The sequence below is a fragment of the Bemisia tabaci genome, chromosome 1 (genome assembly GCF_918797505.1).
Source record: "Bemisia tabaci chromosome 1, PGI_BMITA_v3".
Lineage (NCBI taxonomy): Eukaryota > Metazoa > Arthropoda > Insecta > Hemiptera > Aleyrodidae > Bemisia > Bemisia tabaci.
Window position 1 is genome coordinate 44,697,293 of NC_092793.1, and position 483,715 is coordinate 45,181,007.

Genomic DNA, 483,715 nt, shown 5'->3' on the forward strand with positions numbered 1-483,715 from the left:
TGCTTCTTTGGAAAACGGCTAAACACCCAAGAAATCGCAAATCCCGGCCGAAGCCGCGAAATATTGGATAAGTAAAATAATGACAAGACTACACTTGTCGGTAAAGTAGGATTGTTGATAATTTTCTTCCCCTCTTCGATATTTTTCAGAAGTAAGTAACTCAATTAGAGAATAATATGTATTATATACCTTGAATATATAGAATAAAATATATACTTTGAATTAGAGAATAAATATATACTTTGGAGTTTGGATAGAGGTCTAGATTTCTTTCTATCTTATAATAAAGCTAACTATAGCTCAGCAGAAGAAAAAAAGGAATCAATTATTAAGATAAGTGTTAGAATAGTTTTTTTTTGCTGTGGTGTTAGTTGATTCGGACTTTATACTATTCGAGATAAACTCTTTAGGAACTAAGATACTAAAAATAATTTTAATGAACTCCCTCGGTTACCTGAATGCACTCCCTGCGCAATGCCGCCAAGTCTCCTTTTAACAGTTTTTCATTCACCATTTTACATGGACATTTGTTTTATTTCTTCTTACATATCGTAAAGTCTGAGAGGGGGAAAGTGATATTTCCCAAGGAGTCTTCCTACAGGAAAGATCTCTTGTTCTTTGAATGTACAATATTAACTGAGTTTATATGCTTTAACTAAGAAAAAAATTTTAATTGATTTTATTTTAAAAAGTTTTTTCTTTATGTTTAGAAATAAGTAAAATCACATAAATTAATTGACTTCATTATTTTTACATGTTTAGGAATAAGTAAGAGGAGTGATGTTTCCCAAGGAGTCTTCCTACAGGAAAGACATCTTGTTCTTTAAATGTACAATATTTAACTGAGTCCATATGCTTTAACTAAAAATCAAAAAAATTAATTGATTTTACTTAAAAAGTTTTTTTTTTCCTTTATGTTTAGAAATAAGTAAATTAATCGATTTCATTATTTTCATATGTTTAGGAATAAGAAAAAAAAAACAGAATGGAAGCGAACAGGAGCGAATCTAAAGTAATTACTCGCCTAGAAAAACTTTTCCTAAAAAGAAATAGACTCGAACCGCGTCAATTAATCGAAGCGTTCGAGAACATTGTCTATGGAAAGTACGAAACACAACTAGATAACGAATTGGCGAGTGACATTTTTTCTTGGTACGAAGATCCGTTCCCAAGTGACGATGACGAAGAGAGAGCTGAAATCGACGCCCTTAAAATACAAGCGTACCTAAAGAACCTCATATCAGGATTAGATGACGGCTATTTCACATCAGACGAAGAGGAGGAGTAAATAGTAAATGGGCTCTCCATCGCAGGTTACCTAGTCGTTACATGTGTTGAAAGTGAAAAATCGCTCAATCATTTCGTTCCAATGTTCTATATTAGCAGTTAGGCTACATAATAATAGTCAAAGTTTACTTATCCTACGTTGGTAATCGAATATTTCTAAGTGATTACTGTTAATTTAATGTTATTTATTCTCTTTGGTAATTGATTTCATGTCTGTAATTGTTCTTGGATAATCTTAATTAATCTAATGCTTTACTCATTTTTCGTTAGTAAATAACAATAATTGAATTGTTCTAATTGTGTCATTGTAATTTTAATGTTACTTATTCTCTTTGGTAATTGATTTCATGTCTGTAATTGCTCTTAAAAATCTTGATTAATGTAATGTTTTTACTCATTTTTCGTTAGTAGCTAACAGTAATGGAATTGTTCTAATTTATCATTGTAATTTTAAAATTAATTATTCTCTTTGGTAATTGATTTCATGTCTGTAATTGTCCTTGGATAATCTTGATTAATTTAATTTTTTTTTACTTATTTTACGCTCGTAAATAACAGTAATCGAATTGTTCAAATTGTCTTATTGTAAATTTAATATTACTTATTTTTTTGGGTTATTGCCCCCATTAATTTAAATTTTACATATTTCATGTCTGTAATTGTTCTTGATAATCCTGAATAATCTAATTTTTTTTACTTATTTTTCGCTTGTAGATAACGATAATCGTTTTGCTCTAATTGATTTACTATAAATTTAATATTACTTATTTCATGTTCGTACTTGCCTCCATTAATTTTATGTTAACTTCACTTATTTTATGTTTGTAATTGCTTCCATTAATTTAATGGTTACATATTTCATGTTAATTTTTTTTGGTAAACATAATATCTTTCTTTTAAGTTTGTAATTGTAATTGAATATTTCTAATTACTTTAATGTTAATTCTCATATTTATGCTATATACTCCCTATTATCGCATTCTAATTTTCGTTAATAATTTAATATTAACACTCACATTAGAATTATTTATCATATACTCTATAAGCGATGAGTAATCTTTAATTAATTATTTGTAAAACATGTATAAACAAGTAGAAATAAGGTCAAATTCAATGTTCTCATAAGGTCAGATTCAATGTTTCCAGGTTACGATTTGTGTCCATGAGAGTTGCACCTTCCCATTTTCGTCGGCCTGCGCCGAAAGTTGGGGGGGGAGGGGTGTGATGATACGGCCTTAGCGACACGGAGAAGCATGGGATCGGGGACCGGGCACCACCGGGCCCAAGACAATGCATACCAGAGGGACGAGGATGCCTACAGCACGACCGGGCAGGAAGAAGAGAGACAAATGGTCACTCGCCGCACTAGGCCAAACCATTCAAAATCCCTCTCGCGGCCACCTGAGTTTTTTTTATGGGCCGTTATCACTGCCCCGCTGGACCACGCATCCTCGCTCCCGAAACGACGGGGGGGCCTAGGCTCTTTCGAGCTACGGGGTCCACACTGGTCAGCCCAGACTGACCAGTCATAAGCCGCGTCTTTGCGGGGACCCCAAATTGCCACCCGACCAAGGGCCATCCTGCCTGGTCCACGACCCCAGCGACCCCGAAGTCGCAACGCCGTGTCGCAGCATCCCTCTCTCCTGACCTAGGACAACCAATGGCCAACTTTGGGGGTTGTCCGGCGAAAATGGCAAAAGGGAGGACGAGAGGAGTCCGGGACCTTCCCGAAAAGGGAGGCCACGGCACTCTCGCCGCGACTCTCGGAGAAGACCGATTCCTCTTTTTAGAGACTTATTCTGACCAGCGATTTTTCTTGTTTGCTCGATTTTTGATTTCGAGTTATATTTTTTTTCTTCACGGAGATCCCTGATATTGCTATATTTTTTTTTGTATTTTTCTGATTTTTTTTGACTTTGTTCACCGTTATCCATATTTTCTACACATTACATTTTGATCAGCCACATTTCTGGACTTATATTTTTCATACCATTCCCGATTTCTCCCCATCGCCATTACAGATCTCGATCTATAGCGGCTCAAAGTACCACTCCCGTCCGCCATTTTGAATGGCCGCCATCTTGGATCTGCCACCATTTTGAAAATGCCTCTTCGACTCAAAACGCTTAAAATATCATCTAGTTTGATCTCCCAAAGTTGCAAAACTGAATCACGATTTGCAGCATTTGTCTCTTTTTTGGCGCTAAGCCACCGTACTAAGTATGGTCATTCGTATCCTTTTACTACGAGAAAACTGTTCCGCTTTTTGATTAACGTAACCTGGTAGTCCAGTCAAATTAGACAAATTAGAGGAAAAAATTCCCATACAAGCCATTTTTGGCTAAAGTTGCTTGTTAGGGTCTAGAGAGGCACAGGCTAAAAGTCCCCATCGATACCCCTTGTGCTTAGCCCCCCAGCCTCCCCCCAAAGCCCCCCAAAAAGGCAAAAAAATCGTTTTTTCGGCTATATCTCGAGGACGGTTAGAGATAGCGAGTTGCGTATACTTGGAAAATGTTCCTCATCAAATTCTGCAAAAAAAGAGTATATCGACGGTGAAAGTCGGCAATCACATAACTCGGTTTGCGACGTCGCAGACTTCCTGTCATACTTTATTTTTTAAATGGAAAAGTACTCAACGGCAATTCTTTAAAACTGTCATGATTTTTCTTCTCAATGCGAAGAAAATTCTGCAAAAACTTCAAGAAATAATATCAATTTGTTCTCCTTTAAAAAAATGACGTAGAGGCGGAGATTTTCAGACACCGCAAACGAGTTATGTGATTGCCGACTTTCACCGTCGATATGCTTTTTCTTCCCCAGGCACTCCTTGACCCTCAAAATGGCCGCCGCGTATGGGCGTCATAGCGTGCTTCCTCACTGTACGGTACACATAGGTACGCCTCTAGACCGCGCGGCCGCGCCGCCGAGTGTCTCAACCTTCTCATCCCGTCACCCTTTATACATAGCTGAAATTTACATGATATGCAATAATTAAGTACTCTTACCTTGTTTACTATGCAAAATTCTGTTTTCAGTCAGGAAACTTTGATGCTTCAGCAATAGCCTGAGGGCGATTAACGGCCAGAAAGGAAGGACACGTATTTTGATGACACTGTGATCCTAATTATTGCTATTTGTGTGAGGTCGATTTACGGATTTCGAATAGATCAAGAATTTTAAAAAATAAATCTACCTCAGAACTTGCCGGACTTAGAATCTTGGAAACAATTTCTAGAAAAAATTTGGCGAAATCAAATTATCACTTAAAATGATAGCCCGAAATTCATACACAGACACGGGTAACACGTACTCCACGAAAATGACATTACATGTGATCCATTGCGATTATTTCAACGCATCTCCATTTTTATGACGTTTTGAGTCGAATAGGCATTTTTAAAATGGTGGCAGATCCAAGATGGCGGCCATTCAAAATGGCGGCCGGGAGTGGTACTTTGAGCCGCTATAGATCGAGATCCACCAAACCGATTTAATTTTTCTTTTTTTTGTTTGATAAATATTTGAAAGGTAAATACAACAAAATCACAAAACTTTTTATTTTGACAATATACAGGGTGTTTTTTTTCATAAAAACCGGTTTTTGTGTATTGATAAAAAAGCTTTTAACCCATATATCTTTTAAAATCGCATTATTAAGGTCACTTTAAATACTCGCCATGTAAAAGAGCGTCTTTTAAGCTTTCCAACGATATATTACATGATGGGTCTATGATTTAAGGTTTCCGCGCCACTGCGATCCGCGCGGCGGCGGCACAGCGCGGGCCTGCATAAATTAGTCCACGGGCATATGTTGAAAAGAAGCCTCCCGTGGAATAGTAAATGGAGTAAGTGTGGAAAATGGCCTATTCTCTTCCTATCGATGTGTAGTAAAATAATTTTGATGTTGTCAAGCTCAATTTTGCGTCCAACCCCTCCAATTCAACATAACGGCCAAAATGAGGGCTCGGGGTTGAAGATGTTGGAATTTGTTTTTGATGTCGTGTTTTGGGTCGATCACTATGTAATTTTGGTCGTAGAATTCGAATTTGAGGTCCAAAATTGTCTCCGGCTCAAAGGGATGCCCAAAATCCAATATGGCCGCCAAAATGTCCACGATAGGGTCAAATGTAAAAGAGCGCCATGTAAAAGAGCGTCTTTTAAGCTTTTAAGCACAAAAATCTGAAGTGTAGAAATTTTGTTGTTATTTTTTTTACGTTTTCAAACAGACATTTCGTTTTAGGGAAATTATTGGTTTTACTTCCCTCCTTCCCGGCCATCACAAAATAATTAGAAACGTTCACTCTCCAACCACCCAAGCTGCCCTACCAAAATAATTAAGAACGAACATATCAGATGCTTAAATGCTGAAAAGCGAGAACTATACCCTCAGCGTATACAACGAAAAAGCAAGCGTGGAATTACAGAGGGGGGGACGCTGTTCAGTCGAAAAAACAAATTTTAAAAATAGAAATTTATCACAACAGCAATAACATCAGCTGACGCGTCAGGCGCAACCATGGAAACAGAAAAGACGCTGTGAAAATGCATATATAACGTATATACCACTGCTGGTCGTACGCCTATACGCCTTTTAGCTTTTTTTACCAAATATCGAAGCAAATTCAAAAGAGCGTATCTCGCGGCTCCTGGACTACAAAATTTCGTTTTTTTTACCGCTTACCGGTAAACAGACCGCGGACCGCAAACCACACCCACCCTATGTAAAACAGACGCGTAAAAGAGTCACGCGTGCAAAAATCGCACCAGGGTCTGACGAAGCGGTCAGAAGTTAAATCAGTACGCATTTTATAGGAAGGATAGGAAGGATATAGGATAGGATAGGATAGGATAGGATAGGATAGGATAGGATAGGAAAGGATTAAAATAAAAATAATTCGAATTGATGAATCAAAAGTCCAAAATGATAGTTGGGAGTCTATGCACACCTGATGATCGCTAACAAGCGTGAGACCGGTAGTGGCGCTGACAACAGACCCGATTTCTTTACCCACACCTAGAGTACCTGTATAGGGAGAGTACCTATAGACAGATCGCTTCATGGAGGGCTTAGGGCCCAAAAGTGCAGCCACCCTTCTAACCAACTTCTAACGCACAAAATTTCACTGCCAGTCTGCAGATTCCAATTCTAACCAAGATGGCTAAGAATGTACATAAATGAGCGTTCTTCCGCAAAAATGAGTAAATTTATGCAAAGAGTAAGTCAAATACGTGCTTTATAAACGATGGTTCGTAACAATTGTATCAGTAAAGCGCTCTGGATAATTGAAATTCATAGGTTGGCTGCATTTCTGGGCCCTAAGAAGAATTTCTTCTTCGTCACGAAATCTGCGAGAGTGTCCTTTCTATACGTAGGCGTTGCCTTATTTTTCCATACTAGTGCACAGGGGTTGGATAACGACACCTCCGACCAAATGTTCACCTGTGCCTGAGTATCGTTTTTGAAGCGGCAAGCTTGAAGAAACGCGAATTTCTTACGCGGATCGTGAAGTTATAGGAGTGAATTTCAGACTTTGCCTAGGCGCTCATCGCGATTTTTGATCCATTTTCCATGAGGAACAACTCTTATTCTTGGGCTAGCAAAAGTTTGCAACAGGCCCATTGTGCTACACAATCATCTTTGCCTTTCATCCAACTATTTACTCACCGAAAAAGTATTCAATAGGCAGTGCATTAAAATTGCCTTGGCAAACTGGAAACGAGGTTATAAGTCAATAATTCGATTGGACTGAAAATCTGAGAATTCTTGGAACAAATTCAGTATCTTACACACCAAGATCACGTCTGATTGTTATTGATTCAGGCACATTTCAATCACCACTGGTATATTCTGATTCCGCCAGACTCATTCCAATTTTGCCAGTTTCTTTTCAAATCTGTCCTAGGTATTATTCCAATAGACACTCGACAGTGTACGACTTTAAGCATTCTGCATGATTTGTAGGTATTCACTCTTCAACTTTTCACGTAGAACACGATTCTCGCGATAGTACCTATTATTACTTCAAAATCAAGATAATTACTTTCTACGTTCTTCATGGAGATGTAAACCCATCACTTGTATGCGTTACAAAAAGTTCTCAGTACATCTGGAATATCATTTAAACGTCTGCAAAAAATTATCTGTCTGAAGATATTCATCTGTGTTATGAAGTCCAGAACGTCGAATTATGTCCTCCAGAACGATGTCTGCAGCAGATTTCACGATGCGGTTGTGTTCGTCTTCGATATCAGCATATTTTTCAGGATTTAAAAAATGAAAAAAAAAAAAAAATTAGGTAGTATTATGGAACCAGTATTACGATCAGAGACATAGGTTGACTTTTTGTGGGACCTTGAAATAATGATAATGTCACCGCCATATTTTTCTGACACTTTTACTTTGATAACCGGTTTTTAGTCCATGCAAAAATGAAATTCTACCGTCTTTCCGCGTTTGACTTGCAGCGCGCAGACAGGACACATTTTTGTTTAACTTCCTAAACTGAGAAATCTAAAAGTGGCCTCCCATAAATGAAGCACGTTGTTTTCACATTCATGGTGGAATAACTGCAAGTAACACTTTAACAGATACAAAAAGTGGCTAAATAATAATTTTCACTCCTGAAGCGATGATATGAGCAATTTGAGTTAAGGTCTCGCGCCGATATGACAATGACCCTATGATTACTGGAGGTAGGCGCTAAATCCAGAGTCCTCAAGATACTTGCATCAGTGAAGAGCTGACAAGACTTAAGCACTACTGTCGATAACATCAGCGAAATTTGAGGTGCCACGAAGGACAAAATAACCAGAAGATAAGCTAGGGTGCCATAAAACGGGTTTTTTTTTTTTTTTTTTTTTTTTTTTTCCCCATCTTTTACACAGCAAATACATCAAACACAACAAATGCATCAAACACAACAAAAACATCAAAGACAATAAACACATCAAACACAACAAACAGAGCAAACATATTAAACACAACAAACACATCAAACACAACAAAAACTTCAAACGCGACAAACATCCCTTTTATCCCAGCTAATATCAATACATCCCGTTTTATCCCTATCTATATCCTATTTTACCCATATCTATCCTGATTTATTCTATCTACCCCGTTTCAAATTGATAATGCCACTTTCCAATCCTGTTTCATATTGGACAATATATCAAAGATCGATAAACAAAGATCGATATATCGAAGGGTGGGATAACCCTACCTATCCTGTTTTATCCTTATCTTTACGGTTACACACTGCTTATTCCCCTTTTCTCAAACTTCCTCCATTTAACCTAATTAATATCAATGCATATCGTTTTATCCATGTCTATCATATTTTATATCGAACGATATATCAAAGATCGATAAACATTACCCTGTTCTATCACTATCTATCCTGTTTAGTTCTTATCTACCCCGTCTACACTGATTTTTCCCCTTTTCTGAAAATTCCTACCTTTTATCCCGGTGAATATCAATAAATTCCGTTTTATCCGTGTCTATCCTGCTTTATATCGAACGATGTATCGAAGATCGATATGCAATAGAATATTTTATCCCTATGAATGAAACTCCGAAAAAATGGTGGTAGAGGAGCAAGGCATACCATAAGAAAATAAAAATATAAATAAATTGAGTGGGGGGGGGGGGGCTGCGGGAGTTAGAAAAATGAGCTGGGAGGGGGAGGGTGGGGTGGTAGAATAAAGGCTGGCAAAAAAATTAGAACTAACCTAGCAATTGAAAAAAAAAAAAAGAACAGGAAGTATAATAAAATCCGCTGACTTGGTCGGGAAATGGAAATAATACATCAGCTGATAGCAAACAAAGGTTACTAAGGAATGGAACTTTCATAAAAACAGTTTAGTGGAAAACAACGTAAGTAGGGCACTTACGTTAAATACCGTTTATAAGTAAAAGGTAAATGCGATTTAACCGAAAATCTATGCAGTTCTTCATGAGACCAAAATGGACAAAATTGCAAAATTTGAATCAGCTGACGTAAATCTAACGATAGTTATCGTGAAGGAAAGAATTGCTGACATAGGTCGGGTAACTATTATTCGGGTAATAAGGTAATAATTAATAATAATTAATAATGATAATGATATATAATAATGTAATAATAATAATAATAAGTAATAATAATAATAATAATGTATAATGATTAATGAATCTGCAGGGAGGACTGCCTATGGTCTGGGGTATTGACGCACCTCCTTTCCCGAGTTACTCTGGACGCACACTCTATGTGCCAAGGAGTACTTAATGAAAAGCCCAACCCGGGGTGTTATGCGAACCGTGCCCATCGGGTCCCTTGGCACCAGGGCGCTTATGTTGGTGTCGACCTACGGAGCCCTGGGATACCAGGCGCCCTCCCAGAGTTAATATAGCCTTACCCGGAAAGAGGTTACGGGTGGACCCTCTTAAATCCTCATCTTACTCGTGGGAACAAATATGGAAACGCGCAACTCTAAAGCAAGAAAAACCCAAAACTACAAAGGAAAAACCGACCGAACCGATGATAATGCAGAAGAATTGACTCAGGTCTCTGGGACAACACGGAAAAGAACGCAGAAACAGCAGAATCAGCTGAATCAAACACCACAGGCCCAAAGCCCACCACCAACTAGCCCTGCCGGTAAGAACACAAACGCACAGCGTAGGCAAGCAACAGAGCGAGTGAAGTGGACCACAGAAGAGTATGAAGAAATAATATGGTGCTACTGGTACATCAAAGAGAGCACTCAAAGCTGCAATATAAACGCCAACTATGACCTCTGGAGAAAAAGGAATCCGAACACCCGCCCGCATATCGATGCAAACAAGCTCGCCACACAAAGACGATTCATTGCGAAAAACCAAAAACTAAGTGAGGCACAAATTGAAGAAATCAAAGCTGATGTAGCCGCAAACCTAGCAACACAATGTGAACGGGGTGTCACCAGAAAAACCCAAAATACCAATAACAACCAAAACTCCCCTACCACAATGAATAATGCAGCCAACCACACCCAGAGAGTACAATGGAGCGAAGAGGAATACAAAGAAGTCATATGGTGCCATTGGTTTGTTAAGGAAAACACGGGCATCCACAACATAAAGGCCACCTACGAGCTATGGAGGCAACGAAACCCTAATGCCCGCCTGCATCTCAACGCTAATAAGCTAGCCACGCAACGAAGATACATCGAGAACAAGAAAAAACTAACCGAACAACAGCTTCAAGAAATTAAAGACGATGTTCACTCCACCATAGAAGCATCCACTGACCAACACACAACTGAAAGCTCACCAGGTGATGCCACAAACGACGAGAACCGCCCGCCGAGACGGAATGATCCAACTGACCCCAGGGAATCAGAGTCAACGCCAGACATACCTCAAACCAACGAAACTCCCAGAAGAAGTAAGCAGCTAAGAATACCATCTCCAGAACCAGAACACGAAACAACTCCCCAAGAGCAGAACATGGCAAGTACACTAGAAACAACGACCTCTTTATCAAAGCTAAGAAGCGTGTATCAAGAAGTTCTCGAGATGAATCTGGAAGAAAGAGAGCCGATAAGGAAAATAAAGGGGGCGAAAAAAGACCAAGAAATCATCATGCGAACTAACAATGAAGTACAAAATATGCTTGAGAGCGAAGAAAATCTCGACCTGTGGAAAATCAACTGCTTGCTCTACGCTGCAGCCCTCACAATCAGTGACGAGTCGAACGGCCCAAAAGGAACTAAAATGAACAAGAAAGAAAGTAAGCCCCTATGGCAAAAAAGAATTGAGTTCAGAATCCAAGATCTGAGGAGGAACCTTTCAGTACTAGCTAACTTCAAAATAACGAGCAAGGAAAAAGGACAACAGACAACCCACAAAGTCCAGTCAATCCTGGATAAATACACCGCGGAAGGAGAAGAAAGCAGTATAGACAATGTAATGGAGCAACTGAGGCAACGTATTGCTGTCTTTAGCCAAAGAATAAGAAGATACCAGAAAAGATCAAATCAATTCTCTCACAACAGAAGCTTCGAAACCAACTGCAAAAGCTTCTACAGGAACATCAAAGGTGACTCCTCCGACATAGGTGAAATCCCAGAGAAAGAAAAGGTGGAAGAGTTCTGGAAAGGAATCTACGAAGTCCCTACTCAGCACAACTCGGAGGCTGGGTGGATCAAAGACTCAGAGGTCACGAACAACAAAATGGAATGGACAGATCTCGGTGATGATGAACTGATAACTACCATAAAAAACCTTGCAAACTGGAAAGCACCCGGCCCAGATAAGATACAAAGCTTCTGGTTCAAAAAAATCCCTAGCATCCATAAGTACCTAACAGCCGAGTACAATAAATTACTGAACGGGAAAGAATTCCCACCATGGCTGGCCAAAGGGACTACATATCTGATAGCGAAGAATAGAGAAACGGCAAATCCCAAAAACTATAGGCCCATAACCTGCCTCAACATAGCGTATAAGATCTTCACGGCACTTATGGCCGGAAAAACGTACAAATACCTAGAAAGTGCCAAACTACTCCCTATAGAGCAGAAAGGGTGCCGCAAAGGAGCTAAAGGGTGCCTTGACCAACTCTTAATATCCAAAACCATCATTGAGGACTGCAGGAAGAACAAGAAGAACCTATCGATCGCATGGCTGGACTACCAAAAAGCCTTCGACAGCATGCCTCACAGCTGGATCATCCGTGCACTGGAACTCATGGGAGTGCACCCGAATATAGTAAACGCCTGTAAGAACATGATGGAGCACTGGTCAACATGCATCCAACTAAGAGGAAAAACAGATACAATTATCACCTCTGAAATTAAAATAAGACGAGGAATCTACCAAGGGGACGCGTTCTCCCCCCTTCTGTTCTGCGTTGGATTAATACCCCTCTCTACACGACTAAACAACATGAACAATGGATATAACATCAAGGCAGGCCATAAACAACTGACGCACCTCCTGTATATGGATGATCTGAAACTGTTCAGCAGCAGCGACGAGAAACTGCAAAATCAACTCGAGACGGTGAAAGAATTCAGTGACGACATAGGTATGAAATTTGGCCTAGATAAGTGTGCCAAGGTAACCTTCAAGAAAGGTAAATACATCCACGGAGAAAACATGGATATAGACGTCGACACCAGCATCCGACAGTTAGACCCAGGTGAAACATACAAATACCTCGGAATGGAAGAAAGTATAGGTATCCAACATAAGACAATAAAAGAAAAGGTAAAGAGAGAATACATACGTCGAGTAAGAGCAGTACTAAAGACAGAGCTAACGGCAAAAAACAAGATAACTGCAATCGGAGCGCTAGCCGTACCCGTTCTACAGTACGGATTTGCAATTCTGAATTGGAAAATAAAAGAAATAAAAGCGCTAGACATAAAAACAAGAAAATGTCTGACAATGCATAAAATGCACCACCCATCCGCAGACGTTGACAGGCTATACGTGAGCAGAAAACTAGGAGGACGAGGACTTAGGCAAATTGAATCAACATACAAATCTTCCATCATCAATGCGAAGTACTACCTCCAGGAAAAAAAAAACGAAGACCCTTTTCTCAAAGCCGTGTATGCCGTCAACCTTGCTCTAGACAAAGACCACATTGCGAAAGAAGCAAACAAGTTTGAAGCCGAGCTCGGAGAAAACTTTGAAGTGGCCCCCATAAACAGCAGGAAGCAAAAAATCAAAAAGAAAATCTCAGAAAGCATCAGAACCAAATGGAAAGGAAAGATCATGCACGGGCAGTATCCACTGATGCTAGAAAATGACTCTATCGAGAGTAATCTCTCTACCATCTGGCTCAGTAAAGGTGTACTAAAAGCAGAAACAGAGAGCCTAATTGTAGCGGCACAGGATCAAGCCTTAAACACAAGGTACCGAGAGAGGAAAATCCACAAGAAACATGTGAATAGCAAATGCAGAATCTGTCACCAGTTCGAAGAAACCATTGAGCACATAACATCAGGTTGCCCAATTCTAGCCCAAAAGGACTATATCGAGAGACACGACAGAGTATGCACCCAACTTCACTACAGCCTCTGCAAAGAATATGGAATCGAAGTCGACGCAGATAAATGGTATGAACACAAACCGAAAAACACTGCAACAACCAGAGATGGAGAGACAACGATCCTGTGGAACTTCCCTATCAGAACCGATAGAACTGTTGAGGCAAACAGACCGGACATCATCCTACGTAGGAAAGGCCAAACGTGTCTGCTGATTGACGTCTCTATCCCAGCAGACAGGAACATCACAAAAAAGGAAGCTGAGAAGAAACTAAAGTATAAAGACCTAGAGATCGAAATCAGCAGGATGTGGAAGACCAAAACCCGAGTCATACCCTTTGTGATAGGAGCTACCGGAGCAGTCTCTAAAGACTGGACTAAACTGAAGAACGAAATCCCTGGGAAACATTCGCTAGTATTGGCCCAGAAGTCTGCTGTGTTAGGCACTGCCAGAATCCTCCGGAAGGTCTTAAGCTAGGTGGAGCAGCGCGAATACACCTAGAACGTTCCCACACACCAAAAACACCCCTACCGCCTACCACCTCAGGAAAGAAACCTTTAGGCAGGCGTCCTCCAGACACCTACCCTGCCTCGGTTCCTAAAACAGGTATCCTAGTCCGTGACGAGCCACCCCCCAAGGGGGAGTGAAATAACCACCACCCGGCCACCCAAACCACAAACAGCCCTCATACCTAGGAGCATTGTTTGCCCCTGTGTGAGGGCTTAAAGCAACCCAGCAAAGCTGGTGACAGCAGTGAATATGAAAAATAATAATAATAATAATAATAATAATAATAATAATAATAATAATAATAATAATAATAATAATAATAATAATAATATTGTTCCCCCACAACCTAAACCCCTACCCCACCATCATCGACGAGAAGCAACCTCTGGGTGGGCGTCTTAGGACACAGTTCTCACCCCGGTTACTGCAAACCTTATCGTCGGCTGTAAATTGGCCATTCATAGCCAAGTTAACACCGGCCTCAACCCACTCTACTCTCTCTACCAATGAGCATTGTTTGCTCACGTGAAGAGAGCCCAACTACCCAGCAAAGCTGGAGATAACTTCGCATATAAATAATAATAATGATGACGACGACGACGACGACGACGGCGACGGCGACGGCGACGGCGACGGCGACGACGACGACGATGATAATAATGATAATAATAATGATAATGATAATAATAATAATAATAATAATAATAATAATAATAATAATAATAATAATAATAATAATAATAATAATAATAATAAATCTGCAGGGAGGACTGCCTATGGTCTGGGGTATTGACGCACCTCCTTTCCCGAGTTACTCTGGACGCACACTCTATGTGCCAAGGAGTACTTAATGAAAAGCCCAACCCGGGGTGTTATGCGAACCGTGCCCATCGGGTCCCTTGGCACCAGGGCGCTTATGTTGGTGTCGACCTACGGAGCCCTGGGATACCAGGCGCCCTCCCAGAGTTAATATAGCCTTACCCGGAAAGAGGTTACGGGTGGACCCTCTTAAATCCTCATCTTACTCGTGGGAACAAATATGGAAACGCGCAACTCTAAAGCAAGAAAAACCCAAAACTACAAAGGAAAAACCGACCGAACCGATGATAATGCAGAAGAATTGACTCAGGTCTCTGGGACAACACGGAAGAGAACGCAGAAACAGCAGAATCAGCTGAATCAAACACCACAGGCCCAAAGCCCACCACCAACTAGCCCTGCCGGTAAGAACACAAACGCACAGCGTAGGCAAGCAACAGAGCGAGTGAAGTGGACCACAGAAGAGTATGAAGAAATAATATGGTGCTACTGGTACATCAAAGAGAGCACTCAAAGCTGCAATATAAACGCCAACTATGACCTCTGGAGAAAAAGGAATCCGAACACCCGCCCGCATATCGATGCAAACAAGCTCGCCACACAAAGACGATTCATTGCGAAAAACCAAAAACTAAGTGAGGCACAAATTGAAGAAATCAAAGCTGATGTAGCCGCAAACCTAGCAACACAATGTGAACGGGGTGTCACCAGAAAAACCCAAAATACCAATAACAACCAAAACTCCCCTACCACAATGAATAATGCAGCCAACCACACTCAGAGAGTACAATGGAGCGAAGAGGAATACAAAGAAGTCATATGGTGCCATTGGTTTGTTAAGGAAAACACGGGCATCCACAACATAAAGGCCACCTACGAGCTATGGAGGCAACGAAACCCTAATGCCCGCCTGCATCTCAACGCTAATAAGCTAGCCACGCAACGAAGATACATCGAGAACAAGAAAAAACTAACCGAACAACAGCTTCAAGAAATTAAAGACGATGTTCACTCCACCATAGAAGCATCCACTGACCAACACACAACTGAAAGCTCACCAGGTGATGCCACAAACGACGAGAACCGCCCGCCGAGACGGAATGATCCAACTGACCCCAGGGAATCAGAGTCAACGCCAGACATACCTCAAACCAACGAAACTCCCAGAAGAAGTAAGCAGCTAAGAATACCATCTCCAGAACCAGAACACGAAACAACTCCCCAAGAGCAGAACATGGCAAGTACACTAGAAACAACGACCTCTTTATCAAAGCTAAGAAGCGTGTATCAAGAAGTTCTCGAGATGAATCTGGAAGAAAGAGAGCCGATAAGGAAAATAAAGGGGGCGAAAAAAGACAAAGAAATCATCATGCGAACTAACAATGAAGTACAAAATATGCTTGAGAGCGAAGAAAATCTCGACCTGTGGAAAATCAACTGCTTGCTCTACGCTGCAGCCCTCACAATCAGTGACGAGTCGAACGGCCCAAAAGGAACTAAAATGAACAAGAAAGAAAATAAGCCCCTATGGCAAAAAAGAATTGAGTTCAGAATCCAAGATCTGAGGAGGAACCTTTCAGTACTAGCTAACTTCAAAATAACGAGCAAGGAAAAAGGACAACAGACAACCCACAAAGTCCAGTCAATCCTGGATAAATACACCGCGGAAGGAGAAGAAAGCAGTATAGACAATGTAATGGAGCAACTGAGGCAACGTATTGCTGTCTTTAGCCAAAGAATAAGAAGATACCAGAAAAGATCAAATCAATTCTCTCACAACAGAAGCTTCGAAACCAACTGCAAAAGCTTCTACAGGAACATCAAAGGTGACTCCTCCGACATAGGTGAAATCCCAGAGAAAGAAAAGGTGGAAGAGTTCTGGAAAGGAATCTACGAAGTCCCTACTCAGCACAACTCGGAGGCTGGGTGGATCAAAGACTCAGAGGTCACGAACAACAAAATGGAATGGACAGATCTCGGTGATGATGAACTGATAACTACCATAAAAAACCTTGCAAACTGGAAAGCACCCGGCCCAGATAAGATACAAAGCTTCTGGTTCAAAAAAATCCCTAGCATCCATAAGTACCTAACAGCCGAGTACAATAAATTACTGAACGGGACAGAATTCCCACCATGGCTGGCCAAAGGGACTACATATCTGATAGCGAAGAATAGAGAAACGGCAAATCCCAAAAACTATAGGCCCATAACCTGCCTCAACATAGCGTATAAGATCTTCACGGCACTTATGGCCGGAAAAACGTACAAATACCTAGAAAGTGCCAAACTACTCCCTATAGAGCAGAAAGGGTGCCGCAAAGGAGCTAAAGGGTGCCTTGACCAACTCTTAATATCCAAAACCATCATTGAGGACTGCAGGAAGAACAAGAAGAACCTATCGATCGCATGGCTGGACTACCAAAAAGCCTTCGACAGCATGCCTCACAGCTGGATCATCCGTGCACTGGAACTCATGGGAGTGCACCCGAATATAGTAAACGCCTGTAAGAACATGATGGAGCACTGGTCAACATGCACCCAACTAAGAGGAAAAACAGATACAATTATCACCTCTGAAATTAAAATAAGACGAGGAATCTACCAAGGGGACGCGTTCTCCCCCCTTCTGTTCTGCGTTGGATTAATACCCCTCTCTACACGACTAAACAACATGAACAGTGGATATAACATCAAGGCAGGCCATAAACAACTGACGCACCTCCTGTATATGGATGATCTGAAACTGTTCAGCAGCAGCGACGAGAAACTGCAAAATCAACTCGAGACGGTGAAAGAATTCAGTGACGACATAGGTATGAAATTTGGCCTAGATAAGTGTGCCAAGGTAACCTTCAAGAAAGGTAAATACATCCACGGAGAAAACATGGATATAGACGTCGACACCAGCATCCGACAGTTAGACCCAGATGAAACATACAAATACCTCGGAATGGAAGAAAGTATAGGTATTCAACATAAGACAATAAAAGAAAAGGTAAAGAGAGAATACATACGACGAGTAAGAGCAGTACTAAAGACAGAGCTAACGGCAAAAAACAAGATAACTGCAATCGGAGCGCTAGCCGTACCCGTTCTACAGTACGGATTTGCAATTCTGAATTGGAAAATAAAAGAAATAAAAGCGCTAGACATAAAAACAAGAAAATGTCTGACAATGCATAAAATGCACCACCCATCCGCAGACGTTGACAGGCTATACGTGAGCAGAAAACTAGGAGGACGAGGACTTAGGCAAATAGAATCAACATACAAATCTTCCATCATCAATGCGAAGTACTACCTCCAGGAAAAAAAAAACGAAGACCCTTTTCTCAAAGCCGTATATGCCGTCAACCTTGCTCTAGACAAAGACCACATTGCGAAAGAAGCAAACAAGTTTGAAGCCGAGCTCGGAGAAAACTTTGAAGTGGCCCCCATAAACAGCAGGAAGCAAAAAATCAAAAAGAAAATCTCAGAAAGCATCAGAACCAAATGGAAAGGAAAGATCATGCACGGGCAGTATCCACTGATGCTAGAAAATGACTCTATCGAGAGTAATCTCTCTACCATCTGGCTCAGTAAAGGTGTACTAAAAGCAGAAACAGAGAGCCTAATTGTAGCGGCACAGGATCAAGCCTTAAACACAAGGTACCGAGAGAGGAAAATCCACAAGAAACATATGAATAGCAAATGCAGAATCTGCCATCAGTTCGAAGAAACCATTGAGCACATAACATCAGGCTGCCCAATTCTAGCCCAAAAGGACTATATCGAGAGACACGACAGAGTATGCACCCAACTTCACTACAGCCTCTGCAAAGAATATGGAATCGAAGTCGACGCAGATAAATGGTATGAACACAAACCGAAAAACACTGCAACAACCAGAGATGGAGAGACAACGATCCTGTGGAACTTCCCTATCAGAACCGATAGAACTGTTGAGGCAAACAGACCGGACATCATCCTACGTAGGAAAGGCCAAACGTGTCTGCTGATTGACGTCTCTATCCCAGCAGACAGGAACATCACAAAAAAGGAAGCTGAGAAGAAACTAAAGTATAAAGACCTAGAGATCGAAATCAGCAGGATGTGGAAGACCAAAACCCGAGTCATACCCTTTGTGATAGGAGCTACCGGAGCAGTCTCTAAAGACTGGACTAAACTGAAGAACGAAATCCCTGGGAAACATTCGCTAGTATTGGCCCAGAAGTCTGCTGTGTTAGGCACTGCCAGAATCCTCCGGAAGGTCTTAAGCTAGGTGGAGCAGCGCGAATACACCTAGAACGTTCCCACACACCAAAAACACCCCTACCGCCTACCACCTCAGGAAAGAAACCTTTAGGCAGGCGTCCTCCAGACACCTACCCTGCCTCGGTTCCTAAAACAGGTATCCTAGTCCGTGACGAGCCACCCCCCAAGGGGGAGTGAAAAAACCACCACCCGGCCACCCAAACCACAAACAGCCCTCATACCTAGGAGCATTGTTTGCCCCTGTGTGAGGGCTTAAAGCAACCCAGCAAAGCTGGTGACAGCAGTGAATATGAAAAATAATAATAATAATAATAATAATAATAATAGGAAAACTGCAGGGAGGACTGTCTATGGTCTGGGGTATTCACCGGGCGACCTCCCAGAGTACGTAGCCTTACCCGGCGAAGAGGCTGCCGGGCGGACCGTCCAAATCCTCCTCTACTCGTGGGAACAACATGGATTCCAGAAAAATTACTAAACAACGCAAGAACTCTCAAATCACCCTAACGAATAGGGATAGAGATGAAGAGATGAACAGACCAACAAACTCGAGAACAAACCGAGCGGACCCAAGAAATGTGCCTACAAACACGCCACAAACTCTCAGCCCGACTCAAGTACAACCTTTGAGTAGCCAGCCAGACTCTCAGCCCATCCATACAAGGGCGCGAACAAAATGGAGCGAGGCAGAATACAAAGAAGTCATGTGGTGCTACCTCTACATCAAAGGAAGCACAGGCAGCTGCAACATGAAGTCCATTTACAATCTCTGGAGAAAGAGAAACCCAGCTACCCGTCCTTATATTGAAGCAAATAAACTTGCAACCCAACGCAGGTACATAGTGAACCAAAAGAAACTGAATGAGATGCAACTCTCCGAAATCAAAGCAGACGTCCGTCTCCACCTTGGACAGACATCTTAGAGCCCAGAAAATGAGACAGAACGTTCGCAAAGCAGCTCAGCCAACCAAAAAGATCCAGAGGATGAGGGAATATCGTCTCAAGTAGCCCAATCCTCACAAAGAATTAAATGGACTCAAGAAGAGTACAAAGAAGTCATGTGGTGTCACTGGTATACTAAAGAAGGTACAGGCTTTTGCAACATAAAGGAGACGTACGATTTATGGAGAGCTAGGAACCCTGACACCCGATTACACATCAATGCGAATAAACTAGCCACGCAGAGAAGATACATAGAAAACAAAAGGAAACTTAGCGATGAGTTGCTTGAAGAAATTAAAGCAGATGCTATTGCCACACTAGAAGCATCAACTGAGGAACATGCCGGAGAAGCCCCCCAAGTGGCACCTGATGCACTGGATGATATCCTATCCCAAGACATCCTAGCCGAGCTAAACATCTCAAACCAAGCGTCACAAACTCCTCCTGGAAACCAGCAACCTACGAGCGATGAGCTGACAGAGACCAACCCTGAGCCGTTAGCCCCAACGCCAGAACCCAAGTCATCACAAAACGCAAAGCCAGAGTCACCAATTAGGAGACTCTACCAAGAAGTACTGGAGATGACCTCAGAGGAAAGAGAACCGATCAGAAAACTGAACGGCGCAAAAAAGGAGAAGGAAATCCTTGCACGGGCCAACAGTGAGGTGAGGACTATACTAGAAACCGAACAGGAATTGGACCTCTGGAAAATAAATTGCTTACTCTACGCGGCAGCTCTAACAGTCAGTGATGAAGCAAACAACCCAAGACCAGTAAAAAAGAACAACGCGAAAGAAACGAAACCCCTGTGGCAAAAAAGGATCGATAACAGAATAAAAGAGCTGAGATGCAACCTTTCAGTGTTAACTAACTTCAAGGAGACTAGCAAGTCTAACGAGAAGCCAATGACACAGCGAGTTAAATCAATACTAGAAAAATACACTGACGAAGGAGAAGAATACAATATTGACAATGTAGCCGAGCAACTTAAACAACGCATATCAGTGTTCAGCCAAAGGATCAGGAGATACAAAAAACGATCTAACCAATATAGGGAAAATAGGATGTTTGTAACTAACTGTAAGAGCTTCTACAGGAAAATCAAAGGGGACGGAGCAGAAACTGGTGCAACCCCTAAGAAACAAGAAATAGAGGAGTTCTGGAAAGGAATTTACGAAACTCCCACAGAGCATAACACCGAAGTGGACTGGATTAAGGATCTAAACGTCGAACATCAGATGGAATGGACTCCCCTAAATGAGGCAAAAGTAGCGAATGTCTTAAAGAATCTTGCGAATTGGAAAGCACCCGGCCCAGACAAGATACAGAGCTTCTGGTACAAAAAAATGCACCCCATCCACAAGTATCTAACAACAGAATACATAAAACTACTGGGGGGAGAAGAGTTCCCACCTTGGTTAGCTAAAGGGTGCACGTACCTGATACCGAAAAACAAAGAAACAGCGAACCCAAAGAACTTCCGCCCGATCACTTGTCTTAACATTATGTACAAGATATACACCGCTTTAATGGCTGGCAAAACTTACAAGTATTTAGAAAGTGCTGAACTCCTCCCAATAGAGCAGAAAGGGTGCCGAAAAGGAGCAAATGGATGCTTAGATCAACTCCTTATATCCAAGACTGCCATTGAAGACTGCAAAAGGAGGAAGAAAAATCTATCCGTAGCATGGCTAGACTACCAAAAAGCCTTCGACAGCATGCCACATAGCTGGATCATACGAGCACTGGAGATAATGGGAGTCCACCCAAATCTAGTCAACGCGTGTAAGAACATGATGAAACACGGGGCAACTGTCATCCAACTGAACGGAAACGCGGGCCAAATCGTAACTTCGGAAATCAAAATCAGGCGTGGAATCTATCAGACAGAATCTATATAACAAACACCAGTTAAAAGCAGGAACCAAACAATCAAGAAGAAAATAGCCGAAACCTTAAGATCAAAATGGACCGAAAAGAACATGCACGGTCAGTACCCTCGCTTACTGGAAGAAGACAGAGTCGAAAGCACTCTTTCAACCATGTGGCTGAGCAAAGGAGCATTAAAAGGAGAAACCGAAAGCCTAATTGCAGCAGCCCAAGACCAGTCTCTTAACACTAGGTACCGAGATCGGAAAATACACGGCAGAGCCCGAGACAGTAAGTGCAGAATTTGCCATCAGCACGAGGAAACTATAGATCACATAACACATATTAAACACGACAAACACAACGAACACATCAATCACAACAAACACAGCAAACACTTCAAACACGACAAACATCCCTTTCATCCCAGTTAATATCAATAAATCCCGTTTCATCCCTATCTATATCATATTTTACCCATATCTATCCTGATTTATTCTATCTACCCCGTTTCAAATTGATTATGCCACTCTCCCATCCTGTTTCATATCGGACAAAATATCAAAGATCGATAAACAATGATCGATATATCGAAGGGTGGAATAACCCTACATATCCTGTTTTATCCTTATGTTTACGGTTACACACTGATTATTCTCCTTTTCTCAAATTTCCTTCATTTAACCCAATTAATATCAATGCATCCCGTTTTATTCATGTCTATCATACAGGGTTATTCAAAAGTTACGCACCACTGGCCATAACTTTAGTTCTAATTATGATATCGATTTGCGGTTTGTGGCGTCCTTCCTCATATCGAGAGGGAAACTTTTTGAGGTACTTTTCAGTTCTTCACCCCCCCAGGGGGAGGGGGGCGGGGGGCAACTCAAAAATTTCAAATGGCAACCCCCATCATGTGATACATCGTTAGAAAGAGCATAAAAAAGAAAATTTTTGGCGCCAACCGGAAGTCGATCTGACCCCCCTGTCAAAAGTTAGGGGGGTCCAAAGGTTATTTAGGGAGTCCGTACCTTAATTTTTTAGAGTAGCTTCGGCGGCTCTTGGACATACCGTTTCTCTTTTCAAAGAGTCCTCGAATACTCCAAGTCTGATACCGAAGTCTTCATATTGCCCCCGGGCCACCACAGCCCCCCCCCCCCCCCCCCCCTGTAACGAAGAATTTCATTCTCCGTTTTAAGTTTTTCCCCTTCTTTTGTAGACCAAAATAGCGGCAAATGTGTCACGGCTTGGCGACACCGCGCCACGACGCCCGGTGACGGTACATCAGCTGTTTGAATAATGAAAAGAAATGGAATACTGTTTCTCCTTTTTTTCTCTCTCGAAGATAACTGCGAAATCAGGGTTTTCCGTAGATTTACCCAAAACGAAAAATTGTAAAAAATTCTAAACTACTATAAACTTCTGTAGGAAATTTTCCTACATCCATTTCTGTAAATTTTATATTTTAATTAATTTTTCTTGTAACAAAAATTTTGCAACGAATGTCGAGATCGTCTTTCAATAGCTTCAAATCAATCTGATAGCCCTCGAAGCCAAACATTGTTCATCGCCCTCTCCTTTCCGGAGGGTCACCTCTTCTCTCATCTTTCCTAAATCTTTCTCGACTTGAGGTGCACGTTAGTGAGTGACATCTCGTCGAGCCCTCTGTCCATTCACTTTCCTCTATTCTCTTCTTCTGTGCTGAGGTGCACGTTAGTGAGTAGCATCTCGCCCAGCTTCACTCCTCCTCTCCTCTTAAATGTATCCTGAAATTTCAAGCCTTGAGGTGCACGTTAGTGAGTGGCATTTCGGCTAAATTATTATTATCATAATATTTAGAGTAGGATCCTCACAAATTTAGCTAATAAACGGACATTCTTTTTGTAAATTTGAGACACAAGAGTTTGATCATTCTTCCCCTCTTTCAAACTCTCGCATTTTTAAAATTGGCGCCCGAACCCAGGATCCCGGCGAGCTCATTCCGGCAACTACAGTAACGTTGGCTTATCTTATACCAGAGGACGTATGTGCCTCTGAAGAAACGGGATTTGCCTCGTTACACCCCGTAGGGGGGGATGGGCCTATTACAATGAAACATTGCATTAAAATGAGAAAAGTCACAGAAGAGCTTCAAACTTAGCATCAAATCCGAGTGGAACTTCTTGCCAATGTTAACGCAAACGCAGCCTGCGACTTTAAAGTGAGTTTTCAAAACTCTTAGCCCCCTGCCCCCCCTCATTTTTGGTTGCAGAGCGGGTAAAAACCGGGAAATTCACTACAAATAATGCCCGAAACTAATGTCCAACTTGAGGAGAACCCTTGAAACGTTGCGATCAGTCGGAGCATTGAAATACAAGGACTGCCACCCCCTTAAAGTACGAAAACATCCAAAATACCCCCGCTGCCCCCCTCATTTTTCGTTACGGAGCGGGTATAAACCGGGAAAATCGTCAGAAATGATGCCCCGGTTCTTACCAGCTCTGCAACGAAAAAAGAGGGGGGCAGCGGGGGTTTTATGGATGTTTCCGTCCTTAAAGTGGGCGGCAGTTCCTGTGTTGCAGTTCTCCGACAGAGCGCAACGTTTCAAGGGTTCTCATCAAGTTCTACAGTGGTTTCGGGCATCATTTCTGGCGATTGTCCCGGTTTTTACCCGCTCCGTAACGAAAAATGAGGGGGGCAGCGGGGGTATTTTGGATGTTTTCGTACTTTAAAGGGGTGGCAGTCCTTGTATTTCAATGCTCCGACTGATCGCAACGTTTCAAGGGTTCTCCTCAAGTTGGACATTAGTTTCGGGCATTATTTGTAGTGAATTTCCCGGTTTTTACCCGCTCTGCAACCAAAAATGAGGGGGGGCAGGGGGCTAAGAGTTTTGAAAACTCACTTTAAAGTCGCAGGCTGCGTTTGCGTTAACATTGGCAAGAAGTTCCACTCGGATTTGATGCTAAGTTTGAAGCTCTTCTGTGACTTTTCGCATTTTAATGCAATGTTTCATTGTAATAGGCCCATCCCCCCCTACGGGGGGGGGGGCTGTGGGCCGGGGGCAATATGAAGACTTCGGTATCAGACTTGGAGTATTCGAGGACTCTTTGAAAAGAGAAACGGTATGTCCAAGAGCCGCCGAAACTACTCTAAAAAATTAAGGTACGGACTCCCTAAATAACCTTTGGACCCCCCTAACTTTTGACAGGGGGGTCAGATCGACTTCCGGTTGGCGCCAAAAATTTTCTTTTTTATGCTCTTTCTAACGATGTATCACATGATGGGGGTTGCCATTTGAAATTTTTGAGTTGCCCCCCGCCCCCCCTCCCTCTGGGGGGGTGAAGAACTGAAAAGTACCTACCTCAAAAAGTTTCCCCCTCGATACGAGGAAGGACGCCACAAACCGCAAATCGATATTATAATTAGAACTAAAGTTATGGCCAGTGGTGCGTAACTTTTGAATAACCCTGTATTTTATTATATCGAACGATATGTCGAAGATCGATTAATATTACCCTATGCTTTATTCTATCTATCCTGTTTAATTCTTATCTACCCCGTTTCACACTAATTATTCCTCTACCTATTCTGAAAATTCCTACCTTTTAGCTCGGTGAATATCATCAATAAATTTCGTTTTATCCCTGTCTATCCTGCTTTATATTGAACGATATATCAAAGATCGATACACGAAGAACGAATAAAAGAAGAATGTTTGATAAATGATATTAGATCACGAAAACTCGCTTCAAGTGTCGTCGGAAAGAGACGTGTAACCAGGACGACCATAGCTCGGTCAGCTGAGAAAAATAATAATGAAAAATGCAAAAACCGCATAAGTGCCCGATGTCTCTTGCGGGAGAGATATTTATTAAAGGAATACTGGAGGGATTTTTCAGATGGAGACTTATGACCCCTGCAGTGCTGATCCCTGACCTTCGTAGTGTATTCCGGTAAAATTTCGAAGTAATAGACAAATTGGCCGATGAGGAGAAGAGATGTCGGACATACACACCCCGTCCGTTTTTATTAACATAGATAGATAGATAGATAGATAGATAGATAGATAGATAGAAGAAGAAGATAGATTTAATGATCGACGAGGAAAAAGAAAATTCGAGCTCTGTTAGATAATAGAGCATACAATTATGGGCATTTAAAAAAAAAAACAAATCAGGTCTTTAGCTCAATTGAGGCTTTAGAAATGGTTGCGAAGAGATGTAAAACATGCAGAAAACTGAATTTTTAGAGGAGCAATTTTAATAAATGTAAGTGAAAAAAGCTTAAGCTTGTAAAAATTTCCAGCTTTCCAGCATTTAATACAAAAGGGACCCCATATGGAGCTATGGTGAATGGCCTATAAAATAAAACGGCATGCTTGACAGCCGCGCTGCGTGGCTCCCGGTACGCGCGCAAAGCTTTTCGCGAGCCAGAGATTTGACGCCCCCTAGCAAGTGACAATTTTGATGCCAAAATATAACATGTATAAACCAAATTATTTTGGAATTGTATGCTCTTTCGCGTCGTGCAAACGAAGGGGTGTATACAAAATCGGCAAAATTTCCCCCCTCCTGGATTTTGACCAATTTTCAATAAGTTATTCCTTAGTGCAGGATACGCCTTTCCCCAAAGCTTTGAGGCCTGAAATTAATATCATTCCGCGTGGCAGTGTTGCCAAGTTGAAAACCGTTGAGTTCCATATCTTTTGAACGAAAAAAAGAGAATGAAATGCGGTTTGCGCTAAAATTCTTCGAAAACTGCGTTCTTTTGGTATATGTATTCAATTTGATCGTTTAGGTAATTTAAGATTGTAATGCTGCCATTTTTCACACTTTCATAAGGGCCAATTTTTTTTCAACCTTAGTACATCGTCTATAGTCTGTTTCACGAAAACTGGGACTTTTTATTCGGCATTAAAATTCGTAAATGGCAACGCATCAGTCTTGGACTCGGGTGACCGTACCGCTTGCCGGACATCCTCTTTTGTTCAGCGACCATAGGCCGGCAACCCATCCATTGTAAGGGTAGGAACAATAGGCACCCTTCACCCCTCCCTAATGGGCCCAAGTACCAGGACCAAAATTTTTTTCTCGCTGAAAAATTCATCTTTTGGCGTGAAAATTTTGTTTCAGTGTGAAATTATGATAAAAACGCACTAAAATTCAGTCCACTTATCTTAATTTTGAGCTGATAGACGGCATTTCGCGGCGAATCGCGGTCACACGCAAATGCCGTCTATCAGCTCAAAATTAAGATAAGTGGACTGAATTTTAGTGCGTTTTTACCATAATTTCACGCTGGAACTATATTTTCACGCCAAAAGATGACTTTTTCAGCAAGAAAAAAATTTTGGTCCACGTACTAGGGCCCATTAGGGAGGAGTAAAAGGTGCCGATTGTTCCTACCCTTACAATGGATGGGTTGCCGGCCTATGGTCGCTGAACAAAAGAGGATGTCCGGCGAGCGGTACGGTCACCCGAGTCCAAGACTGATACGTTGCCATTTACGGATTTTAATGCCGAATAAAAAGTCTCAGTTTTCGTGAAACAGACTATAATGTCGGATTCTCGATTCGAACGAAAGTATTTTCCGTACATTTTGATATACAGGGTGAAAGTCCCGGGACGGCTTATCTTTTAAACGAATAGAGCTGGAGAGTTGAAATTTCGGGTATGTCTCTTGAGTGAAATAACAATTTGTTGGGGAGGGGGGGGGGTCAAAAGTTTGACCCCCTTCAGATGGGCCCCCAGCCCCCCGAACTTTTCTTTTCATATAGCAACCCCCATCTTGTGACGCATCATTCGAAAAAGCATAAAACAAGAAACTTGTTGCCAAAACACAAGCCGATTTCTCAATTTTTCACAAAATGAGCCAAAAAAGGCGGGAAATCGGTCCTATCCGATAAATCTCGACGGATTTGCATGATATTTGTTATCCGTGGGTTTCTTGAGTCGAGAAAAACGAATTCAACGTCGGTTTCTTAAAATTCAAAAGTTCTATCCGTTCAAAAGATATTCAGCCGTCCCGGGACTTTTGCCCCACTCTGTGTAATACCTCCCACGAAAACGATTGGTACGCGAGATACGAGCTATCAAAGTTTACGCTCTTACGCGCGCAGACTGGAATCCAGGCGTCGCGCCGCTCGCCACTAGGAGTCGTCTGCACACTCCCTCCTTTAAGCTTCACGAGGTCATTCCTAAGTATTTTTTTTTTTTTGCGTACTTTCCATTTCTGGCCTTTAAAAAGGCCTCGGATTAATTTTTAAAAATAGAAGGGCCTTGCGGTCCATTGTTGCCATTTTTTGGCCCGTATTTAGAGATTTTTCTAATTTTAATTGCATAAAACTTAATTTAAACTGAAAACTGCGCGTTTGAGAAAAAGAACGTTAAAAAAAAATTAAAATTCATGTATAACTTTTTCTTCCGTTGCCAAATTTTCGAGAAAAATCGTACCAAAGAGCCAAATACTGGAAAAATGCGCAAACCGCACTTCAATATCTTTTTTCGTTCACAAGATATGGAGCTCAATGGTTTTCAACTTGGCAACACTGCCACGCGGAAAGATATTAATTTCGGGTCTCGAAACTTTGGGGAAAAGCGTATCCTATACCTACTAGGAAATAACCATTGGTCAAAATCCAGGAGGGGGAAAATTTTGCCGATTTTACATACACCCCTATTCGATTTTTAGACTAGGTCCAAAAAAAGTTATCGGCATAAAACTAAAGAACGAAAATTTTGCACCGTTTTTTCAATTTTGTAAAAGCGCCTCACAGCTATAAGGCATCCGACTTTTGGAAATTTGAATTCTATGACTCAAAAATAGGGGGATAAGTATCCGATGTGTAGTCCCTCAAGCTTTTCAATAAAAATCCCATAATGCCTGGACTGTAGGAGTTGATGAGTGACTCAAGATTCATCTTCCGGATTTAGCAGCGAAAGGAATCATTCGCAAATGAGATCACTACACTCCTTGTGTACAGTCACTTGTTCTTGTCCGCAAAAAAGCCGAACCATTCAGAATCTGCCTTGATCGCAGAGCATTTAACACTGGAATTAATCGTCCAACTCATTTTATCCCTGACCAAAATTACATTCGCACTTACCTTTCCAATTCTAAACTACACAAAAATAGATATCACTGCTGGTTTTTGGAAAGTGAAACTAAGATGTTAAGGGCCGTTCCTGTCAAATCGGGTCTCAACTGCTAGTTGACGAACTACCAGTTAAAGGTAACTTCCAGTTCGACCTGAAGGAGAGTCTTGTCACTGATTTTCAACCTCTAGTTACTGAACAAAGACTACTTGCCAAATAGTGCATTAACATGATTTGTTCCCTCATATCCTTCATCAGGTTGTTTCTAATGTCTGGGAACCCTTGCCGAAAATTCAATTAGCAGTTGAACGAGAGGACAGAACAACCCCTGCAAAGAGGAGGGTGCGGGTGGCGGGGTCCGCAAACCGAGCCCAGGTAGTTAAATCAGGCTCTTTGTGAACCAGTGAAACGCGAAGAACCGGAACGAATGTTTTGTCTGAAGTCCTAGTTGAACCCTAACAGGCAGAAAAAGCACCAGTTGAAAATCAGCCCGTTAACAGCCTCTCAACCAGTAGTTGTAAATTGACAAGACACACCAACCTCTAGTTGAACCTTAACAGACAGTCAACTACTAGTTGAATGATTTGACAGGAACGGCCCTAAGTGTGCTATTTAACTCAGGAAGACTATTCTTTTAAAGAGAGCGGGAAGTTAGAATTTATGCATCGAAAAACATTAATATTTTGCGTAGGAGTTACTTTCAGCAATTTTCACCGCACAGGTCGTGTTCTAAATGAAATTTTGATGAGAAAACATGGAAGTGCTTATATAGGCACCTTGTCTACTAATTCATTCCTCCACATATTCTTTCCAATCATTCAGATATTCTGGAAGTAATTGAAACGATTTCGATTCAGCCTGAATTTTCCCAATTTATTCGGATGCGTTAACGCTTCCATCATTTCAGAGATAGCAATATAAGGGGTCATCGTGTCTTTGTCGAAACGGTTCGCACATCAATCCACCACTGTTCATGGTTAAAATCTTATCTTCGGGATGGAAAATGATGCCTATGAATTGCTTTACTTTGATTTCACTGATTGCAGTTTTATTCGGACTCACTATTCAAGGCACCCCATTATGCTCAACTAAAGTTACTCGAACAAGGCCGAAAAAATTCGAATGCACCGATATTCACATACGAGTTTAGCTATCCGAGCCTAAATGTTTACCAGCAATCTTTAAATTTATCAGGTAATAATAAATGGAACACTCGCACAATCATTTTTTTATTATTATTATTTTCCATATTCACTGCTGTCACCAGCTTTGCTGGGTTGCTTTAAGCCCTCACACGGTAAACAATGCTCCTAGGTATGAGGGCTGTTTGTGGTTTGGGTGGCCGGGTGGTGGTTATTTCACTCCCCCTTGGGGGGTGGCTCGTCACGGACTAGGATACCTGTTTTAGGAACCGAGGCAGGGTAGGTGTCTGGAGGACGCCTGCCTAAAGGTTTCTTTCCTGAGGTGGTAGGCGGTAGGGGTGTTTTTGGTGTGTGGGAACGTTCTAGGTGTATTCGCGCTGCTCCACCTAGCTTAAGACCTTCCGGAGGATTCTGGCAGTGCCTAACACAGCAGACTTCTGGGCCAATACTAGCGAATGTTTCCCAGGGATTTCGTTCTTCAGTTTAGTCCAGTCTTTAGAGACTGCTCCGGTAGCTCCTATCACAAAGGGTATGACTCGGGTTTTGGTCTTCCACATCCTGCTGATTTCGATCTCTAGGTCTTTATACTTTAGTTTCTTCTCAGCTTCCTTTTTTGTGATGTTCCTGTCTGCTGGGATAGAGACGTCAATCAGCAGACACGTTTGGCCTTTCCTACGTAGGATGATGTCCGGTCTGTTTGCCTCAACAGTTCTATCGGTTCTGATAGGGAAGTTCCACAGGATCGTTGTCTCTCCATCTCTGGTTGTTGCAGTGTTTTTCGGTTTGTGTTCATACCATTTATCTGCGTCGACTTCGATTCCATATTCTTTGCAGAGGCTGTAGTGAAGTTGGGTGCATACTCTGTCGTGTCTCTCGATATAGTCCTTTTGGGCTAGAATTGGGCAACCTGATGTTATGTGCTCAATGGTTTCTTCGAACTGGTGGCAGATTCTGCATTTGCTATTCACATGTTTCTTGTGGATTTTCCTCTCTCGGTACCTTGTGTTTAAGGCTTGATCCTGTGCCGCTACAATTAGGCTCTCTGTTTCTGCTTTTAGTACACCTTTACTGAGCCAGATGGTAGAGAGATTACTCTCGATAGAGTCATTTTCTAGCATCAGTGGATACTGCCCGTGCATGATCTTTCCTTTCCATTTGGTTCTGATGCTTTCTGAGATTTTCTTTTTGATTTTTTGCTTCCTGCTGTTTATGGGGGCCACTTCAAAGTTTTCTCCGAGCTCGGCTTCAAACTTGTTTGCTTCTTTCGCAATGTGGTCTTTGTCTAGAGCAAGGTTGACGGCATATACGGCTTTGAGAAAAGGGTCTTCGTTTTTTTTTTCCTGGAGGTAGTACTTCGCATTGATGATGGAAGATTTGTATGTTGATTCAATTTGCCTAAGTCCTCGTCCTCCTAGTTTTCTGCTCACGTATAGCCTGTCAACGTCTGCGGATGGGTGGTGCATTTTATGCATTGTCAGACATTTTCTTGTTTTTATGTCTAGCGCTTTTATTTCTTTTATTTTCCAATTCAGAATTGCAAATCCGTACTGTAGAACGGGTACGGCTAGCGCTCCGATTGCAGTTATCTTGTTTTTTGCCGTTAGCTCTGTCTTTAGTACTGCTCTTACTCGACGTATGTATTCTCTCTTTACCTTTTCTTTTATTGTCTTATGTTGGATACCTATACTTTCTTCCATTCCGAGGTATTTGTATGTTTCACCTGGGTCTAACTGTCGGATGCTGGTGTCGACGTCTATATCCATGTTTTCTCCGTGGATGTATTTACCTTTCTTGAAGGTTACCTTGGCACACTTATCTAGGCCAAATTTCATACCTATGTCGTCACTGAATTCTTTCACCGTCTCGAGTTGATTTTGCAGTTTCTCGTCGCTGCTGCTGAACAGTTTCAGATCATCCATATACAGGAGGTGCGTCAGTTGTTTATGGCCTGCCTTGATGTTATATCCATTGTTCATGTTGTTTAGTCGTGTAGAGAGGGGTATTAATCCAACGCAGAACAGAAGGGGGGAGAACGCGTCCCCTTGGTAGATTCCTCGTCTTATTTTAATTTCAGAGGTGATAATTGTATCTGTTTTTCCTCTTAGTTGGATGCATGTTGACCAGTGCTCCATCATGTTCTTACAGGCGTTTACTATATTCGGGTGCACTCCCATGAGTTCCAGTGCACGGATGATCCAGCTGTGAGGCATGCTGTCGAAGGCTTTTTGGTAGTCCAGCCATGCGATCGATAGGTTCTTCTTGTTCTTCCTGCAGTCCTCAATGATGGTTTTGGATATTAAGAGTTGGTCAAGGCACCCTTTAGCTCCTTTGCGGCACCCTTTCTGCTCTATAGGGAGTAGTTTGGCACTTTCTAGGTTTATTATTATTATTATTATTATTATTATTATTATTATTATTATTATTATTATTATTATTATTATTATTATTATTATTATTGTTATTATTATTATTATTATTATTATTTTTTCATATTCACTGCTGTCACCAGCTTTGCTGGGTTGCTTTAAGCCCTCACACAGGGGCAAACAATGCTCCTAGGTATGAGGGCTGTTTGTGGTTTGGGTGGCCGGGTGGTGCACTGAAAAAAATGTTTCCTAAATACAAGGCGAAGCCGTCTTAGACCAAGTAAACTGGATACTTAAAAAGTATCGACAAGAAACGGAGGTTTGAACTAAGACAACGGAGTTACCTTGGATCAAGAAATAGCGTTTTCTCAATCCAACGCTCCACGTCCCCTTAAAAGAAGAAAGCGTTTACTTAAAAAAAGGAAACATTCCATGCCGTGAAAATATTTCCTAAATTTAAGAAATTATCGTTGGTTTGAAGTGAGTATCCGTCGTATTGATCTAGGTAAACTGTTTACTTAGAAATAGGAAACAGTTGCGTAACTCCCACGTGCATTTACTGGCTTCAAGTTAATGGTTTGTTTAAAATTAGTAAACGGCGTGTTGGACGGGAATGCGCGTTTATTGTATTGAAACCAACTGTTGTCTTAGAATTAGTAAACGGGGACGCCCGGCATGAATGGATGTTGCCTAACTCCCAGGCGTGTTTACTTATTTCTAGCCAATTGTTGTTTTAAATTTAGTAAATAGTCACTGCAGGTATGCACACTGCACCCATATCATATGTATTATTATTGATCAATAATAGCAAAAAATGGTTTAATTTATCGAATTTTTGATGAAAAAAATTTTCAATTGTATATCTGCAAGTATCGAAGACTCGACATGGCAAGTACCGACTTGCAAATTTTGGCCTACCTATCGGGATTTGAACTTGGGACCTACAGTTTACGAACCTAACACCCTACCTACTTAGCCATCGGGGCTTATGTCTACGTCGGCCGAATTTACACTATATAAGTCATTGACTTAGGCTCTCACCATTATTGTGATAGTCAATATGCGTGAGACCTGATGGGTTAAGATTTTTTGAACCCGAAAAGATGAATTTGGAGCAAAAAAGAAATACGCGTGTTACTGTTGTCACTTTTTTTACGTTTATTTTTGTTTCTTTTCCATCTTATATTAATTTTTAATCTCTTTAAAAAGAATTTAAAGCAATGCGCCTTTTTTAAAATTTTCTCTCTTCATTTTTTCTTGAAGAATCGCTGACTTTAAAAAAATAAGAATAAAGAATGAAACTCTTCGAAAATGTTTGTAACACAATAACTTTTTATTTTTGATGACTGAGATTGTTACATTTTTTAAATATTACTAGTTCTATTCAATTCGATTATAATATTCAAGACTATTCTGGACCATTTATTAGACTTTTCTATTTCAATTAGAATATTAATAGTTCTATTCAATCGTTCTAATTAATTCACATCGGGCGGAAAAGGAAGAAGGTGAGCACTATAAAAGAAACATTAATAGTTCTAATTCCTTACTTTAAAAAATAAGATTTGAAAAATAAGCTTTGAGATTTTCTGGATTAAGGCATCTTTTTCCGTGGACAGTCACAATTTATTCATAAAAAAGTTCAATCTTCGATTACTCTTATATTTTACTCAGTTTACATAATCACACGCGTGACGTTCTAATATTTTATTGTATAGCTGCACTTCATTTTCGTTACACTCTCTAAAGTTGATAGGAAGGTGGTAAAGAAGTGCTGGATCCACCCTATTTTGCAGGGAAACAAGGTAAAAAGGGTCAAATGCTTCAATTACGGTAACAAATGTTGAGCTCTTATGAGTATCCGTACAAGACTGTGGAGGGAGGGGGGGGCGGAAAGATCGGTCCCGACAGGCCCTTCGACCCAAAATTTCCCCGGACACAAATGAATCAAAGTTTTAAATATCAACAATTTTGCACTCGCAAATTCCTTTCAAAAATACAGAAAAAACTGTATTTTGTTTTCGATCCACTCCATCGTTGCGTTCATAAATCAAAGGGACCCGGAAAATCGATATTGAACAGTGTAAACACTACGTAGCAGCAGAGTTATTCGATTATCTTCATCTGTCAACTTGGTGGGTGACATGCTGAAAAGTATGATTCTCTCCACATTTTTTAATTTCTTCCTCGGCCCTTAGCATAAGCATGCATTTTATTTGACCCTTTTTAATTCTATCTGCGAGGGATCTTTCATTCATCAGGAGAGGAAAAGTAAGGAAGAAAATAAGTAAAAAAAATTGCGATTTTTTAGTGTGAGGAAATACATTGTCCGATGAAACTGAACTGAGGCAATGCAAAAAACTCCCGGCTTCAATCTACTTATGTATTTAAGTCCTCTTTATGAGGCCCCCTTCATTTAAAAATAAAAATTAAAACTTCAAATACACAGTGCCGATCTATTTAAAACAACGCAAATATTTCCTCTTCCTCTCCTTCTTTACTTCTTTATTTATTTAATTTTTTGTCGACGCCGAGCATATGAGTGATTTCTCAAAGGACACATTAAATGAATTTCTCCCTAAAGAACAATTATTTTGTAGACAAATATAATGGGCATCTTGATTTTTTAACTTCCGTCTCCTTTTATTCCGTCATAAATGGTGTTGGTTTAAGCAGATGCTAACGGCATCTGGTAGCAATTGCATGTATCATTCTCAAAGGAGGCGTCACCATTCGGTTTACTAATTTTAAGGAAACTGGTTTCTTCTTCGAAGCAAAATGTTATATTGAAAGTAGGCAACCGCACATGTCCCATGCCGCATCCGTTCCCCGCGGAAGGGACTCACTCCGTTTACTACTTTTAAGGTAACTGGTTTCTTCTTCTGACGTACCTTGTTTTCTTTCATCAAACAAGCTGTTGGGTTATTAAAAGGCAACAGCGTCCGGCTTATTGCATCTTCCCCCGCTGAGGGCGTTCGCCCCGTTTACTAATTCTAAGGAAACCGTTTTCTTCTTTCGACACAACGTGTTTTCTTCTACCAAGCAAGCTGTTGGGTTAAAAGAAGGCAACAGCGTCTGGCTTATTGCATCCTCCCCCGCTGAGGGCGTTCGCCCCGTTTACTAATTTTGAGGAAACCGGTTTCTTCTTTAAACGCAACGTGTTTCACTGTACCAAGCAAACTGTTGAATTGTAAAAAATCAACGGGCGTATTGCTAATTGCATCCGGTCGCCTCGAAAGGAGTTAGCCCCGTTTACTAATTTTGAGGAAACCGGTTTCTTCTTTCGACACAACGTATTTTCTTCTACCAAGCATGCTGTTGACTTAAAAAGAGGCAACGGCCGGACTCAGAAGGCGTTCACCCCGTTTACTAATTTTAAAGAAACTGGTTTCTTCATTCAAGCAAAAGTTGGCTTATTTTAAAACAACGTTTATTTTACCTAAGAAAACACGATTCGCTTGTTTCAAGCGAATCATGTTGTCTTACATTAAGAAAACCGTTAGTTTCTTCCAAGTCAAACCCGTTAGTTTCTTCCAAGTCAAACCCGTTTTGAAATAAGTAAAAAATCCAAGTAGACGCGTTTGCTTAAATTCAGGAAATCTTTTTTTTCCGTGTGGTTATTTCACTCCCCCTTGGGGGGTGGCTCGTCACGGACTAGGATACCTGTTTTAGGAACCGAGGCAGGGTAGGTGTCTGGAGGACGCCTGCCTAAAGGTTTCTTTCCTGAGGTGGTAGGCGGTAGGGGTGTTTATGGTGTGTGGGAACGTTCTAGGTGTATTCGCGCTGCTCCACCTAGCTTAAGACCTTCCGGAGGATTCTGGCAGTGCCTAACACAGCAGACTTCTGGGCCAATACTAGCGAATGTTTCCCAGGGATTTCGTTCTTCAGTTTAGTCCAGTCTTTAGAGACTGCTCCGGTAGCTCCTATCACAAAGGGTATGACTCGGGTTTTGGTCTTCCACATCCTGCTGATTTCGATCTCTAGGTCTTTATACTTTAGTTTCTTCTCAGCTTCCTTTTTTGTGATGTTCCTGTCTGCTGGGATAGAGACGTCAATCAGCAGACACGTTTGGCCTTTCCTACGTAGGATGATGTCCGGTCTGTTTGCCTCAACAGTTCTATCGGTTCTGATAGGGAAGTTCCACAGGATCGTTGTCTCTCCATCTCTGGTTGTTGCAGTGTTTTTCGGTTTGTGTTCATACCATTTATCTGCGTCGACTTCGATTCCATATTCTTTGCAGAGGCTGTAGTGAAGTTGGGTGCATACTCTGTCGTGTCTCTCGATATAGTCCTTTTGGGCTAGAATTGGGCAACCTGATGTTATGTGCTCAATGGTTTCTTCGAACTGGTGACAGATTCTGCATTTGCTATTCACATGTTTCTTGTGGATTTTCCTCTCTCGGTACCTTGTGTTTAAGGCTTGATCCTGTGCCGCTACAATTAGGCTCTCTGTTTCTGCTTTTAGTACACCTTTACTGAGCCAGATGGTAGAGAGATTACTCTCGATAGAGTCATTTTCTAGCATCAGTGGATACTGTCCGTGCATGATCTTTCCTTTCCATTTGGTTCTGAAACTTCAGTTCTTACATCTGAAGTACTTCAGATGTGAGAACCGAAATTTTTCGGATATGAGAACCGAAGTAGGTATTTCGGATGTGAAAACCGAAGTACTTCAGATGTAAGAACCGAAGTTTCAGATGTGTGATCCAAACCTCAGCAGCTGGACCTTAAATGTTCAGATGCTCAATCCGAAAACTTCAGAGATCCATATGACTTAAACTTTGGGCCCTACGCACGAAGTTTTTTTCTCCGTGCGGGGTGAAATATTTTATTGAGGCTCGCATCGTCGGGTGAGGTGTCCCTGCATGGGGTTTTTGGGTCGTAAATTCCACAAATGAGGTTCAAATACCCAAACAGGCCGATAAAAGTTCTCTTGGAACCAAAATGGTGGCCGACATGGCTGCCGCTCAGATAGTGAGAACGGTAGAGAAGTTACCTTTCATACAATGATGAGTTTTCGTGTATGTTTTGTACTCCGCTAATTCCAGGTGTGGTCCTCTAGTACATCGGAATGGTAGCGGTAGTAGTAGCAGTCTGTATTACATCTAAGGCATGCTCAAGAACGTATTTCCTGATTTTTCCCAAGGAGATACTTTTCTCGATGAAAGGACAAAATACACTATTCTGAATTCAAATCTGATTCGTTCGTTTTCCATCTGAAAAGTAGGGTGAATATTTTGTATTTGTCCGGTAGGACAAATCATGAGTACTTTTGCTTGATTAGAATATTTCACTGAGTCTACCAAGAAATTTACTTCAACACTGTCCTTGAAAAACACTTTACGCTTTCATGGTGCTGTTAAATCTATATGACAGAAATATATTACAATTATTTTGTGAGGATGAAAAAATTAAATTCAGCCTCAGTGTTGGGCTTGAACAAATTACTGAACGCAATGAAAATTAATTCTAGTTTACGATTTTTAGCTATTTCGTATGCAGGTAGTATTCGGTTTTTGCACGCCTCATCCTACTTAACAGCAGGAACGTAGACTTAACAATTGAGAAGCTTTCCGGAAAAAGGGCACATTGCAAAAAATTGCGTATGAGGAAAATGCATCGGAAGTTTCCATCATTACTTTCCGGTCACTGATGATAACTTACATCGCAGCTATAGGACTCCCGATTTCGAACGTAAAGTTACAGTCAGTGGCCATAATATAATGATGGAAACTTCAAATGCATTTTTCTTAAAGGCCATTTTTTGCTATGCGCCCTTCTTCCAGAAAGCTCCTCAATTACATAAACGTATTGCTGAGTATGAGGCAAGGAATAGGGGAGACTGGGTTATGTTGGCCACGGGGCTATGATAACCATCGTGAGAATTTTGTAGAGGAAAACGTAAATTTGATGTTTTGATGAGAGAAAAGGTTGACAGCGATGTAGACTAACAATTTAAAATATCAACATCGATGGTGTCCCCCTCTGTTATGCTCTGTGCTGTAACATTCTTGTTTACCTTCGAAAATAGCCCGAAAATGCGATTTTTTTAATTTTGAATTTTGTTTGCTGTGGCGAGTATTTATTTTGTATCTTATTAAGCTTTGTTTCTATTTGAAGTAGACCCCTTTCCTTTGATTTTAGTGTATGGATTTCGATGGTGAAAGTCGGCAATCACATAACTCGGTTTGCGACGTCACAGACTTCCTGTCATACTTTATTTTTTAAATGGAAAACTACTCATGATGACTTTGATTTGAGGTAACCTCCATCGGGGCTATGTGGACCATTTTTCTGGGGCTATGTTGACCTACTAAGAAAACATATATTTTATATTTTTTTTTGCGTAAGGTTTCAAATCCATTTTCATTGAGTTTAAAACGGTCCTATTTAGTGGAGAAGTAGATCTTCTTATTATTTTTTAAGTTGCTTTTCACGCCAACTCGCTTAATAAATTTGATACTGTTCTTTAAAATTTTTTTTTTTTTTTATTTTTAAATTTTCAGCTCCAAAGGTATTGAGTTTTTCAAACATTACGAAAGATAAGTGTAAGGGCATAATACTAAGCTTTTTAAGTGCAATTACAATCAACTGAACAAGGTTAACATAGCTTCCTCACAGGTGGCTCACTTAGCCCCGGGGGTGGCCAATATAGCCCCAAGCAGGGGCTATGTTGACCAAAATGGATTTTCTTTTAAAAACGCATGAAACTCACAAAATTAAAGTATTTTGTACAATGTTTTCGGTTGATTTTAATTTTACACCGTATGCTCAAGGATTAGAGCATTAAAGAAATGGCATTCTATTCTTCTGTTTCTTCAGACACAACATTTCAAAAAATCTGGTCAACATAGCCCCGGTCTCCCCTATAGTTACTCTAGGAGGAATATTAGGGCTGAGCCCAGATATCCTGCTGAAATTGGAGGAGCCCGAGTTTCAAAATTCCATAGAAATTCTTACATCCGGCTACAGAAAGCGATAGAATTCGTATAGCTGGTTTTAGAAATGCGAAGGGAATCAAACAGCCGTGCTAAACAGTTTATTGCCTAGCAATAACCTTATCGCCATCTTCTACCAAATACTGTAAGAAACTACGTACCTATGGCCGCAAATAGATACCTACTACAAGAAATCTTATTGCCGCCTATAGGTCTATGGCATTTGGGAACATAGATCCTAAAGCCAATTTTTAACAGGGTAAAGAAATCCTTTTTCTCCTATCGAATGAAGATTTTCTGGAAAAGTGCAGCATGATAGGAGAAAATGAATACCATTTCCGGCTATGACAGCCGAATGTACAGGATGTCCTAAACCTCACGTGTCAGAATGTTTTCTGCTTGGGTTTTTTTAGGCCGGACACAGCACAGGACCACGAGGACAAATAGAGAGCTGACCCGAGGGGTGCAGCTTTCGTCATCCCAAAGCCTCCTCGGTCACCCTTGGGAGTCCAGCGGACGAAGGGGGATTCCAACTTTGGAGAGCAGGATTCTCACCAAAATTTTAAAAATATCTGAGGTTTAAGATAAGTCGATACAAAAAGGACCAGCGTCAGCCAATCCCTATGTGCAGTATTCGTAGCACTTTGAGGGGAAATTAAATTTTCCAAAAGTGTATCCTCCTCCCCCTAAAACGCATTTGTCGGACATTTCGACTCCTGCAACATTCTTAATGTTAGAGACAATTAGGTAAACCAAAACTGGTTTAAGCAGCCAAAAGTACAAACTAGGTGTCCACCCTATCATATGCACCGAAAAATATTTACCCTCTTTTTGAGCACAAAACGGAAAAATAACATTTGCATTGTGTAAAAGAGAGGATTTGTATTACCCATTGACTATATTGTATACCCATAAACATCAATGATTTTGTTCCGTGTGATGAGTTTGCACAAAGTTCATTCAAAATACACTGTGTATGGAATTGTCAAGAGACATGTAGCATTCCTGCGATCAGTGAACAGACAATTCCATGCTGAGTCGCAGTATTTTCCCCCGAACATTTTACTTTTTTGCCGTGTCCATGACTGCAAAATTTTCCGAGTATGAGTAAGTCGTACAATTTCTCCAAAAGGAAGTGTGGGTTGCGAAATCTCATAAGCGTTGCAAATTACGTCGTATGCATATCTGCTTCACTTATTTTCTTGACATTCTGGACTACACCCGGCGAATCAGCGGAGTACAAAACATACAAGAAAATTCATCATTGTATGAAAAGTAACTACCGTTCTCACTATCTGAGCGGCAGCCATGTTGGCCACCATTTTGGTTCTAAGAGAACTTTTATCGGCCTGTTTGGGTATTAGGACCTCATTTTTGGAATTTACGACCCAAAAAACCCATGCAGGGACACCTCTATCGACGTTGCGAGCCTCAACAAAATATTTCACCCCGCAACGGCAGCCATTTGGACGCCATATTGAAATTTTTGGGCTTCAACAAACCTGCAGTGAAATTCTAACCTCATTGGTGAAATCTACGACCCAAAATACCCTATGAAAGATATCCTACTCGGCACCTTTACGCGTCTTTCAGATATTTGACCCTATCGTGGAAATTTTGGCGGCCATATTGGATTTTGGGCATCCCTTTGAGCCGGAGACAATTTTGGACCTCAAATTCGTATTCAACGACCAAAATTACATAGCGACAGACCCCATACACGACATCAAAAACAAATGCCAACATCTTCAACCCCCGAGCCGCCATCTTGAATTGGAGGGGTCCCAAGTAGCATTTTGCAACGAAAAAATTGCAATTTAAATGAAATAAAATTTCCAGATGATTTCAACTTTCTTGCAAGAAAATTGCAATTATTTTACAACATCTGACCCCCTCATTGTAAAAAAGTTGCAATTTTTTTTTGCAAAGAAATTTCAATATTGACGACCTTTAAATTTCAACCCCTAAATTTTCCGGGGAAATTATAATAATTCGAACCCATGCTTACCTAATGTCCTACGACGTTTAGCAGCATAAAATACCGGACGCCTTTGAGTGGGCTTGAACCCGACCCGCGAATGTCATAGCGGAGCACTCTTCCACTGAGCTACAGGGAGCTGATGATGAGCTGGGTTGAAATCACGCCTGTTAAGGCTGTTATCGCATGCATTGCGTCAGTGCGTGGCTCAACATTCATCATAGATTTGATTAACGCCGTTTTTCTCAGGCTTCTTTCTTTTGCCTATTATTTATTTTTTTTTCGTGTTATTTATTTTTTTCATATTTTTTTTGTCTGATTTTTTTTTTCGATATCACGTAATAGGTACTCACACTAAATTTACACCGGTGTAAATTACACCACATACTAACTTGAGAACTTAAAAATATTTTCAAAAAATATTTTTAAAATATTTTCAAAACTTTCTTAAGGAATATTTTTAACATGCATGTTTACAGGCAATATTTTTGAATTATTTTAAAAATATTTTTTGTAAACATTTTCAAAATATTCCTTTAAAATGTTTTAAAAATATTTTGAAAATATTTTAATTACAATATTGCCATGAAAATATTTTGATAAAGGTGACAATATTTTCAAAATATGTTGGGCTATATGGGTTAGGTGAGACATTTAAGTCGAAAAAACTTTAAAACAACTAGAGAATTGGATGCCAGGCACATGGCGTGAATTTGTTACAACATGATTGCACCGAAATTGCAGTCTTTATAGTGCCTTGAAAAAGAAGGTTAGGCAACAAGCATAATCTACATTTCTTGCAAACTTATTGCAATAAAATTGCAACTTTTTAAGCGCCTTCAAATGAACGTATAGGCAACAAGCAAAAATTGCAATCAACTCACAATCCATTGCAATGAAATTGCAATCCATGCTACTTGGGGTTGGACGCAAAATTGAGCTTGACAACATCAAAATTATTTTACTACACATCGATAGGAAGACAATAGGCCATTTTCCACACTTACTCCATTTACTATTCCACGGGAGGCTTCTTTTCAACATATGCCCGTGGACTAATTTATGCAGGCCCGCGCTGTGCCGCCGCCGCGCGGATCGCAGTGGCGCGGAAACCTTAAATCATAGACCCATCATCCCACCTATAATAGTTATTATTATTGTTATTATTATTATTATTATTATTATTATTTTTCATGTTCACTGCTGTTACCAGCTTTGCTGGGTTGCTTTAAGCCCTCACACAGGGGCAAACAATGCTCCTAGGTATGAGGGCTGTTTGTGGTTTGGGTGGCCGGGTGGTGGTTATTTCACTCCCCCTTGGGGGGTGTCTCGTCACGGACTAGGATACCTGTTTTAGGAACCGAGGCAGGGTAGGTGTCTGGAGGACGCCTGCCTAAAGGTTTCTTTCCTGAGGTGGTAGGCGGTAGGGGTGTTTTTGGTGTGTGGGAACGTTCTAGGTGTATTCGCGCTGCTCCACCTAGCTTAAGACCTTCCGGAGGATTCTGGCAGTGCCTAACACAGCAGACTTCTGGGCCAATACTAGCGAATGTTTCCCAGGGATTTCGTTCTTCAGTTTAGTCCAGTCTTTAGAGACTGCTCCGGTAGCTCCTATCACAAAGGGTATGACTCGGGTTTTGGTCTTCCACATCCTGCTGATTTCGATCTCTAGGTCTTTATACTTTAGTTTCTTCTCAGCTTCCTTTTTTGTGATGTTCCTGTCTGCTGGGATAGAGACGTCAATCAGCAGACACGTTTGGCCTTTCCTACGTAGGATGATGTCCGGTCTGTTTGCCTCAACAGTTCTATCGGTTCTGATAGGGAAGTTCCACAGGATCGTTGTCTCTCCATCTCTGGTTGTTGCAGTGTTTTTCGGTTTGTGTTCATACCATTTATCTGCGTCGACTTCGATTCCATATTCTTTGCAGAGGCTGTAGTGAAGTTGGGTGCATACTCTGTCGTGTCTCTCGATATAGTCCTTTTGGGCTAGAATTGGGCAACCTGATGTTATGTGCTCAATGGTTTCTTCGAACTGGTGACAGATTCTGCATTTGCTATTCACATGTTTCTTGTGGATTTTCCTCTCTCGGTACCTTGTGTTTAAGGCTTGATCCTGTGCCGCTACAATTAGGCTCTCTGTTTCTGCTTTTAGTACACCTTTACTGAGCCAGATGGTAGAGAGATTACTCTCGATAGAGTCATTTTCTAGCATCAGTGGATACTGTCCGTGCATGATCTTTCCTTTCCATTTGGTTCTGATGCTTTCTGAGATTTTCTTTTTGATTTTTTGCTTCCTGCTGTTTATGGGGGCCACTTCAAAGTTTTCTCCGAGCTCGGCTTCAAACTTGTTTGCTTCTTTCGCAATGTGGTCTTTGTCTAGAGCAAGGTTGACGGCATATACGGCTTTGAGAAAAGGGTCTTCGTTTTTTTTTTGCCTGGAGGTAGTACTTCGCATTGATGATGGAAGATTTGTATGTTGATTCAATTTGCCTAAGTCCTCGTCCTCCTAGTTTTCTGCTCACGTATAGCCTGTCAACGTCTGCGGATGGGTGGTGCATTTTATGCATTGTCAGACATTTTCTTGTTTTTATGTCTAGCGCTTTTATTTCTTTTATTTTCCAATTCAGAATTGCAAATCCGTACTGTAGAACGGGTACGGCTAGCGCTCCGATTGCAGTTATCTTGTTTTTTGCCGTTAGCTCTGTCTTTAGTACTGCTCTTACTCGTCGTATGTATTCTCTCTTTACCTTTTCTTTTATTGTCTTATGTTGGATACCTATACTTTCTTCCATTCCGAGGTATTTGTATGTTTCACCTGGGTCTAACTGTCGGATGCTGGTGTCGACGTCTATATCCATGTTTTCTCCGTGGATGTATTTACCTTTCTTGAAGGTTACCTTGGCACACTTATCTAGGCCAAATTTCATACCTATGTCGTCACTGAATTCTTTCACCGTCTCGAGTTGATTTTGCAGTTTCTCGTCGCTGCTGCTGAACAGTTTCAGATCATCCATATACAGGAGGTGCGTCAGTTGTTTATGGCCTGCCTTGATGTTATATCCATTGTTCATGTTGTTTAGTCGTGTAGAGAGGGGTATTAATCCAACGCAGAACAGAAGGGGGGAGAACGCGTCCCCTTGGTAGATTCCTCGTCTTATTTTAATTTCAGAGGTGATAATTGTATCTGTTTTTCCTCTTAGTTGGATGCATGTTGACCAGTGCTCCGTCATGTTCTTACAGGCGTTTACTATATTCGGGTGCACTCCCATGAGTTCCAGTGCACGGATGATCCAGCTGTGAGGCATGCTGTCGAAGGCTTTTTGGTAGTCCAGCCATGCGATCGATAGGTTCTTCTTGTTCTTCCTGCAGTCCTCAATGATGGTTTTGGATATTAAGAGTTGGTCAAGGCACCCTTTAGCTCCTTTGCGGCACCCTTTCTGCTCTATAGGGAGTAGTTTGGCACTTTCTAGGTATTTGTACGTTTTTCCGGCCAAGAGTGCCGTGAAGATCTTATACGCTATGTTGAGGCAGGTTATGGGCCTATAGTTTTTGGGATTTGCCGTTTCTCTATTCTTTGCTATCAGATATGTAGTCCCTTTGGCCAGCCATGGTGGGAATTCTTTTCCGTTCAGTAATTTATTGTACTCGGCTGTTAGGTACTTATGGATGCTAGGGATTTTTTTGAACCAGAAGCTTTGTATCTTATCTGGGCCGGGTGCTTTCCAGTTTGCAAGGTTTTTTATGGTAGTTATCAGTTCATCATCACCGAGATCTGTCCATTCCATTTTGTTGTTCGTGACCTCTGAGTCTTTGATCCACCCAGCCTCCGAGTTGTGCTGAGTAGGGACTTCGTAGATTCCTTTCCAGAACTCTTCCACCTTTTCTTTCTCTGGGGTTTCACCGATGTCGGAGGAGTCACCTTTGATGTTCCTGTAGAAGCTTTTGCAGTTGGTTTCGAAGCTTCTGTTGTGAGAGAATTGATTTGATCTTTTCTGGTATCTTCTTATTCTTTGGCTAAAGACAGCAATACGTTGCCTCAGTTGCTCCATTACATTGTCTATACTGCTTTCTTCTCCTTCCGCGGTGTATTTATCCAGGATTGACTGGACTTTGTGGGTTGTCTGTTGTCCTTTTTCCTTGCTCGTTATTTTGAAGTTAGCTAGTACTGAAAGGTTCCTCCTCAGATCTTGGATTCTGAACTCAATTCTTTTTTGCCATAGGGGCTTACTTTCTTTCTTGTTCATTTTAGTTCCTTTTGGGCCGTTCGACTCGTCACTGATTGTGAGGGCTGCAGCGTAGAGCAAGCAGTTGATTTTCCACAGGTCGAGATTTTCTTCGCTCTCAAGCATATTTTGTACTTCATTGTTAGTTCGCATGATGATTTCTTTGTCTTTTTTCGCCCCCTTTATTTTCCTTATCGGCTCTCTTTCTTCCAGATTCATCTCGAGAACTTCTTGATACACGCTTCTTAGCTTTGATGTAGAGGTCGTTGTTTCTAGTGTGCTCGCCGTGTCCTGCTCTTGGGGAGTTGTTTATTATTATTATTGCTTGGATCAAAAGCAGTAAGGCTTTTGATGGCACAGAAATTTTTCTGGAGTTTTAAGACCGCTGGAAACCTTAAAAAAATACATTTACAAAAACCTCAAAAGTCGTAAGTTCAATTTGGTCACATTTGGGCAGGAGAACCTTACATGTGCTCGAGCCATCACTATGTATTACTTATTGGTGCGGTAGCAGATGTACAAAAAAAAAAAGACTCCTGTGTGCAGCTGGTGGAAAAGAGTTTCAATGATACACGATTCTCTTTGTTTTGACTTGCAAAATCCGATTTTCGATGTTGTCCCGTTCAAAAATGACCCTGGTGCCCCTCATTCAAAATGGCGCACAAAATGGCCGCCTCGGAGGTCAGAGTTCCAAAATTTGAAAATATTGTCGAGTTTGGTGTCCATTCAAATGTAACTGTGGTCGTAGAATTTGTATTTGGGGTCAAAAAATTTTTCCAACTCCTTAGGAACCGTCAAATCCAAAATGGCCGCCAAAATTACAACTTTAAAGATAGTTTCCCAAGATGCACCTTTCATTGCCGGGCGATGCGTCTTCTTTCATGCTAATCGGGTCGAATAACCAACAAGGTGGTGGTCTGCAATGCCACCTTGGTCCTTAGTCCTCAAGATGCCTGCCACAGGCCAAATATCAAACAACAGAAACTGCGTGGGGAAAGTGTCCCACAATCCACATGAAAGTCATATTTATTACTTCTTGAAACCTTAGACGTAATGATTAATCCAATTTTTGGCATTTTTAACACTTCTGGACGACTTTTCTCGAAAATCTGGCAACGTGGGGAAAAGTAATGAAGCACATTATGTATGTATTTTTAGTGTATTTTCCGAAGGAAAGATACACTATTGTGTTCTCCCTCATGGTGGGACCTAGACCTGGGACCATGCAAAGAGCACCGATCTCGAGTCGTAGATCACGAATATATATGTCAATCATTTTCTGTCATGTATGTATGTATGTACGCACGTGCGTACACACGTACGTACGTACGATATATGTACGTATGTACCGTACGTATGTATGTACGTACGTATGTACGTATGTACGTACATATGTACGTATGTACGTACATATCGACGGTGAAACTACCAAACCACGTATCTCGGTTTGCGACGTCGCAGACTTCTTGTCATACTTTATTTTTTAAATGAAAAACTACTTAACATCCAGTCTTGAAAATTTCTCTGATTTTCCCTCTTTGTGCGGAAAAAATTCCGTGAAAATTTCAAGGAATGATATTGATTTGGTCTACTTCAAAAAAATAAAATGTGAGCGTAGATTTTTAAACACCGCAAATGAGATACGTGGTTTGGTAGTTTCACCGTCGATATGTACGTATGTACTTATGTACGTATGTACGTGTGTACGTATGTATGTATGTACGTATGTATGTATACGTGTGTATGTAACAAGGTGGAGAAATGGTGCTGGGTCCACACCATTTCGCGGGGAAACAAAGCCAAGAAATACCAAAAATTAAAATTAGCACCAAAATTAAAAAAAAATTAAATAAAATTAAATTAGACATTAAATTAGGCATTAAATTAGCATTGTGGACCCAGCACCATTTCTCCACCTTGTTATATACAGTTTTGGGCCGCTTCTTAGTGTTTAATTTTTTCGTGTGTGTGTGTGTGTGTGTGTGTGTGTATGTATGTATGTATGTATGTATGTATGTATGTATGTAGTTAGTTATGTATGTATGTATGTATGTGTGCTTGATGCCCACTGTTAAAGAATTAAAGGCACTTTTCAAAATTTACAGTCCTTTAAAATGAGCTTTCCGTGTGATTTTGCTAAAAATCGACCTCGGACCCTAGCCCCCCCCCCAAATTTTAGCGTACCCCAAAATCGTTTGACGTGCATAAGAAGACCATAGATATGGTGTTCTGTGAGAATTTTGAATGAAACCGAACAGATAGATTCTGAGATATCGCTGTACACAGATTTGGGGGACATCGGACGGACGGACACACATTTTTTCAAGTATGGTTATTTTGACTCCTGGGACCTTAAAACGTCTAGGAATGATGAAGTTTCAATGTTTTTTTTTTTTTTCTTTCTTGGGGGATGACAATACTTCCTCTCTACCCTAGGGGAGCGAGAAAGTTCACATCATAGGAATCCAGGTACAACTATACTTTTTTTATACGTCGTACATATGGTCAAGAGCTGTTACGTGCGTCGATATTAAAGTTGTACCCCACTTTTTTTGGCCATTTTTGGCTCTTTGAAACGATTTTTCTCGAAAATTTGGCAACGTAGAAAAAAGTTTCACTGGGCATTGTATATTCATTTTTTGGCGTTCTTTTCGAAAACGTATACGGTTTTCAGCTTCAATTGAGTTCTACGTGTGTAAAATGGAAAAAAACCCTTAGAAATGGCAACAATGGACCGTAAGGCCCCTTACAACTTATCGGATGCCTTTTTAAAGGCCAGAAACGGAACGTGCGCAAAAAAATACATAGGAATCAACCGCTGGAAGAGTGATAATAGTCGAAAAAGTCGACGAAAATAACTATTTTTTGATGCCAGGATTTTGGGTTTGAGGCGTTGCTGCACCTTGGCATGGGCTCCGTTCGGCAAAATATTTGGCGTAGAGTCCATCGAGGACTAGTACTTTGAAAATATGAAACATTCAGCAAAATCCAGGGCCGGAAAAGGCCCAAAACGCTACTCCTCCTTTCAGATCAGATACTGCTGTAATCCCAGAGGAACCTGGTCAACTGTCACTATTTATGCCCCCCGCGGCGGCCATATTGAGGTGAAAGGGGTTGACCTTGGCCCTCCGTAGGGTGCAATGGCATTGCAGACAACCCTTGTTGGTTATTCGACCCAATCAGCATGAAAGAAGACACATCACTCGGCAATGAGAGGTGCATCTTGGGAAATTATCTTTCAAGTTGTAATTTTGGCCGCCATTTTGGATTGGACGGTTCCTAAGGAGTTGGAAAGATATTTTGCCCCCTAATTCGAATTCTTTTTTTTTTTTTTCTTACCAAGCATTTATTGTAAATTTCCGCATTTTCGAAATTGTATACATTGTCAATATATCGGTTGAGTAAGAGAATCAGTCGACAGCGTAGGCTGATATTATAACTTAAAAGTAAAAAAGGGGTAGAGGGCATCCAAGCTTAGGGTCAAAACTCCCCAATCATTAAGAATAGGGCGGGGCCGTTACCCCCCACACTCCTCCCTGATTTATAAAATAAGGATGACCCCTCTTATAGAGCACTAATATCATACTATAAAAGTATAGTTAGCGATCATGTTTATAAATTTTGTTGTAAGTTATTAGGGTGTACATAATGAAAATGTGAGTGGACTGGCATTTAAGGTAATACGCGACTCGGAAGTACTTTTGTGAGTAGAGAGCATAGATTGGCAATTTGAGAGACTAATTGGTTGATTTGCTTTTGGGATTCTGATAACAGGGTGTATAGAGAATTAGCGGGCATTGAGGAATGGGGAGCATTTGCAGCCACGGTTGCAGAACTTTTAGATCGTGCAGATTGATTGGTAGTTAATTGGGACACTGGTACAGCTTGATGATTAATGAGTTGTGGGGGAGGAAAGCGTTTCTTTTTAATTTTTGGCTAAACTTTGCAGCCTTTATACTTTGCTGGATGTCCTATTTCGCCACACGGGATACACTTGAGGGGAGTTTGAGTGGGTTCAGTACATGAATCAGAAGAATGCGAATCTCCACAGCGTACACAGCGGGGTGATAAACCACTGTAATTACGAGAATGTCCGTATCGTTGACATTTACTCGTAGTACATTGAATGATATTTTCAGAGGGACGGAGTCTTTCAAAGGTAATTCTAAAATGAAAGTTATTAGCAGTAGAAGACTTAATTTGTAAAATGAATTCGTTAATGGGAGCGGGTTCTATATCTACATTAAACGGTGGAAGTGGACACTTTGTTTCCCGATTACATATATTGGCGATACGTCTCACTTTATGACCATAGTCAGATAAGAACTGGATGATATCCTGGTGGGATGTTTCCGCAGGTAGACCACGTAGAACTGTTCGATAGGCACGTTCAGATGGTAGTTGATATGTAGAAAACTGTACTCGAAATTGAGTGAGGTATTCAATAAGCTTTTTAAAGTCTTCTCCGTGTGTAAATTGAACTTTAACAAGAAATTGATTCACGAGTTTAAATGTGTAGTCGGTAAACATGGCTTTAACGAAGAAGTCTGTAAAATTGTCAAGGGTGTGCCTGAGGTCGCGATTCACTTTAAGACAAAGGGGGGGGGGGGGGAGCACAGATTGAGATTTCATTTCACCATCAAAAGTTTCCTCAGGGAGAGATGCAAACCGATTTCGAAGTTCGAGATCTGGATTTTGACCGTCGTCGTTAGGGGTGAATACTGGGATACTTTTTCCCTGTGAGATTTCCATTTGTGCTGGAGATTTTCTCGTAGGAGTATGTTAAGTTGGTGTTTGTAATGCAGGATGTAGAGTCGCGGGGCGGAAAAAGGCTGGAATTCCCGATCGGGTCCGTGGGCCGTGGGCCTCGGCCATCAATGAGTGACACACTAGGTATCAAGTCACTGTAATCACTGTGAGATGCACTGAATAGATATGGGAGCTTCGCGGCCAGCTGTGGCGGTTTGTTTTATCTACGCCACGAATCTCGCGCCGCGCCACCGACCGTCGGTGCCGCATAAACCAAGATTAAAGCTCCCGTGTGTGGCGCCGGGGGCACCAGGGTCATTTTTAAACGGGACAACATCAAAAATTGGATTCTGGAAGTCAAAACGAAGAGAATGATGAAACATTGAAACGTTTTTAAATCAGCTGCACACAGGAGTATATCCGCAATGCAACTGCACTCTATTTGCTCTCTCATCTCTATACTTATCTCCCTATGAAGGAATTAGAAGTAAATTTTCAGATGGAAATATCGACATACCAAATCATTTTTCTTTTACCAAAATGGCTGTCGGAAGAGTAATTCGAGTAACTTGGAATACTGAGGGCAGGTTGGCCTAGTGGTCATCACGGTTTACTCTAGGTCAGCATGTCCAGTTTCGAATTCTCACAATCACACACTTCTCTCATTTCTCATTCATTTTTTCACTTTGTCTCTGCTTTTCATGATGATTTATAAATCTCTACAAAGATCGCGGCCAAGCAGACTCTATCACATGGAGAAGCGTCAGAACTTTTTGTGTCTCTGTTGGGTCATTCCACGTCAACTCAACCAGGCTCGGTACCCGACCCCCTCCGATTTGGCTGAAAATTGGTATACGGGGTCTTTACATCATTCTAAGAAACTAATCTGAAGGGTTTTCTCATCCAACGCTCCATTCGCGAGATATCGACCCCCAAAGATGGGGTGAATTTTAGCGATATTCAAAAAAGCCCGTTTTAGCGATTCTCGTTTTCTCGACTTCCCGCTCTTTGACTCTCCATAGCGAGACTCTGTATCAATCCATAATACTTTGAAAGAGTGTCCCTAGATCATTTTTTTATGCAAATTCTGAATATGCCATCGAAATTGAACTAAAAATTAGTTAAATGTCCGTAATTTAGGATTTTTTAAAATTTACGATTTTTTCGCCGTTCAATGTTCAAACTAAATTATCCAAAATACAATTACAGTCTCTCTGATTTTCGTTCTTTTTTTTAACACTTCAAGCTTAAGATATGTACTTTTGGCTGAATACTTTTTTCATTTGCTATCGGACGGTTCAGGGCCTAAAAAAATTCAAATGGGCCCAAAAAGGTCAAAAATTGGTAAAAAAAAAAAAGGACGATTTTTTACATGTTAATCCAAATATTTCGATAATATAAACGCTTCAATTATCGATATTTTCCCCCAGTTTACCCTCTTAGATGTATAAAACCAGACTATCAACGCTTTCCATGCATTCACCGATCGATTAACGGCCTGATGGAAATCGGAAACCGACCGAAAATCCTCGAAATACACCGTAACCGATGTATTCCATGGATTTTAACTGCAATTTCCAATTTTCTCTCTCTATTTCAACCTCAGGATATATACTTTCGGGTAATAAACACTTACTAACGTGTGCATCGATGGGGCACGGATCTAAACGGAAATGAAAACCGGCCGGAAATGCTCAAAAATGACGGGAAAAGGCGATTATTGCATGATCAGGGAAGCATGTGTTCGAAAATTACGTCCCGTTTGCACGTTTATGATGCAAGTTTACTCTCTTCATTTTGTTCCCTAGAATGAGAAAATCTTTGGTAGACTCTCCGATTTTGATGCCAAGGCCCTGAAAACAAGATGGCGGCCAAAATGGAGGCTGAAATTGAAATGTTGGTAAAACGGCACAAAACGTCGAGAGAGGTGTCGATTCTCATGTTTTTTGGATCGTAGATTCCAAAAAATTGTCATACAGACCCCTCGACCCACGGAATTGCCCAAAATCCAAGATGGCGGCCGATTTTGGCTCTTTAGTGGCTAAAACGTCAAATACGGAGCAAAGAGAGGAGTAAACACTCTAGATTTCCGGTTCCGAGGTCACAGATTCCAAAAAAATAGGAGAAAAAAACATTTCATGCCAAATGGTACTGATTTGGACCATGCAAAGGCCGAACTCGGCAGTCATTCTGATTAGAGTGTTCAGGAACACACTAATCGAGACCCCTCGACCCACGGAAATGCACAAAATCCAAGATGGCGGCCGATTTTGGCTCTTTAGTGGCTAAAACGTCAAATACGGAGCAAAGAGAGGAGTAAACACTCTAGATTTCCGGTTCCGAGGTCACAGATTCCAAAAAAATAGGAAAAAAAAACATTTCATGCCAAATGGTACTGATTTGGACCATGCAAAGGCCGAACTCGGCAGTCATTCTGATTAGAGTGTTCAGGAACACACTAATCGAGACCCCTCGACCCACGGAAATGCACAAAATCCAAAATGGCGGCCGATTTTGGCTCTTTAATGGCTCCCGATCCTCGAATAGTCTTTCAGGGAGTTCACATACCCTCATTCCTTCTAAAACCCTATGTCGCTACCCTTTTGTTCGGTATCCCCTTCGTCTCCTGGATGCATATTCCCAAACCCCGCGTGAAATGTGAAAAATCTAGCCCGTTCTCAAAATCTTTAGCCGCTGCCTTCTGAGCCCTCACGCGGTTGGCATGAGGCTCTTCAGCAAGTGGCCTTGGGCACTGCGGCCATCCTTTCTCCTTTCTCCCGTCTGAATAGTCTCTTCAACCCTCCGAAATGAATGGGGGTGACCTCGCGGTCCACTCTTTTTGTTTTCTGGAAGACATCGTCTTCCTCCTCAAAACAAGCCCTTCGCAGAGTTGTCTTATGATGAGCGCATTTTTAAATGCACCATCGACTAGTTCAAGAAAAACCGTGATCCACTTGGGATGATTTTTTCAGGTCAGAGTCAAGTCATACCCTGTCTCTTCCGAAATGGATTTCAAATAACGAACATCGATGATATTGATGCAGGCGGCGTGTTGCCTCCTAATTTATCAGTGTCCAGGGGATGTTCGTGCCTGATTTGATTCATTGCAATGTTTCCAAACACCCCGAAAACATTGATCAACCTTGCTTAAACATCATTTTTATTTGAAATTTCAGTATTTATAGGTTTCTGCTTTCATTCATTGAATATTAATGTCCAGTCTCTTAAACGACGAAGTTGAATGATGAACTTTTTTGGGGAACATTTTTATTTTTCATGTAAATTTCTATTCCTCTTTAATGGGGTTTTAATATCTCTCTTATTGGTTCGGGTGAGACACCAAGTGCATATTCATCCTCGCAAATGCAGAGACTTTTTTTTACTCTTCTTCACCACCTATTCATTGTTTATCCTTTCAAGCAAGGTGAAAGGTTCTGCGCAGAGCTATAAGTGAAAGAAAGGAAATATTTGAAGGAAAGAAAGGAAAAAAAATTACTTGAATTTTTCGTCAAGAATACTGCTCTTGAATCAAGAATAAGATCACTTGAACAATGCCGAATCCTGCTTGATATGAGCGGCTTTCTTCTCAAAGTACGCATTTTGCAGCTTAAGTCAAGAGAAATCTCCTTTTAGCGGCAAATTCAAGAATATTTCTTCTTACATGATAATTTTTTTTCCAGTGCAGAAGCTCCGCAAATTTCACTAATTAAAGAGGCTTGTGAGATGCATATGCATTGCACTGCTCTAAAAATGTTCCGAGAATTTTCCATCAGAAATGTTTTTTACAAAGAACAAAACGGCAGGCATAGTCAAGTTTATTCATCATGTGATCAACGAAGGTGTCGGCATGACTCTGCATTGCGAAATTTTCTGCATTAAAAAATATTTTCACTGCACATAATTGAGGCATTTTTCGGTAAAAGGGCGTATGAGACGTCCCATGCTGCTAAGATTGTGTAACGTAGTTCTCTATCCGACTGTTTTGCTGTTAATTTTTCGTTGAATCTGCCCCGAGTTTTTCCTGGCGATTGTAAGGACGTACATTGTGAATGAATTTCATTTGCGGCGAACGCTATGAAACTTGCGCAATCATAGCAGCATAGCAAGCTCCATTCGCCATTTTGCCGAAAAAGTCCTCAAATTCTACTTTTAAAAATATTTTCACTGCAAAGAAAAAAGCCAAAATTTGAACCTTTTTGTTCGAAAGACGAGGGACCAGCCTGAGCCGAGCCGCGGCGCGGCCGCTGCGGAGGAGTCTCAGACCCGCACAATGGGCTGCGGTTGGGGTCTAAACTGGATTTCACATTCAACGCGGGGTTTGGGAATATGCCTCCTGGATGGGAAAACCCTTCAGATTAGTTTCTTAGAATGATGTTAAGACCCCGTATACCAATTTTCAGCCAAATCGGAGGGGGTCGGGTACCGAGCCTGGTTGAGTTGACGTGGAATGACCCTGTTTTGAAAGAAAAGGGGTGTATTTTATGTCGTTCATACACTTACTATTAGTGGGAAAAAACCGTACGTTTTTTAAGAAACTATGTGTCAATCATGTCATTACCATGGGTAAGTCAAAAAGTTTAGGTCACAGTTAAAATGCAAAAAATTTCGTTCTAAGAACGTCAAAAGTGTTTAAATCTTCCTATTAATACAAAACTCATGTGCTCACTTGCACAAAAAGTTTAACAGCTCCTGTGAAATTCTAATGATTGATAGTCTGAATATCATCGAATCGAAAGTTCAGAAAACTTAAGGTGCTATGAGAAAGACAAAGACATTGATGAAAGCTATACGATGAATAAATAAATTCATCCTGGAGTTAGTCAGTCAAAACAATTGATGCAATGATCCTTGAACTCACACATGGGTTCTCGTTTTCCTTCCTTTTTCCATAAGGGTTTGCCTAGTCTTTCGAAGCTGACTAACATGACTCCCTCCCCTCCCCCTTTTTTCTACAGATAAAAATTTGGCTTGCCAGTGTTTTACCATTAATTTGCTTTTCACTGTTCGTTCTGCTTTTATTCCTTAGGGTCACTCTCTACGGAGCTGAAGAAAAAAGAAATCCCATTATTGGGGATGCACATGAAAATATTCAATATTTTTTTACAGGTCTAGGACATGGTGAAGAATTAATTTATCTGTTTGGAAAATCATTTGCCAGAGAAGTCTTAGGACGCGATTTCACAGTCCAGGAGGAAATTATGAGTGCTACTATGCGAAAAATTTGGTACGATTTCATAAAGAATGGGTAGGTGTCAACCTGCACTGTGCTGGACATGGTACGGTTAAAAAGTTCCTAGAATTAAGTGTCCCTCATGCTTTTGAAAATCATTGGATCAACTTCATCTTGAAAGATCTTAAGAGGCTATACACCTAAACCTAGTAAAAATCAAAATGATTTGTTTTGGTTAAAGAGCTGGCCATGTAAGTCTCTAAGAGAGGTGATAAGTTTTAAAAAGAAGTAAAATTTACGTTCCAGGTTGAATTTACTCAAAGACTAGGAAGAAATTACTGTAAAAGTTATTGTGAAAGACTTATTCTTTTCAAAATTAATTCAGTCTCATATTGAAAAAGAATATTTAGCTTATCTTTACTTTGAATTCTTCGTTTATTCCTCACGATTCGCTGACCAGAAAACCGCAATCTTCGTCACTTTAAAATTTGCCAGTTGTGTACCTTCCTCATGTTTATCCTCCAGCTTTTAGCACTCTGCGTAGACAATCAGTTTATTTCCAATGACCTTGTTTAGTAATGTTTAATTCCTGCATTTCTGAAAACTACTGAAAGCACATAGTTCACATGAATTTTCCCCATTTTTTTTTTTTTTTTTTTTTTTTTTTTTTTTTACAATATTGATCTACGAAAAACAAGCTCATGCAAAGTTGCGTATTTTGAGCTCCCATCCAACCGCGCATCGGTGGGTCACTAAAAAATAGCCGCGGCGAGTGCCCGTCGGGGAACGGCTGCACTCCTCGAGTTGCGAGTGCCACGTCCTGTAGCCCGCACATCCGCACAAGGACTAAATGAATCGTGCCGCATCGCGTGTGGACTACGGGACGCGGCAGAGGCAACTCAACGAGTGTAACCATTTTCCAACGGGCGTTCGCCGCGGCCAGTTTTAGTGACCACCCCCCCCCCCCCCAAAAAAAAAAAAAAATAATAAAAAACGCAATTTTGAGCTCATTTTTCGTGGATTAATATTGTTTAAAAAAAATCGGCGGAAATTCCCGTGAACTATGTGCACTCTCTAGTTTTTAGAAATGCATGAATTGAACATTAATAAAGAAGCCCATTATCCTTTTCCCTTTTTCTCTTTGACTAAATGGAGGACATGCTCCTAAGTCGATTTCATGCACTGATCAAAATCCAAAACCTCATGATTCAGGTTATTGAAGAAATAATGATAATTAGAGGATACATTCTGATCCTCAGATATTCGTATCCTCTCAGATGATGAACGGTTCAGAATCAAAGAATTTCTGAATATTCTCAACTGCTTTATCAAGGTTATCACCATTCACAAAAGAGGTTTCAAAATTTTCTCAATCAACCTAGTTCTTGTCTGAAGATGACTTGTTCCGATCATTCTTAGTGGTTGTGGATTCCATGTCAGTCTCTTCGATCTTCACTTCTTCACGATCAGATGTTAAATACTTACATCCGGTGAGGTTTCAGTGTCTGAAGTAGTCGATGGGAGATAATTTTTAATATGCTCAAAGGATTTTCTATGATTTTCTTCTTCAACATAAAAAATTGAAATGGACAATTGTTTCTTAGATCTGTTGCTTCAGCTTTCGATTGCCTATAATAGTAGTGAAGTCAACAGTCAAAGTACATCAACTTTTTTTGTTACTTGCTAGTATCTGTAGCTTGGACTTTAATTTTCACCACTCTGAAGTCTATTTTCTTACTTTGAACCGCAACTTCATAAATAAGGCTTCCAGTCATCAGCAGCAAAGAGGAACAGAGGTACAGGGATTCAATATGGATTTAAACGCGAGCTGAAGCTCAAATCAAGCGTGAGTATGGAATGCAGAGGATCACCTCAGAATCTTTGAGAAAAATCACCGAGTTGAATCAGAAAACAGAGTTGAATTAGTGTCAGAAGAGAGAGTCGCAGATACAGTAAAACTTCGATAGAACGAATTTCTGGGGACTGGCAAAAATTTGTTAAATCGAAAACCGCGGAAAACCCGATATTAGGCCACAAAATATTTTGAGATGTTCGGTTTTTCCAGTTTCGTGTACACCCCCCCCTCCCTCTTAAACTATGACGATATTTTACGGAAAATCGGCGGGAAACACCCGGTTAGCGTTTGATCAGTAAAACTGCGCAGCGGTAGTGATGAGCACACGGCAGGGGTTGAAATCGTACCGATGACGCTGTTCACGTAGCTCCTCTTCTTCAATGTATTTAAAGCCTTGTTATAAAATGTATTAAAAAAAAAAAAAAAAAAAAAAAAAAAAAAAAAAAAAAAAAATTAAATCTGGGAGCTCCAGTGATTAGCAACATTAGTTGCAGCGTCATTTGCTAAAACTAGGTCATCCCTAGTGCAGACCGATTTCATTCGAGGACATCCTAGGAGATGTTCAAAATCTCTCCACATTCACATCTGTCGTCGGTGCTATATCCCCATTTCACCATGTTCGATTTACAGCGGGTTGTTTCTGTCCGTAGTCTGTTCAGATTCTTCCATGTGCCAAACGGCAAATGGAAACCTGCGGATCCTTCTGCTCTCAATTCTACGATGGGGTTTGGGGTTTTCTGCATCCACAATTCTATTCGACGTTCAGTGGGAGTGGTTGCGAGCTGAGCAGTTCGATGGTGAAAGTGCAGAAGTGCGTATCTCGGAAAACACGATTTTTCAGGAGAGTAAAAAAACACTCTACATTCCTCCTTATTGTCAGTAGAAGGGTGATAATTCTTGAGGATAGCAAGAATAAGATGCTTTTTCAGACTTCATCAATATTTTGAATAATTTCTATCGCGCTGTTAGAAAATACGGCCGAAATGCCGAGATTCGCGTTTTCGGCACTAAGAATTGACACTTTATCACGAGATACGCATTTCTGCAATTAGTGTTTTAAACCTATTGTTGGCGGATTTTGATAATTTACAAACTGAAAAAAGGGTTTTATGCTCACAATTCTTTATTAAAAGCTTTAATTTGACCTCATACGGCCGGATCAAGCATTGTATGATCGGAAACTGACATTAGAGTACGAGATACGCATTTCTGCAATTAGCGTTTTGAAGCTACTCCTGATCATTAAGATCAAAAATAGAATTTATTCAACCTTAAAACTTATTTAGAAGCTTTAGTCGATCCAATACACTAAATGATGCATTGTTTGACCGGATTGACTCTAATAAAACTGACCGTTGTGATGAACCGTCAGTTCGATCAGTTCATGATTGCATTGGCCCAGAGAGTAGAAATGGACATGAACGCCGCGCGCTGCTAGTAGGTAGTAGATATAATACAATGGAAAAATGATACTGGAGGATCCTCGAGTGATAATCCGCCTTCAATTACAAGTGTATGCAACATTAATGACAAGTAACAGTACCTAATCGCCCCCCTGCCTCGTCTATCGGTCTATCACCAGCATTCACTGATATTATGCGTGCTGGACTGCCTGATTATCCACATTTATCAACATCCACTTTTCTTTTAGATAGATAAATGAAAACCATTGAAAACAAACACAGAACAGCTGATCAGCTGATGTGCGGTGTTGGCGGGAAACGCTGCTGAGGAGCGCGCGTTGTTATTGGTTGTGCGTAAGGCGCGCCGAAAAATGAACATGCCTGAACGAGATACGCATTCCTGCACTTAAGCCCGAGGTACGCGAAAAAAGTTCTACGGTTTTAGGTGACTTCCCGATTTTTTTCGATTATAATCTCTTGCTGGCTGATAGACGACATCTTCAACTAAACGTTTATGCAGCTAACTCAAAAGTGTCAAAAATCGAGATACGCACTTCTGCACTTTCACCATCAAGTTGTTTGTATGAAGCTTTTACGGAACTTTAGTCTTGACGGTTGCACTTGGTGTTGAGACATAGGGTGTCGATCATCTAGAGCCTGTTTTTTCCTTTCGATCTTGGCTGCTACGTCTCTTCTGATGGCTGGTGATGCTACTCCAATCCGTGGGTAGACTTTGTCGATGGGAGTTGGTTTCAGGCAGCCGGATATGATACGCGCGGCTTCATTAACTGCTGCATCCACATGCTTTGCATGGCTTGAATTTCTCCAAACAGGCGCAGCATATTCTGCAGCAGAGATGCTAAGTGCAAGGACTGTCGTACGCAGAACGTGTGGCTCGGCTCCCCAGTTTGTTCCTGTTAGCTCCTTCTAATACATATAATCACCCCATTTACTCGAGGAAACATATCCGCCTCGGAAATTCCCAATCCCGCCGGATTGGAAAATAACCTTTGCACCGACACCGACGTACATACAATACGCAGGTGAAGACAAGCATGCTACCTCCCCAGCGGTGTTGCCGGGCGCGCGAAAATTCCCGTATATTCGTTAAATCGAGTTCGATTTACATGGTACAGTTCGTACTCGGACCGAAGATTTCCTTCGTAAAAGCGAATATTCGTTATGTAGAATTTCTTTTACATTGAATAGATAGGGATTTTTCCGGGACTGTGAAAAAAATTCGATCATTTGAAGAATTCGTTAAATCGACGTTCGTTATATCGAAGTTTTACTGTATCATTTCTGCTTCAATGACTAACCTAAATGGGAGCAATCCAACATATTGGAAGAGCATTTAGTGTGATGTATGCGATGTTTATAAGAGTGAAGGGAAAAGTTATGTGGAATCCTTGGAGCATATTTGGAATCTGTTTGCCTAGAGGGCGCACATTGCAGGAATTCAAACCACTCTGCAGCAATAATAAGAAGCGCACACATTTTCTGCACCTCTCATCAAATTCAAGACTTTTGGGCATCAACAGACCACAAAATATTTTTTGAATAACCTGGACCGTGAGCTCGGCGATTTTGTCATGAGACCCGCTGAGATGTTTGTCATCACGGAACCCCAGAGGGAAATTAAGAATAATTATTTGATGAGTAACTATAATAGGAGGTGCAACGGAACATAAAGCGGCATTTAAGGTCATACATACCAAAAAAGTAAAATAAAATAAAAAATACAAGTTCAGATAGTCCTTAAGATGAAAATGCAAAAAAAAAAGACATGGACTCAAATCAGGAGATGAAGAGTCAATCATTAAAATCTAATCTTATTGATTGTAAAGCTTATTTTGATGAAGTTTGCCATGATTTTTTCAAGTAAAATTGATGGGGATTCTAATGGTCTCAGAGGTCTGGTTTTCTGAAAAATTGGACTTTTGACAGAAAAGATATGCTGTAGCTTCAAGAAATATATCTTGCTGTTCCCTCAGCTGTTGTGGTAGACGATAGTGGCTAAGGATATTTTCTGCTCATACTTAAAAATTATTTTTCTATTCAATAACAATGATTGCCATGGTAAGACTTCGCAGTTTGTGGCTAGCTTAGAGAGAAAGTGGTTTACATAACACTGCGTGGTTCTACCTAACTTAACTTAACTGAATTATTTCAATAATGGTTGTGACAATTACACGTCCTTAAGTCTTTACCCAATACAAAATGGAATTCTGTTTTTTAGATTCATCCATCACAATAATCACAATGCCGGAAGTATGAATTGGGAGTTTCATCATAAGAAAGCGACACACCATTTTATCTTTCAATCGCCAGACTTTTTTCAACTCAAAAGAGGAGAAGTATCACCACGCATTACAAACTTTGAGGAGGGAGTGCTAAAATACTCGAATGCGCGCCGAATAAGTTTGTGGAATGATTTTTTACCGAAATTTTACAACAGCAGCACGCATGTAGAATTATCAAAGTGTGAGTCCATAATTACGAGGCTATCACTTCAAGCTGGTTAGTATTTGAGCTTAAATGTTATGGTTGGAATAACTCGATGCACCAACTACCTTTGCACTACAGGAACAGCCGGCGCATAGTGCAGGGACCGAAGAAAAAACATTTAAAAATGAAAGAGCCTCCCAAAAAGTGGCCCCTTTTATGAAACTCGGGGATTTCATTCATATGCGGCTTAAATGAAACCTTATGATAAGACAAGCCTCCGGTATAAATTTTAGCTTGAGTATGCGTCTGGTTTCCAATGTACAGCGTTGCAAAGTTTGCATATTTAAGCTTTAAAAGTTCGCATATTTTCAAATATCTTACTTTAAAGAACAACTCCATCCGGTATAATATGTTATTTTGTGACATTTTACCTACAGTCAGTCTTATCTTTAAATCCATATTCCTATTGATACGGTAATACTGCTGATTCTCTTGATACAACGTTGCAAAGTTGACAACAAAGACCTATAAAAATTGCTCATTTTTGTAAGTTTCTGAATGAAAAAACGAACTTATTGATCACCAAAAGATCTGTGGATGGTGTTTAGATGTAATTTTATAGTATGAGAAGTATTCAGTATAGGCCTCACTGCGAGCGTAAGTACAGATTTAATGATACAGCGTTGCTAAGTTTATACATTTGAGCTTTAAAAATGTAATAAAAAAAGTTAAAAAATTCCTTTTAATAGCAATTTTTCCTTTTAATAAAATTTAATATTTCTAAGTTCCGCGTTCAAAAAGCGACTTTCGTAGATCTTCTTTAGAATTTGAAGCATAAAATCTACCAAATGTGTAATTTGTAGCTCTATGTTTGTATTTCAACAGGGATAATTTGATTGGTGGCGATACAGCCTTGCCAAGCTAACAACTTTAAACTCTCGAAGTTATTATTTATGCTAGTTCAAGAGAACATCAATGGGTGTCATACCTCATATCAAGGAAAAATGTCAAGGGCTGATGTTAGTTCCAAGTGAAGATTGGTATTCGCAAAAGTACTATTGCTAAGTTTATTAAGACTTCTTCTCAAACGATAAATAATAAAATTACTTTAAAATAAACATGTCTCCAATAATTGATACTTAATTTTGTTTTTTTATTTTATTTTACTTTTTAATTTTTATTTTATTTTATTTTAATTTCTTAATTTTTTTTCAATATTTTTAATTTTTTTAATTTTTTTCAATATTTTTAATTTTTTAAAATTTTTTTTTCAATATTTTTATTTTTTTAAATTTTTTTTTTCAATATTTTTAATTTTTTTAAATTTTTTTTTTCAATATTTTTAATTTTTTAAATTTCTTTTTAAAAACAGTGGGGGCACTCTATTTTGCAAGGCATAATAAATGTATTCTCTAGATCAAGATTTATTTGAACTTAAAAAACTCGACAAATTCCGTATTCTTTGTTTATTTTTTCATTTTACTTAAAAACAGGTCAAATTGGCAACTATGGCGAGGCATGATTCATTGGATTTTGAAAGCAACGCTGATGCTGAGTATTTCATCGAGCATGGCAAAGTCTCTTGAATTTTATTTCGAAATTAGATAATTATTGGAAGTATCCTAATTTTAATATTCTTTTATGATTAAACGCTGAGAGAAAAAAAGGAAAAATAGGCAACAGTGTCATTTCTTACACCAACTGTCACTTAGAACTACCTAGAGTCCTTGTATTTTGCTTTACAATATCGAAACATGTTTGATCGAAGTTGTCTCTAATAAGAAAACAAGAGAAAATACAATTTCAGAGATTTATGATGTAAACTGTGCAATGCTGTGTTACTTTAAATCATTGTAACCTTTTATCAATGCAACTATGCATCCACGAGTACCACTTGGGGTTAATTTTATCCCTCAAAATGCAGTTTGATATTCACTAAAATTGGTTTTTAAACAAGAAACTTAGAAATATGGGCATTTTTAAAGCTCAGAAAGGTAAACTTGCAACGTTGCACTACCAAAACAGGGGTCATGCATGAGCTAAAACTTTTAATGGAGGCTTTTTTTATCATTATGCTTCTTTTACGCTTTGTTTTAGATTGTAAAGTTCACTCTAATGTTGGTTTTAGGAAAATAATATTTGAAAATATGAGGGTTTTTAAAGCTTAAATATGCAAACTTTGCAACGCTGTATCTCCGAAACGAGATGTATACTCAAGCTAAAATTTTTACTGGGGTCTTAGGTCATCATATGGTTTCGTTTAGGCTACATTTGAATGAAATCCCCGAGTTTCAGAAAAGGGGCCAAAAAAGGCCCTTTTTTTGGGAGGCTCTTTTACTGTGGGTTTTGAAACTTGGTAAAATACTTAGATGGACAATCAGCTGACGCAATTCAGGTGTTGGTTTATAAAAATAAGATTTTGGTGCACGCTATACCTTCGCAAACACTCTGACTAGCAGACGAGCAGTGAAACATCTTCTCGTTAAGAATGTGTTATCTTAATACTGACTGCAAATAGAAAAGTCAAATGAGGTTATACTGTGACTGGGTGAGTAACTCCTCACGAGTATACACTAATTTTTCTTCTGAGGTGGTGGGATGAAAATTATAGGTATAAAAATGGGAAATGATGAGAAGGTTGAATGATTTTCTATAATTCTTCTATGAGGTCATCTGATTCCAGACGATTTCTCAGTAAGTAAGATTTCCCAAACATTTTGACTCATAATAACTCCTCAATGTACGTATAATACTTGGCCTCATGACATTAGAAATTGTTGAAAAATTGGGAGCTTCCTTAAATTTTAAGTTTTGTTTAAAACTGTTGACACATATTTGTACTAGCAGGATACAAAGAATGATAAAAATTGATGAAATGAATGCATAAAATTCTGTGGATATGAGGGTTATTCCAAAAAGATTATGCATTTTCCTCTCATTCAAAAAGCATTAAAGATAGAAAAAATTGCATTATATCATCGGATTACGCATACTTTTGGCTTTAATTAAAGATCAAGTTCTTTAAAATGGGACCATTGGGGCGCTCAGGAGGTGAATTCTCCCGCGACGCCGCAGATACGTCTCCTGCCACCATCCGGCGCGCGATAATCACTATAAGAAAGATGTGTGAACGGCCGCACAGATAATCGTTGAATAGTCTGATTAAATTGAAAGTTTCATCAAAATTTTCCATCAGGTTGTTTACCTTGGCGTGGCGCTTTGGCAATGTCGGATTTTTTTTGGTCTTACCCCCTAAAACTGATCCATTTGATCAAAAAACACTCTTTGCAAAGTTTCAGCCAAATCGGATAATATCAACCCGTGCCGACAGAGCCACCTTTTCTAGACGAGATTTTACGTTGAAAAACACTTTTTTGAGAAAAATCCATTTCCCAGAAAATGTGTAATTTCTAGAAAAAATTTGAGGTCATATTCTGCTTTAGCAGGAGAAATTGAGTGGGGACACTTGTAATGGACACCTCAAAAAAATTTTTTTACCCCTCGTTATAGTGGTGAAACAACTGAAATATCTGGAAAACGCTAATCTAGGGTAAAATGATGGTGATAAATCTCAAATAATTACATAGGTCTGCATGCGAAAACAAAACTCAACTTATGGTAGGTGTTTCACATGTACTTTTATACGCTGAGTCCAAAAATGCTACCCATTTTTCTCTATTCCATCAGGATTTTCCGAAAAATCGATTTTCCTTGTAAAACAGTAGGTTTTCCAGGGAAGACTCAACGTTCAGGAAATAAACCTCAACATGTAACGGATGTTTTTGGTGTGCACTTCCACGTTGAATCCGAAAATGCTATCCATTTTTCTCTATTCAATCAGGATTTTTCGGAAAATCGATTTTCTTATAAAACAGATGGTTTTCTGGGGAAGACTCAATTTTCAGGAAAATAATCTGAATATGTGACTGATGTTATTCTTGTGTTTTTCAGCACTGAGTCCGAAAATGATGACAAAGTTGCTCCATTACTTGGGATTTTCCGGAAAATTGATTTTCTCTTAAAAACACAGTTTTCCGGGGAAAACTCTACATTTAGGAAATAAACGATCGACTATAATAGATGTTTTTGATGTGTTTCTTAAAAATCCGATGCAGCTCCAGCCAAAAAACCCTGAGGACGTCGGGGCGCCACGCTTGCATCTCGCTAGACAGAGACCTCTACAGTAGGTAGCAAAACGGCTGAGTCTACAAAATTCGCCATCAGGACTTTTTTTACTTAAAATCAATGTACCAGGAAAGTGCAGAAAATGACTAGCTTCCATACTTCTTCAGACGTTCGGCCGCTGAGTAAAGAAATGACTTCAATTGTCCTCGAAATTTACAAGTTTTCCAGGGCACCGAGTTTTCCCTGAAAAATCCTCTTTTTTACAGGAAAATTTTAATGCTATAAAAACTCCTAATGAAATAGAGGGAAACGGTTATCATTTTCGAATTCAACGTTAATAAACACATCAAAAACGTCTATTGAAGTCGATGGTTCATTTCCTAAAACTTGAGATTTCCCTGGAAAACCCTGTTTTTACGATAAAATCAATTTTCCGGAAAATCCCAGTGTGATAGAGCAACTTTGTCATCATTTTCGGACTCAGCGGACTTTCGGACTTGAAAAACACAGAGAAAACATCCGTCACAACTTAAGGTTATTTTCTGGAAAATTGAGTCTTCCCCAGAAAACTTTCTGTTTTATAAGAAAATCGATTTCCTCCTGAATTTTTTTTATCCTGACGGAATAGAGAAAAATGGATAGCATTTTCGGATTCAATGTGAAAGTGCAGATCAAAAACATCCGTCACATATTGAGATTTATTTCCTGAAAGTTGAGTCTTCCCTAGAAAACCTTCTGTTTTAAAGGAAAATCGATTTTTCGGAAAATCCTGATGGAATAGAGAAAAATGGGTAGCATTTTCGGACTCAGCGTAAATAAGTACATATATGTAAAACACGTACCGTATCGATGGTGAAAGTGCAGAAGTGCGTATTTCGGAAAACACGATTTTCCAGGAGAGTAAAAAACTTTATACATTCCTCCTTAATGTCAGTAGAAGGGTAATAATTCTTGAGGATAGCAAGAATAACATGCTTCTTTAGACGCGATTAACATTTTGAATAATTTCTCGTACTGTAAATATAAAAAAAGTTAAAAAATACGGCAAGAATGCCGAGATTCGCATTTTCGACACTAAGAATGAGTCAGTTAAGTCATTTTTTATATTGTGTCATTCGAAAGTAGTAAGTGACCGAAGCTTAGAGTTTTTTTCCTAAATTTTTTTGATGACTGTAAACGGGAGAAAAGTTTATTCGAAAGTGCCAAAAATTAGGGTGGCCTAAAACGGCGTTTGAACTGCGCGCTGGTAGGTTTCGCATGTACACGTCACGATCATTATGGCGGCGGAATGCGTAGTGGAAGAATACACGGCGGCGACGCGTTGGCAGTATGTTCTTGTTGGTCAATTGGAGGTTATGTCGGTTACTTTGTTAGAGATTCATATCCATTGTTCTTAATTCTCTAAGCTTTTCAATCAGAATGCGATACAGATGTATGTAGGATATGAAACATTCACACAGAACTTACTTAACCTCAAACGAGAAATCGTGATGTCAACATAGGCAGCGTGGCGGTAGTGAGCAGGTCGGCTTCGGCGCCGCCATCTTCCCGTCTATGACGCGTATAGATTCGAAGATTCACGGCGGTCGGTTCAAACACGTTTTCGAGGACCCTTCAAAAAGAAGCGTTATATCATTTTTCGTGAAATTTTAACATGCGCATCGTTCTTCTCGTACCGAAAACAGTAAGATTCGACTATTAGCAGACAAATCCCTCCCGAGCTTAACTGACTTATTGATACTTTATCGCGAAATACCTACTTACGCATTTTTGCAATTAGTGTTTTAAACCTGTTGTTGGCGGATTTTGATCATTTGAAGACCGAAAAAAGGGTTACACGCTTACAATTTCTTGGCAGAAGCTTTAGTTTGATCTCATACGGCCGGATCAAACATTGCATGATTGGGAAATGACATTTGATACGAGATACCCATTTCTGCAATTAGCATTTTGAACCTGCTCTTGATCATTAAGATCAAAAATTGAGTTTATTCATACTTAAAACTTGTTTATTAGCTTAAGTTGATCCAACACGGTAGATGAAGCATTGCATGACTCGATTGACTCTATTACAACTGACCGTTGTGATGAACTGTCAGTTCATGATTGCATTGGCCCAGAAAATGATGGACATGAGCGCCGCGCAACGCTAGTAATAGGAACCATCGCAGAAATGATACTGGAGGGCCCTCGAGTGATAAGCATTTATCAACATTTCAAAACTAGCGAATTCCTAAAAATAAATGAAAACACAGAACAGCTGATGTACGCTGTTGGCGGAAAACGCTGAGGGGCACGCGTTGTGCGTAAGGCGCGCCGGATCAAATGAAAGAGCCAGAACGAGATACGCATTTTTGCACTTAAGCCCGAAATACGCGAAAAAAGTTCTACGGTTTTAGGTGACTTCCGGATTTTTTCAATTATAATCTCCTGCTGGCAGATAGACGACATCTTCAACAACACGTTTATGCAGCTAACTCAAAACTGTCAAAAATCGAGATAAGCACTTATGCACTTTCACCATCGATATGTTGAGTTTTGTTTTCAGATGCAGACCTATGTAATTATTTGAGATTCATCACCCTCATTTTACCCTTTGTTAGCGTTATCTAGATATTACAGTTGTTTCACCGCTATAACGAGGGGTAAAAATTTTTTGGAGGTGTCCAATACAAGTTACCCCGCTCAATTTTTTCTGCTAAAGCCAAATATGACCTCAAATTTTTTCTAGAAATTACACATTTTCTGGGAAATGGATTTTTCTCAAAAAAGTGTTTTTCAACGTAAAATCCCGTAAAAAGAAGATGGCTTTGTCGGCACGGGTTAATATAATCCGATTTGGCTGTAACTCAGCAGAAAGTGTTTTTTGATCAAATGGACCTGTTCCAGCGGGTAAGACCAAAAAAAAAATCGCAAAATAAATTTTGCCGTGTATAATTGGGCCATCCTAGTTTACCTACCTGTTCACCATGCTGTCTGTAATGTTTGTGGTGATAAATGGGCTAAATTTTCCTTTGAAAGATGTGTGCATGTGCATAATGCTATTTAGACGTGAGTAGAGTGCGTTGTAAAGTTACGACTGCTTCAAAGCCAGCGGACTGTGAAGTACGGTCGATAATTAGATTTTTTGCTTTAAAGGGTGTTAGGTCATGTGACATTCATCGCACGCTAAAAACAGTTATCAGGGAAAATATGATGGCTGCTGACGGTGTGAAGGGAGTTGGGCCATTCGCGAAGGAAGCATGGAAGTCAAGAGAGTTTTCCGATGCGGACTCCCCCAAACTCGTGACGCGGCTTGTGAAGTGCTTGACTTCGTGATCAGGTAGAGAATTAATCTCAAGAAATTTGTTGGCTTTTTGCCAATAATCATATTCCTACGCCAAAACTTACAAAAATTGTTCTTTGCTACCACAGTTATAGCGTGCTTGGATGTGGCAGGTGACGCACCGACGACGGCGGTGGCGGCGGTAAAATTAACCTCCAGCCAGAGCACCCCAATGGTTCGGATTAAAAACACTTTGTCTTAAATTAAAGCTGAAAGCAAGCGAAATCTAGAGGTATAATGAGCATGTTTATCAATGTTTAATTCCTGCATTTAAAAAAAAAAAAATAGAGAGTGCAGAGAATTCAATGTAATTTTCCTCGATTTTTTTCAACAATATCAACTCTTAAATAGTGAGCCTCAAGTTGCGTATTTTGAGCTCCCATCTAAACGCGCGTCGGCGGGTCACTGAAAATGGCCGCCGTGAGCGCCTGACGGAGAATGACCACACTCGGCGACTTACCTCTGCCCAGAGAGTATGCCCACACTAGGACTATTGGACATCGCGCCGGATCGGGTGCGGACTATATAGGACGCAGCATAGGTAAGTCGCCGAGTGTGGCCATTCTCCGTCAGGCGCTCACGGCGGCCTTTTTCAGTGACCCGCCCACGCGCGTTTAAATGGGAGCTCAAAATAGACAACTTTGAGCTCGTTTTTCGTGGGTTAATATTGTTCAAAAAAATCGGGGGAAATTCCTGTCAACTCTGACTTGATCACGGTTTTTGTTTAAGAAATCTTTTCTTGGAGATGGGAGTGATATCCATTCCGTTAGTATAATTTTAAAGCTTCAAATTCGCATGAAAAATTTTGACGAAAGTTCTTCATTAATTTTTCAGATCAACCATATCGCAGTGTTATGTATACTCTACTTGGACTCGTAATAGTACTTCTTTCATTCCTCACAATTTGCATTATTCTTCTCAAACGAACTAAAACAGAGAAAGATCTGACCTTTTTTCGACAGCAGATGGACTAAACAGAGACAGCAGAGGGTTCCACCTTACTCCTGGCATTATCATCTTACAACACAAACATTTTGATCACACATCTGTCTGAACGATAATTTTTGCACAGACCTTTGCCTTTTGGAAATGATTGATGATATAAACCCATAATTCAGGAAAACAATAGTCCCACCTACAGTGATAGTTATAATTTAAGGTGTGTCCTGCTGGTAGTAAACATCCTGATTCATTGGTAAAGAACCAAGATAGCAATTTTCTGCATTTTAAACTTTAACCAGCCACTACTCTAAAATAGTAGTGAAGAGCAATCTACAGTTTTCGCCAAAAATAGTCTTTATGCTTTTTCCAACGAAGGATTTTACAAAGAGGGCTCCCATTTCAAATTTGTAAGTTGCTCCCACTGCCGACCCTGAAAGACAGGGGCTTACTGCCCCCATAAAAAGTTGACCCTGAATTCACTTGGGGAAGTTCTTTTCAAACTGCGAGTCGATATTCTTAACTGGTTTTAATAAATTAAAAAGTACCCATACTTTTTTCACGCCCTGTAGAAGTAATCCCCAAAGTCTAATTTGAATGACTGCTGATGATAAGTTGGCCAGTCATGCAAATATAGGGAAGATTTGGAGCCCAGAGTAGGACTGCAAGAAGTGGAGAAACTTCTCCCTCCTTCAATGATGGCTCTTTTTTCTCCATGAAATTGGAAATACTTATGAGTTGAACAAGTTTAATTCTTTATTGATAATGAAAACTTTTTGTAAACAATTAAAGTGACATTTTTGGTACTTCAGGGACAGTAAATTCATGTGTTCTTCGTAATGGAATTTTGGGAACACAGGTGATCCCTCGGACCTTGAACAGTAATACTTAAGTCAATCCATTTAATAGTCCATTCTCTACACAAAAAAACACTGCACTTTTTGCTTGGAATATGCCGCTTTCAAGACTCATTGGTGGTGCCCTCAGGATACCTACCTGAATGCTTTCCTAATTGAGTGTCCCCAGTTGTTGTCATTGCTATGATATGACAACAATGGTTAAATCACATATTTCTCTCATTCACTATACTAGTGCCGACTAACACACACTATTTTCTACATTATTACGACTGAAATAAAAATTAAGCAGAATATTCTTCTTCTTCATCATCTTCTTCTCCTTCTTCTTCCCTGGACGACTAGGGCATAGTCCTATTTGTCAGGTCATCCAGTATCGAGCACAAACTATATAAATATTAAAAATCTAGAAATCACTACAAATAAAGGACTCTTCAAATCAATAAAAACAGCATAAAATCTTCAATCGTCCTCAGGAGAAAAGAGCCAGCTTTAAGCCCATCTTTTGGGCGGTCGTCCAGGTAATCTTTTCCCTAAGGGTTGTCCTATCATAGATATTTTCGCTAGTCCCTCTTCAACCATTCGGTCAACTTGCTCCAACCACATCCTTCTCCTCACACTGGTCCACTCAGCTACGTCTTGCACCCCAAGAGCATTCCTGATGGACTCACTGGTTTGCCAATCGCAAAGTGTAAAACTCGCAATCTTTCTTAGGACTTTCATCTCAACAATGCGAAGTTGTTGTTTGATGCGCTTTGTTCCAGCTTTAGTCTCTACGGCAAACGTTGACACCAGCCAAACGATGTTCTTGTAGACTCTGACAGAATATTCAATGTGCAAATTACCCTAATTTATCTCAAATTTGCGTGTCTCCCATACCTGATTCTGGACTTTAAACAGATATTGCAGCACAACTAGAGTGATTACTTGGGAAAACTTCATTGGAAATGGAAGGTAATACCTTTAGATTGGAGGAAAAAATAGGTTTAATTTTTGTTACTTCATCGATAATTTTTTGCTAGAATCATTATGGCCAGCAACAGTCCATAACAGTCAGGAGAGACATGACAACGATGTAACAAGCTCTAAATAATTACCATAACGTTGAAATTTTTCCAAATACGACCTTTTCTGTTTCAATTGACTAGTTCACACATTGAAGATGGCAAAAATAGTGAAAATCGCAAATTTTTGTGCATAATACACGCCATTCAGGATGCTAAACAAAATGTGATACAATGAAACTAATAGGGCGTCAAGCATACACACACACACCCTAACACACACACACACAAACACACACACCCACACTCACACACACCCACACACCCTCACCCTCATGCGCGCGCACACACTAATATCAGCTCGTAAAATACTTTCAAAGTGTGAGTTTTGGAAAAACTTATCTTATTCCAATACTCTAGGATGTGCTACTACGAATTCCGTGAAAAAAAACACCAACATTGGTTTTACTTTTAAAGGTAAGCTTCTAAAACAACTTCTTTCTACTCTTTCCTGTTCCTTTTGGTCCTATGTTTCCATTCGGCAACAATTGACAACTCATTTACTGGTAAAATTGAGACTTGCTTGTCTAAGCCCTGTAGGTGCTCTATTCAACAGATATAAGTGAAATCTTGAGTCTGATGGTATTTTTTAATGGAGAACTTGAATTTTCCAAAATTCGAAAATCCAAGATGGCGGATGTGGCCTAAAATGCTATATCGGCACCTAATCAATTAATTTAAGTGAAACTTGGTATCTACAAGTACTTTTTGATGGGAAACTCGAATTTTCAGTCAAATGTCCAAATGGGAAAAGCCAAGATAGCGGACGGGGCTTAAAATACAATATTGGCACCTAATCAATCGATTCAAGTGAAACTTGGCATCTACGAGTACTTTTTGATGGGGAACTCGAATTATCAGTCCCAAATGCGAAAAGCCAAGATAGCGGACAGGGCTTAAAATACTATATTGGCACCTGATCAATCGATTTAAGTGAAACTTGGCATCTACATGTACTTCCTGATGGGAAACTTGAATTTTCAGTCAAATTGCCAAAATTCGAAAATCTAAGATGACAGACACGGCTAAAAATGCCGTCTTGGTGAGGAATCAATCGATTTCAATGAAACTGGACTGGAAATACCTAGGTATTCGGAAAAGAAAATTAATTTTAGTAGGGGTGCAATACACGGTTTCCTGTGTATTTAGCATTTCTGCAAGATTTATTAGGGTTAAATTTTTTCAATTATGTATGCTGTAATTAGTGCTCGAGGACGCTCTTATGAACAGTTCCGTCAATTTAAAATAAAAAGTAGTATACACCACCTCTGAGACAAAGATTCGGAAACACAGGTAAAATTAGAGCAAATTTCTTGCAATGATACATTTTACGGTCAAATTTCAGGTTTTAACATAACTATTAAGCTTTCCATGCTATAGTTCCTAATTTTACATCTTATATGGGTCAAGGTTAAGTTTGGTTCACCCCAAAATATATAATACAATTTTGGGGGGAAGTTGGACCTGAAATTAGAACCTTCGTTGAAAACACCCACCTAACACCTCTCAGTTTTCGGGAAAGCCACTTTTTACCAGGAAAACGAGCAAATTAGACATATTTATATAATGCATGCAATTTATTTTTATACATTTTTTTAGCTTTGCTCGATTTCCCGGGAAAATTAGGAGGTGATTGAAAAAAATCGAGGTAATTTTCAAACTCCAGGCTTCAAAATACATGAGAATCACTTTATCTCGTCTCATGGAAATTTGTGTAATTTATTTTTGTTCCACTGTGATGTTCTATAGTAATGCGGTCAGCTTTAAGAATAAAATGAAATTTCGTCACAGGTCTAATTTTGGTCATGCAGGAGTGATGATGGTATCAAATTAAACAGCTTAGGTAAAGTGTTTCAAATCCGTTCAATGAGGCAGAGCTTTGATTTCAGTTTCTTCAAGCTTCATAGGAGGAACTGATCGAAATGGATCTAGTGGTAACCAAATGACAGGGAAGTGGAAGGCATCAACGACCCCACACGGATCACGCGCTGTGTGACACGCACCGTCGCATTTCACTTAGATTGCTCTTGTGGGTTAGTTTCTCACCATACAAATTTTGTTATGGTATTAAATTATACCTAAAACAAGTCTACATTTACTTTTAGTAACGGAACACTCATAATTATTTGCCTGTAAAACATTATCGATCTACAAAATTTTCGAACATTTGAAAAAATTTTTCTCTTAAAAATTTGGAAAAATTGTGTAGTTGACGCCAAAACTATTTGAGGAGCTGATTCTCCTCGTGTGTATTTGCGTAGAAAAAAAAATTTGATCAAAATCGATTGCACAGCGACCGAAATATAATGCATAGAACGGTTCAGTTGGCCATCTTGGGCGCTGAAACGAGTTGTGCAACACTTAAGTTGCTCTCACGAGTTAATTTATTATCTCACAAAAATGCTTACAGTATCAAATTAAAGGTCAGACAATTCTACGTCTCCGTCAGATGAGGAAAAATATCCATTTTAAAGCAGTCAAAATCTTATTCGACCTCATCATTTCCGAAAACTTGAAATTTTTCAGCTTTTCCCAATTTAAAAAAAAACCTTTGAGTCTTACAGAAAAAATTGGTAAGGAACAAACGTACGCTCCTGGAAAATACCTTTCGTTGAAAGAAAGTTGATCAAAATTGGCTCAACAGCGATCAAGGGACAGCGCTTTGAAAAAAACGAAAATGATGGACTTTAAAGGCCGCCATCTTGCTCCAGTCGCGGGTCTTAGAGTTTTTCCCCCTCTGAAATCACTCATGTGGACATCGCCAATGAGCCCTAAAAGCGGCATACTTAGATCAAAAAGTGCAGAGTTTTTGCCATTTTTGAGTTATAGGCAACGGACTGTGAGAGAGAAGGAACTATTTATTTTGCAGAGGCAGTCTGCTACACGAAACTTACAAATCAAGTAGTTTATTCTGTTTCTTTACTAGATCCGATGCACACACAAATATTTTTCATTGCATACTGAAGAGATGTAACGGACTCACAGTTGGTGCTGAATGTTGCCAAATGTTCAACGGCTATCTCGTTCCTGCAAAGGAGAGAAATTAAAACCTTAGAATAATACAGTGGGATAAGGACTGAAACAGAGAGATTTCCCTTATTCTATGTTAGGTGACATTACGCTGCGTTCCATCAACCCAGATGACTGATGGGACGGACACCACTTACTATTTGCTGATGAAGCAAAAAATGACCTTGGTTTTTGCCATTATCGCCAAGAAATGCCTACTTGAATTATTCAAAATGCGTCTTTTCAAAAAAGGAGGAGTGTCGTTTTGGGCCTTTTCCCGCCCCACCTGGATTTTCCTGAATGTTTCATATTTTCCAAGTACTAGTCCTAGGTAGACTTTATGCCAAATATTTCACCGAACGGAGCCCATGCAAAGGTGCAACAATGCCTCAAACCCAGAATCTCGGCATCGAAAAATAGTTATTTTCGTCGACTTTTTCGACTGTTAACACTCTTCTAGCGGATGATTCCTATGTATTTTTTTGCGTACTTTCCGTTTCTGGCCTTTCTAGAGGCCTCCAATAAATTTTAAGGGGCCTTATGGCCCATTTTTAGGGGTTTTCTTCAATTTTACACACGCAGAAATCAATTTAAACTAAGAACCGTGTACGCTTTTAAGAGAACGCAAAAAAATGAATAAAAAATGCTCAGTACAACTTTTTTCTGCGTTGCCAAATTTTCGATAAAAATCGTCCCAAAGAGCCAAAAATGGCCAAAATTTGATAAATTGCCACGCTTAAGGTTCAAGAAAGTGGGGTACGACTTTTATATTGACGTAAGTAACAGCTCTTACCTACATATACAATATATCAAAAAATTATAGTTGTACCTGGATTCCCACGATGTGAAAATTGACCGGGATGTCGATTTTAGCAGCATTTTCTTACTTGAAGGTAGCTCTTTTGAATGTTTTTCGACTTCAGTCACCCTCTATGGGTGTGTACTATTGGTATTTTTCTACGTACTTTTCATGTCTGGCCATAAAAATGGCTTCCTGTGAATTTTAGAAGGCCTAACGGTCCATTGTTGCCAATTTTCACCAATTTTTACGGGTTTTTTTCAAGTTTACGTGTGTGAAACTTAATTTAATCAAAAAACCGTGTACATTTTCGGAAAGAACGTAAAAAAATACATAAAAATGTGATTTGAAACTTTTCCCTACGTTGCCAAATTTTCGAGAAAAATCGTCCTGAAGCGCCAAAAATGCCAAAAATTGGATTAATCATACAAATACATAGGAATCATCTGCTAAAAGAGTGATAACAGTCGAAGAAGTCGACGAAAATAACTATTTTTTGATGCCAAGATTCTGGGTTTGAGGCGTTGTTGCACCTTTGCATGGGCTCCGTTCGGTGAAATATTTGGCATAACGTCTACCTCGGATTAGTACTTTGAAAATATGAAACATTCAGCAAAATCCAGGTGGGGCCGGAAAAGGCCCAACCTGACACTCCTCCTTTGATTTCCATAAGAACTTGGAAATGATTGTAATAGAACTCAGGTAATTTTCGACTTCAATAGCAAAAAGTGATTGGCTTAGCATGAAAAGGTAATATTTTACCTTGAAAACAATAAAAATTTGCGTTCTTGGGGTATCGATTGTTCAAAAATTTCCTGATGTATGTCCTGTGTTTTCCTTTCTCCACTGGGATGAAGTACCCGCAGACCCCCATTTTGTCTACCAAGATTTCGCCACATGAGCGGGAGAGGACCAAGCAAGCACAAAGGGAGGACCTGTGCGCAGGTGGGAACGAGACAGAGCGAGAATAAGGAGGGTACTGGGGTGTAATAAATTTGTTATTGTGCGTCCTGAGGCAAGCCTGACTCCGGTTTTACAACTAAAAAAGTCGTAAATCACGCCGCCCACTTAATGTTGCCAAATATGATAGGACTTGTCTAATACCTGCATGCTTATCCTTGCATTTGCTCATCAACTGACAACACTAAATTTTGCAAAGGGGTACGTGCAAAACGGGCCATTTCATGCTCGTGTCGGATACCATTGAAACTTGCCCTATTCATTCATCTAACAATGAGTAGTATGAAAATGGCGACTTCACCGCAGTAAATTACCCAACAGCGTTGCACGATGGTGCAGAAAAATATAAATTAAAGTACAGTGTTGTATGGCAGGTATTGTACAATATGGCAACGCTGTAAAAAAGAGAGGATTGTATGTTGCCCCTTCAATATGCGGGTTATGCAATGGTGTAATGTAGCCCCTTCAATATGCGAGTTACGCAATGGTGTATTCTTCAAGATGGCGGTTATGCAACAGCGTTGCCGGACGGTGCAGTTAAATAAATGATTTATTAATGGGTAAAATTTGGCAACATCGAATTGTACAGTGTTGCTAGATGATGCAAGAAAATAGTTAATTTTTCGATACAATTTTGTCAGATTGTGCAAAAAATTCGGATTTTCGGACTTGTAAAAATTTTCGGCTTCGAAAGACCTTATCTTACAGTATGGGCCTGGTATCGGAGACTGAACAGTAGGGTCTGATTCGGGATATTGAAAAATTTTCGGAAAATTACCCTCCACCGATCCGCCGCGGACCGGTGCGATTCTTTAACACTGTCGAAGATCGGAAAACTGTACGGATCGAATTTTGATACGAGTTTTTGTTTTCGAGATTTCGGACTTGTAAAATTTTCGCATCGATAGACCGTATCTTACAGTATGGGTCTGGTATCGGAGACTGGAGATTAGGGTCTGATTCGGAAATTGCCATTCAGTTTGATGAATCAAAAATTTTTATTATTTTTTCTTTTGGTGGATATTTACTGTTACAGTTTAAAACAGTTCGCGTTTAGAAAACGCACGCATTCGAGAAACGCACGCGTTCGAGAAACGTGCGCGTTTAGAAAACGTCCGCGTTTAGAAAACGTACGCGTTCAGAAAACGTGCGCGTTTAAAAAACGTGAGGGTTGTCAACCACAAACATCGATCCCTTCTCCTTCTCCGAACTTTAAATTAACACTTATGTCATCGACTTTCCGATTGTTATTTTTACGGGCCATCCTGATGAAACGAAACTTACAGTCGGATAATAGGTACTTGTAGTACAGGATACGGAGCGGAGCAAATAAGCGCCAGTAAACTCAAGATGAATAGAAGAACGTCCGTCAAGGTAGAGGGTGCGCATTTGATTTCCGGATAGACCGGGCACATTGTGATGTTTGCTTCGGATGAGTTTTCCGCCACCGTTGTCGAATTCACTCCAACGACGGTTACGATGATGAAAGTGATGAGAATTATTTTATCGATCATGATTTCTTCTTTGCGATACTGTGAAGAGAATGCATACTATTTATACGAAATCCTTACTGTCGATCCAACTGTTGCGACTCGCGTCCAGACCCAACCATTTGACAAAGACCTGGTTTTTCTTGCGACGCAGAATTTTCTCCACCAGGAACGTATCCTTATAGTTGGTGGGTTGGAGTTCTTCGCGGTAGAATTTTCCTTTGATGATTGTATCGTGCGCGTCTTTCAGATCGCACGTGATCGGAACGGTCGGATTGACGCTGACAATCTTGAAAAGAACCCCGCACAGAGCATGGGCTCAGCGGCTCTCGGTGAAAATCGATGAAACTTTAATAGATTGTTATAAAGTTCATAATTAAGGGAAAGCCAAAAAATTAGCTCACTTTTAGGAGTAGAAGCTGAGATATTCGCGATTGAACCCGGACTATTTTCTGTGCGGCGGAGGTAAATGGGCACTCCGCGTCGCCGTCGCCTTACCTTGCTCGAGCACTTCGGCCAGGAAACCCCCTCTCCCCACCAGGTAGCTACGATGTCGCATTGTTTACACTCACAAGGGGAACTTACGGACCTGCTGCCTCCGATTGGGCTGAATTTTTTTTTTACAGACTCTATGGACCAATTCTAGAGGTTAAGTTGAGCCGTTTTCCCGAATGCGCAATAGGAAGGGCGTAAAAAATTCCCAAAAGTTGCGTTTTCGGCGTGTGATTTGGTCGTGCGGCGCTTGGCAACACTGAAGCAGCCTCTTGTACCGCTTTATCGGCCTGAAGGTTTCAGCGCAGCCCGGAGCCCTACTGCACACGTACTGGTTCCATGATAGTGATGTCCCGGGTTCGATCCTCGACTTCTTATTTTCCGCATGATCACGTAACATTTTATTTTTAATTCTTCATCCGCATTTATAAATCAAGCAGTTCCGATCACTACCCCCCCCCCCCTCAGTTTACGTACATTTTCCCCCGATATTTATTCACATTGGCCACATATAATCGTATGAAACTTCATCGATATAAATTAATGAATTAAAAAGTTTCGGTGACTTTCCGGCTGTTTTGAGAACGCGTTGCATGGCATAAGTGACATCCGTGGCCGTTTTTGATTTGAGAGGTTCGGCCCAAGCCTTTTTCGAGCACGCGTCGATGACGGTGAGGAGATATCTGTATCCTTTGTTGACCGAGGCGTACGGTTGCATCTCGACGAGATCGGCTTGCCATAAATCGAACAATCCGAGAATCCGTACTGTACGACGAGGATAGTTCCGTCGTGCAGGTTTATGTAGCTCCTCGACGATCCCACGTTTTTCTGCCGACATGATAATTACCGTCGACGTCGTCGTCGTCCGCTCTCTCGATTCAAATGCTGTTTCGATGCTACTATTTTAACCAGACGATTGTAAGATTGGTGAAGTTGGTGGATACGCTCCAGACAGTGTTGACCTAATTTCATGGCTTCCTTCCACTTCCGTTTGGACCATTGTTTGTTCACCGCATCCTCATCGCTTTCGGGATCTTGCACTTGACGAATCCGTTTGTTCGATACGATATAATTTCCGTCGGAATCCAGTGAGAATCCGTCACCTTTTGGACCGCGGCTTAATTTCGATCGGCCAAAACCGTCGGTGTGACCCATCGCAACACTATTTTCCTTTCGCTCGATTCACAACCTCTAATTGACTGATCCTATTTTCCAGTCGTGATAATTTCGTCTCGAGTCGTTGCGTGATACTTTTGTATTCTTCCATTTTCTCCATACAAAGCTGTGCTAAATTCATAGCTTCCGTCCACCTCGAGTCTGTCCATTGTTTGTTCACGGCGTCGGTATCCTCTTCGGGATCTTGCAGTTGTCGGATCCGTTTGTTGGATACAAGATAATTCCCGTCGGGATCCATTAAGAAACCGTCACCTTTGAGACCTTGCTTCGTGTTGCGAACGTAAGTCCTTTTCGATCTTCCAAACCGGTCGGCGTGACTCATTTTTGTGCGGAACCTACATTTAGTGAATGTAATCCGCTTCGCGAAGCTCTTCGACGATACTCAGAATTTTTCTCGAGGATTTTTCTCAACTCGGTCTCGGCTCCGCAACTTTCATCCACCATGCAAAGATCGTTGATGTCACGATGACCCCAAGGAACAGTGTTAACACCGTCTTCTAAAATACAACGTTTATCGTCTATTCCGGAGAGAGTTCTTCTTCTAGTTTCGAATGAGTATAGTTTGTTTCCGCGCCCCGATCCTGCGCATCGGGGCGCTCATCCTCGATTCAGGAGCCTGCAATACGCTCCGAAAGTTTTCGAAGTTTAGCGATCTCAACGCTCCCGTTGATACCCCTTTTGCTCTTTTCTCCGTTTCACCGTCGCTGAATCGATAGGCGTACATTTTCGCTCGCAGCGCGACGAACTCGGCAGTGGGTCTTCCCGCCGTTTCGTCTTTAAAAGTACCCATCACTTTGCGGTTCGTCGCGCTGCGACATTGGTGTCCTTCTGGGAAGTTGAAGGTGTCGTACATGTGTAGGTCTGACATCATATCATCGTAGACGTTCGGTGTAATCAACTCGTAAAAGAACGAGTCCGTATCCATATGAAGAAGTTGAATTTGGTCGGGATTGTACTTCTTAAGCATGTGATTATAGTGAAATTGATACATACGCACTTTACTTAGATCTAAGATTGAAAAACCAACTATCATTGGCCTGTCTACGACGACCTCTGTTCTCCGTAAATGGATTGCTACCAACTCTTCGTCGAAAATCGTGCGATCTATGAAATCGACCCGTGAGATGGCTTTCAGTGTCTGTCTGCTGTTTGTACCCAATTTAATATTCTTTCGCTTCAACGGGTTCTCGATAAATTTTCCGTAGCAAGCGTTGCTGCATAGTTTCAGGAGCGTTTGGTGGAACGGATTCGTAGCGTCCCGTCTCAACCGGGCGTTCAGCTCGATGAAGGGTGCCAAGAAAGGAGCCTGGCGGAATTTGATGGCCCGGTTGACGCGCAGGAGTTTTAATCCTTGACCGAGCGCTTCTTTCAACATTACATAGTGGATAACATAGTTGTATTTATTAGCTAGAGTCGTCAATAGTTTCGTTGATTTCCCCGCTCCCGATGGTGGTATTTCGTTCCTGCACAAGAACGGAAGGTCCTTGTGTAGGTCGTGGAGGTGTTCTGGATATTCAATATTTACATCGAGTGTGAACCCGAAAGGAGCGTCGTCGGGATGGTTGATAATAGTTTTCGCCAGAGTTAGCAACTCTACTCCTTCCGGGACCCAAGTGTAGTTATCGTAGGGTAGATGCTTTCTCATGGTATGGGCGTACAGTGCCGTCACATCTAAGTATTGTGTATAGTTCACTGGTATTTTAGGATCAAACTGATCCGGTATCAAAGGATTGTTTGCGAGAGCGTGCCGTTTCACCACCTGTGTTATCCCACCTCGGATCGAGCTCATAATCATGAATACCATATCCATATCATTGAAGAGTTGGATCATCGCTTTAGTTATTTTTAAGAAGGCGTCGAAAGCGAAACCGGGTAGCGTTAAGTAGTTGGCACAGTCTAAACCATAATTTTTCATCCCAAAGAGTCGGAACTCTTCGAACACATCGCTGAGGAGGCACACATCGAGTCGCAAGTAGAAATCTGAATACTCGCCGAGATTACGGAAATTGAAAGTTTGCCAAACTTGGAGAAACCGTTCGTATTCTTCTTCGGAGATGTGCGTTTGAGTCAGAGTGTTGAAGAAAGCCTCTCGCGGTGGTGGACGCGTCTTGTTCAGTTTGGCCGGATCGTCAACGTAATCGTACGGGAACGGAGCTTTCCGACAAACCATATCGAACTCATTATCTGTGTAAGTAAGCTTCCTCGTGCGAACGAAAGATTCGCGTGGGATCGTCTGAACTAGTTTATCCAACGACGCTGGGAGGAAACGGAACGAGTCGATGAACTTGATCGAAAACCTGTTTTCCAGATGGACCGTCATGCTGATGTAATTTTCCTCCGTGTGTGGTATTATTTCGACGCGATGAGGATACTTGTTCAGAGCCAGCACTACCTCGTGGAAATCGTACCTACTACCATTGTGCAGGACGACTCTAACACATTTTCCATGTCGGAAAATAAGATTGCAATTAGAACATAAGGCTTTTCGATAATTGGACCCTGTTTTCCCTCCCGCTCTCTTTTGATGGTCATGATCCCTTTCCTTTACGATACCTGGTTGAGAGAAATGCACCTCGCAATGTCCACACCTATTTTCCGCTTCAAATGTGGCCCGGTCTTCATGTGTCATTATTATTTTACCCTCTTTGTCATTGTAACTCCTACTAATTCTTTCTACCAGAGTGATTATGTCATCCAGAAATTTGATATGTGCCTCCTCGCCACGGTACGGTTTCGGTTCCGTCATATTAAATTCGGGATCCTCCGTGACGAGGAGGTAAGCGTAAGAATTAGAGATGTGTCGCCTATACGCAGAAGCTGGATGCTCCGAGTCACCATGGGTTTGTTCTGAGTGGGCTTCAAAGTCTGCATATATTACGAAATTATGTTTTATTACCTTATGGTGGTTTTTGAATTTGAGGTATCGCTCGTCGGGAAATGAAGCTAGGAATGCGTCTTTGCTAACTAAAGAGCAAAGAAGTTTATGTTGACTCAATTGCTCCATCGAGTACTTGTACGTAAAGCATTTCTTGCAGATGTAGATACGATTTGCATGTTTTGTCAACTGTTTTCGTACAAGTTGTTCAAAGTTCCTGATCCAGCAATAATGGTAACTTAAAGGTACGGGAATTGAGAGACATAGCAGGTCAGTGTGGTCCTCTCTTTCCGGGTCGGCAACTTTAATAGGGTAAACTGTATACTTTTTCTTGTTGGACACCAAACTCTCACGGAGCCCAAATACCGAAACCGATACGTTGTTCCTTTTCTCGAATTTGACAATGTCATCTATACTAGTGGGGAATCGAACGTCCGAGAAATCGTAATGATTGAACAGATCTAAATATTTATCCGGATCATATTTATACTTCTCATCCTTCGGGACGAACTTTCCCAACATTGCGAACAGGAAACAATCGTTTAATTCACCGTTATTTACATTGACAACATTGTTCGTTCGAAACGGAAGCTTAACGTATGTACCTCCTCGATGTAAAGCGTAATAACGGTTGACACGTAGCTCCATACCCTGTAGTGGGGCCGATAAGCATAACAATCGTGCACTTCTGGAAGAAAGCATGAAAATTTCAGGGATTCATCTCTACCCTATAGACATTCGATTTAGACATAGACCCCAAAAATCTGAGCCCCCTGAGGAGGCAGGGGGGCCCCCAAATTTTGAATTTTGAATAACTTTTGAACAGTTAAAAACTGGCAAAATTTTCGCAAATTTATGACTCGAAAACCAAGAAATTTTGGAAAACGCCGTTTAAACAAGCGTATACAGCGTGACAAAAGCTTTCAGAAAATGTATAACATCATAGGGTTTTGTCAACTTCAGCTCGAGTTATCGCCTCCGAAGCGCCGGAACACTCAAAAAAGACCCCTTATTTTTTCACGTTCGGGCCGATTTGAAAAAAAGTCATTTTTTTATTTTGATGAAAAACTGATATGTTGTTCCTGACTCTCTGTAACTCCTCTAGCTCTTTACCGCATGCTGGGAAAATGTTTATATCGCGAGTTAAAAGAGCGGAAAGGAGCGAAGGTCGGGAGAATCGGCTATTTAAAACTGTGCGCGCGGCGTTGATTGGATGGAAAACGTCCCCTCCCACTCAGTTCGGCGAATCACACTCCTCTGCCGACCTCGCATTGTTGCCACATGTCTACTGATCCGTCGCCACGCGCAGTTTAAAATAGCCGATTCTCCCGACCTTCGCTCCTTTCCGCTCTTTTAACTCGCGATATAAACATTTCCCCAGCATGCGGTAAAGAGCTAGAGGAGTTACAGAGAGTCAGGAACAACATATCAGTTTTTCATCAAAATAAAAAAATGACTTTTTTTCAAATCGGCCCGAACGTGAAAAAATAAGGGGTCTTTTTTGAGTGTTACGGCGCTTCGGAGGCGATAACTCGAGCTGAAGTTGACAAAACCCTATGATGTTATACATTTTCTGAAAGCTCTCGTCACGCTGAATACGCTTGTTTAAACGACGTTTTCCAAAATGTCTTGGTTATCGAGTCATAAATTTGCGAAAATTTTGCCAGTTTTTAACTTTGACCCCCCGCCGTGTCTCCCCGAAATTTTTGGGGGGCTTAAAACTTTGGAAAAAGATGGGGCATTGTTCGGTGAATGAATAGGGCATGTCTCAATGGTATCCACCCCGAGCCCCAAATGGCCCGTTTTGCACGTACCCCTTTGTAGATACAGATAAATGTATTCCACAATTAAACAGTTTGTTTGTGGGCCTCTCAAAATCAATTAATCAACGTCTTACTGCGGAAAACTCATGTATCATAAAGTCCAATTTTTCTCTCTCGAAATGTTGCAACTTACAACTAATTAGAGATTCGTTTGTTCACAAGAAAAAAGCCTCAAATCAATCGAAGATAGAGTTTGAAATATTTCAATATTATTTTTTGGCTGATTTCAATGTCATCTTTATTGCAATTTTTACATCCTATGACGTACATTTGAATTTTCTACAATTTTTATGTTATTTGTGTTGCACTTTATGCGAAACATTTAGCTGATCCAAGCCGATTTGGTGCTTGAACGGAAATACAACCGATTTCGCAGTATTCTGTTTTCGATTATTATAATCGGGAAGCTAGAAAGATCCTTAGCTAGAAAAATCGAAAAATTAGAAAAATTTTTAGATGGAACAAAACCAAAAATACTATGCTTAACCGAGCACTGGCTAGGAGAAAAATATTGTATAGCCTTGCCAGGATATATGCTATCAACGGAGTTCTGCAGGGAGCCAGCAATTAACGGCGTTTGTTACGGAGAAGTTGCAATTTTTTTGAGTGACGATTAAAACATTGATTTAAGAGTCATAGGTGTAAAAAAATTTTCAAAAGAAGGACTTGTAGGATTTGCGGCAGTTAAATGCGTGAACCTAAAAATAATAATTGTAAATTTTACAGACATCCAAACGAAACGAAGATAAACATAAAAAATGTATCCCACCTAATTGCACAAATGATTGATGAAATAGTGAGTGGAGAAGAAAAGTTGATAATATGTGGAGACTTAAACTTTAACTGTATGGAGTGTAAAATCAGACAGAGTGAGGAATTCCTACAACTGGTAGCATCAAACAATACAGAGATACTAGTAGAAGAAGTATCACAAAGCAAGAAAAGAAGCTAATAAGCTTCTTAGAAAAAGAAAAAAGAAAAAAGAAGCAATGATCCAACAAATGGAAGAAATAGAACAACTAAGCAAACAAAATGAGAGTAGAAAATTCTATGCTGCCGTAAATAGAATGCGAAAAGTATATTAGGCGAACAAGCGGGTGCAGAAGTAAAGATGGTCAATCACTGGGAGAAGAGGACATAATGGAGAGATGAGCAGAACATTTCGAGGAGCTGCTAAATGAAATGGAAAAGATGATTCAAAACGATCAAGAAACAACGGAAAAAGAAGGCCACATAAGTGAGGATGATTTGTCATAAGCACCAAGTAGAGAAGAAGTTGCAGAAAGAATCAGAAAAATGAAAAATAACAAAGCTCCAGACGAAGATGGAATTACAGCAGAGCTCCTTAAAAATGGAGGACAAATGTTAATCAAAGAAATACACGAATTAATAAAAGCAATATGGAAATCTGAAATAATGCCATCAAAATGGAATATCGGAACAAATTGTCCAATATTCAAAAAAGGAGACAAATTAGAATGCAAAAATTACAGAGGCATTACACTCTTACGAACGGCATATAAAATTATGTCATCAATTTTAAATCAAAGACTGAAGAAGGTAGTCGAAAAGGAGATAGGTGAATACCAATGCGGCTTTCGACCAGGAAGAGGCACAGCCGATCAAATATTTGTGATCAGACAGACCATGGAAAAGTGTCATGAGTATGGAATCGATTTACACATGCTCTTCGTAGACTTCAAGGAAACTTTCGACAGTGTCAATAGAAAGGCACTATTAAAGGCCCTGGATGAAATGAAAGTACCAAAAAAGCTTACCAAACTAATAACAATGACCACGAGTAGCACCAAAACCAAGGTTAAAATAGGAAATAAAGTGAGTAATGTATTCGACTTTAACAAAGGCGTGAAGCAAGGGGATGGACCGTCAAGTACATTATTAATAATAGAGCTGCACATGGCAGTTAAACATGTCGACCTAAGAGGGACAATATCCACAAAATCTAGACAAACGTGCGCCTACGCGGATGACATTGCCCTAATTGTGAGAACTAAAGAAAAACTAATAGAGATCTATAAAGAATTGGAAAAAAGGGCAAGAGATCTACGACTAGTGGTAAATGTAATTAAAACCAAGTACATGGTATTATCATCCTCAGAGTCAAGAAGAAAACCGCAAAACTTAATAATTGATGGAAAAGAATTTGAAGGAGTCAAAAAATTCAAGTATCTAAGAAACCTAATCGATGATGAAGCCAAAACAACTACGTCAATTAAAGATAGAATACAAACAAGTAATGCAGCATATTACGCCAATTTGAAGCTAATTAAAAACAGACTGATATCTCGGAAGACCAAGTTACAAATATATAAGACCCTTATTGGACCAATCGTTACATATGGCAGAGAAACGTGGACTATGACAGAGAATGATAGGAGTATACTGCGAAGATTTGAGAGAAAAATCATAAGAAGGATTTTTGGAGCCATCAAAGAAAATGGAGAATGGGAATTAGAAACAACGGCAAAATCGACAAGATACTGGAACAAGAAGATATAGTTCGATTCATTAAATCGCAAAGATTTCAATGGCTAGGACTTGTTAGCAGAATGGAGGAGGAAAGAATGCCTAAGAGAATCATGAAAGCCAAAGTTCTATTGAAGAGAAAGAGAGAAAGGCCAGGGCTACGATGGCAAGATGAGGTAGAGAAAGATCTTAGAGTAATGAAAATGATAGGATGGAAGGAAATGACCATGGAGAGAGTAGGATGGAGACGCGTCGTCTTGGAGGCCAAAGCCCACCCCAGGCTGTAGCGCCATTAGTAATAATAGAAAAAATAGTAAAAGAAGTGATAAGAATAAAATCAAATACATGTCTAGATAATAATATAACTAACATAGAAGAACCTAAAATGAAAGTGGTGGAACCAGGTCTCTCTGACCATAAGGCACTAGTCCTAGAATTACAAGATGTGAAACTTAAAAAAATAGAGAATACGAGAAGGTTACGAAGTTACAAAGAGGAAAACTTCCAAGAATACCAAATAAATCTTTTAGTATTACAGAAAATCAAGGATAGTTATTATAAAAACCCAAATGAGCTGTACAATGATTTTATGCGAGCCTTCAAAAACATATATGATCAATCATTCCCGTGGAGGAGAATAAAGAACAAAAAGAAAAACTGGATAGATTCCGAGGTAAAAAAAGCCAGAGAATGGCTGATCCTAATAAAGGAGTCAGCAAATGACTCAAAAGAGGCAGAGAATAGTTTTAAGAGGTTTGAAAAGAAGTATGCAAAATTGTTAGGAAGAAAAAAATCAGAGTGCATTCCGAGAACTATTATGGAGAACAATAACCTACCGAAAGAGTTATGGAATCAAGTAAGATAAAATACAAACTATAAGGAGAAAAGTAGGAGAAATTTTTTAGAGAACCGGGGAGGAAAAGCACTGCTAGAAATTTTGAATGAGTACAACGTATTTGCAACGACGCTATGAGATAGAGACCAACGCAAAGTAACTTAAACCCCCTAGATCTGGTACCTAGGTTAGAGAACACTTGTGCCTTACAACCAACAGATAATTAGGAAGTTGAAAAGACTGCAATACAACTAGAAAATAAGAAATCAATCGGACAGCATTAACTCCCAATTGAAATGATAAACAAATCTATAGGACACACAAGTGCAATGATTGCTAGAATCTTCAATCTAATGATTAAGAGCGGGAATTATCCTCGCAGTTTAAAAATAGCTAAAATTATCCACTAGTATAAAAAAGGTGACCCAAAAGAATACAGCAATTATAGGCCAATCGCACTGTTACGAAATATCTCTAAAATCTTCGAAGCATTAATTTATAAAAGGATCTATAATTTTTTCAGTAAAAACAAAGTATTCTCTCTAAAACAGTTTGGGTACAGGAAAAACACCTCAACAGCTGAAGCCTTTTTTGAAATTAGAGAATCCATAGTACAAGGTGATTCAAAAAACCCAAATCTGGCTTTATTCTGCGATCTCACAAAAGCGTTCGACCTAGTAGACAGAAACCTCTTACTAAAAGTCTTACATAAAATCGGAATTAGAGGAAATGCAGGCGCATTGCTGGAATCATATCTAGAACAATGGTTCCAATACGCAGAGATAAAAATAGATGGAAAAGTTTATATATCTGCCAAACTCCTTAGTAAAAATGGTGTGCCTCAAGGAAACATTTTTGGACCCTTATTGTTGACAAAACCATAGTGTACAAACAGTTAAAGACAGATGAAGACTGGGAATTAGTCGGAATAGATGTAACAAATTTAAAAGAGCTCTTAGCAGCAATGTCTCAAGCTTTTAAGGAAGAAAAATCAGTCTGCATGCTATTTGGTGGCATCAAAGGAAGCAAGCCGCACTCAATACTCTTAGCAGGTAGACAATGCAACGGTGAAATAATCAGAGTAGAAACACATAGAATACTTGGAGATCAATTGTAAGAAAATGTGGAGTGGAAAGAACACATAAATGCAGTGCTAAAAAAATGGGAGCATACAACTTTGCAATAAATAGATTGAGAAACCTACTAAAAAGGACACAACTGATCCAACTATACTATGCCTTTACACAGGGTGTCCCAAAAGTCCCTTCCACCCCCTCTAAAATTTTACCTCATCAATATTTTGAAACGAAACTTTGGGGATTTTCATCGATCAATGTACTTTTGGGGCCCCCCAAAATTTTAGAGCCCCCCCCCCCCGTGGGGAGGGGCTGCGGACCCCAACTTTTTTTTTTCAAACAGCAACCCCCCCTTTGTGACACATCAATCGAAAGAACATAAAAAGAGAAAATTTTTGGCGCAAACCGCTTTTAAAAATCTTAATTTTTGACAAAATGGCGGCCGGTCAAAGTTCAAAATAATGGAAATTTGACATCTCCGTTTATTTGACGGATTGGGACGAAAACTGGTATCCGGAGGTTTTATTGGGATGAGGAAAACTATTCTGGCGGCATCAGTTTTCCGGACATCCTGTCCTTCTCAAAATGGCGGCGGTCAAAATGGCGACCTGAAGCGATAAGGGAATATTTAGGCTGTTTATGGGTGGATTTGCATGGAACTTGGTACTAGAGGGGTTTTTGGCATGAGAAAAACGAATCTTTTATTGAATTTTTGAAATTCTGAATAACTTCCAAATGGCGCCAAGAAATGGCGAAAACTTGGAATTACAGACGTTTAGGGATGGATTCGCATGAAACTCGGCCGCCATTTTGAAAGTGTGCAACATTTCAAAAATGTAAACCAAGAGAGTCATTCTTGTCGAATCAGAAACCAACAAAACCCCGAGTTTGATGCGAATCCAACCCTAAACGTCTGTAATTCCAAGTTTCCACCATTTTTGACGCCATTTGGAAGTTATTCAGAATTTCAAAAATCCAATGAAAGATTCGTTTTTCTCATGCTGAAATACCCCCTAGTACTAAGTTCCATGCAAATCCACCGATAAACAGCCTAAATATTCCCTTACCGCTTCAGGTCGCCATTTTGACCGCCGCCATTTTGAGAAGGACAGGATGTCCGGAAAACTGATGCCACCAGAATAGTTTTCCTCATCCCAATAAAACCTCCGGATACCAGTTTTCGTCCCAATCCGTCAAAAAAACGGAGATGTCAAATTTCCATTATTTTGAACTTTGACCGGCCGCCATTTTGTCAAAAATTAAGATTTTTAAAAGCGGGTTGCGCCAAAAATTTTCTTTTTTTTATCTTTTTTCGATTGATGTGTCACAAAGGGGGGGTTGCTATTTGAAAAAAAAAGTTGGGGTCCGCAGCCCCTCCCCACGGGGGGGGGGGGGGAGCTCTAAAATTTTGGGGGGCCCCAAAAGTAGCGAACATTGATCGATGAACATCCCCAAAGTTTCGTTTCAAAATATTAATTAGGTAAAATTTGAGAGGGGGTAGAAGAGTCTTTTGGGACACCCTGTATGTATATTCTCAAATAAAATATGGTGCAATATTCTGGGGACAATCCACAGGAACTGCAAATATTTTTAAAATGCAGAAAAGGATAATACAGAATATTTTTGGGCTAAAAAGCACCTAGACATGCAGGCTGATCTTTCAAAACAACGGAATAATGACCTTTTAAAACATTTATATTAGAGAGACAGTACTTTCTATTGTTCAAAATAAGCATATTTTTGCATTCAATAGAGAAACTGAAGAATATAGGGGCAGGAAGGGAGATGACATTAAACGAACCGAAAATACCAAAGGAATTGACACAGAAGGTCCGAAATGCAACCGTACCATAATTTATAACAAGCTCATGGAGAATATAAAAAAAAACACAGAATCCAAAGTTGTTTAAAAAAATGGTGACAGAGTGCTGCAAATCAAATGTTTTTTCCTCAATAGAATAGTACCTAAAAAGATAACGAATAGACTTTCAACCTAAGTGGGCCCAGTATCTGTTACCATATACCATTGTACCTTCCCCCCCCCTCTCTCTACCAGTGGCGTGCGGTCCGGATAAGCAAGGCAAGCACTGCTTGCCCAAAGATTTCAAAAGAAAGAAGAAAATTACTCCTATTGCATGTTTTACATTTTAGCAGATATAATTTATAAAAGGTGTTCAGAAAGTAAATTTCATTAAAAACAGAAAGAGAGAGAGACAGAAATACATAATGAGCCACTAAAGTAGGAAAGCGGCAGAGCGGATGGAGGTGGCGCAGCGCGCTGCGTGGCCTGTACACGGGCCAACTCATGCGCTGGAGAATCGCTTGCGATCAGCTGAGCGGAGAGCCACTGCTCGGCGGCGGAATCAAGGCAGGCGGGGACAGCGGTACGTTCCGAGTCCGAGCCCTTCGCTGCGCGATCGCAGTTCGCTTCTCTTGGCCATCTCTTGGCCCGTCACCGCAGCGCGCTGCTTTTGCCTCCGATGCGCGTTCCTTCTTTCCGTCGCGGTTGTAATTGCTCCTCCGGAGCAAATGCCCTTAAATTCTATTAAATATCGCTCACTTGGATCTAATTGGTGATGAATTAGACAATTCTCAATCATGTATTAAACGTAGAAAGCTGTTTTTTCGGGGGAAATTTAAGTAACTCAAACAATTCTAAATGCCGTAGAATTAAGACTATAATACCTCAGATAAAAGGCAAAATTAGGAGTTAAGAGCATGGAGCCGTCCTCCAATGCTCAATAACATTCGAAACAAGTTGAGTAAACGAAATCATAAGTAACAGAGAAAGAAATAAAACCACAGGTTTTCAAGATGTTCCATCAGATTTCATCCGAAAAATAGAGAAAATAGAGTAGAACTTTAAGAATTTTCTAGGGAGGCTCCCTGAGGAGGGAAAAGAGACTACGTTAACTACACCCCCCCCCCCCCCCCCGGGATGGCGAACGCTAGAGCTTGCCCTGTCACTAAACCCACCGCACGCCACTCCTCTCTACCTGGACTTGGTATTATTTGTTTTGTACCTGCTCTACCTTGACTTCGTATTCTTTGTTTTGTGACAAATTTACAATAAATACATTATAATTATTATATTATGAAGTCATGATCAGAGCTCCAACCTAAGTTTCAATTTTATGGGAAATTTTCAAAATTTTGCCGCGGATTGCAATCGCAAAATATTCCAAACTCTGCACAGAATCGTGTTTTGATGCTTGATTCTTGTAGATTAGCTTAAAATAATAAGATCCATCCAAACCTCAACCTTCTACGTTCAATATCAACGGAAATATTGTCCTTTGAAAAGTCGGGTTTTTGACGTCATCCACCGCGGTAGTGACACCCTTGGTTACTTCCACCTTGCATTCATCAATCAGGGAAACACACATTTGCACTGGTTACTCACCGTGAGACTCAGATGAAAGTAAGGTGGAAGAAACCAAGATTGTCACTACAGCGGTGGATGACGTCTAAAACCCTACTTTTCAAAAGGCGGTAAATATTGAACGTAGATAGTTGCAGTTTGAAAGGATCTTATTATTTTAAGCTTATCTGTAGGAATCAAGCATCAAAACACGATTCTGTGACCAACGCAACTGGCCCATTCGGACGTGACAATTCGATGAGCTTGTTACATAATTTGTAATTCTTGCATTTTTGAAAAATAGAGAGTGCACTCGGTTCACAAGAATTTTCCCGATTTTTTAATTATGGTAAGCTACGACAAAGTTGTGTTCAAAGTTCAAAGTTGTGTAATTTGAGCTTCCATCTGAACGTACAATGGCGAGAAAAGCAAGATGGTATCCAAAAGATCAGTCCGGAAGCGGGTTGCTGCCTCGCCCACATGATCCATCTTCCCTCAATCCATGCTCCTAGTAGTCTGTTTCAGCCAATATGGTGTTGTATGTATCAATGCACGCCCACACGGAGCATGTATCGCATAAAGAAGAATCGTATGAGCCAGGCAGCAGTCCGCGATTGGACCGAACTCTTGAAAGCCATCTTGCCCCTCTCGTTAATGCAAGTTTAAATGGAAGCTCAAATTATGCAATTTTGAACTCGTTTTTGGTCGCTTAATATCGTTCAAAAAATACAGGAAATCCCTGTGAATTAACTGCACTCTACTTTTTAAAAATGCAATAATTAAATATTACTGAACTCTCATGGTGTGATTTTGATGAGGGGTCCATTTGTTTGCAAAGGCCATTAAGTTCCAAAATTTCAAAATAACGTTCAGCAATGGTAGCTTGAAGTTTTTTAACATTGCTACTTACTTGAGTTGAACATGCCACAAAGTGACATTTCCATCAAGTGAGCCTGCTGCAAGGATTTCTCCATCCAAATTCCAAGCTATGGATGATATAATACCAAAATGAGCTTCGATAGTACAGACCACAAGACCAGTTGATAGATCCCAGATTTGAATACGTTTACTATCGCCTAGTAAACAGAGAGGAATAAATTACATGGTTGCTCAAGCTTTAATCCTTCTTAATCTCCTGGCACATTCTTATAGATTGCTGGATGTTAAGAGCGATATCTACGGCTCATTTATGTTCTTACTTTTTCACAAGATACATTAAAGACCCAATATGACGGGCCTGTTGCAAACTATTGCTAGAGCAAAAATAAGAGTTGTTTCCATCAGTAAATGTCTCAAAAACCATGATGAGTGCATTGGCAAAGTTTGAAATGCACACAGTCTGCATTAAAAATTTGCATTTTTTTGAGCTTCCCTCTTTAAAAATGATACTACAGCACACACGGAAAGAAATGGTATGTTGTGGTGACCGCGGCCACTGTTATGCCAACAAGTTCACAGTGTAAAAAATCCGTCCGACATGTATCCATACTGATAAAACATTGCACCAAAGGGCTGCAGCAACGAATTCTTCAATGTTAAAGGTACAGGACGACTTTGATGATGTGACAACGACTAATGTTGATTTTACAGTTTGAAATTGCTGTCCGCCCATTTGACCAAATGGTATTGTGACAAGACACAGTTAATTTGACATTTTAAAATTGCCAGCAGATCATTTGAACAAGCGACAACTCTCTGTTGATTTTACATTGTTAAATGCTGTCCGGACAACGAGAATACCTGCTGATATAACATTGTCCCCATAACTCCTTGTACATTACGAAAAAGTGGTAGTACCATTTTTGATTAATTGCTGAATTCCAGATGCAGGGTTGCCTAGTTTTGGTTTTTTTCACAATTAAGGTGATTCGATTGACGCCATTTTTTGTGTCACAATGACGTGCTATTTTTACCTATGATATCCCTAAGCCTAGAAGGATTCATCGGCACTTTCGCTGACTATACTTCACTGGCAGAAATAGACAAAGACCTACATTCAGCTAACAACAAGTTACAAATTTCTCTAAATAACGTTTCTAATTGGGTGGAAATTGATGGCACAACCCTTAATGCTCAAAAATCTGATCATATTATCTTTACAGACAGAAAAATCACCCCAAAACCAGTTTTTTTAAATGGGGAACAAGTCCCACTAGTTTCAGTAGCACGCTCATTAGGAATTTATCTCGATTCAAGGTTAACCTTTAAAGACCATATAAATATTAAAGTTAAAGAACTTAACATAAAATATAAAAAAATGCACTGGTTGTTAAATAAAAAGTCAAAATTATCCATTAAAAATAAACTCCTACTATATAATCAAATATTACGCCCTATTTGGCTTTATGGATGCCAAATCTGGGGTTGTGCCAGTAATTCCAACATACAGAAAATAGAAAGTTTCCAGTCTAAGGTACTGAGGACTAGTATTGGAGCCCCGTCGTTCATTAGAAACGTAGACATACGTCGTGAATTGGAAATGCCATCTGTCAAACAAACCATTCACGATACAGAACTAAGATATGAAGATCGTTTGCATATCTACTCAAATAGTGCTGGATTACAACTATTAAACACATCAATTATAAATAGAAGACTTAAAAGAACAAATGTCTTTGATTTACCCTCAAGCTTCGCATAGTTGAAATGGGCTCAGCCCGTTTACAAGTCCACCTATCTGGAGGCTTCGTTCGCTTGACGCTATATTTTTACATTTACATTTCTATTTATAAATAAATATTTTCATAGTTTTTAAGCTCAAATCAACTCACCTATCCTGTTTTATTCAGGATAAATTTCTTCTCATGTTAAATCAACTCTGAATGTAGGGGAGGGCTGGGGTCCGGGGGGCTCCCCGCTGGGGTCCACCAACAGTTGTAAGTGAAGTAGACTATAGAGAGTGCCAACAGAGCTAATGCCAAAGGGCCAATTCCCTTCCATCCTGTTGATGGGCCTCTCGCGGCGGGGTGCCCCCCCGGCCCCCCGCCCTTCCCTGTCTGCCTCCGCATGAAGGGTACACCTTTCTTACATTTTTTAATACATTGGCCGGAGCATTACATGCTCCGGACCTTTATGATAAGTTTACTTTTTACTTATCATACGTTGATCAAACGTGAATTTTTCTCAATTTTCACGAATATGTGGCAACGCTGCGCCACAGCGGGATATAAATACCTAAATAGATAAACATGCATAAAATTCCCAGTATTGTAGCCACTACGTATGAATAGTTGAAGGTTTTTGAAGTTGCGGAATGAGCTCGACGAGTAACAGCCTTCGAATTCTGAAATACTAGGTTTCCTGTTAATTCAGGGAATAAAATATGGCAACACCGGCTTTTTGAGGGGGGGGGGGGGTTGAATCCAAAACAGTTTTTAGAGGAAGGTTTTGACCACCCACGTGCATTTTCTGCCAAAAAAGTTAAATTCTGGTTTAAGATGAGTTGCCTATTTCAAGCCACTTTAAATAATGATGAAAAACAGGAAAATTCTATAAAGCTTTTTTTAACTATGAGCGCAAAGTTTAACATCGACGAAAATTGGCCAAAGTGACTCTCTTGCATCCCTAATAAACATACTTGAAGGACTTTTTGTTCCTCCGAAGGGATCGTCATGAAACATCGCGTTGAATGCCGAAAAACCCGCATTTTTCGCCAAAATTTGCCTGCAGACCCATGTTTAGGCCAGTGGTAGACCCCGAAATAGACCTCCAATGACCAAACCATGATGCATTCCGTAAAATATAGACCTTCAATGACCAAACAATCGCGGAGTTGGGGGAATTTCGGGGTGGGCCCAAAAAAAGCCCTTAACGATACCCCTCCTTTGCGGTTTTTTGAGCTTCCTGCTTTGAAAATGATACTACGATAACACGGTACAGGTAAACATTTTGTTCCAGGTGTCATTCTATCCAACCCCTGTGCACTAGGATACTACACAATATTCAACATGGCCGACACCAATTCGCCAAAACACATGGGCTTAGACGAGATCCCAACCATTTGTTAACAACCCAGCGTGTTTACATTTACGATTTCTTCACGTTGACATAGATCCGCTTTGGTTGACCTTGTGCCTCAGATTGCAATTTGCGCTCAGAAGCGCTGGCTATGTTAGGTATTGCTATTGCGAAAGGGTTGAATGGAACGACTCCTCTCCTGAAATGTTCACCTGCACGGAGAGAAAAGGTCATGTGATCTCAACAAATTTTCTCGTCGTCAAAAAACCATTTTATTTCACTGTTGTGATAACCACCCCTGCTGTTAAGATTACAAATTCCCCATGTTTAAATACCGAGAAAAATTGTTGCTACGCTAACATTGTTTGTTATTGCTGATTTGGCATTGTTATTGCCAAATGAACTGAAAAAAAAAAATGCCACATTAGCAAAACGAGTACTTGCTTACATGGCAAAAACAAAAGTGTGAATTTCACTTATCAGTTACTGTCGAAGAAACAACATTAACTGTCGACACAACCACAGTCCATGGTGAAGGAGCGATTGCATCGTTGATTTTACATTGCGTATTTACTAACCGGATAGGTAAGTCTTTCCTGCGTGAGTAGTGGCAGCAGCTGTCAGTATTGACACCATTGCGTTTCGAATATAGCGAGTTTTCATAATTACAAGCTCCCGGTGGAGTTGCAAAACAACTAGGAAAGTATGAATTTACAATAATTAATTCACTTGGACATGTTTTTTTTTTAAAAAAAAGTGTGAACTTCTTGTGGAAATGGGAAGATTTCATTTTGCAGTGAGAAAATGAAACGGTTGGCTGTTTGTAATCATGGCTGCTCGAAGAGGATCCGGCCCAATTCCTACTTAGAATGGGTAGATGGTATTGTCCGGCCGCATTCCAGGAAATAACGGTGTTTACAATTGTGATGTCCCTTGCGGCCAAAATAATCGCGGCCGCATTAGATTCTGAAGACGCCGATTTTGAGGTGGAATCGGGATCGGATGACAGCACCTGCACCAGCAATTGTCGATCAACATCTGGCATGGAGTCTATTTGTACCTTCAATCAACTAACGTCGTTTTTACTCCAAATGAATGAGTCATTGTTTTGATTATTAAGAGTGATCTGATCTAAAGCTTCTTATCAATTGTTACCATCAATGAAATATGTTACCTTCTTTGAAATTTAAATTATGGCCTTTGTGATATTGATTTTGTGACCCTGACGATGAAGCGTTCGCTTCGAAAAGCTTCGGTATAAAATTGTTAATAAAATGTAAGTGTTTTTTAAAACATTTTTGCATTATTTATAGCACTCGGCTACAATCCAAACTCCAATATTTTAGTGCTACTACCTTCAGACATTGCATTACAATGTTCACTGATTTTGAAAAAAATAAATGTATAACGTAATAATTCGGACTGCATTTGCAAACTGGTTTCCTCTCTGAATGACAAATTAGACCACAGACTATGTTAGAATTGGACTACATCTGCAATTAAGAACTGCAATTTCTGTCTCAATTTAGAAACAACTTAAGTCCCATTAGTTTCCCTATGTAGATAAGTGTTTTTACAGATGAGCTAGAAATAGTGGTTTCTACTTGGAAAATTTAGTCCGGTTAAAAGTACTTCCAGTGCATTCCATCCTGGAAGTCCACAATGAACATGCAAGTAAAAAAATAAAACGTTATTCGGTGGTACGGTACCGTTAATTAAAACGTTATTCAGCGGTACAGTACCCTGACCAGCAAATCCTCTAGGTATTGCTAAGGTACCTTTACGGGATAACTTTATGACCGCTGACTCGAAAGTTTCCTACCGCTAAGATGCTTCCACCAGATGAGCACGCAAACGGCATCTACGGTGATCTATTGGTATGATCTGGAGAAATTATGTAAACAATGAAATCTTGAACGTGCAAAAATCGATGAGCCACCAGTACTCGCGTCAGAAACCGGCTTCGTAGTTTCGGGCTTCCCTGATCAGTTCGTTTTCGTCAAGTTGTTGACTGCATGTAATAGCAATGCAATACTCATAAGTTTTTTAAAGTGCATTTATCTGCAGAACTTTTGAAGTGCATGGGAAGAACAGTTGGAGTTTACAGGAACATCGAAGCACTGAATTACCTAAGAGCATTTACATTCGACCTGGAGTACCTGGCATTATGATGTTACTTGCAGCATGTATACCTACTGTTGGCACCTTAGCAGTAGGAAATTTTCTGGTTAGTGGTTAAAAATTCATCCGGTAAAGGCACCTTAGCAGTAGAGAGTTTTCCGGTTAGCGGTTAAAAAGTCATCCGGTAAAGGCACCTTAGCGATACTTATAAGATTTTCTGGTCAGGGTACTGTACCGCCAAATGTTGTCTTATTCGATGGTGCCGTACCGCCGAATAACGTTTTACTCGACGGTACTGTACCGCCGAATAACGACTTCGTTTGTTGATGTTGATTTTTGTTGATTTTAATATCAACAAAAATATCGAAATTTTAAGAGATGGACGAATTCTGAAGTTTTTGAGAGCCATTCCTAATTACCTCCTGAGGCAAGGAGCTGTCCATTTGGACTGAATGCAAGAGTTCGGACTTCTGATCCACTGCTAAAAACTCTCACCATACTGCCATCAACAACAGACCATAGTCTAATGGATTTATCACAAGATCCAGAGGCAAGATAACTTCCATTTGGATGGAACGCGACACTCTGTAATAAAATCAGTTTCAAAATTAAAGCATGTTCTCCTTATCAATAAAACAAGAAAAAATATCCGTTAAATAGATCTACTTCAACATAGAGGGTGTGAGGAGTTTTTGAACAAAGGCACAATTGCATTTTTAAAGCTTAAGCAAAGACATAAAGACGGAGTGCTCGTATCTAAAAGCACGGGGAAAAAGTGAAGCCTGGTTTGGCGCTGGGTGCTTGTGTGAGTGTGTAAATGAGCGCGGGAATCCATGGCGGCAAACGGAAATTTGATTTGAACTTGTCCTCTTGATTTTTCCACATTTCTTCTTCGAAACGTATTTTAAATGCCTAAAACGAATATATTAAGAGAGTTGGGACTGCGTCCTATTATAATACACCTACTTTTGCTCGATAATAGGCAGTAATCTCAGATAAAGTAAGTTTTTTTCTGCTCATGGTGGTTCTGCCATGCCGGTTCAAACAGACCATTACATTCGTAGATGACCGTTACTCCCAAATGAAATTAATCGGTCGACGACGGACCAAAACTAACCTAAAGTTATACAAATAAAAAAAAATTAAACACTAAAAATGGCCCGAAACTGTATGTAACAAACGGGTCATATCCATGACGGCGTTTTAATGCCGTCTTGGATTTTGCGGCATGTTAAGTTGGGTTCACTGCTGAGTGTGATCTTCTGATGAGGTCTAATAAGGCCCAAACCGGTAAAGATCTCTCGGCGTGACTCCAACTTAATATTCCATTGCAAACTGCCTGAGCTGAACACTCTCCCCCCTCAGTTTCATACTGGTACGCATTAGAGTTTTAAAAATTTATTTTTGACTCTAATTTAATTTTTGGTAATTCTTGGCTTTGTTTCCCCGCGAAATGGTGTGGACCCAGCACCATTTCTCCACCTTGTTGTACAAATATGAGTAAGTAAGTGAATTTGGGCAAAAATCAACCTAAAAAACTTTGTTTCCGCATTTTTATTTAGTTCCCGCCCTACATTTGAATTTCAAACTTGTCCCGATTTCACCGCCAATCCTACAGCCAATAGTAGAGGTGATTGAAAAGAAGCTTCATTTTTTGCTTTTAGCGCTCCGTCTTTATGTCTTTGAGCTTAAGAGAGCCATCATTGCACCTGTCTAATGCAAGGTAATAAGATAACCAGCAAAAATACAAGCCGTAAGTCTAGGAACTGTTGAATTTTGAGTATCGGAGTTGAAAAATGGTCCTATTCTTCGTAAAGTGTGAGATCTCAATTACTCTCTTGCTTTGCTAATTGATGTGCAATTTTTTTGTATTTCTACTTGATAGTAAGATTTTTCTTAAGTTGGTTTAACTCACAGATGACTCTTTAATATGTTAAAGATGAATTAATAGATATGGCAAAGCATTACACAGAATTTTTTTTTCCTTCATTTCACAAATTATAATAGTTGATACCATAAATTTTAGTTGAAACATATTTTCTGACTCAAAATGGTTAGGTGGCCTTCTAAACCCCTATTCCTAACCAGCAAACAATATTTGCAATTCTGAAAACGATACAATGGTATGCCTGAGGGGAGCAGAAATTGAGAATGTTTCAAAAGAGGCAGTTGTTCTTTAGAAGTTTTCAGAGCAGATCTGATTGTTTTAAATGGATTACATTAAAATAGAGGAAAATAAACTAAAAACTTACATAGACATTTTGGGTGTGACCTGCAAAAATCCGAATTGGATAAGTCCTATCTAGTGTCCAGAGTCGCACGGTGTTATCAGCAGAACCTGTGGCTACATAGAAACCTAATGGGCTAGTGTCAAGACTCCAAACAGGGTAATTATGTCCACTGGAAATAAAATTTTACTTGGAAGACTGAAACGATTCAACTTGTACTATAATAACAGGAATCTAGAAGCATGACATAGGGTCCTCTTTCTCACTTAAACTTATTTGCTTTGCATGGGATTGTCTCACCGTTGACTTGTCTTTCGCATTAGCTGCCCTCAGTAACTGGGGGTAGCAAATGGCAGTAACTGGGGCCCAATTACAATGGGAATGGAGCACTGTTTCGAGAAAAAAAGACGATATAGATAGCCGTAAAAAATTTTCAAGTCAATTGGGAACATGAAACCTCAGGATTATGAGGCTAGCGATCTAACGCTGACCCACTGCTTGGTATGAGAGATTAAGAGAAATATCTGCTATTAGAGGCTCATTCTGCTTTGCCTCCCAGTGAAGCATGATTAGTAGAAATTGGAAAACTTTGCTGCCGCGATTCGCTGCAAAATTTTTAAAATGTGCTGAGGAATCTGAAAACCAGAGAAGCACCGATTATAAACCCCTGATCACGAAATGTAAAGCGAAATAACGCGAAATGGGCCAAAATCCGGATTAAACGAGAAATCGCGCGGAGTCCCCAATATCACCGCGAAATCATCCAAATCTATCGACGAAATCGGCGAAATCCGTAAATTTTCGTGAAATTAACGTTGCGCGCTTGTTTTCAAAATAAAGAAATTCCAGAGTTGTTTTTGAGCATTGATTGTCATTGGCTACCAGCTATCAACGTTCGCCAATGGCATCAAAATACTGATGGAAGAAATGGCGGCAACCGACACCGGGGCATAAACATAACCTCAAATAATTTTAACATGTGATCATGTGAAAATGTAGACAGACACACATTGATAGAAATAGTTTTAAAAAATTAGGGACAGGTATTTTGTAATCCAGGAAAAATTAAAAGTCGTTAAGTGCCTCTGTAAAATAGAACTAGAGAGAGACTGAGCGATGGCTCGTTAAATCAAATTTAAAGCTTCATTTTAATCTGTCAAGCGCAAAAATCGCTCCAAAATAACGGCAAAATCAGCAAAAATAGTAGCGAAATTAACGAAAATAACGGCGAAAGAGCGACGCTAAGAATGGCGCATGTTGGGACCGCAGGGTATTTTCTAAAACCGGGCCTGGAGATTTCTAAGATACCCTAAAACTCCGGTAAAAATGTTAACTTGAGTATACGCACGGTTTTTTAGAAATGGGGGGGGGGCAAAGTTGCCAAATCGCCTTCATTTTTAACAGCATTTTGCAACATTACAGCATTTACAGCATTGCGACAGCATTTACAATTTCAGACCTGCAGTCTCAAATTGTGCCCAAAAAACCCCTGCGGTCTCAAATTGTGCCAAAAAACCCCTGCGGTCTCAAATTGTGCCAAAAAACAGTCATTTTTAAGATTGCCCTTTTCCAATCTTAAGTGATTGGGTATCCTACTTGTGCTCAAAACCTGCATTTTTGGAATGTCTTACACTGTTTCTAGGGCGCATTGGAAAATACAAAAACACCTGGTAACAATGAGAGTACTAAGACTCAATAATACAAAGAATGCATAGAAAAAATTTCACCCCAATCGGAGGCATCAGCATGAGACATTCCTCTTGTGAGCCACATACTGTCTCCAGGGTGTCAAGTTTCCTTGGATTACAAAATTTCAAGACTTTTCTGTGATTTTTTAGGGTTTTTGATCATCAAAGGGGTTTTGCAAAACGGCCAAAAAGTGACCCAGCGGGATTGTACGAAACTTTGTGGGATGATTGAATAAGTCATTTCAGGCCTACATCTGGCTGCTTTTAGGCGAAAACCGCAGGGAAACAGCGTTGCCATTTTTTAAAGTCGTAACTTTCAAACATCCATACTTTCGAAAAAATGCAGTTACAGAGCCAGTATTCATACCAAAAAACGCAGAAAATTACGCTCTATCGACCTATACAGAAATTTAAAGCTACAAAATCACCCAAGTGGTATGATGAGCAGTTTTGGCAAAGGACCTAGATCCATTGATCTTGATCTCGATACAATATTGATATTTCGTTATTGTCGGGCACCACTGCCGTTGCAGAGAGATAGAAGAAACCATCGATTCGATAAATCGACAATTCCAACCACAGAACGAGAACGTGATTAAATGAGTAATACATTTTTTTTGTGATGGCGGTGGCCGTTTCCTTGAAAACTGGCAACACCGCCTCTACACGAATTCCGACGGAAATTAGGCAATGTTGTGAACACCATGTCGCAAATGGTCAGTTCAGGTTAACGTATGTAGCTGGACTTGATTAAATGAGAACTACTTTAAATTGTGATCGTAGAGGTGATTTTCATTGAAAACCGGCAACACCGCCGCTATTGAATTTCTAAAAATCATGTGAAAGTTTCAAGACAGCGCAAAACATGAACTGACTTTCCGAATTTTGTTTCGTCTAGGCGTTTTGCTTTAACACGGAGTCGCGAAACGTACTTAAACGAGCGTCAAAATCGGGCGTCGGGCGTGTTGCCGAATTTTTAAATCGCTGTAACTCAGTTTCTCTAAGCCTCTCAGAAAAGTATAACGTATCAATGGATGCGGAATCAAACGAAAAATAATTCCGACAGTCTTTTATTCAATCCCCACCAACTGCAAACACACTTTTAGGCGATAACGTGATTCTGAATGATTATGGAAATTAAAAAAATGGCCAAAACGTGGCAACAGTGGACTCAAATAAACTTTTCTTCTGCATAGGTCGATAGAGCGTAATTTTCTGCGATTTTTGGTATAAATACGAGCTCTGTAACTGCATTTTTCCGAAAGTTATGGATGTTTGAAGGTTACGACTTTAAAAAATGGCAATGCTGTTTCCCTGCGGTTTTCGCCTAAAAGCAGCCAGGTGTAGGCCTAAAATGACCTGCACAATCATCCCACAAAGTTTCGTACAATCCCTGCTGGGTCTTTTTTGGCCGTTTTGCATAACCCTCTTTCCTAAATTTTGCAATTTTTCATTTATTTTGAGCATGCTTTCCTATGAAAATGCATTCCACAAAAACTTACTAGCGAGAAGTCTTTTAAAATTGAAAAAAAATGAAATATTTAAGAATTTTAAGGCTGAATAAGGAAATGATGGTAAAATGCATGATCTACGGTTAGAGAAACAATTGAAGGGAAATTACGTTTTTGCTTTTTCCATATTTTTTTAACTAAATGACATGCTTTGGTCATAGAAATTTCAATATTGATTAATGAAATGATCGATTATGATATTATAAAAAAGCTCAATTGCGCTTAGAGTTTCGAATTTTCACAGTTAGCATTACATGTGGTAATAATACGAATTTTTGTGTGTGCCGTTGATAGTTGAATGTTTCAACCTGATGAAATGATTTCAAGTTTTTACAACAAAATGCCCTAAACTATTCCTGATTTTTCAGAGCTGAGTAAAATTCTCTGACTTTCTGAAGCTTCCAAAAACTTGTTACCTTGTTTTCCTAGCTATGCACTGATCAGACCTAGGTCTGTGTATCCAGTAAAAGTCCGATCTTAATGCACATACTTTCTTAAAAAAAACTTAATACTTTGTTGGAAATATGGACCAAAGAAAAGCTCACGACTAGGTACAACATTTACATGAGCAATTATCTTGTAAGACTTACATGTATTTTGCAGCACAGGAGAAGTCAGACAAATGCCAAGCTCTCATTGTTGAATCCCATGATGTAGAGACAAGTAACTCTGTGTTCGGCACGAAAGCTACATCTGTTACAGCACCATGATGTCCATGTAAAGAGGAGAAATAGCTGAAGGTGGGAAAAAGTTGTAGGAGGGTTAATAGGCGAAACAAACTTGTATTTCTATGAAAAATTAAGATCAAAACATCCACGGCGGCCAAAAAATACCGTGCCAAGCCTTTTTCTTGGTTATTTTGTGTCGGACAAAGTTCAGGACCAAAGGAACAAATAGTGCGGTCGCTTAGCTCAAAAATGCACGATGATACGCGGTTTCCGGCTACCAACGTGACTTAGGTCTTAAAATGACCGTTAGACCCTTCTGACTCAGAAACCATCGGGAGCCACTCGCGCTCCCCCCGTTTTCCCCCCCTTTTGGCCGCCATCTTGGAAAATGGCGGCCAAAATCGGGTTTTTTCAAAATATCTCGAGAACGGCGGCAGATATCGAAAAATTTTCTTAGTTAAAAAAGATTCAGCGTGAAAAAGCGGTATGAATGAAGTACTCATACGTAAATAATATGAGAGAAGGGAGGGGAGGAGGGGGAGGCCCGCTGCGCGCTCCTCTGCTCCTCAGCTGTCCTGCGAAAAACTCGCTGTTCCGGCGGGCGCGCGTCATCACCCGAGGCGTTGCGCCCTCTGGTAATCAAGCAATTAATAACTGGACACTTGAATCTTCCTGCCTTTTTACTTGCTGTGCTCTGGATGGGTTGGTAGATATAGACAAATTTGACAGAAAATAGGTAAGTTTAATTCAGAAATAAACTTTTGCTAAACAATTTGAATACACGTGGGTGGAAAATAAGTGCCTTATCAATCTATTTCTTTTGAATGGAAACCTAATTGGAAATTTGGTTCATTTTAGACTTTAGCGGTATCATTGGATGTAGGGTTCTAAGCGGCTCAGATTCAAATAACTTGGAAACTTGTGTAAACCCGTGCACCGCTAACGTAATTGATGGAGCTGTGTTGGTGCATACCTTAAATAAATCAAATGCTAAAACATTCTCTGAATTCTCCATAAAAGTTTTTCAGTCAGCAATTAAGCGTCAACTGCAGAGCTTTGACAGGGTTGATATTGTTTTCGACAGATATCCTCCTTTTATAGCTTAAAATCAAACACAAGAGAGAAAAGAGGGTCCGGAAGAGAAATTCTCGTGAAAGGTTTAACGCCTCTACCTAAAAATTTTGGCCATTTCTTGCAAGTTGATCGTAACAAGACTCAGTTATTTCAATTACTCGCACAAGACATCAAATCTATGGAGACAATGGGTAAGATCGTCATTTGCACTGATGACGTATATCGATCGTTTCAGCTGGAAATTTGGTTTCAAGCGCCGATATTTCACCGTGTTTCCACGAGGAGGCAGATACTAGACTTTCCATTCATATTAAGAATGCTGTTCTATCTGGTCATAAGTTTGTACTGCTCAGTACTGTGGATTCTGATGTCATCGTGATTGCAACTTCTATGTTCCAAACTTTGAAAGAATTCGGTTTGCACGACCTGTTCGTAGAATATGGAGTTGGTAAAAATAGGAGTTTAATCCAAATTTCTAAAAATTAACATCGAAAATCTCGCCGGATATGCGCAACGCACTGAAATTCTTCCATGCGTTTACAGGTTGTGACTCCGTATCATCTTTCTACAGCAAAGGCAAGACGAAGGCGTGGAATATCTGGAATAAATTGGAGAATGATTTAACTGGAACATTTTTGACGCTTTCATCGTGTAACGAAATTTCTAATAATGATTTTGAAAAAATTCAGCTCTTCACTATTTTCGTTTATGACTCGTCCAGCCAGGCAAAATCCGTCAATGACTGCAGGAGAGTCTTGTACACTCAAAAAAATCGATCGGTTGAGACATTCCTCCCACTGAGGAAGCATTGCTTGGAGCTGAATCCAGTTGTTCCCGATGTGAAATCTTGTGGTTGGACAAGTAGAACTGAGACCACTGAGGGACTTGCCATCGTGCCACTGTGGACCACCCTCTCAGAGGCTTCGAAAGAGTGCTACGAGCTAATATCTTGTGGATGTAAAACAATGTGTATAAAAAATTACAAGTGCCAACGCTTTAATTTAAAGTGCACAGCACTTTGTTTATATGATGGGCAATGCTCATAAAGGTTTGCATTTCCAACTTACTGGCCCGAAGCACTCTAATTTTGAATCCATCTTTCAAACAACCGCACTAATATCGTACTAGTTTATTGCAAAACTTAGGTCATGAATACCAAAAGAATTTATCCTCTCATGCCAAACATTTGGACTGCATTTTGCGATTTGGAACTATAAATTCTGGCTCTTCTTGAAAAACATGGATAAGCGTAGAGAAACTAATGGCGCGTACGTTGGTTTTAAACCGATCTAGAATTTATAGTTTCAACTTGCAAAATGTAGTCCATTTACTCTTCCGTCAAAAATGTATTTTATTAACATTTATTTCTAATTTATACTTCCTTTTATTTTGGTTTTTTTGCGAGACCGTTGCAATACACCCAACAGGTTATACACCCAACCCGTTGGGTGTATTAAGTTAATTTCGTTTATTTTTGTGATAACAAAACTACAAATTTAATTTTTGTCACGCTGATTTATTTCTACTTGGAGGCACCCTGATGTTTCTACGGAGAAGCAGAATTACGTACGTACTAACCTGTCAGGACTGACTCTAATTTTCTACTTGTTCGTGACTAATTTTGTATGTTCATTCATGACAGTTCATACTTAAATATTTATTTCTTGGTAATTCTTTATGTAAGGTGCTTTACCTACTTTGGTTTCAAATTTGTCTATATCTACCAACCTATCCAGAGCACAGCAAGTAAAAAGGCAGGAAGATTCAAGTGTCCAGTTAATAATTGCTTGATTACCAGAGGGCGCAACGCCTCGGGTGATGACGCGCGCCCGCCGGAACAGCGAGTTTTTCGCAGGACAGCTGAGGAGCAGAGGAGCGCGCAGCGAGCCTCCCCCTCCCCCCTCCCTTCTCTCATATTATTTACGTATGAGTACTTCATTCATACCGCTTTTTCACGCTGAATCTTTTTTAACTAATAAAATTTTTCGATATCTGCCGCCGTTCTCGAGATATTTTGAAAAAACCCGATTTTGGCCGCCATTTTCCAAGATGGCGGCCAAAAGGGGGGGAAAACGGGGGGAGCGCGAGTGGCTTCCGGTGGTTTCTGAGTCAGAAGGGTCTAACGGTCATCTTAAGACCAAAGTCACGTTGGTAGCCGGAAATCGCGTATCATCGTGCATTTTTGAGCTAAGCGACCGCACTAAAATCGGGAATCGGCCCTAAGTAATCAAAATTTCAGAGTCTAGGAGTCCCCCCCTCCCACTACCAGTTTGCCTTGGGGAGTTAAAGTCCTCACTTCAAAAGTCAGGGATTAGGTTCACGGGCCGATTAGATTTAACAGGAGAATTGAGGTTTCCAACCAGAAAGAAAAAAGTTCTTGAAACTATGAAAACAAAACATTTTCTGAAGCCGTAGACATCCATCTATGAGAATATTATCTTTTTCATGTACTTTCCGGTTTTGTTAACAGTGAGAAAAGTTCTATGGTCAGAAAACCGTGTTTAGTTGTAATTCTGGTGACGCTTTTCACTTTACCTCTCTTTTCATGGTTATAACTTTTACACATTAGGAAAAGCAGATATCTCATTGAGATTGGTAGTTTTATAATAGGAAATGCAAGAAATATCCGTTGATACACCAGATGAAACGTTTTGGGTGATGGAACGCAAATTTCCTAGATTTTTAAGGTATTTCCTTTTATTTTCTTCATCGTCGCAATACAATTTTTTTTTTTCAACTAACATTGCGTGAATTCTTGTCAGATACACTCCTAAGACTCACAGAGAAATTCCTTAATATTTTCTTTATTGATGAAGTCAACAAAAAGTGCAGAAAAAAAGGTGTTGCCAGAATTACAAGTTTGTCATTAGAACTATCAAATGACGTTGATTGTCCCGCTTTTCACGAATGAAAACACTTGCTTACACGGTAATGTGTGTACAAGAAAATATGTACGCTAAAGTATAATCTACTTTTAAGTAGAAAACTACCGCTTGGTGCACCATCATTTTTTGAGTCGTTAATTATGCCTAGACGAATGACAGTTTTTGATATCCTTTTGATGAACTCCTTTATTCGATCAAAACATGATGAACTTACTAATTTCTACGGCAGAAAGTGGTTTTCTCAAAGGATAGTCATAGTCAGAAATGGGTTGTTCATAATATACGTAACGGTGAAAGTGGATATGTTGACTCCCCGTTCCCCCCCTATCACACCCATATACAGGGTGATCCAAAAGTCCCTTCCACCCTCTCTAACTTTTTACCTAATTGAGGTAAAGATTTGAAATTTGGGGGATGTCCCTAAGTCAAAGGAAGCTACTTTTTGACCCCCCCTAAAATTTTCAGGGGGCCCCCCTTGGGGGGGCAACGGACCCCAACTTTTAATTTTCAAATGGGAAGACCCCCTTTGTGATAGCTCGTTCGAAAGAGAATAATAAAAGAAAACTTTTCGCGCATACCCGAAGTCAATATCTCAAACTGTTTCAAAATGGTGGCCGACTGAAGTTCAAAATGGCCGAAAATTCACACGGGTTTTTTGTCGTTGGATTTTCGCGAAAATCGGTAGCTGGAGGTATTTCGACACGAGCAAAACGAATTTGCCTTAGATTTTCAAAAAAAGCGACATTTTTAAGATGGCCGCCGGTTAAAGTTCAAAATGGCCGAAAATTCACACGGGTTTTTTGTCGTTGGATTTTCGCGAAAATCGGTATCTGGTGGTATTTCGACACGAGAAAAACGAATTTGCCTTAGATTTTCAAAAAAACCGACATTTTTAAGATGGCCGCCGGTTAAAGTTCAAAATGGCCGAAAATTGCCACCTCGGTTTTTTCCTGATGGATTTGCCTAAGACTTGGAATTTTGGGGTATTTTGGCACAATATTAACACATTTGAACTTAGATTTCTAAAAAAAACAATTTTTGGTCATTTTGAACTTTAACCGGCGGCCATTATGGAAATTTCGGTTTTTTTGAAAATCTAACGCCAAATTCGTTTTTTACGTGTCAAAATACCCCGACACACCGATTTTCGCGCAAATCCATCGACAAATAACCGGTGTGAATTTTCGGCCATTTTGAACTTTAACCGGCCGCCATTTTGAAACGGTTTGAGATATTGACTTCGGGTATGCGCGAAAAGTTTTCTTTTATTATTCTCTTTCGAACGAGCTATCACAAAGGGGATCTTCCCATTTGAAAATTAAAAGTTGGGGTCCGTTGCCCCCCCAAGGGGGGCCCCCTGAAAATTTTAGGGGGGGTCAAAAAGTAGCTTCCTTTGACCTAGGGACACCCCCCTAAGTTTCAAATCTTTACCACAATTAGGTAAAAAGTTAGAGGGGGTGGAAGGGACTTTTGGATCACCCTGTATAACGCAGGGATGTACCTTCGTAATACATTTTCTAACGCTCTGTCCAATCCTTCCCCCTCATGTTTAAGTTTTTTTCATGACTTTTGATGAAAATTTGCCGCCTTGGGTCACTATACAGGATGTTTTATCAGTCTCACTCCCCCTTCTTGCACTTTTGAACCGTTTATGATACAAAAAGTAAACTTTGGGAATGTTTCTATCTCAGAGGGGACCATCTTCTAAGGGTTTCAAAATATTGGCCCCTCTCTGGGGGGGGGGGCGGGTGGAGGAGCCCACAACTTTTTTGTTCAAATGGTTACCGCTACCTTGTGATACCTCAATGAAAAGAACATTAAAAAATAAGAATTTGAGCGCAGACCGCAAATCAGTATCTTAACTTTTGACCGAGATATGATGTGTCTGAGGTTAAAGATCTATTTTCAAGAAATCATAGCTCCGGTCCAACTTATATCAGGAAAAAAATTTTATCGAGAAACTTTACCAAATTGTAAGCACTTTTATGTAACAGTCACAGGAACCACTTCAACCTAATTTTAAGGGGGATTTTTGGACTTCCAAGTACGTCAGTTCCAAAGTCGTACGATTTGCCTGTAAAATGAGCCGTTCCTTCCTGATTTTGCCCCAACATTATCTCGGCACGTTCAAAATTAGTTCTATGTTACGTTCTACTGGGAAAGTTCAAAAAAACTAAATTTAATAAACGATTATAAAAATCACATTAAAGTCTTAAGTTTTTTTGAACTTCGCTCGGTATTTGGGGACTTGAGAACATAAAGTTGAACTAATGTTGAACTTACAGAGATTACGCTGGGGCAAAGGGGTGTGTGCAATATTGACAAAAACTCTCCCCTAATGTATTTTGACCAAATTTCAGTATGTCAATCTTCATTATAGGATACGCCTTTCCCATAATTTCAAGGCTTGAAATGAATTTTTTTCTTCACTCTTTACCAGATTATAAGTACTTTTAGGTAAAAGTCGTAGGAATCATTTCGAACTAATTTTAAGGAAGTTTTCTGACTCCCAAATGCATCAGTTGAAAATTCATATGATTTTCCCGCGAAATGAGCCAATTTTCTCTAAGAGAAGATCCACTTTAACTTTTCATTTTTAAAATGCCCTTTTCCACCTCCCTAAGTAGTAACATCGTGTGATTTCGCCGATTTTTCCTAACATTCTCCCCGCACGGTTTGCCTGAACGAATTAAAATTTTTTGACATATCAAAAGCAATGCCGCTTCAGATTCATGAAGTAGAGTGTCTACTTAGTTATTTAAGCCAAGAAGAAAAACATTTTGGCGAGCTCCTAAAAAATAAAGTCGACTTAGAGGTATTTTAGGGCTAATAGGGGCAACTTACCGATATCGGTAAAATTTGTGTAATGTTAGGAAAAATCGGCGAAATCGCACTATGTGGCTACTTCACGTGGTTGAAAAGGGCATTTTAAAAATGAAAAGGTAAAAGGCGTTATTTTTCTTGTAAAGTGCCCTTAAAAGTGTGTTACCTCAAAAAGTTTTAGAGCCGTAGCGATATTTTAAAGGTAGAAAAAGGCACACAGTGCGGGGAGAATGTTAGGAAAAATCGACGAAATTGCACAATGTGGCTACTTTGAGGGGTAGAAAAGGGCATTTTAAAAGTAGGAGGGTAAAGTGTATTATTTTTTTTGTGAAGTAACTTGAAAAGTGTGTTACCTGAAAAAATTTCAAAGCCATAGCTACATTTTAAAGGGGAGAAAAAATTCGCCAGATCATGGAAAAACGCGATTGTCCCAAATTTGAAGTTCTCGCTTGGAGACTTGTCGGGCCCGGCGACACCACTTAGGATGATCCGATCCGGCTGAAATGTTTTGTATGTTATTTCACACCAAAAGACAACTTTACGGGAGGGGGTCAAACATCTGATTTTCGAAAAGTCTAAATATAGGAACCACCCTAAATTGGCTGCTGTATGTAGGTATAATGCTTTTTAAGTGGGATTACAGTACGTTTATTGCTGTAACTCAGGAACCGCTTGGCGGCCCACAATGAAACTTTGGGAAATGCTTAAAGATTATGTAGAGGTTACCTTAAAAGGAAATCAAAATTTTAAAAAATGCCCTTTTAGAAAAATTCAAAATTTTCCAAAAAATGTCCGAAAATTTTTTTTCACATATTTATGGGCCGTTGAAAAGCAACAGCCTTTCAAAGTTTTATTGGTCATAAAACACTCATTTTTGCAAACTTTGAAATTCCATATAATATTAGCGGAGCAACCAAATGACCTAAAATTTGGGGAATATTTTTTTTTTCAGTAGGAACTTACAGCACACCAAGTTTGAACATGATCCGAGAGGTCAAGGTTCAAAACCTCGTTGAGTAGACATGGAATGACCCGTATATGAATTCTCCCATTAAATAAAATCGGCCTTAACAGAAAAAATGTAATACTTATTCATTGGAATTGGAAAGTAAGGGAATCTTAGCCTAAGTCGGCACCAAGAAATCCAAAATTGTCCCATCCGTGTCCAAAATACTAATCCCTAAAGGAGGGGGACAGAGCCCTCTTCAAAAAAATGTAAGTTTGCTAAAGTCAGAGAGAGACTCGGAAAAAAGATGTTTTCATCGATCACTAGGAATCCGAATTTGGGGGTTCCGTTGTCCCCAGAGGTTTCTCTGCTGGGGTAAAGAGGGAACCCCACACTAGTTAAATCTTTGAGTTCAGGATTCTCTGCACCCCATCAGAGAAGCCTCTGGAACGAGGGGACCTTCAAATCGGATTTCTTGGGGTCGATTACTGATGAAAAATCTTTGTTCCGAGCCTCTACGTGACACTACCGAACTTGTATTTATTTAAGGAAAGCTCTGTCCCTCACCAATAGGGGTCAGTAATTTGGACACGGATGGGGAAATTTTGGATTTCTTGGGGTCAATTTTCGTTAAAAGGACCCCAAACTCTCCTGATGGAAAAGCATGCACTGTTCGATTTTCAATTTGTGTATTGCATTAAACTCGTTTCAAGATGCTGATCAATAGCCATCATTGGGCCAACTTTCTAGGAAGCACCGTTTTTGCACAATCTGAAGTTGAAGTTTTGATAATTTGCCGATAAAGAGTCAAAAAGATCCCTCTTTCTTCGGGCATTGAAGAACAGGCTTGCTGAGAATAAGGAAAATTCCAGAGCGTTCAGGCACACGAGCAACAGTCTTCTCTCGGATTCCGCACGCCTATTCGCTTGACCATTCAAATCAGTTTCTCTCCCCCCCCCCCTCTTCCTTAACTCACACCAGCTGAATTTTTCCTTATTTCATTCAGATAGTCTTTGAGTCTTGAAAGAGAGAAGAGTCTTATTGACGCTTCATCACCGCCCTGCCTCCTCTTATTCAAGGAATTATTGAAATTTCAACAGCAGATCATGCGAAAACCATAACATTTGATCAGCATCTTAAGCGTTTAGTGCAATGAAATAATTGGAAAATGAACAGGGCACACTTTTTCATGAGGAGTGTGTGGGGTCTTCTTTCTTGGGGGGTGTTTAAATAATTTCGAAGTGTCGCCGTAAACCCTGACTTTCTAAGTGAGGACCCCTCTTTAACTTCCCAAAGAAGGCTGGAGGGGGGCTTCGAGACAATTGAATTTGGATTACTTGGGGTCAAATCCCTGTTCGTCCTTGCGGTACTGGACTTCCTTCTACCTAAAATAAGTGAGAAAAAGGCCTGGTACAGAAGGTCTGGGCCACTCTGTACATGCACTACTTTTCATTTTGAAGGTTAATGAAGATTTATATCCGAGAGGGATAGTAGAGGTAATAGTTTTTTTTTCTTTGATGGTGAAAAATCAAAAGGTGTCAAATCTGCTATCAGACACTCTTATTTCCCGGAAGGCTTTCCCATAATATTTGCACAGCAGGTCCATTTTTGGAACAGAGAATTAGAGAATTAAAAACTTGACTTAAAAATTTCAGTTTTAGAGGGCTGCACTTACAAGGGGAGTCTACGAAGTGACATCCTGGGATTGGGTTCATTTTGCTTGTACATGAAGAAGAGACAAATCTAAGGTTGACGTATTTTTTTGTAGCCGCCACCTCCCAACCGTTCTCGAGATATCGATTTTTAAAGTTACGATTTTTGCACGTTTCCGCGCGGAGTTCCGGCGAGTCAACAGAGCGCCGGCAAGCTGCACGAAGCGCGTTTCTTATCAGCGCTGCAGACCGGCCGATGTTATCAACTGTTCCGTGGCCGAGTGGTAGAGTGTTCGCCTACCGTTCCATCGATCGCGGGTTCGAGTCCCACTTCGTATCGTAGCTTTTGGGGTCCGCCGCAATGCGTTTTTACAAGTTTCCTTTATTTTTATCACCCACCAAGGGGTCCGCCCCCTGGCCGCTACGCGGCACAACCCTCGGGGCGAAAAGGCCCACATCGCGGCAAGCGAAATCATAGAAATCGACCGTTGACGGTTACTGGGTAAATAATTTGAATTGAACGATAAAATGATGTTTCAAATAAAAATTTCCCACCACACAATACTCTTAATGACTTTTTCCTTACTCTGAATTTGCAACCGGCAACGGTCGATTTCGATGATTTCGCTTGCCGCGAAGCGGGCCTTTTCGCCCCGGGGTTTGTGCCGCGTAGCGGCCAGGGGGCGGACCCCTTGGTGTGTGATAAAAGTAAAGGAAACTTGTAAAAATGCATTGCGGCGGACCCCAAAAGCTATGGTACGAAGCGGGACTCGAACCCGCGATCGATGGAACGGTAGGCGAACACTCTACCACTCGGCCACGGAGCAGTTGATAACGTCGGCCGGTCTGCAGCGCTGATAAGAAACGGGCTTCGTGCAGCTTGCCGGCGCTCAGTTGACTCGCCGGAACTCCGCGCGGAAACGTGCAAAAATCGTAACTTTAAAAATCGATATCTCGAGAACGGTTGGGAGGTGGCGGCTAAAAAAAAAATACGTCAACCTTAGATTTGTCTCTTCTTCATGTACAAGCAAAATGAACCCAATCCCAGGATGTCACTTCGTAGACTCCCCTTGTTAGTAAAGCCGCACTGGGCCTGAAGCACACAACTTTCCTACACCTACCAAGAGAGAACAGGAGTTGTGTTGGATTGAGCTATCATCTTGCAGTGGCAGAAAATCTCTTAGTGATAGAATGGTGGGGAAAGGTCCTAACAATTAATGGAATATGCCTGTATCGCCACTGAAAGAGTCTGTTCCTAGAAGAAAGTGACAAAAAAGAAGAGGAAAAACGGAGGTAGGAGTAGCAGAAAGGCTATTTTATCTGTATGGGTGTTGAGGCCAAGGCCTGATTAGGAGTGGTGTAAAAGGAGCGCCTGCATCAGGCACCATCACAGACAGGGAGCTGGGCCCAATCGATACAGAGGGCGGAGGGCGAATCAAAATGATCCCTTGTTTTGCCATGATTCTTTTGTTAAATTCAACGTAGCAGACTTGCATAATCTTCATGCAGCATCTAACATTCTTTGAATGCCAATTGTTTCTTACTTAATAGTCTTTTAAATGTTTGTAAGACTTGAAAATACTATCCGCTGCTAACATTTTACTTTGATGGAACTTAAAAGCCCATTTGGCTTTTTAGTTCTTGTCTTGAAAAAGATGTACAATTGAGGCGCTGGATGCGAAAAGGGCACTTCTCGGTTGCAGTGTTTCAGAGTCTCCTCTGATATTTCATTCATTGTAAGGAAAGTGAATGCATCCATTTCACTAAAAATTTTACTGAATATTCCTTATGATTTTACAATTCTCTGTGGAAAGAATTCTGGAAAAATCATGCATTAGATCCTCCTTCAAGGGATTAATTAGCAGCGGAGAATCTGAAACACCACAATCGAGAGGTGCCCTTTTCGCATCCAGTGTCTCAATATTTCCAGGGGTTACATGAACATGACCCCTAAAAATCACTATAACTCAGTGTATTTTTGACCAAAAGAGCTCCACAATGTTGAGTTGGAAAACTATTAAAATGATCTCAAAGCTGATGCAACCCGCGTTTTGCTTTCTTTAATAGTTCTTTTACACGAGGGTTGGTGGCAAGACTTAAGGCCTCTTACAGTTCTCAGCTCTCGCCAAATGAGTTTAAGTCAGAGGCAGCACTGATCACAATCGTCGGATCAAGCTGAAATTTTCGGGTAGCTCGTGTCACATTAGAGTAAACTGTTTTCACAGGTGAGATGGTCAGATTTCTGAAAGTTGGAAATACAATAAACTCTTTAAAAGGGTTGAACAAAAAGCCTAATGCCTGTTCAATTACAGGGAGACAAAATATTTTCAAGATTCATGCTGAGATGGTGGCACTTCAAACCATCCTATGACAACTATAATCATTTCATATATTTTTGCTCAAAACTCAATTAATAGAAAAATTGGATAACAATCACCTCTGATGAAAATAGTTAAAATATGACGACTGAAAACTCATATAATCCAATTTTACAAACAAGGGTAAATGCATACATTTTATGTACAAGCTGATTAAGTTATCTTTAGTATACATACTTCCTCTCAAGGGAAGTAGGATAAGTGAGTCTAACTACAGGGATAATGAAACACTGCATTACCAAGAGGAGTTTCAGGACTTCTTGGCCACCCCATGGGCTTTCTTTCCATCATCATTTTTTCCGGCCTAGACGCATGACTTAAAAGTCATTCAAGTATGACAGCAGCACATAATAGGCAGTTCATGTCCTTAAAAAGGATTGGAGAGTTTTTTTAGACAAAAAAAAAGGAAGAAAATTTGCGATCTTACCAATTATTGAGATTACCATTACATTTGAGCCATGGTTTTATTTTTTCAGGAAAGCTATTAATACTATTATCACTGCATAACATTGCCTTAGAAACACTCCGGGAACGATTTTTGGAAAAATTTGTTTGATTTAGGCTCCATAAGCGAATGCTGGAGTCTGCACAACCTGCTGCCAACAAATTGACTGAATTTGAAACTTTGGCGCGGTAAATTAATCTGAAAACATTAGAGAAGAAAAACACATGAAATTAAAACTGTTTAGGAGTGCACAAAAAGCAATCCTTCATGACTAACATGGAATCACAGGATCAGCTTCCAGAACCAACTCTCACTTTTAGGGTCTAAAAGACAATAAAACTTACATACTGACTGAATATTAACCAATATAGTATGCACTAATCAAAGGGAAAAGGAGGCGCAGACTGAAATTGGAGAAATTATTTGATCCCTAAATTAAAGGAGACTGACATTCAGTGGTAGATGTTTTTTGAAGATGTGAAAAGTTACACATTTTTTCCTGAGATTGGCGAAGTTCCAGATTTATAAAGACAGCTTTGAAGTTTGGTAGGAGGAAACATGCCCCAAGGATTTGAAAATAGCTTAATTTTATAAAGTTTCTTACTTCCATGCTTTTGGAGGAGACTCAAGAACATGCTCCAGTAGTCTGACTGTTTAACCCTGGGGCAACTGACTCAATGAGTACCTCATAACATACAAGATGAAACATGAAACACCAGGGTGCGGCTAATTTTCGTCATGTCGGAAAATTGACAAGGTCCGGGTGGCAATCGGTGCTATCTATGGAAATAATAGGCTGTATTAAATTTGAGCCAATTTGAAGCTTTTTTAGCTGATGCTCAAAGGGATCAAAACTACGGGGCAAAATGACATTGGTTTAAATGGGCAGAGAAACGCCTGATCTGCGAAAATACGCTTTTTGGATCTAAATTGCGCTCAAATGAAGAAAACCTAACCAGCTCTCAGAGAGGCATCTAGGAGCCCATTTGAAACGAGAGAATCACACTTTTGACCCATGGGTGTGGGTAGGAGGATCACTCAAGTGCAAGATAAAATATATACACCAATTTCGTTCCAGGCTCGAGAAATAGTATGGAAGGCAACATTGTAAAGGGCCAAGTGTAGCTCTCAAGGGCTAAAACAACCATTATACATTAAATTCTCATCAAGCTGTGGGATACATTTGCCTCTTTTACTTCGGAACACTTATTTTGAGTTCGATCAGAATGTCTTAAAAGCGATCACTTAGCTGCGGGCGCAGCGAGTCAAAACCGGCTACGCCGTGACCCCCCTGTCCCCAATCATGGATCAAAAGTGTGATTTTCTCGTTTCGAATGGGCCCCTAGATGCCTCTCTGAGAGGTGGTCAGATTTTCTTCATTGGAGCGCATTTTAGATCCAAAAAGCGTATTTTCGCAGATCAGACGTTTTTCCGCCCATTTAAACCAATGTAATTTTGCCCCGTAGTTTTGATCCCTTTGAGCATCCGCTAAAAAAGCTTCAAATTGGCTCAAATTTAATACAGCCTATTATTTCCATAGATAGCACCGATTGCCACCCGGACCTCGTCGATTTTCCGACATGACGAAAATAAGCCGCACCCTAATGAAACACATACGAACATGGTACGTATGGGGGACTGTTCAGTCTCAGGTTTGGCAATCCTGCAGACCCTAGCTGGTAGTCCCTGTCTTAAAGGGAATGGGCAGACGGGGCTCTGAGCTAAAGTGAAAGCAACCTGTCTAGGAGAAATTACTTTGAAATCAAATTCTGGCCCACCAGGTTGTGGGTTAGGGTATCGAGTTAACTCCTCGTTCCCCATAAAAAAGTAAATATTAAAAAATCCAACAGTTGCTGTTTTGATGCCCAGCAGAAAAATCGGAGTAATCGACACAAATTACACAAACCAATGCTGGAATTCGGGATGTGGAATGTCCGCGGCATTTACAATAAACAAGTAGAGGTTGTATCAGGATTAAGAAACAAGGGAGTGGATTTAACCGTTTTGACTGAGACCAAAAAGAAGGGACAAGGATTGGAAAGAATATGACTTGTTCAACAGAGGGGTGAATAAAGATTAGTGGGCTCACCAGGGAGTGGCGATTCTGGTTCGCAAAAGATTGAAGAAATGTATAGCTGGAAAGCCATTGATCAGCGAATAATACGTATGAGCCTTAATTTACATGGCCACAAGATAACTGTGCTTGGCGTATACGGTGTTAACGATGATGCATCTGTCGGCGCTAAAGATCAGTTTTTTGAACAGCTGAACAATGAAATATTGAAGATTGGAGACATGAGGGAGGTTATTGCCATAGGTGATTTAAACGGTAGGACTGGACATCGGTGAAGTTCCAAAAAGGTTGGACCTTTTGGAAAAGAGAGACCGTTGAATGACGGGAACCATACCATTGATCTTTACGACAAAAATGAGTTGAGAATTCTTAATGGGTTCTTCCAGCATCGTGACATACATAAGTTCACCTAGGTCCAACCAACACAGGGGCTAAGATCGATTATCGATTATGCAATAACAAGGCAAACAACAAGTATGAAGGTGCAACAAGTCAAAGTATGCCGAGGAGTTCCTTGTAGTAGTGTCAATTACTTCTTGAAGGTTGAAATAGCTTTCCCTGTCAAATATGATCATGGTGAACCTAATCTACAGCAATGGAAGCAGGAGGTTGTGGTTCGGCAAGTCAAGTATAACATCGATAGCCTGCAGCAGGAGAGTGTCAAGGGTTTGTATCGGAAACAGTTGGATGAGAAGTTCAGGGAGTTTCAGGGAGAGAGTACAGCAAATGAAGAACCAGGGGATAATGACTCTTTGCATGTTACGTATGAGGATGTCAAGAAGGCCATCAAGGGTTGAGGAATCGCAAGACGCTCGAACCGGGAGGAATACCAGCGGAGTTAATAAAGTGTGGAACAAGCATTAGCTTGTTAAAGCAAGCTCATTATAAGTTGCAATTTTAGAGGACCAGGAATAATGCGAACAAATGTAAAAAATACGAAGCGACGCGGGTGTAGGTGTTAACGCTTCTAGCGCCGTTGCCAGAACCCCCATGTCAAGGAAGGATCACATTCAGAATGAAAGGGCACGGGAAATCATGGCCGACAAAAACAACAAAGTTCATGACATTTTCACGAAACCTAGTCTGGTACAGGCATGTGCAACGAATGCTAGATGATATGTTGCCTAAAGGGGTTCTGGATTGGATCCCCCCTGGTAGAAAACATAAAGGGCGCCCTGCCAAATCGTGGACCGAGGGAATAACGCAGGAAATGAGGAGATGTGATCTGCCGGAGGAGCTCTGGCAGGATCGCTATCAGAGGAGGTTGGGTGTCAAAGAGTGCACAGAGGCACTATAAGAATGATTTGTTAGTAGTAGTAACATGAAACACTATTTTAAAATAGAGTCCCTACATACCCAGAGTTACGACAACTCACTTTTGGTTGGGCTGAAAGTGGCCAAAAAAAAAAATCCAATTCTCATTGGTTCTCGCTCATGGAGTCACAAATGAGTGCACCAAGATGACGGTGACTCGAATGTGAACAAAAATAATGAAAATATTACTTAATTGTGGTTTATCAAGAGTAAATTGTTATTTCCATCGGTCCAAAATGAAAATAGATGAAGAAATTATTCACAAACCAATCTCATTTTCTTTTTAATTGATCAATTCGTTGATGTTGTTGTTTTTGTATGACAGACATCGCAGGATTCCTGATCCTTAACCCTCAATATCGTTCGTTTGGGTGCACTCGTTTGTGTCTCCATGGCCAGCCAAAGCCGGCTGCCAGTCAGCTGATAATCGAGTTGTCTTAACTCTGGGTATAAAGGGACTCTGTTTTAAAACTTCTTATCAAGCATCTCAAGCCCATCAAATTTTTCAACCTAAATTGAACTGCTGAGTTTCTGCTGAATGAAATATTTAAGTAGGGAGTTGCTAAAACTTGTGAATAAATACTTACTCGTTTGCATTATTAATGGAGTATAACAGCATAGGTTGAGGAACAGGAGGCCCATCACTGAATGCTTTTATTGTGTCCAAAAGATCAGTCATTTCTTTATCTTCATTTGAAAATCCTGCCAAGTCCTAAAAATGATGAAAGGGAGATGAAATGAAATTTTTAACAGGGTTGGAACAGAATTTAGAAAATGAAGTTCCTTGATTTCCCTGACATGTTTTGGTGAAATCAACTGACAATAGCGCATATTTCAGATAGTTAAAGAGACATAATTTGAAATAGTTTTTAGCGAACTTTGTTGTTTGAGAAGTCAAACTCGTTCTAGACAGCAAACAGGTGATTTAACAATTTTTCCTTGACGTTTTCGTCATTTTCCCTGACATTTTCTGGTATCCCATGATTGTGGCGACCCTGTTTTAAGTCATACTCATTTTCTGAATAGTTAGGTAGGATTAGGTTTTTCCGGTAAATAACTCAATTGATGAAATGATTGATTACTAAAATTATGCTAACAGGGTCTTGTTTTGGAATTTAAGTATGTAATAGAGATAAAATTTGATATATATATATATACATACATATATATACATATATACTAAAAACACATCTGGGGAAAGAAGGCTTACACATTCAAAATTAAAACCGAGACGTTTCGTCCAAACTCTTGGACATTTAATTTTACTGTAGTGAGCACCAACTACAACAATCTTTCATTCCTTTGGTCCCCTTTAAAATCAAAAAGGCTTACCCAACAACTCTCTTGTGTCGTTTATCAAATAGATTGATTAAATTGCAATTCTATCTACATTGGCCAAACAAAACAGCAATCGTCCAAAAGACTTAATGACCACAAATATGATAAAAAAGAAGTAACGGCGCTTCATCAGCACGAAAATAACAACGGTCATTCTTTTGATTTTGAAAACACCAAAGTTTTAGGTAGTGAGTCCAATGACTACGCCAGAACCTTATTGGAAATGATATGCATTATAAAGAACAGCAATAGAACTTGTAACTATCGGGCTGATGTTGAAAAACTTAGTGTTGCCTACCATCAGTTTTTCCAGCCACACAAGTCCAACTAGTGTGTGTGAAGAGAGATCCCTCTAATTATCTCTTAGTCTGTTTACCGGCTCCGTGATTACATAATCACCAGTCAAAGCCTTGCTACTCCGGTCTGAGAGATGACTGTATTTTAACCTTTATTTTATCGATTGAAAATGTCCAAGAGTTTGGACGAAACATCTCGGTTTTAATTTTGAATGTGTAAGCCTTCTTTCCCCAGATGTGTTTTCAGTGTATTTATTTTGGGCTACGTTAGATTCACTTTTACTTTTTATATATATATATATATTATATATATATATATATATATATATATATATATATATAATGTCTTGTAAGAAAGTTCATGAATTTATGAAAACTTTTACACACATAGATAAAATTAGTTTCCAAGGAGGAGGCACTGGATATTTCTTCTTCACATTCAGGCCTGAGAACTTTGTCTGGAATTGTTTTGATATCAAACCACATCTGTATTACCTGAGGTGGAAAAATAATACAAAGGAAGTGTTACTACAATAACCCACTTAAAAGAAGTGAAATCAGCTTAAAATTTCGGTAAAACTAGTTAAGACTGGAAAATTAGTGTTTCCAAAGTCACCTGCAACATAGTAGACTAGCCAAGGCCAGCCTAGTTTCGACAAAGTTATCTTATGTATACGGCAGGCTGATTATTGACATTTATAGACAAAGTGATGGACAAGGAAGACAAATGGAACAATCTAATTGGTTGAAGCGGGTGGTTGTTACAGACTAGGGGGGAAAATGATTGATTAACTATTATATCTCTCATGGATTACTTACATCCTGTGTCCATATCAACCACCCACTTCCACTAATATGATCGTTCAGAACCTTTATTTCAGAGACCCTCTGACAACAACAGGGCAACAGGGCACTTAACCATAATGTATATGAGGACTTATCTGTAACAATAGCGGATGTAAAGTTTTCACATTGTGAGAAAATCGCGTTTTAAGTTTTTGAAGCTTTGCACTTTTCCGCCCGTAGAACGGAGAGGATTCTTGTAAAGATTTTCATGAAGAGCAACTCTTCCGGTAAAAAACACACGTTTTATGTCTATGTAAGTGAAAAATTGAAGGAGTAACAGTAATTTGAAAAAAATGTGACATCCGCTATTTTTACTGAAAACACTTTTTTATGCATGAGACAAAGTCTTCAGGAAGGGTAAAGCACTAGCCATACTGAGCCGTCCGTTCCGTCGCGGCTCGGTTTCATCCGTCTCCTGCCGTTTGACTTTGCTTTTCGTGGAAATGAATGAGCGGGCGCGTACTCACGCGTTCCGGCTCGATGCGGCGCCGTCTGGCTGCCGAGCCGTGCGCTGACGGATAGAGCAATCTTGCTTTTCGAGCAAGATCGGAGACGGAAGACGGATGCCGATCTCCAGTTTTGTTTTGATCGCTCATGCACTGCGCACGCTCTTTCACCGCGCTGTGTTGTGATTTAAATAAAGATAAATTTGTTTTCCTATTCTGTTTGTATTCTGTCTACGGTGTTCACTAATAATGGAGGACGAAGTTCTAATTGAGAAAGTGAGGGCTTTCCCTCACCTCTACGATCCGCAGGATGCGGCACATTTTGATCAGAAGAAAATCAAAAATTCATAGGAAGCCATCGGTAAAGCTCTAAGAGCATCAGGTAATTTGAATTTCATCATACTCGCATTCATACTATTTGAAAGACAATACGACAGTGTAAAATAAGTCCGCAACCATGTATCTCGTTTGCGATGTTTGAAAATCTCCGCTCTTATTTGATTTTTTTAAAGAAAAACAAATCGACATCATTCCTTGAAGTTTTCGCATAATTTTTTTTGCACAGAGGAGAAAAATCACGGCAGTTTTTAAGAATAGCCGTTGAGTCATCAACTTCAACTGCATCCTAGAGCTAGCCGGATCGCACCGGAGCAGTGTGCGCTAAGTTTCGTCCAGGAGCCGTACAGCTGACGGACGCCCGTCGACGGAGCCGCGACGGAACGGACGGCGACGGCTCAGTGTGGCTAGTGCTTAAGGCTGGTAAAACGATTTAAATGAACCAAAAGTAAGTCAATGCTGAGTCATTTAACAAAATTGAGCAAGAAACTAAACCGTTTGTAACTTTTACAACAAAAACAAGGAACAAATTCTAAAATCAGTTAAAAATTCAACAATTCTGGCGAGACGGTCCCGATACGTATAATTTGAGTATCAGCTACAGCCCATGGCCGGTGGGCAGGCAGTTATCGCAAGTGGGTTCGAATCTCCACAGTGTCTACCGCGCCGGCCGGAGAAAACAGTGGATTCTCACATCCGCTATTTTTACAAATAACAAGGTTTTCAGTTCATATCTCGCTGAAAAATTGCGCTGGAAGTCTGAAACTTTGCACAGGCTTTCTTGGAGGCTCTAGATTTCGAAAAAAGCGTTTGCCCTAAAAATGGCGGATGTCAGCGACCGCTTTTGTTACGTTTATGTCCTCATATGCCTTTGACCCACTGCGCAACGAACGATTTGTCCAGAAAGTTCTTGCCCGCTCCCCTCATGCCACTCACCACCCCAACTAAAACTTTCAAAGCTTGCAATTTTTGGATAGCTTGGTCGATTTTGCTCAAATGCAATATCAGTTTAGTACTAAGTAGGTAAGATCTTCCTCCTGTATAAATTCCAGAGGACAATCTAAAAATTTGTGCCAGCTATCGCGACCACAAAATTGGATCTCCTTCTAGTACCGGTCCCTAAGAATCAAAATCTAATACTTCCATCTCAGTTTTCTTTTTCTTTTTTGCAGAAATGATTTTACATTGCAAAAAGTTAAGTTTCACCCGGAAAACTTTTAAAGAGAGGGAAATATAACCCAGGAAAAATTTGAAAAAAGATGATGAGTCGGCAATACATGCATAAATACACACACGCGCACACCCACACACCCACCCACACACCCACACACACACACACACACACACGCACCCTCACACACACACGCACACACACACACACCCACACACAAACATATACACAGCTCCGTTGAAGGGGAAGTTACATGAAAAGTGAATGGTCATCTCCGATCTCTTCGGCATCTTCAAGTAGGGTAAAAATACTGTTTTTAGCCAAAAATCGAAATGTGCTGTTCGAGCTCCGTGAAAAATAAATTGACTTTTAAGTTTTTTCCGCCAGGGAGGGCGGAAAATTCCTTGATATGATTGCAGTGAAATTAAGTTTATAGGCGGCCAGTTGCTCCAAATAGCAAAAACTGTAGACTGCTAAAAAGCTAAAAGGAAGAGCTTTTTAAAGGTATAATCGGATTCTACTTTGCGATAAGATTTGTCCCTGAAAAAATGGAAACCTCTTCAATTTCCTGATTTTTTTGAGAAAAAACTTAAAAGTCGATTTATTTTTCGCGGAGCTCGAACAACACATTTCGATTTTTGGTTAAAAAAATAGTATTTTTACCCTATTTGAAGATGCCGAAGAGATCGGAGACGACCATTTACTTTTCATATAACTTCCCTTCAACAGAGCCGTAAATATATAAACATGAATTCGAACGACATGCATATTCATAATTTACAACCCATGATCGATGCTCATTACATGGTCTTTGATCTACGTCTCACATCAAGGGAGAACGCAAGTGTATTTCTTTCGGAAAATACATTAAAATTCCTGTGAGGTCAATGCATCCCCTACTTCCAAAAAGTGGATTGAAAAAAAAAAAAAAAAAAAAATAGGTCCAAATTTTCCATTGTCAAAATGAAAGTCAGTAATGCAGGATTCATTGACACGAACTAAAGTGCCACTACTTTTATTCATGTTATAATAAGAATGGCAATGTGATTTAAATTCAAGGTTAAAGAATTCTCTGAGACATACAGAGTTTCTTATGAGTACAATCTTTAGACCGACTCCATACCTGTAAAAGAACCACATGGCCATGGTTTGTTAGGTATTTTCGCAAAATATTTAATGATTTAGGTGACAGTTTGATTTCATACTTGCAAGATCTGAAAAAAGAGTGAAAATAATAGATGAAAAATATTAACATTCACGAAAATCAAGCAACAGTAGCAATATAAGGTTTGCAACTTAGTTTGCTAGGCTAGAAATTCAATACTGGTGGGATAGCAACTCCTCATTTTGTAACATTCAGGAACGGGAATAAATGGTGGTCTGGTTTGCTATTTATTATCGTATCTGAAATCTGAACTCGGAGGAGTTAATTTTGAATCAGTGGAAGAGGTCAAACAAGCCGTCCACTCTTTCATCCGCGGTTAGCTGAAAGACTTCCACGCACGAGGCATCCAAAAGCTGTTCTCTTAGTCTTAGTCTCAGTATCAGACTTGCTTGGATCGAGCTGGTTATGTGGAGAAGTGAGGTAAGCCCCTAATTCTACAAACATTTCTTTGCTTTTTCGTCAGTGATGAACGACTAAGGCTTTGGCAGAGAAGCTCTTCTCCTGTAGCGGACTTCAAATCCTCGCGGATTCGGCGGGAGCGTCGAGCACCTCGGGACGTTCAAACGGCTCGCGTTCGGCCGCACATGGTCCGATTTTGTTGCGGTTTGTTTCGTTGAACTCAAAATATCCTAAGAAAGATTTTGAGCCCAAGTTTTTTAAAATTGGTCCATTTTAATGGATTTTAGAGAGGGGGGGATACTTACTTATTGAACGCCCCTCGTAAATTAGCAATTATATTTGTTAAGTTAGCAATTATTTGATTTTGGTGAGATAGCAAATGCTCATCACGCTTTTTTCAGTATAAAAGTAACAGAGTAACTAGTAACACACAAAGTCTGGGGCGCAAAGTGCTTTGAAGAGTTAGACCGTGAAGAAGTCGAGGAGTATAGCTTCCTTAGTTTCTAAAAATCTGGAGCGTACCACTCGCATTGTTTCAGTCTACATGCACAGGATGCTCTCCATAAGAGCGCATTTGCATTTTGCCCAAGAGTTCCGTTTCCTTACTCTCATTTTCATCTTCATATTATTCTGAAATTACTATTGGAATAAGTTCTCTCCCCCTTCAATAAATCCAAAATTCTAGCCTGGAAACTGAAACATGGGAATAACATAGGGGGGTATGACTCTCTTGCTCAAGACAGTGAAATAGCTCTCGGACACTGATTTTTTTAATCACCTCTCAAAACAGATACCTGACGAGTACCCAGAAAAGACAGCTCAAGGTTCTTCAGCTTAAAACGTTTAAATTCTTACCTGAATGTGTTAATGACAGTACTATTATCAATATCTTGAATTGATGTTAACTCCTTTAAGGCTCCTAACAATTCTTCATTTTCTTTGAATGATTTCAAGACAGTCTCATGCTTCTTAAACATGCTTGAATTTGCATCAGTTGCTCCATTTCTTAGTGAATCAATATACAGATGGCATAATAAAGGAAACAGAAAAGCTGACAACTCTATCTTGCATTCAGGATCAGTTACCTCTGAAAGCCATGCTTGGAACCTAAAACGGAGAGATCAGACAGTTAGCATAAGGTAAGTGTAATTTTTTTTTTTTTTTTTTTTTTTTTTTTTTTCAAAGCAGCAGTTAAATTGGGTTATAGCTACATAAAGCATAAGTTAAGTTAGCATGGTGGAGTAATGGTGCTGGGTCCACACCTTTTCGCGAGGAAATCAAAGCCGAGAAATTCCAAAAATTATGATTGAATCGATGTATGCAAAAACATCCGATGTCCATTTTCTTGGATTTTTACTTTTTTGGCTCAACGTCATCTTCGAGAGTAGGTGCATCTGTAAGTAGACGGATTTGACCTGTTTTTAAGATTTTCGTCCTCATTTAGGGGGTTGCACCTCAAAAAATATGCGAAAACGTCCGGTATCCGTTTATAGTCCAGTCATTTCGGGATTTTAATGCGGTTTTGAGAGCAGAACTTTCTTCCTCATCTAATTACTCATCTATAGCCGATCCTAAACGAGCGTCCAAATTTGCCCTTTTCGATAAATTATGGGAACCCCTCCGAGAACCTCCCCAAAATCGAAAAAACTGTCAAAATTATTTTCTCTCGTTGTTGTGCTACTATCGCACGCTTTGAGAGCGGAACTTTCTTTTCTCACCTGGGTTCTCATCTGTAGAGATTCCTAAACGAGAATCCAAATTTTTCTTCTCGACAAACTATGAGAACCCCTCCAACCCCCTCCCCCCGCCAAACCCAAAATCGAAAAAACGGTCAAAAATCGGTTATTTTCTTTAGTTTTTCGGCTATTATCGCAAAAACCGTTGCCTCCATGATCAGGTGCGTGGATCTTACTTAAAATTTGTTCAAATTGCGGTTATTTTTAACCCGGTCTGAAATTTTTCTGGTGAAAATTACGCTCACTGCAAGGTTCTCAAAAACCGGCAATATTTTCAAAATTTCGTTTTGTAATGGTTTTTTGCTTGTAACTGTAACTCAGCAATTCTTTAAGGTAAGTATATCCTTCCAAATAATAGTAAATTCAAAATTCTAAAATTTCATGCGTCAAGCTTGTCCTCAGAGCGTAACGAGACGGTACCCCGGCGTTGCCAAAGTTACCGTCTCAGAAGGCGTTTTCCGGAGCGGTGCAGTTCACGCAACCACTCCACTTTCTTGCTCAATAAAGTAACAAAAAACATCGTATCTACTACTCATATCCCTCTTTCCTACCCCATAGACGCCCTTTATCGACTATGCTTAGTTTATTTGCCATGAAATAAAGCGTGATGATAACGATACCCATGCACTCAAGGATTTGTCGGATCAGCATTTCGACGGTGTGAGTCGGCAATCACATAAGTTGATTTGCGACGACGCAGACTGCCTGTCATTCTTTATTTTTGAAATGAAAACTATTCAACGGCAATTCTTTAAAACTGCCGTGATTTTTCTTCTCTGTCAGAAGAAAATTCTGCAAAAACTTCAAGGAATAATGTCAATTTGTTCTCCTTTAAACAAACAGCGTAGAGGCGGAGATTTTCAGACACTGCAAACGAGATATGTGATTGCGGATTTATGCCGTCGATTTGCAATTTCCAAAGCTGGAGCACCTAATGAGCTTAGATTCTGGCAGAGAAGGTTATTGAAATATTGATTGTCATATGTAAAAAAAACCGAAAGTCTTCATTAAATGAAGCTTTATACGATGTTCACGCCCTATTCTGGTGAAATAAATGAAGAGACTCCGAAAAAACCATAGTTCTTGGTCGTATCTACGGCTTATAGCCCTCTTTTCGTTAAAAAGTTGGTTGGAAATTTTTTTCGCCATAAGGATCCGTGTTATTTTGAAACTTGAAACATATTTATCTTCAAATAGAAAAAACTGCACTTATGTGCCTTGTCCACCAAGCTCCTCAAGTTTACTCAAAAGTTTTGCCATATGCTGGAAGGTTTAGCAATTTGTCAATGTACTCACAAGACTTTTCAAATCTAAGTATTCCATATTATTTCCAAAAGAGAAGTTTTCTCCATACCACTGAAATTCATTTCATGGCTGTCATTAAAAAGAAGAAAACTCCCTGAACCTTGAGGAAAACTTAGTAACGAACCAAAATCTAATTAAAATTTTTTTCAAAGAAGAAACTTCCGATCGCCTTGCATCTTTGAGGTGCATTAAACTAAGGTTTCGTCAACATGCAAGAGTTCTGCTCAGTTTTCAAACGTTTCATTTTTTATTACACACGATTTCCTCTCTTCACAACACCACCACCAAATCTTTCTGTGTTGCATAGTTTTGTTCTTTAACACACACACACATTTATTACAATACTATACCACAGTCGACTTGATTTTTTTCATGGTCAGATGAAAACAGAGCACCTGTAGAACCATTTTAATTACATAAAAACCCCAAATATTCATACTTTCAAAAACACTTTGAGAAAGAAACACAGAGATGCCAGCATACTTTCCTGAGACATGAACCAGAAATGTTCTGAATATTCCAATCAAAACATATTTACAACAGTACTTTTAGGGAAGTTCAATTTAAATCGATTTTTCTTCAAATTCTCACACTTTCTTTCGTTTGTACGATTCACTGGCTCAAGGGCGCAAAATTGAAGAATCTAGATTGAAACAGGGAATGAGCCAGAGAAAATTATAGTAGGGCGGATAAGGGGAAAAAGTTCCCAGAATCGTGCATTTCTGGAAGAAAGCATGAAACTTTCAGGATATCATCTTTACCTATAGAAGGTTCAATTTCACAAGTGAGCCCAAAATTCTGAGGCCATGGGGGCCGGGGGGGCAAGGGGCCCTGATTTCGCTATGTTTTGCCGAATTTTCGCGTTGGATCATCGTGAGAACGCCGTTAACAATGTAAAATGTAATCAAAACTTGTGTAAACGTCATCAGTAGGTTCTCTCAAACAGTATCCTAAAATGGTATCACTGTCCGATCCCGGAGCACCCCTCAAAATACCTAAAATTCAAAATGGCGCCCATAATAAGGCCTCCGGAGTATCGATATTTTCACTTGTGCATATCCTGTCATGTAAGGTATCATTTTCCATGTAATTTTGGTCGCAGATTTCATATTTGAAGTCAAAACAACCCCCCGGTCAAAATTGGTGCCCCCAATCCAAGATGGCGTCCAGATTTGAAAGGCAGGAGGGTGCATTTTTTAAACTTTTACGTGATAAGGCAAGTGATATGTCATTACCTATGTAATTTTGGTCGTACATTTCATTACTGAAGTCAAAAGAGTCCTCCGGTCAAAATTGGTGCCTCAAATCCAAGATGGTGGCCAAATTTTAAAAGCAGGAGGGTGCATTTTTTCAAAGTTTTACGTGATAAGGCAAGTGATATGTCATTCCCCATGTAATTTTGGTCGTACATTTCATTACTGAAGTCAAAAGAGTCCTCCGGTCAAAATTGGTGCCTCAAATCCAAGATGGTGGCCAAATTTTAAAGGCAGGAGGTTGCATTTTTTCAAATTTTTACATGATAAGGCAAGTGATATGTCGTTTCCTATGTAATTTTGGTCGTACATTTCATTATTGAAGTCAAAAAAGCCCCTCGGTCAAAATTGGTGCCCGAAGTCTAAGATGTCGGCCAAATTTGAAAGGCAGGAGTATGAATTTTTATGAGAAAAAAAATCACGTGAGATGACAAGTGAGGTATCAGTTTATACGCATTTTTAGTCAACAAAACGAATCTAAATGAAATGTAAAAATATTGTTTAAGTACACAAACATGAAACTAGATAATCAGGATGATTGCCATCATGGCTGACAAGTGAAAAATGATGAGCCACTAATAAGGAGGTGTTTTGCTGATTACTGCACAAAAACTCTGAACTCAATTTCAGATGCCCTAGACTCAGAGGATGAACAATTAATAAGTACCGAAAATAATTTAGAAAACTTTCAGTCGGATTCAGTTGGTGGGTCTCTACTCCATCGAGTGCGATCGAAGCATAGGCATACTTACGAATCCATTGCACAAACCTATGTTCCATCAAATTGATGAGCAGACACCAATGTTTCTTTGCGTTTTCAAAGTGATGTTAAACGCGCAAAATCCGAGATGATCGCTGTTCTTGCATGCGTTTATTGGTTGCGATTCAACCCCTCACATCCATAAAATAGGAATAGCAACTTTATTCTGTACGCTTTTATCTGATCCTTACCTGCAAGAATCTAAAGAAAGGTTCTTGGAACCTAATCAAAACCATGAACGGGTATAAAGAACTGGAAAAGAGTAAATCGATGGTGAAACTGCTTAAATACTATTTCGGTTTGCGGTGTTGCAGACTTCTTGTCATACTTCTGTTCCTTCATTGAAAAATACTGGAGTCATTTCTTGAAAACTTTGCTTGTTTTCACTCTCTATGTGAGGAATATTCTGTAAAAATTTCATGATGTTGGTTTGGTCCCCTTTCCAAAAATAAAATAGGAGCGAATATTTTGAAATCCTGCAACCAAGATACGCACGTTTGCTGTTTCACTGTCGAAATATTACTCCTCAATGGTAGCCAAAAAAAATGTGACTTTCGAAGACCTCCGTCATCGTATATCGAAGGAAAAATTTCCAGCTTTCAAAGTCTTCATTCAATTAGAGTAAGTACCCTCGATATCATCAGCAATGAAGTAGGTAACATTAATTTAGGAGCTACTTTTATACTCAACTGTGGATGGGATGAAGTGATCTGGATGCTTGTCTTTGGGGATGGATGAATAAAAACAAGGAGCTTCATCCTATTTTAAGTGACTTGCCTCCAGCTCCCGGAATCCCCGCTTAAAATTATCCGGTGTAATTGTAAGAAAGGGAGTGACACCATGCTGTACCACCAAGAAAATAATCTTTTCGTTCTTAGACTCATGCAGAAGTTCTGAAGACTCCAACTGTAAAAACTTACAGAACTGTAGGAGGAAGATCCTGAAGAGCCTGACTGGGAATGTGAATCAGCATGTTTTGATTAGGATTTTCTCATATACTGACTGGAGAGGGTATGGCAGGTGCGTCGCGTGAAATGTCCTTATCTTTATTGAGAAATTATATGGGCTTAAAAATGAATAAAATAGCTCATTATAGATGCTCCTGTTAACATTATTCCTACCGTGGACGGCCAAACTGATCACCCTCTTAATTATCTCGTATCATTTTTGTGTAAAAGATTTTTTTTACATTTCATTTAGATTCGTTTTGTTGACTAAAAATGCGTATAAACTGATACCTCACTTGTCATCTCACGTGATTTTTTTTCTCATAAAAATTCACACTCCTGCCTTTAAAATTTGGCCACCATCTTGGATTTGAGGCACCAATTTTGACCGGAGGACTCTTTTGACTTCAGTAATGAAATGTACGACCAAAATTACATAGGGAATGACATATCACTTGCCTTATCACGTAAAACTTTGAAAAAATGCACCCTCCTGCCTTTAAAATTTGGCCACCATCTTGGATTTGAGGCACCAATTTTGACCGGAGGACTCTTTTGACTTCAGTAATGAAATGTACGACCAAAATTACATAGGGAATGACATATCACTTGCCTTATCACGTAAAACTTTGATAAAATGCACCCTCCTGCCTTTAAAATTTGGCCACCATCTTGGATTTGAGGCACCAATTTTGACCGGAGGACTCTTTTGACTTCAGTAATGAAATGTACGACCAAAATTACATGGAAAATGATACCTCACATGACAGGATATGCATAAGTGAAAATATCGATATTCCGGAGGCCTTATTATGGGCGCCATTTTGAATTTTAGGCATTTTGAGGGGTGCTCCGGGATCGGACAGTGATACCATTTTAGGATACTGTTTGAGAGAACCTACTAATGACGTTTACACAAGTTTTGATTACATTTTACATTGTTAACGGCGTTCTCACGATGATCCAACGCGAAAATTCGGCAAAACATAGCGAAATCAGGGCCCCCTGCCCCCCCGGCCCCCATGGCCTCAGAATTTTGGGCTCACTTGCGAAATTGAACCTTCTAAAGGTAAAGATGATATCCTGAAAGTTTCATGCTTTCTTCCAGAAATGCACGATTGTTATGCTTATCCGCCCTACTATTAGACATACCGGGCATTCCAGAGCACTCGTCCACTATCTTTTCCTAGGAAACGGCTCAAAATTGAGTTTCGGGACGAAAACTTTCAGAGGTGAATCAGCCCCAAAGATATCAATGAAAATTATTCAGCTCCCCAAAACCCCATTTTGGGGAGGGCTTTTAAGCGGAGTGCCCCTCGTTTCTCGCACATTTCAAGGAGAAAGGGTATGTTTTGACTTTTGATTTAAATTTTACGGCCAAAAATAAGACCTTTTTGTTCTCTTTTCCCAAAACCCCCATTTTCGGAAGATATGAGGCATTTTCTGAGCTAATTTCAATTAGACACTGAGCCCGTTAAAAATATCGGGTTTTCAAAATTTAAGTAGGAGTCTTCGGAGAGAAGAAATGAATCCCTTTTGATCAATGTGTCACATGACCCCTGTTGATCCAAAATTATAGAGGTGACGACCCCCCAAGATTTTGGGGCTTTGAAGGGCCGTAAGTCAAAAATTTCAAATGACAAGGGTATGTTTTTACTTCAGATTTGCTTTCTACGCGAAACATTGCGTAGGAATGATGTGGCACTCGGCCTATGTGCCCCAATTTTCTTTTCTGTCCCTTTTTCCTCCAACAATACATGGTTTCTTAGGAGGAAATTGGGCTCTTAAGTAATATGGAGCAAATAGGCCAAACGCCACGCCAATCCTACGCAATTTTTCGCATAGAATCCGAATCTCAAGTAAAAACATACCCTTCTTATTTGAAATTTTCAACTTACAACCCTCCAAAGCCTCAATATTTTCAGGGGGTCGTGGCCCCCAAAGTTTTACCAAGAAAATGCCCCAAAATGCCCTGTAACTTCGAAAAATGAGGGTTTAGAGCGCAGAGAGCAAAAAGTTCTTATTTTCGATCCTAAAAAAATGGGGGCACACCCCCTTTGAAACCCTTCCAAATTGGGATTTTAGGGGGCTGAAAATATTTTCATTGAATTCTTTTGGGGGTTGATTAACCCCTGAAATTTTACATCCCGAAGCTCAATTTCTGGCCGTTTCTGAGAAAAAGATACTGGACGTGTGCTCTGGAACACCCGGTATTTCAAATGTAGATTGATAGAGCATTTGAGCTAAATTATCAGCATAATGGCAATTAGGGGGAGAAAAATCCATCCGCTGCTGAGGTCTTACTTGGAAAATTGATCATCCATTTGAACAACATCATTTCTGACACTGCTGAACACAACAGAATTCAACCTAGATGCATCTTTATCTGCACTAGCAAACAAAGCCATTTGCTTGTCAGTTACGCTTGCATGAATTTCCAAATCTTTCAGGTCCTCCGCATCCTGAAGCACAAAAAAAGCGAGGAAGAAGGTAGTTAAATTTATGACAAGGCAATCCAGCGATTAATTATAGAGCAAAGTTGGAGCTCCTCCGAACTTCACTACCAAACATTAAACACTTGAAAAATTTGAAATGTGTACGTTTGGATTTTGTGGAGAAAGACATTTCTTGTTCTCTTCTTTAATGAAATAATGTGGCCATCTCTTGAATCCATGCAGTGATTAGCACAGGTCAGTTTACCAAAAAACTAGAAATAGATACTTTTGTTAGCGTTGCTTTTTAGCGCTGATTGCAATGACCTTTGCTTTTCTGGATTAGTTCGGTTTTCCAAGTAAAAATACCAACAGATCTCTGAACTCAGGGGAGCTCATGTGAGGACTTCATTTCTATTCAACCCTCAGAGAATTGCGATGAACTGCAGTTACCCCGTTCTATACATTCTAGAGGAATGCTTGGAACGTTCTTCTGGGGTCAGTTGAGTGCGATTTGAACCACTAACAGGACCCCTTGGACCTCCCGAATGACCCAGTTCATTGCCTTCCATGGATAAAAAAAGCCTTAAACAGGTGCACAATGTTCACCAATTGTTTTAATCTATCTCCGACATGGAGCGCACTTGTGGTACAGAACAGAACTCTCAGGTGCTACTTAACTGTCTTGTGAGTGTAAACTACTTAACTAGAAACAACAATACAGGAGTATCAATTCATGAAAATCTTTCGCTGAGCTCAGGACAAAATGACAGATAGCAAGATGGAAAGGATGCGATTACGATTGTCTCCAGGACATTCATACAGGGGCTTTTGAAACTTATTCTTGGCTTGTCGGTCCTTCCAACAAAAAAATTCCATTTTTGAAGCGATGTCTTCAACTCTTTTCCTGGTTCATGATCTTTCAGAGGCCAGATGAATAGTTTAAATTTTAGAACTTTTTGAACCTATAGGCAAACAACGCGTGTGAGAAGGATGGAGACAATTATTTAGAACCATAAAGTACAGTAGAGATAGAATTTACTGGAATATCGCTAAAGTCAATCCTTGAATGGTACATTCCTAGCCTCTTGTTCTCCAAAAGTGTGATCCATGCATCCCATTTCAACATGGTGGCTTACTTATGGAAGGATCGTGGGCTGCAAGCAGTTTTGAGTTACATAAAATTAACTTGATGATTATTTCTACAAACTTTGACAACCTATGTTCACCAAAGTAAAAAAAATGCAAAAGCGTCCAAAACTTCCAGTTTTCATGAAATTAATTTTATACCTATATTTTGTGAGTGCATCCCCGGCACAGACCCCGAGGATACGGCATCTCCAGTCGCCACCCACCAGCCTCAGAGGCAGGGGACAAAACAGCTTCAAAGAATGACTTTATGGGCGCTCCAGTACACAGAAATTCTACTATACTCCATGTTCGGAACACTGGTGCTTGCCCGACACATTCAGTATGTAAGATGATGTTACACTAAATGTTCACAGGCATGCAACTGTTATTTGAACACAGATAAAAAACTTAAATGTTCTGTAGTACAACCAGCAGCCTGATTATTGAAATTTTGTGTTTGTCAGATCGACATAGATGACATAGGTTAAAAGGCGGAGTGTTATTGGTTGGCTATGTCTCGTCGCTGCTTGATCGTACCTTTGTCAGGTGGAATGGACGACATACTGTTGGAAACTTAAGAGGTGCCTTTAACTTGTCGAGAGTTCCACCCGACAAAGGCACGATCAAGCAGCGACGAGACATAGCCAACCAATCACACTCCGCCTTTTAACCAATGTCATCTATGTCGATCTGATAAACACAAAATTTCAATAATCAGGCTGCTGAAAACGACATCAGTGATGCCAGACAGAGATCTCTTCTGAATTTTACTGATTTCGCAAGATGGAATGTTTCAGAAACAGCACTCACACTGAACCATAGTAAAACGCTATCTCTTCAGTGGCATTCCGTGAAAATTTGTAATCCCACAGATGAGGAAAAACGAGTGATCCACCTAAAAGTAAAATATAGCTGGCGCGGTTGCTTGAATGGGTTAAAAAGGGACTCACTGTGTAGTAGCGACGATTTAGATAATCTACAACTGCTCTGGCGACACGATCTTGACCTGGTCGCTCCATTGGGAAAACCAAAGGAAATTAGGGACAACGACAAGGTGAACTTATTACGAGACTGAGAAGCTTGATGGAGAAAACTCAACCTGTCAACCGGTACCATGCGGTTCTTTTCTTTCGATTTCCTTTCTTTCCGGTTTTCAGTTTGTTGCTCCCCAACTCCAAGGGGACTTAACATGCTCTAACATCGGAGATGGGTTACAGAAATGTACACACTGTTTATGTGCTATCAGTAATAAGCGTAAATCATGTAATGTAGTAAATGAATCATGTACTAAAGTATTCTTATTTCATATGATGATAATGCCAGTGCTGCCATTCAGCTGTTCGAATTTTTCAAAATATACACAAAATGAGCATCAAGAGCTTCGCAAATAATCCACACTTTGCACTCCAGTGTTACCATAGAATAACAAATAGCTTCGCTATAAGAAGCGCCACGGGGATGAATCCACAGCGGGCCTTCGAATGACCTTGGAATGGTCAACAGACCGGGTGAACCGAGCTGAGCCGAGAGAATACGAGCTGCGCCGAGGATGGTTAACTGAGATTCATAACTAACAACAATGACATGGTTAACTGAGATCGTTCAAGGTCATTGAAAACGCTGTTCTATTGAAAAGGTTGCCGTGGCCCTTCTTATAGCGTCAGCTAGTTATTATTCTATGGTGTTACCGTTCTGCGTACGCAACCCCGACAGCAAATTACGCAACATTACGCAGAAAAATTTCCCAATTACGCACGCCATTACGCAGGAAAAATTGTCAAAATACGCAGAAATTACGCAAAAATTTTCAAATTACGCAGCAATTACGCAGTTTCAGTCAAATTTTGAACAATCTTACGCTTATTTTGAAATTCTGAAATATTTTCGTTTCCTATGTAAGGTGGGAATTTAGTAGCAAAGTTTGCAGCATTGCTTCTAGGTAAAAAACTATCTTCACTACGACCGTTTACCAAGGTCGGCATGACGTACCTAACCTAAAAACCGCGATAATAAACTGAAATTTTCAAAAAACTTCAATTACGCACGAATTACGCAGAATTCTTCCAATTACGCAGCATTACGCATTACGCAGCCACTACGCAGCAACCCTCCAATTACGCAAAAAAAGTCCTCAATTACGCAGAACGGTAACACTGGCACTCATTAAACTCATTTTACCAGGGCTGCCAGAAACGGGACTTGAGAAAGTGCACAGAATTTGAGTCCAAAGTACAAAATAATCCGAAATTTTGGGGGAAAGTACAAAATAATCCGCGAGAAAGAAAGTACACAAATAGTACACATTTTTTTCAAATATACACAAAAGCACGCCAAAAGTACTTGGAAGTCTACAATTTGATCCCACGATTGAGTAGAATTAGGTAGAATCAACCATTGAATAACAGAGAGGGATTTCTGCGGGAATTTTAGCCTAATAAATTATATGCGCCACTAATTCGGCGGGAAATTTTAAAAATTCTTTGAAAACTCGAGATTATTTCCTAATTTTGAAAAAAATTGTACACAGAGTACACAAAATTCGGCGAAAGTACACAATTAATCCGAATTCTGAAAAGTACAAAATAATCCAAAACGAAAATCGATAGTACACGTGTGTACCGAAAGTACACGTTCTGGCAGCCCTGCATTTTACGAATGTTTACTTTTTGCAGGCAAAGACCCCCTCCCCTCGAATGAGCAGACAAGATGGCTGAGTTAGTATAAATCGCATACACGGTAATTTATATACTGGGTGTCCGATGGGTAAATTGCATACTAGCATCAAATTGTTGGTTGGTGGGTACCGAACATCAAACTGTACTCTTGTTATGATTTGTTAACAATTTAAACTAACCTCATTTCGGAAGAGGCAAAAGGGCAATATAGATAGCAGAATTTGACATTTATTATTTGAAATGTCGATATTCTTGAGAATATCTGAAACACATCTCACCCTCGGACCCTCAAGGAAGAAGAGATGGTGATCATTAATTGGACTGAGTTAAGCAGAAAGGAACCAACCCACATTTTGGGAAAAATTGAGTTATGAGTGGTTTTGAACTCAACCATTGCTCTACTATCTATCGCCAAAAATTCAAAGTTTTTGTTGGAGCAAATTTTGCAGAAATTGAACTTGAAGTTTATCTTTTACATTGAGTCTTATGCAGGAGCCAAACTTTTAAACCTCTTTTTCTCGGTTCGATCCCGATGTGGCTTGGTTCCTTTCTGTTTAACTCCGTCCAATTAGGTATTAGTAGCCAATAAGGTGACTAGGATGGCCCGAGAGTTGTTGATTATTTTGACGTTCGGTACCAAGCGACTTTTTTTAATGTTCACAAAAGATAATTAGAACAAACCCAACGATATGACGAGGCCGCTGAAGTTATCTTTCTATCACGTATTTTGTTGCCTTTCTCCATGCCCTTGACCAGTTGAAGTCAGCAGAAAGCGGCTTTTCAGGATAGGTACTAAAGTGTACAAATAAGGCCCAATGATGAAAAGGAAAAACTTTAGGAGGCAGAGACCGAAGTTTTGCTGAGCTGTGGGTCTCACCAACAACTCAGGTCTCTGGTAATTTGGACAGCGATAGCAGAAAATGTAAAACCTCAAATATGAGGCTATTTTTCTCTACTTCCATTGTCAGCTGCGACATAAGTTACAAGAGTTATTAACGACATAAGATGTTACGACAATTTCACTTACCTCTGCTCAAAGATAGAGTGATGATGTTAGTTACCGAGGATTTGGAGCAATTGCCACTAATTAGTGGCTTGTTTTAGAGGCTGCCAATAAGGTTTCTTGAAACCAAGCAAACCTGCGGTTTGACTTGCTGTTATCATTTATCCAAATGCTGGGTTATCAAGAAACTTTCAGTGGCTAAGCTTCCTTGTCGGAGACTCCTTATACTCCCGTTATCTCTTGATTTCTCAACTGGAGTTAGTGGGGTCTTCAATTTAAAGTGTGAACAAACTAGCGTCGAGCCAAATCAAGCTGCCAGGACTACACACGTATTGAAAGGAATGAGACGTAACAAGATGATTCATGCAGGATGAACAAATTGGCCTGACTAAATTATGATAAGTAAACTGTTGAGATCAAACATCAGACCTTTTGGAAGATTTTAAATGAAAAAATGAGTAAGCTGTTCAAGTGACTCGGAAAAAACAGATACGAATGAAGTCAAGGACGGGGACGCAAGACACTTCGGTGCAGGAGCTCCACATGGATGAACTTCGACGGATATCTGGAGACACAAATACTAAAAGAGCTGACCCACTGACAAGACACTACTGAAATTGTAGGACTGTATCTTTAACTTATTTAAAATTATTAAAAATTGGCCTCCGTCCTAATCAGGACAGACGAACGGTCACTGCCACACAGATTGACACAAAATATTGGGGACTCCTAAACGGGCTGCACACAGTTCTTCACTAGAATTTTTTAAATTTTATATGGACTCAACAATGTCAGAATGAACTAAGTTCTTCTCAAAGACGCTTAAAATTTAAGCCAACAAACTGGTTACGTTACCCCAAAAAGCTGGACAGTCTGTGGATAGTATCGATAATTGGCAATCCACCTTATCTAGATGTGAAATATATGTCTTTGGAAATATTAGTGCAGAAATAATTAATAATCCAAATGAGAATTATTGGTGGTATTAGGTAAAAAAAATTCCTTACATTATTTGTGAGAAAGAAGGGCTATGAAATTATGAATGATCAGAAATCAGAGTGAATTTCGCGATCGCCCAACAGTTTGACAAACTGGCAAATTATATGAATTATCCTCTCACCATCCATCTGTATATGATTTATCTGATTTCGACGGGAGTATACGATTTATCTTGTATACAATTTATCTGCCCCCAAGATGGCTGCGTCATGGACCAAGAGAATAAATAAGGACCCCCAACTCCGGTTAGCGCTGACATCAGCGCTCCCTGGCAGAGGGTGTAGTGAACTAAACCGATGATTGGGTCTTCCTGTTTATATTTCCATGCACCACCTATTTAGGCTTATCACTCAGTAGTGCTCATAGAAGTTTCTAGATCCTCGTATCTTCGTGGTCGCCCTGCAGTTTTGAAGAGTTTAGTGTGAAAAGTTTCCCATTTTCATTTCAATCTTCGTCAGTCTTCGTGTACATAAACTGGTATTAATGTGAAGTGTTATTTCTAACCAAAGACATAAAGACGGAGTGCTCGTATCTAAAAGCCCGGGGAAAAAGTGAAGCTAGGTTCGGCTAGAGTCCCTTTATACTTAGAGTCAAGACAATTTGAATCCATTTCTGATTGGTTCCCGTATTTTAGGCCTCCACAGTGTCACAAACGGGAATAAAGATTACATTTTTCACCGATTGCAAAGATTATAATCTGGAATGGACCAGGGAATTACGGGTTCGGCAAGGAACAAACGGAATGAGAGGAGGAACGGAGAAAGGCATTTGAGAATGGCCCGATCAAAGATTACGAAAAACGTTCAATTTCTGTAATCTTTATTCCCGTTTGTGACATCCATGAGTCGAATTGTCTTGACTCTCAGTATAAAGGGACTCTAGGTTCGGCGCTGCGCGTTTGTGTGAGTGTGTAAAGGCCTAGATACACACGGCGATTAATCGCCGCGATTGGGTTGGTTCGGGTCGCATCGCTCAACGCAATACAATCAACAGAGGCCATCAGTGCGATCACGTATACACCTAGCGATTAATCGCCGCGATCAGCGCTAATTGTTAATGTTATTATAACCTTAAAATGATCAGTATCTTATCTAGTTGATCATATTGATAACAGGATAGTCGTAAGTACTGTGCCCAAAAGACTAGTGCCTTTTTTTAATTGAATGAAGATGAAGATTTTCAACTGAATAATGTTTCCTATTTCTGAAGTTCTGGTGCCTCTCTTGAATAATAAGTGGCTAATGAACGGACACACTTCTGCTGCAATTTTAACAATTTTCGCATCAAATGTAAAAATAAACATACTATAAAACTAATTGACGAGCACCTCGAAGACAGAAGAACGTAAACAAAAACACATGTAGACCACATGTACTGGTGGATTTCGCATCCATCAAGAATAAACAGGACTCAACAAATGCATCTACTCGCCCAAAAAGTAGGATTGAATCCTACTTTGGATTCAATCGCGGCGATTGGAGAAATTCCGAGAATTTCACTCGCCCGTCGCGGCGATTGACCGAATACACCTGCGTTTAAACGCCGCGATTGCAATCGCGGCGATTAATCGCCGTGTGTATCTAGGCCTTAAATGAGCGCGGGAATCCATGGCGGCAAACGGAAATTTGATTTGAACTTGTCCTCTTGATTTTTCCTTATTTCTTCTTCGAAACGTGTTTTAAATGCTTAAAACGATTATATTAAGAAAGTTCGGTCTGCGTCCTAATATATTACACCTACTTTTGCTCGGTAACAGGCAGTAATCTCAGATAAAGTTAGTTTTTCTTCTGCTTATGGTGGTTCTGCAGGTTCAAACAGGCCGTTACAGTTCTAGATCTACGTTACTCCCAAATGAAATCAGTCGGTCGACGACGGACCGAAACTAACCTAAAGTTAATAAAATATGAGTGTGTACCTGAATTTGGGCAAAAATCAACCTAAAATACTTTGTTTCCGCAATTTTATTTATTAGTTCCCGCCCTACATTTGAATTCAAACTTGTCCCGATTTCGCCGCCAATCCTCTAGCCAATAGTAGAGGTGATTGAAAAGAAGCTCTAGAAGCTTCATTTTTTGCTTTTAGTGCTCCGTCTTTATGTCTTTGTTTCTAACCGTTTTACTCAGCAGCAACTGCTGTTGAGAAAGCCAAAGGAAGTGTGTATGTAGTGTGCAGCAGGAATCAGGATTGTACTTTTAGCCGAAGGCGCCGCTCTGTTAAGTGAAATCTTTTTAGTGAGAAATAGTGTTGTACTGATAAAAATCAACTGAGTGTCACAAAATCAAAGATACTTGACTTCAAGCATTACCTTTAATTTGATTATTTGCAAGTCTCTTTGATTCTGCGTCAGAAGTTGACTGAATCATCTTTGCTCGTGTTCTGATAAGATACTTCACATCAAAGTCTTTCGCATTGACCTCTGCCGAAGGTATGTATCTATACAATTTCATTAGTTTGCGAAAGTAAAATGTATTAAAGTATCTACACAAATAAATAAATCATAGATAAACAAAGAACATTGCATGGAATAATATACTATAGAGGTACGATCGTGGACCGCTGTGGCGTTAGTTCGCCGCACCCTCTGCCAGGTTCGCTGCGAGCGCGCGTTAACGGTTTTTAACACAGGGTAGCATAGGGAGTTGGGAGTCCTTATTTATTCTATTGGTCCATGGCTGCGTGTCGCTCTAGTACTTTCCAGCAGCTCTGCATAGAGTCCCTTTATACCCAGAGTTAAGACAACTCGATTATCAGCTGACTGGCAGCCGGCCTTAGCTGGCCATGGAGGCCGAAACGAGTGCACCCAAACGAACGATATTGAGGGATAAGGATCAGGAATCCTGCGATGTCTGTCACACAAAAACAACAACATCAACAAATTGATCAATTAAAAAGAAAATGAGATTGGTATGTGAATAATTTCTTATTCTCTTTTCATTTTGGACCGATGGAAATGACAATTTACTCTTGATAAACCACAATTAGGTGATATTTTCATTATTCTTGTTCACATTCGAGGTACCGCCATCTTGGTGCACTCGTTTCGGCCTCCATGAGCGAGAACCAATCAGAATTGGATTTTTTTTTAGGCCACTTTCAGCCGAACCAAAAGTGAGTTGTCTTAACTCTGGGTATAAAGGGACTCTAGCTCTGCAACGTTGCCCCGTGAATGCGTTCAGGTAGAAAATGGGGATAGGAAGGAGCGCGTTTCGCCAAACAAACTGACAGCGTTGAAGGTCGTCCGAGCTCCGGACTAAAGGCAAAATGTAAACAATGCTTTCTAGGTGTGTTCTTCTTCTTCGACCGAGATACGCTGGGAGTGAGCCTCCTTCCTGTTGGTGAAGCCTATATATTCTGTGACCTAACCTCTAAACTAAACGAACCGCGCTGAATCTATCAGACCTCTATCAGACCAGCTCATGAACGATGCGCAAGGGCATGCCTCACACCTGCCAAGTCTCGAAACACACGAAAACATTTGCAACACGCGAATGGGTCTGTTGCACCTATTTTTTTTAATTCATTTTCTAATAAAAGGCATCATTCTGAGCTTCATGAATTTTTCCCAGAATTTTTGGACCCCCCAAACACCACAAAAAAGCACCCAAAAGTTCAAAAAATTTTGGCGGGAAAATTTAAAACTACAAATGACGGGAGAGTGATGCCATTTTGTGACGTCACAACTTATACCCCACGTTTGTTTATTTTACAAATACATGGATTTCCCTCAAAGACATAAAGACCGAGCGCTCGTATCTCAAAGCACGGGGAAAAAGTGATGCTAGGTTCGGCGCTGCGCGCTTGTGTGAGTGTGTAAATGAGCGCGGGAATACATGGCGGCAAACGGAAATTTGATTTGAACTTGTCCTCTTGATTTTTGCACATTTCTTCTTTGAAACGTATTTTAAATTCCTAAAACGAATATACTAAGAAAGTTCGGTCTGCGTCCTAATATAATACACCTACTTTTGCTCGGTAACAGGCAGTAATCTCAGATAAAGTTAGTTTTTCTTCTGCTCATGGTGGTTCTGCAGGTTCAAACAGGCCGTTACAGTTCTAGATCAACGTTACTCCCAAATGAAATTAATCGGTCGACGACGGACTGAAACTAACCTAAAGTTAAAAAAATATGAGTGTGTACCTGAATTTGGGCAAAAATCAACCTAAAATACTTTGTTTCCGCAATTTTATTTATCAGTTCCCGCCCTACATTTGAATTCAAACTTGTCCCGATTTCGCCGCCAATCCTCTAGCCAATAGTAGAGGTGATTGAAAAGAAGCTCTAGAAGCTTCATTTTTTGCTTTTAGTGCTCCGTCTTCAGAGTTGCTAAAAGAAATTTCTTTTTTCCCAATGAAATTTCTTTCGACCGACAAAATGTCAAAAATGCTTATTTTTTCTAACAGAATTTGTTTTTATTTTCAAAGAGAATAATATTCGTCAATTAGACCAGTTGGAGCGCGGTCTTCTCTCAGCTCTTCACTTCTGGTCTTCTCTTAACTACTCTTTCTCTTCTGGCAGTTCTGGCTCATCATGGGGAGGTGGACCGGGGACCCTAACCTCAAATTTCAAACTGTTAATTTCTGAAAAAATCAGAGACAAATGAAAAAATCGTTTAAATTGTTTCAAAGATAGTTCAAGATCCCTCCCTTTTGTACCAAAAAAGAACGATATACTATTAGGGGGTAGTAGGATTCTTTATAGTCAAGAAATTTGTTTTGCTCCAAATATGAAAGCTAACGTCTTACTTTAGCCGTAAAATTTATTTTGGTGTTCAACCGGTACGGCTGTGTGTTCAACCAAAATTTAAGATAAAAAATTCAAAATTATGTTTTTGCTGTTTTACTCAACTTTCTGGGCATTTCTAAAGTTCCCTTTCACAGTTTACCACGTGCCTATATCAGGAACACTGGTTTTATCAACTTCTAAGATAAAACCAGTGTTCCTGATACACTTTCTGAACCTTTGTACCTATTCTAAAGGCAAGAATACCTACCTTGCAAAATTTCTTCTTTTGCTGCAATATCCTTTGCTCTCCGATTTGCGATACCAGCAATAGTAGCAAGCAGTGAAGAGGACAGAAGATTCTGTAGGTCTTCAACTTTTGTAACAGCAGAGAACTTTTCGAATTCCGTAATTATTTTCTCGCGCCACTTTATTTATACATCGCACTAATTAATTTCTCTCAAACGTATTTTTTTTTCTATCTACGGGTTTTATTTATTCTCAAATATAAAAATGTTTAGGTAAATGAACACATCACGTTCCATATTTGTGGCTATCCGTTAGATGCTAGATGTAATATGTATTTTGATTTTGAGGTTATGTTCACACAACTTGCGGTCGACCTATCGCCTATCGATACCGATTCGATCTATGGTTGGAATTAATTCGGGTTTTCAGAAACGATATGGCAACAGTGTTGTAGGTAACTTATAAAAAAAAACTTTTGTGCGGGGGAAAAAAACTTTTATGCGGGAAAGGAAACTTCTTGGGGTAAAATAACTTTTAAGCGGGAAAAAAAACTTTTATGGGGGGAAAAAAAAACTTTTATTTGAAGAAAAACTTTTTTTGAGAGAAAAAGTAATATTGACACAGACGGCGCACCATAGATAACAACTTGTTTCTTCGTTCCTCTCGGCAGACTAGGAGCTGCATTTACAATGAGAGTATCCGCATCGTCCTCTGCTTGAGATACATTAACTTTTGACTCCCTGTAGAAAAGTGTTTCGATAGCAAGCAAATCAAACGCGCCTTATTCTTTTCATTATAGATAGAAGCAAGTCCTTGGCCACGGATAGAGGAGTGTCCTCACAAAAAATTAAGGCAGGACATTTCTTAAAGCTATAACGTCGTCACCTTTCAACGCTTTTTGTAGAATCTGTTGCGCTTTTTGTTCGTATCCATCAAAAACGATTGAACCTTCAAGACCATCATGCTTTTCAACACATAGGTATTAATAAACGATTCCACCGCTTAAGGTAATAAACGAAGAAATGCTTGTCTTATTCCTATTTCTATATTTTGTATTAATTCATTTCCTTTTAGTTACTTTGAAAAAGGAGGATTTCTTGACAAATTTAATTTGAATAAGAAATCATAAAATAATAACATTATCTTCAAGCGCGACCGTTGACATTTGTTAACTATACAACATGCATGACCTAAAGGGGGAGGAGGGGGGGGGGGTTTCATGATGAAAGGAAATTAGCACATATTTAAATGGATAATATGACTTACCCTCGCGGTAAATCTACCAAAAAAGTGAAGCCGTTTCATCTTGGACCGCAACAATGCATGGCGCGGCCAAGCCGAGCCTCACCGCGTAGTAGTCGCCGTTGGTTCGGACCGCATAGCGCTCCGGGGGCGGACCCCCTAGTGAATTCATAAGCATTTTAAGCATGGAAATTTCATGCTCTTTCATTCCGGTGAGAACATTTTTTTGCCTCAGACTCGCCGTTTTTAAGATAATTACAGATTTTGTTGAAAAAACGTGATTTCTCGCAAGATTTGACTTTCCTAGCCGCAGGAAACTACCGCCATATCTCACGAACCAGAAGTCGCAACTTGATAAATGTATAGTGTTTCTAATAGGAAATTTTATGATCTTTTTAAAAGGTTCAGTGACATTTTTCCGTAGGGTCGATATTTTTCAAGATATAAGCTAAAAACCGGTCGCCGGCGGCGTATTTTGGCCCCCCGCCCCCCTTTTTTCAAGATGGCGGCCTTAGCGGACGGCCGATTTTGGTAAACTTTTGATATGTTGTTCTGGTAGCCTAATGCAACATGTTTCCGCAAAAAAACCTTCTATATATGGATTTTCCCAGATGACCCTTATTTAGAGCTAAATTGACTGGACTATTGGAGAAATTGATGCTAAAAATTGTAATGCTAAAAAACGGCACTTTTAGTGGTATATTTCTGAACCAACTTAATGTCCTACATATTTAACAATTATACTATAAAGATTATTCTCAGCAGTGCCAAACTGCCAACATATATATTTTAGAGTCGGAAATCTCAGTTTCAAAAATGGATAAGTACTAAAGTAAAACGTTTCTAAAAGGGTGTGATGTTCTTATAATCTTGTCCACGGCCACGCGATTTGCTGGGTACATGTCTGTTTACATTTGGTTTGGAGGTTAGGTTAGGGCTAACTTTCTCTAAAACCCCCCTTGTGCCCCCTCCTTTGGGTGTAGCATCTCATTAGTGGGCCATATTCTGCTGCATCAGCAGGAGGATCATCTGAACCGTTTCCGAGGCTTAGTAACAATATTTCTTTGAAAAATCAACAAATTTCAATTTTTTTGAAATTTATTCGGGCCTTGTGAAATTTCATGAAATTTCAAAACGTGAAATTTCACTTTCCATCTCTGGATATCCCCTCCATTTTGGACTCACTTTGAGAGCTTTTTTTGAGCTTGGGAGATGATTTCAGAGAAAACCAGTAGCACCATCATATTTCTCGCAAACTTTTACTAGAGTCCCTTTATACCCAGAGTTACGACAACTCACTTTTGGTTGGGCCAGGATTGGCCTGAAAATGGCCTAAAAAAAAAATCCAATTCTGATTGGTTCTCGCTCGTGGAGGCCGAAACGAGTGCACCAAGATGGCGGTACCTCGAATGTGAACAAGAATAATGAAAATATTACCTAATTGTGGTTTATCAAGAGTAAATTGTTATTTCCATAGGTCCAAAATGAAAATAGATTAAGAAATTATTCACAAACCAATCTCATTTTCTTTTTAATTGATCACTTTGTTGATGTTGTTGTTTTAGTGTGACCAGAGTTGCTAAAAGAAATTTCATCGAATGAAATTTCATGAAATTTCTTTTTTCCCAATGAAATTTCTTTCGACCGACAAAATGTCACAAATGCTTATTTTTTCTAACAGAATTTGTTTTTATTTTCAAAGAGAATAATATTCGTCAATTAGACCAGTTGGAGCGCGGTCTTCTCTCACCTCTTTACTTCTGGTCTTCTCTTGACTACTCTTTCTCTTCTGGCAGTTCTGGCTCATCATGGGGAGGGGGACCGGGGACCCTAACCTCAAATTTCAAACTGTTAATTTTTGAAAAAATCAGAGACAAATGAAAAAATCATTTAAATTGTTTCAAAGATAGTTCAAGATCCCTCCCTTTTGTACCAAAAAAGAACGATATACCATTAGGGGGTAGTAGGATTCTTTATAGTCAAGAAATTTGTTTTGCTCCAAGTATGAAAGATAACGTCTTACTTTAGCCGTAAAATTTATTTTGGTGTTCAACCGGTACGGCTGTGTGTTCAACCAAAATTTAAGATAAAAAATTCAAAATTATGTTTTTGCTGTTTTACTCAACTTTCTGGGCATTTCTAAAGTTCCCTTTCACAGTTTACCACCTGCCTTTAAAAGAACTTAAGGAGATTCATAAGTTTCAAGGGTTTAATCCTGAATTCTGCGTGTTAAATGAAATTTCACGAAATTTCATGAAATTTCTCTTTATAATCTTTCATGAAATTTCTTAACTCTGAGTGTGACAGACATCGCAGGATTCCTGATCCTTATCCCTCAATATCGTTCGTTCGGGTGCACTCGTTTCGGCCTCCATGGCCAGCCAAGGACGGCTGCCAGTCAGCTGATAATCGAGTTGTCGTAACTCTGGGTATAAAGGGACTCTAACTTTTACATAAGAATCAATGGTCAAATCGCAAATCCCTCACACATGCAACATCTCCATTGTCATTAGCAACTTCTTGGAGCTGCGGTATCTGAGTATATGTATGTCTCTGGGCACTTGAATTTAAAACAGGCGCGTAAAAGCAAATTTATATGTATATACTATACACATTTTTTCTTTTTTCTAATGGGCCAAAATGTAATAAATTTGATTGGATAGTAGCCCATTTACTTTTAGCAGCGGCTTTCTAAAGGAAGATTTTGATTGGTTGTTGAGCATTGACGAAAAGACGACACCAAGCAGCGGATGGCACCTCAACGACCAATCACGATCTGTTTCGCACAGCGTTTCGTCAGTTGTGAACATTTTTGTAGTGAGTATGTTATGTGAAAGGAAGAATATTGACAAAGTTTACCGTATTCCTGGATTTTAATTTGTTTTTACCATAAGTGAGTAAATTTTTGTGTTACTGCATGATCCTATGCATGCTTTCAACGTATTGTATAGTCCCATTGTGCAGATTTTCACTCACATTTCCGGCTCTATTGGTGTGTTGGAAGTTCTCATCAGACCCAAGCCGTAAGGGGACATATCGAATGGCGTTCATAAAGTTCATTGTTCGCTTGGACATCGCGTAATTATTGAAATTGACTTTCAGCTATATCAACACATCTGTGTTTTTCAGTTGAACTTGCAGTGTTCTCCCATCCTCAATTATCGCTCTATCAGCGCGTTTCGTTCCATCCTACTTCACTTTTCGTATCGGCTTGAAGGAAAATTAACCAATGATCATAATTTAAACAGGTCAATAAAATGATTGTTAATAAGGTCTAGAGGGCACTATAGGCTGAACGTAGGCTTCGCATTAGCTTTTCCCGTGTTTACGATATTTGTTGGGATGACTTTTTGGTGCTCTCGGTTTATTTGTTTTCAATATCAATTGTGGGAGTGAGCAGAAATGTGTGTTTTGGTTGAGCACACAATAAGTGGTTATGTTAACTTACATGCTAGGCTATCAGCAAACCCAGTTCCAACCAATCAGTTTTCCGGTCGTCATTCAGGTAAGGAGCTTTTGATTATTGAGTCCTCTATTTCTCTTTTACTAGCTAACCATTGTTACAATGATTTAACCTCCCAGTTGTGATGTTATCCCAGTTGATAGACTCCTTAGAGCTGTCTGACATCTTAAGACCTAGGCATTCCAAACATTATCTGCTGAATCCCTCCGTAATTCAAGTGTGTTCCCGGGTATTACTTTACTGATTTCACTTCTAGCATCATACTTATGCCCCTTGGTCTTTCTACTCTCGACACCCACTGGTTTTCCTATCTGTGGCTGCCTTATCCTTAACTTAGGCTCTTGTCCATTTCTCGTCTTCATAAATGGACTTTCATCAGTCAAATAGTATGCGTACATTTCAATGAAACTCTCCTCCTCAGGGCATAGAGGTACACTTATTTTGAGAAATCAGTCTGACTTATACTTGTTGAAGTATGTGTCATGCGAAAGAAGTTGTTCATTTTCATTTACAGTTTCAAAGAATCATTTGAATCCTAAATATTATCTTCCCCTTTACATTGTTATCACCATCATCAGCACTTATGAGTTTCCTTGTCCAGCCTCTGTTAAAAGCATGTGATGGCATGCTAGTCAGTGAGCATGGAAGAGATACTTGGTGTACGGGTCACTCCCTTTTTCCATCCTCCGTCTAAGACCCCTTTTAGATGTATATTGATATGTGTAGTTTATCTAATATTTCCCTGTACCTTATACGTCAGTGGCTCCCATCTTCACCTCACTCAGGAAGTCCTAGTAAAATTTTTCATCGAACAATCTTATCTCCTGTGAAAATTCATGGTAAGTATAGTAATTTGTTGTCAAAGAGATGCTTAAGAAGGGATATTCTGACAGGTACTTGAATTTAAGCAATTGTAACTGCTTGATCCAAAATATTGGTACCCTTCCTTAGACTGCTCCTACTGGACGGCTGGCAGCAATAATACTGAGCTAACTTACATCATTGTCGCCTAGTATGTCTGTTGGTTCAGTTCTAGAGTATCTGTACAGACAGAGTATGGCCATTTCCACCTCTTTAGCGTAGGAAATTTGTGCTGCCTTTTGATAAGTCTACAAGTTCTAGGCTATCATGATGCCCCTACGGTTGTAAATAATCAAACGCTTCTATTGGTCGATAGGCTTCAAGAATCGATGCCAACCCTTTCACGAGGAATTACCCCAGCTACCATTACTACTTTCCATTACCAATTGTCTCTCTTTGGATCATCCCAATTTATATCAATCTTCAACTTATCATGCTAGTATGACCTGAAATTGGTCCTAATGTTTTTTTATCAGATACTTGAATTCTTTATCACATTTTTCTCAATTATTTTATCAATATCTTCCAGAGGGAATTCAATAGTTGCATGGAGTTGCCATCTTGTTTGTTTACTGACGACCGTAAGCGCACTGTAGCAGCCTTCTTTTTGTGACCAGTGAAAAACCGGCACACTAATGGCCAAACTCTTGTCTATATTGGTACTCTAGCTGCGCCTGTAAAACTGATATAAATGGCAATGGCTCAGTTTCACTATTTCAGAGAGTTATTGGTAAGGGCCTTCTCACTGCTACTCCTTTTCACTAAATAGGGAGTATCCTTTGAGGGAGAGTTTATACAATGTGCAACTCCTCAAATCCATCTGACTTTCACTAATGCCTCTGCAAATAAAGTTAGGCTGGAAGAGGGTAGATAAACTATGACTTTAAATTACTGTTTGTCTTTACCTATTAAGTAAGTCAATACCACCTAAGATCTCAGAATCTATTTTCTGCGGTAATTTTCACATGTTTCAAAATTTCAGAGGTAAACAACCACAGCCATTTTCTAAGTTACTGATCTGAACGTGAAAGCTAGGGACAGCTATTTTGGATCATTGATGTGTTGGGATCTAGGCTGATGCTAGTGCCCCAAACCAAGAGAGAAAAAAGGGTCCAACACGAAAGATGGATGTCTATGAATAAATGTATATATTGAACGTGAATCAAAACAATGCACAAAAATGACAGAACGGAAGAACCAAGAATTGCGCCTTGACTCGTGGTCGCAGGGAACACAGGAGTAATCACTAATGCTAGAACAATCTCTTTTAAATCGATCTAATGAGCCTATGGGGCTAGGTGTTTGGGAGAAAATGAAGGTGAGGTAATCATGTGCAAATAGGTAGCCGGACCCGGCTCACGGCCGGTCATTAGGCTGGGCCGCGGAGTGTTGTCAGACCGGACATGAACCGGATACGAACTGTATCAGGTGATATGACTTAGAATAGTCGTAAGAGGTAGATGTAAGATATGTTAGGTATGTTGGGCGCACAACAGATGATAGGAAGTTAGCTGCCTTTTTGGGCCCGAAGGCCTTTCTGAAATGATTAGTCTGCATACTCCCCATGAAGGTTCTGTAACTGAACTGATTAGTTTCAGTAGCTTATTGTAAAGTGATAGGACATCCATACCCATGAAGGTGTTTACAGAGAAATATCATGAGAGACGTATAGGTCATGAGTGGACTGAATAAGGACAAGGTTCAGAACCTGCAGGCCTGAGGATATTAGAAGGAAAGTGCACTGCACAGGTATCATCTAAATTGCTATCGAACACCTTCCTGGGTTCATTTGAGACTATACTTTGAATTATACTTTACAAGTCTGACGGAACTCATTTGAATAATACCAAAGATGCTGAAGGATAAAAATATGTGAGGATTTTATTCAGGATGGGTAGGCTCCTTCAACTTACGAGGGCTGTCCCAAAAGAAACCGGACTTTTGTCATAGAAGGTGAACCGAGCGTCGTAATGAAGTTTTCTTGGGCTTGTTTGAAAGCTGATGAGCTACTGGAGATGCTGGTTTTTACAAAATGCAAAAATTCGTCCTAGTAAGGAAACTACACGCTTTGGAATAAAGGAAAGTCAAACTCAAGTTGCGATTTTTGTCTTTATTTCAAGAAAAATTTAGCTACAACTTAAAAAAAATACCTAGGATTTAAGTTAAAAACTTCGTTGCTCTCATTCAAATGCTTAAAAGTAGGTAAGGAAATTAATATTTCAAGCAGCTTACTAAGTCATCACCTATCTCCTTCAAAATACCCGCCAGTTTTGTCGATGCATTTTTGCCACCGTTTCTTCAATTGGGAGAAACAGTGTTGGAAATCCTCAGGTTTGAATGATCGCAATTCCTTCAAGGTATTCTCTTAAATTTCCAGAATGGTTTGAAAACGTCGATCTTTCAAGGTAGATTTATGTCGTGGAAATAAGGAAGAATCACACGGAGCCAGGTTAGGTGAATAAGGGGGATGAGGGAGGACACTCATGGCATTCTTTGCACGAAATTCGCCAATTTGGAGGGATGCATGGGCAGGTGCATTATCGTGATGCAGAAACCAGGAATTTTCTCTCCAAAGCTCAGGCCTTTTTCAGCGGACATTGCGGACATTTTCGCGTAATCGTCTTAGAACACCATTGTAATATTCGCGATTGACAGTTTCACCTTGAAGGAATTGCGATCATTCAAACCTGAGGATTTCCAACAGTGTTTCTCCCAATTGAAGAAACGGTGGCAAAAATGCATTGACAAAGCTGGCGTGTATTTTGAAGGGGATAGGTGATGACTTGATAAGCTGCTTAAAATGTTAATTTCCTTATTTTTAAGCATTTGAATAAGAGAGCACCGAAGTTTATAACTTAAAAACTGGGTTTTTTAAGTTGTATCTAATTTTTCTTGAAATAAAGATAAAAATCGCAACTCGAGTTTGACTTTCCTTTATTCCAAAGTGTGTAGTTTCCTTACTAAGACGAATTTTTGCATTCCGTAAAAACCAGCATCTCCAGTAGCTTATCAACTTTCAAACAAGCCCAAGAAAACTTCATTACAACGCTAGGTTCGCCTTCTATGACAAAAGTCCGGTTTCTTTTGGGACAGCCCTCGTAGTCGGTTGATACGGATCATCTGATTTCATTAGCGAAGCTTCCTCTCCATTTCTGAGAGCGGCAGGCCAGAAATTGGGGGCACTATATTCTACACAACTTCTTATTTGATTGAAAAATTGATTGATTTGATTTGATTGATGCTTCTATGTTAATTGATCTTTTATGAGCAATAGGTATTCACTGCTTATTTTTTTTCAATTGAACATACGATGTACCTTATAAAGAATAATAAGAAAAAATTTGGTCATGCCATTGAGCACTGATCGTTTGGCAGGACAAATTTAGTTCACAAGTAGAAACAAGTTATACAAAATGAATATTTACCTTATGATTTAGGCTTCATGACAGTAAGGAGCAAATTTCAGATATTTGGTTGCCTTAGTGCATAATTTTCACATCACTTTCTGTCACTTTCAGGTGCTTTGAGCAAAGGAGGATGTTTACGTTATATGGTGAAAGTGAGATCTGTCAAATTATTTAAATATCTGATGTAATGTAGATTAAATCCCCTTGATGATAAGTCTGTCAAGGACAGGAGGTCCAGAAGTCCTCAACAAAGTGGCTTTATTTTGGACCATTTTCAAGTTTTTTTGCATTGCAGCCTTTGGAATGGGGGTGAACTTCGTCGATTTGGCTGGATTTTTTATTCGATATCGGTTTGATCTACCCGATGAACAAAATATTTTGGTCCACAATGCTCAAAGAAGCCTCCCCCACTTTACTGGGATACTCCAGGGGTGCACAATCCTTTGAGCTTACACATTTCCACGCCCCTGGCTGCTGGCTTACCACATTGTTTTCAGTTGGCTTTCCGCAAATTTTTCCCTTATTTCAAAAGTGATTTTTTTTTCTTTTCATGCATTTTTGGACGCTAATGCCAAGACAGAACTAGTTTTTTTTCTTTCGATGAGCCCCTTAAAGGGGAAATCAAACTTTCCGAAAGTGCATCCGCCTTTCCCCCACTTACAAAGCTTTTCTTGGACGATTTCACTCTCAAAAGAAAAGAAAGAATAAAAGAAAGAAACCAGAGTTTGAAAATGTGAAGAGATTTGCTGCACTCATGCAGTTAGGAAATTGAAATTTCCTCGCAACTTCTCGGGATTTTTTACAATTTTTTGGCATTTTTGCCGAGCTTAAGACTTCAAAATCTCATGAATGTCGCATAGTGCATGGTATGCGTATGCATAGGATGCTTTAGTTATCCTCTAGAGATTCTGGACTTTATCTGAAACCAGCTGGGTACAAAACATACCTAAAAATACATCATCATATAGAAGGTAACTTTTCTAACGCTCTCACTAGGTACCCACGCGTAACCTATGTTGGCCATCATTTCGGTTTTTAGAGAACTTCTTTGGGCCTTATTATGATATTTGAGTGTCATTTTTTTAATCTTCGACCCAAAAAACTTAAGCAGGGACACCTCATTCTAAGATACGAGCCTTAATAACAAATTCAGTTAGCAACCGCAGCCATTTTGGCCGCCATCTCGAATCGTTTGGGCTTCAATGGATCTGTAGTAACTTTTTGACCTCACAGGTCAAATCTACAACCCAAAAATCCCTATGATGGACACCCTCTTTGGCACTTAAACGCACCTATCGAAGTTTTGACTCTATCGTGGAAATTTCGGCGGCACTCTTGGATCTTGGACATCCCCTGGGCCGGAAAGAATTTTTAATCTCAAATTTGGATTTTGAGACCAAAATTTCATGGGAATAGACCCTCAACACAACATGAAAGACGAAATCCCAAGTTTTCAACCCCCCCCCCCCCCACTTCCCCTCTTGGAGAGGGGGCGGGGAGTTAGATGTAGTATTGACCTTGACGACACCGAAGTTCTTTTTATACATATCAATACGAAGAGATTAAGACATTTTCCCCACTTGCTTTACTTAACATTCCACGGGAAGCTTTTTCGAACATGAGCACCTGGATTTTAACTTAACCCAACGATTTGGGATACAACTAAGTTCAAATGTAATGATTGAGTCTCTTTGAGTATTCTTAAAGCCGCCAATATAAGCTTTTAGGTCGCTAAAAGTAGAAAATACTAATGGAAGGAAAGGTCTAAAAACCTATAAAAATAAAAAAATGTAATCCAAGAAATGAAGAATCGATGGTGCGATGGGGTTCGATCCTGCAACGACCGTAATAGAAGGCGAGTGCTCCGACCACTCCCTGATCAAGAGTGCTTCTCGCCCAGGTAGAATCCAAGGGCACAGCAGGGGTGCAGAAACTTCCCAACCACGCGACCGGCCGTTCGCGTGAAATGGGTGAACCCATGTGAAGACGAAAAAATTTGGGGGAACCTCGGGAGGTTTTTTTTTTAGGGCTTAGGGGGAACTGGACTGTTAAGTGCGCTACTTAGAGGGAACCTAACCGTCAAGCGCACTGTTTTTGGGTAAACAAAACATTCAAGCGCTCTGGCTTTTGGGATCCTAACTGTTGACCGCGCTGTTTTGAGGGAACCCAACTGTCGACAGTGTTACTTTATGTGTCTGGCTAAATTCTGCGAACTTAGAATGGGGGAACCCAAATTTACTTTGGGAGAACCCTTGGAAGTTTCTGCACCCCTGCGGTACAGTAATCAAACCGCGTTAAGGAGAAAGGAACAGAGCCACTGTAGCTATTGCCAAATTAAATGTTTTACATGAAAATGGCCGTGCGGATTTTTTTCCAAATTTCAGTGATTTTTCTGCATAGTATGAAACAAATTCTTCAAAATTTTCAAAGTAATGCGCCCAAGCGTTCTCATATTAAAAATTAAATTGTCCAGTTAAAGTTGACAATAGCTAAAATGGCCTGGTTCCTAACCGCTCAACACGGTCCGATCGATAGTAGTTACATTCAACTGCAGCGCCTCCTGTTGTAAATGTGTACACTTCAAAAGTAGGTACACTTAAGGTGCACTTTGAAAGTTCATCCCAAATGGACACCTTTACGTTACTCAATGTGTTTTGGAAACTTTGCGGCCTTTAATAAAACCCCCTCCGAATAAAGGAAGAAACCTATGTCTACTTGAATCTAAAAGGGCACTTGACTCATTTTAGTAAGTTGTACAACGAAATAATTTTTTCTAAGTGCGGGATCCCTAATCACAAGTTTGTAAGTACAATGCAACTCAAGAGGAGAAACTTATTTATGAACTTAAAGTCTAATTACCTATTTGCTGCTTGATATGTTTCTTCCCAGCAGCTGATGTGATATTCTTTGAGTTCTGGTTTTTCTGTGAGTGGGGAGTTTGAATGCTTTACCTTTAATGTGATCAAAAAATGCCAATGTCTTTTTGATGTGTCAATTTTGGATAGTTTTAGCATGCTAATCGTGTTAAGCTTGAAATCTTGATGAAAAATTGTGTCCTAGCGTTTAAGTGCTTATTGTGGTACTGGGTTATACCTAAGTGGTTTTCTTATATTTGTTACCAATTATTTGAACGGTGTTCCAAACTCATAAGAGCCAACGCACCAAATGCACTTAAAATTAAAGGCTTTGTGCCAACGTGGCCCCTAGAAATTGCCCTCCCAAAGAATTCTAATTTTTCTGTTTGGTGATTTTTCGAAAAAATGAACAGCACTGGATTGAACTTATGAAGAGTAAGCAGTTGCAGGGCAGATGAAGAACGGTTGTCGCATCTTGTACCCTCTTGCATCATGACTAAAAAAAAAGAAAAAAAACGAGCGCATCGGGTACATCCGCGCACTTTTCTTAAAAAAGACATTTTTCCACAAAACATCAATAAACATACCTGATGGTCGAACGTCATTTCCGGATTTCTGAATGAAAACTATTCCAGTACAGCGCCCAAAAACCCTCAGTATTGAGTTAAAAATTATAGGTCTAATTCAATCAGAAAGTTGTGCATGCACGTTGTGTTCTAGTGCATGGGGTATTTCTCTCAAAATAAAAATTTCATACAGAAATATCAAAGAAAAGAAAGCTTGTGAGCTTTTTGTAATTTTCTCAGATAAAATTAAAGTCGGATATCAACCGAAAACCTTTCGAAAGGAAGGAAAAAACAATAATTCCGTTTTGAAGTTCCATAGGCCCCTTCATGGCATCAGGTACATTTCAAATCAAGCGGTTAAAACCCGTGCCTTCTTGACGTCACTCTTCTCTATGATTGCAGCCAAAATCAAAATGCTGACACCATTCTTTATCCGCCTAGAGTCTCCATCTTGTAAGCCGAAAATCGCGCTGCTGCCATGTTGGTCGTTTCTTCCCAAGTTAGACCCTTAGAACCAGAAGTATAAATAAAGTATTATGAAAAAAAAAAAGAAAAAAAACCTAATTATTGGTTGTTTAAATTTTTAAATAGGTTAAACTAGTTTCAACTTGTAGAACACTAACCCTAAATCCATTTTCTTGAAATCAGAACACTAAACTTCATTCGCGTTCGAACCTCCGAGCTGACTAGTGTGTAGTGCGTATTACTTCCGCTTCCTTATCTTCTTGGTTCTCGCTAGTTTTTTACTACCGTTTTTTCGTTTTTGAGTTTTTTTAGTTCCTATGTCTTCCAGCTAGTTTTCTATTTTCCTCATTTTTCTAGTCAATTTCTTTGGTTATTTTTGTTTATCCTTTTCTAAGTTTTTGTTAATCTATCTCCGTTCCATGTGGTAAGTCCGTCTTTTCTAACCTCTGTCTCCCGATGACAGCCTAAAAATGTCTGATCCCCCAGTAGATCCAGGGGACCCCCCTGGTATTAACTCCCAAACCCAAAATGCTTCTGTTTCCGTAAGTGCCGATCCTTTAGTTAATGCTACCGAAAGTAGAAAAACGATTATTCTTAAGAAAATTGATGATTTACTGTATCCTGATAACTCAACTGGCCCCTTTGTTATCTCCTTATCTTATGATGGTTTAGGTAACAAACATGCTACCCTTATAGGTGAAGCCCTTTATAGATGTAATATTGTCGGTATTAAGTCCATCAAAAAGATTAACAAAAGTTTAGTCAATATCGAATTTGTGAAACGCGACTATGCTAACAATCTGGTTTCCAATCACAAAACTATTCTCCCCTATGAAAATGCTAGGGTTTTCATTCCCCTCAATTATATTACTCGTAGATTAGTAATCAATGACGTACATACAGACCTAGGCATTGAATCTATAGGCAACTATCTAAAAGATAAATATGCTAATGTTATCTCAGTTCGACGTATCTTCCGAAGAAATGAGAAAGGTGTTTTAACTCCTACCCCTAAACTCGAACTTCTTTGGGAAGGTACTACCCGTCCTGACTTCTTTTATATCTTCTATTCTCGTTGCAAAGCTACCCCCTATATCTACAACGTTACAACCTGTTCTAACTGTTTAAACTATGGCCATCGTGCTGAATTTAAGGGTATCTTAACTTGTAAAGGTCTTAATCGATGCCCAAACTGCTCAGACCAACATGCTGCGCATGATATTTGCCCTAATACAACCAAATGTCTTCATTGCAAAGGTCCCCACAAAACCTTTGACCCTTCCTGTCCTTCATTACTTGAACAGAAAGCTATTAAAAAAATTATGGCCTTTGAAAATCTTAGCTTTCATGAAGCAACCAAAAAACTTGAGATGCTGAAAACCGAAAATATCAAACTGACCCTGAATGACAGACTTCTAGCAATCCAGAATAAAATTAAGGCAGGAGAGACCATTTCTATTGATGATATCGATCCCAAGAACTTCCCGGTTCTGAATAATAAATATCTAGTTCTAACCTCAAACAATGACCAAGAACAAACAAGTCCTGATAACTTTCAATATTCTATCGACGACCTTAGAAGACCCTATTCAGAAGTCGTTCTTTCCCCCTCTCCTATAAGAAAGAAAGTTAAGATTTCAGAGGTTAACGATCCAGTAATGCCTTCCGATAGATGGCTTAAAAACTATCAAATCCAATCTTCTTCTACTCAGATCCATAAACCAATCAGTGATCAGAATAAAGGTTTCTGGCCCGTTCCGAATAAAGGAAACCAAACTATTGTCTCTCAATCACACTTAGGACAACAGCAACTTAAATTGGCTCCTCCCCCTAGTAACAAAAACTCTTCATATTCTAATTCATCTACCATACCTACGAAACAAACCCCTTCCGCTAGATCCCCGGTACAACCTCCTAATACTGGACAAAAACAAGCACCCCAACAACAATACAAACCTTCTTCTTCTACAAAATCAATAACCCCAACCAATCTCCAAACTAAAAAGACAAATCCTTCACAATCCACTATCAATACACCTTCTCCCACTCTTACCCATTCTTCTGAACCTGTCTCCTCACTAGTCCTGATGGATATTGGTAGTGAGACTACTCTATCTCCCTGATCTTCCCCCTAAAACCCAGTTCTGTTTTTAATCCCTTTTTCTTTTTTTCCCTTTCTTTTTAACCCCCCTACTTCCCCTCTTTCCCCTCTAACACTCTCTCCTTATGTCACCTCCAACTTTATCTACTCTTCCCTCAAACTTTCATATCCTGAACTGGAATATGAGATCTTTACTCTCTAATGAAACTGACCTCAAAATTCTTCTTTCTGACTTGAAACCAGACATAGTTTTGTTATCTGAAACCTGGTTAAATAACTCTTCTCGAGTCAAATTTCCAGGTTACAACATTATAAGAGACGATCGCGACGATGGTTACGGTGGCCTCTTATCACTAATTAAAATCAAATATAAATTTCAACGTCTTTCCTTAGACACTACATCACTATTAAACTCAAGAATAGAAACACAATCCTTCAAACTTATATTTGATAATTCATCTGAATTCTTCTTTTTGAATATGTACATCAATCCCACAAGTAAACTTCTACTGAACAACCTTTTGACCTTCTTTGAATCCAATAACCTGGTTGGCAAACCTCTTTTCTGGGCTGGTGATTGTAATGCAGAACACCCCCTGTGGGGCTACCCTTCTAGTGACCCTAGAGGCGAAGTTCTTGTTAACCTTTCCCATCAATTAGATCTTTTCAATATCAACTCACTTAATCCCCAACCAACAAGAAAAACTGCTCCGGGCCGTAGCCTTAGATTCAATGATTTGGCCTTTATTTCTGAACCACTCTGTAGGAACACTTACTGGAAAGCTCTTCAAACAGGTGGTAGTGATCACCTACCATGCTCCTACTTCTTAAATAAAACAATCTCTTCAGATATCACCTCGATACCTTCCACCTCCTCATTTGCTCTTCCTAAACTAGAAAAGTTACCAAAATTGGAAAACTGGAGTTTGTTTAAATCACACCTTAATCAACTTCTCACCTGTTCCTACTACAGTTATGATAGCTATATCAATATAGTGAAAGAAGCCTACGCCAACAGCGTTAGAGATGAGAGATTACTGAAAACTCCTCATTCCCAGTTTGTCCAACTCCCTCCCTCTTCTTCGACAACCACTATTCCTTCTAAACCCAAGAAATATAAAAGAATTCCCTGGTGGAATGAGGAATGTCAAATGTTAAAAAATAAACGTGACTTTCTCCTAAGAGATTACCAGAGAAATTGTTCCTTTTCTACTTTTTTAGAATATAAGAAGACCAACGCTGAATTTAAACTCCTGGTTAAAAGTACAAAAAAGAAAAATTGGAGAGAATTCACTGACAAACTTAATCATTTTACTCCTGCTAAAGAAATTTTTGAAAAAGTTAGGATTCTTAACAGATCACTAACCCCGTATCAAGACATTAATTTTGATTGGATTGATGATCTTCATCTAACCCTTACCCCTGATTCTCAGTTCTCTAAACAATGGAACAACTCTTCATCCTTCTCTAACTCATTTGAAAAAATTTCGAAAGAAGAATTCTTTTTGGCAATTAAGAAACTTAAAAAGAAAAATCCTGGTTTAGATGACACCTTGGTTGAATTCATTTCAGAAGCCCCCACCAAAGCCCAAAATATCCTCCTTGACATTTTTAACAATATCCTAATTACCAAAAAGATACCCGATGACTGGAAAAACGTTAAAATCTTCACTAGTTTAAAGAAAGACAAAGATCCTCAATTAGCCTCCTCCTATAGACCGATTGGAATTATCTCTGCTTATAGGAAACTTTTTGAAAGAATAATTCTCAATCGGTTAGAATTCTTTCTCGAAAAAAATCATAAACTCTCTCCTTTCCAATTCGGATTTAGAAAGGGAAAAAATGTATATCATAACCATTTTCAAATTTCCAGCCATGCCTATAAGGCGATCGGTGAAAAAGCTTATATGGCAACTCTTTTTTTGGATATTAAAAATGCCTACAATAACGTTAACTATAATATCCTTTATAAGAAACTCATTTCAATTGGCATTAACCCTGACCTAGCTCGTATTATTTTTAATCTTATTTCAAATAACTCCATTATAGTCTCATATTTCAATAAAACTACGAATCCTCGCCTCCAACCTAAAGGCCTGACCCAAGGTGGTATCCTTAGTCCGTTACTTTACCTTATTTACACCTCTGATTTATTTAGATCCCTCTCTACATCATACATTTCTGAATTTGCTGATGACATATCTATTTATAACATCCATAAGAAATTAGATGTAGCGATGGAGTTACTTAATTCAGACCTTAAGTGTATTAACAATGCACTCTCAGCTCTAGGACTTGACCTTTCTCTCCCTAAAATCCAGGCTATTATTTTTTCTACTAGGAGACTCCCTGATAACCTTTCTTTTAATCTTGATGATTTCTTAATCCCTGTACTTCCCTCGGCCACATATTTAGGCCTCCTATATACTAGAAAAATGAATTGGCTTCCACATATTAATTCTATTAAACTTAAAATTTCTTGTAAATTAAACATCTTGTCATATCTACATGGTTGTTCTTGGGGTATTAACCAGGACGTTTCTCGAAAACTTTTCATGAGTATGATTCGCCCGATTCTTGATTTCGGCCTCCCAATATACTGTAGAAATTTTAATCTTATTGAAAGAACTAATATACTCCAAAATTCTTGCCTACGTAAAACTTTAAGTGTTCTTAGATCAACCCCTACCAATAATCTAAACGCTGAGTCAGCTATTCCCCCTATCCTTAATAGATTTAACTTCCTAACAGATAAACTTCTAATCAGAGCAATGAGCATGAAGCACAGCCCCATTATAAGGAATATAAAGATGCTTGAGAGATCAATTATGAATAGTAACTATTGGGTTAATAAACAACACCCACTTTTTCTTAACAGATGGATTCTGAGAAATCCTTTACTTCCCAAAATCTTAAAAAGCGATTTGCCGTGCTCGCTTATGAGAGATCCTGTTTTCCAATTTTTCCAACCTAATACCATCTTCTTAGACATTCCTAAAAAAAAACTATCTGATCACATTTCAATCCAAATGAACTTTAACGAATTAATGAGATTAAAATTTAGGAACTTTACCCAGTATTATACTGATGGCGCCAAGACGGCTGAATACACCACGTCAGCCTTTCTCTCTAATGAATTCTATAAAGTCTATTCTCTATCGGAATATAATTCTATATTTGAAGCCGAAACGTGGGCTATTCTCCAAGCTGTTGAACACAGTATTAGCCTTAATCTTTCCAATGTTGCAATTTGTACAGACTCTCATAGCGTATTAGTTAACCTGATTAATCAACAACCGGACCTCCACCCCCTCATTGAAGAAACTAAAGAAATCTTGTTTAGATACCGAGAAAGGAATATTTGGCTGATCTGGATCCCTAGTCACTCAGGAATATTAGGTAACGAAAGAGTTGATCAATTGACTAAATCTATTCATTTAGCTCAGCCAATTGATAATAAAATCTTTTTTAAACAATTGTTCCCCCTTATCTCCCAACAAAACTTTAACGATTGGAACTCTGATTGGATAGCTTGTACGTGGAAAGGCCAAAGACTAAAATCTCTTCTCCCTACTCTCTCTCGTAAACCTTGGTTTTATAGACTTGACTGGAAACGCTCCCTTATCACGAATCTAATTAGACTTAGAATTGGTCATGGCCTGTACCCCACTCACTTGTTTAGAATTAACTTAACAACCTCTAATTTGTGTGAATGTGGTTCCATTGGAAACCTAGAACATATCCTTTTCCAATGTGATAAACTTAAAAATAGAAATACCCTTTTTTCTGAACTTATAAATAAATTTGAAATCTTCCCACCCTATTCAACCCTATATCTTCTTTCGGTCGGCGACCTCAATACCCTTAAATCCATAGCCCTTTTTCTAGATAAAAATGATATCCACCTCTAATCTACCAAATCTTCATTCTTACACTAATAATTTCCCTATATTTTTTTTTCACTCCCACCAACCGTCTTACCCTCTGTTTTATTCAATCTACCTTTTGTCCAAACAAATCATTCTCTCTAACACATTCAATCCCTACCGTATGTTCACTTTGTTTGTTTTCCATTACCCAGTCTCTGGTCATAGGAAGTCGCTCTGCCGGGTATCAGAGCGTGAAAATGGTGAAGGGTTCTCACCCTCTCTCTACTCAACTCCTCTTTTTTATCAATCCCTCACCTTTTTCCATGTTTTTAGTTTTTTCTTTTTCACACCTCTAAAGTCGGTAACTAGTCACCTGTAACCTTCTCTCTACACTATCACACTAGTCTAAAGTTGGCTGCAGGTGCTTAGACACAAAGCCATAAAACAACAGAAAAAAAAAAAAAAAAAAAACACTAAACTTGTACTTATCCACTTTGGGGTCATTCCATGTCAACTCAACCAGTGAATTTTCATGACCATCTTCGATTTTGATTAAACTTGGTGAGCATAATGATCCGTATGATGGTATGAAAATCCCAAAATTTCAGCTCTCTACGACCAATAGAACCGAAGTTACGGGGGCTCAAAGATGGCAAAAAAACCCCCGGGGCTGTGAACCCCTTGAATTTCAAAAAATCTCATAACTCGGGTTCTAATTAAGCTACAGGGCTCAGCTTGAGCTTGTTTTGAAGCTGTTTATCTGCTCTATTGAGAAATGAATGAATTATGTCATTTTTGATTAAAGGGGTGCCTGTTCCCCCCAATTTAAACCTTTGGGGGGCTGTAGCAAAAAACACCCCCCCTTCGATTATTGTCAAACTTTCATATTTTGTACAGCAGACTCTCAGGAAGGTTCTGTGAAATTTTCAAGTTGGAGACTTGATGGAAACTATTTTTTTCTCATTTTTGAATACAATTTTAGCTCATTTTCGGTGCATGCAAATGGGTAATTCCACGGATTTTTGATGGTTTGACCCCATATTTCTAGTTTAGCTTGCATTTAAATTGAGGAGAGGTTCTTTCACGACTATGCACAATTATGAGGGTTTGTTGTCTTATTATTCATGGGGAGGGAGGGGGATCTACATCCCCTTCCCTCCACCTGCCTAGAAAGGATCCCATCGTAGAGAAGAAAAAATGCAATCAGCTTTAATGTTGTTAGCTTTAATGCAAACCTCTCAGATAGACTGTTAAAGATTGAGTTTTCTCTTCAGTTTGAGGGAGGCATTGTCAGATTCTTGTTTTGATAGAGAATAAACTCGTCCAGTCTGTGTTGTTGGATCGACTGTCATTAGAACGTCTGAGATTGGCACGTCCAAAATGTCAGGTTTTGATGGATAATAGAAGGAAACATTTGGTCCGGATGGATGGAGGAATGTTAGTTTAACTTCATCGTTGACAGGGAAGGTTTGCAAAACGCAGGCTAGCCACCATTCAGATCCATACATGCAGACCACAAACCCCCTTATTTCGTCAATCCCCAGGGTTAGCTCTTCAGAATTTTCTCCGGTTATTGAAACTGTTCTTGCCTCCTCAGCGCGAGAAAACAATTTTGTCTGCATAGTTGTGTTGCTGATAGGAATGAAAGCATGTAATTTTTGTGTGCCCGCAATTGTTTGACAAGAATTGAATTTTTCATGAAGGAGTTCGCAATGCATTTCATACTCTGAATTTAGAACATACTGAAAGTTCATGGCATGAATGTTAGTAGAAACCCAGTCGTACAATTGTCTGGGCGTCATTATTTGCTCATTATATGGACGTTGCAGGCTTGCACGAGCAGCGAGTCTTTTAACAGTGCCGCCTACACCGTCACATGCGTTTTTGCCATGAAAGGTGGCAAAATGATGCCATTCTGCCTCCACATTAAATTCTTCCGAGTGGGAACCAAGGCTGCTGTAATTTTTACGGTTTTTGTACTGACTTGCAGCACCATCAGAAAAATAGTATATCTTTTTGACATTATTAGGAAATTGAGCCTTTACAAATGATATTAATTTTACCAGAAATAGATGCACGGAGACTGCGTCATGGCGTGGACAGTCAGAAATTATTATGTAGCTGATGTGCTGCAGCGTTTCTTCGTGACGATAGTATGCTACGAACGGATGTATGGTCGCCTGATCATTATTCCAATGGAAGCCTTGTATTTCATCTTGAAGAATAAAACTATAATTTTCAGCAAAATCTAATACCACTGCGTACTCTCCGTTTTCAAGCGTTTCTTTTTTTTCCTTGAAAAAGGCGGCCTGTTGAAAGGGTATGAATGAATGCATAAGTAGGTTCCTCAAATTGTCAGCAAATGCTTCTAAAAAATCTGCAGAATTTTGAGTAACTTCCTCCAACTTTGCCCTGTCAATTGCTGGTAGGATATTTCATCAATCTCATTTTCTTCAAAGACTCTCTCTAAACTTTTCTTTAGCCCCTCTCTACCGGGGCATTGCTCACATTCTTTAAAGAAGCACTGAATTCTGGGAGGATTGCAAGCTATTTTAGCAAGACAATGTTTATAAGACGTTAAAGGAACTTCAAAATTCTTTGTCAATTCAGCTAGTTTCCCACCATACATCATTAATTTCATATTTTGATGTTGGGCGCAGACGCAAACTGCATGGGAGCCACTCGAACCTGGAAGCACACAATTCTTCGGCCGGAGTGAGGAGAACTTTGAAAATCCAACTTTGATGCCTGGATTTTCGCCTTTAAACTGTGCATAAGCTTCTTTTAAATTACACAATATTAGTCTCTTTTGTACATGCACCCTTTTCCCATCTATTATAAGGGATTTAAAATCTTTCTTTCCGGGCATAACACGGATTATTTCATCTGATTCAAAAAATTTTTTTATTTGTTCCTCTATTTCTGCCGATAGAATCCTGCCAATCTTTACGTTTGGAGTTGCTAAAATACCCTTTTCTGCCTGAAGCTTCTTCGCTAAACGAGCAGTGTAGTTGGTGGTGTTGAACGTTTTTTCAATTTTACTAACTGTCCAAGATTTCGGAAGAATAGTTAGAATTTGAAGTTTTTCACTTCTTGATTCAGATCCAGAAAATTTTTCTTTGAGTTGACTGATGATTTCACATTCAAATTGGTCTTCTTCATCACTCTCGTCGGGTAATTTAAATAATTTTCTTTTTAAAACGCGAGTAATTTTGTTGAATTTATTTTGAGGATATTTTTTGTGACTTACAATTTTTTGGTTTGAAACAGGAGATTCCCCCATAATTGCCAGACTTGAATTGATGCTCTCGATTGCCGAGGCAGCTTCCGCTTGAGACGTCATGCTTTCCTCAAAGGCACTTGTGCCTGCCTCTGAATCATCGTCGAACTCTTCTTCCACCCCCCTCCGCAATTTCCCCAAGTCCATTCTACAATTATTACAAATTTTATCACCCAGCCTCAAACTGGGAACAATGTCCATCATCCAGGGTTGAACATCCCTCAACCCATTGGAGACTTTGGAGTGGGATTTTTTATTTAAAGGATTAGAACAGTACATTTTAGTTTTCATAAATTTAGACATGGTATTAGGAGGGTTTAAAAGGAAGGAAAAAGGAGGACTTAAAAATTTTGAGGGGGGCTGATAAATTTTGAATTTAAAAAGAATAAAGCTGTGACACAATAAAGTTTTGAAATAGAATACTGATATACTTTGGATTTCGAATTCAAAAATATATAGATGGGTCGAAAGAAATTTTAAATTTAGCTCATTTTCTTTTCATTAAATAGGAGCAGCTACTCTCCTCTTTCCATAGTAACAGAAGAAAAGGAAAGAAGGTTAGCTTCAGACATAACTGAAGCCATGCAAGCCAATTTTTACCGCTCAATGATTGCTTGATAGAGCAAACAAGTTAATTCCCAGCTGGATTACTTACTTGATGGACCTAATTATTCTGATTTTACAGATTGATCATTTCGGTTGATTTATGAATTGTACTCAATGTTAGAGGGGGGGGGGGGGGGGGCTCAAAGAATCTCATAAGCAAAACTCTTTTTCATCAAAATAAGGGGACCTCTAAAGCAAGTGTAAGTTAAGGAAAGTGCATGAGGTGGAACCATACTGACGCTGGGTCAAACCATCAAAAATCCGTGGAATTACCCATTTGCATGCACCGAAAATGAGCTAAAATTGTATTCAAAAATGAGAAAAAAATAGTTTCCATCAAGTCTCCAACTTGAAAATTTCACAGAACCTTCCTGAGGGTCTGCTGTACAAAATATGAAAATTTGACAAAAATCGAAGGGGGGTGTTTTTTGCTACAGCCCCCCAAAGGTTTAAATTGGGGGGGAACAGGCACCCCTTTTTTCAAAAATGACATAATTCATTCATTTTTGCAATAGAGCAGATAAACAGCTTCAAAACAAGCTCAAGCTGAGCCCTGTAGCTTAATTAGAACCCGAGGTATGAGATTTTTTGAAATTCAAGGGGTTCACAGCCCCGGGTTTTTTTTGCCATCTTTGAGCCCCCGTAACTTCGGTTCTATTGGTCGTAGAGAGCTGAAATTTTGGGATTTTCATACCATCATACGGATCATTATGCTCACCAAGTTTCATCAAAATCGAAGATGGTCATGAAAATTTTGCCAGATTTTTGGTTGATTTGGTATGGAATGACCCTTTGGTTCCTACGCCATTGAGGTGCTTCTAGTTCTCTGGTAAAGTGACCTGTGGCTGATACCTTCTTTAGCCACATCCTAGATTTAAAAGTATAAAATAAAGAGGTTGGATAAATAATTTCCACTGTAAGTTCCCAGATCCCAATTAACTTATGAATAAGAAATGATAGTTAAAGTAAACATATTTTATATAGTCTCTGAGGTGTCCATCGCTGGTGACCTCTACCTTAATATTTTCAAGCCACAGGACGTTGGCTGACCAACATGAAGCACAAATTCCAAAAATAGGTCCAGTATTTAGTGCTTCAATTCTGCTTAATTGTTCTTCAACTTTCAGCTCATACTGCCAAAGGGTTCAAAAACTGCAGTCTAAAAATGAACTGGTAAGCCAACCTCACGCTAAAAACAGTTTTTTTACTTTTGCGGAAAACTATTGATTTAGTGCCTCAAATGTTCTTTCGATATCTAAAGAGATTTTTGAAATCCGTGCAACCGCTCTCTTTTCAAAACCAACCGCATATTTTGACTATCATTAGGTGTAAAATCAGGAAATACAGCTCGTCGAGTTTAATAGTTGGGATTAAACCCGAATTTCCACCGTCAAGTGTATCACTGCCCAGAGTTTGCTTTAATTTTGCCTGATTTCCAAAATTTTCATCTCAGTGGTAACATATAATACTTTTAATCGAAAATTGAGCACAATTTTCATAAAAGCAGTGTCGAAACCCTTTCATATCCTGCAGAACTAAAAAAATTGAGAACTAATCCATTCGTCATGAAAGATATCGTTGTGTCTAGCGACCGGGAAAACCGGGAAAGTCAGGGAAAGTCAGGGAGATGAAATTGGTCCGGGAGAAGTCAGGGGAAGTCAGGGAAGAAAAACGCAGAACCGGGAGAGAAGCGAACTCCCGTCGAAGATCGCGATTTTTTGAATAACTTCACGGCGCTTCGATACTTAGCCGTGCAGCGCTCTCTCCTGGTCTGAGGTGCCATCTGAACCGTTAGTGCTGACGTAAATAAAAAGACTACATAGCGTAGTCTCTTTATTCTATGGTGCTGACTAGTGGTGCTCCCTCTCTCTATCGCTGTGTTGCGTCCGCGACGCCTCCTTTAGCGTCCGCGACACCTCTGGAAGTGCCCCCGACGCCTTTTGAAGCGTCCACGACGCCTTTAAAGCGTCCGCGACGCCTCCTTCAGCGTCTGCGACACCTTTGGGAGTGTCAGCGACGCCTGTGCAAGCGTCCGCGACAACTTTAAGGCGTCCGTGACGCCACCTTAAGCGTCCACGACACCTCTGAAAGTGTCCGCGACGCCTTTTTAAAGCGTTCACGACGCCTTCCAAGCGTCCAGGACGCCTCTGGTAGTGTCCGCGACGACTTTTGAAGCGTCCATGACGCCTTACGCAACTTAAGGCGCGTCTGTCCGCGGCGTCCTGGACGCCGGCGGAAAATGCTGCTACCGAGTCGAGGGCGAGAAGACGCTCACATTTCGGAGCACGGCACCTTAGGAGCGGAATTTGTGGATTTTTCCCGCTCTGTCCGCTGTCAATTTCTCGAATTTTCGTTGATCGGACAGTATGCTTTGAGCCGCGAAAATGGCTGGAGGCGCTTTTTTTTTAGGAGGGTGTGGATTCGATCGACAAGAATCGACCGAAAAATAAAAACGTGAATCGATCGACACCGATTCGATGGACAAATTATTAAAAAAGCGGTGTCGATTCGATCGACATGAATCGATCGGAAAAAACCGTGAATCGATCAGAAAAAAACGTGAATCGATCAGAAAAAAACGTGAATCGATCGGAAAAAAACGTGAATCGATCGGAAAAAAACGTGAATCGATCGACGAGAAATGATTGACAATTAATTAAAAAAAAAAACCGGTATCAAGTCAATCGACATGAATCGATCGAAAAACCAAAACGTGAACCGATCGACGTAATTCGATCGACTCACAGGTTTGTCGATCGACTCATAGGTTTGTCGATCGATTCACAGGTTTGTCGATAGACTCACAGGTTTGTCGATCGATTCACGGCTTTTGTCGATCGATTCACGGCTTTCGTCGAACGATTCACGGATTTTGTCGATCAATTCACGGCTTTTGTGTTCGATTCGCGGGTTTGTCGAACTGAACACATTCGAAAATATGTAGGAAAAGCAGCGGACTGAGCGGAATTTGTCGGTGTCTCCGCTCCGATCTGTTGGCGACAGATCGGAGCGTCCTCCATCGGCGTTTTCCGCAGCGTCTCTCCGCCGCTAAGGTGCCGTCCCCGCGCAAAATCATTAGACAGATTTATCGGCGTCTCTCCGCGGCGTCCAGGACGCCGCGGACAGACGCGCCTTAAGTTGCGTAGCTTAAAGCATCCGCGACACCTCTGGAAGTGTTCGCGACACCTGTGGAAGCGTCCACGACAACTTTAAGGCGTCCGCGACGCCTTCTTAAGCGTCCACGACACCTCTGGATGTGTCCGCGACGCCTGTGGAAGCGTCCGCGACAAGTTTTAGGCGTCCGCGACGCCTGTGGGAGTGTCCGCGACACCGCTTGAAGTGTCCGCGACGCCTTTTGAAGTGTCCACGACTCCTCCTTTAGCGTCCGCGACACCTCCGGAAGTGAACTATTTCTTCCTCTATTTATTTAATTCCCGAAGTTGCAAATGTCTATAAAGTTTTTTGAAGTACGCAAAGATCAAGTTGATGCAATAGTGGAAGAAAGAAAAGAATCTTTTTTACGAGAGTCTCCGTTGACACCATGACACCCAAAGACCGCAGAAAGGTTTTATTCTTGAATTGTAATCCATCGCTTTGAAGGGTGGAAAACATCGTACAGACTGAAAGCAAATCTTGGTAAAAGGTCATGAAAAGTCAGGGAGAAAGAAAATTCAATAGGTCAGGGAAAACCTTGAAAGTCAGGGAGAATGAAAAGAAAAATTTGCTAGACACCCTGTGAACCTTATTCTGCTTGTCTTTTAGACAGTTCCGTCTGTTTATCGAAATGCGCACTGTCCTCCTTTGACACGTAAGAAGCTTTTATTTCTTGGAATATTGCAATATAAAATCGATCAAAAATACCGAATTTTAAAACTTCCAGTGGACGTGTACCTGCTAAAGTGGAGATAAAGCCAAGAAAAGTTTGAGGAATTGCATTAACATAACAATTACACTGGTCAACGTTTTTTTTTTTTTGATTTTCCGAAGATTTGCCAACGGTTTCGGATTTTTAGCGCTGATTCTGAAGATCACCTCCATTTACCTGTGCCAGTGCGATTTATCCCGGGAAAGTTAGGAATTTTTCTTAAAAATCTAGCTTTCCCAGTAGAATTTTCCGGGAGAATCTGTGCACGACAGAAAAAACCTAGGAATTTTTCCACTTCGTAGCCTAAGATACACAAGAAACTATGTATTGCACCCCTATTAAAATTTCCTTTCTTTTAGTGGCTTCCAGAGGGTGCCAAAGGACACCAGATGTGTTTTTTTACATCTGTGGTGAGCTGATGGTGGAAAATCAGCGACGTGATATTACAGAACTTTTGAGGAAGCCTGCGGCGCGCGACGGGTAGAAGCCGCCAGCCGCGTGGAGCTCTCATGACAACTTGGCGGCACCCTCCTCTTCCCAATATTTTAGAAACTTGTGTTTACTTTTTCTGGTGATTAGTGAGTACTGACGGAAGTAAATTATGGGGGAATACATTTTTTTTGAGTCATATTTTCACAAATTTTGACCGGAAAACGATTTCTGGGGGGATAAAAATGGACGTATTTCTATCAAACGGACCTAAGCGCCATACGGTGAGGAAGGTAGAGGGGGACTTGGATTGGCGGCGGAATCGGGCGTCCGGCTTATTCCGTCCTCGCAATGCTTTTCCATGGCGCTTAGGTCCGTTTGACAGAACGCGCTATCCGGGATTCCAAATTCCTCAAAAGGAACTCAAGTAGGCGCTTAGTTCCGTTTGATAGAAATACGTCTAAATCACCTAAAAATGCATAAAATTTGACGAAATTCTGACAGGTATCTCTCTAGGAGGCATCCTTTTGACAAGTAATGGATTTTTCATACTTAGTAGAGACACTACAGACCAAATCCACGGGTCGAATTGAAAAAAAAGTAAAAATTCAATTTTTTGGAAATCCCCCCCCCCCCCCCCCAAGACCAAAATTTTGAATTTGCGAATAATCCTGACGTGATGGATTTTTTTTGATATTTTTCCCGAATTCAGCGCTAAAAAATACAAATGAATCATTCAAGACATGCCATGCAACACGACATAGCCAAAAAAACGCAGGGCTGTGAAATCTGCGTTATGGAAGCCTCAAAATGCGTCTAATCAGTAAACAAATTTCTAAAATTTTCCTGGAGAGGACCCCCAGACCCCCCGTCCGGACTGGGGGGTATTCCATACACCCGAGACCCCCCGTTAGTAAGGGGATCCCGCAAGCCCCCCACCCCCCCCCCCGCCTCGAAACAATCCTGCCTACGTGCCTGCTTTTAACTCTCCTCGAATTTTCGTATGATGTGTTAAATTTTGCATAGTATCACTTTGAAAGAAGGAATGGTTGTAAAATATTCTTAAAACTCAGCGATATCTGGTCACAAATAGTTTTGGCCAGCGTTACCCATCGAATACCAGTCTACGTCATCTACGCTCGCATCTGGCGCTGCGAGTTTCAACGTGGCTGTCACTTTGAACACTTCCTTTGAACAGATAATCCACGAAAATTATTTTCGTTATTAAATATGATTTCCCGCTGTTAGTGTGTCATAAGTTTTAAAAGATATTGGCCAGTGGCGTGGCGTGCTTTGCGATATATCGATTGACACGCCACTCAAACCTAAGAAAAAAGATCGATTTTCAGGGTGTTCGCAGCGAGCACCTTAGTAATCGATTCTTTACCATAGCTTCAAATGGCGAGATATCGATAATCGATCATTTACGCCACGCCACTGATATTGGCATCAGAAGAAAATGAGAGGGCCGAGGCCCGTTTCTTGCTCAAAAGAAATCGGAAGTTCGATTATTCTTCCCATAAATGCTACCCGCAAAGCACAATTGTTTGCATTAGTAGCTTTCCGCAAAAGTAAGAATGAACTGTTTTCCCAAGAAGTTGGCTTACCATAACTGGTTTTTTTACTCTGATAGGAGAGCGTTTGTATGGATTTCAAAAATCCTTCGGATATCGAAAGAACTTTTGAAACACTACATGCTAGCCACAAAGCACAATTGTTTGCATCAATGGTTTTCTGCGAAAGTGAAAAAAAAAAAAAACTGTTTTTGGGCTTGAGGTTGGCTTACCATTTTGTTTTTAGGCTGCAGTTTTTGAACCGTTTGGTGTATGAGCTGAAACTTGAAGAACAATTAACTATAATTGAAGCACTAAATACTGGACCTATTTGAATTCGTTCTCCATGTTAATCAGGCAACTTCACGGAGCTATATTTTTAATAGGAATTCACATACGTAAATACAAATAAGAAATAAGAATCGGTTTGAATGAAGAAAAAAACTCTGAACTTTCAGTATTACCACATAGTCAAAGTTTTTTTCTTTTATTCACAATTTCATTCTCAGTGCTTGTGTCTTCCCCAAGTTACAGATACCTGTTCTGCAACTAAAACATCTTATGTCTAACTTTTCAACGCCATGATATATAGGCAAAAAGTCAATTTAGCCCCTAAAAAATCTTCAATGGCCCTTAAAAATCTAGTTTGATGGGTCACATGGCTCCCAATACTCAAAGGTGAGTTTGGAACATTGTATCTTCAATTCTTCAAATGATCAAATTCGGCGTGAGCTAGGAAGCTTTGCAATCCAGGAACGGTCCTCGAAATTTGCATCATTCAGCATTACCAACATCATCTGGAAAGGCTCAGGTACATCAAATTTCAAGTCGGATGGAACGGGGGAAGTTATATCGCAGATGTTCTGCTTATCATAAGCGTATAGCTTTTCCCCTTTCAACTGATTTCCCTACACTGCCTTGGAAAAAAACTGGAAACACCTGGGAATGTTATTGAACACAGCAACCGTGTACAACTATCGAACATGACTACTTATCCACCAGGCCTGCAAGCCTTGCATCAACGTTCTGTGTCCTATGATTGTGGAATTATTGCTCGTGGTGGACTGGAATAACTACCTATTGTTTTTCTTATGCCAAAATGGCAAAAAAAAACCTGTACGCCTGTGCGGGCTCAGTGGCTCTCGGTACATATTGATGAAAGTTGTATGAGTTGACATAAAGTTCATCGGGGGAATTATTTTAGTTGCGAACGTTACATTCTATACCTGAAACTGTCCATAAGTTGGACTGCATTATGCAATTTGGAACTATAAATTCTGGCTCTTCTGGAAAAACACTTATGTGCATAGAGAAAGTAATGCCACATACGTGTTTTTTAAACCGGGCTAGAATTTATAGTTCCAAATTGCAAAATGAAGTCCAGTTGGTCTGCTCAGCCCACAAAATTGAACAATTTTCAAAGACTGAGAAATGTACCTTGGTCTCTATCATGCTGCAAATTTTTGTTGAAAAAGATTATGTACAATGCAAGATATAGGTCAAAAAAGGCCATTGCGGACGTTACAGAAAAAGCCTCTCTTTTTTGAGAACCTTATTTTGACTTCAACTTTTATAGAAACTAGTTACTTCATCTAAATTCTGGTTAGCCCCGGTAACATCTCATTGAGTCTACTTTTCAATGAAGTATCCATCTCGAATGAAGTTTTTATGATTTTGTTGAGATATTGCCACTTTTATGGCGTTGCAGACATTACAAGGTTTTGTTGCGGATGTTACAGCCGTAGAACTTGGTACCTAAAATAGGCTGTAACTCTCGCAGTTTATGAAGTTATTGAATCAAAAGGTAACAGCATGAATCAGGAAAGTCAATTGTCACAACAGTCTATGAATTTCACCTTAAATTCAATACAAATAGCTGTGAAAGACTTTCTGAAGCAAATATCTGAGGTGATGGTAAAGCCAAGTTTCTATCTTTAAAATGCAACCTAGGAATAAATTTAAGCACAAATTATTTGTGAAAATTAACAGAACGGCAAAGTGAAGAGACGTTACGTTTATCATTAGTGTAAAAATGAGCCTTTTAAGAAAAATACAGGGTGTCCTAGATCATCGGTATAGTGCTATTTATTTAGTTTTTTTAGGTCGAACGAAGTCGGATATGGCAGAAATGAAACGGCAATTGACTCCCAAGGAATCTGAATTAAAATTACTTGCAAAGAGAGCAGCTTCCTCCGAGTAAGGAACATGGAATGCAGTTTGACTGTATCCGGTTGTAGTTTTTCGCGCATTTTAGCGCAATAATTGTTTTCACGAGAGTTAAATTAAAATATATTCAATTAAAACCCTCAGTAAGATTTAAAACAAGTCAGCAAAATTTCTGTCATCTTTAATATTTAATTCCATTTAATTTTTCATTGAGAATGGCTTTAAATTGCTCCCAAGACGTTCTAATTTTCAAAAATTTTCCGGGGGAGACCCCCTGGACCCCCCTCTGCAGGTGGGGGAGTCCCTCCAGACCCCCCTTAGCCCAAGCCATATATCCTTCTGTGTCCCCCCCCCCCCCCACAAAAAATTCCTAGTTCCGCTCATGACGGTTAATCAATTTTTTCAGTAAGTTAGGAAATTTAATGAAAGTGCTGGAATTTTAGTTTTTCTTTAACTGAGTAAAGAAATATTTAATTAATGTCAACTGCATTTTGCATGAAATTTTTCTGGTTCTTAAATAAACATGTTCACAACTGGTGCATCCACCCTGTAGAATACTATTGGTTGTTGAGTCTAAGACAAATTCAATACCAACAATAGGTTCATATAAGGAATGGAATCTATTGAATTAATTGACTTTTTTTTTTTTTTAAAAAAAAAAAAAAAAAAAAATCCCGAATCAAGCAAATTTACCTAAAATCGAGAAGAGACTCGTATTTCCTCTTGATTATAGCAAAATCTGCCTGAGTTAGGCACATTTACAACCCTTGTTTTATATTTTGAGAAAAAGAGACTTGTATTTTCAGGGCACTAAGTAATATGCCAATATTTATGAAACCTCCAGGGTAAACTATAGTTTGAATTTTCCAAAGTATACGGGGCGATATGTCACAAAGAGAGCGTAGTAGAGCTTAAAAATTAAATTTTGGAGTTGAATTTTGCTCTGAGTATACCATTTTGGAATTAGCTTTATTTTGAGTATTTAGGATCTCGTTCCTTTCATCATCCTCCCGAGGCCCCTACTGCCCCCATCGTAGGTAACATGGGGTCCCACCTTCATATGTGGGGGTGCCGGTGCCCGTGAAAATCATTCCATCAAACCCAGGCGGTACAAACAATTGTAACTTAGACTATCCCCAAAAAATCCAAAACTGGCCAAGTGCACTGCCCAGAAAATTCCCTCCGAATTTTTAAAGCACACAAAAATATTTCATAACACTGTGTTTCAAAATCAGAAAAAGGTGATTTTTGTGGGCATCGATAGATAGCAGCAATAAGCCACATTCCCGATATAGGCCCCCGTGTGTGCACTAAAGTAACGCTGTTATAGTAGGAGGTGCAGGATAGACACGATAACCGTGCTGTCGAACCCGAAGAGAGGTTAAAAGTAGTTACGATTAATAATTAAATTGTACTTAAATGCACATCATCAGGACAAATGTATCAACTATCTAAGAAAACAACAAAAAATGTTTTACCGAAATTGAATTTAAAATTGAACACACTTTATGATTGAAAATAAATTGAAACATAATCGAGTTGCTATAGTGTACCTGAATTTTTAGTACGAGCTTATCTAACAAGTTAAATGTGAGATTACTTCTAGCTAGAGCCGTGTAACGTCATCTCCGTTGCGGACGTTACACTTTTTCGACTTCTTATAACATGATAACTGAAGTGTTTAAATACGTTCTAACACTTCTGGAGTATCAATGAAGAACATGCCCTATCGTTCACCAAAGACGAACTTCTAAACTGGCTCCTGCGTTCAATGGCCTAAAGTTTAGTAGATTTTCTGTTGCGGACGTTACATTTTCACATGCCTTCACTAAATGAGGAAAAATATTGCACATATTTGGACTTTCCTGCTTTTTGAAGGCTGTTTTCTATTTTTAAGAAACTTAACTGTAACCTCCATGTTATTCTAAATCATAAAGATCCAATGTGTAATGAATAAAAATTACTCCAAACATAACCTCGAAAATCACTGGTTTCGACATGCCTTCAGAAAAACTGGAAAATCTTGTGAATCTAGGAACTTGAATTAAAAAGTGAACTGATTTTCTTAAATTGACGATTTTTCCTATACGATGCACGAAATTTTATCATACACAAGTTAAGTTAATTTTTCAACCTCGAAGGTCCCGTTTAGAAATAATTCCCCATCACAAGTACACAGTCAAAAATTAGGCAATTCGGCGAAGTAGGAGCGAAAATATTCGTAATTAGATATGTGTATTAAAGAAGAAGCGTTAAGACTAGGCAAGGGAGGATGGCAGGGTTAAGTAGGGCCGCGAACAGCGTACGGTGTGACTACATGCCTTTCATTCCATGATAGGAAAGCAAAGATGAGCTCAGCGCTGCGCGCCAGTTATGCTTGAGGGCAGGTTCTATCACCTCTCGACAATCTGCTGGTTACATTTGACAAAAGGATCAACACGAAAGTAGCGTTTTATCACCTCTTGTAACCCTGAACTCCTGCTCAAATTTAGCTCAACAGTGGGCAAAATTGGAAAAAATATTTGACAGGTACTTTAATCTCCTTTCAAATGTTTTAACTAGAGGTTAAATTGAAATCCTAGTTTTTGATAGGTTAATATTACAGTTCACGGCAAACGCTCCTTCATCAATTCCTTGTTTTTCTTTTATTCCTCTCAGACATTGTTGATGACATACTGCAACATCTGGCGGAGGTAGTTCGCAACTGATTTTTGCCTGGAGTAAATTGAAGCTTTAGAGGTAATGCGCCTACAGTTGGCGGCATTTTGTCACTGTTTTTCAAAACTACAGTAATATTTTAACCAGAAGATAAATGTGACGGACGAAAGGTGATAGAATGGGTTCTCGTTTGAGAAGAGGATAAACAAAACGCTTATCCTCTCTGGTTATGTAGCAAGCAGATTTGACCGGAGGTGATAGAACTGGCCCTGAAACAGATTTGGGGAAAGGAAAGGTAGTCCAGGAATTACACGACGAATTCGGCCAGTTACGGGAAAAATTTACTAACAAGCTGATTTTTGGTATAGTGAGTCCTTATGACCCCCTGAGTCCCCCCAAAATCTCCTTATCGATAGCGTGACGGCTTTCGGTTTTTTGGGGGGAGGGGGGGGGGGGTAAGTTCCCCATACTTAAATCGGTTTTCCGGTCATACCTTGAGAACGATTGCTCGTATCACTACGTATAGCACCATTTTCTGAATCCTCGTAAAATTTTGAAGCGATTTGACACATTATCAATTTTCCTTAGCCCCCCAGTGCCCCCCCCCCCCAAAATTGCGAAAACATCATTTTAAGGCATATTTTTGATGATTACTCTGCAGGGAAAGTTCGCTCGCGGCTGTTCAACGAAAAACGCTGCTTCATGTCACTCTAAACTGTTGGTACGATTTACTGTCAGCTCATTGACTACTATTTTCGCGCCAAAGTCCGGGAGGGAGGGGAGAGAACCCCCGAACATCGTAATACAATGTATTCATGAAGAGGGGGTGTATAACCTTGTTTCTCAAAACTGATCATGCAGACTTGAAGCTCTGCTCTATGAAAATGATTCAGATTTAGGGGAAAAAAAGGAAAATCAAGGAGGATGCTTTCTTATTGGAAAAATAGATCGAGGGAGGAGGAGGGGGTAAGCATCTGAAAAGTGAAGCTCCCCCCCCCCCCCCCAATGAATGTCCTCCGCCGAGGTACTGAGTAAGTCGAGAAAAGTAGGGAGTACAGAATATGAATCAAGAAAATCATGAGGTATAATCTTGGCAGAAAATATATTCTTTCCCCCTCGTTTCGACTCCCCCCCCCCCTGAATTCTCTCCCCCTTTTATTCGCGATTTTCATCTCTTCCTGGCAGTCGATTGGTCAGAGGTTGGGCCCCCTAAGACTGGTGATTTCGGCTGGCTATCGGACGTAAATGGCCGTGTCACCTGCGATAGCTGAATAATACTTAATGCAACTAGTCGACTTCCCTCATTAGTACCTGATATAGTTCCTCTACGTCAAGGAGATCACCACCGTCCATTGTCCTTAACATTCAAATCTGGGATTTTGCAGAATTTGCATGAGTTGCCCTTGCAAGTGATGCACACTCAGAGCATTTAAGGCTTGTTTGGGGCATCTGCAAGTACACCGCCACGACTTTTGTCAACGAAAAATTTACTCTAAAATATTTTGAGGAGCTGAAATAACAGTTGGTCGAAGTTGAAGTAAGTTTCGGGTCTTTGCGCCAACCCCATTTTTCCTCTGGCAAAGTATTACATATCTACCCCCTCCCTCCCGGATTTTGGCGTGAAAAAAGTTGTCAACGAGCTGACACTAAATCTTACCAACAGTCAAGCAATAGGAAGTTTTCTGGGGGGACTCAGGGAGTCATAAGGACTCACTATACCCAAAATCAGCTTGTTAATTTTTTCCTTAACTTTCGTATAATTCCTGGACTAAGGGTAAGATGTCTGCACCAGTCGAACTCATGCGCACTAAAATGTTCGTGAAATCCGGGTGAAAAGGCGTAGCAATTGGCATGTGCAATTGTATTTATCTCTGCTCCCACATCACTTAATCGCCTTTTTTTGTTTTGTGGTAGTAATGAAATTTATGGCAACCGATTGACAGTTCATCAAGGTGTACCGTGAGCCATTGAGCCACACAAAACGAAGCCACTGTGAGTTCCAACACATATGCAGGGTTCTTATTGTTTAAAATACGCCCCAATTCAGATAGTGGGGAATTTTCTTTGTGGTGAATGAATCTTTTCACTCTTGAATTTCTTCATTTTTAGTAAGTTTCAGTGCTGTCTGCAGAGTTACGTATTCACTTTTTCATCTTATTGTTAAATTTGAAAATGAAGGCCTATCTTTGTTGTAGCCATTAAGTGTAATTTTGATACTAAAACTTTTGATCTCCGAAGAAGTTACAAAAAGTGAGGACCTATAAAAATCTATAAGACCGTCAATGGAAAACTTGCCACAGAACCATTTTCTGCACTATAGAAATTAAGTAGGAAAAGCGAAAAACCCAGTGTAATTGCGTACTGAAGTCATTTCTATACTGTAAGCTCTCATACCTACTATTTTTTCATTTTTGGTTTGTAATAGGTAGTCGTTCTAGCTTTCCTTTCCACCAATTTTTATGATTCTTGCGGCATTCGATAAGGAATAGTCTTTAAATTAACACGCTCTATTTAGATTGTGGAAATATGACCCAGGTTTTTCATATTCGGATAGACCAAAGAGCTCAGGAAGCCAAGCAATAAGCTGCAACCAAAATTTTAAATTCTCGCCCATGAAAATCGGCGGAAAATTGTTATTTGACAGAAAACTGAACCAAGCAAGACATGTTGAATCTTGGTTTGTTTCTTTGTTCCCACACACAGGGTGTCCCAGAGCACCCCTGCCAAGCCTTCTTCTCGGTTGATTCAGGTCGGACGAAGTCGGCAACCGCGGGGGTGAATAGGGAATTGAACCCAAGGAATCCGAATTTCATGATCTCGCCCCCCTCCCCCCCCCCCAGCCCCTACTGGGCGGTAAAGGGGGGGGGGTGTCACGATCCTAAAAGTCGGGGTTCTCAATCGAATTTCGATTCAATTTCATTAGAATTGAAAAGTACGGAAAATTTCACGTGAGATCGACCCCTAAAAATCCAAAATTGGATCACTTTACGCCCAAAATTGAGCCCTTGAAGAGAGGGACAGCAGCCCCCTTCACAGTTTTCCCCCGGTCAAAAATTGATGCAGATTTTCCGAAAGTAGATGGTTTTCCTGGTAATCGACTCCCAAGGAATCTGATTTTTATGGTTCCGATGCCCCCCTAGCCTCCCTTTGGGGGGGGGGGGGATAAACGGAGAAAGAAAAATTACGAAAGTCGGGGGAAATTTTGCCCCCCATTTTACCCCCCAAGGGAGGCTAGGGGGGCCTCGGGACCATAGAAATCGGATTCCTTGGGGTCGATTATTCGGAAACCATCTTTTTCCGGAGAATCTGCATCAATTTTTGACCAAAGGAAAACTGTGGATGGGGTCGCTGTCCGTCTCTTCAAGGGATCAATTTTGGGTGTAAAGTGGTCCAATTTTGGATTTGTAGGGGCCGATCTCACGTGAAATTTTCCGTACTTTTCAATTCTAATGAAATCGAATCGAAATTCGATTGAGAATCCCGACATTTAGGATCGTGACACCCCCTTTACCTCCCAAGGGGGCTGGGGGGAGGGGGTTTCGAGGTCATGAAATTCGGATTCCTTGGGGTCAATTCCCATGTCAACCCCGCGGTCGCGACTTCGTCCGACCTAAATTAACCGAGAAAAAGGCCTGGCACGAGTGCTCTGCGACACCCTGTATAAGGAGGCATCAGGGCAAGGTAAGTGCAGAGGTATGCTGCTTCGCGTCAGACCATCCGAAGGCGACAAAACGCTCCATTCGTTTCGTTTCAGTCTTGGCGGGAAGTTCGAAATAAAATGCTGATTCTCATCTTCGATGCTCCTTGGTTCAGTCGCTCCCAGCCAGAGGGGGGTTGAACAAATGAGAGTCGAGAATGAAAATCTGCATTTTCATACTTGACTTCTTATTAGTCCTATCTCCTCCAGGGCTCAAATTTGCCGTCAAGGCTCAAACGGAACGAGGCGTTTTCTCGATATCGGGTGCTTTAAGAGGGGAAGAGCATACCTTTGTTTCCTTCGACTTGGCAGTAGGGCACCTTTCTAATAAACCCTTGCTTCGCTTATTACTCCGGGCTACCTTAGGATCGAGTTGCTAATCCTCCCATTTAGCCAATGTAAATGTTAATTTTTTTGTCACAGTTCGTTTGGAAGATCAAACGGGCCGATTTACGTGGTTTCTGCGGCTACTAATGAGAGATGATAGTCTTTGACGATCTCGCTCTATTTTTATTAAGCCTTCAAAGGCGCGAAGCGGCCTTTAGTATTTTATCATTAATCATGAATGGACATGCTCGACCTCTATTGTAATTTATAGAATACGTATGCTGTAAATAGATATAAGTAATTCTTACTGGCACAGTAGTCGTCAAGTAGCTTCAAAGCTTTCTAAGGCTAAAGAATGACTCTCATGAAAGAGTTGTGGCCAAGTCTCTTAAGGACACAATTTAAAATCGGCGTTTTTGGCCCCCCGGGGAATCGTGTCATATTTTGGGGGCTGATAGAGGGTCATCTGAGAAGCCCTTAAATGGTCGGTTTTTTGCCCTAAATCCCGGAGAAAAGGGGGGGGGGGTCCAAGTCCACATTTTTTAATGCATGTAATTTTTGAACGGTGCAAGTTATTGCAAGTTTCTTTTTTGCGTTGGATTTAGCGTAAAAAATACCGTAATTTTAAGAGGTTGAATTTGAAAAAATAATGATTTTTTGACCAAGTGGATTACATTTTGCAATAAAGAACCACTATCTCTGGCTCTCCCATAAAAGCAAATATCTGCATAGGGAAACCCATGGCATGTATGTTGTTTCTAAAGTGGGCGAGAAGTAGTTCCTTACTGCTCAACGTAATCCACGTAATTATGATTTTTCGATGTAAATCCCTTTTTTTCCAGCCTTTTTTTCATAATTTTGGCCCTGAGCCCTTATGCATTGTTGATAGGACCTCAAATCTATTATTTTTAAAATTAGACACTCGAAGCTTCAAAATAAGCCTAAGATAATCCCGGCAAACTGATTTCTAACCGCGCTACAGTCGTTCAAAGTTGGCGCGACGCACCTCATGGGGCTTCTCGCGCGGCAAGCGTCCCGCTGGCGGACTTTTCCAGCACCATAACTGTGGACGAGGGTGGGAAGGGGGCGTATGCACGCGATACAGGTAGTCATTGTAAAGTTATACTTTGTTTTTTCTGTACACAAGCCGATTTAAATCATACCTGAAATAAAATAAATACCACCAATAATAGAAACGCACCCGAATTTCAGTCATTGTCGTGTCCTTTATTTTCTTCATTGTCTTGATCCTAATCATTACCTTCATCCTAGCTGATATCCTGGAGCATTTCATCGTCTTTTAGTAGAGGGAGAGACTCATTTTAGAATTCAGTTGGATATCTCAGACAGTTTTCATGTCGCCCGTAAAAAATATACCAAGTATAGCCAACATGAACGCAAGGGTTCACAATACGCACACTAGTCTTAAAAGTGCAAAAACATTATTTTAGGGTATTAGTAGGGCGACATGAAAACCGTCTGAGGTATCCAGCTGAATTCTAAAATGAGTCTCTTCCTCTACTAAAAGACGATGAAATGCTCCAGGATATCAGCTAGGATGAAGGTAATGATTAGGATCAAGACAATGAAGAAAAGAAAGGACACGACAATGCCTGAAATTCGGGTGAGTTCCTGTTATTGGTGGTATTTATTTTATTTCAGGTATGATTTAAATCGGCTTATGTACAGAAAAAACAAAGTATAACTTTACAATGACTACCTGTATCGCGTGTATGCGCCCCCTTCCCACCCTCGTCTACAGATGGTGCTGGAAAAGTCCGCCGCGCCAGCGGGACACTTGCCGCGCGAGATGCCCCATGAGGTGCGTCGCGCCAACTTTGAACGACTGTAGCGCGGTTAGAAATCAGTTTGCCGGGATGATCTTAGGCTCATTTTAAAGCTTAGAGTGTCTAGTTTTAGAAAATAACTAGTCGTGATTAGCTCGCTTTGCGAGCTGACACGTCTAGCCGGGGAGTGCCCCTGGACCCCAGTTCTTCGCTTCGCGATGAACTTGCGACTCGCTCCTCGAGCCGCCACCGCCCCGCATATTTTTTTAACAATGATGAGAAGGCAACATCTTTGGCTTAATCTGCTTTTTCACCAAGTTTTATAGAAATTAATGTTCCAGGAGCCGGGACCGCATTTTGGTATGGGGCCGCCATCTTGGATTTTAAAATGTTGAAAATCGGACCTAAATATATCCGTCGTAATTTCCCGTCGAAATATACCCCCTTATACCGAATTTCACAAAAACCGATGGATATCAGGAACCGAGGTAGCTTTTTAGGCCGCGGTCGCCGTCTTGGATTTTGAAATTATGAAAATCGGACCTAAAATTCTAATTTCCCGTCGAAAAGTACCCCCAAATACCGAGTGTCACCAAAATCGATCGAACAGGAGCCGACTTAGCATTTTAGGCCACGGCCGCCATCTTGGATTTTGAAATTTTGAAAATCTGACCAAAAATGCGAGTTCCCCGTTGAAAAATACGGATTGGCAACTATTTCCACCAAAATTCGTTGATAAATAACTCCTGAAACCTTAAATTTCGTCTATAAGGCTGTACGTCACGAGACGGGATTGAACCTGTTCCGCGAGGTGCGCGTAAACAACCGCGTATCCCAAATGCTTTACTTTAGTGAGAAACAACTTTTCGCTGTAGCGGGCGTTCTAGGCAGTGGATTGGAATCGGAATGATTTTGAACAACTCCTCACGAGAATAGCTAAGCGTGTACCAAGTTTAAAGAAAATCGCTTCGGCCAATCTTTCTCTAGAAGGGCAGAGTAAGTGGTAACAGCAGCTTTATATAGAGCAATAGATTTGAGGTCCTAACAACAATTTATACAAGCCCAGGGTCAAAATTACGATATAAAGGTTGGAAAAAAATGGCATTTACATCGAAAAATCATCATTACTTGGTCAAAAATCATTAATTTTTCCAATTCAACCTTTGGAGATTTCAGTATTTTTTATGCTAAATCCAACGCAAAAAAGAAAATTGCAATAACTTGTGCCGTTCAAAAGTTACAAGCATTAAAAAATGTGGACTTTGACCCCACCCCCCCCCCCCCCCGTTCCTCAGGGTTTAGGGTAAAAACCGGACATTTTTGGGCTTCTTAGATGACCTTCTATCAGCCCCCAAAATATGACACGATTCCGGGGGGGGGGGGGGGGCATAAACGCCGATTTTGAATAGTGTCCTGTAGAGCGAAACTTCACGTTTATATCCGCATTGTAAAGAAAGGTACAAAACAGTAAAGGAATAAGTTAAATAGAAAGATTAACACAAACTTTTTTGAAAGGTAAAATTAAGTTAAATATTTACTAATACCGTCATGGTATGCGATGATGCGCTAAAATCTAGTCCTTTTCTGATTTCTTCATACTCTAGAGAGCATCAGGTGTTTTTTATATTTCTCATTAGAAACCTCAGTTAGGTATGTTTGCTTTTTCTTTCATCAATCAGCTGGGAACAATTGGTCTGTTGCAAGCAAGAGATACAGCCAACTGAGCACCCACACTTGTTAAGAGTAAATTCGCTCGTAAATCACGTTGGGCACATCAAAAAAGTCTGAAATCCACCCCTTAGCGCGCAATCTGCGTAACTTGCAACACGTCTTTTCAAATTTACCGCGTCTGCGGGCAGCTTTTCTTGGTGGCTGACAGTCAGGTTTGCCGAAAGACATGATAAGCAAATTTTAGTTCGTCAACTCTCAACGAAATCCGTAAACAGTTGTCCTGCGCGTGAATGAGGTTGGTATTTTCAACCAATCAGAGCCCAGTGGCCGGTTTACGGGTTTGTTGATGGGTTTCACTCTCTAACCAGGAACGTCACCAGGTTCGATAACGTGGTCCGGAACACGTTTACGAAACTGAAAACTGTTGACAAAAATTAAATTTTACTTAATTACGGGCGATTTGGCGGAAAAGGCCGGCCACGCTACGCCCATTTAATCACAGCCGGAGAATGGAAATTTGTTTTGATGACGTACTTTGTAAACTGTTTACGGATTTCGCGTTTGCAGTTAATGAACGAAAATTTGCTTAAAGACCGCTAGAAGAAAAAATGATGCCACCTCTCAGATTGGCTAAAGGATTGGCGGTAAAATTGGGACGAGTTTCAAATTCAAATACAGGGCGGGAACTAAATATAATTGCGTAGTAAAATTATTCTATGTTGTTTCTTGATTATATCCACTTACATATTTATTTTAACTTAAGATGATTTATGGTCTGTCATCGACCGATTAATTTCATCTGGGACTGTAACGGCCGGTTTGAACCGGCGGGACCACCATAAGCGACAGAAAAATTAACTTTATGTTAGGTCCTCGCTTGTTACCCAGTCAAAGTAGGTCTATTATAAAAAGTCACCCTCCCAACTTTGATTTGCTTGTTTTAGACATTTAAAACGAGTTAAGAGCAAATTTCTATTTGCCGCTATGGGTTCCCGTGCTCATTTACACACTCACACTCACACAGAGCGCCAGGCCTGGCCTCACTTCTCCCCCGTGTTATTAGACACGAGTGCTCCATCTTTGGGTTTGCCGTAAGAGAGACCTAACCTAAATGTACAAACAATCTTAGAAACTATTATAAACTCTTCTTGCGAAGGATTTCAATTGATTCAAATTTCGAAGCTTTAGTTTTTGCAAATCAAAGGAAGCAAAAGGAATCAAACGCTTGCTATCAAATGAAATCATGTAATGGAAAAAGTCAGTTGATTGTCTGTTTACTTGTAGTTCTTTTCTACTCCTCTGCCTGTGCGATCTTGGTCGGCGGTGACTGAGAAAAACTGCCCGCAGGGTCATTCCATTGTTATGGGTGTGACATCAATTTAACTTTAAACAAGAATTTAGACACTTTCTTGGGGTTCAATTAAGAAATTATCTCAAGTAGCAGAAAGAACTTTTTTATAGATCATTACAGTTTGTCAGACATTGTTTTTACTATTTTCCAATCCTCAGAAAAAATTTAAAGGCTGCGTCACGGGTGTGACCGATTTTGGAAATGAGTTTTGCCTCATCAGTGAGTGTTAAGTGGAAACTCAGCGAATTTTATGAATGTGAAAATCTGATTAAATTATATAATGAAGTCAAGGGTTTTTGCCTCAACTGCTGATGATCTGTTTTCAATTATCTTTTTTTCTTTCCTTGAAAAATGGGAAAGTTTGCGTTACGGGTGTGACAATTAGTCTCTCTGAGGTCCATCATTCCTGAGAGAGTTTAAAAGTTAAAAAACTTACTTTTCTTCTCATACTCTTATTGTAGGCAATCCTACGCAGTAAATCAATCAACAATTTGATGCATTTTAATGTAGAACATGCCAAAACTACATTTTTCTACAAGGTGGCCCAGACCTACCGTTTGCGTTACAGGTGTGACTAATTGTCTCCCTGAGGTCCATCATTTCTGAGAGAGTTTAAAAGTTAAAAAACTTACTTTTCATCTCATACTCTTATTGTAGGCAATCCTAAGCATTAAGTCAATCAGCAATTTGACGCATTTTAATTTAGAACATGCTCAAACTACTTTTTTTTGTAATAGGCTTTTCTTCTGGTAACCTAGGTCGCACGAAGTCCAGGACCGCGGAATTGAAAAGGGAATCGACCCTAAGGAATCAGAACTTCCCGGTCCCAGACTCCCTCGGGTTACCCTTGGGGGGCAATAGGGGGGTCCGTACTTCAAAAGTCAAGGTTCAAGTCCACATTTTGAAGTTATTTAATTTGGATCAGGTGAAATTTCCAACCTAAATCAGCACAATGAAATCCAAAATCGGCCCATCCGTGCCCAAAATACCGACCCCCGAAGGTGGGGGACAGAGCACCCTTTCAAAAAATGCAAGTTTGCGAAATTGACTTAGAGACTCTGAAAAAATAAGTTTTCATGGGCAACAGACCCCAAAGAAACCGAAATTGAGGGCCCCGTTGTCCAGATAGTCTTCTCTGTTGTCGCTCAGGTGGACCCTAAATTTGCAAATTCAATCGGGGGGGGGGGGGGGGCTCTGGCTCCTGCTGAGCCTCATCAGAGAAGATTTTTGGTACAATGGGATCCCTCAAAATTGGATTCCTTAGGGTTCAATACCCAAGAAAACCTCCTCTTTTCCGAGTTTCCACGTCCATTTCGCAAGCTTTCATTTTTTGAAAGGGGGCTCTGTCCCCCATCCCCAGGGGGTCAGTATTCTGGACATAGATGAGCCGACCTTGGACTTCTTGGTGTCAATGTAAGTTAGAAAGCTCCGCACTTTCTGATTTCAATTAAATAATAACACAATTCTGACACAAACCTTGACTCTTGAAGTACGGACGGCTATACCTCCCAAGGGGAAGCGGAGGACTCTGGGACCGAGAAATTCAGATTCCTTAGAGGATTCCCCATTCGTTCCCGCGGTCCTGGACCTCTCATGACCCAAATTAACCAAAAAAAAAAACCGTGGTACGGTAGGTCTGGGCCTGTAGTAATGTGAAAATATTTCAATCAAATCGGAGAGAGTTTAGCGAGTTCCATTTGAGATAAGGTGTATTCACTTTGAATACTGCAATATGGCAAAAATGTTGGCTATCTCTCTCTTATTAGATGTATACATAACCTCTAATGATGCATATGAGTGTATTTCTTGTGATAACCGTAGAAAAAATGGTGAGAAGTGATGCGACATCTGCATAATTTAAGCCTCTTCTCATTGGTCACACCCGTGCGTAACGTGTCACCTGTATCGCATTTTTCCCCATCAATTGTTGAAATAAAAATTTGGAAAAAATACTCCGAAGCTGTACTTGACTTGAAGACATTTGGAAAAAATTGGTATCTCGAAATGACATGAATTAAAATAGTGACATTAAAAAACCCATGTTTTGCGTTACGGGTTTGACAGTCAGTACACTAAGTTTTAAAAGTTACATATAATGTACAGTAATGGAGATGTTGCATGTGTGAGGGATTTGCGATTTGACTGTTAATTCTTATGTAAAAGTTCGCGAGAAACACGATGGTGCCACTGGTTTTCTCTGAAATCATCTTTCAAGCTCAAAAAAAGCTCTCGAATTGAGGCCAAAATGGAGGGGATATCCTGCCCTACCCTGAGAGTCCACCTCTACATCAAAGAAACTCTCTATGCAAAGATAGGGAGCAAATACATCAGCAGGGTTGCCGTGTTTTCAGTTTTGGAGTCCCCAAATGAAGTGGCAGCCCTGTCAATGTATTTGCTCCCTATCTTTGCATGGAGAGTTTGTTTTGATGTAGAGGTGGACTCTCAGGGTAGGGCGGGATATCCCCTCCATTTTGGCCTCACTTTGAGAGCTCTTTTTGAGCTTGGGAGATGATTTCAGAGAAAATCAGTGGCACCATCGTGTTTCTCGCGAACTTTTACATAAGAAACAACTGTCAAATTGCAAATCCCTCACACATGCAACATCTCCATTACGTTTAAAAATTGAAACTTTGCAGGAGCACATTGAATCAGTTTCTTGACAACTGCAAACATAACCTGAAACTTGGTTTTGGCGGAACACCAGAAAGCTGTGCTGCCAAACTGTCACTCCTTTTACAGAAGGATGAAGCTAAGCGACGGGGTTACAAAACACGTATAAATTCCGAAAAAAAAACGAAACAAAACGGCCCATATGTTTAAAAAAACTAGGAGTATCAAGGAGTCCAAAAATAAATATCGTTGGGTCATTTGAAGGGGGGGATAAAATACCCCCCGGACTACCTAGGCCAGGGTGTTTCTTATTTTTTAAATTTTCGAATTCGAAGGAGGTCCTGGTCTTAAAAGTTGATGTGTGGATACATTAGAAGCCTCGTACAAGGAAAAAAATTTAAAACAATTTTTACCCGGTGCTCAAACGATTTAAGTGACACAGGTTGAAATTTGAGATTTTTAGATAAAATAACACTGTTTTCCCATGGCAAACGCCGAGTTACGGCTCTTATGCGCAAAAATTTCGTCCGTTTGTTCGTATCTGCAACGCAAAAGCCGCAAAACACCCGAGAAAGGCGCGCGCAACGAGAGACTGGGAGCAAAATGGGCGCGCCGCACAGTGCAGTGTCCCATGGACAAAAATCGAAAATTCGACTTTGTCGGATAATAAAAATGACCGCTGGATTGAAGAAATGGATGGATGGGAAGAAAAAATTCGAAGTTTCTTGACATGAAAATGCTATTGAAAGGGAGGGAGGGGGAGGGAAAATCACGGAACCTGCGCGGATGCACAATTAGCAGAGATCCAGCAGCGGGCATCATGTGTTATGACGGGTGATAACTGATATTACCCTAATCAGAACGGAACAAGGTAGAATGTTTAGGTACAAGGTATGTTTGTCTATACAAAAACTATGTTGATTATTTTAAATTCTTAAATTAAGGGCCTCTCAGTCCGGTCTTCCGTTGATGATGCCAAAAATTCGATTTATTCCATATACGCATCTTCAAATGTAGATTAAAAAAATATATCCAAATATATCAACGCAATTTTTTGATATGTTGTTCAGAATACCTTCCAGATTCAGAATATGTTTAGTTTTCAGCCGCAAACTGCCACAAATCGACGGAATCGTCATTTTTGTGACCTCAAGTCAGGGCTTAGGCGCGCACTGAGCGGCATATTGGCTTATTTTTATAACAGCCATACGTGAAACCAAAGAGAGCCAGTGTGCATGCATGAGTTCAGCCGTGTTTTTTGATAAGTTGTTAAAATGATGTTTCAAATCCATAATCTATTTGATTTCTACTCAGTTGGACCTCAAATTCAACGACAAATATGGCGTCCGCCCTTTCATGTCAGAAATCAACCACGTGATCGATAAATGAGATGTGATGATATCTTTAAACAGAGATTAAAAAAATATATCAAAATTTATCAACGCAATTTTTTGATATGTTGTTCAGAATACCTTCCAGATTCAGAATATGTTTAGTTTTAAACCACAAACTGCCACAAATCGACGGAATCGTCATTTTTGTGAGCTCAAGTCAGGGCTCAGGCGCGCAATGAGCGGCATATTGGCTTATTATCGTGTCTTTTAACATAGATTAAAAAAATATATCAAAATATATCAACGCAATTTTTTAATATGTTGTTCAGAACACCTTCCAAATTCAGAATATGCTTAGTTTTAATCCACAAACTGCCACAAATCGACGGAATCGTCATTTTTGTGACCTCAAGTCAGGGCTCAGGCGCGCAGTGAGGGGCATATTGGCTAATGATCATGTCTTTAAACATAGATTAAAATAATATATCAAAATATATCAACGTAATTTTTTGATATGTTGTTCACAATACCCTCCAGATTGAGAAACTGTTTAGCTTCCAGCTACAAATTGTCACACACCGACGAAATCGTCGGTTTTGTGACCTCAAGTCGGGAATCGGGTATACTCGTTGAGCTGCATGATGCGGTCTCTGTTTAAGGCGAACTTCATGATTCCTTTCCGACAAAGAAAAAAAAGTTACATACACATGTGGTTACTAGACATGATGTTCATTCTATAAAATACTTTAATACATACCCCCCCTCCCCCCGAAAATTCTATCCGTCTTTCCGCGTCGTCCTCCAATTTTTCGGAATAGCCGATTTTCCCTCGGATAATCACAGTGCTTGAGCATTTTTTGTTCTTGCGACTTTTTTCTGACACAAAAATTTTAAAAAAAATTATAATACGTGTTAAAAAGGTTTAATCTGGGTAAAGGTAACAAGGCCTGTTTTTAACCAGTAATTTCAGATCAAATCGTGGGGAATGTGCCGTGACCGTCTTTTTCCGACCAGAATCGATCTCACTATAATTGTTACAGCCCTCCCCCCCCCCCCCTCCAGGTGCTGCTTTAAGAATTTAATTCCATCTAACGATAAACTGTATGAATAGGAGGTCTCATGTCAAATTTTCCATCTCTCTGTCCATCCGTCTTTGAGCTACGAGTTCGGTTCCTACCGCCCAAACGCTCACTATTTAGTAACTTTGCGACCGCTCCACCCCTCCTCGCCGGAAGTGTCATTTAAAAAATTTGACCTCATCTAACGATGGCCTATCGGTAGAAGAGGTCGCACCCAAATTTCACTTCTGTATGTGCTACCAACTTCGGACTAAAATGTTTGTCCCTACCGCCCAAACGCACGTCTTCAAGTATCACTGCTTCCGCCCCCCTCACCCCGCCACAAGTGTCATTATGAAAGAGGGTTATTCATATAGGCGAAAAATGTACCCAGCCCGGAATGTACGAAACTTTGTGAGCTGATAGTACTAGTTGAGAGAGGCTTATCCCTAGCTCCGTTTTTGCAGGAACCCCAGGGAAACAGCGTTGCCATTTTTTAAAGTCGTAACCTTCAAACACCCATAACTTTCGCAGAAATGCAGTCACACAGGGACGGACTGGCCGGGGTGGCGATGGGGCGATCGCCCCACTTTCATCGGCCAAAAGGGCCCCTCCGGGGCCCCTTTTGGCCGATTTGAAGGGCCGTATTTCGCCGTTTCGAAGAAGCGCCCGAGGGCTTTTTCGGTTCGTCCTAGAGAAAGGGCCCCGAGACTCCTGAGAGGACAGGACACTTTATTGCCGATTCGGAGAGCGCCCTGAAGGAGCTTTTTTATGCCGTATCTAAGGGCGTTGCATTTGAGAGCCCTTTTTTCTGATTCGAATAAGTCCAAAGGGTCCTTTTTTGTCATTTCGGAAGAGCCCTGAAGGACTCATTTATTGCCGAATCGAAGAAGACTCGATGAAGCCTTTTTTTGCCGCTTCTAAGGACCTTAAAAGAGCCCCTTTATCTGATTCGAAGGAGTCCTTTTTGCCGTTTCCAAGGGACCATTTATTGCCGATTTGAAGAGGCCTTGATGCGGTTTTATACCGTCTCTAAGGACCTTCAAGGCACCGGGCTCTTTATCGCCGATTCGACAAAAGGGTCCTTTTTGCCGGGGGCCCTTTGGTACTGATTCAGAGAGGCCTCGAGGGCGCATTTCTATGCAATTTTGAACTTTGGAGGCCCCTAGTAGGGAACCTCTCCTACCTTCCTCAAGGGATTTCGTAGGGGCCTTCGGTGATTTTTCCCCCCTTTAGCGAAATCCATAATGGGGGCTGTCCATATGATACGTAACGCAGTTTTTCCGATTTTTTTACCCCCATCCCCCCTCCGTAACGCATCGTAACGCAAGCTCGAACCACCCCCCCCCCTCAAAAAAAATAAATAAATACGTAACACAAGCCTCGCCCCTCCCCCCTATTTTGGTCAGTTTTTTAAATTAACAAGGAAAAAAAAGGTCTTACGGCAAAAAAGAGTTACGTAACGTTGGGCTTGACCCCCCCTCCTCCCCCTTAATACGTTACGTATTGCATGGGCAGCCCCAATGACTTTTTTCTAATTCAAAAATTCCCGCGACATAAGGCCTCTTTTGACACATTTAAGACGCGCGTGCGAGTCGATTCCTTCAAATACCATAGGGCTACTTCAAAAAGGCTTGCGAAAACTGCCTCCATTGCGCCTATAAAATCTTGTTTGAACAGTCAAGTCAAACTGGCCACTTTAATGGTTTATTACTTGTCTTTAGGTATGTTTTAACCTTACCATGCACCCAAGTTACCTGTGAGCGAGTATTTTCGAAACTAAAACTTATTAAAACGCGGATTCGATCGCAAATTGGGCAAGAACTACTGACTTACTTGATGTTATTGTACGTAGAAAGAGATTTGACCAAATCTATTGATCACGAGATAATAATCAACTTGATCGCGGCAACCTCAACAGAGTTAAAAAGGCTGTTAATGGCGTAAAACTGTGTTTCTATTTCCAGTTTAATTAACACAATAATTTTCAAAGTGTCAGATTTTTGTCAATTTTTTGTTTGTATTTTTATTTTCATTTTTATTTTTATTTCGATGGCTAAATTCTGAAAACACGTATCTCGGAATCCGCATCATTAACTCATGAACCCTGAGACTCATAAGGATACACGCAAAACATGAGCATCCTTACGAGTCTCAGGGTTCATGATGCGGATTCCGATCCGAGTTACGTGTTTTCAGAATTTAACCATCGATTTATTCATTCATTACGCGTCATTTAACTAGTAAACGGCACTGATTTTTCTATGAGCAGAGCGAAGAAAGGATCCAATAAAACGTTCAAAAAAAATTAAGACAGTTGTCAATTTTGGCGGCTAAAAAGTACATTTAAAAAAAACAAACGAACAAAAAAATCCGAACTGTGTTTTTCAGAATGTGTTCTTTTTAGACTGTCACTATTACTATTCTACTTGATTCTATGTATCTTCTGTATACTAATTTAGCTTTGGCACAATTTTTCGTTGGAAGAGGAAAATAAAAGTTGAATTCCAAGTATACAACGGATTCTCATTTTTTCATCCAGTTTAAGAAAATATACTAAGTTTTGCATTTCTGGTCTCTTTTTGGATAATGTTTCAAAAATAATATTAAAGAATAGGGTCTAAAATAGCGTAAAATTCATTCTAAAAGGGCCTAATTTTCAAAATTTTCCGGGGGAGGGCCCCCGGACCCCCTTCTACTGGGGGGCCCCCCCAGACCCCCTAGGGGCCCGCCCCATACTTAATTTAGGGCCAGTCCGCCCCTGGTCACAGAGCTCGTATTTATACCAAAAGATGCAAAAAATTACGTTCTATCGACCAATGCCAAAGAAATTCTAATTTGACTCCATTGTTGCCACGTTTTGGCAATTTTTTTAATTTTCGTAATTATTTAAAATCACGTTACCGCCTAAAAAAGTGTTTGCGGTTGATGGGGATTGAATAAAAATCTGTCGGAATTATTGTTCGTTTGATTCCGCATCCATCGATATATTATACTTTTCTGAGAGACTTAGGGAACACGAGTTATAGCGATTTGAAAATTCGGCAACACGCCCTATACCCCGATATTGACGCTCGTTTAGGTACGTTTCGCAACTCCGTGTTAAAGCAAGACGCCTAGAACAAACAAAATTCGAAAAGTCAGTTCATGTTTTGCGCTTTTTTGAAACTTTCACATGATTTTTAGGAATTCAAGTAGCGGCGGTGTTGCCGGTTTTCAATGAAAACCACCGCTGCCATCACAATTTAAAGTAGTACTCATTTAATCTTATCCCAGCTACATTTGCTAACCTAAACTGACCATTTGCGACATGGTGTTGACAACATTGCCTAATTTCCGTCGGAATTCGCGTAGAGGCGGGGTTGCCAGTTTTCATGGAAACCGCCACCGCGATCACAAAAAAAAATGTATTACTTATTTAATCACGTTCAGCCTTATTCTGTAGTTGGAATTGTTTATTTATCGGATCGATGGTTTCATCTATCTCTCTGCAACGGCAGTGGTGCCTGACAGTACCGAGATATCGATACTGTATAGAGATCAAGAGCAATGGATCTAGGCCCCTCGCCAAAACTACTCATCGGACCGCTTGAGTGATTCGGTAGCTTTAAATTTCGATATCTCGTTACTGTCGGTCACCACTGCCGTTGCAGAGGGATAGAAGAAACCATCGATCCGATAAATAAACAATGCCAACTACAGAATAAGGCTGAACGTGATTAAATAAGTAATACATTTTTTTTGTGATCGCGGTGGCGGTTTCCATGAAAACTGGCAACCCCGCCTCTACGCGAATTCCGACGGAAATTAGGCAATGTTGTCAACACCGTGTCGCAAATGGTCAGTTTAGGTTAGCAAATGTAGCTGGGATAAGATTAAATGAGTACTACTTTAAATTGTGATGGCAGCGGTGGTTTTCATTGAAAACCGGCAACACCGCCGCTACTTGAATTCCTAAAAATCATGTGAAAGTTTCAAAAAAGCGCAAAACATGAACTGACTTTTCGAATTTTGTTTGTTCTAGGCGTTTTGCTTTAACACGGAGTTGCGAAACGTACCTAAACGAGCGTCAATATCGGGGTATAGGGCGTGTTGCCGAATTTTCAAATCGCTATAACTCGTGTTCCCTAAGTCTCTCAGAAAAGTATAATATATCGATGGATGCGGAATCAAACGAACAATAATTCCGACAGATTTTTATTCAATCCCCATCAACCGCAAACACTTTTTTAGGCGGTAACGTGATTTTAAATAATTACGAAAATTAAAAAAATTGCCAAAACGTGGCAACAATGGAGTCAAATTAAAATTTCTTTGGCATTGGTCGATAGAACGTAATTTTTTGCATCTTTTGGTATAAATACGAGCTCTGTGACTGCATTTCTGCGAAAGTTATGGGTGTTTGAAGGTTACGACTTTAAAAAATGGCAACGCTGTTTCCCTGGGGTTCCTGCAAAAACGGAGCTAGGGATAAGCCTCTCTCAACTAGTACTATCAGCTCACAAAGTTTCGTACATTCCGGGCTGGGTACATTTTTCGCCTATATGAATAACCCTCTTTTGACCCCATCCGACAATAGCACATATGTATAGGAGGTCTCATATCAAATTTCACTTTTCTATATCTTTCTGTCTTTGAGCTATGAGTTCGGTCTCTACCGCCCAAACACTCGCCTTCAAGTATCAGTACTCCCGCCCCCCTCCTCCCGCCCCAAAGTGTCATTAACAAAATTTGACCTCATCTAACGATAGTCTATATGTTCAAGACCTTCCATACGAAATTTCACCTCTCTAAGCGCTTTTGTCTGCGAGCTATGATTTTTGTCCCTACGCGCCATAAGGACACTGCACTGTGCGCCGCACTAGGGTCCCATAGCCCGATCTAAGCGGCATTAAATCAGATATGTATGTTTATACCTTGCAACATGAGTTTTCAAGGGTTTTTTGGGTCGCTGAGTGCAAATATGCTAACATTTTTCAAAAAAAAATCAATTTTCAACATTTTTATACTTTTTTATAACTGCGGTAATAATTTGTCGAAAAACCTTAAATTGAGGCGGAAATTCAACGGTTCTGCGGTGGTGTAGTGGACACCGTGTCTAACCCGTAAACCGTAGGTCCCGGGTTCGATCCTCGGAGGAATTTTTTTTTTTTTTTTTTTTTTTTTTTTTTTTTTTTTAAGCTTCACAATTAAATTTTACATTGGATGGACTATAAGAAACTAAAAGTAGAACTTCGTTGAACACTACTGTCAAGGGAACTTGAAAAAGACAGCTCAGGATAATACTTCAAAGTTTCATGGCTGCGGAGGCCTACTTTCAAGCTCTACCGATCAGCCGTTTGAACTTGTTTTCGTCTGCCAAGCTAAACTTAAGCTTGAATATATCCATTTTGATAGACTATGTGTTTGATACATGGGTAAACGTCAAAAAAAAAAAATTTTTTTGCAGGACCTCAAAGTAGCTTCCCAAGACGATTTCATCGCTTGGGAACCTTACTTTCAAGTCCCACCGATCAACCGTTTGAACGCGTTTTCATCTGCCAAGCTAAACTTGAGCCTACATGTATCCATTCTGATAGATTATATGTTTGAAACATGGTAAAACGTCAAAAAAAAAAACTTCTACGGGACCTTTAAAGTGGCCTCCCGAGGCGATTCTTCGCCGTTCTTGAGCATAAGTTTCAATTCCTTCCGATCAGCCCCATCAACTCGTATTATAGTAGGGCGGATAAGCATAACAATCGTGCATTTCTGGAAGAAAGCATGAAACTTTCAGGATATCATCTTTACCTTTAGAAGGTTCAATTTCGCAAGTGAGCCCAAAATTCTGAGGCCATGGTGGCCGGGGGGGCAGGGGGCCCTGATTTCGCTATGTTTTGCCGAATTTTCGCGTTGGATCATCGTGAGAACGCCGTTAACAATGTAAAATGTAATCAAAACTTGTGTAAACGTCATTAGTAGGTTCTCTCAAACAGTATCCTAAAATGGTATCACTGTCCGATCCCGGAGCACCCCTCAAAATGCCTAAAATTCAAAATGGCGCCCATAATAAGGCCTCCGGAGTATCGATATTTTCACTTGTGCATATCCTGTCATGTGAGGTATCATTTTCCATGTAATTTTGGTCGTACATTTCATTACTGAAGTCAAAAGAGTCCTCCGGTCAAAATTGGTGCCTCAAATCCAAGATGGTGGCCAAATTTTAAAGGCAGGAGGGTGCATTTTTTCAAAGTTTTACGTGATAAGGCAAGTGATATGTCGTTCCCTATGTAATTTTGGTCGTACATTTCATTACTGAAGTCAAAAGAGTCCTCCGGTCAAAATTGGTGCCTCAAATCCAAGATGGTGGCCAAATTTTAAAGGCAGGAGTGTGAATTTTTATGAGAAAAAAAATCACGTGAGATGACAAGTGAGGTATCAGTTTATACGCATTTTTAGTCAACAAAACGAATCTAAATGAAATGTAAAAAAAATCTTTTACACAAAAATGATACGAGATATTTAAGAGGGTGATCAGTTTGGCCGTCCACGGTAGGAATAATGTTAACAGGAGCATCTATAATGAGCTATTTTATTCATTTTTAAGCCCATATAATTTCTCAATAAAGATAAGGACATTTCACGCGACGCACCTGCCATACCCTCTCCAGTCAGTATATGAGAAAATCCTAATCAAAACATGCTGATTCACATTCCCAGTCAGGCTCTTCAGGATCTTCCTCCTACAGTTCTGTAAGTTTTTACAGTTGGAGTCTTCAGAACTTCTGCATGAGTCTAAGAACGAAAAGATTATTTTCTTGGTGGTACAGCATGGTGTCACTCCCTTTCTTACAATTACACCGGATAATTTTAAGCGGGGATTCCGGGAGCTGGAGGCAAGTCACTTAAAATAGGATGAAGCTCCTTGTTTTTATTCATCCATCCCCAAAGACAAGCATCCAGATCACTTCATCCCATCCACAGTTGAGTATAAAAGTAGCTCCTAAATTAATGTTACCTACTTCATTGCTGATGATATCGAGGGTACTTACTCTAATTGAATGAAGACTTTGAAAGCTGGAAATTTTTCCTTCGATATACGATGACGGAGGTCTTCGAAAGTCACATTTTTTTTGGCTACCATTGAGGAGTAATATTTCGACAGTGAAACAGCAAACGTGCGTATCTTGGTTGCAGGATTTCAAAATATTCGCTCCTATTTTATTTTTGGAAAGGGGACCAAACCAACATCATGAAATTTTTACAGAATATTCCTCACATAGAGAGTGAAAACAAGCAAAGTTTTCAAGAAATGACTCCAGTATTTTTCAATGAAGGAACAGAAGTATGACAAGAAGTCTGCAACACCGCAAACCGAAATAGTATTTAAGCAGTTTCACCATCGATTTACTCTTTTCCAGTTCTTTATACCCGTTCATGGTTTTGATTAGGTTCCAAGAACCTTTCTTTAGATTCTTGCAGGTAAGGATCAGATAAAAGCGTACAGAATAAAGTTGCTATTCCTATTTTATGGATGTGAGGGGTTGAATCGCAACCAATAAACGCATGCAAGAACAGCGATCATCTCGGATTTTGCGCGTTTAACATCACTTTGAAAACGCAAAGAAACATTGGTGTCTGCTCATCAATTTGATGGAACATAGGTTTGTGCAATGGATTCGTAAGTATGCCTATGCTTCGATCGCACTCGATGGAGTAGAGACCCACCAACTGAATCCGACTGAAAGTTTTCTAAATTATTTTCGGTACTTATTAATTGTTCATCCTCTGAGTCTAGGGCATCTGAAATTGAGTTCAGAGTTTTTGTGCAGTAATCAGCAAGACACCTCCTTATTAGTGGCTCATCATTTTTCACTTGTCAGCCATGATGGCAATCATCCTGATTATCTAGTTGCATGTTTGTGTACTTAAACAATATTTTTACATTTCATTTAGATTCGTTTTGTTGACTAAAAATGCGTATAAACTGATACCTCACTTGTCATCTCACGTGATTTTTTTTCTCATAAAAATTCACACTCCTGCCTTTCAAATTTGGCCGACATCTTAGACTTCGGGCACCAATTTTGACCGAGGGGCTTTTTTGACTTCAATAATGAAATGTACGACCAAAATTACATAAGAAACGACTTATCACTTGCCTTATCATGTAAAAATTTGAAAAAATGCACCCTCCTGCCTTTAAAATTTGGCCACCATCTTGGATTTGAGGCACCAATTTTGACCGGAGGACTCTTTTGACTTCAGTAATGAAATGTACGACCAAAATTACATAGGTAATGACATATCACTTGCCTTATCGCGTAAAAGTTTAAAAAATGCACCCTCCTGCCTTTCAAATCTGGACGCCATCTTGGATTGGGGGCACCAATTTTGACCGGGGGGTTGTTTTGACTTCAAATATGAAATCTGCGACCAAAATTACATGGAAAATGATACCTTACATGACAGGATATGCACAAGTGAAAATATCGATACTCCGGAGGCCTTATTATGGGCGCCATTTTGAATTTTAGGCATTTTGAGGGGTGCTCCGGGATCGGACAGTGATACCATTTTAGGATACTGTTCGAGAGAACCTACTAATGACGTTTACACAAGTTTTGATTACATTTTACATTGTTAACGACGTTCTCACGATGATCCAACGCGAAAATTCGGCAAAACATAGCGAAATCAGGGCCCCCTGCCCCCCCGGCCCCCATGGCCTCAGAATTTTGGGCTCACTTGTGAATTTGAACCTTCTAGGTATAGGTAAAGATGATATCCTGAAAGTTTCATGCTTTCTTCCAGAAATGCACGATTCTGAGAACTTTTTCCCCTTATCCGCCCTACTATTATTCTGCCTGGGTAAATTTAGGCTTTAAGGCATCTGTTTTGATAGAATATGAGAGTGGAACATGATAAAATGCATGGTCAATGGCATATGATAGCTAATAGTAGTGACTGCAAAGAAACGCGAAAACGTCATTTTCATGAGAAATAACTTGAGGCGATTGTGGATGATTGATCTGCCACTCATACTAAAAGGTAGTCTAGAGTCATGACAATAACTTCCGAGTAAAATTACGAGGTGCTCAGAGGTGCAAAGTATATTTTTTGGGTCCTACTTTTGCGATTTTATTGAAAAAACTGACTATGTTTAAGGGTTAATCTAGAGCATTAGACACGATAAAAAAGAATTGTTTCAGCATGGAACATCTAGAAATTACCTTATATTTTGTGAATCAAGTCTCAAACACTTTCAGTTACGGTGAAACAACGAAAACAAGCCGCTCGGTAACTGGAAGCGTACTCAAAAGTGCTCCGCGCGCCGCACTTCCCAGGCTTGTCACATCCTTATTAGTGTTTCAATCTAGATGATATTTTACAGGAGTCTTCTTTACAGTATGTACTATCGATCTACGTATTGAAATCGAACTTTTTCCAAACTTCATTTTTCCGATTTATTGCCGCTTAAATCGGGCTATTGGACCATAGTGCGCCGCGCCGCGCCGCCGTAGCGCAACGCGCGCGCGCTCTGCACTGCCTCAGCGACATGCCGCACGCACGCGCTAAGCTTACGCCGGCCCGAAAGTTCCCGTTCGTTGTAATGTATCATTACGAATTGACCTGGATACACTTCAACATTAAAAAACAGTTGAAATGTATAAATACATCAAAAAGACAAATTTTCTTTGTAAAATATTGGCTATATGTAGGAAAATCAATTTCAACAAATTAAATAGTTCAAAGTTAATAAACTAAATCAAATAATCCACAGTTTACTTAAAGGCCTAGTGTCTTAAAATGGTTGACAGATTATTTTTATTATTTTTATATGGTTTTATTGACTTTGACTGTGACTTGTAAGAGATCATGAAAATAATTTTCTTCAAATAATACACTAGACATTAGTTAAATTGTACGTTCTGGCGGACAGGTGGATTCGGCAACCCTACATTGTGTCTCATGTTGTGAACAAAGACTCTCAGTGTTCGATGTAAGTCGCGGGAAACTTGCAAAAGCGTATTACAATCGACGCAGATTGCGCGTTATGGAGTGGATTTCAGACTTTTCAGGTGTGCTCAACATGATTTTCAAGCGAATTTCCTCTAATGAAGTGTAAGCAGTTGGCTGTATCCCTTGCGTACAATAGACCCATGTTTATGGTGCCATCTTTCTTTCAAACCCTTTTTTAGTGCTAGATATTCCACCCGTATTATTTAGGAATTACTTCACTTACTTCGTTTAAAATCTACATACTTTTTTTTTACCAAGGTATACATGACACAGAATGTATAATTAAATTTCCTTTTTACATTAACATTCATTAAAGTATATTTTTTGTCATCATTTTTTCAGTCTTCAAATAATAATAATTTAAAAAAAAAAAAAACTTTAGAAAACTAACAACTAACTTTTTGAATGTACCATTCATACCTGTTTTACTTCAGTTTTACATCACTGCTTTTAAATGGAACATTTTCACTGATAGCAAACGGGCTGGTTTGGTTAGGGGTTTGTCGTAATCTGGTAACGAACCATCGAAAAATTGCTGAGATGGTCTGAAATCAAATACCTTGGAAACTTCTTGGCTCCAAGTAATATCTATCGCACCTGAATGGAAGTGAAACTTTACTTTTTAGAATGTTCTATCTTTTATTTTGAATTTTCATAGTTTCAAATCACCGAATGCATTAGCTGTAATTATTTTTCAAGTTGTAAGTTTGGAAACATTCGAGTGGGAACAGAGAGCGGTATATCTGTTGTAATGGATAGACGTTGCACAAAGGGAAAATGGAGTGGTATTATCGGTGGAAGCGGGTAGTCGCAACGGACAACTGAATTAAGTAATAGACTTTGCATAAAGAATTCTCAAAAATCTCAACTGTCTGTTTGAATCAAAACCAGTTTTTTTAATTGTTCCGGCTTTTTCCGCATCCAACAAGAGGCTCATCAAGCTGGGGAACGGAACGGTACGAGACTTATGAACCATTGTATAAACGCACCCCCTGCGCCGACCGATTTTCGGATGCCGCCCTATGGTTCCAAAGCCAGATCTGAGTGTTATAAAAGCAGATTAAATATTTAAACCGTGCGAAATGAAATTTTTAAGAGTTTTTGGGGGATGCAGAGTTCAGAAATAACTCACGCTCTTCCATAATAATCCCTTCTTTTGTAATTATAATGTTTTGAAATACAGCTATGGAGCACCACTTTTAAGGCCCACCAATCAGCCGTATGAACTCCTAATCATCTGCCAAGCCTAACTTAAGCTCAAGTGCATTTATATTCTTAGTGTATGAGGGTAAAATATTGTGAAACACTGAAAAATAAATTAACGGGACTTTGATGTGGCCTCCCTAAACGATTATTTAACATTTGAAAGTCCCATAGCGCTTCATGAAAGACCCGCCGATCTGCTGTATGAATTTCTATTGGTCTGTTGAGTTAAAATTGAGTTAAAACGTTTTAATCGTAATGAATTATGGGGAAGAACATGGTTCATCATGAAGAAACTAGTCTTACTCCCGATCGCCGAGACTCGTATGTAGTTGTTCTTGCTCTTGCTCTGCACTCGTGACCAAAACTGAATATTTTGAATAGCATATTGCGTTGCATGTTTGGATTTGGATGTGAAAATTTTTAAGCAACCGGTATATCATTGAATGTGGGGAATTCAATAAAAAAAATTCAAGGAAATACCGGAATTACATTCTCTAAATTATGCGTCCATCTTGTATGTATTCGCATTCCTTAACCTATGATCGATTCTCATTACATGGTTCTTGGTTTAGGTCTCTCATCAGCAGAGTGCTTTTTTGTACGTCCTGTATGTAACACTTTAAAGTTATAAGCACTTAAGAATTAGTGTAAGTACAGGATTTGGAAACTTACCTATTAATCCACCTGAAAAAGGTTAAAAAAATACTTACTATTTGTCAAACTGCAAAAATGTAAAGAATACTGAATACTGAATACGTATTCAATAGGCATCTATTGTATTCATCGATTAATTGATAATTAAGGTAACTGGAAGTTATGCTCAAGATTCCGTTTGTTTAGAGACTTAAAGCAGTACGAGAAACATTTTCCAACCAGCTAATTATGATGGATTTCTGAGTTCAAAGAAGTTGAAAAACAAGTCGTAGGACTGGAGGAATGAGTAGCTTTACTGTAATGTTCAGTTTGTAGGATGTGTCTCAACCTTACTCTACCGTTACTATTAAAAGAAATGAATGAGCAACCAGCATTTCGATGTAAAGAGTAAGTATTATTCCTTTGATATCTTCCGGCCGCACGGAGAGAGCATTTTCTCTATTAATTTGTGGATGTCTATGTTCCCCCTCTCCCCTTCTTATAATATATTTGTACATGTTGCATTTGTTGCTCAAAACTTACTAGTCTGTTTTCGTGTTCACAGGCATTATTGATATGTAAATAGAAGAATGAAAGACCCGGAGCCATGCGAGGCTCACATTCGTGAGGTCTAGAGCAAGTTACAAAATGGACTCGTATGATTTATTTGGGGAAGATGTTGGTGGAAATGTCTTGGATGGTTTGCCAGACTTGGGAGGTGACAATTTTAACTCGGCTGCTCATCAACAAGATGCATCAGGAGCAACAGCAGGTTACGTTCAGCCGTCTTACCCCCACCAAATGCCACCAGAAATGCACCAGGAGTCACCCTTGGCTAAGCTCACCTCCTTTGGGACAAGTGATTATCCTTCTTCAAATCATATTGAACCCTCTGCTCAAAGCATTTATCACTCTAATCACGGCCCGTTCGATAATTCTGGCGCAAGGTCAATGCCTTCACCTTCTCCAACTGCGGCAGGTTACATTAGAGGAGCGATGATTCCACAACAGCATGGGAGACATCCACAGCAGCCCCCAGGTAGCTCCTATTCTCAGTATGGAGTTCCTCCTAATAATATCTATGGGATGGAACATCCTGATGCAAACTTGCAGTGGGCTGGGTATGCAAGGCACTATCCACAAACTACACAAACCACGTATAGGCAACAACATGTTACTTACCGACAAGAAGCTGAAAAAACTGCTTCACAGTACTCTAACCAAAACTTAATGGGCTCGCTAATGCAAAATAGCTATCAACGCCAACAACAACAACAACAACAACAACAGCAGCAGCAAGTTCAACAGCAACAAGCTCAACAACAGCAGCAACAGCAACAAGTTCAACAACAGCAGCAAGTTCAACAACAGCAGCAGCAGCAACAAGTGCAACAACAACAGCAGCAGCAGGTTCAACAACAGCAGCAACAAGTGCAACAACAACAACAACAACAACAAGCGCAACAACAGCAACAAGCACAACAAGGCATATATGCAGGATCACAAGGTATCATGTATGGAAATGCAAACCAGTCATATTCTGGTTATCACCAGGGTAGACATATTGCTGCTTACTCTCAACAGCAGCAAATGCCCATGGCTGGTGTGAACAGTTCTCCTCAGCCGCATACCACGTACAACCATATGCAGTCACCAATGGCGCACCCAGGTTATAGCCAGCAGCAACAGATGCCCCAACAAGGAATGCCACAACAGCCAATGGGGATGGATGTCCCAGGAGCAAGTCAGTATTCTAATGTAAGTGCTCCTGCTCAAACAAAATCCCATGTCGCTCAGCAGCAGTCTAGTGGCAGTCCTCAATCACAGTACAGAGCTTCGTACTCTCAGTTATCTCCGCAAATGTCTCCAAGACCACAAATGTCACCGAGACCTCAAATTTCGTCCCCAAGACCTGTAATGTCTCCAGTCAAACCAAGTACGTTGTCTCCTCATCCACATCCTCAGCAATCACCGAGGCCACCTGTGTCATATCCTCAGCAAAGTACGCTGCAGCAGTTAGAACAAATGGTGATGCCATCAGTGGCAGGTCCTCCAACTGATTACCCCTCGTATCCTCGTGGTCCTTCCGCACAATCCTGGCCACATCAGTCTTCGCAACAGCACTCAGTGAACGGTAGTCTAGGAGGACTTTCTGATCAAGGAATGCCGGGTTATACTTCCATGCCTACGGATGATTCAATGATGGATGCTCAGTCAAAAAACCTTCAGTCTTCAAGTATACCTCCATCTGGGATGGTCATGCCGGATTCAGCATTGTCGAATTCTAGTTTGTCTGGATCCAATGGCAGTGTAGATTTTCAAACTGGTGTGCTCGATAAGTATTCATCGTCTGAGCAGTCGATGCCGCAGCACATTCCTTCTAATCCAGAGCTTCAGTCATCACAGGCTATGGAATCTTCTCAAAGTACAGCACACGATACTAGTAGTAGTAATATGCCTCCAGTCAGTTACAGTGAGCAGCCTTATCAAAACGGAGTGAAAGTTGACATGGAATCTTCTTCTCAGCCCAGTGGATATGCAACTGAGTCTCCAATTTTTCAACCTCCTATTGGTCACCAACAAGAGATGGCAGCTCTTCAACAACAACTCCAAGAGTTGTATTGTATTCCACCAAATCCTGAGATTCAAATGCGGGTGAGTCTTTTATGTCTTCGGATCTATTTTATTCTTTTTGTTCTTTAATTTTTATTAAATCCCGTTCACGTCGTACAGTATTTTAATCAACCATACCATGGTTGTCAAGAAATTTCATTTAGTCGGAAAGCAGGAAGCATTGACCTTAAACCACAAAAAAGCACCGATTTGGGTGCTTTTCTAAGGGTGGCTAGCGACCGGGAAAAGTTAGGGAATGAACCCTACGGTAAATTATCTGGAAAAAGTCAGGGAATTTCGTCAACGGTCACGGAATTTTTTGTGGTTTCGGGCTCCACGTTTAAATGGGGTCGGCAACGGGCCAACTAAGCTTGTTGTTGTGCCAACGGGGTGGCGCTCTCAAGCAGCGTTTCGGATGACTTCACGGTTAGGGAATTTCATTAGAAGTCGGGAAATGATAAAAAGAAAGATTGCGTCGCTTGTCGTTTATCATGTGGACTGTGTTGAGCAGAAAGGAAGCAAGCCACATTGGCTTTTGGCAATTTAATTTTTACGTGAAAACGGTTGTGCAGATTTTGGGCAAATTTCAGTGAATTTTCTTCACAGTGCAAATCAAATACCTTATAATTTTCAAAGGAATCTGCCCAAATGATCTGTTGTATAAAATCAACTTTCCCAGTCAAACTTGGAATAGCTGATGTGGCTTGGTTCCTCTCTGCTAAACGCGGCCCATTTGTCGTTTCTGAGCGCGTTTAGTTTTGCCATCAGCATAAAGCTTTGAATCAGTTTCAAAGAGAATTCGATTAACTTTAACTTTGAAAATAGTTAATTTTGCTCTCCAATCAACCCTCTGCTAGTTACCGGCCACAATCCGTGTAAAAGGCGGATTCAAAGCCACTTTTCCAAATTTTGCAACTTTTAAAAAATTGTCTTGACGCCAAGTAGAAATTCAGACTCAGCACCAAAAGTTACATATGAAACCTTAGAATTATTGCCATCCAGTGTTTTTGGAGACGAAAATTCCCATTTGCCCGGACTCAACAAGCAACATTGCTTCATGAAGTCGTTATTCCCATTTGCCCGGACTCAACAAGCAACATCGCTTCATGAAGTCGTTACTAAAATGTCCATTACTCGAGCAAAAATTATTTCATGTTTGGTATAACATACTGATTCATACGGAATCGAAGGAACTATCGATAAGCCACCTCTTTTTAAAATCCAAATGGATTCATTTTGAGAGATTAGTGATCTTGTAAAAATTGACGAATGTAATAATCAGAGAAATGGCAACAATGCATGTTCAAATTAAAGGTACAATCTATGATTACAAGATTATAAGGATGTCTTTAAAGTGTGCATTTTTAAATAAATGTCCCAACCGCGACTTCATACCTCAATTCTTGCGCTTGCTACGGAATTCTTGAGCAACGCTGCAGTATGCAGGGAATTTTTTTTGGGAACTTGCCATTGCTAGAAAAAAGTTTTCTCTTTAATAAGGAACAAAACATCAATCTCCGGACCATATCCAAGAAGGGGGGAAAATGACATTATTGAAACCCTCGTTTTAATCAGGAATGCTTAGCAGTTTTCTGTTATAAAAACCACTTCGGAAACTCAATTTTACAATGATGAAATTACGTGTTTTCCTCAGGGAAGTGACTGAGTGAGAATAAGAATGTGTCATTTAAGTTTTATCAAATTTACTAAAAGCATATCCTTACAACCCGAAGTGTCCCTCTTTAATATGTACCTGTCTCATTAGTTCATTCTCTAACATCAAATTATAGCCTTCCGATTCTTCTCCGTTTCTAATTAATTTGCTTTTCATGTTGGGTTGGAAGAATAAATTTCCAATGAGGTCTTATAGAGGTCTCTGAATAATGTCTTGTCTAAGGTACTTTGACTCACTTACCAATACCTCATTTTGATGAACCTTTCAGATCAATCATTTGCAAGAACGGATGCGAATGATTCAACAACATGAAGCAGCAGATAGGTGCGTTGGGGGCCCTCACTGTCTATTACAGTCATCGCCAATGTTTCCATCCAATCCCATGGATCCTGCAATTATGGTAAAACAAGATTTATTCTGTTCGTTGTTAGCATCTTTTCAAGTGCCGTATTGACAAGACATTTAAGTGTATTGGCTGTTTGATACAATCAGCATTTTTTAATGAGAAATTTAAGTGTGCTGAAGCACCGCTGGCCTGGTCAAAGGGTATCCCAAAGTAAGGGCACCAAAATGCCCTTCTTCACGGATTTGGAATTGGTTGGTCTAAACCCTTTCAGGAGGGTTCACCATTCATCATTCACCACAATTGGGGAGAGGAAGGATACTTCTAACAACTTGCATAAACCTCCGACATACGCTCTCATCCTTGAAAACAATAAATTTGATGGATAAAAAAATCGCCACTGAGAAAATTTTGGGGTTCCAATTTATACATTGCATTGATTCACCACTTGCAGCATGATAAAGAAAACTTAAGAGGTCCGCCAAAATAAAAGGGTATCCCAGGATAATGGCACCAAAATGCCCTTCCTCACGGATTTGGAATTTGTTGGTCTAAACCCTTTCAGAAAGTCCTAAAAACATGGTTTTGGGCAATTTTTACCTTTCGACCCAAACCACCCCCCCCCCCTCCAGCCCCCAAAAACCCATTTTTCGGGGAATTTTGGGGAATTTTCATGTTTTATATCATATCTCCCGCGTTTGCTGACGAAACTGCACAAAAATTGCACGGAACATGCATCAGACCAATCAGATTCTTGGGCAAAAAAATGTATGAAACCATACTTAGACCCCTGAAAAAATTCGTAATAATCGTAATTTTTCAATGTTTTTCAGATTTTATATGTTAAAAAAAAATGAGAACACATAAATTCCCCCCCCCCCCCTTAAAATGTACGTAATAAGCCCAGTTGTTATAAAAAAAAATTCAAGCCTTCACGCATGACGCGTCCCACCAAGAAAATGATTTTTCTGGCGTCAAATTGGTCAAAATGCCTATTTCGGCAATGGTTTACACGCACGCCATCAAGATTCTCGGACAAAATTACTAATTTTTGGTTCAAATATTGCAAGAAGAAATAGTAGCCCTAGTATCGTTAGAAAAGGTTTCAAGTCGATCGAGTCCTTGCGTCCTACGCAAAGTACCGGTTTTTGGCGCCAAAATGGTCAAAATTGCCATTTCAGTAGAGGTTACTGGCATCCATCAAAATTTTCTAGCAAAACCACTAATTTTTTCCCCAAGCATTCGAAAACCATGCGCTTGTTTTGTTAGAAAAGGTGTGAGGTCGATTGAGTCTCTGTGTCTCGTTTAAAAAACCCGTTTTTTTGGCGCCAAAACGGTCAAAACAGCCACCTATTTCAGTTGATGTTACCTGCAGCCATTACAATTTTAGAGCCAAATGACTTATTTTTTCTCCTGAGCATTTGAAAATCATGCTCCAATCTTGTTAGGAAAATTTTCAGATCGATTGTGTCCCTGGTCTTACGTTTGGATGGAGCATTTTTTTGGAAATATTGTCCGATCGAGTTCAGACGTGTGACAATTGATGGTCCTTTTAAATACAAAACGAAATGTTTATTTTGAGTTTTTCCGAAAAATTCGATCTTTCGTAAGTCAATTGGACCCCAAAGGCGTAAGTAAAAAATGTGATTTTTGAAAGGTTAGAAAAAGCATTCCTGCTTGGAATTGACGAGTTACGGACTTTGGGCCAAAATTTCGTCCGTTTTGGCGTATCTTTAACGCTCTAGGTAGAAACAGCCTATTTACGGTGCGCGAAAGCTTAGAAGGTGCGTGACGGCATGGCGCAGCGTGGTGTCGCTAAAAGCCGCCGTGGGTGCTTTCAGCGGCCACCCGCGAACCAATATTACGCGAATTTTCGATGGAATGCATCTTAACTGTTTTTTTCATTATCAAATCTCAGCAGCACAATAAAGTATATCAGGTATAAACTTAATCTCAACGTGAATCCAAATAATGCTAAAATGAACAATGATTTTTACAGCTTTCCACTAGAATTAAAATCAGTGGCGAAGTGAGAATGATCGATTATGGATATTTCTCCATATGAAGCCATGGTGTAAAGCACACCCAAAGCAGCCAAAGCTTTTACTTTGTGTGCTTGACAATTCATCGTAATATCTACCATTTAAACCCATGTAAAAAGATCGATAAACAAGGTGTGCGCCAGGAACACGTGCATTATTGGTTTACACCATAGCTTCATATGGGGAACTATCCATAATCGATCATTCTCGCATCGCCATTGATTTTAATTCTAGCAGAAAGCTTTAAAAATCATCGTTCATTTTAGCATTTTTTAACCTTTTCTAATAAGACAAGAGCATGGTTTTCGAATGCTTGGGGAAAAAATTAGTGATTTTACTAGAAAATTTTGATGGTTGCCAGTAACCTCTACCGAAATAGCTATTTTGACCATTTTGGCGCCAAAAACCGGTACTTTGCGTAGGACACAAGGACTCGATCGACTTGAAACCTTTTCTAAGGATACTAGAGCTACTATTTCTTCTTGAAATATTGGAACCAAAAATTAGTAATTTTGTCCGAGAATCTTGATAGCGTGCTAGTAAACCATTGCCGAAATAGGCATTTTGACCAATTTGACGCCAGAAAAATCATTTTCTTGGTGGGACGCGTCATGCGTGAAGGCTTGAATTTTTTTTTGTAACAACTGGGCTTATTACGTACATTTTAAGGGGGGGGGGGGGGGGATTTATGTGTTCTCATTTTTTTTTAACCACTAAAATCTGAAATACATTGAAAAATTACGATTATTACAAATTTTTTCAGGGGTCTAAGTAAGGTTTCATACATTTTTTTGCCCAAGAATCAGATTGGTCTGATGCATGTTCCGTGCAGTTTCGTCGGCAAACGCGGGAGAAATGAAATAAAATGCGAAAATTCCCCGTGCAATGTGGAACGACACACCACATGTCTTTCTGTTGCTCGTATGTGAAAACAATAAGAAAGTTGAAACTATATCTTCAGAATTAAAGAATCGAATTTTTTTTCATGTTATCTGTAGTTATCAAGGAATGATTCCACTGAGGTAGTTTTATTTTAATAGACAATTAATTAGTTTTATTTTAACAAACTCATATGGAAAGTAAGAGGAAATAGCGATTTCATCACTGTAATTTATCTCTTTTATCATTTTCTGCCTGCCGCCCTGATATGTTTGAAATTCCTTAGTCTTTGGACTTTTTAAAAGTGGGCTTATCCAGGATTTTGCCTCTAATAATATGCAATAAATCGCAGCATAATAATACTCCCCTGGTACTTCCAGAATATCTATACTATAAGCTCTCAAGCCTCCTAATTTTGCGAAACTGGTAACGCTTAGTTCCAGCGTTCTACCGGGCCGATTTTTATGATTTTTGCGGCTATCGACGGGCAATTGTCTCTAGATAAGCCAACTCTTTTCAGATTTTCAAAATATGGCCTAGGTTTTTTTATATTAAGTGGTAAAGTTGCGAATTCTCCCATTTAAACAATGTAAATTTATATTTTTTGTCATAGTTCGTTTGAGCGTTCTACCGGGCCGATTTCTAAGTTTTTTGCGGTAATCGACGGGTAATTGGCCCTAGATGAGCCCGCTCTATTCAGATTTTGGAAATAGGACCCAGGTTTTTTTACAATCACGTTATAAAAGTGAGTGAATTTTCAGAATGCTCCGAGACTGCTACCGCTATGCGCGGGAGGATGCGCAGTGGTCGAGGAGGTTGCGCCGCAGTAGCTGTGTAGCCTGCGCATCAGCTCTACACTTATCTACACAAGATTCGCCCCGTCTGCCTCAGGTAGAGCGGTGGCCGAGTCGTCAAAGACGTCGGAAGCGTCCTCTTTAAACATGGTGTGGGTTCGATCCCCGTCTCCCGAAACTCTTAATTATTACCTGATTATCAATGTTCGTTGTTCTACTGCAATATTTCATCAAGTAGTCATTCCAAAACGCGTCCTTTAGACTTCAAAAAAATAATTTTGTTTCTTTATTCATCAAAACCAAAAATTATTTCATTCTAAAAGTAAAGTATACCTTATATCGTAATTTTTTAGGGGAAAAAATAAAACTAACACCGATAGGAGGGTAAAAATAGGGCCGCGAAGCGGCCCATTGATGGCGCGGAGCGCCTTTAGGGGGTTGGGCCGCGTAGCGGCCAGGGGGCGTAGCCCCCTAGTTAATCATAAAACTTAAGTAACTATAACTATAATTATAACTTGTTGGATGAGGAGCCTCAGGGAATGCAATAAGCCAAACAAGTATACCAAGAATTGGCTTTTCATTGCCGAACAAGTCATTTGGCATGTCTTTCAACAGGCAACTGATAGATTGATCAACGGTTGAATGTTATAGTCCGGAAAGTACAAGCTCTCACAATTTTGGAGATACTAGTGGGCAGTTTCTCTTTGTTTCTGGAAGTACCTATCCTTAAGATAATTTAGCACCAATTGCATCTCAAGTTTGGCATGCATGCAATCAATGCCAAAAATGGCATTTCAAAATTTGAAACATGGCCACTCAGTCTTTAAGAAATGATAATGGTGGGGCCTTCAAATTCTTTGATAGTAATTTTATTTGATTTCAATTATTAGTGGTCAGTTATTAGCTCTTCATTTTTTTTCTTGCAGATGCCTACGCCAACAGGACGTGGTCGTGGTAGGGGCAGAGGGAGTCGAGGCGGAGCTACACCTCGTCCAAGGAAGAGTAGGAGTAAGAAGGCAGCGGAAGTTGAGCCCACAATGGTCTCATTCTCTCCTGTAATTGGTGATGGATTGAGTCCCTACCCTCCATCAATGCCAGGAGTGCCACAGCATCCAGTTCCTGTTCCTGTTATTGAGCCAATATCGCAGCAACTTCCCATGTTACCTGCACCGCACATAGGGCTCCCACCATCACAAGCGTCTCCTCCGTCCATTCCAGCTCACCCCCCTGAAGAAATGTCTCATCAACCATACAGACGCACACCTCCTCAATCAGAACCTCTCTCTGATCCACCTCCACCTTTATTAACGCAAGAAGTTCAAAGGCCTCATGTCACTTCTCGAAAATGTCTTGACTCTCATTTATCTCCTGTTAGCACACAATCACCAGTTCCTTCCATGCAAGCATCTCCTTCACCTCCACCTCCGACTCTGATGCCACCGTCCCCAGGCTATCAAATTAGACCGCATGAAAATGTTGTATCTGTTGACATGAATACTGAGACAAGCAGGTCGCTCCCTGTATCGGAGCCAGAAATTTCCCCAGTATCATCTGAAGAGCCTCGACAGTTAGAGAAGGAAGCCCAGATGATAGCAGAGCCAGCTTTGATTGTGACCACTGAAGTAACTTCAGAATCGGAACAAACCGGAGGAGTAGAGTTGGAAGTTGAATCTGCTAAATACGAGTCAGAGCTCAGTTTGCTTAATAGATCCGAACCAGTGGGAGACTTCGAGTTAGTGTCTGAGCAGACAGAATCAAGGTCCAAGGTAGATAGTAATGGTTCAGCGGATGATGGGGCAACAGTGAAGGACAAACAGAATGAGGAAACTGAAAGGATTCACCAAGAGCCAGATGCTACAGCTTCACTAACTGATCAAGTATCCGAAGAACTAGACACAGTAATCGGAGACAATCCTATAGAGGGAGATGAGGAAAAGGATTCTGATGCTACCTCTCCAGTGGAGCAACAACCGCCAGTCTTGTCACCAAAGCTATGTGAGCCGCCTGGTACTAGTGTGTTCAACTTCACCGAAGATGAGGAGCCACCACCACCCCTCCATATGGGACCAGATGGAACACCTAGAAAACCAAGGTAACCTTTATCTGGTAGTTTCATCCCTTCCAATTTGTCCTGTCTTGTGAGTCAAACATTATCCCTTGGATGCAGTATGGACCTGTTGCAAAATCATGAGTTATGACTGATAAATCTTTGTGTGTGCATTTGCCCTGAAGCCTCTCTTGTCCTTCGTGTTTATCTGAATCAACGTATGTAAAAACACCCGTTGTCCAATTCAAGGCTTCATAATTGCGGTGAGTTTCTTTTGTCCCATGACACTTATGCATAGGATCGATCTCTTTTGTAAACGTTTAATTACACTGAAGGGATTATTTATAAAATTGTTCTACTTCCCTAACGTCTTAAACCATGTTGTGTCGTTAAGTTACAACGAAATTGTCCACTCAAATTCTGAAACTCTGTCTTGGACATCGGACGTTTTTGCATACGTCAATTCATTGAAAGAGTTGTCAGTCACACTATGCCACTAATGGTAGCCACATTAACAAGGGGAGTCTACGAAGTGACATCCTGGGATTGGGTTCATTTTGCTTGTACATGAAAAAGAGACAAATCTAAGGTTGGCGTATTTTTTTTTAGCTGCCAACTCCCAACCGTCCTCGAGATTTAACGAGAAGTTACGATTTTTGCACGTTTCCGCGCGGAGTTCTGGTGAGTCAACTGAGCGTCGGCAAGCCGCACGAAGCGCCTTCCCTATGAGCTTTGGTCGCGATGTCTATCTACCGACTTGACCGGCCACCCCTATCAACTGTTCCGTGGCCGAACGGTGGAGTTTTCACCTAGTGAACCGAAGATCACGGGTTCGAGTCCAGATCATTGCCGTTGTTTTTAAGATACGCTGCAGGGCGTTTTTACAAGTTTTATTTATTTTTATCACACACCACAGGGTCCGCGGCCCATCCCCCGGGGCGAAAAGGTCCGCTTCGTGGCAAGCGAAATCATTGAAACCGACCGTTGACGGTTACTGAGCAAATAATTCTAATTGATTGACGAAACGATGTTTCAAATAAAAATTTCCCACCACTCAATATTCTTAATGACTTTCTCCGTACTCTGAATTTGCAACCGCCAAAGGTCGATTTCTATGATTTCACTTGCCACGAAACGGGCCTTTTCGCCCCGGGGGTTGGGCCACGTAGCGGCCAGGGGGCGGACCCCCTGGTGTGTGATAAAAATAAATAAAACTTGTAAAAATGCCCTGCGGCGCATCTTAAAAACAATGGCAATGAACTGGACTCAAACCTGTGATCTTCCGTTCACTAGGCGAAAACTCTACCGCTTGGCCATGGAACAGTTGATAAGGGATGCCGTTCAAGTCGGCGGATGACGTCAAAAACCAAACTTTTCAAAGGGTGATGTCTCGATTAATGTTAAACGTAGAAAGTTGCGGTTTGGACAGATCTTAATTTTTTCAACTAACCTACAAGAATCAAGCATCAAAACTTAATTCCGTGACCAGCGCAACTGACCCATTCCTGCTTCATGACATATTGCTCGAAAGTGCTTGAAAATTTTTGGCGCAAAGTTCAGGTCCATATTATCAGTTTCGAATTGATGACCGATTAAAGTCTAAGAAAGTCCAAACAAATTTTTTGGCAACCTTTAAAGGAATTTGTCTTAAGCATGGAATCAAGGTGTTATTTTAAAACACCAATGTTACTTCCTGACTACCTTCTTCAGTCTTTCATTTAAAATTGATGACATTATTTTATATGCCGTGCCTAAGACTGTAATACCTCTGTAATTTTTGCATTCTAATTTGTCTCCTTTTTTGAATATTGGACAAATTGTTCTGATATTCCATTTTGATGGCATTATTTCAGATTTCCATATTGCTTTTATTAATTCGTGTATCTCTTTGATTAACATTTGGGTCATTCCACGTCAACTGTGCCAGGCTCGGAACCCGACCCCCTCCGATTTGGCTGAAAATTGGTATACGGGGTCTTTACATCATTATAAGAAACTAATTTGAAGGGTTTTCCCATCCGACGCCCCTTTCGCGAGATATCGACCCCCAAAGATGGGGTGAATTTTAGCGATATTCAAAAAAGCCCGTTTTAGCGATTCTCATTTTCTCGACTTCCCTCTCTTTGACTCTCCATAGCGAGACTCTGTTTCGATCCATCATACTTTGAAAGAGTGTTTCTAGACCAATTTTTCATGTAGATTCTAAATATGCCATTGAAATTAAGCTAAAAATGATTTAAATGACCGTAATTTAGAATTTTTTAAAATTTACGATTCTTTCGCCATTCAATGTTCAAACTCAATTATCTAAAAAACAGTCACTCCGATTTTCGATTTTTTTTTTATACTTCAAGCTTAGGATATATACTTTTGGTTGATATACTTTTGGGCGCTTCTGGGTACCAGATGCGCCCTTTCCAACCGTTCGACTCCCCCGATGTAACATGTACTATACTACATGCCCTTTTGCCTTATGGGTAATGACGCCATTCTGGTACACCCGGGAAAATTGGATTTTTTTCTGCATCTGGTATTCGTAAAAGTTTTCGTGAAATGTTTTGCTTTTAAGCATAACAATCTCGCACGGACGTATTACCTGGTTAAAGTATTTTAGGGCCTCCTTATGCTTTAAATACTTATATCCGAGGCAGTACTTTCAGATCGATTTGAAAATATTACGAACAGTCACGTGATCTCTTCATTTTAGTGACGTATTACTGTGCTACTTTGTGATTGGTTCATTTTCTTGGCGCAGCATCGACACGTCAGCTGTTTGCGGCATTGAGCGGAAGGTTTAAGGTTATGTCATGGACCAAGAGAATGAATAAGGACCCCCAACTCCAGTTAGCGGAGACATTAGCGCTGCCTATATTTTCATCCATGGCCGATGTCACCGCCGGCCGGCCGGTCCCTCTCTTCCCCGCGACCCGCGCTTCCCCTCCTCACTGCTGAACTCCTCTTCACGCGGCCCCGCTCCCCCGCGACCTGCGCGCCCTACCTCGCGGCGTCGCGACGCCGCTGTCCGCTAGATCGCGTTGACGCACCAGCTTTAGAGGTTCCGCCGCTCTTTCCCGTCGTCTGATTTACAGTGCATCCTTTATGTTTCCATTCACCACCAACTGCAGTTCATCACGAAATGCTTAGGGAAAGTACCAGATCTTCGCGGTCGATCTGCAGTTTTGAAGGGTTTTTGCGGTTAAAGAATCCTACTTTATAATCCATCCTCGTCAGACTTCGGGTACATAAGTTGGTAGTAATAAGCTTTGTCAAAGAAGCGCCCTCCAATGCTTGGGCGTTGGAACTGCTTGTTTTCAAATTTTATCGGACGGTTAAGGGCCTAAAAAAATTCAAATAGGCCAAAAAAGGTCAAAAATTGGTAAAATAAGACGATTTTTTACATTTTAATCCAAATATTTCGGTAATGAACACTTCAATTAACGATGTTTTCCCCCAGTTTACCCTCTAAGATGTATAAAATCAGACTATCGACACTTTTCATACATTTACCGATCGATTAACGGCCTGATGGAAACTGGAAACCGACCGAAAATCCTCGAAATTGACGCCGAAAGACGATTTTTCACACCGTAACCGATGCTTTCCATAGATTGTAACTGCAATTTCCAATTTTCTCTCTCTATTTCAACCTTAAGGTATATACTTTCGAGTAATAAACACTTACTAACGTGCATCGATGGGGAACGGATCTAAACGGAAATGAAAATCGGCCGGAAATGCTCAAAAATGACGGAAAAAGGCGATTTATTGCATAGTCAGGGAAGCATGTGTTCGGAAATTACGTCCCGTTTGCACGTTTTTGATGCAAGTTTACTCCTTCATTTTGGTCCCTAGAATGAGAAAATCTTTGGTGGACTATCCGATTTTGATGCCAAGGCCCCAAAAACAAGATGGCGGCCAAAATGGAGGCTGAAATTGAAATGTTGGTGAAACGGCACAAAACGTCAAGAAAGATGTCGATCCTCATGTTTTTTGAATCGTAGATTCCAAAAAAATTGTCATACAGACCCCTCGACCCACGGAAATGACCAAACTCCAAGATGGCGGCCGATTTTGGCTCTTTAGTGGCTAAAACGTCAAATGAGGAGCGAAGAGAGGAGTAAACACTCCAGATAACAGTTTTCGAGGTCACCGATTCCAAAAAAATAGGAGAAAAAAACATCTCATGCCAAATGGTACTGATTTGGACCATGCAAAGGCCGAACTCGGCAGTCATTCTGAGTGTTCAGGAACACTCTAATCAAAATCATTTTCCGAGTCAGTTCCTATAACTAGCATTATTCGTTTTTTTTAGGACCGGTACCCCTGCAGAATGTGGGTAAATTTATTCTCAACTGCGCAATAAAACTATTCCGATGTGTTTTGAGCCACTGAATCTGAAAATTGCGTTTATAATTCCCGACCGCCCCTCAGTCTTCCAGAAAACTGACCAGGATAATGACAATTTTTCCGGGCGGAATCGACTTTTCCAGAAAATCGGCCTGTTGCAAACTTTTGCTGGATCAAAAATAAGAGTTGGTAGGTACTATAGAAATGTCTCAAAAATCACGATGAGCGGATCGGCAAAGTCTAAAATGTACTCCTAACTTCACAATTTGCATAAGGAATTTGCGTTTTTTTGAGCTTCCCGCCTCAAAAACGATACCACGGCACAGGTGAACGTTTCTGTAGAGGAGTCATATTCCATCCAACCCCTGCTTACAAGGATACTACGCTATTCAACATAGCTGACGCCAATCCACCAAAACGTTTGAGATGGGACGATGATTCTAACCGCTAAATAACAATCGGCGTGTTCACATTCAAATTTTTCTCGCGTTGACAGATATCCCTCGTGATTGACCTCATGCTCTCCTCAACTTGCGCGCGGAGGCGTCTGCCATGTTGAGGAGGGATTGAACGGAACGACTCCTCAAACGAAATGTTCACCTGTGCCGTGGTATCGTTTTTAAGGCGGGCAGCTTAAAAAAACGGAAATTTCTTACGCTAATTGTGAAGTGAGGAGTATATTTCAGACTTTGCGGAAGCGCTTATCATGATTTTTGTGACATAGTATCTACAAGGAAAAACTCTTAATTTTGCTCTAGCAAAAGTTTCAAACAGGCCCATTGCAGGGTGATGAGAAGGAACGGAGGAAACCGGATTCAGCGCCTCATGATACGAGGGAATCACCTTATCTCGTCCGGAAGATTATTATATAGTAATTATTTGGCTGTGCTGACTTCTAAACTCGACTTTCGATACTCCGCTACCAACTTGCGTTCATGTACTAGGCGTCATCCTGATCTTGTGCAATCACCACTTGGTCATCAGCAAATCCGAGAAACTGACAAAGGGAGGTGATCAGCAAAGCACTGAGTTGGAGGATGGGCAGCAGATCAAAGGCTACGCGCACTATAGGTACTTGGGGGGGGGGGGGGGTGCGGTTGACTCAGGATAGAGGAACGGATCAAGGGATCAAGGAAAGAGACATAAAAGCAAAGCAGGCCACAGCGATGTTCAAATCAGTACCATTTGGCATGAGATGTTTTTTTCTCCTATTTTTTTGGAATCGGTGACCTCGAAAACTGTTATCTGGAGTGTTTACTCCTCTCTTCGCTCCTCATTTGACGTTTTAGCCACTAAAGAGCCAAAATCGGCCGCCATCTTGGAGTTTGGTCATTTCCGTGGGTCGAGGGGTCTGTATGACAATTTTTTTGGAATCTACGATTCAAAAAACATGAGGATCGACATCTTTCTTGACGTTTTGTGCCGTTTCACCAACATTTCAATTTCAGCCTCCATTTTGGCCGCCATCTTGTTTTTGGGGCCTTGGCATCAAAATCGGATAGTCCACCAAAGATTTTCTCATTCTAGGGACCAAAATGAAGGAGTAAACTTGCATCAAAAACGTGCAAACGGGACGTAATTTCCGAACACATGCTTCCCTGACTATGCAATAAATCGCCTTTTTCCGTCATTTTTGAGCATTTCCGGCCGATTTTCATTTCCGTTTAGATCCGTTCCCCATCGATGCACGTTAGTAAGTGTTTATTACTCGAAAGTATATACCTTAAGGTTGAAATAGAGAGAGAAAATTGGAAATTGCAGTTACAATCTATGGAAAGCATCGGTTACGGTGTGAAAAATCGTCTTTCGGCGTCAATTTCGAGGATTTTCGGTCGGTTTCCAGTTTCCATCAGGCCGTTAATCGATCGGTAAATGTATGAAAAGTGTCGATAGTCTGATTTTATACATCTTAGAGGGTAAACTGGGGGAAAACATCGTTAATTGAAGTGTTCATTACCGAAATATTTGGATTAAAATGTAAAAAATCGTCTTATTTTACCAATTTTTGACCTTTTTTGGCCTATTTGAATTTTTTTAGGCCCTTAACCGTCCGATAAAATTTGAAAAAAGTATATCAACCAAAAGTATATATCCTAAGCTTGAAGTATAAAAAAAAAATCGAAAATCGGAGTGACTGTTTTTTAGATAATTGAGTTTGAACATTGAATGGCGAAAGAATCGTAAATTTTAAAAAATTCTAAATTACGGTCATTTAAATCATTTTTAGCTTAATTTCAATGGCATATTTAGAATCTACATGAAAAATTGGTCTAGAAACACTCTTTCAAAGTATGATGGATCGAAACAGAGTCTCGCTATGGAGAGTCAAAGAGAGGGAAGTCGAGAAAATGAGAATCGCTAAAACGGGCTTTTTTGAATATCGCTAAAATTCACCCCATCTTTGGGGGTCGATATCTCGCGAAAGGGGCGTCGGATGGGAAAACCCTTCAAATTAGTTTCTTATAATGATGTAAAGACCCCGCGACTTTGTTGTACATCAAAAATTCAAGTTGGAGGTTGTAGTGGGGTACCCCCTGATGGGTTTTTGGGCAATTTCGAAATAGGTTGTCGGAGCTCCTCGAAAAATAATCGCATTTTTGTGGTTTTTTAGGGGTAAAATAGCAAAATTGGCCTCGGGGCGACAAATTAAACCCCCTCTCCCTCATCCTTGCTTTGACCGATCTGAATTTTTAGTATGTTTTTACCTGGTATAAGATGGGACTTTTCTGAAATTTTCATGCCCATACAATTTTTTTTGCTCCCGCGGCAGCGTTGCCAAGTTGCGGACTCCAAAATATCGAATTTAATGATAAAATGAAGGTTTCGGAGTGTGATTTCCATTCAAAATCAAAAATTCAAATTGTAAGTTGTAGTAGGGTACTGCCTGATGGGGTTTTGGCCAATTTCGAAGTAGAGTGTTTGAGATTTTTGAAAAATAATCGAATTTTTGCGGTTTTTTAAGGGTAAAATAGCACACTGAGCACGGGGCGGCAAGTTAAACCTTTTCTCTCTCATCCTTGCCGTGACCGATCTGAACTTTTAGTATGTATTAACCTGGTATAAGATGTGACTTTTCTGAAATTTTCATGCCCATACAAAATTTTTTGCCCCCCGCGGCAGCGTTGCCAAGTTGTGGACTCAAAAATATCGAATTTGATGATAAAATGAAGGTTTCGAGGTGTGATTTCCTCCAAAATTTCACGAAAAATGTGCAATCTGAGAGTTTTCGATAAGAAAAGGCATATTTGAACAATTTAGAGTTGCAGTGTTGCCAGCTTTCGATTTAAAATTCGTCAAAATGACCCAAATCGCGTTGCAACCTCAAGCGCTGGATTTTTATTTCGTTCAGAATTGGTTATTACGGTTCTTCTGTACTCTATGCATTTAGGTACCATGAAAATTATGCCATTACTTACTTGATGGGTGCAGCTAACTCAAAAAGAGAGGCCGGATAAAGCGATGAGTCGGGGGAAAACGAGCGGTTCGGGTTGACAGAAAGTTCTTAAATCTACTCCATCACCAGAAAGTAGAATTTGAGAACTTTCTCCCACCCCCCAAACCTTATCCCTGTTGCAGACAATCCTTTGAACATCTTATCTGAAATTTTGCCCCCGAATTTTTCCCTAATTAAACTAGATGACGAAATTAAAAATGCTTTGTAAATTTTTGGTTGTATAAGACATGTTTGACATTCCGAAAAATAAAATATTTCTGGACTAAATAAGGAAACATACCATTCATGGCAAACTCTGTTGCATGAGATTCCAGATGATCAAGAGGCCTCTTGAATTTAGATGGACTCCATCAGGTTTGTTCCGATCATAAAAAGTCATAATTTCGTCATCTAGTTTATTTTTTTTTTTTTCAACATTACTCAAATTTATTGTGATCTTTTGTAATTTTTTTATTCTTTAAATTGTCGAAGGTATTTTCTTTACAGTAAGTAGTCTTCTGGATTCGAACTATCCAATCCGCTGTATGAGAGGAGGTCGAATTCAGGGACTTCATAGCGTTATTTGAATCGTTGTTATCCACCCATTTTATTTGTGTTTTTATTTTTCATGTTTTTGGGAAAAATTCGGGGGCAAAATTTCAGATAAGATGTTCAAAGGATTGACTGCAACAGGGATAAGGTTTGGGGGGTGGGAGAAAGTTCTCAAATTCTACTTTCTGGTGATGGAGTAGATTTAAGAACTTTCTGTCAACCCGAACCGCTCGTTTTCCCCCGACTCATCGCTTTATCCGGCCTCTCTTTTTGAGTTAGCTGCACCCATCAAGTAAGTAATGGCATAATTTTCATGGTACCTAAATGCATAGAGTACAGAAGAACCGTAATAACCAATTCTGAACGAAATAAAAATCCAGCGCTTGAGGTTGCAACGCGATTTGGGTCATTTTGACGAATTTTAAATCGAAAGCTGGCAACACTGCAACTCTAAATTGTTCAAATATGCCTTTTCTTATCGAAAACTCTCAGATTGCACATTTTTCGTGAAATTTTGGAGGAAATCACACCTCGAAACCTTCATTTTATCATCAAATTCGATATTTTTGAGTCCGCAACTTGGCAACGCTGCCGCGGGGGGCAAAAAATTTTGTATGGGCATGAAAATTTCAGAAAAGTCACATCTTATACCAGGTTAATACATACTAAAAGTTCAGATCGGTCACGGCAAGGATGAGAGAGAAAAGGTTTAACTTGCCGCCCCGTGCTCAGTGTGCTATTTTACCCTTAAAAAACCGCAAAAATTCGATTATTTTTCAAAAATCTCAAACACTCTACTTCGAAATTGGCCAAAACCCCATCAGGCAGTACCCTACTACAACTTACAATTTGAATTTTTGATTTTGAATGGAAATCACACTCCGAAACCTTCATTTTATCATTAAATTCGATATTTTGGAGTCCGCAACTTGGCAACGCTGCCGCGGGAGCAAAAAAATTGTATGGGCATGAAAATTTCAGAAAAGTCCCATCTTATACCAGGTAAAAACATACTAAAAATTCAGATCGGTCAAAGCAAGGATGAGGGAGAGGGGGTTTAATTTGTCGCCCCGAGGCCAATTTTGCTATTTTACCCCTAAAAAACCACAAAAATGCGATTATTTTTCGAGGAGCTCCGACAACCTATTTCGAAATTGCCCAAAAACCCATCAGGGGGTACCCCACTACAACCTCCAACTTGAATTTTTGATGTACAACAAAGGTATACCAATTTTCAGCCAAATCGGAGGGGGTCGGGTTCCGAGCCTGGCACAGTTGACGTGGAATGTCCCATTTGTCCTCAATTTTTAAGGAGCTCTGCTGTAATTCCATCTTCGTTTGGAGCTTTGTTATTTTTCATTTTTCTGATTCTTTCTGCAACTTCTTCTATACTTGCTGTTTGTGACAAATCATCCTCACTTATGTGGTCTGCTTTTTCCATTGTTTCTTGGTCGTTTTGAATCATCCTTTCCTTTTCATTTAGCAGCTCTTCGAAATGTTCTGTCCATCTCTCCATTATGTCTTTCTCTTCTCCCAGTAACTGACCATCTTTACCTCTGCCTGCACCCACTTGTATTCGGTTGATATCCCTTTTTCATTCTATTTACTGTAGCATAGAATTTTCTACTTTCATTTCGTTTGCTTAGTTCTTCTATTTCTTCCATTTGTTGGATCATTGCTTCTTTTTTCTTTTTTCTAAGAAGCTTATTAGCCTTTTTTCTTGCTTTGTGATATTTTTCTTCATTTCCTCTTGTGTTTCTTTGCAGCGTCTTTTTTCTTGTGGCATTTTTTTTTATCTATGATGTTCATGCATTCTTCATCGAACCATTCTCCATTTCTGGTTTTTCGTTTTTCTCAAATTGTTTCTTTTGATGCTTCTAAAATTGCTTTCTCAGTTACTGTCCAAATCTCTTCAGGCGTTTGATTCCTTCCCTCCTTCCATTCCATCTGATTCTCGCGTTAGCTTGCTTTTTTAGACATCCTCGTACTTCTTTTGTAATTCTTTATTCTTGCTTAAGTTTTCTGTGGCCCAGCGCTTCACTTCTTGTTTTGGCCCTTTCATTACATCGGCAATTCTTTCTCTAACTTTAACTTTTACAAGGAAATGGTCTAAGTCGCAGTTGGGTCCTCTGCAGCTCTTTACATCAATTTCTGATGATATATGTCTTGAAGAAACTAGTCCGTGATCAAGTGCTGTGCTTTTGACAAAAAGTTTGTTTCCTGCTGCGAATTGTACCATCATGTTACCATCATCATGCAGCGTGTGAATACCAGCTATTTGCTTTTGATCTTTGTCTTTTCTAACTTTTGCATTGAAGTCTCCCAAGACTATCAGCATATCCTGCTGGCTTACTTTTGTACACACTTTTTCGAGTGCATCGTATAAACTTTCTTTTTCTGTTTCTTCTTTCTCCTCTGTTAGTGCGTGCATTGACACAATGGTGATATTTCTAAATTTTCCTTTTATTCTTATTCTGCATATTCTGTGGTTGATACCTTTATATTCCAGGAGAGTATTTCTTGCTGTGTTGTATGGTAAGAATCTTGCGCCAAATTGCTGTGTGTTTTCACGTGTTCCTCTGTACATCATGCTGAATTCTTTCTTGTCTATTCTTCCTTCTCCTTGCCATCCGATCTCTTGAACAGCCATGACGCCAATGGCACATTTCTGCATTTCTTTGGCTACTTCCATCATTTTTCCCGTTTTTTTCATGGTGCCTACATTCGATGTGGCTAATATGATGTCCTTGGGTTTTTTCCATGATCCATTCTCTTTAAGTCGCTCTATCCGTAAGTTGTCTGGGTACGGAGGCTTCGTCTTCGTTTTCGCAGCTTGGGTATTTTGACGTGGTAGGGTTGCTAGCCCTACGCACAACCCTCCTCCTTTTCCTGGGCTTGGGACCAGCTAGAGAAAAACAACTCGCCTCTAGGCGGAGTTGTTGGTTTTTTAAAATTAATTATGTTGGCGGTCTTTAAATGCCAGAAAGCTAGTGTTTTAAAGAAAAGAATCTGTCAGTTGGAATTTTTTAGCCAACGTGCGTCAAAAATCACTACCCAATTGCCATTTTTAAAAAAATCACTAGCTTGTTAAAGATTAAGTATTTTAAATAACCACAATCATTTAGGTTTGGTGTTTCCAAATGTGCCAGGAATCCCAATTAGAAGTGATATCATAGGTTACCAACGTACTTTCTTTTCTTCTCAGCTAGCATTTTTGAATATATACAGGTGACCTTTTTAAAATAGTGATTAAGGCCTGAACTTTGCACCTAAAATCTCCCAGGTATCATCGGATTTTTCGCCTTGACGTATTGGAGCTAGAGTTGCAATTTGGAAAAAGAAGTCAGGGTCCATGCCTCTTAAAAAGAGGCCAAACAGGACCTTCTTTTACCTTGGAACACAACCAGAGTTTCAACGTGATAGGTCATGAAGCAAAAAAGTTATCTGGGTGGTGCAGGACTTTTGGATCATCTTGTATACCAGTAAACACCCTGTTATGTATATCTTCAAGTAGTTCCCGTAGATTTCCAAAAATTTTTTACAAATATAATTTTTCTTTTCCAAATGTTGACACATTTACAGTCATGACGCTTGCGAATCGCGGTTGCAATCGATTCAGAGTGGAACACCAAGTACTGAAGCTTGGTGACCAAAATCTGCCAATAGTTTAGGGCTCTTGAACTACACTGTCATGGCGAGCAAAATACTCCTTTTAATTTACATTGATTTAGTCAAACTTTGTCAAAAAGTTATCTCTTATAAAGTGGTAGATAAAGATTCATTTAATCTGGAAAATTGCAGCGTCTTTGATTGCTTTGATTGTTTAATGTTTAATGGTTTTCATAATTTATATTTTCATCAGGCAAAGGAAGATTAAAGAAAATAAGCCCCCTCAAGAGGATACATCACCTAAGGCACCAAAGGAGCGCAAGAATCGCTCACCAAGAACTCGCAAAGAACCTAAAACGCTAAAAGAATCAAAGAAAAAAACCACTTCCAAATCTGTATCTTCAGAGGAGGCTTTAATTGAAAAAGTGACACGCAAGTAAGTTTCAAACCTTAGATCTTTAAAATTGTTCTCAAGTGTGCATCGCATCCACCTTGAAAGTGAAAGCTTCCTTCTCTTCAATCTCTGTATCTCTTCGTAAATTTCGAAATAAGGGCTGCATTATAGGTGTTAATTAGTTTCTAACTACTTCCACTGCAACACTCATAGCATGGACTCATACACTATCGGTTAGTGTGGAAGGATAAGAAACAAGGATGATTGTCTTACAGGTCACTGTAGTCTTGACCGGCCCTGAACTCAGGGTTTACTGGAAGACGAGACAACGCCACCCCGGACGCATAGCACATGGCTGGGAGCTTACGCGAACTGCTGTAAGACTTGAGGTTCCACAGGAGAACGGGGGTGAAGCTGGAAAAATCGTACATATCCCTAGAGCCTTAGTACGGAGACCTGCTGTACAACTGTTAGGTTGGTTCAAATAATTTTTAACTTTTCATGTATATTGGTGTTTTCGTGGCTTTTATTGATTTTTTACATTTTATTCTTAATATGGATTCAATCTTTAAAGTAAAATTCTTTGTCATTCACTAGCCCAAAATTGTCGCTTAACACTTCGAATGTAAGTCCCCTTCCGTGGACTGTCCATTGGCGAGTTTCGGGAATTTGACATGAAATTTTCAGCTTTTCTATGCAAAATAAAAATGAAACTTAGATATTTTTAATTCCACTAGCTACTAAAATCAGTAGTTTTTGGTTTAACGCCCAACAATCATGAAGGATTTGTTGACTGCATCCAAAAAAAGAGGTGTCCATAAGATTCGTGTCCTGCACTGTAGACCCTATTTACCCACTCAGTATTGGCTGCTGCGGTTGCCGAACAGTGTTCGATAGTAAGATGTACTCGTGAATTGTTGATACCGTGCATGCCTATTGCCGTCTCACCACCACCACCAACTGATTTCAAAGAAATTTTCGACGATTTATTCAGTTTAAAGTGTTTTGATGCCAGTATACTGTGTCCCTACTGAATATGCATTCATTTGCAGTAAAGAATTGTGTCAAGGAATATTGAAATATTCTGTGTATGAGCAAACCATAGTGACCAAACCATAAAACTAAAAATTCAGGCATATTCTTGCACATGCTTAGGTTTTAACGCCAAATATTCCACAAATTGTCTACCTTGGTCGTCCTTACCGAAGACCACTTCGCATATTCAAGGACACCACTCACTGGCGTCAAAACACTTAAAACTGAATGAACCGTCAAAAATTTCTTTTGAAATCAGTTTAAGATAGTGAGATGGCAACAGGCGTGTACATTATCAACGATTCAGGAGCACATCTTATTGTCAAACACTATTCTGCAATCTCAGCAGCCTCTATTGAGTGAAAAAACAGGGTCTCCAGTGCGGGACACAAATCTTGTGGACACCACTTTTTTGGATGCAGTCAACAAATCCTTCGTGATTGTTGATCCTCATACCAAAAACTACTGTTTTTAGTAGCTACCGGAATTGTATATACCTTGGTTGGTTTTTTATTTTGCACAGAAAAATGGAAAATTAAACGTCAAGCTTTGGAACCTCGCTAGTGAATTATTAGACAGTCAACGGTAGGGGATATTCGAAGTGTTCAGCAACGATTTTGGGCTTATGAATGACAACAAATGTCACTCTTAAGGTTGAATCCTAATTAAGAGTAAAATTCTAGGGAAAAAAATAATAATAGAAAAAAAAAGAAAAAAAAAAATAAATGGAAATAATCAATAAAAAAGCCGTGATAACATCAGTGGACATGAAAAGTTCAAAGTTATTAGAACGAATCCTACTGCTTAAGCATACCTATCAAATTAAAATATTGGTGCTTATTAAGGAAGTGTGTAATACGAAAAAAAATAACCCTCATTAATTCGTATTATTCCTCTTTTAGTTCCAGTTTGCATTACTGTAGACTCTATGGGTCAATTGCGCTGGCCACAGAATCGTGTTTTGATGCTTAATTCTGGCATCTAGCTCAGCTAAAGATACTAAGATCCGATGGAACAGAAATTTTCTACGTTCAATATTAACTGAGATATCGTGCTGTGAAAAATTCGGTTTATGACATCATCCACCAGAGTAGCAATACCTATGACTTCTTCCACCTTGCTTTCATCGGAGGTTCACGTTGAGTAACCAGTGCAATTGTGCGTCACACTGACTGATGAAAGCAAGGAGGAAGAAACCAAGGGTGTCACTACAGTGATGGATGACATTGAAAACCCTACTTTTTAAAGCGCAATATCTTGGCTAATATTAAACGTTGAAAATTGCTGTTTGGACGGATATTATTATTTGCACTAGACACTGTCAAAAATACACGGGAAGCGTGAATACTTCTACCAACCGGTGTGCGTAAACAACCTCGGATCCGCAAAGCATTACTACAGGGAGAAACAACTATTCGCTCTTGCGAGCATCCTGGTCAACGTCTTCCAATCGGACTAATTTTGATCAACTCCTCATGACAATAGTGTAATAGACCCGTGGTAAGTTGGGTGTTGGATCCCTGAGCCCTGAGCCTGTCTGCCTTGGGGGCGCAGCGTAGCTCTATCCAGAGGAAATAATTCGCAACACGTCTCTGATAGGGATCACCTTTTATTCCCTCTACGAACTAACAGAATACAGATGCACACACCAACTTCGTGATCATGGAAATACACTCCACACCACAACTAAGCCGACCTATCTCCGAGTGCTTAGGGCATCAGACCTTGGCGAATGTATACTCTCCTGAAACGCGTAGCTGACTACCCAGAGTGAAAGTTGAAGCGGGCCGAACTCATCTCCGGCCCCGAGAAGCTGGCCATGAGACATCACTTGCCGCAATTCAAACCCCAAAACACTTGGTACAAAGGACACATACAATTTCCCCGGAAATTGCGTGTGATCCATTGCTATAGCGAAGCGTTCACTAAGTTGGAAGAGAATCGCTCCAGCCAATTATTCTCTAGGGGGAGGCAGAGTGAGTGGGAACAGCAGCTTTATAGTATAAAGTTAGTAGTTAAATTTTTGGTGGTCTGTTGTGAAGATTTGGACGAAAATTTATTTCTTTATTACATTTTTTGTTGTTGTTGTTCTTGCTGTCATGGTTTATTTATTTTTCTTTGTTCCCTTTCAGGAAAAGCTCAAAGAAGAAAAAGTTGGTGCTAGAAGAGGCATTTGTGGAAGAACCTGTAGTCAATAATGAAGAAATTGAAGAGAAAATTGAAGGAACCACTCCATTAATTGCAGGAAATTCTGAGGGGGCCACATTCATTGAAGTGCCACCAGGAGATATAACAGTGAGAACACCAGACTCAGAGCGTAATCTAGAGCACTCAGCAATTGAGGAAATTAAAGATGAAAAACTGGATCTGGAAACTTCAGAAACACCAGAAACGGTTGACAATGCAGAAGTTGCGGATATGGAGATGTTGACCGAAGCAGACTCAGAAATGACTCCAACACCAACAAAGCGTAGATCGTACAAACGGAAGCCCGACAAAAGAGGCCGACCAAAGTCACTAGCGAGGTGAGTCACCTTTTTCATTTAGCCTCTTATTTTAATCCCCCACTATTGCACAGATTTACGCAATATTTTTTGTTCAAAAAGATAGAAATTTTTAAATTTTATTAGGAAATAACTAGTCATTCTTCCAAGTATGAACGGAGAAAAAAGAGATAATCCCTTCATTCCCTGTGCGTTGATGGTTTTTCTGTTTTGTTCGGTGGATGAATAAAATAAAGAGACTCATGTTGTGTATTTAATGGATGGTCTAATGGGAGCTCTGCTGATGCTCCTGAAATAATGTGAAGTAAAATTTAACATAAGCCATTATACAGGGTTATCCAAAAGTCACCTACCACCCCTGTAACTTTTTCCTAATTGAGATAGAAGTATGAAGCTTTGGCAATGTTCCTCAGTCTAAAAAAGTAACTTTTTCTTTTCCCCAAAATTTTGGGGGGCGGGGGCTAACTATTTTTTCAAATGGGAACCCCCCTGTTGTGATACCTTATTAAAAAGATAGTAAAAAAGAAAATTTTTGGCGCCAACCGCAGGTCAAAACGTTGATTTTTGACAAAATGGCGGCCGGTCAAAGTTCAAAATGGCGGAAATTTGGCATCTCCGTTTTTTATCGGGGGATTGGTCTGAAAGATCAGAATCCTAAGGTTTTTCTGGACGGAAAAAACGACTCCGACATTAGGTTTCCAGAAAGGTCAGTCCTTTTCAAAATGGCTGCGGTTACAATGGCAGCTGAGAGCGGGAAGTGGATATTTAGGCTGCTTATCGTTAGATTCGTATGAGACTTGGTATGGGGGGGGGGGATATTTTGGCACGAGAAGTGCGAATCTTTCATTGGATTTTCGAAACTTCGCAAAAATTTAAAAAGGCGGCGAAAAAATGACGGGAAATCCGTATCACTGACCATAACACTGATTTTTCCGCCGTATTTCAAAAATCTCATGAAAGATTCATTTTCTGCGAGCCAAAAATTATCAGAGTATGGACTTTCGTGCAAATCCATTGGTAAACAGCCGTGATATGGATTTCCCGTCATTTTTTCGCCGCCATTTTAAAGTTTTTCGAAATTTCATAAATCCAATGTAAGATTCGTTCTTTTCGAGCCAAAATACACCCGGATACCAAGTCTCATATAAATCTAACGATGAGCAGCCTAAATATCCACTTCCCGCTCTAAGCCGCCATTTTCTCCGCCGCCATTTTGAAAAGGACTGACTTTTCTGGAAAACTAATGCCAGAATCGTTTTTCTCGCCCCGAAAAACCCTAGACTTCTGAGTTTCAGACCAATCCACCGATGAAAAACGGAGATGCCAAATTTCCGCCATTTTGTCAAAAGTCAACAATTTGACCTGCGGTTTGCGCCCAAAATTTTCTTTTTTTATTATCTTTCGAATGAGGTATCACAAAAGGGGGGTTCCCATTTGAAATAAAAAGTCAGCCCCCGCCTCCCTTAGAGGGGGCCGCCCCCCAAAATTTTGGTGGACCAAAAATTTGCTACTTCAGACCAAGGAACATTGCCAAAGTTTCAAACTTCTATCTCAATTAGGAAAAAAGTTACAGGGATGGTAGGTGACTTTTGGACAACCTTGTATGAGTATTGTGTGTGAAATTGGTGTCCTTGGGCTCATTTATAAATAGTTGTAATGGTCAGTGAATAGTTTCCACAATATTAAGTCATTTCTATCAGCATCTGAAACAATCATGCAAAATGTTCTTGAGCCTCCTCAATATTTTGCTCCCTACATTCAATTTTGGGACAATTTAGCCAAGGGGCAGAGCATAGCATCAAGATGGCTCTCACAACCCATGCTCAAGCACTTTTATGCATATGCACGAACTCTTCACTAACTTTCGGTAGTGCACACTGCATGGTGTCAACAGGTTTGGAAAACGGGGAATTAAAAGAGAACTGCACGAAGTTTGGGTTGTCACGGAATTTTATGAAAACGTCTTGGAAATTTTTTCAATGAGTACTTCAAGTTTTTTTTCTTTTTTTGATAAGTTTTTCTTCTTTTTTTGCCTCTTGCATTTTCTATTGTTAAGGGGAAAAAAAGTGAACTTCATTAATATGACTTTACCTCCAAGTCTGCTAGCAGTAATATAGTGTTTACACTCGGCTGAGGCGTAAGACTTCGAGCTGAAAATCGGGAAAAATGTCTCTGCCTTAAAGTCCAACTAAATGGCACCCTTCCCCTCTCTTTCACCTTCAGAGTTTGTAAAAGTCGTTGAACAGCACTCCCTGTAAATGGTCTCTCAGTGACTTCATTGTATCAGGCTGTTATTATTGTTTGCCTTCCCTAAGCTCCCTTTAAATCAAGGTTCAAAAAAAAAAAAAAGGGAAAGATAAAGAAAAAGAGACTCAACACTGAAAGAAGTTTTTAATTATTCAAAATTTCCTCATTCTTATTTTGTGCAGGAACCTACCAAAGAAAAAACGATTGAAGTCTTTAAAAGGGGGAGACTCAGATGATGCTGAAGATGAGGATGCAACACCGCCAGCATCACCTCCTGACACTGATTCTTCCAATGTATGTATTTTCGTTCCTCATACGTATTAAGAAGTTATTTGTAGAAGTTGTTTGTATGTTATCTCTGTTTTCAACAGGATGCTTGTTGAAGTGTTTTTACGTAAAAATTCTCACAAGCTCAAGAAATCTAGTGGTCAATATGGTGGTATGGTAATAACGGCTGTAAACTAACATTACTGGAGTAATAATCGTGAAATAGCACTTCTCTTAGATGCTTCTGGTTACCAGATGCACCTTTGGGACCACAATGTAACATGTGTACACCGTAGTACATAGCGTATTGCCTTATGGGTAATGATTACATTTTGGTGCAGGCGCCTAGATTTGGATCATTTTCATTTTTTGGTGGTTGTAAAAACTGAGGTAAAATGTTGAGCATTGGATGAAATATTTGTACCGCAAAATGTACCGCAATTGGCTGCATCTGTAAATGCTGGTTTTTTTTGTTCGCTTTGACAGTGTCCATTTTAATATATTGTGATCTTCTATGAGTTTGTCCATGTGCACTCAAAACACTATCTTCCATTTTTCTTGTGATTTGGTGTAACACGACTACTTATTTGTAGAAAATGTAAAATTAAAAGGAAACTCACCTCCTGGATCTCTGTGGGAGATGGTCGCATGAAAAAAGGAGAAAGGGATGAATTGAATTTGGCAGTTGTAATCTTAATGTCATTTCAGGGGAGATGAAGGTATGGTGACTTTACTTAATGGCTACAGAGCACAGTTTCTAAACTTTTTAACAACGGAACCCTTCAATGCACCGCTTCCTCCTTTTGTCATACGACCATCTCCTAAGAGATCCAGGAGGTGAGTTTCCTTTCAATTTTACTTTCTCATAAGTTGTCATGGTACACCAAAATAGTGTTTCGAGTGCACATGGGCAAACTCACAGAATATCTTAATAATAACATATTAAAATGGACACTGTCAAAGCGAACGCAAAAAAGGAGCATTTGCAGATGCAGCCAATTGCGGTACATACATCAGGAAAAAATTTGTCAAATGGCAACAAGGCAATCTTAAAAATTCTACAGGACAAATTATTTAAACATTTTGTAAATTACTCATAAATTAACAGAGCTCTTCAAGATATCCTGCCCAAACGCAATCACTATTGGTCAAATCCATAATTTTGACGTTAAAACTTGGGAACATTGAAATGGGAGTAAAAAAAATTTCAGGAAAGTCGCACTATATACTGGAGAACAACATACTAAAACTTCAGATCATTTCACAGAGAAATGGGCCCATGCCATCGTGTCATCTCCAAACCCTAAATTTTCAAATTTAAAACTTAGCAACGTTGCAATGAGAGGAAAACATTTCCCGGTCATGCAAATCTCAGGATTTTCGTACTTTATATAGGAAAAGAACTTACTATAAATTCAGAATAATTCAAGGAGGAAAGGGGCCAATGTCACAATTTTTTCTCTAAATCCATAAATTTGAAATTTGAAACTTTGCAACGTTACCACGGGAGCAAAAAAATTTTCTTGGTCATAAAAATTTCAGGAAAGTCGTACTTCATGCCAGAGAATGACATACCACAAATTTAAATCAATCCGATAAGAAATGGAGCAGGGGGAGGGGGAGATTGTGTTGCCCTTTTTCACCAAAAAAAAAAAAAAAAAAAGCTAAAAAAAGCCCATAAAATCGCGATTATATTCTCCAGGAGCACCAACAACCTACTTCAAAATTATAGTTTTTAGTACCTGGTGGTGCTCCTCTTGACATTCCAGCGTTCTTGATTAACATCAATTCAAACCCCTCTCAGGTGCACTGTATTTGGACAGCTTTGAAAAACAGGTGCGAAGCATGTCGCCAATGAGCTTATGAAATTTCTGAACATTACTCTCAATTTTCCGAGCAAAAACTCAAATTGTCAGTTACTAATACTGTCATTTCTCATCTTTGAATAGCGCGCCCAGCTTGGCTGAATGCCTCCGCGCCCGGGCTACACCCCAGAGATGTGGGTTCCTCATCAGGGAGACTATTTTCATGGTTTTCTTTTCCGTTTCATTTGACTGGAAAAGGATGAACAACCATATTACTTCCTTCTACTACTGAGGAAAGCGCCCTCCTACACAATTGTGCTCCAAGGCGTTGGAACGTCTTGATCTCATTCTCTTCCTTCCCTTTATCTTCCTCTCTTCACAACAGCACCACTTTTCAATTGCATACACAACACAAACCTGAGAAGTGGTTCTATTTTGGAGATCTCAGATAGGATTCTCACCTTTCGGCAATGTCATGATACAATACCACAGTAAATACTACCGCTGTAATGGTTTTGCCTCAAGTAGACAAACAATGAATCAGTCTTTGTCATCAATAAATGTAATTCTTTCTTAGTTTTCTTGTCAAATTACTTTAGGTTAAGCATAGCAGCTTTTATTTTTATTTCATAACAGAGAGGAAGAAAAAGGAAAAGCTGTAGGTTCTCAAATTGTATCATAAAAATCTATTTAAGCTGTTTCTACCTGATCCTAGCATGTTAGCCTGCTTTAAGGTAATCTTGACGGGAACAAGAAGCTTCCTTTAATGCAAACTGCCTTGCTTACGATTAAAAAGCAGCCAGATAGTAAGAGCACAGGTAACGTTCCAGGTTATAGAGGGAAAAGAGATGGTGAGAAAGTAACGAATGTACAGTACACCCTTATGCCACAGCTTTAAACAGCAGACTTTGTTAGACCAGGGACACAAAAATGACCACTCTCGTCTTTCTTCGGGGTTTTAAAATTGTGCTTAAATAGTATTTTCCCCCTCTCCCTTGTGTATTGTTCACAGTTTCAAACTGTATTTTGTGTTTTTGAAACTTGAAAAGGATTCAATTCTAATGTACTAAATTTGATTTGAAATAGAGTGATATTGTGGAAAAAATGTAAGAAAAGATAGTAAGATCCTAAAGTCATTGGTCCCTGATGGAGAATCGAACCCGGGATTTCCTGATTATGGTCTGAGTGCTCTACCGCATAGCCAGCGCTCGCTTCAGAAGAAAGACCACTGAACTGCATATATATGTTACAGTAAGAAACCGAAATCCGTCAAACCTAGTTTTGACTAGTCAGAACTAGTTGTCACAAACTCCATTCGCCAAAACTAGTTTTTACTAGTGAATTCCAAAATTAACTAGGACCCTCACCGCCGTAACTAGTTCTAACTAATTTTTTTTTTCAGTTGAAACTAGTTTCGACTGAAATTTATAGGTGAAAACTAGAATTACCTAGTGAAAAGTGGTTTTGTAGGATTAATTTCTTTTGTTAGTTGAAACTAGTATTAACTAGTGAAAAGTAGAAGTAAGTTGAATTCGAATAATAATAGAATTAAATGCTTCAGCACAGCGGTTTTTTTCCCACTAATTTTGTAAAAAAAAAGTCTGACAAGAAACTTTTCAAACTGAATATTTTAGCATAGCGTTCTTCTGTTTTTTTTTAAAATTACCTGCATGGAAGATGTCATTTTTTAAAGAAAAAAATAATCCCCCCCCCCCCCACCAGAAAAAAGGAAAAGCTTACCTGCTGCTGCTGGGTCGATCATTTCAGCTTCGCATTGGCTTTCAGTCTGCGTGAAGGCATCTAGATCTTCCTCGTTGTTGACAGAAGTAATTATGTCGTCTGGCAGATTGGAGCTTGTTAGTCCAACTCTGGGTTCAACGCCGAACGTAGCTTTATAAGGTGTCATTTTTATCCCTGTGTGCAAAGCTCTATTCTTCATAAATTGAACGAAGTTTAAGCCTACTGACCAATTAGTTGATTTATTATCAGTCATCCAAGAGGCTAACATTCGTTCAACATCCTGATTTCTCCCCTGATCGCCACCCGTACCTTGGCTCCTCGACTGCTCCAACTCCGACGCTCACGAGGCTGCGCCCATTATTACCGGACCGCGCCCGCACGCCGTCTTCTTACGCGGCCTCGCCTTCGGCCATGTCGCTTTCTTTTCAGTTACAATTAATTTTGACTACTTCGTTAAAACCAGCGGTTAATTTTAGAATTCACTAGTAAAAACTAGTTTCGGCGAATGGGGTTTGTGACAACTAGTTCTGACTAGTCAAAACTAGGTTTGACGGATTTCGGGTTCTTACTGTAACATATAGACTCGAGCGGTCCTTCGCTTTGTGTAGCCCTGCCAGCTCAGCATCACAGGGTGTACGACAAGTGCTCAAATCCGGACTTTTCCGAATCTTTTTGAGGGTGTTTCTAAGGCCTATTGGCAAAAACAAAAAACCACTGCTGTCAAAATGAATTCACCTAAAGAGTTCGTTGGAATCTTTTCAGCTCGATCGGAGGTGGCAGATTGAGAAGTTCCCCTTGTAGGTCCAGTAACGTCAGCGAGTCACCTGTGAAGCGCTGGTGATACCGGACTACTAATTCTACATTCGTCAGTTTTGGCAAGACCTCCGACTTTGGTCAATTATTTATGAGTAAATTACATTATTCGACAATTGGGTGCTAAAAAGTGCGTTTTAGAACTTGATCTCGTGTAGTCTAATGGGAAATTACTGAACAGCGTTAGATTTGTGTTGCTTCCGCGTGAAATCTCGGATTTTGCGTCTCTTGGGTTCTCTTTGGAATCTACAGGCGCCCAATCACAAACGTGTCAGAGTCCCATCTCAAAATCTTATGTTATGTTATGTTTGAAAATGTTTGCATGAAACATGCAAATAGCGATCGCAAAATTTATGTGTCCCTGAGTAAGCCTGTTACAGAAGGGGGTTGTGCATTGACTGCAGGATGCAGCATCTGCACCATGTTGTAGCTCTCTCATTGGCTGACACTGATGGGTACTAATCTTTATCATAATCATTTCTAATAAAAGTTTTCTGGCAGGCAACCATTTTCTCTTCCCTCTTTATGCCACCTGGTGACAGAAATTTGTTTACCTTATACTGTCATTAATAACTTCCATTTTTTCAGAAGAGGAGATCAGCACGCAACACGCAACGCAAAAAATATGTTGATGACATAATGTTAGCAATATCTGACGAAGATTCACGGAAGTCACCATCCCCAAAACCAGACGTTTCCAAACATTCCGTTCTTGAGACGTCTCAAGAGGGAGCCATCAAGCCTAACTTTGTTTATATTGTAAGTAAGAAAAAAATGTGGCTCAAACCGTATGTAACAGGGTAGTGAAACAGTGCTGGGTCCAGACTATTTCGAGAGAAAGCGAAGCCAAAAACTTACAATCAGGGTCAAAAATTTTAGCTCTAATGACTATCGGTACAAGACTGAAGGGGAGAGGGTCTACCTCATGCTTATGCATAGGAATATTAACGGGGTCACGCCGAGAGATCTATAATGTTTTAGGTCTTTTAGACCTCATCAGTAGATCACACTCGTTGGTGAGCCCAGTTTAGCATCCTGCAAAATCCAAGAAGGCATCTAAACGCCGTCATGAATGTGACACAAGGCATGACACAAGAGTGTGATCCTTGTACCATATACGGTTGCTGCTGAACAACTCTCAGCACAAAACAAGGAAAACCCGAAAAAGAAGCTGGGCTCACTGACAAAGTAATCTATTAACGAGTTCTACGAGGGGCGTCCGATAAGTAAATATCCTCCTCCCCTTCTGAAATCCATAAAAATGGACTAATTTTAAAAAAATTGAGCTTAAAGTATTCCTTAGAATATACTGAGCTCAACAAAACAAACCACAACAAAATTGGACCGTGTGCGGCCGAATGCGAGCCGTTTGATGGCGTCGAGATGCGCGCCGCTCCTGCGAGGATATTAAGTCTGAGACAAAAGAAGAGCCTCTATACCAGAGTTTTAGTCGTTCATTACCGACGAAAAATCAAAGAAGTCAAGCGTAGAATAAGGGGCTTGCCTCATTGCTCCAAGCAGGATACCGAGAGGACAGTTTATGGATGCCACACGCGTAGAAGTCTTTCAGCTGACTTGTTACGAAAGTGAGGATGGCTTGTTTGACCTCTCCCACAGATTCAAAATGATCTCCCCTGAGTTCAACTTTTAGTTTCGGGAATAAATGGTACTCTGTCGGTGCCAAATCAGGAGAGCATTGAGGGTGTTGGAATACTTCCCATTTAAAAGATGCCAAACGATCTTGAACAATTTGAAGCGGTATCTCTAAAAGGAACATGTGTTAAACTTACTTTCTTTCTTTACATGTGTTAAACACTGCCACTGGACAAATTGTTTTTTGGAAACCACAATGCTAAGGCATTATATCAATGAACCGTTCATGATATCTTACTATCTGTGTTCATCGTTATTTTATGATCGATGCAGATTATGTGTGCCACTCGCAGGGAAAATCCAAATTATTAAAACAGAAATGTGATAGCAGAACCCCTAGCTGCGATGGATGCAATTCGACGGGAGTGGCGCGCTCAAACGGCTCGCGTTCGGCCCCACACAACCTAATTTTGATGCAGTTTCTTTTATTGAACTCACTATATCCTAGGAAAGATCTTAAGCCCAATTTTTTTTTAAAAAATTGCTTCATTTTTATAGAATAATTGATATTGTATAATTGATAGATTTGACATCCCGGGTTCATTAATCGCCTTTAAGATTTTCTAATGGTTTGAGTCTATTCTATCTCCTGAATAGGCCAGAAACCATCCGAATTCACTAACTGAACCATGATGCCTGAAGGGAATGGAAGGGGGGGGGGGGTTGTTGATGCCACCGATTTCAGCGTCAGCATTAGGGTTCTCCCAAAAAAGTGCGACCTTTTGACCAAGTTTCAGATTTTTAGGTAAAGTTTAAGTGCTGCCGCATCGCACATTTGTGAAATTTGCGATCCCGATAATGAAGGTTTTTGGCGATTTGATGCTTTTCTTTAATTGACGAAGCAGTCATGCTAGAGCCCCAAAAATTTGATAAAGTAGCCTCTTAACACACTAATTTTGATATAAATTAAACATTTGGGCGTGCGAGACAGGGAAGTATGTTTTAAAAATTCGCAAACATACTTCCTTGTCTTGCACGCCCAAATCTTCAATTTATATCAAAATTAGTGTGTTAGGAGGCTATTATCTCAAATTTTCGGGGCTCTAGCATGACTGCTTCGTCAACAAAGAAAAACATCAAATCGCCAAAAACCTTAATTATTGGGATTGCAAATTTCACAAATCTGCGATGCGGCAGCACTTAAACTTTACCTAAAAATCAGAAAGGTCAAAAGTGTTTTCTAATCAAATGGAACACTTTTATAGCCATAAAACGTAACTTTTCGACGGTCGAACTTTCTTTGGGACACCCTAGTCAGCATATGGCATTAAACCGATTCTTCCTCCATATGTTGGAGAATTTTTCATGCAAATTATTTCGACTGCATCTTGGAAGGTCGACCGAGATGCAGCTCAGCCCTAGGAGGAAGAAGGGGGGGTGGGACCGAACTTGAGCAGCGAAACTGGCTTGCGCTGGTTGCATCGCACCAATGCTTCCACCATGTTTTGGAGACTATTTTAGGCAGATGAGACCGACTGCATCTCAAGATGCAGCCCAGAATTCACCCCTGGGAGGAGGGAGGGGGAAAGTGAGGGTGCGACAGTGCAACTGTGCTCAAGCCCCCTTTTATCCACCACCAGGTCCCTGGTCAACATCGGTAACCAGTGATGGACACCCCAGGGAAGATATAAAATGCCTTTACTTCATTTATCTATCTATTTTTATTCATGAGTTATTTTGGATTTCGGATCTGAAGGAGGAAATGTTTAATGCAAACTTCTCTTTATTCCATAATTTTAAAGTTAAGATGTAGTTAAAGATGTTGTTGATCACTGGTCACTTTACCCAAGAACTAGAAGCACCTCAATGGCTGAACGCACACGTTTTCTCCCCTCCTCTCGTCCTGTTCAACACCGATCCTCATTCCGTTGTGCCGCCTGCAGTGCCGCGGCGAAGTTGCGCGCGCAACTGCTTGCTTTTCAGTTTCAATGTTTTGCGAGTTCAATCCGGTGCTGTGCGTCGAAATTTTGAAAAATCACCGAACAGAAAAGTTAGGATTTTTTTTGCTTTTGGTGGAGGGGGCCAGTTTTAGGGGCCACATTGGCGCAGAGCCTTCATTTTTAAGTGCTATGACTGATTTCATAGGCGCATTTGGCGCGTCGGCGCCTATGAGTTTCGAACTCTGTTCCTGATGCTTACCCTGACATATTTTTCCCCTTTAATCCAAGAGCCCGATGGCATTATGTGACAAATTTGTGGCAGAAGTTTTGACCACTTCAGTCGATAGCCTTACATGCACTGACACTGAAAATGATCATTGGCCACGTTGTAAAGTATGCCAACAACTGGTAGACAACCATTTTCTGTGTCAAATCAGATTTAAGTGGTCAGAACTTGTGTCCCTGGTGTGTCACATAATTTTGTCTGGCTCTCCAACTACTTTTACTTCTGTGCTCTTGCACATTTGAACATGATTCGTCAACTGCAAGGGTATTCGTGGTAACTTTTATATTGGACCAAGCCACCAGAAATCACATTCTCTATATGCATGCTAAATTGGCTGACCTAGGACGTTCAAATTGGGTACCCAGGAAGTGACAGTATCATAAATGTACAAGATTTGGGTCATTATTATCAGCTGCCACATGTAAAATTATGTCCACTGACCTCATTATGGGAATGAGATCATGGAAATTAACTTCAGATTGACTTTACAACTTTATAGTTAAGCTTGCAAAATTCGTGGGAGTGACGATTGACTATGCATCCCTTGTCTATTTAAATCTTGAGCTCAGCTGACTTTCCGGAATGCAGTGGGCCTCATTCGCCTCAAAAAATCTCTGAAACATGGCGAAAGCATTGCGTTGATGCGACTTGCTCAAGCCTGCTTCACTGCTTGAGTACGGTCGCACCATCCCATCCCCGCTCTCTCCCCTTCCCTCCTCCCAGGGCTGAATTCTGGGCTGCATCTTGAGATGCAGTCTGTCTCATCTGCCTAAAATAGTCTCCAAAACATGGTGGAAGCATTGGTGCGATGCAACCAGCGCAAGCCAGTTTCGCTGCTGAATTCGGTCCCACCCCCCTTCTTCCTCCTAGGGCTGAGCTGCATCTCAGTAGACCTTCCAAGTTGCATTCGAAATAATTTGCATGAAAAATTCTCGAAAATATGGCGGAGGTATCGATTTAATGCAACTTGCTGACGTTGAAATCGGTGGCATCAACAACCCCCCTCCCCCTTTCCCTTCAGGCATCATGGTTCAGTTTGTGAATTTGGATGGCCTCTAGCTTATTCAGAGAATAGAATAGACTCAACAAACCATCAGAGAATCTCAAAGGCGGCCAATGAATGCGGGATGTCAAAACTATCAATTACACACATACGCTGAATTGGCAACTTTTACCTGCAAAATGGGGGGTAAAACTTTGAGATAGGAAGAACTGGAAAAGAAATGGACACTCTTGATCAGTAAGTTAATACCTGCAACATAGCAAAAAATCAGCTGGTTTATTTGGGCCCACTTTTCTCATAAGAAGAGACTATCCCTCTCTTCGACTCGCAATTGAAAATTTTGAAATATCGAAGCCTTGCTTTCCCTTCAAAATAGTAAGGACCCAGCACTATTATATCTCCTTATTCATATTGTTAGTATCATGGTATTTTTTGTAAAATTGATTGATATCACCAAGATTTTATTTGAGTGTGTATCTGCAAGTGTTACTTTCGAATGGATAACGTCAGGCATCTGGCTAACCTGGTGAAAAGTGTTACATTAAAGTAATACACAAAGAGAAAAAATTAGTTTTTGCCAGGATACTAACTACTAAGAGTTCCAAGCTGCTGCGTTATTGTTGTGAGTCTCTGGTACATGTTATTAATTTGCTCAGACAACCAAAGCAACCTTTCGGAGCTGAACAGCACAGATGAAGCGTTTTTTCAGCAGTAACGCTCTTTGTTTGAAAGTCCCCCCCTTTTTTTTTGTTTTGTGCGTACCCCTAATTTTTGAGAGAGCAAATACACACTTGAGTATTGCAATAAAAAAACTCCTGTCTTGTGTTTTTTTAAAGGAAAGAAAGATTCATGATGCCTCACCTGACGAAGATCTATTTAATTGTTGTCTTTTCAGAATACAACTGACGAAGACTCAATGGTAGTGCAACATATTCTAGCTTTGAGGAAAGGTCGGAGGGAAATCAAAACTGAAATCACCACTGAAAAAGAAAAGGTCAATCCAAAAATCGAAGATAGCAATGACAAATGCAATGTAAAGTCAACAGATAATGAGACTGATGTTGAGTCAACAGATGGAAAGAATAACTTCAACGAAGAAAAACTGGTTATCAAAGAAGAAGTCGAGGAAGATGTAGGCAAATCCATCTCCCAACCAGAGCAAGTTGAAGAAAATGAAATTGTAGCACCTGAAGAAAACAAAGAAAATGACAATGCAAACAAAGGGACGGAAGAAGATACTGAGGTCTCCACTGTAGGCAGCAAAGATACCTCTGAAACTGGTGGCAAGTTCATAGAAGTTGAAGAATTTTTCGTCAAGTATAGAAACTTTTCTTACCTTCATTGTGAATGGAAAACAGAACAAGAATTATTTAAAGGCGATAAAAGAATAATTCAAAAGATCAAGAGGTTCAAACAGAAGTTAGCTCACAATACAAATATTTTTGAAAATGTAAGTAATATGAAACTCCACTGAATCTTTTTTCATTATTTATCTGTTTACAAAAGGATTGTAATGCTTAATGCGCTCTAGGGACTAATGACTCTTTTCTGCTCATCAGGGTGCCCAAATAAGGAGGAGTATCGTTTTGGGCCTTTTCTGGCCCCACCTGGATTTTACTGAATGTTTCACATTTTCAAAGTGCTAGTCCTGGGTAGACTCTATGCTAAATATTTCATCGAGCAGAGTCTATGCAAAGTTGCAGCAACGCCTCAAACCTAAAATCCTGGCATCGAAAAATTTATACAACATTTTTTATTTTTATTTTTTGTGTTCTGTTAAAAAAGGTGCACGGTTCTTAGTTTCAATTGAGTTCTGCGGACCGATTATTGAAATTTAAACCAGCCCGGTAAGACATCGAATTGCGATATATTGCATGGTTAAGATAGGGCTATGTCTTGTCGTGTCGGGCTGACATAGTTTCAATAATCGGGCCGCTGCATGTGTAAAATTGGGAAAACTCCTAAAAATGGGCCAACTGCTGCAACTTTGCATGGGCTCCGTTCGATGAAATATTTGGCATAGAGTCTACCCAGGACTAGTACTTTGAAAATGTGAAACATTCAGCAAAATCCAGGTGGGGCCGGAAAAGGCCCAAAACGATACTCCTCCTTACCTGGGCACCGTGATGAGCAGAAAAGAGTCACTAGGCCCTAGAGCGCATTAAGCACTACAATATAGTACATAATAGTTTGTTCTATGTTGCCAAATTTCCCAGAAAAATCGTTTCAAAGAGCCAAAAGTGGCTAAAATTTGATATATTGCCACGCCCAAGGTTCAAGAAAGTGGGGTCAACTTTTATATTGGCATACGTAACAGCTCTTAACCATATATACAACATATCAAAAAAGTATAGTTGTGACATGAGATCTAATCGGGAACGCCGAACAACGAGAGGAGAGGGGACTCGGATTTCTTCCACCATGCTGCGGCATGATAGAAAATAGTCCGGATTCAATTGCGAAAATCTCGGTTTCCACTCGCAAAAATGAGCTAATTTTTTGGATTTCCCTTAGTTATGAACTTTATATCAATCTATTAAAGTTTCATCGACTTTCATCGAGAGTCGCTGACCCCATGCTCTGTGTGGGGTTCTTTGGCGTAAGCTACTTTTTGAAATTTCATTTTTATGTTGTTTCACATGGTCTTATGAGTAAAATAAGCTTTCAAAATTGAAGTTCCTTTGTGCCAATCTTGAGTTAATGGGGTCTGAAAAGTGCCGTTTTACGCTTTCAATCAAGTGGGAAATATTGTGCTCTGCTTTGTGCTAATTTTTTGCTAACAATGTGTAGGAAGACAATGATTTAGTACAAGACATGGTTGCCGCAGTCAGGGTAAACTGGGAAATGTCAGGGAAAATGTCGGAAGTGTCAGGCAATAATTGTTTAGTTACCTTTATTTGCTTTTTAGAATGGGTTCGATGTTTCAAACAGATTTTGTTTGAATACTTTTTCTAAGTATGTCTTTTTAACCATCTGACGTATCTTCAATTGGACTGCATTTTGCAATTTGGACCTATAAATTCCGGCCCGGTTTAAAAACAACGTATGTGCCATTAGTTTCCCTATGCACATAAGTGTTTTTTCAGATGAGCCAGAATTTATAGGTCCAAATTGCAAAATGCAGTCCAATTGTCAGGGAATAATACCAAAATGTGGTAGGAAAATCAGGGAACCGTCAGGGCATTTCATTTTCCAAATTCTGTGGCAACCCTGACAAGAACATCATTTTGTGATTTAGCCGAATATTTGCACTAAAAATTTACAGTGACCTCTTTATATATCTATGAATGTATTAAATATGCAGCTGAAGGAAAAGTAATATAGCCTACTGATCTATTGCCCACCCAGAATTACAATAGTAGACATTTCTTCATCCCCACCAACTCAATTAAGTACAAAATTTCCGAAAACAGCGTTAAGATTGCTTCTATTCAGCTGTTCAATGTTCTCCCCCAAAATATTAGGAGACACTTTAAGAACTGAGAGACCAGCCAATTTTTCTCACTCTTTAATCCTTTCTTTTGGCTGAATCCTTTCAAGATCTCTCTGAATTTATCCCCTCTGTTTAACTTCTTGACTTAATGCTCTCTCATCTCTCAAAGTATCGACAATTTATTGCTTTTAGTCTCTCTGTTTCCTAATTTTCTGTTTCTTCTTCCACTATGTTCGAACTTTTTAAATCTTGCTAGCCATAGAAACGCCTGTGATTTTCTTCCTTGATTCATTATTTCCGACTATTATAGTAACCCTTTTTGGTGGCTTTATGTATGCTTTGTAAAATAAGTAAATAAACAAGGAACATGAACCATTCCGTACCTGTGATGTATCTGCACGCCAAGGGGGTTATGACGCACTGGCCAGATTTCCCCGATTCTTGGAGTGCGATGTGACGACCGTGCTGATCGCCCTTTGGATCCTTGGGTCTTCTAGTCGGATGACGACTGTGGTAATAAGTTGTCACTTATACCTTAGGGTTGCCAAGTTGTTTTAGGCGTAACTTCATATCGTGTAGGAGGCTTAGAAACCAATATCGGTGAGCAAAATTCCTTGTTAAAAGTTGCAGGCGGCAATGCGACACCAGATTCTCAAACCCTAATAAATTTTTTAATATTTAACCAAATCTGTTGATCTTGTCTCATGAGGAAGCTATTAGGTTTGCCTTTTGAATAAGATCAAAGGAAAGCATCTACGTCTACCTACTTTAATTTTGAAATTATAGCATGAGTCGCACTACTCTTTGAATAACCTACATACATTGGTAGCATTTTAGTCTATTGAATTGAGTAATTTGTTTACAGCTGGAAGAAGAACCTTTCAACCCTGATTATGTGGAGGTGGATCGAGTGTTGGATGTAGCAGAGCATACTGATCCCAACACCCAGAAAACCATCAAACACTATTTAGTCAAGTGGCGCTCTCTTCAGTACGAGGAGTCAACCTGGGAATTGGAAGAAGATGTCGATCCAATAAAAATTCAACAGTTCGAGAAAATTAGGAAACTCCCTCCTAAGGATAAATGGAAAGTAAGTCACTTTCACCTGTTAACTGCCTTTCTTTATTTCTGCCCTGCTAAGCTAGGTTGGTCCACGAGGACTAATCCAAAATTTTACCATTATTATTTTAAAGATTTTATTTCTAGAATCCATCTTTGTCAATTAATTATAGATTGCCTCTATACTTTTATCTGAGAATTATTTGCTAACTCCTCATGCAAAATCTCAGCTTAGCAATCTAAAAATTGTTTTCAAGCATAATTCAAAAACGTATTACAGAAACTCTAAACGACATGTAACTGGAAAAAGCAAGCCGAATTTAGACTGTCATGCTCTACAATATATCACCTCTATACTATGAAACAGATCTTAGAAGGAAGCAGCGACATGAACTTATCAATTACTTAGCTTTCATAGATCACAAAAAAGCGTTTGACTCAGTTGAGCACCATGCAATATGGAAGGCACTATCAGAAGGAGAGGGAGTTGAAAACACTTATATCGACCCGACGTAATTAATAGGGCGGAGCGCTAAAACTGACTTTTCGCGGCGCCCGGGTTCACCATGATTTTTAGTGGCCAAATAGGCTAAAAATAAGCTACGAAAAGTTTGGGATCCTAAAACCACCCCTAGACCCGTGCGACATGGCCTAAAGGGGTTGAAATTCGAAAAATTGAATTTCGGAGATTGAAAAGTGTCAATTCCTACTGAAATGATAAAGTTAGAACGCTTCGCACGAAAATTTTGTTCGGTTTGCCGTATCTCGAACGGAAAAGGCGTAAACGTCCTTTCATGAGCGCGCTTCAACCCCCTAGCAGCGCCGTGCGCCGCGACGCTCACCGCGCCTCTCCGACCCGCAACGCACATAGCTGTCGCGCATTTGCCTGATGCTAGATGTCTGAAAATCAGTAATTTACTTTGGATATAAATTGACTGTTCATATAGTGTCTTACTATAAAAATGATTATTATAAGCAGTAACCGCATGAAAACCTAACTATAATGATAACATAATTGCAGAATTTTGGGCATTATTGTGGTCAAGAATTGTGAATATGCGACTGATGATAAGTGTAGTGTATAGCTTATCTTACTTTAAAATTTGAAGTCCGCTTTAGTTTCTAACTTCGGCATTTTCTTCCTGCTTTGAAGCGTTTTAATAGGTAGCGTGAAGTGCCGATTTTCATCAGTTTCGGCCTTTGTGGACGCAGATGTGACTTCGTCACGTACCTCTCCACAGCTTGGGTGTGACAGGGAAAGTTTTTTATAACGAAGGTACACGAATCATCCTTGAGTTTTTTCAGTTGGGCATCAGTCAGACTCAAGAGGACAGGAGGCTCTGTGACGTTAGTGGTGTTCCAGTTGATGAGTGAGCTGTAATCGTTGGCTTCGAAATTAAACTTGGAAACGTGAAAACTGCGTGGTATTTCAGACTTATGCGCGCGCGCCTCCACAATTCTTACCCATGCCTCTTGTCTTATCTCTTCTCGTTCATCACCAACCATTGTGATTAAAATATTTTCGGGATGACCGTAAAAACCATCGTGTTGTATTACCGGATCTACAATAGCTTTCAAGTTTTCCGATAAATACCGTGATAGGTGAATGGTTTTCCATAAGTTATAAGCACCATCTTGCACTGAGTGGTTCACTTTAATTTGAAACCACATAGGTGCGTAAACTTTTTGGATGAAAGTAACTAATTGCACAAGTTCATCACTAGGATATTCCGTCGCCACGTACAACCTTAAAATTCTACATGCAGCCGTTAGCCAGCGTGCATGACAAACTTTTCCCAGGGTTTTTTTCGCGACATCTTCTGAACAAAATCCCTCTGAAACAGCAATTGACATTTTCAGCAGGTACTTTTGGTCGGTACTGAACAGTTTGACGTCAACAGTTTGGTGGGTCAAAGTTGTCTCAATTGGTTCAAAATAAATTACCTCAAACTTATGGCACTCTTTGAGGTTGGTTCCAATAGGTCCAGAAAATGCGTAGGGACTTGTTGTTTTGCCATCTAAATGTTCGATGAGGTGGCGCAAAGGTAACTCATTGTTATGGAGTTGACAAATTGCCCATTGCAATGGGCGATTAAGCTCTTTTTCCAACAATCTTATGATTCCTCCTTTCGGGCCGGCATTAACATTGGTGCCGTCAGAGCCAACAATCTTTAACATCGGGAGATCTATCTTCTTCAATGCTATAAAGTTCATGATAGCATTTTTAATGGAAATTGCGGTTCCACTTTTAGGGGTAACAAAACCCAAATACCTCGAATCAGGTTCCTCCACTAAAACCAAGTGTTCCACCAAACTTTTGATCTGATACGATTTACCACCTTGAACTTTCAAGTTGACTGTTTCATCTTTCCATCCATCAAAATACAATCCTTCAATGCTGCGCATCGATTCTTCTTCTTTTTTCTTTACTTGTGCCAGGATTTTCTTCTTTTGCCGTTTGAGGTAATGACGATCCACGGTTTTTGAGCGGTCATGTGTCGTTATCTGATTAGTGTCCGCCATGGTTGCGTTTACTATCACTGCTGCTTGTCTAATGGGCATGCCTGTTCTCGCGATCGCCTCAATCACGTTCGGTAGTTGCATCCGATTACGTTCTGAGGAGCCACCACTTGTACCAGGTTTGTTCGGATCAAAGTTCAGAAACTTTTTGGCGAAACCATTGAAATCAGAATCTGTGGAGTCTCCATATCCATTTCCTCCATTTCCGTTTCTGGATGAAAAAGACACATCAAGTTGCTGATCCTCTGGTTCGTCGGGTGTTTTCGGCGTTGTTCTTCGCGACCTTGACCTTTCAGCACGCTTTTTCAAGATTTTCGTCACTGAAGCATCGATGCCTCCGATTGACATTATACGTTTTGTCCTTTGAGCCTCTAAAAACTTCCATTCGGGCTCCGAAACGCGGGCGTACCCAGGACATTTGCATTTTTTTAACGATTTGCACTTACAGGAACAAATGTCATGCAGTGTTTCGCACTTCTGTTTGAACTTATTAATTTTTTCTGTGAGCACAGGTCCTATAATAGGCTTTTGCGAATTTTTTTGTGAAGCAATGAAGTTCTTATTTAAAGTTTTTATGGATTTAGTCACTGCACTTTCACTCACGGTGGGAATTGACGCTTTTTCCCATATTTTGCGCACTTTTTTTGCAACTTTGGTTGCAACTTTAGCAACTGTAGGTTCCATACCTCCGGTTTCAGCCCGTATTCTTTCGCGGATGAAGAAAAAAATACCGAACAATATCTCGGATTGTCAGGAGCATAGTCTCGTTTAAGTCCACTGAATGGCCAAAAAATGGACACGCCAAATCGGATCGCACTTTTTTTTTCCGGCCCATTTTCACAATTGGTAAAACAATACACAAATTAGAAATCACGAAACAGTTATTTACACCAATTAATCAAATGAGATAAATAACAACTTCCAGTACAGAATACGAATACAAAACGATTTTTGCAACGCTTCGATGTACACGAGAAGTTTAATCTTGTCCGCGGTTTGAGAAGGTGCCCGAGTCAACCTCTAACTCAAACTGATTCTTGGCCTCCGCTTTAAAAGCCATTTCGGATGTATTTGCCGAAAAATCCAAAATTAGAAACATAGTTGTAAAGTTGAAACTAGAGAAAATGTCGTCCCTCATAGATTAAAAATATACGACAAACCCTCATAACTGACATGACAATGCTGCTGAAAGGCAACTCATCCTCGTCCACGAGGTTCATGCCGAGCGCATTAAACAATGGACTTTTATGATGCGCTCTCGTCAGCTCTCGAACCTTTTTTCCACGCGATTTTGCGCAGCCCCAACTTAGACCCCGATCCTAATGGCTTCGACGAGCACCGATAACCCCCGCCTCCACCGCATCATCCAACATCAACAGCTACTCTTATCAATGCTTGCCGTTTCTGGCGGGTCAGGGAGGCGCGGTGAGCGTCGCGGCGCACGGCGCTGGCGCAGCGGCGCTGCTAGGGGGTTGACGCGCGCTCATGAAAGGACGTTTACGCCTTTTCCGTTCGAGGTACGGCAAAACGGACAAAATTTTCGCGCATAGCGCTCGAACTTTATCATTTCATTAGGAATTGACACTTTTCAATCTCGGTAATTCAATTTTTCGAATTTCAACCCCTTTAGGCCATGGCGCACGGGTCTAGGGGTAGTTTTAGGATCCCAAACTTTTCGTAGCTTATTTTTAGCCTATTTGGCCACTAAAAATCATGGTGAGCCCGGGCGCCGCGAAAAGTCAGTTTTAGCGCTCCGCCCTAGTAATTAATGTATATATAGACAAAGGTAAGGTGGTGCTAGAGTGCAAAAGAAGACTTTTTTATATTCAAAGAGGGATGGAACAAGGGAGCTTCATCCTGTTCAAGTATGTCATACAGCACATTTTCGGGAAAATGAAACCAGGAAAACATGTTCTAATCTTCCAAAACTGTCACTTTGACATTCTTAAATATGCCAATGATGTAGTCAGGTATTTCATAGTGCTAAAGGTCTTGAACTCAATGAGAGCGGCAAAGAAATTGACTTGAAAATAAGTGATAGTTTGGTTTTTGTACTTTATGATTAAATTTGAAAAAGTTTGTCAAAAGTTTAGGAAAATTCATTTAAAATTGTCTCTGCTGTATCTTTTATTCTGTTTTTAGCCAAAGAAAAAGCCTAGTGCCAATGAGTGGGTAAAATTGGACAAATCTCCTGTTTACAAAAATGACAATACACTCCGTGAATATCAGCTGGAGGGTTTAAATTGGCTCCTTTTCTCTTGGTACAATGGGTAAGTGTAAATTATGTATAAGTTAACATTATTCACTGAATTAAAATTTGACATCTGTCAAAGTAAATTTAGTAAGTAGCTCAAAAATTTCATAAATACAACAATTGAAAAGAAATCAAACATCTATTCATAGGAGATGGGAGACTTGAAATAATCAAATATTATATTGAGCAAATAGGAAATGGAGACTTCGGGGTATCATCTTATTGCCATTCTATCTCATTCGTGATGCCTCATCTCTAAGTTTTACCTGGAAAACACCAAAAACTCTTATTTTGATAATGATTCTGAGAGTTTCCTCAGGGTCTTCAATAGGTGCTTCAACCCTTAGTCTACGAAGTATTTCTTGCATGATCTGTTAGTCTAGACACACTGAAAGCTGATTTTTTCTGGTTAGACGAATTCAAAGTAATGTGTTGGATCCATAAAGTCTAATAGTAGTTTTCAACTGCAAATTATTAAAATAGCTTGTTGACGTAATTTCACCTTTCTATCTGCTTATGTTCTTATGAGAACGTTGACCAGCCAAAACGCAAAGTAAGTACAGAAAGAGCTGTCTCTTTTGAATATTTTAAATATTTTCAAAGTGAGCTATAAATACTGTATCTCAAAAACTTGTCTCAAAAACTTCCTTATCTCTGTCTTATACGTTATACTGTTGGTACTTGTTACAGGCGAAATTGTATTCTAGCAGATGAAATGGGTCTTGGTAAAACGATTCAGTCCTTAACTTTCATCAATGCTGTTCATGAGTATGGGATTCGAGGACCATTTCTTGTGATAGCACCTCTATCAACCATTCCTAATTGGCAAAGAGAATTTGAAGCATGGACTGAATTAAATGTCATTGTTTATCATGGATCGTAAGTGATTGATCAGTTTTTGTTTGAGCTCTAGCCATTGATCTCTACATTGATGGAGCTCAATGAAATGGCTGCAAATGATGTCTGATGGAAAAGTAACAAACATGTTTTCTTTTCAATGGCTGAAGCAATGAACCTTTTTTTGGTTTCCTGTTTTAAATTAGGAGTAAATTAAATTGTGGCTAAAAACCCCCAACATCTTAAACAAATCCTGTCAGTCTCAGTGGTGTAGTGGTCAAGGCAGTTCGCTGCCAACACTGAGGTCCCAGGTTCAATCCCCGGAGGTGACTGATATTTGAGGACACTGGGATGTCAGTCATCGTGACCATGGATGACTATGCCACTCCAATACCCTGACCCTTTGAGGTAATAGGGCGCGGGAGGAACATAGTCACCCAGTAAGTAATCTGTCTGCACTGTTCGACTGGGCTGTGAAAAAAAAAGTCTGTGATCTCTCGTAGTGTACGCAACTACCAGTGCTACCTATCAGTGGAGATTGCAACAACACAGTCCATCTTGATGGAGGCATGATTGTTAGGGTGTCCCACTTTGAGGGTCACCTCGGAATTTTGATGATGATACCCTCTAAATCGTCGACCTCACTTATAAAAATAAGATTGCTCTAAAGAAAAAAAATTCTACAAAAATTTTTAAGGGTTGCGCACAATCAAAAACCACCCCCCGTAAGAGGGCAAAATGCAGAATTTTGTCCATTTTGACGATTTTTTTAAACAACATTGTAATGGAGCTAGGGCTCTGAAAATCTCACAGTAAGAGCTTATGTTAGGGCACTTTAAAGAAAATTTTTTGTTCATGTCATCATGCGTTTCCATTTTTTGTTATAAATCTTCAAAATCGGCTAAAAACGCGAGAATTTCAAGATTTTATATTTTTATCTAATGACAATTTTTTCAGCTGACCAAGTTAAATTAAACATGAAACGTACCATTAATTGCATCTTGATACTCATTTTGACAAAAATTCATAACTTTATTAACCCCTCCCTCTTATTTTTTACCGTAAATTCAGCGTTTCCTAAGCAAAGACATTGAATAGAGTAGACCGTGCACTGTGAAGTTGAGTGGTGGCCACTTCTCTTCCATTCGCATGCCGCACCGACCGATGAGTGCGGGAACACCGAAACGGCACCGGTGAGGTAGTGAGCCCCAGTCGTCCCTAGCTCAAGGTAAACGAACAATGTGCTTATACGAGGTTGGTACGGTTCGGCTCCAAAATTTTTAATTATTAATTGATCAGTGCAAATATTATTGACTGATGTGTTCTTTAATTATAATCTAATGTTTCTGTGTGAAGATGTGTTTTAGTTTTCATGTTTAAACATCACTCAACTCTCAATTTATGGTTTGCTTACATGAGCAAATTCGTGAAGATTGATGAATCGGGCAAGAGACATGAATGTTTATGTCCCGATGATAATTTTTAAACTTTGACTACATTTGGCCTTAAGGAACTACTATTTTCGGTTCATTTGTTTTATTACCTATCTACACAGGAAACTATTACACGACAAAACAACCGATCATGAACTAATGGCACGTTCTGTTCTTCCTAAAATAAGCCAGAAATGGCAGGTTCCCATTAAAAATTGTAGTCAACTTAGTGTCTTCAATTTCAAAATAGTGTTTCAGTTTGTGATATTTATTCGTGATAAATGTAATATTAAGTAAATGCTCTCAGCATTTTGCTGAAAACATAGCATAAGTGCTGTGTTTTTTAATTTTAGAGAGGAAAGTAAGGACATGATAAAAACTCATTTCATAGAATCCACCGCACTGCAATGTGCAGTAAAATTGAGGCACTGGGTGCAAGAATGACACTTCTTGGTTGCGGTGGTTCAAAATCTCTAGTAATATTTCATCAGTGAAGGAAATGCATGGATTTCGTTGAAATTTCTACTGAGTTATTTTTCATGATCCTGCAATTTTCTGAGAAAAAAATCCTTGAAAGAGCGACGCCAAGAATGGCACAATTTGGGCCAGCCGGGATTTTTCTGAAACCGAGCCCAAACGATACCTTATGATACCCTAAAACTCTGGTAAAAATTTTAGCTTGAGTATACGCACGGTTTTTGAGAAATGAGGGGGCAAAGTTGCCAAATCGCCATCATTCAAGTGACATCAAGTGACTGAAGCATTGATTTTGAAAATTTTGAGCAGATTAAATAACATTAAGTTGCAACTCGCAAATTAGTGTGATAATACTGCTTGAACCTTACCTTTTTCAGTGGAATATTCTTAAATCTTGGTACTTTGAAACAGCCGAAATCGTTGCCCCTTCTTTTTCAGCTTTTCATCAAATCTTTCTTTCAGATCAAGATGGGCAATAGCTTTAAGTAACTGTCCCGTAACTTTTATATGCCTTTTTAGGTACAATACATAACACCATTCCTCGTTTTTACCCTTGATTTATATGATTGACCTCATTTTAAATCCTTTTTGTACCTTTCACAAAATTACTTCTTATCCATGCTGTCATCTTTACAAGCTGCACGCATCATAAGAACATCCGGCTGATACGCAGGTCACTTTTCTCATATTTTCAATTATGAAGCGTTTTTCTCAGTCAGTAATGACTGTAGAGAAACGAAAATTGTTCAGAGTTATAGTAAAATTCGTGCTCTTAACATGTGATCCTGTAAATTTTGCCGAAAAGTGGAGTGAAAACGAGTAATTCGCGAAAATTCGAGTGTGCAGCTGATTTTTCCAAGTACGCACAACGCCGGCTCGTGCTGCGTAGGGCTCAGTCGCGAGCTCCCACCCCGCCCGCCCATTACGGAGTCCCACAGAAGTGGCCTCGCTCAACCGACATGGCGGAGATAGGGAATGCATTGTCTACTCTATTCAATGTCTTTGTTCCTCAGTTGTGATAGGTGCATGGGATTTTTTTTCTTTTTTCATTGAAGATTATATTTTTATTCATTTTCTCACATTTTAATGGCGACGTAATGTGTAATTGAAGTGGTACTTACTTATGAAGAATGATAGCACATGATGACTTTTTTTTAAAAAAAATAAATTGTATTTTCGAAAAAAATTAATTTTACTAAAATATATGGGAATGGGCCAAACGCCAAACAATTAGAAAAAGCATCATTCCTTTCTTCTAAAATACTTTAACAGAAGCTCCGTAGGAAAAGAAGAAACACCGACTAAATATACTTCACAAAAACGAGGTAAGTCTTCCAAAAAAAGTGGCAAGTTGACTAAACAGTAGAGGAAATGCATGATTACTTCCTCTTTGAACACTTAACAACTGACGCTTCAGCGATAATGACAGGACAGTTCATCCTACTGTTTTCGAAACTATGGCTATTTTTCGGCCTCAATTTGATCCAACAGAAAGTAATTTGAAAGGACTTCAAAAAGTTTGCTTATTCAATTTAAGATGTTCAATCTTCGCTGGTACAAACGTCAGCTTCCAATAATTGCCGCGTCTGGTGTTTGTACTCATTATAAAGGGAAAATATCATTCGAGTGAAATTTTCCCTCAAAATGACTTTAATGCGTACTTCCTTCGGTGTATCAGAGATGTCACGGACAAGCAATGAAGATAGGATTTGGTGTCAACAAACAGTTTTTGAAAGTTTTTGTTGACACCATGATCATCCAAAAATTAAAAATTCTTACTCCTATGAAAGATGATCATGGTGTCAATGATTACGGCGGTGTCAACAAAACTTCAAACGTTCCACTATAACATCTTTCGAATTTCAAGTCTGATTTTTCTTCTGTTATTTACTGCAGCCTAACCTAACCTTACCTTATCCCAATTTACCAAACCTAATCTAATCTAACCAAGCTTTACCATACATGTAACCCACCTTTACTGAACCAAACTTTCCTCGACCTTATCTCACTTACCTAACCTAACCTACTCTAACGATCTGCGACCCAAACCTATCCTGTAGACTTAATTTTTTAATTTTACTTGTGAAGAAGACACTCTGTTTGTTGACACTGTGATCGTTGACACCATGCTCAGGGCCTATTTGTACGTTTTACTGCCTGAGCACAACGTCAACAATCGTCGACTCCATGATCAGATTTTTTGTTTGTTGTCACATGATCGTTGACACCATGCAACATTACCAGCTAGAAGCTGTTGGCATCTAATGCTCTTTACCTTTGGCAAAATTGCTGACAAGGGGAGCTTCCCAAGTGTAACCGGAATTTCGAGTTGAAATTTCGCATGAAGATACTTGAGATGATATTAGGGATGCTGTATTTTTTCGTTTTTTCGATTGGGGTCGGGAAAGCCCTCAAAAAAAGGGCTAGAGATGCGGAAAAACCGCGTTCGCTAGCGGCACAAGGTAAACATAGGCGATAGAGGCTCCCCGTCCTTATCAGTATCGCATGGCCAAACGGTAGCGCGCTCGCCTGGCAGGCGGGAGGTCCTTGGATCGGATCCTGGTTACTGCCCGCAATTTTATTTTACTTTATGCTTGTTTAGTTTTCACTTTCTTTATTTTGCACCATTCTCTCCGCAAACCGACTTACAAGGTAGAAAAAACTCGGAAGTTTCTCTTGGATTGAAACGTTATATATAATTGAATAAACAAAACACTCTAAAACTCACCACATTTCGTTGCCAAGCTGAATTTTCAATCTAAGAGAAACTTCGAGTTTTTATCAGCATATGTAAAAAATCTTCAGTCACGATGTGTTCTACCTCGTAAGTCGGTTTGCGGAGAGAATGGTGCAAAATAAAGTAAGTGAAAACTAAACAAGCATAAAGTAAAATAAAATTACGGGCAGTAACCAGGATCCGATCCAAGGTCCTCCCGCCTGCGAGGCGAGCGCGCTACCGTTTGGCCACGCAGTACTGATAAGGACGGGGAGCCTCTATCACCTATGTTTACCTTGTGCCGCTAGCGCACGCGGTTTTTCCGCATCTTTAGCCCTTTTTTTGAGGGCTTTCCCGACCCCATTCGAAAAAACGAAAAAATACGGCATCCCTAAAATCATCTCTAGTATCTTCATGCGAAATTTCAACTCGAAATTCTGGTTACACTTGGGAAGCTCCCTTTGTGAGTCAGATAATTGTCAAGTCCATAAAATTCAAAACCGATTGTTTTCAATGGCTTCCAACCAGTGCAGAATTGTAGAGTATACTCAATTTCATCTTTATGAACTCATAAAAGTAAATTATCTACATATGTTTTTTTAAAAGTTGACTTAAAAGGGCATTAAACAGAGAGTTTCCAAATTTTCTATTACTAAGTTCCTTAGAACTGCAACTTATAACTTCCTTAGAAATACAATGAAGGAAATATTAAAAATTCTCTCAGCATTTTGTTGATATTTTTTTTTTTTTTTTTTTTTGCAGGTCTGCTAGTAGAAACATGCTTCAAGAGTATGAGATGTACTATAAAAATGACAAAGGAGCCAACATCAAAGAAGTTTATAAATTTAATGTATTAATCACAACATTTGAGATAATTCTTTCGGACTACATGGAACTCAAAGACTTCAATTGGAGACTGTGTGTCATAGATGAAGCTCATAGACTAAAGAATAGGAATTGTAAATTATTAGAAGGCCTACGGCAACTGACTCTTGTAAGTTCGACTTCTATTTTGTGTGAACGTTTAACTTTTTTCCTGTCATTTCAATTTTAACAATAATCTTTTACTGTTTAGCTGAGTCAAAACTGTGGACAGTACTCCATCATGCTTAGCCTCTCCCTAGAGACAAAACATAAAGGACTGTTTAACTGCCTTCGAAACTTGAAGTTTCATCCCATCATTATAAATGCAAGAATACAACCAGATGTACTTTTGTGTAATCACTAATGCTGTTGCCTGTCAATGTCAGCTTGGAATGGTGAAAAGAAGATGGCCTACCACCGCAGCGGTTCTGTGTGGAACTTTTAATTATTTTATGTGACTGCAAGAAATATCATTTTTTTTTTTTTTGCATGAAATCTCTTAAACATGTAGCTTAATTAGTGTATGATATTATAGATAAAAATATCAGGATGATGGAAAGGCCTCAATTTCAAGGTAAGACCAAAAAAATAAGGGTAGAAGGTAAAATTTGTAAGGGTTAACATTGCTACTTGTCTTCATGTACTACATGTGTTCAGTTCGTGTAGAGGTCCGCGATACCGGCTCATTGCAGCGGAAAACTTAAACAACACAGTTTGAGGAGAATTTCGAACTATTCATGGAGAGGGAAGTAGTGTTCTCTGATGAATTTACTGTTCCAAAATCGGGAAAAGACTTTCAGATTTCTCTGTCTTCCACATCAATATATTTTAAACTTTTCACATTGTCAGGACCGGTCCACATTTCCTCCAACTGGATGAGTGCCAATGAAAAGTTATGGAAAGATGATGCAAAATGTGGAAGGACCCAGGAAATTTTATTTGATATTTTTTTCCTTTTTTTTTCCTTTTTCTTTTTCTTTTTTCATCATCCTTCCACGATTTACGCTTTTTTCACGTATCCTCAACGATTATAGTACATTCTAGGATTTCAACTTGAAATTGTGGAAACCTTTCCAGATTTACCGGACCTTTCCACATTTCCTCTTACTGGATGAAAGTCAATTGAAAGTTGTGAAAAGATGATGCAGAATATGGAAGGATCCATAAATTTCCCATTGTTTATCATCCTCCCAAAACTTTCTCTTTTTTTCGCGGTCCGCTTCCACGTCTTTACAGATTCCAGCCTGAAATCTTTCCATAATTTTCTCACTGACTGAAAAACATCGATAGTTGAGGGAAGAGGCTACTAATGTTTAAGGATGTCGAAAATTATGACATTTTCACCATATTTTTACAATTTGCTCCTTTTCACGTCTTTTTTATTTTTTCTCTCAACCTCGACACATTTTGGGATACCAAATTTAAATATATGTATGCTGCACCCCTGGAAACGTGATGAAAAATAGCGGTGTTTTATTACCTTGGGATGCAGAGTATTTTTCAGTGAAGGGCGAGAACTGTTGACCCTTGCCTTGTCATATCTCTCTGCTGCATCACATCATCAGAAGACACAACCATTGCAGCCCTACAAGCAAATGAGGCAAATACTATTAAAGCAATATTATAGTAAAACTCCAATATAGCGACCTTCGATTTAACTCAGTTTCATATAACAACGATTTTGGTAGAACCCATCAAGATTCCTTTAATGTCAATCTATTTTTGCCCCTGAAATAACGTCGTTGTATCAATAATAGATTTGACTTAACAATGATTTCATAAGTCAGTGGCATTAAAAATGTGATTAATTTATGTAAAGAACTCTGGAAAATCCAAACTTGTCACAAGAATGTCTGAAATTGAATGTGGAGCGATTACACGCATCAAACACGGATCTCAGCAACCAGCTAATGGTAGGTACACAGAGAGAATGGTCCTAACCGTGAGGTTCTGTAGTCCCGCATCCAGGGGCGTAGCTAGGAAATTTCTCTGGGGGGGGGGCATGGGACCACCTCTCATGGTGAAGAGAGCGGGGGGGGGGTGAGGAATGGAGGATCCCGTTTTTCTGGGGGGGGCAGGCCCCCCCAGGACCCCCCTAGCTACGCCCATGCCCACATCTCTGTCACTCTCCAGCTGGTCATGAGTCAGAAATGCTTCAATATTCCTAAAAGGAGTCGAAACTGTCATGCTCACGGAATCTCCTGCCCACTTGCTGAGCTCATTGACTGAATTAAACCTTTGTGACTGAATGATGAGATGATGCTATTTTGGGATAATTTGAAAAGAGGGTTTAGTTCAAGCTTCACAGAGGGGCTGTTCGGCTGATATTTTGTCATGCTTTTTTCAACAAAAAATGTTATCAAAAAAATTGAAGGTTACCTTTCAACTCTTGACTTGAGTCTCGACTTTCTCTTTTTGCCAGTACTGTCAGGCGTGTCATGACACCTTGGTTCATAGTGATCAATCACAGTGAGAGAGGGTGGCTGTCAAGAGTGACGACTGTCATGCAAATGAAAGGAGCCTAACAGAATTTACATCTTTTCTCCAAAGGAGGAGTATTGTTTTGGGCCTTTTCCGGCCCCACCTGGATTTTGCTAAATATTTCATATTTTCAAAGTACTAGTCTTAGGTAGACTCTGTGCCAAATATTAGACCGAACAGAGCCCATGCAAGGGCGCAGCAGCGCCTCAAACCCAAAATCCTGGAATCGAAAAATAATTATTTTCGTCGACTTTTTCGACTGTTATCACTCTTCCAGCAGATAATTCCTATGTATTTTTTTGCGTACTTTCCGTTTCTAGCCTTTTTAAAGGCCTCCGATAAATTTTAAGGGACCTTATGGCCCATTGTTGCCATTTTTGGCCCATTTTTAGGGTCTTTTTCCATTTAACACATTCAAAACTTAATTTAATCCAAAAACTGTGTACCCTTTTGAAAAGTACGTACAAAAATGAATAAAAAATGTTCCGTAAAATTTTTTCATACGTTGCCAAATTTCCGAGAAAATTGGTCCCAAAGTGTCAAAAACGGCAAAAAATCGATAAATCACCGCGCCTAAGGTTCAAGAAAGGGGAGTACAACTTTCATATTGTACCAGGTAACAGCTCTTATCCATCCATACAACATATTAAAATATCGTAGTTGTACCTGGATTCCCATGACGTGAAAATTGACAGAGATGTCGATTTTAGCGGCCTTTTTATACTTGAAGGCAGCTCTTTTGAATGTTTTTCGACCTTAGTCACCCTCTATGGGTGTGTACTGTATGTATTTTTCTACGTACTTTTCATATCTGGCCATAAAAATGGCTTCCTGTGAATTTTAAAGGCTTAATGGTCCATTGTTGCCAATTTTCACCAATTTTTAGGGGTTTTTTCAAGTTTACGTTTGTGAAACTTAATTTAATCTAGAAACCGTGTACAATTTCGGAAAGAACGTAAAAAAATACATACAAATGTGATTTGTACTTTTTCCCTACGTTGCCAAATTTCCGAGAAAAATCGTCCTGAAGCGCCGAAAATGGGATTAATCATCACGTTGAAGGTTCCAGGAAGTGAATTTCAAGTTTTCTTTCACTACAAAGAACGTATCGAAAATGGAAAATTGCAATGCATCTCAAGGAACATGTAATGGCGCAGGTGAACGTGACAAAACGGGCCCTCAAGGTGCTTTTACTTTATCCTTCACTCCAGTTCACCTCTTTATTCCTGTAACCTCGAGATAATCCTTGGTTCTCAAGATGCTTGCTACAGGCCAAGTATACCGAACAACAGAAAATGCGTGGAGAAAGTGTACCACGATCCATCTACCTAAGACTAGTACTTTGAAAATATGAAATATTTAGCAAAATCCAGGTGGGGCCGGAAAAGGCCCAAAACGATACTCCTCCTTTTTTTCCAAGCCTTCCAGTATCTGACTTTCACCTTTGTATTTCTATTTCTGTTTACAGGAACATAGGGTATTACTGTCTGGGACACCACTTCAAAACAATGTAAATGAATTATTCTCGCTTCTTAACTTCTTAGAGCCAAGCCAGTTCACAAGTAGCGAAGCTTTCCTCCAAGAATTTGGTGCTCTAAAATCTGATACTGAAGTTCAAAAACTACAAATTTTACTAAAACCAATGATGCTGAGAAGGCTCAAAGAAGATGTAGAGAAGTCCATTGCTCCTAAAGAGGAAACTGTCGTTGAGGTAAGTATTTTGACGATCACTTCTCCAGCCAAGTTAAATCTCTTAGGTTTTAAAATTTATTTAAATAGTGCCGTGCTGAACACCATGATTCATCGTGGGCAATTTTTGGTTTTTAATGTAAATTTTTTCAATAAAAGCTGCCCTTCAGAATCTACACCAAACAAGTTAATGCAGTTTGAGAGTGCGACAGAAAAATTGGCTGTCTTCTGAGTAGCATTGAATGTAAATTTAAGAATCAAGAAGAAATAGGTTTTGAATTTCTGGCTCTGCTTCTTTCCATCATAAATTTGATCTGGAGAGGTGTATTTCATATAGCGGCTGAAAGCTGTGATATGAATTAATTATTGGTTGAAAGCGGTGATTGCTACACAAAGGATTCCCCCCTTTTTGCTTCCACTGATCTTTCGCCACCCACGCCTCTTGAGTGCCCCCTCCCACTCCCCATGGCCCCTTTGATCCCGGGGCCGGGCCTGCTCCCGAACTTGTGATTCACTCGACCTCCTTGCCCCACCAAACATTTGCCCCTTCCAAGCTCTCTCTCCCACATTTCGTTTTCATGCCTTGCCCTTAGATATCGCTGTCTGGTCTTTGGTTCGCGTTCCTTTACAGAATTTCATGTTTTGGTTTTGATGGGATCCGCGGCCGGAGCCAGCAGCCTTCGAGTCTCTCACAAAGCTCCTCGTATAGTTAGTCTCCTATCTGTTCCGAATCTCACCGAAAAGAACCAGTAGAATCTCTACCAAAACAAGGGAGCTGATAGCAAAAAGGGAACGTTTAAATAGACTCGTTTACAAGACAGCCACCCAAAAAATAAAGCATGCTGAATTGAGAAAACTTGTTAAACGAGAAATTATAATACCAATTTATATACCAATTAATATTTTTTCAAAAACTAAAGAGGAGTGTACTCGTGAGAGTATAAGCTTTCATACTAGCCTAAGTTTAGCTCGTTTGGATCATTTTTCAACCCAGGGCGGCACCAGTCTGGGAACATTTTGACCACACCTCATATTTATTAAATATCTGCCAAAAGCCGTCACCCACCATGGATTTCTTTTTCTTATTTTTTTCTTCTCCATGGCTACCTGTTGAAACACCTGCAATGGTAGAATCCTAAACTCAGCACACGCTCTAAGAATTAATTGTTTATTATAACTGCACCACGCGGAAGTTATCAAAAAATATCAGCATGGCCTATCTAGAAAAAAAAGAACAAGATCCAAAAAAATGAAATAGATGGTGAGGAATCCAATGAAATCATGTTCAAACTTCAACAACCCTATTTTAGGGTAACATTCTATTTCTCATGATGTGTGCTTAATTTGAGCACCCTTTGTCTTGATATGATTGAAAATCTGTGTGGCATTACAAGCCGGTCCAAAGTGGGGAAAATGGCCAATCTAGCCGCTCAAAAGTCGGATTTTCTGATGTTTGGCAGAAAGCTGTTCAAACCTAAATTGCATTCTTAGACATCCACCGACTTGGAATCAGCGAATAGAATTACTAATACACCTTTTGTCTTAAAGAAATTGATGAGGAACCGTGAGGGTGAACAGAGAAAACTCGTAGAGCTCAGATGGAAGGTGCAATGTACATGCTCAGTACTGACGAGGTTTATGCAATTTACGGTTCATGTACATGCTCAGTACTGACGAGGTTTATGCAATTTATGGTTTTCTAGCACTACAGCAACCTTAAGAAATGTGCTAAATGGTTCATTTTATTTTAGGATAATTTTTTCTCACAATTTTTATTATATTAAAACCTGCTCTAAAAAGTCCATGTTTTTTGAACTTGAGAGGAGCAGGAAGTATCGAAAACCAAGATCAGACTGTACTAGCTGACGCACAGTTTCATGTAGTTTCATAATCTGTAAAGATATCTTGCGGTTTTTCGCAGTTCAGAGAGGTAAACGAAAATTTGTGACACGGCGCACCACGGTTCTAACTTACTTTTCACTGATCAAAAATCACTACAGCCTAGCTTTGAGTAATATTACATCTGTTACATGTATTCCCCATGATTTTAATACGCTGAATCCAAATTTGAACTCAGATTTTCACAAAAACGTCATCTACCAAAGTTAACTCCATTTTTCGGTCAACTTGCTAAAAACCGCAAGCTCTCGAGCGATGGCTCAGAATGTGATTTCATTAAAGTGACAAAGGTGGGTATATTATGAATTTACGAGCTTTGCACTTGAATTTGCGCCTCTTCCTTTTTTTTGTGTGGGAAAAAGAAGGATGGAGGGTGAAACGGCAATTTTTCGCATTAAGGGAATATTACCTGGGATAAAAACTTCAGTAAATTCGATTTCTGTAGAAAAACAGGGTGAACAAAAAAAAAAAAAAAAAAAAAAAAAAAAACTGATACATTTGGAGTTGAACAAAACTATTTTAAGGTGCCTTTGATGTTTTAGAATAGTTCAGCATATTTTATAACAGCAAGTGTTGGTATTATCTGCGGAATAAATTAGAATATTTTCAAAGCAAAAACATAGATACGGAAAAGTATTCCTTCCAGCAAAGAAGTGGAAGAAACCAAACATTTTTGATATGTTTGGTTTTCAAAGGATCAGTAGAAACTACTTCACAGGGTCTGTGGTATAGTATAATGGCTCGATCCGTTCTATGACTAAATGTGTAGGTGCTTTATGAAGATGAAAAGGAGGTGTTTTCAAAGCAAAAGCGCACTAGGTATGAATTTTCGGTGGAAAAGTAAAAGATGTCAATATTTTTTTGGCCTTTAGATGATCAATCAGGGTGTCTACTGAAACGTGAATATACGTCAATACGTAAAATGTACATAAATTAACGGGTCGGTACGTAAAATGCGTAAAAATACGTTTTTTTCCCCAGAAAGTACGTAATTCGTGTATGGTGCACATAAGTCTGCGCGCGGCGGACGGAGCATGCTGGTTTGAATCGTGTAGATTTAATTCCTCTTTACGCCACCAGAGTGCGTTCCGTGATACAGTGAGCGATGAGCTGTGATTGGTCCGCGACGACGCACGGTGCGCCGCGTTGGGTGGGCTCGATGTTTGGTGAAGTGTGTCATGTTTATTTTTTACCTGCGTCACAACGTAACCTGGTTATCCGTTCTCATGCTTCATGAAAATCAGGGATTATATTCTTTCCCAACAATTTATTTTTCTCTTTTACTTAAAGAAGGGTTTATTTGGATTCTGTAAATTTCTTAAATTATAATCTTCAAAGTTAAGACATTTTTTCATTAAGACAGTAAATCTGTAAAAATACTGCATTGTATCTACTGCGTAATCAGTTTTTATGGAAGCCTGTTTTCCAGCCCTCATAATGAGCTCAAGATCAATTAAAAATAAATTGTCTTAAAAGTGCAACAAGTTAGCAGTAAGCGCTGAGCAATTTTGTAATCACACAAACGGATAGTAAGAAAGGAAGTGGAAAAAATGTGCTAATTTTGTTGGGGTCACACATAAAAAATATATAATTTTTTTTTTTTTTTAAATACATATTTTTTTTAAAATACATAATTTTTTTCTTATTGTACTTAAAAATACATGAAATGTACATAATTTTTTTCTTAAGTGCCAGTAGACACCCTGGGCTCAATTTTAACTAGTAAATGGGATCTCCTGAGGTGCTGAATGGTTCAATACATGTCACATGTTGTATCTGCAACTTGTATGCTGAACAGATCTATTTCTCCTCTCACATTACTTACTTTATTCAATATTCAAGTTTCCACTGTCTAAAGCCTACAACGTAATGGCGAAGAAATTGATGTGAATGCTCCAAAAAAGCTGCGACTCATTGCATCCGATCAGAAAATTGAGAAAAATTCACTTAAAATGAGATATATGTAGAAGACTTGTCCGCAAAGCAACTCAGATTGGACCATTGTGCGCAAAAAATATGACTGAGGAAGGGTAAACAATACCTTCCTTTCCCTGATTTTGGTTTCTACTCTTTGGCAACAATTTTGACCCATGAACTTAGAATAAACATCAACAGTACGAGCATAAAGCCGTTTTCCCCACTGTGCGGTCCCTTTGCACGGTGCGCTTGAACTCACTTTAAATGCGACTTGAATGTACATCAAAAATTCAAGTTGGAGGTTGTAGTGGGGTACTCCCTGATGGGTTTTTGGGCAATTTCGAAATAGGTTGTCGGAGCTCTTCGAAAAATAATCGCATTTTTGTGGTTTTTTAGGGGTACATTAGCAAAATTGACCTTGGGGCGACAAATTAAACCCCCTCTCCCTCATCCTTGCCCCGACCGATCTGAATTTTTAGTATGTTTTCACCTGGTATAAGATGTAACTTTTCTGAAATTTTCATGCCCATACACAATCTTTTGCCCCCGCGGCAGCGTTGCCAAGTTGCGGACTCCAAAATGTCCAATTTGATGATAACATGAAGGTTTCGAAGTGAGATTTCCATTCAATTTCAAAAATTCAAATCGCAGGTTGTAGTAGGGTACTGCTTGATGGGTTTCTGGCCAATTTCGAAGTAGAGTGTTTGAGATTTTTGAAAAATAATCGCATTTTTGTGGTTTTTTACGGGTAAAATAGCACACTGGACACGGGGCGGCAAATTAAACCTCTTCTCTCTCATCCTTGCCGTGACCGATCTGAACTTTTAGTATGTATTAACCTGGTATAAGATGTGACTTTTCTGAAATTTTCATGCCCATACAAAACTTTTTGCCCCCCGCGGCAGCGTTGCCAAGTTGTGGACTCAAAAAGATCGAATTTGATGATAAAATGAAGGTTTCGAGGTGTGAATTCCTCCAAAATTTCACGAAAAATGTGCAATCTGAGAGTTTTTGATAAGGAAAAGCATATTTGAACAATTTAGAGTTGCAGTCTTGCCAGCTTCACAAACAGCAAAATGATCCGAATCGCGTTGCAACCTCAAGGTCTGGATTTTTATTTCGTTCAGAATTGGTCATTACGGCTCCTCTGTACTCTATGCATTTAGGTACCATGAAAATTATGCCACTACTCACTCGATGGGTGCAGCTAACTCAACAAGAGAGGCCGGATAAAGCGAAGATTCGGGGAAAAGCGAGTGGTTCGGGTTTACAGATAGTTCTCTTTACATGACACAAAATTTACTAAACATCTTTCATTTCGTTGTCTAGTCTACTTTTGTTATGAAGGAATTTATTTCAAAAGAACTCAAAATAATTGTGATTTTTTGCAAATTTTTGATTCTTAAGTTGTTGGAGGTAATTTTCTGGATTCGAACTATCCAATACGCTGTGAGAGGAGGTCGAATTCGGGGACTTTCAAACTTTTTTGAATCGTCGTTTTCCTCTCATTTTATTTATGTTTTAATTTTTCATGTTTTTGGGAAAAAATTGGGGAAGGGCAAGATTTTAGATAGAATGTTCAAAGTATGACAGCAGGAGGGGTAAGGTTTGAGGGTGGGAGAGTGTTCTCAAATTCTACTTTCTGTTGATGGAGTAGATTTAAGAACTTTCTGTCAACCCAAACCGCTCGCTTTTCCCCGAATCTTCGCTTTATCCGGCCTCTCTTGTTGAGTTAGCTGCACCCATCGAGTGAGTAGTGGCATAATTTTTATGGTACCTAAATGCATAGAGTACAGAGGAACCGTAATGACCAATTCTGAACGAAATAAAAATCCAGACCTTGAGGTTGCAACGCGATTCGGATCATTTTGCTGTTTGTGAAGCTGGCAAGACTGCAACTCTAAATTGTTCAAATATGCTTTTCCTTATCAAAAACTCTCAGATTGCACATTTTTCGTGAAATTTTGGAGGAATTCACACCTCGAAACCTTCATTTTATCATCAAATTCGATCTTTTTGAGTCCACAACTTGGCAACGCTGCCGCGGGGGGCAAAAAGTTTTGTATGGGCATGAAAATTTCAGAAAAGTCACATCTTATACCAGGTTAATACATACTAAAAGTTCAGATCGGTCACGGCAAGGATGAGAGAGAAGAGGTTTAATTTGCCGCCCCGTGTCCAGTGTGCTATTTTACCCGTAAAAAACCACAAAAATGCGATTATTTTTCAAAAATCTCAAACACTCTACTTCGAAATTGGCCAGAAACCCATCAAGCAGTACCCTACTACAACCTGCGATTTGAATTTTTGAAATTGAATGGAAATCTCACTTCGAAACCTTCATGTTATCATCAAATTGGACATTTTGGAGTCCGCAACTTGGCAACGCTGCCGCGGGGGCAAAAAATTGTGTATGGGCATGAAAATTTCAGAAAAGTTACATCTTATACCAGGTGAAAACATACTAAAAATTCAGATCGGTCGGGGCAAGGATGAGGGAGAGGGGGTTTAATTTGTCGCCCCAAGGTCAATTTTGGTATTGTACCCCTAATAAACCACAAAAATGCGATTATTTTTCGAGGAGCTCCTATAACCTATTTCGAAATTGCCCAAAAACCCATCAGGGAGTACCCCACTACAACCTCCAACTTGAATTTTTGATGTAAATTCAAGTCGCATTTCAAGTGAGTTCAAGCGCACCGTGTTTGAAGAGCATTTCTGCTAAGCATATAAAACCCAGGTTAAGTCGTTTTTTGAACTTTTTGATTCAGTTCATGCTCACCAGGTTTAAAATGCTTAAGATATTCCTGTCTGTTTCAGTGTCAGTGATAAGTAACCATCTTCTCAATTTTAGGATTTTCTAACCATTCAAGGAATCCTTTTTTTCTGTTCTCTAGTTTTTTCCTCTTTTTTTTTTTTTTTTTTCAAGTTATATTATCTTCTTTTTGCCCCCTCTCTCATCTTTGTCTTATTCCACCTACCGAATATGCTACAATGTGGTGAAATAGATGTCCATTATCTCATAAAATTTCTTTTTTTCCAGGTGGAACTAACTAATATTCAAAAGAAATACTATAGAGGTATTCTAGAGAGGAATTTTTCTTTCCTATCTAAAGGTACAACATCTGCAAACGTTCCAAATCTGATGAATACGATGATGGAGCTCCGTAAATGTTGTATTCATCCTTATCTGCTAAATGGTGAGTGATATTTTTGCACCTCCCAATTGGATTACATTTTGCTATTAGAACTTTTTTTTTAGTATAAAGTGGTTTCATTTATTCACATCTTACAATTAGTGGAATATTATGCCAGAAGGCCGAAACTTGGCACCAACACTTTACAAGGTTTGCAGAATCTCTGAGTCACCCCTAAAATTGGTGGATGTTTGATATCCGCTTTTTACACAGATATGTTGTTTCTAAAATAAACAGAAAATAAGAGTTCCTTTTTGGAAAATGTAATCCAATTCTTTTCCGTCACAATTATACCATTGTTCATTAACTTCACCCGTGCATCAATGGTTGAACTGGAATGGTTTCCTAATTTGCAAGCTTCCTAGCATATGTTTTTCTCATAGGGTAACCAGTAATTCTCAATTTCTAAAATATATTCTTCCCTTGATTATTTCACAACATTCAATGAATTTCATCCAAAATTTTACTTATTTGCCTTTTAGTAAAGAACTTCATGCTGCAAAACTGAAACTTTGGTATCTATCTGGATATCTTTTTTGCTCGTAGTAGCACTGACATGTACCTTGCACATTCAATGAGCTTGTAAAGTAGAGCAATAATAGTTAACGTTATAGTTGGTTCAAACATCTCTCACCAAAATTGGGCATATAACGTTATTAGAAATGATATATTAACATTTAATTGTCATAGTGTAGGCTACTTAGATTGAACTTCTTTCGCTGCATAAATTATCCCTCACTCTTAAAGTTCTAGCATCAATTCCGCAATTGTTACTATTTTTTACTCAATTTTTAGACGCACTTACACATAGCCAATAAAATTCGAGATTTTAAAAACAGTGAGTGCATTAAGTGAAAAGTCCATTCAAAGAGTTAAATTATTTCTTTTGTTTACTCATAACAGGAAGTATTTCCTGTAAGATATATTTTATTTAGCAATATAAGTATGCGCCAAGCCAAGCTGTATTGGCCACCGAAGTTTTGTTTCTTAAAACAGAGTATAACGGCTAAGAATGTGACCTTAAATATAAAAAGAAGAACATTGAATCTATATTTGTCCTCCGTTGAACTTGAGCGATTCAGATAATATTCAACGAAATTTCAACCTCAAATTACAATAACCTCAGTCAGAAAATTAATTGAAAAAGAGTAAAACTTGTTATTGGTACTACACTGTAAGCTTCCTTCAAGAGGTAGAAGAATGTTGCTTATTTGTCTCAATTGCATTATCCTTCTTAAGAGTGCCTATATATATATTGACTCAAGCAGCAAGTATGTTATTTATTTCATTTAGAATTGCTTCACCACAAAATTTGTCAAATCATATAACTGCCATGAAGTAAGCATTTAAATTGTAATGAAGTCATTTGATCGTTAGAAGAACACGAAGAGCACCTTTCAGTTACCAGATAGTTTAAGAATTCCTGGTAATTTGTCTGTCCACTGTCGGACTAAAACCACAATTCTAATCCCTTGATCAGAGCATGTACAGCAGTGACAACTTGCAGGATGCATAAGCGTTTTGATCTTAAATGATACTGAGTAGTCTAATCTTATTTGGCCTTGATTCACACAAATACACTCATAATGAATATCAGAGAGCACTGTTTTGCTGAAGTAATTAAGTCTGCTAGAAGATGAGCTTGAAAAGTACTCACCAGGTGAAGATGGAATACTTCAATAACACAACATCACAACCTTTTTACATAGTATTGAACAGTCGGTAGCCACACCACCATCATAGGTGTATAACATCACTCTACTCCTAGATGTGTTTACATGAAGTTTTAAGGTAAAAATAGAGGAGGAAGGACACACTTACTTTGTACAGCAATTCATGCAGCAAAATGGAGCCTTCATCCTAATGTAATCATCAAGCTAAAAAAATAGAAAAAGCACATACCTTTCATGATAGACTTCGTTACATATTGTCCTGCAATACGATGTTTTTAACAACTTCTAACGCAAAATCCGAAAGACTCGGAAAGAACCTTTGAACTGATACTCGTAATCCAAGATCTTTGATTTTGTGACATTTAATTGATTTAATGATTGAACTGCACAGAAAAGTGCTAGAACTGTACCTTGCATCATCAGATAAACTAGTGACGTGTTATCAGAACAGCATGAAGATAGAGCTTCCAAGATTAGTCATGAAGAAAACATGGTCTTAATGTCAATAATATACACTTAGGAAAAGCACAATCACTCCAGAGTACGTAGGGCAAAATTTAAAGCGAATGAACTTTGGTTTGAGCACAGTGACAGTCACATGTCCCAAGATAGGCAGAGGCTCATGTTTCAGTAATTTTCAAAACTTTACTTTTAACTGATAGGGTCCACTGAAATCAACTTCATCTCTTCAAGATAAGAAGACTAGCATTCGTGACATAAAGAAAATAACAATGTAAGTAAAAATGAGAGTAATGAGCGATGACTTTCTTTGATCCACCACTGCTTTAGTCGCTTGTCTAAAAATGCACCAAATGGTAGTGAAATTTTTGGATGCTGTTCATCTTGAGAAGGCAAACTTTGTTGTGAATGCTGCTTCCTTTTAATACTTTGGCACTGTTTCAGTGTAATTTCATCATAGTACTTAGCCTTTATCTTTTTTACCATATTTCGTTTTTTTCTTCATTATAGCTAAAAGAGGTTGTTCATAAAACGGCCATTTTGGCCCCCCCCCCCCCCCCTGGATTTGGCCCAAACTTTGCTCAGATGTTGTACTAAGTGTCCCCGATGCCTGGGCAAAATTTCAGCCCCCTCGCATAATTAGGGGAGAGGGGGCAGGGCTGGTAGCCTGTTGGCTTTTTCTCGGCTGGTTTAGGTAGTACGAAGTGGGGGACTGTGGGGTTGACCAGGGAATTGACCCCACAGAATCCGAATTTCATGGTACGGTAGCCCCCCATGCACCCCTTGGGACGTAAAGAGGGGGTCACGATCCCAAAAGTTTGGAGACATTTTGACTCCCTCTTTTACCCCCCCCCCCCCCCCCCAAGGGAGGCTGGGGGGTTTCGGGACCATGAAAATCAGATTCTTCTGGGTCGATTACCCGGGCAATCATCTTTTTCCGGATAATCTACGTCAATTTTTGACCTAAGGGAAATTATGGAGGGGGCCCCTTTCCCCGTCTTTAAGAGATCATTTTTGGGCGTTAAGTGGTCCAACTTTGGATTCTTAGGAGTCAATCTCAGGTGATAAATTTCGTCCTTTCCAATTTTAATGCAATCAAATCGCAATTCTATCGGGGACCCCGACTTTTGGGATCGTGACCCCCTCATTACCTCCTCAAGGGGGGCATGGGGGGTTACCGGACATTAAAATTCGGATTCTTTGGGGTCAATTCCCTCTTCAACCCCACTTCGTACTACCTAAACTAGCCGAGAAAAAGACCTGGTACGGGCGGTCTGGGACACCCTGTATAACGAAGTATAAAAAAATATATATTGGAGGGGAAAGGTAAGGGGAGGAGAAAATATCCATAATTACAGCCTACAGCGTGAATATAAGGCCCTATGGTGGTGAAACAACCTCTGCCTTGCCCGAGCGGGATGGAGCGCCGCCGATATGCAGCCCGCGCGTAACCGGGAACGCGCAGAAAAATCGCTATAATTCAAGAATGAATCGTTTCCCCAAGGTTAAACAAAGTGTGGCAGATGCAGAATTTTATGGAAAATTACCTCTACAGGTTTTTATTCACGTAGCAACGATCGCCTGGAGAGGAGAGACGGAAAACGAAAAAAAGTCGAACCTTCAAAATCCGAAAAATCGATTTATGACTACGATTAATTACGTAACCGTGCAAACAACATTAATATTCTTGTAGAGAATATTTTTTAACGTTTTTTAGCGCAAACCGCAACACTTACACTCAAACTGTTTGCGAGATATCAATTTTTAAAGTTTTGAAAAAATTGCAACTTTGCCCCCCTGCCCCCTGCCCCCTCCCCTCTAATTATCCGAGGGGGCTGAAATTTTGCCCAAGCATCAGGGACACTTAGTACAACATCTAAGCAAAGTTTGGGCCAAATCCAGAGGGGGGGGGGGCAAAATCGGCGTTTTTGGAACAACCTCTATTCGCGCTCTTTTCATGCTAGGAAAAATTTTTGTCGTTTTGGGCCTTAAAGTGCTCATAACGTTTACAAACTCAATGGATCCCACAAAACTTGTCATCGGTCTGAAGCCCCAATTAAGCTGCGTCCGTAGATCCTAAGATCGTCGGAATCGGTGACGCCGTTTTCTCTAAATTCCAGTGGAATCCAACTCAATTTTCAGATTAAGGGAGTAAGGTGTGTCCATGGGTGGCTGCCACTTTTTTCTTCAGACCACTCTCATTGTTGTCGGGCTTAGATCTTGTCCGAAAGTGGCTACCACCACCCATCATGTGTAATTCCTGCATTTTTGAAAACTAGAGATTGCGTTTTAGTTCACAAGAATTTTCTGAAATTTTTCTAAACAATATCAATGAGCTGCGTATTTGAATCAGTGAGTTCGAAAACACACCAACTCCGAAAAAAAAAATTGTTCAGGAAACACCTAAAACTGCGCAGCGGGCGAAGAAGTTAGTTTAAGAAAAACCTTTTTGGTGCCAAAGGACAAGTGCTCAGAGACTCTGTAAAGCACCAAGTTGAAATCGATACACCATGTTTGATGACAGAGAATTAAGCGTTTAAAAATTATCGAGTTGGTGTGTTTTCGTCCTCACCGACTTTCAGATACTGATTTTTCATAGCCTGCCCTGAAAAATGTATATTTTTCGACCTGAATAACGCTTGAATATTTATATAACTTGTTGGTACAAGGTATACTGAACGGAAAAAGGAAAACCGCAAAATCAGATGGTCACCCGTTTCCCTTGAAATGGCCAAAAATTGGTATTTCCAATGAAATACTTCGATCTTTCCCTTTTCCCGTCGCTGTTTCGAGCACTTCCGATTGCAATTTCGAAATTTCCTTTTGCGTGCAGATGCTTATATCCACAAGTGTTACTAAACCGTAAAAAAGTGAAAATCGAAAAGAACCCGAGTTGGTGTGTTTTCGAATTCACTGATTCATTTCTTCTCAAAGTCGCGTGTTCTGAGCTCCCATTTAAACATGCGTCCCTAGGTCATCCAAAATGGCTGCTGCACAGATCCGTTGGAGAATGACCACACTATTGACCCTGCCTTCTGGCAAGGAACCTTCGCCGCGTTTAACTCTCTGAGAAAGTAAAAAAATGAACTCAAATCAATCGAAGCGTTGCCTTCCACCAACCTGTTGCATCTTGTTTTGGAAAAGTAGCAAGCCTCCAAGTTTTTTATTCAGTGATCATCTTAAGCTGGTTTTTGTTTTGTATTTTCTTTTGCGTACATAACATTTTTGTTCTTAGTGAATCTAATACCTTATGTGATCAAAACTAGTGGATTCTGAAGGGGGGCTGAAAAAGCAACCGACACAAATTTCCCATTTGTGTGCCAATGAATGAAAGAGAAAAATACATCATCTTGGCAGAAAAATCAGTACTAATTTTAAGAATGGTCATGTTCCCGGGCAGATCTTGGTGGGAAGTTGTAATTCCCATTCAATGCCAAATAATGCATGGGAATCACTCTTAAAGCTTCCTACCCAGTGTTCGAATCTCACAGGCGTCAACGCGCCAAATACGCCTAAAAAATCGGCCATGACGCCTAAAAAATGAAGGCTCTGCGCCAACGTGGCCCCTAAAAATTGCCCCCTAAAAATCTGGATTTTCATAAGAAGTCACATAAAGAAAGAAAAACGAATCTATTTGAATTGAAAAAACTCAAAATTTTCAGCACTACAAGTGAAAGCTTGCTTTTTCTATTCTTCGTAATTTTATTCTTAGTGCTTTTGTCTTCCCCAAGTTACAGCTACTCATTAGTTCTGTTACGAAAACATCTTGCGTCTAACTCTTCACTGAGTGCGCTGTAATATATAGGCAAAAAGTGTATTTGGCCCCTAAAAAATTTTCAATGGTGCCTAAAAATCAAGCTTGATGCGCCACATAGCTCCTAAAACTCAAAGGTGAGTTTCGAACACTGTTCCTACCACAATTTTTGCAAGGCAAATCTGCCCATCGATTGGACTATGTTCAGAAGATTCTTGATTATCCGATACTAAGCTGCGGTCCAGATGTGGGAAAGTTGAAACTACCATAGAAAGACTGAAAAAATGTTATTTCAGGCTCTGTTGTAACCGGGAACCACTAACTTCGCCCCTTTTTCTCTTCTATTTACAAAACATGGTTATTTAAATTGATATAAGTACAAAATTCCCACATATTCAATTCCCCCCCCCCCCTCCCAAAAAAAACTGGTTTCTGTAAGCTGTGTCCAGGAATGTCTCTCTTCAGCGATAGAAAAACAAGTGTTAGTCAATCAAGTTTCGGATACTCAAGTGTTGGATAGTCGAGGTTATACTGAATTTGGAAAATGCAGGAAAAATTCATACCGGGTGTCCGTAAAGTAACTGAAAAGTGGGTATAATTTTTGAACAAAAAAAGATAGAAGGTTGTGGTTTGTGGCATTCTTCATCATTCAAGAAGGGACATTTTTCGATGGGGGGGGGGGGTTTCTTGGTGGACCCCCCTGGGGGGCAACTTTTAAAATTCAAGTAGCAACCCCAATTTTTTTAGACATGGTTAGAAAGAACTTGAAAAGGCAAGAAGAATGGCGAAAAATAATTGAAATCAGTTCACTCCCTCAAAAGTTATAGCCGGTCAAAATTTTAAATTGACCACCTTTCAAAAAATCGCCGTTGAGCTCCAATTATCGAAAAAACAAAAACAAACCAGGAATGAAAAGTTTGAAAAGTGCCTTTTAGGAAAAGGAAAAACAACTGACGTTATCACAAGTTCCGATGGCATTGTTTCAAAACAAAATTTCGGAAAATTCAACGTGGCGGCAAATTTGAGGAAACGCTAAAAATGAAAATTCCAGAAACGGTTATCTCTCAAATACCCTCTAGTTTTAGGAAATCAAAGGCATCAACTTTAATTCCTTTATTTGGCCAAGTAAGAGCAATAATTTGCTGACTTTAAAGTTGTCAAGCGGGGCGCCTTCAATCGTTGGAGTATGCAACACCACAGGATTAAGTGTGCTGTCAAAAAATGAAGCCGATGTGAAAAAGCGCTCCTCCTTTGGGATGCTTCAGAAATTTTCAAGGTCCTCCTCCTCATTTAACGATAAAAAGAAGAAAAGAAAAATTGAGCAATTTCTACCCATAAACTTGGGGAGCCAAAAAAAAATGGTTTATCCTGATGGGGTGGGGGCGGTTGACATTTTTGACATTTCTCTCTCTGAAAATTAAAAATCCAAGAATAATTTTAATGCTCTAACTCCTGGCACTCCTAATTGGCAAGGAGGATATCTGCTGCGCTTTCAATTCCTAAAACACCGCTTTACTTTTGATTATTATCTGAGTTGAGAATATCTCAAACTCACGATTTGAGGCACCGATCTTTTTAGGTAACATCTGATGCACTACCTGATCGGTGACACAATTTACGAAGCTGAAATCAGTATGCTAAGTTCCCTTGATCATACTGCATTCTGATTTAGATTGCAATTATCAGATTATTCTCGATTCAAGTAAAACTACTGTTTCCACTTTCACGGATTTTTGTTTTTTTTTAACTTGGTATCTAGTCATTTGACAAATGAAGTTGTAAAATATTAATTGGTTTTATTTAATCGTACTTAATTTTGCTGCTTTGGAGGAGGACCTTGAAAATTTCTGAAGCATCCCAAAGGAGGAGCGCTTTTTCACATCGGCTTCATTTTTTGACAGCACACTTAATCCTGTGGTGTTGCATACTCCAACGATTGAAGGCGCCCCGCTTGACAACTTTAAAGTCAGCAAATTATTGCTCTTACTTGGCCAAATAAAGGAATTAAAGTTGATGCCTTTGATTTCCTAAAACTAGAGGGTATTTGAGAGATAACCGTTTCTGGAATTTTCATTTTTAGCGTTTCCTCAAATTTGCCGCCACGTTGAATTTTCCGAAATTTTGTTTTGAAACAATGCCATCGGAACTTGTGATAACGTCAGTTGTTTTTCCTTTTCCTAAAAGGCACTTTTCAAACTTTTCATTCCTGGTTTGTTTTTGTTTTTTCGATAATTGGAGCTCAACGGCGATTTTTTGAAAGGTGGTCAATTTAAAATTTTGACCGGCTATAACTTTTGAGGGAGTGAACTGATTTCAATTATTTTTCGCCATTCTTCTTGCCTTTTCAAGTTCTTTCTAACCATGTCTAAAAAAATTGGGGTTGCTACTTGAATTTTAAAAGTTGCCCCCCAGGGGGGTCCACCAAGAAACCCCCCCCCCCATCGAAAAATGTCCCTTCTTGAATGATGAAGAATGCCACAAACCACAACCTTCTATCTTTTTTTGTTCAAAAATTATACCCACTTTTCAGTCATTTTGATCACCCAGTATGTTACTGTTCCAATTTACAGTTAAGTTTGTTTAACTCAATAAAGTATCTCATTGGAATGTAAAATATGTTTCACAGGTGCTGAAGATCAAATCCAGTTCGATTATCGTCTCTCTCATGGAGAGGATCCTGATGCTTATTTCAAAGCACTCATTAACTCATCTGGTAAAATGGTCTTGATCGATAAATTATTACCCAAACTAAAGAGTAATGGTCATAGGGTTTTGATTTTTAGTCAAATGGTCAGGTGTCTTGACATCCTTGAGGATTATCTAATGTATCGAAAGTAAGTACTGACTGCTTGTCTACTCCAGTATTAAAGACATTATTCCATTTAGTTTTCATAAAGAAGGGTGCTCTTACTTACCAGCAAATGTGGCTAGAAAGTATTAGATTGTACTTTCTTTACTTATTAAATTACATTAGTTATCTCTCAATTCCGAGGATCATCTCTCGAGTCTGAGGATTAACTCCTAATTCATATATTCATTAAATAGAGTGGTTATCTTTCTGTCAGAACGTGGGTTTTTATAAGACCCAAAATATTACGTTCCAATGGCAAAATTGTTTTTCCTATAGGATTTATGTAGTTTCTAAGAAATTTTACCAAAAAATCAAACCTTTATGTGCCTTCTGTATAAGGTTGCAGGAAATTTTTCACAGTGGCAGTGAACAAAGTTAATTTCTATGAGACTGTTTGGTAAAAAAACTGAACTAATATTCTATTAGTTTGGGTAAAACACGAAACTAATATACTGTTAAAAAGTTGAGAGCAAAAACCCCTCAAAGGTGTATTAATTTTTTTAAATTTTGCCACTTCCTGAAAATAAAAATAGGGAAACCCTCTATCTAAATGACCTTTGTACTTATACCTAAATGTCTGTCTTTAAGTCATTTCTTTAGTGTGTCGTTCTCTGATCGAACTCATGGACCGTGAGCCATTTAAACGCGCAATTTTATTAAGTGACGCATGTGGTGGCCAAAATAAGAACTTCTTGCTTATGTGCTTTTGTGCTTGGTTTTCGGAAGTGTATGCCGTCGAAATACTGCATGTTTACCCTGTTCGCGGGCACAGTTACTCAATTTGCGATCGTAATTTCGGGATTTACGGTAAAAAGTTGAAAAAATTACCCATTATTCAGACTGCTGCGGAGTATCTGAAAATCATTGCGAAAAGTCGAGAAAAGCCTTTCCCCTATTGGAGCACGTGGGACCCATCGCTTTTTAAAGAATGGGAAACTGTATTGCGTCCTTTTTTTAAGAGAAAACCGACGAAGAAGCATAGTTGCTTTACTCTTCAAAAATATTGCATGCTGAAATACAAGCCAGACGGAACTATTTCAGCCTCTAAGACGTACAATCCCGATTTTGAGGACTTCCAGTACTGGAAGAATGCCGATATTACCCGTCAAGAGTTGGATATAAAACCCCCACAAGCAACTCTTCCACCTTTGAAACCGGCCAAAATAGCAGATGTCAGAGCTCTCTATGAGTTTTTGAATGAAGAGGCGAGGACCTGGTTAAACATCCTTTTCAAAAACAGCGTTCCAGGTGACGATGGGCAATAAGGGCCCTCTGATCTCTCCGATGACGATATCAGCGAATATTAAAACTTTTTGCTTACTATTTGAACCTAATACAAGGTACATTATTCATACTAACATTTACTTTTTTTCATCTATCCTCTAACTCCTGAAAAATTAAAATCAATTAGACAAATACCCATTCGAAGTCGATCTCTGTTAAAACCACGTATAATTATTTATTTAGCAGATTCATTTACTCAAAAGCGTCTGTTAATTTAGGATCATGTGCTTCTGTAAAATAATTCTAGATAGTATGAGCTTTAAAACAGTCTTCAGTTTTTTTAAATCGGTTGAGTAGTTTCGAAAATATACACTGTCAAACTTATTGTTCCTGCACCCGTTTATTTACCTTTTCAGATACCCTTTTGAAAGACTTGATGGTCGTATCAGAGGCAATCTGAGGCAAGCAGCCATTGATAGGTATTGCAAACCTGATTCAGACAGATTTGTATTTCTTCTATGTACCAAAGCTGGTGGTCTTGGTATTAACTTGACTGCTGCAGACACTGTTATTATATACGATAGTGATTGGAATCCGCAAAATGACCTACAGGTAATTCATTTTTTAGTTTTTCCACATTAGGTTCATTGCCTCAACCCCAGGGTGATAGTCTTCATTTCGAGTATATTCCAATAAATAATCAAGGAGAATTTCAATATGAAATATTTGTAATTTGCATGAGTTTGGAATTTGTGATTTACGTTTTTTCTCTTTTTGAAAGGTTTTCTTTTTGAGAAAAACGATGGTGCTACTGGTTTTCTTTAGAATGAGCTCCTAAGCTCAATAAAGCTATCAAAGTTGAAGTTGTTGTTGTAGGGCTTCCAGTGGTCTGAGAAACTTGGAAAGTTACGGGCTTTTGCAAATAGTGCTTTGGCTCAGCAGTGTAATCGAAAGACCAAAAATCCAGGTGGAAACTTTGTCCATAAGTAAAGTAATTCTAAACTTTTGGAGTTTATAAAGAGCTAATAAGCCAGTAGTCCCGTTGTTATGTACTTCCGTGGAATGGTAAGTGAAGAAGTTTAGAAAATGTCTTAATCTCTTCGTTTTGGTGGGCAAGAAACGAATTTAGATGGTGTCAAGCTCATGTTTGCGTCTAATCCCCCAAATTCAAGATGACTGCCAAAATGGCTTGAGGGTTGACAATTTTGGAATTTGCCTTAGATGTTGTGATAGGAGTAAACATTTGTCGTACAATCCGAATTTGAGGTTAAAATCCTTTCCGGCTCTAAAGTATGCCTAAAATCCAAGATGGCCACCATAATTTTCACGATATGGTCAAAACTCTGATATGTACGCCAGGGTGTCTAGCGACCGGGAAAGTCAGGGAAAGTCAGGGAGATGAAATTGGTCCGGGAGAAGTCAGGGGAAGTCAGGGAAGAAAAACACAGAACCGGGAGAGAAGCGAACTCCCGTCGAAGATCGCGATTTTTTTAATAACTTCACGGCGCTTCGATACTTAGCCGTGCAGCACTCTCTCCTGGTCTGAGGTGCCATCTGAACCGTTAGTGCTGACGTAAATAAAGAGACTACATAGTGTAGTCTCTTTATTCTATGGTGCTGACTAGTGGTGCTCCCTCTCTCTATCGCTGTGTTGCGTCCCCGACGCCTCTTTTAGCGTCCGCGACACCTCTGGAAGTGCCCCCGACGCCTTTTGAAGCGTCCACGACGCCTTTAAAGCGTCCGCGACGCCTCCTTCAGCGTCTGCGACACCTTTGGGAGTGTCAGCGACGGCTGTGCAAGCGTCCGCGACAACTTTAAGGCGTCCGTGACGCCTCCTTAAGCGTCCACGACACCTCTGAAAGTGTCCGCGACGCCTTTGTAAAGCGTTCACGACGCCTTCCAAGCGTCCAAGACGCCTCTGGTAGTGTCCGCGACGACTTTTGAAGCGTCCATGACGCCTTACGCAACTTAAGGCGCGTCTGTCCGCGGCGTCCTGGACGCCGGCGGAAAATGCTGCTACCGAGTCGAGGGCGAGAAGACGCTCACATTTCGGAGCACGGCACCTTAGGAGCGGAATTTGTGGATTTTTTCCGCTCTGTCCGCTGTCAATTTCTCGAATTTTCGTTGATCGGACAGTATGCTTTGAGCCGCGAAAATGGCTGGAGGCGCTTTTTTTTTTAGGAGGGTGTGGATTCGATCGACAAGAATCGACCGAAAAATAAAAACGTGAATCGATCGACACCGATTCGATGGACAAATTATTAAAAAAGCGGTGTAGTCCAGTCAATCTAGCCAAAAAAAGGGTCTAACCTCGGACAAATTAGCACAAACTTCTCTTGTGTTTTAAAGCGCTCCAAAACATGTCTAGAGCCCCCCAAAAAAAGTTTACCATTAGCCCCCCTCGGGAACACAGTCAAAATTGAGTATGACAAAATGGCGGCCGTCTGAAATAACGGATAAATTGATTGTTGACTTCGTCACCGTTTTCCCGATTTTGCGTGATTCTAGTGCATCCAGTGAAAAAAATCATTCCTGTCGTTTTTTTAGAGTATAAAATTCTGCTCACGAATATATATTAGTTTTTTTAATTTTGACTTGTTGGTGCCGAGCTACGAGGTCAGACACCGAAAAAAAAAGACTAGAATTTTCTTGAAATTTCAAGTTTGGTTTGTAACTTTTAAGATACAGCAATGGAAGAATTTTTTCTCTCAAAGCTGTTGGTACCATTGGAAAGAGCATGAAATTTTCTTTTGAAAACACATATTACATCAAAATTTAACTGAAGGTTAAAGACCTTTATAGGGCCTTTATGGAATGGTGTCAAATTTGACATTTTTTACTTTTTGTAAATTTTGGCTGGAATTTCGATCAGTGTGAACCTTTTTCCCGGATATTCGACTATTTTTGAAACAAATTTTGTTATTAATTTGATAGCCATGGTACATAGTAAAGGGAGAAGCACTTAGAGGGATGGTGGACCCCGGGGGGGGGGGCTTATCTGATTCGTTCACCGTTTAGACTATCGCAGTTAAAGATTCTAAGAAAAAAACTGCAAAACATCTATTTGTCGGCAGATTTTCATGAAATTTGGTGTATTTCAGTATAGGAAACCTAGGAAATTCGAATTTGACGTTACTTTCAGTCTGAATCAAAATTCAAGATGGCGGAAAAGAAGATGGCGGCAGTACTTTGTTAGATACCTGTTTATCGACTGATTTGCATGAAACTTAGTAAAACCCTGTATTTTGACCTAGAGAATTTGAATTCGGTGTTGGTTCTAACCAGAATTGAAATCAAAGATGGCGGGAAGAAGGTGGTGGCCATAATTTTTAAAAATTAAAGATGGCGCCCATAATTTGGAAACTACTTGTTTATCGCCTGATTTTCATGAAACTCAGTAAACCCTGGTATTTTGACCTGTACATTTTGAATTTGATATTAATTGTAGTCAAAATCAAAATTCAAGATGTCGGCAAGAAGATGGCGGAAAAAAGATGGCGGCCTTAATTTGTAACATACCTGTTTATCGACTTATTTTCAAGAAACTTAGTATTACCCGGTATTTTTACCAAAGTTTGTCGGTTTCGGTTTGATGACATAAAAAGTTAATAAGAAAGGGTAAAAAAGTAATTGAGAGGCTTAAGGAAAAGGCGCATAAGTGCAGTTTTCGAAAAAATCGACATATTAGTGACTTCAACTAAATCTAGGTTTGAAATAAATTCTGTGAAAAATTCACTGATAAAATCCAATTTTTAAGCATCAACATGTGAGTTGGAACTTTCTCTCCGCCATGAGGCTTCATATAATTTATAAACTTTTAACACGTTTTTGTCGAAATAGCGAAAACTGCACTTATGCGCCTTGTCCTTCAAGCCCCTCCCCCCCCCCCCCCCCCATTGAGGATATAAATGTGAAAATGCAATTTTTTCAGTAACGTCGAATATTTAATTGACACAAATTGAGAAATATAAAGGTGAGTAATGAAATAAAATATCAACTAAATTTTTATTTGGTCTATGGCAAGCTAAAGAATATTTGATTGTATAAATTGTCGTGTATTAAAATGATTTGGGTTCTTACAAATCACATTACCGCGAAAATTCTTTTAAAAATGCTCTCATAAGCTGAGGATGACACGCACTATTTTACCTCATCGAAGAATACCTACTCTCTAAGATGCAACAAAATTATAAAGGCAATTCCAGAGAAAACGGCCTTTTCAACTTTCATACCCAAGTTGTTTTGAACATTTACTTCCTCACAATATGTCATTACTTTAAGTTCTTAGTTGAGATTCAAAGCCAACGAGTTCTCGAAAACCCTTACCTATTCTCTTTTACTAAGCATCAGAATCGATTCATTGTTTCCCTGTTGCATTGATAGATTGATTAATAATCCGGTGGAGGAAAGAGAGGGGAATTTTTCATTCTTACATCAGTTAAGCAATTTCGGAAAGGACTATTTGAATTACTAATTATCTTCATTTTCCGCTTCCTTTTTGCTATCATGTTTCATTGATTTACAATTGGCTTTAGCAACAGGCTTCCTGATCTCGGTGAACCAGATCTCACATCTTATTTAGTAAACGACATAGGCAAGCAGGCCCGCATACTTATTGAATATATTGAAAGGTTCATTCTGGACTTATTATAACACAATACAGATTTTAGAAAAATGTAGAAGTAGAATCAATACTTTGATTTTACTCACCCGTTGAAGATTGAGTTCGATTCCTTTCTCGTAGCGACCGAAAAGCAGACGACAGGAGGCAGGTCGGTAAACTTTCAATTAATGAACTTTTCATTCTGAAGAAAAGCCGGGCATAAAGTCACACAAGCCTGTGTTACGTCACCTAAAGCACAGGTGCTACCCGTCTCCCCTGTTGACATCCCCCTCCCGCGTACCTGTACTCGCGTTTTAATCCTTATTTGCGCTTTCGCTAGAGTTGACCGCCCAAAGGTTCCAAACTTCCAATGTTGTATTGAATTTATTATAATTATTAGTTTTAGTATTGATTCCTCCAACGCAAAAAGACCCGCTCCCCGAGCTGCCTTCATTATACAACCCAATCCAATAAAGGGATGGTGCTTAGCATAGAAAATCAACTTTCTGTAAATATTGCCATTTTTGACAATTTTAAATAAAGCCGTGTCAAACACAAAAAATATCGAAATTTTTGAAACAAGGTACCTAATCTTATTGTAAATTTTATGTAATTTCACGTGGTTACAGTGGTTTTTTGATCAGACCCCTCTAAAATGCTTAAAAATTAGAAAAATGGAGCTAAAAATGGACTTTTTTCAGAAAAGTGTCAGTTTTGATCCCAGAAGAAATTATCCTACCGGCAAATATAATTACTTGAAAGGATGTTGAACACACTTTTCTAGACCGAAATTTAACGTACTTTTCAGTTACATCATTCATTTTAACTTTAAAGCTCATTTTAAAGCGATAAAATCTCAAAAATAACTAAAAAATTAAATTTCATCAATTTTTTTTTAACTCTTTTTAAACCAAAATTCAGTGCTAGGACCCCTCAAAAAGACTTTACGGCAAACTTCACTAGCCCTATGTTATAGAAAATTTTATGAACTTTTCATTTCTTACCTTGTTTTTTTTCTTAAACTCTTTTTAACACGTAAAAAATAAGAAAAATCGCGGGAAAATTTTTTTCGGGCAAATTGCAATTTTTTTCAACATTGCCTCCGCATTTTCACGAGAGACGCCAAAATTCAAATAAAGGTACATTTCTTACATAAAATTTTATCAGCTTTTTGATGATTACCATGGTTTGATGAAAAAAATTGTTTGCAGCCATGAAAAACCACAAAAACCTGAGAAAAAGCCTTATTATTCAATAATTTGTAAATTTTCACCGTCTCAAAAATTGGCTTCTAAGTACACTTAAATTCCTTAAAAAATTTATTTATGGACATTTTTTTAACTTCCATGTGCTATTACATTGGTACCATAAAATTTACTTCAAACAAAAATTACTAAACTTAAAAATTTTGAGTATATGTTAAGAAAGTGGTTCGTAACCGAGCAGCCGGATTTTCCAATAGACAACTTTAACGCCATATCTAACCCTCTTTAAAAAATTCAAACCAGTAATTTCAGGTATGCAATTTGTTGGAAATTTTATGCTCTAAACGATGATTACCGTCGTTGAATCAGATCCTCAGTTTCCAGCTGTCAAAAAGCCGAAAATCGTTGAAATTCTGAAATTTCTAGAGAAATCAGTTTTTAGCGTAATTCCCTTAAATACGCTTTTCAGGTACATGTTGTAAAATTTAAATGAAAACCAGGGTGTTATTTGTCTTGCAATTTCATTACCTTTCTAAAAAGTATATATAAGTTATACTTTTGTCGAAAAATAATTGATCAAAAGCGCTGGAAACGGAAAAAAACAGCTGAATTTGTAGTTGAATATTGACTTCATGCTTTAGAATGATTCGTCTCACAATGAGGTCATATAAGATGAAAAGGTAAAATGAATGGGTATACTTATGTAAAATTTAGCGTACTTTTCAGTGGTGCCGTTGTTTTTAACCTTAAATTAATTATTTTGACCTAAAATTGGTCAAGAACGCGAGAAATCGTGAATTTTCAGCAGATTTTGCCGGTTGTTGTTTTTAAATATTAAAATTCGGAAAGAAAAAAATAAGAAAAGCCTAAGTTTTGTATATGATTCTTAATCAAAATTTTATGATCTTTCAAACTAATGCCAAATTTTTTTGGTTTGACGCATTATTTTTGAGTTATAAAGGGAAATCCGTATGTACGTCCTCTTTGAAAATTGCCGTAAGCCGCCATTTTGAAAAACTGCGATTTGACCACTTTCCCGGTGGAATTTTTTGGTAAACTTTTTTTTCTGTCTTATTGGGTACCTAGAGACCCTATATACCAAAGGAAAAGTTTGTGCTAATTTGTCCGAGGTAAAAAGCTAGATTGACTGGACTAGTGTCGATTCGATCGACATGAATCGATCGGAAAAAACCGTGAATCGATCAGAAAAAAACGTGAATCGATCAGAAAAAAACGTGAATCGATCAGAAAAAAACGTGAATCGATCGGAAAAAAACGTGAATCGATCGGAAAAAAACGTGAATCGATCGACGAGAAATGATTGACAATTAATTACAAAAAAAAAAAACCGGTATCAAGTCAATCGACATGAATCGATCGAAAAACCAAAACGTGAACCGATCGACGTAATTCGATCGACTCACAGGTTTGTCGATCGACTCATAGGTTTGTCGATCGATTCACAGGTTTGTCGATAGACTCACAGGTTTGTCGATCGATTCACGGCTTTTGTCGATCGATTCACGGCTTTCGTCGAACGATTCACGGATTTTGTCGATCAATTCACGGCTTTTGTGTTCGATTCGCGGGTTTGTCGAACTGAACACATTCGAAAATATGTAGGAAAAGCAGCGGACTGAGCGGAATTTGTCGGTGTCTCCGCTCCGATCTGTTGGCGACAGATCGGAGCGTCCTCCATCGGCGTTTTCCGCAGCGTCTCTCCGCCGCTAAGGTGCCGTCCCCGCGCAAAATCATTAGACAGATTTATCGGCGTCTCTCCGCGGCGTCCAGGACGCCGCGGACAGACGCGCCTTAAGTTGCGTAGCTTAAAGCATCCGCGACACCTCTGGAAGTGTTCGCGACACCTGTGGAAGCGTCCACGACAACTTTAAGGCGTCCGCGACGCCTTCTTAAGCGTCCATGACACCTCTGGATGTGTCCGCGACGCCTGTGGAAGCGTCCGCGACAAGTTTTAGGCGTCCGCGACGCCTGTGGGAGTGTCCGCGACACCGCTTGAAGTGTCCGCGACGCCTTTTGAAGTGTCCACGACGCCTCCTTTAGCATCCGCGACGCCTCCTTTAGCGTCCGCGACACCTCCGGAAGAGAACTATTTCTTCCTCTATTTATTTAATTCCCGAAGTTGCAAATGTCTATAAAGTTTTTTGAAGTAAGCAAAGATCAAGTTGATGCAATAGTGGAAGAAAGAAAAGAATCTTTTTTACGAGAGTCTCCGTTGACACCATGACACCCAAAGACCGCAGAAAGGTTTTATTCTTGAATTGTAATCCATCGCTTTGAAGGGTGGAAAACATCGTACAGACTGAAAGCAAATCTTGGTAAAAGGTCATGAAAAGTCAGGGAGAAAGAAAATTCAATAGGTCAGGGAAAACCTTGAAAGTCAGGGAGAATGAAAAGAAAAATTTGCTAGACACCCTGTACGCACAAGTACCAAGTAGGGTGTCCTTCAGAGGACTTTATGGGTTGTAGATCTTGCTTATGATATCAGAAAGTTTGCAAGTTTATCGAAGCCTCACAGATGCAATATGGTGGCCAAAATGACGGCTGCAGGGTGAAATATTTTATTTAGGCTCGTATCATACACTGGATATTTTTAATGAAATCCCCGCAAGTTCAGCACACAGAACAAAATCATCGATATTTTTGGGTGTATGAGAGCTAGTAAGGCAATTCATGAGGTAAGGTATCCATTATGCGCATGTTTTTACATGCTACGTTTCATGGCATTACGTGGTATGTGTATGCATTGGACACTTTAGATATTTTCTTGATATTTTGGACCGCATTCGGAATCAGCAGAGTACAAAACACACCTGCAAATTCATCATCATTTAAAGGGTAACTTCTCTAAAGTTCTCTTTAAGCGGCAGCCATGGGGGCCACTATTGTATTTTTTAGAGAACTTTTATGGGCTTGTTATGGTATTAGTATCTCATTTTTGGAATCAGCAACCCTAAAACTTAAGCAGGACCCCCTCATTCGACGAAAGGAACCTTAAAAAAATATTTCACTCCGCAGCCGCAGGCATTTTGGCCACCATATGGCTTTTGTGGGGCTTTAATAGACCTCTAATAACTTTCCGATCTCAAATAGGCAAGATCTACGAACCAAGAAAGCCTCTGAAGGACACCTTACTTGCCACTTGTACGTATATATGGGAGTTTACTCCAATCACGACATCTGAGGCAAATTCCAAAATTTTCGATCCCCGGGCCCTTTTTTTGGCCATCATCTTGAATCTGGGGGGTTAAACGCAAACATGAGCTCGGCAACATCCAAATTTTTTTCTTGTCCATCAAAATAAAGAGATTAAGACATTTTCCATACATACTTCATTCACCGTACTACAGGGAGCTTTTTTTTGGATCTATTCCCTTGGACTACTTGGCAAAGTTGGAGATTTTGAAAGTTATGAAATATGGAAGCCAGTGGAGGAAAACCTGGTTATACTGAACGAGCGTACAGTGGAAGTTCGACTTTACATCTGGTCAAACTCTCCTTGCACAGATACAGATTAAATGCATTATCAGTGTTGCCATATTGTTTGAGGACTCATAAGATTAGGACCCTGGCCACCCTGCCAGTGTAATCAATCCATATCTGTGCATATTTTAGTTTGACTGGATATGGTCGAGGGACTCTCAGCGTAGCGTGGAGATTCCCTTACGTTACTGCCTCAACTTTGAGGGATGTTTTTGATGTTGGGAGTTCGTTTATAAATGACCCAGTGACAACATCTTGTTTCTCCTTAAAATTTACCAAAGGAAAAGTACTTAATGTGTGAATCTCAGAGGCATATAAGAGCTCTGTTATATCTGTCTCGGTTGATTTTTTTCTAAAAATGAGCCATGTTGGGCGAGTTCCTGAGATCAGGAAAAATGGAGGAAGTCGAAGAGCTAGTTTCTAGCATTGTTATTTCTAAATTTTGTGGTGTGAATTGTTCTATGTTGTGTATGGGAAGTGTTGGTCAGTATTGCAGTACTTTTTGCACCCTGTCAAGAAAATGCAAGTAAAACTGCAGCCAAAGGTCCAGTAAACGAAGACATATAGGGCCCATTTTTAGCCAAAACTTAACATACGGCTGGATATAGTCTCAATTATAGGTCCTCTGGATATAGTCAAAACAGGGTGTCGAGCATCAGGATTTCCCGATCCTATCAGGATTTAATCCCGATTTCATCAGGATTTGAGGAAAAATCAGATGTAAAATCAGAATTTGAGAAAAGTAGGCTATCCTATCGATTTTTTTATCGAGCTATTTTTAAGTTACATTCGCCTTAGAACTTAACTCTCCAGTTCTGCTTTGAGATGCAGAAATTTTAAGTTTTCTCTGCAAAAAATCAGAATTTGGAAAATTATGAAATCAGGATTTAGTAGTCAAAACTCAGGAAAAATCAGGATTTTATCAGGATTACCCAAAATGAAAAAAAAAAAACTAGACACCCTGTAAAATCTTAGCCGCCTAAATTCAACTACACATTAGAAATTAAAGCAACTAGGGCTCGTGATAATGGGACTTCTGGCTATAAACAACTTCTTATACGGGGTGTACAAAAAGTCCATCCCACCCCTGCTAACTTTTGAACGAATTGAGCTAGGGTAATGAAACTTTGGGAATGTTCCTATCTCAAAGGGGACCATCTTTTGGGGGGGGGGGGGGGGTCAAAAGATGGTCCCCTTTGAGATAGGAACATTCCCAAAGTTTCATCACCCTAGCTCATTTCGTTCAAAAGTTAGCAGGGGTGGGACGGACTTTTGGTACACCCTGTATGTAGAATCCATTAGGCCTAAATCCAGTTGTAGGTTAATTTTTGGCCATCAAAATGCTTCGTTTACTGGACTAGAAGTAATTTATCAGAAATACCCTCAAATGAAAATCTTGCATTTCTCTTGAGCTGTGAATGGAATGGCAGGTGCTCACATGCTCAATTGCTCATGTCCTTGTCAGCGAATTGGGACACAAAGAATTTTCTGAAAGAAGGCAAGAATTAAAATTATGTATTGCTATCATCTGGTTAAATCCATAAAGAAACATTCAGTAGGAATATAAACACACTTGGATAATCTTAGATACAAAAGTAATCGCAATCAACGAAATGTAATAACCAAATATCATTACAAATGCAGTTTTTAAACAAGGTATCAGCCATCATTTATTTTTGTATGAATTTTCCAGTACGACCAGGATGTATGGATGTATATATACCAACCTGATGATTGTTAACAAGTGTGAAACCGGTAGTGGCGCTAACATTAGGACTGATTTCTTTCCCCACACCCAACCCTCCTCCATTAAGTTTCTTGGTCGTATGGGAATGGCTGATACCTCGTTAAAAAACTGCATTTCTTAAAATGACAGCCAAAATCAAACTATTGATTTTTTGATTAGTTGGTAGCTATGGTCTCCTGAAATCGTCTAGGTGCTAGTGTCATGAGGCCCATGATAATTGAAGAAACAATTCTCATCCTTTTTGATGTTCCAGGAGTCGAGGATCTATCTTTTTTTCTTTTTTTTTTCAGGCCCAAGCCAGGTGCCATCGAATTGGTCAACAGAAAATGGTCAAAGTGTATAGATTATTGTGCCGAAATACGTATGAAAGAGAGATGTTTGACAAAGCCTCACTAAAATTAGGGTTGGACAAAGCTATCCTACAGAGTATGAATACGTCTCAGGGTAAAGATATTAGTGGCAACAAACAATTAACAAAGAAAGAAATAGAAGATTTGCTTAAGAAAGGAGCATATGGTGCTATTATGGAGGAAGACAGTGCTGCTGATAAATTCTGCGAAGAAGATATTGATCAGATCTTGGAACGGCGAACGCAAGTCATCACATTAGAAAATGAGAAAGGTTCAACTTTCTCTAAAGCAAGTTTTGCCTCCAGTGGGATTCGTCAAGACATTGACATTGATGACCCTGACTTCTGGAAAAAATGGGCCAAAAAAGCAGAAATTGATACAACTGAGAACGACGAAGACAAGAATCTGGTGATCAGTGAACCAAGACGGCGCACACAGATCAAACGATATGGGCACGATGAGAATGTTGTTGACATGTCTGACCTCGAATCATCATCTGGACCCGGTGAGTCTGATGAAGACACTGCAATTGGTGTCGGGCGAGGCAGAGGTAATCGAAAGTGTAAACTGAAGCACAAAAAACATAAGAGTTTGAAATTATCCCCAGAAGACTTAATGCCCAAGGAAGGTCAAATCGCCTATGGTAGTTGGGCCCGCAGTGAGTGCTTCAAAGTAGAGAGAGGCTTGCTCACTTTTGGCTGGGGTCGTTGGCAAGATATTCTGAAAAACAATCAATTCCGCGATGGCTGGACAGATCAAGTTGTCGAAGACTGTGCTCGTGTCATTGTAAGTATTTCTGTTTTTTTTCTCTTGAACTGGTTTTTGTGATCACAAAAAAGATGTCACTTGATTCACTCTCGCTTGTTTCCTTTGATGTGACTTAATTTCTACGATTATGAGGCGTAAGTATCAGGCAATCAGAAAGAGAAGCTTCCTCTCTTCTGATGAAGCTTGTACGTAGAAAGCAAATTCATGCTCTTTTTCTTAAATCGATTCGTTCATTGATAATTTTGCGATCTTTTTCCTCCCCGTTTCCCCTATAGCATCGGAAATTTCCGTAAAACTTTGATCTGTGGTCTTCAGCCCAACCTCTTTAATTTAATGGCGCTTTTTAAAGGACCCCGCACACCTCTTATGGGTAGCTGCACCATGAAGGATTGCCTTCTGACTTATGTCATTCGATTCTCCTCAAGATGCTGATCAAAAGTTATAATTGAGCCAACTTTCTACGATGCACCGTTTTTGCAAAAAACCTATGAGAAGATTCAATTATTCGGCGCCTATGAATAAAAAAGAACAAAGCATTTGAGAACAGGCCCGATGTGAACAAGGAAACAACGTAAGGCGTGTCCGTCTTCTTATCTGTACCTGCCGACTCAGGGGCTATCTCCCTCCCACACTTGCCCGGTAGACGTTCAGACTTCCTGTTCTTATGCTCCTCAAGAATCTGATTTGGATGGTGGTCGAGCAAAACGGCGTGCGGAATCCGAGATAAGACTGCCGCTCGGTGCAGGAGTCCCCATGATTTCCTTGTCAGACACAGCCGCTTGTCAATCGAGCACTGAAATGAGGAATCTTTCTGGCTTTTTATCACCGAATAATTGAATCTTCTCATAGGTTTTTTGCGAAAACGGTGCATCGTAGAAAGTTGGCGCAATTATAACTTTTGATCAGCATCTTGAGGAGAATCGAATGACATAAGTCAGAAGGCAATCCTTCATGGTGCAGCTTCCCATAAGAGGTGTGCAGGGTCCTTTTTTACAATTTTTCATTTTTTAATTTCCTACACCATCAATGTACTTTTTTTTTGTAGTCTTCAATAACCCAGCATGTTAATGTATTCGCAGATTTTAAGTGAGTTTCAGAGACATTTACTCAAATTTTGTAGATCGCGAATAGGACAGAAAGAAATAAAATGGAACAGACCGTAAAAGAACAGTTAGTGAGGAATTTCTTCTCTCCTCTGAGCATTTGCTGGTATTTTCATTTGATCGTGGTTTTTTGCTGTATCTGTATGGTTTCAAGGACTTAAATCAGTGCTTGAGTGAATGGAGCCTAATTGGTACACATCAAAATTATCGGTCTAGCAACTATTGAACTTATGGTCATAGTTATGGTTTCGCATCCTGATTTTCAACATCACTAAAAACCTGAAACGTATGTTTAAATCTTACTCTCATGGTTCAGAATATGCTTATGAATTGCAAAATATCTAAGAAGTGGAGGAGTGATCATCTCTCCTCAAAAACCCTGGTAAATTCGAAAGTTAAATGTTTTGGACTACTTTCCCTTCTAAGTATCTCCTTTTGTAAGAAATGGTTGAGGATGAATTGCCAAGCAATTTTTTCTCCTCTCTTTATAGGTCTTTTATAGTTAATATGCCTATGTTTCTTGAATATGGTTATGGGCGTGTTGCAAACTTTTGCTAGAGCAAAACTAAGAGTTGTTTCTTATAGATAATGCCTCAAAAATCATGATGAGCGCATCGGCAAAGTCTGAAAGGCACTCATAACTTCATAATCTGCGTAAGAAATTTGCGATTTTTCGAGCTTCCCGCTTCAAAAACGATACTACGGCACAGGTGAACATTTTGTTAGAGGAGTCCCTCCACCGTCGGCAATATTTATCATGACCGACGCTTGCGCAGTTCCGCGAGTAATTCGAGGAGAGTTCAAGGTCAATCAGGGTGGGCGAGGAAAATATGAACGTAAACACGCCGATTGTTATCTGGTCTAATCCTGTTCAGGTGTTATCTCGTCCCATCACACGTGCTTTGGCGGATTGGCGTCGGCCATGATGAGTATTGCCGACAATGGAACGACTACTCTGATAAAATGTTTACCTGTGCTGTTGTATCGTTTTTGAAGCGGGAAGCTCAAAAAACCGCAAATTTCTTACGCAGATTGTGAAGTTATGAGTGCATTTCGGACTGTGCCGATGCGCTCATCGTGATTTTTGAGGCATTATCTATGAGAAACAACACTTAGTTTTGCTCTAGCAAAAGTTTGCAACAGGCCTATTATAAGTACTCGATCACTAAAACCACAGATTTTAGCAACATGGTAAATCTTGGAGACCTGAAATAACCCATCAGAACCGAACATTTCTCAAATTTTTCACGAAGCTCTCCCAAAATGGCCTGCTCAGTTCTGGGCCGTGAATTCGGCCATCGAACCGAGTTTGAAATGGAGGCTTATAATGACCCGAAGCTCACAGAAAAAATGTAATATGAGCATAGGAACGGTTTCCGAGTTTTTTTTTTGGGGGGGGGGGGGAGCATATCCGATCTTATTATTGGCCGTTTTCTTGTTGAATTGATGTTGCCTCGGGCTTCTAGTCGGTGTTCACACATGTTCAGCCTATTATTATTACACAATTTTTTAACGTAAAATTCGATTTTCACGTCAAGAAATTGATACATCGAATCGCTTTATCGATTTTTCCCGATTTTACAAGGAACATTAATTCTTTTTTTAATCAATACTGACGAATATCGATGCAGGAAACCACCAATGTTCCTTGAAAAATCGGGAAAAATCCGTAAAGCGAATCGATGTATTGATTCCTTGACGTGAAAATCGAATTCTACGTTAAAAAATTGTGTAATATTGTGAGGCTGAACATGTGTGAACATTTACTAGAAGCCCGCGGCAACATCAATTCAATTCATCAACAAAATTTTCGGTTCCGATGGGTTATTCCAGGTCTTCAAAATAGACCATGTTGCAAAAATCTGTGGTTTTAGGGATTGAGTACTTAAAATAACCATATTCAAGAAACCTAGGCATATTAACTATCGAGGAAATTCATTTTCAGTGATATAGCAGGGGGGAGAACGTTAGGAAAAATTAATAAAATCGCACGATGTGGCTACTTTGAGGGGTAAAAAAGAGCATCTTAAGAATGAAAGAGTAAAGTGCGTTATTTTTATAGTAAAGAACCTTAAACAGTGTGTTCCGTCTAAAAGTTTCAAAGCCGTAGCTACATTTTAAAGGGGGGAAAAAAATTCGCAGAACGACGAAAAAACGCAATTGTCCGGAACTTGAAGTTCCCGCTCGGAGACTTGTCTACCCCGGCGGCACCACTTAGGATGATCCGATCTAGCTGAAATTTTTTCTAGGCTCTTTTCACACCAAACGACAACTGTTAGGGGGGTCATACATTTGATTTTCGAAAAGTCGAAAAGTAAGAACCACCATGCGAAGAGGTGCGCAAACGGGTTGATTTTCCTCCAATGGCGTAATTTCCGGAGACCGGCGCGGCGACAGCACTAAAAATTTTTTTTTTTCCTGGTCATTTTGCACCAGAAGGCACCATTTGCACATGTGTATCCATTCAATTTCGAAAAAGTCAAAAATAAGGGCCACCCTAGTGAACATAGCTGGGATTTAATTTGCAGAAGGAGGATAGGCAAAAGTTCCCATTCTGGGCTATTACGGTAGGGTGGCCCTTATTTTGAAGTTCAGGGAAATTTAATGAGTGAAACCCGGTAAACAGTTCCTTTCTGCTCATTAACAATGGGAGAAACAAACTATAAATTTTAAATTAATTTTATCACAAGCCGCTTTTGCCCAAAGTTGCAATCTGCAATAATACGAATCACGTATTCCCTCTCACGGTGCGCTTGAACTCACTTATTATCGACTTTGAATGTACATCAAAAATTAAGTTGGAGGTTGTGATGGGGTACCCCCTGATGGGTTTTTGGGCAATATCGGAATAGGTTGTCCAAGCTCTTGGAAAAATAATCGCATTTTTGTGGTTTTTAGGGGTAAAACAGCAAAATTGGCCTTGGGGCGACAAATTAAATACCCTCTCCCTCATCCTTGCCTTGACCGATCTGAATTTTCAGTACGTTTTAACCTGGTATAAGATGTGACTTTACTGAAATTTTCATGCCCATGCAAAATTTTTTGCCTCCGCGGCAGCGTTGCCAAGTTGCGGACACCAAAATATCGAATTTGATGATAAAATGAAGGTTTCGAGGTGTGATTTCCTCCAACATTTCACGAAAAATGTGCAATCTGAGAGTTTTTTATTAGAAGAGGTATATTTGAACAATTTAGAGTTGCAGTCTTGCCAGCTTGACGATATAAAATTCGTCAAAATGACCCGAATCGCGTTGCAACCTCAAGATGTGGATTTTTATTTCCTTCAGAATTGGTCATTACAGTTCTTCTGTACTCTATGCATTTAGGTACCATGAAAATAATACCATTTCTTACTTGATGGGTGCAGCTAACTCAAAAAGAGAGGCCGGATAAAGCAATGAGTCGGGGAAAATCGAGCGGTTCGGATTGACAGAAAGTTATCTCTATATGACACAAAATTTACAAAACATTTTTAATTTCGTTGTTTCGTCTACTTTTGTTCTCAAGAAATTTATTTCAATATAACTTAAAATTATCGTAATCTCTGCAAATTTTTTATTCTTTAAATTGTTGAAGGTAATTTTCTGGATTCGAACTATCCAATCCGCTGTGAGAGGAGATCGAATTCGGGGACTTGCAAACGTTCTTTGAATCGTCGTTTTCCACTCATTTTATTCGTGTTTTAATTTTTCATATTTCTGGGAAAAATTTGCAGGGCAAGATTTTAGATAGAATATTCATAGTATTGACAGCAACAGGGATAAGGTTGGGGGGGGGGGGAGGGCAGAAAGTTCTCAAATTCTACTTTCTGTGGATGGAGTAGATTTAAGAACTTCCTGTCAACCCAAACCGCTCGTTTTTCCCCGACTCATTGCTTTATCCGGCCTCTCTTTTTGAGTTAGCTGCACCCATCAAGTAAGTAATGGCATAATTTTCATGGTACCTAAATGCGTAGAGTACAGAAGAACTGTAATGACCAGTGCTGAAGGAAATAAAAATCCACATCTTGAGGTTGCAACGCGATTCGGGTCATTTTGACGAATTTTAAATCGTCAAGCTGACAAGACTGCAACTCTAAATTGTTCAAATATACCTTTTCTAATCAAAAACTCTCAGATTGCACATTGTTCGTGAAATTTTGGAGGAAATCACACCTCGAACCTTCATTTTATCATCAAATTCGATATTTTGGTGTCCGCAACTTGGCAATGCTGCCGCGGAGGCAAAAAATTTTGCATGGGCATGAAAATTTCAGTAAAGTCACATCTTATACCAGGTTAAAACGTACTAAAAATTCAGATCGGTCAAGGCAAGGATGGGGGAGAGGGGATTTAATTTGTCGCCCCAAGGCCAATTCTGCTGTTTTACCCCTAAAAACCACAAAAATGCGATTATTTTTCCAGGAGCTAGGACAACCTATTCCGAAATTGCCCAAAAACCCATCAGGGGGTACCCCACCACAACCTCCGACTTAATTTTTGATGTACATTCAAAGTCGATAATAAGTGAGTTCAAGCGCACTGTGCTCTGTTTAATGTGCATCTTCAAATGTGATGAACTTGACTAGGACTCCTGAAAACTTGTAAGTATGGACCTTTTTTACCGTATTGTCACAAAGCACATACAAATTTTGGCTGCGAAGTTGCAAAATGTAGGTTTGTGGGCCGTCAACACGGGCATCACGATTTTTGAGATTTTGGGGGCAAATTTTTGTAACTCCCCCTTCCCCCCCAAAACCCTACAAATCGATAACAGCGGCCAAAAATCGGCTATTCTCTCATGTTTTTCGACTAATCTCGCCCAAACCGTTGAGTTTTCGAGTAAGTGTGTCAAAACTTATCTGAAAGTAGATAAAATTACGGTCATTTTCCACCCGGTCCGAAATTTCTCTGATAAAAAATATACACACTACAAGGTTGCCAAAAAAATTCCAAAATGTTCAAAATTTCATTGTTTTAAGGTTTTTTGCTCGTAACTTTTCCCACCAATTTTAGAAGGTAAGCATATCGGTCCAAATGATAAAAGATTCAAAATGCTACAATTTCGTGGATCAGGCTTGTCCGTAGGGCGTAACGAGACGGCTCCGCGGCGTTACCAAAGTTATGGTCTCCAAGGGCATTTTCCGCGGCGGTGCATTTTATTCAACCGCTTCACTCTCCCACTCGTCCAAATGTCAAGAAACGCGGTTCGGGGCCGTATCTCCTGCTAATAGCCCCCTCTAGGGTGGGTCAAAAAAATTGAAAGTCTGAAATGTTCCGCTCCCCAGGCGGTTATCGATGACGTTTGGTAAAAAAGCATGTTTGCCAAAATTTGGGCCAATTTAAACCATTTTAAATGGTGCCAAAGGTCAATTTCAAGCATTACCGAGGAAGCGAGCCCATCAAATGTTAACAGACCAAAATTACGGCGGTAAAAAATCTCGAGTAGTAAATTCTATAAGCAGCAAACGACTTTAAAATTTGATCCATCATACTTATTTTTAATCATGTATCAGGTTTTTCATTAATTAAATAGCCCAAAAAAACAACAACAACAAAACTTATAAAAAACTTGAAATGAAAAAAAAAAATATTCAAAAAACTGGAACAATGCCAAAAAAAACTTTTTAAACACGCCCAGAAAAGTAAAACATGTATTTAAAGTACATCGTTTCTGGGCCAGTTCTAAGCCTGGATTAAGTGTGAAGGATAAGTTTTCATCCAAAGGCAAGGGGATGGTCCTGATGAAGAGGTGTCGATGGGGTAGGGAAGGGGCTTAGGGTGCGTCAAAAAAATTGAAAGTCTGAAATGTTCGGCTCCCCAGGCGGCAATCGATGACGTTTGGTAAAAAAACCTTTGGGCCTTGTTGAGTTCATTTATGTACTCTACAACCGAAATTACATAGGAAATGACACCTCACATGACACAGAATGAACATTTTAAAATACAGATTTGTCGGACCCCTTTTTACGGCCGCCATTTTGAATTTTAGGTACTTAGAGGGGTGTTCCGGGGTCGGGCCTTTTTTAACTTTAGGAAGTTGTTCAGGGGGACCTACTGATGACGATTACTTAAGGAAAGTTTGTCACGCAATTTTTCCCGGTCAAACCGCACTTCTCCCATACTATTATGGCACGATCCTGCTTCTCGAGCCGTACAGTTTTTGGAGGATTGTGCAAAATAGTTGGAATTTTTTTTGAAACTGAGGAAGTTCTGATGACATTTGCATCCTCAACACTTGCCTACAGTTCATTTATACCCTCCTTTGACTTGTTTTCGTGAAAAATGAGTCTTTTAAACCGCTACTTTGTAAGACCTCGGAAATTCTGAGGACCAAAAAAATAAATACAGAGTTAAGTTTTTCTAGTTCAATTTTATTTTTATCGTTGAAAAAGACGTCTTTCTGGAGTAAAATTTCATCCTCTACAACTTGAGTTCTTAGGCTCTCGTAAACGCACGATTTCAGCGTAAAATCGAGTTTTTTGTACGAATTCGAGGTCTAAACCAAAATATCAGAATTTCACCACAAAATTGACCTTTGGCACCATTGAAAATGGTTGAAATTGGCCCAAATTTTGGCAAACATGTTTTTTTTACCAAACGTCATCGATTGCCGCCTGGGGAGCCGAACATTTCAGACTTTCAATTTTTTTGACGCACCCTAAGCCCCCTCCCTACCCCATTGACACCTCTTCATCAGGACCACCCCCTTGCCTTTGGATGAAAACTTGTCCTTCACACTTAATCCAGGCTTAGAACTGGCCCAGAAACGATGTACTTTAAATACATGTTTTACTTTTCTGGGCGTGTTTAAAAAGTTTTTTTTGGCATTGTTCCAGTTTTTTGAATATTTTTTTTTTCATTTCAAGTTTTTTATAAGTTTTGTTGTTGTTGTTTTTTTGGGCTATTTAATTAATGAAAAACCTGATACATGATTAAAAATAAGTATGATGGATCAAATTTTAAAGTCGTTTGCTGCTTATAGAATTTACTACTCGAGATTTTTTACCGCCGTAATTTTGGTCTGTTAACATTTGATGGGCTCGCTTCCTCGGTAATGCTTGAAAAATCGCTGCAAGTCCTTGAGTTGCCTTAAAACATCGACCATAGATGATGACGATATTCCTATTGATCCACTATTAATATTATGTAGAGTGTGCATTGCCAACAAATTAGACGATGGACTGAAAAACTTATGTTCTTCAATCTTGCGCCTTTTCCACTCTCTCTCTTTTGGTACAGGAACTGGGATGAGAAAAAAGAAAGTCTTCTCTTTATCAAAATTTCACACCTCATCCTGGTGAAAGAAAAGAAAAGAATGCAACGTTCATCATTGATAGTGGTTTTTTGTCGCACCGATCTTTGTGGCCTCGAAATAATACCTTCCTAGGTATTTGCAAGATCTGTACTAAGCACTCGAGGTCACATTGGATCTGAAGAGATATCTACGAATAAGCTGAGGTACAAATGCTTCATAAAAGCAGCATTCAGAAGCAAACATAATCTTGCGGCTTTACCACAAGCAGAACAGACTCTTAAGCAACATTCATGCTAACATACCATCAAATTCAGATGTGGAGAGGTGTAAATTTAAACGCTTGTGATTCGGGTAGGAAACTTAGCCAACACGGACTCCTACCAATCTCAACATCACAACCTCCTGCTCCTGAAGAAATTCTATAAAAATTTTCCTGCAAATGCAAGAAAGGATGCCAGGCAGCTTTACCTGTAAAAAAAGTGGGCTGCCATGTACAATATATGTACCAACTGCCATGACTCCTGCACAGACATTCCTCATGACGTAATTATCGCAGATGGAGAAAATCAAAAGGAAGACGTCGGCGCCCTGGACATTGTCCCATTTTCCAAGGAAAAAACGGAAATCACAGACTCGGAAGAGAATATTGAGCCAGCGAATCTAGTTTCTATGGAATAGAAAGCAGCTCTCTTAGAACGGTCGGAACACGAGATTGGAATAACCGAGGAAGGGAGCCCATCAAATGGTAGATGACCGAAATTCCCGCGGTAAATTATCTCCAGTATTAAATTCTTTAAGCAGCAAATACGAATAGAATTAGTGGAATAATGAGATTTAACGTACCTGATGCAGCTCTTGCAAATAGCTAAGAAGGTACTATTTCGAGGCCCCAATGATCGGTGCTGCAACAAAAAACCACTCGCTAAGCCAATGCTTCCTTGCATCAGTCACTGGATTGGCTTGCTTGTTACTTATGTCTTAAGGGGTTTCTGTAATTTGGTAGTATGCCTATGATCACTATTTAAGGACAAAAAAGAATTCTGAGCATTGATTCTGGGCACCAAAACAAAAGGAAATAATCAGTACAAGACAATCATGATAAAAAAACATAAAATTAATGTCAAATCACCTCTTTTCTTAAAAGCTCCCATTCTTTCAAGACATGTCTTCAGACTTTAAATAAAATAAAAAATGGGGGAAGGGAAATTATTTACGGCTTATTCATTCTTTTATGTATGCTTACTAAATGGTCAAAATGTTGTAAAATGTTAAAAAATTACGGAGATCAGCGTGAAACAGGGTGCTCCCGGGTGGAGCTGCGGGACTCTGGCCCGAGGCCCGTATGCAGACCCTGTCGCGTCAACTTTGAAAAAGCATGACTCCAAAACTAATTATTTCCCCAACATCATATTTAGCTCATTTTAAAGAGAAAAACAAGGGCTTTCTTTTGCATACATATATATGCATAAAATTTCGTGTGACTCCTCTTGTTGAAAAATTGAAAAATCCAGAATCAATATTTTTTCAAAAAATTCGATGAGCCATAACTTTGTAAAAGATTAACCGATTGTCAATATCTTGTATTCGATAGAAAGGTCTTTTTATGTTCTCTCGTTTAAGGAAAGTTAAACTGGATATCTACATCCGGTCAAAAAATATGACCGAAAGTTGACTTTACTTTGACCTCCCGCCCCCCTCCCCCCGGGGGACTGGATCAAAAACGCCCCCATTTTTGCATTTCTGTAGCCTTCCTTTACAAAAGGTGAAGGTATTACAAGATTCCGTTCTGAGCCCAATTCTTATGGGAGATACATATACTTCTTTGTATGTGTTTTGTGATAATACGGTAATAAGTGTCCATGCATACTAAGTTTCATGAGTCTAAGTCAAGTTCATCACATTTGAAGATACGCGTCAAACAGAGGGAAAACGCGAATTGTATTTTCGCAAGGTGCAACTTTGGGGCAAAAGAGGCTTGTGATAAAATTAATTTAATTATTTTTTTTTTGTTTCTCCTGTCCTTTATGAGCAGAAAGGAACTGTCCATCGGGTTTCTCTCATTAAATTTCCCCAAAGTCCAAAATGAGGGCCACCCTCCTGGAATGGTCTGCTTTAACAAGCTGTACATAGCTAATGTACCATTTGCTTTTTTATGGAAGGGATCAAAAAGTTATTCAAGGAACGGATTTTCTAAAATTCTGCGATGTATCTCGCTTCTGACACTTGTTTTTTCCTAAATACAGGTAGATGTTGATCTCTTTTATTTTCTCTTTTTTTTAGATCTTATTCTGTTTACGGTTCTACCGAGGGGATGACAAAATTAGGACGTTTATCTGGGAACTCATCACTCCTCCTGAAGTTGCCAGTGATGGTCGTAGTTCTCCAAGTAGCAGTTCTAGTGCACCTCCACCCTTAGGAAATGTGCCTAGAGGGAAACGAATCAAGACAAAGAGGAAAGAAGGTAAAGAGGGCACCATTGAAATGGATCATTGGAGCAGACATGACAAATATGATGGTGATTTTTTTCTTGAAAGCAGTTACAGGAAGCATCTCAGCAGGCATGCTAACAAGTAAGATAGATTTTTGTTCCTTTATGAGCTGTAATTAACATGCTCTTTTAACTCACTTGCGATAGGCAAGGTGCTATGGGAACCAGATCAACAGCCTTTTAACTGGATTGTTGTACAGATAAGAGTTTAAGATACACAGTTAAAGATAGTTTAAAATATGCAGTTTTTGAATAAGCCGATAATTCGAAGTTAACTCTAGTCACAGGCATCTGTAAATCAGCTTACAGGAAATTATATGTTCTTGCTTTTAATCATCAGAAATACCTTCCTTTTTTTTCAGTTTTGAAGTACTTTTTTGCACGAAACAGACTTTTTAAAGAGACTTCTAAGACTCATTTTTAGATGTAGTACGGTGACTAAGATCGGAGCCGAAAATGGAGAACAATATTTTCCAAAAATTTTGAAGCTGCCAGGAAAGAAACGGGGGCTTAGTATTTTAGCATGTCTCAAAAGGAGAAGGCATCGCTCATTTTGCCTTGGAAGCATCTTTGACTGACAGAAAAATGTAAATTGACGAAAGTAATCTTGTGATATGACTGATTGACCGACAGAGAAGTGTGAGCTTGTCAAAAGACTGATCAACAGACAAATTTTGATGGACAATTAAGTATGGAGTAACAAATTCTTAGCATTCGACAGACTAGGACAGACATAATTCTTAATTTTGACTGTAAAGACATAATAAACGGACTGACTTCAGAGTCCTCTTTGTGTGAAGACATACGGGGAGTTAGATGTTCCTTAGAGGGATATTGATTCTGAGCTTGAGAGGAATTATTTAATAGTCTTCTCTTGAACACTTGCTTTGCACAAATCGGGAGAGTCAAGCAATGATTGTTCGCAAAAATAATTATCAGTTTCACGATGTGATCGGATATGGGCAAGTGACTTACTTTAGGTTAACCTCCATGAAGTTTCTTAATAATGCTTTTTTTTGTTTTTATAACATATCCAACATTTCCAATTTTCCCGTAAATAGCAGAAATTCACGATCCCTTCTTTTGGTTAAAATTAACTAGTATTTTTGGTCGTTCTGAAGACCTTGTAGTGACTTGTGAAGATAGTGCTCCTTAATTGAGCAAGTACAAGTGCAATGCTCTTGGACTCGTTTGATATTTTCTTGGATTTAATAATGATGATGGATCATTTCAGCACCCATAAAATTGTTGGATGGCTCCTAAAAACTGGGCTTTCTAGCCCCCCCCCCCTAAAATAAATTTTTAAAGGGAAGGCTGAACACTGGTTTACCAATTACTTTATAGGGCAGCTCCAGCTCCTATCCTGTAATGTTTTAGTATCAGATGGGGTAGAGGACTTTCGGCTTGCGGGTGAGCAGTTCAGCCTCCAACAGAGCTAAAATTAAAGGCTCAAAGATACCTCCTGTTGTTGGAAACTGGACTGTCCACAGCAAATGGAGATCCTTCACTCCGCCTGATAATTAAAATTAACTATCATAAAAGCAGGAACTACCTACTAAAAATATTCAACAACCCTCCATGATTTTAATTCAATGCTCCAATTTTACCCTTTCACAATGACATAATTTTATTTTTCAGAGTACTGCTTCGTGTCAGAATGTTGTACTACATTAAGCATGAGATCATTGGTGACCTTGTACAGCATATATCCGACGGAACCCCCGCCAGGTAAGAGTGCCCCTTCCCATTGCACTTGCTGTTACTCCCTTCTATATCTTCCTTTGATTGCTACATGCTTAGATTGGCTTAGTTGTATGTTAATAGTTCAGATTTTTTTTCTACTCTTCAAATTTCAGTCATTTGTAAACACTTCTACACTTGTACACTCTTCCTTTCCGCATAAAGTTCATCAGTCGCAACTTACAGAGGGTTTCCTGAAAGCACCATACCTCTGAAACAAACGCAGCCAGCAATCTGGTTGTGGTTGCATTCAAATGAGCAGCTGTCAGCAAATCTTTCACTATTTGAAAAAGAAGAAAGAAAGAATAAGATCTCTGACCAACTTTAAAAATACTTTTTCTCCTGATGTTCAAAGACCTTCAAGTTATTTAAATATAAAGGAAGGAGAAAAAGAAGCAAATAATGCTCTCCAGCCAAATTGGAAAAGAAAAATAGATTTTGACTGAACAATTCAGTGAAAATAGGTGCACCTAATGAACTTAATGAGTTGAAAAATCATTCCTCTTTTGACTGAAAATTTTAGGCAAATTGTTGTTTTAGTTTTTACAAAGACTGGTCTCCTACTGAATTTCAGCAAAATCGGCCTACGCGTGCTGTAATGTGGTCATTTACATTTTTTATGGATCGGAGGGAGGTCATGCTATAATTTGAGTAAAAGTTTATATTTTAAGCTGAAATTGAAACTGTCGTTAGACGTCCTTTAAGACTGAATATCAGCAAAATCTGCGCTTGCATTTCGTAATGGCCACCGTTTACATATACTAGGGATGGTAAGGGTGGGAGGATTGCGTTTTAACTCGAGGAAAAATAAATAGTTTGAACTGGAGTCAAAGGTGCACCAGTGACTGAATGATGGGAGACTAAGTTCGTGACATACACTCATGCTGCTGTAAATGCGCGGACAACAAAAAGAATCTTCTCCCCTATTTGCGGACAACCGTGCGGCAGAGTCTCTTTTTTGTTTTGGAGTTGGGTAGGTTTTATTTTGCAATCTTCATTGTTGGGAAATTGTTGGTTTTGTAAGTTCAGGACATCGCATTTTTAGTCAGCTTCAAAGCATAGGAAAAGAAGTTCTCTTAAAATCTGATACTGTCTCAGCTGATATCTTTTCTAATTTAGTATAAAAGCACAATGATGCACACACTATCGCTTGTGAAGCGGATTGATTATCAAAATCGATAGACAAAGATGTAGATAAAGATGACGTTGGTAGTATGGAGCGATCCCACTGGTTGCAACTAGTGGTTCTTACAGGCTAAGAGGAAAAATGATGGACTAATTGTCGGGTCTCTTGTCAGTTGCCGTTAGGTAGTCCATTACCACCTCCTTTGTTCGTTGCAACCACCCGCTTCCACCAATGGGATCCCATCATATCCTTTTTGTCTTCATTGTCTATAGCTTTGCCTATCAATTTCTATAATCTGACTGCAGTCATTGTCGGTGGCACTTCACAAACGGTACCAAATTGTAAGAAGTCAGAATTACCAAAAATGGAATTTGTTGTGGTCATATGAGAAAGGCTGAGGAGTTTATCTAAAGGTCATTTTTTCTATTAATACTCTTCTTACTGATGCTTGATGGGTGGCAAAAAATATTGAAAATATTTTAGTTTTGACTGTTGCATCTATCGAAGGATGATGTGAAGAAGTGAGGATAAGGTAAAAAGGAGAATAACAAATAGGTATGCTTTGAAGCAAGATTGCCAAGTTTTGGAATAAAATGTGGAGATTTTACATTAGTGTTAAATTAAGGCGGGAGGAGGTCTGCTTTTTCAGCACTATGTAACAACAATGGACAAAAGAAATGAGCCTTAGTCACAGACACCCCCCCCCCACATGTGCCTTCACTTAAACAGTAATATAGAAGCAGGAGAAGTTTCTGAAAGCTAGCTTAAACTTTAATTAATCTGAAAGAAATCCAATCTTTAAATTTTTATTTAACTGGTTCAGAGTAAGCAAACCTAGCATCAAAATAATACTTTTATTTAAAAGTTTGACTCCCTTGGACTTTTTCTACTCTTTTCGATGTCAGCAGATATTGCGCTAAAGGTGTAAACAATGGGTAAAGTCTAAAATTCGATTCAGGGGAAAGGGGGGGGGGGTCGTCTTTATAAAAAAATTCTTCCAATTTAATCACCCTTGTTAATTTTCTAAGAGTTTTCCAGGCATTTCCAATTATCTTTGTTGATTCTAACACACATTTCATTGTGCACAGGAACATATCTTGTCAGCATTGTTTCAGTATTTCTATGAACATTTTATGTTTTTATGGTAAAACCATTGCTCCAATTGATGTGAAAATTTAAGCTTTTTTTTGCAAGCGAAAATAAAAATTACTGCAAACTTCAGGTAAATTTATGTGACGGTTCTCTTTTAAAAAATTAAATTTTAGTAAAAAATACTGAAGCTGTGTAATTGAGATGCACTCCCTCTTGCAAGAGACAAAAGTTTTGCCGCCTAAAAGACTTCTATCAAGCTGAGGTTTTAACTCTGTATTGTTCAAATATCATAGGAATCTACCAAAATTTGGAAGAGAATCTCACTTTTCTCGGTGTATTTGATCATAAATATGTTTTGCAATGAGCAGCTTCAAACTGGCAAACATTTGTCTGATAATCTTAATCACACCTAAAAAAATATTTTCATAACTTTTCTTAAGGAGGAGGGTTGAAAGCCCTATGGAAAGTCATGTATCAATTCATGTTTCTATAGTCGTAGATAATTCAAATTTCATTATTTTCTAGATTTGAACCTGGAAAAAAATCTTGATTGATGTTAAGTTATTCCTGTCAACTGCATTGTTCTTACTGGATTTTAAGTTGCAAAATCCTATTAAAAGTTTTAAGCCCCTTCATAATTAAAGAAATCGACTTTTAACAACGAATAGTTGCTTCAATGGTAGACTCTAATCTCTGGTGCAAAGTCAGTAAAATTTGGCCCACTTTCATTAAATTACACGGAAGAATAAAAATAAACATAAGAGTAAACTAAAGTAGCTCCAAAATGGGGGGGGGGGGGGGTTGAGTCTGAAGGGAATGGAAAGGGTGAAAATCTGATGAAGCCGTAAGACGCCTTTGACAAATTCAGGTTGTTAAAGTAAAAATTTGTGAGCAGAGGAATTTTGGCATGCTTATCCCTTGATACTTGTCGCACAAATATTATATGAAATTACTGTAGTATACTTGATGTCATGAATTTTCAAGCTCTTACGAAGTATTATTAGTATCAGGCTTCCTATCATGTGTTTTTTTTTTTTTTTTTTTTTTTTTTTTTTTTTTTTTTTTTGCTCAGTTCATTTTTATTAAGAAAAAGTTCAACCACGTTCGATTCCCTCTCCTTAATTGTCAATAAAAGTAAATCGTGTTTAGAGTCACGTAGTCGACTTGCTTTTTCATCATGGCAGGTAAATTTCACACAAAGGAGGGGTATTGATAAGAGCCTTTTTTGGCCCCCCTAGAATCTGGAAATTTATGCGGGTTTTCCAAAATGACTCAATGAAGTTAACGAAAATAATCATCATTTGGTCCATAAGCCACCGGAAACGTGTTAAACGGTTGCCTAAACATACGTCTGCAGGCGTATCTTAGCGAAAATGCATGTTTTTCTATCATTCGGAGGTTTTTCTGACACCGAGAGCATCGTCTAACGAAAACGAGCTTTTGATATGTCATCAAGGAGGCTTTAGGACTCATTTTAACCCTGGTTTGGTTTTAGTTAGATGATGCGCTCATGGTTAAAAAAAGCTTTTTCAAAAAGCGACTTCTGAGGGACATCTGCAAAAATCTTAAGGAAACCCGCCTCTCCAATTGTATGCACGCTACGTATATTATCGAGGGCAGCCTTGTTAAACTCTTACAAGGAGATTTTCTTTAATTTTATTAAAAAAAAAAAAATAAAAAACCTTAACGACGCAATTCCCAAAGATTTTTGCAGATGTCCCTTAGAAGTCGATTTTTGAAAAAGTTTTTAACTATGAGGGCATCATCTAATTAAAACCAAATCAGGGTTAAAATGTGTCTTAAAGCCTCCTTGATGACATATCAAAAGCTCGTTTTAGATAGACGATGCGCTCGGTGTCAAAGAAGCCTTGGAACGATAGAAAAACACGCATTTTCGCTAAAATACGCCTGCAGACGTATGTTCAGGCAACCGTTTAACTCGTTTCCGGTGGCTTATGGACTAAATCATGATTATTTTCGTTAACTACATTTAGTCAACTTGGAAAACCCGCATAAATTTCCAGATTCTAGGGGGGACCAAAAGAGGCCCTTATCGATATCCCTCCTTTGTCCCATGGCATGGTTAAGTGTTTGAAAGATCTCAGTGTTTAATGGCACTTGGACTTATTGAAACCTGTTTCGTGGACTCACGTGTTTTTATCCTATGCTTTTATGTCTGTTCATCATGTGCCCAATGAATCACTGGACAGGGTACGATTTCAAGCCTTTAGGTGTATGTCCTCTCATTTAAATTTCATGTAGAACACATTTCGCCAAACGAAAACAACTAATATTAGCTCCGAATCAAGATAATTACGTTTTATTTAGCATTGGTTATGAAGAATTTGACTTTCCCGCTCACGTGAAAAACAAGAGCACTCGAATCTAATCGTGCTTTACTACAGTTTTGGTAAGCCTCTAAATTGAGCAGAGCTCCAACCCCATCCTGTGTTGTTAAAATTGTTAACAACGTGCAACGGCCGAGCTGAAGTGCCGAATTTGATTTATCATACTTCATACCGCAGAGAATGTCTTGGTAACATTTAGTATGCAATTTAACTTCAGTAGATTTTTGTTTTGGCCATGTGAGGGAAGTTTGAATTTTTGCATTGGAACTTATCAATATCATTGTTAGGAATTACTTTCAATAACTTTGCCTTATAAATTGTGTTCTACTCGAAATTTTGATAAGATAATATATTCAGTAATGCCTTAATTCGTGCGGAGTGTAGTAGTCCATTCAGAAACTTTGAGAAGTAAGAAATTGTAAGACCGGCAAGGCAGTGCGAAGGTATGATAGTTACAATAAGTGTTTCTCGTCTCAACACCTGAGAGGGCCATTAATGAGTTATCACAGCCCACAAAGAATTTTCTAGTTGTGATTGCCTATGAGCAGGATGCGGCTTATTTTTGCACCTGGACAAAGTCGTCTAGTTTTAGTTCAAGGTTTCTATTAGATACCATAATATATAAAGTAATAATTCCTATAAAGCATGGTGACTAGAGCCGGGTCAAGATAGGGTGCATCAGGGAATGACAAATTTTAGGGAAAAATTAGGGAATCTGTTCCAGAAAGCGGGAATCTCATCTTCTGCAGTATAATGTTGTCATTGCACTCGAGCCACCATTATTGACCTCTTGAATGACATATGAATCTTCCTATTATCAGAATAATAGAGAAGCTCTCATTGACGAGGTAATAAAAACGTCAGGAGTGCTTTTGGAATGATAAAGACTATGCGCCCAAGAATCGGTTGAAAGATCAGAAAAAATCGATATTCATTTCTAAAACTTGGGAGAATTACATCATCGCCTTTACGCCAAAGGAGCGTATTAAGATTCCAACGACTTTTCAGGAAAGTAAAAATAAGATTTTGGGGAACTTATGCCCTTTGCCATTTGGTTCCTAATTGACATTTGTGGTTACTTTTTTCACATGAAGATCGGAGAAAAGATGAAAAATTTTAGTGTCTTTTTGAATTTGCAAAATCATGTCTCAGGCCCCTAATGTTACTTGAAAATTGGGGAGGAATCCTGATACGCTTGTTAGCGCTGCACGAAACTGGACACCTCCACTGCTCCGTCGCGTCCTCTGAGCAGGCATGTCGTCATTTTGAGTTGTCCTCTAGGGCTGATCGAAATTCCCGACTTGAGCGCAATACAATCCGGATAGGGGAAAAAGGTGGCCAAATTGCATGTAGATTACGGAAAAAATTGTCCGCAGCCGTGATTCCAACGGGAACATGGCGCTCAAGCCCTTCGAATATTTTCATGGTTAAATTGCCAAAAAAATCAGGTTTTTTCTTATTCGGGGCGCTGGAGGTGCCCTCAAACACGCAATTTCATCATCAAGCACATGTTTTCCTACCTATTTTTTCACGACGAATCGATTTTACTGGTTTTCAAAACGATATATCGATGTTTTCAAACGATATATCGATTTTTTATTCGATTATTGCGAAAAATTTGATAATTTTTAGCACTAATTGAATCAAATTCTATTAATTAGTGATATATAGGCAAAAGTTCTAATGCATAAGTAAACTAGTGCTCACATAAACTTTTAAACACGAGGCACTTACCCTCAAAGCCGTGTATACTGACCATTCTTCAGTTTGGGTACTAGATGATCGCCGGAATGCCGGGATTCTTGGCGTCGCAGCGATCGCGTTTCATGGCCCATCAGTCGAAAAAACATTTTTTTCGAAATCCGACGACGGGTAGTGAAGGTGAGTTGCCTTTTGGCATCAAATGACAAGGAAAAAATCCTGGCTCCATAGGACAACACTTTCATCGAAAACATTAGGCTCGAACTTCCAAAATCTCAAATTTTCGTTTTTACGAAGTTTTTTTTCTAAGATAATTTCTGGATGACAGAAAATACACAACTGACACGTACCATGCGTGTTTTCATAGATAATTTGAGTCAAGGCATCGATTTTTGTAGTTGAAAAATTAAGATAGGGATTTAAAATATTGTTTCCTGCGATACTTCGTCATATTCAATCAGATTTAAGCTTAAATCAAGAACCAAGCCTCTTAATTTGAGCGGATTTCCTTTTGATTTCAGCTTAAATCTGCTTGAATCAAGAGTCCTTTTTCTTGTCAATGTTTTCAAGAGCCTGGACTCTAGATACAATGTGTTTTTTTTTCCAGTGTAGATAATTTGAGTCAAGGAATCGATTTTTGTGGTTGAAAAATTCAGATATCGATTTAAAATGTCGTTTCTTGCGATACTTCGTCCGAAAAAGCGATTTTTTTGTGTATATCCCAAGAAATTTTGAGTCATCAATTAAAACGACATTTTGACTTCAAAAATAGATTCCTCGTGAAAACATTTAATGGGTAACGGGGTTACACCTGCTTAAAGTACGTAGAAATGTTGACAATTAAGGTACAATTCATACGAGTTTTCAAACTGAATTCGCTGAGGGGTTATTCCACGCGAAATCATCCAGGGACTCTTGCTTGACCGACCCTGACTTTTTATTATAATTAGGTTACTTCTTAAGCTCTCCAATGGAAGCACAAGAACCTTTTGTAAAATTTTTTTGACCATCCTGGTATCCATGGCGGCCTTGTAGAGTTGAGGTTCTCAGGTGAATTTCGATAAAATCGGCATTCACGGAAACGGGCATATCTCCAGTTCCGTTTGACTTACAAAATTGAAACAAGACTGAAGAATTACTTCTTTTTATGATCTATCTTTTTGCAAGGCGCTAAAATTTCTGTATCATCAAGGGAAATGAAGTTATTTAAGGACTGAATCGAGATGTATTTGGACTAAAACACGGCAAAAACTCCTATTTTGAGGATTTTTCTTTTAAACTTTTATGAATCGTACCTTAGTTGTCAACATGTCTACGTGCTTTAAGCAGGTGTAACCCCGTCACTCTTTGAATGTTTTCACGAGGAATCTATTTTTGAAGTCAAAATGTCGATTTATCAAAGGCTTACATTGATGAAGCAACATTTATTGGGATATACACAAAGTAATCGCTTTTTCGGACAAAGTTTCACAAGAAACGATATTTTAAATCGATATCTTAATTTTTCAACTACAAAAATCGATGCCTTGACTCAAATTATCTATGAAAACACGCATGGTACGTGTCAGTTGTGTATTTTCTATCATCCAGAAATTATCTTAGAAAAAAAACTTCGTAAAAACGAAAATTTGAGATTTTGGAAGTTCGAGCCTAATGTTTTCGATGAAAGTGTTGTCCTATGGAGCCAGGATTTTTTCCTTGTCATTTGATGCCAAAAGGCAACTCACCTTCACTACCCGTCGTCGGATTTCGAAAAAAATGTTTTTTCGACTGATGGGCCATGAAACGCGATCGCTGCGACGCCAAGAATCCCGGCATTCCGGCGATCATCTAGTACCCAAACTGAAGAATGGTCAGTATACACGGCTTTGAGGGTAAGTGCCTCGTGTTTAAAAGTTTATGTGAGCACTAGTTTACTTATGCATTAGAACTTTTGCCTATATATCACTAATTAATAGAATTTGATTCAATTAGTGCTAAAAATTATCAAATTTTTCGCAATAATCGAATAAAAAATCGATATATCGTTTGAAAACATCGATATATCGTTTTGAAAACCAGTAAAATCGATTCGTCGTGAAAAAATAGGTAGGAAAACATGTGCTTGATGATGAAATTGCGTGTTTGAGGGCACCTCCAGCGCCCCGAATAAGAAAAAACCTGATTTTTTTGGCAATTTAACCATGAAAATATTCGAAGGGCTTGAGCGCCATGTTCCCGTTGGAATCACGGCTGCGGACAATTTTTTCCGTAATCTACATGCAATTTGGCCACCTTTTTCCCCTATCCGGATTGTATTGCGCTCAAGTCGGGAATTTCGATCACCCCTATTGTCCTCCTCTCACTTAATGCCATCTTGTCAGTCACGTCATTTTGATTCATTTTATTTGATTTTGTTTTTTCCTTCTCGATATTTTTAGGTTAATGGCAATGCTTTGGTATCTATTAAATCCTAATATAGTGGCATCAGGTTTGAAATTTTTGCGTTTTGAAAGAGGTTGCGTCTGTACCTATTTAATCCAGAAGCCTGCAAAAGGCTTGATGTGCAATTATAAAACAAAAATTATGTATGCTTGAATGCAGATAAGTACAGAATCAAATATTCATTTTTTTTTTCCTTTCTTTTTTATTAACCCATTGACTTATGATTTAATTTGACCCTGCCGGGCTAGGAATTACGATTTAATTTGGCGAAAATCAGTAACTTTGAACACTTCAAAATAAATGAGAAATTCTTTCTCTAAGGGTGAAAATTGACACAATAAGCATTCTCAATACAACGGTTGTGAAAAATGGTGAAAACTTAGAACACAGTGATTTTTTTATTGCGATTTATAGCTGTCAAAGTCGCAAAAATCGCAAATTCTGCGAAAATCCGAAAATTTTGAGGTTATTTCATGTGCAAACGCACAGTAATATGAAAATACTGTAACAAAACAAGAAATTACCGGATACTAGAGTCCCTTTATACTGAGAGTCAAGACAACACCCCTCATGGAGTCACAAACGGGAATAAAGATTACAGAAATTGAACGTTCTTTGTAATCTTTGATCGGCCCATTCTTAAATTCCTTTCTCCGTTCCTTCTCTCATTCCGTTTGTTCCTTGCCGAACCCGTAATTCCCTGGTCCATTCCAGATGATAATCTTTGCAATTGGTGAAAATGTAATCTTTATTCCCGTTTGTGACACTGTGAAGGCCTAAAATACGGGAACCAATCAGACATGGATTCACATTGTCTTGACTCTCAGTATAAAGGGACTCTACCGGATACAACAAGTCATAGGGTGGCCACACTACTCATATGAACATTGATGAGAACGCAATCTACCGGAGAATCGCTGAATTAACGCGAACATTCGACAGACGGCTCTGAGCCGTCTCTTCAGATCTGACCCAGCGCAGCAAGGACGGCTGGGAGCCGTCGGTTTAAGTAAATGGGTTAATTAAAAGTTAACTATCTTTACCAGTTGATTTGATAGTTAGAGTAATGAAATTTCAAGACTGTTACTAAACAGTGGACTAATTCAACATTTTCCATTTTATCTTAAACACATCATTTTGCTTATTCTGGATGATCAGGAGGTGAACTCGGTTTTTTGAACCATTTAATATTAGAGTCAAATACCAATAACGAGTTGTAAATGAAATGATAGCGCAGAAACAAGGCATTAAATGCTAAAAGAGCAAAGAACTACCTGTAGTCGCCTCAATACAAAAAAAATTATTATATTTTGAAGGTAACAAGACAAAATTTAACATAATAATTCTTTCTGATAATATTAAGTTGAAAATAATAAAACTTTGAGGATAGCAAATTCATCAAAGAAACTATACAGAGCGGCATACTGATCACTAAATTTTTTATCATATTTAATATAAAGACATGGGTAAGATTAACACCAATTTTACAGTGAGAACATACATGAACTTGATTACACGTCCTCCAAACAAACAGTAATATGTCTGTCCTAACATGTGTTAATCTGTATATGAACAAAAAGTATAATTAGTCTTAACCTACTTGAGAATCTTCAGACGTTAACCGTTTTCATATTCTTTGCAACAAATTAGATAGCCTCTTAAGAAAATTTCCGTTAAGTCGAAATCAACAACCAAAACGGCATAGAAATCGAAGCATCATGACTAACAGTACGAATAAAGTTTTGCCATGGCCTAGCGTCATTTGCTCTGCAACTTTACAAATTAAAGGGCCCTGGTCAATGAAAGGAATAAGCTCTGATGGCTTTGACATCAAAATACGCTGACAAATTGCTAAATATCGCCAACTAGACTGAAAATTATTGCAGTTATGGAGTGAAAAATATCAAGGTGATTTTCATTGACATCGTTAGCAAAATACTGAAACAATAAAACAAATAGGTATCCGATTAATGAGTGACAGGCGTTTTGTGTCTTGCGCATGAAAAGGGTCTTAATTTTGTAGGACGCATAACACAGGCTAGGTGAGAGGTGCGGCAGCCCTATGATACTTCTGTAAGCAGAATCTGCAAAAAGTCTACCGTACTTCACGCCTTTTTGTTTCTCTCTTAATAACTTGGTGAATATTGAGAGTTGAGCTTTCAACTTGATGAAGTTTATGGACGATTTGCAGTATTTCTCTATATTTACATAGAATTAATCAGTGGACGGAAAAAGATAAAACAAAATTAAAAGCGTCAAAGTCAGTAAAAGTTGTATTCTCTAACAGACCGTTTGTTTACATCCCCCTTTGCTTAGGGGAAACTGAAATTCCCAACAATAAAATCGCTAAATATCTCGGCCTCCATCTGGATTCCAGGCTCAGGTGAGGTCCCCACATTAAGAAAAAAGTCGCTCAACTGCGACTAAAATTCTCCAATATGCAGTGGCTCTTGGGTCGTAAATCTCGGCTTTCCCTTCAACTAAAGCTGCTTCTCTACAATTCAATGTTGAGGCCGGTTTGGAGTCAAGTCAAATTTGGATAAAATTGAAGTCATACAAATGAAGATCCAAGATTGTTAAAGATCATTGGTATGAGAGGAATGCAGATATTCCCGCTGACCTCAATATTGACTCTGTAGAGAATTACATCACAAAAATGTACTCTGCGTATGAATTAAGATTGCATCGGCATCTCAACCAAGAAGCGCTTGCGCTCTTGGAATGGGACCGGTGCAGTCGCAGGTTGAAAAGGCGCAAGCCCTATGAGCTTGGAATCCAGGGCTTTTCAAAACTCTTCCCATAAAACAAGTGTGCCTCCCCGTACCTTCGGACGGATCAGGGGTTCCTTGATCTTTAACCGGTGACGGTCAATCACAGTCTTTTTAAAACAATAAAAGAGAAAAGAAAAAAGACAAACAAAACTAAAATAAAAAGACATTTTTATTCTGAAAATAATTATGTACTTTTATCTCCTCGTTATATTGAGGGTATAAATATTTATCTAACAATAGTTAGTTAAAGTTAAAATGTATCTTAGTTAAAAGCTAAAATTTAAATTGTATATTTATTTATAAGTTACTTACTTAAGTTAAAATAAGCTTTTAAAGACATCAAAGATGCCCATAAGTGTATTCATTCTACAATAATTTCTTGTGTACAAATAAAAAAAAAAGTACTTCTCTGTAGGCGTGAACAAGCAACAATGATTTCCGCGCAAAATTTGACGGGCATGTATAGGTCTAGGGAATCTATTATCATAATAACTCACAAGAATAAGTTAACTCAGTGATTAAGCTTTTCAACGGAAACAGGGTCCATTCCCAACTCAAAATATCCATTTTTAATGTTACGTCCCTTTGTCGTGCAGGTGACAATATAGTTTTTTCCCCAAGTAAATCCGGATTAGCGGGAGAAAACTTAGATAACAAGCTCCTGAAACTCAGGGAAAGATCAAGGAATGAGCATGGTTCCGAATTCTAGACACCATGCTATGAAGCTACAACCTAACCAACTACGGTGTGAGAGTCATAGTTCTGGCTACATAATCAGCAGGTTCTGGGCTCGATTCCCGGCCGAACAATCTGATACCAGAATCACACATTGAATGTGGCTTGAATGTGGAAGTCATCGGTCTGATGCCTGAATTTTGGGCGTGTCGCGCAAAATTCAGCAACAAGGCTCAGCAACCATCGGATAATGCCGGATTTGTCCGAACTATTCTAAAAGATTTGATACAAATCTGGATGAATTTGCGATCAGCCATTGAGCGATGACTGTTGACTTCCATATTCAACCGTCAAATTTAGCATGTAATACCGTCATGAGTTTGATGGTCTCCAGCAAGGGTCATCTAGAGGTGGTTGTGAAGTAGGTGATTGAGGTAGTAAAAGTAGGATTAGTCCCTAAGAGCTAACCTTAGTATAGGGGGAGGATTACAAGTGCAAACATCCGTTCTAAGAATATTGTAAATTGTTAACTTTTACCGTAAGTTAACACACCCTTTGCTTGGAACACAAGTTTGTCTGCTGGAAGACTATGTTGTATAAAAAGTATGTTTCAGTCTATGATGTAAGAGAGTAAAATTTGACTCTGTCAATATTTCCCTTTATAGGAAATATTAAATCTTTTCATCGCCTAGAACATAGAATCGGAGTCCAACAAATTCGTCACCTTCCTGCAGCATTTCCGCTATTACTCAGCATTTATCACTCAAAAGTACTCACATTTGTAGCTCTCTCTATCCAAGAAGATCTGAACTACAACTTCAGACACTTCCTGAAAGAGTGCGTTCCAAATGAATTTCCTTTCTCTTCTCTCTTTTATTATGTTTCTTTTAATGTAATATTTTCCTCTCAAAGAATTGATAAGTATTAAAGAGTCAAAAAATGATAAAACTAAGTTGGCGGTTATTGTATTCGCAGTGCCTTGCCGATTTATCCACCTCATTGTGACCAAGCACCTGCTCCCTGGTGGGACAGGGACGCTGATCGATCCCTTGTAGTTGGCACGTACAAGCACGGCTATGAATCTTACTCTCAGATGAGGAGAGATCCTGCTTTAAGTTTCCTAGCACGATGTGGTCCTGCAAGCTCCACGTAAGTAGCATGCCCTAGATATAATCCTGCTTTTGTTTTACATTTTGTCTGCTTTTGTCGTATCATCATGCAAGTTACTGCAACTACCTCCTGTCCTACTTTCGGATCAGAAAAATTTAGGCACCCACTTATTCACTCCTTTCTGGTTTAACTTTATTTGCTTGATGTGGAGGAGCATGAACTAATTTCACTGATACTTTTAAGTAAAGGTACAGTATGGAAGTAGCAGTGTCCAGACATATCAGCTCAATTCAATTCTTGAGTCAGAGAATGTTCCTTTTGTATCAGAAGAAACAGTTGAATGAATTTTCCGCTTAATATCTTTCTTTTACTGAATCCTTTTCAGAGCTTCTGCATAAGTGAGGGGCTTAGAGGACTAGGCGCATAAGTGCAGTTTTTGCTACTTCGAGAAATATGTGTTCGAAGTTTCGAAATTACATGGATCCTTATGGGGGAAAGAAAGTTCAGACTGACTTTTTGCTGCTTATGAATTGGAATTTGGGAGCAAATTTTTCGCGGAATATGCATTAAGACTAGTTTTACTTAAATCATTAATATCTCCATTTTTCCCAACACTGTACTCTAAGTATCTGTCCTCCAAGCCCCTCAATTAATGTATCTTTTTCTAGTTTGAAGCGACATTACTTAGTCAAAAAATTTCCCTCAGAGTGATGCTTCATATTTTCATTTAAGTTCTAATCTACGTTCACGACTTATACATTTTATTTAATCATCGTCATCAGAAGTGAGAAGCACTGAGAATACAACAAAAAACAACTAATTCATTAGAAAAATACTGATGCAAACGCACCAAGTATGAATTTACACACTTTACTTATTCTAACATACCTTCTGAATTTTATGTCGGAGGGATAAACATTGTGTTCTTTTGTCGCTCTCCCGTTAGGTTTTACAAACTCATACTAAAACTCAGAAATTATCACAACGACCTCTTAAAATACTTGAACAAACTTTACAGCATGGAATCAGTCCATCTAGTTGAGAAATTTATTACACGCTTAAAAAATTGATCCGAAGAAAATGGAGGAGGAATTTATATTAAAAAATGGCCGTATGGGGGACTGTTGTCACAGGTTTAGCAATCCTGCGGACCCCAGCTGGTAGCCCCTGCCTCAAAGGGGGCAGTGGAGATGGTCACCGGCCTCTGGGCGTATGAACCACCTGCTAGAAGGGCAGACAGGGCTCTGAGCTGAAGTGAAAGCAACCTGTCTAGGAGAGGCAACTCCGAAATCAAACCCTGGTCCTCCAGGTTGGGGGTTGAGTCATCGGGCTAACTCCCCGGTACTTGTAAAAAGTTTTACTGTTAAACGACCTAACAATACAAGCCTCGGTACCACTAGAACTAAACGGACACGTCGACAAAAATTGAGAAAACGGACAATGGTATTTGGGACGTGGAATGTCCAAGGCATTTCAAATAAGTTACCGGAAGTGATATCGGAGATTCAGAAACTTGGAGTGGATGTCGCTGTTCTTACTGAGACCAAGAAAAAAGGGCACGGGTCAGAGAATTACGGTGACTATGATCTATTCTACAGCGGCGTAGCCAAAGATCAGCGTGCTCAGCAAGGAGTAGCAATACTTTTGCGGAGAAGCCTACGTAAGTTCGTGGGCACTTGGGAGGCCGTCAACCAGCGCATTATCAAAATGAACCTTAACCTGTACGGACATAAAATCACGCTGCTCGGAGTATACGGTGTAAATGATGATGCCACTGTCGCATGTAAGGACCAATTCTTCGAAGATCTGAATGATGAAATACTGAACGTTGGTGCTGGCAGGGAAGCCATTCTTATGGGTGATTTGAACAGCAGAACGGGACGACGAGTAAACTGTAAAGTTGTTGGACCGTTTGGGGAGGATGCTGTTAATGATAACGGTGATCGGCTCATCTCAATTTGTTCTCAAACTGAGATGAAAATTTTGAATGGCTTTTTTCAACACAAAGACATCCATAAGTATACCTGGGTCCAGCCAACGCGAGAATTGAAATCCATCATCGATTATGTAATTGTAAAGCACACTACTAAGTTGAAATTGCAGCAAGTTAGAGTGTGCAGGGGACTCTCTTGCGGCAGTGATCATCATTTCCTCCGAGCAGATATAGCGTTTCCCGTTAAAGGGATTAAAGATAAAGAGCCAATGCCTGAGCAACAGCAGAGTCAGGGAACGCAAAATCATGAAGTATGGTATAACATCGAAAGTTTGGAGCACCCTAGTGTCAAGGCTCTGTATCGGAAACGCTTAGATGAGAAGCTGGGGGATGGACTCTCGGGTACCACGGAAGAGCAATATCAGTTCATCAAAGATTGTATCCACTCTGCAGCGAAAGAAGCCCTAGGTGTTCACAAAACCAGTAATAAATACCAGCATCCTTACTGGTGGGATGAAGAAATTGAAGACGAGATAAATCTTAAGAGGCAAAAACACCTTATATTTCTGTCGTCTAAAAAGACTGAAGATAAAGTTGCTTACAGGAAAGCTCAGTCTAAAGTTAGGAGCCTCATAACACGGAAGAAGAATGAAGCTTGGGAAAGCAACTGTTCTAGAATTAACACCTACCTAGGGGGGAGAAAAAGTGCTGAGAGCTGGAAGTTAATTAAAGGTTTACGTAGAGACATGAAGCGCGACATCGTTTCTCCTATATCACTTAAAAAACTGGAGGATCATTTTAAAGATCTTTTGACGGAAAGGCGCCCAGAGTTTCGAGACAACAGCACGGACAACGGAAGAATGAACAACTTGGAGATCCACACTTGTGACATAATTAAAGCGGTTAAAGAGCTAATTAATGACAAAGCACCGGGTCCTGGTGGGATTCCTGTCGAGTTGGTCAAGTACGGGACTGCCAAGCTCTTTGAGTGCCTCAGAAAACTGATGCAACAATGCATCAGGGGTGACGAGGTACCAAGGGAGTGGAAGGAGTCTTGGATCAAGGCCATCTACAAAAAGAAGGGAAGGAAGGACGACTGTAACAACTACCGGGGGCTCTCAGTGACCGGGACAATAAGCAAAGTGTACGGGAAGATACTGAAAGCGAAGATCGAGGACGAATGGCAGGATCACGAAGCAGAGGAGCAGGCTGGTTTTAGAGCTGGCAGGTCTACGATAGATCACCTCTTTGTTATTGTCCAGGTCATTGAGAAGAAAATGGCCGTAGCTCAGGAACTTCATTTAATTTTTGTGGATCTCCAGAAGGCGTATGACAGCGTGCCGTTGGTGTAACTTTGGGAGGCCTTGGAAAAATCGAATTTTAACGGGGGGTTGATTGACGCTGTCAAGCGATTTTATAAAGGGAGTTTTACCAAAGTTAAGTGCCATGGGGGGTTGTCAGCGGGATTTTATGCGACTAAGGGTTTAAAACAGGGATGTTGTTTGTCGCCAACATTATTTAAAATTTATCTCGAGTGCGTGCTAAAAGAATGGAAAAAGAAATGCTCTGGTATGGGTGTCCCCTTGGGTGATCTCGAAACTCTGTTTACTCTGTGCTTTGCTGATGACCAAGTGGTGGTTGCTCAAGATCAAGATGACGCGGAATACATGATGCGCAAGCTAGTAGAAGAGTATCGGAAGTGGGGTCTGGAAGTCAGCATATCCAAATCTGAGAAGATGACTTTTGGCGGTGATCAGCAAAGCATTGAGTTGGAGGATGGGCAGCAGATCAAAGGCTGCGAGCACTTTAAGTACTTGGGAGTGCGGTTGACCCAGGATGGAAGGACGGATCAAGCTATCAGGGAAAGGAACACCTTAGCAAGGAAGGCTATAGCAATGTTAAATGGAATCCTCTGGGATCAGCGGATTTCCAAAGATAACAAGAGGAGGATATACAACGCTGTAGTCAAAAGTATATTAACATACGGATGTGAAGTTTGGCAGCTGAAGAAACGGACACAGGATATGCTAAGAGCAACGGAGATGGATTTCTGGAGAAGGTCAGCAGGAATTTCTAGGAGAGATCGGGTCCGTAATGATAGAGTGAGTCAGATAATGGAAGTCGAAAATGACATCGTGTTCGACGTCATGACCAAACAACTTGTTTGGTATGGTCATGTCAATAGGATGACGGAAGAGAGGCTGCCAAAAAAGATGCTTGATTGGGTTCCTCCTGGGAGGAGACGTAGGGGACGCCCAGTGAGAGGTTGGCGACAGGGCGTGTTAAATGAGATAAGAGATTGTCAACTCCCTGATGACCTGTGGGAAGACCGAGCTTTGTGGCGATTAGGCGTCGCACAGCGCCAAAGAGCGCTATAAAAGCGACTCATATATATATATTTATATTAAAATCAAAACAGAATCATTCGGAGCACTGCATATAAATGCAGTGCATTTTATTTCTTAAGGCATAAGCCTTAAGAAAAAAAATAAAACCAAAATTAACCTCTCTAAGTTTCTTACAATTCAGAAGAAAAAGACTGTAGCACTCCAGCTTTTCTCTCTTTTTGCAAAATGAAATTTTAGTTCCACTTCCTAAAAAATGTCTGTTGACAGAATGTATTCACTACAGTGACCAATGTTACCTGAAGATGCCTCTTCGATTTTGGATCCATGAAAAAGATTTTTGGACGCCAATTTTAGAATTAATACAAATTTAATATAGATGGAAATTTTTCTAATAGTGCTCTTCCAAGAATTTTGGTTAATACATCCCCAATTTTAGCATTCCCAGGAATTTCTACAATTTCTATTTATATTTAAGTTACTTATTAATTTAAAAATAGGTATCTAGCATCAATATGTTTCAAGTTTTTAAGAGAACGTCCGTGATTTCTAAGTTCAATAGCACCACTGTTGTCCTGTTGTTATTGTAAATCCTGTGAAATCATCAGTTAACGTAACAAAATAATTCTTACTATCATATGGATCACATTTTGCAAAAAGGTACCAGCGCAATTACAGTGTTGTGAAAAGGTTGCTTCTTCATAATTATCTGAGAAATCTCCCAGAATAGCAAAAAGCTATTTTTACTGAGAACATTTTTTCATGCATGAAACAAAGACGTCAGGAAGGGCAAGGCCAGTGAAACGATTGAAATGAACCAAAAGTAAGCTAATCATGAGTTAGTAAATAAAATTGAACAAAAAACTAAACCGCTCGTAACTTCTACAACAAAAGTGAGGAACAAATAGCAAAATCAGTTAAAAAATCAACGATTCTGGCGAGACAGTCCCGATACGTTTTATTTGAGTGTCAGCTGCAGCCCATGGCCGGTGCGCGGGCAGTCATCGCAAGTGCGCTCGAATCTCCACGAAGGTCCTGCTATGCAAGCCGGGAAGATCAGTGGATTCTTATATCCGCTGTTTTTACAAATAACATGGTTTCCAGTTCATATCTCGCCGAAAGATTGCGCTGGAAATCTGAAACTTTGCATAGGCATTCTTGTGGGCTCCAGAATTCGAAAGCGTTTTTCCTAAAAATGATGGATATCTGCAACCGCCATTGTTACATATGAGTCCTCATATCATAAGCATTTTTAAAAGGAAAGAAGGTGCACGATCTTGAAAACACTGTAACCGCGCTGGTTCCTTTTTGTGAAATGCAATCCATACGTAGGTGAGTTAATTGCGCACATACAGGGTGATCCAGACCACCCATCCACTATCTTTTTTCTCGAAAACGGCGGAGAATTGAGCTTCAGGACAAAAACTGTCATAGGGTATATCGACTCTAAAGAATGGAATGAAAATATTTTCAGCCCCCCAAAATGGCCCCTTGAGGGGGTTCTGGGGGATCCCCCCCGTTTCTCCCAATTTTCAAGTAGGAAGGGTATGTTTTGACTTAGGATTCGAAATCTACGACAAAAAGTAAGAACATTTTGTGCTTTGCATTTTTTCCCTAAACCCCCATTTTTTGGAGTTATGGGGCATTTTTGGGGCAATTTTCAATTCGATGCTGTAAGCGGCCAAATTATCCAAATTTCAAAATCTAAAAATCTCCTGAGAAGAGAGGTCAATACCTTTTTATTGATGTCCTACATGACCCCTGTTGCTCCAAAATTTTGGGGGTCACGACCCCCCAAAAATTTTGGGGCTTTGGAGGGCCGTAAGTCGAAAATTTCCAATGGCCAGGGTATGTTTTGACCGCAGATTTGGATTCTACGCGAAAAGTTACGTAGAATTGATACGGAGCACGGCCTATTTGCTCCAAATTACCGAAGAACCCCCTTTCCCCATAAGAAGCCGTGTATTTTTGGAGAAAGTAAGGAGTAAAAAAGGTTTGAGCAAATAGGCCATGCGCCATATCAATTCCACGTAACTTTTCGCGTAGAATCCAAATCTGCAGTCAAAACATACCCTGGCCATTAGAAATTTTCGACTTACGGCCCTTCTAAGCCCCAAAAGTGACCCCCAAAATTTTGGAGCAACAGGGGTCATGTAGGACATCAATAAAAAGGTATTGACCTCTCTTCTCAGGAGATTTTTAGATTTTGAAATTTGGATAATTTGGCCGCTTACAGCATCGAATTGAAAATTGCCCCAAAAATGCCCCATAACTCCAAAAAATGGGGGTTTAGGGAAAATATGCAAAGAACAAAATGTTCTTACTTTTTGCCGTAGCTTTCGAATCCAAAGTCAGAACGTACCCTTCCTATTTGAAAATTGCGAGAAACGGGGGGGATCCCCCCAGAACCCTCTGAAGGGGCCATTTTGGGGGGCTGAAAATACATAGGCTGTCCAAAAAGTACCAAGACTGGTTCTATAACTCCAAAACTAAGATAGCTAGAGGCTTGATCTTGGTTTTATTTGAAAGATTATCTCAATATCTATCGATTGAGACCAAAATCAAACCTTTCGGTCAAATATTTCAAAAGTTATAACACTGTTTGTAAAAAAAATATCTGGACCCCCTACCGTTTTTTAATGACTTTTTTCTCTTGCCGGGAACACTTTCCAAATTATTAATGATCAGTACACGGTTGTTTTGCAACTAATCATGGCAAAACCTAATTGATTTGGAAACACTGTGAAGCCGTCGTCGTCCGACTACGGGTATAAGGGTTCAAAATCCACGGGGAAAGAATGAACCGTCGGTTAGCCACCCCCAAAAAACCCGGGAAATTTTCGGCAGTTGATGACAGTTCACAGTGCGTGCGTGGTCTACGCTGCAGATTGTGAGTGATTTTGTTTCTGCGTTCGAAATTGTTGATAACATCATGGAAAGAGATAAAGCAGTGGTATCAAAAATTTCGAACATAGAAATAAAATCACTCACTATCTGCAGCGTAAACTACGCACGCACTGTGAACTGTCATCAACTGCCGAAAATTTCTCGGGTTTTTTGGGGGTGGCTAACCGACGGTTCATTCTTTCCCCGTGGATTTTGAACCCTTATACCCGTAGTCGGACGACGACGGCTTCACAGTGTTTCCAAATCAATTAGGTTTTGCCATGATTAGTTGCAAAACAACCGTGTACTGATCGTTAATAATTTGGAGAGTGTTTCCGGCAAGAGAAAATAGTCATTAAAAAACGGTAGGGGGTCCAGATATTTTTTTTACAAGCAGTGTTGTAACTTTTGAAATATTTGACCGAAAGTTTTGATTTTGGTCTCAATCCATAGATATTGAGTTAATCGTTCAAATGAGACCAAGATCAAGCCTCTAGCTATCTTGGTTTTGGAGTTATAGAACCAGTCTCGGTACTTTTTGGACAGCCTATGTATTTTCATTCGATTCTTTAGGGTCGATTTACCCTATGAAAGGTTTCGTCCCGAAGCTCAATTCTCCGCCGTTTTCGAGAAAAAGATAGTGGACGGGTGGTCTGTATATCTGAATGCGAGAATTTCTAAGGGATAAACCGCACTTTCTCGCAAATTTTCAAACAGTAAATTTGAAAATTGAGTCGTGAGACACTCCAGTTAGGTTAGAGCACCACATCTTTTTCCTTTCACCTTTTTCTCGCTTCCCCGGAGATCAATTTACAGAGTTATGATTCCCCTCTTTTTGGCAATTATAGCATAGCGTTAAGCACTATTTAAAATTTTAATTTTTGTTGTGCTTTGAATGAAACTTTCGATTTTTTGATGCCTCAAACGATACTGCTGTTTTTATTTCAGGTTTGTTTTATCGATCTATCTCAGCCTGAAGTCTTATTTTCAAGTTAGTCAGGTTTTGTTCTGCGCTGGGCGTTCATTTTTCATTTTTTTCCTTTTTTCAGATAGGAAGGCTGAAATTTCGGCCAAGAGTATGTTGTCTGTGATGGTTTAAACCGTTTTTAAGCAGACGTAAATGTTTTCTAGCCTACTAGCTCGTTTTTGCTTTTGGCATTTGTTTTTATAGAATAGGTCATTCAAATGCTTTCACATGTCCTGCAGACGTGCATGTCATGCTATGTACTATTAACTTTGATTCAGTTGCTGTAGAAATTACTCTATGCGCCTTCCTGTCATTTCTTTTCGTTTTGCTCTAAAAACATGCTGTGAAAAAAAAAAAATTATGCTCCTTAACAATTGTATGGAACTTCTTATTTTGATGTATCAATCGAAAAAAACGGTGCATTCACTTAAAGCATAAGAATATTTTCTTTTGATTAGGTGATTGGGAAAGTTTTTTTTGATCGGTGGTCAAAAAACTTTATTTGACTTTTTCGAAACTTTAATAACTAACGTAATTTTTTTATTTCATCAAAGTATACGAAAAATTTCGAGAGGAACTATTCTGCGCACATTACACATTCGCAAACTGCAGATAGTTTTCTATCTTCTTCAGGGTATTTGGACTATTCATCACTGCATATGTTGGCAAGAATCCGAGAAAATCATTACCTCCAATTTGAAATATCGTACATCCTCTTGCCCTCGACTCAGAGGGGAATTTAGGGTAGAGGGAGTAAAAAAAAACCTTTTCCTCTTCTTTTTCGCAATCCATCAGCAAGGTTGTAGAGACATAATGGAAGAGCCCGCGCCTTCCTAGGCATGTAGATGCAGAACTGGATTAATTATACCAAATAAGGCATGAGTCATGATGTTTTACCTCATATTGAGGGCAGGAATGCATCTTTCCCAAGACTTATTGTTAGCCCTCTTCACCATCAACTATCAGTAAGGAAGCTCTGTGGAAACAAAATTGGATTAATGAATCAAGAGTAGGATCTATATCTGCTGATATAAGGAAAGAGTATTATTATCAAGTCCAATAGCAGAGCGATGATGACTATTTGACTAGACTGACTATGACTATTTGACTAGATGACTATTTTTTCTTGTAAAAAGTTAGGAACAGTCGGAATGATAGACAGTGGATATTCACATGCCTAAGAGCAGAGCCCAGGAAATATTTTCTACCTAGGGGTGCTGAAACGAATACTTATTGCTACCCTGTTGGTACTCCTTGCTCCGTATTAACAGTTAACTCCGAAAATACCGTAAATTTTGGAAATGGCCGACTCTATCTAAACTTCTTGAGCTCTAAATCATAGCATTGTTGCCTTGCTTGTCTGATATTTAAGATGTTTTTCCTGTAAAATTGACACATGGCAACAGTCTATTCTTGCCAGCTACAAAACTTGAGTGGCTTACTGTAAGTGGCCTTTTACCATTAATTCTTTGTAAGGGAACCTTTTTGATAGCTGAACTGAAAAGGAGTTGAATCCGTAGTACCACTCAGAGATAGAATTTTCCACTGGCCTTATTCACCCATGATGCATGCATCTTCATGTATGTAAAACAATAAGGGTCGAAACCGTGTGATCCTTAAGTCTGGGGAACCACCAGGCCGATTTCCTTGATTTTAGTTGCAAACGGAAGCTGTTGATGTCCAGGTGATACCAAAAATCCGAAACTTTCAATAACCGCTCTTGAAAGTTTTCCTGCAGCTTGCAAAGCGAGTGATCAGGCGTCCATGAAGGGAAACCTCCTGGCCAGGCGCGGAGGAGAGTGAAGCGAGCTGCAGCAGCTAATAACCTTTAAAAGTAAAGCAAGTACCAATTAAAACCTTGTGTGCGCTTGAGAACTCATATTCAAGCACTTCCATGTGTTGAGGAAAGTGAAATGCCATAGTCGCAAAATCAAAGAAGTGGAGGAAACCACCAAATAATTGGCAAAGTAACCATTGAACCCTTCAACATTTTTTGCTTCACCAGTCCCCCCCCCCCTCCAATGTTTGGACTTGTAATGAAGGAAGTGTTAGTTTAAGCATGATAGAATTTTGATAGGAACTATTTATTTTTTACAGTGAGGAGAAAGCATCCGAGATGAAATTTAGTGATATTGAAGATGAGAGTGTTGGTGGCTCCTCTCAGCCTCCAACTCCAACTCCTACTGTCCAGAGCACTGATGAACAGACGCTAATAGAAGAAGATCCATCAAAACCTCAGTGGCCGTCAATGGGGGATCTTAACTCTCGTCTCAGGCGGGTCATCTCATCGTATCAGAGATCATTTAAAAAAGAGGAACTGAAACTAGCACAGCGAGCCAAGGTATCGTATTTAACTAGCACCATCACTACCTCCAGATATGTCATATTAGTTGTCCAACCATACAAATTAGGGTGTGGCAACTGTTACTGTTGACAAAATCCAGTAGTTTTACCATCTTCTAATTCTGTTGTTTCGACGATTTCTAACCTTTGGTACTGCCCAAGTTGCATGTTTTTTTTTTTTTTAAATTATTATTTGCTTTTTAATTACAATTTTCCCTTTCTCTCTAATTAAACAATGTCGAATTGAAACTCAATGTTGGAACAAAATTTGGGCTACATGTTTCCTCTTCACGGAAAAAAAAAAAAAAAAAAAAATTGCTGATTCAACAGTTCAATTGCTAAGAACAGTGAGTGCAATGTTTCAACGCAGATTTTACAACAAAAAAATGCTACTTTAACCACCCCTGCGGTTAAATTAGTTTACAATGTGGTTGAAGTAGCATTTTTTTGTTGTAAAATCTGCGTTGAAACATTGCACTCACTGTTTTTAGCAATTGAATTGTTGAATCAGCAATTTTTTTTCCGTGTATTATGGGGACCCACCCAAGCCAATTTAGACTCCTTATTTGAAAAAGTTACCAAAACAGTTGAAAAAATTTCTTAAAGTAACTTGCAACCATGAAACGTTGGAAAAAGATGTTAGACATGCAATACAATCAATGACCGAAAGGTGAAGAATATCCAAGGGGAGGCTGCAATGACTGTAGAGTAGATGAGTGAGCAGTTTTCAACTTATTCTTAAGCTAACATTTTTCTCATGAACGAATTTGAAAGCACTATTTGCTCAGACCCCACAAAATGTCCCGTTTCTAAGTCAAATGAAATTCATACCAGTGATAGAGGGGTACTTCCGACGTCCGAATCCCGGGTCGGTTTAGTCCCCAGTTCCCTGAGTTGTCATTTTTGAAAGTCGAAACATGTTCACCCCCTTAACTTTTGAACAGTTAAAGATATCAAGGTGCGGTTTGTCCAAGTAGATTTTTTATGGATTTCATATGGAGTTTTGTACATTGTTACCAAAATCAAACTATGATTTTTCGATTTTTTACGGTGTACAAATATGTTCAACGTGAAAAAGTTGGTATAGCGCACGCACACAGGAAAATAATAAACAAGCCTAATAAAAGCCCTCTGTGTAAGCCTTCCAACGGTAAATTAATTTTTCCGGGGAAACGTTTCTGTCGTGAGACACAGGGCTTTGAAGTCCGACTTGGCTTGACTTTTGAGGACCCGCAGGATCCGTACCTGAAAAAATCAGTATTACGCACGCACGCAAGAAAATGAAAATCATATGCAATGGAAGTCCTATGTATGAGTTTCTAACAGTATATAGGTTTTTCTGTGAAGTTCCCTGTTGCGCGTTTTTTAGGTCCCTCGGGCGGCTTGTAATGTCTTCCATGATGATAGTGCACGTCCCCGGTCATATTAAATCCAGCATGATACAGGGTACTTAGTAGACAATTATCGACCTCGTTTATCGATTCCTTCCTCAGGAAAAGCGGCAGTGTCCAGCACTCAACTTGGATGGAAACACCAAGAAGGATTAAAAGTCGCAATCTCAAGAATTGTGTAAGAATATGAAAATGATCTTTACTTTTCAGACACTTTTCTCTCCAAACTTGTCACCTTGTATGTTTTCCAAGACTTTGTTTCTAGCATCAGGAAGTCACTTGATGGAAGTGTGAAAATCATGATGGTTTAGAACCCAGCGAATCCCATTACGGTTTTCCTATTTATTTTATTCCTATAAACTTCCCCTTAATATTTGTTGTATAAGGAAGACATGATGCATACAAAAGGATATGTAGTCTTTGAGACTCAATTGAAATTGTATGTCAAATATTAGAGATTCCGACTTATTCCTTGCACCCCTTTATCCGTCCTGAGTGTTTTCATCCAAGTTGAGTGCTGGACACAGCCGCTTTTCCTGAGGCAAGGAATCGATAAACGAGGTCGATAATTGTCTACAGGGTTGCCAGCGACCGGGAGAACCGGGAAAAAAATCAATCGGGAAAAGTCAGGGAAAGTCAGGGAATTTCGGTGTTGGTCAGGGATTTTTCTGATTTTTCGTGGAATTAGGCGCGGGCGGTCTCGGGCTCGCGTTGCGGGATCAACTGACTACTGCGTTCGATTGCGGAGGATGGTGGCGCTCTCGCTCGGCTTCGCGAGGAACTACCGGCATTCCGTCATTCCGACCATCGCGTCGCGTCGCGTCGGACCTGCGCGCGCGTGTGAGGGTGTGTGTGTGCGCGTGTGTTTACGTTTGTTCACATAACCTCTCCATTGCAGTTTTTCAGGATCTCTATCAACAATTTATTTTTTTGTAAGAAAGTCATTTAGACATTTTACTTAAAATTTTTGTTAACAATATTACTAAATTATAAAGCACATTCAGTAAAATTATCTTCATGTCACTAGCATTTCTTTGCCTTGAAAGGGATGGAATGCCAAAGGAAATTCTGAATCACTGATTCTGGAAAGTGTTCTTCCTGCACCTTAATCCTTCATTGCTGCTTGTGATAATTGGGAAACATCCTCTGAAACCTCAAGGTCCAATCTTAATCGCCAAAAATATTTTTTGAAATACACCCTAACCAAGCAGTTTTCTGTACCTAGCCCTTGCGTTGCAAATGTGCATGTTAACTAACTGCTAAAAATTTAAATAGTCGAAAACAGCTCTCATTTTCACTTTAACAGAATGCGTCAAATCCATACTTAAACGTCAGGGAAAAATATTGGAAAGTCAGGGAAAAGTCAGTGAATGGAAAAAAATAATTTGGCTGGCAACCCTGTATCTACTAAGTGCCCTGTATCGTGTTTGATTTAATATAACCTGCGACGTGCACATCATCATGGAAGACATCACAAGCCGCCCGAGGGACCTAAAAAACGCGCAACAGGGAACTTCACAGAAAATCCTATATACTGTTAGAAACTCATACATAGGACTTCCATTGCATATGATTTTCATTTTCTTACGTGCATGCGTAATACTGATTTTTTCAGGTACGGATCCTGCGGGTCCTCAAAAGTCAAGCCAAGTCGGACTTCAAAGCCCTGTGTCTCACGACAGAAACGTTTCCCCGGAAAAATTAATTTACCGTTGGAAGGCTTACACAGAGGGCTTTTATTAGGCTTGTTTATTATTTTCCTGTGTGCGTGCGCTATACCAACTTTTTTAGGTTGAACATATTTGTACACCGTAAAAAATCGAAAAATCATAGTTTGATTTTGGTAACAATGTACAAAACTCCATATGAAATCCATAAAAAATCTACTTGGACAAACCGCACCTTGATATCTTTAACTGTTCCAAAGTTAAGGGAGTGAACATGTTTCGACTTTCAAAAATGACAACTCAGGGAACTGGGGACCAAATCCGGATTCTGACGCCGGAGGTTCCCCTCTATCACTGACATGGAGTTTGGTTTACTTGGAATTGGGACATTTTGTCTGGTCTATGCTGTGTGCTTACAACAATCGAGCAATAGGAAGAACACTGGTGGTGGTGTCCCTGCAAGTGGAATCACGAGACATCGAGCACAGGCCATCGGAAACGTCGATTTCGTAGACAAACGAAGATTGATAGCAGGAAAGATCCTAACAACTCGAAATCTTTTACTTTTCTTTAATTTTAATCCATTTTTTACTTTAACCAAGCATTTGTCCATCATTTTCATCGTATTTTATAACCTGGAGTAACAGTCTATCGGCTCATTGTGATGTGCATTCTGAAACTGAAAATCAGTTCTCACAAGTTCAAACCCTAACATTCTTTTCATTTTCGCCTCAAATCAAGTCTCCTATAGTTTCCTTATTCAAAGCATAATGTTCGAAATTCATTCAAGAGCTTGAAGTTCACCTTTTTATTAGAACTACAGCCTGTTGAGTGTTGACCCCTCAAACTTTACCAATATGATTTCTTGTGGTTCAAGATTCCTCTGGCCTGCACCAAACGATTACACATCAGAGATGTGTCTTATGATTCTTCAAATTAGCAGTTTAAAAGTAAATTAGAGACTACAGTGACTTAATCCAGTCCTGCCCCTTTCTTCAGTGTTTGTTCTTTGTGCACGACCAATCTAGTGCATACACAGGTATTGTAGGTACAGGTATTATCGCCTATTTTCGATTAGTAAGGCTCTCTCTTTAGCTGCTAATTTACCAAAGAAATTCCCCCAGTTGCGCAGGTAATTTTGAGTGTGTTTAATTAGTGGATACCTCCTTGCAGTGTCTCAAAGTTTCGCACATCCATCTTAAGTGGGTTTCGCAATTTTCGCATGTAGACGATTATTTTTGCCAGATCAAATTCCTGCTCTCGCAGCTTCACATTTAAAAACTTAGATCTCTGATTCAGCAATAAGTGACACTCATGGTGTCATTTATCATTAATCAGTTCAAAGCTACTTAGACAATGAATCATCAAAGGTCCGATGGAAGAAGAAATTTTCTGGTGAGTGCTGTGGCTAAATCGACGTAACAACTCAACTTCTGAAAGCATCTGTCTAAACAAATTCTTGAGAAAGTGATACATCGTAAATGATAATTATGTTAAAGTTCTTTTATTTCTTAAGTGAGCTGTGTATTCAAGCCACACTCAACAGGCTGTAGTTCTAATAAAAAGGTGAACTTCAAGCTCTTGAATGAATTTCGAACATTATGCTTTGAATAAGGAAACTATAGGAGACTTGATTTGAGGCGAAAATGAAAAGAATGTTAGGGTTTGAACTTGTGAGAACTGATTTTCAGTTTCCGAATGCACATCACAATGAGCCGATAGACTGTTACTCCAGGTTTTAAAATACGATGAAAATGATTGACAAATGCTTTGTTAAAGTCAAAAATGGATTAAAATTAAAGAAAAGTAAAAGATTTCGAGTTGTTAGGATCTTTCCTGCTATCAATCTTCGTTTGTCTACGAAATCGACGTTTCCGATGGCCTGTGCTCGATGTCTCGTGATTCCATTTGCAGGGACACCACCACCGGTGTTCTCCTTAATGCTTTATCGGTGCTCACAGTCCTCTGACCGAAAACTCACCTTGAATTGCTGAAGAAGGTCATGAGTGGTCACGTTCATTTCAGTCGTCTTTTTTCAACACGGAACTTCTGTCTCTGGTTCATCCATACAAGAATTTTTCTAAAGGGAATATAATGGAAAATATCTTGTCTCTAAAATGCACCCAATATTAGTTCCTTATTGTCAACAGAGGGTGTTTAGTTGCATTATAGTCTGGTAAGTTGGCACTCTGAATGTGGAAGATTAGAATTTTAAATAGGTGTCTACACGCCTAGTAAACCTGATATTGTAAAGGAATTTCATCAGGTTAGAGAAATCAGGAAAAATTCAGGGAATTTGATGATAAATACTGAAATTTGGGAAAAATCTTTAAATTTAAATTCTGAATAAATGTCAGTGCTGTCTAAACAATGAAACTGACAAGGGAAACCTCCCCAGCTGCCGCCTCTGATAGGGCTGAAATATTTTCTATGTCTCATTGGATGAATTCAATGTGACCATGTTTGGTATTTTTTTCCAATGGGCCCTAGTAACAGCCTAAGGAAATGTGGAAAAGTCAGGTTTTGAACGAGCGTTGGGAGGGGCAGGCAAAGCCAAGCAGCGCTTGAGCCTCTAAAAGCAGGGATACGTACTCCCATGGGAATTTTTTGTGCCTTGGTCCGCAAAAGGCCCAAAGGCCATGTTCCATCAAAAGGGCCCTTAAATTAGTGTAATAACGGCCCCGGTCTGCGTCTCCCCAAAATATTTGGGGGGAAGGGGGGGGATTGAAACATCGAGAAAAGATGGAGTATAGTCTAGTGAATGAGTTGGGCCAGTTTCATAGGAACTTGCAACGAGCATTAATGACTCGTTTTGCCAGCATCCCTTTATGACATGGGCAATCAGAAAAATCCCGTGCTTGAAGTTTCAAAGGTTTGCAGTGCTATGTTGAGAAGGAACAACAACAATGCACTGGGTGATCAGTTATTACACCAGTCAGGAGCAAGTCATACAGAAGGAAGCAGAAAATGTGGAATGTTTAGTTTTTTTTCCCTTAAAGTTTTTAAGCAAGTTGAGTTATTCAATCCTTTTAGTTAAACAACTGATACAAAATTGACATTTACACTCTTTTCAAAAGTTGAATGTCAGTCCCTTGGTTTTGTCCCTTGCAAATTTTAGCTAAAAAGTACAATTTGATCATGAAAAATGAAAATTGGCGTGCAAACAGACTATTGCATCAGCAGAGCTTGTTGTGATGGATTACAGTTTTACAAAGGGTATTGTGATTTACACCTCACCAAATATTCTCAATGGGCACAGTTATTGATCAATTATTGTACAAATGCATTCCAGGCATTGCCCATCAGTGCTAAAATGTAGGAAAATCACAAAAATTTATAAATGTAACAAATTATCTAAGTGAATCATTGTGTATGAAAGTACGAGAACTGATAAATAAAAGAAATGGGAAAATAGATGGTTTTTTTTTCGAATTGAAATTAGTGGTTATGAATAGAAGAAAGCAGAAATGATTTAAAGTAACCAATCAGACCAACATCACATGGAAAAATTGTGTCTGTAAATTAGTGAATACCTTTCGTAAAACCAGACTCGGTATTACTCACTGGTTGCAATATTAGATAAAGCTGAGCATGAAGCCCTTTTTTGAACTTCTTATTTAGGATTTAACGATTGGATATTGTGAAGTATCACTCACCCGATTTTGATGTTCAATAGTACTTGATACGTTCTTCTATTTTTCTTTTGTGCAAAACAGTTTCAGTAATCTCCAGACTTAATTCACAAAGATCAGTTTAAAGTCAGATGGAGGTACACATTTGTTGTAGGGTTCTTTACCCTAACATTGAAGTTAAAGTTGAAATACATCTGAAGATGATGTACCATAACAATCATTTTTAAGTAAAATAGTGATATTCAGAATCTGTAGTTGGTATGCACTTTCGTTTGTTTGTTGTCAATGTTGTTGCAACTGTCAATGGTATGTTTGTGTAGCTAAGCACCGTAGACCCTGTTGCTTCATCATCGACCAATGCGACGGCAGCAGCCAACATAAGCAACTCGGCAGTTGCCCAGGCGGGTGTTGGGCTAGACCTGGCCAGCCTCTTCAACCAATCTGGCTGGGATTGGCAGCAAATTGCCATGTATTTCTGGGTGGGTAATATTTTTATGATCTTGGTTTTGTTCAACATATGGTTCTTATGCTTAAAAGATTTTCCCACTCTTGTTATTTTCATCTCTGCTCTACGCTAATGTATAATTGCTGTATGCATGTATAATGTGGTTGTGTAATGCTGCCTACGGTGTGCAGGATTTCTAAGCTGAGCTCTGACTGGGTATGGTTGATTGAGTGCTCTAATAAGAGTGAGACCAGTGCCAGTCTCTCAGTAGGACCCCAGCAAAGCACTTCCAATGCACCAGTTTGAACTGAATGGCTTCCTCCCCTTCAGCGCTCAGTTTTGCACTTCAACGCATTTGAGTTCATTTTGTAACTCTCAATCTTACTCTTGATATTTTTGGCTTCGATTTACTCAGAGCTAATGTCGTCTCAGCACGACTATATCACCCTGACACTAATGTACATCTCGCGCCTTATTGCTAGTCTCTTATCTCAGGATTCTTGAAAGATAAGATTCCATCTGAATTTTTCCACTCTGAAACTTTCATTTTAAGCATATTAATGATACCTCTCTGCCTTATTTTATCCATTTAAGATAAGGATTTGTACCCAACTTTTTTCAGACTACTTTTAATTCTCCAAGCAATTAATGAAACTACGTAATAAAGCTGATAAATAGCTTGCCAATTGTTCTGTTATTAAAGCAGCTTCTCCTGTGCACCAACCGGTTTCCTCACTCTTGGTCAGGGTTTTTGTCTATTGAAAATATCCTTGTTCATTTTCTTAAATTATCTTACTTTCCTTTCCTTCCTGTGCTAGGAAGTAATATATATTGCACCATTACAGAATGTCCTTTATTCCATTGTGTATGAAAAGTTGGGATTTTTCGAAAAGGCCGCAGAAGTGTAGAAAGAAAGTAGAAATTGCTGTTGGTAACTTTTCTAGCGTGTCTAATAGTGGAGCGCATGAGGAGTACCCTTTTTACGGCACTTATTTACCATCAATAGTTTTGGGAACAAGACTGTAAAACTTCTTTGGAACGACCCTCGCATTTTCATATTTTATCTCAGCAAATGAAATAAAAAAGCTCATAAATTGCAACCTAGGTCTTGTATAAAGCCTTATCAAGCACATATATTTTTTTTTTTAATTTCAATGGTCTCTGAAAATTTTCACTGTGGTTTAAGAATACAAGAAATCTACTGAAGTTATATTTTTTGATCTCATCGACTCCAGATTCGGTTTATTTTATCCTCTTTCAAAGAAGTTTTAATCGTGAAAATAGGGTCTAACCTTGTAAGGAAATTTCTAATTGAAAATTCTCCGAATTTGACATATTTATTGTCAATGTTTTAGGACTAGTTAGTTTGGTAAGTTGTATCGATAACATTCAATGACTATATGATCCCAAAGAATTTAAATCTGAGAGGTTTAAAAATGGCTTTCTGTGTACTTAATACAAAAATGTCATAAGCGCCTCGAATGCTCATTACAGACTCAAAGCCCCGAAATTTGTGCGTTTTAAACGGTGTACGCAGATTTCATTCAAGCTGCGATGATCTTACACAATGCTGACAAGCATGGTTTCGGTCTGAACGGTACATGTTCTTGTCTGTTTTGGCTTTTTCACTGTAGGAACCCAATGCCTTGTGTCAAGAAAATGAGTATTTCTGCCTCTGTATTGATCAATTGAGGACCTTGCACTAATGAGGGCCTATACGCATGTAGGCCCTTATTGCTCCCATCAGCCTCTCGGTTTCTCTGTACCCTGGACTGTAGTGTGGTATTGGTAGAATATTGATAGGTATTGGCTGGAGCAGGTGCGAGGCGTGAATGATCGATTATCAATATCTCGCCATTTGAAGCTATGGTAAAGAATCGATCACTAAGGCGTCCGCTGCGAACACCCTGATAATCGATCTTTTTTCATAGATTTGAGTGGCGTATCAATCGATATATCGCAAAGCACGCCATGCCACTGGGCTGGAGATCAAAGACACTCTTTTCCGTGTCGAGTCAGGCTTCAAGAACGATGAGTGAAAGAACGGCTTAAATGCCGTTTTTGTATCCTTCAAGTTGGCAACCTTCATTTTGGTTCGCGGGTATCGCTGATAGTGACGAATCGATTTACTTCTACTGCTGAAGCGGAAGATGACCTCAGTTTCCTCCTTCCGCATACCAATTTTCTGGAAACTCCCGTTTTTCATGTAAATACTCTTTGAAGGTGACAACGTTATGCTTCTACGTAACATTGGCATCATTCTGTTTGGTCAGCATCAGTATAATTTCATTTTGTGTTATTCTCGCGTGATTATAAAGAATTTTTACTTTATATTTCAATCAAAATGATTGTTAGGCGCAATGAAGGCCTATTAACTGATTTTTTAAATTGAATCTATTTCAATGAAAACCGGAAATATATCTCAATATTTACCTGGAACCCCTCAGTATAAAGGTTTAGGTTGCCCACAAAAACAAAAGCCGGGTACCTGCTCAATCGGCGTAGTACATCATAAACAAAATTTTAAATACGTTTTTTTCACAATGCGATCTTCAGTTATAGGCCCCCAATCGTGTAGTGTCCACAGTTTTGCTACCCTCTTTGTTGTGAATTGATGAATAGCTGCAAACATCATCAACACCTGGATGTTTCCAGCTCTGAAGGTTTTCAGTTGCCTCTATCTAGATTACTTATACCGGGTGTCCGTAAAGTAACTAAAAAGTGGGTATAACTTTTGAACAAAAAAAGATAGAAGGTCGCGGTTTGTGGCATCCTTCATCATCCAAAAGGGGAAATTTTTCGATGGGGGGCTTTTTCTGGTGGACTCCCCTGGGGGGGCCCCAGGGGGGGCAACTTCAAAAATTCAAATGGCAACCCCCATTTTTTTAGACATGATTAAAAAGAACTTAAAAAGACAAGAAAAATGGCGCAAATAAAATTAAAATCTGTTATTTCGTTCAAAAGTTACAGCCGGTCAAAGTTTTAAATTGACCACTTTTCAAAAAATCGCCAATGAGCTCCAAATTATCGGAAAAACGAAAACAAACCGGGAATGAAAAGTTTGAAAAGTGCTTTTTAGGAAGAGGAAAAACAACTGACGTTGTCACAAGTCTGGATGGCATTGTTTCAAAATAAAATTTCGGAAAATTCAACATGGCGGCAAATTTGAGGAAACGCAAAAAATGAAAATTCCAGAAACTGTTATCTTTCAAATACCCTCTAGTTTAAGGAAATCAAAGGTATCAACTTTTATTCCTTTATTTGCCAAGTAAGAGCAAATTTGCTGACTTAAAAGTTGTCAAGCGGGGCGCCTTCAATCGTTGGAGTATGCAACATCACAGGATTAAGTGTGCTGTCGAAAAATGAAGCCGATGTGAAAAAGCGCTCCTCCTTTGGGATGCTTTAGAAATGTTTGAGGTCCTCCTCCTCAAATTTAACGAGAAAAAAGAAGAAAAATAAAATGTAGCAATTTTTACCCACAAACTTGGCGAGCCAAAAAAACATGATTTATCCTGGTGGGGTAGGGGCGGTGGACATTTTTGACATTTCTCTCTCTGAAAATTAAAAATCCAAGAATAATTTTAATTCTCTAACTCCTGGCACTCCAATTTGGCAAGGAGGATATCTGCTACGCTTCCAATTCCGAAGACGCCGTTCTACTCTTGATTATTATCTGAATTGAGATTATCTTATTGACAGTCTCAACCTTACGATTTGAGACACCAATATTTTCGGTAACATCTGATGCACTATCTGATCGATGACACGGTGAAGCGTAGCAGATATCCTCCTTGCCAAATTGGAGTGCCAGGAGTTAGAGAATTAAAATTATTCTTGGATTTTTAATTTTCAGAGAGAGAAATGTCAAAAATGTCCACCGCCCCTACCCCACCAGGATAAATCATGTTTTTTTGGCTCGCCAAGTTTGTGGGTAAACATTGCTACATTTTATTTTTCTTCTTTTTTCTCGTTAAATTTGAGGAGGAGGACCTCAAACATTTCTAAAGCATCCCAAAGGAGGAGCGCTTTTTCACATCGGCTTCATTTTTCGACAGCACACTTAATCCTGTGATGTTGCATACTCCAACGATTGAAGGCGCCCCGCTTGACAACTTTTAAGTCAGCAAATTTGCTCTTACTTGGCAAATAAAGGAATAAAAGTTGATACCTTTGATTTCCTTAAACTAGAGGGTATTTGAAAGATAACAGTTTCTGGAATTTTCATTTTTTGCGTTTCCTCAAATTTGCCGCCATGTTGAATTTTCCGAAAGAGCTTGATGCAAAAACGGCTTTTTTCGCCCCCCCTCTGGAAGTTCTTCAGACTTTGTCTATTGATTACTCATACTTGAGCGCTTCTTTTCCCAAATTTTCAGACCCCCCAAAAATTTTGGGGGGGAGCTATGGGGAGTGGAAGTCAAAACCTATGAACCTCGATATCTCTTGAACAAAGAAAGATATCGAAGTCCGGTTTGGACGAAAAATCGTCTAAAATTGCATACTTTAAGATTCTAAAGGTCGAAATCCCGATTTCACATTTTTAAGTTCACGTATGTGCTTTTTTCCAGTTTTTAGGTCTAGAAAATTTCTTTTAAACGAAAAATTTACAAAGATCTCAATTTTTTATTTGAACCAAAACCAGTTTTTTAAATTGTTCGTCTTTTTCCGCATCCAACGAGTGGTCCATTAAGCTGGGGAACCAAACGGTTCCGGAGTTATGATCGATTGAAGTCTCTGCTCAACGCGCGCCGACCGATTTTCGCGCGCAAAAAAGTCGGATTTGATTGTTATTAAATCAGATTGAATGTTCAAACTGAGCAAAATGCACTATTAGGGACTCTAGAGGGTCGCTCAGTTCAGAAATTACAGATACTTCCAAAAAATTCACGTTTTTAAAATTGCAGCTCCGCAGCGCTATTTTAGAGGCCCACTGAGCGCCGACCGGCCGCTCAGTGGTCCTGTCCGAAGCTGCAATTTTAAAAACGTGAATTTTTTGGAAGTATCGGTAATTTCTGAACTCAGCGACCCTCAAGAGTCCCTAATAAAGCATTTTGCTCAGTTTGAACATTCAATCTGATCTAATAACAGTCAAATCCGACTTTTTTGCGCGCGAAAATCGGTCGGCGCGCGTTGAGCGGAAACTTCAATCGATCATAACTCCGGAACCGTTTGGTTCCCCAGCTTAATGGACCACTCGTTGGATGCGGAAAAAGACGAACAATTTAAAAAACTGGTTTTGGTTCAAATAAAAGAATCTTAAAGTTTGCAATTTTAGACGATTTTTCGTCCAAACCGGACTTCGATATCTTTCTTTGTTCAAGAGATATCGAGGTTCATAGGTTTTGACTTCCACCCCCCATAGCTCCCCCCCAAAATTTTTGGGGGGTCTGAAAATTTGGGAAAAGAAGCGCTCAAGTATGAGTAATCAATAGACAAAGTCTGAAGAACTTCCAGAGGGGGGGCGAAAAAAGCCGTTTTTGCATCAAGCTCTTTTATTTTGAAACAATGCCATCCAGACTTGTGACAACGTCAGTTGTTTTTCCTCTTCCTAAAAAGCACTTTTCAAACTTTTCATTCCCGGTTTGTTTTCGTTTTTCCGATAATTTGGAGCTCATTGGCGATTTTTTGCAAAGTGATCAATTTAAAACTTTGACCGGCTGTAACTTTTGAACGAAATAACCGATTTTAATTTTATTTGCGCCATTTTTCTTGTCTTTTTAAGTTCTTTTTAATCATGTCTAAAAAAATGGGGGTTGCCATTTGAATTTTTGAAGTTGCCCCCCTGGGGCCCCCCAGGGGGGTCCACCAGGAAAAGCCCCCCATCGAAAAATTTCCCCTTTTGGATGATGAAGAATGCCACAAACGGAGACCTTCTATCTTTTTTTGTTCAAAAGTTATACCCACTTTTCAGTTACTTTATGGACACCCGGTATGGCTGCATCTGTCATAACCATATATCTATTTTATATTTATTACAATGTCGATTCTTGAGAAAAAGTCTCTTGTGGTTCGTAAACTAGAAGTTATGTTTTTACTCTTGTATGTGGTGAGATACCCCCTAAGCTTTTTACCTTTGGCTGAAAGCTACTGCTCGATGGTGTTGATGCACTGTGAAACGTATTCAGTTTCATCTCTGTACTTTGAGTGCTTCTTGCGGTATCTCATAACATCTATGACTCTCTCTTGTTGATCCGGCTGATTGGTTCCCTTGATGGTATTTTATCATTCCACTTTAATCTGCTCGTAGGTTCTTGACATTCTTCTGTAGACATATCTGCCACTCAGGTTTTGATGCTCTCCTTGTGGAATCCAGTCCCTCTCTGGTCTTAAAGTTGTGTTTCTACGTAGTTGTTGGTAACTACTTACACAATGGCTTGGAGTTCCCACTGAGTAAACTGAGTATTACTATTGTAGTGGAGTGCAATATTTTTGGTCAGGATATGTACTGTAATGTGGATATGCGTTGTTGTTTATTCATTCGAGGGACCCTCCACTTGCTGGTCTAGGATACAGGGAGAATGGGCCTGTTGCACCGTTTTTTTTTTTATTGCTTTAATCGAAAGAACATTCACCCGGCGCTCCTGATATCACAGGAATTTTCCCGGAGTTTTTTGATCACCGGAAACCCCCAAAAAATCAACTTAAAAACGCCTCAAAATTTGGATTTTCAAAACGGTCACTTTTACACGGTAACGAATCCGCCATACTTGTGACGTGCAATGGTTCGACAGACCTGTTCTTTTCATCACTTACAATGTATTTTCCCATAAGGAATTGGCAGCCGCGTTTCAAATGCAAATATCGAGTCAATCTATGATTTTTTAAACAAAATGGAATTCAGAAATGGATTCCTCGTACATTTAAATGGTTAAAATCTTCATTAGATAAATAAGAACCGACGGGATAAATCCTATTTTTAGGGAAGACTGTAGTCAATGGGCGAGTGTTTACATCTGCTCAGTGATAACAGACATGGACATTAGCTCAATATTTAGCCATTTTCATGAGTTTTCACTTTTTTATCACTATTTGAAGGTAAGTTTCTTTTGTAGATCAATTATTTAGTGCCTTAGGATCATGTTAAAAGCTGTATTGATACACATTGTTACTTATTAATTCAGAACACACACCAGCAGTCCAACGCTCAAACCTGGATGTAACGAGTCAGTTGTTATTTCTTAATATTTCACCCTTCAATGTTTCACTGAAGACACCAAAATGAAAGTATCAATCATTGATGATAAAAAAAAACTTACCTTTGACAATACTGATGAGATGAGGAGACCGGTATGTTACAGATGGAGGCAAGGAAAGTAAACATAGGATCCTTCTTCAGTTACTAGACTTATAGATTAATTTTTCTGTGCTTATAGTGTTAGATTGAAAACACACAGGAATTTAAAGTAACTTAAGTGTGTAAAACGTGGGAACGTTCTGAATGATATTGAGATGTTTGTTGAAAAGTTAAGAATGATTTACACGCATTGAGAGAACATCCATGGTTTGAGAGTTGGACTGCCGGAGTGTGTTTTGAATTAATAAGTAACAATGTGTACGTTACAGCTTTTAACATGATCCTAAGGCACTAAATAATTGATCTACAAAAGAAACTTACCTTCAAATAGTGACAAAAAAGTGAAAACTCATGAAAATGGCTAAATATTGAGCTAATGTCCATGTCTGTTATCACTAAGCAGATGTAAACAATCGCCCATTGACTACAGTCTTCCCTAAAAATAGGGTTTATCCAGTCGGTTCTTATTTATCTAATGCAGGTTTTAACCATTTAAATGTACGAGGAATCCATTTCTGAATTCCATTTTGTTCAAAAAATCATAGATTGACTCGATATTTACATTTGAAAAGCGGTTGCCAATTCCTCATGGGAAAATACATTGTAAGTGATGATAGCCCCAAAAAGAGAATGGTAGTTGTGTGTAGAGTGTCCTTTTGGCCCTACTTGCGGCGACCGTTATAATGCGGCATACTCTCAGTTTTAATTTAAGCCCAAGTTTTTTCAAAATCGGATGAACAAGACGCTTAGGAGGTCATTTCTCCCTTGCCGAAGTCGATGCGTTTCCCGCCACCTTCAGGCGCGCGATAAGTCAGCATTTTCGGAACCCACCAAGCATGAATTTTTTTCAACTCAACCATGTATGAATGATTTGATGGAAGACAGATCGAGAAATTACAGGAAAATATTGGAGAATTTCCTGAAATGTCATTCGGCGATCTTCGCGGATATATGGGGCGACTTATTGCACTAAGCCCTTATCGATCACACCTTAGCCTGCCATCTCTGGCCTCTGGCTGTATCAAGCACTTCTGCTCTTCCTCCGCGAAACGATTGGCTCAACCTCCGGATATTTCCATTGCTCATCGCATTTTTCCCGTGAACTGTTCGAAGTCTGCGAATGTCACATGGCCTAACACCTTCTGAAGTCAAAAATCGAATTACTGACCTAACTTTACAGTTCTCAAGCTTTGAAAGTGCCATAACTTTACAACACACTTTACAGAATAAACTTGCACATGGGTCAAAAGAACACTGATTGCACTCATCATCGAAGGCCCAAAAAAAACAGCATACTAAACATATTAAAAACCTGGTAAAAAATATTGATGAGGATTTAAATGCAATCGGATCAGATTGGCGGCAATCGTCCGCATATCTTTTGCTTACCACGGATGCTGTGCTCCTGGAAGTGGCGGGAGAAATGACCTCCTGAGCGTCCTGTTCATTCGATTTTTAAAAACATGGGCTTAAATTAAAGTTAAGAGTATGCCTTGTATGTGCATATAATCGGATTTTCCCTGTCTCTATTAGTTTTGAAATAAGAGCAAAACGCGCAGGACTTCAGGGATTACCCTCATAATTGTTTAATTTTTATCAGGATTCATATTTATTATTTTTTTTGTTTTTTTGAAAAAGTAACATTTTCAAAGAAATTATTAAAATTTCATGATCTTCTTTGACAATCTCTGAATCTAGGTCTCATAGCCCGGCTCCTTTAGCTCAGCTTCTTGATATTTTAGCGCAGTGAAATGATCCACTTGGACTTAGAATAATTTGGTTTTACAGGTGAAGACTAATACATTGGTTTGTCACAAATTTACAAGCTTTTTCAATGAATATTGCGCACCTTGTCTATGAATCAAGAGGCTTTTCCAATTAAGATAATTTGAATCAGCAAGTGGCCACTGTAATGATTCATTTCCTCTAACACATGACCAAAGGATGCCATGTATCTCAGATTTTACTTTTTCAGCAGAAAATTCCATGTATCGGGATACTGATGAAAATCCTTTAGGAAGATGATAGCAGCAGACACAACTCGAACTTTGTACTCCCCTTATCTCAAAAAATCTAACAATTGAATTTTTTGATCCTGGATGCTTTAAAAATTGGTGACTATTGATTTTTGTGAGATGGTTGGATGGTGCGTTATGTCCCATTTTTTGCTCATGACTCCCAACCGTATATTTACTATGGTAATCAGCGTGGTCATATTCAGTTAGAATAACCCTCAGTTGGTGCTACTTATGTTGTCTGTGCAGGTATAGAGGGAAAAGGAGGTGTTTGTATTTTGGGAGTTGTAGCATGTCCAGTTTTAATTATCAGCAACGCTGTCATCAGCTGCTCTGTATACCTAACCTTCAACTTTTCTACTTTCATCCTACTTGGTTATCTATTCTTCCTCCATTTAATAACCTCAATCTACTTTACTATATTTGATTTTCTTATTTAAAAGAAAACATGGCAAGAGGAAGTATTAAATTCATATTTTGTGTTGATTCACGCCAAAACAATAGACATTATGGTTGGTTTTCCGTTCTTAGAATTCGGATTTGTCAGAAATATTGACATAATACTGTATCCTCCAATCTATCATGGTGTAAAAAAATTAGAAAGTATCACCACCTTATTTTTTCCTCCACTTATTTCGGCAGGACACGCTTCTACCAACCATAGTTGAATCTAGCACATTAAATGCCTTGATCATCGTTATCCTCAATGAATTGATCAATTCCGTCTATTTGGCAACCAAGTATTCTTTTCTATTCCTTCCTTTTCTCTGATTTAAAATCAGTTGCCAATTCGAGGCATTGTAAGTGAAGCCCTATAGCACTCACAAGTGGAGGTTGTAATAATGTCTTTGTTTTTAATGTTAAAAATAGATATCATCTGACTTTAATTAGCTCAGTTAATTTAAAAAATACAATTTGTTCATATGCAGTGTGTTTCTAGCTCCACATCAGGGCCCCTGAGCACAAATATATATGCTGAAATTGCTGCTCAGGTCCAGTGTCCGAGCAGATAAAAAAAGGCTCAGTGTTAACGGCTCAAATTGATTCGAATCAAATAGTGCTCAACTTAGTGCACGCTGCGCGAGAGAGCTGAAGGCGATGGCAGGTATAGTGCTGAATACGAGAGCGAGCGTAATTCACCTGCCGCTGGAATTACGCTCAATGAGCATTATTCCCGCCTGGCGAATTATGCTCAACGACCACCGCTCATATACTGAGATTTACATGACCGAAATTGCAACACCGCAAAATTCCTCAACCCCCATCTAACGAGGGGTTGCTACAGTCACCGGCAAAGTCGCAGCTTACCCGAAGCAACAGCACACGCGTACACCGCAGCCGCGGTAATAGGTGCAGGACGCAGGTAGAAAAAACGGGAATTGCCAACGTGTGCTTAATTGATCATTTTCAGCGAGCGAAGTGAGCATAATTCAGTGGGCTCGAATTACGCTCAGATTTGAGCCCAAATCGTCGGCCGCTAGGTACCTGCCCGCGCCCTTGACTTGAGTGTTATTCCCAGCGGTAACTGCTCTCGCTCAAATCCCAATTCTTCTGCATGGCTTTGTATGCTTCTCGCTCTTGGGACAGCTCGACGGCACTGCTTTGTTATTGCTCTACTCAACAGCGAATTAGTGAGCACTGATTTAGAGCAGTGCTCAAGAATTATGCTCAGGGGCCCTGCTCCACATGCATGTAACTATCATATGAAGCCCAAAAACAAAAAGGACAATTCTAATGTAATTAATATGTTACGGTCAGTGACAAAAATTCATTGGCCCATCATATCATTGGCCAAATTAGCCAGTCAAAGACATCATTGGTCAATTAATGATGTTTTTGTTCAAAATCACCAGCCAATCATATCTTAGGCTGGCCATTACAGTTGGCTTGATCATTGGTCAACCGCATATTGACCAATGAGGTCCATTTTCTAGAAGGAAAAAAAAATTATCTGCCTCTTAGTGTACTGTCATTGGGTTACCTGCTGTTGTGGCACCTAGAGTTGCTTTGTTTTGAATGCTTTTGGGTTAAAAATATAGCAAAGTGATCCTGATAGTCCAGGGTGAACCTGAAATCATTATTTTCCATGCAACTTTTTACTACTAATCTTTTAAGTCGTCTGGCATTGGGTATTGAATCCATTACTTACAATGGAGAATTTGCTCACAAAAAGTTTATTGCTTTATCTGATAGTGCCTAATGAGCTGACCTCGCCATATTTTTCATAATTTTTTTCTGACATGGGAAATTCGAGAAAAACAGATTTAAAAATGAAAAAATCCACCGTTTCGTGTCGTCATCTGGCGGGATCTTCCATTTAAAGACATGTATTTTAGCAGATTAGGTTATTTTGTTTTATTTTCTCCAATAATTGAGGACCATGCCGGAAGAAGGGCGTATCTCGAGATGCGCCCTTTTTTCAACATTTTCTAATACTACGTCGAATAGTGAGAGTATCCTCCAAGTTTGAGAAAAATCTGTCGATTCGTTACGTGAATAATTGACTCGTAATGTACACCGAATATACGCCCTTCTTCCGGCCAACAAACTTTCTCTCCTTATTTACACATTTTGCCTTCCGTCATATGGATTTCTACCTGTTTTCTGGTGACAGATGTGTCTTTTCCATTTTTTTCTCATATAAAGGGATAGTTTTAGCCAAATAGAATGATTATTTATTCATTATTATTTACTTTACATCACAGAAAGTGAAATGTGAGAATTATGATTTATTGCATATTACATTAGTAATGTTAAAAATGCAGTCCGAAGCTTTTAGTTTCGGAGTTATAAGTTTATAGACAAATTATCATGACTCTATGTATGTTTGATGTGAGATACAAGTACGCGATCATGAAATCTCCCAAATGGCTGCTGTGGCACGGCGCAGCGTGGAAATTCCTATATCAGCCACCTTACTCGCGGGCGCGGGTGAAATGATAACACACCTATCCTTCTCCAGAATATTATGAAAAATATTGGAAAAATTTGGCTACATCGGACAAATCTTAAGTTTTTTAATCAATAAAAGTGGAAATCTGTCGCATGAACAACTACAGAATATTCAACAAGGGGTTTTTTTTATGGAAAATGATCTCCCGATGAAGAGCTTGGGGGGTTGGAGCGCGAAGCGGTCAGAAGGCGTACCTTATCCAAGAGTTAATTAAATTTGGCACCATTTTACAATCAATAAAGCTAAAAGGCAAGAGTTCACAGAATTTCCATCAGATACTCTTGAAAAATGAAAAGTATAGTTCTCCGGGCAATTTTTTTTAATGATTAAATCGACGCATTTTCCATCCTCATAAAATTGGATCTTTGCGTGATGAAGGTTTGGGCATTGAAAAGTTCATTTTTACGGACAATGTATCAAATTATTAAGCAACACTCGGTTCAAAGGTAACAGATATTCCACAGTTTAAAAAGACAACCATAGAAAAAACAATTTCCAAAAGAAACCGGTATACGATTAAAGTTCATTTCTGGACGATTGGCAATACAGCATAGGCAAAAAGTATTGAAATTAGACAAATAGAATCTAATGTGTGCAATTCGTAACCAATTGAATTTTTGACCACCTTTGGAGGCCCCCCAGACTCAATAAGGTGCAACAGCGAGTTATATCAGTTTTCAAACAAAAACAATGCACTTTTCTTATGTACGTGCATTCGGAAAAATTTAGTTTTTTCCTCTAATAACCATCAGATTTTAAAAAACTGCAGCTCGTTAAAAAGCTGGTGAAATTCTACAGAAACCTTTTTCTTTGATTTGCTTTAAAGTAATTTCGTCACGAGGTACAAAAGAAGGAAATCAACTTAACAGTGAATTTAGTGTCTTAAGCAATCATAAGTGCGCCCGGAAAAAGCTGGGTTTCTCTGCAACAAGGGACCCGATCTTTAAAAACTTTGGCTCGTTAGAATGGTGAAATGTATTTGCAAAAAATTATTCCCCGATTTTCTACTATTTCATTACTTTATGAGTTATCGAAGGAAAACGATCCTCTTTTTTTATTGTACATACAAGGATTTCGAAAGAAGGGCGTATCTCTGTCTTACTTTGTCCAATGATTACAGAGGGCAAATTATTTATTTTCTTCAAACTTTTAACGTATTTTAAAGCTGTAGGATCTAGTTTAAGATAATTGCCTTTGGTTTAACCAACTGCCGCTTTTAATTTTTCGGGACACCATTTCAAATCTTCAAATGCGTTTTTCTAACGACGCTGAACCTTGTACATACGCCCTTCTTCCGACACGGTCCTCAATTGTTCAATGTAGAAACCAAGGATATCCTCAGTTATCCTGGCAGTATCATTTTAAAGAGAAATACACAAAATTTAAGACACCTACAAATTCTCTATTGGCTTAAACATAAGTCCTCTCTTTTCAATGCCCCTGTTTCTTTTGCTTGTATGCAAAGCCTCAAATATAAGGAAATAACCTCCACTCATCTGTAGCAATATTTCTCTTTGATTTCTTGAACCATTCTATTTCCACTACCATGGACCATCAACGTATGCGCATCATAAAGCATTAAAAAAAAAATTAATTCGTTACTTAATGCTTGGTTACGGACGCATTTTCATGAACTGGTTGTCTCAACTTTTCCGAATCCAGATCATATCTTATCAGTCGGTTTACTCACCTACTGCCGCTGTAAATATCTAGCTCTCGTGAAACACATCCATCCAAAGTAAAATGTCGCACTATCATATGGAAGAATCTCATGCTTTTCCTGAAAACCTAGGGAAAATCTGTTTTTTCAGTAGTAGCCATAGTTGCTTGGTCATTGTCATCATTGGTCGGCCAATGCATTCATCACAAAATGTTTCACTTACAATCGGTATCACCCACAACAGCCTGATAGTGATCTCATTGACCGATTTACGCACATTCTCTGTGAAAGATACATCCATGCTGACAAACATGACTGTAGACCTGGAGCAGAATTTTAGCAGGTTTTTATAAAAACATAATCAATAAATTCATGATTTTGCCCGACAATGATGTCATCGACCGATTTACGCACATTCGCTGTGAAAGATACATCCATGTCAAAAAAATTACTGTAGACCTGGAGCATATTTCTAGCAGGTTTTCATAAAAATCTAATCTAACTGTAGATAATCAATAGATTCATGATTTTGCTCAAGAAACTTATCATTTCGAGTGATTCTCTGCAGTTCTGCTCAGTATTAATTGTTCGCTATTTTTGCAAATCGTCCTGAATCGGATATGTGAATATGATTGCATGCTCAGTATTACTTTTGAATTTTAAGGATGAAAATCCTCTTGTTTTCTTTTTTACAAATAATGTTCCCCTCTTATGAATTTTGAACATGTCGACGGTGAAACTACCAAACCACATAATATCTTGTTTGCAATGTTTTAAAATCTCTGCCCTCATCCTATTTTCTTTGAAGAGAACAAATCAACATCATTCCTTGAAGTCATCACAGAAGTTTCTTTGTGCAGAGAGGAAAAATCACGAAATTTTTTAATAATTGACGTCAGATAGCCCATTTAAATAACATACTGTGACAGATAGTCTGCACTGTTGCAAACTGAGCTATGAGGTTTTGGGAGTTTTACTAACCACACCCAATGTGGATCTATTTTTGGTAATGGATAGATGATTTTCCTTTCTGTCTCATTATAATTCCTACCCCTTGTTTCATTTGCAAGTATAGCTTGACATTTTAGGAACTTTTAAAACGCCCCCTTTCTTTGAAGCTTTGACATTTTAGGAATTTTTATAATGCCCCCTTTCCTTGAATCATTTATTTGATGCTCAGTTCATGGTAACGCAAAGTGCGAATGTGAACATTATTCAAGTATTGTGTATCTCAAATGGGCTTGATCCTAGTCTGACAAACAACTTGGTTCACTAGAATGATGTATACAGGGTTATCCAAAAGTCACCTACCACCCCTGTAACTTTTTTCCTAATTGAGATAGAAGTTTGAAACTATGGGAAAATTCCTCAGTCTAAAGTAGCAACTTTTTGGTCCCCCCAAAATTTTGGGGGGCGGCTCCCCCTAAGGGGTGCGGAGGCTAACTTTTTTTTTCAAATGGCAATTCCCCTTTTGTGATACCTCATTCGAAAGATTATAAAAAAAGAAAATTTTTGGCGCAAACCGCAGGTCAAAATATTGATTTTTGACAAAATGGCGGCCAGTCAAAGTTCAAAATGGCGGAAATTTGGCATCTCCGTTTTTTATCGGCGGATTGGTCTGAAACTCAGAATCCTAGGGTTTTTCGGGACGAGAAAAATGATTCTGGCATTAGTTCTCCGGAAATGTCAGTCCTTTTCAAAATGGCGGCTTTGAGCGGGAAGTAGATATTTAGGCTGCTTATCGTCGGATTTGTATTAGACTTGGTATCCGGGGGTATTTCGGCACGAGAAGAACGAATCTTTCATTGGATTTTTGAATTTTTTAATAATTTTAAAATGACAGAAAAAATGCGAATGGCGATGGTGGATGCGAATTTTCCGTTATTCTTCCGCCACCATTTTGACGATATTCAGTGTTTCAAAAATCTAATGAAAGATTAATTTTTTTCGAGCCAAAAACCACCAGAGTATTGACTTTTGTGCAAATCCATCGGTAAACAGCCGTAATATGGATTTTCCGTCATTTTTTCGCCGCCATTTTAAACTTTTTAATAAAAATTCAAAAATCCAATAAAAGATTCGTTCTTCTCGTGCCGAAATACCCCCGGATACCAAGTCTCATACAAATCCGACGATAAGCAGCCTAAATATCCACTTCCCGCTCTAAGCTGCCATTTTAATCTGCCGCCATTTTGAAAAGGACTGACATTTCTGGAAAACTAATGCCAGAATCGTTTTTCTCGTCCCGAAAAACCCTAGGATTCTGAGTTTCAGACCAATCCGCTGATGAAAAACGGAGATGCCAAATTTCCGCCATTTTGAACTTTGACCGGCCGCCATTTTGTCAAAAATCAACATTTTGACCTGCGGTTTGCGCCAAAAATTTTCTTTTTTTATTATTTTTCGAATGAGGTATCACAAAAGGGGGGGTTGCCATTTGAAAGAAAAAGTTAGCCCCTCAAAATTTTGGGGGGACCAAAAAGTTGCTACCTTAGACCGAGGAACATTCCCAAAGTTTCCAACTTCTATCTCAATTAGGAAAAAAGTTACAGGGGTGGTAGGTGACTTTTGGAGAACCCTGTATGTACCAATAGCTGTCACGATAAGTCTGCTCCTAATTTTATCGTTATTAGGTGTGAATGGAAGCTCATGTGAAACCAATATCTTATCGTATTTTTGTGTTCTTGCCTATGGGCTTCTAGGGAGCCCTCCCTTGCCTCCCTGAGACGCTAGCAGTGTTCAATTCACTGCATTGGAGTGTGTCTTATTTATGAAAAATTCGAATTTAAAGGAGAGCTTGTTCTTACAAATCGATGTGTGTGTGTGTGCCAGGCTAACAATTGCGATACGTTTTTATCTGTTGCCCAAACGACTTAAGTGACACAGGTTGAAAATCAAGGTTTTTAATATAATTAACCATGTAATTGTGGACCTCGGAATCAAAAATTGTGGATGAAGTTTCTTACGAAGTGGTTTCCATCCCAAACCAGCTAGTTTGGGGAACTTTTGGGGGCCTCTCAGAAACCTGTTGGCAAATGTGCTGGAACAAAAGAATTTTATTTCAGCTTTGTATGTAAACGTCAGACAAGTTATTATACGTCACTTTTACATAGAAACCACGCAAACTCCTTGTCAGAGATAATGATAGTCTACAGAAATATCGGTAGCAGGAAACATTCCTGCCGTCACTGGCAGCAGCAAGTCAAGTAATACCTTTCTTGTCAGAGTAAACTGCCTTTTTTTTTAAGTTGACAGAAAGCGCTATCATCAAGAGAAAACATCGCTAAGTATCTCCATTTAACTGTCACATTATTGGCTAATATTTCATGTCTTTTTACGTACTTCATAACTAACTTATACTCTCTTATAGATTTGCTTGTTTGCCTGGTTTTTTGCTTTCAGAAGGTGGAGAGGCGAGAGAAGTTTGAACAAATTGTCCGAGAAAGAGAAAGACAGAGGCTTGAAATTAACCAGAAGAAATGGTCGCGAAGGGAAGAAATTGATTTTTACCGTACCATTTCATCTTTCGGCGTCGAATTTGATAGGTAAGGGTTCAATCTGTTAAATCTTTAACAACAAAGAAGATTCTTTAATCGAAAAAATGTTTGTAAGTCCACATTACAGCGTTTTAGACATAGGAAATAGATGTCTCGTACTGAAATTAGAAACTGTAGGTAAATCATACATTTTTTAGAAATTTGCAAAATATTAAAGAATTATTAGATTAGCTTAAAGGCTCAAAAAATCGTAATAAATAAAATTCTCTATGCTGTAATAGTTTCTTCCTAAGCCCATGGAAGTAGGTATGCAGCCAAACTGCAACATTTTTGTTCAGCCTATTGATCAGTGGCATTGAAAATAAGAATAATCTAATAAAACAATTTAATTAATCATATAATGTAACAAAATAAAACTAGCTTAATTTGCAAAGCTCAACTCAAAAAAACATCTAGTGCAGTTGTTTGTATCATCTGAGTAAAAAATAGGTTTATCCATGGGAATTGAAGCTTCTAATTCAAAGCTCATCCATGTATTCCCCCCCCCTTTCGCATTGCTGGAATTTTTGATCTTCTAATTTTGTTTCTTTCCTTTCTTCTCAGGACAAAGAACCAAATCGATTGGACCAAATTTCGAGCTCTATCTCGCTTAGACAAGAAATTTGATGAAACCATCACAGACTATTTCAGAGCTTTTTGTGCAATGTGTAAGCGAGTATGTGGTATTAAACCATCAGAAGAAGAAGGTAATTTATTTGTATGAACATGTGTAGTATAACTTTTCTTCCTACATTGATAAAAATAAACAAAAATCAAATTTATACCCTCATTACCTACATAATAATACTCTTAGACCAGCTAAAATTAAACAGATTTTGTTCAAGCACTTAATCATGGAATTTGTACATCTCTCCAACAAGCAGGGATGTTGGTGGCCCTGGAACTCAGGAAAGTCAGGGAATTGGTAGCGTCTAAGAAAAGCTAGGGAATTCATGGGAAAAGTCTTGGTATGGGGGTGTTGCACCCGGTAGGGATTTGGAGACTGTTGACGTGTTTATTTGTAATTTTTCTTGAGAAAACTGTTGGTGTGCTTACAAACGGTCTTAGTTCTGCCGTGGACCAGTCTTTCATACCGAGGATGGGTCTGTTGCACTCAGGAGGGATCTGGAAAGTAATGAGCAAATCATATGTAAATTTTCACAAGAAAACGATTGGTGTGGTTAAAAACATTCTTAGTTTGATATTCAAGCTGCCCATGCTAAATAAAGCTCAAAGTTCAAACAAAGGTCTCTCATTGGTATTATTGGTCGACCCTTGTTACAACTTGTACGATGTTTCCTGCCATTTTGATGCACCAGTTACCCCGTATGGAATCCAAAGTCATTTTTCTCACGATTATAAGTTAATTTGTGATTTATCTTTCCAAATTGTCTCACAGCTATCAGTTCATCATATCCTCTAATTTACAACACTATCAACGGATGTTGTAAAATCACTTCAACTTAATACATCTAAGGAAGTCCCGAAAGTGAGGTTATGTTCTCCTCTAAGGGTTATTGCTGATCAATTCAGTGCTACATACCCATCTTTGTTCAAATAAATCGACGCATGTATTGGATATATTGTGTAGAACCAAGTTAGTATCCATTGTTTGTCTCTTAATGATGACTTATCGGTCCAGTATTTCAATACATAAAATGTATGAGTTAGGTATTCCTGATCAGTATCCTGCTTACTGCGACCGCTATCTATCATGGGAAGTTTTAGAAATATGATGGGAACCGACTAAACTATTTGCTCTCGTTATCATAACTGGATAGTTTTTGTACACACTCTTTGCATAAGTAGTTTTATGTGTTTATCTAAATACCATTAATTCATTCCAACAGGCAATTGATTAAACGGAGGGGGTAACTCCTCAATGAGGCGGGTGATCAAGTACCAACAGTTTTTAGCTGGTGCATGGTTGGCAGAGAATGTTACTTAATGTTAAATTAATCAGCTTTTCAACTAATTTACTTACGAGCAGACAGATTTAAACAAGTAAACATTTTCTTATAGTGATCCCTCAGCCAGTCAGCTAGCCAAGCTGAGCTGGACATATTTTATGCAAAAAAGTACAATCTAAGGATCCAATACCCAATAAATTAGATGCAGAAAGCTATATCTTGCTATGGCAGACAGTTTCTGGTAATAAGAAAACTAAAACTACATCATATGAGAGTTTTACCATGAAAATAAGAGTCTTATGTATCCTAAATAAGAATGTGAACATAACCTCACACCTCAAACCTCCATCTTGTTACATAACCTCACATTCGTAACATGCTTTCATGTATCGGAAATAATTAAATCATCTGATGCAAATTGTAAATTTCTAGGGATGTTCTTATCAACTAGAGAGTATAAAGAGCTTATTATCGCAAGAAAATTTGATGAATACGGCCTCAAACAGCCTGAGAGTTCCATCTGAAAATTTGTCTCTACTCTTTATGGGGAAATTCTTGTATTCGTAAAATAAACAAACGTAGAGCACAAGTTGTGATGTCACACAACAGTTATACTCTCCTGCCATTCTTAGTTTTAAATTTTCCCGCCAAAAATGTTTGAGCTCTTATTAGCTTTTTTAGGGTGTTTGGGGGGTCTACAAATCATGGGGAAAATGCATTGTGCTCAGAGCAATGTACACCTCTAGAAAATGGATCAAAAGAATTGGGTGCAACAGACCCATTTCTGACATTGATTTATCACTAAAACATCTTTGATCTTTCCACCATTTACGCTTTCTGGTTATTCTTAAGGCTTTTTCATAGTTTTACCAACTATTGAGTGCCTCTTCCCATGACTTAATCTGTAAACTGGAAATATTGTTCAAAGTTCAGTGAAAGTCAGCATTTTTTTTTTTTTTATTTATTTATATGACTGTCAGGGAATTGGAAATTTTTGGAGTCAGGGGAAATTAAAAACAAGCAGTGAACTCCAACACAATGCGTTGATAAGGCGCGTCATTAACTCGCACATATCAACCCCTTTAGTTTTCATTTACAGAGGTTTCAAAATAGGCAAGTAGCACAACAAGAGAATTCATGCGATCCAACACTTCAAAGACGCATTTTGACGAGACCGTGTATTGTAAATGTAGAAAGCTATTCGAACGAATTTAAGTTTTTTGATCTGCCCCCAACAAAATCTTATCAGATTCTTGAAGAAAAGTGCTGCGGAATAATTTATGCGAAGAAAGGAAAAATTCTGTCGAACTCCTAGAAGATAAAGTCGATTTAAAGGTATTTTGGGGCTAAAATACCCAAATCACCGGTAGTATAAATCCCGTTATATTATTGAAAAGAAATTGACTGGATATAAATGCAATTGCATTAAATATGTCGTGATTTTGTTATTCTAAACGTCTTTCCATGCAAAGAAGTTCAACCATGTCCATGCTTTATTCATTCATGAATTGAAAGTAAGAAATCTGCATCCCGAAAATCTACCGATTTGCCGTAAAATATCGCAGAAACTTGATATACCAGGTCGATGTACTCACTCGTTGAATTTACGAATCAATTTCGTGAGTGCACATATGTAAAAGTCAATATGCTATAGTCATTTTGGGTGCCTTTATTTTTCAAGAAACAATTACAAGTAATTTCAATCCCAAAGAACCATCAATTTTCCGTATAAAATCGAAAAAATCAAAATATGTCCACTCCGCGACGTGAAAATTAGATTCTACGTGTGAAAATGCTTATGCATCGATATGCTGAACAGAATCCATTTCTATCTCAAAATGTTTCTCAGAGGTTTGTGTTATTATCAGCTTCCCTTTAAACCCGGGTTTGATGGCCGAATCGGCTGCCCAAAAAGCAAGCCATTTTTGAAAGGTTCTATGAGAAATTCGTGATATTATCGGCTCTCAGGAAATCACCTCATGGCTAAAACTGGTGGTATAAATGTTTGAGTGCTTCAAATAATCGTTTTTAAGAAACTAAGGCATTAAACTATGGAGTCAATTTCTTTTTAATAATATAACGGGATTTACTACTGGTGATTTAGCTAATATAGCCCCAGAATACTTTTAAAGCGCCTTTACGTTCTCGAATCTTGACGGATTTTTTTTTTTTACTCAAACGACTCAAGAGACACTGTAGTTAAAAATATAAAAAATTTTCGATTTGGATATATAAAACATGTTTAACTCGTTGAGGCTCACTGTGTAATATATGGAGTACTGTTGCTATTCAACCCTTGTCTTCAGGTCAAAATTCTTACAAGGAAGCCCCTTGCAAGAGGCGAATTTTTTGTAATTACTCCCAATTTTTTCTCCGTTATACTATGGAATTGCTTGTCAAATTCTGAGGTCAATTTTATCTAATTGTAATTTATACATATCTTCTTTTCCCCTTCATTTTATTTTTTGTTTAGAGAATTCGAAGTTTTGTTGATTTCTTTAGATTTCGAATACTGTAACTTCTCTTCTATTCGGCCGATTTTTATGAATGAGACCTCTTTTAATTCGTGTTTTAACGGAGAGTAAGAAAAAAATTGCTAAGTATACGCGAAACAATTTTTTTTGAAAATTGGACGAATCCTAGCGTGACGGTGAAATGGTTAATTTAGCGTGAGTAATTGGGCAAGGGGCTGAGGATCCCGGCCTCGCTTGGCGACCGTCATTAGGATTGTTCGTCTAGAACACGCCGACGCAGTGATCAGGAACGTGGGGAAGAGAGGGCTAAGTGGATTCCTGTATGAGCCACGTTTAGCAAATGGTCTAATGAGTCTCGAGGCTCATCACAGATTGCACTTACGACTGCATTGGCTATCAGAGCAGTGGTACCAAATCTTGAAAAGCATAACAGGGGTATGGAGATCTGTCAAAGTAACGTTATGAACGAAACGGAGGAGTAAAATTCTCATTCGAAGAGTGCTGGCCTGGTCAGCCATCCTCGAATCAGTTCGCTTGCTTCTGATTATACATGCATATTTTAAATCAGCGCGGCGCATTCTTAGGCTTTCTTTAAAAAAACCAAGTAACGTAGACTCTTGGTATTCACTGCACATTAACTAGAAAGCCCCAGAATGAGAAACAACTTTAAATCAGAATTATTGATGGATCAATAAACTTTTACATACTTTGGAAAATCTCAGAAGTTCGCGGTAGTCACTTTTCGGTAAGGAACTAAGGGACTCGGTTATTGTATCGAGTGGGGGGTCGAAACGATCGCAAAGGCGGTATACTACGTATAATTCTGGGAAATTCTGGGAATTCAAAGATGAAGACATCAAGGCAACCCTGAAAGTTTGAATAGTAAGCAATGCGTGGCCTGAAGAAGAAACAATGATTTTTGAAGAAACGAAATGCACAATGAATGCAAATTCCACTGCTTCAAGTGTAGCTGTCTTACTAGGGTGGCCTATTAAAAATGAATTCGGACCTTTTTCTCTCGGCAGAACCTCCTAAATTGGTGCAAGTACATTAGAACAATTTGTCACCATTTGACTTGTGGAAATAACAATTTTTTTAATTTTTTCCTGACAAAATTCGTCCCCTGCAAAAAGAAAATCTAATTGTCGCTAATAATGAAAGAAGGTATACTTGTGCAATTATTACACCTTGGGGAATATATTAGGCACCCCTGACATTGCAGTGCTTACGGTGTCAAGGGATAAAGAAAAACCCAAGATGTGCCTCTCGTCTGTTCCGCTGTACAGGCGTAAGTAATTATGTTCTTCATACATGGTCAATGAATTATACTTCAGACTTACTCATTTATACGAAGAATTTCTTTATTGTGTTGCAGAAAGCTCTGATATGCCTGTTGAACCTTTGCCGGAAGATAAAGCAAGACGAGCACTTGAAAGACTGAAATTATTGAGTAAAATTAGAGAAGTCATCTTGCCTCATCCATTACTAGATGAGCGACTAAAATTATGCCAGCCATCAGCTGACATTCCGGATTGGTGGGTCCCTGGAAAACATGATAAAGACTTGCTGATTGGAGTTGCAAAGTAAGCATCAGTTCTTAGATAAAATATACAAGGTTATATAGAGTGGTTCGCAGTGGTCAATAAAAACTCTGTACCATAGTGGAAGTAAGGGTATTTTGGAGGACTGTTTCCAGGCTGATCCTGGGATCCCAGTACTTCAAATTTTTTGTTCATTGAAGGTCTACACTGTAAGTGTTGTATGATGTTTTGGCAATTTGCGGACGGTTACCAGATTCTTAAGTGGTCTAAGAATGGGCCTGAAAGCTTATTCTGGTAATAAGTGCAGATTTCTTACATTCAACAATCTATCTCATGCTTACCGTGTCAGAATGGCCATAAATATTCTTTTAGCAAGTACATATGGGATGTTAGAGAGTTACTTTAGCCAGTGATAGTTTAAATCAAACCTTGCTCTCATAGTCTAATGTTTCAGTTTCTTGCAATGCAAATAATAGTCTGATTCTTTGACCTCTTGAGTACGATTTTTACACCGTGCTCCCTCAGACTATTTTAGGAATGGTTAATTATGCAAAAATCTTTATGTCAACAATATTCTCACCTCTGTTCTCTTTATATTAGTCATTGATTCCAAAACTGTTCTTCATCAAGATTGTTCAACCAAGCCCTTTAAAGTTTCATTTTTAATAGTCATATTACCGGCAGCAAATCAGTTTATATAGAGCCTCTCACTGCAACATTGCTGTGTATTATCCGTGAATATTGATTTGAATTTCCCTGGATATGAGTAATTTTTTTTAAATCCCCTGTATTGAGACAACATGGCAATATTTAGTGATACAAGGGGATCAACTGTGCTAATTTGTATTGTTTTTAGTTGTTGCGCTGATAGACAACACATTTTCTTCAAAATTTTGGTGCACCAACTGCAGGTGTATAATTGTACATGCATCTATCAGCCTGTTTTTTTTCTTTTAAGTAATATGCTACTGAAATGTGTAAATAGAACATTGATGTATGAATTATATCAATTGATCTTTGACATACTGATAGATTCAATAAGTTAGGGATTTAGAAATTTTTCTTTCTTCCTCATGAAAGGTATTCTTTTCTCGACTTATTTGACGGATACGCAGTCTTTGTTCCCTTTATCAGAGCTGTGGCGCATAATTTGAATTCCAACAACTTCGCTGTCTCGTCCATAAACAAATATCACCATCTGCATATTGACAAAAATGAACAATCACTCATCTCATCACTGAAAACAAATACATTTTCATTCCTAACAAATTTCCTTGCACTGAATTTGCTCATATTGAACAACTGCAGATGATCATATTTGTTATCGGCCAAGATTGCAAAGTTGTTGAAATTCAAATCTTGCACCGTTGCTCTTGTGGCAGGAACTAAAAGCGCTTTTCAGACGAAGAATCTGCAAATGCATATTTACGTTTCACCTACCTTCAGCCTTATCTTTTACAGTAAATTTTAAGTGTCATTGCGTAGAAAGTTCAAATTACAATCACAACTATTTATTCAGAGCCATTGATCGTCAATCTTGGTTCAAAAAAGTTGTTTCTGATCACACCCTGACTGACAGGGTGTATATTAGTCCGGAATTTCTGGGAAGCCCGGAAAGAGTACTAATTTTTTAAGGGCGGTCCAGAAGTACAGACATAGTGCAAAAATGTATAGATTTGTTTCCTTCAAGCCATGCATGTTTTTTATTAAAGCCTAAAAAGTATGCAAACCCCTACGCCTTGATTCTTAGAGTAGTATTTACCTGCAAGATCGCGATTATGCAGTCAGTCAATCTTCAAACAACCCATGAAATTTTGTGTCCGCACCATTTTTGCCGCAATTCGAGCAAGAATTTAAAATTTTCGAAAGTTTACGAATTTGGTCAATGAAGGCACTGAAAAAAAACTGATTTTCTATTTTAGTAGAGTCCCTTGATTGATTTTTCTCCCAGTAAAATACCCAGCAGGAAAAAAGGCCTCTGTGTATGCTCCTTCTAATTTCTCACAGAAATCAGTTGCATTCAAATTCAGAAACAATGTAGTTCAGAACAAGACCTCTATAATTTTGAATGATATGCTGGGAAAATTATTTTTATAAAATGCTGCTATCTTGAGGCAGGTCTTTTGGAATTCCAACGCTGATGCATGTTCGAGTGCCTTCAATTACAGTCTCTGTTTAGATTTGCATCTGTATATGCAAATATCTCTGAAAATATCTAGAGGAATTTTTTTTTTTTTTATTTTTTCCTAAGAGTTTATTGTTACCTTCCCAGGAGGAAATATAAACAATTATCTTAATGTGTGTACATGAGGGTATGTAAAAGTAATAACTGGATAATTTCTTATTTCTACAATAATTAGAGAAAAATGGATTGTCAATTAGTACACAATCTTTAAGCAATGAATATTGGTATATATTATTCTCTTGCACCCTTGATTACTACAATCTAAATCTAACAATTGTTCATTCAATAATATCTGAAAAATCCCATGAATCCGTGGAAGTATAAATTCTCTTCATTTTTTACCAATAACATTTAGCAACGTTAGAGTGACAGCCTATTCACAGAAAGGAATTGATGAAATTGTTAGTTATCGGACAGCACTTAATGAAAAACCAAAGGTCTTGAACTTTGCGAAAGGAGCTTGATGAAGAAAAGTCCCGGAATATCGAGAAACTCAAATAATTTCTCTGAATTTAAGCAGAACAGTATGGCACCACTGGTATTTTTAGCAAGCCTTAAATAAAAAAGAGAAGTGAGAATGAAATTTTTACTGCAAGAGCACTAACCCTGTTGAAAAAATTAATCTCCGACAAGGGTGAGTGACTTCTTTCAAGCCATTTTAAAGAATGGCGAAGAACTTAATGACTTGAAGAAATTGATTTTTAACTAACAGGGCAAGGTTTGATCTTTACCATCATTGGTCAAATCTTGCATAAACATGCTTGAAAGAGTTTTGTCTCTCTAACAGGGTTAACCTGAAATGGCGCGATATATATTGGAATTTTCGAATTTTCTCCCAAAATCGGCCTTCAGACTTCTCAAGGCCATTACTCGGCTAGAGAAGCATCCATGTTAAATTATGACACATTCTATACAGATCTTTAATAATATGCAAACAAATGGTGAAGTCTAATAAATCTGGGGTGGGACAGGTACAGCCCGTAAAAGCACCCCTCATTTGACCTTAATGAGAAACATCAGTGATATTTTTAAAGAAATCATCCAAGAAGCAATTAATTATATATAATTAAAAATCCGAAGTATCTATGCACATCATGACTTAGACCCTGAGACCTACAATGATAGGAGTATGACAAGTAGGGTGTCCTACTTTGAAGGTCACTCCCGAATTTTGATAACTCTACCCCCTAAATCGTTGACCAAGCTTACAAAAATTAGTATTCAGTGTATAAAAAAAATTCAAAAATTTTTTTTAAGTGTTGCGTAAGGCCAAAAACCACCCCTCGGCCCTGGGCAAAATCCTGCTTTTTTCCCATTTTGACGATTTTTTTTTTTTTTGCAATGGTAAAACAGCTAGAGCTCCGAAGATTCAAGAATAAAAACATGTATTTGGGTACTTTGAAAGATAATTGTTCATGTCATTGTGCATCCCCATTTTTATCTACCAACCCTCGAAATTGGCTACAAGCGCGCAAATTCTACGATTTTGTATTTTTGTTTTTCAGCTGCCAAAGTTAAATTAACCATGAAACGTATCATTAATTGTAACTTGACACTTATTTGATCCAGAATTCATTTTTCACTTTATTCCCCCTTCCCTTCCTTTATTTTTAACCGTAACTTCAGCATTGCCAAAGTCACTAACTATGCAAAGGAATTTTTCTTTTTTCCAAAGATTATATTTTTATTTATATTCTTACATTTTGAATGTCCACGTAATGTTTCAACAAGGTGGAGAAATGGTGCTGGGTCCACACCATTTTGCGGGGAAAACAAAGTGAAGAAATTCTATAAAAAATTTCAATTTGAGTCTAAAAATGTCTTGCTCTATCGAGTACTAGTACAAGACTGAAGACTGTTCTTGTTCGTAATGTTTCATTAAAATGGTACTTGCCCATATCAAAAGGGAAAGCAAGTTGTGGTTTTTTTTTTTTTTAAATTAAAAAAAAAATTCAATTTTGACAAAAAAAAGTAATTTCACTAAAATAATTAGGAATGAAGTTAAGAACCAAACAATTAGAAACAGCATTATTCCTTTCTTCTAGAACACTTCAACAGAAACTTTGTTGGAAAGAAAGAAAAAGTGATGGAATGTACATAGGCTGTCCCAAAAGTACCTGGACTGGTTCTGTAACTTCAAAACTACGATAGATATAGACATGAGTTTGCTTTCATTTTAAAGATTAACTCAATACCTATCGATTAAGACCAAGATCAGCGCAATCGGATAAAAATTGACCGAGTTGTGGCAATTTGAAATCGGTGAGTAAAGTTTACCCCTACGGTTTTTAAGGAAGATTTTTCACTTACCAGGATCCAAAAAGTTAATCTTCGTTTCTTCGTTTCTGCCCTCCTACGAATCTTCCATAACTTCCCTTTGCTTTTCAAAGTACCGTCCATTAAACCTCATGCGCTCTTGCCACTTTTCTAACATTGTTTTCCTAAATTCTTCCCCTGGGATGGAGTTGAAAAAGTTCTGAACTGCATTCTGGATTTCGGTCCTCGATTCGAATCTTTGCCCGCGAAGCTCCTTCTTAAGCACAGGAAACATCCAAGAATCATAAGGAGCCAAGTCAGGGCAATAAGGAGGTTGAAGGATTTTCTCAACTTCATTTTTATTCATAAATTCACGTGTAAAGTTCGAGCTGTGAGGCCGCACAATGTCTTGATGGAGCATCCAAGAAGCTTTTAAGTGCGGCTTTCCACCCGTTAGGGGTGTGCCCGGTCGGTCGGGGATTTTTGCCCTTTGGACTCTTGACCCAAATGCGGACGACGACAACTGGCGACAACCGACCACCACAGGGCAATGTTGCCAGGTTGTTGTAGCATTACATCAAAGTTTTTGGGTGAAAACATAATACCAGATCATAGTTTTAGGTATCAATATCGTGGATGAAGAATCTTCCTGAAAAACCGTATGGGTAAACTTTACTCACTGATTTCAAATTGCCATAACTCGGTCAATTTTTATCTGATTGTGCTGATCATGGTCTTAATCGATAGGTATTGAGTTGATCTTTAAAATGAAACCAAGCTCATGTCTATATCTATCGTAGTTTTGAAGTTACAGAACCAGTCCGGGTACTTTTGGGACAGCCTATGTACTTCAGAGAAACAAGGCTAGTTTCCCAAAAGTAAGTGGCAAGGTGCCTGAACAGTTGAGAAATTGCATTATTCCTTTCTCTTCAAATACCTAGTTATGCAAGGTGGAAGTTTCAAAAAAGAAGTGTCAATAACTAGGCATGTGATGCAACTACTTGATTTCTTTTGTTATGAAATCAGCCATATTATAGGATGAAAATTTATGTAATTCAGTGTCATTTTTTACTGCAGACGAAGAAGGTTAGTTTTCCTAAAGTAAGCGGAAAGGCACCCAAACAATTGAGGAAATGCATTATTCCTTTTTGTTTGAATACTTGGCAACTGACGCTTTAGTGACAAAAACTGGAAAGTTCATGATAAAAGAGTATCAGAGATTCCACTAACCACATTTTCAAGACATTTGAATTTTAGCGACATGTTGGTGCCTTTGTTTGTTTTTGATTAATTCATTGCTAATAGCATGAAAAGAAATGTAGTTAAAGCTTCAGGAACTGAAGGGAGCAATGATATTTATCTCAACAGGTTAGTATAAAATGACCCTGAATTACATACATTTTCATCCTATTATATGGCTGATTTCATAACAAAAAAAACCAAGTGAATGTCTCTCTCTGTGGAAAATTGTTTATGGTCTGTAGGATCACTAATAACAAATACTGTAGACTCGCAACTTTTAAACATAATCTGATGGTTAGGATATTGCACAACGAAAATGTTGATTAATTGAAAGCACCAAAAATAAGACCAGAAAATTGCCATTTAAGGCTCTGCTTGTAACCAAACCAGTAAACACAAATTTGACCAATTTTCTGTTGTAATTGTATCACATAGCCATTTAATTGGAAATGAAATACGAAGAACCACTCATACATTAAATTTTTGGTCTAAAAACCAGTTTCTGCTGTGTCGTGTCTGAAAAAGCATTGTTTCAAAGGTGAGTAAATTGTTTAAAGTGATAAAAGAGGTGTTGAATAATCAAGTGTGAAATGATCAAGATTCCATTGTATGTAAGGTAACAGCACCAGTATCCGGAACATCGCTCAGTTTTTCGTAAAAAATAAGCGGTAGGTACATCAGTGCAAAAAGGGCATCAGGGTTTCACAAATTACACTCAGAGGGCGCCACCTTGCAATAAGTGTGATGGTCGTGCGCTCCTTTTATTATCTGTACCATGCTTCTATAGTGACGTATTCACAGAACGAACCGCTCTGTGAATACGTCACTATAGAAGCATGGTACAGATAATAAAAGGAGCGCACGACCATCACACTTATTGCAAGGTGGCGCCCTCTGAGTGTAATTTGTGAAACCCTGATGCCCTTTTTGCACTGATGTACCTACCGCTTATTTTTTACGAAAAACTGAGCGATGTTCCGGATACTGGTACCATTCCGGGTACTGGTGCAGTTACCTTAAATTTCCTGATTTATACAATTTATTGGTTTAAGAGTGTCTTGTAATATCACCATTTTCCCCTCTTTTCAGGCATGGTTTGGGCCGATCTGACTACACTATTTTAAATGATCCTGAACTATCTTTCCATGAGATTGTCAAGAAGAACCTATTAGCAGCTGTATCTAACACATTGAAAACGGAGGTCAAAACAGAGAAACCGGAGGAGAATATCCGTTTTGACCGTAATCAAATTCTATTCAAATTAGAAAAAGGGGAAGGAACTCTGCAAGTTGAAAAAATATCTAATAGCAAGAAAAAAGAGAATCCAGATGGTGGCTCCGCTGAAGTATCAGTCCCTGTCAAAGAAGAATTGTATCTGAAGAAAGAATCTGAGCTCATAGTTGAGAAAGCAAGCGAAGACAATCCTGACAAGATGGAGGTGGATGAAAATCATGGCACAAATGAAGAAAAAGAAGAGACTTCAACTGAAAACCTGGAAATTCCTCTAAAAGAAGAAGAGAAGCAGGTACAAGATGAACCATTGAGAGCAGAGCAACCAGACGAAAAATTGAAAGAAGAAATGGAAGGCGAGAGGTGTAAAGAGGAGGAAGAAGGAAAAGCAGATGTCATTAATCCTGCAAATAGTGATGTCAGAAACGAAACTGAAAGTAATGAAAAAGAAAGTGGAAAGACTTATAGTAAGGAAGTTGAAAGCAACAATTCAAACGATGATGCAATCAATAAAATTGACACAGAGTTAGAAATCAAAGTTCTTGAAGAACAAACTAGTCATACAGATAAAACCTGTGAGGATAATCTGGACAACGCTCAATCAGGTAAAAAAACAGATGAAAAGGTTGGCAATCCAGCTGAAAATCTAGAGAATGATGAAAATGGAAAGGGAAATTTGCGGGAGGAAGAACGTTTAAAAGCAAATCCAAAGGATGATGAAATTCTAAATGATAAAGCAAGGGAGTCTCAGCCTGAAAATCTGGAAATGAAGACAGTATTATCATCAAAGGGAGATAAATTGACTGAAAATGGTGACAAAGCTGGTGCCCATGCTGAAACTATCATCAAGGGAGATACTCAGCCTGCCAAAGTTGGTGTCCAACCATCTTTTGCCGATTCCTTTGACCTTAAAGTTGGCAAAACTGATAGTGTAGATAAATTAAAAGCAATGTTTCCTGAATTGGAAGTAATGAATCGATTGCCGGAAATTGATGCTATTGTTGTGAATGAAAACAAACCAAATCTTAATGTTACTAGTCCTTTCAACAAAGGCAATCCTAGTTTGATTGATTCATCCATAGCGAATATTTTTACACAGAGTTATCAGAATCCCATCAAATGGCCAAAGGTAAGTTCATGTTTTTACCTCTAGGCTCTTCTCTTTGTATTTTATGAATTCCTTCTTGTAAGAAAAGAAATTTACTAGATGCCTAGAGAATTTAAGTTATTGTCTTGCTCTCCCAACTTCAACCATGTTCAAAAGTACATTATTTAAAGCATGCCGCTTAGAAGGGGTTGCTCAAATGCTTCAAAGATGCTTCTTTACTAGTGAAACATAAGATTTTACCTTAGTGACCTCATTTTATGTGATAAGAATGAACTCCTGCAGTCCGGCCTGTTTTTTTTTAAACCAAGGTAATTTTCCCGGAAGAAAAAGATGGCGTCTACAAGTAGCCTCTGGATCGATGCAGGGGGGGGTTTCCAACTTAAAGCTTATCCTGTAGGGATGAGGGAAGAAAGGGATGGAAATAACAACATATAGCCAGGAGATCAGAGGAGCTTGTATGTAGGCAAAGAGAACAGGACAAGTGAGTAGCCTAGCCCAGGAAATAGATATGCCACATATGCAACCGAAATCGTTCAGGGTGCCAACCCCGGGCGACCCTCATCCTGGCTCCTAACATGGATGGGGCAAAAACTCATCCTGAAGTGTTGTGAATGTACTTACCGTCTAATTCGATTTTTTGCCACTCATACCTTTGCTGTTGTTGATTTACATATTCCAACAAGTTCACATTTGCAATTGCGAGGTTCTATTTACCCACCGAGTTAGTGTTTGATTTTTCAGTCATTGCAGAAGTGGCCAGAAGTTGGTGGCAAGTGATCAGCAATGTCTTTTGGAATTGGCCAAAAAGGTCTAGAATTTAGGATTGCCTCAATTTTCTGAATAAGTGTTAAGTTCTTCGAAATGAAGTACGAGGTCTGTTAGATTAGAAACCGGATTTTGGTCATAACTAGCTTACCGTGCGTCCGCATTAGGTTTTCTTGGACTTTTCTGATAGCTGATAACATACTAAAGAACGCTATGTTCAGAGATTTTGTTTATTTTGATCAGTGTTCATTCTGTGTAATCTTGAATAAGAGGAAGCCCGGTGCGTTCTGCGATATTCATCATGCGATCTCTGATAGAGCAAAGATTTAACATTAAATTTTGTTTTAAGCTCGGTATACCTTGTACTGAAACTTTTGGTATGCTAAGTAAAGTATACCAAGATCATTGAATGAGTTGTTCTCACTATTTTGAATGGGTTAAACGATTCAAAATTGATCAGGAGTTCGTTGAAGATGAGGAGCATGGGAATCGACCATCAACGGCAACTAACATTTGTCACGTGGAAGAAGTGCGGCCAAAAGTCTCGAAAATGGTCGTTTTGAGCTTGCTAAACATTTTAATATATTTCTGAAGACTCTGTACATACAATTTTGATAGAATATGTAGACATGCATCGAGTTTCAGGTACACTTGTCCCTTGATTGTTGTCCGTTGAACAAAAATCCAACACAATGTTAATTTCCCTATAGCTGCTTGAACGTTCTAACAATGATCCTACATTTTTGGATAGGATAATTTTCGGTGATAATACTTGAGTGTACGGCTACGATATGAAAACGAAACTCCTATCATACTTGTGGGTTGAAAAATTTAGTGCAAGACAGATAAAAGAGAGACAAGTTCGGTCAAATATAAAAATCGCAAAACACCCATGAGGTTGCCATACTTGAAGCCACATACCAACGAAGCTAATTAGGATTTTTCAAATCTGTGAACGTAGCGTTCTTAAGTATATTTCCAGCTATCAGGAAAGATCAAGAAAACCTAATTCGGACGCACAGTAGGCTAGTTATGACCAAAATCCGGTTTCTAATCTAACAGACCTCGTATACCCGTTGTTAGAGTCTTTGAAAATTATGTTTTAAGCTTCAGACACATCTCTCTTATAACCCACCAAAATTATGAGGTTAACTATGGATGCACTCCATTCAATCCGTTTTTCTTGGAAGTAATTTAAAATTTCAGATAAAAGGTTATTCTCAAAAATTAGGGGACTGTTCAGAGTATATTTTTAGAGGTAATATGTGTCTAAACACGAATCTTTGCACGTTACATGTAGCAACTTGTTGAAGCTTGAATATCTCAACAATTAACTGCACTCCATCAAACGGTTTATCTGACAGCACATTTTTGTTACATCAGCTGTGTCTGCAAACGCGAACCAGTGAAACCTTATCAGTAAATATTAAATGTCTCCTTTGATTCCGAACGGCTGAGTGCTGACCCATATGATTCACCTGAAGTTGTTGGAAAATCTGTCAGAGATGACCTAAAAAATACTTCAGTCTAGAGTTGGGCCGAAATGGATTTTCCGCGTCACCGGATCCAGATACGGATATCAATTTTTTGTATCCAGCAGCTAATTTGCTAAGGTATCCGGTTGAAACCAGATAATACCGGATCCGGATAGTGCTTTTTTGCGTGCGAAAAATCTCCCGATTTCGAGCGAGAAGAATCTTCCCTAGAGCTAAAAAGCTATAAAATAGAAGCTACGCATATTGACAAAAGTATCGATACTACATCTTTTCAAGAAAATTTGTGTAAAAATTCCAAAAAATTTACTTCTCCATTGTTTTCCTGGAAATAGAAAATGAGAAAGTTAAATTTTTAAAGATTATTGTGCCGAACAGTTGTAAAAAGCATGGTTAGTCCACCATCACTTGTTTCATCTAGGCAACTTAACTGTGCAGCAATAAGGGTTTTATTGAACAGATTATTTTCATTTACCATTGCTTTGCACCCTTAATGAAAAACTGCCCTTTTCACAGGATCATGCACTTCAAGTGAGACTTCAACACATTGCACACTGTGTAGAACATGGGGAATGGCCAGTCGGTAGAAACTTCTCTGCCTACTCAGTGCCAGAAGAAGTTAATCCGGAAATCATACCAAAGAGAGAGCCCTCAACTCCGCGCTCCGTGTCTGAGAGCTCTGAAGTTATCACAATTACAACTGATCATGGGCTCAATAAATTCACAGCTCATCAACCAATGAAAAGGAAAAGACATATTGCTATCGATGTGGAAACGGAGAGAGGTGCGCATTAAAATTTTATTTTTCAAATTTTCAATGGAGCAATGCGATGACTTCAGATTGGCAAATTTGTCAAGGAATTGTTTTGCTGTGTAACCTTCAAGTTTTTTGCTCCTCCCAAAAAATTTCATTTCTTTCAATTTCAAGAGACTTGGTGCTTAGAATGCTTAGAAAAATATTTATAAGGTATCATGCCTTTCCTCACGCCCCCCCCCCTAAAAAAAAAAACCCTTGAAAAGTAAATAAATAAATTCAGGGAGTATCATGCCCCAAATCCCTGGAAAGTCAAGGAATTATCAAATTCAAGAAAACTTGTAATGAATACATGCAATTATTTTAAGAAAGATCCTGAAACTTACAGGTATGCTGAATATAACAACCAAAACCTTCTAATCTTCCAGTTTTTAAAGAGTAAAGAAACCAGATGTTAAAAGAGTTGTAAGTGTGAGTATATGGTAATTCAACTAATAACACAACCAGAACTCATACCTAAATAACTAGAGGATGGGTTTACTGATGTTTTTCCTTTACCAAAATAAAATTAAATAAACAAATAAAAACACTATCATATTTATTTAAACTTAAAACTTTTCGACCAATTTGAGCCAAAAATCTGAAATATTTTATTGGCTGGAGTCCAATATTTTATAGAAAATCTGTGCTATTTCCTTTCAGGATTGAATACTGGGAATTGTTTGAATTTCGAACAGTGAATTAGATGAACTTGATTTAAAACTATCAGTCACTCAAGGCCAACAATGAGTCGGTTAGGCGTTTAAAGTATTGGCTTGCTAAGAATTGTTTTCCATAGTTCCTGGCCCTGGCAGGAGAAAAACCAATGTATATGTTAAAACATTTGAAAGTATAATTCCTGCAGAGAAACAACGCTTGTTGTTGTGAGAGTGCTCAAAACGCTCTTGCATGTAACTGCTCACACAGGGTCACGATTGTCAAGATTTATTTTTGATAATGCCATTGCACATATAAATAATGGTAGTTTAACCAAGGCCTTAGTTGAGATAGGAATGATGTAGCTGATAAGTAGAGAACATAAGAGTAATTCACATAATTCCAAACATGGAATGGAATTAAGTTTGAAGTTTCCAGAAATGAAATTAAGTTAATAAGGTATGTTTTCCACTTATAAACCACCACATTCCTATCTCACCCAAGGCTTTAGTCAAACTACTAAACAAGGGGTCATGAATGAATCAAATCACTTCACATGAGGAAGATGGGAGTGGTGATGCTGAACTCAAGACTGTATCACCTAACCTTAAGTCTCAATCTGATCGTTAATGTACCTCTGTGTTGCCACTCATTCAACCTTTTCAGATGTGGCCAAAATCTTCCTTACGTTAAGGAATTGGCCAGATTTGCGAGTGCATGACTATCTCCAGAATGTCTGAGGGTCATATAATCATACAAACATACTTTCATAACTATGCATATAATACTTAGTTCTTCTTATTTCTGCAGCTAAACTTCATGCGCTTCTCAATAGTAACCTGCAAGCATCACATTTATTGAAGCACTCCTCACCGAACGTTTTTGAAACAGAGGAAACATCAGAACCTGATTCTCGGCGCTCAACTCCAATTACCACATCATTGCAGCCACCGCCTGCTCATCAACATTCATCACCAGCTCCACGTGTGCTATCTATGCCTTTTGATTTAAAGTATCACACTGTAACGCAGACTCCTTCGCTCAAAACAGCAGTTGCCTCACCAGCACCTATGGATCTCTCATCTAGGTAATTGTTTTGAATTTAGTATGCTGTATTGAAGAAATTGAATGAATGGTTATTACTCTCTCCATATCAAGACCATATGGCTGACGCTAGTGTTTTCTATCCTACTGCACTTGACCAGTCATCGGTAGCATCTAAGAATAAGAGGCCGGTGCTGTGAGGTTGAATTCCTTCTATTGGTCAGCGATTGAATCTGTCGTTAAATGCTCGCATGCATGCTGTAGTCATTGATCTTGATTCTAACGCAGAGATAGTTATGAGAGAGTAAGAAGTGCACAAGAATAGACATAATTTCAGACAAAATAGCATTGAGTCCCCATTATTCTGTAAAGGAACTGTACTGTTGTCTCGAGTTGAGTGAAATGGTACCCTTCTTTGGCAATTTGTAGCCTCAAATTTTGTTCGTTGTTTGCCCAAAACGTAACCCTGTAAGCATCTAGTCCATCATAAGTACTGTTGTCATGACTAACGTGAAATGAAAAAGGCCCTCTTTAACCTCCCAAGTCCCCATGGCGAGATGTCTCGCCATATATTTTAGTAGTGTTTAAGACCCAGTGGCAAAAGGACTTGCCATTTCAAGCGCTAATTTGAGTTGCCAAAGCGCTACACTGACACCATTGAATAATTCATAAGCGTGCTCTAATGCTCTATTATATGCTGGATGAAGGAGATTAATTTTGTGCCGATTTTTGTTTGTGTGGAAAGTAAAACGGCGAAAAGTCCAAATTGGCTCAACACTGAAGCACTATATAAGTTGTGTTTCTGGGTTCTAGGTTATATTTGCAGGTAGAATTTATTGATTTTTATTCATCTGGCTAGTGCCTGAGGAGAGCTTTGAATGGTTATTATTAACAACTCAACGAAAAATGAAGAATTTGTTCAATGAAATTCTCTACTGGGTCATTCCATTGTTACAGGTGTGACAACAATTTAACTTTAAACAAGAATTTGGACACTTTCTTGGAGTTAAATTAAGAAATTATCTGCAGTAGCAGAAAGAACTTTTTATGTAGATCATTACAGTCTGTCTGAATTTTTTTTTAATTTGTTCCATTCCTCAGAAAAAACTCTAAGGCTGCGTTACGGGTGTGACCGATTTTGGAAGTGGTGGAGTGTAAAGTGGAAACTCAGCGAATTTTATGAATGTAAAAATCTGATTAAATTATATAATGAAGCCAAGGGTTTTTGCTTCAACTGCTGATGATCTGTTTTCAATTATCTTTTTTTCTCTCCTTGAAAAATGGGAAAGTATATAAAAACCCCTGTTTAGCGTTGCACATGTGACCGTCAGTATACTAAATTTTAAAAGTCACATATGATAAACAGTAATTACTTTTAAAAGTTAAAACTTTGCAGGAGCACATGTTATCTATTTCTTGACGAATGTAAACATAAACCCAAACTTGGTTTTGGTGATAACATCAGAAAACAGTGCTGTCACTCTTTTTACAGTAGGATAAGGCTAAGCGACAGGGTTACAAAACACAAATTGCAAGAAAAAAACAAAATGTAGGTAAACCCCATATATTTCCGAAAACTAGAAGTATTAAGGAGTCCAAAAATTAATATTGTTGGGTCATTTGCATGGGAAAAAAAATACCCCCTGGACTACCTAGGTGTGGAATGACCCTGCTCGGGCGCTACTGTGTGCATTTTCTCAAAACTCATTTTTCTACTTACTGCGTTCCTGAGTAGCACAGCATTTAATGAAGCTTTTTACCAATGAAAGAATCCTATATATTAAAATGCAAAGTTCCGAATCTTGGGGCATTAACTTTGAGAGAACCACCGGACCGATTTGCGTGATCTTTTTTTTAAATGAAAGCCCCTGAGCTGTAGATTTGCAGGCTGTGATCGTTTTTTCGATTTTTTCAAATTTTCTCCCATAATTTTCTCAAATTTTCTTCGATGCATTAAAACGGAGGTCCGAATCTTTAGACGTTAACTTTGAGAGAACCACTGGACCGATTTGCATGATTTTTGTTTTAAATGAAAGTCTGTGATCTGCAGATTTGCAGACTGTGATCGTTTTTTCGATTTTCTCAAATTGTCTTACTTTTATCGACGAGTGAAGTTTAGCTGGGCTCAAATTTTCTCCCATTTATTCAGACTAAAGTCCGCATTTTGGGACATTAACTTTGAGAGAACCACCGGACCGATTTGCATGGGGTTTTTTTTAAATGAAAGCTTCTGATCTGTAAATTTGCAGGCTGTAATTGTTTTTTCGATTTTCTCAAATTTTCTTACTTTTATCGACGAGTAAAGTTCAGCTGTTTCGAGCGGTCATCTGGCCGCTACCTGCTTACGCGTCCCTAGATACCCCCACTAGGGTCTCAGCCACCCCTCCCACCACGTTCTTTCGGCTATCTCCGTTTTCTTTCGTATAGCTTTCCTCCCACCAACCTCAAAGAAGGTTTGGGTCGCATTGTCGTTCGTCACTCACCACCCACATTCCGTCGCAATCTCTCAGCTACTCCGCTTCACCACTTCTTGATAGGCATCCTGGCGGTTTGACTGACCCTGACTTATTAACTGCAGCGGTGCGCACACGTATTGCTAACAACATTATTTATTGTTATGGACATTTTATTCTTATTTGTTCTTTTCTCTTTCCAACTTTGTTTCAAATTTGCTTCGTTTCTTCCTCTCTCTTTATTTTGTTGGTCGGTCGACTACGTTGATCGGCTTTTTGCTATTGAAAGCACATTAAAACTTCATGGATTTTCAATATCATCATTTGATCTTCCGGAATTGCTTCCTATTAACCTGAATCTTCAAGGGTCAGAGCCTGACTCTCCTCCCCCTAAAACTATGATTCCATGATTTCTGCCGCTAACCCAGAGCAACATCAAATTATTTCTGAAATAATTAGTCTCATCCAAAATCCATCTTACACGTGTAATGCGATTTTCATTGATGGTCCAGGAGGATCGGGAAAAACTTTCGTTTAAGAATGTCTTACTGCTTATTGTACAAAGGAAAACTTAGACGTCATCTCCGTTGCTTGGACAGGTATCTCCGCATCGTTGCTACCTAACGGTCGGCCGGTTCATAGCAAATTCAAAATTCCTTCGGTTCTGAATGAGAATTCTGTGTCGAGTCTCACGGTTAGCTCAAGAGAGGCTGAGACTATTCGGAAAACAACGATCATTTTTTGGGGCGAAGCTCCCATGGTTATAACGCATTCTCTGGCATGCATCGACCGACTTCTTATTTAGAGAATGGGTAATGATATCCCTTTTCGAGGAAAAATTGTCGTCTAGGGTGGTGATTTTAGACAGGTTTTACCCGTTGTTCCGCATGCCTCTCGCCAAACATTGGTGCAAAATGCAATCAAATTCTCACCACTTTGACCTCTTTTCAAAATCAGAAAACTTACTCAAAATATGAGATTTTTGCAAGACGAAGCGGAGTTTGCAAAATTTTAACTCGAAATAGGTGATGGTATTTACCTTTCTGCTAAAAAAGGCCATGCCGGAATTCATTGATTTACCGACAAGCAGTATTACTGAAACTGATATTATTACTGAAATTTCTGGAAAAGATAGCTTCCTCATGTTCGAACGTAGATTTCACAAACTGCGCAATTTTGGCCCCTAAAAATAAGCATTGCAATGAAATTAACGACAAGGTTGTTGAAGTTCTTTCAGGTGTCTCTAAAACGTACTTCAGTGTTAACAGGCTCATTGTAGAGGAAGAGGCTCTCAATTTTCCCCTCGAATTCTTGGACAGTCTTAATCTTAGTGGCTCACCACCGCATAAACTCACACTTTTGGAGGGGGTTTTTGTCATGCTTTTAAGAAACCTCAACGTTTCTGAGGGTTTATCGAATGGTACCCGATTGATCGTCTGGAAACGCTATGAAAATTGTCTTGATTTGCAGGTCATTTCCGGCGAGAAGGCCGGTGAAAGAATTTCACTGCCAAGAATTGATTTGTCACCTGCAGACTCCTCTCTCCCTTTCTCTTTTAAGAATCGACAATTTCCAATTCGCATTGCGTTCTGCATGACCATCATCAAAGCTAAGGGTCAAACACTGAAGCGAGTCGGCATTTATTTACCCCAAACAGTTTTTGGCCATGGTAAACTATATGTTGCACTCTCACGAGCTACATCGTACAAAAATTTTGAAGTCCAAATTCTTCCCAAAGGCAACCGTACAAAAAACATCGTGCACAAAGAGGTGCTTCGATCTTTTATAAATCCCAAAAGCCTCATAGTCATTAGAAAATTATCAAAAAATAAAAATAAAAAAAAATTTAAACAGTAACACAAAAAAAAGAAAAATTAATAATGCGAGCTTTTTATAACATTTTTCGGTAGAATGGCAGTCTCCACCCTGTAACGCAGAGAGGCTGTTAAATTCCTTGATCTTCTGCCGCAGAATCATCATCATTATTAAATAGATTCAACTAATCGCTCCGATTCCAAATAAGCTACTGCACCACCATTGCTAGCTGTGGAGGGCGCCCGGAGCAGCTAGTTTAGGTTAAAGGTGTAAAGAGGCTGAATTTAGGGTAGTTCTGTACAAGTATGTTTGTAATATGGAAGAATTAAATGGAAATAGCTCCAATAGTGGTCTTGTACAGTCACAATGTTTTTCCTGCCACATTTTTGCAGATGAGAGAGCACAGGCTGCAGCAGATTATCTGGATTGATGTGGTAGTCGGGTGTTACAGTTCATCAAAAGTTAGGATAATTCAGAATACACGGGAATGTTTAGGAAAGCATTTGAAGAGAGTCATTAAGGAGTGTAGTCAGGGTAATTTTCCAAAAGACTGCAGGGTTATAATTAGTTTGTATGATATGGGGTTCAAATTATAAGCCGTTGGATACTGTATAGCCAAATAAGCATAGGTCTAAGCAGGATTTGCAGCAAGCAACAGCATATTTAAATACATTAGAAACACCTGAGTGGCTTTTGAATGTAGGCCAGGCACCAAGGGAATGAATATTGAATTAAATGCTGGAAAGCTGGAAATTTTTTTAAAAGACGTATTATGAGGTCCTTAAATAAGGGTTAATTTTGCACCATTCCTGAAGTGGAGCTTTAGCCGCCATCTTGGATTTTTAGGCCTAAAATCGCTATTTTTTCGGTTTTTGGCCTGTAAGTCAGTGAAAAAGTCATTTTTCCGTCAAAATACCTCAGTGCTAAAATCAAGCCTATAAAATTTTCTATTAAAAAGGTGGTATACGTTTTTTCCATACGACCCACCGTTTTCGAGTTATGATCGTCGCAAAGTTGGGCTTTTAAACTCAAAATCGACCAAAACCCGACTTCCAAGTTTCCAGTGCGCTACAACTTAACAAAAACCGAGGAAAGAGAGGAAAACTCATTCCGAAACTAAAATCTGTGATTTCTCAAAAAGTAATCCCAAAATCCAAATGCGTGGGGGGGGGGGGGGGGCGGCGGCACGGTGACCGCATCTGTGGGCCGCGCGCGCACTGTTTTTACACACCGTGTCGTATGGCGCTGTATTATCAGCTACTAAGTGCCGAATGGCAATCATTTTTATTGGTTTAGAGACTCCCGGTCTGATCCAAAGATTAATTGTCATAAAACTCGTGAAGTTGGTAAGGCGCAAATGAGAGCGCTAGAGGGCACTTCTGGTGAAATCAAATTTAAAAGGAGCAACCGGGTGTTATGTACCTATTTCTGCAACAGACTGCAGCGTTAAATTAAATAATAAAGTGATACCCATTAATCCTACATTTCTTTTTCAAAGGATTTCTTTCCTTAAAAAATCATAGACAAAAAATTTGAGGATTATTTTCAATTCGAATTGATTCCTTTTCCATTAGCTCTTTTTGACGAATCCGGATTGCGGAAAATGTCCAACCTAGTGATTTATGACTTTCTTTTCAACTTGTGAAACTGCAGTCAAATTGAAAGGTTCTGTCCGTGTGATTGATGGAGGATTTATGGTTCACATAATTGTCTGGCATCGGCAAGAAATATTCTCCCAAATACTTGATAAACATGTTGAGTATGTACAGAAAAATTATTCCTCTAACACGTCAGTAGTGTTTGTCGGATATCCGGAGGACAGCGCAGCAAAGAGGACCAAAACAGCGGAACGCTGTCGGAGATCAAAATCATTATTATCTCCAGAAATTATTTTTGAAGAGAACATGTCAGTGACAGTCACACTAAGTAAATTCCTCGCGAACGAGAAAAATAAAAGTCGACTGATAGCTTTACTAAGAGAGAGGTTTGAGAGTGCAGGTATTAAAACTAAACAAGCAAAGGAGGATGCAAACGTGCTCATTGTAAATCGAGTGCTCTGAAAATTCCCCATCAGTCATAATTGTAAGTGAAGACTCTGATCTCTTAGTTATCCTTACAGCTTCGAGCAACTCTAAGAAAAACATTTATTTTCTGAAGCCAGGTAAAGGTAAAGTTCCAAATAAAACTTACTCGCTGAACCAGAACCTAACTTTAGCAGATAATGTTTCATTTAAACGCATTCACCGGTTGTGATACCACATCTGCAATTTTTAGGCAAGGAAAACATAAGCTCTTCAAATTGTTACAAAAAGATGAGAGCTTAAAAGTAGCGGCTCAAATTTTCAAAGAACCAAATGCTTCATCAGAGGCAGTAGCTAGTGCAGGGGAAAAATTGTTTCTTTCCCTCTACGGTGCTCGAGGTGATGTATCATTGAATCAATTTAGGTACCATAGTGCTTCACACAAGCGATAAGCAAAAGTGCACCGAATTTAGCTTCCTTGCCCCCTTCTTCAGATTCAGCATGTTTGCATTCATTTAGAGTCTATTTACAAATGCAGATGTGGTATATGGTCACGAAATATCTCTATTACAGTAAGGGGTGGAGACATTGTAAAACTGGATTATTCCCGATTCCGATGCAGAAAGATCCGGCGCCTCAAGAACTTTTAAAATTAATTTCATGCAAATGTGTGAAGGGCTGTCAAAATTCTTGTTCCTGCCGAAAAGCAGGCTTACACTGCTCTTTACTTTGCAAAAACTGCGAAGGTAGATCATGCTCAAACGTGGCCGATATCATCGAAGATGAGGATAGCATGGATGAGGAAGAAAAGTAAGGATCTCATGTGTAGATTGTTCGGCAAAGATGAACCTCTGCCAGGTGTTAAACATGATTTTTTTTTTTTTGTGTATTTCAGTGAATTTTTAAATAAATGTTCAACTGTCAATTGGAGAAACTTACTATTCTTTTTCTCTTTGTAAATGACTCCTTTTTTCTGCTAAATGGGTACGTCGCTTTATTTCTATGGCTTTAACAGCTGAAACTACGAACAATTTTGCAGCAACTAACAGAAAGGAACCAGGTGATTTAAGGGTACTTAAGTTGCAGGTTGAGTTCTGTAACGCTTCACCGAAGAAAAGCAAAGAATCATTTTGCAATTTCATTTCAATCACCAAAAAAGCTAACGAACTGTGCGCGTGAGCAGCGGCGCGCTACGGCACTGGGACATCTTGCCCCCCCCCCCCCCCTCCCCACGCATTTGGATTTTGGGATTAATTTTTGAGAAATCACAGATTTTTTAGTTTCGGAATGAGTTTTCCTCTCTTTCCTCGGTTTTTGTTAAGTTGTAGCGCACTGGAAACTTGGAAGTCGGGTTTTGGTCGATTTTGAGTTTAAAAGCCCAACTTTGCGACGATCATAACTCGAAAACGGTGGGTCGTATGGAAAAAACGTATACCACCTTTTTAATAGAAAATTTTATAGGCTTGATTTTAGCACTGAGGTATTTTGACGGAAAAATGACTTTTTCACTGACTTACAGGCCAAAAACCGAAAAAATAGCGATTTTAGGCCTAAAAATCCAAGATGGCGGCTAAAGCTCCACTTCAGGAATGGTGCAAAATTAACCCTTATTTAAGGACCTCATAATACGTCTTTTAAAAAAAATTTCCAGCTTTCCAGCATTTAATTCAATATTACCCCCCATATGGAGCTGTGGTGCCTGGCCTAATGGGTCAGTTGTGCTAGTCACAGAATCTTATTTTGATGCCTGATTCATGGAGATTAGCCCAAAGTATGAAGATCTGTCTAAACACCGAGACATAGCCCTTTGAAAAGTCGGGTTTTTGACTTCATCCACCGTGGTAGTGACACTCTTGGTTTCCTCCACATTGCTTTCATCCGAGTTTCACGATGAGTCACCAGTGCAAATATGCGTTACACTGACTGATGAGAAAGTAAGGTAGAAGAAACCAAAGGTGTCACTACTGCGGTGGATGACGTTAAAAACCCAACTTTTTAAAGGGTGATATCTCAGTTAATATTGAACAAGGAAATTTACTGTTTGGGAAGATCTCAATATTTTTTGCTAATCTACAAGAAATAAGCATCAAAACGCGATTCTGTGACCAACGCAACTGACTCATTTAATGAAGCCCCGGGTGGCTTTTGTAGGTCCTCTCTGATTCCACCCACTTGCTAAGACTTTCCTGTTGCTTCTGTATGCCCTTGTCTAATGTATCGTACAAGTTCTACAATAGTGTATTTGTATCTTTTTTTTAAAAAAAAAATTTAACACTTTCCAAATTCCAAAAAATTCCTTTTATTTTAGGTATAAGTTTGATTTTTGAGTCTCGTTGCATTGCTGTTAATGGATTTTTCTGTCTCTTGTTTTCAGTTTGCCAAAAATGAAAACTCCTGACCTATCAGCTGGTATTGATCTGAGTGTGGGACTAAAAGATTCCCCAATGGACGATATTCAGGACTTTTCAATGCCGAGTAAGAAGCACCTCTCACAACTTCAATCAGCACATCAACATTCACTGGCCCAACAGGCAGGCGCGCATCACTCTTTGACAAATCAGTCTCAGCCTTTATCCGCACACCAGCAGCCAGCGCATCAGCAGCCAGCTCATCAGCACCAAGTGCACCACCCAACACATCATCAGCAGCCTGCGCACCAACAAATGCCCCAACACATGCCACCAACTAAAAGCAAGCTTGATGACATGCTGAGTAAACTCAAGCAGAGGAAGAATTGCGTAAGTATCTTCTTTTAACGTTAAGTTTATTTTGATATTTTTTTTTTCTTCTTTTTTTTACTACTTCAAATACCACACAAGTGGTACTCCTGGCTCCTCCAGTTAGAGCCCCTCCCCCCTCCGTCCCTACCATGTACCAGCTCAAGGCAACCGTTGTTTGAGACCATCAAACTCGGGTCGCCTAGCCGGGAATGGAACCCGGAACCTCCTGATTGTAGAGCCAGCGCTACAACCACTAGACCACAGGAGGCCGACAATGGAGGATATTGGGTACATCCAGTTCAAAATTTTGCATGTGGTATGTTGAGAATCCCCTAGATAATTATTTATAAACAAATTGATATTGTAGAACAGCTGAAATATGCACAAGTCAGTTGTGCCTTTCCACTGTAGAATTCAATTTTCATACCTCGTTCAATAACTGTAAAAGTAGCTTGAATTGTAATATAGGAGGAGTTTCGTTTTGGGCCTTTTCCGGCTCCACCTGGATTTTGCTGAATGTTTCATATTTCCAAAGTACTAGTCTTAGGTAGACTGTATGCCAAATATTTTACCGAACGGAGCCCATGCAGAGGTGCAGCAACGCCTCAAACCCAGAGCCCTGGCATCGAAAAATGGTTATTTTCGACGACTTTTTCGACTGATATTACTCTTTTAGCAGATAATTCTTATGTAATTTTTTGCATACTTTCCGTTTCTGGCCTTCAAAAAGGCCTCCGATAGATTTTAAGGGGCCTTACGGTCCATTGTTGCCATTTTTGACCCATTTTCAGGGTTTTTTCCATTCTACACACGCAGAACTCAATTTGAACTAAAAACTGCATACGTTTTTGAAAAGAAAGCAAAAAAATAAAGAAACTACGTTCAATAAAACTTTTCTCTAGGTAGCCAAATTTTCGAAAAAAATCGTTCCAAAGAGCCAAAAATGGCCAAAATTCCATAAATTGCCATGCCTAAGGTTCAAGAAAGTGGGGTGCAACTCTTATATTGATGTAGGTAACGTAACAGCTCTTACCCATGTATACAACATATCAAAAAATTATAGTTGTACCTGGATTCCCACAATGTGCGATTTGACCGGGATGTCAATTTTAGTGGTCTTTTTTTTTACTTGAAGGTAGCCCTTTTGAATGTTTTTGGATGGTAATCACCCTCCATAGGTGAGTAACATATGTATTTCTCTACGTGCTTTTTATATCTGGCCATAAAAATGGCTTCCTGTGAATTCTAAAAGGCCTAACTTTCCATTGTTGCCAATTTTTACCAATATTTAGGGGTTTTTTCAAGTTTATTTGTGTGAAACTTAATTTAATCTAAAAACCGTGTACATTTTTCGGAAAAAACGTAAGAAAATACATGCATAATGTGCTTTGTAACTTTTCCCTACGTCGCCAAAGAGGCTGTCTCATTTTCCATAGGAAATGGCCGCAAGAGATTTGCCATCCATACTTTCAGGAATCATAACGGATCATCCGATAGGCCTAAATCCGGTGACCTTTTCTGTCGAGCCCTCCAAGGGGGAGGGGGTCAAAGGTCAAATGCACAGACAGCCATAACTTTTGAACGAAGCAACGGATCGAATTGATCTTGGGCTCAAATGAAATTAGATTAAAGTCTGTTCTTGGTAATTTTTTAATGTGAAAAAATCATTGTTTGATTTATCAAGCCCAAAAACTCAGTTTTTCGGGGTTTTACTCTGGAAGGGAATGCATGAATTGTTACAAAAACCAATTTAAATGAAAGCCCTTGATTCAAGCTTCAAAATAAGCTATCGTTGAATCTGGGAAAATGAATGGTTCAAAAGTTATGACCGTTCAAAGTTGGTGTGGCGCGCTATTTTCGAAGCGTGTGGAGTGTATACTTGCGTGCCACCCCTCCCTACCTTTTCCCCTGGTGCCCACTTCAGCTGATAACGGATACAGAAAGGTCTGAAGCTCCTTCCACCCATAGAATGACCAATCATTGGTGCAAAATTACTTTAATTTCTAACGAAAAAAGGAAATAAAAATATATTAAATGCTAATAATGATGAAACGCTGGCACGCATTATTTTTTCGCCCCTCCCCCCTCCATGATTTAATATTTAATAGCCAAATTAAGCCTCTTTTACTGGAAAATACACTCAAAAGCTGTTAATAATATTCATAGGCTCTAGTACGCAACTAGCCGACCAGCACTTGAAACTCGCATTTACTACTGAATATCTCTCCTGTTTTCACTCAATTTTTCATTGGTGAATAATCAAATGTGGATGATTATGTACTGGGGAGCGGGAGCACCCTTCGCGCGGAGAGAGGTGACTAAGAACCTACGCCCTTTTTCCTTTGAAGCAGATCTTCAAAAGTTTACAAAAAAGAAAGACGTCTGAAGAGCAATTTTGGTCGAATCACTCAGTAGTAAGGTATCTCATCTTCAAAGAAAAATATTACATCAAAATCTTAATTTCTGAAAATTTGGCGGCTACACCTTTCTTCAAATAACCTGTTTATTCGCAAAATAATATATCCATAAAGACAGTAACTATCGAATAGAAGGGTAATTAGGATCTTAATACTGATATAAATAAGGATAACAATGAGGATTCTTTTTTTTGCAGCCGGTTGAAGAACCAATCATGGGTAAAGAGAAAAAGAGGAAGAAATTGGATGAAATTGTTCTAGGGCTCTCAGCTTCTAAGCAACAGGAAACTTCAAGCATTGAGACTCCAAACAGCATATTTCCGTCGACAGATAGCAGGAAGCCTCCACAGATCTCTCCAAGTGTTACTGTGACCCCGACTTCCACAAAGCCTCTCTCAGGATTGGGCTCTCGTTCGACGTCCAAGTCTAATCTGGAATCTCTTTCATCGTTTATTACACATGCGGAACATCAAAATCTGATCATGAAGCATCAGCAGCAAATGCAGCAGCTTCTTCAGCAACAACAGCAGCAGCAAGCAACAAAACTATCACAATCCTCCTCCTCTGTAGCTCAAGTCCAGAGAAAAACATATGAGGCCATGATTGCCGAGATTAACAAAGACTATGCAGCTAAGCATACACAGTTATCACATGAATCCAAGGTAATCGGAAGGTCATATCTTCTCTAAGGATAATTTTCTAGTGGGTAGATTGACAATAGCTCAAATGTTGATCTGAGACCAAATCAAAAATCCTACTAAGGTCCTAACGCTGTATTGATAATTAAAAGAAATCTGTGACAGTTTGAAAAAGGTCTAAACCGCTGATACAGAGGGCCGTTCTTGCAATAAACACCTGACTTGCAAATTACTACCCGTTAATCGTCAAAGATCTGGTGTCAATATACTGTGTGGAAATTTCATTTGTGTTGATGCAAAGATATTTTCCATTTGTGTCTCATTATTAGAATGAAATATTGAATTCTTTTCAGATCACAAATACTTATTGGCTTAGAACAATGCAGACTAAAATAGACCAAATGTCAGATGTTTTTTTATCATTATATTATCATGTTATTTTATTGTGAGCCTCTCACAAGAGAATTTCACACATTGTTAGTAAGTATTAAATAATGGTGACTATACAGTCTACTGAGAAACTCGTAACTTACTTACATGCAGGAAAAATGTTTTAATATACAATGGACTACTAGACAAGGTACAGCACTCACATGTTTCTTACTCAAAATTTCCCGAAGAACATGATTCTTGCATTGAGAATTACTGAAATCAAACCCTTAACTTATTTTACATTGGTTACAGGAATTTTGAATTGCCCGGTCACAAGAAGCGCAATTCTCTACGTTAGTCAGATCAGGCCTCACAACAGTTTGGGCAGGCCTATCAGTCGAGCAATGTTCCTATGCAATGTTTATCGTTCAAAGTGTAAAAAATTTGCTGTAGCTGAGCCAAAGCATCAAGGTTGAGGTTGCCAGATTTGCATATCGCAGAGATTGTCATAGTAAAGTTTAGTGTGAGATTTGACTCTCGTAGACTATTGTGTTTTCATGAGCGGAAGGTTTGGATTCTTGCGCCAAGAAACATGAAGTATCTCAGTTAGGAGTAACTTCAGTTATTTTCGTTGCACAAATCGTGTTCTACACGAAATTTTGATCAGGAGACATGTATCAGAATGCCCAACTTCGTACCTTGTCTAGGAGTTCATTGAATATATCTATTGGTCCAGACCTGAAGGAAGAAATCAACCTATGAAGAAACACCTCGCCCCCTCAAGCAAATGCAGTCGAGGCATTTAATTGCTTTCTGAAGAGCCAATTCATATTAATTCGTGGACATTGACTGATGCTCTGGGGTCTTGTTCCACCGTTGCACTCCATTTTTTTTTGTAATTTTTTTTTTTTTTTGAGGGGGTGATGATTTTAAAAATTAGTTTCTTTATCATAGCTTCTCAGTATTTTGGTAAGTCTATCACAATCAATATGAAGCTCATTTTTCTCTCTTGTTTGATTATTATTTAGGTCAACAAGTGGTTAGCTGAGCAGCAGTCAGGCATGATTCCCTCAGATCAAGCTGATTTCATGTCTGTTCCGAGACGGAGGCGACCTCGAGTTGATCCAACTTTATTAGATTGGAAAAATTTGACTGGTGAAGAAAATGTGTCTGTCATCAACAGGCTTACAGGGAAGAAGGTGATTAGCTGGCTTTTGTTGCTTTTTTCTTTTGTGTACTCTTGGAAGAAAATCTGTAAGAAACCATTTTGATTCTCCCTGCGGGCTGATTATTGAAATAGATAGACAAAGCTGTAGACAAAGAAGACAAAAGGGTTACGGAGGGATCCTACTGGTAGAATACGTGTGGTTGCTATGGAAAAATGGAGTAGGTACTGGAATAACAGCAACCCATGAGAGATCTGCTAGTTATCTGTTAGTTCTGCATTATTTTCTCCTTTAGTTACCCTTAAGTACCACCCACCTCAACCAACAGGATCGATGCGTACTCCCTATGTCCTCTTTGTCTACTGCTTTGTCTATCAATTTCAATAATCAGCCTGCTGGGATGTATCCTCTTCATTTTTAAAGCTTCAAAGGTATTGAGGGATAATGACCAAGCCATTTCGAAGTAGCGTAATTCGATAGTTTCAGGCAGGAGATGCGTGGCCCACAGAGGGCTGGATTGCTCAGTGCTGCCATGTAACGCAAAAACGCCATTTTAAATTTTTTAGAAACAATGTATCATAGCAGGAAAACATGTGTACCTTGGCACAATGTTTTTATGAAATGCCTTTGCAAATACTATCAAGACCTCAACCTGAAAATTTGAGGTGTATGGGTAGAACAGTTTTTTTTTTTTATTTTATAAAGTGTTTAGTTCCAAAAATTGAGGGAAAATCTTGATGGATTTATGGCATTATTGGTTAGCACGGCAGGGCCGGATTTAGCTTTTTGCCGCCCCTGGGTCTGCAATATTTCGCCACTATATTGTTAACAGTATCCCCTCCCCCTCTCCGCACTCCCAACTTCCCACGCCATCTCATCTTGCCCCCCCCCCCTCGTGCGCCGCCTGGGCGCGTGCGCGTAGCTGCTTCAAAATGCGCCGCGAATTTATAAAATGGAATGGATGGATGAGACAAAAATAAAATGTGGAGACAAAGTTGAAGCTAGAGTAGCTCAATGTATCAGTTGCAATGTATATTTGGAAGATCAGGTTTAAAAGTTTTTCTCCGGGTTTTCAGTTTAGCAAAGCTGTCAACCAGAGCATCAACGTCTTAATTGATTATCAAGTCTGCCTCGATGTTTAAAATTGCCGTGTTGTTTAGTATCACTCCAACGAACGATCATCCTAGCGCTCAAGGCCGGACCTAAGGGGCGGCAGCTTTGCCGCTCCCGTCAAGCGTCAACTCCCTTCCTTCATACATTTTGCCGCTCATCTTTTCACTTCGCTCCGTCTCCGTCTCCATTTTTTCCTTTTTTCTCGATTTAACTTTCAATTAATCCAGTGCCAAAATTTGCAGCCCCTCAAAATTTGCCGCTATGGGCAAGTGCCCCAGTGCCCTATAGGTAAATCCGGCCCTGTAGCACGGCAGAAAGGGTAACGGGCCGAAAAGTTTTGGACTAATTGTTTGTAATGCAATGAGTCAAGTGGCAAAAACACTTTGGAAGAGTATCTTGTTGCATAGTGAGCTACGGACAGGAAACTTATGAATAGATTTTTGTCACACGCAGGGTCATGTAAAGAAAGTTATGAACTTTCTATTTTTCAATTCTGATTTAATTTGAAAATTGTTTCTTGCAATTATGCTAAACTAAGAGTATTACTGAGCTGGTGCTTTCCTTTTGGAAAATACACTACCCCCACCGTAGATGTGGGGGTCATTCAAAAATGACCAGAACACTGTACCAAAACCTGCATTAGAAACTCAAAGAAACTAAGTCCCCTCAGTAAATGGTACAGGACGCCATTTTTTTCCTATTCTTTCTCTCTCCTATAGCTCTTCACTGTATCTTATTAATGTGTGCAATCTCATTTTGACTGCGTTAAGCAGAAAGAAACCGAGCCACATCAGCTATCGCCAAAGGACCCTGCACACTCCTTCTGAGGAAATGTACCACGATCGATTTTTAATTTTTAATTGTTTTAAATTCGTCTATGAATGCTGATCAAAAGTCATTATTGTGCCAACTTTACATGAGGCCCCGTTTTTGCACAATCCGCCAAAAATTTGCGATAAATCCTTGTATAAATGAAGGTAGTGCAGTACTCGAGTACAGTGGTTCAGGTTGGTCCGGTGAGTGTAAATCGCATAAAGAGGAAAACCAATCAGCGGCCGAGCGGCAGTCTTATCTCGGATTTCACATGCCCTTTCTTTTCTCTGTCCAACCACTGGGGGGTCTGGGGGATACCCCTAGAGCAAAGGGAGTCTCCCCCAGAAAATTTTCATAAAAATAGCCCCTCCCAGATTGAATTTTAAACAGTTTCAGCATAGAATCTGTGCATTATTTGAAAGTTGAAAATTTATGAATAGGTACTACCTGTTTTAGAGAAATTTTATTCTGGCATATGGCCCATGCATCTATTTCTGCAGTGTAGAGTAACCTTTGATTTAGTTAACTTGGTTAAATAGTTCTGAAGTTCTGTCTCGACACTATTTCAGAAAATTTTTAGGAGCACTTCCTTTCTCTCTCTCTTTTCCCCTGTCCTTCTTTTATCTTTCCCCCTTTTTTTGGCCTGAGAGGGGGGGGTTTCCCACCATGCCCTCCTTTCCCGCCTGCATCCGCCGCTGGATTGGCATGCTCATTAATTTTGTCTGAAATGGTTTCTGTGATTTGGTAGTATGCATGTGATCACTATTTAAGGACAAAAAAGAACTCTGAGCATTGATTTTGGGTACCAGAACAAAAAAAATAATCAGTACTTTAAAGACGATCATGGCAGTAGAATATAAAATAAAATTAATGTCAAATTCCCTCTTTTCGTAAAAGCTCCTATTCCTTTGAGACATGTCTTTAGACTTTAGATGAAATAAAAAAAGGGGGAAGGGAAATTATGTATGGCATATACATCCAAATATGTATGCTTACTAACTGGTCAAAAAATGCTGTAAAATGTTGAAAAAGTACGTAGATCAGCGTGAAAGAGGGTGCTCCCGAACGCAGCTGCGGAACTCTGCCCCAAGGCCCATATGAGGACTTATATGTAACAATAGTGGATGTCGAGTTTTCTTATCGTGAGAAAATCGCATTTGAAGTTTTTGAAGCTCTGCACTTTTCCGCCCGTAGAACCGGGAGGATTCTTATAAAGATTTTCATGAAGAGCAACGAAGAGCACAAAACAAAGTCTTCAGGAAGGATCAGGTTGGTGAAACGATTGAAATGAACCAAAAGTAAGTCAATGCTGAGTCATTTAACAAAATTGAATAAGGGACTAAACCGTTTGTAACTTTTACAACAAAAACAAGGAAAAATTCTAAAATCAGTTAAAAATTCATGAATTCTGGCAAGACAGTCCCGATACATGGGTGAATTCAAATAAGGGTCAAATTCCAGGTTCTATTTCCTCCCAAAATTTTTTTCTGAATTTTTGGGCAAACCAAACTTTATTTTGACTATCATTAGGTGTAGACTTAGGAAATATAGCTCGTCGAGCTTAATAGTTGGGCTTAAACCCGAATTTCCACCGTCAAGTGTATCACTTCCCAAAATTTGCCGTAATTTTGCCTGATTTCCTAAATTTTCATCTCAGAGGTGACATATAATACTTTTAATTAAAAATTGAACACAATTGTCATAAAATCATCGTCGGGCACTAAATTAAAGCATAATTGAAAACATGTAACCCTTTCATATCTTGCAGAACCAAAAAAATTAAGAAAAAATTCATCCGTCATGAAAGATATCTGGAGCTTATTCCGCTTGTCTTTTAGACAGTTCCGTCTGTTTATCAAAATGCGCACTGTTTTCGTTTCACACGAGAAGAAGCTTTTATTTCTTGGAATATTGCAGTACAAAATGGATTAAAAACACCGAATTTTAAAACTTCGAGTGGGCGTGTACCCGCTGAAGTGGTGATAAAGCCAGGAAAAGTTTGAGGACTTACATTAACATAACAATTACACCGGTCAACTTTTTTTTTTTTTATTTTTGATTTTCTGAAGATTTACCAATGGTTTCGGAGTAGATTTTTGGCGCTGATTCTGAAGAACAACTCCATTTACCTGTATCAATGCGATTTATCCTGGGAAAGTTCGGAATTTTTCCGGAGAAATCGGAATTTTCCTTAAAAATCTAGCTTTTCCAGAAGAGTCAATTTTCCGGGAGAATCTATGCACAATGGACAAAACACAGGAATTTTTCGATTTCCTAGCCTAAGATACATAGGAAACCCTATTGCTCCCCTATTAAAATTTCCTTTTTTTTCCTTTTACCAAGGTTTTCCGGTCCAGTTTCATTAAAATCAATTAATTAGTCACCGAGATAGTGTTTTAAGCCACGGCCACCATCTTAGATTTTCGAATCTCGGATATTTGACTAAAATTCGAGTTTCCCATTCAAAAATACCCGCGGGTACCAAGTTTCACTTTAATCGACTGATTAGGTGCTGAGATAGCATTTTAGGCCACGTCCGCCATCTTGGATTTTCGAATTTTGAAAATTCGACTAAAAATTCGAGTTTCCCATCCAAAAATACCCCCGGATACCAAGTTTTGCGTTAATCGATTGATTAGGCGCTGAGATAGCATTTTAGGCCATGTCCGCCATCTTGGATTTTCGAATTTTGAAAATTCGACTAAAAATTCGAGTTCCTCATTGAAAAATATACCTCTGTATACCAAGTTCCACTTAAATCGGTCGAAAAGAGCGTCTACAGGGCTTAAACAAACAAGTCCCAGTTGATTAGGCGCTGCGATAGCATTTAAGGTCATGTCCGCCATCTTGGATTTTCGAATTTTCAAAATTCGACTGAAAATTCGAGTTCCCCATTGAAAAATACCCCCGGGTACCAAGTTTCACTTAAATCGGTAGAAAAGAGCGCCTACAGGGCTTAAACAAGCAAGTCTCAGTTGTAACAGTTTTCCACTCTGTCCCACTAAACTGGGACAGCATGGGACAGGATGGAAACATATGGGACAGGATGGAACGGGACAGGATGGAATAAGCTGTTTTTTAAGCTTATCTCTAACAGTAAAGACAATTTTGGTGTTTTTTTTCACGGAATATTTAGTAGCACGTCCTAGAGGATCGGAATTAGAGAAAATTTTCCCTAACGCACACTTCGAAAGTATTTTACGAGCTGATATTAGTGTGTGTGTGTATGCTTGACGCCCTGTTAGTTATCATGTATAGCATTCTGTTTGGCATCATTAATGGCGTTAATCTTGCACAAAAATTTGCGAATTTCAGAATTTTTGCCATCTACGACGTGTGAACTATTCAATCAAAACAAAAAAAGTCGTTTTTGGAAAAACCTCAACGTTACGGCAATCATTTAGAGCTTATTACATCGTTGCCACGTCTCTCCTGGCTGTTGCTGACTGTTGCTCGGGACAATGATTCTAGCGCGTGAAAAAGTTATTGATGGAGCAAAAAATAAATTGACATATTTTTTTTCTCAAATTCAAAAGCATTACCTATCATCTCCGATAAAGTTTTCTTAAATAATCACTCTAGTTATGCTGCAACATCGATTTAAAGTCAAGAACCAGGCACGGGGGACACGCAAATTTGGGACAAATGTAGGCAATTTGCACATTCAAAGTTCTCCTAAATTTTTATTTCAGTCCAAATAAAGTGGGAAATAGCATGTAATAGTCAACAATAGTGTGGAAAATGAGAAAAAAATTTGATCTGCCTATGTTTCTCAGATCATGACGATTAAAACAGGTCGGGACACCAAATTAGACGCTTATTTGAACTCACCCACATATAATGTTAGTGTCAGCTACAGCCCATGACAGGTGGTCGGGCAGTTATCGCAAGTGGGTTCGAATCTCCACAGTGTCCTGCCGCGCAGACTGGGGAAAACAGTGGATTCTCACATCCGCTGTTTTTACAAATAACATGGTTTTTAGTTCATTTCTTGCCGAAAAATTGCGCTGAAAGTCTGAAACTTTGCACAGGCATTTTTGTAGGCTCTAGATTTCGAAAAAAGCGTTTGCTCTAAAAATGGCGGATGTCAGCGACCTCTATTGTTACATATATGTCCTCATATACGGACCCTGTCTCGTCAACTTTGGAAAAGCATAACTCCGAAACTAATCATTTCCCCAACATGTTCTTTAGCTCATTTTAAAGAGAAGAACAAGGGCTATTTTTTACACACATATTCATAACATTTGTCGTTCATAACATTGGTTGAGAAATTGAAAAATCCAAAATCAAAGTTTTTAAAAACTTTAATGAGCCATAACTTTACCGAAAATTAACAGATTGTCAATTTCTTGTACTTGATAGAAAGGTCTTTGTATGTTCTTTCATTAAAGAAAAAAAATTTCAACTAGATATCTGCAACCGGTCAAAAGTTATGCCTGAAAGTTGATTATTCTTAGACCCTCCTCCCGGGGGGAGGGGGGGGGGCTGGATCAAAAACTCCACCATTTTTGAACTTTTGTAACCTTCCTTCACAGATAACTTTTCTTTACATATGACAAGACTCCGTTTTGGGCCCAATTCTTATAGGAGATGTATATACTTCCTAGTTTCTTTCTCTCTCCTTTTCCATTCTCCTTACCAGCCAGACACACACTGCGTTTTGATTTTAGCCAGCCTGTCTTGGAAATTACCCAAGCTGCAATTACGGATTGTGCAAAGCGTCATGATGACTTTGATCAGCATTCAAATGGTTTCAAATGGTTCAATGGTTCAATGGTAATAACCAATTCTGAACGAAATAAAAATCCAGCGCTTGAGGTTACAACGCGATTTGGGTCATTTTGACGAATTTTAAATCGAAAGCTGGCAACACTGCAACTCTAAATTGTTCGAATATGCCTTTTCTTATCGAAAACTCTCAGATTGCACATTTTTCGTGAAATTTTGGAGGAAATCACACCTCGAAACCTTCATTTTATCATCAAATTCGATATTTTTGAGTCCGCAACTTGGCAACGCTGCCGCGGGGGGCAAAAAATTTTGTATGGGCATGAAAATTTCAGAAAAGTCACATCTTATACCAGGTTAATACATACTAAAAGTCAGATCGGTCACGGCAAGGATGAGAGAGAAAAGGTTTAACTTGCCGCCCCGTGCTCAGTGTGCTATTTTACCCTTAAAAAACCGCAAAAATTCGATTATTTTTCAAAAATCTCAAACACTCTACTTCGAAATTGGCCAAAACCCCATCAGGCAGTACCCTACTACAACTTACAATTTGAATTTTTGATTTTGAATGGAAATCACACTCCGAAACCTTCATTTTATCATTAAATTCGATATTTCGGAGTCCGCAACTTGGCAACGCTGCCGCGGGAGCAAAAAAAATTGTATGGGCATGAAAATTTCAGAAAAGTCCCATCTTATACCAGGTAAAAACATACTAAAAATTCAGATCGGTCAAAGCAAGGATGAGGGAGAGGGGGTTTAATTTGTCGCCCCGAGGCCAATTTTGCTCTTTTACCCCTAAAAAACCACAAAAATGCGATTATTTTTCGAGGAGCTCCGACAACCTATTTCGAAATTGCCCAAAAACCCATCAGGGGGTACCCCACTACAACCTCCAACTTGAATTTTTGATGTACAACAAAGTCGCATTTAAAGTGAGTTCAGGGGCACCGTGCATAAGGACTGTGAGGGGTTCTTCAATTGTGCAATTTAATTTATTGCATGAAAACTGTTGTGCGGATTTTTGTGCAAATTTCAGTGAAATTTCTGCTTAATACAAAGCAAATTCCTTAAAATTTTCAAAGGCATCTCCCCAAACGTTCTCTCCGAAAAAATTTAATTGCCCAGTCAAGTTTGGCAATAGCTGATGTAACTTGGTTCCTCTCTGCTAAATGCAGTCCATTTCATCTGTACAACAGTTAAATGCATTAAAGCTGATTATATATGAGAGTGATTGATATTGTTTGCAAACCATCTACTGAATACGAGGTCTGTTAGATTAGAAACCGGATTTTGGTCATAACTAGCCCACAATGCGTCCGAATTAGGTTTTCTTGAGATTTTATGATAGCTGGAAATATACTTAAGAACGCTACGTTCACAGATTTTGTTTATTTTGATCAATGTTTATTCTGTGTCATCTTGAATACGAGTAAGTCAGGTGCGTTTTGCGATTTTCAGCATGCAATCACTGATAGAGCAAAGACTCAACATTTAATTTTGTTTTAAACTCGGTATACCTTGTACCGAAACTTTTGGTATGCTAAGTAAAGTTTACCAAGATCCTTGTATGAGATGTTCCCACTGTTTTGAGTGGGTTAAACGATTCAAAACTGGTCAGGAGTTCGTCGAAAATGAGGAGTATGGGAATCTACCCTCAACGGCAACTGACATTTGTCACGTGGAAGAAGTGCGGGTAAAAGTGCTCGAAAATGGTCGTTTCGAGCTTGTTGAACAGAGTAATATTTCTGAAGGCTATGTACATACAATTTTTATAGAATATGTAGACACGCATCGAGTTTCAGGTGCACTTGCCCCTTGATTGTTGTCCGTTGAACGAAAATCCAACCAAATGTCAATTTCCCTTTAGCTGCTTGAACGTTCTAACAATGATCCTACATTTTTGAATAGGATAATTTTCGGTGACAATACTTTAGTGTACGGCTACGATATGGAGTCGAAACTCCAATCGTCCTTGTGGGTTGAAAAATGTAGTGCAAGACCGAAAAAAGAGAGACAAGTTCGGTCAAACATAAAAATCGCAAAACACCCTTGAGGTTGCCTTACTTCAAGCCACATACCAACAAAGTTAATTATGATTTTTCAAATTTGTGAACGTAGCGTTCTTAAATATATTTTCAGCTATCAGAAAAGCTCAAGAAAACGTAATTTGGACGCATTGTGGGCTAGTTATGACCAAAATCCGGTTTCTAATCAAACAGACCTCGTATCAGGCTCATCATGCCCGGTTTTCTTACTATCCATCTCACTACCCTTTTTTTTGGAAATGTCCAAAAATTGAGCTTTGGGACAAAAACTTTTGGTACATCAACCCCTAAGAACTTAATGAAGGTATCCTCAGCTTCCCCAATACCCCATTTGGGGGTGGGGGGGGGGGGGGGGTTAAAGGAGACTACCCTAGGGTGCATCAAAAGAAATGAAAGTTTGTACCCTCCTCAGATGGCAATTGATACCACCATGGTTAAAATTATATGAATAGTACAAATAGAGGGAGAAATTCAGGCCAGAGCGATTGTGTACACCAGACAATCAATAAATTTTGCGACAGCAGTGTTACACGGTTCATCCATGGGATTATAAAAATAACATTAAGTGAGAAAAAATGTGGAAATATCCTACGCAACTTCTTAACTCTTACTCACTTGCAATTCCTGTACTAAGTAAAACAAGTTGAATTTTGAATTAGACTAAGTATTTTGCCAATTTTCCTTTTAATTAATTCTATGCCCTAAATTTTCAGTTAACGGGCTCCAAGGCTCCACAATTGAAGAGACTGGCTCAGTGGCTTGCTGATAACCCGACTTTTGATATTGACCCCAAATGGGCGGAACTCGTCAAAGAAAGAGGTAATCTGCCGCACGACTTGAAAAGCAGGTTAGTACAAGCTGAAAGGAAAAGCAACACTGGAACAGGTGGTCTTCTAGCTAACCCTCAAAATGCCCAAACATCTGTCAATCAATCATCTAGTCTGCCCACTTCTCTGGCATCTTCATTGCAGTATCCATCGCTGGCCTCAGCAGGCCTAGGTGCCTTGAATCCTGCCCTCATTTCTGGACTTACAGGTCTCAGCGGCTTTGATCCTAAATCACCAAATCCATTCTACCCCTTTTTACCTAATTTAGGTGCACTGGCAGGAATGAGCGGTCTGAGTAACATCAACCTCACTAATTCCTTATTTGCCAATTTAGCTGGTTTAGGTATTCCGAATTTGGCAGGGATTGACTCCTCTGCCATAAATGAAACAGCCACCAAATCAAGTAGCACTTCGAATAAAGTAAATAGCAAAAGTCGCAAGCCCGACTCTTCCAGTGTTAGTAAAACACCAACGTCTTCAGCCTCCAATCTACCCAGTAGTTTGCCATACTTCTTTCCAAACCCAAGTTTGTTGTATCCTTCGCTCGGTTTGGGTGGTTTGAGTCCCTTTTCACTCCAGCCAGGGGCTGGCTACGAAAGTTTGGCCATGTTAAATGGGGGCTTAGGAGTTTCCAGTGCATCTCAATCAATGCCAACTTCATCAAGGCATAAGAATTCGTCAAGTGGAAGTCGAGCATCTACAGCAACAGCCTCTGCTTCAACGACTACATCATCTGCTGCTGCTGGTCCCAATCAAAAATCCAGTCGATCTGCTCAGCAGTATCAGTTCCCTCAAGAATCTCACCTATTAGAAAGTTTGACAAGAGCTGGCCGCCTCCCTGACCTCACTAAGAAGCCGACTAGTAAGGATGTAGAAAATTTGAAGAACCTAATGATGTCCTCACTCCCATCTTTAGCTGCGTTTGATCCAAAAAAAACAAGAAACGATCAAGAAATGAAAGAAGCGTTTGATAGTCTTAGCAAATCTGAGCTTTTTGCAAGGATCCCACAGAGTCTCGATGATCGTAAGTTGTCCATATCAACTGCAGATCTGGTAGAGAAGCATTCGTCAAAGAGGCACAGGGAGCCTAGTCCGCAAGTAAGTGACAAAAGCAGTTCCAAAAAAATAAAGGACTCCCCCATATCAATTCCAGTTCCACCCTCTAAAAAGTTCATGATGGAAAGTCAAAACCTTCAAATGGACTTGCCTTCCAAAGACAGGTCCCCAAGCTACAGTAGTAGCAGTGCTAATGAGCAACCTTCCTTGACAATTACATCAACTGAAGAGCAATCAAGAAAATCTATGAAAGAGAGCAAACTAGGAGCGCTGATCAGTCAAGTGGCAGTAGTACCGGCAGTAGAGATAACTGTTGCCTCCACATTCCCTTCAAAACGAGGAACCCCGTCACCGGTCCCCATTTCGGTTCCTGCTTCGTCTTTATCGCCAAAGCATCCTTCATCTCCACTGCAAATTCCTTTAGTTTCTGCAGTCTCTATCTCTGAACCCTCTGCTCAATCACCCGCTCCCTCCCCTCCTCCCATCTTAGTGCCTGACGAGCCACCGAAAGCCGCAACTCCTGCCCCAGAGCCAGTTGTGTTATCAACCTCTATCCTCGAAGGAACATCGGAGAGTTTGCCCATTGTAGAAGTTGAACAAGCTTCAGAATTAGAATCAAAAGTCGAAATTATGATCAACAAACCACAAGACAACAGCAATGAGGACCAACTCTCAGCGCCAAACAAGGCAGACACCTCCACTGAGACACTAAATAAAGAAGAAGCAGTACCTGAGGAAGAAACAATGCCAGCTAAGAAACGTAGACCTAGATCAAAAAAGCCAGTTCCCATCCTTAATGATCCTGAATTAGCCGTAGAAAGGAAAAATTTGAGATCATCAGCCAGTAGATCAGCAGCAGCTGCAGCTGCTCGAGCGGCAAGAGCAGCAGCATTACAGCAGCAAGCAGAACAGGAAAATGCATCAGCTCAAGAAGATGAGGTGTAAAATGCCAAGTAGATAATACTCAGTGATCATTTTTGAACTTTGTGTCGGTTTCTTGTACATACCTTATTCGTTGGTTGATTTTGTCAGGCCTAACTGTCTCCATGCCCTCTAACTTTATCTTACCTCTAAGTTTTAGCTCCCTGAGTTTTGATCAAATTGTCACTTGATCCTTCCACCCTCAGTTTAACAAAATAGTAACTTGCACACTAATCTGTTTCAATTCAATGATGGTGATCATGAACAATTCGTGTGTTCATCATGATGATGACAATTCATGATGTGTTCATTATCATTTTGTCAGAGCGGAATCAAAACATTTTATTTTGGAATACCTCAAATTCTTAAAAGCTGTCTCATAGCTTATCTCTATAATTATATTGGGTGGACAGCCATCACTGAAGCTGTGGAGCAATGAAAGTGTGTTCTTCAACTCAATTTAAGCAGATGACTTACTCCTTCTATCATTGTTATTAAGACAACCTTCTTTTGTTCAGATGAGTGCGTTTACTTACCTTACATTTTACGCTTTTCAGTCAAGTATCATGTTTTAAAAAAAAAAAATTGCCTCCATTCACAAAATGTGGTAGGTTTCCATTCGTACAATGTCAGCATGGATCATGAATTCCTCCAGAGCCTAAAAAGGTCTATTAAGAAAACATGAATGAATTGAATTCAGTTTGATTAAAGGGAGTAACCAAAATGGCCCGTTTTGCATGTACCCCTTCTACAACTTTTTCTCTTTTATCAAATAATGCTACACATTTAATTTTTTTTAATAGAAGCAGTGGATACCTCTGTTATATTTTTTTCAAGTCGACACTTTATTTCTACAGAATGAACTATATGTCCCAGGTATTCTTCAGGATTAACACTTCTTATTTTTAAATATTATTCCGGCACATGAAATTTTCCAGTACCACCCAAAGAGAGAAGAAGAATAAGTAATTGACACTTGAACTGTCACTGAATTAAGCTCTAGTTGCAGACTAATCGTCCTAATCGATAATAAATTTTCTTTAGTTTTCATTCATAGGAATTCTTTGGGTCAGCCAGCTCACTGGCTAGATTCTGGGAGACTTCTTGAACTATCATGAGCGTCTGTAGATGAGCTACACCGCAAATAATGAGGAAACCCATAAAGAAATGAAAAAGACATATTTTCGTGCAATTTTAGAATGGAGAAAAAAGTATAAACTCAAGATCAAACATTTACAAAAAAATTGTTTATTTATTTATTCCCCTAGCTGTCTTAGTCTACATAACTTAATACATCGCTTGATGCCTCCAAGTCTGCAATGAATCGTTTTCATTGTCGGTTTTGTATTGGTTGAGTCACTGGCAAAAGGGGGGGTTTCATTGGGCTCCGCCTCGGTTTTTTCTGCAACATCCTTCGGTATTGTGTGGAACTCATCCTTGGTCTCCGCTTGCTCTGTGATTTAAATTCTTCTCCCGCGAATTTGTTCGGCGTTGACAAATTTGTGAGTTTTCCTGATGGAGAGATCCTCTTCATTTTTATGCAGATTCCAACCAAGGTCGTCATTTTCCCCCATTCTTTAGTCCGTTTTCATTCAATGCTTAATAAGTCTGTAGGGTGATGGTTTGACTCCAATCCCACAGTCAGGTGGATTGCTCTCAAGTTTCACTGGCCATGTACGAATATTATTCATCGATCATAACTTCACTTCTTAAAAATACAAGGAAGCTATCTTGGTTTAAATAATACATTCACGAAACATGATAAAAAAGGATGAGGACTAATGAGAAAGTGAACAATGAAGTCTAATTCCCGAACGACTCAACGGGTACCTACATGAGTATAAGCATAAGTCCTACAGGAGTTTGTGGTAAATAGTTATTGTTTGCAATGCTACTCTGCGCATGCCGCAGCAGAAATGCACTGATTTTCCTTATTGGTTCGCTTAGCCACAGTGGTCTTGAATGGGAATTGCGAAGATGAGATAGATAAATCTGTTTAAAGTGCATAACTGAGTTCTGAAAATGTGTTTAGATGGCAAGACAGAAAACAAGGAAAGAAAAGGAATAATCATGTGCACTTGAATGACTGGGACGTATGCAAACTCTTCGAGTTTGCAGATGAGCCAGACTCTTATTTTGAGTTTGCAAAATCGGGAAGTTGAGTGCAGCTCATATGTGGGGGCCTTCAGTATGTGACTTTGATTTGTGATTATTTTAAAATTCTTGTCATTAAAGTTGTTCACTTTCAGTTGTTAAGTATTTGGATTGTCTTTTAAAATATCATGTATAGTATTATACTACGTCCATCTGAACAAAGGAAAGTTTCCATGATTTTATACGTATTTATTCATCAGTCAAAATAAGATTTTACTAAAAAATTTTTTACAATAAAATGTAAAAGCCGAATGCATTATGACTGCATTTGTATTTTGTTTTATTATGCAACTTACATTTACTCTTGAATTTTAGTATCTTTTCCCGTTTTTCCCACTCTTCGCGTGCCACTTCTCGAAAGGATGGGCGTTTTAATCCTCTTTTTTATAGCCTCAAGCGTATTGAAGTATAAAAGAAAATCAAAGCTACATTTGGCCCACAAATTAAAAATAAATGAAGAAAAATTAATAACTAGGTATCATAAAAGATATAAATCATAATTGAATGCAAGCGATACTGTTGAAGGCATTCTTCAAAACCTTTATTTTTTTATTGTGTAAACAACAAGTACTTGATTTTATCTCTTTGTATAATTGTACATTCAAAGCTAAAAATAGAACATGTTTTACATTTTCTGATAGTATTGATTACTAGGCTGAAGACTTTATGGACTCATTTTTATATTTATTTTCAAATTAAAGTATTATGTTTTTCTTTCATAATTTATTGTTAACTGTGATAGCATTTTCTTTTTTCTTTTTTTTTTCTCTCTCTTTATTTTTCTTGTCCCTGTCTTTATTTATTGCTCGAAAATGAATGAATGTGATTGTATGTACGCTTATGTTTTTTTCCTTCTTTCTTTTGATTTTAATGCATAAATAGTTGAATTCATTCTTTTCAGAGTTGAAGCAAAATTTAAAACTAAGCAGTTTTATCTTACAAAAACTTTTTTGGGGCATTGAAGATCGATAATTATTGAATATGAATGAATGAAATAGACTGCTCTTCCTAACAACCTTTCTTCATTTTTTCCTTGATATTTTAGATTACTTAATACCCAGTGTTCAAAACTCACAGGCGCCAAATGCGTCTAAATAATCGGCCATGGCGCCTAAAAAATGAAGTCTCTGCGCCAACGTGGCCCCTAAAGGGAAGGGCCCCCTTTCACAGGAAGTCACATAAAGAAAGAAAAACAAATCTATTTGAATAAAAAAAACTCAGAATTTTCAGCTCTACAAGTGAATGCTTGCTTTTTCTTTTCTTCACGATTTCATTCTTAGTGCTTTTGTCTTCCGCAAGTTACAGTTACTACTAGTTCTGTTACAAAAACATTTTGCGTCTAGCTTTTCACTAAATGCGCCGTAATATATAGGCAAAAAGTCAATTTGGCCCCTAAAAAACCTTCAATGGCGCCTAAAAATTGAGCTTGATGCACCACATGGCTTCTAAAATTCAAAGGTGAGTTTCGAACACTGTTTATACCCCTTTTCATTGAATATTTTAGGAGAATGATTAATCTCTCTTTTTCCTTATTGTAAACACTTCTTGTTTAAAAGTAGCGTAAAAAGTTTTACGTCAGTATTGATTCAATCTTTCTTTTTTATGGTTAAACCATTAAGCACATGTTTCATTTATTTTAGTCTGTTCTTTGACACATTTTGTTCCAAAACTTTTACTCTGAATCACTGATTTTCCCCTGGAATGGTCTTGATTCCTTAATGGTTTTAATTTACTCAAAATCAGTATGGGCCACATGCCACAACTTTGCAAAAGCGAAGTTTAGCGGAAATTTTGAGCCATGTTCAACAGTTCATCTAAATTTTCGACGATAACAACCTCAAAGTAATTTTTATGTATATTTTTTAATCTGTTGGTTTGTTCTTTAGACCCTCCAATTGCCAATTCAGATATTTTATGAAACTACTCGAAAATTCTTTAAAACTTTTGCCCGCAGGTGAAAGCTCTTTAATTTTTTACAAAAGGGTTTTCTATTTCCCATTTTCTATGTAAATAAATTAATCCTCTCCCCGGCAAAAAAAGAAAAAAAAGACAATATTTTTTTGTGTAGAAAACTTTTCTCCCCCTAGTTTGTGTAAGCTAATGGTAATTGACTTATGCCCCACACTGATTTTTTTGCAACTACAATCGCTTTTTGATACGTTCTGCTTTCTCTCAGTCCTCAACGTCTCTTTGTGATTAGGGCTGAAACGTACAGAAACGCTCGAAAGTCACTGAAAACAAGTGTGGCAACGTAAATGTCTGCTTTGGTTAGGATCAACCCTTTAATTCTCTGGGTGAGCTTGTATGGGACAAATAATTTGTTCAAGAATAAACTTTTATACTTTTTGGTGGTTTCTGATGAACTGAGTTGCTCATAAGTAACTGTTTTTAAAATGTCTAAGGATGTATTGTCAGGTACTCAAAGTTAATCATAAAAGCTTCCTCATTTCTGGGAAGCTCAGTTTTGTCCTTAAAAAGTAGTACTGTATAGATTTTGTTTAAAAGAGAATCATCTATCGTATCGCTTGAAATTGTTTCCTGTTGTTGCTGTTGTTTTAATGGAAAGAATTTTGATCAAATCTGGTTTTTCGTTCTGTCTTTGGTTGACTGGTGTGTGCAATCTCTTGTATCTTCGTTAATTGTACATTTAATTTTCACCTCGTCCCATTCGAGTTATATTCACATAATCATTTTGATCACTGTAAGAAAAAGATTTCCCTGTTTCTACTTTTTTCCCTCTCTCCCTCTCTTTCCTCAACAAACAATCATGCTGTGCCAACAGTCGAACTGGATAAGTTATCAGACATCAGTTTCTTGTTTTGTAAGTTCATTTTTTTTCCATTGCTTGCCATCATCTGTTCAAAGAATTTATTTGCTTAAGAAGGTGGCTAGCTCTCGAAAAGATTTAAAATTTTACCATCAAACCTTGAATTTTTGCTTTCCGTCTAAACTTTTGAATGGTTCTAATTGCTTCTCAACGCGGTACATAAAAAGCTCAAACTTCTCGCAACATATGTCTGCTGGAAAGCATTTTCATGATCAACATCCTTTTACAGTCAAACATTTTTTTTGCTTCAAAACTGTGAAAATTTCAAAATTTTAGGTAACTTGTCATCCGTTTTAAGAAAAACATCAACTTAATAGCTGCATTTTTTTATGAACATATAAATCCCGGTTGTTCTGTAACTCCATAACTCCCAAGCTTTAAGGGGTAAAAAGAGAGGAAGAAGTAAGTTTTCTCTTTGTCTTTATTTAGATTATTAATTTCCTTCCTGTACAAAGCCGATCCCTTTCCCTTTTTTCTTCCTATTACTTAGAAAGTTTTCTTGTATTACTTTTTTGTAAATAATTTGTAAATTTTTATCAGTAATTACAAAAATAAATGTATTAACTACTGTGCAAATCCTGTAGTTTTCTTTTTCTTGCAACCGTAATTAGGAATTTTTTTTTTTTCAAAAAGATCCCATTTGAAATCCATGAAATGCTTGTCACTATTGGCCTTCCGCCTAAAATTTTAGGAGCCACCTCGGCTGGAAAGCCCAATTTTTAGGAGCCATCTACTATTTTTTAGGAGCCAAATTAAATTGTTGCATACAGGCCATGGCGATGCTGCAAACGGTGCGTATAGGGAGCGCTTTATCGCTGCCGCTGCTTCCCAATTGCGAGTTCAATCTGTCAAAATTTTTTAGGCGCCATGATAGCCCAGCCCCCCCCCCCCCCCAATTTTTAGGCGCCAAGGCCCGTTTTTTAGGCGCATGGCGCCCGGGAAGGCAGAACACTGTAGAGGAATTATTTTAGTTGCGGACGTTACATTCAATGCCTTAATCTGCCCATAAGTTGGTCTGCTCAGCCCACAAAATTCAAAATTTTTCGAAGACTGAGTATGTACCTTGCTTTCTATCATGCTGCAAATTTGTGTTGAATAAGATAATGTATAATGCAAGATACAGATCAAGGAAGGCCGTTGCGGACGTTACAAAAAAAACCTCTCATTTTTGAGGACCTTACTTTGACTTCAATTTTTATAGAAACTATTTACTTCATCTAAATTCTGGTTAGCCCTGGTAACGTCTCATTGAGTCTTCTTTTCAATGAAGTATCCATCTCAAATAAAGTTTATATGATTTTGTTGAGATATTCCCTCTTTTATGGCGTTGCGGACGTTACAAGGTTTTGTTGTGGACGTTACAGCCGTAGAACTTTGTACCTAAAATAGGCTGTAACTCTCGCAGTTTATGAAGTTATTGAATTAAAAGGTATAAGCATGAATTAGAAAAGTCAATTGTCACAACAGTCTATGAATTTCACCGTAAATTCAATACGAATAGCTGTGAGAGACTTTCCGAAGTAAATATCTGAGGGGACGGTAGAGCCAAGTTTCTACCTACCTATCTTCAAAATACAACCTAAAAATAAATTTAAGCACAATTTATTTGTGAAAATGAACAGCACGGCAAAGTTAAGAGATGTTACGTTTAATAGTATAAAAATGAGCCTTTTAAGAAAAATTCAGGGTGTCCTACATCATCCGTTTAGTGTTATTCAGGGTTATCCAAAAAACACTGACCACCCCTGTAACTTTTTTCCAAATTGAGATAGAAGTTTGAAACTTTGGGAATGTTCCTCGGTCTAAAGTAGCAACTTTTTGGTTCCCCCAAAATTCGGGGGGGGGGGGGGGGGCTGACTTTTTTTTTCAAATGGCAACCCCCCCTTCGTGATACCTCATTCGAAAGATAATAAAAAAAGAAACCTTTTGGCGCAAACCGCAGGTCAAAATGTTCATTTTTGACAAAATGGCGGCCGGTCAAAGTTCAAAATGGCGGAAATTTGGCAGCTCCGTTGTTTATTGACGGATTGGTGTGATACTCGGAAGCCTACAGTTTTTCGAGAACAGAAAAACGATTCTGAAAAATCAATCCAGAAAAATCAGTCCTTCTTAAAATGGCGGCCTAGAGCGGGAAGTGGATATTTAGGCTGCATATCGTTGGATTTGCATGAAACTTGGTATGTGGGGGTATTTCGGCACGAGAAGAACGAATCTTTCGTTGGATATCTGAAATTTTGACATATTCCAAAATGGCGGGAAATCAGTTTTACGGCTGTTTACCGATGGATTAGCATAAAATTATTTGATATTTCAAGAATCTAATGAAAGATTCCTTTTTATCCAGCCAAAAACCGCCAGGATATCGAATTTCATGCAAATCTATCGGTAAACAGCCGTAAAACTGATTTCCCGCCATTTTCCGCCGCCATTTTGGATTATATGAAAATTTCAGATATCCAATGAAAGATTCGTTCTTCTCGTGCCGAAATATCCCCAGATACCAAGTTACATGCAAATCCAACGATATGCAGCCTAAATATCCACTTCCCGCTCTAGGCCGCCATTTTGAGAAGGACTGACTTTTCAGGAAAACCAATGCCAGAATCGTTTCTCTCATCTCGAAAAACCGAAGGATTCCGAGTTTCACACTAATCCGTCGATAAACAACGGAGATGCCAAATTTCCGCAATTTTGAACTTTGACCGGCCGCCATTTTGTCAAAAATGAACATTTTGACCTGCGGTTTACGCCAAAAATTTTCTTTTTTTATTATCTTTCGAATAAGGTATCACAAAGGGGGGGTTGCCATTTGAAAAAAAAAAGTCAGCCCCCGCCCCCCTCTAGGGGGGCCGCCCCCCCCCCGAATTTTGGGGGAACCAAAAAGTTGCTACTTTAGACCAAGGAACATTCCCATTCTCAATTTGGAAAAAGTTACAGGGGTGGTCAGTGACTTTTGGATAACCCTGTTCATTTAGTTTTTTTAGGTCGAACGAAGTCGGATACGGCAGAAATGAAAGGGCAATTGACCCCCAAGGAATCTGAATTTCATCCATCCAAGGCCCCTACTGCCCCCATTGGTAGGTAACATGGGGATCCACCTTCAAAAGTGGGGGTGCCAGTGCCCGTGAAAATCATTCCATCAAACTCAGGTGGTACATAAAATTTTAATCTACACAATCCCCAAAAAATCCAACACTGGCCATGTGCACAAGGGTGGTTCTTATTTTTCGACTTTTCGAAAATCAAATGTCTGACCCTCCTAAAAGTTGTCATTTAGTGTGAAAAGAACCTACAAAAAATTTCAGCCCGATCGGATCATCCTAAGTGGTGCCGCCGGGGCCGACAAGTCTCCAAGCGGGAACTTCAAATTTCGGGCAATTGCGTTTTTTCGTCATTTCGCGAATTTTTTTCTCCCTTTTAAAATGTAACTACGGCTTTGAAACTTTTTGAAGTAACACACTTTATAAGGTACTTTACGAGAAAAATAACACAATTTATCCCACCACTTTTAAAATGCCCCTTTTCACCCCTTAAAGTGGCCACATCGTGCGATTTTGCCGATTTTTCGTCACATTCTCCCCGCACGGTGTGCCTCTCTTCTACCTTTAAAATGTCGCTACGGCTTTGAAACTTTTGGAGGTTTACACTTTTTAAGGTACTTTATAAGAAAAATAAAGCACTTTACCTTATTATTTTTAAAATGCCCTTTTCAACCCCTCAAAGTAGCCGCATCGTGCGATTTCGTCGATTTTTCCTAACATTCTCCCCGCACGGTTTGCCTGAACGAATTTAAATTTTTTGACGAATCAAAAGTAATGGCGCTTCAGATTCATGAAGTAGAGTGACTGTCGAGTTATTTCAGTCAACAAGAAAAACAATCTGTCGAGCTCTTGGAAAATAAAGTCGACCTAAAGGTATTTTATGCCTAACAGGGGCAACTTTACCAATGGTAAGTCTCGTTATATCACTGATTTTAGCGACATGGTAAAGGGTATCCCTGGGTAAGGGCACCAAAATGCCCCTCCTCACGGATTTTGAATTTAATGGTCTAAACCCTTTCAGTAGGTCCTAAAAACATGGTTTTGGGCAATTTTACCCTCCTGACCCCAACCACCCCCCCTCCAGCCCCGAAAAACCCATTTTTCGGGGAATTTTGGGGTATTTTCACGTTTTATTTCATATCTCCCTAGTAGCAGAGTTATATAAAAATTTGTTTTTAAAAGTATAAACCGTAAATAACCACAAGCTAAAGAATATTCATTGTTTATGTAATGGATGTAAAGTTTTTTAGTTAAAAGTTTACATTATTAATACTTTAAGCTTTTTATGTAACCCTTAGTATAAAAGTTATATAATCAAATTCAAACAGCGTATAAAATGAATTTTCATTATTCTTCCTGGCTGGTAGCGCACTCTAGTTATGAAGTGTGCAAGTTTTCATATGCGTTACTACCAGGTGGTGGATCATCGTAGGGTTGTGACTTACCTTAAATCCGCGGCGTCCTAGTCGGGATTAGAACCCACGCCTCGGGATGGAGTTGCAATCCGAAGTCCAGTACTTTACCACCAGACCAGCCAGGCTTGATATGTGTGGGCCTCTAAATTCAATCTCTTAACTATCGCAGGCCTCTGAGTCCGTAATATGTTTGTTTATTGACGGATTCTTATGATATTTTACCAGACTTTATTATTTATTATTTATTTATTTATTGTTTTTTATTTAATGATGTAATTTTTTTCATTTTCATTTTTTTTAACTCTCTCTCTCATTTTTTTAGCTCTCTCTTTTTTTTAACTATCATGTTTTTTAACTATCATTTTTTCTAACTCTCTCTATTTTTTTAAACTCTCATTTTTTTTAACTCTCTCTCTCTCTCTCTCTCCCTCCCTCTCTCCCTCTCTCTCTCTCTCTCTATTTTTTTAACTTTATAATTGCGTCTTTTTCCAGTTTTAATTATTTGGGCCTTTTTCTAGTTTGAATTTATGTCGATGTATTTATGTTATTTATTTTATCATTTCCTTTTTTCTTTTAAATTTTTATAATATTAATTTAAAAATTTTAAAAAAAATTAAAATTTTTAAAATAATATTTAATAATATTTTTAAAATATTAACAAAAATAATTATGATATACTTTAAAAATATGATAAAATATTATTTTGAAAATTTTAATTTTTTATATTTTTAATATATTTTTAAAATGTTTTAAAAATATTCATTGATTGTATTTCAAAAGTACTTTTGAAAATATTTTAAAAATACATGAAAAACATTTTAAAAATATATTAAATTTCAATATTTTTAAAATATTTTTAAAATATTGCTGTCTAACTGGGCAGGGTTATGAGCCAGACACGCTACCAACTGAGGTAACAGGGCTCATCGGATTGTGTGCCGAAATATCCCCTTTTAACTCGTCTCGGAGCCACTAATACCTCTAATAATACGTATCCCACGCAGTCTGAGAGTCGAGGGTGCGTTCATTGAAATGAGATCATCATCATCATTCATGAAAATGAGATAGGTTTACGTTAAAGTCATTCAGGTCATTTATATAACAGTTATATTAAGCAAATTAAGCAAAAGGATACTATGCGTATAAAGAAAATTTATAAAAACTCTTCCTCAATTATATGAATTTTATATAAACGTTATCTTCTGAAAATATGAATAATTATTTTCATGGGCATTTTATATAAAACTTATATACACAATATATAAACTTTAGTTAAAATGGTGCTTATATAACCGGTATGAATTCCTTATACGTTTGTTAGGAAGGGGAAAGTGAATCATGCTACTAGGGCCCGCAATTTTCGATAAAAATGCACCAAAATTTCACCAATTACACATCAGACCAGTCAGATTCTTGGGTAAAAAAATCAAATTTATCGTAGGGGAGACCGGGGCACAGTGACCTGGGATTTTTCCTTTTGCTTTCTCTGCTCTTCCTGAAGAGGTTTCTGAAGATCTGCTATGGGGGGATGATAAGTGTATGTCAGTACCTTAAAACCCCTGGAAGTTTCAAAGGTCTGCACCTATTAGAAAAATTGTTAAAAATCCAAGAAAGTTGAAAAAAATTTTGGCCACTGTACCCCAAGGCTGGGGCACAGTGCTCACGGGACTAGGGCACAGTGACCATTTTTCTTGTGAGTGGCCTTAGGAACCCTCTCTACCCCTACAGGAAAGGAAGTTCGACATTTCTTATCCTGGAAGGGAAGGATGATTCATCTCCTACTTAGAGGAGGGTATTAACAAATTCGGGGGGGGGGGGGGGTAAATTTTTGGGGGGCAACAATTTGCCAAAATTCACCAAATTAAGTCAGTATTTTAGGTAAAGAAGTGATTTAGTGAAAACGAAGGGGGGGGGGATCTTCATCCCATGCTCCCCGACGAGCCCAAGGGGGAGGGGGGTGAAGGTCCCATTTCCAGAAAGAGGGGAGGGGGTCCAGGGGGAAAGAGATCAGTGTGCCCCGGTAGGAGTTTTCATAAACATAACCTCATAACGTGATGATTCTGAAATAGTGGTAAACTTTTCAGTACAGGGTAATACACCCAAAGACATGTGCATTGGAAAATAGCAAGTAGATTTTCCTTGATTCATAATGTTAACGCCAAAAGTAATGAGAAATTAAATATTTAAAATGTGCAAAAACTTCCCTCAAAATAAATGACCTGTTGTCAGTAATTTCCGTTGTCAACAAACTGGAGATGCACATCATAGAAATGAAGTACCTATAGAGGGCTAACACCACACACAAACTAATGTTTCCCCGAGACAACCATAGGAGCGCTAGCGTCGCTTTGTTCACTGTGCCCCGGCGGTCACTGTGCCCCGGTCTCCCCTACCTTATTTAAGCCCCTAAAACAATTTATAAAAATCGTCAATTTCCAATTTTTTTCAGATTTTAGCGATTTTAAAAAAAATGAGGACACATACATTTTTTTTGTTGCCTTAAAATGTAGGTAATATACTCAGTTGTTACCAAAAAAAATTTCAAGCTTTCACGCGTGGTGCGTCCCACCGAAAAAATGGGTTTTTGGCGCCAAAACGGTTAAAATGGCTCTTTTGGCAACGGTTTACTCGCACGCTATCAAGATTGTAACACTAAAATCTCTAATTTTTGGTTTCAATGTTTCAAGAGGCATGCCCTAGTATCGTCAGAAAAGGTTTCAAGTCGATCGAGTCCTTGCGCCCCACGTAAAGTACCGGTTTTTGGTGCCGAAATGGTCAACATTGCTATTTCAGAAGAGGTTACTCGCATAGGGTGGCCCTTATTTTTGAATTTACGGAGTTCAAAGTGCGAAACCCTGCAAATGGTTTCATTTGACGAGAAAATAATGGGGAAAAAATAAAAATTGAGAAAAACATATTTTAAAACGCGCCTCAAAGACCCTAAAGTTCCGAGCGTGGCGTGCGAAGACGCGTTTTTTCGTCATTTCGCGAATTTTTTTCCTCCCTTTAAAATGTTCCTACGGCTTTGACATTTTTAGAGATTATACACTGTTTAGAGTACTTCACGAGAAAAATAATGAAATTTACATCTTTTTTATCCCCATCAAAGAGGCCTCGTCGTGCGATTTTGCCGATTCTCCCTTATAATCGCCCCGCACGGCGTGTCTTTTTTCAACGTTTAAATTGTTGCTACGGTTTTGAAATTTTCTGAAGTGTCACATACTTTATAGTAAATAACGAAAAAAATAACAAAATTTACCTCGCTACTTTTAAAATGCTCCTTTTCTCCTTCAAAGTGGCCACATACCTAATGCGATTTCGTCGATGATTGTTCTTACATTCTCTCGGCACGGTTTGCCTAAATGAGATTAAATTTTTTTAAGAGTCAAAAGCAAAAATTCTTCAGATTCTAGAAGTAGAGTGTCTACCGAGTCATTTAAACCGAAAATAAACAATTCTGTTCAGCTGCTGGAATACAAGTCGATTTAATGGTATTTTGGGGCTACCATGCAAATGAACGATATAAAAGGAGAATCGGCAAAATCGCACGACGAGGCCTCTTTGATGGGGATAAAAAAGATGTAAATTTCATTATTTTTCTCGTGAAGTACTCTAAACAGTGTATAATCTCTAAAAATGTCAAAGCCGTAGGAACATTTTAAAGGGAGGAAAAAAATTCGCGAAATGACGAAAAAAACGCGTCTTCGCACGCCACGCTCGGAACTTTAGGGTCTTTGAGGCGCGTTTTAAAATATGTTTTTCTCAATTTTTATTTTTTCCCCATTATTTTCTCGTCAAATGAAACCATTTGCAGGGTTTCGCACTTTGAACTCCGTAAATTCAAAAATAAGGGCCACCCTATGCGAGTAACCTCTTCTGAAATAGCAATGTTGACCATTTCGGCACCAAAAACCGGTACTTTACGTGGGGCGCAAGGACTCGATCGACTTGAAACCTTTTCTGACGATACTAGGGCATGCCTCTTGAAACATTGAAACCAAAAATTAGAGATTTTAGTGTTACAATCTTGATAGCGTGCGAGTAAACCGTTGCCAAAAGAGCCATTTTAACCGTTTTGGCGCCAAAAACCCATTTTTTCGGTGGGACGCACCACGCGTGAAAGCTTGAAATTTTTTTTGGTAACAACTGAGTATATTACCTACATTTTAAGGCAACAAAAAAAATGTATGTGTCCTCATTTTTTTTAAAATCGCTAAAATCTGAAAAAAATTGGAAATTGACGATTTTTACAAATTGTTTTAGGGGCCTAAATAAGGTACGATAAATTTGATTTTTTTTACCCAAGAATCTGACTGGTCTGATGTGTAATTGGTGAAATTTTGGTGCATTTTTATCGAAAATTGCGGGAGATATGAAATAAAACGTGAAAATACCCCAAAATTCTCCGAAAAATGGGTTTTTCGGGGCTGGAGGGGGGGTGGTAGGGGTTAGGAGGGTAAAATTGCCCAAAACCATGTTTTTAGGACCTACTGAAAGGGTTTAGACCATTAAATTCAAAATCCGTGAGGAGGGGCATTTTGGTGCCCTTACCCAGGGATACCCTTTTGGAGACCTGGAATTACCCATCGGAACCGAAAATTTCGCAAATTCTCCATGAAGCTCTCTATAAACGGCATGCTTTCTGGGCCGTCGATCCGGCCATCGAACCGAGTTTGATATGGAAGCTTATAATGACCTGAAGCTCACAGAAAAAATTCAATACGACCGTAGGAACAGTTTCCGAGTTTCGGGGGGAGGAAGGGAGGGGGTGTGTGAACAAATCCGATCTATCATTCGCCGTTTTCTTGTTGAATTTATTGATGTTGCCGCGGGCTTCTAGTTGTTGTTCACACATGTTCAGCTTATCGATAATGTACAATTTTTTAACATAGAATTAGATTTTCATGTCCAAGAATCGATCCATCGATTCGCTTTATCGATTTTTGGACATGAAAATCTAATTCTATGTTAAAAAATTGTATATTATCAATAAGCTGAACATGTGTGAACAACGATTAGAAGCCCGCGGCAACATCAATAAATTCAACAAGAAAACGGCGAATGATAGATTGGATTTGTTCACACACCCCCTCTTTTCCTCCCCCTTCGGGAAGAGGAAGGGAGAAGGAATAGGAACAGTTAGGAACAGTTTCCGAGTTTCGACTCGGAAACTGTTCCTACGGTCATATTGAATTTTTTCTGTGAGCTTCAGGTCAAGAATTTCACGTTTCTCGTGAAACCTTCCACGTGGAAAGCAACGTGTACCGGAACGTGTAGGTAATTCTACGTGGATGTCCATGTATTAAGTACCGTTTCCGGAACGTTCCCGTGTAAGGAACGTTTCAGTGTCCACGTCGCAGGAACGTTGCAGTGTCTACATTGCAGGGACGTGGCAGTGACTACATTGCACGGACGTGCAGACGTGCAGTAACATTAGAATCCACTTTTTTCGCAAAACATAGTGTGGCATATGCATGCAATATTCATTTTTGGGCTTTTCACAGTTTGTGTGTTTCTCTCCCTCCTAACGTGTTTACGATTAGAAAATTTCGTTAATTATCTACTTATTTGCGATAAATGACGATTAATTAAAATACTATCATTCACTTCATAGGCACGACTTTCATTTAGGTGTACGTACTAGAGGAGGAATAAGCACTTTCAGTTTTAGAGTAGAACATGAGGTCTACGGGTTAAAATTGTGGACATTGACTTGAGATACATAATTAGAAACAGACAAGTAAGTGCAAACCAGATAATTAACCAACTTTTATGTATGTAAAACACGGAGGTATAAATCACTTCAAGCACAACATTAAACTGCGAAAATCACTTGGTACGCCAATATCAAGATAACAAATAGTGGACTCTCTCGAACAGTTGCAACCTGCTGATCAGACTGATTCCAGGAACTTGGTTGGTGCCGACATGGGCTGCGCATGCGCTGTAGACTTTTTGAGTAATCTGCGCCCGCGCCGCGAAATGCAGCGCCACCTAGTGGGCGCTCCTGGCCTGTATCCTGCCTGTGCCGCCTTTTCTAGTACAACGTGCTTTGGACTACGTTGAATTATACGTCCCGGAAACATAGACAGCGAAACGGCGAAAGAGCGATTTTAACTTTTTAGGTTAGGTTTACAGAGCAACGTTCCTTTCCACGTTCCTGTTACGTCGCCAGTGAGACTTTTTCGGAGCACCCCTGTTCTTCCATGTTGATTACTACGTAGCAATTGTAAACGTTCCCGGAATGTTTCAAGGTCTACGTTGATTTCCACGTTGCTGAAACGTTTGATGTTATCTGGGTCGGTTCGATGGCCGGATCAACGGCCCAGAAAGCATGCAGTTTTTGAAGAGCTTCATGGAGAATTTGCGAAATTTTCGGTTCCGATGGGTAATTCCAGGTCTCCAAAATTTACCATGTCGCTAAAATCTGTGGTTTTAGTGTTCGAGTACTTAAAAAACCATATTCAAGAAACCTAGGCATCATAACTATCGAGACAATTTATTTTCAGTGATATAACGGGACTTACCATTGGTAAAGTTGCCCCTGTTAGGCATAAAATACCTTTAGGTCGACTTTATTTTCCAAGAGCTCGACAGATTGTTTTTCTTGTTGACTGAAATAACTCGACAGTCACTCTACTTCATGAATCTGAAGCGCCATTACTTTTGATTCGTCAAAAAATTTAAATTCGTTCAGGCAAACCGTGCGGGGAGAATGTTAGGAAAAATCGACGAAATCGCACGATGCGGCTACTTTGAGGGGTTGAAAAGGGCATTTTAAAAATAATAAGGTAAAGTGCTTTATTTTTCTTATAAAGTACCTTAAAAAGTGTAAACCTCCAAAAGTTTCAAAGCCGTAGCGACATTTTAAAGGTAGAAGAGAGGCACACCGTGCGGGGAGAATGTGACGAAAAATCGGCAAAATCGCACGATGTGGCCACTTTAAGGGGTGAAAAGGGGCATTTTAAAAGTGGTGGGATAAATTGTGTTATTTTTCTCGTAAAGTACCTTATAAAGTGTGTTACTTCAAAAAGTTTCAAAGCCGTAGTTACATTTTAAAAGGGAGAAAAAAATTCGCGAAATGACGAAAAAACGCAATTGCCCGAAATTTGAAGTTCCCGCTTGGAGACTTGTCGGCCCCGGCGGCACCACTTAGGATGATCCGATCAGGCTGAAATTTTTTGTAGGTTCTTTTCACACTAAATGACAACTTTTAGGAGGGTCAGACATTTGATTTTCGAAAAGTCGAAAAATAAGAACCACCCTAATGTGTACTGCCCAGAAAAATTTTCTCCGAATTGTTCACAGCACGCGAAATATTTCATAATAACGTGTTAAAAAATCACGAAAAGGTGATTTTCGTGGGCATCGATAGATAGCAGCCGTTTTCCCGATTTAGGCCCCCGCGTGTGCACTCGCTGTTATAGTAGGAGGTGCAGGTTAGGCACGATAACCGTGCTGTCGAACACGAAGAGAGGTTAAAAGTAGTCACGATCAATAATTAAATTGTATTTAAATGCACATCATCAGGACAAGTGTATCAACTATATCTAGGGTTTCAAACAATAAGAAACGTTTTACCGAAATTGAATTTAAAATTGAACACACGCACTTTATGAGTGAAAATAAATTGAAACATAATCGAGTTGCTATAGTGTACCTGAATTTTTAGTACGAGCTTATCAAACAAGTTAAATGTGAGAGTACCTCAGTGGCGTGCGGTGGGTTTAGTGACAGGGCAAGCTCTAGCGTTCGCCATCCCGGGGGGGGGGGGGGGGGGGGTTTAACGTAGCCTCCCTAGAAAATTCTTAAAATTGTACTCTATTTGCTCTCTTTTGCGGATGAAATCTGATGGAACGTCTTGAAAAACTCAAATTTCCTTCTCTCTTATTTATGATTTCGTTTACTCAACTTGTTTCGAATTTTATTGAGCATTGGAGGACGGCTCCATGCTCTTAACTCCTAATTTTGCCACCTATTTGAGGTAGGTATCATAGTCTTTATTCTACGGCATTTAGAATTTTTTGAGTTACTTAAATCCCCCCCCCCCAAAAAAAAAAAAAAAAAAAAAAAAAACAGCTTTCTGCGTTTAAAACATGATTGAGAATTGTCAAATTCATCACCAATATATCCGAGTGAGCGACATATTATAGAATTTAAGGGCATTTGCTCCGGAGGAGCAATTACAACCGCGACGGAAAGAGGGAACAAGATAGCGCATCGGAGGCAGAGGCAGCGCGCTGCGATGACGGGCCAAGAGAAGCGAGCTGCGATCGCGCAGCGAAGACAGAGTTAAGAAATTTCATGAAAGATTATAAAAAGAAATTCATAATGAAATTTCATGAAATTTCGTGAAATTTCATTTAACGCGCAGAATTCAGGATTAAACCCTTGAAACTTATGAATCTCCTCAAGTTCATTTATAGGCACGTGGTAAACTGTGAGAGGGAACTTTAGAAATGCCCAGAAAGTTGAGTAAAACAGCAAAAACATAATTTTGAATTTTTTAGCTTAAATTTTGGTTGAACACCAAAATAAATTTTACGGATAAAGTAAGACGTTAGCTTTCATATTTGGAGCAAAACAAATTTCTTGACTATAAAGAATCCTAGTACCCCATAATAGTATATCGTTCTTTTTGGTACAAAAGGGAGCGATCTTGAACTATATCTTTGAAACAATTTAAATGATTTTTTCATTTGTCTCTGATTTTTTCAGAAATTAACAGTTTGAAATTTGAGGTTAGGGTCCCCGGTCCCCCTCCCCATGATGAGCCAGAACTGCCAGAAGAGAAAGAGTAGTAAGAGAAGACCAGAAGAGAAGAGCTGAGAGAAGACCGCGCTCCAACTGGTCTAATTGACGAATATTATTCTCTTTGAAAATAAAAACAAATTCTGTTAGAAAAAATAAGCATTTTTGACATTTTGTCGGTCGAAAGAAATTTCATTCGATGAAATTTCTTGTGAAATTTCATGAAATTTCATTCGATGAAATTTCTTTTAGCAACTCTGAGCGAAGAGCTGGGCCTCGGAACGTACCGCACTCCCCGCCTGCCTTGATTTCGCCGCTGAGCAGTGGCGCTCCGCTCAGCTGATCGCAAGCGATTCTCCAGCGCATGAGTTGGCCCGTGTTCAGGCCGCGCTGCGCCACCTCCATCCTCTCTGCCGCTTTCCTACTTTAGTGGCTCTATACGTATTTCTGTCTCTTTCTCTTTCTATTTTTAATGCAATTTTCTTACTGAACACCTTTCATAAATTATATTTGCTAAAATGTAAAACATGTTAAAGCCCAAGTAGCATTTTGCAACGAAAAAATTGCAATTTAAATGAAATAAAATTTCCAGATGATTTCAACTTTCTTGCAAGAAAATTGCAATTATTTTACAACATCTGACCCCCTCATTGTAAAAAAGTTGCAATTTTTTTTTTTGCAAAGAAATTTAAATATTGACGACCTTTAAATTTCAACCCCTAAATTTTCCAGGGAAATTATAATAATTCGAACCCATGCTTACCTAATGTCCTACGACGTTTAGCAGCATAAAATACCGGACGCCCTTGAGTGGGCTTGAACCCGACCCGCGAATGTCATAGCGGAGCACTCTTCCACTGAGCTACAGGGAGCTGATGATGAGCTGGGTTGAAATCACGCCTGTTAAGGCTGTTATCGCATGCATTGCGTCAGTGCGTGGCTCAACATTCATCATAGATTTGATTAACGCCGTTTTTCTCAGGCTTCTTTCTTTTGCCTATTATTTATTTTTTTTCGTGTTATTTATTTTTTTTCATATTTTTTTTGTCTGATTTTTTTTTCGATATCACGTAATAGGTACTCACACTAAATTTACACCGGTGTAAATCACACCACATACTAACTTGAGAACTTAAAAATATTTTCAAAAAATATTTTTAAAATATTTTCAAAACTTTCTTAAGGAATATTTTTAACATGCATGTTTACAGGCAATATTTTTGAATTATTTTAAAAATATTTTTTGTAAACATTTTCAAAATATTCCTTTAAAATGTTTTAAAAATATTTTCAAAATATCTTAATTACAATATTGCCATGAAAATATTTTGATAAAGGTGACAATATTTTCAAAATATGTTGGGCTATATGGGTTAGGTGAGACATTTAAGTCGAAAAAACTTTGAAACAACTAGAGAATTGGATGCCAGGCACATGGCGTGAATTTGTTACAACATGATTGCACCGAAATTGCAGTCTTTATAGTACCTTGAAAAAGAAGGTTAGGCAACAAGCATAATCTACATTTCTTGCAAACTTATTGCAATAAAATTGCAACTTTTTAAGCGCCTTCAAATGAACGTATAGGCAACAAGCAAAAATTGCAATCAACTCACAATCCATTGCAATGAAATTGCAATCCATGCTACTTGGGAGGTGTAATTTTCTTCTTTCTCTTGAAATCTTTGGGCAAGCAGTGCTTGCCTTGCTTATCCGGACCGCACGCCACTGGAGTACCTACTATTCTAGCTAGAGCCGTGTAACGTCCTCTCCGTTGCGGAAGTTACACTTTTTCGACTTTGTATAACATGATAACTAAAGTGTCTAAATACGTTTTAACGCTATACTGGAGTATCAATGAAGAACATGTCCTATCGTTCACCAAACACGAACTTCTAAACTGGCTCCTGCGTTAATGGCATTAAGTTCAGTAGCTTTTCTGTTGCGGACGTTACATTTTCACATGCCCTCACAAAATGAGGAAAAATATTACATATATTTGGACTTTTCTGCTTTTTGAAGACTGTTTAATATTTTTAAGGAACTTAACTGTATAACTTCATATGATTTTAAATCATAAAGATGAAATGTGTTATAAATAAAAATTACTCCAAACATAACCTCGAAAATCACTGGTCTCGACATGCCTTCAGAAAAACTGGAAAATCTTGCGAATCTAGGAGCTTGAAATGAAAAGTGAACTCATTTCCTAAAATTGAAGATTTTTCCTATGCGGTGCACAAAAGTTTATCATAAACAAGTTAAGTTGATTTTTCAACCTCGAAGGTCCCGTTTAGAGATAATTCCCCTGTATTGGATGTATTTCTACCAAATCAGGGTGTCTAGCATCGGGAAAAACCGAAAAATATCAGGAATTTTGGCCGATCAGGATAAAATCGGAAAAATCGGACGTTTTATCAAGAATTTTTCTTACGCGAATCTCCTCAGCAGAGAAGTCTTCCTGCTTTTTGCCTACCGTGCCAGTAGGTAGTCGTCGTGCCATCTTTGTTTCCGATAATTTCTCGAAGAAAAATTAGGAAAATATCAAGAATTTTCAAAATGAAAAAGCAGGAATTTTTTACAGAATAACAGGAAAATATCAGGATTTTTCAAAATTAAAAAGTACTAGACCCTGAAAACAGAACTATGTGCAGGTGGGAAAGGGGAAAGATGGGGTGTGCTTGTTAGTCGAGGGCCGCAAATGAACGAGGAATATAAAGCGCCATTGCCGTCAGCGGCGACGATGAAGCCGAAGCCGCACACGCAGTGTGTCAGAACCCCAATCTGTTGCTTAAAACCTCTGTACACAAAGAGATGAAAATCTTCAAGTCTCTAAATTTGGTCGGATAACCACCAAATTTTGCACAGGCATTGGTGTAAGCTCGAAGAAGGTTCACCTAAAATTTCAAAACTTAGTCATCAAAAGTTTCAAAATGGCGGCCAAACATCGCCTGTTCAACTCATGTAAAAATCGTAAAACAACTAATTTTTAAGCGCCATGTGTTTGGGCAGAGGCCCAAAATAAAATGAGAAAAATAACTGAAGAAATGAAATGAGCAATTTTGGAAAGTGGACTGTATGTTTTATTGTACGAAAGGCTACCAGGCCGCGCGGGGCCGGCTACAGAACAAGTCTGGATTCCCTAATTGAGTCTTACGAGACGATTTGGAACACCAGGCTGCGCGGAGCCGGCTTCAGAGCGAGTCTGGGTTTGAAGAAAAAGGGAACGCGAGAATTTTGAGTCTTAAACGTAAACAAAAAAGAAACTCATGAACGGAAGATTTAAACTAATTTAGATGAACATGGAGAAATTGATACTTACACTATTGAAAGAAGAAAAGATCAAGAGTTACAAATTTGCCGAGAAAAAACACTGATGAAATAAGAAATCTAGCTTGAAGAGCTTTACTACGTTACAATTTACCTAAAGCTTGAAGAGCTATGTAGAGACTTAATACTAAGACGCGGATCTGAATCGCTACTGGAATACCAGTAGGGCACACTGCTGGAATGCCAGCAGGAACCTAACAAACGAAAATAAAAAAAGGATAGCAAGAAACCTATAAGAAACACTACTGGACTCCAGTAGGAAATCTAAACGTCACTGGATACCAGTGAGATGGCGAAAGAGAAGCGAAGAAAATACGAAAAGTACCGCTGGTATACCAGTGGGAGAAGATCGGCAAACGAAGGCGAAATTAAGTCGGCCACACGGGGGACCCTACCCAAGTAGCAGTGATCGCGATAAATTGCGATTTAATTGGAGAATGTATCGCGATTTTATCGACGTCGCGATTTATTGCAATATTATCGGGAGAAAAATCGCGATAAATTGCAACAAAATCGCGATATTATCGAACGCGATTTTATAGAGATAAAATTGCAATAAATTGCAATTTTTCATTAACGCATGAATGACGCATATGAAAGATGTTTCTATTCCGCCGCCGCCGTTTTTACCGAGATCCGTTGGTAACTTAACCATCTCATTTTTTTTTATCAATTATTAGTATAATGTTACAAAGACAGACTGGTAAGCTTACCTGAAAACCGGTATTTTTACTGATTTTTTTCAGGTAAGAATACCACTTTTATTGGTAATCAATCCCCGGTAACTTTACCATTTTATCTCGGTAATTCTACCACAGTCGATAAAAACTATTGGCGTTTTTCCCAAGGTCCATCGGTAACTTTGCCATCTCACTATTATTGGTAATTTTACAGAGACAGAATGATGAGATTACCAATAGAACCTTATTTTACCAACCGTATTTCAAGGTATGAAATAAAATACAGAGGAGGGAAAATTAAAAAAAAAAAAAATCCAATGAAAAATCGGTGTCAGTCAACGCAAAGACATAAGTTGTGAGGTTGCGAAGCGCCGATCCATGTATAAGAGGCTTCAATTCGCACACGCAAGTCATATAGCGGTCATAGCATAGTGACAATGTGCTGGCCTTCCACCGTAGCGATTGGGGTTCGAATCCCCGCGGAGGCTCCGGGGATTTTACGCTCGTCTTCGTCAAAGGACCTGACGGCTGAACCTAACGGCAATCGGCTGACGACTTTAACCCCTTTTTTTGGGCGATTTTATCAATCGCTAGGATCATCAACATCTGAGCGATCATCCTCGATCTTATCGCGATAAAATCGCAATTTTTTCGGGCCGATAAAATCGCAATAAAATCGCGAAAAGATCGAGGATAATCGCTCAAATGTTGATGATCCTAGCGATTTTATCGCCGATAAAATCGAGGATAATCGCGACTTTATCGGCGATAAAATCGCGATTTTTCCGTTGAAAAATGCTACTTGGGTACTTGGAGCTGTTTCGGCTCGATATTCGCGAGATCAAACAATAAACTAAAACCTGAACTTCCTATCGAAACAAAATGAAAATCTGAGTAAACTAAAAGTAACTGTATGATGTCCTCCTTAGGATATAAAAGTAAAAATAAAACTTTCCCGAGTCTTTTCCTGGAAAAGCGGGATCAAAAGGAACGGGATGGCTTACGAGACCCGCGCGCGATCTAGTGGATTGGCGCGGTACTAGCCTTTTGCCAGTCGAGCGCGGAGGGAAGGAGTGCGCTGGCCGACGCGGCGGTCAAGGTGGCTGCTCGCACGCGTTGCAATGAAAAAGGATGAAAATAAAAAATCAGTCCCTGACTGAACATACCCGCCCCGTTGAAACCACCCGGTTTCTAAACCAAAAAACTTCCTTAAGTCGGAGGGGGTACAAAGAGAAGAAATTAAAGAAGCTTCGATTAAGAACATGGTTAATATGGTTCATGAAGTTAAGAGTATTGTAGTAAGTAAAGAGTAACTAAAAAAATTGCTTGAGGGTTGTAAAGCCTCGTAAAAAAGTCAAGACTGACACCCAAAACTCTTTAGGAGGGTTGTAAGGCCTCAAAGAGATTTCAGAATGCGAGATGTCGACTTCCATCTTAAGTGGTTATTTGAGGGTGGTCTGATTGACATCACGCCTTTCGCAGGAGAGCGCTTGCGTCGTCTCTTACATGCAGGTTTCGCAGACACCTGTTCATCTGGGGGTCCCTTATTGGTTGAGGACACTTGAGGGGTAGCCTCGCAATTAGGATTCTTGGGGTCGCTCGATGACGACCAGGTGTGATTTTTTTGACAAGGACTCAGATTTCGGAGAAGCTGCAGATCCTTTTGAACATGGACCCACGATGACCCAACCAAAGACGCTGCTCAGAGCAACCGGTTCATTTGGGGTTGTGGTCTCACGTTTTCCAGTGAAGATGTACGGGAAAATATCCGCACCGATCAGGAGTTGAACATCCTGAGGCTCAAAGAAACGAGGATCCGCAAGTTGTAGGTGCCTATACTTGGAGCTAATGGGCTCGGGCACACTCGTGGTCGGCATTTGCGTGGTAATTTTCTCCATAATTACAGCATTACTCCTGAATATTGGTTTCCCAGACTTGTTGGGTTTAATAATACAAACAGTAGAGGCACTTACGCCAGGGATCGATTGGTCAGCTAATCCAATGATTCGCTCAGAGGTAGCGTCCCTGGGTAAACCTAGCCGTCGGGCACAGTCATCTCGAATGATTGTCGTCATCGAGGCACTGTCAATCATAGCCCGGACCTTATGGAAGCGTCCGTCGGCACCCTTGACTCGAACGACCGCAGTACCTAGTAATACTGTCTCGGTGGGATTGGACTTGAGAGCTTGATGCACTCTCTTAGATTCATCACCTGAAGAGTCTGCAGTCTCTTGCTCCGCTTGGGATTCAGAGCTCGAGGAGTTCTTGCGCTTGACTCGTTCTTTACGGTCGGAGAGCTGAGGGTCGGCCTCTTTGGGCATGTCACAGTGAAGCAAAGTATTGTGTCCGTCATTGCACACTCTGCAAGTTAGACCAGAATCACATCGGTCTTGATGATTTCCACTGCGAAGACAGATGGTGCACAAATGATTTTTCTCGACAAAATCCCTGCGTTCGTCGACGCTGGCTTCAATAAACTTTGGACATTTATAAAGAAAATGATCACAATCACATAGACACCGAGATCTAGTTTTCTCGGTAGGTGAGTGCGCAGTGGCTGTGAAAGATCTCTTTGGACTGGAGTCATGACTATACTTCTTGGAACTTTCACTCGAAGAACTGCTCATGGGTGCACTCGCCGTCAAGTCTAAAATTTCAATTTGTCTCTGGACAAATTTCAATAGATCCTTGGTCGTGGGCATGGTCTCTCTCGTTTGCCTTCTCTCAAAAGTTTTTACAAGAGATTTAGGAAGGCATTTCAAAGCTATGTGTAGAGTCATAAAGTCCCCGAGGTCAGCAATTTCCTGAGTTTTAATCGCTGAAACGCACTCACCAAAAGTCGACATGAAGTTCGATAGATCATTCTTGTTTTCGTTTTGAATGGCGGAAAAACTTAGGAGTTTGTTCAGCAAGCTTGAACCAATCATGCGCTTATTCTCGTACATCCCAATAAGAGCATCCCACGCTATTGGATAATTCACGTCCGTAATGGGTAACTCCTTTACGAGTGCTAAAGCAGGGCCAGACAGAGTGGTCCTCAAATAGTTCAGCTTGGCACTCGGAGTCAGGGACTCATGGTGATGGATCAGAGACTCAAAATTCGCGCGATATTCCGGCCATGCGCTTATTGTGCCGTCGAAAGTTTTCAAAGTAATTCGAGGCAGTGTGGGCGCATTGCTTGAAATGATCGTAGTGTTGTTCATCAGCGGATTAGAGTTATCAGCTGTGCCGGTGGACTCCAGTGCATCAGTCAGCCTTTTCTTAATCTCCGCAATTTTGAAATACACATCGGTGAAATGCTCTATCAACTCGCTGCTTTGATCAAAACTTGCCTCTGGGTTTAACCGTAACTCTATTTCGTAGCAGGACATGACCGTTTCTTGAAGGTTCTTTAGAGATTGTCTTGAATCTTCCTGCCGGCAAATGAATTCAGGCGACAATTTTTTCACTGCCAGGCAGCGCTCGGCAACTTCATAGCAAGCCTCTAATTGCCGACCGTAGATTTTCCGCTTATTTTTTAGACAGATCAACTCGATCTCTAAGTCAGTGACTTTCTTTGCTTTTACCTGGGAGGCATTACTATCATCGGATGCCATGCTGCTTCTTTGATAATCAGAATTTTCAAACAAAGACAGGAGAGACCTTTTGCCTTAGATTCAAACAAATAACAAATACAAACACCAAAGAAAAACTGCAAAAATTACAAATATGATAGATCAGAGGATCCAAGTCGGACAATCAAATGTTCCGAGGTCCCTCAGATCACCAATATATTCATTTAAAATTTCAAACACTTCAAAGATAATGGATCAGCGGATCCGGACCGAGCAGGACCAAATGTTTGGGCAGAGGCCCAAAATAAAATTAGAAAAATAAATGAGAGAAAGAAATGAGCAATTTTGGAAAGTGGACTGTATGTTTTATTGTACGAAAGGCTACCAGGCCGCGCGGGGCCGGCTACAGAACAAGTCTGGATTCCCTAATTGAGTCTTACGAGACGATTTGGAATACCAGGCTGCGCGGAGCCGGCTTCAGAGCGAGTCTGGGTTTGAAAAAAAAGGAAACGCGAGAATTTTGAATCTTAAACGTAAACGAAAAAGAAACTCATGAACGGAAGATTTAAACTAATTTAGATGAACATGGAGAAATTGATACTTACGCTATTGAAAAGAAGAAAAGATCAAGAGTTACAAATTTGCCGAGAAAAACACTGATGAAATAAGAAATCTAGCTTGAAGAGCTTTACTACGTTACAATTTACCTAAAGCTTGAAGAGCTTTGTAGAAACTTAATACTAAGACGCGGATCTGAATCGCTACTGGAATACCAGTAGGGCACACTGCTGGAATGCCAGCAGGAACCTAACAAACGAAAATAAAAAAAGATAGCAAGAAACCTATAAGAAACACTACTGGACTCCAGTAGGAAATCTAAACGTCACTGGATACCAGTGAGATGGCGAAAGAGAAGCGAAGAAAACACGAAAAGCACCGCTGGAATACCAGTGGGAGAAGATCGGCAAACGAAGGCGAAGATTAGTCGGCCACACGGGGGACCCTACTTGGAGCTGTTTCGGCTCGATATTCGCGAGATCAAACAATAAACTAAAACCTGAACTTCTTATCGAAACAAAATGAAAATCTGAGTGAACTAAAAGTAACTGTATGGTGTCCTCCTTAGGATATAAAAGTAAAAATAAAACTTTCCCGAGTCTTTTCCTGGAAAAGCGGGATCAAAAGGAACGGGATGGCTTACAAGACCCGCGCGCGATCTAGTGGATTGGCGCGGTACTAGCCTTTTGCCGGTCGAGCGCGGAGGGAAGGAGTGCGCTGGCCGACGCGGCGGTCACGGTGGCTGCTCGCACGCGTTGCAATGAAAAAGGATGAAAATAAAAATCAGTCCCTGACTGAACACCATGTGTGACCTAATGAACCCCAAAAATTAGTTAAATTATGCTTTGAGGATGTCTTGGGCTTATACATTCCATGTCAAAATGGCGAATTTCTCATTTGGCCATCCAAAGAAATATGAAATTCATATTATTAAAATGATGAGGTGAGGTCGGGTAACTGGGCAAGAGTTCGGAGAAAAATGTCAAAATTTTAACTTCATGATTTTTCCCCAATCATTATCTCGACAGTAGAGGCTACTTTTTTATTTTCTTTAGTAGGTATAACATCTAGTCTAAATGTAGGATGAGTCTTAAGTCGAATTTCATCTTTCAATTTTTCCCCACAAATTTCTAAAATTTTCTGTTTTTGCTGTGACTCAGTTACCCAACATCGTGGGGTAATGGGTCACTAAACTATGAACGAATTTTGACTTGCGTCTACATTTGTCTGAAGGTAAATGACGCGAAGAACACGATGCGAACATTGAAAATGCGAAAAAGTAACTCAGTAACTGAAAAATACGCAGTTCAAATCGCGCAACTTATCCGCAAATTTAAAACGCCCCAGTTTCGCGCCGCGCCGGATGATGTCATCCGGCACTAATCAGAAGCGAGCACAGGTTTCTACGACTTCTGTCAAATGTCTATCTACTCCTCGTATGTGAGAACAAAATTAAAGTCTAACTTATATCTTTATAATTAAAGAATCGAATCTCATTTATGTTATCTCTAGTGGACAAGCAATAACTTCACAAAGAAAGACGTTTTATTTTAACACACGTCAGTGGAAAATGAGAGAAGATTGTAATTTGACTACCGCAGTACATCACCACCGTTAGTTTCCCGCCATTCGGGTGCCCGAAGACCGATTAGATTTTCAGGAGACCGAACTTTCTCAGGAAATTCTAGATTTGATATATATGTATAAGGTGGCCCAGACCTACCACACCCGGCCTTTTTTAAAGGAAAACTGGTTTTGGTGTTTTGAAAAGTGGTTAGTCGAACAGGGAAATGACCAAAAAGAATCTAAATTTCATATCGTCAAGACCCCCAACGATTTTTTAGGGATTTTTTATGGGGGGCCATTCTCGTATCCAAAAATTGCGTTGAAAACGTGGTCAGTTATGGTCAAGATGGAATCCACGCAGAAGTTCAATAAATATAGAGTAGAAAAATATTCCGTCTCTCAATTTTCAATCAAATTAGAGACCTTCCAAAGATAAAGGGGGGGGGGCTGCGCGGCTGGTGCTACCGTGCTTAAAATCCACCCGATGAACGATAGTTTTCTTCCAAATACCTAAACTAACATCCCTGGATAAGCTGCAACTCTGAACTATCGTAAGGTAATTCTTCGTGGAAAATACAATATTTCAGAGCTAAGAGTCCTAAGAACAGGGCTTCCCAAGGCCATGCAGGGAGAATGCGCACTGCGCAGGCCCCTTTTGCCCTCTCCAGGCCCAAAGCCTAACCTAACTGTTCAAGAAAAACACGCATGTTGAGGTTTCAGACACCCAAAGAGCTACCGCTACCCACAATAGGGTATGTCATTTTTCCAAAAATTTCGAAAAGTCCCACTCCACTGGGGTTTCCTAGTAATGCCTGCCATTAAAATCACCCACTAAAAATTTGAACTTAATTGGACAATTTTTGGACCTACCGATCAAGTTCAAATTTATATAGGGTGATTTTAATGGCAGGAATCACTAGGAAAACCCGGTGGAGCGGGACTTAACGATACTTTTAGAAAAATGACATACCATACCGAGGGTAAGGGTAGCCCTTTGGGTATCAAAAACTTAAAATGCGTGTTTTCCTTGAACAGTTAGGTCGGGCTTTGGGCTTGGAGAGGACAAAAAGGGCATGTCCGCCATCTTGGATTTCTGAATTTTTAAAATTTGACCGGAAATTCGAGTTTCCCGACTAGAAATACCCTCTTGTACAAAGTTTCACCGCGATCACCTGGACAGGGGCCGAGTTAGCATTTTAGGCCATGTCCACCATCTTGGATTTCTGAATTTTCATTATTTGACCCGCAGTTCGAGGTTCCCGTCCAAAAATACCTCCCGATACCAAGTTTCACCAAGATCGGCTGGACAGGGGCCGAGATAGCATTTTAGGCCATGTCCGCCATCTTGTATTTCTTAATATTAGAATTAGACACCAAATTCGAATTTCCCGTCCGAAAATACCCCCTGATCCAAAGTTTCACCATAATCGGCTAAACAGGGGCCTGTAGGCCCGGGAAAAGGGGGGAATGGGAAGGAAATAAGGACAAATCTATCGGGATCAGAAGAGCGTGTATGAACGTGAGAGAGGATCAGAAAGACAAGTGGTGGTGCGTAACCATAGATACATACAAGAGATATATACATGATACAGTCAAAATCGTACAGGGTGCCACCCCCGGGCGGGCTATCTAAGCCGGGTCTAGAACAGGGCAAATTTCTGAGATGCTACGTATCAAAGTGCCAGAGCTGGTCTTGATTGATACTACTCTAGGTATGTTGTCATTACCTGGGTGAAGCTTTATAATTCTGCCCATTCTCCAAAGCAGAGGAGGCAAGAACTTATCCTTTAATATCACTAATGTATTGACCCTAATATCGGTTTGTTTTACCCATTTACATCTTTGTTGCTGCATGCTGATGCAAATATTCCAATGACCAACGTTTCCAAAATTTTTCTTATAAATTTTTAATTAACTTCCAATTTGTGACCGACGAAGTTGGATGTTCTGCTTTAGTATTTAATATATATCGGTCATTGCAGAACCAATCATATAAATATATGCGAAGCATATAAATACAACAATATACAATAAATTAACAGCTTTTTGGTTAGGTTGCAAGCGCACTTTGAATGGTCCACAATGGTCCAAGCCTATGACTGTAAATGGTCTCGCAGGTGTGACTCTTTCTTGTGGTAAGTTTCCCATCAACTGCGTTATGTGGGATGGTCTTACTCTACGGCATGGCACACATGAATTGACTATTTTCTTGGCCAACTTTAAACCATTAATTGGCCAAAATGTCGCTCTGACCAAAGAAAGTAATAACTGTGGGCCGCAATGCAACCCTTTGATATGCTCTGATGCAACAATCAAAGACGATAAAGGATGATCCTTAGGCAGTAAAATTTGATGTTTTGTATCGTGGGGAATTGATGCATTTTGTAGCCTTCCTCCGACACGAATTAAACCGTTTTTGACGAAAGGGCTTAAACTGATGATTGAATTACTTTTTGGCAACTCTTCATTTTTACTCAATAAGCTATACTCATAAGAAAATCTCTCTTTTTGTGCGATTTTGCACGATCTTAATTTGGTATTATTCAACTCCTCACAAGTTAAGTGCCCAGTTCTTTTATTAGGTACTCCTTTGTAAGTTCTGCTTTAAATTGTCAATAAATCTAAGGCAGTACGAGGTTACACGTAGTAACTTATTAAAACTTGAATATCTCAAAAATAAAAACATTGGCTCACAATAAACCGCACTCAAACAAACAATATCAACGTTTTGTGGCTCTACGAATATCCTAGGTGAAGCATTGGAAACAGCTTCAGCACTTCTAATGCATGGCGGACCAAACCACCATAGAGGGGATTCTCCCAGTTTTTTAGCATTGACTCCTCTAGTAAGAAGATCAGCAGGGTTCTCAGCTGAGGGTATGTAACCCCAGTTGTCAGTACATAGGTATTTTCTTATCAGTTCAACTCTACGGGATATAAATCCGTCTTTACTCACTTGTGTATTTGTGTTAACATTTTTAATCCAACTTAGCGCAATGTTGCTGTCAGACCACATCAATACCTACATAATTTATATTTAGGTACATTTAATATAGGTACTTAAAATACGATACACTAGTTCAGCAAGCAACACCGCACTGCATAATTCCAATTTTGGAAGAGTTACTGGCTTTTTTGATGCAACACGTCGAGATTTAGAACATAATATATAAGTAACTCTGAAAATTTCCATTTAATAGTTGGGATGATATAAATATACACATGCGCCATAAGCGCGGGGAGATGCGTCACAAAACCCATGAACACAAATTAATTTATTTGAAGTTGCAATGACTTGCCTCGGCACGCGCAACCAACTGAAGTTCAGTCACAATGTCTGTCCACACCGAAGTGTCCTCCGACGATAAATTATCATCCCATTGCAATTTGAGAGTCCATAAATTTTTGATAGAAAAGTTTAGCTCTAATTATAATCGGGTGCAATAACCCAAGTGGGTCATAAATACTATTTATCGATGCTAATACTGCTCTTTTAGTAGAATCCTTAGGTAGTTGGAGCTTACAATTTAAAATGAAAATATCAGCTTTAGGGTTCCAAGTTACCCCTAAAACCTGGTGATCGTCTTCATGTGAGAGAATCATGAATGGTTTTGAGGTACCTATCTAAATTTAAAGCATTTAATACATGGGGCACGTTAGATACCCACTTTCGAAGTTCAAAACCACGTGGTGCTAAAATACTGATAACTCCTTTGATGGATGTTACAGCTAATGGTACCTATTGATTTTTTATTAGTGACGAAGTCGTCAACATAAAACTCTTTTGTGATTGTAAGCGCAGGCTCTGGACAAATATGAGCTTTTTTATGTCCAGCTTGTTGCAGGCATCTTTCAGCTTGGAAAGAAGCTAAACCAGTCCCATACGTCACAGTATTTTAGCTCAAAAATTTGTACCGGCTCATTTTCACGCCACAGAATTCTCTGCAACCTTCTATGTTCAGGGTCTATTTTTATCTGACGATACATTTTTGTAACGCCAGCTGTTACTGCAACCGCAAATCTACCAAACCTTATCAGTAAATCAACAATGTCATGCTGAATTTTAGGACCTTACGTGAAGAATTGAATTAAGAGAAATACCATTAGAGCTAGGCGCTGATGCATCGAATACTACACGGCATTTGGTTGTTAAGCTACTTTCATTGAAAACGCAATGGTGAGGAATATAATAAGTCGGTAAGTTTTCTCCTTGATCAGAATGAACTGGAGACATATGCCCCAATTCTAAGTATTCGTGCATGAATTCATTATATTGTTTTCGTAGCTGCGGATGAATTGATAATTTTCTTTCGAGAGAAAATAAACGTCTAACCCAAGTAGCATTTTGCAACGAAAAAATTGCAATTTAAATGAAATAAAATTTCCAGATGATTTCAACTTTCTTGCAAGAAAATTGCAATTATTTTACAACATCTGACCCCCTCATTGTAAAAAAGTTGCAATTTTTTTTTTGCAAAGAAATTTCAATATTGACGACCTTTAAATTTCAACCCCTAAATTTTCCGGGGAAATTATAATAATTCGAACCCATGCTTACCTAATGTCCTACGACGTTTAGCAGCATAAAATACCGGACGCCCTTGAGTGGGCTTGAACCCGACCCGCGAATGTCATAGCGGAGCACTCTTCCACTGAGCTACAGGGAGCTGATGATGAGCTGGGTTGAAATCACGCCTGTTAAGGCTGTTATCGCATGCATTGCGTCAGTGCGTGGCTCAACATTCATCATAGATTTGATTAACGCCGTTTTTTCTCAGGCTTCTTTCTTTTGCCTATTATTTATTTTTTTTCGTGTTATTTATTTTTTTCATATTTTTTTTGTCTGATTTTTTTTTTTCGATATCACGTAATAGGTACTCACACTAAATTTACACCGGTGTAAATTACACCACATACTAACTTGAGAACTTAAAAATATTTTCAAAAAATATTTTTAAAATATTTTCAAAACTTTCTTAAGGAATATTTTTAACATGCATGTTTACAGGCAATATTTTTGAATTATTTTAAAAATATTTTTTGTAAACATTTTCAAAATATTCCTTTAAAATGTTTTAAAAATATTTTGAAAATATTTTAATTACAATATTGCCATGAAAATATTTTGATAAAGGTGACAATATTTTCAAAATATGTTGGGCTATATGGGTTAGGTGAGACATTTAAGTCGAAAAAACTTTAAAACAACTAGAGAATTGGATGCCAGGCACATGGCGTGAATTTGTTACAACATGATTGCACCGAAATTGCAGTCTTTATAGTGCCTTGAAAAAGAGGTTAGGCAACAAGCATAATCTACATTTCTTGCAAACTTATTGCAATAAAATTGCAACTTTTTAAGCGCCTTCAAATGAACGTATAGGCAACAAGCAAAAATTGCAATCAACTCACAATCCATTGCAATGAAATTGCAATCCATGCTACTTGGGAAGTGCTGAGCCATACGAATCACCTAAAATTGCTGGAGAATCTTTCAAAGGTAGTTTCACCATAAATCTTCCATCTGTGTCGATCTTTAGGGACGACCTAAATAATATCTCAGCTTCATGCGTCTGTTTAGCTGACTGTAATGAGTGGCATTGAAACATGCCTATTTCTGTTTGTTTACTATCATTTTTATACTTATGTTGATAAGAAGATAGAGATAAATTATTAACAGGTGTCAAAATCCATCCTAATTTCGCACTTTGCAAAATTGGGAGTTCAGGGCCTAATGAATATTTTTTGAATTTCAATAAACTCCAAAAAATTGATGCACCGAAAATAACATGTAGGTACTTCGCCCCGTTGAAAATAAATAGGGTCGGCCAATTTCGATTCTACCTTGGATGAAGTAATATCGTACTTTGGAAACGTTTTATCTGGAATAATTAGTGGCAGACTTGGCAACACTGCACAAGTTGCTTCAAAAGAAAATTTCGAGTTCAAAGATTGCACTGTGATAACAGTACGAAATTTCGAGATTGATGTTCCTACACCTATAATTTTTATTCCCTGTATCGATTCTACTTTGTTCTTTAAAGTGGCTGCTAAATCCTGTGAAATAAAATTAGCACTGCTGCCACAGTCTAATAGCGAGCGGCAGATTTCTGTACGTCCGTCGGAACCGATAAGGCGGACGCGAGCAGTGGATAGTCAGGATGACTTGGACTTGGAGTAGAGAACTACTTCTTGATTTGTGGACTGTGGTAAATGCAAAGAAGTATGGTGCTTTCTGGAGCACTCGTAACATGTTCTGACTGAAGAACATTTTTCTTCATGTTTTCTCAGACAATTTAGGCATAATCCAAGATTTTTTGCTTTAACAATTCTACTTCTAACAGACATAGACAAAAATTCAGGACATTGATAAATTTTGTGTGCTTGATTGCAAAGAGGACATCGAAAGCTATTTCCGATTTTTGTGGAATTTTTAAGACTCTTACCTTGCTCTCGCTGATCATTTGCCAATGTTGACACAGTCAACGCTCGCAATACCTGACACCGTCTTTCCAAAAAATCAAACAATTGGCTCTTAGTTGGGCATTCTTTTTTGGGAGCCACTTTTTCCCATTCACTCAAAGTCTCTTTGTCAAATTTACTAGTAATTAAGAAAATCAAAATCGGATCCCAAGTTTTCGTTTCTACCTTTAATGCATCTAATGCATGACAAGCCTGTTGAACTTGGATAATTAATTTACGAGTTGACTCTTCTGTACACACGTCTGGCAAATTAACTAGAAAACTGACATGTTTATCCACAATGACTCGCTGATTATCAGAATGCTCTGATAAAATTTCTAACGCTGCTGGATAATTTTCATTTGTTAACTCTAAATTCTGCAATAGAGCAGCAGCATTTCCTTTTAAAGCAGATTTTAAATAAAACAACTTTTGAACTGAAGAAAGAGACCTATCTGCATGAACAATGCAGTTGAACATTTGCCGAAAACTCATCCAGTTCTCGATCGAACCATCAAATGTTGGAATATAGTGTGGCGGCCAATCACCGCCTCTCCAGCGCGGCGCATCCCGCGCTCGCCCGTGATTGGCCGACACGATCGCTCCCCGAGGGTATAAGACCAGCGCCCCCGGCCACCTACGGCACTCGTGCTCAGTCCTCAAGTCAGTCAAGTCCAGTTGCACCAGCCACGCTGCTCCAGTCTTCGCTCGCTCCAGACGCCATCCATCCTGTCTCTCATCACCATCTAAAACGGCCCTTTTCAGGGCCACCACATCACTTGAGCACCACAGTGGTGACTCCCGACGTTTGAACTACGCTCCGACTGCGCTAACGATCTACCAAGTCAACTTTTCTACTCATCCCGTCACACCTTTTGGAGTCAATCATGAGCATCCCAACATTGACCGATGAAGATATGCAAGACCCAGCAAAGGTAAAACAATACCTGGCTGAAGCTGAAGCTCTACAAGTTCAGTCCTCTTCTCGCTGTAAATTACTCGAAGAAAATCTAAATCTCCTCCGCCAAGAATTTGAATTCATCAAGGACGCTGAACGCAAGCTGGAAGAGGAACAAAATCTCTCCACCTCATCTAACAAACAAATCATGAAGCGAAAAATCAAATTACCTTCATTCTGCCCCGAAATGCCGGACCTATGGTTCATTCAAATCGAATCTATTTTTGCCGATTACGGCATAAACGCTGAAATTGATAAATATCGTACCGTTATCAGTCAAAGCGAAGGTTCATGGCTGGTCGAGATAAACGATTTAATCCGAGCTGGACCTAGTGTAAACATTCCTTACACCACTCTGAAGAAGGAAATAATCAACCGCTTCTCACTAAGCGAAAATTCACGCCTCAAGAAACTACTCGAAGAGGAGGAAATTGGCGATTTGGAACCATCCCAATTCCTACGCAGACTCAAAACTGTCGCAGGTAGCACACCAATTGCTGACAACATCATGAAACCACTTTGGTTAAGCAGGCTACCCGCCTACGTGCAAGGCATTTTGCAAGCCCAACCCAGCAACAACACGCTGACTGAGATAGCCGATGTGGCAGACCGAATTGCGGAAACCATCCCTCATTCCGTTCATTCCACTTCCGCCACAAATCAAACCATCCCTCCTCCCTCAGTTCACCAAATCTCTAAACCTTCTGACCCTTTAACCGACATCAAAGAAATGCTAACAGCCCTCAGTCACAAATTTGACCTCTTAGACGTTAAAGTCAAGAACCTGGAGAGGAATATCGATAGAAACAGAAGCCGTTCCCGCTCCAAATCTCGCTCACGCTATAGTTCACCCAAGCCGTTCAAATCCGAGAGAGGATATTGTTTCTATCATGAGAATTTCGGAAAAGAGGCTCGCAAGTGCCATCAACCATGCAAATACCTTAGCTCAACAAACGACAACGGCAGCCAATAGTGGCGGCTGCTGGCTGCCCCACACGGTCCAACCGCCTCTTCATTAAAGACAGAGACAGCAACAACAGCTTCCTAATAGACACAGGATCTGACTTATGCTGTTTTCCTAGACGTCTACTACCAGGTCATTTAAAATCAACAAATTATGAACTAAAAGCAGCGAACGAATCATTCATCAAAACCTATGGGTTCCTGCCCATGAAATTAAACCTCGGCCTACGACGCGCTTTTTCCTGGCGGTTCATCATCGCCGACGTCGACGGTTCCCATCATTGGCGCGGACTTTCTAGCTGAGTACCACCTACTCCCCGATTGCCACAAGATGAAGCTCGTGGACGGGGTTACCTCACTCTCAGCCCAAGGAAGCCAAGCAACCAGCAACCAACCCAGCGTCAAGGAAATCTCGGCCACCAACTGCAGCATCCTCGCAGAATTCCCAGAATTGACTCGCCCGCCAGGCAGCCCAAAACCAGACAAGGTCCCTCACTCAACACGGCACTTCATCCGCACAACAGAGGGACCCCCTGTCTCATCCCGCCCTCGCCGCCTCCGACCCAAGCTATATCGAATCGCTAAAGCTGAGTTCGAGGCAATGCTCAATGAAGGGACCATCAAAAGATCCGAAAGCGCCTGGTCTTCACCTCTTCACATGGCACCCAAGAAAGATGACGAATGGCGCCCTTGCGGCGACTATCGGGCACTCAACGCTCGCACCATACCCGACAAATATCCCATTCGCCATCTCCACGACTTTACAGTCAACCTCAAAGGCTGTAAGGTCTTCTCAAAAATAGATCTGGTCAAAGCATACACCCAGATCCCCGTCAACCCAGCAGACGTACCCAAAACAGCCATCACCACTCCCTTTGGACTATTCGAATTCCTCTACATGAGTTTCGGACTGCGTAACGCAGGACAAACTTTTCAACGGTTCATCGACGAAGTCCTATAAGGCCTAGACTTCTGCTTCCCGTATCTAGACGACATCCTGGTCGCCTCAAAAGACAAGAAGGAACACAAGAAGCATCTACGCCTAATTTTTCAGAGATTAGCAAAATACGGCATCATTATCAACATCAAGAAGAGCATCTTTTTCGCCGACTCCCTTGAGTTCCTCGGTTACGAAGTATCCGCCCAAGGCATCAGACCACTCCCAGACCGCATAAAAGCACTTATGGAATACCCACCTCCAGCAGATGCACATGGTCTACGCAGATTCCTGGGCATGATGAACTTTTACCGCCTTTTCCTGCCAGATGCTGCCTACTATCAAGCACCCCTCCACGAAGCTCTCATTGGCATAAAAGGGAATCAACCGATTCACTGGACACCTTCCCTTCTGGACGCCTTTGAAGCCTGCAAACAGAGCCTCGGAGATGCCACACTCCTCGCGCACCCAAGCGCCGACGCACCCCTAAGCATAGGCCTCTTCTCAGACGCTTCGAAAGCATCGATTGGAGCCTGTCTACAGCAACTCGTCGACAACAAGTGGCAACCTCTCGGCTTCTTCTCGAAAAAGCTCAATCCACGGCAACAGGAATGGCCCACGCCGCACAGAGAACTCCTGGGCGTATACGAAGCAATCCGCCATTTCAGACTGGCAGTTGAAGGTCAGGACTTCACGATCTATACAGATCATAAGCCACTAACCTACGTCTTCGACAAGAAACATGGAAACCTGCCGCCCGTCCAAATGAACCAACTTTCATTCATATCCCAGTTCACAACGGACATTCAGTACATACCAGGTTCCGCTAACGTCGTCGCTGACGCATTCTCTAGAATCGAAGCGATCACTTCCACAAACCAGATCGACTTCAACACACTTGCCGCAGCACAGAAAGACGACCAGGAGCTACCAGAACTCTTGAAGGACGACAAACTTTCAATCAAACTCACGCTCATTCCCGTCCCAGGAACAGACATCAAAATCTACTGCGACTCTACAACGCAGCAAAGACCTTATGTCCCATTCCCACTCAGACAAAGGATCTTCAAGCAACTTCACAACCTGAGCCACCCCGGCACCAGAGCAACACAGAAACTCATCTCCGATCGCTACGTCTGGCCAAAGATGCATATTGACTGTCGGAGATGGTGTTATATCGGAAGAAATTAAGGATGACGGAAAAGAGAAGAGCACGAGTTGCGTGACATAACCATAGAGTGTATTGATAAAGATACAACCTTGCCCAGCAGGCCTGACACCTAAGTAGCGACAATATCACTACTCATACACACTACCAACTGCTACATAACAGTCTCCCTGCCCATTTTAAAATCTGAGGGATTTTAAAAGGAAAACATACAAGAAAGATTTAAGCTCTGATTTAAAATGTACAAGAAAAAACATACAGAGAGAATGGATTTACAATTCAAGAGCTGTAAGGGCAGGAGATGAGTTAGAGTATTTATACCTTTTAAACAATAAAATTTCAATAGAGCGAACTATTACAGACAGATTGGTATGTATTGATAGATTAAGGAGGAGTATACCGATCTGGAGGTTTGGAAGGTCTGATAGATTTCCTAATTATTGCCCTCCCTCTACCTACTGAGGGGGGTCGAGATACACTAGATAGTGGGGTACGATTTGTACTTTTGGGCGGTGATTCATCTAAAGTAATAACAACTGCTGTCTCATCTGGAGTAAAAAATGTTTCGGGAGATTTGACATTAAGAGGTCTTGCTTGACTGGTTGGAGTGACTAGAGCTTTGTTAGATTGTTGTAGAGAGATTGGAGATTGTTGCTTGGGCGGAGACCGATCATTACTTGGTTGACTTTGAACTTGCAGAGAGCTTCGGCTTGTTTGAGATTCTGGAGTATGTTGAGATTGTGAGGACTTACATGCTTGAGTGCCTTGTTGTTGAGAAGAGTTCTGAGACGTTTGTGAGTTTGTTGGTAGAGAAGATTGTTTAGTTGGTACTGGAGTTTGGATGATTTGTAGAGGAGGCTGTTTGCAAGGAGAGCTACCACTGAAGTTTGAACGCTGTTTGGTAGGAGATTCTTGTGTTACAACTTGAATTTCATCAAGAAATCTTATTCGACGAGGTTGTACTGAGGAGATAGAGTTGGAGTGAAAAGGTAGAAGTTGGTCGACGCGACGTTTATGTTGAGTGCCTTGATGATCAACATAATAATGAAGTTTGCCTAGTTTAACTGCGATTGTACCCTTTAACCACTTGATTTTTGAATTATATGTTCGAAAAAGAACCGTATCTCCAGCTTGGAAAGAACGAAGAGAACCTTTTGGAGAGGCTTGACTGGAAACAGACGGATTCTTGAGGTCTATTGAGGAGGAACATTCTTCGAGATTTTCCTCTGTAGGACTTAAGTGAGATTCAGAGAGTGGTGAGATGATGTCAAGTTTTGTTCTTATGATTCTGTTTAAGAAAAGAGATGATGGAGGAACTTTAGTGGTTTGATGAGGAGCACGATGATAGTGCATTAAAAATTTGTTTAAGCAGAGCCGAAGTGTCTTTGGAGTAGCATTCATAGCTCTGAGAGCTTGTTTCACTGATATTGCACATATCGTTCTGCTTGTCCGTTTGTACTTGGGTGGTACGGAGCGATTCTTCTGTGGAATCTAACCCCTTGATCGGTGAGGAAGGATCGGAACTCAGCGGAAGTGAATTGAGGACCATTATCCGTTACAAGTATGTCTGGAATTCCAAATTCTGCAAAGGAATCAAACAACAGTTCAGAAGTTTTTTCACTAGTTGTAGAGCTTGTGATGAAGATTTTTGTCCATTTTGAAAATGCGTCAACAACAATTACCTAGAAGAAATTTGCCAAAAATTGGTCCAGCATAATCAGCATGAACACGTTCTCAGGGTTTTTTTGGATATTCCCAAACATGATTATTGCATTTGGGTGGCATTTTTGAATTCTCGAGGCATGGAATACAAGATTTTGCAATACTTTCGATGTCTTTGTCGATGTTAGGCCAGTAGATGATGGAGCGAGCAATGCCTTTCATTTTGGTGATATTCCCAAGTGGGCGAGATGCAGTTCATCCAATAATTTCTGACGAAATTTTTGAGGGATGACGACCCTATGTCCGAGCATTAAGCATCCTTGAACAATAGAGTATTCCAGCTGATTCCCTTTGAACCCAAGAGTTTTGAGGTCTTTACCTTGTTCAAGAGCTTGGAAGAGTGTAGACAACTCTGGGTCTTGTTGAGTTTCCAAAGCGATAGCTTCTGTGCTGAGGGGCAATTGATCAATTTGCGCCGATACAAAAGAGTGGAAGTGGTCTGGAAAATCATCAGTAGGATCATAGTTACCATTGACACTTCTAGAGAGGTAATCAGCGTTGGCATTCTGTTTTGAGGGTCTAAATTTGACATTATAAGTAAAGTTAGTGAGATAACTGGCATAATTTGAGCATCGAGACAAAGTAAATTTTGGCAATAATGAATCAGGAGCAAAGATGTGTGATAATGGTTCATTATCTGTGATAAGGGTGAACAAACGACCATAAATATACTGAAAAAAACGTTTGATACCCCAGACGATAGCTAAGGCTTCTCTATCAAGCTGAACATAACGTTGTTGCGTTTCACTAAGACTTTTGCTTGCATAGGCAATTGGCCTTTCAGTGCCATTTGGCATGATGTGTGACAACACAGCACCGAGTCCCACTGGACTTGCATCAACTGCAAGCGTTATCGGTAAACTGGGATCATAAGGTGTTAATACCTTGTCAGAAATGAGCTCACTTTTGAGATCTTCATAGGCAGCCAAACCAGCTTTGGTCCATTCAAAATGAGAGGTTGGAAGCATTTGCCTTAGAGAATAAGTGCGTGTCGAGAGGTTATCAATAAAAGAATGATAGTACGTAACCTTGCCTAAAAATGTTCGAAGTTCTTCAGCAGACTCAGGTTTCTTTGCTTGAACTATAGCTTGAACATGTTTATCTAGCTTATGAATTCCTTCTCCATCCAACATGTGACCAAGAAATTCAATAAATGTGAGGAAGAATTGACATTTTTCGCGAGAGAGTTTAATACCCGCCTCTCTCAGCTTCTGAAAAAGTTTGTCAAGAATTGCAAAGATTTCTTCAATTGAGGAACCAAATACTAATATATCATCAAAAAAATTGACGGCTCCTTTGGTACCTTTTAAAATTTGCTCCAGACGACGTTGCCAGGCAGCAGGGATATTAGAGACACCGTACTGCGCTCTTGTAGGCTGGATTAACCCATGCGTTGGAGTGTTCAAAGTCATCGCTTCGCATGCAGCCTGAGAGCACCGAAGATGCATGAATGCGTCCTTAACATCCAGCTTGCAAAAGTATTTACAGCCACGAATTTTTGCAAAGAGTTCCTCCGGCCTGGGAATAGGATAGTCGTCAATTATTAGGTTAGGATTGAGAGTGGTTTTATAATCGCCCGTAATTCTCAGCTTGTTGTTTTTGACAACAACATGTGTGGGACTAGCCCACTCAGAATGATCAACCATTTTATAGAATCCTGATTTGATTTTTTCATCAATTTGGGCAGCGTTCTGATCTAGCATGGAATAGGGAAGCGGTCGAGCTCTACAGAATTTAGGTTTTGCACCTGGCTTGAAGTGAAAATCAAGAGGAGGTCCAGTGAGGGTACCTGCTTTATCCCCAAAAATATCTTTGTGTTTGTCGAGAAACTTGCTAAGGTTAATAGAGTTCATTTTGTTTAGAGAATTGTGTGCACATACATTGTTAATATCAGTTTGATTGTGGAGGAGTTCATGAAGAGAGAGGAGATCTGCAAAAGGTTTAATCCATTGACGACCAAAAATGTTATCGCCAGGGATATCAGTGATGAATAATTTGAGGTACTCAGTACGATTCCTGAAAGTCACTTTAGCCCAAATGTAACCTATACAGTTGAACTTAGTTTGAGTGTAAGAGGTGAAACTTTCATTAATTTTAGTCATTCTGGCACGAGGAAATAATTTTTGGAGCGTGCTATGACTGATAAGGCTACAGGGACCACCTGTGTCAAGCTCCATACGGAGTGATTTACCATTGATGAGGACATCGAGCAAAATTGGTGGACTGCCGCCAGAGATCGATTTAAATTGATGTTGCAGATAATAAGTATCAGAATCGGGACGAAAATCATGAACTTTAGAATTATCAGAATTGTTTCTGGTATTATCATGAACTTCTTTACCATTAGAGTACTTTTTCTTCTTACATGCATTGACAATGTGACCTCGGATTTTACAGTAATTACAGACAGCATTATTAAATTTACATGTACTGCGGTTATGAGAACCTCCACAAGATAAACAAGAGTTTGTGTTCTTACTGTGAGAAGGATTGCGATGAGAATTCTTACTGTGAGAAGGGCTGCGGTGTGAGTTCTTACTGTGAGGATGACTGCGGCTCCGATAGTTTCCTGAGTTTTTCTTGAGTTTGGGTCTAGTTTCATGTGAAAACTTGCTGATAGTGGTTGAGTGTTGGACAGAAGTGGGCTTGAGGATGGCAGAGGCTTGAAAGGAAGATTCGAGGTTAGTCGCCACAGCGACAGCAGCATCGAAGTTGGCAGGTTGCTTTGTTACAATTTCATCGCGGATGCCATCGCTAAACAGGCCGTGGATGAACTGAATACTAAGCGAGTAATCTAGGAAGTCGCCAAACTCACAATATCGCGCACCGGTCTTGAGGCGAGACACAAAATCTGATATAGACTCATCAGCGTGCTGATGAATCTTCCGGAAGGTGATGGCTTCACTAAATTTGTTACGCGATTTGGCATAGTGAGAAATGAGCTTGTTTTTGAGTGATGCAAAGTCAAGCGAGCTAGGAAGGACAGGAAAACAAAGAGCATTTAATGATGCATTTAACTCGGGGCCCATGTGCACTCGAGCCTGGTTTGCCCATTGAGTTTTAGGCACATGGCATAAGTTCAATTTGAGTTCGAACCTGTCGAAGTAATCCTCTATCTGTTCTTGAGACGTTGTGGAGAAAGCATCAAAAGAGAACCGGGGGGCGGATTGGACCGTCGGTGAAGATTGGGAAGCGGCAAGCTGCAGGACCAAGTCAGTTAATTGGGCGAGTTTAGCTTCGAGGCCTTGAGGTTGAGGAGGATCCACTTCACCATCCGACATGATGCGATGCACACTTCACGGCACGGGATCGAGCGATAGCGCGAGGAAAACGCGACCGTTAACGCAAAAACACGTTGAAGAGAGAGAGTTCCGAATTTTGAAGATCGGAAGAAATTAAACTCGTCGCCATTTGTTATATCGGAAGAAATTAAGGATGACGGAAAAGAGAAGAGCACGAGTTGCGTGACATAACCATAGAGTGTATTGATAAAGATACAACCTTGCCCAGCAGGCCTAACACCTAAGTAGCGACAATATCACTACTCATACACACTACCAACTGCTACATAACAGATGGACCCAAGCCTGTCAAGAGTGTCAACGAGCCAAAGTCTCCCGGCACGTACACTCACCTCTAGGCACCATCAACACTCCATCCAACCGATTCCAGCACATCCACATCGACTTGATCGGACCTCTTCCTCTGGCGCAAAACTACAAGTATTGCCACCTGGTCATCGACCGCTACACCCGCTGGCCAGAAGCACAACCTCTAGAGGGTATCACTGCTGAAGAAGTCGCAACAGCCCTCCTAAACTGCTGGATTTCAAGATTCGGTTCACCTCCCCAGCTTACCAGTGATCAAGGCCGACAATTTGAATCTCATCTCTTCCGAGCCTTGGAGAAACAGCTAGGAATCAATCACATCCGGTCAACTCCATACCACCCCGCAGCAAACGGAATGGTTGAACGGATGCACAGACACCTCAAGAGCGCCATCATGTGCCACCCAAACTCTACATGGCTAGAAGCTCTCCCACTAGTACTTCTAGGCATGAGATCTGTCTTTAGAGAAGACGCCCAAGCAACACCCGCAGAGCTGACCTATGGCGAACCTCTACGCCTCCCAGGGGAACTACTGGTCGCAAACCCAACTCAAGACAACCCCGCAGAATACGTCAGCAAACCGCGCACCCAGATGGCAAATCTTCGGCCCAAACCCACCTCTCGCCATGGCACAGCAAACACGTTCATATTCAAGGACCTGAAGACATGCTCCCACGCCTTCCTCAGGGACGACACAAGCCGTAAATCTCTGCAGCCCCCCTACACTGGGCCATACAAAATCTTAGAGCGTACCGACAAAGTGTACAAACTTCTAATAAAAGGCAGACAAGTCAACATCAGCATCGACCGCCTTAAACCGGCCTACATCCTGCCCGAAGAACCAGCCCCTGTACAGCTCGCACATCCCAAAACCACTCCGGCCCCAGCTGCGGTCCCGCCCCCAACACCCAACGAAGCGGAGACCAAAGCCCCGGAATACAGGACCCGATCAGGGAGGAAAGTGCACTTCCGCTTCCCAGACTTGGTCAAACAATAAAGAAAGCTCATACCAAAATTCACCAAATTCTTAGAGACTCCGTCTCAGCCGTAGGGGAGTACTGTGGCGGCCAATCACCGCCTCTCCAGCGCGGCGCATCCCGCGCTCGCCCGTGATTGGCCGACACGATCGCTCCCCGAGGGTATAAGACCAGCGCCCCCGGTCACCTACGGCACTCGTGCTCAGTCCTCAAGTCAGTCAAGTCCAGTTGCACCAGCCACGCTGCTCCAGTCTTCGCTCGCTCCAGACGCCATCCATCCTGTCTCTCATCACCATCTAAAACGGCCCTTTTCAGGGCCACCGCATCACTTGAGCACCCACAATAGGTTTTTTCAAGGAGGAAGTCCTTTGAGCAAAATTGTAGCCGTGTTCACTCACGTTAGTGGATGAACTGGAACCGTAATCAGACAGTCTGCCGTTGGCAACTGACAACACACTGAAATACAAACTCTCAAAATTGCTTATGTCATCAGAAATGTCTGCATCGCTGATGCTGGAAATTTCGTGTACAATATTTAAGTATTGAGACAAAATGGGCGTTACGGCACTAAGTCTCACTTTGAGCTGTGACGTGTCGGCTGCATTTTGGGCTAAATAATCGGAAAATCTCCGTAACTGACCTTCGTACCTCAGCTTCGTGGCACTTAACGCATTAAGCCGCGCAACCGTACATTGGGATTCGTTATCCGACATGTTTTAAATTCACAAAAATACACAGAAATACACAAAAAAGTAGAGAAAGCGCCGACTGGGGGCGAGAGAGGGTGCCAAATGAGGGGCGAAGGAGGGTGCCAACTAGGGGCGAGAGAGGATGCCAACTAGGGGCTATAGAGGGTGCCAACTAGGGGCGAGAGAGGATACCAACTAGGGGCTATAGAGGGTGCCAACTAGGGGCGAGAGAGGTTGCCAAATGAGGGGCGAAGGAGGGTGCCAACTAGGGGCGAAGGAGGGTGCCAACTAGGGGCGAGAGAGGATGCCAACTAGGGGCTATAGAGGGTGCCAACTAGGGGCGAGAGAGGATGCCAACTAGGGGCTATAGAGGGTGCCAACTAGGGGCGAGAGAGGTTGCCAAATGAGGGGCGAAGGAGGGTGCCAACTAGGGGCTATAGAGGTACATAAACAATGAAAAAGACATGAGAACAAAAATGACAAATGGGGCCCCAAATGGAAGGAAAAATAAAAGAGTTCAAATCATATGATCAAGCACCAACATGCGGTGTAGAGAGCGACGGAGAGACGGAGTGAAGGAAGGTGAGCTAGGCGCCGGGCGGAGAAAGGAGAGGTAAAAAGTCTGAAGAAATGTCAGCTGAGAGAGCAGGAGCACAGGTGCCGTTTATAATCGCACAATCACAAGTCAGTACTACGATGAAACATCTTAACAGCCCGGACAAAAGCGGAAAGTGTTACTATGGCGATTCGCTTTACTCCGCTATTTCGGAACGCGAAACCGGCGATCGGAGGTTAGACTATCGACGCGCACGGAGAGCACTCAGCTGATGATAAAATCATCGGATAATCCAGAAGGTTATGAGGGTTATAGGTTTTCAAAGTTAAATGTTACCAAAAATGCACTTAAACGAACGATGACGATGAATCCCAAGTCTCGCGTCACTAGACAAGGTCAAATCACGTCGGGGTCACCAAAACTGTAGGGAAAAGGGGGGAATGGGAAGGAAATAAGGACAAATCTATCGGGATCAGAAGAGCGTGTATGAACGTGAGAGAGGATCAGAAAGACAAGTGGTGGTGCGTAACCATAGATACATACAAGAGATATATACATGATACAGTCAAAATCACACAGGGCCGATATAGCATTATAGGCCATGTCCGCCATCTTGGATTTCTGAATTTTCAATATTTTACCCAAATTTTGAGGTTCCCGTCCGGAAATGACCCCTGTTACCAAGTTTCACCAAGATCGGCTGGACAGGGGCCGAGATAGCATTTTAGGCCATGTCCGCCATCTTGGATTTCTGAATTTTTAAAATTTGACTATCCTTCCAAAAATACCTCCCAATACCAAGTTTCACCAAGATCGGCTGGACAGGGGCCGACATAGCATTTTATGCCATGTCCGCCATCTTTGATTTCTGAATATTCAAAATTTAACCCGAAATTCAAGTTTCCCGTCCGAAAGTACCCCCGGTTCTCAAGTTTCACCAAGATCACCTGGACAGGGGCGGCGATAGCATTTTCGGCCATGTCCGCCATCTTGGATTTCTGAATTTTCAACATTTGACTCGAAATTCGTGTTACCCTTCCGAAAATACCTCCCGATACCAAGTTTCACCAAGATCGGCTGAACAGGGTTCAAGATAGCATTTTAGGTCATTTCCGCCATCTTTGATATCTGAATTTTGAAAATTTGACGTGAAATTCGAGTTTACCGTCCGAAAACACCTCCTGATAACAATTTTCACCAAGATCGGCCGGACAGAGGCTGACATAGCATTTTAGGCCATGTCCGCCATCTTGGATTTCTGAATTTTTAAAATTTGATTCGTCTTCCAAAAATACCTCCCGCTACCAAGTTTCACCAAGATCGGCTGGACAGGGGCCGACATAGCATTTTATGCCATTTCCGCCATCTTGGATCTCTGAATATTTAAAATTTGACCCGAAATTCAACTTTCCCGTCCGAAAATACCTCCCGATACCAGGTTTCACCAAGATCAGCAGGACAGGGTTCAAGATAGCATTTTAGGCCATTTCCGCCATCTTTGATTTCTGAATTTTCAAAATTAGACCCGAAGATCGAGTTTACCGTCCGAAAACACCTCCTGATAACAAGTTTCAGCAAGATCGGCCGGACAGGGGCTGACATAGCATTTTAGGCCATGTCCGCCATCTTGGATTTCTGAATTTTCGAAATTAGACCCAAAATTCGAGTTTCCCTTCCGAAAATACCCCCCGATACCAAGTTTCACCAAGATCAGCTGGAGAGGGGCCGAGATAGTATTTTACGTCATGTCCGCCATCTTCGATTTCTGAATTGTCAATATTTGACCCGAAATTCGAGGTTTCCGTCGGAAAATAACCCCTGTTCACCAAGATCGGCTGGATAGGGACCGAGATGGCATTTTAGGACATGTCTGACATCTTGGATTTCTGAATTTTTAAAATTTGACCCGAAACTGAGTTTCCCGACTAAAAGTACCCCCTCATACCAAGTTTCACCAAGATCGGCCCGTCAGGGGCCAACATAGCATTTAAGGTCATGTCTGCCGTATTGAATTTCTGAATTTTAAATATTTGACCCGAAATTCTAGGTACCCTACCAAAAATACCCCCTGATACCAAGTTTCACCAAGATCGGCTGGACAGGGGCCGAGATAGAATTTTAGGCCATGTCCGCCAATTTGGATTTCTGAATTCTCAACATTTGACCCGAAATTAGAGGTTCTCGTCCGAAAATACCTCCCGATACCAAGTTTCACCAAGATCGGCTGAACAGGGTTCAAGATAGCATTTTAGGTCATTTCCGCCATCTTTGATTTCTGAATTTTGAAAATTTGACGTGAAATTCGAGTTTACCGTCCGAAAACACCTCCTGATAACAATTTTCACCAAGATCGGCCGGACAGGGGCTGACATAGGATTTTAGGCCATGTCCGCCATCTTGGATTCTTGAATTTTTCTAATTCGACCCTACATTCGAGTTTCCCTTCCGAAAATACCTCCCGATACCAAGTTTCACCAAGATCGGCTGGACAGGGGCCGACATAGCATTTTATGCCATTTCCGCCATCTTGGATCTCTGAATATTCAAAATTTGACCCGAAATTCAACTTTCCCGTCCGAAAATACCTCCCGATACCAAGTTTCACCAAGATCAGCAGGACAGGGTTCAAGATAGCATTTTAGGCCATTTCCGCCATCTTTGATTTCTGAATTTTCAAAATTAGACCCGATGTTCGAGTTTACCGTCCGAAAACACCTCCTGATAACAATTTTCAGCAAGATCGGCCGGACAGGGGCCGACATAGCATTTTAGGCCATGTCCGCCATCTTGGATTTCTGAATTTTCGAAATTAGACCCAAAATTCGAGTTTCCCTTCCGAAAATACCCCCCGATACCAAGTTTCACCAAGATCAGCTGGAGAGGGGCCGAGATAGTATATTACGTCATGTCCGCCATCTTCGATTTCTGAATTGTCAATATTTGACCCGAAATTCGAGGTTCCTGTCCAAAAATAGCCCCTGAAACCACGTCATGTCTGCCGTATTGAATTTCTGAATTTTAAATATTTGACCCGAAATTCTAGGTACCCTACCAAAAATACCCCCTGATACCAAGTTTCACCAAGATCGGCTGGACAGGGGCCGAGATAGAATTTTAGGCCATGTCCGCCAATTTGGATTTCTGAATTCTCAACATTTGACCCGAAATTAGAGGTTCTCGTCCGAAAATACCTCCCGATACCAAGTTTCACCAAGATCGGCTGAACAGGGTTCAAGATAGCATTTTAGGTCATTTCCGCCATCTTTGATTTCTGAATTTTGAAAATTTGACCCGAAATTCGAGTTTCCCGACCAAAAAAACCCCTGTTACCAAGTTTCACCAAGATCGGCCCTACAGGGGCCGAAATAGCATTTAAGGCCATGTCTGCCGTATTGAATTTCTGACTTTTAAATATTTCAACCGTAATTCTAGGTTCCCTACCAAAAATACCCCCTGATACCAAGTTTCACCGAGATCGGCTGGAAAAGGGCCGAGTTTGCTTTTAGGCCATGTCCGCCATCCTGGTTTCTTGAATTTTTCTAATTCGACCCAACATTCGAGTTTCCCTTCCGAATATACCTCCCGATACCAAGTTTCACAAAGATCGGCTGGTCAGGGGCCGAGTCTGCATTTTAGGTCATGTCCGCCTTGTTGGATTTCGGACTATTCAAAATTTGACCCGAAATTCGAATTTCCCGTCCGAAAATACCCCCTGATCCAAAGTTTCACCATAATCGGCTGAACAGGGGCCGATATAGCATTTTAGGCCATGTCCGCCATCTTGGATTTCTGAATTCTCAATATTTTACCCGAATTTTGAGGTTCCCGTCCGGAAATGACCCCTGTTACCAAGTTTCACCAAGATCGCCGGCTGGACAGGGGCCGAGATAGCATTTTAGGCCATGTCCGCCATCTTGGAATTCTTAATATTCAAATTCGACCCAACATTCGAGTTTCCCTTCCGAAAATACCTCCCGATACCAAGTTTCACCAAGATCGGCTGAACAGGGTTCAAGATAGCATTTTAGGTCATTTCCGCCATCTTTGATTTCTGAATTTTGAAAATTTGACGTGAAATTCGAGTTTACCGTCCGAAAACACCTCCTGATAACAATTTTCACCAAGATCGGCCGGACAGAGGCTGACATAGCATTTTAGGTCATGTCCGCCGTCTTGGATTTCTGAATTTTCGAAATTAGACCCGAAATTCGAGTATACCGTCCGTTACACCTCCTGATACCAAGTTTCACCAAGATCGGCTGGAGAAATGCCGAGTTTGCATTTTAGACCATGTCCGCCATATTGTGTTTCTGAATATTCAAATTTTGACCCAAAATTCGAGGTTCCTGTCCAAAAATAGCCCCTGATACCACGTTTCACCAAGATCGGCTGAACAGGGGCCGAGATAGCATTTTAGGCCATGTCCGTCAATGTGGATTTCTGAATATTCAAAATTTGACCCGAAATTCGAGTTTCCCGACCAAAAAAACCCCTGTTACCAAGTTTCACCAAGATCGGCCCTACAGGGGCCGACATAGCATTTAAGGCCATGTCTGCCGTATTGAATTTCTGACTTTTAAATATTTCAACCGTAATTCTAGGTTCCCTACCAAAAATACCCCCTGATACCAAGTTTCACCAAGATCGGCTGGAAAAGGGCCGAGTTTGCTTTTAGGCCATGTCCGCCATCCTGGTTTCTTGAATTTTTCTTATTCGACCCAACATTCGAGTTTCCCTTCCGAATATACCTCCCGATACCAAGTTTCACAAAGATCGGCTGGTCAGGGGCCGAGTGTGCATTTTAGGCCATGTCCGCCTTGTTGGATTTCGGACTATTCAAAATTTGACCCGAAATTCGAATTTCCCGTCCGAAAATACCCCCTGATCCAAAGTTTCACCATAATCGGCTGAACAGGGGCCGAGATAGCATTTTAGGCCATGTCCGCCATCTTGGAATTCTTAATATTCAAATTCGACCCAACATTCGAGTTTCCCTTCCGAAAATACCTCCCGATACCAAGTTTCACCAAGATCGGCTGGACAGGGGCTGATATAGCATTTTCGGCCATGTCTGTCATCTGGGATTTCTGAATTTTAAATATTTGACCCGAAATTCAACTTTCCCGTCCGAAAATACCTCCCGATACCAAGTTTCACCAAGATCAGCAGGACAGGGTTCAAGATAGCATTTTAGGCCATTTCCGCCATCTTTGATTTCTGAATTTTCAAAATTAGACCCGAAGTTCGAGTTTACCGTCCGAAAACACCTCCTGATAACAAGTTTCAGCAAGATCGGCCGGACAGGGGCCGACATAGCATTTTAGGCCATGTCCGCCATCTTGGATTTCTGATTTTTCGAAATTAGACCCAAAATTCGAGTTTCCCTTCCGAAAATACCCCCTGATACCAAGTTTCACCAAGATCGGCTGGAAAAGGGCCGAGTTTGCTTTTAGGCCATGTCCGCCATCCTGGTTTCTTGAATTTTTCTTATTCGACCCAACATTCGAGTTTCCCTTCCGAATATACCTCCCGATACCAAGTTTCACAAAGATCGGCTGGACAGGGGCCGAGATAGAATTTTAGGCCATGTCCGCCAATTTGGATTTCTGAATTCTCAACATTTGACCCGAAATTAGTGGTTCTCGTCCGAAAATACCTCCCGATACCAAGTTTCACCAAGATCGGCTGAACAGGGGCCGAGATAGCATTTTAGGCCATGTCCGCCAAGTTGGATTTCTGAATTTTCAAATTTTGACCCGAAATTCGAGTTCCCCGACTAAAAATACCCACTGTTTCCAAGTTTCTCCAAGATCGGCTGTACAGGGGCTGAGATCGAATTTTAGGCCATGTCCGTAATCTTGGAATCCTGAATTTTCAAAATTTGACCACAAATTCGAGTTTCCCTTCCGAAAATACCTCCTGATACCAAGTTTCACCAAGATCAGCTAGACAGGGGCCGAGATAGCATTTTAGGCCCGATCCACCCTCTCGGATTTCTGAATTATCAAATTTTTGCCCAAAATTCCAGTTTCCCGACTAAATATACCCTCTGTTACCATGCTTCACAATGATCTGCTAGTAAAGTCGGAGTCGCAGTCGGCCAAAACTGATGATACTGTTTGCTTTTAAAAAATGTAAATGTCAGTAAAGCTCTGAAAACGGTCATCAGGTAAACTTCTCTAGAGTTAATTACCGATCCGCATTCTTTTTTGGTTATGGGCATTGACATCGACCAGACCACCGAAACGTCGAGAGTCGGCACACGGCTGAAAAAATCCCCTTCATTTCCACGAGATACCACAGAACTTACAACGGGCACCAATAAATAGTACAAACTCAACTCATCGGAATTTTTTCTTTTTCTACAGTTCCACCATTTATATTGTCGATTTCTTTCATGAATATTGTAATTTGGATTGATGCATGTGCTTTCAAGCGTCTTCAAGTTAATGAAAAATTGAGACGCTTTGATTGGTGGAGATGCTAGTTCGCACGTTATAGTTACCCTGAATTTCTTGACCATTCCTACTTAAGATCGTTTGAAGCGCGTTCATTTACGAATTCCAAAGTCACATTTCAGTGTTCTTTTCATTCCCTGTTTCTGTCCCGCGTATTGCCCAAGCTGCCGGCCTCGGCACCATACTTATAATGATACGATTAAAAAGCATAAGAGCACTTAACCGTGCTATTTTTACACAAGTTCTTTCCCTACATATCCATCCTTGTTGAAGAAAATTAATCAGTTAGAAGTACCTAATCCGTAGTAAATTAGGCGAACGAAATTTGACCTTTGAAAAATCACTGGGCCCGTTTATATTTTCACTCAAATTCTTCTTATTCTTTCCAATTATTTACGTACCTATTCAGTTAATTTTTATACCTGTACCTATAATTTATACATTTTTATTTGTAATTTGCACCTAAAATAAAAACATAAAAGCTAAAAATCCTAACTATGTTTATATATATGCAAACATGGGCGGAAGCAGGAGGGCCAGAACTGAGGCCTGCACCCCCCCCCCTTCCAAAAAAATTGAGGGAATTTTACGGTAAAAGCAACGAAATATCTTTCACCTTTAAACCTGTGATTGAATCAACTTCTCGGTAGAGACAGGTCAAAATTGCTGCTGAGACTACACAATTGTTCAAAATTCTCCCAAGGAGATCCTGCGAACCCCTCTCACATGCTAGGAAACCCACTAGACCTTCATTTGGGACTAGATGAGTCTTATAGATTCTCCTTCGTGGAGTGCCTTTTTGTGCCTCCTAGCGGCCCCCCCCCCCCCCCCATCACACTGAAAAGTTCCTATTCCCACCCATGCATGCGAGGATGCGAAGCCGTTTTCATCTTTTTGATGTTCTGTCGCACAATAGTGGAACAAAGTGAAAATAGTAGGTCAAAACGTGGAATCACAATTATGCGCAGTCTTTATCGTATTGAAGTCTCTTATCAATTCTTGACACATTCTTATTTTCGCCGTTAAAAACGGAGAGGATCGAGGCCCACTTACGGTCGGGTCGCGTCGATAGTGCGCGGTTTTATTCGATATTGCTACTTTCCGCTTTATCGAAGTTGATTATTTATCTCAAAGTGTGAGAGATTGGAGGTCCGTTCGCAACGGGAGAAAAGAGCCAGTGCCGCGCAAAGCCCAAAGTCTTCACGTCGCAGAACGTGGACGTTGGAACCACGAGGTCAATGCAACAATCAATAACTCTACATCAAAACCTCTTGACAGTTCGCGAAAATGCTTCACGTGTGTTGTAACATAGAAATCTTGCCTGTGGCTCTATCATAGTTTAGGATAATCGGATTGTGTGTTCGAGACATGGTGAGTTGACACAATGTGTTGAGACTGGGTCATAATAACGGACCCTGTTCGCAGCAAAGAACCCCTTTTAACGAAAGAATCTTTCGGATTTAAAGTGGATTTGGCGTAAAAAAAACCCGACTTAATGGACTCAAATTACTTATAACAAGAGCCTCCTCTTATTAACGGAGACGTTTCGCCGTTTCGCGAGGGTCCATCATGAAAAGGTGCCACTGTAGCAACTTGTTTTGTACATACGTGTATATCATACTCTGCAATTGCAAGCACGCCCGCCACATCCCATCTCGGGCCCTGGTACCAGTTTTAAGGTCCGGGCCCCAAGCAGGGAGGATGGGGGGTCCGAGGGGCATCCCCCGAGAAATTTTAGAATTTATACGACTAATCGGACGCATTTTGAAGCTTTCATAAAGAATTTTTCCATCAATTTCTGCGGAATAATTATGTTGTTTTTTTTTTCTACTTTCAGCACAAAATACTTCCGAATTGTTGCATTCAAAACATCTGGAACATTTTTTTTTTTGGGGGGGGGGGGGGGCCCGCATATGAAACTATTTTCAGTTCTAAAGGGCCAGGCCCCCCTAGACTCCCCCTTCGTTTATCTATGGCAAGGGAGTTGAGCCATGAGCCATTGAAGTCGAGGATGCCCAGACTGGAAACTTTTGGTTTCCGCTGAAAACCGTGTTTGGCGCAATGCGTGAAGTATTCCGACAGTCTTGTAGGCGCTATGCGTTTTACGCCGACCGCTGCTGAACGCACTGTGTTGGACGCAACGCGTGAAGTATTCACGCAGTCTTGTGGGCGCTATGCGTTTCACGCTGACCGCACTGTGTTTGGCGCAATGCGTGAAGTATTCATGCATTCTTGTAGGCGCTATACGTTTCACGCGGACTACAATGACCGCACTGTGTTTGATGCAATGCGTGAAGTATTTGTGCAGTCGTGTAGGCGCTAATATGTGTTACATGCCGATCGCTGCGCCGAGGGCTTCTCCTTTTTATCTCAAGTCCTCGTTATCATTTCTCTCTAAGACGCGCCGTTCCAGGCCAAATTGCGTGTTTGGTCTCTCTCTTAACTCGACTTGTTGAAGGTGCTGTCTCTTGTATCACTAAGAGACGACTATATTAGAAATTACTATACTCTCAGGAAATGAGAGATTTTGTCGCCCCTTCTCGTTTGTAATTTTGTTTTTATAAATCCGATTTTTTTTCATACCGACACTTAAAAAATTGCAAATTTTTGCCGCCCCTTAGGTATGCCGCCATGGGCCGCGGCCCATGTGGCCACTCCCTCAATCCGGCCCTCGTTTCGCTCAACCGTTTAAAACCTCGTTAAACCTTTCAAACCTTCAACCTTTCAAACCGTTTTAAACCTTTCAAACCTCGTTTCGTTCAACCAGTGATTGAACGAAACGAGGGACGAATACTCACGCGGTGTCTTTTGAGCGAGGCCGAGCTCTCTGCCGTGCTAAGGACGACATATGAAACGCCTTCACTGTGAAAAGATACTTCCTAGCGTGGTCTCAGCGGCCTATTAGTTGCATCATTTTTGAGTCGCAGCTTATACTGGTCAGACTATGTATCATTGTATGTGCACGCGGTAATTAGTGAGAGACTGCCACTGCTAATGGAACAGCGTAAACGTGGCTGCATTGCTTCAAGTTGGTGTAGTTGTCTATTGCCGCTAGCTCACGTTGCCTAATCGCGTAATTGAAGGCAAACTGGACGAAGCGTAGGACATAGCAAATACAGTAATTGGTTTGATTTCCAGCCGTTACTAATGCCGAGTAAACGGGTAAATTCGCAAAGCATGATGAACTAACCCATGGTAACAAGCACCAAAGTAGCAAAAGTATCGACTGTATCTATACTATAAGCTCCGAGACCTCCTAATTTTGCGTAACTGGTAACGCTTAGTTCCAGCGTTCTACCGGGCCGATTTTCATGATTTTTGCGGCTATCGACGGGCAATTGTCTCTAGATTAGCCAACTCTTTTCAGATTTTCAAAATATGAACCAGGTTTTTTTGTATTACGTGGTAAATTTGCGAATTCTCCCATTTAAACAATGTAAATTTATACTTTTTGTCATAGTTCGTTTGAGCGTTCTACCGGGCCGATTTCCATGATTTTTGCGTAAATCGACAGGTAATAGGCCCTAGATGAGCCCGCTTTAATCAGATTTTGGAAAAAGGACCCAGGTTTTTTTAAAATCACGTTATAAAAGTGAGTGAGTTTACAGAATGCTCCGGTGCTGCTACCGCTATGCGCGGGAGGATGCGCAGTGGTCAAGGAGGTTGCGCAGTACCTGTGTAGCCTGCGCATCAGCTCTACACTTATTTCCACAAGATTCGCGCCCCGATCCTCATGTAGAGCGATGGCCAAATCGTCTAAGACGTCGAGTGCGTTCATCAAGGACTCACTGTGGGATCGATCCCCGACTCATGACATCTTAATTGATACCTGACTAATATTGTTCATTGTTTTACTGCAATATGTCATCAATTAGTCATTCCAAAATGCGTCCTCTTAATTTTAAAGTAATTTTAAGTAAAGTTTAAAATTAAAGTATACCTCATATCGTAATTTTTTAGGGGAAAAATAAAACTAACACTGATAGGAGGGTAAAAATAGGGCCGCGAAACGGCCCATTGATGGCGCGGAGCGCCTTCAGGGGGTTGGGCCGCGTAGCGGCCAGGGGGCGTAGCCCCCTAGTTTTATAATAACTTTTTTTTCGACACTCTCTCTCTCCTTTTGTGATGCGAAGTAATCACATAAGAGACAGAGGATTGTAAAAGTTACTTTAAAAGAATTAGGCTCAATTAACGTTATTTTCTTTTTGCTTTTCATGGTAGGTACCCAAGTAGCGCAGTGTAGTGTAAATATTGAAATAATTTTGCGATTTAATGCGATGAAATCGCGATTTTTTTATTTGTTTTGCCATCAAATTGCAATATTGCATTACCTGGTCAATAAATGCCGATTTTAAACGATCGACAAGATTAGTTCAATGTATGAGAAAGATAGGCGATTTGCAATGCAAAACAAATTGCAATTAATTTTAATTTTATTGCAGTAAGAGAGCCCCTTCAATCAGCGAATGGACGACATTGAACACTGATACATAATTGCAATAACTTTAACATTCAATTGCAATAAATTTACCATTTAATTGCAATTTATCGAAATGTTCCTTGCTCAAGTGTGCATTTCATCAATATGTCACAACAGGTGGAACAAGCTGTAATCCCGCTGGTCAACATTGATGAGCCACAATGGGACCAGAACACCTACTGGGGACGAGCAAAATACTTTTTCACCACAGCCAACCCCATAAATATCCTTCGCACATCGAAAGAACTAGACGAGGCCAGGGAAATCGTTCTCAAGTACAAGTGAGTTGATGATGATACTTATATGCTTGTAGTCTCTTATAACATGGTCGTACAGACGACTATTCAAAAAGTTAAATGCCTACAATCCACGGTCACCACAGCTCGAAACACAGATTACGAATGACTGTCGAAGCCTGTATGATTGAGGAAGGAAATATAAGTGACGCTTCTAGAAAAAGCTGAGATAAATTTAATTTTTAACAAACTTGATTTCCAGTCAGTGACATTGGCGGATCCAGCAAATTGGCAATATTGTTTTTCTCCATTTAAACGAATGAAAATGTATCGATTCTTGGAGGGGCCAGGTGCTCCGGCAAGAATCGATTATTTAACATAGGTTTAAATGGAGGAGATCCGGTGTTGCCAAATTACTGGATTCGCCTCTGGTCAGTGATCTTCAAAAAAAAAAAAAAAAAATTGTCTCAAGATTTTAAATTGTAGCTCGGTGATTTTGAACACTAGCTCAAACTTGTTTCGAGTTGTAAAAACCCAGTGTAGGGTTCAAACTTTAAAGCAGTTGCTCTCGAAATCACCTACACGTTACTTTTTGCCTCCTTCTCTTAAATTTACCCCTATCCTAAATAGCGCAGTGCAACGACAATATTGAAATTAAATTGCAATCTCATTTTAATAAAATTGTAATTTTTTTACCATTATTTTCAATATTTTTACATCATTTAGGCGATTTATGCCGATTTTAAACAATCAACAAAATTAGCTCATTGTGTCAGGAAGATAGGCAATATGCAATGCAATGAAAAATTGCAACTCATTTCAATTGTATTGCAATAAGTTCCAATAAATGGGGCCCCTTCAAATAGGAGCTTGGCAACACGCATAACACTCAGTGGAATTGCAATATTTTTACTACGTAGTTGCTACCTATTGCAATCTGTGTTACTTTGGATTTTCCTTCGATTCAAGTTCATATCATTGTTTATTAATGAGGAAACTTGAAGGCACGCCCCCTGACAGCTTTGCGGTACAACCCCAATGCATTTTGCGGGGGGGGGGGGGGGCGTTATGCGTTATGCGTTACTCGTCAGATACACTGAAGCAAACTACATCAAATGAAGTTTACACTCTATTCCTGGCCTACTCCTTGCCAATTTGAACCTGCGTTCTGTCTCTCTTGCACACTTATTTTTCAAGTGCCTCTTATGAGATGTTCCTGTTATTTCAGAGCGGGAGAGCAGCTGGTCGGAAAAACTTTGGAAGATGTGTACAAGGCAAAATATATTATGGATTCTGCTTTCCACCCGGATACAGGCGAGAAAATGGTATTATTCGGACGAATGTCCGCTCAGGTTCCCTGCAACATGGTCATTGTCGGGGCCATGATGACATTTTACAAGTAAGCCGTTGTTCATGAACAATTCTCTCGTCCTTGTCATTTTTATGAGAACCTTTCTTTCATGGAACTACGCCCCCTGACCGCTACGCGGCTCAACCCCCAGAGAGCGAGAGCGAATCGCGGTCTCTAAGGGTAGCTTAATGGGCTCCCGTGAGTTAATAAAATTGTGAGTAGAGCGGGCTTATCTGGAAACTTTCTCCTATCGATATCCGCAAAAATGTTAAAAATTAACCGGGTGAATTTAAGAACGAACAATGACAGAAAATGAGCATTCGCATTGTTTAAATGGGAGAACGCACAACTTTATCATTATACGTATAATGAAAAAAACCGGGGTCATATTTCAAAATCTGGATAGAGCGGGGTCATACTGGGATTTTCGTTTGTTGATAGCTTCAAAAATCTTGGAACTCGGCCTGGTAGAACGGTAGAACGATTTATGTGACAAAAAATGGATATTTAGAGGGTCAGAGAACCTATATCGTGGGCACTTAGGAATCCTCCGACGGGATAACATTTTGCAATGAGGAGCCCCTATATTTCTGGCCCATTTTAGAAACAACATACATGCCATTGGTTTCTCTATGCAGGTATGTGCTTTTACAGGAGAGCCAGAGATAGTGGTCTCTCATTGCAAAATGTAATCCAATTGGCCTTAGCCATCCCAGGGATCCTTAGAGTATGTAGGGAGCTGACTAAAAGCCAAACAAAGACGGATTGAATATTTTACATGTTTACATTTTTTTCTCTCCAATCACAATGACTACTACTCAAAATACATAAAAATTATGATTGTTCACTCCAGTTAAAAAATCGGTTTACCTACGCCGCACTTTCGGGCCTTGAAGAGTCCTCCTGGGATCAAGTTTCACATTATCACTCTCTTTTATAACAAGTATAACAACATTTCAGTTGTGAATGGAACATGACTTCTCCAACCTCTTCGTTTTTTTTATGATCATGACTCATGTTTTGACTGGTTTGCAGATCAACCCCTGCAGTGATATTTTGGCAGTGGGTCAACCAGTCTTTCAACGCTCTTGTCAACTATACGAATCGCAGTGGGGCTGATCCCATGCCAATCGAGTAAGTCCATCAACTAATTATACTTCTATCCTACGCCGCGTCGTTAAAGTATAATTTGTTATGCGGGTGAGGCTCGATGAAATAATTATCCCTCATGCGAGGGGAACCCTGCTAAAAATGTTCCATGTGGATTCACGTGGAAATGACCCGATTTCCATGTGATTTCATGGAAATCGTCTGACTTCCATGTCCTTCGACATGGAAATCATAACGTTTCCATGAAACTCACATGGAAACCAAGTCATTTCCATCAAGCCGTCATGGAAATGAAAACATTTCCTTGTGAGCTCGACATGGAAATCATAACGTTTCCATGCAACTCACACGGAAACCAAGTCATTTCCATCAAGTCTTCATGGAAATGAAAATATTTCCTTGTGAGCTCGACATGGAACTCATAGCACTTCCATGCAACTCACACGGAAACCAAGTCATTTCCATCAAGCCTTCATGGAATTGAAAATCCCCTTCTCAGTTCGGCATGGAAATAAAAATTGCGGATTTAAACATGAATTTCGCGGCTTTAAAATCTTTCAATTTTTGGGCAATTCTAAATTGGACATACGCTCCGACATGCGCAACATGCGAAAATTACACATCGGAGCGTGAGTGTCGCGTTTGAAGCATAACTACGATGTTGAAGGCGCTCCGCAAGGTGCGCGCCAAGGAATTATACTCGGTATACGGTTCAAACCAGAGATGCAAGATTTTATATGTAACTTCATAAAATGAAATTTCGTGAATTCCAATCATTTTTGAAAACTTCTGTGCTATGGGCTCATTATGACATGAAAAGGAAAAATCTCAAGTTTTGGAAGGGGGGGGGGGGAATGAAGGGAAAAAGGAAAAAACCGAAAGAAGAGCTATACGATCATTGTTGCGGGTTGCATTAGCAGTCAAATTTTTTCTTCTCAGGCGTATGTTTAGAAAGGAGGTGAAGAAGATCCCCATATCAGGGTGATCGAAAAAAGTCTCAATTTTGGTCATCACTTAAGTACTTTTTCATCAGAAGGTAGTGTTTAGCATGTTATGTTTTTATCTTCAGTTATTAAATCCTCTAAATTTTTTTGTAAAGAATTTGAAAAGAATTGCTGGAACCAATTTTTTTTAATGATATGATTTCGATCTCAGCCCCTGAAAATCAAGTACCTGAAATTTTATGAAGCTCAATAATTAAAGAAATGTGCCAAAATGTATGATGGATAAAAGCTTAGTATGTACTTACATCTACACTCAAGTGAAAGCAATAATAAGCACAATAATCTTAAAAAGTACATGGTGTACTCAAAGCTCCCTGATGAAAATTAGGGCCACCCTTTCAGACATACTTTGTGGGCAGGCCATCTATGACAGCCATGGGAACTTGTTTGACGGGTATATGTCAGTATGTAATTGATATCAGCGCATAGACCTTCTTGGACTTGTAGGATTTTCTATATCATAGCAGCGTAGTTTTTCAAAGTTCGCATGTTAGCAGTTCCAAACCCACATGTATCTTCCACTAGGCATGTGTAAAGAGAATCTTTCAGCTAAATATGCATCATGCAAAGTAATAATGGATGACATCTGTCATGCAGACATACTCAATAAAATAGAAAATGAACAAACAACACTCACCAACTCGCTCAAGTCTGTAATCCACTGGGTCAGAAAAATCCACTTGAAGACAATGAATCCAAATTTCCGATTAGAACTGGTGCAGGTACGAAGGAACTTTTGAAAACACGATGAGTGCATTGTAAAAATATCTAAAGCACTCTTTAACGTAAGAGAAAAATTAGCACCATGATTTAATAGCTGATCAATACAGAACACCACTCTCAGAAAAGCACTGACACAACACGATTTTTCAGTTCAGTTTTAGAGGAGAAAGCATTTTTCAAAAGATGCGACATCATAGATTCACAGCTTAAATAATTTCACGATTTACTACGATCATTGATGATATTAAGGTAGCCATCGATTCTCTACCCGACGTTCCTTCCACACATGACAGGAAACATCTACAGGCATAGAGCAAATGGCACTGAGCAGCAATGTACATCTGATAAGGCAAGCTCCTGGAAGTGTCGATCTGCAAAAATACAAAGCGGGAGACAGATCATCAAATTGATCTACCTAGGGTTAATGGCCGTCCTTGGAGACAGACAATAAACTACGTAACAATATATCAACCACCTTTTGATAACAGAACGAATTTAAAATGAGAGCAAGACCCTTCCTTATGGAGGGAGGGCCAAGAAACATTTAAAAACGGAACATTTTACAACTTACAGGTCTGAGCCACTGAATATAATACATTCCACCAGTCAATAAAATTTTAAATTTTGAATGTTGATGGATAACCTGATTGCCAGTATACATTGAGTTGAAACCAGTTGAAACATCTGATACGTAGAGCGGTTCATTCTTATAGAGGCTTCCGAAGTAGTTCCAGATAGGTACTTTAAAATTAGACACCGGTCAAATGTAGTACAAGAGAGGAAATGGGTGCAACAAAACTTTAATTGTCCTTGATTCTTTTGTGAAAGGTGTGAAAGTGAAAAATTATTCATTAAATTACTTACTTGAGGTGATGTGGTGATGTGAGCATAGAGTACAATAGAGTCGCAAAGTACTGGATCGCCGATGAAGTCACTTTTCGAGGCTGTTTTGTCCAGTTCTCCGGAGACTAGTGTGCGGCGACTAGCGATGACGCATACGCAGAGACTCGCGCTCAGCGCTCCCCACTCCCGACGGTCCCGACTCGGCTCCGTTCGTCGGCTAGACACACACTGAACCAGCTAAAATAAGTAGGCCGGTAATAAGTCTGAAATTGAGTCCATATATGAATATTACCCAGGAGTAACATACATTAATGGATTCGTTATGGCTTTGAATATCTATTTATAGCAAAATTTGCATAAATTAATATAGATGGAATTTAAAAAAGTCGAAAAAACACAAGCAGTCGTTGATTTCTCCATAAGCCACCGTGTTAAAAAATGCCGGTTGGTTCACAACTTGGTAGTTAAGTCAGAAATTAAATCCCTATATGAATATTCTCCAGGAGTAATATACATCAATGGATTCATTATGGCTTTGACTATCTAATTATAGCAAAATTTGCACAAATTAATATCGATTGAATAAAAAATGTCGAAAAAACACAGGCAGTCGTTGCTTTCCCCGTAAGCCGCCGTGATAAGAAATGCCGGTTGGTTCACACTTGGTATAAGTCAGAAATTAAATCCCAATATGAATATTATCCAGGAGTAATATACATCAATGGATTCATTATGGCTTTGACTACCTTTAAATAGCAAAATTTGCAAAAATTAATGCTGATTGAATTATAAAATACCTAAAAAACACAAGCAATTCTTGATTTCTCCATAAGCCGCCGTGTTACAAAATGCCGTTGGGTTCGCAAATGGTTCACTATTTTCGGAGCACACGTGGCTCGGAAACGCCTGTTAATGGATTGGCTTCATCGGCGCTCCAGTACTTTGCGACTCTATTGTACTCTATGGATGTGAGTGAGAGGTAAATTGATAAATATAACCTAACTTTTGTGAAGATGTTCCTAGTTCCTGGAATAATCGTTCCTTGCCGATACTTCCAGGGTTGTATTTATTATCTAAATAATTATCAGGCAAATGTTTTCAAAAGGATTAAAATACAAAAACTGGCTTTCTATAATCATTATAGCGGCTGATTTTCACTCATTTTCATACGCAACCTCGATAAAAAGGCAAAAGGCGGAACCGCGGAATGGTCCCTCGTCCAACTGTTCGATGTCCAACTCGCACTCGGAACTCCGGATCCGGACCATTGTTCAATTCAATCCACCCAGCCAGCCTAGCCATGCCATGCCGTGAATTTCAAAATGAAAACTTAATTTGATCTACTTTTCATGATTCTTAACGAAGAATCGATTGTATTATCGGCGTCTACTTGACTATACTCAGTTTCATCGAACACAGGTAAATTATCTCTCACTTCTCACTTCTTGACGACGGACACACCTAAGTATGAGCCTGTCACCTTGTACTTACATTACACATTTGTCATGTCAAGCTATACTGATCAAGTAACTCGAGTTTAATTTTCTTTGCCGATTTACGATTCAGTCGATATGTTCTAACGAGCGAGGTAATTGTGAATTCTATTCTCTTGGTTTGCGAATGCATTTACTACCATGTGCTATTCCTAACCGTGGTTACGAAGTTGATCGAAGAGTCTACGTCTAATAAATCTATCCACTCCTTCCGTGGGAAGGGAGATAATCTTTCATCTATTTAGCATTGAAGGGAAAGACCAGAATCAAGATGGTGGATCTTCTGTTGCACTCTCTAAGTGCAAATCTTATTATCCGCGGACTTCATCACAAGTAGAAACTTCCCAACTCTTGCAGGCGAGTGCTATTATAGGTAGTCTGTTGGAACATCCTCATACTGCCTGCATTTTCCTTGTGTCTTCAAAAGAATCAAGGACAATTAAAGTTTTGTTGCACCCATTTCCTCTCTTGTACTACATTTGACCGGTGTCTAATTTTAAAGTACCTATCTGGAACTACTTCGGAAGCCTCTATAAGAATGAACCGCTCTACGTATCAGATGTTTCAACTGGTTTCAACTCAATGTATACTGGCAATCAGGTTATCCATCAACATTCAAAATTTAAAATTTTATTGACTGGTGGAATGTATTATATTCAGTGGCTCAGACCTGTAAGTTGTAAAATGTTCCGTTTTTAAATGTTTCTTGGCCCTCCCTCCATAAGGAAGGGTCTTGCTCTCATTTTAAATTCGTTCTGTTATCAAAAGGTGGTTGATATATTGTTACGTAGTTTATTGTCTGTCTCCAAGGACGGCCATTAACCATAGGTAGATCAATTTGATGATCTGTCTCCCGCTTTGTATTTTTGCAGATCGACACTTCCAGGAGCTTGCCTTATCAGATGTACATTGCTGCTCAGTGCCATTTGCTCTATGCCTGTAGATGTTTCCTGTCATGTGTGGAAGGAACGTCGGGTAGAGAATCGATGGCTACCTTAATATCATCAATGATCGTAGTAAATCGTGAAATTATTTAAGCTGTGGATCTATGATGTCGCATCTTTTGAAAAATGCTTTCTCCTCTAAAACTAAACTGAAAAATCGTGTTGTGTCAGTGCTTTTCTGAGAGTGGTGTTCTGTATCGATCAGCTATTAAATCATGGTGCTAATTTTTCTCTTACGTTAAAGAGTGCTTTAGATATTTTTACAATGCACTCATCGTGTTTTCAAAAGTTCCTTCGTACCTGCACCAGTTCTAATCGGAAATTTGGATTCATTGTCTTCAAGTGGATTTTTCTGACCCAGTGGATTACAGACTTGAGCGAGTTGGTGAGTGTTGTTTGTTCATTTTCTATTTTACTGAGCATGTCTGCATGGTCCAAATATCATGTGCTCCCATTGGGACGCTTGTCTCCTTTGTCTTGATTCTAAGATTTATTTAATTTCCGTGAGCAATTTGGATGGTACTGAAACCTTCTTGTGATCATTTTTATGCAAATGGTTTTCTTTCCATGAAAAATTGTCACGGAAATGATTTCGTTTCCATGAAAAATTTTCACGGAAATGATTTCGTTTCCATGAAAAATTTTCATGGAAATAAGCCACATGGAAATCAGTCACACGGAAATCAGCCACATGGAAATATTTCCTGTTCCATTTTTCCGTGTCATTTTTTCATGGAAATCAACTTCATGGAAATCATCCACACGGAACATTTTTAGCAGGGAATTTTTTTCGGTTGGCCAAAACTTCACGTGTTATTTCAACTGGCTTGAAGGGATCGAATTCTCTGCTGACACGAAATATTTGAGAAGTGACTCGCTGATATTACATGAAAATGTTTCATGCAGCAAAGTATCGCAACAAAATACTTTTGTTTTCTTTTCCACCGGTATACTTTTAGATTAAAAAAACTGAGAATGAATGCGAACTACGGATGCGAATGTTAAACACTTATTTTTATAAAAATGACGGCTCCGTTGCGAGTTTTTTTTTAAATTTTTACTTTGAAACAATTTTAAAGGCTTTTAATATTTTCCATTTTTTTTTTTTTTTATTAGCATGAACTTTGAATTGTCACATTCCTCCCGACTCTTTTTCCAACGCAAAATATAACCACTAATACATGTTTAATCATTGTTCATGCAAGGCAGGTTGTGAAGTCTTACTGTGCGGCAACTGGAGGTGCCCTGGGAACTGCTTTAACTTTGAACAAATTAGCAAAGGTAGGTTTGCGTTATGATTAATATTATGTTTAATTTTTCTCATCAACATCCAGTTTCTTTTATTTATCTGATTTTTATTTTTCTTAAACTTGCATAAATCTAAATCTAAATCTTTTTAAGTCCTAGCCGCACTCGTCATCATCTTAAGCCTCCTCGCCGTGAAAATCTCCCTTTACGCATGCTAGCGCACTAGGAAGGAATAGAGTACCTGTATAGACAGGAAAGAACAGCGAGCGTAAGGAAAGTCGAAACGCCTTCATTTATTATGTATGCAACACGACCTTCCTTGGAGTGGTAATAGTTGCATCTTGACGCATTGATTGGAGAGATTCACCGCGTCGCGTCTTCACTTGTTGTATGTATGTCCATCGGCCAGGTCTCGTCTGTTTCGAGCCCAAGACGGCGAGTGGACTCTTGAAATATTGTTCATCGATTGAACTTTATCGAATTATCCATGTCCGATCCATCATCTAAAGTCGCGTGATTAGAGTCCTTCGATAACATTCAAAAACCAATCTGCATGCTTGTGAACTCAGGCGGCATAATACCATACAATTTCATGTTCCATTCAATTTAACTTGACGAATGCACATAGTTCCGTTTGGCAGAAACATGTCTACATGACCCTTTTTTTGTTTCAGAGAGCTCCTCCACTCGTCAGCCGATTGGTTCCTTTTGCCGCAGTGGCCGCAGCTAACTGTATCAATATACCTCTTATGCGGTATCGGTGAGTTGCTCCGTATAACTTTTTTGCATTACGAATGAATGGATTCCGAATCTACGGGAGAAAAACTTCGTTCTCACTGTCACGAGAAAAATGATATTGTTGATTTAACAATTTTTTTACCACAATTTTTAGTGATTTCAGGATGGGGGTGCACTGAATGTACTTAAATATACTATAATTTCTTGATTAAAATTGCCTGAAATCGCTTCTGATTTAAGAAACAATTAGAATGTTGGCAAGAAAGTTTTGAAGCTTTTTTTTTTACCAAAATAATTTACCTGAATTTCGTACAGTTAAAATATTGAACTTCAGGATTTAACTGGTTCTTTTTAAAATACAAAATTGTTGATAAAATTAGGCCGATTAATTAGAATGGGTCAAATCTGCAATAATTTCTTGGTTGATATTGTCTGAAATTACTTTTGATTTTGGGAAAAATTAGAGAGTTGGAATGGGTGGGGTGATTAACGGACGCCTGTACTACTGACATCTACCTGTGCCTAAGTATAGATGCTTTAATTTTCGCATGAATTCATACTCTCTCTCTCTTCTTAATAATGAGAGCTGTTTAAATTATGAAAACTAATTTTAGTTCAGGATAGGGATGGTTCACCCTCCAACCCTGTTACACTCTACTGTGCAAAGAAAATTGAATCGCTACACACAGTTAGCTATTTTAGGGTGAAATTCTGTGGCGGAGTCTATACAGCACCCAAAAACCCGGAGTGATATGAATGCGAAGCGGAATCTACTCTTTTTGCGGAGTGCCATACGCTTTTGTCGTGCTAATTTCACTTCGCATTCATATCACTCCGGGTTTTTGGGCACTATGGGTAAAGGCTCTAGCATCGAATTTCGCTCCTCGATGTTTAACAGTTTGCATTTGATATTTTTTCACGATGTTACGATATCGTGCTGAATCTTTCTAATTCCGGTTTCCAGAGAACTGAGTGAAGGTATCCATATCGTGAGTGAGGACGGAACACCTCTCGGTCAATCTCAGTCAGCGGCCAGGAAAGCTATCGCCTCAGTGACCTTTTCGCGTATCGCGATGGTATCCCCTGGAATGGGTAAGATTTAAATATTCTCCATTGGCTATCGTATGTTTTTGCCCGGTCGAATCATAGTGGCAGTGTCGTATTAATGAGAGGGCAATCCCTGGGGGGCATGGTAAGTACCGAGATCCACAGCTCTTCGTTGGGTCATATAACAAAGAGTTCAGGAAAGAGTAGAAGAAAAGAGGGATAATATAGGATGAGTACTGATGAGCTAAGGAAGAACACCGTATGAGCCTCCGGAAGTTGTGTATGATATGTACAAAGTATGGGTTTTCAGGGAAATCAATGAGTATTGTTTTTCGAATTTTTCAGAGAATTTTGCTCGTGATTAGATCTTAGTAAATTATCTGAAAATGCCAAGAGAAAATGTTCATAACCCTCCTCAAGAATAAAACTTTTATTGGGAGAAATTCGACAACTTTCGAATGTTCATTCGGCGATTTTCCTTGGCGCAGCAAGATTAGTAGCCTTACGAAGCATAACAAACGCCTTCATTGTAAAACGATACTTCCCAGCGCGGTCGCATAGGCCGGATTGTTGCATCATTTAAAAACCCGATAAACAGTGTAGCGACACGTAAAATAGTGAGGAATGCGGTTTTTCAAAACCCCAAATTTTCTATACGGAGGCCGAGCCCGCCCCCCCCCCCCCCCCCCCACCCCGGCGTCGACCCCTTGTGGACTCAGGTAAAAAAGGCGCCTATAAGCGGCGAGTTTGCTCCACGTGAAAAAATCCCTCGCGACGATGACGCCACTATGTGCCGACTAAATGCACGTGAAAACACTCAGTGACTTAAATGCAGAACAGAAAAGTAAACCATAGAAAAACTATACCATTAATTTTATATAACGATCTGATGTTACCAAACATTGACAGTGACGTATCTTCCACAGGGTGCGTGAAAGTCACAGTCAAATTATGATACTCCTCAAATCATAGCGCAAGATTTGTTCGCCTCATATAATGCTCTGATGAAGAGTAAGAAACGCCTTCATTGTAAAACGATTTTTCCAAGCGCGGATTAAGAAGCCGAATAGTTGGATCAGTTAAACACCCATTCCAAAAGTGTGGCAGATTGCTCGGATTAGTCATTAAATTTCATTGCTTGAGATAATTTATTCTATGATGAAGCGTGTCAAATCATAAGAAACGCCTTCATTGTGAAAAAATACTTCCTAGCGTTGTCTAGGAGGCCGAATAGTTGCATCATTTAAAAACCCAATCAACAGGGTATATCAGCAATCAGCGTGTAGTTTTGATTAATGAGTAATTCGGTTTTCTAGAACTCCAAATTTTTCCTTAGAAGGACCCCCGGCCCCCCTTCTGAGGGTGTCGACCCCCGGAGAACGGAGCATAACGGTGAATTTGCTCCACGCGCAAATATACCTGGCTACGGCACAGTGTTTCCATTATTAACGGAAATTCTATTTTCTCCTCGATTGCAGTGCTAACGCCGGTGATCATGCAAGCATTTGAGAAACGAGGCGTGCTGAGGAGGTTTCCCTGGGCCAACACTCCGTTACAGATAATCCTTTGCGGATTTTTCCTCACTTTTGCCACTCCTATGTGCTGTGCCTTATTTCCGCAAAAAGTTCCTGTTTCAATAGAGAGTCTGGAGCCGCACGTTCAGGTAATGATGCCTATGATTTTCTTCCTCCTCCTCATCCCCTTGTTTGTCCTCTTCTTCTTCTCTTCCTTCTTCTTCCTCCCTGGTAAAAATGGCAAGTGCTCAGATCAGTAGCACTTGCCTTTGGAACAGACCTAAACACTGATGTAAGTGCTGCCGGGCGCTGATCTGCTACGTCAGTGTTAGGTCTGTTCCAAAGGCAAGTGCCTCTGATGTAAGTGGCACTGACCTAAGTGTCTCCGACGTAAGCGTTGTGGAAACTCCCAGAAATACTGTAGAGGCAAAAATTTAGTTAATTACCGATCCGCCAGGTACGTTAATTCACTATTTGACGACCAGGGAGGGCTACTGTGAGTTTTCCATCACAAGTAATCATCACAATCTTCAGTGGACAACGCTCGTTCCCATGCGGTCTCCAATCTAAGTACTAACTACGCCCGACGTAGCTTATCATCGGTGATCGACCTAGCGACTGAACCACTACACTACCTGCGCGTGTAAGTGCCAGGGGCGTAATTATGTCATTTCAGGGCCCCCATTGGAGTAATTTTGACAGCAAATGATGATTTTGTCTTTGAATTTGAATCCGATACTTAATTTTTTTATTATTCTTTTTCAATCAATCAACATGAAAATGAAGTTTTATATGTTATGTTTTTTTGAAAAAAAAAAAAAAAAAAAAAAAAAAATGGAATGCATTAAAATTCAAAATTATAGCTGAGGATGTAAAAAAAATAATCAAAGTTGAAATGATACAAAAAATATAAATTAGCAGATACAAAAATTGAAAGTACTTAAAGGAGTAAAAAAGTTGGAAAATAATTAAAAATAAATTGGGAAAATTTAAAAAAAATTAAGACTGGAACATTTTAAAACGAGTTAAAATTGAAAAAAATTTAAACCAAATTTAATTTTTTTTTTTTTACTCTTAAGTTAAAAAAATAATAATGCTTAAATAACTACATCTAAATACATATTATAGCGGTGATAATATTTTTACCGATCTCATTTTTTTGTGTTTTAATTATTTAAGTGCCATCATAAACGAAGAAGGTTAAACAAATTTTTCAAGAGTGTGGCTACCTAAACAAGTTTTCCTTCCCTCTTAGAAAATCCCCCTCATAAAAAATATGCCTCTCCGTAAGATAAAGTTTGTGGTCCCCGTATCCCAAGGAATATTCCCCCACGAAAATAAAATAGGGTGGGGGAAGAGGGAGCCATCTCTACTTTTTGGGAGTGAGTGCGGTTCGATTAAGACTGATATCAGAGACTTACCCTCTGAACCAAGTCCTGACCTCAGTCCCGCTTACCTCAAAGATATCTCTGCACTTAGGTAAGTCTTCCTCCCGACGTCAGTGCCTCTTACCTCAGTGCTTACTTCTTGGGTCAGTGCTTTAACACTTACGTCAGAGAAAACTGAACTGACCTCAGAGCAAATTGCACTGACCTCAGTGGAAAATTCACTGACCTAACACTTGCCATTTTTACCAGGGCTCGCCTTAACCTCATTATTCTTCCCACCTTCTGTTCTTTCTTTTCATCTTTCTTCTCCTCCTATTTTTCTTTCCTTCGCCTTTTTTAAATTACCCTCTTTCTAGTTAAATCATTTAATGTTAACAACGGAAAGGAAATTATGTCTTCATAACATTGATGATATAAAGTAAATGATAAAACCACACTGTTTTTCTTCCATAGCACAGTTAATGGCTGTTAAAATTTAATCATATTTATGGAAATTGACAATTTTCATATTTTGAAAATTATGATTCACCGCTGCGCGATTCTCTTTAACAATTTTATTCATGTACCTACAGCTATTTATTCATTTATGTTTCATATTTTTACTAGGTTTTATATGCATATTATGTTATTAAATTTACTTACATTTTATTTATATTCATCTGTTTTCCAGGAAAGTGCGCAGAAGATTAGTCCTGACACAAAAATTGGATACTACAACAAGGGACTTTAGACTTAAAATGTTAAATATACTCAAAAACCAAATTAACTGTAAGCTAAGAGTTTACAAACATTTGAGTCGTCTGTACTTCTTGTTCTAAAAATGTTCGCTACCTAACACTCCAAGCATTTTTCAGGACATTTTTTACAAGTTGGAGATCACATCGTGATCCTTAATCATTTTATAGTGCCACTCTATTTAAGCATATAAGATTTTCTTTCTTTAAAGTTTTGTATCGCGCGTTAATGTTTTCCAAATTTCCCCGTGTATTAAGTATTCAATGTTGTGGCGTGTCACAAATAACTTTCAGGAGCCTCTTAAAATTCATTAAACATTTCCCAAGAACTTGGCATTTAAATCATTTCCTAGATGCATATAGCTTCATTCATATCGAACTGAAACTCCTATGCACATAAACTTACACCTAGATCACAAAGTTTCATGTGTATGATTTTACCATGGCCGCATTCACCTACTTGCCGCCCCTTCTCATTCGTTTTGAAACTCGATATAAACCATCAAATGAACGTGTCAGCGAGGGAGGGGTGCATAAGACGCATTTACTGATGTTGAACACATTTTTTGGGAAAGCCTTGTCAACACCACTAGCAAAAGTTTACGGAACTTTGCGCGAAAGTTAAGTTCCGGAAACCTATCTCTGTGTGGACAAGGCCTTCCATTCATAAGAAATGAACGAAAAAATTATGAGAGAAAAAACATAAATGTGGATCAATGATTTTAACTTCCGCCGTTGCCGCGCCGCGCCGCGCAGACCGCACCGTGTTTGGCGCAATGCGTGAAGTATTCCGACAGTTTTGTAGGCGCTATGCGTTTCACGCCGACCGCTGCTGAACGTACTGTGTTGGACGCAATGCGTGAAGTATTCATGCATTCTTGTAGGCGCTATCCGTTTCACGCTGACCGCAATGACAACATTGTGTTTGATGCAATGCGTGAAGTATTCGTGCAGTCTTGTAGGCGCTAATGTGTGTTACATACCGATCGCCGCGCCGAGGGCTTCTCCTTTTCATCTCAAGTCCTCGTTTTTATTTTTCTCTAAGTCACGCCGTTCCAGGCCAAATTGCGTGTTTGGTCTCTCTCTTAACTCGACTTGTTGAAGGTACTGTCTCTTGTATCACTAAGAGACGACTAAATTAGAAATTACTATACTCTCAGGAAATGAGAGATTTTGTCGCCCCTTCTCGTTTGTAATTTTGTTTTTATAAATCCGGTTTTTTTAAATACCTACACATTAAAAAATTGCAAATTTTTGCCGCCCCTCAGATTTGCCGCCACGGGCCGCTTCCCATGTGACCACCCCCTTAATCCGGCCCTGGATTTTACATAATGTTAGTATCTTGAAAGTGTCTCATTTTGACTTAAACCGATCAAAATTTTGGAATGAATTATAGACGCGCGTTGTTTCAATCGAACTATTTCTGTGTCAATCTAGATAGAGGCAGGACTAAAAAGTGAATTTTTCGGCCTTCTTACACGCGTTTTCTATAGGAAAAGTATGGACTGCGCCGCGCGCAACGATTACTATCATATCATCATTTTTAGAGAAATTTGATTTTTTTCGTCCATTTGATCTTCCCAACCAGTAAAACAACAAAAACGCTCGTCGAACTCTAAGTGAACGTTGCAAACGTTCTGACAATGCGTCTGAAAACGCTAAAAAATTCAGTTTTCTGCCTCTATTACTTGCATCAACATTAGCAACAGCAACAAGAATCTATCGATATGAACTCTCTAGACTAGAAAGTTAGATTTTAAAAGCTCACAGTACTCCGATGGTCGTGAGGTGCATCATATCAAATATGTGGCCATCCATTAAGGTATGTAGCGCTCAAGGGGGGAGGAGGGATTAGGGAGAGCGTTACGTCATTTTGTTTGCACGTGTTTAAGGATAGGGACCTACGCCACAAAAGCGTCAATAACTTACAATAGGGGAGGGGGGGGGGTATTAAAAATCTCAAAAGATGCTTTGTGTAATTTATGATTGTCAATGAAAACGTATTGATAATAAGGTTTTTTTCGGAGACACACAATCATTATGAATAAGACGAGCTTTTTCATATTTGGCGGCGTTGTTTTCGCCGTGAGAGGCGCATTCTAGCATACACCGTCTGAAGCTCGACAAAGCTAGTTGAGGAAACTGCTGCTCTCTTTAGGTCAAACTAGAACTATCAGCTCGTACCACGAATGACCACGAATGACTGTTCAGTGCTGCCTCCGGTGGCCAACGCACAAAGCTCTTTATTATTTTTTATGACGTTTTATTTCCAAGCGGCCGTATCCCATTTCAGCCATCTGCTGCGCGCCCGCCGCCAGTCAGTCGTTCGATAACGTCTCTGCAGCATCGAGGGACCTCTGTCGGATTGTCCGTCTAATAGTTAAAAAATCTGTTTTTACCCTCAAAATAATACCATTTACCAACTCGAAACCATTTTATTTACATTCATGGTTTTTGTAAGGTCCAAATTTCCCATTTTTGTGTTTGTTATTTAGTTGCGTTCTTTATTTTCACCTTTATGCGATACTTGTCTGGATCACTGAAGAGTTCTCGCGACACTGAAAACAAGAAAGCTGTGATTTTCAGTCTTCGCAAAAATCACCAGGAAGTGTTTGGTCCATAGGTGGTTTTTGAGTCGTGTGGGGGTTTTTGTTAATCACTATTTTTACCATTTACCATGATTTTCATTTTTTTTCCTTTTTCTGAAGGCTTCCTAAACAGCTTGCCTTGCACCAAGGCACACAAATGGCGTGATCTTATGATGTGTTCACAATTCCTGAAAAGTCCTCTTAGTTAATGCAGTTAGTATTTTTAAGACCATCGCGTTAGTGGAATTATGGATCCTCCAGGATTTTCTTTCCACGATGCATGAACCCGAACCGATCGCTTTTCCTTCGGAGTGAGACGTCCGTTGGTTCGGATGTGCCTCGCTTGACGCGGCCCGTAGCAATGGCGGATTACTGCTCCCTGCCGATCATGCTCAGAAACTCCCAATTTTCGCATGAGAGCCGCCGCAAAAACACAGATTTTATCATAAAGGATGGCACCGGCGCCTGAGGCCGCGCCTGACTCGCAAGCTCCAGCCCCTGCTCTCGTTCCATTGCATGACCTCTTAAAGCCGGAGGACAGCGTTGCCGGTTCGGGCGGTAAAAGCGGAAATGTGGCGCGCTGATTCGCGATCGCGGGGCGATCCGGCAGGGAGGCCGCGAGGAGAGAAACCTCAGTGCCTGGCGACCGCGTTGCACTGCGCTGAGTTGGCTCCGCCCGAGACCCGAATTGGATCTCGCTGGGTGAGAGATCATCATCGACCGACGCCGCCTTTGGGAACCCTCGCCGTCGTCATCGCTGCTGTCGGCTTTCAGAGCTTTGACCGTGTGCTTTCGAAGACTGGCCAAGTGGCCAAGTTCTCTCCGAACCTCCAAGTAGAGTTCTGCCGTCAGCTGCTCCCGCCGACTCGCCGTTGACGTTTTGTCAACTCGTTTCTGATATTCTGATGGCCGATGAGAAAAGGGTAGACATCTTTTTTACATGGTTAGATTTATACATAGGCCGCGATTTAGGGTGGAAAATTTCGGGGGGCTGTATAAAACAGGGTGTCTAGTTTTTTTTTTTAACTTTGGGAAATCCTGATTTTTCCTGATTTTTGACCGCTAAATCCTGATTTCACCTTTTTTCCGAATCCCTCTCAAATCCTGACTTTTTGCGGAGAAAAATTAACGGGCAGACAGCGGATAATTAACGGAAAATAAGGGGACGGCGAACTCTTCTCAAATCCTAATTTTACGACCGATTTTTCTTCAAATCCTGATGAACTCGGGATTAAATCCTGATAGACCTCAAATTCTGCTAGAATCGGGAAAATCCTGATGCTAGACACCCTGTAAAATGTGCGGAGAGAAAAACGAAGATGAGGTGGTGAGGCAACGTTGCGATTCAATTCAGAAGAATTGGGTGCAAGATGACTAACATAATCCGAAAAATTGGTAATGAGAGAGTCTGAAAATCCCCATAAAAAATTTGTTGGGCAACGGCATGACGACTCTCCCCCTACGACAACTCGTGGGCGGCAACATTTTGGCGGTCTATGGACCTTCCATACTCTCTGTCTATGGACGACAACTACGAAAATCCGGCCATACACCTTGGATGCACGTTAGAAAAGAAAATGAACGATCTAGTCAGATTAATTATGGTAGTATGCAAAGTTTTAGATGATGGATGTTGGCAGGTTTGACACGAAAAAATATGTGAGCGAACTCCCTCATCGCTTCTCAATGATAGTGAAACGCAATGGAGCAGGTCCGAGGTACTCTGGACCCCCAGCGAAACAAAATTGATAGACGAAAGTATTGCAGGCTACTAAAAGCTGCGAATGTACTTGAAACTCCTTCACTACGTTGGGAATGCAATTTGATCTCCGGTGAGTTAGAATAGTTGCTCTAGGTTAGGTAAACTACGATTGGCACACGCTTTTGTTTAAGGTCCTGCTCTGCGAATCGGCGTATTCTCTGAAAACGCCTTCATTTCGTCGGATATGCAATTTGATCTCCGGAGAGTTCGAATAGTTGCTCGCGGCGCCTTCAATTTACACCGCTGTCCGTTTGGCCAGGAATCGAAGGATTCGCTGACAGTTCCTCCAGTTTTCTGGTTTCGTTACGTACGTGTATCGTCAGGCGCTAGATTTGCGAGCACCTAATTTACCTTTCTAAACCTTTTTTCTCCTCGGATCCCGAATAGCAGCTTATGACCACTTACAGACTTTGTGAATTAACGACTCCCTCAGTCTTGTACTGAAACCCATTAAAGTGCATTATTGTCACTCAAATTTTAAGTTATATTTTCCCCTAGCTGTGACTGTTCTACCCTCCTTTTCACTTAAATACTTCTCCCATCTTTAATTTTCCCAGGCAAAACAAAACGCAAACCCCCTAATCTGAAAGTTCCTATGAAACAACGCAGTTTGAACCTTCGAAGTTCGAACATTGCCATTTGTCCTTTCATAAAACACGAATTTTCAAGAGACAATCGTGAATATTTTCCGTCCAACAATTAAGAAAATTTATACTGAAAATCTGAAATTTTCAAATAAAAATATTCATAATTCTCAAAAAAATTCATTTTAGGATAGGTTTGGCAACGTGCGAATATTCACACGGCATTTTTCATTAGAATGACAGTTTGTAATGGTCTTTTTAACAGGACCGGGGTCCGGTCGGTTTTGCCTCAGTTTTCCAAAACTGCAAATCGATGGCCAAAGAGCGAACCCACATATCTCCATTTACGACGTTGCAAACTGTCATGTCATACCTTATTTTTTCTTTGGAAAAGTAGTCAACATAATTTCTTGAAAATTTCCTTGATTTCGCTTTTCTATTAGCAGAATATTCTGTATGAAATTTCAAGCCAGAAAGTTGGCTTGCTTCTCCTCGAAAGAATAAAATGGGAGCAGACATTTTGAAACACCGAAATGTAGCTACGTGGTTCCATACCCTTCAGCTATCGAAATGCGTCTTCAGTGGCGGCAACAGGGCCGGATTTACCAATAGGCTACATAGGCTATAGCCTAGGGCGCAACATTTTGAGGGGCGCAACATTTTTGAGAATTTTTTAAAAAAACGTGACTTATTAAAAAATGTCTATGTTGTGGTTGACAAAGGTGTTTTTTTAAAGGTGAAATTAAACATTTTCCGGACACCTAACATTTTCCCTCTAATCTGGAGGGGAGGGGCGTCTGGAAGGACTCCCCCCCCCCCCACGAGAGCGCCTACTTTTAAGGGCGCCACCCTAAATTTAGCCTAGGGCGCTAAAAATGTAAATCCGGCCCTGAAGGAAAGTGCGGCCTTCTTTCTTGGAGCTTTGGAGGCGGCGCTTGAAACGGCCTTCGGGAGCCGTGCTGGGAATGGACACGCGAATCCGCCAACAATCACCGCGGCGCCCGCCCACCGGACAATGGGCATCGCAGTATTCGCACTCCACTTTTCCTCTCGCGGGCGATGGACGATAACTCCAAGCGCCTGCGTCACAGCCATCGGCCACCGGTGACTATCAATTAAAACAATGGATCATACGAGACATCGCCGGGCGCCGGGAAAGTGGAGCGAGCCGCCCGTACTGCCGTGCTAAGGAAGAACGCCGTATGAACATTCGAGAGTTGCCAAATTTCCTTCAATAAAACATGTATTTCTGACGAAATTTATGCACATTTTTCTTTGAAATTTTCAGATATTTTAGAGTAAATTGCGTATAAAATTGTCTGAAAATGTTGGAAAAAAATATTCAAAATTTTCCCAGTAAAGTCGGTTTTTATCGAATGAAATTTGGCGACGCCTGAAGGCTCATACGGCGTTCTTCCTTAGCACGGCAGCGTAACCGCACGCTGTTGCAGTAGTGTGGCGTGCTTTGCAATATATCCATTGATCTGCGGGCTGATTATTGAAATTGATAGACAAAACAATAGACAAAGAAGACAAAAAGGATACAGAGGGATCCTATTGGTGGAAACGGGTGGTTGCATTTGACAGAGGACGTAGGTAATAGACTAACTAACGGCAACACACGAGAGACCCGATACTCCATCATTCCCATCATTTACCCCCTCATAGTCTATGAGAACCACTCATTTCAACCAATAGGCAGGGCCGGATTTACCAATAGGCTACATAGGCTATGGCCTAGGGCGTAACATGTTGAGGGGCGTACAATTTTTGAAAATTTATTCAAAACCGTATTTCCTAAAACCAACTTGAAAACGTAAACGTACCTCAAAACTGTTTAAAATTGTGTTTTTTTAAAGGTGAATTTGAACATTTTCCGGACACCTAACATCCTCCCTCTGATCTGGAGGGAGGAGCGCCCCCTCCACACGAGAGCGCCTACTTTTAGGGGCGCTACCCTAAGTTTAGCCTAGGGCGCTAAAAATGTAAATCCGGCCCTGGGCGGCAAAGCGGATGTCCACCATCATTCTCTCACATGCAGTTTCGGCTCGGCTGTCAATGAACCTCGTTTTTTAACGTATTTGCAAAAATGCCGGTGAGGTAATGCGGATTTTGTTTCGCAAAGAGCGGCATATTTCCTCAACTTTCTTCCTTGCCCGTGTCAAATCAGAATTTAAATCACGCCCATTGGCTCTCTTCCAGCGAAAGAGAGACATTCGACCGGATGGCCGATTCTGGACGGTCAGGCCACCGAGGCCGTACTACCGGAGAGCTGTTACCACTAAATTTTCGAATCTAATTTTTCTTCAAAATCCAAATAGGTCTATTGCACGCAAGAAATACAGCCGTGTGAAAAAAAAACATTTACATGGTAAAATGACACGAACATACGATAAAGTGCGAGAAAATCGGGTACGCAGATGACCTCTCGGTCATCATCGAGGCTGAATCACCATTTGAGCTGCGCCAGAGTACCCAAGTAATTTCCCTTGAGATCAGTGAGGAAATGTCACCCAAGAAATTGAGCCTCGAACCGGACAAGACTGAAGCTTGCTTCCTGGGAGGTGGGGGTAAATGGAAGAAGGCCTCCTTTCGAGTCCTTGACTGTCTTATCAGGCCCTCCCCCTCCATCAAGTATTTAGGAATTGGGCTTGACAAAAAACTTAGTTTTAGAAACCACGTAATTAAGGCATGTGAAAAGGCCCTTAAAGTACATAGATCATTAATTCCCTTACTTTCTAACATACGGGGTCCCTCCTTCAAAAAAAGAAAACTCATTCTAAACGCAGTTTACTCTTCCCTCTTTTATGGTGTCCCTCTATGGGCCGATGTCACTAAGATATCCAAATACTGTGCAATAATAACTAAAACTTGCAGACCGCTCAAACGTAGCATTTGCGCCGCATATCGCACAGTCTCCAATAACATTTTGGATATACTTAGTGGCATCCCCCCAACCAATTTGTATGTTGAGTCCAGATGCAGGCAATTTAGCGGTGAACCTAAACCCCAGGTGAGGGCGGATATTATTGAGAGATGGGCCTCTAGGCTTGACAGTGAACCTGAGTCAGACATCTGGTTTAAATCTTTAATCCCTGACCTGAGAGGCATTCCTTCATAGACCCTTCGGTGACACTAATTTCTACATGACTCAGTTCTTTAGCGGTCATGGCAGCTTTTGCGACTATTTATTCAGATTCAAAATTCTTAACAGTAATCTCTGCCCTCTCCCAGGATGCAACTCACCCGACTCGTCTGAACACACTTTCTTCCACTGCCCTTTTTTTTCCACCGATAGAATCCTTCTTGAAGCTAAGCTTGGCTCGAATTTCACCCTTTTAAACACTCAAGACCTCTTATTATCGTCCCAAGGGAACTGGAACTGCATCTCGTCTTTTGTTGAACAAGTTATTAGGTGCAAAAACAACCATATGTCCCAAACCCCCCCGCCGATGGTATACATAGATGTAATTCCGGCGCGACCTTGACTCAAGCAGGAGTCACATAATCTATTAATACTTTTTTATTACCTTGTTACTTATTGCATTGTTAATTTCTTTCTTTTTCTGAACCTTTCAATTATTATCACACTTACATACACTGCATTTGTTGCAGGTCATTTATACTTTCTTGTATTTGCTAATAAAGGTCGATTAAAAAAAAAAAAAAAAAAAAAAAAAAAAAAAAAAAAAAAAAAAAAAAAAAAAAAAAATGACATGAAAATCACGATAGTCACATTTGAAAAGTCTGAGCCACTATATCTTCAATCGGTCCACTGAATTTGCGTACCTTGAAATATGCTTTTCCGAATTTCCCGCGCTTGGGCCTTTTACCCCCATCAAAGTCTATTCACACGTCTATATCTCGACTTGCGTGCATTTTAAGTCTAAGAAACTGGGCAATCCTACTAGAATACCGTGGTACTTCTTTTTATGAAAAACGAGGAGGTATGAGAGCAATAACTACTTACTCACATGAAAGTCGTTGTCATTTCTGACAAGTCAACAGGAGTCCCCCAAAAGTCCCCCCCCCCCCCCGACCACATTTTTATTAAAAAGGGCCATTTTAGAGGCGAATTCAGCTATTTGGCAACACTCGCCTCCATTTAAACCGATGCTAAAAAATCGATTCTTGGTGGAGCACCTGGCCCCTCCAAGTATCGATACATTTTCATAAGTTTAAATGGAGAATAGGCAATGTTGCCAACTTGCTGGATCCGCCAATGAGCCACTTTGAGCGATTTTTGAAAGTTTTTCAACTTTAGCCCCCCTCCCATCCATGGAAAATGACCGGCGTTGACACTGGCAGCGACGCGACGTTGTGGACATCAGGCTGGTATGATGCGACAACACTGCGGCGCTGCAGGCCGGCCACGGACTGACCCACAGGTATAGTAAGTCGCATCGACGAAATGAGGCCACTAAAATACTTAAGTTGGAGCGATTCGTGCTCCGCTCTCTGACTCCCGAGTCGAGGATCCTCGAAAATTTCGTTGAAAATCCACAGGTCAAGTTATGGGATTTTCCTGGGAGGTGATGCACCGGTGAAAAAGTCATTTTTCCCAGAAGTCTTGGCTGCCTGAGAAGGTAAAAGTTTTACGGGAACGCGTTGAAGGGAATGGACATGAAAAATAGCGAGCTAAAATTTGCAAAATCGTACTGAAAATATCGAACTGCAAAGAGGGCAAATGGAAAATGGAGCGATTCTATCGGTTGAGACAAATGATTCCTAGACTAAAAGGGGGCAAATAATAGACTAACCAAAGGGTCTCTCGTGATTTGCCGTTACTTTGTCTATTACTTAAGCCGGCTCCAGACTACGCGGCATTCGCCGAATATTACTCGCCGAATACCGAATATTTGGCAAGTCCCGCGTAGTCTGGATGGAACATTCGCGTCGACTTGGCTCGTGTTGACACGAGGCGAGTCACTCGGCTCGGTATTCGCCCCAACCCGCTAAAAGTCGGTTTTTGTGACACGAGTCAAAGGGATCGCGAGCGCGAAGCCGAGCGTCCATCGCGACATCGGGGTGTCATCCAGACTACTCGTCCTCACTCGCCGAATGTTCGCTATAGTTTCGTAGGAAGGGGGCGAAGGGGTGCAGCGTTTTCCAGTATTTTTTCTTCACTTGACGAACATTCGTTATTTGCCAAATGACGAGCCAAGTACGACTTTCACGAGTAGTGTGGCGCTGTACACTCGTGGAAAAGCTCAAATATGCCCGTCGCTTTCCGAACCCCGAATATTCGTTACTCGGCTCGGCACTCGGCGAATGCCGCGTAGTCTGGAGCCGGCTTTACCTCGTTTGTCTAGTGTAATCACCGGTTTCAACCAATAGGATCACTCTATTTTCCCATTGTCATCTGTATCTACTGCTTATTCTTCCAATTTCAATAGTCAGTCCACTGCAGTGGCGAGGCGTGAATGATCGATTAACGAAATGGGCCTGTTGCAAACTTTTGCTAGAGCAAAAATAAGAGTTGTTTCTTGTAGATAATGCCTCAAAAATCACGATGAGCGCATCGGCAAAGTCTGAAATGCACTCATAACTTCACAATCTGCGTAAGAAATTTGCGTTTTTTTAAGCTTCCCGCTTCAAAAACGATACTACGGCATAGGTGAACATTTTGTTAGAGGAGTCGCTCCATCGTCAGCGATATTCATCATGGCCGACGCTTGCACGCAGTTCCGCGCGTAATTCAAGGAGAGTTCAAGGTCAATCAATTCGGGCGTGGAAAATATGAACGTTAACACACCGATTGTTATCTGGTCTAATCCAGTTCAGGTGTTATCTCGTCCCATCAAACGTGTTTTGGCGGATTGGCGTCGGCTATGATGATTATTGCCGACGATGGAACGACTCCTCTTACAAAATGTTCACCTGTGCCGTAGTATCGTTTTTGAAGCGGGAAGCTCAAAAAACCGCAAATTTCTTACGCAGATTGTGAAGTTATGAGTGCATTTCAGAGTTTGCCGATGCGCTCATCGTGATTTTTGAGGCATTATCTATAAGAAATAACTCTTAGTTTTGCTCTAGCAAAAGTTTGCAACAGGCCCATTGCCCCCAAAGAATCGATCATTAAGGTGTTCGTGGCGGGAATCTTGTCTATCGATCATTTTCCATAAGTGTAAATTGCAGATCAATCGATACATCGCAAATCACGCTACGCCACTGGTCCACTGGGGACCGCGGCCATCGTCTCCCTTCTCCTGTCTCGACAACATGTATACTGCCGTGTTAAGGAAAAACGCCGTATGAGCCTTCAAGCGCTGCCAAATTTCCTTTAGTAAATCACTGATTTTCGGGAAAATTTGTAAATATTTTTCCTCCAATTTTTCAGATAATTTTGTTCGCAATTCCACCTGACGTTCCTGAAAATTTTAAGAGAAAATATCCATAGCTTTCCTCAGAAATGAACATTTTAGCGAAGGAAATTTGGCAACCCTCAAATGTTCGCACGACGTTTTTCCTCGGCACGGCACTATAAGGACACGAGGAAAAAGCGGCACCCCTGTTCGTCACCAGATCTGACATCGGTCGGTCAACGTCAACGTCCAACGAGCGACTCAACCTCATTTATCACCTGGCTCGCAGCTTATTAATACAACCACGATGCCAAAACGCTTTTCAGTCGAATCCTACTTAAGATATACGATGCATTCTGCCCCCGATAATGCACTGCGTGTGGAACGCCCAGATTCATACCTCGGAATGGAGAATTTGCACACAAAAATTGTATTGCTTTATCTGAGAATGCCTAATGAGCCGAGTTCGCAGTATTTTTCGTAATTTTTTTCTGACATGGAAAATTGGAGAAAAATAGATTAAAAGAGAGAAAATGTGCCGCTTTGTGACGTCATCTAGCGGCATTTTCCATTTAAACACATGCATTTTAGCAGATTAGGTTATTTTATCACATCTCTTCCAATAATTGTCCAATTTAGAAACCAAGGATATCCTCGTACTCAGTTTTCCTAGTAGTATCATTTTAAAGATGAAATTCACGAAAAAGACACTTGCAAATTCTCCATCGGATGTTTTTCTACCGTGCTCATGAAGCTTGCCGTACGAACATTTAAATGTTGCCATATGTTCCAGGACAAAATTTTACTTCGAAGGAAAGTTATACATGTCTTTCTTGGAAATTTTCAGACATTTTAGATTGAATTGCGAACATAATTGCCTAAAAAATGAGAGAAAAATACACACAAATTGTCTTGTATATTCTTCTTTATCGAGGGAAATATGACAATGTTTGAAGGTTCACACGGCGTTTTCTCTTAGCAAGGCAGCTTTGATGCTACGTCACGGAAAAGCGATGCACGTAGATTGATTTTCGCTGCGGCAGTATGGGAAAAGGTGTCCTTGTTATTGTCTGGGTCCTATCCCAATGGACCGGATTTGACTAGAATCAAACCAGCTACATCAAACGTCGCCTAATTTTAACTTAAGTTTCATTTTTTTACCAGAGAACCAAGCAAAACTCTGACTTGCAGTTGTGTGAGTACACAGGGTTATCCAAAAGTCACTGACCACCCCTGTAACTTTTTTCCAAATTGAGATAGAAGTTTGAAACTTTGGGAATGTTCCTTGATCTAAAGTAGCAACTTTTTGGTCCCCCCAAAATTTTGGGGGGCAGCCCCCCTTAAGGGGGCGGGGGCTAACTTTTTTTTCAAACGGCAACCCCACCTTTGTGATACCTCATTTGAAAGATAATAAAGAAAGAAACTTTTTGGCGCAAACCGCAGGTCAAAATGTTCATTTTTGACAAAATGGCGGCCGGTCAAAGTTCAAACTGGCGGAAATTTGGCATCTCCGTTGTTTATTGACGGATTGGCGTGAAACTCGGAATCCTATGGTTTTTTGAGACGAGAAAAACGATTCTGGCATTGGTTTTCCTGAAAAGTCAGTCCTTTTCAAAATGGCGGCGGTCAAAATGGCGGCCTAGAGCGGGAAGTGGATATTTAGGCTGCATATCCTTGGATTTGCATGAAACTTGGTATCTGAGGGTATTTCGGCTCGAGATGAACGAATCTTTCATGGGATATCTGAAATTTTGACAAATTTCAAAATTGTGGCGGAAAAATGGCAGGAAATCAGTTTTACGGCTGTTTACCGATGGATTAGCATGAAATTAATTGATATTTCAATAATCTAATGAAAGATTCCTTTTTATCCAGCCAAAAACCGCCAGGATATCGAATTTCATGCAAATCCATCGGTAAACAGCCGTGATACTGATTTCCCGCCATTTTTCCGCCGCCATTTTGAAATTTGTCAAAATTTCAGATATTCAATGAAAGATTCGTTCTTCTCGTGCCGAAATACCCCCAGATAATAAGTTTCATGCAAATCCAACGATATGCAGCCTAAATATCCACTTCCCGCTCTAGGCCGCCATTTTGACCGCCGCCATTTTGAAAAGGACCGACTTTTCAGGAAAACCAATGCCAGAATCGTTTTTCTCGTCTCAAAAAACCATAGGATTCCGAGTTTCACGCCAATCCGTCAATAAACAACGGAGATGCCAAATTTCCGCCAGTTTGAACTTTGACCGGCCGCCATTTTGTCAAAAATGAACATTTTGACCTGCGGTTTGCGCCAAAAAGTTTCTTTCTTTATTATCTTTCAAATGAGGTATCACAAAGGTGGGGTTGCCGTTTGAAAAAAAAGTTAGCCCCCGCCGCTGCCCCCCAAAATTTTGGGGGGACCAAAAAGTTGCTACTTTAGACCAAGGAACATTCCCAAAGTTTCAAACTTCTATCTCAATTTGGAAAAAAGTTACAGGGGTGGTCAGTGACTTTTGGATAACCCTGTATGTATTCTTTAAAATGTAAGGAAAGTTCACAGACAGTTGGATTGCATTTTGCAAAAAGGAACCACTAGCATTGCAATGTTGCTAAGATTGTGCAACTTCTTTTGTCTTGGAGGAAAAACCCGATTATCCCTTAATAGTTTCTATTTTACTCGCTGAAAACTGTAAAAAGACAAAAATTACCATCTAAATTTCATGGTTTTTCACAATTTCCGCAATTTTATTGCAAAGGATGAAGTTGCACAATCTTAGCATCATTGCAATGCTAGTGGTTCCTTTTTGCAAAATGCAATCCAGTTTTAAATTGTCATGTTACGTGGTTCCTTAAACAGGGCCGGATTTCCCTACTTGCCGCCCCCTTCTCATTCGTTTTGAAACATCAATAAAAACCATCAAGTGAACGTGCCAGACGGAGAGGGGTGCATAAGACCCGTTTACTCGTGTCGAACACATTTTTTGGGAAAGCCCTGTCAACACCACTAGCAAAAGGTCACGGAACTTTGCGCGAAAGTCAAGTTTCGTAAACCGATCTCTAATGGACAAGGCCTTCCATTCATAAGAAATGAACGAAAAAATTATGAAAGAACAAACATACATGTGGATCAATGATTTTAACTTCCGCCGCCGCGCCGCACAGACCGCACCGTGTTTGGCGCAATGCGTGAAGTATTCACGCAGTATTTTAGGCGCCATGTGTTTCACGCTGACCGCACTGTGTTTGGCGCAATGCGTGAAGTATTTATGCATTCTTGTAGGCGCTATCCGTTTCACGCTGACCACAATAACCGCACTGTGTTTGATGCAATGCGTGAAGTATGCGTGCAGTCTTGTAGGCGCTAATATGTGTTACATGCCGATTGCCGCGCCGAGGGCTTCTCCTTTTCATCTCAAGTCCTCGTTTTTATTTTTCTCTAAGTCACGCCGTTCCAGGCCAAATTGCGTGTTTGGTTTCTCTCTTAACTCGACTAATTAAAGGTGCTGTCTCTTGTATCACTAAGAGACGACTATATTAGAAATTACTATACTCTCTGGAAATGAGAGATTTTGTAGCCTTTTCTCGTTTGTATTTTTATTTTCTAAATCCGATTTTTTTTTATACCTACATTTAAAAAAATTGCAAAATTTGCCGCCCCCTAGATTTGCCCTAGATGGGCCGCGGCCCATGTGGCCACCCCCTTAATCCGGTCCTGTCTTTAAAGCGGAGCAAAGTTAAAAGCGGAACGGAAATTAGGCACTGTGAAAAGTAGTTCGGCTAATTTGGTTTTTTCCATGCCTAATGAATACGCCATTCGTACGTGACGCCATTATTTTTAAAGGTTCAATCCGTTATGCGTTTCATAGAGGGGGATATTATGGTTCAGAAAATCTAGTTACCTATGAGAATTTTTTCATAAAAGTTCGACTCTGGATTGTGATGTGACTTTTATACAACATTTCTGCCTATATTATAAGATGTTCCTTCAAGAATAAGATCATGTAAATAGAGGGGAGGAGAAATTCAGTCCCAATTTTTGTATCAAAAGGGAATTTTTGGGGCGAACTCTCATCGAATGAGAGCATGAAAACGCCCTCTGTAAGACCGTTTTGTGACCTAAACCTCTATGGGTGAAGAACAGACAGAAAAGAAAAATGAAAAGGTTTCGGTGCCTTTTGCAGCTCTTAATCGTTTCTGAGAGATGTGCATCAATTCTTGACATGTTTTCGCAGGTTTTCAAAAGCTGAACGTCAAACAATCTTATTCGAAACTCAATTAACAGTGAAGCAGCCTAGAGTAGTGGGTAAATTCGATTTTCCCAGATAATTCTTCGACACGGAATGACGACGCAAGAGAAACGCCTTCAATGTGAGAAGATACTTCCTAGCGTGGCCTCAAAGGCTGAATAGTTGCATCAGGTGAGAAACCCAATCAAAATTGTACTCAGTCGGGTGGATTAACGAATAATGCGGTTGCATCAGATAGTTATTGGATGAAGAGTCTCGACGCATAAAAAACTCCTTCATTTTGAATAGATACTTCCTAGCGTGACCTTAAAGGCCGAATAGTTGCATTATTTATTTAAAATTCAATCAACAGTGAATGCATCTCGAATGAGTGAGCATATGCGATCGCTTCAGGCTTCAGGCTTCAGATGGTTGATGATTCTTTGATGAGTTCACGGTGCATAAGTAACGCCTTCACTAATGAAAGATACTTCCTAGTGTGGCCGCGGAGGTGGAATAGTTGCATCAATTGCATCATACAGAAACTCAATCTATAGCGTAAAGTAGTATGTAGATTAGTCACTAATCTGAAGAGGTAAAAAAAAGTGGACGTTAGAACCTAAATGATCTCTACGCATGAGCCAAAAGAATTATTATTTTAACAAAAAAATTGACGAAATCTAAAAAAATGAAAGCAAAATCCTGTCTAGAAGAAAATCTCGCATTCTGTACAGTTTTCTGATTTCTGTATCTAGTACGAGTTTCTTTTTAAGACAGAATGCTGCTTTCGTTCCTCTAGATATTGCCAATTTTTTGGTGTATAATGATTTTTCAGGCTCATGCGAAGAGGCTATCGTTCTTTTTCGGCTAAAAATTCAAAATCTGCCGAATTTTTTTAAATAATCGATGACATTATCGCACGTCAGTACGACCATCCCAGAACCCGAATCACCTTAAATTTTGCAGAGTGGGAAGCAATGAAAAGTGTATGTAATGTAACTTCTATATCATTCTCCCTCCACCCCCCCCCCCCCACCATTTCGGTAAAATGAGTACGAAATAACACCCGGAACTCTGAACAATTCAAATTGTGAGAAAAATAATAAGGAACGTACGCGTCAGTCAATGGAGGGCAATTTTATTTTTCATTTCGGCGAAAGGTGAACGACTGGAGGAGAGGATTCTGAGACGTATTTACGATGCCTCAGCTGGCAGCAGCGCAGCGCTCAATGAGAGGAGTGGTTCCCAAAATAGTGGACTTTGCAGATCGTCTGCGCACTGCGTAATAATTCAATCTACCTATTATTAGAGTTTTGGAAGCCTCTTTCCACTTTTCAAGATCGATTCGACGATCTGTAAACTGCATTTTCTTACCTACTTACATCAATATAGGTAGGTAACTGCATCTTGTACCATCTTGGAGAGATTTTCCGAGCTTGAGGCTGAAAAACCAAAACCTTATGGAACGGAACAGAAACCATTCTTCATTTTCATGAAGTTCAGTAAAAAATAACTAATTGAGTATTGAAGGAAAAAATTAAATTTAAATAAATGATTAGACTGACGCCACCACTGATCCAGTAAAAACGAAGCGTATGTTGCTCGTATGCGATGCAGTTGGCTTTGAAACCGTTTGAAACACGCGCTGTACCTACTGAAATTCTGAACTATATTTTGGCCTTTCTTTTTTTTTGTGTACATTT

The 483,715-nt window shown here is 39.6% G+C and overlaps 7 protein-coding genes and 1 long non-coding RNA gene across 18 annotated transcripts in view; 4 read left to right on the forward strand and 4 right to left on the reverse strand.

Moving 5' to 3' along the window:
• LOC109041494 (pyrethroid hydrolase Ces2a) overlaps positions 1-69,626 on the forward strand; it is a 187,183-nt gene extending 117,557 nt beyond the window's left edge. For both annotated transcript variants that reach the window (XM_072301389.1, XM_072301393.1), the window contains 4 exons: positions 29,829-29,976; positions 55,281-55,419; positions 60,842-61,122; positions 69,335-69,626. In XM_072301389.1, coding sequence (XP_072157490.1) covers positions 29,829-29,976; positions 55,281-55,419; positions 60,842-61,122; positions 69,335-69,474 — 708 coding nt within the window. In that variant the 3' untranslated portion in view covers positions 69,475-69,626. The remainder of the gene's footprint in view (positions 1-29,828; positions 29,977-55,280; positions 55,420-60,841; positions 61,123-69,334) is intronic.
• A 551-nt stretch (positions 69,627-70,177) lies between these two features.
• On the reverse strand, positions 70,178-136,473 carry LOC109038010 (TAF5-like RNA polymerase II p300/CBP-associated factor-associated factor 65 kDa subunit 5L). 3 transcript variants are annotated; one of them, XM_072301398.1, is made up of 12 exons: positions 136,019-136,473; positions 133,810-133,967; positions 126,360-126,611; positions 125,064-125,154; positions 121,529-121,636; positions 120,095-120,219; positions 116,102-116,317; positions 103,839-103,982; positions 100,074-100,221; positions 98,241-98,406; positions 92,654-92,819; positions 70,178-74,387 (listed from the first exon to the last, which is right to left on the reverse strand). In XM_072301398.1, the coding sequence occupies exons 1-12, from the start codon at positions 136,085-136,087 to the stop codon at positions 74,267-74,269; spliced, it is 1,764 nt and encodes a 587-aa protein (XP_072157499.1). In that variant the 5' UTR covers positions 136,088-136,473; the 3' UTR covers positions 70,178-74,266. The 3 variants fall into 3 exon arrangements, with proteins under 3 accessions (XP_072157499.1, XP_072157501.1, XP_072157504.1); XM_072301400.1 differs by lacking the exon at positions 136,019-136,473 and adding an exon at positions 135,879-136,018; XM_072301403.1 differs by lacking the exons at positions 70,178-74,387; positions 92,654-92,819 and adding an exon at positions 92,826-96,712.
• Positions 136,474-148,692: 12,219 nt separating this feature from the next.
• kis (chromodomain helicase DNA binding protein kismet) lies at positions 148,693-400,892 on the forward strand. Of its 5 annotated transcripts, none has more exons than XM_072301409.1 (33): positions 148,693-148,849; positions 204,342-206,431; positions 208,333-208,464; positions 213,049-214,214; positions 226,364-226,546; positions 229,672-230,064; positions 232,473-232,584; positions 237,504-237,674; positions 242,633-243,187; positions 246,036-246,260; positions 250,892-251,019; positions 251,694-251,882; positions 257,229-257,460; positions 261,280-261,522; positions 268,360-268,516; positions 277,026-277,233; positions 278,891-279,086; positions 289,821-290,666; positions 301,268-301,557; positions 303,114-303,203; positions 316,328-316,501; positions 326,691-326,934; positions 333,947-334,105; positions 351,393-351,535; positions 352,091-352,233; positions 357,286-357,493; positions 364,224-365,493; positions 368,247-368,514; positions 369,991-370,267; positions 378,888-379,251; positions 381,848-382,312; positions 383,689-383,859; positions 393,245-400,892. In XM_072301409.1, exons 2-33 carry the CDS (start codon positions 204,425-204,427, stop codon positions 395,357-395,359), a joined length of 13,524 nt encoding a protein of 4,507 aa, XP_072157510.1. In that variant the 5' UTR covers positions 148,693-148,849; positions 204,342-204,424; the 3' UTR covers positions 395,360-400,892. The 5 variants fall into 5 exon arrangements, with proteins under 5 accessions (XP_072157510.1, XP_072157517.1, XP_072157520.1 ...); XM_072301416.1 differs by having other exon boundaries at positions 237,507-237,674; XM_072301411.1 differs by lacking the exon at positions 148,693-148,849 and adding an exon at positions 148,856-149,461.
• LOC140224781 (uncharacterized) lies at positions 258,600-271,113 on the reverse strand. Its single transcript, XR_011900029.1, has 2 exons — positions 270,416-271,113; positions 258,600-258,915 (listed from the first exon to the last, which is right to left on the reverse strand). It is a non-coding gene; the product is annotated as an uncharacterized lncRNA (long non-coding RNA).
• Positions 400,893-419,113: 18,221 nt separating the features above from the next.
• LOC140224022 (uncharacterized) lies at positions 419,114-421,129 on the reverse strand. Its single transcript, XM_072297072.1, has one exon. It carries the CDS (start codon positions 421,127-421,129, stop codon positions 419,114-419,116), a length of 2,016 nt encoding a protein of 671 aa, XP_072153173.1.
• A 9,431-nt stretch (positions 421,130-430,560) lies between these two features.
• Positions 430,561-431,604, forward strand: LOC109038603 (uncharacterized). Its single transcript, XM_019053707.2, has one exon. It carries the CDS (start codon positions 430,561-430,563, stop codon positions 431,602-431,604), a length of 1,044 nt encoding a protein of 347 aa, XP_018909252.2.
• A 2,145-nt stretch (positions 431,605-433,749) lies between these two features.
• Positions 433,750-439,509, reverse strand: LOC109040543 (uncharacterized). Of its 3 annotated transcripts, XR_011900031.1 has the most exons (3): positions 437,931-439,509; positions 436,725-436,939; positions 435,806-435,940 (listed from the first exon to the last, which is right to left on the reverse strand). XR_011900031.1 is itself a non-coding variant. In XM_072301428.1 (2 exons), exons 1-2 carry the CDS (start codon positions 438,700-438,702, stop codon positions 435,672-435,674), a joined length of 2,247 nt encoding a protein of 748 aa, XP_072157529.1. In that variant the 5' UTR covers positions 438,703-439,034; the 3' UTR covers positions 433,750-435,671. The 3 variants fall into 3 exon arrangements, 2 of the variants coding, with proteins under 2 accessions (XP_072157529.1, XP_018912066.2); XM_072301428.1 differs by having other exon boundaries at positions 433,750-435,940; positions 436,725-439,034; XM_019056521.2 differs by lacking the exon at positions 435,806-435,940 and having other exon boundaries at positions 436,698-436,939.
• A 9,291-nt stretch (positions 439,510-448,800) lies between these two features.
• On the forward strand, positions 448,801-466,891 carry LOC109039676 (sideroflexin-1). Of its 2 annotated transcripts, XM_072301443.1 has the most exons (9): positions 448,801-449,080; positions 452,307-452,470; positions 453,654-453,824; positions 454,812-454,910; positions 461,099-461,174; positions 461,816-461,901; positions 462,844-462,971; positions 464,405-464,589; positions 466,499-466,891. In XM_072301443.1, the coding sequence occupies exons 1-9, from the start codon at positions 449,078-449,080 to the stop codon at positions 466,556-466,558; spliced, it is 972 nt and encodes a 323-aa protein (XP_072157544.1). In that variant the 5' UTR covers positions 448,801-449,077; the 3' UTR covers positions 466,559-466,891. The 2 variants fall into 2 exon arrangements, with proteins under 2 accessions (XP_072157544.1, XP_072157540.1); XM_072301439.1 differs by lacking the exon at positions 448,801-449,080 and having other exon boundaries at positions 452,295-452,470.
• The last annotated feature ends 16,824 nt before the right edge of the window (positions 466,892-483,715 follow it).

Bases quoted from the DNA above. Each gene is read 5' to 3' on its own strand.
- LOC109038010 (XM_072301398.1), bottom strand. From the start codon at position 136,087: ATGGAGCGACCAGGTCAAGATCGTGTCGCCAGAGCAGTTGTAGATTAT. The intron at 125,155-126,359 runs GTAAGAATTTAA...CTCTTTTTTCAG, and splicing joins ACTGTCATTAACACATTCAG to ATCTTGCAAGTATGAAATCA. The intron at 120,220-121,528 runs GTGTGTAAAAGT...CATCATTTTTAG, and splicing joins TGGAAACTAATTTTATCTAT to GACTTGGCAGGATTTTCAAA.
- LOC109040543 (XM_072301428.1), bottom strand. From the start codon at position 438,702: ATGTCGGATGGTGAAGTGGATCCTCCTCAACCTCAAGGCCTCGAAGCT. The intron at 435,941-436,724 runs GTACCAAAGGAG...TGTCAAATTTAG, and splicing joins TCTGGAGCAAATTTTAAAAG to ACCCTCAAAACAGAATGCCA.
- LOC109038603 (XM_019053707.2), top strand. From the start codon at position 430,561: ATGAGCATCCCAACATTGACCGATGAAGATATGCAAGACCCAGCAAAG.
- kis (XM_072301409.1), top strand. From the start codon at position 204,425: ATGGACTCGTATGATTTATTTGGGGAAGATGTTGGTGGAAATGTCTTG. The intron at 251,883-257,228 runs GTAAGTGATTGA...TTTTTTTTGCAG, and splicing joins GTCATTGTTTATCATGGATC to GTCTGCTAGTAGAAACATGC. The intron at 277,234-278,890 runs GTAAGTACTGAC...TTACCTTTTCAG, and splicing joins GATTATCTAATGTATCGAAA to ATACCCTTTTGAAAGACTTG.
- LOC109039676 (XM_072301439.1), top strand. From the start codon at position 452,295: ATGTCACAACAGGTGGAACAAGCTGTAATCCCGCTGGTCAACATTGAT. The intron at 452,471-453,653 runs GTGAGTTGATGA...CTGTTATTTCAG, and splicing joins GAAATCGTTCTCAAGTACAA to AGCGGGAGAGCAGCTGGTCG. The intron at 462,972-464,404 runs GTAAGATTTAAA...CCTCGATTGCAG, and splicing joins GATGGTATCCCCTGGAATGG to TGCTAACGCCGGTGATCATG.
- LOC140224022 (XM_072297072.1), bottom strand. From the start codon at position 421,129: ATGGCATCCGATGATAGTAATGCCTCCCAGGTAAAAGCAAAGAAAGTC.